Source organism: Ambystoma mexicanum, chromosome 9, assembly GCF_040938575.1.
Source record: "Ambystoma mexicanum isolate Mex_15411 chromosome 9, UKY_AmexF1_1, whole genome shotgun sequence".
NCBI lineage: Eukaryota > Metazoa > Chordata > Amphibia > Caudata > Ambystomatidae > Ambystoma > Ambystoma mexicanum.
The window spans coordinates 371,558,551-372,135,266 of NC_090931.1; the positions used below are offsets into that span (position 1 = coordinate 371,558,551).

A 576,716-nucleotide genomic window follows, 5' to 3' on the forward strand; every position below is an offset into this window, starting at 1 on the left:
CATTGGTAGTTGATCTCTTCATTCAGGCCATTCGGATAAAGACTACCTAGTCTGTCTATCCAAAAGGTTTCCCTTTCATTGAGCCGCAGGCCCAAATCTTCGTGTGGATTGGTTTTCTTCAGTACTTCCAGGATCAGGAACCTAATTTGGTTTAAATTATGGTTTTTATCACGCCAGTGTCGTGCCACTGCTGAGTTAGGGTTAGAGTTACGTATACAAGAGCGGTGTCAAAAAAGAGTAAGCCAACGTTCTTCCCCCGCACAGACCCTACGATTGTCAAATAGATCTTGTACCGGAGCCCAGATCCCTTGCAGCCGAATTTACGCTCTGACAGAACAGGAAAATCAGAATCTTAGAACTTACCTGGATCAGTACCTGGCGAAGAGTTTCATTCGCCCTCCCAAGTCACCTGCCTCCTCGCCCTTATTCTTCGTGCCTAAAAAGGAGGGGGACTTAAGAACTTGAATCGACTATAGAGCCATCAATCAGATCACAGTAGAAAATCGATATCCTTTACCACTTATACCAGAGCTCCTTGACCAAGTGAAACATGCTCAAATCTACACAAAAATGGATTTAACAGGAGCATAGAATATTGTAAGAGTAAAAGAGGGAGACGAGTGGAAAACGGCCTTCCGCACAAAGTACGGCCTCTTTGAATACCAGGCCATGCCCTTCGGGCTATGCAATGCCCCCACGGCGTTCCAATACTTTATGAATGATGTACTCCGTGAACTACTGGACGTTTGCACTCTTCTTTACATTGACGACATTCTTATCTACTCAAATTCCATGGAAGAGCATGTAGACCATGTCCGGGCAGTCTCAGAGAAGCTTTGACAACACCAATTGTATGCCAAGTTGGAAAAATGTTTTTTCCATGTAACCAAGGTCGAGTTTCTCGGTTTCATGCTCACACCACAAGGCGCACATATGGATACACGAAATGTGTATGCAATCATCCAATGGCCTTCACCAACATCCACTAAAGGCGTGCAAAGCATGCTCGGATTTGCCAACTTTTATCGTCGGTTTATACCTGGGTTTTCACAAATTGTACATCCATTTATCTCCTTGTTAAAGAAAAATCAAACGTTCCATTGGTCGACAGAAGCTGAAGAAGCCTTCCAGAAGTTGAAACTAGCATTCACTAGAGCACCAGTCCTTCGACACCCACGACCAGACCTACCTTACATAGCTGAGACAGAAGCTTCAAAAATAGCCATAGGAGCAGTATTGTCACATCGAGACCCTGAAACAGGACAACTACACCCTGTTGCATTCTGGTCCTGCAAATTTTCAGCCCCGAGTTGAACTACTCCATCACAGATAAGGAATTACTGGCGATTAAAACAGCATTAAAGGCCTGGAGACACTACCTTCTTGGGGCGCGACATTTGGTCACTGTCATCACGGACCAACGTAACTTGCAATACTTGAAAACCGCCAAAGCACAATCCTAGCGTCAACTTCGTTGGGCTCTCTTTTTCACGGAATACGATTTTATTATCACTTATAGACCTGGAGAAAGACCTGGGAAAGCAGACGCTCTGTCACGGAGGAGTGAAGAAAAAGAGGCTTTTACAGCATCCAACCCCTTGGCCATAATTCCTGAGGAAAGGATTCAAACCAGAATAGCTGCCACCACGTGTGTGGATGACCAAAGAACCAGTTAGCAATCCCGATGGATCAATCAACACAACAGGAATGGCTGTTAAAAGGTGACCAGTACACCATCAAAGACAATCTACTGTATTTCCAAGGACGATTATATGTCCATGAACTGCAAAAGCAAATCATCACAAATGACCACGATTCATTAGTGGAAGGACACCCAGGAATAGCCAAACCTCAGGCTAAGGTTAAACAAAACTACTGGTGGCCAACCTGGCGAAAAGACATTGCCCAATTTATTGAAACCTTCGGTGTCTGTGCACAACACAAGTCTCGGAAACAGAACCCTGTTGGCTTACTACATCCCCTAACAGTACTGCCAGCACCTTGGCATACCCTGTCGATGGACTTCATCATGGATCTTCTACCCTGCAATGGATACAACACCATATTAGTCATTTTGGATTTATTCTCCAAAATGCCTCCTTTCATCCCTCTGAAGTGACTCCCAACTGCGTCAACTCTCGCTTCTGTGTTCCTAGAGCAAATTGTTTGATTGCATGGATTTCCATCAATATTAGTATCTGATCGCGGAACTCAATTTGTTTCTGCCTTTTGGAGAAAGTGTTGTACGATTGCCAAAATCAATCTGCGGTTGTCCACAAGCCATCACCCTCAAACTGATGGGCAAACTGAATGAACCAACCAAACTTTAGAGCAATATCTCAGGTGTATGTTGCAACAGTCCGAGGATTCTTGTAAAAATATACTCTGGATAGCTGAGTATGCATACAACTCAGATCACACAAGCACAGGGCAAACTCAATTCTACACTGTGACGGAAGACATCCAAGGACATCAGTATTTGATCCACCCGATACCCTGGAAATGCCAGCCATAAAAAACGTGCATAAAACCATCACTTAGGTTCTTAAGGAGGCGACAGAGCATCTGACCAAGGCTAGGCAAAGACAAAAACTGTTTGCTGATCAACATCGGAAGGAAGCTCCTGCCTTTTGCGTGATCTGGTGATTGGAGAAAAGGTGTGGCTAGCATCCAAATATATTCCCCTGAAGGGGCCAAGAGCTTTCCGTCCAAGATACCTGGGCCCCTATACTATAAAGTCCATAATCAATCCTGTCGCCATGAAATTGGAGTTACCATCTCACATGAAAATTCACCTTGTATTTCATGTCTCTCTCCTCAAACCAATGAAATCCAATACACAGCTTAGTTCTCCGCCAGAGCCTGAAGTAATAGATGGAGAACAAGAATAAGAAGTCAAATCCATCCTGGACTCCAAGGTGGTTCAATCAAAATTGTGTTATCTAATTGACTAGAAAGGTTACGGACTTCAAGACCGAACTTGGGAACCCTGTGAACACGCCCATGCTCTGCGTTTAATCAGACAGTTCCATCGCAATAATCCCACGAATCCAGGACCAGGAGGAGAACCACCCTTGAGAGGGGCCTTGAGGGGGAGTGCTGTCATGGTCATGAAGTCAGGGGCACAGGCATGCAGGGGTCGCATGCACGAGAGACCTGGATGGACACTGTCCTGGCACCTTTGGTGCCAGGCTCATGAACAAAAGTAAACAAGAACTTCCAATTAACACCAAAAAACTTTTATTATGGACATAGCACTTCAGATGCATAAACCTTGAACATTTCATCCATTAAGCAGTATGCATTAACCTTGAACATTCCATCCATTAAGCAGCCCCAAGTGTATTCTTGGGTGTGGCTGCTAATGGATTGCCTCTATAGGAGTGGCAGGCTGTGGCTGGTAAGCCGGCCCTAATGGCCGTGCCCACAATCTCAACTATATGAGCTGCCCCGATCCTCAAGACAGACGCTTCGCGTTATTCTGCACTTGCAAGCAGTGTAACGCTCACCGTCGCCTGAGGTCGCACTTTCCTTTGAAGATCCTGCTTCCTGGACATCCTGCTTCCTGCCAGCATACTTACCAACTGGGGGAAGCTGTTCTTACCTGTACATCTCTTCGGCGAACCAAGTATTCATCTTTATACTTTCCGGAATGCCGAAATCTCCATCTTGGCACCGCAGCACGACACGCTTCATTGTCGACAGCAGCGTCTGCAAGGAAAAACAGTAGACAAGGTTAGACATTGAAAAAACAGCCCGTTTAAGGTTGCGCTTCACCATACTTCGCACTTTCCCTTAAACCATCACTTACCTGCTGTCGAGCATTGCGGTTGCATCCATCTTCCATCCAGCCTCGTCTCACGTCTCAGAGCTGCACTGAGGCCGCATTTCCATCTAAGGGAAGAAAACAGAGGAGAGACATTATTGCGGGCATACATAGGAGCAACATATACAGACATTCAAGAGAACGAACAGCATCGCAAGAGCTCAAGAAAGACTTACCAATCATAAGGAGAAGCATAGTCACAGTTGGACTGGACTAATCCTTATCAGGGATTAGTGAAGGAACTAGATCCCATTTGTTGTGCCCCTGCCAGAAATAGCAGGACGGAGAGCTTATCTTCCATAATTCACAGGTTTGCTTTATGAACCGGCGTGTGCTCACAGAAACCGTACTTTGGGGTGAAGGGTTTGAGAGGTACAACAATCACAGATTGGCGCACTCACACACTCTTATCTCCACGCAGGAGCCGTATCACCACATACCACTGCTCACAGCTTTTCTACTGGGGAGAGGCCTGAAGGGGGTGATTCAAGTTCAGGGAGGGCTGCAACCGTGCCCCAGTGAATGTAACAAAAGTAAAGTGCTCAAGGCCAATCAGGCCCTGGTCTCAGAGTTCAAAAGCCAGCTCTCTGAGCACCATCAGGAAAGAAGGACAGAAATAAGCAGATGTGAGAGTTTGACAAATGAAATTGAAAATGACAAACAGATATTGAGGCACCCTGACCAGTCAGTGTATGGGAAAGGGCCCTCTGATCCAGGGGTGATGCCCTCCCCATTGGGAACCTCATGCCAATAAACCACAACTTCCTATGGGCCGACTGTGACTGACCTCATGCTTTTCACCTACAAAGCTCAAGGAAACATAAGGCACCTAGACTTAGCCAGGCCTAGCAAACTGATCCAGAAGACCAGTCCATATCTGCGATTGAGGAGTACTCACCTCTACCACACAGAATGGAAAGTGGCAGACCAGTGTGTCCTGTGAATTTAAGAATAATCCTGTGAGTATTTCAGACACTGAAAACTCCCTTTCGGAGAAAATGAGGGAGGTGGATTTTAAAAAATGAGATTGCAGAGAGACAACCTAGCTCGTTTCACTGGAGAACAACATTCAAAGCTTCAGCCCAGGAGAGGCATATTAAAAACTTTCAGGGGAAGGGGTTAATTTCCCCAGACTATCTTGAAGGGGGAGACTACACATTTGAGTCAGTCTGAAGAAGAGACTGAGTATTATCCTGTGCCAAAAGCTAATATAGGGGAAAGGACCCTGAGAATTCACAGAGGCACAGACAAGAGGAGTCCAGAACCAGTGGTTCTGGGAGGTATTCCCAGTCTCATAGAGATAGGGAGCTCCTAGAAGATAGGGAATGGAGTACCAATAGCAGCTTTGAGTCAGAGGGTGAATGGACTCAGGTGCAGAGAAAAAGGAAGACAGGGTAACAAAGAAAGGGTTTGTCAAGACCAAAGTAGACATATCAAGGCCATAAAGAGCTTGAACACCCCATACCATAGAAACGCTAAGTATCCAGTGAGGGAAGATCTAGTTTGTATGAACAAATTATATCCTCATTTGGAATATAAAATGATGTAATAGTATGGAGTTTGTGAAATGGACGTTCTCTCCTGAGTACTCAAGTTTCTTTTCGAAACTGGAGGACCAGAATCATTATAAATGGTCCACCTATAAGGTAGCCATTTTAAAACATTTTTCTACACCAAGGAACCGACAAGAGGCCTGTAAGACTGCATATAATTTGCAATGTGGGGAGGATCGGGGCCCTAGTGAGTTTGTGCAGGAGTTAAAGCAGGTATTTGCTCATACTTTCCTGCAGGTAAACATAAATAGTAGGGAGTTCATAGCCACATATTTCCATGTGCTCCCCGAATACATAATGACTCATTTGGTGCGTGATTTTCACGAACACAGGACCCTAGATTGGGTGATTGAACAGGCCAGAAGGATCTATGAGTTCCAGAAGCCCACTGCTGCTGCGAAGGTGGAGCAGGTAAAAACCACCCCTTGATTGGATCCAGAGATGGGGGGGCTTAAAATTCTCCTTCTGCCAACAAGCCGAATGAAAGGCAGATGAGATCCTCGGATCCAGACCAATCAAAGGGTGGTCAGGCAGGATCTCAGACCAATGACCCCTCTGACCGTGCTACCTATGTAAGCCCTAGGTACAAGGGTACAAAACCAATCCTGGGGTATATATACACACCCAGCCCAATGGGGGGTACCAATCAGGTAACTACTGCCCCGGGTAACTGCCCTCCAAACTTCCCTCAGGAGAGAAGTATCACTCCACCTTCCATCCTGAACCTTTCCCCCAGATATCTCCTGAACCAGAATTTCCAAAATAATCCTCCTGTCTCCCCCCGATTCCAGGACAATAGATCCCTGAACCCGGGAGAATGAAGATTCAGGATAGAAAATTATGGGATGAATTTCCAGTACCTGAGCTACTCGGGAGAAGGGACAGTTACCCTTTTCGGGAGCAGCAGAGGTATGACTTGAGAAATCCCTACCACCCAGAAAAGGTCTTGCACCTGCAGCAACAGGTCCAGCAACTGACCGACAACCTTGGGGGAATGATGAGGGCTCAGTCTAACCCTCAACCTAGCCCTGCTTCCCAGAATGCCCCAACACACAGGGCTGATGCCCTGGGGGGGAATGATGGGAGGAAACATCAGACAAACCACAGGTTCCTGAGGAGGGGGCCCGGGTGGGGGGTAGATGCCAAGCTCTAGAGAAAGCTCTCTTTCCCATCCAGACAGAACCACTAGAAACCTCTCAGCCTGAAATGACTCTTCTACCCCTGAAATGTTAGAACCAAATGAGCAAAGGGTAAGTAGGAGAGGCTAAAGAAGAGCCCATTTTATGGAGGCACTCCGGATCATTCCCTTTAAAAGAGAAGAGTCCCTGGAGGTTTCAGGGAAGCAGACCTTCTCTTTCAGAAATGGGGGGATCACTCCCAAAGGAAAATTGGTCCCAAAAGACCCTGAGTGGGACTGGTAAGTATGGAGACCAACCCAAAAATACAAACTATTCAACCTCTAAAATGTAAGACAGATAGAATAGAAACTGAGGTGTCCTTCCCCTAAACAGGTTCTGAAAACTGCCCGCAGGAAAAGGGGAACAGCAAAGAATCGGGGGAGAAACAGTATTCCCCAAATCCGCCCTTTGTTAGTTGTAACATTTTCTTTGCAGATTCTCAAACTCCGACACAGAAGATTTCTCAAGATCACACAGTGTCTGAGTTCAATATTAAGAATAGGACCACCGGGCTTGCAAATCACTCACACTTTCTTTGCACCCTGTAGGAGAAAGATGACAGATTCTATGCACTCGTCAAGGTGCAGGGTCAGTGTGAATTATTAGCTCTGATGGATACTGGATCCCAAGCAACCCTCCTGTTCAAAAGGCCTTTGACCAACTAAACACAAGACGTGGGGAGGGTCACCAAATTCCCTTCACACCACTTACCAGACAACTCCAACATTTGGACGGGAATGACATTTCCATTGAAGGGACTGCAGATCTGGAAATTGGAAAACATAGATCAAAACACCCAGTGATAGTCATGACTACAGAGGGCACCCCTTGTTTACTGGGGTTGTTTAATGGGGAACTATCTCCTGAGGAGGTTATCACCTCTGGTTGACTGTGTAAACAAGGTCCTCTGGACCCAGAGTAACTGACCTATAAAGTTAAAAATGAGTACCAATTATGTAAGCATGAATTGTACCTGTCATTTAATTGATTGACAAACTGAGAAAGTATAATTTCATTTCAAGAATAACCAGGTCCCAGACATCACTGTCATCTCCGTAGGAGAAAGAAACTGGTGATGGCATCCCTTCTCATTCTTGCAAACAAATCTTCCTCCCAGTTTAAAGTGGCAATCCACACTCGAAGAGTACAATCTAAAATGATATGCCAGTCCAAAATCAGAAGAAACCTTGAGTCCCGTGAAACCAGACAAGGAAGAACCTGCTCAAAGTCTGACGGACATTCAGAAAAAGGGGAAACAGTTGTTTTTCCCTATACAGTTAAATGAGGGGGAGGAGCTGTTGCTCGCAAAAATATGCCTGAATAATGGAAGGAGTTTCATCAGCAAAGGATCATTCAGGAAACTCCCAAAAGATCAGACAATGCCCACATTTGATTAGCAAATGGGAAGTAGGTCTGGAAACTCCAAACCCTATACATCTCCTGACTAGCAGGTGTATGCTAAATATTTCCATTGGCAACAAAAGCAAAGAGCATAATTGTTGAGAGATGTCCCTTCTGCCTTTCATCTGGGCACTGGCATTCTCAACCGATTTGCAATCAATTTGGACCGAATTAATAATAAAGCCTGGTCCCGACTGGGGGTAACCCCATGGGCTCTGACAACACTGAAAAAGCAATTTCGGTCAGTTCAGTTGCTGCCTTCTGTGGTTGATGTTCAAGTGCAGGAAGGGGTCACCATCCCGGGACAGGTGCGTCAATTTATTATTCCCATTTAAAACAAAGCGAGGACAGAACCTCAAACATCAGGATGCCTTTATACATTCAAATTCCCATCTCCAATAAAAAGGTTTGTTTTTAAATCTGACACCACTAGTAGACCTAGAACACAACAAAATTTGAATATTGGTGGAAAACAGCGACCCTCGAAGTATCACTTTGGGCACAGACACCTTTATTGGAATGGCGGTTGATGCCCAACATTATTCTATTGATTTGGGTAATGAAATCATGGGACCAATCCCAAACGACTGTTTCAACATCAGCAACAGTATTCCTCCAGAAAAGATTTTTACTAGTCATGGGTGGAATTTCATGGTGTACTCTTTCTTCCCCTACGAGGTAGAAGAGGTGACCTGTGACATCAGGATGGAGGAGGTAGTGCTCAGAGTCAAGGACCACTAGCTCGAATCCCAGGAACCTACTGTCCAGGTCAACACCATCAAAAGAGATCTCTCCACCCAACTGGAGGATACCGCTGAAATTGCCAAGCCCGAGGTCTTTCCAGGTTTCAAGCAGATGGTCGAGGAAAGGGTCAATCTTGCTTACACCTGTGTGACCGAGGAGCAAAGGCAAAAGCTAAAACAGGCCTTCCTGGAACTCCAGGATATCTTTTCAGTGGACTCATAGGACTGTGGATGCACCCCTATTCCTTCAACCACCACACCCACGGACCCCGAGATGGCTCCAGTATTTAGGAAACAATACCGGTTACATTTTGCATCCATTGAATCACTCACAGAGATTATTAAGAACTTAGAATCCCATGGTATAATTAGTCCGATACACAGTACCTTCAACAACCTGGTACTGGGGATACTCAAAGCAAGCGGCCAATGGAGACTATGTGCAGACCCGAGGGAGTTGAGCAAACAGGTCCACATGTCAAGATGGTCACTTCCCTACATTGATCAAGGGCTGGCACAGATTCAAGGAACACGCCCATTGACCTGACCAGCAGCTACGAGACAGTACCCATGAGTAGGGAAGACCAGTACAGGTTTGCCTTAACCTTGAGGGGGCCGCAGTAACCATGGACCTGAATCCCGTTTGGATAAATCAACGCCAGCAATGAGTTCAACATCTTTCTACATAAGGTCATGCCGGACTTGGGCATAAGGGAAAATCTAGCCTATGTGGATGATGTTCTGATCAAGAGCTCAACTGTGGAGGAACATATAGCAGAAACCTGCTCTGTTCTGACACAGTTTCAGAAAGCAGGGGCAAAACTTCCCTTTAAGAAGGCACAGTGGTGTAAGACCCGAGTGAACTTCTTAGGGCACGAGATCCCCCCTGAGGGTCCTACTCCCCATGGGAAGAAGGTGAAAGCCTTATTGAAATTAAAAGACCCTACTCCTCTGCGAGAATTAAGAAGCCTTCTTGGACTCACTAATTATAGTCAGAAGTTCATTGAAGAATACGCAGAGCTCACTTGACCCTTGGTCCATGTATTAAAGGCTGGAGTCACGTGGGAGTGGGTTCCAGTACAAGCTGAGGCAGTTAAACAACTGAAAATAAGCCTTTCCCAGGTTCCTTGTTTGGTTTACCCTATAAAGAACATGTTGTTCTTCTTGGAGACAGGTTTCTCAGATACTTGCCTATCAGCGGTGTTGAATCAAAAGCATGAAAAATCAACAAAGTAATCTCATACGTGAGCAAAACTTTGTCCTCTGTGGAGGAAAAATTCTATGACTGTGAGAAGGCACTCCTGGCAACAATGTGGGCATTGAAAAATGACCACCCATTCATCCAGGGTGAGATCATCATTGTCAAGACTCCTCGGCAACCCTTGCAATATCTACAAAGTGACAGAATTCGGGTGGGTAATGGTATTAATTCCAGAATTACTTTCTGGATTCTGTCCATGCAAGGCTTTTCTGTGGAGGTCAGATAAGGCCAAAACAAGAAGAGCCCATAAGCGCAATCGTTGGCAGACTTGCATGATTGTTCACAAGAAAACAGTTTTGAGGACTAAAGTCTAATGACCAACAACAACATGGAGGCATACTTAACTTTCCCACAAAAGGTCTATGAAGAAGACACGTGTCAGGGCACACCCACAGTTTATGGAAGGGTGATGGGCATCCAAGTTACAGCTGTCCTCAGGTCACAAACACATGTGAATAGGGAACTATCGACTGCCCAGTGGTCTGATACCCCAGATACAGATTTGATCACTGCAGAGAAAGAGGACCAGATCATTGGAAAATGCTATCAACACATTGAAGACTGTGAGTTTACCTCTAACAGAGTCGGATTATACCAGTAAAGAGGATCTCTGGGTGTTGATGAAGTTTTTCAAGATGTTCCGGGTCCAAGACGGTTTGTTGGTAAGGAGAGCCCTATCTGGCTGTGACCAGTGGGTTGTATCTACCTCATTCCAAAGTGTGATGTTGTACCACGCCCATGACGCAGCCACTGCCGGTCATCGGGGGTTCCACAAGACATTAGAAATCTTGCAAGAGGTTGCTTACTGGCCACACATAGTCCAGGAACTCAACCTTATCTAATGGGGTATCTTGTGTGTGCTCATTCTTAACCCAGTTCACTCACACACAGAGCACCCCTACACAAAAAGGGGAATGACCTGCCTTGGTCAGATTTACAAGTCGACTTCATTGGGTCAGTGATTCACTCCTCTAGAAGAAACCAGTGCATGTTGACTGCAACATGCTTGTTCACCAAGTGGTTAGGGTGTCTTCTAGCACAGAATTGCAAGGCAGAGACAGCTGCTGCATTAATGATCAACCACATCTTCTCTCATTTCGGGCTCCCGCAAAGGATTGAGTTGGACCGAGGAAGCCATTTTACGAGTGAGGTGATGGCAAAGATGTCGGAGATTCTAGGGGTAAAAATAAAATTCTACATTGCCTACTGCCTGGCCTCAGCGATGGGTGGAGAGTTACAACAAGACGATTGTATCTTAAAGAAGTTCGTAGCAGACTCTGGACCAAGTTGGGACATCCAATTACTGATTGTCCTGAGTGCTCTTAGGTCTACACTATCTTCTGCAAAAAAGGTGCCCCATTTGATCACATGACTGGACGAAAAATGGTGTTACCCCAGCATCTGGTCTATAGAACTCAGGAGCAGACCGTGATCAATGCGTCCGCCATTCATGAGCACCGCCAGCATGCTTTTGCTTATGCTCAGTGCAATTCAGAAAAGTCTGCTGAAGGAATGAAGACCTATTATGATCTAAACACCACCAAGAAAGAGTATTAAGTAGAGGACATGGTTTACCTGTACAATTTTCAAAGGATTCAGAACAAGGAGATTCCTCCCGTCTTGACATGGTGCCTTGATATTGTAGATAAAATATCCCCTGTTGCGGGCCAGATCCACATCCCAAAAGGAGAACAGACTGAAGAAAAATGGGACCACATCAATCAGTTGAAAAGCTGTCATTGCAGACCAGCTTTACGACTGATTGAGGAGCCAAAAGAAAGTCAAGCAGAGGAACCATCCAAGGCGTGAAAACCCTGGAGGGAGAATTATAACAGGTAGTTAAGTAAATATTCTTTGGAAATGTTAAGAAAATGTGTTGAATTGGTTGTGTCTAGTTTTGTGTAAGGTTTTCCTGTATAGAATGCAATGTCCATCTTCCGGGGAAATATGTTGTGTAAAAGGTAGTAAACCTCTCTTTTTTCACTTTTGCTAGATAATTAACTTCATTTACGTCCAGCTTGGAAGCATGAGAGGAGTCTGGGGAGGACCCCAGGGACCCCAGAAAGAATGAAGAAAGGGGGTGCCTTGCCACACCCCCAACCCAATGACTGAAGGGGAGACTGGATTGCCCACTCCCTAATGAAAGAAGAAAGGAGGTGCCATGCTGCACACCCAACCCAAAGGCCGAAGGGAAGACTGCAGTGCTCACTGCCTAATGAAGGAAATTGAGCTGGATGGGCTCCAACAGAAGGAAAAATATGAGAAGAAAAAAAAGGGGAACCGCACTCTTCCCTCCTCTTCCCCATGAAAGAATCATGGAAGAACAGGTGGGGCATGTGGGGTGTAATCAAAGGCCCCAAGCCAACGGAACTGAAGGGCCCACTGGAGAAAATGACCTGCCACACTTCAGAAAAGAACCTTCACACTGAAAATGGCCCATTAAGGCTGACTGTGGGGGTTCTGCAAGTAACACAAGGGAGTGCAATGTGAAAAGGCCTATCCGTCATTAAACAAGGAAAAGAAGCCTTTCAATTCATGGTAGTGGAATAAATTCAAATGCCTCTTTGCAAATACTGACACGAAATGGCTTTACATGTTTATATGCAGTTTGAAAGCAAGAAATGAAAAAATTCCCCTGCGGACTTTAAGATTTTCCGGAAAATACTTTGTTTGTGTTAAACAAGATGTAACGTATATTATGCTTCACACGCTTCACACGCAAAATAAAGACAACAAGTGAAAAGAACAACTTTGTTGCATGGATGCATTGAAGATTTAATTTAGGCCTTAGGCAGACCCTTTTGGCTTGTTGTTGGGCAGACTGCGCAAATGGCTTCCCCCACTGAAAGCCTGGCTTGCATCCCAGCTGTTTACAACTGCAATAAAGTGTGGCCTGCTAAGAGTTGTTGAAAACAAACTAACCCCAGACTTGGTGTCTCTGAAAGCTCATTTCTTTTCAGGGAAATGGCATGGCCAGTGCATGACTGGAAAGTAGGGAGGAGATGTGAAACAGGGGCTGCAATCAAGGCTGAACTCTGGAAAAAATACCAGAAAATAGAAGCTTTTCAGATCAAAATGGTGTTCCCCTTCACATAAGAGGACAGGATGCTAAATGTCTGTAGGGCCTTGTGACATCAAAGGGCCGGCATAGCTCTGTATCTGTAGTGGGGGATCTCTTTTGGGCTGGTGCATCCCAAATATTTACAATCTGACACTTACACTTCAAACAACAAAGAGACTAATAAAAAACCATACTCTGGTCAGAGGCTTGCCCAGAGTGGCAAAAGGCCTGGAGACCAGAGAGCTACAATTTGCATAACATGAAGATGTCCTATTAATGTAAAAGGACAATTATCATTTAGACCTTTTTCTCAGCACCCATAAATCATACTGCCTTCTTTTTTGTGTCATTTTTAGATCATTTTTTGACAATTTTGTTGAAAGGAAATTCATCCACCTTAGACTTAGGGAATTGTAATGGCCAGCTAAAAGGTGCTCCTGGCTGCGCTGAACATGTCCCGAATTTGAGAATTGGTGTGCTGTTAGAGGGTAAAATGAGGAATGTGGGGAGTAAATTACATGTTCCTAACTATTATCCTTTTTTGTGAAAATGGCGGGAAATTGCCAAATGGCCATGTAACATGGTGTGGACTCAGCTGTTGTTTTTATTAAATTCCCCAAGATTAGCTGAATCGGAAAATATATACATTATGGCAGTTACAAGTAAATCACAAAGTTTTTGGGCACATAACTAGATTTTTGGCAAAAGTTGACATGAAAACAAAAAGGGATTTCAAATGGGAATGGCCTTATGTCTGCACCAGACACCTAAACCAATCCTTAGATATAGATTGGATTTGGGTGGAGAGTGAAGGGTAACTGTCCAATGCTGGTTGCAGGAATTCTTTCAGGGCACTGCACAAAATTGAAATCTTGATGGTGTCATCACTGGTATAAAAAGTGGATGCACTCAAGAGAGGGGACAGGGCTGCTGAAAATTACCATCCGACAGCCACAAGGAAACACCACAGGAGATTGCTGAGCATTGCATCAGGGGAGGCCTACAAAAGCTGACTAGGCCCTATGGTGAAGAGCTGGGGTCATCTCTGAGAGTGGAATGAGCAGACACCTGCCCTGTCCTCCAGGAGGGTCCTGAAATGCAGCTGGCTTTCCTGAACTTTGAATTGGGCCCTTTGAAACCAAAAGGTGGGAAATCTGCTTTCCTTCAATGCTTTCCCTTTATAGTGGGTGGGCCGGGGGGCAAAACTGGGTAGATCATTAGCCTCTTTAACAACAATTATTTGTTTAATGAATTCCCCTTGGCAGAACACCACAACTGATTTTTGTTAAAATTCGAAATTAACAAAGTTCATTCCCAGTGTGTGCTGAAAACTGTAGATTTTAATGTAATTGGGTAATCCTATTTTTCCAGTTAACCATCACTTCTTTTAGGAAGAGGGGTGCCATTGTCCCTAAACCAAAACTAAAAAAATCCCTAAACTTCCAGCTTCCCTCAACACAGGCCTTTAAGTGGACAGGGGGGTCTGAAATCCAAAATTCTCAAAGCACCCCAAATGTTTCTGTCCAGCTTCCCCAACACAAGTATTTTAGTGGAGGGGGTTTCTGTAATCAAAAATTGCTAAATCACCCTAGGTTTATTTCAAAGCAAAAGTGTGGATGAAATAATAATTGCCATATGCATTTGTACAAATCTGCAAACCCATCTGCTAGCCTTCCAAGCGCACAGCAAAATCAAAATTGCATAGCACTGCATCTGTAAATTTTTGTTCATTGACTAGATTTGGTTATTTCTAGAATTGAAATCGGGATAAAGTGAAGTACTGCGATGTATGTTTTCTCCCAATCAACTTGTGTGACTTATTTATGTAAACCATTTTTATTGTGAGCCACAAAGAAGGTGGTGTGTGTAGTTTTAGTGTGATTATTTATCATTCAAATAAATGCAAATATATTTCCTGTACATCGCCCTGGTTCTTGGCTCATTGCTAGCTCAGGGGGAGGGATCACAGGGGAATTATATAAATCTGAAATAGGGCTGAATAAAGAACTGACATTAAACCATTTGTTGTGTGACACCTGGGCTGGGGAGGAAAAGAACTCCCAGAGTTGAGCGTGGCCTCTCAAAAAAACGTTACATAGTGCCCGACCTCAATGTACCACAGTGAGGAGAGCTAGTGCCAATACCATGGTTCCCCAGTGAATGTTGCAAATGTGCGTTCCCATGTCACCCTGTGTGGGAAGCTGGTGTCCAATCCCATCATACCCCAGGGATGGGAGCTGGACCCTGATACCATATTACCCGGCAAGGAGATCTGGTACTGATTCCATGTCACCCCAGTGATTGTACATAGTGTGCAAGCCCATGGCACCCCTGTGATGGCTGCTAGTGCCCGATCGTATGGTACCCCAGTGTGTGTATTCAGTGAGTGAGCCCATGCACACCAGTGATGGGAGCCAATGGCACCCCACAGAGTTTGTTTTTAAATGGCTTTGTGGGTGATGGTGGTGTTGTTTCAAGGTGATTTGGGTTTGGACTGGGGGACAGCGAATGCAGGAGTTTTTGTTTTTCCAGTTTCATCCACCAGGGCCTTGCTTAGTTTTGCCACCTGCTCTGGATTTATTTTAGGATGGATAACCTAGGTTTTCTCACACCATGTGCCTAGTCCTTGGAGCCACATCTAGGACAGGGATTCATGTGTCTTTTCAGTTTGCATAATTGTGATGTTTTATGGGTTGTGTGTGACACTTTGTTGTTAATGCGCAAAGCAGTTATTTCTATGTACTTTTGTACCTTTTTGAAATTCACTTTTTTTATACAGTATGCAGAAACTGATGTGGATAGCTCAGTGAATTATGTGATTAGGGCTAGTTATTGTGACCGTCCTCCATCCCATCGCAATAAATCCTACTTGCTTTACCCAGCAGGTTTTGATAAAGATTTCTTTTATATTTTCAGATTCATTTATAATGTGGTTTGGTGTTTCACATATCTTCTTTATTAAACATAGACAACTAGGTCTACTCATGAAAGAACATAGTGAAAAAATCTTAGTGTGTTAGTGTAAAATTAACAGTAGGAAATGGTGCCTACTGAGTGCATTGGAGAAAGTGAAATAGGCATAAGTCCCGGCTTCTCCAATGATCTCTGCCTTAAGGCCAGCAAGACAGAGACCCTCTGCATTGGCACACCAGCTCCCTCCTATTCCCTTCACTCTCTGGCCGGCCTCCCTTGGCCCTCCCCCTGCTCCCATATGTAACTAGAGAGTTGGTACCCGCCGGAATGATTAAACCATTCTTAAGTTATAGAATGTTTGATTATTTACTGGGAACTGTAGAGGTGTCACAAATAATCACCTTTTTCCAGCATGTAGAAATTGAAAACTGAATTTGCAATTTGAAGAGTTAACAGTATATGTTTGAATGAAGCAGAGAAGCTGTTATGAACCCCTTAATTCAAAGGACGTGTATTTATTTACATGTTTTATGAATGAACAATTTAGATATACAAGAGAAGAGCATTGTTTTTGGTATAATCAAGGAATAGAGACAATATTTGAACCAGTTATACCCATATCAAAACTCAACATTGGTTATGAAATAAGAAATGAAAAACAATGAAAAAGATGTTGACAAACAAATACAATTTACATATAACCTATTCATGAAAGACTGATGGTTTCTAATATTCAAACCACGAGAAAAGGACATAAAGCTGTTGTATTGTTTCTACAGTCTTTTAACAAAGTGTGGTTGGATTATAATTCATCCAATATAGACATAAACAAATGGTAATGCAGTTGTAGCGAAACGGTTTTTCAGACAAAATTCAATGCATTTTGTTGTCTATGTACCAGATATTGATTAGCAAAGTTACTTATACATTGTTCTGAGGGAAAACAAAACCTAACTTTTATGGTAAACCGGCAAACTTATGTTGTTTATAATGACATTTTGCACCCTAACTTTTTATGGTAAACCGGCAAACTTATGTTGCTTATGATAACATTTTGCACATTAGATAGGTGATAACCAATCCTTGGTCCAATCCTCCCCCTGCTCCCACCTGCGAGGCTAAGAACCTTGGGGTTATCTTTGACTCCACTCTCTGCTTCTCTCCTCACACCTCCGGTGTCTCTAAGAAATCAAACTTCCAACTGCACCTCCTCAGGGGTATTCTCTCTCTCCTCTCCTTCCCCCAGAAGCTGTCATGAAACACCCATGGAGCCTGTGGAAGAGATGGAAACAATGGAAGAAGGACTGAGCTCCTCCTTTACCTGGACGTTACGTTCTAGCCTCGCTGGAACAGAGGCTATAATTAACTGTCAGGTGTGGCAACCGGTGCGTTGCAACTGATTTCTTTCCCAACGCTAGTTGACAGTGCTCCTGTCTCGTGCTACTCCTTGTTTTTCTTCCCATTTGCCTTTCCATTGTTTGTCTGCCTGCCTTTTATCGTACATTTTGCCACCACGCTTCCTGTGGGGAATATTTCTTCTTTAATTTGGACCTTTCCCTGCCCGCATTTTCTTGTTAATCTCCCAGCGTGTGTGTTTGTTATTTTGCTGGAGTCAGCAGACACCTGCGTTCGCTCTGGGGCTTTTTTTTTACTCAGCGAGCGGGGACTTGCTATCTGCAGTTCTTTTCAACACACGCTTTTCCAAGCAGCTGTCACTTCAACTCGTGCCCCCTGAGTTGTGTGCTTCCTCTGACCTGTGTAACCCCTCTTTCTGTTTATTTTACTTAACCTTGCTCACGGAGTTCTTGGAATCTTTTCCAAAGCTTAGACATTGCACCCAAGTGCATTCTGGTAAATGTAGTACTCTAAAGAAGTGGGATTCCAAGAAGGATTGTGAATTACCCATTCGCTGAGTAGTATACCAAGAAGGATTGCGAATACTTATTTGAACAGACCAACGCACCTGAAACTACCCAGGGTTTTTCTGCTGCGGCTTTTCCCTGGTTTGGGGTGGGCTCCCCGGAGTCCCCGCTGCCGGGCATATAGCCTTACTGGCAAAGTGGCCTACGGGGGAGCTCGGCCCTATCTCTTCAAACAAAAGGGCAAGACGGTGAAAAAGAAGAACCCAAGAGCCCGGAGAGAGAAACCTGTGGAGACTTCTTCAGACGAGCCTTCGGAAGCCAACTCAGAAACCACAGGTGAGGAGTGGGAGAGGGATACGGGTACAATTGTAGACACTAAACAGCACGAACCTGAGAGAAGCTCATTGTCTCTCGAGCCCTGCTTCTCTCTAAGCTTGACTATTGTAATAGCCTCTTTTTAAATCTGCCTGCCTCTACTCTCCGCCCTCTGAAACTCATCCAGAACAGGACTGCGAGAATTGTCCTTGGCCTCAAGCCCTGGGATCATATCTCTCCAGCACTGAAATCTCTCCATTGGCTCCCAGTGGCTGCAAGGATCAAATTCAAGAGCCTCTGCATTGTCCACAAGGCCTTCTGGTCCTGGGACCAAAATATCTCCAGCTTTCTCTTCTGTCGTATCTTCCTATTCGAGCCCTTTGCTCCTCCACCTCCAACTCCTTGAGGGTCAGACGCTTTGGTTCCGGAAGCAGCTCAAGACTTTCCTCTTTGCTTCTGCCTTCTCTCTTGCTCTTCCCTGCTGATCTCCTATCTGTTACTGCACTGGTTACCTGGCTACCCTCTGAATAACGGGTCTAGGTCCCTGGCCTCCCAGCTGCACACCTGCACTGCCTCCTGGCAACCCTGCACTTGGGGCTGGATCTGTAACCCTACTGTCCCCCTACCTGCACTATTCATCACTTGTCCTTCTGCACTTATCCTGCACTGCCACCTGGTGGCCGCACTTATTGTTTCCTGTGTTATGATCCTATGTCTTGCACTTCTCCTCCTCCCCTTCCCTTGGCACTTTTCTCCCTTTCTCTCCCCTGCACTTGTGCAATCTCACTGTCACTGGGCCTAGTAAGATCGCTGTCTTGTCCCCCCTTGTCCCCTCTTCCCCCCTCGCGCTTTGAAACACTTGTGTATGGGCGCGCTACAAATAAAATATCATATCATATAATATACACTTGACCAACATGTGTGATCCTTGGCAAATCACTAACTCTCAGGCCTATTTTCCCTAATTGTTCAAAATCAGATTACCAAAAGTGTTTCAGCTAACTTGGCACTATAAAAAACACACAACCCGAATCATGAATCTACTATTTGTGACTGTACCTGACATAACATAACAGCACTTGAGCTTGTGAGGCAGTAGCTTTCATGTGATAACCATACATGGTGTAGGAGGCTTATCCTGCCACTATAGGGTATAAGCGGTTGCACTTAGCATTCCACAGACGCGCCTGGCACATGAGGCATTATTCAGGGTATTATGGCTATAACTGTTGTGAGGCTTTAACACATGTCATGTTCCAGGGACTAGCCATATGAGGCAATACTCTCATTAGAAAGCAGTGCTCGTGGACTGTGATGGTTCTGCTGGGTGAGCTCCTGTCATATCATGACTGTAGCTAATACACAGTGGGATATCCCTTAACCATAGTTAATAAATATATAGCTACAAACTAAAATACCCTAGATTTGTTGATAACTCCTATTTTTGTTTTCTTTGCAATATTGAATTTCCCTCCCTGCAAGGGGTTGTGAGTGACTCCTAATGGTGCTATTATCTGCATTGGGGCTGATGTTGTAATATGTTTATTTTATTAACCATCCCAACGTTTATGTACTTTTTATTTTATTTTATTATATGAACTTGGTTTTTTAATGCTTTTAGGCATGTTATTACTATATTGCATTGTCTCTTTTTCTCTGTTGTTTTGAATGTATTTAGTTAATATTCATCTTTAGCTTTATGCCGAATAAAGACATTTTTGACATAACGAAAAAGCTTTTTCTCCACGTGATTACTTCTTGTAATTGTATTAATCATTCTCTTATTGTAGTTTTCTGTAACTGTTGCACAATTTCCCTTCCGGCGATGTCACCAGGGCAAGGGGCCATATGACATCACTTCCTGTGATGTTCCAAGGGTGAATGTCTTGGAATGGCACCTATGGTGATTCACCGGTACCTGCTGCCCCTTAAGCTACCCTAGGCATTTTTGGTGTATCGACGTGCTTAACCAAACACCACATTGTCGTGGGCAACTCCTGCCTCCCTTTCCTCCCCCTCTGGAGAGACCAAATGAGGTGACACCTTCCAAATAAGTGGGAGTTGAGCGTTAACCCTAGCCCGAGGCTGCCAAAGGGATTGACATAAGAGGAACAGAATGAAATCCTCTTCACGGCTGGAGAGTTTGCGCCCTACCCTACGCGACGCCAAATGACTTCATGTTCCTGGTCTAAGAAAGAAACCGACCACAAACAAACACAGCGCAGGTATCGAGCGACCGCGACTATGTGTCGTAGTTTCACCCCTCCCCCATCATCCCACACCCAGTTCCTCATTGAAATCCCGATTCCGAGCACAGGGCGGGGCAGGGATTCTCTCCCTCCATGCTGCGTGGCTAATGCGCACTGGAAGCTCTGATTGGCGCAGCCTTCGCCCAGGGTTCAATGTCCCTCGAGGCGAGGGGCGTGGTGTTTGGAACTCTCGTTGCCCTCCCCGAGGGGATAGATCGCAGTGAGATCATCCAAGCCCAACCCTCGCGCCAACTCTCTGCTATAAGACAGGGATATCCCTGCAGATCCGTTATAACGAGCAGAGGAGCTTAATGCAAGCCCAGACCTGGCAGCATCGCACTTGCTAGCCAGATACTCTCCAGGATTGTGGCAGCCATCATCACACCAGCCAGCTTCGCACCTGCCAACAATACGCCAGCCAGCGGCACAGCTTTGTGACTGTCAAGAGTACCCATCAGAAAGTCAAGATCCATAACAAGACTCCCGCCGGCTAACAGCACCTGCACAACAGACCTGCCACCATGTCCATGGGACTGGAGATCGCTGGAATCGCCCTGTCTGTGATCGGCTGGGTGGGCGTCATCGCTTGCTGCGCGATGCCCATGTGGCGGGTGACAGCTTTCATCGGCCAAAGCATTGTCACTGCCCAAACCATCTGGGAGGGCGTGTGGATGAACTGTGTGGTGCAGAGCACAGGGCAGATGCAGTGCAAGGTCTATGACTCCATGCTGGCGCTGCCACAGGACCTGCAGGCAGCCCGAGCCCTGGTCATCATCTCCATCTTGCTGGCTGTCCTGGGCCTTATGATCTCTATCATCGGCGCCAAGTGCACAAACTGCGTAGAAGACGAGTCTTCCAAGGCCAAGATCATGATCGTCTCTGGGGTCATGTTCATCGTAGCCGGGATCCTGGTCCTTATTCCTGTGTCCTGGTCAGCCAACACCATCATCCGGGACTTCTACAATCCACTGGTGACTGATACTCAGAAGAGGGAACTTGGAGCCTCGCTCTATATTGGGTGGGCCGCAGCAGCTCTTCTGTTGATTGGTGGGGCCCTGCTCTGCTGTTCCTGCCCTCCCAAACAGGAGAAGTACCCAGCATCAAGGGTGGCCTACTCAGCAGCCAAATCCACAGGACCAATCTACGACCGCAAGGACTACGTCTAATCGATGGCGTAGCTTACCCCGAGCTCAGCATCTAAGGGAATTCAGAGCGCCATATGGGGACTCTAGCAGGACAATGAGACTTGGACACCGTCTACATTTCATTGCGACTACTCCTTTTGGAGGAATGACATAAGCCACCATGTCGGAGTTGCCATGGGAGTTAGGGAAGGAGTGGATTTCTTAATGAGGGAAATGGCTGTGCCCTGGTGGCACAGGTGACTCTGCGGCAGAGCCGCTGCATAGACTTATTTTTTATCACTTGACTCAATGTCCTTTGATCTTTTCAGCCATGAAGTCAGAGTCCAGGAGATCTTCATCGCTTCAGTGCAGCCGCAGTTCAACCGTTGCAAAGGATAGTTTGCAGTTGTTCAACCTTTTATCAGAGTGGGATTACAGCAAAGACTTTAACTTCATTTTCATTTAAACATAACAACTGAAGAAGCAAATAGGAAGTTACAGGAGGAGTACTAATGTGAAAAGAGAAAAAAAGTACTCCAGATGGTCAATATGGATAGTAGAACAGCAAACAGCAGCTCAGAGCGGCGCCAACCTGCCAGACTAGTGTTGACCCCCAACAGTGCAGGAAGACAGGCTAACATCACTGGCTGAAGACCATGAAGTTGAAGGTCAAGAAGATGGGGGTTAAGAGGACAAGAATGCAAAACTAGGACTTTGGTTAAGCGGGAGTGGGCGGTGGATACCCCCCAGGAATATGGGCAAAAGTGGAAACGTATTCAAAGACATGTATTTGGTTAATGAGCAAGTGGTTGTGGGTCAATAATGTTGGGTGAAGAGTTGGCATCATCACGAGATGGGGGCAGGAAGGTCGAGACCATGTGGAGGTAGGTCTGGAATGTGGGGTGTTTGCAAGCCACCATTGCTCAGTGGAGAATGGGGTCAGTGACTGAGTGAGACCATTTGTGAAGCACTCGCTCTGAACCAAATGGCCCCTTAACCCAACATATTGAAGCTACATGTGGAAGGAGTCTTCGCCTGCTCATGTGCCTTCTTCCACACCCCTTTCTTTGCTCCCACCCCACCCTACCATGACCGGATCCAGGATGTGGGTGACTGTTCTACAGTCCTTCCTCGGCCACACCCTGTCAGTTAGCGCGCTGCGAGCATGTGGCGGCACTGAGGAGAGGGCGCAGGCGTTTCCTCCCTTAGATTCCTAGTCCAGGGGGTAATAAGCTATCCTTCGTCTACAGGAGCACGCTCAGTGCAATTGCCTAGAAAAACAGTCAGGGGGGCAAGTGTTGTCTCTTCCATCGAGCTTTCCCGTCCAAATAATTCGGTTTGAGTTGGGCCTTTTATCTTTGACCATCATCTTATAACATCTGGTGGTACCCACAATTTAGTATTAGCGGCTATTTGAGCTTTACTGAGATCTGATCAGGATAGACTTTTATATGCGTGGAAACAGAGTTGTTTCTCTATAATGAAAGAAGCAGACATTTCGATGGATCTGCTTATTTCTAACGCTGGGAGAGCAAAGACTAAAATTGTGGCAATATGACTGGAGGCTTACCTGGGAACATTGTATTGAATATTATTGTTTTCAGAGGGGGCATTTTATATTAAAACCCTTCAACCAGCCTGCATCATATTTGATTTCATTTCCTTCAGTTAAACATAGGGTACGACGTCCTTTAATCGCACGATGTTTTTTTGGGGAGATTTTACTGCTGATTTTTTAACTAAACTCATTGAATGTTTAGGGGGGCTTAGACAAATATATGTATGCAGTGGGGGTGTTCAAGAATGAGAATAGCAAAAAAAACGAAAGGGGACGGGGGTTTAGGGAGGGATACCCCATCCCCCCCAAATAAAAGAAAATGTGATGAGTTTTTTTCGTTAAAATCCCCTGCGATAAACCATGCCATGATGAAATGACATGGAACCAAACCAAGGGCACTCTTTCTAAGGTTTCGTCGTAATGTATGGCCTACCAGAGAAGTACTGGGTACAAGGTTGAAAAATGCACAGAGTGATAGAGCTTGCCGTCTCTGCAAAAATGTGAATTACCCAGAACGTTTGAAGCCCTTGCTGTTTTTTATACAGAATTTGTTGAGCAGCGAATTTTTTTTTTACAGCATCTATTTGAAGGTTTTTTTTTTATTTATTTAACCCCAGATTTATTGTGGGACATGTGTTTCTCGGGTGACCGTACATGGGTCTCCTTGGCAACGGTCCAGTTTTTATTATCTTTGAACATATTGACTGACCATGTGGCGTCTCTGCTATTCTGCGCTTATGGAAATCATGAATTTGCCTTATTCCTGGTTACTTTGAATGTACAAATGTATTTCTAATTGTTTATTATTTATGTATTGTAATGTATTTAAAGGTTGATTTTATTCAACTGAAACAATAAAATAAAAAATAAAAAAGAACAGCCACTGCAAAGGGTCCCTGTAGTTGCTTCATTGATTTAATGCAGGTTGTGGGCGGTGGGGTCCGAGTTTAAGGCAGCTATCTCTCTCCCCAGGCTGGGCCAGAGTCAGTCACAAGCCGCCTGACACATTTCAACCCATGGGCAAGCCAGCCGACCTAGTTACCTCATTTCCAAAGAATTGAGTGGAATCAGTGTGTGAAAGTGCGTGTATCCACCGACCCCACCCGGATTAGGCGCTGTGCTGTCTGGAACTGAGTTGGCATGCACAGCCCACGCGCCGGGGGCAGTCCTTGCACTCTTGTGAGAGGTGCGGCCCTTATGTAAGGGGCCGGGGCATGATCTATTTTGAAGTAAAGGGGTAATGTGTGCACCAGCCTCCATTGCTTCCTTGCCAGTCGTGAGGCACGGCGGCACAGAGGCGAGGAGAAGCCTTTTATTATGATGTAACCATGTATTCAGCGCTGGTCATTGGGCTGGATTTTCCCAGATACGGCATCCGGCAAAAAATGTCTCCCCAGGTCTCGGATCCGGGAAAACTATGCGTGCCCATGAATTTAACACATCTGCTTTTGTTCCAAAGACCGAGATTCGAATTCGGATCACACGGAACAAAGTCTAGTGATTTTATTACACTTTTGGTACTTGTAAATGTTTATTTATGGGAGGGGGTGACTGAGAAACATCTTGAGTTCCCCCTCACCTTAACTTACAACCCCTGCACGTGCTCCTAAAACCCACCGCCCCCTCCTCTGCCACCCATGGGATCCCACAGTTGATACGTTCCATTTCCAGCACTGTAATGTGTTCCTGCTTTGTTGTGTATTTGGAACATTTCGTGGATGTTGTGCATGAACCGGGGGCTGTTATTAGGGAATACTATTTTGAAACTGAGACGTGGGCTGTCTATTTTCTCTTCATTGAAGTAGGGCTGTACCGAATAGCATATTTAGTATTCGGCCGGATACCGAATAGTTTGTCAACTATTCGGCCGGAGCCGAGTAGTGAGCCGAATAGTTTTTTTTTTTAGGCCCCCCTATGCAATACAATCTCGGGCCACCGGCTTTGGCCCGGTGGCCCGACAAACACAACATTATTGCGGTGAGGCCGCGGGGTTCCCTGTGGCCCCGCGGCCTCACCGTGCTCAAGGGGTAAGGGGGGGCACATTGGAAATCGAGGCCGCCGGGGTCGGCAAAGTGCCCCGGCGGCCTCATGAGTCTGGGGGGGCCGCTCCTGTAGGAGCGGCCCCCCAATGCAAAATAAATGTCGGGCCACCGGCTTTGCACCGGTGGCCCGACCAGCATACCTGCTGGTACTGCGGTGAGACCGCGGGGGTTCCCTGAGGCCCCGCGGCCTCACCGTGGTGAGGGGGATGGGGGGGCACATTGGAAATCGAGGCCGCCGGGGTCGGCAAAGTGCCCCGGCGGCCTCATGAGTCTGGGGGGGCCGCTCATGTAGGAGCGGCCCCCCAATGCAAAATAAACGTCGGGCCACCGGCTTTGCACCGGTGGCCCGACAAACACAACATTATAGCAGTGAGGCCGCGGGGGTTCCCTGAGGCCCCGCGGCCTCACCGTGGTGAGGGGGATGGGGGGGCACATTGGAAATCGAGGCCGCCGGGGTCGGCAAAGTGCCCCGGCGGCCTCATGAGTCTGGGGGGGCCGCTCCTGTAGGAGCGGCCCCCCAATGCAAAATAAATGTCGGGCCACCGGTGGCCCGACCAGCATACCTGCTGGTACTGCGGTGAGACCGCGGGGGTGCAGGGCACCCCCGCGGCCTCAGCGTGGTGAGGGGGATGGGGGGGGCACATTGGAAATCGAGGCCGCCGGGGTCGGCAAAGTGCCCCGGCGGCCTCATGAGTCTGGGGGGGCCGCTCCTGTAGGAGCGGCCCCCCAATGCAAAATAAACGTCGGGCCACCGGCTTTGCACCGGTGGCCCGACAAACACAACATTATAGCGGTGAGGCCGCGGGGGTTCCCTGAGGCCCCGCGGCCTCACCGTGGTGAGGGGGATGGGGGGGCACATTGGAAATCGAGGCCGCCGGGGTCGGCAAAGTGCCCCGGCGGCCTCATGAGTCTGGGGGGCCGCTCATGTAGGAGCGGCCCCCCAATGCAAAATAAACGTCGGCCCACCGGCTTTGCACCGGTGGCCCGACCAGCATACATGCAATTACTGCGGTGAGACCGCGGGGGTGCAGGGCACCCCCGCGGCCTCACCGTGATGAGGGGGTATGGGGGAGGTCACTTACCTGGTGATTTCTCTGGGTCCGGGCATCTGCTGGAATCCGTCTGTTGGCATAGGAAGCGAGGGAAGGGAAGAACTGTTCCCTTCCCTCGCTTCCTATTTCAACACGTTAGGCTGGTTCCTCTGTGGTCAGACTGCAGAAGCCAATAGGCAAACAGCTTGTTTGGCTTCTGCAGCCTGAACACTGTCAAACATTCTATGATTGGCTGTCATCTCCCAAACAGGGGGAGGGCAGCTAATCATAGAAAGTGGACTTCGGCTTCGAGTCCCTAAACAGAAACTATTCTGCCGAAGCCGGATAGCTGTATTTCAGCCGAACTTCGGCAGAATAGGGACTCGAAGCCGAAGTTCGGTACAGCCCTACATTGAAGTCTCGTGCACTGGTTTCTCTGCGTCCCATGCCCCTCGCAGCCCTCGGCCCCGCCCCCCACGACCACCGACCCGTTGCAGTAACAGGCTCGCAGAAGGCGTTGCCAGTCTGTAGTGTAAAGCTGTCACCACGGGACTGGGGAGGGGGCAGCACCTGGAGCAGGTGAAGTTGGGGACTGGGGTCTCTGCAGCGGTGTATGGTGGCTTTCAGGGCAAAGATAAAGGGTAGGTGGGTGGGGCGCGAGAGGGGGACGGCAACGGCACACGCCGGCTTTGCAGATGCCTCACAGTTCTGATGGCAAGGTCGGTGTTACAGGTAAACGGGGAGCCATGACAACACAGAGAGAATGTTATGATAAACGTGGCCGCGGGAGGGCGTCTCTAGGGCGATTGGCAAGGCTGGAAACAGGGCACCGAGGGATGGCGCGAGGGAGGGCCATTAAGGGCAGCGAGAAGGCAATGATCTGTGGAGAGGGCGATGATAAGGGATTAACAGGGGGACCTAAACTATGGGGAGAGGAGAGAAGGGGGTGGGGCAGAGAGCGTGGAGAGAAGGGAAATGGATGGACACCAGGTAAACATACAGGTAAAATGAGGAGCGGAGAAAGGAAAGGAAGCATGCACAACATTTCCTCCTAAACATCCATGTGAATATTCTCCAGGGTAGGGCATAAACTTTTATTCTTTCCTTCTAACACACTTCCTCCTCCCTCTCCCCCTCCTTCTATTCTATTTCCCCCTTCTAATCTTCCTATTTCCAAACATGCTCGTAATCTTGGCATTTTCTTTCACTCTTCCCTTTCCTTTACTCATCATATCACCATTCGTTATAGCTGTTCTCGTACCATCATTTGCCTCATACTCCCCATCACCCTAACTAAACACTGCTGGTACACACCCTCCAGCCTAGGCGTTCTCCTCAGGCCTAACGCAGCCAGAATCGGTCTGGATAACAACCTGTTAGAACAAACACATTCTCATGATCTCTCAACCACCACACCTACCGTTAAGACGTAGCTATCACACGAATGCCACACCGACTACACACATATCCGGTGCTCACACGCACCTTATGACTCTCTTTATTCTCTCTACTGACTTGAACCTCGGTTCCTGAGGGCGTTCAACCTACCAGCGCCTTGAGACCATACCAATGGTACATAAGGCGCTATATAAATGCAACGTAACATAACATAACATAACATATCTCCCTCACCTCTCAGGCATGCCGATACCATCTCTTTAACATCCATAAAATCCGTCCCTCTCTCACCTTTCATGCTACTAAACTTTTAATATCCTCAGTGGAGTAACTTTGCTGAAAATGTTGGGGCGGACATGACAACTGAAGGAAAGGGGTGGGTTGAAGGGAGGGCGGATGGTGGCTCTGAGGGATCATTCCGGCCAAATTGTTAAAAAAAATGGGTTGAATGGTAGATTTGACTGAATTCGGTCACCACCATTAGTTCGAAGCCGAACATAACCAACATGAAGAGCATTGGTTGCAAGGGTGACCTCCTCAGCCCGTGTTTGGTATTTTTGGGTTCCACGGTTGTGAGGTGTACCCCGCTTCCTTATCATTGGTGGCAGGGACCCAACAAAAATAAAGAAGAAAAGGGACGCTGCAGCGTCAGATCCGACCCGAATTAAAGTGATGGATCTGACTCTGCAGGTTACAGGAGAGGCAGCGGATGGAGAAAAGGTAAGTGAAGGGGTGGTTTATGGGTGTACTGGCGGTTTGAGGGGACATGGGTTTGTTTTTTTGTATCAATGTAAAAACGTATTTGCAGCGAAAATGACTACGGTTAATTCCCCCGTGATTTTGTAAGTCGGTCAAACAACCTAAATCCCTACGGATAACACTAAACTACTACATCAAGAGTCCATTGCTGATGCTCTGTTATAACTTTCATAAGACTGGTGGCGTATCTTTAAAATTCAATTGGGCCCCCACACATCTTCAGCCGGCCTGCCATGCATCCAGTAACACAACATAACATTCACAAACTTAATTCCACTAGAACATACAAACAATGCATTATTTATCATTAATTCAGACCCAAAAGTCAACACACATATGCTTGCACACACTCTCACTCTCACTGACACACAAATGCACCCTGCACCTTCACTGTCATGCACTGTGTGCACACAACATATACAATAACACATGGAAACAGTGGTGCAACGTCGATTGTACAGACCAGACTTCATCACCGCCTCATACCTGAAATTTTGGGCTATGTTGACTTGACCTAGCTGAACTATAAAGCCATGGCCGAAAGGACCAGATTCACTGGTATGTCAGCAATGTTCCTGATTTTTCCTTTCATTCAAAGGCGGAAATCATTGGTTAATGCAGTCCAGTGGGTGACCAAGTATAACTGGTATAGATTTTTAAATGCCATATATCTCCAAAGTTGGGTTCTGCACAACACCTTATATGTCTATGTGCTGATAGATTTTTTCTACAAAATTCTGACTGATTAAAATTAAGGTATGTTTCCTGTGTTCAAATGGCTCCAAGCAGTGGAGTACCGAGCAGGAGAGTCGCAAGGGGGTGGTCAAGCTGCCCCCGTAGCTCTTTTAAGAGCCAGACCGGAACATTTGTCATTGGGACACCTCTCCCATTCGGCACCTCAAAGAGGGTGCCCAACGGCAAAAATGCCCCGCTGGCAGGACAATGTGTGCTGAGCAATTCCTGCTCAGCATGCTCATTGTCCTGTCAGCAGTACACCTTACCCGTTCAGAATGGTAGAGGTGTCCCTCTGCCAAGACAATTCCCAAGGAGCGCCAGGCAGCAGAGGGTCCTCACGTTGCTCTGTATCAACAGAGTATTACAATGTGAGCCATTAGGCATTGACGGGAGGGAGGGGGTACTATTAGCAGGGACCGTTGTCCCTTTAGAAATGTGAATGGGAGGGAGTGATCAGAAGTGAGAAGGGTACATAATGTTGCATGTGTTATGAAACAATGACTATGGCTTTAAAAAACCCAAGGAGGATTTGTTAGGCTCACAGTAATCTACATGATGCCATTGTGACTTTGCATGCAGAATGGGGAGAATGAAACTAAAGCCATACTCCCATTGCTCAACATATTTCTATGACAATGTATATAGTGTATGGTTAGTTTACTATGAAAGGCTAGTTTATTATGTCATGTGGTTTGCTTCTAATGCATTGCTATAAATAATTATATGTTATATGTATTATACAAATAATAAGCACATGAAATGTAAAGCAAAACCTTAATAAATATCTTTAAAACCATTTAACCAAGTGTGTGATCCTGAGCAAATTATATAATCACATTGTGCCTTATCTGCATCTCTGTAAGTGCTTCTGATTCACTTCAAAGCATATGTTAATGTATCATGCTATTATAATGGAAAAGCCTTATGACTATAGAGTTGCTCCACATATAACAATAGTGCAATTTAAGTATTTTGCAACACAAAGTTATTTGTCACTTGGCTTATTTATGGCAAGTTATTCTAAAGTCACTTCCATGGTGCCTCCAAGTATCAAAGACTGATGATGATCCTTGCAATGACCTTTTCTGTGAAGCCACTTCCGTTGGTGCAATCCATATGCTAATTAGGAAGTTTGCATGTATTTTGCCTCAGAGGGCTCGGACAGAGCTCCCCAACAAACATACACAAAGACAATTGAATATATATATATATATATATATATATATATATATATATATATATATATATATATATATATATATATATATATATATATATATATCATAATTTTTCTTGCACCAAACATTGGCGCAAACTCGAGCCGCACTCCCGGGATGCTGTGAATAATTGTAAAGTAAAGTAAATATATATTTAAAGTACCTCTGCTCTGCTTTCAAATGCTGCCCGGGCCATGCCTCATGTTACACCGACCTAACCTCTTCGCACTCACGCGCCTCCAGACAGAAACCAGGAAGCTGAATGAGCTTCCTAGTTCCTGTCTGTGTGTCGCACGTACACGAAGCCGGAAAGCAATGCTCTGTGCCGCTGGCCCCCGGAAGTGCTGCTGCTAGCGTGACGGCACTGGCGCCAGGCTCTGCAACACCCAGTTCAGCACCCTGGCTGCTGACTTTGAGTCAGGCCAGCCAGCGTGAGGGACTGAGCCATGCAGGGCATCCCAACCCTTAATGTGTTGCAGCGCGGCTGCCAGGAATATTTGCATTATGTAATGAGACAGCGAAAGCCTTGCTGAGCACCCCAGCCGGGCTCGAACTGTCCAATTACTTAATTGATGATTGTGGCCCCCCTGCCCTCCCACCAAAAGATGGGGGGACAAAATGGCATGCCACAGAAGTTGGGGGGGGACAAAACCCCCTGTCCCTCCCTATAATTATGCCCATGAATATCCTACCTCATTTTTTCTCGCCTCTTCTATTGTTCTTCTCTGGTCTCCCCGCTTCCCATCTTGCCCCCCTCAAATCCCTTTACCACTGCGCCATCCACACCCTCTGTCTTCTCTCCGTTCACGACTCCATTTCCGACTCCCTTTCCCACTTAGGTTGGCTTCCTTTCCACTCCCAGCTTAAATTTCACTTCCTTTGTCTTGTCTTTAAATCTCTTCACGACCTTGCTCCTCCTTACCTCTCCTCTCTTCTCTCATTCTACACCCCCTCTCACTCTCTTCGTTCTGCTGATCTCTTCTTACTCTCGGTCTCCCCACCCCCTTTTGCCTCCTCTCATTTCCGCTCTTCTCAGCTCCTTGCCCCCTTACACTGGAACTCCCTACTTTTTTCTATCTGCTCTTCCCTCACCTATTCCTCCTTCTGCTCCTCATTGAAATCACTCCTTCTTTATTCCCTTCCCTGACATCCTTCCCCCTCTCATCCTTCTCTCCCCCTCTCTCTAGTACCCTTCCTTTTGTTCTCTTTATCTTTCCCCTTGTCTTCTAAATTCTCCTTCTTCCTACTATTCACTTTACTAACTACTTTCTCTCCCTCTTCCCTCCTTCCACACCCCCCTTCCTCTCCTTTCCCCTTTTCTCATGCAAATTGTACTACATGCCGATTTTCTGGTTTGATTCATGTTTACTGTTATTGCTTCTACTGTTGCATGTTTATGTGTTCTTGTTAACTGTAAAGCGCCTTGGATTAAGGCGCTATATAAAACAATAAATACAAATACAAATAAACCGTGCCCCACCCCTCGCCCACCACCCTGGAGTTTTCCGAATACTAATCACCCCAGTGCTGGATGCAAGCATGCACGTTTTTTTTGGGATATTTTATGTGTCATTTCTATAGTGCCTAACTATCATTGCTATGGCCTCAAAGCCCTTTAATGCTGTAACCATTGTGCATCGGCAGATACTGAACGAAGGCAAGCACTGTTGTTTTTGTTACTTTTAATGTCTGCACATGCTGCGTTGTTCGTATTAAGTTAAACTTTTCAATAAAAGTCATTGCTTTCAGTAAGGCTGCTCTTTTGTTGCGCTTCAATGTCTCTGAGTGGCTTATCCCCTGGCATTCCAGGTTCAGAGACTTCACCCCCCACAGACACACCACAAGTCTACACTTACATGCAACGAACACATACACTGACACTACATTCAATAATTTCTATGATGTAAGTTAATGTGGATGGCCATTATCCTCTGTTGGCCCAAAAGACAATATAATCAGAATAGTTTGTAGAATACGGTGTGAATAGGTGCCGCATTGAAACCAAATAATAATATATTTTATTTCCCATCAGTGAGACACCACGTGTTTGTTTTTCTTGAATTTTGACCCCAGGTGCATTTTGGGGTCCTCCCATCCATTCGTTTTTGACTCAGAATAAAAATGCAATTTTGATTGAGCAGTTTGACACACCGCTATCATCTTTACCATGTGATAAAATATCACAAGGAAGGGGCACAGAAATGGCAGGGTATTTCTGGGTGAATTCAGCCAAAAAAATATTAAATACATAAAATGGCGGCTTCAATCCTGGAAAGGGCCAAAATATACTAGGGGAACACCACCCTCCCCAGCCCCCACCCCATCTCCCCAAGATTGTCAGTAGTGTGGGCGGGGCTGTGGGTCTGGAGCTAGATGACAATGTGTGTGCCATGAATATCGGATGCTGACTGCTTTGCATAAAACAAAGTGCATGTTGGGAACATAGGAATGACAACAAATGTATCACACGTGTCTGTGATCGTAATTCAAGCATGCATTTCATGTATGCATGCGATGCAGACTGAGTATTGTGCTCATTTCATCTGTCCAAATAGTCACCATGACAATAAAAGGTTTGTGCAGAGCAGACACCTATATACAGCTTTGCACCGTTAGTCCCTAAGAAGAAGAAAAAGACCATTTCATTGTTCGTATCATTGATGGAAATGGTGGACAACATATATTGGGAGACTGCCAGCCCACCTCCTCCCCCCACCGGGTCTACCTGGAACGGCTCGCCATCTTGTCCTAGCCCAATTCCTTCCCTGGTTCATGTTGAGTACAGGGCCACTTTCGGATGACGCTCCTAAAGGCGTTACAAGTTAGGAAAAATTCCCTATTTCCGCTGGCTGCACGCATTGAGATTACAAAAGCACAGCCTTCAGGAGACTCAGGGCAGAGGGCAGAGGGCAGAGGGAGTTGGGAAACCATGGGAAACCATGGAAAGGTGCTCTGGCGAGACATTGTTTGCCAGAGTGCAGTGCAGCTCTGCCTTGTTCCGCGCCAATTCCTTCCATGGGTGGCTTCATGTTTAAGCAACGTGTTTCATGTTTCAAGTGTCTGCTGTTTCTTGTTAAGTTGTCAAGCAGCACATACATTAATCAGTGTGTCCAGCATGTGGGAATCCCACTTTCGACATAGATGTCCCCCACCACAGTGAGATTAATGGCCCATTTTTTCCCATGGTGTCTACTTCAGGGCAGGTGAAAGAACATGCTAAGCAAACAAAAAAACTCTATAAACCTAAGAGGTCAAATAAAAAGCTGCCATTGGGTGTCATTAATACAACGCAATAGAACAGGAACCAGAAATTCCATCTCCAAACTTCCAGGGAATCCTGGATTGGATTCACGTGTGAAAGGGCTGACAGACACCCCGCCGCTTCTGCAAGAGAGACGTGAAACCTTCATTAAGCAGTAGGAAAACATATCCCTCATATTGAGAAGAAGGTTGGAGGCCAGATGAAGAAATGCTCTGATCACTTACTGGTAATATTTATTACTCCTAGTCCTACTCTTCCTCATCACAGTGCTTACCCCATGAGGCCCCTGCCTCCGACACAGGACCTTCTTTTATTTCTTTTAATTCCTATAACTCCTCCTCCTCACCCACGTCACTCAGTTTCATATTACCAAGCCGTAGCATGGGACCTTCCCTGCAGGGACGGTGAGGAGGGTCGGCAGAACTGTGACGAGGAAGAGTACGACTAGGAGGAATGAAGATTACTTGAAAGTAATCAGAGCATTACCTCCACGTCTACTCTTCCTCGTCCCAGTACTTACCTCATGAGGTATACCAAAGCAGCAACAGGGAAAAGCCCCAATGAGACACAGAGCCAAAAACAATGCAGAAAAACACACACCTTTAATAACTCCAAATTCACATCCCACAGACAAAACTTCAACCCCGAAGGAACCAACCCCCGAGTGGGAGACATTCAACCTATAGTGGTTGATGAAAGTGCTCTGATGAGCCCAAGTGGCAGCCCTTCAAATCTCCTGTAGAGAAACCCCCCTTGCATCGGCCCAGGAGGCCACCAAACCTCTGGCGGACCACCCCTGAACGTGCACAGGCACAGGTAGGCCAGAAGCCACATAGGCCATGGAGACCACAACACGGATCCATCGGCTAATGGACAACACAGATGCCTTTACGCCCAGCACCAGCCGGGCCAAAAGTAATCAGAAGACTGTGAGAGTGGCGGAAAGGGGCAGTCCTAGCCAAATACTCCTACACTGCCCGCCACACATCAATGTTATGCCTAGCCACTTCCGCTGGCGTTTGCAGATTCTGAAAAAAGGCAAGGAGAACCAGATCCTGAGAGGTGTGAAACCGAGAAACAACTTTAGGGAGAAACTTCAGATCACACCTCAGCACCACCGAGTAGGCCAGAACAGAGACAACAATAATAAAGTCACCCTGGACACTCTGATGCGCTGGACCCCCGGGGCGGAAGGGGAATAGGTGGAAACGCATAAAGGACTCCCTGAGGCCACTGCACAGAGAGGGCATCCACCCCCCAAGCTCCCTCGGCCTGAAAACAAGAGCAGAAGAGGGGAACTTTCGCCGAGGCCGGAGATGCAAACAGGTCCAGAACAGGGGCCCTGAACCTGACACTGATCTCTACAAAGACCTGGGTCGACAGGACCAGTTCCACAGAGGAGGGAAACTGGCAGCTGAGAAGATCCGCTCTAGCATTGTCCACCCCCCTGATATGTGAGGCCACCAGGAACACCAGAGGTGATTCCACCCATTCACCTATCTGAGCTGCCATGCCATTCAAGGAGCGGCCGGAACCCCCTTGGCGGTTGACGTATGCCAAGGCCGTCAGATTGTCCGTCTGGACCAAAACCGCCCGGCCTACCAGCACCCTCCTGAAGTACACCAGAGCCTGGAGAATGGCACACAACTCTCGCCAATTGGATGATCAATGGCTCTCCTCTGGATCCCACAACCCCTGAGCAGAGAGGAACCCCAACGTAGCCCCCCAACCCTTTCTGCTGGCGTTGGTAGTAAGAGTGGCACAGGAGGAAGGATAAGGGACACCCCAGCCTGTAGATTTGGAACCCCCAACCACCACTGCAGGGAGACCCGCAGCGCTGGGGACACCTGAATCAAAGCCTCGAATGCTTGAGACGTCGGGAGCCAGTGGGAGAGAAGGTAAGACACCAGGGGACGTAAATTAAGACAGGCCCAAGGAACTAGAAACACGCAAGAAGCCATCTGCCCCTGCAACTTCAGAAACAGGTGAGCCGAGACATACTGCCTCCTGAGAACCCTGTCCAGAAAAGCCAGCAAGTGACGGACCCTCTCCAGGGACAGGAACACCCTCCCCATCCTGTGCACCAATGAAAACTAGATCCTGAGAATCTTCCATTTGAGACTTTTGCCAGTTCACCTGGAAACCCCAGTCCTGCAACACCTGGCAGACCAATCAGAGATGATTCATGACAGTCTGCCGGCAGGACGCTTTGATCAACCAATCGTCCAGGTAGGGAAAAATCTGAATGCTCCGCAGATGTAAATGTGCCACCATGGGAGCCACCAGCTTGGTGAACACTCTGGGGGCTGATCGTAGTCCGAACGAGAGCACTCTGAACTGAAAATGTCGGGATCCCACCGCAAAGCCGAAGAACTTTATATGCCAGGGACGGAGAGCCACGTGGTAATAAGCATCCTGGAGATCCAGAGATGTCATCCAATCCCTCTTGAATAACATTGTAAGAATGTTCTGTAAAGTCTCCATTTTGAAGTGTTTCTTCTGGACGAAGCAGTTCATGGCTTTGAGGTCCAGAATTAGACGATACTTCCCTGAAGGTTTGGGGACCAGGAACACCCGCAAGTAGAAACTCTGACCCTGAACAGGGAGAGGAACGGGCATGATGGTCGCCTTTAACACCAAATCGGAGAGAGCGGCGTCCATGGCCAACCTCTTGAGCCGAGACCTGGGAACCACAGTCCGAACCATGCAATGCTGGACAGGAGGAGACAGGAAATGCACTTGATAACCCCTTTGCACTGTGTCTAGAACCCAGGAGTCGGAACACCACCTTTCCCAAACTGAAAAAAACTGCCAGAGCTGCCCGCCCACCGGCAAGTCCAACCGTCAGGACTTAGGCGCCGGCCCAGGATGCAAAGAGCGTGGAGGACCCCAACCCCCCTAGCTCTCTGAAAAGAATGTGATGAGGAGCCAGGAAAGACCTGCTGGTCACTGCACCAGCACCAGAGGAAGACTTCTTGGCCATTGAAGTTTGACAGCATGTTTGGCTCGCCCTAAAAACTTTGTGCACCTTATCCCCAAGGGGATCTCCAAAAAGCCTGGACGCAGTGAAAGGAAGTTTCAGGGCAGCCGCCTTCTGAGACCCATCAGTTTTCCAGTCCCTCAGGCGCAAATGCCTCCGGGCAGACACACCAGCCCCCATGGCTATGGCTGAACCACGCAACCCATCAAAAGCCAGATCGGCCAAAAGTTCAACCTGTCTCTGCATGTCTGTAAGCAAAAGGGCACAATCAGAGCCTTCATTGACAGCCTTCTTCAATTCCTGAAATAATTTAGCACCGTTTCAGCTGTGTAGGAACCTTAGACATTTTCTCGAAGGGCCCGATGCGCCCCTGCATGAACCTTCTTAAGGCTGGAATTAACTCGGCTGTCCACTGGATCCGGACGGCCCCCTCCTCGGCCGACATAGAGGAGCGACCCACCAGGCTGGCGAGGATATCGTCGACTTCAACTGGATCAGACAGCAAAGTCTCGCCCTTATATGGGTAAAGTTTGGACATGAAGCGGGGCATTGCAATCTTCTCCGGGTCATGCCATTCCCGAAGGATTTTATCCCGGATATCGGAAACCAATGGCAACCCCATTCTAGGGGTATGCCTATACTGGCGAATAGAAGGGTCGGCCCCTTCCACCGGTACCAGGGGCTCTGAAAATCCCATGCAATCCCCAACTTGAGCAAGCACCTCCTCCACTCCATCTCTGTCCAGATACTTCCCTTCTGCATCAGCCGATGATGCGCATGAAGAGGCTGATGACTCAGTGCCAGAAGAAGAAGAGGACGAGGAAGACAGGCGCCTGCGTTTGTGTCCATGAGTATGTGTGCGACCCCCTCTATGATGCTTATGTAGCTTCATCAACTCCTTTCTGGTCAGGGAAATACGCTTATCCTTCTTCTTTCTCTTTCTGTATAACTCATGAGAAGAGGAAGATGAAGAAGAAGAAGACAGGACCAGATGCCTGCTCTTTGTAGCATGTTTAACCATGTCGAGTATTTACAAAAACAGTGACCAAAGGATGTCTGCTTCACCACCGCAGCCCTCTGTACACTGAACCAAGGCTCCACATACAACCAATTTCCCACTTGCCTCTCCCACATTCAAATAGAGGCCAGAAAGACCAACAACCAATAGGAATAACCACAATCAATTCCTATGGCAAAACCGCTTGCAATACCAGAGGCCGAGCCCACCCGCCTCCGGAGCAACGTGGAGAGAGAGAGAACAAACAAAAAAAAGGGGGGGAATGCCAAGCCACACACAGCCGCCCATGCAAGTACGGCCACACGACAGGAACACATGCCCCCAAACTCCTTAGCTTAACCCGGGTCCGTTTCCAAGGACCCGGGCCGCGATGCCCTGCGCCGGCCATAGCCCAGCAGAAACCAGGCATGGCAACCTGACTCGACCGGGTCCTGAGCCCCGCAGGGAGCCCAGGAGTCTTGTCGCACCTGAGGGAGCCGAAGGCCACGCCATACAGCCCGACCAGGGGGCCAGCAATCGGAGCTCCACAGCGCCCCGCGCAGAGAAGAAAAACAAGCCCAACCTGCCAGAGGCAGGAAAAATTAAAACTGAGGGATGTTGGTGTGGGACAGGAGTTATTGGAATTAAAAGAAATAATAGAAGGTCCTGTGTCGGAGGCAGGAGCCTCATGAGGTAAGTACTGTGACGAGAAAGAGTGGACGTGGAGGTAATGCTAGTGCAAAAAGCATGGAGTTAGAAAGGAGCCTGCAGTAAAACCCCACTCCTGACAGAAAAAGGAGTCTATGCTTCCACTAGAGAAGCCTATAGGTACCCAGGCCACATCTTCAGCCACTCCTGTCCTTTTAGCATATGGCACAATGCATGCTGGGAAATCTGGATGAGCATTTCCTTTAAGAGCAAGGGCCTAATAACCTAGTGTGCTAAGCATGCTTGGAAAAGTCACGATTGGTTGAAGGTATCACACATTGCGTGGCCACAAAAGGGCTGGAGAGAGCGGGGCACCCTCCCTTTCTTGAGACATAGCACAAGCTGCAAGAACAGGTGGGGAAGCGCCTGTGTGGGTCCGCCCACTCATCTGATAATTAAGAAGAAGAAGATAGTAGAAGGTGAATCACATTTACTAAAAAAACAGAGTGTGTCCATCATTTCTAGGAGAAAGTTGTATCCCTATTCTTAAGGAGGAAACCACCCAAAGCTGCAAATCCCAGTATTGGGAGATGGACTATATCGCTCCTGGGAAGAATTAATTATGGCTCGCACAGAAAAAAATACCCTATACCAGAGAACCTACTTACTGTTGAGAAGTGTCAGTACTCCTCCATTGGAAGTATTGGCTTCCTGCTGGCTAGTACTGGGTACTTCAAATAAAAGAAGTGCAGGTACTCGTGACCAGCAAGTACCTGCGTACTTAAACCACCGGTTTGTGGGGTGCAAGGGCCTTTTTTTGCTCTCTGCCGTTGCCATCTTGGCAGCTCTATGCAAATACTCATCCCCACATACTTCTCTAAGAAAAGAATGTGTACTTTTCCGCACGGAAGGTAGAGAGATAGGGTAACCAGTTTTAAAAAGTAAAAAACCGGGACAGGGCAACTAACATAAAAGTAGGACTAACTCTTGAAAGTGGCTGTCACTTCAGTAGCGTTTGGAGGAGAAGGGGGTTTAAGTGTTACTGTTAAAATAAACACATATTATAATTAATTTATCACAAACTAACACTATCATAAGTTGTAAAATGCAGCATTTCTTCTGTGTCGAGATTGTGCATTCCTGACTGCCAGCTATGAAGACCTACTACAAAAAAACGGGGTCCACTGCAGTTTCCAATAGAAACATAATCCTGAGAGAGGGGGACAGAGCACCAAATTCCTGGACAGACCCGGAAAAACTGGGACGTCTGGTCACCCTATACAGAGAATCATCGCTGGATTGATGGTGTCACCTGGCAGGTGTTGGCACCTCCCTCAGACCATTACCACCTCAATGCCCTCCATTGGCGCTAAATCCTCAAGGACGACTTTGGTAGGGAGGGAACTGGCGGGCTATGAAAGGAGCCTTCTTGTAGGCAGCTCCCACCCTGTCCCTCTCAGCTGAACTTTGCCTGCTAAAATCAATGCTTTGCTGCCTTCAGCTCTGCTGCATGGTTGAAGGATATGATCAACGCTCGGATCTGATCAATTGATCGTATAACGCATTCGGTGTTCTCTGCAGTACTCCCAGATTGGACATTCCCTATAGCACAATTTGTGTGGCATTTTTCTTTTTTATGGGGAATAAATTGATCAAATACAATAATCAAAGTTGGAACGTATTTTGATAAGCTTGAGTGCCCCCAGGGTTAAGAAGATAGCTCAGTGAATTTAGTACTTGTTGCAGAGATCTTTGTTAATATGCCCTATCATCGTACCCAATCCTGGCAAGGCCAACTCAGCCTTTCCTCTTTCATAGGTCGATTGCAATAAAACAATGTATCTGCAAATAAACACTAGTTATAAAACTAACATAGCATAATCTTGGTTCAGGTCAATTTACCATCCCTAATGAATAGCATAGTGTGTTAGGGGAGGTGGTTAAGTTGTCAAATTAGGACATTGAAACCAGCATGCTGAGGCTCAAATCCCAGCTTTGCAATATTATGATATTGTGATCCTGGACAGACCATCTTTACTGATTGTGCAGTACTGGGCTGTCCTCGGTGAAAAGGTTTGATATTTTACATTCTGGTGGCATTCTTTAGCCCATTGCTTGCTCTTTTTTTAAAATGATTTAGGCCATTTGATTAGAAGGGTTCCTAGGAGAGAGTGGGCCAAATGTGAAAGGGTTCAGTTGAGCTTATTTCTAGAACTTGCCATTTTCTTCTTCATATCATGAGTAGCAATCTACAAGCCTGTGTCAATGACTATGAGCACGTCAGCTTATCACACAATTCCTTTTCTTGGGTGTATTTAAACCATTTATGTAGACAATAATTGCACCTTGGTCTAGGACAAGAACTAATGGGAAACATTGCAGTCAAGTGCCAACATTGTATAATGAGTTTAAATCTCAGCATCACAACTGAAGTGTGTGATCCTGGGTAACACATTTAAACTCATAGGGCCTCATTACACGGAAGGCGGTAAGTTTTAATGGTCACCGGTAATGGTACCGGTGACCGTTAACCCTTACCGCCTTACTACGAGGTCCCTTTGCGGGTTGGTACTTTAACACCTGCTTTTTAGCAGGCGTTAAAAACCAACCCGCAAAGGGACCAGGGTGCTAATTACGGTACCGCAATTTGCGGTACCGTAATTAGCACCTTCCCCATTCCCATTATGCCCTATGGGGCAAAAATGGGAATGGGGAAGGGCAACGGGGGAAGGGGGAATTACCGCCCCGCCAACCTTGGAATAGGGCGGTAATTCCCCTTTCCTCCAAGGCGGTGCCGGTATTTTACCGGCATGGACCAAGGTGCTAATAGAACCTTGGTCCACCGCCTACCGTGTAATGAGGCCCATAATGTCTAATTTGTCAACATTTTCAGTTCCCAAAATGTAAAGAAAAATGTTCAGCTTCTAACAAAGATTTACTACTCAAGATAAGCTCTTCAAACAAGCCACACTCATGGCTTGACAGACACAAGTGTTCTTTATATATTATTTACTGGCCATTCAAATATTGCACACCACAAAGTCATTTGTTTCCAGGCTCACTCATGGCAACACCACTTGAAAATCATGGCCGTCATCTAATCCCAGTCTATGTTAGGGTCTGTTAGGAAAGATTTCTTAATGGTGGGTAATTTTCCTTCCATGTGGCAACCCCTAAACTTTTTGCTGTGGTTTTCACCATGATCTAGACTTTGCCAGAGAAGTGCAGCCTTCTGCCGCACTCCTCTGGGCTTTCGCTCCATTCTTACGGGGAAACTGACATGCCCTTAAGACAGTCAGTACAGGGAAAAGCTGTTTTCCCTAGTTTCTTTATCATGTTGCAGCTTTCGTGCAACATGACACAAGAGGGCACTGTAAGCTAAGTTACTGCTCTCTTGGGTCTCTAGCCTTCTTCAGGCCCTAGATACTCTTTTTGGATTGTAACTGATCGGTGCAAGTGAATCACGGACGGGAATTGTGTCAGCGATCGTTTCTTGTGTTTTTGAGCTCCTTTTGGTGTTTTAAGCGCGTTTCTCGTGCTTAGCCCAAAATGGTGGCCTGGCTCCCAAAATGGCCAGACCACAAGGCTCCTTTGTCCTGTCCGCTGACCGTCTTGCCCCCTTCACCTTCCCCAGGTCGAGCCGATCCGGGGCCTTCCTTATTTGGGCATGTACTTTCCCACGAAACACAGATGCTTTCGCGGGCTTCTACAGGCCTTGTGTGTGCCTCCAGGATGTGGGCTGGGATGTCTGGTCCCAATACACATCCTGGGTGCCAGAGAGTCTGGGGTGGTGTGAATGCCTGGGACCACCGTGGTCTGTGATAGGTCCACGTATGGTGTGAGTGTTTTGATGAGCGGATCTCCCATTGGGTCCCCTCCGTTTTGGCGCGAAGGGAACCGTGGATAAGAGGGGGCTAGAAACGCCACTACCATGTCGATCTCCTGAGTTCTCACGAACGAAGGAATACAGGAGCCAAGTATCCTGCAACCACGAGGCTGAACCGAGGAATCGCTGGTGACCCGCTGAAGGACTGCTCCTCTGCACTGATGTCGCTTTGTGAAACCCTTTCTACCTCTGATCGAACCAGAAGGCCTGTACTGGTACTTCGAGCCTTGGAATAGCAGGGACAGCTATTCTCGGCATCTTCACCATCTCCTGCACGTAAGCATTCAGAAGTGTCTCTGGGCCATCCAGCAGACTGACCAGCCTACCCAGGAGTCTTGCTCTGTAACCGCCGCCAGGTTGTGTTGTATTTCGAGTCCTTGTCACTCTCACACGATTCGTACACTTGGCATTCCCAGGTCTGAAGTGAGTAGTGTACATTTGGCTGAGATACACACGGCCGCTCCGTTGCCCTGCTGTGGTAACAAACTGTGCGGGTTCACTTCGTTTGGGACATCTTTAACTCAACTCTGCTGCTGCAGAATCTACACGACGACGAGACGTCCCCTGCTTCCCTGAACCTGCCGGCACTGAAACTGACGCGGAGAAGCCTGGGTCTGCTTGCATCGGGGACCGGTGAGTAGCATAGCTAGGAACTGGTCGCCCTCCTGCAGGAGCCCATAGCTTTTCCCCGCTGTGTCAAACAGCACGCCTTTCCGTACTCGCGCTCTGCTTCTGCCCACAGTGGAGGCGGCGCTTGAGTCGCGGAACTCTGTTCTTCTTCATTTGTGCACCAAACTGAACTGCCTGATTCCCTCGAAGAGACTCCCCTTTTTGCCCGTTGGCACCAGCGTGTGCAGGTACTTTTGAGCACAAGGCTCCACTCTTCGCAGGGCGTGGACTTCCTTTTAGTTAGGTTCCTCTGAAGGCGGACTGGGTCTAATCATTATTTCGCACTGCCTGTTTTCCTCCCCTTCTAGGTGGACTACACATTTCGTGCATCTAACGCGTTAGACTCGTTTGTATTTGTATATATATTGTATGGGTTTGGTATGTGTTGGTTTACTAGAGTTTTATCGTGATTTCTCGCTACGGTCATTGTTGCAAAGGCCTTGGAATAAATGTGTATATATTTTTAATATAACACCTGTTTGGAGTTATTTGTAAGTGTCCTTGCTTTGTGTGCTCATTGCGGGCTTTCAGTCACCCTCACCCCTCTTGAGACCTAGTCTTGACCGCAGCGATCGCTACCCTGATTGGTCTGGCTTGTCCAGAGGTTACCCTGTTCCAAGTAATTAGGTTGGCCTTCTGAACTTCTGTGCCGCCAGGACAGAGTTCAGAAATCCGTCTTAACAAATTGGTGTACAGCGGTGGGATACGACTGAAGGTATCCAGTGTTGCGCACGAACTAAGCCATTTCAAGTTATTCCTACCAGGACACGTAGTGAATTGTTATAGTATAACTTTAAAAAGGCCATAGTCCTATCTAACAGTACGGAAACAAATACCTTGTTAACTTTAAATGCTTCCAAATCCGAAACATTGAAAAAGATGTGTGCGGAGAGAGGTGTTTCCTCTCAAGGCACCAAATTGGATATGATCCAAAGAATCGTGGCGTGGCAAGAAGCGCAGCTTGACGCTATAACTTCTGAGGACAGTGAGGAAGGAGGTGGGGCTGCTCTCACTGGTAGAACCGATGGTTCTGCCGCTGCACTGATCCACCGCGCCCACGAGGACAGGGAGGATGAGATGTCTAATGTTTCCTCTGCCAGTGTTGACGGGGAGACTATGCTTGAATTCAAGAAGCAAGAGCTGCGGTTTAGGCAGAAGGAGCTTGAGTTCAGCATAGCCAAACTACAAATCGAACAGGCAGAAAAACAGAAAGACAGGGATCACCAGTTGGAACTGGCCAAGCTTCAGGTTGCAAATGGGTCCAAGGGTCCTGGACATGGGTCTGGGGCCTCCTCTCATCCACGGTTTCCAAAAGATCTGCTCAGTCTGTACGAGGAAAGGAATGACATTATGGACTGGCTAAATACGTTTGAGTATGCATGTGAAGTTCAACAAGTTGACAATGCTGATAACATTGCCTGGTTACTCAGCAGACGGCCCCATTCTGGCTGTAGTGCCATTATGGAAATGTCGAAGGCTGACTGAGCTGGTTTCGCAATGTTAAAGCAAACTCTCATTTTAAAGTTTGGAAAGACTCCTGCCCAATATTTAAAACGATTCCGAGAGTACAAGAAAAAAGAAGGTGGTACTTGGGTATCTTATGTAACCGAATCCTTAAAAAACTTGACTGGCTGGGTCGAAGGTTATAAGGTTTCTACCTTTGAAGGCATGATAAATCTTGTCATGCTGGAACACATTTTTGCATCTTCTTCCCCGGAGCTTAAGCAGCATTTGGCCGATTCGAAAGAGATAGATCCTAAGAAGCTGGCCATTGCAGCAGACTTCTGGGTGTCACATCGAGTGTCCAATAAGGACAAAACTCATCCTGTTAAGCAGGAGGAAGGGAAAAAGTCCAAAGATAAGGAGGGTGGAGGATCTGATAAATCTTCTTCTCAAAAGGGCCACAAAAAGAAAAATAAGGGTAAGACACAAGAGAACTCACAGGGTAGTGGAGGTCAGCCTCCGAAACAGAACTCTGGTTACAATAAGCCTCCCTATGTAAACAGACCCAATGGATCTTGTTTTGCTTGTGGAGCAACTGACCACATGAAGGGGGATCCCCGGTGTAAGGTTAAACCTTTGGGGGTCCACTCCGCTAATCTGGCCTTCTCCTCCTACGAGGAAGAAGAGATTACAGGAGCATCCTTCTCCTCAGACTCATTCTCCAGCGGGATAGAAGCTGAGGTAGTTTTAGTTTCCCTGGGTTCCTGGGAGCCTAAAGTCGCAGAGGCTTATGCTAGGATTTCAGATAATACCAAGCACTACTTTAAAGACAGTGTGCTGATCAATGGAGTGGATACTCCAGCTCTTAGGGATAGTGGGTGCAGTCGAACTGTAGTGGATTCTACCTTGGTAGACTCAGAGGAAGTTGCCAGAGCTATTCTGATGGCCACTACGTTGGCTGACGGCCCACTCCGCATGTTCCCAGTAATACCTGTAAATCTTACTTTAAATGGTGCAGCAGTCAGGATTCCAGTGAGCATTCAGAGAAACGTCCCAGGAAAGGTCTTGTTAGGCAATGATCTCAGAGCTTTAGGGCTCGTAGGAGACACTGCCGACAGACCCTGCACACGGTCTCAAACACGGGCAGCATTGGCCAAGACCAATACGCCGTCCCAGCCGAAGGGGAAACCCAAGGCGAAAGGAGTAAACAAGTCAAGACGAGGGAAAGAGAACATTCCCCCGAGCTCGCCTACCACTGCGGTGGAGGAAGTTGGTCAATCGCCCGGGCCTGACGAGGAGGTGGCGATGCCTGAAGTATTTGACCCCAACGACCATCCTGAACTAAAAGACTTGTTAGTAGAAGGTGGTCCTGATAGGGAAGAATTCAGTAAAGGCCAACGTGAGTGCCCATCTCTGCAAGGCCTAAGGAGACAGGCCTGCTCCTAGCTTGAGGGTGAACCTCCTGGGACGCATCGGATTTATTGGGAAGGTGGACTCCTGTATAGTGAGCCCACAGAGTCTACAGAAGGAGACCATAGGAGGTTGGTGGTTCCCCTTGCTGTAAGACCCTTCCTCCTGCAGTTGGCGCATGAAGTGCCCCTTGCTGGTCACCTTGGTATTAAGAGGACCAAGCAAAGGTTATCCATGCACGTCTACTGGCCAAAGATGGGGGTGCAAGTAGAAAGTCACTGCAGGAGTTGTGCCTCCTGCCAGTTATCTGGTAAGGTCGGCTCGACAATCCAAGCTCCATTGGTACCACTCCCAGTTGTGGGAATACCATTCGAAAGGGTAGGGATCGACATCGTTGGTCCCCTTGACCCGCAAACATCCTCAGGCAATAGGTTTATCCTGGTGCTGGTCGGCCATGCAACCAGATATCCTGAGGCCATCCCATTGAAAACTGTAACTGCCAAGTCAGTGGCAAAAGCGTTACTTGGCATATTTACTAGGGTTGGCTTCCCTAAAGAAGTTGTGTCGGATCGTGGCAGCAACTTTATGTCGAAGTATATGCAGGCTATGTGGAATGAATGTGGGGTCACCTACAAGTTCTCTTCTGCATACCACCCCCAGACCAATGGTCTGGTGGAACGTTTCAACAGAACGTTAAAGAGCATGATTGGGGCTATGGAAGAACCTCAGAGAAGAAAATGGGATCTTCTTTTACCATGCTTACTGTTTGCCTACCGAGAGTTACCACAGGAGGGTGTTGGCTTCAGCCCCTTCGAACTTCTGTTCGGTCATCCTGTACGGGGACCCTTAGCCATAGTCAAAGAGGGATGGGAGATGCCCACTCCCCCTGTTACTACCAACGTAGTAGATTATGTGCTGGGGCTCAGAAAACAGATGGTACTTCTGATGGGCTTGGCTAGTGATAAATTGAAGGCAGGACAAGCGCTGGTGAAACATTGGTACGACCAGAAAGCTTCCCTCATCAACTTTACACCTGGTCAGCAAGTCCTGATCATGAATCCTATGAGGCCTCGAGCTTTACAGGACTAATGGTTAGGCCCTTACACAGTGGTGGAGCCCCTGGATGAGGTTAACTATTTAGTGGACCTTGGAAGGCCTGGACAGGCTCCAAAAGTGTTCCACGTAAATAGGCTGAAGGCTTTCGTCCCAAGAGTCGAAATCGCAGCACTGCTACTGGCTTCAGACGTTGAGGAAGAGGAGTCTGAACCTCTCCCCGACCTGTTCCGAAGCTGTCCTTCAGATAGCTCCTTTGAGGGTGTCCGAGTGGCCCCTCACCTGACTTCTGATCAGCAGGCTGAGGTGAAAAGTTTGCTTAGGCAGTTTTCCCCCCTGTTTTCACAGTCGCCTGGTTTGACACCTTGGTGCAAACATAACATAGACACAGGAGACAGTGTGCCTACCAAAAGTAGGGGATACAGGATGTCAGACAAAGTACAGTCTTATATTAAGACCGAGGTCAACAAGATGTTAGACCTTGGGGTGATTGAACCCTCTAGTAGTCCTTGGTCCAGCCCTGTGGTTTTGGTTCCAAAGACAGGCACTTCTGAATTGAGGTTCTGCGTGGATTACAGGGCTCTGAATGCTGTCACCAAGACAGATGCGCACCCCTTGCCTCGAACAGATGAGCTGGTGGATACTTTGGGTGCCTCCAAGTACCTCAGCACCAGATTGGACAAGGCTCAGTGGTTTACCTTGGACATGAAGTAGGTGGAGGGAGGATACAGCCTCTTCCCAGTAAAGTACAAGCAGTACAAGACTCGCCTACCCCCACTACACAGACCCAAGTGAGAGCCTTCTTAGGACTCACGGTGTATTACCGCAACTTCGTGGCAGACTATGGCACCATAGCTGCCCCTCTGACTGCCCTCTCCACTCCGAAGAAACCCAAGAAGGTAACTTGGACCGACGAGTGTGAGAAGGCCTTCAATGGCTTAAAAGACTCCTTGTGCCAGGCCCCTGTCCTCAGGGCCCCTGATTATCAAAGACCTTTTATTGTGCAGACGGACGCCTCTGACACTGGGATAGGAGCTGTAGTATCGCAAGTAGATGAGAAGGGTAAGGAACACCCTATTGGTTTTATTAGTCGCCAGCTTAAGGACAGAGAGCTCAGATGGTCCACAGTGGAGAAAGAATGTTTCTCTGTTGTGTGGGCCCTACGGAAGCTGAGGCCCTACCTCTATGGGACCCACTTCACTGTGCAAACTGACCATAAGCCCTTAAAGTGGCTAATGAACATGAAGGGAGAGAATCCAAAGTTGCTTAGGTAGTCCATAAGTCTACAAGGCTTCGACTTCACTATTGAGCATAGGCCAGGTGTCCAACATAGCAATGCTGATGGGTTGTCCAGAATGTTTAACCGACCTGAACAAGAGACTCATCCAGGGGTGGATTAGTTCCCCCTGTCCATAGTCTGGGAGGGGCGAGTGTTAGGAAAGATTTCTTAATTGTGGGTAATTTTCCTTCCATGTGTCAACCCCTAAACTTTTTGCTGTTGTTTTCACCCTGATCTAGACTTTGCCAGAGAAGTGCAGCCTTCTGCCGCACTCCTCTGGGCTTTCGCTCCATTCTTACGGGGAAACTGACATGCCCTTAAGACAGACAGTACCGGGAAACGCTGTTTTCCGTAGTTTCTTTATCATGTTGCAGCTTTCGTGCAACATGACACAAGAGGGCACTGTAAGCTAAGGTACTGCTCTCTTGGGTCTCTAGCCTTCTACAGGCCCTAGATACTCTTTTTGGATTGTAACTGATCGGTGCAAGTGAATCACGGACAGGAATGGTGGCAGCGATCGTTTCTTGTGTTTTTGAGCTCCTTTTGGCGTTTTAAGCGCGTTTCTCGCGCTTAGCCCAAAATGGTGGCCTGGCTCCCAAAATGGCCAGACCACGAGGCTCCTTTGTCCTGTCCACTGACCGTCTTGCCCCCTTCACCTTCCCCAGGTCGAGCCGACCCGGGGCCTTCCTTATTTGGGCATGTACTTTCCCACGAAACACAGATGCTTTTGTGGGCTTCTACAGGCCTTGTGTGTGCCTCCAGGATGTGGGCTGGGATGTCTGGTCCCAATACACATCCTGGGTGCCAGAGAGTCTAGTGTGGTGTGAATGCCTGGGACCACCGTGGTCCGTGATGGGTCCACGTATGGTGTGAGTGTTTTGATGAGCGGGTCTCCCATTGGGTCCCCTCCGTTTTGGCGCGAAGGGAACAGTGGATAAGAGGGGGCTGGAAACGCCACTACCATGCCGATCTCCTGACTTCTCACGAACGAAGGAATACAGGAGCCAAGTATCCTGCAACCACGAGGCTGAACTGAGGAATCGCTGGTGACCCGCTGAAGGACTGCTCCTCTGCACTGCTGTCGCTTTGTGAAACCCTTTCTACCTCTGATCGAACCAGAAGGCCTGTACTGGTACTTCGACCCTTGGAATAGCAGGGACAGCTATTCTCGGCATCTTCACCATCTCCTGCACGTAAGCATTCGGAAGTGTCTCTGGGCCATCCAGCAGACTGACCAGCCTACCCAGGAGTCTTGCTCTGTAACCGCCGCCAGGTTGTGTTGTATTTCGAGTCCTTGTCACTCTCACACGATTCGTACACTTGGCATTCCCAGGTCTGAAGTGAGTAGTGTACATTTGGCTGAGATACACACGGCCGCTCCGTTGCCCTGCTGTGGTAACAAACTGTGCGGGTTCACTTCGTTTGGGACATCTTTAACTCAACTCTGCTGCTGCAGAATCTACACGACGACGAGACGTCCCCTGCTTCCCTGAACCTGCCGGCACTGAAACTGACGCGGAGAAGCCTGGGTCTGCTTGCACCAGGGACCGGTGAGTAGCATAGCTAGGAACTGGTCGCCCTCCTGCAGGAGCCCATAGCTTTTCCCCGAAGTGTCAAACAGCACGCCTTTCCGTACTCGCGCTCTGCTCCTGCTCACAGTGGAGGCGGCGCTTGAGTCGCGGAACTCTGTTCTTCTTCATTTGTGCACCAAACTGAACTGCCTGATTCCCTCGAAGAGACTCCCCTTTTTGCCAGTTGGCACCAGCGTGTGCAGGTACTTTTGAGCACAAGGCTCCACTCTTCGTAGGGCTTGGACTTCCTTTTAGTTAGGTTCCTCTGAAGGCGCACTGGGTCTAATCATTATTTTTCACACTGCCTGTTTTCCTCCCCTTCTAGGTGGACTACACATTTCGTGCATCTAACGCGTTATACTCGTTTGTATTTGTATATATATTGTATGGGTTTGGTATGTGTTGGTTTACTAGAGTTTTATCGTGATTTCTCGCTACGGTCATTGTTGCAAAGGCCTTGGAATAAATGTGTATATATTTTTAATATAACACCTGTTTGGAGTAATTTGTAAGTGTCCTTGCTTTGTGTGCTCATTGCGGGCTTTCAGTCACCCTCACCCCTCTTGAGACCTAGGGCCTCATTACACGGAAGGCGGTAATGGTTAACGGCTACCGTTAATGGTAACGGTGACCGTTAACCATTACTGCCTTACTACGAGGTCCCTTAGCGGGTTGGTGCTTTAACGCCTGCTTTTTGCAGGCGTTAAAAACCAACCCGCTAAGGGACCTCGGAGCTAATTACGGCACCACAAAATTGCGGTGCCGTAATTAGCGCCTTCCCCATTCCCATAGAGCCCTATGGGGCAGAAATGGGAATGGGGAAGGGCAATGGCGGAAGGGGGATTTACCGCCCCACCAACCTTGGAATGGGGCGGTAAATCCCCTTTCCGCCAAGGCGGTGCCGGTAATTTACCGGCATGGTCCAGGGTGCTAATAGCACCCTGGATCACCGCCTTCCGTGTAATGAGGCCCCTAGTCTTGACCGCCGCGATCGCTACCCTGATTGGTCTGGCTTGTCCAGAGGTTACCCTGTTCCAAGTAATTAGGTTGGCCTTCTGAACTTCTGCGCCGCCAGGACAGAGTTCAGAAATCCGTCTTAACAGGGTCCATGCACATTCCTGGTAAGTTCTATATCCGCTGCCGGTGGTATGGTATGTGTCCCTCCTCGCTTCTCCCAATCTGCCTCCTACGCCCCTGCTTGAGCACTTGTACATTGTGCGAGTCTATGGGCCTCATTACACGGACTGCGGTAAGGGTTAACGGTCACCGTTAATGGTAGCGGTGACCGTTAACCCTTACTGCCTTACTACGAGGTCCCTTTGCGGGTTGGAGACTTTAACGCCTGCTTTTTGCAGGCGTTAGAAACCAACCCGCAAAGGGACCAGGGAGCTATTTACGGTACCGCAATTTGCGGCACCGTACTTAGTGCCTTCCCCATTCCCATTATGCCCTATGGGGCAAAAATGGGAATGGGGAAGGGCAATGGGGTAAGGGGGAATTACCACCCGCCAACCTTGGAATAGAGCGGTAATTCCCCTTTCCACCAAGGCGGTGCCGGTATTTTACCGGCATGGACCAAGGTGCTAATAGCGTGTAATGAGGCCCTATATATTTGAGCTCTGTTTCTGTTCTGGTGACTCTGCCCCTTTTTCATATGGATACTTACCTGTGTCCTACAGGTGCTACACCCTCGCCATAGCTGCTATTGTTGCAGTGAGTCTTCTACCTATGCTAGAAGGCAAATACCCAGCTATGGACGGATAATGTTGCCTTTCAAATACCATTTGTTTATTATTCCCCATCTAGCCCAGATAAAGGGAGACAGGAGACTGTTAGAGACGCCCGATGCTTATTTTGATCGCTGCAATGGGAAGAGATCAAGCTATGGGTTGTGGTTGAAATGAGGGGGTGGCACACTGAAATACTTGGACTCCAAATATGTCGGTGCCCCACAAACCCTTAAAAAGCCTTGTGCAAACAAGATTTTGTGTCACTTATTTTCGTTTCCATACAAGGGGCCTCATTACGACTCAGGCGGTAAGGGGTTTACGGCGGCGTAAACGGCGCCGACCCTTACCGCCTGAGTACGAGGTCCCTTAGCGCCATGGCGGATTTAACACCTTCTTTTAGCAGGTGTTAAAATCCATGGCGCTAAGGGACCATGGAGTTAATTACGCCACCGTAATTTACGGTGGCGTAATTAACGCCTTCCCCACTCCCATTATGCCCTATGGGGCAAAAATGGGAATGGGGAAGGGTAAATGGGGATTGGGGACTTACCGCCCCGCCGACCTCGGAATGGGGCGGTAAGTCCGCCTACCACCATGGCGTAAACATAGTTTACGCCATGGTGGTAAAGTCACGGCCCAGGCGGTAATTTACCGCCTGGGTCGTAATGAGGCCCAAGGTATTTTCTGTCTCTAAGTTACTTTGTAGGTATGACTCACAGAGCTGGGTGAGCGGGGCTTGGGTCGGTCCAGGCCCGGGTCAAAACTGGGGCACTGATCTTGCCTTCCTTTCGGGCCAGTAGCCCACCAAGTGCCTCACATGCTACCCTCGTATCCCACAATTGTTGTTTTCAAACAATCAGTTCCTCCTCAACTCTTTGTCGCTCATTCATTGGCTGGAGCAGAACTTGAGCACTTCACTTCCTGGTATGGACCGGGGTTGGCACAGAGGACGAACGATCTGGTGGTGAATTTTGAAGTAAGTTGCTGCTTCACAAATTAAGTGCAATTCCTTCAGCGCCTGCCTCTCTTCTTTCCCTGGGAGTAACCTTTCCCAAAGATTCCCTTGTCCACGCCATCCAAAAATCACCTGTGCTGTCCCTACCCCCAATCAATGCTGCAATCCCCTTTTATGTCCCCTAACTTCACTCGCCCGCGCCATCCAACAAACACTAGCGCTGTCCCTCCGCCGGCATCCCGTGCCCTCTCTAAAGCCTTTTGTGGCAGAGAGGGGCCGATACTGACTCCATTTTCCCCAGCTTCATGCACTGGCTGCACAGCAGCCAGAGTGTTGCAGCTTGTCCCTCAAGCAATGCTACTAGAGAAATGCAAAGGACTTCCTGTTAATATGGTGCATGAGTGTTGCATGTCCTCGAGCCCGGTGGATCAGCGGAAGTAAGAGAAATCTGAGTCAAACAAAGGCTTAATTTGCCTTAATAATTTGTGGACATTTCATCAACACCATGATGTCCTCTTTCCCCAAGTAACCATAACATGCATTAAAACAGTGTTCACCCAGGCTCAGGCTAGCCAACAGGGCAATGCCCGAAGCTCAGGCCTGTTGGATCTGACCTTAATCACCCATTCACACATTCACACCAGGAAAAGATAACCACACTCATGGGATTACTATCACAGTCTGCCTTTACTAAACACGACACTTTCCTCCTCAATTCTGGTGAAATGACTATTCCTTTAGCTCGTGCCGGCGTCAAATTATATTCACGCCACGCTAAGTCTCCCCCTCAAAATAACAATGTCCTATCCCATTTCTTCAATCCACCACCCTGTCGTTTTAGGACACGGTGCGGTCGACCATCTATTCTTGGGTGGTGGTGCGCGCCTCTCTGTTCACCTTCCGGGTCAACGTTCCTCTCAGCCTCTGACTTCTTTTCATCTCCCGTCTAACCAGGCTCCTCATGCCTTTCATTCTCATGGTCGCTCCATTCCCTGTCTTCCTCTTGAGGTTCTTGTATTACTTTCCAAAAGAAGGAAGCATTGCGCGTCACCTGTTTGTCGACCCTCGTGGCAATGATCACGGAGGCCTTCTTGTCCATCACAACCAGTGGTCGAGGGTCAAATGGCGGTACTCCTTTGTGAGAGATAGTTTGCTTCACCATGATTGTGTTGCCTATCTGGTGGTTCAACTCATGTGCTCTGCGCTTGTGATCAGTGTACTCCTTCATCTTATCTTTTGCCCCTCTAGCCTTCTTCCTAATCTCACTGTCACGCTCGATGGACTCCCCATAATGTGGATCATAGGGGATTCTCATGCGCACTGAGCAACCAAACATTTGCTCTGCAGGGCATACCCCTGTGGAGTCGTGTGGCTTTTTACAATAATTGCACAGGAGCTGGTAGAGTATCTGTACAATGGGCCTGTATGTTATATTGGCAATACTTAGGGCCCTTTTGGTTTTAGCCATAAAACGTTAGACTGTCTTGTTCAACTTATACCACAATGGGATGACCTTACTGTGGTGGAAACTAATGTACATTGCGAAATCACGAAAGTCGCAGCTTGTGAATGGAGGACCATTGTCCAACTTTACCACCTTTGGAATGCCGTAGGACAAGAAGTTCTGGTCTAGCGCTGGTATCACTAGGGTAGAGGAGCAGCTGAGTGCCCCTGCAGGAAGTCCTGCCTCCTTCGCACCTATATGCTGGAGGCCAGAAGTCATGCCATGTTTCACACCAGTGACTGTGACTATTCCGAGGAGAGTCTTTGAGAAGAGGTACCCTTTGAGAAAACCATATCTCATGTATCCCCATAGAGATGACAATCTCTTGGAAGAGAATGTACAGACCTTATAGAATCTGATGACAAAGTAAGGAATCGAGTAAACTTTCATAAGTGGAATAAAGATTGCATGTGTGAACAGCACAACAGAAAATGCAAGCCGTTTAATAACTGTACAGATGCAGCAACGCAAGTAGACTAAGTAATCGTAGAGGCTAGTTATACGTAGTGAATAGACGGTAGGCGATGCCACCATTATATAGAATCTGGAAATCAGCGTCACAATTTTAGTAAGCTTAAACCCACAGAGGAAAGAAGGATCGAGAGCTGTGTGTCGCAGCAAGAAAGCAGCTGGAGATTCTGGCAAGACCAAGAAGGCTGTCTGGCCTGGTGTCAAAGGCTGGGGTGTCCAAGAACTGGTTATCTATCCTTGAAGAACAGTGAACGTGAGAAGCCAAGTCGTCCCTTGTTAAGGTGCAAAGAAAGAACACTTTAAGTGCCAAGTTTTATTTGTTTAATACAATTAAATGTGAGAAAAGGAGCTGAACTGCAGTCTCCTGTCACATGGGCTGTGGATGGAAATAGAAATTGGGCATGAAGCTCTAGACTTGAGATAAGAGCATGCTTACACTCCCATATATTGTCAGGAGCAAGGATACTTTGCAAGGCCAAGTTCAAAGATAGTCTGCATGACAGAAGGTGTGGGTGATGATGGATATTGGGCTACTTGGGTGGGGAGACATGGTCAAGTCCACCCACTGACACCGGGGGTGCTAGCTTACGTACTGCTAGTGAGTCGAATGTTCAAGAAGGGCACGAGCATGCCAACCAATTGTAGTGGCCATATAAGGAAGAGCCTTATAGTTTGATAGCCAATGATGAGCTTTGTATTAATTAACTGTTGAAGATGACTTTCACTATGGGTGGTCATAGTTTGTCCACATGACTGTAGAGACCCAATCACAATCCGTTCCTGTATAGAAAGTATGCTGTAACACATAGGTAGCATTCGGGTGCATCGCTCTCTGACAGCCGTGTCTTCCGGCTAAATCATAATGCAAAGATGTCGGTTTGGCAAAAGTGGAAGTTGCCATGGAAACTGTACACTTCGCCATCTAGAGCGAAGACGCTTCGTCCGTGTCATGTGACACGTCAGCTGCTTTCCCAGGCTATGTGTACGCGCAAGCCCCGCCTTCCTACTGCTGCTTAAATCTGGCGTTCAGTAGTTCCATTGGGCTTTTAATTGTAGCATTACTCTGACATTTGTTATCCCATTTGCATTACCTCGACTCGGCTACATTTACTGGACTCCTTTTTCGCATGTTCCTTGGTTACGACACTCAGAATTCCTGTGCCAACGCAAACCACTGATGCACTTCCTTTGCCTCACGTCTGCTTGGTTACGACGCTCGGAACTCCTGTGCTGACGCAGATCGCTGCTGGACTTCTTTCCTGCCTCTCGACTTTGCTTGGATTTCACAGTGTTTCCATTTGCTAATATTCCACTACTCGCAAACAGCTCACAGTAACCTTTCTCTTCCTCTGCTGAAAGACTGTGTATTAATACTTACCGCAAATCTGCAATGAACACCCTTGCCTGCTACATACTCTGAGGTTGCCAGTATCCTTTTTCTTCTGCTTTCAATCAAGTACTTTTGTGGAACATCGTTCTTGCCTTGACTCTGAATCAAGTGATCCTCCTCCTGATCTTGGTTTCTTTTGGATTTTCTAGAAGACAACAATAAGTGCACTCATAAACGCTTTGCTGCCTAGTGCAGCAACCCGTCACTAGCACGTCCCCCGTGCCACCCTGGTTACTCTTCCCCTACTGACATTCCTTTTCTGTTATTTTATCCTTTTGTTGTCTGGACTAAAACGTTTAAAACCCAACTCAGACCACCTTGGTAAGCTCGATCACCATATTATTGTAGTGAAATAACTGTGTTATGTTCCCTGTTTCATTCGGAGTGATTAAGCGACATCAAGTGCAATTATGGTGTGCAGCGTCCGTTGATGTCTGTTGTAACTCCTTTTTAGATAATTGATATTAAAACAGTTAAACAGGTTTTGCCTTCTTCCTGAGTTGGTTTATTTGGTGTAAGAGTTACTTTGTATCCCATCCACTGCACTATATGCTACCTGTTTAAAGGCCATAATTCGACACCGCTGTGGCTGCGGTTGAGGGTACCTGGAGTACTTGTCGAGGACCATGAGTATGTAGTCACCAGATCTGAGCGAGCCGAAGAAATCAATGGCTACTTCTTCCCAGAGTCATTCAGGGAGGGATGTCATCTACATGGGCTAAGGGGAAGAGTTTGGCTGTAGGCTGAGGCATATGCAGCACGCATGGAGAGTGCTCTCGATAGTGTTGTCCGGTGAACCACACTTTCCTCCTGAGCAGCCTTTTGGTCGAAGCTATCCCTCAGTGGCCTTTGTGCACTGTATCTACCACACCTTGGTGCAGGGGGGAATTCAGTTCTATCTCCCTTGAGGATGAGATTGGATGGAGAGATAGACAATTAATCTTTTACACATGCAAGTGTCTTAAAGAGTTGGACGTCTATCACTAGGTTGAGCTGCTTTGAATACAGGACACCGCCAGTTCCAGGGTTGCGTCTTCCGTGTGTATAGCACTAACTCTTCTATCGGGGTGGCCTGTGGTTTGGTGTGGTGTACAATGTAGTTGATGTACCCCTCCTCTCTGTTGCTGGATTACTATAGGCACGACAAGGGGTGGCAAGATAAAAGTCTGCCGGGTTGGCTTCCTTTCCTGGTTTGTGTAAAATGTTGAACCAGTATTCTTGTAAGAAAAGGTTGCATCGGGCAATACAGGGCAGCATTTGGGCAGTTGGTTTGCCACATATTGTGACAAGGGCCTGATGGTCAGTAATGACATTAAAGGGCTTGCCGTATAGGAATAGGTTTAAGTGCCTGCATGCCCATACGACAGCAAGACTTTCCTTTTTGGCTAGCGAGTACCGTTTGGCTAGCGAGTACCGTTGTTCAGCTTCAGTCAGGCTCTTGCTGGCATACAACATAATGTTTCTCGGAGCATGTTCGCTTCCAGGGTGTTGTGCCAGGATGGCCCCAAGTCCTGCTGGGCTTGCATCTACAGTCGCCTCAGTTTGCAGGTTGGGGTATGACATGCATAATGCTGCTGCGTTATCTTTCATGATTTTGTTGAAGGCTTCTTGCTATGCTGATTCCCACGTGAACTTGTAAATGAAATGAAATGAAATGATATTTTATTTATATTGCGCTCATACACAAGTGTGTCAGAGCGCGACCAGGCAAAAAGGGAGGGGAACAAGGGAGAGAAAAAACAGAAAAAACAGCAATCTTACTAGGCCTAGTGACATTTAAGAAAGAGCAAGTGCATGGGAAAGGAACATGGGGGAAAAGTGCAAGGAGGGGGGCGGAGGGAGTGGAAAGTGCGAAGCAGAGGAGAGAAAACATATAAATATTAAATAGAATAAATAATAAATAAGGGCCTTAAATCATGGTAGTGCAGCCAGCAAGTCGCAGGTGAAAGTTAGTCAGAAAGGTATATCTGATAAGTGCAGATGAAACGTGGGAGGGGGACGTATGGGTACGGATGCAGAACCCTAGTGCAGATGGTGGCCTGGAGGCAGTGCAGGAGGGTGGCAGGGTGAGCAGATACCTGGCCCAAAAGAACAGAGGGTGGCAGGTGCACAATGCCATGAGAAGAAACAGATCAACAGGGGAGAAGGGGGGCAAAGGCAGAGGCAAAGAGGAAGGTCTTGAGAAGTTTCCAGAACCAAAGCTGTTTTTCCTCAAGTTTCAAGGTGGCCAGGAGGCTGTTCCAATGGGAGGCACCAGCCGAAGACAGGGATCTACCCCCAGCTCGTTTTTTTGCAAAACGACTAACCCTGAGGGAGTTAGAAGTAGAGGAGCGAAGGACTCGAGAGGGGAGGTATTTACAGAGGGATAGTTGAAGGTATATTGGACCCAGACCCAGGCCCCAGACAGCCTTGTGGACAATGCAGAGGGTTTGACATTTAATCCTTGCATCCACTGGGAGCCAATGAAGGGATTTCAAGGCTGGGGAGATATGATCCCAGGTCTTGAGGCCAAGGACAAGTCTTGCAGTCCTGTTCTGGATTAGTTGTAGAGGGCGGAGCGTGGAGGCAGGTAGATTTAGGAAGAGGCTGTTACAGTAATCCAGTCTGGAAAGAACCAGAGCTTGGGAGACAGTGAGCTTTTGAGGGAAGGAGAGGAAAGGTACTCTAAGGAGGTGAAGTAAAAAATTAGATTTTTTGGAGCCATCAGAGATGTGTGCGAAGAAGGAAAGTATAGAGTCAAAGATAACCCCAAGGTTCTTAGCCGCGCAAGTGATAGTGGGAGGAGGGCCAAGGGAGGCCGGCCAGAGAGTGAGAGAAAAGGAAAGGATGGAGATGATGTACCAATAAGGAGGATCTCAGTCTTGTTGGCATTTAGACGTAGAGCATTGGCGGCACACCAATTTTGAATGGCGATTAGACAATCAGAGATGAGAGGAGGAGGCTGAGGAAGACTGAAAATGAGTTGGGTGTTGCCAGCATAGCACTGGAAAGTTGAGCAGAACATTGAGATGCAGTAAGCGAGAGTTTCCAGGTATTGGTTGAAAAGTCAGGCGAGAGGATAGACCCTTGGGGGACACCACATGTGGAGAGGGAGATAGAAATAGGAAGGACCCAAGTTGTACCTGGGAGGGTCGATCAGAGAGAAAAGAGGTCAGCCAGGCCAGAGCCTGATCAGTGATACTGAGGTTGTCACGAAGACGATTGAGCAGGGTGATATGGTTGACCGTTTCAAACGCGGAGGAGAGGTCAAGTAGGATGAGGACAGAGGGAATGTTAGAATCGAGGTTGGAGAGCAGGTTTTCACAGATGTTCAGGAGAGCAGTTTCCATACTTCTGGCAGCTCTAAAGCCAGTTTGGTGGTCATGGAGGGAGCCAACAGAGTCAGAACGGAGATTAAGCTGAGAGATGGCCAGATTTTCCAGGAGTTTGCCCAAAAAGGGAGTAATGGAAATTGGGCGGTAGTTTGCCGGACATGACGGATCAGCAGTGGATTTCTTGAGGAGAGGATGCACAAGGGAGTGTTTAAGAGGGGTGGGGAAAGAGTCAGAGGCAAAGGAGAGGTTGCAGAAATCAGCAAGGGCCGGCGCAAGGGTGTCAATGTGGTCCTTAATGGTTTTAGAGGAACAGAGAAGGACCTGTTTTGATGAGGTTTTCATAGATCGGACTTGTCTAGATATCTCATCAGGGGAGAAAAGAGGAAAGGAGGAGAAAGGGGGGATGAGGGGGAGTTGAAGGGGGATCAGCAGGCTGAGAAGGAGAGGGAGGAGGAGGGGGAGTGGAGGAGAGGGTGGACAGGATGTCCTGGGTTTTAGAGATAGTGAGAGGCAGGGGCATTGCAAAGATCCTGGGAGGAGAGAGAAGGGGTGGAGACTGCAGCAGGGTTGGCCAGCCAAGTTGTTAGATGCTGCAGAGACGCGTGGTCGTTTTTGGTTAGTGCTCATAGTGGGGCACTGCTGGAGGCAAAGTCTGGAAGGTAACATGTACAGTAAGATGCTACGCCAAGAAATGGCTTCACCTAGGCGAGGAGACTCGATTAGGGCTCCTATCTTGTCGGGGTCCGGCTCTGTACCCATTTCTGAGAATATGTGCCCAAAGAAGTTCAGTGTGGACTTGTTAAATGAACACTTTTTCTTATTGAGAGTCAGGTTGGCATCACATAGTGGCTTGCACACTCTCAGGAGCGTAGCATCTTGGGACTCCTATGACTTTCCAAAGATGAGGATGTCATCGCTGTAGTTAATGCAGTGTGGTATTTGGCAAATGACTTTCCTGATTTCCTCTTGGAAAGGAAGTAGTTGTTTGGCGCCATATGTGTATATGTCCACCAGGGTTCTTTTTAGGTGTGTGGCTTGTGCCAGCCTCTTATATTCACATTCTGGCATCACGTTCACTGTCGCCCCTGAGTCTATTAGGAAGTTGAACATTTTCCCTTGTACAGTGAGTGGCAATGTTAGGGTGTGTCCTGTGTCTGTGGGGTTGGCCAGGGTGTGAAGCTATCCTCTTCTCCTCCCCAAGCTTGATGGTGTCACTGTCTGGCTCATGGGCGGGGTGACTGCGCGTAGGTGATGCAAGCGACTCCTCCCTTTTCAGCATGCTTCTGGTGATGGTGAACGTTTGGATCTAGTGCTGCATTTTTCACAAGCATAGTATCTTCTTTCTGATTTTTGGTGTTTCTCCTCTCTGTAATGACGAGGTGGTGACATGTGTTAATGAGTTCTCAATTCTGCCTGGGTTGATCAGGGAGCCTTGGGGGTGCGGCACATGGACCGTAAATGGTCTTCACCGCCGCATGCAGAGTATTCTTGGCCCATTGCAGAGCATGTGCCTTCATGTGGGAGCTTGTAGCCGCACGGGAAGCATTGGAGCTTTTTTGATTTCTCATCCTTCATCATGGTCGATTGAGTCACGACTTTGTGTAGGGACTCATCTTTGATTGTAGCTGCCGGTGCGATGTGGAGCAGCTTGCTCATGGTGGAGACTTAGAGCTTTAGCGCTGTGGTTGTTCTTGCTGGGAGTAAGATTTCAGCCAGGGTGTGAGGCTTCTGCAGCAGTTTCTACTTTAAAATTACCGACTCACAGCCCTCAATGACGGGTGACTTTTTGGCCTCTTTGTTTGTGTTCAGATGAAATCCACAGTGCTTCACTTTGGATCTGAGACGTGTCACAGACTTGTCCATGGTGTCGCCTAGAAGCTGCATAATGGTATGGAAAACGTGACGCATATAGTTCACATTCTTATGGATAGCAAAGTGTTCGTTAAGTATACGTTTCAGATCTAGGTAAGTATAAGCAGCGTCTTCAAAAATGACGGCTCTTCCTTCTGGACCCGCTGTTGGTGTAAGTACTCCTGTTATGCGCATGTTTTCTTGTGGGCCTAGGGCATTCAGGTAAACATTAAATTCTTTTATCTACCGGGACCATCTCGGGCACAGGTTGGTGGTGTCTGTCATGTCAAAGGGTAGTAACATGGGTACGGGGAAAGAATCCCTCACCACTTGTTGTGCCAGTGCTGCTGGGGCCGGGTCAGGTGCTTGGTCACCCATCTTCTACACTCTATGCGCTGTACCGCGGTTGTCCAGGCGTTGCTTGATTGTTCGCCTTGGAAGTGGGCCGCTATGCGAATGTCTTGGTTCAGTATAAAAAAATAATAGCATCGTGCAGTGCTCTCAGGGCCTGGCCAGCTGTAGGTACCTTCTTATGTTCAGACCCACTTTCTGTACGGATATGTAATTATATGCAATGTCCTCTTAACTGTTATATATAAATGATAACCAATGTCCTCTTCTCTGTCCTCTTTTCTTCCCCCGTTGACTGGGTTAAATGGTGTTCTGGTCTTTCCTTCTGGAGCAGCAACGAGTCAGGAACGCTGCAGGGTACGCTTGCAGGCTTCTTTGCCGAGGGTGAGCATGCACCGGTGAGGGTGCTGCTGGATCGCCCTTCCCCCGGCTGCGTGTGGGTGCAAGGGGCATGGGCCCATGCCGGTGTAAGCGATGCTGGTGCGGCCTCTTCCCAGCCGTGAGTAGCTGCAGGGGCGCGGCGCAGCGGTTTGCCTCGTTGTGTTTCAAACACCGGCTCAGTGCTGCACGGGGTGCATGCCGTTGTGCCTGTTGCCAGCAGCCCTGTGAAAGGGGCGTGGGGCGTTTGGCATTGGAGGCCCTCACGGGGCACTCACCATCTCATAGTGCCTCCCTGTTGTGGAATGCAGCACTCTGATGGGCTACACACAGAGGCGTTGCTAGGGGGCAGGCGGGGTTAAGGGGCTATAGCCCCTGGTCTTTTGGTTGTTGCCTCAGATAGAAGCTCAGGGGTGACAACCAAAAAGGCTAGCTAGCCCCCAGTCCCGACAGTCCCAACATTAGCGCAGCCCCGGATCTTTCTCAGACCTATCAACACCCCTGGCTACACATTTGGATGGTAGTGCGTGTGTACGTTCGGCACCCGCCCCGCCGCCAATGTCGGATCTGACCGTAGGGCCTCACTCATGCATCCACATCTGGAAAGCACAACCACACTCATGGGCAGGGGTGTTGCTAGGTCTGGAAAAGACCCAGGGCTACGCTGATGTCGGAACTGTCGGGACTGGGGGCTAGCTAGCCTTTTGGTTGTAGCTCCTGAGATTCTATCCAGGGCTGCAACCAGGGGCATTGCTAGGGGGGGCTAAGAGGGCTATAGCCCCTGATCTTTTGGTTGTAGCCCCGGATAGAATCTCAGGAGCTACAGCCAAAAGACTAGCTAGCCCCCAGTCCCAACAGTTCCGACATCACATGATTTTGTGAGCCTAAGTGGGTCAGTTTAATGAGTTATTTCACTGCGCAGCTAGTATTGTGACCATGCTGATACTTAACAGCCTACTGTTAAAATGCACAATTTGCAACACATGTTACCCCCAAACACCTCCTTAGGCACTACTCAGTCTGTCACAAAAGTAATGAATTGCAATATGTGGCTGTGAGACACCTTTTCATTGATGCCTCGGCCCTGAGCCAATTCTATACCCCAGTCCAAGCCTGTGTTCTTCTGCCCATGAAAAGCAAAAGGATAGAAGAGCTTAGCTTCGAGGTGCAGTAAGAAAAGAGCACTTAGATTGGCTGTTAAAAGTGCACTAAGAACTATGATTGGGCAATTGGTCAGGGTCGCAGAGGGAGTTGCTGGAGGTGTAATTACCTTTTTTGTTTTCTTACTGCTATTTAGAATAAATAAAAAGAGAAGTGCATAATAGGAAGCCTCCATGCCATGCCACCACTGGTGTAACGGGGGCCCACACATCGTCTGCAGGTGCCGGGGCCCCACCACCACATGTCCTGGGAGGGGGCCCTCCTGGACTAAAAAAAGCATTTTACACACAGCATAATGTCTTTATGAAAGCAGAGTGACTACAAAAAGAAACCATTTCTTTTTGAAGTCTGAGGGCTCACCCCACCCCATGACATTGAAGCCTCTAGGCTGGAGGCCTCCATGTCATGGGGTGGGGAAGCCCTATGACTTCAAAAAGAACATTTTTTTAAGTCACTCTGCTTTCAAAAAGAAATCATTTCCATTATGGTTCGGTCCTTAACGGAAATAATTTCTTTATGAAGTCAGAGTGACTTCAAAAAGAAACCATTTATTTTTTAAGTAATAGGGCTCCCCTCAACCCGATGACATGTGCATGTGTGAGTGTATGGTGAAAGGGTGCACACTTAAATGTATAGGTGGCTGCCTGTGTGAGTGTATGGTGAAAGGGTACACAGTTAAATGTATAGGTGGCTGCCTGTGTGAGTGTATGGTGAAAGGGTGTACACTTAAATGTATGGATGGCTGCCTGGGTGCGTGTGCCTGAATGGTGAAAGGGTTCACACTTAAATGTATGGGTGGCTGCCTGGGGGGTGAAAGGGTACACCACTGGTTGGGTGTGCATGTTGAATGGTGTGTGTGCTTGTGTTCAGGGGTGCAACAAAACCTAAATTTCAGGGTGAGGGCGGTGATAACCCTTCAAATTTTGTGGGGAGGTGCTAACTTCACGGGCGATGGGGGAGGGGCAAACTTATTTGTGTGGAGCATCTAACTTCTTTATGCATTCTAATGAGACTATTCGAGTGCAGCTTCAATGTTACAAGCAGTTAACTCTCTCTGTTAAGTCTGAAAGCACCCACTTATGGTCTGATGTGAGAATAAGTGGTCTCCTGTCCCCCCTCTACCCTTCCAATCACTTCCCTGGAAATCCACATCAAGCTTTTAATTGCCTAAAGAATTATGCATTTGAATGCAGGTACTAACAGTGAAATGCTTTACGTTAGTAATTGCTGGGCCTTTGTTAACAGCGAAACCCAGGTGCTGTTTAACAACTGTGTCCTGTAGGTCAGCCAGGTCGAGTCAACATAGCCAAAAATGTCAAGGGAGGGGGTGGGGGCTGAAGACCAGCTAGCTCAATGGTGTTGCGCCACTACTTGTGTTTAATCCCTTGGTTACTTATTGGTAATCTTCATTACACATAGCCCTATTCTTCCTCATCCCAGTACTTGTGTATGAGGCAGTTTGACTCATACACAAGTACTAGGTTTGGGTAGAGGGACATGGAGGTAATGCCTGCCTTAGTTACCTGTAATCTTCATTACTCCTAGTCCCACTCTTCCTTATCCCAGTACTTACCTATGAGGCAAGGAACCTCATACATAAGCACTGGGACAAGGAAAAGGGACGTGGAGGTAATTCTGGGCTGAGAAGCTGATTTTGGGATTTGGGACAGAGGGTGAGTGGGAGAGGGGATGTGTGAGGGGGGGCTGGGGAGGCGGGGTGGGATGGGGATTGTCCGATTAATCGTAATGGTCATCCATGTCCAGGCTAAACAGGCTTGCTATGTGATATTAGAGGCTAGAGAAGCATTTTGGTGCAGCCAGTCTAGACATTTCTTTGTTTGGGTTGACTTTATTTTAACTGGGCATCTCTGATAAAGCAGTTCTGCCAAGTGTAATTACGTGACCAGACTAGAATTTGCGTCCTGCGAGTCGGGCCATTTCTTACTGCAGCATTGTATATTTTTCTGGGCATCTGTGATAACATAACCATGATAAGTGTTATTGCTTCGACTCGCATTTTGGTGCAACCAGTCTAGGTATGTCTAAATGTGTCCTGGCATGCTTTAGTGTAATATATGATTACGTGTCTTGACTGGTCTACAATGTGCAGCCATTTGGGCATGTTTTTCATTGTGGCATGGCATTTTATATAACAAAGCATTATAATAATTGTTTTTTATTTGGGTTTTATATAGTGCTTTAAGGCAAAGCGCTCTACATAAAATTAAAAATGGTACTATAAATGAATATTAGTAAAACATAATATCAATTTGATTTGACCAGAGTGAAGTAAATGCGATCTCAGAGAGTCACAAAAAAACAGAATAGACAGAAAGGGAGCAAAGAGAGAGAGGGAGAGCATTCCAGTTTGACTGAGCACAACGAGCATGAGGGGCAGCAAGAAGAAATTGGGAACTCGATCGCAGCGAACGAGAAGGAGCACAGAATGAGACTAGGGAAGAAAGGTAATCAGGAACCAAGCCACTGAGTGATTTAAAAACAAGGCACAAGAAGTTAAATTTGAGGCGAGACTGGAATGAGAGCCAGCAAAAAGACAAACAAGAAGAAGAGATAGAGTTAGGGGGGGTAGAAGACAGAGTAGACAAATAGAAGCATTAAAGACAAATTTAAGAGGAGCTAGATGAGTTAGAGGGAGACCAAAGAGGGCCGAGGAACAGTAAAAAAGGCGAGAAAAGATTGGGGATGAAATCAAGTGTTTGGTGGCTTCAAAATTCAAAAATGAGCAAGACTTGTGTATATTGTACAAGTGAAAGAGGCAGGCACTTGAGGACAGAGAAATGTGATGCTTAAATGAGAGGTCTGAATCTAAGTAAAGTCCAAGATTATGAGCACTAGAGGAGACAGCTAGTTGAGTAGGGGGAAATGAGACAAAAGAGGGAGGGAGTGGAGGGGGCATAGTGTTGGCAGGAAAGAAAAGTACAGCAGTTTTAGTAGTGTTGTGAACCAGAAAGTGAGCTGACATCCATGATTGAATAGCCAAAAGACAAGTAGAAAGTTTGCTATGAATCTCGGGGGAGAAAGATGAAAAAGATAGAAACAACTGAGTATCATCCGCGTAGAAGTGATGGGAAAGACCTGTAGCGGAAATAATACCAGCTAAAGAAGAGGTGTAAAGCGAAAATAGGAAAGGTCCGAGGACCCAGCCTTTGGAGACATTATAGATAAGTGGGAGTGTGACAGATGAAGACCCTGCCCAGGAGAATGAGAAAGTTTGTTGAGAAAGATAAGACCTGAACCTAGAAAGAACAGAGCCAGAGAAGCCAAGAGACAATAAAGAAGTTAGTAATAGAGAGTGGTCGACAGTATCAAAAACCGCAGAAAGATCGAGAAGAATGAGAAAGGAGGAGTGTTTACAGTACCGAGAAGAGGGAAGAGAATCCAGAACCGAAAGATAATGGAAGTATAATGGAAAGGACAAAATCCAGATTAAAGCATTAATGTTCCTGTGCACTGTTAGTGACTTGCATGTATTGGATTCTTAGATTGGTGTTACCCTACAAAACAATTGCAAACGCTCTGGCCTCTTAGCCAATTTTTCTCAGAAAGTGTGCTGTATAATGCATTAACCACATATATATATATTTCTCCTACTGCAGTGTCTGGTGTACCCCTGCAGCAGCACGTTCATGCGTACTGCACAAACATGGTAATCTAGGCTTGCTCAGAGTGTGGCGTGACCCGTGATTTCTTGCCGAGATGGGGCGTGGGGCCCTCAGCATGGCTCGCAAGGGGCCCCCAAATTTTGTGTTATGCCACTGCATGCCACAGAATTCTCCAGCTGCTCTATTTTACTCTCCAACTAAGTTAGCCCGGAGGCATTGCAGTGTCACAAATTGTACTTAGCCCCAATGTTAATAGATTGTTACATTATGCCGCATGTGAAAGAACATACAGAAAATAAATTCAGGCTGTTTTTTCGTGGGTGCTCTGAGAGTTAGCTATGAATTTAGAATTAAGTATCAGAGTTCGACAGCATTAGAATAGCCTTATTAATGCCTCTTGCCCCGCCCCCGAGGTCCACCTCACATAATTTGCATTGCCATTTATGAGACTTGCAAAAGGAGACCTTTATTTGAAGGTGATTGTACAAGGTAACTGGAAACTGTTCTTCTAATACTCTGAAATGTTCCATCTTGGTTATTTTGATTTTCTATTTTAAATGTCGATTCTGTAAAATCTCAACAAATAGATCTCATTTGAATATCTGAATGTCTGTGGCAACACAGTGGCGTGCAGGTTCCCAGAATGGGATGTTGTATAGATAGAAAGACAGAATGAATGGAACTTTTAAGATGGCTGCCATTTATTTTCATTTTCTTCACACAGGCTTTACCAACTTCCGGTCTGGAGGGCCGGAATCCTGCCAGTTTTTCAGGATATCCCTCATTAATATTCCTGACAAGAAATGTGCATACATTTAGAATCATTGTATGCAAATGTATCTCATGAATATTAATGAGGGATATCCTGGAATTCTGACATGTTTCTGGCCCTCGAGGCCTGGACTTGGACATGGTAAAGCATGCTCATGTGAATACTTGTGCTGGAGCTCTCCACCCAAGAAAGGGCACTGCACATGCAGAGTCACTGGTGCAATTCAAAGCAAGGTCCTCTCAGAGAAGAAGATCTTCCAGCTCTCCTAGCCTTGCAACATGGAAACTTACTTTTATAATCTGGTCAAGCTTAGTTCCTGGTAGTGCCTCACTGAGTGTTGTACCGTTGCTCCGAGATGGAGCTCATGCTGCCAACAATGAACCCGTACTCCCTATGTATTTCCTCTCTCCCGGATAGTTTTATGTGCATGTAGCAATACTATGCCACGAAGGAGAAGAAAGAATTGTCTACACAACATGAAGTACAAATTTGGAACTAATGATTGGATTATTCAAACAAAATAAACACTGTAATTTAACAACTGAACAACAATTACTCCAAAACAAATAACTGCAACCTTGAAAAAGCACAAGTGTAGTGAGAAACACATGGCTGATTTTAGCCAAATTACTTGAACACGGAAAAAGAGAAAAGCGGGCCCAATAGAAAATTAAGTAACAGTGAACATGATCATAAATAGGAACACAGTGCTCTAAATGTAAAAAAATAGCAAAGGAATGTCATGGTTTATGAACCTTTTCCTATGCAGATATTGCTACAAATCTTGTTCATTTATTTTGATGGGTGGCGCACGATCATTTTAGCGTGGCTCTCAGCGGCGGTGCTTTTCTGACACAAAGGGAGCGGTTGACTTACATCTCCTCTTTTTCCAGACCTGAACCATTCTCACAAAGATATTATTCTCTGACAGTTAGAACACATATTTCACGCCATAATGTACTTTTCAGGAACCACGCGTGAGGGTTCATTTGACTGCATACTGCTAGTATTCCACAAATGTGGTAGAGGTTAAGGCTGGTTTTGCTGCATTACAAGCACTCTGTTTTTTTCTTGGGCATTTCTATGATTGGTTGTCACTGTTTGTGTGGCCTTATCAGATCTGGGCCCCTGCGCCAGCAATATGGCCCCATTACGTGTCCAACGGTAACCTGCCGGTGGTAACGGCGGGTTGCTGCCGGACTCGTAACACTTTTCCGGCACCTGACTTCCCGGTGCCACTGGGACATTACAAGACACCCAAGAAAGGGCACTGCACATGCAGAGTCACTGTTGCAATTCAAAGCAAGGTCCTCTCAGAGAAGAAGATCTTCCAGCTCTCCTAGCCTTGCAACATGGAAACTTACTTTTATAATCTGGTCAAGCTTAGTTCCTGGTAGTGCCTCACTGAGTGTTGTACCGTTGCTCCGAGATGGAGCTCATGCTGCCAACAATGAACCCGTACTCCCTATGTATTTCCTCTCTCCCGGATAGTTTTATGTGCATGTAGCAATACTATGCCACGAAGGAGAAGAAAGAATTGTCTACACAACATGAAGTACAAATTTGGAACTAATGATTGGATTATTCAAACAAAATAAACACTGTAATTTAACAACTGAACAACAATTACTCCAAAACAAATAACTGCAACCTTGAAAAAGCACAAGTGTAGTGAGAAACACATGGCTGATTTTAGCCAAATTACTTGAACACGGAAAAAGAGAAAAGCGGGCCCAATAGAAAATTAAGTAACAGTGAACATGATCATAAATAGGAACACAGTGCTCTAAATGTAAAAAAATAGCAAAGGAATGTCATGGTTTATGAACCTTTTCCTATGCAGATATTGCTACAAATCTTGTTCATTTATTTTGATGGGTGGCGCACGATCATTTTAGCGTGGCTCTCAGCGGCGGTGCTTTTCTGACACAAAGGGAGCGGTTGACTTACATCTCCTCTTTTTCCAGACCTGAACCATTCTCACAAAGATATTATTCTCTGACAGTTAGAACACATATTTCACGCCATAATGTACTTTTCAGGAACCACGCGTGAGGGTTCATTTGACTGCATACTGCTAGTATTCCACAAATGTGGTAGAGGTTAAGGCTGGTTTTGCTGCATTACAAGCACTCTGTTTTTTTCTTGGGCATTTCTATGATTGGTTGTCACTGTTTGTGTGGCCTTATCAGATCTGGGCCCCTGCGCCAGCAATATGGCCCCATTACGTGTCCAACGGTAACCTGCCGGTGGTAACGGCGGGTTGCTGCCGGACTCGTAACACTTTTCCGGCACCTGACTTCCCGGTGCCACTGGGACATTACAAGTCCCTGCGAATCAGGAAATCAGCCCCCGGAAAATGGTAGCCCACATTTCAATGGGGTCCTATAGGACTCTATGGGAATGGGGAATCGGAAGCACTGGCACTGTTGCTAACGGTATCAGTGCTTCCGTGACAACTCTGCTTTCTGTGGGCCATTGTAACTGGCAGGTCAGACCTGCCGGGCGCACAGGCCCGGTAGGCAGAGTTGTACTGGGCCGGTCCGGAAAGGGTGCTGGTACGGTGTGACCGGCACCCTTATTTCCGAACAGCCACAGTTGTAATGAGGTCCATTATCTTGTGGAGAGGCCACTCAGCTTGTATTGAGACCCATCAGCTTCCATGGCTGGCCCACTTTGAGGAGCAATTCCTCTTCCATGCCATGCTCCATTTTTGTTGATGGGTGATGATCATCCCATGCTTTGTATTAATGGATCCTCCTGACTTTGGACAAAGGCCAGCGTAGCACGCCAGGAAATCCAGGCATGGCAAGAGAATGCTTGTTTCCTCTTTTTCTTTTTTGGAACTCTTAGTTTCTTGTCTGGCAAAGTGGTGGCTTTGTCTGCCACATTTTCCCCCTGATATTTGGGCCTCCTCAGCCAGATAGGATGGGCAGTCAGTGGAGAAAGCCACAAAGGCGATGCACCCTACTTAGAATGTGATGCCAGCTTGAATGGGAGCTATTCAAAGTCTCTGATATATAGTCACATTTTCAGTGCTATTCATGAGGCATGGTGTGACATAATGGACAACTTTCAGAGGATCCAGAGTGGAGGTCAGGATCGGGTGAGGATACATTTGCCACTGTCAAGGTAGGCAAGAACGTGCCACGAATCATGCACTGAGCACCCAAAGCTAATCTCCCCGGCATAGCCTTTTCATCTTTCTAGGTGTGTTGCAGAAGCAGTGCCATTCTGCCAATGCTCTGGGGTCTCCCGCGCTGCAACAACAGCACAGATGATTATGAGGCACCTTCCAAGCATCTGCGGAGAACAATTGTGATGTGCCACACTGGCACAGAACCCCCTCAAAGACGGTAACCAACCTTCGGCACACATAGATGGCCAGTCACACCATCCATTTCAAAATGGTTGCTCTGTAGCATCTGAGTCCTCAAGACGCAGATGACATCACAAGGTCATAAGGATCCAATGTCCGCACAGGTCATAGGGAGGCAACCCTTTTGATCTGCCCCTTTGAGCCATCAGGCTCTTCCCTTCTTCCTGTTTCCTTATTCATCCTGTTAGTTCTCTCTGTATTGCTCCTGACTCCCGCAAGAACTGTTTAAAGCTTTGGTATCAATCTCTTAGATGGACTCCACCCACATGACAATATGATTACTGACCAACCCCCTATTCTACTTTCCACCCTACAATACACACGCAACTCACCACACAAACTTCAGCTGAATGCCTGCTAGTACCCCCCACACACATATAAGAACTACAGAGCCTACATAACTCTGCACAAGTCCAACACAAAAGGATCCCACAACCCCTGACCCTCCCGCTTTCCAGTCAGATGTCATTGGTAGTGAGTTGATCAGGATACTAACATCAATGGACCATTCCTGGATCCATGCACCCCAGGTGTCCTCAGCATGCACCACCTGGAAACTGTCACGTCCCCGGTCCTGCCCTCCTCCCGTCACTCACCAGGCACCATTCGTTCCCATACCCACCACCCACACCAACGGGGAAGACACGGCAGGCGGGATGTCCGAGGGGGCAGATCCTCCTCTTTCCGCCCATTTCCGTTCTGGCGCTTGCCATGGCGTCTCGTACATGCCCGACGGCTCCGGCGTCGGCGGCTCCAGTTTCCACGCACGGGGGAACCTGATCGCGTCTCGCTCAGACGATCACGTGACTGGTCACGGGATCGCCTGTAGCCGACGCTGGCGTCCACATTGGACGAACACCAATCACTGATGGCGTCCGTCCATCACGTGACGCCTCTGTGCGGTCACGTGCCCTGTCACGTGCTCTACCTTTCATTCAAATAGAGCTGAGAGGAAACACTCAGTGCTTCACAGCTGTTTCCACCAGAGACCTGTTTCGGCATCACCCTCGTTCTTCTTGTAACTCTTTGGAACTCGACCACGGACCGCTACTTGGACTTGTCTTGGATTGCCCTTCTTGTTTCGACGCATCTTCTGGACCTTTGGAACTCTTGACCACCCTTTTTCTGGCCCTGGAACTGCTCTGGATTACCCTTCTGTTTTGGCGAACTTCTACCCACGCTCCTGGCTATCACGTTTTGTCTCCTGAGTCATTTGGGGTTCACCACCTGGACCTTGGATGGACTTGCTATCTGGTCACGCTCTGGCTATCGGTGTGAGTTGGAGGAAGTACTGTACATCCCAGCCTGCTGTCGGTCTTCCCTCGTTGTCTGTTCAGGCTTACTACCTGTCCTATCATCCCCAGGGTAAGCTGTGCCATTTTTTGTTCCTTGTTTGCTTGCACTGCCATTATTGTTCATAGTATACCTGAACCTAACCTTTGCCTCACAGCACTCAGGGGTCCTTCCGGTGTTCCGGGTATCCGATTGACGACGCCACTCATCACCTGTGGCCTCAAAGATTGCTAGGGCAGTATTCTTTACCTGCTCGAGCGGTACTTGGGGACGGAGGTAGTTTATAGCTGCACGACCATCAAGGCGGAGCACCAGGATCAGAACAGACTGTGAAGCCTATTGGTCGTCCAGCTATGGACACCTCAGCCGGGGACCCCGTGACGGCTCTAATGCAGGCAGTGACAGCACTCAGGGTAGACATGGCTACCGCTATTGCAACCCTACGCGCTGATATGACCGCCGCCACCACCGCATTACACCACCGGCTCGACACGGTACTAAGTACACGCCATCCCTTACCTGCAGAAGCCGAATTCGACGAACCTATTCCTCCCCAAAACCCTCCTCCTATCATACCCCCTTCCTTCCCGGCCGCTCCTGTGGTGATCCAAAACCCTTTCCCCTTGGCTACTCCCGAGCGATACCAGGGCGACCCAAAGAAATACCGTACTTTCATCAATCACTGTAAGCTCCATTTCATGTGTCGCCCTCAGGCTTTCCCCGATTCCGTATCAAAAGCAGCCTTTCTTCTCTCCCATCTATCAGGGGTAGCCGCCACATGGGCCAATCCATTGCTGGAAAACAACCACCCTGCGTTGTACGATTTTGAATTGCTGACCCAAGAGATGGCAAAAGTATTTGACACCAGGCACAAAGCGCAGTCTAGGGACATGGAATTCCTAGATCTCACACAGGGTCGCTCAACCCTCATAGAGTACATCACCCGGTTCAATCAGCTGTCTGCGGAGACCTCCTGGCCAGAAAATAAAAAGGCTGTGGTATATTACCGGGGTTTATCTCGGGCCATGAAAGATGCCTTGTCCGTGGTGCCTACGCTTCCCATAGCATATGCTGATTTGGTGGACTTAACATTGCAATTCGATGCCAGACGATCGGAGCGACGCGGAGAAGGTTCATCCTCGTTTCCACTCCCATCCACGGCCGTTGCCACCCCCGAACCCATGCAGATAGGCGGGATCCGCAGCCCTATCTCTCACGTTGAACGAGAGCGCAGGAGAACGGACAATGCCTGTTTTTACTGCGGTCTTAACGGCCATTTCATAAAAGAGTGCCATCGCCGTCCAAAAAACAGAAACCCGGGTTTTCAGAAGGCTCGCCCCTAAGATCAGAGGTGGGTGCGAGTACTATCCGGAATACCTCTGAACCTACCTTTGGTCCTGTACGACCCATTATAGTACAGGCCTTTCTGAACCATGCTACTGGTTCTCACGCCGTGTCAATAGTGATAGACTCAGGTGCTACAGGCTGCTTCATTGACATAGCCTTGGCCGGTTCATTGAACCTGCCTTTGGTCACGAAAGAGTGTCCCGAACCGGTCCAGGCGGTGGATGGTACGTCTCTTGCCTCTGGCCCGATCCGGCAACAGACCGCTCCCTTAGAGCTGGTTGTTCAGGAAAACCACAAAGAGACAATATCATTCGATCTCATCTCTACCCCTCAGTTCGGAGTAATATTAGGCATTCCTTGGCTAAGACTGCACAATCCCCTCATCAACTGGGGGACGGGTCAGGTTTCATTCGAATCCGAAACATGCCAACACTACTGCCTCCTGGCAACACCTCAGTTCTCTAGTCCAGCGGGCATCCTGGGAAGTGTCACGTCCATAGCTATAGGGGACAATACAGACCATCATGATACGCACACAGAAGGGGCTGTCACGGGTGGGATACCTGCTGTTTACCGCGGTTTCCAGGCGGTATTCGATAAGGGTTCAGCAGAAGGCCTACCCCCGCATCGACCTTACGACTGTCCTATCGACCTGATACCTGGCGCATCTATCCCGAAGGGTCGTATCTACTCCCTTACTCAGTGGAAGAGCGGACCTTGCAGGAGTATGTCCAACAGGCTTTACGGCTGGGACATATTCGTCCATCGACTTCTCCGGCTGCAAGCCCTATATTCTTCGTTCCAAAGAAGGAAGGGGACCTCCGTCCCTGTGTCGATTATAGGCGCTTGAACGCCGTCACAGTAAAGAACCGCTACCCCATACCTCTGATCACTCCCTTGCTGGACAAGCTCACCCATGCCACAATATACACCAAACTAGACCTTCGCGGGGCGTACAACCTTATACGCATGCGTGACGGTGATGAATGGAAAACGGCCTTCTGCTCACGACAAGGCCTATTTGAGTATACTGTAATGCCTTTTGGCCTGTGTAACGCCCCGGCTACCTTCCAACACTTTATGGACGATGTTTTTAGCGACATCTTGAATACCTATGTGATTGTTTACCTAGATGACATTCTGGTGTTCTCCACTTCCCTTGATGAACACATAAAACATGTCAGAGAAGTACTGTCGCGACTACAAAGCAACGCCCTTTACGCCAAACCCGAGAAATGTACGTTCCATGCATATCAAATCGAATTCCTGGGGTTCCATATCACGCCCAAGGGACTCTCTATGAATCAATCCAAGGTACGGGCGATTGACGAATGGCCCACTCCGACCAATCTCAAGCAGCTGCAGTCGTTCCTAGGATTCGCGAACTTCTACCGGAGATTCATATCAGGGTTTTCTTCGGTTGCGGCTCCACTTACGGCACTCACTAGCCCTTCTGTCCCCTATGTATGGTCCACTACGCAGCAATCTGCTTTTGACGTACTGAAAACCCTGTTCACCTCCGCTCCGGTATTACAACACCCTGATCCCGACCTTCCGTATATTCTGGAAGCAGATGCCTCGTCCTATGCACTCACTAGCCCTTCTGTCCCCTATGTATGGTCCACTACGCAGCAATCTGCTTTTGACGTACTGAAAACCCTGTTCACCTCCGCTCCGGTATTACAACACCCTGATCCCGACCTTCCGTATATTCTGGAAGCAGATGCCTCGTCCTATCCATACCACCAACCGTTTGCATCCGGTAGCATTCCACTCCCGCAAGTTCACGACTACCGAACTACACTACACGGTTACAGAAAAGGAACTACTGGCTATTAAGGATGCACTACAGGTCTGGAGACACCACCTTCTAGGTGCCAAACATCAAACCACGGTGTTCTCCGACCATAAAAATCTCCAGGACCTTGCTTCCTTGAAGTGCACCAACAGTCGCCAGGTTAGGTGGCATCTGTTCTTTGCCGCCTATGATTTTGTGGTCAAACACAGGCCCGGTGTTGGGCACGGTAAAGCCGATGCCCTGTCCCGTTCACCTGGGGGGAAGACCCTTCCCTTTTTCCCGGACACTCTGTTGGGAAAGAATCACGTTATCTGTCTATGCACACCAACACCCTCCTTGTTGTCCACTATCCGCCAATGGGCCTCTCGGTATCCGCAATCATTGGCGGAATGGGACCCAGTCATGCAAGATGGGTTACCTTTCGTTCAGGGGGGTAAACTCCTTCTACCCACAAGTGAAACCCGGAACCAAGCGTTGACCTGGTCCCACGACGCTGCCGTCAACGGTCACCCCGGACAGCTCCGCACCTTGGATCTCCTTAAGCATTGGTGCTGGTGGCCTACGATGAAGCGTGACGTACGGGACTATGTCAACACCTGTGCGGTATGTGCCCAGGGCAAATCGCGCAGGGGTCGGCCTTTGGGTCTGCTCCTTCCTCTCCCAATCCCTCCACGACCTTGGCATACGATCTCCATGGATCTGGTCACTGATCTCCCCCGCACTCATGGGTTTGACACTATTTGGGTCATAGTCGACTCGTATACCAAGTTTGCCCGTTTTATACCCTGTAAGGGAATTCCCTCAGCCCCTGTCTTGGCCAAACATTTCTTCAAACATGTATTCTGCCTTTTCGGATTGCCCCAGGTGTTGGTCTCTGACCGTGGTTCCCAGTTCACCTCCCGCTTTTGGCGGGCCCTAACGGCTCTGTTGGGCATAGATGCCCGGTTTTCCTCTTCGTATCACCCGGAGAGTGACGGTCAGACCGAAAGGGTCAACCAAACGATGGAACAGTATCTACGCTGCCTCACACTTGAATACCAGGACACATGGCTCAATCTGCTACAAACTGCGGAGTTTGCCTACAACAATGCTCTGCACTCGGCTACCGGTTACTCACCTTTCTTTTCACTCTATGGTCAGCATCCTCGTGCCCTCCCCATTCCAGACTATTCCTCTTCCGACACCCCGGCCGCATCGGCTTGTGCCCGAGACATTGTATCTGTGCACGCTCAGACCTTGGTCCACTTACGTGAGGCGCAGGCTTCTATGAAGGCGGCTGCTGACAAAAAGAGGGCTGTTCCGCCCGTTTACGGGGTGGGGGATAGGGTTTGGTTGTCCACTCGTCATCTACATATCCCTGGCTGCCGCAAGCTGTTGCCTCGTTTTGTGGGCCCTTATGAAGTCGTCAAGGTTCTGAACCCGGTGGTGTTGCGCCTGGCGGTTCCCCCCGCCTGGCGGATCCACCCGGTATTCCACGTTTCTCTCCTTAAGCCTTGCCCTGGCCCTACCCGCTTGGTTTCTCCTCCTGCTCCCGTCTCTGTCTCTTCTCCCGATGTGTTTGAGGTCCGGGCTATTTTGGGTTCTCGCATTCATCGGGGTGTCCTGCAGTACTTGGTGGACTGGTTGGGTTATGGCCCAGAGGATCGTTCGTGGGTGGCTTCCCGGGATGTTCATGCCCCCCGTTTGTTGGCCCGGTTTCACCATGATAATCCCGCGAGCCCACGCGGTCGTGGGCCTTTGGGGGGGGGCTCTGTCACGTCCCCGGTCCTGCCCTCCTCCCGTCACTCACCAGGCACCATTCGTTCCCATACCCACCACCCACACCAACGGGGAAGACACGGCAGGCGGGATGTCCGAGGGGGCAGATCCTCCTCTTTCCGCCCATTTCCGTGCTGGCGCTTGCCATGGCGTCTCGTACATGCCCGACGGCTCCGGCGTCGGCGGCTCCAGTTTCCACGCACGGGGGAACCTGATCGCGTCTCGCTCAGACGATCACGTGACTGGTCACGGGATCGCCTGTAGCCGACGCTGGCGTCCACATCGGACGAACACCAATCACTGATGGCGTCCGTCCATCACGTGACGCCTCTGTGCGGTCACGTGCCCTGTCACGTGCTCTACCTTTCATTCAAATAGAGCTGAGAGGAAACACTCAGTGCTTCACAGCTGTTTCCACCAGAGACCTGTTCGGCATCACCCTCGTTCTTCTTGTAACTCTTTGGAACTCGACCACTGACCGCTACTTGGACTTGTCTTGGATTACCCTTCTTGTTTCGACGCATCTTCTGGACCTTTGGAACTCTTGACCACCCTTTTTCTGGCCCTGGAACTGCTCTGGATTACCCTTCTGTTTTGGCGAACTTCTACCCACGCTCCTGGCTATCACGTTTTGTCTCCTGAGTCATTTGGGGTTCACCACCTGGACCTTGGATGGACTTGCTATCTGGTCACGCTCTGGCTATCGGTGTGAGTTGGAGGAAGTACTGTACATCCCAGCCTGCTGTCGGTCTTCCCTCGTTGTCTGTTCAGGCTTACTACCTGTCCTATCATCCCCAGGGTAAGCTGTGCCATTTTTTGTTCCTTGTTTGCTTGCACTGCCATTATTGTTCATAGTATACCTGAACCTAACCTTTGCCTTACAGCACTCAGGGGTCCTTCCGGTGTTCCGGGTATCCGATTGACGACGCCACTCATCACCTGTGGCCTCAAAGATTGCTAGGGCAGTATTCTTTACCTGCTCGAGCGGTACTTGGGGACGGAGGTAGTTTATAGCTGCACGACCATCAAGGCGGACCACCAGGATCAGAACAGACTGTGAAGCCTATTGGTCGTCCAGCTATGGACACCTCAGCCGGGGACCCCGTGACGGCTCTAATGCAGGCAGTGACAGCACTCAGGGTAGACATGGCTACCGCTACTGCAACCCTACGCGCTGATATGACCGCCGCCACCACCGCATTACACCACCGGCTCGACACGGTACTAAGTACACGCCATCCCTTACCTGCAGAAGCCGAATTCGACGAACCTATTCCTCCCCAAAACCCTCCTCCTATCATACCCCCTTCCTTCCCGGCCGCTCCTGTGGTGATCCAAAACCCTTTCCCCTTGGCTACTCCCGAGCGATACCAGGGCGACCCAAAGAAATACCGTACTTTCATCAATCACTGTAAGCTCCATTTCATGTGTCGCCCTCAGGCTTTCCCCGATTCCGTATCAAAAGCAGCCTTTCTTCTCTCCCATCTATCAGGGGTAGCCGGCACATGGGCCAATCCATTGCTGGAAAACAACCACCCTGCGTTGTACGATTTTGAATTGCTGACCCAAGAGATGGCAAAAGTATTTGACACCAGGCACAAAGCGCAGTCTAGGGACATGGAATTCCTAGATCTCACACAGGGTCGCTCAACCCTCATAGAGTACATCACCCGGTTCAATCAGCTGTCTGCGGAGACCTCCTGGCCAGAAAATAAAAAGGCTGTGGTATATTACCGGGGTTTATCTGGGGCCATGAAAGATGCCTTGTCCGTGGTGCCTACGCTTCCCATAGCATATGCTGATTTGGTGGACTTAACATTGCAAGTCGATGCCAGACGATCGGAGCGACGCGGAGAAGGTTCATCCTCGTTTCCACTCCCATCCACGGCCGTTGCCACCCCCGAACCCATGCAGATAGGCGGGATCCGCAGCCCTATCTCTCACGTTGAACGAGAGCGCAGGAGAACGGACAATGCCTGTTTTTACTGCGGTCTTAACGGCCATTTCATAAAAGAGTGCCCTCGCCGTCCAAAAAACAGAAACCCGGGTTTTCAGAAGGCTCGCCCCTAAGATCAGAGGTGGGTGCGAGTACTATCCGGAATACCTCTGAACCTACCTTTGGTCCTGTACGACCCATTATAGTACAGGCCTTTCTGAACCATGCTACTGGTTCTCACGCCGTGTCAATAGTGATAGACTCAGGTGCTACAGGCTGCTTCATTGACATAGCCTTGGCCGGTTCATTGAACCTGCCTTTGGTCACGAAAGAGTGTCCCGAACCGGTCCAGGCGGTGGATGGTACGTCTCTTGCCTCTGGCCCGATCCGGCAACAGACCGCTCCCTTAGAGCTGGTTGTTCAGGAAAACCACAAAGAGACGATATCATTCGATCTCATCTCTACCCCTCAGTTCGGAGTAATATTAGGCATTCCTTGGCTAAGACTGCACAATCCCCTCATCAACTGGGGGACGGGTCAGGTTTCATTCGAATCCGAAACATGCCAACACTACTGCCTCCTGGCAACACCTCAGTTCTCTAGTCCAGCGGGCATCCTGGGAAGTGTCACGTCCATAGCTATAGGGGACAATACAGACCATCATGATACGCACACAGTAGGGGCTGTCACGGGTGGGATACCTGCTGTTTACCGCGATTTCCAGGCGGTATTCGATAAGGGTTCAGCAGAAGGCCTACCCCCGCATCGACCTTACGACTGTCCTATCGACCTGATACCTGGCGCATCTATCCGAAGGGTCGTATCTACTCCCTTACTCAGGTGGAAGAGCGGACCTTGCAGGAGTATGTCCAACAGGCTTTACGGCTGGGACATATTCGTCCATCGACTTCTCCGGCTGCAAGCCCTATATTCTTCGTTCCAAAGAAGGAAGGGGACCTCCGTCCCTGTGTCGATTATAGGCGCTTGAACGCCGTCACAGTAAAGAACCGCTACCCCATACCTCTGATCACTCCCTTGCTGGACAAGCTCACCCATGCCACAATATACACCAAACTAGACCTTCGCGGGGCGTACAACCTTATACGCATGCGTGACGGTGATGAATGGAAAACGGCCTTCTGCTCACGACAAGGCCTATTTGAGTATACTGTAATGCCTTTTGGCCTGTGTAACGCCCCGGCTACCTTCCAACACTTTATGGACGATGTTTTTAGCGACATCTTGAATACCTATGTGATTGTTTACCTAGATGACATTCTGGTGTTCTCCACTTCCCTTGATGAACACATAAAACATGTCAGAGAAGTACTGTCGCGACTACAAAGCAACGCCCTTTACGCCAAACCCGAGAAATGTACGTTCCATGCATATCAAATCGAATTCCTGGGGTTCCATATCACGCCCAAGGGACTCTCTATGAATCAATCCAAGGTACGGGCGATTGACGAATGGCCCACTCTGACCAATCTCAAGCAGCTGCAGTCGTTCCTAGGATTCGCGAACTTCTACCAGAGATTCATATCAGGGTTTTCTTCGGTTGCGGCTCCACTTACGGCACTCACTAGCCCTTCTGTCCCCTATGTATGGTCCACTACGCAGCAATCTGCTTTTGACGTACTGAAAACCCTGTTCACCTCCGCTCCGGTATTACAACACCCTGATCCCGACCTTCCGTATATTCTGGAAGCAGATGCCTCGTCCTATGCATTAGGTGCGGTGTTATCCCAGACCTGTCCTACCACCAACCGTTTGCATCCGGTAGCATTCCACTCCCGCAAGTTCACGACTACCGAACTACACTACACGGTTACAGAAAAGGAACTACTGGCTATTAAGGATGCACTACAGGTCTGGAGACACCACCTTCTAGGTGCCAAACATCAAACCACGGTGTTCTCCGACCATAAAAATCTCCAGGACCTTGCTTCCTTGAAGTGCACCAACAGTCGCCAGGTTAGGTGGCATCTGTTCTTTGCCGCCTATGATTTTGTGGTCAAACACAGGCCCGGTGTTGGGCACGGTAAAGCCGATGCCCTGTCCCGTTCACCTGGGGGGGAGACCCTTCCCTTTTCCCCGGACACTCTGTTGGGAAAGAATCACGTTATCTGTCTATGCACACCAACACCCTCCTTGTTGTCCACTATCCGCCAATGGGCCTCTCGGTATCCGCAATCATTGGCGGAATGGGACCCAGTCATGCAAGATGGGTTACCTTTCGTTCAGGGGGGTAAACTCCTACTACTACTTTACTAATGTGATTTCCCTGCATTTACCTAAAAGTCTTTTGAGCACCGCCTGACACTGGAGGAAACGCTCGATCAAGCTGTTCCCCGGTGTCAGTGCGGTTATATATGTTCATAAAATGGCACCAGGCGGGGGCCCACACTCCCATGTGAAGTTGACGGCATGGGAGGAGACTGCAAGTTCCTTCATAGACCCTGAATCAATTGAGGGAATTGGAGACCAGGAGGTTGGTGCCGCATCATCCACAGAGGAAGGTGAGTGAACCATCTCATTCATGTAGACTAAACCATAATGTGGCACAAGTGATGTGGAAGTGAGACTAGGCAAGGCAATGCATGTCCCAAGGCTACATCAACATATCCATTCAAGAATGTGTGCCACACCCTGCACCACACGCATGCTGAGTGCCAATCCCAATCCCAACAGAGGTGCAACATGACCCAACCATGCCCATGGAACTCACCAGACAGACACCAAACCAATGCCATGCCACCAGCCATGCATTGATTGCCCACATGCCCCCTCAGAACACCAAATGCCACACCCCAGAAATTAAATGATGCCTGAATGTATGAACATATCACACCGCAATACATCATAGATGCCATTTGACACCATCACTGATGACCTGCATCTCTTCTATCCCCCAGGCACCGATGAGGAAGATGGAATGCAGGACAGGGGTGCAAGTACACCCACTGCACGCCAAGGGACCAGGGCCACTGCCATCCCCCAGCCCAAGAAACTGCCTAGAGCAACAGGCAGTGTGCCACGCAAGGCAGTAACCCTGCAGGGGACACCTGCAGCCACAGAACAGCAGCAGCCACCCAAAACAGTGGGAGGTGTTTCCATTGATGCTCCGCCAGCCACCGCGGACATTGTGTCTACAGAGGTGGATAATGAGGGTGACATCATGTCCGGCACACCCACCCCAAGCCCCATTACCAGCCTCCCCCCCTTACAGAGTCTGAGTGCATGGACGATCTGTGCCTCCATGACTCGGACCTTGGAGACTCTGACATTGGCATCTTTGAGGAGGACAGTGCCCTGGACGTGGGACCCACGCAGGTGCCATCCACCACCCTGCCGGCCACCACCCTGCCAGCCACCACCCTGCCAGCCACCACCCTATCTACCGCCACCCCAGCCACCAGTACTCTTGCAGCCAACGACACTTTCGAGGCTCGCCTGGCAAGGGTTGAGGCCCGACAGGAGTCCATGCTGGAACTCATGCGGCAACAAGTAACCACTGGGAATGACGCCATGAGGGACATTGCCACGGCCATCGCAGCCAATACTGCTGCTGTGGAGGCATCAACATGTGCCTTTAGGGAGTGTCGATGCTGGCCCTGCTTGCGAATCTGCCGCAAATGCAGCACCCACACCTTGGAGCAGACATGGGACTGACCATCGACACCTCCACTGCAACAAGCCCTTCCACCTCGGCCCAATCGAGCCCTGTGCGTTTGACGCAGAGGGGTGCACGGCGCTTGACCATGGCACCCCCGGTTCCAAAACTTGCCAAGAAATAACAGGACAGGCAATGACATATTGAAAATGTACGTTGGTGAAGGGACCACTGTGTGTTGGACATATGGGGACATTTGGGGTTTGTGGGGTGGGTGAGGGAGTTTACTGGGGTATTTTTGGGGTTTGTGGGGTGGGTGAGAGAGTTTACTGGGGTATTTTTGGGGTTTGTGGGGTGGGTGAGGGAGATTACTGGGGGTTGTGAGGGGATTATGTTCGGTATATCACGTCTGGTGAAAATACACCGTTGTGTGCAAGCAAATCATTGGCTGGACATACTTCTTTTTGTACATGTACATTTATTGTGTGATGGTGTACAGTGGGGCAGTTCTAACAAAACAAGTGTGCATGTCCACATTCAGCCAGTGTGTCACAGACACATTACTTTCATTGTCTCTGCGTTTCAAAAGTATTTGTCAATTAGTGCTTGGCGTACAGCATGGCCATCCCGTGCATCACGTAATGGCCGGGGGGCTCATTCGCCTCCGTCTCCATCCCCTTCATCCTCACCCGGCCCATGCATGTCAATGTCAGGTGGCATTGGTACATTCCTTCGGACGCACATGTTGTGCAGCATGACACAGGCCATGGTGATCTTTGCCACCTTCTCGGGCCTATATAGGAGTGCCCAACCAGACCTGCTTAGGCAGCGGAACTGCGCCTTCAGCAGGCCAAAGGTCTGCTCAATCACAACACGGGTACGAGTGTGCACACAATTGTACTCCTCTTCATGGCTGTTCTGTGGGTTCCGCACAGGGGTAAGTAGCCACGGCCTCAAGGGATATCCTCCATCACCTGCAAGAAGATAGAAATAGGTGTGTGTCACTCTAAACTGCCACCTTCAGGGAGCACGGTCATGGCAGCAGCTATTTGGTGTGGGCATGCACATGTCCCTGTAGGTGTACAAAATAGTCCCCTATATGCAATGTATACTGTATAGTGGTATGGTACACAGGATGGGGTTAACTAGATGATGCAGGGTGTAATCCTGCATGCTGAGGCAGATGTGCTGTGGTAGTGCGACAATGTTTAGTCTCAAATTCATGCTGTATATTGATTGCTATGCATGGTCACACTAGCCGCATTGCCACAGTTGCCATCCTATTCAGTCATGCATTGCTTGCCATCACCATGGTGCCCTGGTTGTGCCTCTTACTTGTTGTCATCCATATGCATTATTTGTGATATGTGGCCCAGTGATGTGTCCTGTTCCGTTTTGCTGGTTCAGGTGAGGAGTGTTTAGCTCTGCATGCATTCTCCACTCACTGGCTATTGCCACCCAGGTGAACTTTTACCCCCCCCCCTTTCCTACCCTGGTGCAGTAGCCCACACCTTCTGCATCCGCACACATCAGTACCCCATAGCATGGCCATGGCCCTGTTGTGCAACTCACCAAGCAGCCAGGCACGTGGTCCAGCATGTCGCTCCATGTGACGGGGTAGCGTGCAGTTGCACAGTAGCATGGCATCATGTGTGGATCCGGGATATCGGGCGCAGCAATGGGTGATGATCTTGCTGGAGTCACATACCATTTGCACATTGATGGAGTGGTATTGCTTGCGATTGCGGTACACCGCTTCTATGGCATGGGGGACTACCAATTCCACATGGGCTCAGTCGATGGCACCGACACAATTGGGCATGCCTGCCAGTGCATGGAAGCCTACTTTGTTTTCGGCTATCTCCTGGCCAGTCCGTGGTAGGGATATATGGGTGCTTGCATGCTTCAGGAGGGCATCCAGCACTTGGTTCAGCATGTGTGAGAATAGTGGTTGTGAAATGCCATGCAGCTGGCCCACTGTGTGTTGGTACGTGCCTGTGGCCAGGAAGTGTAGCACAGACACCACCTTTAGTAGTGGGGGGGATGGCAGTGCGTATTTGTATATGGCTGGCAATGTCGTTCTGTATCATGTCCACTATGGTGGTGATGGTGTCACGATCCAACCGGTACAGGGTGTGGATCTGCTCATGGGTTAGGTTGAATGGGCTGGGTCTGGTGGGAGGGATTGCTGGCTGCCTACAGGGCTCTGGTGGCTGCGGGGGTGGTAATGACTGGGCATGTCTCACCGTCCTTCTCCTCCTGTGTCTCCTCTGTGCTGCCTATTCTTGCTGCTGTAGTCGTTGTTGTTGTTGCAGTTGTTGCTGTAGTTGTATCAGTATAGCCATCTCCTCCTGCGCCATGATTGCTAATGCTAGTGGTAGCATTTTGGTGTAGGAAGTGGTGTGGTGTTTAGTTGTGCTCCTTTTGTGCTGGGCAACTCTACATTGCCTACACCTGGGGGGGAGGTGGTGGGGGGTTGTGGTGTGTGGGTGTGCTCAGTTTATACTGGCACAGCCTCCTTTGACTCCACTTGTGGGGATTGTGTGCACCTGTGGCAGCTGCCTTGTATCTTGCTTGCTGTTTGCAGGTGGTCCGCGATGCCTGTTTTGCCGGCATTGTGCAGCCCGTGATTACCGGCTTCGTGATGCCAGTATTTGCATGTATGCGTGGGTTGGAATTACCCCCTATTACCGGCATGCCGGTATTTGCTCCCTGAAGGGGCGCGTGTACGCGCCTATGCCGCTATTAGTGGCACCGTTGTTTAGTGTGCCGCTAATACCGGGTTTGCGGGTCGGAATGCAACGGGACGGTAAACGATGCCGGTATTACCATACCGGCATTGTTTTTGCCTTACCGGCATACCTCGTAATGAATGCCATAGTCTGAAATGGATGCTTATTCTACTCTAAATGTTTTTTGGAAGTTTTTGTCTCCATTGTGAAATTGAGGTGTTTAAAAACAGACTAAATCAGTGACTCACCCCCTGAAGTGTGCCTGAAATAAACCTTTAATGAATCTAGCAATTATTGTATAGAATTCCAGAAAGATAAATTATTTGTTATTCTTTTTATTTCATATTTGGGCTCACTTTTCAAAGTGTTACACTTGTGAAACCCTGTGTTTTTTAAGAGGAAAAGTAAGCAAGCCACTCCAGGAACAGAGTCCCATGGTATTGGCCACAAGACTTTTATTTTTAGGGGTAGCAAGGGAGACCACAGAGGTAGCAAGGGGGACCTCGGGGGTCGCAGGTGTGACCCCTAGCGCCCCCAAATGACATCTCTGACTTCTTAGATGCTTGGCAGGGTTGTCAGTGGCTTCCTCAGGCTCTTAATGCTCTGTTATGTTATGTTGATTTATGCCGCGCAAGGCTGCCATTTTCATGGCCCCCAGGTGCTCGCGTGGCTCTGTAAGAAAGTTGGTGGGGTTGGTTAGTAAGGGCAGAGTGATAGGATAGAAGTTGTGCTCTTCTGTTGGTGCTTGCAGAAGAACCAGGAGAAACTGGCATCCGTGCGTGTTATCTTTCTGAGTGTGCTTTGTTGTGTGCACTGGAATTGTTGTGTCCGGATGGGTAACGTCCAGTGTCTGGGCTGTTTGTTGTTCATGACTGGTTGTTCTTGTGGCATTGTTAGTGGTGCTTGTGTGACTTGTGTGTTTTTGTGTGTAGTATAGCTGACCCTTTTTGGACGTTTGTAGTACATGGGAGGCATGGGAAAGAGTAGAAGGAACATATTATTGTCGGTACCATGATCTGTGCTGTCCCCTGCTTGCCTGTGGTCTAGAGTATGATTGGTGGGGGTGTCCGGGTTATGCTTGTACCAGTGAGTTGAAAAGCCAGATTTTCAGTTGTTTTGTGAAAGTTACGTGATCCTCCATCAGTCTTATTTCCTTCGGTACCAAGTTTCATAGTTTGGCTATCAAACAGGAGAATGTGGTTCCTCAATCTTAGGTTTCCTTCCTGTTTGGTTGATTTTTGGCACGGAGAAATTCAGCTCCCTGTCCATGTAGTGATTTTTGGGTGATACAGAGGGCTTCAACGTTAAGGCATTATCTTACTGGTAGTGTAAGGAAGGCATGGTTATCCGAAGTACGACAGAAACAAGGAGCACATTCCATGGGTGTTTATTGAACAGTTTCTGGGTCAGGAAAACGCCTAACCTAAATCTGAAATGGGAGCTAGCTACGAACATCAAAGTAAAGAAAATGCTGTCCTAGTGGTGTAGTGTCAAAGCAAAATGCCCTATACTAATACTACTATTGCCAAACCCTTACTCTATATAACAAAAGGGTGTGGGACAATGATATGTACAACAAAAGAATGTAGTGCAACCTGAAATGTCCATAAGGGTTTCGGCAGTTCAGGACTACTGAACTAATGCATTCCCTTCCCCACGTTACATCATGGGACATGTCTGAACAGTGGCATGACTGTGAGAACCCCTTGGGTCTATAGGCATCAGGGAGCAGTTTCTTCAGAAAAGGCAGGATCCCTCGAATGAATGTTTTTTGCTTGGCATCACAAGACCTTTCCCAAGCTCTCACTATGCGGTATTCCCCTCTTCCATGGCTTTCTCGTGATACCCCTTAGTTGGGTTCACCTTCATCTTTACACCACTGTTAAGTCACTTTATCAAAATGCAGAATTCACTTTCCCTTGCTATCACTTGGCATTGTTCCTTCGGGTTCACTGTAGCTTTCAAATCACAGTTCAGTTAACTTTACCAGTTCTACTAGCTTATAACATTCAGGAGCTCTTAATCTCTTTTTAAAAAAATATTTTGTTCACTTTCACTGATTCACTCAGTACCCCCTCCTCCGGGCTCAGACCTTCCTCTGTAGGCAGTTCTGGTTTCCCTCGATCAGGCACAAACCTTGAAGCTACCAGCATCACACTTGTTACTTTGCAATCTTTCACGCTTTCACTTTAAAGAACTTGCCAGTTCGAAACAGAGACTTCTGATAGGCCATCGCATCTCGCCGGGTCACTCTTTAATATTGTAGCAAGTGCGTTTACTTTCAACAATCAGGCTTGTCTTTCTCACGGCTGCCGTCCTATGCGCAACCCACAATACTGGATACAGTTCAAAGGTTTATACCGGGCCTCCTCTCCCGAGGACCTCTGGTATCTGCAGTTCTTAGTTAGCATCACAGGGCTAATAATTCCTTAGGTTAGCTTTATACTTTGTACAGCTTTTTGTCAAAGACTTTTGACTGTACGAGGGGGGACTTGTACCCCTGACTTTACCCTTGCATGACCACTTTGACTATTTGCCATCTTTCTCAGTTATTTTCTTTCGTGGCTTCTCTCACATGCACTATCTGTGCATTCTTCATTCTTGCTACAATGTGCTTTCGCTCACGGTTTCTCGACAACCCAACGAGCAGTTGAAACATTAATGTCCTTATCATTTATCAGCACAAGCCGGTCTCCCATTTCGCTCACCGGCAGCGGCTGACACTGTTTATCAAGACCTTCCACCTAGTCAAAGCTTTTGGCCCAGCGTGGCCTCACACCTCACATGAAGGCAGTACCGCTGCCACCTTCTGCAGTTGCAGGGAGTTGCCACGTTGGGATTCTGCAGCGACCTTCACCCCGCAGCTGGTAGGATCACAGCCTTTCATTCACCTCCTGGTCGCGTCTGCTCTGCTTCCATGGTCACATCGTCTTACCGGGATTTCCTGCCATTCCGTTCTGCTGGTCTTGCTCACTTCGGTTGCCCTTCCCGCCTTGCTGTCTGGGTGCTCTCATGCTCCGCCTTTTATTCCAGTGGAGAAAGGTACCACGATTCAGGGGCGAGTCATTAAGGTTAAGTGCCGGACTCTGCCTGACCCTGATGTTGAGACACCTCAAACGGACTGGCTGTGTGTGAGTCTGTCTTTCCCTGAAGAGCTTTGTCCGTGCAGCAGAGTATGTGTAGGAAAGGTGGGGGGGCTAAAGTTCCTAGATAGTACATGGAATGAGGGTGTTCTACAGGAAAATGGGAACAGGGACACCACGTCTCTCCTCTGGGTGCTCCACTTCCACCCCCCAGGTACCCCTCATCCAGGTGATCCTCCTGCACTGGTCCACCCCCCTGGGTCATGATCCAATAGCGATGGCCATGGCCCGGCCACCTGGATGACAGATCCCATAGGACTGGTCAATGATACACCCTTTGGTTTCTCACAGTAGCCAGTGTAGGCATATCAGGGCTGGTGTGATGTGGTCTCTTCTGTTTAGTCTCAGGAGTATTCTTGCTGCAGTATTCTGGATGTGCTGGAGTATTATGTGAGGTTTAAGGGTGCAGAAGGAGGAGACTAACACACAATGGATTTGTGATTGCTATAGACCTATCTCTAAGAGGGGTTTCCCTGCCTCAACTAAAATACTAAGGATGTCATCAGAATGTCAGTATACATCAATAATCTACCGTTATGTGTCAGAAAACCTTATCTATGTCCCTTACACTTAGAACTAAACTAAAGGTTTCACCAATGTTCTTGGTCCAGGAGAATGACTCCCTTCTCCTGGACTGCTAACACAGTTATTGGTTGTGCTTTGCCTTGCAAGTTCTTTATCAGAGATAATGACTCCCTTCCCCGGTCCCAGTCCTTCACAATTAAAGGACAGTAATCCTATAACACTCTGTATCAGAAAGTTCACTGTCTCTTCACTCCAAGAGGGAATGACTCCCTTCCCCTGGATCACTGGTCTAATCCTTCTTGCAGGTTCAACCACCAGGAGAATGGATCCTTTTTCCTGGTGTCTGACTTTCACTATTTTTCCACACAAACAGCCAGTGGAGATGACTCCCTTCCCCATGACTTTCTCCCCACTTGGTTTCACTGTTCAACAACAACAGCGAGAATGACTCCCTTCCACTGGCCTTTCTTTCACTTTGTTCCACAGTTCAACAACATCCAGGGGGGTCGCTGCGGTTTGCTGGGGCTCACCTTTTATGGAGCTCCAGGGAATGCCAACAGCTTCCTGCTCATCTCTCCGGTTGCCAGGCTCCCTGTCATGATTGGCATGATTGGTATTCCTTTATTGGTTCATGTCCCCTGAATGAATGGTGCGTGAATGCATGGTTGATGTCATGAATGGAATGTTATGAGAGGGGCTATAATGTTAGTGGTTGAATGTGATTCCACCCAGGGCAGTTGGAAGATGTAGCTGGGGTGGTGGGAGCCAGTGGGCTCGCATTTCTGTACTTCCCATCTCCTGATGTACCTGATGTCACCTGATCCTAACAAGTATTGAACCTGTAACCTGATTAAAGTATCCTGAACAATCTACTTGCGGCCTGCCTGATCCTGCATATGTATTAAACATAACATTCCCGCTTGTTTAAATCTCCTGTGTCTGACAGCTTCTAAACTTGCTGTCCTGTTACTGGTTCAACCATTTCTGCAGTCCTTTTTTTAATGTCAATAGTTGTTTGGTAAACACTAGAATGCTCACCCTGGGTTCTTACTGCATTATCCATGGTGCTGCACCGCCTCTTCTTCTCAGTACTAGTACTACCAGCCTCCAGTGGGTGGGCTTTACTTTTCTTCATCCCAATAGTTATTAGGTCACTGGCCCTACACATGCACATGGGGTGACTGGGTATGGTTCAGGGGTGTACAATATATGTAGGGTTAGGAGGGTTGATTGGGGGGGTTATACCGCATTCTCCCTGATCTTCCCGCTGAGTACCACCCCCAGGGGTACTATCAGGTAGCAGCCTCACCTCCCTGGCCTCCTGGGAAGGGGCTCCCACTCGAGGAGAAGTGACGACATCGCAGGATTCATCACAGAAGCGTTCTGGCATTCGAAGATATAGGCTGTTTGCATAGTCTAGTCTCCACAATACCATGTATTGTGAGGGTCCGGTGTGAGAAGGTGAGGTAGGGGAGTATCCCTCTAATTAGTCACAGGAGGTAGAAGCATTTCTTTGCTATTGCGTTGAGTTATGGTTCTAGTGAGAGTCTGTTGTCCATGAGTATTTGCAGGCTTTTTATCACTGATGGAGTCTCCAGTTGGGTTCCCATGAAACGTGGCCAGCTCACGTGTGTCTGGAATGCTGGGTCGCATTGTCTTCTGGGGGATGGGAGATCATTATTTCTGTTTTGGTCGGGTTTAGTTTGAGATTGTTGTTTGTCATCCAGGTTTATATGTCTTTGAGGGATTTATTGAGGGTGTTGTTTGGGACTTCGGTTGAGGTTGTCTTGAAGATGAGTTGGATATCTTCTTCATAGTTGTAGGCGGTCAGTCCATAGGTTTGAATGAGTTTCATTTGGGGGGGACATGTAGATTTTGAAGGGGAGGGTAGAGAGGCTTGATCCTTGTGGTACGCCGCAGGTTTTTCTAAATGTTAGATGTAAATGGCAGTAAGTGTGTACTTTCTGTTCCGTTGGTGAGGAAAGATTTAATACCATAACGTAACAAAACAATTTTGAGGATTCCCAGTGCTGCTCTAAGTCTCTAGGTGCTTATACAGGCTTCTCACAGTCACTCTTTAGTGCTAGGCACTTTTAAGGTTTCCCAGTACTCCTTTACATCTCTGGGCACTTTTGACGGTTCTCATTACCTTCTTCAAGCATCAGCATCCCCACATGGCAGCCAGGTACTGGTAGTCAGAGCTCTCTGTACCTACCTCTGACCTTGGTACAGCAGCCTGATGCTTCCTGTGCCTTTTCCAGAATATTGCCTTCCATGTGACCAGAACCACATGAATCACCAATAACAGCCAAGTGTCTTTGTGGGCAGTCTCAGAAATAATAAATACTCAAGATCTGCATTTTTATAGTCGACATCTTGGAACCTTTAACGGGTGGTGGTCGTGGATGACCTACAGTAGGAATCAGGTTAGTGGAAAACGTGCTCCCACAAAGAAAAGCACTACCACCAAGGCCGGCTGAAGATGTGCTGCAGCCCATGTTTGTGACCCCTAAGTCTACATGCAGGAAACCCTGCCTCCATGTCAGCAATAAAAAATGCATTTATGGAGGGGTAATTTAAGGTTTTGAAAAGCAAAAGGGCAGTGCAAAAACAGGATATAGGATTTTTGTGACACAAGCAGTTACAACTGGTGCAAATGTGTATCACTGATGCATTTATCTGATCACATAATTATTGTATAACCTTGGCCGGATCTGCTGAGGTAACGCCCTCTTAAAATACAAATCCGAAGAACTCCAGTCTTCGCTGCAGAAACTCACATTTCTCCTTATTTATTGTTAGTCCCAGAGATTGTATTCTCTCTAGCAGCTCTTCCAAGCTATCCAGATCTTCTCCCTCAGATCGGGCGAATAACGGAATGTCATCACTGATGTTGATGGCCCCCTGTAGGCCAGCAAGTGTGCCCCTCGCGGAGTCCTGGAACACTTCATCAGCCGAAGAGACTCCGAAGCTCAAACGCTTGTACCAGTAGAGACCCTTGTGCATGGTGAAAGTTATAATGTACTGTGAAGCAGGGTGCAGGACTAGCTGATGATACCCAGCCCTTAAATCCACCTTCTAAAATAACACCATCCTGCAGATCAGCTACTACATCATCATTTGACTGGTGGGGGCTCAGGGTCCTCGCAGACCATGCATTCATCCATCACCGAATAAGACTTGGATACGGGTCTTTCGGTCTTGGGCACCGCAAATGCCCTATTTCGTGCCGTAAGTGACGCCCCATTTATATCTGTTAACGTAATGATGTTTAAATTACGAGGTCTCTTAAAGAGATCACACAACAGTGACTTTGTGCTCTGCCACAACCCTAGATTGTCCCTTGATTCTGTGGCAAAATCCCAAAATAAATCAATGCAGAATATGTGGAAGTTGCGTTAGGAAGGGACATGATTATTGACCTCTGCAAGGAAGAACGAAGAAAGGCGGCAAGCGAGCTAAAGCCGTATATGACCATGTAAAAAGATGTTGAGAGTTCTGCAGAATCTCAGTCACAGCCCTGTCCCCTTGCCCCCGCAACCCTGCCCCCCAGAGCGTGAGAGCCCATTTCAATTGAAAAAAGTTTAAAGAACCTGGCACCGTGCCTGAATACCCACTACAAGTATACTCCAAGCCACGTCTACACCTACAGCGGGAAGCAGCACCATCTACAGGATTATGTTCCTGGAATTCTGCAACCAGGTGTGCAGTGCTATCTATACCAGGCTCAGACCAAAAATGCAGAATGGTGACCTGGTCCAGTTTTTTGGGTCAAGATGGGCCTGTTTTTTGGCCAATGTGGGTCAGTTTGATGAGTTACTTCACTGGGCGGCTAGTATTTTTGACCAGTGTTGCATCACATTTTATTTTTTTAAAAACACCCGTTGGGTACTATTCAAACAGTGTCACAAAAGGAATAAATAGCCATTTGCAACTGTGGGCCACTTTTTCATTGGTGCCCGAGACAATTTAATGAACCAGTCTGACCCTGGTCTCTACGGGTATGTTGGAGTTCCAAAAGAGGTTGTACAGGTACAATGATGGAAATGGGACAGAATAGCCATCAAAGATGAATTGGGTGAAACTCATTGCAACTCAAGTTGTGTTGCTTATAGATCAGATTCAGTGAAAAAACTTTGTTAAAAGGGACGTTATGGTTAAGTTGCGCTACTAAAAACCTATCAAATTCAGTAAAAAAACTTTGTTAAAGGGACGTTATGGTTCAAAGTAAAACCGAAAAATCCCTGAAATTCGGCAGTTATGGTAAGATAAGCAACCATAACTCGAACCACCGTGCACTGCTAACACTAACACCCAGGACATCAAAGATGACATCACAAATGTCATTGATGACATCATTGATGACATCACATGTTCATTTACTTTTCATGAAAACTCTGTAGGAGGGATTCTTATAATGTTGACCAAAAAGTGTCAAGGATCATTTGAATAAATATCATGAGCTAATTAGTGCATTAAGCAATGCATTGATATAAATAGCATTCTATTATGAAGTTCTATCCAGTATACTAAGCAACTCATGCAGAAACCTAGGCAGTGTGTGCAGTATACATGATGAAGGTGCAATATTCATAATTTTGCCATGTAGAATAATGAAATGATAACTGCTTTCTTATTAGAATTTTGCGTACTGTGAAACATGTAATAAGTAGCTAATAAAACCCACTTAATACATAATTACACTTAATACAGACAAAACACAAAGAGACGACAACACATACAAATATGAGTATACACAGGGACAGAGAAGTAAGCAAAAAAGCAGAAGTAGTAGCAGAAAGAGTTCATAACCTAACTGATTATCTTTATGCAGAGAAATGATTGCTCTGTTTCAAAGCTGTTACTTACTGTATGTATGTGTATCAAATGATGTCAGTGAACCCTAAGGAAAGGAGTGTGAGTACAATGTATACAAATATGAGCAAATACAGGGAAGGTATAGTAATAAAAATAAAACTATGAGAAAATGCTGATAACTCTAATGATTATCTTCATGCACAGAAGGGATTGCTCTCTTTCAAGCCTGTGTCTTCCGCTATATATATGTTTCATATGATATGACTTGACCCTAAGTCTACAAATATAGTACCTTTTCAATTTTTACTTCCTGACTGTTACTGAAGAAAACTATGTGGCTTAGATATGTCAGTAAAGGAAAAAAAGGGAGAGCCAGCCATGTGATGTCATCAGTGATGTCATCAATGACATTTGTGATGTCATCTTTGATGTCCTGGGTGTTAGTGTTAGCAGTGCACGGTGGCGCGAGTTATGGTTGCTTATCTTACCATAACTGCCAAATTTCAGGGGTTTTTCGGTTTTACTTTGAACCATAACGTCCCTTTAACAAAGTTTTTTTACTGAATTTGATCGGTTTTTAGTAGCGCAACTTAACCATAACGTCCCTTTAACAAAGTTTTTTTACTGAATTTGATCGGTTTTTAGTAGCGCAACTTAACCATAACGTCCCTTTAACAAAGTTTTTTCACTGAATTTCATAGGTTTTTAGTAGCGCAACTTAACTATAACGTCCCTTTAACAAAGTTTTTTTACTGAATTTCATATGTTTTTAGTAGCACAACTTAACCATAACGTCCCTTTTAACAAAGTTTTTTCACTGAATTTCATAGGTTTTTAGTAGCGCAACTTAACTATAACGTCCCTTTAACAACGTTTTTTTACTGAATTTCATATGTTTTTAGTAGCACCACTTAACCATAATTTCCCTGACTTTATATACATGTAACATAGAACATACTGAACCCCTAGCTAGTGATTTCGATGTCCGCGCACTACCGCAATGTCCGCGAACATATCGGAAATCTGAGCGTGGTGAATGTAAATTTAAATAGTGTGCCCCATTTCCCCTTTGAGTTTGGCTCTGAAAAGAGACGGTTTTTTTTTGCAGATGCTTGACAGACACCTGTTATTTTGTATTTTTTTTATTTTTCTTACTTTACTCCTAAAATCTTCACATAACCTTCTCCAAAGCAACCCTTACAGCCCAAAACAGAATATGCATTTCCCATAAAAGATAAGGAAATGCCATCTTCTTTTAAATAAACAGCATTACTGGAATCAATATTCTCATTATTACAGAAGAACATACCAGCTCTAAGCATGAAGGCACACATGCCTTGGTTGATTACACACCTAGCATTGTTTTGCTGAGGAAAAGAAACTGAACTATTGTCCCATATTGCCCTAGGTACTAATCCAGAAAAAATTACTTTGGCATTTGGAAGGATGTTCATTACTGCTTGAACCAAGTGTTCCAAATCTGCCAACAAAGTAGGGGCACTGACATAGCCCAAATGGAAAGCATCATAGTGCAAAACTACCAGATGGGGACTGTTGATCCTGCCCATATCTTCACAAACTTGTACAATTCCCTGTACATTGCAATCAGGCACAGTGCTCCACACCACCTCCACTCCTTTAACATCAACATTCTTTGCAACATGCCTGCATTGAGCATACTGTTGTAAACCATGCACAAACATATCTCCAACCACCAACACCCTGACTTTCTCCACTCTGCCATCTCATCTTCACTACACACAGTCTCTTTGAACACAAATCCACAATCTCAACATCTGATTGGCTGATCCCTACAGTCTTCTTTCCATGCTGGATTTGCTGGAAAACCCCGGATGTAGCACGCCCTGTCCACGGACCGCATAACTCTTAGACAGCCCTTCTACCATTTCCACTTCATTCTCTGTGCCATTCCCTCATTGGATACAGCTAAACAGGCACACAATACGGAGAACGTCGTCAGAACACCCCCATTTTGTTTATTTTCGAACATTTCAGGACAACGCGAGTGTTCTTAGAACACTGTCAGCTTGACAACGAACAATACAGACAACGTCTTCAGGACAACCCCTGCGAACATTCCAGGACCCCACAAGTCTTCTTAGAACACTTTCAACTTGACACCGAATCCATTCTGTTTATTTACGAACATTTCAGAACAGCCGTGTTGTCCGCAGAAAAATCGAACACAACAAAAGTGTCTAGCACATAAAAAAAACAGAACATTGAACCTATCTTATACTCCACCACCCTCCCCAAACACTCTTACACACCATCACACTCCACTAAATACAATTTTTAATGCAAGTTTCACAGCGCTGTCCGCGGTCGTCTGCGAATGCAAGATGGCGGGTGCCACAGAAAATCTGACGCGCTTCACGCACCACGCCGTCCAATCAGCGAGCACGTCGCATGTCCGCGGACATCATGCAAGCCACTCGGCCAATCAGGGCACTATCCACAGAGCGAACCAGGAAGTCCGTCTGCGAAGCGAACGGAGATATCACTATTTTTTTTGCATTACATTTTGGTCATTTTAAAAAAAAACTACTGGACGGATTTACACCAAATTTGCAAAAGCATGCTTTCGGGACCAAGCCCCCGCTCCTGCAGCAAATTTGGTGTAAATCAGTCCAGCGGTTTGGGCTGTAGGCGTGCGCAAAGTTTTTCCCATTATGTCTATGGGAAAAAACAAACGTTTTGGGACCCCCCCTATAACTTTGCCCCCCCCCCCCGGTCATACCTCTCCAAACTTTGCAAAAAGATTCAGAGTGGGCCATATACATTTTTTGCAAAGTTCGGTGAGGATTCGTCCAGAGGGAGCGAAGTTATAAGCCACCCAAAAAATGCTCTTCCTATGGAAACACCAACTTAACCATAACTACATGGACGCTACCGCGCCCATGTAATTCTCAGCTAAATTATATTTATGCTATTGCTTGAGTGTGCTCGAGCACCGTCCTAGAGTGCAATTAATGATGTTGTCCTGTGCTGTGGACACTTCATGGACACGTCCTCAGTGAGTCTGTTCGGCGAGCTCCATTATCTATAAACATAATGATTTTTCTCTGCACTGTTGAGTCATACTGAGGTTCAAAGGTCAAATTCCAAAGCACATAAAGCCTTGCCAACATGACCCAGCACCACAGCACGAGGGTGGGAGGAACAGGACCAGCTGAAGATGTGTCAGGACTGATGGAGGCCCATTTCGACATGTTGTTGGGGGCCCCCTTGCCTTGCAGCTGGGAAAAGCAGTCAGAGTCGCCAGTGCGGTGTTGAAATTATAATAAAGTCAAAAGAATTTAGCAAGGTCGTGACTGGCTACAGATTATCATGGGACAGGTCAGTAGTGGGCTGAAACACTAAATGTCCACTGAAAAGCTATTCATTGCTCTGACAGCATGGTGCTAATGTTGTGGAAATATGAATAAAAAAGCAACAAGGTGCTAAGAACATTACCTGAGATGGCAAGAGGGAGTTGACAGCTAGAGGACAGCAAAGGCAGTCTATAATGTGAATGCTACACACGTTTAAGTAATAAAACCTGTCCTGTGGGGACATTACCACTTCAGTTAATGCCCCGGGGCCCATAGTTATAGGCCTGACCAAAGTGAGGGCCTCAATGCAGGCATGGGGCATTACCTGAGTCAGTAATGCCCCCCCCCCCAGCTCGGACCGGGTTACACTACCTTTTTTTAAAAGTTTCATAACTTTAAAAAAAAAAAAGATGAAGATGCCCGCCTTGGATGGGGTTAGACTAAGTAGTCCCTTCTCACTTTCCATGTCGGCAAGTCGTGCAGCGGGACGTGCCAGGAACGGTAGTGTTACCGGCTCAGGAGAAGGAAAAAGAAGGTGAGTGGGATGGGGTCGGAGGGTGTGCAAGCTGTGTAACAGATGGAGGAGTGTGCGGGGGTGAGCACTTACCTCGTAAGCCAGTGGACAAGATGGCAGCCTTCCACATTGAGGAGGCTCGGGGTGGCGGGATTACCGTATGGTAATGAGCCCGCTCCAAGCCTCCTCATTGTCTGGGAAGCCTATGCCACGCCCCCCAAACCCCCCAGGTACTATTGTTCCCAATTAAAGGAGTATGTTTCTTTGTAATAAGACTGCCAACAAGTGACAGCTGCTTGGGGGCCCTCAGAGTCTTGGGTCCATTTCAACTGAAAAAGTTGAAAGACCCCGACAATGTCCCTGGATTGAAGTTAAACGTCCTTACGGAAACAGCAGTGGGTCTGTTCTGACCTCTGAGATAAGTTCATGTTGTCCCAGAGGGAGGCACCCCAGTCCAGTGTAGTCATGTGAGCAACAACACCAATGGCACTGCATTGAGTGTGTTGACCTACACACACATTTGTTTGTATTCCATTTAATCATCGTGCACACACGTCATGCATTTTTGTTGAATATGCTTAGAGCGAGTTTTTCCACACTCATGTTTTCATTATGTGCTTAAAGCCAGTAACATATGCGTGTCTCATGTGTTGCTTGCACATGGTCATTACGTGCCCAATTCACAAATCATTTTCATGCTCCTTGTACCTGGGCCTGAACACATGCTCACCCACCGTTATGTATCTTATCTTAACTTATCTTATCTTACTGACACTTATAGAGCAAAACATTCGCCCCAGGACATCTTGGCACTATAACAACAGGCACAGTTAGACAAGCAGTGAGGTAAATTCTTAAATCAAAAAGGTTTGCAAAAGGCAACGGAAGGAGAGATGATCCTTAGTAGCACGTAGAGGCTAAGGAAGAGAGTTCCACAGCTTAGCCGTGCCAATGGAAAAAGCACAGCCACCCACCCGGGTGAGCTGGGCACGAGGCACTTGAATGCTGATTAAGTCTTGAGATCATAGGGGATGATTGGGTACATAGGGGCAGAATTTTAGCTGCAAGTACTCTGCTCCCATGCTATAAAAAGCCAGGTGTACTATGCACATAGATTTCAATTGGACTCTTTGAATAACCGAAAGCCATTGCAACTGCCTCACGGCAGGAGAAATGTGAATGGGAAAAGGGGTCTGTGTTAACAGTGAAGCTGCTCCATTTTGCAGGATCTGGAGGTGGCACACCAAATTTAGTGGCTGTGCTAGGTATAGGGAATTGCAATAATCAATTACACTGAGCACTAAAGAAGCAACCGCTGGTGCACGTAACCGAGATGGAATAAAAACAAGCAACTTGCTCACGACCATGAGTTTATGGTGCCCAGATTGGCAGACACTATTTGTGCCTCAAGGGAGAGAGATAGGATGACCGTTTGACAACTAGATCGCTCACCATCGACACTGGTGCAGGAAAGGGTCCAAGAGAAGAGGGCCAGAAGGAGGGGGTCCATACAGAGAAAGCAGAAGGGGGTGCAATCACCAGAACTTCTGCCTTGTCCCCATTCAACTTTAACCAGTTATCGCTCATACAACAACCCATGGCCTCAAGGTAACCCCACAGATGAGACACTGGACAAGGCTGAGATAGGTCAAGCCGTAGAATTATCTGGATGTCATCAGCATACGAGTAGCACCGGAAGCCATGCAAGTGGACGAGTTTCACAAACGGTCGGATATATTTATTGAATAGAGTTGGAGACAAGGCAGTCCCCTGGTCGACCCCACAAGATAAAAGGAGCAAAGAAGAATAGAAAGGGGTAAGTGAAAGAGATTGATCCTGACCTGACAGAAAAGACTTGAACCAGAGCAGCACTTGCCAGGCTACCCCAGGCCCGGGCCAGGCGATCAATCAAGATGGAGTGGGCGATGGTATCAAAGGCAGCTGACAGGTCTAATAATATCAGTGACCCCACTCCACTTTGACCCGATAAACGGCTAGGTCATCTACAACAGATACAGCATGGTCTCCATGCCACGGCTGGGGTGGAAGCCAGATTGAAAAGAGTCAAAGAAGTGAGAAATTGATTGGGAAGCGGAGAGATTAAAGACTCCAACAGTTTCATGAGGAAAGGTAATAGGGAAATAGGGTGAAAATTAGCCAGGACAGAGGGGTCAAGTGAAGGTTTCTTTAAGAGAGGGATAACCAATGTGTGTTTAAGATAAAGAGGAATGGCACATGATAGGCAAGAGTGGTTGACTGCCTGGGCAACCCACAATGCAATAGATGGCATTCTATCTTTACAGATTACCAGTGGGATAGAATCAAGAGGGGATGCAGATTTTAATTTGGCAGCAGCCAACAGAATATCCTGTGATGGAAAAGAGGGAAATAACGACCAGGAGCTAGCCGGAACAGACACTGAAAGAGCGAAACCATATCTGCCAGTCTTTAAGTCGAACAGGCCAATTCGACCACGAATAGATGCAATTTTGCTGTTAAAAAAAGCAGTTAAAGAATCACATAGCCCCTGGGAAGGAGTGATCCCAACCTGATCAGTAGGGGGAGAGGATATCAAAAACTTAACCTCAAATAGTTCTCTGGGCTGATGAGAGCTGATTCCAGTTTACTTGAGTAAAACCTCTTTTTTGTTGCATTTATAGCCTTAAGGTATGCCTCAGTGGCCGAGCACAGTAGCATATGATCATCCTGATAGTACGACTTCCTCCACTTCCACTCTGCCTGTTTCTGTTTTAGCCTCAATTATTTAAATTCCTCATCATAACAGGGTTCCGAATGGTGGCCTCGCTGTTTGCCGAGTTTTATGGGTGCTAGACAGTCAGGGGTTGAGGAGAACACTAGAGCAAGGGAAGATAGCTCCATGAGCTGCAATGCAGTGCAGCAGGTGGCAATCTTCTCCACCACCTCAGCTGTAGTGACCGAGAGCCATTTCCTTTTCCAAGTCTTTGGCTTTGGATGGGCTGCAACTTCAGTCTCAGCCTCAATTACAAAAGGAAACAAAAAATGATCTGACCATTTCAACTCCAGTGCTGGATAAACAGTAACCAGCATAGGAGATGAAAAATGAAGTCTTGTCTGCTCCCCATTTGATGGGGTGGCCCAGCAACATGTTGCTGAAGGCCAAGATCCATCAAAGCAGACACGAACTGGGCAGTAGATCGATTTTATCCCTATTAAGTTTTAAATTGAAGTTGCCCGCTATGACCAGCCCAGTATATTTAAGCTGGAGCTCGGCGGCGAGTTCAAGAAAGGTGTTACAGAAAGTTGAGTCATAGCAGGGAGGCCTACATATAATTAAAACCAAACAGAAGCAGAAGCCAACAAGGCTTCCATTTTAAGTGTATGATCAAGCGGCATTGCGCTGGCCGACAAGGTAGATTTGTGTACCAGGGCAATATCGCCTCCAGGATGGGTGGAAACCCAATTTATGCGGATAATATTTTAATTTGCTGGAAGGGCCTACACTACCTTAGGGGCTGAATGATCGCATAACCAAGTCTCTGTGATGCATGCCACATCTGGAGAATAGTCAGAGAAAAGATCATAATATGCGAACAAATGTATAAATCAGGTGACCCGTTGGGGCGGATGGACTCACCCTAACATGTAGACAGGGCTAGCACTAGGATTTGCGAGACCACGGACTGCAAAACATGTGTGGAGCCCCTCTATTTGTATCACAGAAAATTATGTCACAAAATTAGTCATTTAATATCCGTGGGGATCAAATAAACCGACGTCTGTCCTCTGACTCTTTTTGGGAAAGACTTTTAGCAGGCATTGAAATAGGTTTGACTATTGACGTTTTGAAGGTTCTTCGAGTTTAAGGTTTTATAACTCAAAATGAATGTATTTTAGTTTCTATTGTTTTGCTGTATTGCTTCTTGTTTTATTCAGTTTAAATGTATGTATGTGTGAAAAGACACAAGTTTCGGCTCTATCAAAATAAAAAAAATTGAAAAAGAAATTATGTTCAGTGTCTGATTTTAACTGTTAATATTACGGTTGTAGCAATATCAGGAGTGAAGCTTATTTTGGAATAGCCGACCGAGTGAGCTGAATCATTTGTAGAGATGGTGACCTCAAAAGAAAGTACTGGCACGAGAAAGAGCAGGATAAAGACTAATGAAGATCAATGGTAAGCAATCCAAATATACCTAATGTGGCTGCGTGTTCCAAGGATGTAAGGGCAGGGATTGGCTCGGGTCCAGACAGGGCAGAGTGATTTTACTGCAGGATAGTGCAATCGTAACAAAGCCTATTTACCGGAAAGGTACTGAGGCAGTTAGAGCAAGCAATTCTGCAAGTCTTCAAATGTCATCAATAGGGCTCAAGTGCAGAAAAAAGTGTGGGAGATCATTAACATATGCACAGAGACTGAATGTATCCAAAAGTGAAATACACAAATTTAATTCAACAGGCCTTTCCTAATAGAAGAAAATTAAAAATAGATATGAGCCTTGTCTTTCACAAAATGAATCGTCAAAACCCAGAATAAAATCAGCTAGAAAAGCTTTTCCTAGAACACTGCTGGCAAAGTATAAAAGATGTGCACCCTTTTAACCCAAAAATCTATATTGAAATATTCTATGGAAAGCAAAATACCAATACAAGACGTATGCTTTGAAGACACTTGCATGTGGTTTTGTGGGTTCAAATCCTGGTGGGTGAAAAACTTGAGCAAACAAGCTTTTATGCAAGTTGGCCTAAAAAAAAAAAAACAAGGGGATGGAGGCAGGGCTATATAAAAAGTGGCCAGATTCTGTTAACCCACATATAATCTCATCTTGTACCCTGTAAATCAGCACAGGGCCATGTAGAACATCTTCATTCCAGCAACCTCTCTTCCCACATCCATGGACCTGGTAAATCATCACAACAAATGTGCCCTCTGATCCTTTCTCCTCCTCACCACGACCTTTGTCTTTCAACAATACTCTGTTTTATAGATCGGACTTGCAAAGTACACACATCATATTTAAAGTACTGCAGCAGTATAGGAATCCTCATAGTATTATGTTAAACAAAAAGTACACATGTTGCACTATTTTCACCCCATCTTGAAGACTACAAATACCAGAATGCAATTCCACAAAAGTATAAGAAATGGCTTGCGGGCTGACTTTCTTGACTTAAGCATAACAAAAAACAATGTGAACAGGGACAACTTAAGCACTTTTGGGGCCCTGTGCACAGACATCTTTGGGGCCCCCCTCCTCCAAACCAAAGGAATTAAGGGATCAAGAATACTGGTTGCGTCCCCCAATCCCAACCCGTCAAGCTCACAACCGATAGGTTGATATGCTGTCTCGCAGCATAATTAGCACGTTTACTCCATTTAAGTCCCCGTGCCCTCTTCATTCTTACTCTAATCAGAATGATAAACAAGTAGCACTTGAAGACCAACATTAGCAGTCTACAAAGGGGTTACTATTCTAGTACATACAGGATACTTTTTTATCAATAACGTCCAGGAAGGTAGATGTAGTATTAATGCAGGGCCATATGTAAAAGGTACATGTAACCCATAATAGAGAGAGAATTCACATTAGCTGTCTCACAGAATGCAAAAGTGCTCATGCATGGATAGAGACCATCAATTGGAAGGAAGAAGAATGCTACACATACCGTAGCATGGATAGTGGAGGCAGATTAGAAGCTACCAGGAAGGTGTCTTTATCTAGACAGACTGAGATTAGAAGTGGGATATGGTTTTCAAATAGTGTTGCCATTAGATATCAAAGGAACAAATGGCTGCGGTGTGGGATATAAATATGATCACTATTAACACAGTGAAACCATGAATAAGGCTTTTATGAAGATCATAACATGAGAAGGAAACTACTCAGAAGGGCTGACAATTTTGAAAGGTTTAGGGACTGGCAATATGGAGAGGTTAGGCAATACAAGATTAAATGAGATGCCCAGGATCACACATTGGTTAAGGGGTGAAGCTGGGATTTGTGCCAACTGTGCAATTTCTGCATTCGAACTCTTTCATTTCCAGTTCTTCCCATGAACTAAAACATACTCATTTTATTTAAAAATGGACTTGGAAAGTACACAAACCACGTAATCAAACATAACCATTTTTAAACAAAATATTATAGAAGGGTGTTATGCAAAATGGGAATGATTCTAGCCTCATTCCCTCCATCATCAGGGGAAGTATATAAGAACCAGCCTACCAATTGATGTGATTGAACACATTTAATCTGGGTTTGTCTTGTGTATTTTAAAGCTTTAAATACTCCCAAAACAATGTCCTGTGACATTTTCATTTATAAACGTGCATAAAAAAAAGCATGCAACATATGGTCCACTCTCTTCTGTCTAACAACCCTTCCACCCAAATGCCCTACATAAGAAGAAAGATCAAGTAATGGGCTAAACGATACCAGCAGCATGTAAGAAGGCAAACCTCACAGAAGACAGCACAGTAATGTAAGATATATTAGATGATTTGACCAGGATCACTGTATCGTCTGCTGGCAAATCCAGGATACAAACATGAATGCTGTTGTTCCATAGTCTTGAATTTGGATACTTATTCACCTCTTGGACTAACAGTTTATGCCATTGTTGGAGGCGATTGCCTAGGGTTTTCAACACCCCATGAACAAACCAATTTCTAGACCTTCACCATACGGATGATATGTTAGTTTTTATAGAAACCCCTATCTGGTACAGGTACATTGCTGAAACCAAGTACATATGCAGGCAGGTTTATAAACTTCAGACATAGGAAAGGCTCAACTAGCCTTGCTGGAATGTGATATTCTAATTTTTCATATAAACACATATCTCTGCAATGGGTGCTTCACACACTGAGCTAACTTGTAAACCGCTGTTGCACTCAATTTATCAATATGCATTTCACCATTGCCTATTGCCCATGATCAACATAATTCCCACTGGAAGGAAAGAATGCTACAGAGGTGTGCCATAAGGAACACACAAACTATGTATATCACAGTGAACACAGAAAGCAATACATGATGAATGGATCAAGGCAGAATGCACTTGCCAAAAGAGAAAGGCAATTGGTTTAGAGCCTCTGCAGCACCCCATAAAATATCCAGACGTATGCTATTTGAGACTGGTGAACAATGGAACCTTACTTCTTCCGATCAGCTAGCCTTGTGGGGCCCCCTCCAAGGTGGGGGGCCCTGGGCAAGTGCCCCTTTTGCCCTCCCATAAAAAAAGTCTCTGAATGTGAAATGGTAACCTTTTGCATCGTTTTCGCAAACACATGCTTTATATGATGTGAGTGAAATGTGACATTCTCCTCTGCCCCCAAAAAATGTATTTTAACACACTAAATGCGGACATATGAATAGTATCGATATAGTGCCCAACTCTTTTTTTTTAACATATGTTAATTGTCTTCAAAGAAGAGAGGTTTGGGCGGCAACCCGTTGTTCTGTATATGTAAAATGCCCTTTTTCAACCCCTTATCCAAAACAAAGGTTCTTAAATGGACTATTACTTTAAACAAAGAATGTGATAAGCCCTAACTGTGAGGCCCCGCGGGTCTGATGGGCTGCTGGGGAGGTGAGCAGAGGGAGGTATTTGTCTCTAGAAGCGTGTCACAGGGGGCTGGGAGTTGACAGCACAGCCTCGCTAAATCAGGCACCAAAAAAGCCCTGTGGCCCAAACCTTGTTACTTCTTATACTCACACCAGCAGGTAGCTGCAGGGCCCCCAAGAGCACGGGGCCCGGGGCAATACCACAGACTGCCCATGTCTCGGGCCAGCTCTGCACGTAGGCTTGCATGCGTACATGACCGGAACCACAGCGAGGTAGAGCGAGGCAGAGACGCCCAGCTCAATGGCGACTAACCTTGAGGACAGGCATGGGTTGCACCTGCGGAGTGGACTTGCTGCCAGGCTAGATTCAGCAATGTAGTTCTGTGGTGGATTGCACAGGAAGTGAAAAGAGAGGCTCACGCGAGAAATTATAGTGGCCTTGGTGTGGCCAGGAGGTGTTTACTGAATGGTTGGAGATGCTGTACATGGCCTCAGAGACATTACGCATTTGAGAAGCCCTAGCTTGTTGGTGTTAAGTCTCTGAAGGGCCCTGGCTTGAGCTCGGCTGTACTAGTTAGAGAGTGTGTTTATTTATGTATTCTGCATTGGTAAGGTACTTATACATCAAGTAAATTGTGTTTCAAAGCGCCCACAGGGCAACAGGGAGGGAATATGGGAATGAAAATCAAATATAACAATGAAAGAAAAGGCGGACCTACTAGGCCATGTGAACATTCAGAACGTGCAAGTGCAGAGGAGAGGGAAGGGATGAGGGTTGAGGGGATAAGTGCAAGATGTACCAGGAGGGAAGTGCTAGTAAGTGAGCAGCTGGAAGTGCCTAGGTGAGTGGTCAGCTGTCAATAAATAAGTAAGAGCTGGCCTATGGCATAAGCTAGTGGGTGCCAATGCAAGTGCTGGGAGTGGGCAGAGGCTTAAGGCGATTGGGTGTGGGAGGCCAGGGCCCAGGTGGACACATAAGGGCCCTGGTCACCAATTTCAGCAACTGTGGGGTTTAGCACAGGAGAGGGGGAGGGAGGGAGGAGGTGAAAAGGAAAGTCTTGAGGAGCTTCTGGAATTTGAGGAGGTCCGGCTCAAGACAAAGAGGAGGGCGGAGGATGTTCCATAGTAGGGAACCTGCTGAGGAAAGAGATCAGCCCCCAGTTCGCTGTTTAGCGAAGCGCTTTGCACACAGAGAGTTGGTGCCGGAGGAGCGTAGATATCTAGAGAAAGAGTATTTATTGAGAGCAAGTTGTAGATAGTGATCCCTGGCCCTAGATAGCCTTATGGATGATGCAGATGGATTTGAATTTGATCCATGCAGCAACCGGGAGCCAGTGGAGAGTTTTTAGGGCTGGAGAGATGCAGTCCCTGGGCTTGAGGCCAATGATAATTCCTGCAGCTCTATTCTGGATTAGCTGGAGGGGTCATCCGACGAAGAGGGTAGTTTAAGGAAAAGGCTATTGCAGTAGTCTAGCCTAGAGAGAATCAGAACTCCAGGGACATTGAGCTTCTGGGAGAAAGTGAGGACAGGAAGAAAACCTTTGAGGAGGTAGAGTTGAAAGTAGACCTTCTTGGTCAGGTCCAGAATGTGTGGGAGGATATAAGAAGATGCTACGAGTGAGGAAGGCAACTGTCCATCCAAGGGATGGAAGCATGGGTTGTGGGTGGCCTGAGTTGGTGGAGTGCGAGTGGGGCCACCAGCGAGGCACACTGTCTGTTATTGGGCGGAAGGGACAACTTATTTTTGTTTCATGGAGGACAACTCGGGTGCTAGAGATTCTGGCTCTGATTGGAAGTCAGTTCCTTTCAGAAAGAAGTGCAGGAGACTGGATGTAATGAGGAGCAGGTCTCCTGTGGATAGGCTGGTTGATAGTGACAGTGGCTCTGCTGTTCCTTCGAGATACATAGTGTTGGAGCATGGGGAGGTAGTGCCTCTTCATCCATAAGGGGTGCAGGGTGCAAGAGGTTGTGTTGAGGAAGATGTGGATGGTGGTATTTCTGGTGTGCTGTCTGGGAGTGGAGTTAGTACGCATAAGGAGAGGGATTTTTTGGTTTTAGGGCACGTGTGCTGTGGAAGGTCAGAATTTCTGGAAGGTGTGCTCAATTGAGATTCTGGAATCTGTGCAGATGAGGGTTCGGGCACCTTGGTTTGTATGTAAGGTGGGTAGGGGTAAGTCTTTGCTTTGCTGCAAGAATTTTGATCAAAAGGTGAAGGTGCTGCGCTTGTATAAAGTCGTGGGGATTCCGGTATTGTGTACTAGGCTCCCTGCATGTATAGCAAGAAGTAAGGTAGTGATCTATGGACTACCGGCCAGTACTGATTTGGAGCTTAAGCATGATAAAGTGGAAGGAGTGCGGTGGATGGGTATAAGGAATGTCAAAGGGGTAGTGCACTCGACTACTATGTTGGTGATGTTTCAGTCTATGGAGGTGCCGCAGTTTGTGAGCATTGGTTATGAAAGGTTTCAGGTGGCAGAATATGTGCTCCCTCCTCACCCTCACCCCCCACCCCCTTCTCCGCATTGAGGGGTTTTTGGTGTCCGCGTTTGGTCATGTAGCCAATGTCCGCAGGGGTGTGCAGAGTTGTGCGAAATGTGGCAGTGGACACGATATCAAGGAGTGTCTAAGTGAGATGCCGCCTGTATGTAGGAACTGTGGTAGGGCTCACAGTGTTATGCATACGAAATCCTCTGTGTATATTCGTGAGGGCCAGATGCTACCACTGAAAGTGTCTCACAATTTGCTGTATCCAGAGGCAGAGGAGCAGAGACATGTTCCATTTGTCAGTGAGGATTGTGCTTGGCAGGATTGTCCAGCTCTGAGTGGGTTTTTCCTGCTTCGGATGTTTCTAAGGAGCGGGCAGTGCAGACAGATGTAGTGAGGGATGCTTTGGTACTGACAAAGGAGACGTGTTTGCTGTTTATGATTGATGTTATTAATGGTTCCTTTCAAAATCAGAGTAAAACTGAACAAATTATGATAATTGATAAGGCGGCTGAGAAGTTTCGGGACATAGTTGGTTTCTCGAGGGGTTATGTGAATGAGATCTTGAGTAGGGGGACTTTGTGATGTGAGGTGATTTCATTGTGGTGTGGGTTCAGTGGTAGTGGCAGTTTGTTTTTTTGTTGGGAGGTTTAGTTTGTTCCAATATGTGTGTGGCTTTGGGGAGCATCATCTATTTAGATGGAAAGCGCCGACTCCAGATGTTTAGGAGCCACCAGAAGAAGAAGAAGAAGAAGAAGAAGAAGAAGAAGAAGAAGAAGAAGAAGAAGCGAGCATGGGCGGATGACGTGGCTCATCACCGCTCGCTTAAATAAAGAAGTCTGCCCACGTGAGTGAGCGAGGGGACGTCTCCAGCCAAGCGACGCAAGTTACTATCGCTCCATGTCAGTTATCAAGACCGTGATGATTGTGTATGTTACCCCGAGAATCAAACACCCATCATTGTTCCAGTACACCTTTTGCTTTCATGAGATTTGTAGTACATACTCGTCTCACGGTTTCCTTCTGTGCTAATACTAGTAATCCTTGTTGCACATTTACACTTTATTATGAGAGTACACCCCAAAGTGCTCCCAGGTGTGTCACAGGGCTTGGTGATGCCCATGGGACAAAGATTTGGTGACAGCCCCTTACTAATTTTCGCACTGGCCCAATGGTGCAACCAAAAGGGACGTGACACCTCTCCCTTGAGCTCAGGGATGGAGGAGACCACATTTGGTTTGTTATCATGACTGCAAATAAAAGAAAGCAAAGCCATGTTCCAGCCAATAATCGAAGGACAGGCTACTAGCTGCATATAATTATCAATCAATTAAGAACATTGGACACTTTTAAAAACCAATAACTAGTTCCCAGGTGGGATTGGAATTCAATCTTTGTGTCTCTATGATAATGGAAAAGATGACCAAAAAACCCACAAGGCACCACATAGATTTAGCAAAACCCATATGGTACTGGTTGGTTGGGGTTTCCACCAAGAGAAAATGAGGTCCAGTCCCTTCAGCAGTGGCTCACCCGAGAGCCACAAGTATGTCACCATCAGGTGACACACATAGGTGTCTGCACATCTCATGGATTGATATCAAGAGAGTACAAGGCTGATTTTAATGCATCACCTGAATTTCCTTTTTAAACCCATATCCTTCAATTGGACCCGGTAGAAACCATTTCCTCAATGTTAACTGGAGGTTTACTGGCATGAGCCGCTCGCAGCTGACATGGAGCCACTGTCACAGGTTTATTACGTAAAGGCAGTGCGCCCTGTTGGAATTTCCACTTTATTATTTTCAAACAGTTCCTAATGGTTCCCGTTGCTGAGTGTGGGGTTTTTGGAGTTTTAGTGGCGATTCTTTGCCATCCCGGTGCACTCCACTCCCATTCCTCTCTCTGGCCAGACATCTGCAGACAGTGCTATGAAAGCTCCGCTCTTTCCCCTGCTAATCACTGCCCTTCTTATCTTCACTCCTCTTCACTCTTCCTTCCCACACTCCCCTCTTTCCCTCACCCTCTCGCTCCTCGTTGCCTCACTCCCCACAGACCTTCTTTACAAAGCCTAAACTAGTGGCTTTCCTTGCGCTAGTTAGTATTCAGCTGTGGGGCGTCAGAGCCTGTGATTCAGAAACAAACGGAAAGGTGGGCTCAGCAAAATGTTTGATAGAAATTCACCCCCCCAACCTTCCTGCTTGGCTCCCAGTGCCCCCGCCCATGCTTTAGCCACACTCTCTTTTTAGAGCCACCCTCGACTCCTCCTCCTTCATAAAACACTGAGTTAAACTCATACAACAGCACGAAAATAACAACCAGTCACTCCTCCCCCACACAGACCGCTTAAAAGGAAAGGAGAGAAACCGAGAATGAGACGGGCCAAGACGGGGAGAGAGTGAGAATAGGAGAGTCGGAGAGACTGAAAGTAACAGAGGCTGACACTGACAGAAAGAGACTAGCAGGGCTGATACTGACACTGACTGTGATAGAGCTATTGATTCTGACAGTGACGGAAACTAAGGAGAAATGAAAGTGTCTGATACAGACAGGGGGGACTGACAGAGATTGATACTGAGCAAGACTGGCAGTGACAATGAGAGACTGAGGCATGCACTGGGAGACACTGATCCTGAGAGAGAATGATACAGAGACTGCTACTAAAAGATAAATGCGAGACACTCTCACTGACACTGAGAAAGACTGACACAGAAATACCCCGACAGATATGGACATTGACAATGAGACTAGCAAAGACTGACACAGACACTGACAGATACTGATGCGGAGAGAAACTGACAGACACTGATACTGACAAAAAGAGAATGACAAAGACTGATGCTGACATACATTGACACTGGCATAAAGACTGGCAGAGACTCATGCTGACACTGAGAGGAACCGACAGAGACTTTGACTGGGACTGCCAGAGTGACTGACAATGACAGAGGCTGACAGAGAAAGACACTGGCAGAGACTGGCAACGATTGACTGACACTGACAGAGACTGACAATTTCAGTGAGAGGCTAACAGAGAAATACTAAAAGAAACTGACACTTGGTGGGACATACAATGACAGGGACTGACATCAACAGGGAATGACAGAGGCTGACACTGAGAGACACTAACACAGATGCAGACTGACACTGTGAGAGACTGAAACTGACACCAAAGAAGAGCCACTGGCAGTGCCTGACATGGACAGAGAGAGAGAGACTGACACTGTCATGGAATATCAGCGAGAGATGCGTACACTGCAAAAGACTTACAGAGACTTACACTGTCTAAGAAACACTGACATAGAGAGTACTAGTATACTCTACTCGTAGGAATGAAGCCCCTAGAGTCGACATAATGCTGAAAAATGCCAAGAACCTACCAGCGCAGGGAAGGTTCTTGCTAAAAAGATATTGTCGATTTACGTTGATTCCTCTAATATCATTCTATAGAATTATAGTTATTCCCATTCTGACAAACAGATCTGAAACGTCCTTCTTGTTATTGGAGGACATTTGGTCCCGATTAGAAGGGGCGTTTTGGAAAGCTGTCCTGAAGCTCCCTAGAAGTATACCTATCCAGTTAGTAAGAAGAGAACTTGCACTGACGTCAATCACAGCAATCACAAGCTGGAAATCAATCCCGTTCTACCGAAAATGCCTGGAGGACAATCCGACTGGAGGCTTTGAGGTTCCAAAAAAGGCAATGAATGATCCAAGCAAAATAATCTTACAAGAGTGGAAATGCATTTGCCAAGCTATTAATCAACATCTAAATGAATCAGTTGATTCCCTGATGAGAGATCCTTCCAGAGTTAAGAGAAAATTGTATATCAGCGATTGGATCGAAACTCAGGAAGCAGCTCATCAGTTTAAACATTATGAAGACTTCTGGAGTGGTGCTCGGAAATTGAATCTGCCGCGGGCATATGTGCAAATATTCCCTAACTGGTTTTTGAGATCCCAGATTATGTGTTTCTGTTTAAATATTCTCCTGACTAGACAATTGCTGAGCAAAAGAAAAGATCAATCAAAAGACATTACATGTAGACTGTGTCAAGAGAAAGACTCAGAGGAATCTTTGAAGCATCTAACCCTGAGCTGCCGTAAATTGACACCGGAAAGAGACCTTTACCTGGGTGAAGTGATATCAAAATATAGGGCCAAGTCGCTTGATGAATGGTGGAAAATTCGAGTTGAAGGAGAGAAAACTCACATCAGTTTAGCATTGACGAAATTTGTGTTGGCCATTTTTGATAAGATAGAAGCAGTAGCTCCAACCGAAGAAAGACTTGTTTGAACGGTGGAGCTGAAGTTGAACCTATCATAAAATTGATCTGGATATGTAAATATTTTTTTATGATGTGTATGCATGATGTTTTTTATTTTAGGGAAGTGAATTGGCTAGAGGTTTTCTAAATTGTAAACCGTTTGAGCCAAATAAAAAAAATAAAAAAGTGAAAATGGATGCAGAAAAGAGTTAATCAGGTTCACAGGAACTGACTGGAGATAGGCAAGAAAATGTAAAACTCATGGATCGTGTGATGCAAGCGGAAGTTGACCTGTTCCAGCGCAGTGTAAAAACGCGCAAGAGAAAGAGATTGGTATTTTGAAAGCAAACCGCTTTGAATATGCACGCAAAATGCAGACTGCACAAAATGAAAATAAGTCAAGTCGGAATGAAATCAGGGAATTGAACGATCAATCAATGGCCCAAAGCTGTCATGGTCATGAAGTCAGGGGCACAGGCATGCAGGGGTTGCATGAACAGGAGAGCTGGGTGGACACTGTCCTGGCACCTTTGGAGCCAGCCTCATGAACAAAAGTAAACAAGAACTTCCATTTAATACTAAAAGACTTTTATTATGAAATTAGCACTTCAGATGCATTAACCTTGAACATTCCATCCATTAAGCAGGATGCATTGACCTTGAACATTCCATCCATTAAGCAGCCCCAGGTGTATTCTTGGGTGTGGATGCTAATGGATTACTTCTCTAGGAGTGGCAGGGTGTGGCTGGTAAGCCGGCCCTAATGGGTGTGCCCACGATCTCAGCTATATAAGCTGGCCCGATCCTCAAGACAGATGCTTTGTGTTATTTTGCACTTGCAAGCAGCGTAACGCTCACCATCGCCTGAGGTCAGACTTACCTTTGAAGATCCTGCTTCCTGGACATCCTGCTTCCTGCCAGCATACTTACCAACTGGGGGAATCTGTTCTTACCTGTACATCTCTTCAGCAAACCAAGTATTCATCTTTACACTTTCCGGAACGCCGAAATCTTCATCTTGGCACTGTAGCACGACATTCTCCATCGTCGACAGCAGCGCCTGCAAGGAAAAACAGAAGACAAGGTTAGACATCGGAAAAACAGTCCGTTTAAGGTTGCGCTTCGCCATACTTCGCGCTTTCCCTTAAACCATCACTTACCTGCTGTCGAGCATTGCGGTTGCATCCATCTTCCATTCGGCCTTGTCTCGCGTCTAACAGCTGCATTGAGGGTGCATTTCCATCTAAGGGAAGAAAACAGAAGAGAGACATTATTGCAGGCATAAATAGGAGCAACATAAACAGACATTAAGGAGAATGAACAGCATCACAAGAGCTCAAGAAAGACTTACCAGTCATAAGGAGAAGCATAGTCGCAGCTGGACTGGACTAATCCTTATCAGGGATCAGTGAAGGAACTGGACCCCATTCGACACGCCCCTGCTAGAAGTAGCAGGACGGAGAGCTTATCTTCCATAATTCACAGGTGAGCTTTATGGGCCGGCATATGCTCACAGAAACCGTTCTGTGGGGTGAAGGGTTTGAGAGGTACAACAATCACAGATTGACACACTCACACACTCTTATCTCCACGCAGGAGCAGTATCACCACATACCACCGCTCACAGCTTTTCTACTGGGGGAGAGGCCTGAAGGGGGTGATTCAAGTTCAGGGAGGGCTGCAACTGTGCCCCAAAGCCTCCGCAGAGACCAGGTGAGCGTAACAGAACACAAAGCCTCTAATACTCTCTGCCTGGGCATTATGGAAACTTCAGAAACAGATCAGTTAGCCCTCTTACTAGGGGAATTACGGGCTGAAGTACATGCTTCAAGAGAGGAAACCAATGCATTACGGTGGATCTTATTGTAACTCGAGAAAGAACTGACGAATCGGCAAGACAAATGCTACAAGCACAAGCAGGACAGGTTCCACTGCCTAGAGTGACCCATTCTTCTCATTCTTCCACACCACAACAATCGAAACCGGTTCTGGTGGTTCTTCCAGGAGCAGTGCCCCTAGCTCCTCCCGAACGCTTCATCAGCGACCCAAACAAGTTTGCTGTATTTATGAACCAATGTCGCCTTCATTTCTTGTGCAGACCAGGAGCCTTTCCTAATGACCAAGCTAAAGTGGCGTTTGTACTCTTGTATTTAGGAGGTAGTGTGGCAGACTGGTCTATACCTTTGGTAAATCAAGATGACCCTTTACTCTGGAACTTTGGGAATTTCCAACATGAGGTGGAGAAATTGTTTGCCCGTCATACTCATGGACAAGCTCTGGGCAACGAGTTGTTGTCACTCAGACAAGGGAGTCAAGATCCATTAACCTATATTGCAACCTTCAAACGTCTCATAGCCCAGACCAACTGGCCAGAAGAGAGGAGGACTACACTCTTTTACCGAGGGTTATGTGGAGAACTTAAGGATGTGTTGGCGCAAGTGGTGAATCCCCCTGAGAAGTGTGCGGACTAGATAGACCTGACGAAGCAACTTAATCATAGGTTGCAGAATCGGAAAATGGATCGAGCTAGATCAGAGGGATGGTCAGTTTACGTAGATCACGTGAGAATCAAACTAAACCACATGAACAGTCTGAGCCAATGCAAATTGGTGGATTACGAAGTCCCCTTACCAAAGCAGAAAGGGAAAAAAGAGACAACAACAGCTTTGCTTATATTGTGGACAAGCAGGTCACTTCCTCCGTGACTGCCCGGTAAAACCACCCAAGAAAACGGTTGGGACAACAGACAAAACTGATGAAGAAGAAGAACAGAACTCGGGAAACGCCAATGCCCGGCAAGTGTAGGGGTCTGCTTGTCGAGCATGAAAAAGGAATCTGTACAGACCACACATCTACTCCTTCCAGTGCTTTTGGTGAATCACAAGCAACCATCAAAAATACATGCCTTGGAGGCATATATTGATTGTGCAGCTGTGGGTAACTACATTGACCAAGATTTGGCTCTCCGAATAGGCCTTCCTCTCCGACAGAAGCAGAAATTGCAAAACGTCACTGCTGTGGATGGTTCTCAGCTACCATCCGGCCTGGTGACACAATACACAGAGAAAATCAAGCTTCTGTGTCAGGACGGGCATCAAGAGGACATTACTTTCGATCTCATCAGTGCTCCTCAGTTCCAGATGATATTGGGAATGCCCTGGCTGGAGACCCACAATCCTAGGATCGACTGGCGAAAATGAGTTCTGACATTTCCTCATGATTGTGCCGACACATGTTACAAAAAAGATGACACCAATCTGATACCGAAGAAAGTAATCGTGTTGGGTCTCACCAGCTCCTCACCGCTTGAATACCAAGATTACCAGGATGTCTTCAAAAAAGAGCAAGAAGTCCAAATAGACCAGGTAAACAAGCCTGGCCACGTAGCCGCTCTCTGTATATTGTCCAAAAAGGGACAGTGTGATTCACAAGGATGATACTGTTTCCAGTACTAATGGTTCCTTTTGTAAAAAATTGGTTGCGTAGAATAAATCACCAGTCTGAATCAAGGTGTGATTTGTTTATAAAGCAGAAAGTTTAAAGGTAATCACTAATTAAGTCTTAGTGAGGATGCGGCTACCATCTCCCACAGTTACAATCGACTAATGGTGCCAATGCATTTCGGAGCTAAGTGCTCCTTCATCAGGGCAAGTCTGCATTACATAAGGTAACATAAAGTGTATAAGTAACCGGAGTGTTGATAAAATCACATAATTGGCAAAAAGGCAAACAATGAAATGTATAACACATCATGCATAAATCAAAATTAATCAACAATATATCCAAACATAATCATAAAAAATATAACAGGTCACATACCAGAGCGTGTTGGAATGCAGGATGCGGTGAAGAGATAGTGGGAAAAGGAGATGAACAAGTAAAAAAATGAATAGTGGGAAAACAGAAAGGTAAATATATAGAATGTGAAGGGAAGAATTAGAAGTTACCTCCAGGGATCGAGGTAGCCAGTAGTAAGAAGAAGGACAAAATGTCCGGTTCACGAGGGATCAGAGGTCTAGGGACTAGATCCGATCAGATGAGAATCTGAAAATGTAACAGCATATCGGTAAGGAGGCCAAAAAGTAACATGGAAATGACAAGGAGACGAAAAGCAATGTGCTTACCTGCGCTCGCGGAGCTGCGAGTGCACAGAGGCTGGAAATGCGGGTGGCCGTGGAACGCCGTTTCGCATCGCCAGTTTACAGCATTGCCTAGGGAACTAAAGCTTAAATAGACACGTGACCGCAGTCCGTCATGTGAAGGGCACGGTGCGGTTTGTACGCTGTGCTGCGGGACTTAGGGGGCCAATAGAAAACAAACAAACTAATTATGAGTGCTAGTGAGTGTGATTGAGCAATTGTAGAACATAGAAAAAATTAAAATTAAGAATGTCAATAGACATAGAAAACATACTGTATGAAAAAAGAACAAAGAACAATATACGCATAGAGGCAGAACCAAATGAAACACGTTAAAAGGAAGTAATGAAGAAGTAAAAAAGGGTGTATGAAATAAGATAAATAGATCAAAATTATATAACACAACATTGTGTACACAAGAAACTTGTAAGTATCAGGAGCAATTATAATGCTGAACAGTCATATTAAGGCCATGCCTTCAATCAGTCATCAGAGTATGGAATACGTTTGGACACTGGTCCCAAATGGTAGCAACAAACTGTGCTACCTTGGGTCCCAAACAAAAGTTCGGGAGGGGGGACCCCAGTACCCAGGTTAGAATACATAAGATTATAAAGATACAAGGCAAATATATGTGTAAATCACATGAAACAACAAAACTACCCTCAAAACTATGAGGAAGCAAACAATACCTAACATAGTCAAGGTTGAAAAGTTCAAAAAGTCAAGAATAATCAATGCAAAGGACATATAAATAATGTTTCACCACAAAGCTAGATGTACCAGACAGGATGGTGTGCAGGTGACAGATCACAATGTTCGTACCATTTATATATTGACTCGCAAAGCTTCGCTAGCGAACCGCTAAGAGTAAAACATAGGAACATAACAGCTCAGATGTAACATTGGTAGTTGATCTCTTCATTCAGGCCATTCGGATAAAGACTACCTAGTATGTCTATCCAAAAGGTTTCCCTTTCATTGAGCCGCAGGCCCAAATCTTCGTGTGGATTGGTTTTCTTCAGTACTTCCAGGATCAGGAACCTGATTTGGTGTAAATTATGGTTTTTATCACGCCAGTGTCGTGCCACTGCTGAGTTAGGGTTAGAGTTACGTATACAAGAGCGGTGTCAAAAAAGAGCAAGCCAACGTTCTTCCCCCGCACAGACCCTATGATTGTCAAATAGATCTTGTACCGGAGCCCAGATCCCTTGCAGCCGAATTTACGCTCTGACAGAACAGGAAAATCAGAATCTTAAAACTTACCTGGATCAGTACCTGGCGAAGAGTTTCATTCGCCCTCCCAAGTCACCTGCCTCCTCGCCCTTATTCTTCGTGCCTAAAAAGGAGGGGGACTTAAGAACTTGAATCGACTATAGAGCCATCAATCAGATCACAGTAAAAAATCGATATCCTTTACCACTTATAACAGAGCTCCTTGACCAAGTGAAACATGCTCAAATCTACACAAAAATGGATTTAACAGGAGCATAGAATCTTGTAAGAGTAAAAGAGGGAGACAAGTGGAAAACGGCCTTCCGCACAAAGTACGGCCTCTTTGAATACCAGGTCATGCCCTTCGGGCTATGCAATGCCCCCACGGCGTTCCAATACTTTATGAATGATGTACTCCGTGAACTACTGGACGTTTGCACTCTTGTTTACATTGACGACATTCTTATCTACTCAAATTCCATGGAAGAGCATGTAGACCATGTCCGGGCAGTCTCAGAGAAGGTTTGACAACACCAATTGTATGCCAAGTTGGAAAAATGTTTTTTCCATGTAACCAAGGTCGAGTTTCTCGGTTTCATGCTCACACCAGAAGGCGCACATATGGATACACGAAATGTGAATGCAATCATCCAATGGCCTTCACCAACATCCACTAAAGGCGTGCAAAGCATGCTCGGATTTGCCAACTTTTATCGTCGGTTTATACCTGGGTTTTCACAAATTGTACATCCATTTATCTCCTTGTTAAAGAAAAATCAAAAGTTCCATTGGTCGACAGAAGCTGAAGAAGCCTTCCAGAAGTTGAAACTAGCATTCACTACAGCACCAGTCCTTCGACACCCACGACCAGACCTACCTTACATAGCTGAGACAGAAGCTTCAAAAATAGCCATAGGAGCAGTATTGTCACATCGAGACCCTGAAACAGGACAACTACACCCTGTTGCATTCTGGTCCTGCAAATTTTCAGCCCCGAGTTGAACTACTCCATCACAGATAAGGAATTACTGGCGATTAAAGCAGCATTAAAGGCCTGGAGACACTACCTTCTTGGGGCGCGGCATATGGTCACTGTCATCACAGACCAACGTAACTTGCAATACTTGAAAACCGCCAAAGCACAATCCTAGCGTCAACTTCGTTGGGCTCTCTTTTTCACGGAATACGATTTTATTATCACTTATAGACCTGGAGAAAGACCTGGGAAAGCAGACGCTCTGTCACGCAGGAGTGAAGAAAAAGATGCTTTTACAGCATCCGACCCCGTGGCCATAATTCCTGAGGAAAGGATTCAAACCAGAATAGCTGCCACCACGTGTGTGGATGACCAAAGAACCAGTTAGCAATCCCGATGGATCAATCAACACAACAGGAATGGCTGTTAAAAGGTGACCAGTACACCATCAAAGACAATCTACCGTATTTCCAAGGACGATTATATGTCCATGAACTGCAAAAGCAAATCATCACAAATTACCACGATTCATTAGTGGAAGGACACCCAGGAATAGCCAAACCTCAGGCTAAGGTTAAACAAAACTACTGGTGGCCAACCTGGCGAAAAGACATTGCCCAATTTATTGAGACCTTCCGTGTCTGTGCACAGCACAAGTCTCAGAAACAGAACCCTGTTGGCTTACTACATCCCCTAACAGTACTGCCAGCACCTTGGCATACCCTGTCGATGGACTTCATCATGGATCTTCTACCCTGCAATGGATACAACACCATATTAGTCATTTTGGATTTATTCTCCAAAATGCCTCCTTTCATCCCTCTGAAGTGACTCCCAACTGCGTCAACTCTCGCTTCTGTGTTCCTAGAGCAAATTGTTTGATTGCATGGATTTCCATCAATATTAGTATCTGATCGCGGAACTCAATTTGTTTCTGCCTTTTGGAGAAAGTGTTGTACGATTGCCAAAATCAATCTGCGGTTGTCCACAAGCCATCACCCTCAAACTGATGGGCAAACTGAATGAACCAACCAAACTTTAGAGCAATATCTCAGGTGTATGTTGCAACAGTCCGAGGATTCTTGTAAAAATATACTCTGGATAGCTGAGTATGCATACAACTCAGATCACACAAGCACAGGGCAAACTCCATTCTACACTGTGACGGAAGACATCCAAGGACATCAGTACTTGATCCACCCGATACCCTGGAAATGCCAGCCATAAAAAACGTGCATAAAACCATCACTTAGGTTCTTAAGGAGGTGACAGAGCATCTGACCAAGGCTAGGCAAAGACAAAAACTGTTTGCTGATCAACATCGGAAGGAAGCTCCTGCCTTTTGCGTGATCTGGTGATTGGAGAAAAGGTGTGGCTAGCATCCAAATATATTCCCCTGAAGGGGCCAAGAGCTTTCCGTCCAAGATACCTGGGCCCCTATACTATAAAGTCCATAATCAATCCTGTCGCCATGAAATTGGAGTTACCATCTCACATGAAAATTCACCTTGTATTTCATGTCTCTCTCCTCAAACCAATGAAATCCAATACACAGCTTAGTTCTCCGCCAGAGCCTGAAGTAATAGATGGAGAACCAGAATAAGAAGTCAAATCCATCCTGGACTCCAAGGTGGTTCAATCAAAATTGTGTTATCTAATTGACTAGAAAGGTTACGGTCTTCAAGACTGAACTTGGGAACCCTGTGAACACGTCCATGCTCTGCGTTTAATCAGACAGTTCCATCGCAATAATCCCACGAATCCAGGACCAGGAGGAGAACCACCCTTGAGAGGGGCCTTGAGGGGGAGTGCTGGCATGGTCATGAAGTCAGGGGCACAGGCATGCAGGGGTCGCATGCACGGGAGACCTGGAAGGACACTGTCCCGGCACCTTTGGTGCCAGGCTCATGAACAAAAGTAAACAAGAACTTCCAATTAACACCAAAAAACTTTTGTTATGGACATAGCACTTCAGATGCATTAACCTTGAACATTTCATCCATTAAGCAGTATGCATTAACCTTGAACATTCTATCCATTAAGCAGCCCCAAGTGTGTTCTTGGGTGTGGCTGCTAATGGATTGCCTCTATAGGAGTGGCAGGCTGTGGCTGGTAAACCGGCCCTAATGGGCGTGCCCACAATCTCAACTATATGAGCTGCCCCGATCCTCAAGACAGACGCTTCGCGTTATTCTGCACTTGCAAGCAGTGTAACGCTCATCGTCGCCTGAGGTCGCACTTTCCTTTGAAGATCCTGCTTCCTGGACATCCTGCTTCCTGCCAGCATACTTACCAAATGGGGGAAGCTGTTCTTACCTGTACATCTCTTCGGCGAACCAAGTATTCATCTTTATACTTTCCGGAATGCCGAAATCTTCATCTTGGCACCGCAGCACGACACGCTTCATTGTCGACAGCAGCGTCTGCAAGGAAAAACAGTAGACAAGGTTAGACATTGAAAAAACAGCCCGTTTAAGGTTGCGCTTCACCATACTTCGCACTTTCCCTTAAACCATCACTTACCTGCTGTCGAGCATTGCGGTTGCATCCATCTTCCATCCGGCCTCGTCTCGCGTCTCAGAGCTGCACTGAGGCCGCATTTCCATCTAAGGGAAGAAAACAGAGGAGAGACATTATTGCGGGCATACATAGGAGCAACATATACAGACATTAAAGAGAACGAACAGCATCGCAAGAGCTCAAGAAAGACTTACCAATCATAAGGAGAAGCATAGTCACAGTTGGACTGGACTAATCCTTATCAGGGATTAGTGAAGGAACTAGATCCCATTTGACGCGCCCCTGCCAGAAATAGCAGGACGGAGAGCTTATCTTCCATAATTCACAGGTTTGCTTATGAACCGGCGTGTGCTCACAGAAACCGTACTTTGGGGTGAAGGGTTTGAGAGGTACAACAATCACAGATTGGCGCACTCACACACTCTTATCTCCACGCAGGAGCCATATCACCACATACCATTGCTCACAGCTTTTCTACTGGGGAGAGGCCTGAAGGGGGTGATTCAAGTTCAGGGAGGGCTGCAACCCTGCCCCAGTGAATGTAACAAAAGTAAAGTGCTCAAGGCCAATCAGGCCCTGGTCTCAGAGTTCAAAAGCCAGCTCTCTGAGCACCATCAGGAAAGAAGGACAGAAATAAGCAGATGTGAGAGTTTGGCAAATGAAATTGAAAATGACAAACAGATATAGAGGCACCCTGACCAGTCAGTGTATGGGAAAGGGCCCTCTGATCCAGGGGTGATGCCCTCCCCATTGGGAAGCTCATGCCAATAAACCACAACTTCCTATGGGCCGACTGTGACTGGCCTCATGCTTTTCACCTACAAAGCTCAAGGAAACATAAGGCACCTAGACTTAGCCAGGCCTAGCAAACTGATCCAGAAGACCAGTCCATATCTGCGATTGAGGAGTACTCACCTCTACCACACAGAATGGAAAGTGGCAGACCAGTGTGTCCTGTGAATTTAAGAATAATCCTGTGAGTATTTCAGACACTGAAAACTCCCTTTCGGAGAAAATGAGGGAGGTGGACTTAAAAAAATGAGATTGCAGAGAGACCACCTAGCTCGTTTCACTGGAGAACAACATTCAAAGCTTCAGCCCAGGAGAGGCATATTAAAAACTTTCAGGGGAAGGGGTGAATTTCCCCAGACTATCTTGAAGGGGGAGACTACACATTTGAGTCAGTCTGAAGAAGAGACTGAGTATTATCCTGTGCCAAAAGCTAATATAGGGGAAAGGACCCTGAGAATTCACAGAGGCACAGACAAGAGGAGTCCAGAACCAGTGGTTCTGGGAGGTATTCCCAGTCTCATAGAGATAGGGAGCTCCTAGAAGATAGGTAATGGAGTACCAATAGCAGCTTTGAGTCAGAAGGTGAATGGACTCAGGTGTAGAGAAAAAGGAAGACAGGGTAACAAAGAAAGGGTTTGTCAAGACCAAATTAGACATATCAAGGCCATAAAGAGCTTGAACACCCCATACCATAGAAACGCTAAGTATCCAGTGAGGGAAGATCTAGAATTGTATGAACAAATTATATCCTCATTTGGAATATAACATGATGTAATTGTATGGAGTTTGTGAAATGGACATTCTCTCCTGAGTACTCAAGTTTCTTTTCGAAACTGGAGGACCAGAATCATTATAAATGGTCCACCTATAAGGTAGCCATTTTAAAACATTTTTCTACACCAAGGAACCGACAAGAGGCCTGTAAGACTCCATATAATTTGCAATGTGGGGAGGATCGGGGCCCTAGTGAGTTTGTGCAGGAGTTAAAGCAGGTATTTGCTCATACTTTCCTGCGGGTGAACATAAATAGTAGGGAGTTCATAGCCACATATTTCCATGTGCTCCCCGAATACATAATGACTCATTTGGTGCGTGATTTTCACGAACACAGGACCCTAGATTGGGTGATTGAACAGGCCAGAAGGATCTATGAGTTCCAGAAGCCCACTGCTGCTGCGAAGGTGGAGCAGGTAAAAACCACCCCTTGATTGGATCCAGAGATGGGGGGGCTTAAAATTCTTCTTCTGCCAACAAGCCGAATGAAAGGCAGATGAGATCCTCGGATCCAGACCAATCAAAGGGTGGTCAGGCAGGATCTCAGACCAATGACCCCTCTGACCGTGCTACCTATGTAAGCCCTAGGTACAAGGGTACAAAACCAATCCTGGGGTATATATACACACCAAGCCCAATGGGGGGTACCAATCAGGTAACTACTGCCCCGGGAAACTGCCCTCCAAACTTCCCTCAGGAGAGAAGTATCACTCCACCTTCCATCCTGAACCTTTCCCCCAGATATCTCCTGAACCAGAATTTCCAAAATAATCCTCCTGTCTCCCCCCGATTCCAGGACAATAGATCCCTGAACCCGGGAGAATGAAGATTCAGGATAGAAAATTATGGGATGAATTTCCAGTACCTGAGCTACTCGGGAGAAGGGACAGTTACCCTTTTCGGGAGCAGCAGAGGTATGACTTGAGAAATCCCTACCACCCAGAAAAGGTCTTGCAACTGCAGCAACAGGTCCAGCAACTGACCGACAACCTTGGGGGAATGCTGAGGGCTCAGTCTAACCCTCAACCTAGCCCTGCTTCCCAGAATGCCCCAACACACAGGGCTGATGCCCTGGGGGGGAATGATGGGAGGAAACATCAGACAAACCACAGGTTCCTGAGGAGGGGGCCCGGGTGGGGGGTAGATGCCAAGCTCTAGAGAAAGCTCTCTTTCCCATCCAGACAGAACCGCTAGAAACCTCTCAGCCTGAAAGTGACTCTTCTACCCCTGAAATGTTAGAACCAAATGAGCAAAGGGTAAGTAGGAGAGGCTAAAGAAGAGCCCATTTTATGGAGGCACTCCGGATCATTCCCTTTGAAAGAGAAGAGTCCCTGGAGGTTTCAGGGAAGCAGACCTTCTCTTTCAGAAATGGGGGGATCGCTCCCAAAGGAAAATTGGTCCCAAAAGACCCTGAGTGGGACTGGTAAGTATGGAGACCAACCCAAAAATACAAACTATTCAACCTCTAAAATGTAAGACAGATAGAATAGAAACTGAGGTGTCCTTCCCCTAAACAGGTTCTGAAAACTGCCCGCAGGAAAAGGGGGACAGCAAAGAATCGAGGGAGAAAGAGTATTCCCCAAATCCGCCCTTTGTTAGTTGTAACATTTTCTTTGCAGATTCTCAAACTCTGACACAGAAGATTTCTCAAGATCACACAGTGTCTGAGTTCAATATTAAGAATAGGACCACCGGGCTTGCAAATCACTCACACTTTCTTTGCACACTGTAGGAGAAAGATGACAGATTCTATGCACTCGTCAAGGTGCAGGGTCAGTGTGAATTATTAGCTCTGATGGATACTGGATCCCAAGCAACCCTCCTGTTCAAAAGGCCTTTGACCAACTAAACACAAGACGTGGGGAGGGTCACCAAATTCCCCTCACACCACTTACCAGACAACTCCAACATTTGGACGGGAATGACATTTCCGTTGAAGGGACTGCAGATCTGGAAATTGGAAAACATAGATCAAAACACCCAGTGATAGTCATGACTACAGAGGGCACCCCTTGTTTACTGGGGTTGTTTAATGGGGAACTATCTCCTGAGGAGGTTATCACCTCTGGTTGACTGTGTAAACAAGGTCCTCTGGACGCAGAGTAACTGACCTATAAAGTTAAAAATGAGTACCAATTATGTAAGCATGAATTGTACCTGTCATTTGATTGATTGACAAACTGAGAAAGTAGAATTTCATTTCAAGAATAACCAGGTCCCAGACATCACTGTCATCTCCGTAGGAGAAAGAAACTGGTGATGGCATCCCTTCTCATTCTTTCAAACGAATATTCCTCCCAGTTTAAAGTGGCAATCCACACTCGAAGAGTACAATCTAAAATGATATGCCAGTCCAAAATCAGAAGAAACCTTGAGTCCCGTGAAACCAGACAAGGAAGAACCTGCTCAAAGTCTGACGGACATTCAGAAAAAGGGGAAACAGTTGTTTTTCCCTATACAGTTAAATGAGGGGGAGGAGCTGTTGCTCGCAAGAATATGCCTGAATAATGGAAGGAGTTTCATCAGCAAAGGATCATTCAGAAAACTCCCAAAAGATCAGACCATGCCCACATTTGATTAGCAAATGGGAAGTAGGTCTGGAAACTCCAAACCCCATACATCTCCTGACTAGCAGGTGTATGCTAAATATTTCCATTGGCAACAAAAGCAAAGAGCATAATTGTTGAGAGATGTCCCTTCTGCCTTTCATCTGGGCACTGGCATTCTCAACCGATTTGCAATCAATTTGGACCGAATTAATAATAAAGCCTGGTGCCGACTGGGGGTAACCCCATGGGCTCTGGCAACACTGAAAAAGCATTCCGGTCAGTTCAGTTGCTGCCTTCTGTGGTTGATGTTCAAGTGCAGGAAGGGGTCATCATCCCGGGACAGGTGCGTCAATTTATTATTCCCATTAAAAACAAAGCGAGGACAGAACCTCAAACATCAGGATGCCTTTATACATTTAAATTCCCATCTCCAATAACAAGGTTTGTTTTTAAATCTGACACCACTAGTAGACCTAGAACACAACAAAATTTGAATATTGGTGGAAAACAGCGACCCTCGAAGTATCACTTTGGGCACAGACACCTTTATTGGAATGGCGGTTGATGCCCAACATTATTCTATTGATTTGGGTAATGAAATCATGGGACCAATCCCAAACGACTGTTTCAACATCAGCAACAGTATTCCTCCAGAAAAGATTTTTACTAGTCATGGGTGGAATTTCATGGTGTACTCTTTCTTCCCCTACGAGGTAGAAGAGGTGGCCTGTGACATCAGGATGGAGGAGGTAGTGCTCAGAGTCAAGGACCACTAGCTCGAATCCCAGGAACCTACTGTCCAGGTCAACACCATCAAAAGAGATCTCTCCACCCAACTGGAGGATACCGCTGAAATTGCCAAGCCCGAGGTCTTTCCAGGTTTCAAGCAGATGGTCGAGGAAAGGGTCAATCTTGCTTACACCTGTGTGACCGAGGAGCAAAGGCAAAAGCTAAAACAGGCCTTCCTGGAACTCCAAGATATCTTTTCAGTGGACTCATAGGACTGTGGATGCACCCCTATTCCTTCAACCACCACACCCACGGACCCCGAGATGGCTCCAGTATTTAGGAAACAATACCGGTTACATTTTGCATCCATTGCATCACTCAAAGAGATTATTAAGAACTTAGAATCCCATGGTATAATTAGTCCGATACACAGTACCTTCAACAACCTGGTACTGGGGATACTCAAAGCAAGCGGCCAATGGAGACTATGTGCAGACCCGAGGGAGTTGAGCAAACAGGTCCACATGTCAAGATGGTCACTTCCCTATATTGATCAAGGGCTGGCACAGATTCAAGGAACACCCCCATTGACCTGACCAGCAGCTACGAGACAGTACCCATGAGTAGGGAAGACCAGTACAGGTTTGCCTTTACCTTGAGGGGGCCGCAGTAACCATGGACCTGAATCCCGTTTGGATAAATCAACGCCAGCAATGAGTTCAACATCTTTCTACATAAGGTCATGCCGGACTTGGGCATAAGGGAAAATCTAGCCTATGTGGATGATGTTCTGATCAAGAGCTCAACTGTGGAGGAACATATAGCAGAAACCTGCTCTGTTCTGACACAGTTTCATAGTTTCAGGCCGAAGGGAAGACTGCAGTGCTCATTGCCTAATGAAGGAAATTGAGCTGGATGGGCTCCAACAGAAGGAAAAATATGAGAAGAAAAAAAAAGGGGAACCGCACTCTTCCCTCCTCTTCCCCATGAAAGAATCATGGAAGAACAGGTGGGGCATGTGGGGTGTAATCAAAGGCCCCAAGCCAACGGAACTGAAGGGCCCACTGGAGAAAATGACCTGCCACACTTCAGAAAAGAACCTTCACACTGAAAATGGCCCATTAAGGCTGACTGTGGGGGTTCTGCAAGTAACACAAGGGAGTGCAATGTGAAAAGGCCTATCCGTCATTAAACAAGGAAAAGAAGCCTTTCAATTCATGGTAGTTGAATAAATTCAAATGCCTCTTTGCAAATACTGACACGAAAATGGCTGTACATGTTTATATGCAGTTTGAAAGCAAGAAATGAAAAAATTCCCCTGCGGACTTTAAGATGTTCCGGAAAATACTTTGTTTGTGTTAAACAAGATGTAACGTATATTATGCTTCACACGCTTCACACGCAAAATAAAGACAACAAGTGAAAAGAACAACTTTGTTGCATGGATGCATTGAAGATTTAATTTAGGCCTTAGGCAGACCCTTTTGGCTTGTTGTTGGGCAGACTGCACAAATGGCTTCCCCCACTGAAAGCCTGGCTTGCATCCCAGCTGTTTACAACTGCAATAAAGTGTGGCCTGCTAAGAGTTGTTGAAAACAAACGAACCCCAGACTTGGTGTCTCTGAAAGCTCATTTTTTTTCAGGGAAATGGCATGGCCAGTGCATGACTGGAAAGTAGGGAGGAGATGTGAAACAGGGGCTGCAATCAAGGCCGAACTCTAGAAAAAATACCAGAAAATAGAAGCTTTTCAGATCAAAATGGTGTTCCCCTTCACATAAGAGGACAGGATGCTAAATGTCTGTAGGGCCCTGTGACATCACAGGGCCGGCATAGCTCTGTATCTGTAGTGGGGGATCTCTTTTGGGCTGGTGCATCCCAAATATTTACAATCTGACACTTACACTTCAAACAACAAAGAGACTAATAAAAAACCATACTCTGGTCAGAGGCTGTCCCAGAGTGGCAAAAGGCCTGGAGACCAGAGAGCTACAATTTGCATAACATGAAAATGTCCTATTAATGTAAAAGGACAATTATCATTTAGACCTTTTTCTCAGCACCCATAAATCATACTGCCTTCATTTTTGTGTCATTTTAGATCATTTTTTGACAATTTTGTTGAAAGGAAATTGATCCACCTTAGACTTAGGGAATTGTAATGGCCAGCTAAAAGGTGCTCCTGGCTGCGCTGAACATGTCCTGAATTTGAGAATTGGTGTGCTGGTAGAGGGTAAAATGAGGAATGCGGGGAGTAAATTACATGTTCCTAACTATTATGCTTTTTTGTGAAAATGGCGGGAATTTGCCAAATGGCCATGTAACATGGTGTGGACTCAGCTGTTGTTTTTATTAAATTCCCCAAGATTAGCTGAATCGGAAAATATATACATTATGGCAGTTACAAGTAAATCACAAAGTTTTTGGGCACATAACTAGATTTTTGGCAAAAGTTGACATGAAAACAAAAAGGGATTTCAAATGGGAATGGCCTTATGTCTGCACCAGACACCTAAACCAATCCTTAGATATAGATTGGATTTGGGTGGAGAGTGAAGGGTAACTGTCCAATGCTGGTTGCAGGAATTCTTTCAGGGCACTGCACAAAATTGAAATCTTGATGGTGTCATCACTGGTATAAAAAGTGGATGCACTCAAGAGAGGGGACAGGGCTGCTGAAAATTACCATCCGACAGCCACAAGGAAACACCACAGGAGATTGCTGAGCATTGCATCAGGGGAGGCCTACAAAAGCTGACTAGGCCCTGTGGTGAAGAGCTGGGGCCATCTCTGAGAGTGGAATGAGCAGACACCTGCCCTGTCCTCCAGGAGGGTCCTGAAATGCAGCTGGCTTTCCTGAACTTTGAATTGGGCCCTTTGAAACCAAAGGGTGGGAAATCTGCTTTCCTTCAATGCTTTCCCTTTATAGTGGGTGGGCCGGGGGGCAAAACTGCGTAGATCATTAGCCTCTTTAACAACAATTATTTGTTTAATGAATTCCCCTTGGCAGAACACCACAACTGATTTTTGTTAAAATTCGAAATTGACAAAGTTCATTCCCAGTGTGTGCTGAAAACTGTAGACTTTAATGTAATTGGGTAATCCTATTTTTCCAGTTAACCATCACTTCTTTTAGGAAGAGGGGTGCCATTGTCCCTAAACCAAAACTAAAAAAATCCCTAAACTTCCAGCTTCCCTCAACACAGGCCTTTAAGTGGACAGGGGGGTCTGAAATCCAAAATTCTCAAAGCACCCCAAATGTTTCTGTCCAGCTTCCCCAACACAAGTATTTTAGTGGAGGGGTGTCTGTAATCAAAAATTGCGAAATCACCCTGGGTTTATTTCAAAGCAAAAGTGTGGATGAAATAATAATTGCCATATGCATTTGTACAAATCTGTAAACCCATCTGCTAGCCTTCCAAGCGCACAGCAAAATCAAAATTGCATAGCACTGCATCTGTAAATTTTTGTTCATTGACTAGATTTGGTTATTTCTAGAATTGAAATCGGGATAAAGTGAAGTACTGTGATGTATGTTTTCTCCCAATCAACTTGTGTGACTTATTTATGTAAACCATTTTATTGTGAGCCACAAAGAAGGTGGTGTGTGTAGTTTTAGTGATTATTTATCATTCAAATAAATGCAAATATATTTCCTGTACATCGCCCTGGTTCTTGGCTCATTGCTAGCTCAGGGGGAGGGATCACAGGGGAATTATATAAATCTGAAATAGGGCTGAATAAAGAACTGACATTAAACCATTTGTTGGGTGACACCTGGGCTGGGGAGGAAAAGAACTCCCAGAGCTGAGCGTGGCCTCTCAAAAAAACGTTACATAGTGCCCGACCTCAATGTACCACAGTGAGGAGAGCTAGTGCCAATACCATGGTTCCCCAGTGAATGTTGCAAATGTGCGTTCCCATGTCACCCTGTGTGGGAAGCTGGTGTCCAATCCCATCATACCCCAGGGATGGGAGCTGGACCCTGATACCATATTACCCGGCAAGGAGATCTGGTACTGATTCCATGTCACCCCAGTGATTGTACATAGTGTGCAAGCCCATGGCACCCCTGTGATGGCTGCTAGTGCCCGATCGAATGGTACCCCAGTGTGTGTATCCAGTGAGTGAGCCCATGGCACACCAGTGATGGGAGCCAATGGCACCCCACAGGGTTTGTTTGTAAATGGCTTTGTGGGTGATGGTGGTGTTGTTTCAAGGTGATTTGGGTTTGGACTGGGGGACAGCGAATGCAGGAGTTTTTGTTTTTCCAGTTTCATCCACCAGGGCCTTGCTTAGTTTTGCCACCTGCTCTGGATTTATTTTAGGATGGATAACCTAGGTTTTCTCACACCATGTCCCTAGTCCTTGGAGCCACATCTAGGACAGGGATTCATGTGTCTTTTCAGTTTGCATAATTGTGATGTTTTATGGCTTGTGTGTGACACTTTGTTGTTAATGCGCAAAGCAGTTATTTCTATGTACTTTTGTACCTTTTTGAAATTCACTTTTTTTATACAGTATGCAGAAACTGATGTGGATAGCTCAGTGAATTATGTGATTAGGGCTAGTTATTGTGACCGTCCTCCATCCCATCGCAATAAATCCTACTTGCTTTACCCAGCAGGTTTTGATAAAGATTTCTTTTATATTTTCAGATTCATTTATAATGTGGTTTGGTGTTTCACATATCTGCTTTATTAAACATAGACAACTAGGTCTACTCATGAAAGAACATAGTGAAAAAATCTTAGTATGTTAGTGTAAAATTAATAGTAGGAAATGTTGCCTACTGAGTGCATTGGAGAAAGTGAAATAGGCATAAGTCCCGGCTTCTCCAATGATCTTTGCCTTAAGGCCAGCAAGACAGAGACCATCTGCATTGGCACACCAGCACCCTCCTATTCCCTTCACTCTCTGGCCGGCCTCCCTTGGCCCTCCCCCTGCTCCCATATGTAACTAGAGAGTTGGTACCCGCCGGAATGATTAAACCATTCTTAAGTTATAGAATGTTTGATTATTTACTGGGAACTGTAGAGGTGTCACAAATAATCACCTTTTTCCAGCATGTAGAAATTGAAAACTGAATTTGCAATTTGAAGAGATAACAGTATATGTTTGAATGAAGCAGAGAAGCTGTTATGAACCCCTTAATTCAAAGGACATGTATTTATTTACATGTTTTATGAATGAACAATTTAGATATACAAGAGAAGAGCATTGTTTTTGGTATAATCAAGGAATAGAGACAATATTTGAACCAGTTATACCCATATCAAAACTCAACATTGGTTATAAAATAAGAAATGAAAAACAATGAAAAAGATGTTGACAATCAAATAGAATTTACATATAACCTATTCATGAAAGACTGATGGTTTCTAATATTCAAACCACGAGAAAAGGACATAAAGCTGTTGTATTGTTTCTACAGTCTTTTAACAAAGTGTGGTTGGATTATAATTCATCCAATATAGACATAAACAAATGGTAATGCAGTTGTAGTGAAACGGTTTTTCAGACAAAATTCAATGCATTTTGTTGTCTATGTACCAGATATTGATTACACAAAAAACCTTTTGAATAGGCAAAGGAGTAGAAGCAAAGTTACTTATACATTGTTCTGAGGGAAAACAAAACCTAACTTTTATGGTAAACCGGCAAACTTATGTTGCTTATAATGACATTTTGCACCCTAACTTTTTATGGTAAACCGGCAAACTTATGTTGCTTATGATAACATTTTGCACATTAGATAGGTGATAACCAATCCTTGGTCCAATCCTCCCCCTGCTCCCACCTGCGAGGCTAAGAACCTTGGGGTTATCTTTTACTCCACTCTCTCCTTCTCTCCTCACAACTCCGGTCTCTCTAAGAAATCAAACTTCCAACTGCTCCTCCTCAGGGGTATTCTCCCTCTCCTCTCCTTCCCCCAGAAGCTCATTGTCTCTAGAGCCCTGCTTCTCTCTAGGCTTGACTATTGTAATAGCCTCTTTTTAAATCTGCCTGCCTCTACTCTCCGCCCTCTGAAACTCATCCAGAACAGGACTGCGAGACTTGTCCTTGTCCTCAAGCCCTGGGATCATATCTCTCCAGCACTGAAATCTCTCCATTGGCTCCCAGTGGGTGCAAGGATCAAATTCAAGAGCCTCTGCATTGTCCACAAGGCCTTCTGGTCCTGGGACCAAAATATCTCCAGCTTTCTCTTCTGTCGTATCTTCCTATTCGAGCCCTTTGCTCCTCCACCTCCAACTCCTTGAGGGTCAGACGTTTTGGTTCCGGAAGCAGCTCAAGACTTTCCTCTTTGCTTCTGCCTTCTCTCTTGCTCTTCCCTGCTGATCTCCTATCTGTTACTGCACTGGTTACCTGGCTACCCTCTGAATAACGGGTCTAGGTCCCTGGCCTCCCAGCTGCACACCTGCACTGCCTCCTGGCAACCCTGCACTTGGGGCTGGATCTGTAACCCTACTGTCCCCCTACCTGCACTATTCATCACTTGTCCTTCTGCACTTATCCTGCACTGCCACCTGGTGGCCGCACTTATTGTTTCCTGTGTTATGATCCTATGTCTTGCACTTCTCCTCCTCCCCTTCCCTTGGCACTTTTCTCCCTTACTCTCCCCTGCACTTGTGCAATCTCACTGTCACTGGGCCTAGTAAGATCGCTGTCTTGTCCCCCCTTGTCCCCTCTTCCCTCCTCGCGCTTTGAAACACTTGTGTATGGGCGCGCTACAAATAAAATATCATATCATATAATACACACTTGACCAACATGTGTGATCCTTGGCAAATCACTAACTCTCAGGCCTATTTTCCCTAATTGTTCAAAATCAGATTACCAAAAGTGTTTCAGCTAACTTGGCACTATAAAAAACACACAACCCGAATCATGAATCTACTATTTGTGACTGTACCTGACATAACATAACAGCACTTGAGCTTGTGAGGCAGTAGCTTCCCTGTGATAACCATACATGGTGTAGGAGGCTTATCCTGCCACTATAGGGTATAAGCGGTTGCACTTAGCATTCCACAGACGCGCCTGGCACATGAGGCATTATTCAGGGTATTATGGCTATAACTGTTGTGAGGCTTTAGCACATGTCATGTTCCAGGGACTGGCCATATGAGGCAATACTCTCATTAGAAAGCAGTGCTCGTGGACTGTGATGGTTCTGCTGGGTGTGCTCCTGTCATATCATGACTGTAGCTAATACACAGTGGGATATCCCTTAACCATAGTTAATAAATATATAGCTACAAACTAAAATACCCTAGATTTCTTGATAACTCCTATTTTTGTTTTCTTTGCAACATTGAATGTCCCTCCCTGCAAGGGGTTGTGAGTGACTCCTAATGGTGCTATTATCTGCATTGGGGCTGATGTTGTAATATGTTTATTTTATTAACCATCCCAACGTTTATGTACTTTTTATTTTATTTTATTATATGAACTTGGTTTTTTAATGCTTTTAGGCATGTTATTACTATATTGCATTGTCTCTTTTTCTCTGTTGTTTTGAATGTATTTAGTTAATATTCATCTATAGCTTTATGCCGAATAAAGACATTTTTGACATAACGAAAAAGCTTTTTCTCCACGTGATTACTTCTTGTAATTGTATTAATCATTCTCTTATTGTAGTTTTCTGTAACTGTTGCACAATTTCCCTTCCGGCGATGTCACCAGGGCAAGGGGCCATATGACATCACTTCCTGTGATGTTCCAAGGGTGAATGTCTTGGAATGGCACCTATGGTGATTCACCGGTACCTGCTGCCCCTTAAGCTACCCTAGGCATTTTTGGTGTATCGACGTGCTTACACAAAACACCACATTGTCGTGGCCAACTCCTGCCTCCCTTTCCTCCCCCTCTGGAGAGACCAAATGAGGTGACACCTTCCAAATAAGTGGGAGTTGAGCGTTAACCCTAGCCCGAGGCTGCCAAAGGGATTGACATAAGAGGAACAGAATGAAATCCTCTTCACGGCTGGAGAGTTTGCGCCCTACCCTGCGCGACTCCAAATGACTTTGTGTTCCTGGTCTAAGAAAGAAACCGACCACAAACAAACACAGCGCAGGTATCGAGCGACTGCGACTCTGTTTCGCAGTTTCACCCCTCCCCCATCATCCCACGCCCAGTTCCTCATTGAAATCCCGATTCCGAGCACAGGGCGGGGCAGGGATTCTCTCCCTCCATGCTGCGTGGCTAATGCGCACTGGAAGCTCTGGTTGGCGCAGCCTTCGCCCAGGGTTCAATGTCCCTCGAGGCGAGGGGCGTGGTGTTTGGAACTCTCGTTGCCCTCCCCGAGGGGATAGATCGCAGTGAGATCATCCAAGCCCAACCCTCGCCGACTCTCTGCTATAAGACACGGATATCCCTGCAGATCCGTTATAACGAGCAGAGGAGCTTAATGCAAGCCCAGACCTGGCAGCATCGCACTTGCTAGCCAGATACTCTCCAGGATTGTGGCAGCCATCATCACACCAGCCAGCTTCGCACCTGCCAACAATACGCCAGCCAGCGGCACAGCTTTGTGACTGTCAAGAGTACCCATCAGAAAGTCAAGGTCCATAACAAGACTCCCACCGGCTAACAGCACCTGCACAACAGACCTGCCACCATGTCCATGGGACTGGAGATCGCTGGAATCGCCCTGTCGGTGATTGGCTGGGTGGGCGTCATTGCTTGCTGCGCGATGCCCATGTGGCGGGTGACGGCCTTCATTGGCCAAAGCATTGTCACTGCCCAAACCATCTGGGAGGGCATGTGGATGAACTGTGTGGTGCAGAGCACAGGGCAGATGCAGTGCAAGGTCTACGACTCCATGCTGGCGCTGCCACAGGACCTGCAGGCGGCCCGAGCCCTGGTCATCATCTCCATCTTGATGGCTGTCCTGGGCCTTATGATCTCTATCATCGGCGCCAAGTGCACCAACTGCGTAGAAGACGAGTCTTCCAAGGCCAAGATCATGATCGTCTCTGGGGTCATGTTCATCGTAGCCGGGATCCTGGTCCTTATTCCTGTGTCCTGGTCAGCCAACACCATCATCCGGGACTTCTACAATCCACTGGTGGCTGAGGCTCAGAAGAGGGAACTTGGAGCCTCGCTCTATATTGGTTGGGCCGCAGCAGCTCTTCTGTTGATTGGTGGGGCCTTGCTCTGCTGCAACTGCCCTCCCAAACAGGAGAAGTATCCAGCATCAAGGGTGGCCTACTCAGCAGCCAAATCCACAGGACCAATCTACGACCGCAAGGACTACGTCTAATCGATGGCATAGCTTACCCCGAGCTCGGCATCTAAGGGAATTCAGAGCGCCATATGGGGACTCTAGCAGGACAATGAGACTTGGACACCGTCTACATTTCATTGCGACTACTCCTTTTGGAGGAGTGACATAGGCCACCATGTCGGAGTTGCCATGGGAGTTAGGGAAGGAGTGGATTTCTTAATGAGGGAAATGGCTGTGCCCTGGTGGCACAGGTGACTCTGCGGCAGAGCCGCTGCATAGACTTATTTTTTATCACTTGACTCAATGTCCTTTGATCTTTTCAGCCATGAAGTCAGAGTCCAGGAGATCTTCATCGCTTCAGTGCAGCCGCAGCTCAACCGTTGCAAAGGATATTTTGCAGTTGTTCAACCTTTTATCAGAGCGGGGCTACAGCAAAGACTTTAACTTCATTTTCATTTAGACATTACCAACTGATGAAGCAAACAGGAAGTTACTGGAGGAGTACTAATGTGAAAAGAGAAAAAAAGTACTCCAGATGGTCAGTATGGATAGTAGAACGGCAAACAGCAGCTCAGAGTGGCGCTAACCTGCCAGACGAGTGTTGACCCCCAACAGTGCAGGAAGACAGGCTAACATCACTGCCTGAAGACCATGAAGTAGAAGGTCAAGAAGATGGGGGTTAAAAGGACAAGAATGCAAAACTAGGACTTTGGTTAAGGGGGAGTGGGCGGTGGATGCCCCCCAGGAATATGGGCAAAAGTAGAAACGTATTCAAAGACATGCATTTGGTTAATGAGCAAGTGGTTGTGGGTCAAAAATGTTGGGTTGGCATCATCAAGAGATGGGGACAGGGAGATCGAGACCATGTGGAGGTAGGTCTGGAATGTGGGGTGTTTGCAAGCCACCATTGCTCAGTGGAGAATGGGGTCAGTGACTGAGTGAGACCATTTGTGAAGCACTCGCTCTGAACCAAATGGCCCCTTAACCCAACATATTGAAGCTACATGTGGAAGGAGTGTTCGCCTGCTCATGTGCCTTCTTCCACACCCCTTTCTTTGCTCCCACCGCACCCTACCATGACCGGATCCAGGATGTGGGTGACTGTTCTACAGTCCTTCCTCGGCCACACCCTATCAGTTAGCGCGCTGCGAGCGTGTGGCGGCACTGAGGAGAGGGCGCAGGCGTTTCCTCCCTTAGATTCCTAGTCCAGGGGGTAATAAGCTATCCTTCGTCTGCAGAAGCACACTAAGTGGGCGCCTAGAAGTACACTCAGGTATCTTCCAGGCACACTGCTCAGCCAATGCAAAGGGTCCCTGTAGTTGCTTCATTGGTTTAATGCAGGTTGTGGGTGGTGGGGTCCGAGTTTAAGGCGATATGGAGCTATCTCTCTCCCCAGGGAGGCTCCCCTGAAAAGTCCATTAGGGCTGGGCCAGAGTCAGTCGCAAGCCGCCTGACACATTTCAACCCATGGGCAAGCCAGCCGACCTAGTTACCTCATTTCCAAAGAATTGAGTGGAATCAGTGTGTGACAGTGTGTGCATCCACCGACCCCACCCGGATTAGGCGCTGTGCTGTCTGGAACTGAGTTGGCATGCACTGCCCACGCGCCGGGGGCAGTCCTTGCACTCTTGTGAGGGGTGCGGCCCTTATGTAAGGGGCCGGGGCCTGATCTATTTTGAAGTGAAGGGTTCATGTGTGCACCAGCCTCCATTGCTTCCTTGCCACTCGTGAGGCAGGGCGGCACAGAGGTGAGGAGAAGCCTTTTATTACGATGTAACCATGCATTCCTGTGTTTTTTGTGTATTTCTAACATTTCGTGGACGTTGTGCAGGATCCGTGTTCTTTTAAAAGTGAATACTATTTTGAAATTGAGACTTGTGCTATTTTCTCTCCACTGAAGTCTCGTGCACCGGCGTCTCATGCCCCTCTGCCCCTCCCCCCATGAGCACCTGTAGTAACGGCTCGCAGAAGGCGTTGCGCGTTGCTCGTCTGTAGTGTAAAGAAGTCACCACGGGACCGGGGAGGGGGCAGCACCTGGAGCAGGTGAAGGCGGGGACTGGGCTGTCTTCTGGGGTGCTGATGTCAAGGTCGGCATTAAGAGTAAAGGGGCGGGGGGCGACCTTGACAACACAGATATAAAGTGGGTGACCGGGGGGAGGAGGGGCGTCTATGGAGATTGGCGAAGGCTGGATATGGGAGAGCGGTGGCACACGCAGGGGTTGGGGAGTGGGCACCGAGGAGTAAAGGGGTGACAACCAGGAGAGCTGGAGAAACGGCACCAAGACATGTAGCTAGGAGGAGCGAGGGGGACACGAAGAGCCAGAGACATGGCGCTGAGCTAGAGAGGAAAAGTGGGCACCGGGGGGCCCGGGGTCACGCAGAGGCCACAGACGGCACAGGTATGAAGAGGGGCACTGGGGTTTCAGAGATGGTACTAAGGAATAGAGGTAGGGCACGGACAGGGGGCGGGCACTGACGAGTGGTCAGAGAGCAGCGATGGAGGGAGTATGACGGTTCAAGGCTAGTTGGGGCGATAGAGGGTGCACGGAGGAATTAAAAGGTCGGGGAGAGGGTGATGAAGGACGCAGCGAGGGCGATGAAGGACGCAGCGAGGGTGATGAAGGACGCAGGGAGGGTGATGAGAAATTAAAAGGGGAACCTGAATGATGGGGTGAGGAGGCAAGGGATGAGGGTGGGGGCTATGCACGAGGCAAAGAAGGAGCAAGGGAATCAGGCAGACACAGCGTTTCTCAGTACTGTGACCCCCCAGTCACCCATACACCCCCTCAAATCTCCAAAGAGAAAAGGAATCAAGCAGACACAACGTTTCCCAGTACTGTGACCCACCGCCCCCCGCCTCCTAAATCCCCAATGCGAATATTCTCCAGGGGGCAGCATAAACCACTTACGCGCCCCACACCTCGCCCACCACCCTGGAGTTTTCCGAATACTATTCACCCCAGTGCTGGATGCATGCATGTTTTTTTAAAAATATATTTTATGTGTCATTTGTATAGTGCCTAACTATCATTGCTATGGCCTCAAAGCGGAACGAAGGCTAGCACTGTTGTTTCTTGATATGTGTGTTAGTTTTAATGTCTGCACATGCTGCGATGCTTGTATTAAGGTAAACTTTTCAATAAAAGTCATTGCTTTCAGTAAGGCTACTCTTTTGTTGCGCTTCAGTGTCTCTGAGTGGCTTATCCCCTGGCATTCGAGGTTCAGAAACTTGACACCTCACAGACACCAACACACAGCACACGTCTACATTTGCATGCAACACGCATCACTCACACGCACTGCCCAGCGTGCACACCAGACTCTCGGACACCTCACGGGTCATATCAGCAAACACTGCACACCTCGCCCTTTACATAGAAAATGCACACACGCTCAGAGAATCCCAATTGGAGCTTAGACCACCGCCAGCAAAAACACTGCAACTCTTCCAGACTCCATCAGACCTCCCCAACTCCCACCATAACCGGCAACATCCACTCAAGAACTGCACCCTCTGCTCCCAACAAGTCAGGCTTTCAGGGCACATCCGCCTGCCTCGTGCACAGAAGACAGAACAGAGGAAGCCAGCAGTATCTACAAACTCTCTGCATTGGAGAAGGTACTTACCGTATTTGACTTCACCGCCCTAATAACACACACACATACACACACAGACACAAACACACACACACGAATAAAGAGCGCATGACACGACTTCCAACACAGATCCCAAGTCCATGCACAGACAGGTATTGGGGGAAACGACAAGACCCAACTGCACCTACAGAGTAAGACTTTTCTAATCAATGTATAGCGCGTCACCACACTTTGCGCGCAAGCGCACCCACATTCCCACCAACGCGCCTACTCATGCAGGTGTGTGATGATCGAGGGCTCAAGATCCAGCTCCCTTGTGTGGCTACCATTGGAAAACCACAGCCAGCAGATGCCACTCGGCTAATAAACTCAAAGGGCATCGCCGCAATGACTACAGCAGAGAACACTTCTGTTGGAAATACCAACCAGCAGAAGACACTGTAAAAATGAACCAAGCCAGCAGCGGCGGCTCTAGAAAACAATGTGGCAGGGGGGAAAAATAAAACAAGGGAGACGGGGGGGGCATAAACAAATACGAGTCAATTTGTTTAAGGGCATCAAATTGAGTTTGGTGGCAAACGGGGGTGGACTGGGAAACACAAGAGGCCGTGGAAATAATGTTCAAGGTGGCCCCACATTACACATTTTCAGCAAGCCCAACCATTTTCCTATCCCAAAATGTGGAAATAAAATACATTACCACACAAAAGAGGCCTAGGGTTCTGAAGCCTACCGGGATACCTCCAGAGTTCCCTATAGGCCAGTCGCCCCTGGCACATCGGCAGTAAATCCACTGACTGACCAACATTCTCGCTTCCTGTTACTAATAGTGGGTCCCGTGGCATTACTAAAGGATTGCAAGTGATGGTAGGGTGCAGTGAACCCCCATTTCTGGGCCCCCTAGGACTCTACGATTTCATGAGGATCTGTGGTGGATTTTCCGTGCTCAGTAATACAGCGCGGTAAATCCACCAACCTTTGGCCTTAAAGGGGTGGGTTTACCTCCATCCTCATGCGGAAGGTATATACGCCACTTCAATGTCAAACTCAGAATTTGGCGGTGCAGTAACCGTGACAGTACTTCTGTTACCACCAAAAAGTGGCACTAACGGAATTATCCCCACTTTTTTACCACACCGTCAAACTTGTAATGAGGCCTCTAGGTAAACATATATTTTACCAGGTTGTTTGTAAGAACACATTATGCAAGTTCACAGTAGGTTAAAGAAAATAAAAGGTTTTCATCAAGTTTTAAATAACCCTGAAAAGGTAACGTGTAAAATGGTTAAAAAAATGCGCCCAAACTCCATGATCAATTGGTCATAAAAACTGCTGTATTGTGTATTTTTGATTGAACAGATTTTATCATTGTTTCTTGCTCCAGCTTTAAACCACTTAATGAACAAATACCTGACAAAAGGAATTAACTGTTTGTAATCACCCCCAATTGCCCCTTTCTTTAGGTTCCTTAAAGATGACCCTGAATTGCACTTCAGTACAACACACATATCAAAACTTTAACATGGAGCTACAATGTTCTGCGTAAAGTGTTCACTCAGTGCTCACAACAGGTAACCTATGACAATTGCATCACATGACCTCTCTTCATTACGTCCGCCCATGTAACAGAACAGAGGGGCGGGGTATAGGGGTGGAGAGGTGGCATCTGCTCCCTTCTTAGGAGTCTCACTTTGCTCCAACAGAGCTGTTTATAGTTTTCAGTTTGGCTCTAAATCTTAAATGAGGCTGTGCCTAGTGTCGGTTCGGATGCAGAAGAAGTGTTATTGGCTTTAAAGTCATGGATGTGAAATGCGCTGTTGGTAATTTGTGCGCAATCAGGGATCCACACCCTAAAGGAGAAAGCTACCTATGTTGCCCAGTGACTGCAGCTAAGATGTTATCCAAGTAGCCTCTGAATCCTATCGCATTTGCCATTCTTCATTAAAAAATGCGTGCCCCCAGGGACGCCTATGTAAGAGAGCTCCCAACACTAAGAGGTCAAATAAAGCGCTGGCATTGGGCGTCATCAATACAACATAAGAGAACAGGAATCAGAAATACCATCCCCAAACTTCCAGGGAATCCTGGATTGGAGTAAGCAAAGGGCCTTGCGCGAGGAGGGGCTGAGCGACACCTCACCCACTTCTGCACGAGGGACGTGAAACTTTCATTAAGCAGTAGGAAAACACATCCCTCATAGTGAGAAGAAGGTTGGAGGCCAAGTGAAGAAATGCCAGTGCAGAAAGCATGGAAATAGAAAGGAGACTGCAGCAAAACCCCACTCATGACTGAAAATGGAGTCTATCCTCCCACTAGAGAAGCCTAAAGGTACCCGAGGCCACATCTTTAGCCATTCCTGTCTTTTTAGCATATGACACAATGCATGCTGGGAAATCTGGGTTACATTTTCCTTTAAGAGCAAGGGCCTAATAAACTAGCGTGCTAAGCGTGTTTGGAGAAGTCATGATTGGTAGAAGGTATCACACATAGGTGGCCACAAAAGGGCTGGAGAGCGGGGCACGCTCCCTTTCTTGAGACATGGCACAAGCTGCAAGAACAGGTCTAATTGATAGTAGAAGGTGAATCATTTACTTAAAAAACAGGGTTTGTCCACATGGCTACTAGGATATCATGATTTAATAAATCAAAGGCTGCTGATAGGTCCAATATGACCAATAAACCACATCTACTGGAATCAATTAGATCTAGCATGTTTGGTTGTGCGTCTAGTAATGCACTTTCAGTGCTGTGTTGTGTTCTAAAAGCAGATTGTCTAGGGTGGAGGATTTGATTTAGTTCCACATTTTTTTGCAATGGTCTGGTAGCCACCATGTCCTGTACTTTTCGTAAGAATGGGGTGTTAGTAAGTGGACATAGATCGGCGCTGCCTTTGGGACTTTTGTCTATTTTTTTAACAGGAGGGTCACATTTACTTTTGTAATGCTTTTAGGTACTTTATTATGCTGGAAGGAAGCATTGACAAATCGGACAAGGAATGGACCAAACATCAAGAATAAGCTTGGAAGGGAAGCTATTTCCTAGACAGAAGACCGGGTGCATACAATTCATAGAATCCATCAGTTCAACTAGGTTTATGTTTCTAAAAAGAAAGACTGCTTCTTCCTCCTCTAGATTTTCCTTTAGAGTGTGTGTGTGTGTGAACATCCAGCGAATCGTCGGGAGAAGACAATCTGATCTTATCACGAGCATTTGAGACTTTGTCAGCCAACATCTTTTGAACTCTAATGCAATCCTCCGTCGAAGGAGCCAAATGGCATTTTTGTTGACGTGGGTTTTCGATGTTTCTTCAGAATGCTAAATAATTGCTTGCTTCCATTTTTTGTATTTGTTATTTGCTCCTCAAAGAACTTTTTCTTTATTATTAATATTGCACATTTGTAGGTTTTCTTGTATTCTTTCCAAGCTAGTTTATGTTCATCTTTATTTATATTATGCCAAAGGTGTTCAGCTTGTCTTTTGGCTTTCTTTAATTCCTTTAATTTGATAGTGAACTCGGGGGTGGACTGGCCTTTAGGGAACTCTGGAGATTTCCCGGTGGGCCTCTGCACCCTGGGCCTCTTTTCTGTGGTATTTCCAAATTTTCTCACTGGAAAAGCATTGGGCTTGCTGAAAATGTGTCATATGGGGCCACTTTGAACTTTATTTCCAGGGCCTATTTTGGTCCCCAGTAATTCTTTCCAGGGCCTCTTTTAGTTCCCAGTCCAGCCCTGAGTGAACTAGTCATTGTATTGGGTCTTTTCTCTAAGAACAGAGGTTCTAGATGGAGCCACCTGATCCAGCATTTGATTTGTGCACAATTTATATGTTTTTACTAAAGTTTCAGGATCATCCCCATCTGAAGTATTTTCCATCACTAGAGTCATTGATTCACTCAGGTCCAATGGAGTAATTTTCTTGACATTTCGAGTTTGGATTTTTTGGGCAGGAGCCGGTTTTATTACTAGTTTTTGTTTATGAAAGACTTGGAATTGGATAGTGCAATAACGTTGGCAGCTATATGCAAAAACTCGTCAACACATACTTCTCTATGTATGTGTAGTTTTCAGCACGGATGTTTCAGGGAATCGTCGCTGGATTGATGGTGTCATCTGGCAGATGTTCGCAACTCCCTCGGCCCATTAGCACCTCAATGCCCTCCATTGGCGCAGAACCCTCAAGGAGGACTTTGGTAGGGAGGGACTGGCGGGCTATGAAAGGAGCCTGCTTGCAGGCAGCTCCCACCCTGTCCCTCTCAGCTGAACTTTGCCTGCTAAGATCAATGCTTTGCTGCCTTCAGCTCTGCTGCAGGGTTGAAGGATATGATCAACGCTTGGACCTGATCAATTGATCGTATAACGCATTCCATGTTCACTGCAATACACCCAGTTTGTACATTTACTATAGCCCAACTTGTGTAGCATTTTAATTTTTTTATGGAGAATACATTGATGAAATACAATAATCAAAGTTGAAACGCATTTTAATAAGCTTGGGTACCTCTAGGGTTAAGAAGATAGCTCGGTGAAGGTAGTACCTGTTGCAAAGATCTGTGTTAACATGCCCTATCATCTTACCCAAACCTTACAAGACCAATCCAGCCTTTCCTCTTTCATTGGTCAATATTTTTTATGTATAAACACTGATAATAGTAACACTTATTGTGCAATAAAACAACGTACATACAAAACAGCACTAGTTATAAAACAAATATAGCATCATCATGGTGCAGGTCAATTTACCATCCCCAATGAAGAGCATAATGTGTTAGTGCTGGTGGTTAAGTTGTTAAATTAGGACAGTGAAACCAACATGCTGAGGCGCAAATCCCAGCTTTGCCATATGACGATATTGTGATCCTGGACAGACCATCTTAACTGATTGTACAGTACAGGGCTATCTTCATTGAAAAGCTTGATTTGTCACATTCTGGTGGCATTCTTTAGCCCATTGCTTGATCTTTGTTATCATTTGGGCCATTTTAGTAGATTGGGTCATAGACAGGAGAGAGTTGACCAAATGTCAAAGGCTTCTGTTGATCTCATTTCATTCAAACTCTTTGAATTTTTCTAGAACTTGAAATGTTCTTCATCTCATGAGTAGCAATCTGCAAATCTTTGTCAATGACTATAAGCAAGTTAACTTATCACACATTTCCTTTTCTTGGGTGCATTTAAACCATATACATAGACAATAATTTCACGCTGCTGTAGGAAAACAACTGGGAAACAATGTAGTCAGGTGCCAACATTGTATAATGAGCTTAAATCCCAGCTTCAGCATTTAACTGAAGTGTGTGATCCTGGGCAAAACATTCAATCTCATTATGTCCAATCAGTCAACATGTTCAGTTCCCAGTCATGTAAACGTTTGCAGTCCCTAACATACTCAGGATAAGCTCTTCAAACAAGCCAACCTCATGGCTTGACAGACACAAGTGTTCTTTATATATTATTTACTGGCCATTCGGATATTGCACACCACAAAGTCATTTGTTTCCTGGCTCACTCATGGCAACACCACTTGAAAACCATGGCCCTCATCTAATCCCAGTCTATGTTAGGGTCCATGCACATTCCTGGTAAGTTCTGTATCCGCTGCCGGCGGTATGGTATGTGTCCCTCCTCGCTTCTCCCAATCTGCCTCCTACGCCCCTGCTTGAGCACTTGTACATTGTGCGAGGCTATACATTTAAGCTCTGTTTCTGTTCTGGTGACTGTGCCCCTTTTTCATATGGATACTTACCTGTGTCCTACAGGTGCTACACCCTCGCCATAGCTGCTATTGTTGCAGTGGGTCTTCTACCTACGCTAGAAGGCAAATACCCAGCTATGGACGGATAATGTTGCCTTTCAAATACCATTTGTTTATTATTCCCCATCTAGCCCAGATAAAGGGAGACAGGAGACTGTTAGAGACGCCCGATGCTTATTTTGATCGCCGCAATGGGAAGAGATCAAGCTATGGGTTGTGGTTGGAATGAGGGGGTGGCGCACTGAAATACTTGGACCCCAAATATGCCTGTGCCCCGCAAACCTTTAAGAAGCCTTGTGCAAACAGGATTTTTTGTCACTTATTTTTGTCTCCATACAAAGGTATTTTCTGCCTCTAAGTTACTTTGTAGTTATGACTCATAGAGCTGGGTGAGCCTGGCAGGGCTCGTGCCTGCCCAGGCACTGGTTAAAACTAGGGCTCTCTCTTACCTTCCTTTCAGGTCAGTGGCCAACCAAGTAACACACGATACCTGCTTTTTCCACAATTATTGTTTTTAAACAATAATTTCCGCCTCACCCCCCTGCCACTCATTGATTGGCTGCGGCAGAACATGAGCACTTCACTTACTGGTAGAGGTAGAGCGCCAGGGTCGGCTGAGAGAGACAAACGGACTGGGGAGGTGAATTTGAAGCAAGTTGCTGCTTCACAAAGCAAGTGCCTTTCCTCCAGCACTGGCCGCCCTTCCTGCCCCAGTGAGCCACCAGCTCCCAAAGCACCCCTTCATCCAAAAATCTCTTGCCCTAGCCCTACCCTCCAACCAGCGCTGCCATCCTCTTTTATGTTCCCTAACCCCACTCCCTCGCGCCATCCAGCAAACACCAGCGATGTCCCTCCCCTACCTGCCCCAGTATCCCCTTCCCTCTCCCCTGGCTCTCCTCGGCCACATCATCTAAAAAGAACAGTGCTGTCCCGTGCCTCTGCCCTGCGTGCACCATGGCCTATGCTTTCCAATAGCCCTCCTTTCCACCAGGTGTCCATTTTCCGGGCTCGGCTCGCGTGTTGCCCTCACAGCCAGGCCAGAACCCCGTGCCCTGGATCTCCTAGCTCAATTGGTTGACGGGCACCAGATCGGTGGGGGGAGGAGTGTAATGGCATGGCTCTCCACCCTTCTTAAGCAAATATATCCTGTGTGGAGTAGGACCTGAAAATAGCAGACGAAGAAGACCAATCCTACCTGAACTTCAGATCAAACACTATCAGATGGCTCACATCCTCTGACCTGTAAACCTGGCGGTATAATCTTCCACCCTGTGACCCTAGGCCACTGCAACCAAGGTGTAACCTAGCACTACCTACTCCTGATCCGTTGCAAAAAATGCAAATTCATATATTGTGTGTCATATGTGTAACCCCCTTAGCTCCACTAGTCTGCATCGAGCCATGTATGCACTTTTTTTCACTCTATGTAACTGTATTTCATTCTCTGTAACACTGTAACTAAGCTTCGCATATTCTTGTAACTGTTGCGCCCTGATACCCCGGGGTCTGGTGCGCATTACAAATAATAAAACAAACAAACAAAACAAACAAAGAGAGAGAGTAGCTGGGGACTTAATGACGCACCCCTGCTCTCATGAACAATCTTTAGTCCAATCCTTTGCAGATTTGTCATGTACATGGAGTTTTAATCTAAAGTTACTTTAAAGTCTCCCTTTTAAAATGAAACTCTGTGCAAATATATATATATATATATATATATATGCATATAATACAAAATTGGGTCAGAAAAAAATATTCTTCATAGAGAAACATGGCTTTGTTTTCCTTTGTGTTGTCAAACTAAACCAAATTCAGGTTCCTCCATGTATAAACTGATAGGGATACTTGACTGGGTCTCCTGTTAGTGGTGGCGGGCCAGTACAAACATTAGTAAGTGCGCATCACCATATTGCCTGTCCACAGTCTCACAAAAAACCTCTGCCAGCCCTAGCAAGGACTTAATTAGACCCACCTTGGGTGAATGCAGAGGTTCAGAATATGGTCCTTCGACTAGGCCTCGGAAGGGTTAACTCATTCTTTTGCAATAACGTTCTCGACCTTCTCTCACAGTTTAAAGTCCAATCTCGGTCATAAAATGTGCCACCTGCTTGTGTGTCTTTCACTTTGGGCGTTTTATTGCCTAACAATGGAAAGATTACCAACTGTCGCCAACAAAAGGCACTCACAATTCGTGCACAGTGGGACTCGTCCCGTCAGCTAGCCATACTGTAAGTTAGCGGCTAGAGCGTGAAGGCCCTCACCCCCTCCTGCTTTCAGGATGCTCCTATTGTGGGTATATCAGCTTCACAAAGGGTGGGGTTTCGGGCAGCAGTGAAATGTCTTTTGGTGAGTATGGTATGGGTGGCTGTTTACGCCCACGTGCGGTCACGCGCCCCATTCTTAAGGAATGGCGGGACATAATCACGTGCTGCATTGCAAGTACTAGTAGCAGAACATTAACTTTCCTTGCTCCAGTCACCGGTTCAAAGTTTCCCACCGTGAGGCTTCTGTGGCCGGGCGTTTCTGGTATCTGGGTAAAATTTGTCTTGGGCCAGTGCTGTGAGGCTTGAATGAGATCATCGCTGGTGGTCGCCACTCACCAGAGGGGGCGCCGGTTTCTAAGAATGACTGCTTAACTCTAGAAATGATTCCTCTGTGGTGTGATGAGTCCCACTGAGTGGAGTTCTCCTGGTAATCTGGGCCCCTGGGGGGACAGCCCTGCCAGCGCACATTGGAAAGATCAGTGTGGAGAATAGAGGGCAGCCAGCAATGTTGCACCATGATAGAAAGATCAGGCGAGAAGATGGAGAGGTGGCAGCACTGCCAGAGCTCTAGGGAGGGATCAAGGTTGAGGGTAGATTGCTGCTGGAACTGGCAGGTGTGGCAAAGTCACAGGGTCAACTGTGGAACTTGTTCGCTGCGTGCCACAGAGTAGGACGAATAGTACACCAAATCCGGACCAGCTAAGCATCCTGAATATCATTTGGTGTAAGACGAAGAATTATGCCCAGGGGGTGTGGGGGGCTTGCAGACTAAACTTGCCAAATTGTGGCGAAAGATGATTGCCAGAGTGTCCATCTAAATCAGACCCAGCATTTTAGGGGGGCCAGCCCCTAACTGATTATGAACCTCCTGAGACAGCAACTGGTTAAGAACTACAAGGTTCTAATGAAACAGGATATTAGGATCTGCATCTCCTAGGATGAATCAGGGTTAGAACCACAAAATCCATAGCGGATTCCAGAATATCTACCAGGGATTCAGAGGGAGATATGCAATGGGCAAATACTAGGACATTCAGAGAGGCCCCTTAGATAAAAGTTGTGGATACGTGAATGGGTAAACCTAATTCATCCCAAAATACCTGCTCCCAGCAGCAGTGCTTGTGAAGGAGAACGCCTTTCTCCTGGTTTATAGTGATTGCATCGAATGCCAAAGCATCGAATGCCTTAGTACCTAAAAAAAACAATAGAAAATAAGCATTGAATGCATTTTTGTTCTTCATTTTTTTAATGGGGGGGTCCCCCCAACCCCTGTTTTTTTACCCCTTAAAACCCATTATAATAAAAATAAAATCTTTACCTTTGAAAAAAATGCATTCAATGCTTTTTTTCGTTGCATTTTTTTCGATGCTTTTGTCATTCAATGCTTTGTATTCGATGCAATGACTGGATACCCTTTCTCCCTCTCCGGCAGCTGCAGCATATAAGGAGAGAAATGTTTCCTTTTCCATTCCCAATGGTAAAATGATTTTGCACAGATGGGAACTTACTGGAGTTTGTCCTGTCCCTTGTGATGGCTTTCTAACACCAGAAAACGCACAAATCAATTTCCCTTGAAGGAGGACAGCCAGTGTTAAGGCAGCGGCAGAGCAGCAGACAAACACCAGTTCCTCCAATGGAAACAAACTGAAAGAAATCCAAAATGATTGCCAGCCTACCATCTTCAAATTTGAATTAGGAAACCTAATAGCCAATCAATTCAATAGTTTACCTCAGCCAATGGGAGATCAGTCAGGAATTTTGACACAGAGAGTAAGAAACACAGACAGTGCCTTTTGTGCTGGGAGTTGACGAGGGGAGTATGTTAAAGAAACTGGAGAACAGGAGAGAAGGAGAGTCTCTTGAGCCCAGAAGAGGGGAATGCTGTAGTGAAGGCTAGAAGAGCATCTCGAGCTCCAGAAGAGGGGTGGCGCCCAGTAAGGGAGAGAAGAGCCCCTTGAATCACAGAAGAGGCGTGTGCCCCAATGAAGCAGAAAAGAGCCATTTAAACCACAGATGAGGGTAGGCTCGAGTGAGCGGGAGAAGAGCCCATGAAATCCCCAGAAGAGGGTTGTGCTCCATGGAGGAAGAGGTGAGCCCCTGGAACACCAGAAAAGGGGAGTGCTCCTGCAAGGGAGCAGTGAGCATCTGGGAACGCAGGAGGGGGTGTTCACCATCGAGTGGAAATAGCGAGCCCCTGGAGACAAGAAGAGAGATACCCCTGAACCAAGACAGGTGGGGGGATGAAAAGTACTAAGAGAGAGAATGACTTTGATCTTCAGAAGAGGGGACATGTAGCAGAAGAGGAGAGCCACTTGTACCACAGAGAAGGGGTGTGACCCAGTGCAGGGAAGAGCCCAGTGACCAAAAAGAGGAGTGTGCTAAAGTGAAGAGCGAGAAAGTGAATTTGCTCTCCGGAAGAGGGGATTGATTGGTTATTTATAACGCCCTTAATACCCAGAGGTTTTCTAAGCGCGGACCGAACCCGTGTTGCTGGGTGTCGCCTTGCTTCCAAAGCGAGCACGTTGCCACTGAGCTATCCCTATCCTCAATGTCTATCAGAGGGGTAGAGGCCCTTTGCTCCGGAAGAGTGTGCTAAAATTAAGAGCGTGAAAGTAAATACATTTTTTTATTAAAGTGTGTAACAATTATATTTTAACTTTTCACACTACACAAAATCAATAATTAAAACTTAAATACTGTTATAAATACATATACAATAAACAAATATTGAAGCCAGTTAAAACAAGTATGCCAAAACTAATCAGGGTGGTCACAATACAATACATAATGTTAAAAAAGAGTTGCTAAAACATTTCCCATACAATACAGGCATGCCACTCATTCCCTAGGTTAAACAGATTAGACAAATTAACAGGATACCTTTGGCAGGGAGTTTAAAAGATTGACTATATGTATCCATAAGCTTGACAAAGTGAGCATCAGTGAGAGACTACAACATTCCAGGCAACGTGCCCAGAATGAATCCTCCTGTATACGCTCACAACTGTCAACCAATCTGGTAAGGTATCTAGTTTATAGATGTACAACCACCTACCACTGAGTCATAATATGCCTATTGATCTCTATACAGGCTTTGCTTTTGCAAAACTGACAAAGTCACTTATACCCAGGGATGTCCTACCAGGTAATTGTGACAGTCAGCGTTGGTAATTTACCGAACCACAGAAGCATAATAATTCTATGGTGAATGGGTGAAGGGTGGATTTTGAGATTTGCAGGGGAGTAAGACATTTCCTATATAGCCTGATGAACTCACTGTAACTTTTTAGTTTAAGTATTTGCTCCTGGGTCTTTATTCAATCCCACTCCAGCGCTCTTGACTTAAGTTCTTTCATAAGGACATCATAGCCATATTCCCAGATCAGCTGCCAGCCAATGATCTTAAAGAACTTCTCACACTGTGCCTTACACCTTCCCAATATTTGGTTAGTGTTCTGTAGCATGGCTGTTCCTAATATTTGCAGCAAGGGGCACCTAAGCAGGGTACTAAGCCGTAATATGAAGAGAGTTCTTTTTTGACCAATATTGAGGTCTCCATCAAAGTAAGTCCTAGTTCGAGACGGATAGCCTCCACTGGAATTGCTTGGGCAAGCCGAGGCTCTTTCTCCATATTTGCTCCCCTAGCACTTTTCCCATGGTACCATGGTGTTGTAGACTGACCTCCAAGCCATAAGTCACCATGGACACCACACATTGCTTATAAGCTAACTGCATCGGTATCTTGTATTTCCATCGAAATAGTTTACAACAAAATGAATTCCATCGAACGTTTTGCAACAAAAAATTTTACCATCGAATGTATGTTTGTGTGGATTTAAGGGTTCATTTTGTTTGTGGTGGGTTTGTAATGGTAAAAAACTGGCGGTTTGGGGTGTGACCCCCGCCCACAAAACAAAAATGACTTAAAATGCATTTGATGGTAAAAATGTCAATGGAAATCTTTCGATGCATTTTCTTTGTGTTGCAAACATTTCGATGAAAAGACCATAATCCAACTGCATCCCCTCCAGACTGTAGCCAAGAGTATTAGTTACACATTCATTGATGACCCCCATCAATGACAACGCATTCATCTGTTTAGTGGCAATCAATTCCTTGCAATCACCTTTATCCAATGCCACATAACCCAAATGGGTGTAAGTGGATACTCACTTAATCCTCCCAATTGAAGCGGGAATAAAAGGTTTGCAAACTTTATTCCTAACAATTTTCATACATTTTGTTTTCTCTAAGTTTATTCTAATGTTGTTTTCCTCCACATAGTCACACAGCTGAGCTACACTACAGGAGATACCCATAAATCTGTGGTCTAATAAGGGCAGGTCGTCCACATAGGCAAGCCAGGGGATATGTGTATTACCTACTTTTGAGGGAAAATCTTTAAGTCAGGGGATATTCTATAAAATCAGACATATAAAGATAAAAAAGCATTGGCACTAGTACGCACTCTGTGTGTATACATTTCTTTAGATAGTAAGACATGGCTGTTTAGCTTTGCTGGAACCTTAGTAGCTGTGTGCAGCTGAACTAAAAATGAAGTAGGGATGGAGCATGCCTTTATTTCTAATCTTATTCCATAATTCACCCAGATTAACGGAGTCAAATGCTGTGCTAAAATCAATATACACAGCATATAGCCAGGGCTTATCTTTTCTGTTGTGTGGATTTTATCAAAATATTTAGGGCTAAGCTGCTATGAGAAGTCGCACAGCCAGCCCTGAATCCTGTTTGAAAATGATTTAAGAGAATGGTTTTATCTGCCCAAGCCACCATTTTGTTCAGCAAAAATGAAGACAATTTGTTTTGACGAAATATCCAAGAGGTCAAGTAATCTATAATTAGAGGGGTCGCCATGTTGCCTTTTTGTGTGCACTGGGATTATGGGAGCCTTTTTCCAAGTCTCTGGATTTTATCACCTCTAAAAACTGCCTGGAAAAGCCTAAATAATATTTGAGACCAATAGTCAGCGTTTCTTTTAATCACCATGTTTGAGAGCCCGTCCAGGCCTGGTGGCTGTGACATCTTAAGGTTACCAATGCAATTTAAAATATCTTCTTGGGTTATTTTAAGTTCAATTTTACTATGGCCCACATGGTCTGCATATTCCACATCGATAGGGACATTTCCACCTTTGAAGAATATCTCCCATTTGTTCTGTTTAATGGAATTTACCAATTGGCCAACTCCCCTACCTCTTGCTCAAATTAATAGTTTCCAAATGTGTGTTGTATTTGAGTCACGGAATATGGTTAGCATTCTCTGCCATGCTGCATTCTTTATTGATCAATGGTCTCTCTTAGTCCAATTGGAGTACTGGTTTTTAATTTTTCTTCTTACGACAGCACGCTCTGCCTTATCATTGCTATTGTTATGTATCAATTTAATCTGCTGCTGTGAATGCGTCACAAAGTAGACACAGGCAATTAAATACACTTTTATTAACTAAAAAGGAGGTTTGGATAAAGACCAAACTTATACTATGTTAAGGTGGGATTCCCCTATCTAAATAAAACTAATGATAGTCTGTGTCAGGAAGTCCAAAGCACCCATTCTGTCTGCGTCCAAAAACCTATACTTGGCCTCACATCTAAATTTATACAATGTGCAGAGATGTCAGCATCAAGTGAGAAGTGTTCAAAATAAAAGTTCAGAGCTTCTTCAAGCTCTTGGGTGGGAAAGGGGTTTCCCTTTCCCAAGGTTCAAATAGTTTATATTATCAAAGAGGGGTTCCTATCCACAAGCATTCAACTCTCTAAATGTCCAAAATAACTCAATTCCTTCGGATACTTCCCCGCTCTTCTGGTTTGGTTACCTTTCACCAATTTTATAAAGTTCAGTTCCTCAATTTCCATTCACATACATTTTCATTGGTTCAATCACAAAGTGGCTTGCCTTAGGTGGGTGTGCTCGGTCTAGGCACAGTTGTTGGACCACATGGTCCACCCATTACAGGTCACAAAACCAAAACACCTTACTTGTGTCTGCTTCATGCCACACTTTCAGCACATGCATGTGATGCTTTATTATTGCTGGTTTTGCCACCATTCACTTGTTTAGTAGCGTTTGCTCGCAAAGACCATCTTAGGCTTCCCAGTACAGTCTCCTGCTAGGAAACGTAGTCTCAGTCATAGTTCTTTTGCACAAGCTATCATAAGCTTCCCAGTACACTCTCCTGCTAGGAAACTTAGTCACTATTACAATTCACTTGACCAAATCACCTGGCACCCTTTTCAAGGTTTCCTCGTACTTTACTCTTGCATACAGCTTTTCAGTTCTCAACAATTCATTTCTTTCGGTAATACTTATTGATATCTGCTAGATTCTTGGCAATTTTTGCTTGACTCTTTGCAATGCTTGTTTGCCTATTGACAACGTTCATCACAACCTTCCATTCCTTCCAGTAATACTTAATGGTATCTGCTTGAAATTTGACAATGCTTACTTGACTCTTTGCAATGCCTCTTTAACAGTTCTCGGTCCTCTGTTCTTGGACCTTTAGTATATTCAAGTTTTATTAGCTTCTTTCATGCATTTGACACACCGAGGTCCCCTTGCCTTCTGGGCAGACGTACTGGTTCCCAGTTGCGTGTCTGTTGACTTTGGTGGGGCACTGGAAAACCTCCTTTGGTTCTCTCTACTTCGCGTCACCTTGCCACAGCCTCGGGTTCTCTTCTAAAGGACTTTGCTTGACCCTGCTGCCTTCCCCAGAGCTCCAGCAAGCCCTCTCCTCGCAGTTATGCAGCTACGAACACCCTGAAAGCTTCTTTCTGCTACCAGCATCTCCACAGCATTCCATGATGCCGGGTCTGCTTCTCCTTGCTCACTCGCGAGTCATGACCTAGCTTCTCTCCAATTCCTGCTCTTCTGCTGCTGCATCTTCTCTGGGTCTCCTCCTCTCAATTTGTGTCCTGCAGTGTTCCCAAGAGGAAACAGAAGTCTCCCTCTTGCCATTGTTTTCTCACTTTAAAGTTCCCACCATCAAATAAGATTTCAGAAAGACTAGACCACTCCTTGTCAATTCAACAGTCTTTCTTTAGTGTTCGATGCCTCTTCCTCGTCCCAGTACCAAAGGGATGTTTGTGTGTGTAAGAGTCAATAAAGAGAGGATGTATGGCTCTGGTGTGTCTCTTCCCCATCCCAATACCTGACTGGTGTTTACTGGGAGATGATTTATGTGAAAGATAGGGAATGGACAGGTCTTTGGGAAGGTACCCACTCGAGAGTCCGCAGCACCTCACTGTACCTTTCATAGGAGGAAAATATCCATTTGCATATCAGTCTTTGTCCCGCCAACATGGGCAGTCCAGCACCGAAATACTATGGCAATTCTCTTCTGAACAATAGTACCAACAGCAACCCCATACACATGTTTCAGCCTTGTTGGGCCTCATCAGTGAGGCAGTGCTGTGCCTCTCTGAGCACAGTGAGCAAGGGGTCCACGTCTGAATGACCCTAGGAATCTTAGGGTGACTAAACCTAAGTCCCTTAAACAATGAAAAAATAGTCCATAGGCGCCCCTCTATGAGAACGAACACGGCTAAATGACCTGTTCTTTGGGAAGGTACCCACTCGAGAATCCGCAGCCACACTTTAGCTCACTGTACCTTTCACAGAAGGCAATTATCCATTTGCATATCAGTCTTTGTCCCGCCCACATGGGCAGTCCAGCACCGAAATGCTATGGCAATTCTCTTCTGAACAAGAGTACCAACAGCAACTCCATACACATGTTTCAGCCTTGTTGGGCCTCATCAGTGATTTCTTTCCCTCCGGGCGGATCGTAGATATTACATATAAGCAACTTGCAGTTCTTCCGGCGGCCGGGTAAGGTAACTATCACCACCTGTAAATAATTACAGGCATTAGTATCAATTTCACAAGATGACAAACTAGCTCTCACACCAAGCGTAGGTCCCCACCTATGGCAGCCTTTTTTCCCCTTGGTCGCCATTTTGAAGTAAGTCTGAGTATCCATGAGTATTTGAGTTGTCAGCTAACATATCTGAATGCAATAAATGTCCATACTCATAAGCAGATCACGATCACCCTTCAAGATTGTAAAATGCTTGTACCCACCTGCATTCCATGTAGCCAGGTTTATGTGTCAGTTTGGCAGCACAGGATTTGATGGCAAAAACCCAGCTAGCCAAGACCGGTCTTCACCAGGTTGTTTGTTTCATAGATACCTTTTCTGCTGCGGCCGGCATGTCAGAGAACACTGTTTGACCTACCCTTGTCACAGTGACTCTAATGTCATTTTTCTGAGACAATGTTTTGTACCCCCTACATTTAGACACCACATCATTGGCCACTCTTAAAAACCCAGGCAGATGCCCTATTATCATGTTAACAATTGTGGAGGACACGCCCCGGACATAAGTTGAATCACTCCTGAGCTCATCTATGGAGTCAATATATTCCAAGTCCCTTGAACCAAGAACTCTAAGCTCTGGTACCAATAGGAACAGTCCCAAAACGTGTGAACGATTCAGAGGTTCCTGTTTAGAATTGGGGAATAAATGCATTTGATGAAAGCAGTGTTATTAGTGTGAGGATGCTCTTTATGTGAGCCATGGCCCTCAATACAATTGCCCACATTCTCCACCCGATGGGGAGTAGCATGGTTGGGAGCGGGCCGCATGTTATCAACCTCCACCTCCAAATGTGTGCTAGAATAGTCATCAAGCCCAGTGTCCGTACTCATATCTTTAGCATTGGGTCGCGTCCCTTCAAGATCCCCCACAACATCTACGACCTTTTACGCAGGGGGCTTGATTACTCAATTTGTTAAGGTACCCATCTGCCCAGAGCCCCTTTTCAGTCTTCTTTTTGCTTTCCTCCTAGATTTGCGGGTGAGAGGTTGTGTTCTGGAGCCAGATTTTGCAGGGATAGGGTCCAGGGGAGCATCCTGAGCCAATATTAATGGTGGTTTCCCGCCAACTCTGTTGTTGGCTTTTCTTCTATTAAAATAAGCCTATTTAGATGTCGGCGCTCCCTTCTTGTTATGTATATCTCGGAGTGCTCATAATTTCTCCGTATTAGTATCCGGTATCGCCACCTTGATAGACTCGAGGTCCTGCCCATCCCAGCACCTTAGTCCATCCTGTGACACATTAATACTTGCCGGTGGTTCTACAACCATTCAGCAGTCTTGTCCTAAACAGTGGATGGGTTGCACTATTGTTTGAAATGGGGCTGCTTGATCAGAATACCATTTTCTATATTGCAAAGGATATCTGTGTGCAAGGTTGTAGCCTCAAACATTTTCCCCACACATTTTCAAGAGAATTTGTATGGCAAACTGAATTGCCTCTGCGCTTCCCCTATCTATCGTTGTATTATCTGCTTAGTCTTTATCCGCAACTTCTTCAACCCTCTCCTCAAATAAATCTGGTATGGCGGACAGGACAGAGCCTTCCCGCATTATCGCACTCGTCCCCATTTTAGATGTTACTAAGGTTGGCTCCGGACACCAAACTCCCAGGTCAGGTGGTACCCCACATTCATTTTGCAGAGAGTAACAAAGATTCAGCAGCAAGTTCTTGTTGTCAATAGGGCAAGATTTAAGGCTATCATGTGGATTGATGTCAGTCAAACCCCCACTGTCTGCCATAGGGCTGATTAGAGACTCCCGCACCCGCCACTGGAAAGTATGAAGTAATCTTGTTTCCTGGGCCGGAAAGGCCAACCTGCGTATATTCTAATGACCCGTCATGTTGTTTGACGTAGCACTTTCCATTGCCACACTCATAGGTTCCGTGGTCCCATTTCGTAAATTATATGCAGCTTTCATTTAGCTACCATCACAATGCAATGCCTTGTTTGCTCTCACTGCAAGGTTATTTAATTAAACCACCTGACACATGGTTTGGCAGGCAAAACAAATTTCACTGCTTTAGACCACAATCTGGATCTGCTTTATACAAAGCAGTTTTGCGTTCACTGCAGCGACTGCAGTAATTCACGCAGATACAAACATTTTATGGACCCAACCAGTCGATGTCAACCACAGTGACACTAGATTCCAATTCCTACCAAAGGTCACTCCGTGCCGCTGAGTAACTAGCTGCACTCACTAGCATGCAGTTCGTGTTTTTAAACATGGGAGAGGAATTTCCTAAACCGCGATATATTTAAACAAATACGGGTTACCGCCAACCCACCATGGATCACCACACTATTCATGCTCCTCTGTGATCATCCAGGATTTAACTCAGAATCCCCTGGAACTGCCCATCCTAGCCTCCACTACAGACAGCTAGACAACAAACCTTATCACACTGCTGGGGTTTGAGCTGCCAGATAGAACTGGAAAGGCAGAAGTGAAGAGTCAACCTCCCACTCTGCTCTACACTGCTCAACGTCTCCACCACTGTCTACTGACCCACGAAAAACTCGAAGAGGTCCACAACCGTCTGGAGCAGCACAGGCGTCGACACCCACGGACCCTGGTCTGCTCTGATCAAGCAAGGAAAGAGATTTGAGGTGAGCACCTTACAATGTGAAGAGGGTGAAAAACTGTCAAGCTGTACCAGGATGCCAGCTGCTTTCGACAGCCGATTGTTTGTGAATTTGATCCCTGGAAGAGGAGATGTGTAGCAGAGGGGGAGAGGCCCTTGGCACAGGAAGAGGAGAATTAGTAACAGAGAGAAGGAGAGCCCCAGTGAAAGGAACGTCTTTTGGGACACTTGGCAGGAAGCCCCAAATCCAGAGAGAGGTAGAGAGGCCTTGCGGTGCCCAGAAGAAGGGATAAGTACTTAAATCTCGAGTGTATGGTGATGAATCCAGTGGATCCCTCACTCAAACCCTGCCTAAAGTCTCCTCCCAGGTGGCCAGGGAAAGGCAGACGCTTCCTGATCCTGACCTTGGGGGTGGTGTACTGCAGGAGGATCACCTGGGAGGAGACAAGGCCCAGGGTGGTGAGGAGATCCAGTGGGATGAGACACAGTATTAATTTTATTAATGGAAGGACCTTTTAAAGGTACCAAGACATGTAATGGCGTATTGTCGCTATGATGTATTTGAACCACACATTAACGAGCCGATTCATGGAATAATTAGCGCGGCGCAAGTGGGCAAAAACGTGCGATTCGCAGTGGAATAGCGAAAATCGCAGTGCAATTGCGAAAATCGCACGAAAAGCAGCGCACGTCGATTCATGGAAGGCCGTGCGCGAGAAAACCAGTGGATGTGCGATAAAAAAGTGCGCGGCGCACGTTGGCGCACAGGCCATCTAACAGCGTGCGCCAGGTCACAGTGAAAATCGCACAGGCCACAGCGAAATTCGCACATAGCGCGGCGCACGCAACAAAAGTAGGCGGAACACGGGCGTAACACTCGGAATGGGGAACAACTTGCCAAAACGTGGGCGTCACGGGGGAAGTACAGGGCACAAGTGCGCGGAACGCCCACACGCTCGCCTACAACACGTATTCATGGAATAGAATAGGGGAAAAAAGCGCACGCTCAAACCAGCGCACAGGCACAAACACGACCGCCACAAGAAAGCAGGCGGTAGCGTCTCTGCGGCTGTAAGAAATGTGTGCCAAAAGGTGCGCCAACAAATAGCACCTATATACTGCCATGATGAATGTCCCATACTGTGGCCCTCCAGGAAAAATGACGTGCAAAGGGTTACCCACAAACACGGACACCCGCTGACAAAAAATACGTGTGCGTGTATACCGGGGTGCGCGGGAAGTCTAACACGCGATTTCAGCAGGGTACGTGCATCACAGGGGTTCGCGTGAAGTTTCACACGCGATCGGGCCTGGGGGAGCGGGCTACGTGTATATCAGGGGTTCGCGTGAAGTTTCACACGCGATCGGGCCTGGGGGAGCGGGCTACGTGTATTACAGGGGTTCGCGTGAAGTTCCTCACGCGATCGGGCCTGGGGGAGCGGGCTGCGTGTATTACAGGGGTTCGCGTGAAGTTCCTCACGCGATCGGGCCTGGGGGAGCGGGCTACGTGTATTCCAGGGGTGCGCGGGAAGATCCAGGGGTGCGCGGGAAGTTCCACACGCGAATAGCCTGGGGGCGCGTGTATTCCAGGGGTGCGCGGGAAGTTCCACACGCGAATAGCCTGGGCGCGTGTATTTCAGGGGTGCGCGGGAAGTTCCACACGCGAATAGCCTGGGCGCGTGTATTTCAGGGGTGCGCGGGAAGTTCCACACGCGAATAGCCTGGGCGCGTGTATTTCAGGGGTGCGCGGGAAGTTCCACACGCGAATAGTCTGGGGGCGCGTGTATTTCAGGGGTGCGCGGGAAGTTCCACACGCGAATAGCCTGGGGGCGCGTGTATTACAGGGGTGCGTGGGAAGTTCCACACGCGAATAGCCTGAGCGCGTGTATTTCAGGGGTGCGCGGGAAGTTCCACACGCGAATAGCCTGGGCGCGTGTATTTCAGGGGTGCGCGGGAAGTTCCACACGCGAATAGCCTGGGCGCGTGTATTTCAGGGGTGCGCGGGAAGTTCCACACGCGAATAGCCTGGGCGCGTGTATTACAGGGGTGCGCGGGAAGTTCCACACGCGAATAGCCTGGGCGCGTGTATTTCAGGGGTGCGCGGGAAGTTCCACACGCGAATAGCCTGGGCGCGTGTATATCAGGGGTGCGCGGGAAGTTCCACATGTGATTTGACAGTGTGGGTCCTCCCAGGTGTACCCTGTACACCCTCCACGGCCCCTGCAGGCAGCCCACACCACAGGGGACTACCCTGCATCCCTTGCACCCCCACCCCCCAGCACTGTGGGGCACCTGCCAGCAGGCCCCCACCCATGTCCAACTCATGTCCCCCACCACCCCCACCCCCCAGCACTGTGGGGCACCTGCCAGCAGGCCCCCACCCATGTCCAACTCATGTCTCCCACCACCCCCACCCCCCAGCCACGAGGGTCATCCTCCACCAGGCCCCCACTCATGTCTCCCACCACCCCCACCCCCCAGCCACCAGGGGCACCCTCCACCAGGCCCCCACTCATGTCTCCCATCACCCCCACACCCCAGCAGTGCAGGGTCACCCTCCACCAGGCCCCCACTCATGTCTCCCACCACCCCCAAGCCACCAGGGGCACCCTCCACCAGGCCCCCACTCATGTCACCCACCACCCCCAGCCCCCAGCCACCAGGGGCACCCTCCACCAGGCCCCCACTCATGTCTCCCACCACCCCCACCCCCCCAGCACTGTGGGGCACCTGCCAGCAGGCCCCCACCCATGTCCAATCCATGCCCCCCTGCACCTGGGTCCCAACATTCCCCAATCATGTCCGTAATGCCCATCCTCCCCTGCCAAAAGGCCCAACCAACTATCACACCCACCCACATATCAAAGGCAATTACATGTTACACCCCCAATTTAAATAATGCAATTGAACACATGTCTGTCACACACAATGGCTGCAAGTGAATGACAAAACACCCAACATGACATGCCTGAAAGCAATGAGATGATACGACACATTGAAGATTAAAAAAATAATATGTATTTAACAGCAAGTAGAATGGAAATGAAATAAGAAAAAACACAAAGCAAATCAAACAAAACAAGATGAATGTCCAAGAAAATAATCTGAAAAATTAAAATAAGCCAATGAAGAAGATCATCCTGGGTCCATGAGCCCTACCAAATTAAACCTAACTATGACTACTAACTAAAAAGTGAACTATATACAAAAAAGTGGTGCATTGTCCAATCGCAACCAAAAAAAAATCAAAAAAACAAAGGAACCCTAACCCTAACTATACAACTATATACAAAGGTAGCGGGCTATTCGGACGGCTCACTGGTTGTTGTCATGGGCCAGGGCATCATCGAACTCCTGGTCAATGGCTTGGAGGCGGGCATGTTCCCTGGCCCCGAGGTCCCGCAGGGATAACGCAGTGTCAAGCTCAAACTCCCTGCGAAGACCCTCGAGGCACTCAGCCCGCCTCAGCGCCCTCCGCATGGAGTCCTCCGCCCTGACCATCGTGAGCCGTTCCTCCTCTGCCCGCTGCCGCTCCGCACCTATCCGCTGGCACAACCGCTCCCACACGGAAGCCACTCCCATTCCAGGGTTCTCCTGCCCTCCGGCCGATGCCTGCACCCCTGATGTTGATGGCCCCGAGCCATGATGCCTCCCACGTTGAGCCTGCTGCTGCCTCCGACGCAACTGCCTGTGCCAGCACGACGGCATCCAGGCTGATGGAAATCACCGACGCCGTCGTGCACGTGCCCTGCCCGATGATGCCGTCACATCCTCCATCTGCTGGGGTCCAGTTGCTCTGGTGTCCACCCCTGCTGGATCTCTGACTCCCGACTGTGGAAGGGATGGGATCCCCACCGAGCTGGCTGCATTGGTCGGGGCAGGTCCACAGGGGGCCCTGGTGGCATCTGGGCTGGAAGACGGCAAGGAGAACGACTGGTGGATAGCCTGCACAGAGGAGGAGAGGGCCGCCACATTGGCCAACACATGCAGGAAACCCCCGAACATGGCCGATCCCAATTGGGCCACGTCGGCACGGTGCACTTCGTGATGACGTGCGTGCTACTCCCGGGAAGCACGCACGGCATCACGAATCACAGCCGTGCGCATCGTGACCCCAATCAGGACCTTCTCTGCACGGCCAGGGGTTCCCACGTCCGCAGGTGGAGGGGAGTCAGGTGACATGGACATCCCCTCTACCTGCGGACAGGCCTGGGACGGGGCATCCCTGCTGGTGCATGGTGGTGCACTCACAGGGTCAGGGACAGCGACATGCACAGGCCCCTCCACGGTGACCTGTGCTGCCTCCTGCCCCTGGCCCTGGACTGCACCACTTGCACCAGCAGGGATGCCCCCACCAGGCCCCATGTGTGCCCCAGTGGCGGCCTCCTCCTCCTCTGTGCAAACCACCAACCTGGATGGCTCCTCACCGTCTCCCACCGTAGCAGGCCCCTGTGGGGGCTCACCCACCCCTTCCGCTGCAGCCGTGGGGGCATCCCCGCCGCCTTGCTCCACAGCGCCGTCTCCGCCCTCTTCTTCACTAGCCGCTGCGTAGAGGGAGACAAAGAACACAAGCATCAGGGCACTGTACAATGGTCCCCTAGACAGGAAGCAATAGCAGATGAGCACCACTGTCAAAGTACACTTCCATCATGTCCCTCCACAACACATGGGTCAGTCCAGGCAAAACACACACAGTAACAGGCATGGTGCATGCCATGGACATTTCCATGCATGTCCAATGGACTCTTGAAACATTCAATGATATGTAACTCACATGCATCATGGCTCATGCCCATCACATGCACACACTTCACCTCAGTCCCATCCATCTGGCCCCAAACACACCAAACACAGCGGATACAAGGGTAATTTGGCTGCTTTACTGAATCTGTGCATTGTCACACACATGTGTCATGCATCCATGGCATGCACAAGTCACAGACACGCAGGTCAGGCACACAGACATGGCTACCATATATGTACCTGGCATCAGCACCCATCCCTCACCCCCACCCATGTCCAGGTGCAGAGACTGGCATGCTCTCATGTTCAAAATCTGAATAGGGCTCCCCATGCGGCATTTCAACACATGCAACAACCATGTGCATCACACATCACTGGTCGCACATGCATTACCATGATGTCCCTGCACACATACATGCATACATGGCCTATGGCACACATACAGGCAAGTATCATAGAACCAGCACACCGCAACATGCCCTGTCTCACACAGTAATGCATGGACACTTACCGCTCAACTCCAGACGGGCCTCCCTCTCAAGGATCTGGGCGTGGAGCGCTGGGCGTACGCGTTCCAGGACCCTCATCTGGATGGAACTCATGCGGCCCCGGCCCCCCTCCACGAGGCGCCGGGCCTTCACAAGGGTCCTGGACCTCAAGTCCTCCCAGCGCTTCTTGATCTTCAGGACGTCGCGGGTTGCCACCCCCTCCGCGTTGATGGCAACCACACAGTCGGCCCAGATCCTCTGCCGTCCTTCCTTGCTGGCGCGGGACGATCCAAAGAGGGCATCATACTGCCCCAGGACATGCTCCACCAGGACACCAACTTCGGTGACAGTGAAGCTGGTGCCCCTCTGCCCCTCTGGCCTGGGGTTGCCACTGGTGCCAGATGTGGAAGTGCCCGACATGGCAACCCCAGAGGCAGGTGTGGGTGGGCAACTGGGTCCTGGGGCTGGGCTGTGGAGCGATGTAATCCCAGTCGGGAGTCTTCAGTTCCAGCAGGGGTGGACACAGCAACTGGACCCCTGCAGATGGCTGATGTGCAGGCACCAAATGGCAGGGCACGGTGGCAGCAGGCAGGCAGGCAGGCAGGCAGCAGCAGATGGCACGTGGGAGGCTGCTCGGGGCACTGGGGGGCAGTAACTCGGCCTTCTGGGCAGGAGCGTGGTCTTCCGTGTGTTTTCGCGTGGCCAGCTTGATACGGAGTGATTTGGCACGTGAAAATCCTGCACGTCAGCGTGAAATCCGAGGAAAGGCCCTTAGCGCGTAAGCGCGTCAGCACGCATACGCGATTCTATTGGACCAGAGTCCCTCAGCGCGTAAGCGCGTCTGTGACGTGACCCGCACGGGTGTTCCCCACTCAGCACGTGATGACGGGGCACACGTGGAGATACTGCACGTCAGAGTGTCATCGCGTGTAATTGGACAAAAGTGCGCGTACACGCGATTGGCCTATGTACGTGTATTTAATGGGTGCGCGGCCACTTACACACGCAAGTACGTCAGCAAACCTGTATCCCGTGGTGCGTGTGAATTTCCACACGCTATTGGACTGGGAACTGGATTCCAGGGGTGCGCGGGTCACACGCTGTATCCCGTGGTGCGTGTGAATTTCCACACGCTATTGGACTGGGAACTGGATTCCAGGGGTGCGCGGGTCACACGCTGTATCCCGTGGTGCTTGTGAATTTCCACACGCTATTGGACTGGGAACTGGATTCCAGGGGTGCGCGGGTCACACGCTGTATCCCGTGGTGCGTGTGAATTTCCACACGCTATTGGACTGGGAACTGGATTCCAGGGGTGCGCGGGTCACACGCTGTATCCCGTGGTGCGTGTGAATTTCCACACGCTATTGGACTGGGAACTGGATTCCAGGGGTGCGCGGGTCACACGCTCGCCTAGAACACGCGCAAAGCATAAAATTGCGGACTTTAACAATAACAAGCTCAGACGCCAGGATGAACATACCGTTCCTAGCAGCAGTGGCAGTGGGCTACCAAAGGAGGAGGAGGAGGATAGTCAGGGCCAGAATATTCACACCCAGAACCAGCCTTTTCGGGATGCCTGATGACCAGGTGTATGGGAGGTACAGGTTTCCACCACACATCATACTGGACCTGGTGAGTGAGTGGGAGGATGACCTCACATCACCCACCCTGTGCTCCCAAGCACTCAGCCCCCTGGAGAAGGTCCTCAATGTACTGCACTTCTTAGCCACTGGATCATTTCAGCGGACAAGTGCCATAGTGGGTGGGGTGTCACAGGCCACCCAGTCACGCTGCCTACACCAGGTCTTGAATATCATGACTGCACGCCCATCAGTCCGCAGGCACATATATCTGCCCAGAACACCTGCAGAAAGGCATGCTGCCGCCCTGGATTTTTACGCTGTGGCACGATTCCCCAAAGTGCTAGGTGCCATCGACTGCACCCATGTGGCTCTACGTCCCCCCAGGGCATCTGAGCACATCTATAGGAACCGCAAGCACTGGCATTCCATCAACGTGCAGGTAGCATGTAATGCCAAGGGAATCATCACCTCAGTATATGCCAACTATCCCGGCTCCACCCACGACAGCTTCATTTACCGAATGTCCACCCTAAGCCGGGACCTAGAAGCTGGGCGGCATGGCGATACATGGCTGCTTGGTGAGTATGTATGCCACTGCACATGCATGCATGTTGGATACTGAGCAAGGTCACAACCCCACCAATGATACCAATCACCACCTCAACAGGGGACAGTGCCTACCCTCTCAGCCCCCACATGATGACGCCAATTCGGAACCCCACCACGCCACCCCAGGTAAGATATAACACAGCCCACATTACAACCAGGGGCATAGTGGAGCGCACATTCGGAGTGCTAAAGTCACGCTTTCGCTCCCTTGACCGTTCTGGCGGGGAGCTGTTATACGCTCCCCCAGTAGTGTGCAGGATCATAGTGGCAGCATGTGTCCTGCACAACGTTGCAACACGCCGGGGCCTGGCCGTGGACATGGTGGTGGCCCCACATCCCCAACCACATGCACAGCCGCTGCGCATGGGAGGGGAAAGGGCACGGGGGGAAGGCAGCCCGTACACAGCTAGTGGCTAATTACTTCACATAGAAATCACACCCCTGTGGAGTGCACACTGCCCTGGCACATTCCATCTGACAATCAATGATGACTCAACCTGACACTGATCCTGAATGTCTGGAGAATGAACCGGGAATACCATGTCAGCCTGAGATTGTTCACCTGGAAGTGTCACAATGTGTGCATCCCTACCCACACAGACACCACCAATGCAGTTTTGTGAAGTTACACATTGAAGCAGCTAAAATGAATACCCACTTGCAAAATGCAACAAGAGGACAGTGCCATGTCAGCCAACCCAACCCCAGCACCGCCACACGACACACCGTGCCATGTCATGCTAATTGCAGGTAAACAAAGTAATCCCCACAACATGACATCAGTCTCACTATGTACAGTGGCACTATTAGAAACCTGCAACACCTGAAATGCTCACAGCAATGCCGGACCAACAACATACTTGAGCACGTAGTACCATTAACATGACATCACAAATGTTACATATTAGTAGTCTCACCACCTGGAAATGCCTGCACTCCCACCACTACCAACTGTGCAGTGTTGGCGCCATGTAGAGTTGTAGGTGCACTGCTGCCAACATGGTCCCCATCTCCAGACTAGAGGTCCTTGTGTGGACATGAGGAAGGGACCTGCAAATTGGGAGGTAGACACAGAAGAAGAGTTACACATCAATGCAACATGCAGTGTACAACACAACAGCAATATGCACTATGAATGTATACACAGTATTGACTACAGACTGGCCACACAGCTCATGGGAGTCCAACGTCACTGTGTAATTCACTGTCACTTGGGCACACCCTTTGCAAGCCCATGGAAACGGGAAGAAGGAGGGGTGTGTGTGACTCAAACCCAAGCATCTGAACCAAATACATTACAAGCCTGCATGTGCCCAGCCACAATGCAGCGTATGCCCACAGGAACCACGGAAGCCAACAGATCGAAGCCAACAGATCGTCCCAAAAAAATTGGGAATAAAAGAAATCAAAATAAAAATAAAAATAGGAAACAATCAAAAATGGCCATTGATGGGCCCGGGGGGGTTGGGGAGGCCACCTAGGAGGTCCGAGGACAGGATGCACACCAGAACCCACCTGCGTGGATCCTGGGAAGATAAAACACCTCCATGGGCTCATGGCCCACACGGCTACCCTATTGTGGGAGTATCACTGCTGTCGCTATTATCACCCTGTGCAGCTGCATCCGGAGGTGGTTGCACTATGGGAGGCAGCCCACGCAAGGCCCTAGTCTGCTCCTCCATGGCTGCAAGCATGCGGGTGTGGTAGGTCTGGTTCTGGAGGATGAGTGTGCGGAGGTCCCCATGCAACAACTCACGGGATGCCCGGACCTCCGCCCTCGTTGCCTGCATCTCAGCTGAGAGCGTACGGGTGAGACGCTCCAGCTGCTGTTCTGTCCTTTGGTGTGTTGAAGCCTCAAGCTCAACAAGAGTCGTCCTGAGGTGAAGGAGCTCCTGCCTCAGGGCTTCCCTGTGGCCCTGGGACTCAATGGAGATGGCCTCCTGCAGAGTCGCCAGTGCCGCCCGCCTGTCCCTGTTGGACCCCAACATGTCCTCCCTGTGTGACTGGCAGATGGAGTCGGTTGCCTGCTCTAGTCGCTCCATCAGCCTTTCTGGGGGGACAATGGAAGTGGCCACCCTATCCATGGCCTGAGCCATCATCTCGGATGATGCAGCCTGTTGGGTAGCCATACCGTAAATGGATTGCTCCCATGCGGTATTGCCGGGTGGCGTACGGCCACCACGTCGGCGGGCACCACACCTCTCTGGGGCAAGGCGAACTGCGCCTTGCTGTGCCGGCACTGCCTGAGGCTGCAGGACTGCATTCCCCCTCTGATCTGCTGGCCCAGGAACAGGATCAGATGTCGCGGAGTGTGACCCTGCATCCGTAACCACCGAAGGCGTAGCTGCCAACACTGACATCCCCATGGAGGGTACTGACCCTGGTGCAGGTGGGTGAGACAGAACAGAATCCCTCCCTGGAACACTCACCTGCGACGGCACGTAGGTCTCATCCGAATCAACACCTGAGTACAGCTCGGGGGAGGTGCAGCCAGAGACACCCCTTGAGAGCACGACCTGCAGCACTTGTGGGTTCTCCCCCACCACCACACCACGTCCCTCACTGGTGGTTGGTCGGCCCTGGGACACCTCCTGGGTCTGCACCATCTCCACAACCCCAGCAGTATCAGGTGTGTCTTCCCCTGCAAAGACATGAAAACAAAGAAATGGAAACAGGCATTAGCACCATGGCACACATTGAGGGCTGAGAAGCAAGAGAACCAGTACTTGATTGACACATGTCCCACATGACTAAAACCCTCCCATGCATGCACCCTCACTGCGTATGAAGTGCAGGCAAATGGCACACACTGATGACACCAAGATGGAAGATGAACACATTTTCTGCATGCTGCCTGGCAGTGGCATCACACATTGGCCTGTGATTGGCAGGTGAAACACACATGCCATCACACAGATGGCATGTACCATTGCTATTGAGTGAAGATGGAGAGGAGGGCAGCACCTATTCATTCAGTCCAGTTCCCGCATGTAATTGCTTTTCTAATTCTAACAGGTCAGATTTTTCACCTGGAGCTGCCAGTCTGAAATGGTCAAATTGCACAGGGACATGTGTGTACAAATGATATCCAGGTAACAAAGTCACTCCACTTTACCATACCCATGTCAGACATGTGACTAGTGGACAGCGACATGCCTAGTGAAAGTGGTGGAATGCAAACAAACTGACTGAATGAACAGTGAAAAAGAAGCAAATATGTTGTGTCAAGGTGACACTTCAAGGGCAACTGGCGTGCAGTTGTGCTAGATGTCTACTGTTGGCAGAAGGGATACTGCTATGGCCAAATGCAGCTGCGCAGGAAGGATTGCATGAAGCACATGGCTGACCCATACGACTCAGGCGCACACACTCTCACCTGGCACCCGAACAGAAGCCCTCACACACACACCATGCACATGGATGACACACACATGCATGTGCACTCACCGGACAATGCCTCGTAATCAGCCAGATCTCCCACGCCTTGGATCTGTTCCTCCGTGACGTAGGTCCCAGCGACTGACTCATGTGGAGTGAGTTCCATGTCTACTACTGGAGACCCACCTCCAGTCACTAGAGTTGCGGCATGACTTGAGGCCAGCTTACTCTTTGCCCTGCGCTTTAGGTCATTCCAGCGCTTATAGCAATCATTGGCTGTGCGCCTCACGATTCCAAGGGCACTTACGATGTCCGCAACGGTCTGCCAGTGTGCCTGGCGTTGTGCAGGTGTGGTCTTGGATCCTGCAACAATGACCATCTCGTTGTCATGTCCGGACACATACTCGACAAGTGCATTCAGTTAGTCATCCGTGAAGCTGGGCTTCCTGGACGGGCCGGACTGTGTAGCCGTGTCTGGGGCATCAGCCTGTGCCGGACGAGCACTCTTCCTCTTCCGCTTGGAAGGTGGTGGTGATCCTGAGTGTCCTGCGCCGCTCTGGACACTAGGGGCAGGAGCCCTGGTGGACTCTGTATCAGGAGTGTGGGATTGCACACTCAGCATGGGAGTTGGTGCAGGCATTGGCTCTAGTGTTATGGTGTCAGGGGGAATGTCAGCAGCATGGACTAGGACCGACACTGTCCTGGCTGGGTGTGTGAGGGCTGGGGTGGATGGAGCCGCAGCTGCCCCTGCAGCCTCTCCGCCCTGCCTCCTTGGTGCAGCAGATGACCTTGCTGCCCCAGATCCACGTGGCATGATGGCATCAACGTGCACCAGCGCACGTGTCGTAGCCCTGCTGACCTGGAAGTCAGCCATGGAGTCAGCCAGGTCTGGTGCCACAATGGGCTGGTCCAACAAGGGCTGAGCATGGATGGTGTCAGCCACATCAGCCTCAATGGGAGGGGGGGAAGGGGGGGATTGTGGGTGCCCGTGACTGGTCCTCCACACATGGGGGGACAGGTTCACCCTGCAAGTTACGACCACGTCCCCTACCGGATCCACCACGGCCACCACTTGTGGCTCTTCCACCTTTGCCACCCTTACGGAATCCTCGCCTCCCAGCCATGGCACTGATGTTAATGTGCGTATGGGAGTGGATGTAGACTATTGTCCTGGGCAATTGGGGGTCAAAGGGGTTGGGTACCAGATGGTAATTGTACCCTAGTGCTCTAGCAAGGCTGAATGTAACCCCTGGGGAAAGATGACGGGTCACGCAACGCACAGGAGGCCCAAAAAAGGGAGATGACGTGCACGCAACCCCTCCTAGACCACGTGTGCAGAAAGAAAAACCTGCACTACGCTGTGGCACCCAGTAACACAAGAATGAACGTATGCGTGTCACACGCAGCCTAGAATGACCTCTGAAGGGGTAGGCTACACACGGGGCAAGCACAGATGTTAGATACGTGCGTGACTCACCGTCTGCCTGGTAAACAAGCGTGTAAAAGGAGCACGTTTGGTTGGCAACACCCCCGCCAAAAGAAGATTTGTCCGCTGTCTGAGGAGACAGGACAACAGTAGAAGGGAACACTGTTTGAGGGAACAGGCCCAGGTAAACCAGTAAAAGAGAAAAAAGAGAAAAAGCTGTCAGAGGTAACAGGGAATACGAACTTGAAACGCCGTGAAGTAAATCGCGTGTGAAACGACAAGAAGTACAGAATTCACCCACTCGCTCTCCACGAAAAGCACGTACAAGGAAAACGTGTTCTACACGTACCTTTTATACAGGCCCACACGTCCAGCGTCACTTACGCGGCGTGTACGCGCTAGGGCCATTTCCACCTATTCCATGCTTTGTCACTTCTGCGTGTAGGGCCATTTCCACCAATTACACGCTTTGTCACTTCTGCGTGTAGGGCCATTTCCACCAATCACACGCTTTGTCACTTCTGCGTGTAGGGCCATTTCCACCAATCACACGCTTTGTCACTTCTGCGTGTAGGGCCATTTCCACCAATCACACGTAATTACACTCTGACGTGCAGTCTTTCCACGTGTGCTCTGTCATCACGTGCTGTGTGGGAAACACCTGTGCGGGTCACGTCACAGACGCGCTTACGCGCTGAGGGCCTTTCCTCAGTTTTCACGCTGACGTGCAGGATTTTCACATGCAAAATCACTCCCTACCAAGCTGGCCACGTGTACGCACACGGAATACCACGCTCCTGCCCGGAAGGCCGAACTACTGCCCCCCAGAGCCCGAGCAATCCCACCTGCTGCTGCCTGACTGCCTGCTGCCCCTGCACTGCTGGGGGGTGGGGGTGGTGGGGGTGGTGGGAGACATGAGTGGGGGCCTGGTGGAGGGTGCCCCTGGTGGCTGGGGGGTGGGGGTGGTGGGAGACATGAGTGGGGGCCTGGTGGAGGCTGCCCCTGGTGGCTGGGGGGTGGGGGTGGTGGGAGACATGAGTGGGGGCCTGGTGGAGGGTGCCCCTGGTGGCTGGGGGGTGGGGGTGATAGGGGACATGAGTGGGGGCCTGGTGGGGGCTGCCCCTGCACTGCTGGGGTGTGGGGGTGGTGGGAGACATGAGTGGGGGCCTGGTGGGGGCTGCCCCTGGTGACTGGGGGGTGGGGGTGATAGGGGACATGAGTGGGGGCCTGGTGGGGGCTGCCCCTGGTGAATGGGGGGGTGGGGGTGATAGGGGACATGAGTGGGGGCCTGGTGGGGGCTGCCCCTGCACTGCTGGGGGGTGGGGGTGGTGGGAGACATGGGTGGGGGCCTGGTGGAGGGTGACCCTGGTGGCTGGGGGGTGGGGGTGGTGGGAGACATGAGTGGGGGCCTGGTGGAGGGTGCCCCTGGTGGCTGGGGGGTGGGGGTGGTGGGTGACATGAGTGGGGGCCTGGTGGAGGGTGACCCTGCACTGCTGGGGTTTGGGGGTGGTGGGAGACATGAGTGGGGGCCTGGTGGGGGCTGCCCCTGGTGACTGGGGGGGTGGGGGTGATAGGGGACATGAGTGGGGGCCTGGTGGGGGCAGCCCCTGCACTGCTGCGGGGTGGGGGTGGTGGGGGACATGGGTGGGGGCCTGGTGGAGGCTGCCCCTGCACTGCTGGGGGGTGGGGGTGGTGGGAGACATGAGTGGGGGCCTGGTGGAGGCTGCCCCTGGTGGCTGGGGGGTGGGGGTCGTGGGAGACATGAGTGGGGGCCTGGTGGAGGGTGCCCCTTGTGGCTGGGGGGTGGGGGTGGTGGGTGACATGAGTGGGGGCCTGGTGGAGGCTGCCCCTGGTGGCTGGGGGGTGGGGTGGTGGGAGACATGAGTGGGGGCCTGGTGGAGGGTGACCCTGCACTGCTGGGGTTTGGGGGTGGTGGGAGACATGAGTGGGGGCCTGGTGGGGGCTGCCGCTGGTGGCTGGGGGGGTGGGGGTGATAGGGGACATGAGTGGGGGCCTGGTGGGGGCTGCCCCTGCACTGCTGCGGGGTGGGGGTGGTGGGAGACATGGGTGGGGGCCTGGTGAAGGCTGCCCCTGGTGGCTGGGGGGTGGGGGTGGTGGGAGACATGAGTGGGGGCCTGGTGGAGGCTGCCCCTGGTGGCTGGGGGGTGGGGTGGTGGGAGACATGAGTGGGGGCCTGGTGGAGGGTGCCCCTGGTGGCTGGGGGGTGGGGGTGGTGGGTGACATGAGTGGGGGCCTGGTGGAGGGTGACCCTGCACTGCTGGGGTTTGGGGGTGGTGGGAGACATGAGTGGGGGCCTGGTGGAGGGTGCCCCTGGTGGCTGGGGGGTGGGGGTGGTGGGTGACATGAGTGGGGGCCTGGTGGAGGGTGACCCTGCACTGCTGGGGTGTGGGGGTGGTGGGTGACATGAGTGGGGGCCTGGTGGAGGGTGACCCTGCACTGCTGGGGTGTGGGGGTGGTGGGAGACATGAGTGGGGGCCTGGTGGAGGGTGACCCTGGTGGCTGGGGGGTGGGGGTGGTGGGAGACATGAGTGGGGGCCTGGTGGAGGCTGCCCCTGGTGGCTGGGGGGTGGGGGTGCAGGGGGACATGAGCAGGTGTGCAGGGTAGTCCCCTGTTTTGTGGGCTGCCTGCAGGGGCCGTGGAGGGTGTACAGGGAACACCTGTGAGGACCCACCCAGCCTAATCGCGTGTGTAACTTCCCACGCACCCCTGTAATACACGTACCCAGCCAAATCGCGTGTGTAACTTCCCGCGCACCCTGTAATACACGTACCCAGCCAAATCGCGTGTGATAATTCCCGCGCACCCCTGTAATACACGTACCCAGCCAAATCGCGTGTGATAATTCCCGCGCACCCCTGTAATACACGTACCTGGCCAAATCGCGTGTGATTATTCCAGCGCACCCCTGTAATACACGTACCCAGCCAAATCGCGTGTAAAACTTCCCGTGTACCCCTGTAATACACCTACCCAGCAAAATCGCGTGTGATAATTCCCGCGTACCCCTGTAATACACGTGCCCTGCCTAATCGCGTGTAAAACTTCACGCGTACCCCTCTAATACACGTACCCTGGCCAATCGCGTGTTAAACTTCCCGCGTACCCCTGTAATACACGTACCCTGGCTAATCGCGTGTAAAACTTCCCGCGTACCCCTGATATGAACGTTACCCGCTTTGCGTTCCTTGTTTGGCAGCCCTGTAAACTGGTCCAGGGTTAGCGCAGCCCTTTGCGATGATTTAGCGATTTTGATGGCTTTTCCTTGCGCGAGGGCGTTCTTGGGGGCGTTACTGGCGCTGCTGCAGGGTCGCTGCGATACTCTGCGCCACGGCTGGTTTGGGAGCCTAAAATCCATGAATACGCTGTGCGCGGAAATCGGTTTTAGCGCACGTGCCTGGCGCAGACAATCGCACGCGGACACTCTGCGCCAGCCGCTTGCGACACTTTTCTGCGAAATTCTATGAATTACCCTGTAAATCTGTTGACGTGGGTAAAGCTGGTGTGACATCTTTAACCATCCCAAGGAAGGAAAGAATGTTTGAGATTCCCAAGGCTAAAAAAAAACATACTCCCACAGGTACAGTGACAGGAAACCTATAAATAGTATAAACTACCTTCTGCTTTTCAAATAAGCTATTGTAACTTTTCCTTAAATGCATTTAAGAGAGATAAATCTGCACTTAAAAATAAAACACTGATAAGAAAACCTAATTCTGTTCTTTGGGAATCCAAGTCCCATAATCCCCTATGTACTGGGGCTAGGAAAAGGGCTCAAGAGAAATGTTTCAGGAGTGGTCAGCTTGTTAAACACAATGACCCACACCTGAGGGAGGAAGCAGAGAGGCATACAAAGCCCATCAGAACAAGGCCATTAGATGGAGATGGAGGTGTGGCTGAAATAGTCGCAGCCGTAGCAGCAGCAGAGCAAGTGTATGTTGTTGGCAATCCAAGCAGAAGTTGTTGGAAAGAAGGGACACCGGGCCTTTGACCAAGCAGATTTCAGCTGCCTTGTCCTGAGATATTCCTGTTTCCCCCAAATCTGAAGTGCAAAGGTAGCGCAGCGAAAAGCATGAAGGAAGACTGCTTTGTCCCATGTGAACCTAATTTTTTATTTTTTTATTGTGCAATTAGTTTATTTTAAAGAAAACTTTTAGCACATTTTAAAGAAATAAGCATTTTGTCATAAAATTACATAAGCAAAACTTCCTTATGTGAATAACATAAACAATTCAAGAAGAAAAAAAAAAGACCAACAAAAAGGTCCCTCATAAAATCAACAAATTAATCAATATGCACATTTTAAACATATTAAAGTCCAAAGAATCAAAACTCTCCTCCTTGTACAAGATCCCCTGTTACATCCTTCATAACTCGCTTCCAAATATAAAAGGCAGCTGCATTTATGACAGCTGATTCGGCCCCCATCAGTGTGGCCCAAAATGGATCCCCACTTATGTTTTCCAGGAAGCTAACAAATCCTATATACCCTCTTCTATAAAGACCTATCAAAACCACGCAGGAGGTCAAAATATGCCTACTCGTCGCCACTAAACAATACCAGTACCTACACAACTAGTCCTGTGCTTGTGCATTCCTCCATTGACTAGTGAATTCTTTAGTCCTAAAAATATTTAAACGTAGTTGCAATGTAAATCTCCTCGACTCAAGACTAGACCATTTGGTTAAGTCATTATGAGGCTTATCTCTCTTGAAGCCCTGGGGTGCAAATGCCCTGTACCTCTTAAGGCCGTAAAGGTTGATACCAATTACCAAATCCAATTCCCGTGTTTTTCTCTTTATACTTTTTCAAAATCTGGAGGGCACTCAATCATTTCTAAATTGAGTCCCAGTTCAATCAGATATTTTTTTGTGAACGTATAAGGGACCAGAATAAAATGATTCTGTAATCCTCCTGCATATCTTTACGAGGCAATTGCAGTAAGTTGTTCAAGCTATGGCTTGTTTGACCCAATTTGTCAAATAACAACACCTTTTTAACCGACCACAAAGAGCACAGCGATTGAAGACCATATTCTAGCCTCAGGGCTTCAACTGGAACTCCTTTAGGCAAATTGATAATTGAACATAACCGTATTGCCTCAAGCTGTTCCAGCCAGGTTACATGTGCAGGTGGTTAAACCTCAAAAGCATATAGTATTGCGGGGACTATACTGACTTTGTAAATTTGAACAAAGCCTTCAGTGTTTCGTCCTTCGCGGTGCTCAATATAATTTTGTATAGCCAACCATCTCTTCCAAATTTCTTTGTGTATAAAGTCCCATAATGAGATGCAGATGGTCTAACCCTTATGGGAAAGCCCACATACAAAACTTCCTGAGCATTCTCTAAGACTGTATTTTCCATACACCACTTACATTTTCTGGCAGCAACTTTTGATCCCTCCAAACAGATTGTTCTTGTCTTTTTTTTTATTTATGACCTAATTGCAGAGATTACTCAGTAGAAAGCATAACGGAGACTGAGGATAAGAGTTGGTGTACAGCCGAGTCTCAGGAGCAAGAAGATTAAGACGCCTTCACAGAGGAAGGGTGTGTGTCCAAAAGAAGCCAGAAGCAGTACAAGTCCTGTAACACGCGAAGGAACGAAGACAGAAGACAGTGGCCCTCATTACGACCCTGGCGGCGATTGTGGTGCAATATGCACCATGGAGCACGGCGGAAAGCTGCCAATACCGCCATGGGGGTTGGCGGATTTACCGCCCCATTCCGACCTTGGCGGGGCGGTAAATCCCCAATCCCCATTTTACCTTCCCCATTCCCATTTTTGCCCCATAGGGTATAATGGGAGTGGGGAAGGCGTTAATTACGCCACCGTAAAATACGGTGGCGTAATTAACAACAAGGTCCCGTAGCGCCATGGATTTCTCCGCCCGGAAAAACCAGGCGGAAAACGGCTCCATGGCGCTACGGGAACTCGTAGTAGGGCGGAAGGGTCCGCCGCGAATACCGCTGGCGTAAACCCACTCCGCCAGGGTCGTAATGAGGCCCAGTGAGTGTGACTGAGCATTCTGAGCCCATGTGCGAATACAGGCAGAATACTGTAGCCAAGCAGAATCACTTGCGTACGAGTGAGAGCAGTAGAATACCGACCATTGATTGTCAGACGGACAATGGGAAGTTACAAAAGTAACACTTGCGTGTGAACAAACCTCTTCCCTAGCACTCACGTAAGAGTAAAACACTCTGAATTAGGTTAATTGGATCTAAAACCCTCTGAAACAAATAAAAGCCTGATTGTGTGTGCTTAAAAGTAACTCAGAGGTAAAGGATGACCAAAGCGTCAATTGTGAAGCTGTTAAAGTCAAAGTAGCACTGAAGTTAAGTGACTGAATATTGAATTGTGATTTTGAGGGAACAAGAATTGCCCAAGCCAAGAGTGAAACTAACGTTGCCCAAACTAAGAGTGAAAGAAACGTTTTTCCAAAGCCAAGCATAGTGCAAGAATTGCCTTGGGACAAGAAGGGTACAAGCTCCCGAACCAATAGTTGTGCAGGCATTGCCCTCAGCCAAGCGAGACTGTCAACAGGCATACAGTGAAGCAGCTTTGGTGGGCAGAAAACAAAGAGGCGAATGCAAGGTTGTAAAGAGGCACATTTGCTGATTCTGAATGTTCCCTAAACTCTGGTATAACCTACATTGCCAAAGCCATAAGGACGAAAGTTTAAATTGCATCCTTGGTGTCAATCTTGATTGCTGATGTGACAGAAAGACAAGAGGGGCAAAGAGGCTGCCCTTTTGAGAACATGTTCAGAAGAAGAGTGCCTTGCTTACCTCGAATTGTTAAGGGGCACCAAAGTGGATCTTGTCTTTTTCTGAAAAGTTGTTGAAAGTCACAAAGATGCAAACTACTGCAGTTGTGGTAAATACTAATGCTGCACAAAAGACAAATAACTAAGAGCCCTTCTGAAAGTGCACTGTTCAGAGGAAGAGTGCCTTGCCCACATGAAGGTGTTAAAGAGCACTGATGTGAATATTGTCTTTTCTGGAAAGTTATTAAAAATCACAAAGTTGTAGATTGTTGAAGTTCTGGTAAATCCATTGGTTCTCAGTAGATTTAATACTTCAGAAGCCCAGTTGAATGTGTAACAATATGGGTCAGGCGGGTAGACCCGCATGGTGAATCCTTACAGAAGTTAACCTAGTAGGAGGGTTATCCACGTGGAATAAGTGGTGATGTGAAGTCATCCTGACAAAGATATAACTTGTGATTTAAAAAGCTATCAATAGAGACTTGAGAAGTGCTGCTAAGAAGCTGTGTATCATATGCCTTGCCGGAGGTTGTGGACAAGGAACTACATTTAGTTTATGGCATTTCCAAGTTATGACAAAGCACTGTAACCCAGACCATCATTGATGCTATTTGATGAAGTGGAAATTATTATTCAAGGAAGAAGAAGACATTTTACTGTTGATTGAACATTGGTTAACTGCACTTTCTCTTGACAAAGTTAAGGAATCAAGAACTGAGTTAGAACTTTGTTGCAAACCAGGATTTCCTTGTTTCTTTACGTTGAACATTCGAATTTAATCTAATTTCAAACCTGGGGAAGGGGAGTTCACCCAGGTTACCAAGAAAGACTGTGAATACATTGGAAATATAATTGTTGATATTTGTTGTGAAGTGCCATATATATGTATTGTATGTTTATGTGTGAGGGCCAGATATCCTATGTTAGAGTGTTTCCTTTAGTTTTGGATAGGCAGGGAAATCCTCTTCAGAGTAGGGATAGTGAGGCATTTGTTGAAACCTATGATTTAATAAAATGGCATATTTTGAGAAATCATCCAAAAGTTGTCCGCCTCATATTTCTGACTCCTCACAGTATCCATTTCTTGTTTCTGGCCTTCATATACAATCCTGAGTTAAAAAAAACTACGTTTCCCAAGAACCTTTCTGTTACAGCCATCCTGAACCTATTTCCGTGCAATAGCCTTATGTTTTATTTATTTATTTAATTATAGTGCTGTGGTTTAAAGCAAATTACATAAGGGGGCTCCTAACGTCTGTTAACGTATTTAGAACAGTATTCAAGTGTTTGAACAAAAAAGTAGAACTAATATATACAAAGAACCTAGAACCAGTGAAGAGGGAGGCTTATGTATAGCATTCCCTCCTTTACACAATATTTATGAAAAAACACTCATCCTTCTGGACTAAAATGCATATAAAAAAATATGTAGATATATTCATTATATCTTAGTACATCAATACATGACACAACATGGTGATAGCCCTTGATGACTGTGAAGGCAGGTATTTAGGAATCTCCCAGCTGTTGCTGTGCAAGATAAAAGTGTTTCAAACAACTAGAGAACATTATGAAATGTGTAGAACAAAACAGCAAAACAATTAATAAAACAACAATAAATCACATATAAAATCAAACAGAGAGATTTGATAGGCACGTTGTGTGTTATACTAATGTGAGACTTCTATCAATGTGTTGAGACTATGTTGGGAGGGATTCCAACCGTGGATCACTGCCTGTGTAGTCTAACTGCAGATTCAATCAGATTGCAAGTGGTTTAAAGGAAACCTTACACAAAAATAAAAAAAGAAGGAAAGTAGTAACAAGGACACATGAAGTTAAATTCCATAAATTAATAACATATTTAAAAAGTACATAAAACAGAAACAAGTGATCAGTACAAAAAAGAAAGACTCAATAATTCTGTCAAGCTTGCTCAGGGAAAGAATCATTAATTCAGAAAATTGTACTTTAAGATGTCCTGCATGTCAGAATAGTACGTCCAGAAAAATGTCTCAAAAAATCCGATAGAGGCAAGTGTCAAGGACAGCTGGTCTCCGAAATAACTCTTGACCATAGAACGCTAGATGAAGCAGGGTATTCAGAATTAATAATTATTTTAATTGTTTTACTTTTGCTTAATAAAACCCTAAAGATGTATTCTGGTGTCAGTAATTGTGTGTTCCCTCAGCCATGTAACTCAGGGCACAATGAGAAAATCACCTCTTAAGGTAGAGGGGTGCCAGCAGTGAAGGGCACAATGACAAGATCCGCATTGAGCAGAGTGGGACGCCAGCCAGCACTGTCACAACACAATGAGGTCAGCGCTGAGGACAGTGGGGCGCTAGCACTCCCATAGCACAAATAAGAAGATCGGTGTTGAGGAAAGGGGATTACAGAACTGCCAGACAACAATGAGAAGATCAATATTAGGGACAGGTTGGTACTGGTATTTCCAGTGGCAGCATTGATGAGCAAAAGATCAGCATTGAGGATAGAAGGGCGCCAGAGCTGCCAGGGCAGTATTGAGGACAGCTAGGTGCTGGCACTGCCAGAGCACAGAGAGAAGGATTTTGCTGTGAAAGATGGGGGCCAGCACAGGCAAAACACAGTAAGTAGACCAGCGTTGAGAACAGATTTCTGCTAGTATAGCCAGGACACAAAGGGGAAATCACCTTATAGGTAGAGGGGAGCCAGCACCGAAGAGACCAAAAGAAGCTTAGCATTGTGTTGGAGAGGTGCCAGTACTTCCTGTGCACAATAAGATGATCAGTGGTTAGGACAGAGAGGTGCCAGCAATGCTAGATTGCAATGAGAAGACCAGAGTGGACAAAAGGTTGTTTCTGGCACTGCCAGAGCACAAAGAGAAGTACAGTGCTGACAATAGTGGGGTGCTAGCACTGCTAGAACACAATAAGAAGACCAGCATGAGGACAGAGAGGTGGCAGCACTGTAAGAACACCATAGGAAGACCAGAATTGAGGTTAGAGAGTTGACCACACTGCCAGAACACAATAGGAAGACCAGCAATGAGGATAGAGAGGTGGCAGCACTTCAGGATGCAATAGGAAGACCAGTATTGAAGATAGAGAGGTGAGGGGAAACACAGAACGCAATAGGAAGACAAGCATTGAGGATAGAGAGGCGGCAGCATTGCCAGAACACATCAGGAAGACCAGCATTGAGGATAGAAAGGTGACAGCAATGTCAGAATGCAATAGGAAGACCAGCATTGAAGATAACTGAGGTGACCGCACTGCCAGGACACAATAGGAAGACCAGCAATGAGGATAGAGAGGTGGCAGCACTCTCAGAACGCAATAGGAAGACCAGCACTACCCTGGCCATCTGCCATGGGCAACTCACCGACTCTCTCTAACTCAGTAAAAAACCTTGGATGCACCCTTGACTCTGACCTAACACTCTCGTGCCAAGTCAACAACGTCTCAAAGTCCTGCCACTACCACCTTAAAACTCCACACTTACCAACTGAATAAACTTCAAAGAGCACAAAACGCTGCAGCCAAACTGCTACTAGCTACTAGCGCTCGGCCCGAGACCACATCTCCGCAGCCCTTAAAACTCTGCACTGGCTTCCAGTGGCCCGAAGGGTGACTTTCAAAACCTTATGCATTTCTCATCGAGCATTGCATAAAACCAGACCTCAATATCTTCAAGAGAAGCTAAAACCCTATCACCCTCCACATACTCTAAGATCAAGCTCAGCCGGCCTCCTAGTCATACCTAAAACAAACTCAGTCAGCTTAGGCGGATCATCAATCTCAGCCTTGGCACCCACGCTGTGGAACGCACTCCCACCCCACATCCGCCTAACTGAAGAACTAATGTCTTTCTGCAAACTACTGAAAACTTGGCTCTTCCCCTAAAACCAACCGTACGCAAACTAACCCAAACTGATTAACAGCATCTCATTGACACCAACCAAACAAACTACTAGATCTTGAATAACAATAAGACAAATAACAATGGGGCAGAGTTGGAGTAGCGCACAGTAGTGATTCAGATCAAGCTATGTTGCATTTGCTTGATCTCACCAACCTTCCTGAAATTCATTTCTGTGTCCTGCAGACATGGCACTGTAGGTATGATATTGGCATACAAATTCCACTTGCTACAGCAGCCTGCATTGGACGCAGACAATAGGCTTGCTCCGGAGCAATCCACTATAAAATGTTGCCTATATATGGATGGGGCAGCCTGTCCCTTAGTTGCTTCATCTTTGGAACACTGAGGAAGGGGTCAATGGGACCTGTTTGGAGTACAGTCCACTTCAAAGTCCCCTGCCAGAGAGATGAAGACAGGTTGAGACAGATAACAATACAACATCAAGATCCATGCGAGACAACTAATAGCCGCTAATGTAAACTAAAAGGACAAACAGAATAGAACGAGTAAAGTAGATCAAAGCAGTGAAGCGGATAAAAAAAATAAATCGTACAAAAACAGTAATGTGGTTTGAATTAATGAAATGGATGTAATGAGTGCAATGCACAAAATGAACAAAATGGGTGAAAAGAATAAAGAGTAGAGGATGGAAAGATGAACACAAGAGACTAATGAGTACACAGACAGTTGACACCGACGGGATGAGTGCATGGCATAAATAGAAAGTACAGAATAGACGATTCAAGTACATGAGACGAGTGTAGTGCATGAAACAGATAGAGAACACGGAACGGATCCAGCACATATGACAAGTGACATGGCCTGACATCGATAATGCATGACGAAGGAACGAAGTGAATGGAGCGGATGAAATCGTTAGAATGAATGAAGCGCATGGAACGGATGAGTGCGCTGAGCGGATGAATGCGCTGAACAGATGAGTGTGTAGAGCGGACAAGTGTGTAGAGCGGATGAGTGCGCAAGTGCAGAGGAGTGTGTAGAACGCAGGAGTGCACAGAGCAGATGAATGTGCAGAGGGGATGAGTGTAGAGCGGATGAGTGTGTAGAAGAGACAAGTGTGTAGAGCGGATGAGTGCGTAAGCGCGGAGGAGTGTGTAGAACACAGGAGTGCATAGAACAGATGAATGTGCAGAGCGGATGAGTGTATAGAGCGGATGAGTGTATAGAACGGATGAGTGGATAGAACGGATTAGTGTATAGAGCGGATGAATGTATAGAGCGGATGAATGCGTATGAATGAACGACTTTGTAGAGCAGATGAGTGCATATAGCAGATGAGTGCGTAGAAAGAACGAGTGCATAGAGCGGATGAGTGCCGGGAACAGAAGAGTGCGCAGAGCGGAAGAATGCGCAGAGCGGAAGAGTCCACCGAGAGCGGAAGAGTGCGCCGAGAGCGGAGAAGTGCGCCGAGAGCAGAGGAGTGTATAAGAGCGAAGGAGTGTGTAAGAGCGGAGGAGTGTGTAGAGTGGATGAATGCGTAGAACAGACTAGTGGGTAGAGCGGACAAGTGTATGGAGCAGACGAATGCGTAAGAGTGGAGGGGTGCGTGAGAGCGGAGAGGTGCGTGAGAGCAGAGGGGTGTGTGAGAGTGGGTGAGTGTGTGGAGTGGGTGAGCGTGTAGAGCAGGTGAGCGCGTAGAGCGTGAGAGGGCATAAAGCGGATCAGTGCATTGAGCGAACGAGTGCATAGAGCTGACAAGTGCGTAGGGCGGATGAGTGCGTAGAGCGGATGAATGCATAGAGCGGATGAGTGCGTAGAGCGGATGAGTGTGTAGAGCGGATGAGTGCGTAGAGCCGTTGAGTGCGCTGAGCGGACGGAAAGGGTGAAGTATGTGGATAGAATGGGTGACGTATGTGGATAGAATGGGTGACATATGTGGATGGAACGGGTGAAATATGTGGATGGAACGGGTGAAATGTGTGGATTGAACGGGTGAAATATGTGGATGGAACGGATGAAGTGTGTGGGAGATACTGGTGTAATAAGTGAAAGGTACAGGGAAGTATGTGGATGGTACGGGTGAAATACGTGGATGGAGTGAATAAAACAACTTAGAAATACACGTAACAGATCGGAGGACATGGAACAGATTTGAACGCATGGAATGGTCTCAAGTGCGTGGAAAAGATTGGAGCGCGTGGAGCGGACTGGAGTGCGTGGAGCGGACTGGAGTGCACGGAGCAGATCTGAGCGCATAGAATTGCGCGACTTACATGCAATGGTTTGGAATGCATGGAACGTTTGAAAGAGCATGTAACCCATCATATCACATCACCACGCTTACTCTTTACACCACCATTCAACTAGAACACAGAGATACTATGACACCATTTGGTATAGCTGTTCTCATACCAACATCCGCCTCATACTCCCCATCACTCTAACTAAACACTGCTGGTTACACCCCCCCCCCCCCAGCCAGGTGTTCTTTTCTGGCCTAACGCAGCCACAATCGGTCTGGATAAATCCTGCCAGAACGAACACATACTCTTGATCTCTCAACCACCACACCTACTGCTAAGAAGCAGCTATTACATGAATGTCACACCAGCTGCACACATATCCAGTGCTCACACAGACCTTTGACTCTCTCTACTCTCTCTACTGGCTTGAACTTCGGTTCCCAAGGGCTTTCAACCTACCAGCGCCTTCAGACCATACCAATGGTACATAAGGCGTTATATAAATGCACAGTAACATAACATAACATAACATAACATAACATAGGTGAAGTGGCAGCAATGTCAGAGCAAAATGAGAAGAGCTTTGGTGATGAAAGATGGATTTCACCAATGCAAAAACACAATGAAAACCTCCCCCTCCTGATGCTTCTAGAGCTGTCTGCTGCCTTCGACCCCGTGGACCATTCTACCATCTGTCGCCAACTCGCTATTTCCGCCTCCTTCTCATCCCCTGCCACTGAGTGGATTGCTTCCTTCCTTGCTGACCGCACCTCCAGAGTATTCTCTGACAACCACTATGCAACCCCCACTGTATCTACTTGTGAGGTACCTCAAGGCTCCTGTGTATCACCTACCCTCTACAATGTATACACCAAGGTTTTCTTTGACCATCTTGACTCGCTTAACCTAAGTACACATACTATGCTGTTGATGCTCATATCCTCATACCTTTTACCGGAAACTACCACCTGGACTCTCACAAAGTCAATTCCATTTGCAAAACCATCCAAGTCTGGATGGCCACCCACCACTTATTCCTTAATGATGAGAAAACGGAAAACATTCTCATTGGCAACCCAACCCACCTCGCCAAACTGAGCCCAGTCTACCAATCGTTCACCATTGACAATCACACCATCCACATCTCTCTGGCCATTAAGACGCTTTGAGTATGTCATACCATGTCAATGCCATTGCTTTCTTGGCTGCGTACGCCACAAAACTCAACAAGGCCTGCAGGCCCTTTTTATCTACTGACAACTGCCTAAACATCGCTCGCGCTATCATCAGCTCCAAGCTGGACTATTGCAATGTGCTCCTTGTGGGCATAGCCGAAAAAAACTTAAACAAGCTGCAAACTATAAAGAATAACGCTCTGCAGGCTGCCCCTGGACTGAACAAACATGACCCTATATCTGCAGCAAGAAAAGGAGTACACTGGCTCCCCATCAGAAAAAGAATACGTTTCTGAATCCTCACCATTACACACCGCTGCCTCACTAACACTGCCCCAAGCGATCTTGCCCAGAGACTATCCAGGGCCTCCTCCACCAGACCAACAGGGGCCACCTATTTCAACCGTCCGGCCATTCCCAGGTTCAAACACTCCAAAGCTGGAGGCTCCAGTTTTCCAGTAACTGCTGCTACACTCTGGAACTCACTCCTTCCGGTCCAGAGGGCAGAACCTTCTCACAGTGTGTTCCGGAAACAATTAAAGACTCAACTATTCAATTAACATCCCTTCTGCTCGCTAACGACCTTATCTTGTCTCCATTTGTCACATTGCCTGTAACTAGCGCCTAGATCCCTTTGGGTTGAGTGTGCTCCTACAAATGTAAAAATGAATAAATAAAAGCTCACCTTTGAAAATGCAGGTGTGACAGCACTGCCAGAACACTATTAACACATCAGCATTGTGGATAGAGGCGCTGCAGCACTGCCACAGCACAATGGGAAGAGCAGTTTTAAGAAACGATTGGTATTAGTCGTGCCAGGGTACAATGAGAAGATCAGCTTTGAGAAACGATTGGTGCTGGCCTTGCCAGCAAACAATGAGAAGTGCACTACAGTGTATAGAGGGGTGCCATTACTTCCAGAACACAATAAGAAGGTCCGCCTTGAAGATGGAGAGGTGCCAGCCAGGGGTATTGCTAGATCTGGAAAAGAGCCGGGGCTACGCTGATGTCGGAACTGTCGGGACTGGGGGCTACCTAGCCTTTTGGTTGTTGTTCCTGAGATTCTATCTGGACCTACCACTAAAAGATCAGGGGCAATAGCCCTCTTAGCCCCCCCGCCCTACCAACGCCTCTCGTGCCAGCACTGCCAGGGCATAATGAAAAGGACAGAGCTGAGGATAGAGGGTTGGGACAGCACAGCCAGAGTCTACTTATTTGGTGCTGGTACTGCAAGGGCACAGTGAGAGTTTCCCTTTGGAGGGTAAAGAGGCAGCAGCAATGTCAATGTACAATTAGAAGATCAGCGTTCAAGTCAAATTGGTGCTGGTACTTCCAGAGTACAATGAGAAAAACAGTGCTGAGCAAAGAGGGGCTCCAGTTCTGCAGGAACACAAGGGAAAGATCCGCCTTGAACACAGAGGGTTGCCAGAACTGCCAGAGAACAATTTGAAAATCAACGTTGCAGATACCAGGGAGCAGCACTGCCAGATCATAACATGAAGATCAGTGTTGAGGATCGAGGGGTACCAGCCGAGCCGGGTCAGAAAGAGAAAATCAGCATTGACGATAGAGCCCGGCTAGCACTGCCACAGCACAACTACGGTCCATGTTGAGAATCGATTGGTGCTGCCACTTCCAGAGAACAATGGGAATATCACCTTTCAGGGAAGTGGGGGGCTAGCTCTGCCAGAGAACATTGGAAGAAATGTGGTGAGGAAATAAGGGTGCCAGTAATACCAGAGGGCATTGAGGATCCCAGTGCTGAAGACAGAGGGGTGATGCCAGCACTGCTAAAGAGCAAGTGCTGAGGAAATGGGGGAGCAAGCACTGCCAGAGTAGAATGTGAATGTCAGTGTTGAAGATAGATTGGTGTTGGGACAGCAAGGACACAATGAGAAAATCATCTCTGAGGACAGAGGATTGCCAGCACTATCACATCAGAATGAAACGGTCTGCATCCAGAATAGATTGGTGCAGCCTTGCCAAAGTACAGTGAGAAAATCAGTGCTCAGCATAGAGGGGTTCCAGTTCCCTGAGAACACAATGAGAAGATCAGCCATTAGGACAGATGGTTGCCAGACGTGACAGAGCATAATACGAAAACCATTGCTGTTAACAAGGAGTGCTAGAACTGGCAGAGGTCAGCAAGAAGAGAAGGCCTGCATTAAAAATTAAGGGGTGCCTGTACTTCCAAAGAACAGTGAGAAAATCATCTCTGAGGGTAGAGGGTTGCCAGCATGGCCTGAGCACAATGAGAAAATCAGCAATGAGGATAGAGGTGTGCCAGTTCTTCTCCGGGACCATGAGAAGATCACTCTGAGGACAGAGGCATGTCAGCAGTGCGAGAACACAACGAGAAGATCAGCATTGTGGATAGATGCATGAGAGCATAACGAGAAGACCACCTCTTGGGATAGCAGAAAGCAAGCACTGCTAGAACACCACGAAAAGATCAGCATTGTGGATAGATGCATGAGAGCATAAAGAGAAGATCACCTCTTGGGATAGCGGAAAGACAGCACTGCCAGAACACAGCGAGAAGATCAGCATTTTGGATAGATGCATGAGAGCATAACGAGAAGACCACCTCTTGGGATAGCGGAAAGCAAGCACTGCTAGAACACAACAAGAAGATCAGCATTGTGGATAGATGCATGAGAGCATAAAGAGAAGACCACCTCTTGGGATAGCGGAAAGACAGCACTGCCAGAACACAGCGAGAAGATCAGCATTGTGGATAGATGCATGAGAGGATAAAGAGAAGATCACCTCTTGGGACAGCGGAAAGCCAGCACTGGCAGAACACAATGAGAAGATCAGCGTGTGTGAGCTAATGACTACTGCTTATTAGCTCAGTCATTGGCTAAATCACTGAGCTAATGAGCAGTGGCTAAACACCTTCTTAAACCCACGCTACTACTAAACCAGCAGTGGTCTCATCCATAAAGGTGAAACAGACACAGCCCAAAAGGTATACCTCCTTCACCTGCTGTGGTAGCAGTGGACAGGGGCAGGCTATATCTGTAGTAGCAACCCAAACAACTATAGTAAAAATGTCCAAAATGTGAGAATGTCCATCAAGATTCTATGAATATGTAAACTTTTAATTAAACAAAAGAAATGCAAATAGCTCACTAAAAATGCAAGCAAAAATCCACTCTTGTAAAGAAACAGAAAATGCAAGCTGTTGTAGAATAGAACTCTGGGTGAATGAGCAGGGGTGTTCAGGCACTCAATTGGCACACAATAATTGTTCATGAAAATGTCTTGTGAGAAAAAAGCATTTGCTATAGTCCCAGAAGTGGACATGGGGGATAGGACCTATTCACAATATTGTAATCCTGTCTTTCGGGCTCAACAAAATGTAGACAGAGTTTACAGCATCGAACCAGGAGTCTGGGTGCTTTCAGCCCCGGGGCCAGGTTGAGTCATGGATCAGCAGTGTCAGGTCCCAACAATCCAGTGCTGTTTGGTAGTGGTGTTGGCCTGCCGTTTGAAAATGCTGGGAATGGCAGGTGATGTCAGGTTGGCAAAGCTGGTGGACTCTGCGGCCTCGGATGAGAAGTGAGGACTTGACTTTAGCAGCCAAGCGGGCTTGGCTTGCCCAACAAAGCATGGAGGGACTGCAGAGGCGTTGGCGTGGAACTCGAAGAAGCTGACAACCAGGCAGCAGTGTCGAGTCGGGGACGCTAGAAGACTTGGCAGGTCACGGATGCAGAGAAACGGGGTTGAGAAAACCTGGAGATGGACATGTGGCTGAGCATCAAGGTGAAGGATGAGTATGGTGGTTCCTGGGCAGCTGCTTGGATGGCTTTGAAGGTACCCAAATCGGTGATGCAGGGAGAGCCTGGAGATGCTTCCTTGGTCCTGCCTTGCTGGGAGAACTCAGCCCAAGATTTATGCTGACAATGTGAGTTCTTCTTGTGCACTCCCACTACTGGGAGCTACAGGGGGTCCTTCACCTCCAGTGACAGGGTCCTAACTCTACTGTAGCCAGAGTGAGGCTTTGGTCCAACAGCAGTTAACCCCCGATGTGCCCTGTGGACGGTTAGGGAGCAGAGCTTTCCCTTTCCTTGGATGTCTTGTGGCTTCACCTCTATGGCAGATGAATGGAATGGACTGCACCCACAACATAAATCCAAAAATATATTATTATTCCTAGTGTCCAAAAATGAATCAAAGAATGAGGGTGTGCCCCTTTCCTTTTATAGGCACATTGTCACAAGCCTGCTACAAAGGGATTAATCTCAGTTGTTGTATCAATTGCCTTTTGCTTCATGACATCAGACCGAAGGGCCTTGCTTGCAGGAGATGTAAAGGTCAGGAAAGGGAAGTGAACCCTAATATAAAACAAGATGGTGGAACGCTTCTCAGGACCTACCTTCTCTCTCTGTCTACTCGAACAGAGTCCCCTTAACCATCCCTGCTGGCTTAAAAGGGGTTCTAGTGATCAGCACCCTGCTGTGAGACGAGGCTGCCTTTGTCATGTCAGTGCTGCCTCTGAAGTACCATTCACAAGAGACCCGCTCGGGGACGTTTCTATGCCCTGGGGGGGAAAGTGTGTCTCTTCATACTGGGGAATAAATGTGCAGAATCAAGGCTGTTGTACCACAAGGGAGCCGTGGATACATTCAGCCTCAACACTCATACACATCAGGGTAAGCCCTGCACACAGAGTTGACACTGGTGCAAGCTCAAATGGAATTGGCTTCATAATTGTGTGTTCTAATGGGTCCCCATGCCACAATCAGACATGGCTTATATGTAGAGATGTACCTGCCATCAGACTGATTAAGGCAGGCAGTCATTATAATTTTGACGGAGATGCAGAAGGTACATTGCTCCCTCTGCCTGCAATGAATTTGTGTCCATGCAGCTCTCAGGGTTGCACGGGTGACCTTTGAACCTGCTCTGTGCCACAGCAGAGCTGGTGTTGTTATTTCAGTATACTGGTTAGAGCAGGGCACCCGCGGGTACTATAATTTTGGCATGGAAAATTTCGAAAGGGGAGTCTGATTGGCAGACCTCCCTTACAGAAACAGAATTACCTGCATCATTTTATTATAATAATCAAAAAAGCTACAGCTTTTACACCCATGGTAGATGCCATTCTTGTTAAGGATATCGGGGGTGGAGGTGCCAGCATCGACATAGCAACAATGAGAAGATCAGAGCTGATGACAGAGAGGTGCTAGCACTTCCAGAGCAGAATGACAAGAACAGCATTGAGGATCGAGTGGTGCTAGCAGCGCCAGGGTAAAATGAGAAGATCAAACCTCAAACCTTTCCAGAGCAAAATAAAAACACCACCTCTGAGGATACAGGGTGGAAGCACTGCCAGAATACGTTGAGAAGATCGGCATTGTGGAGAGAAGTGTGCCAGAATGGTGAGACCAAAACGAGAAGATCGGCATTGTGGAGAGAAGTGTGCCAGAATGGTGAGACCAAAACGAGAAGATCGGTATTGAGGGAGGGGGGTTGGAGGACATCAGTGCCAGAGTGCAAGTGGAAGATCAGCATTGAGGACAGATGGATGGTAGCATTGCCATAGTGCATTGTAAAGGCATTGACTAGTGCTGGGTGTAGAGGGGTGCTATCACATCTAAAGCACAATAAGAAGGTCAGCATTGAGCATGGAGGGATACCAGCAATGACATCGCGTAATGAAAAACGTTGAGGATAACGAGTGGATAAATCTTGAAATCTTGAGGGTGGATTGGTGCTGGTACTGCCAGTGCACAATGTGAAGAGCAGTGCTGAGCAATCCAGAAGTGGCAGTTCTGCCAGAACACGATGGGAATATCAATGTTGAGGTTACGTGGTTGTCAGAACTGCCAGAGATAAACAGGATGGTTAGCATTTAGGATGAAGGACGAGCAGTGTTGAGGGTAAAGGGGCGCGAGCAGAGCTAGAGCACAACAAGAACATCGGCAGTGAGGAAACTGCATTGCACAATGCGAAAGTAAGCACTCCGAATTGGTTGGTTCTGGCACTGCTAGGGTACAATGGCAAGGTCAGTGCTAAGGATAGAGAGGTGCCAGTACTGCCACACCGCATTGAGAGAACACTGCTGAAGATAGAGGTGTGCCAGAACAATTCAAGCACTGAAGGAACACACCCTTAGCACTGGCGTTTGAGTCTGTGGACTGTGCCACGCTTCAGTCAAGAGCAGCTGCCTGCTTGCCACCTTCTCCACCGCACATGGTAGCACGGCATCAGCAGCTTCTGGCCTCGTCCAAGCCATCCACCAAGCTCTCACATATATGTGCTACAAACTCAACAGTAGTGCAATGGGTCCTGAAGAAAGGGGCATCCGCCTTGGCAGCCACTGAAACTGGTTTGGCCTAACAATGACGGGTTACCTGTTCTAGCTAGTTTTTTTATAAACATGATGTGCCTCATTCCGAGTAATAAAATAAAATAATAATAATTTGGCATTTATATAGCGCTACGAACCCTCAGGTATCTGAGCGCTGCTTATTATTACCCACGGTGTGTGGTGCTCATTTATCGACCTCGGAAGGATGAAAGGCTGAGTTTGGCCCCGCCGGGATTCGAACCTGCGTTAGCAGGCTCTGCACGGATGTCAAAGCGAGCGCTCCACTCGCTGTGCCACTTGAGTAGGGTGCAAAGGGATACCGGGCACCGTTTCGGTGCCGGTAATCCCTTTGCACCCTACTACGAGTTCCCTTAGCAGGTCCCTTCCTTAATGCCTGGTTCTGATCTGCGAGAGAAGTGGGGGGGGGAGAAATAGCGGCCCTCCTGGGGTTCCGGTGGTGTGCGGCTCCTACCTCCTGATTCGTATCCACTTTGGGACATCACGCCGCGACTACAACCCCTACCCCCACCGGACGGCGGAGGACAGCGGCGACTGGGCCGCGTTAGAAGTAAGTGATCGAACCTTGCTAACAGGGTGCCCGCTGAGGACCGTACCGCACCAGCGAAAGGGGGACCACCACCTGCCTGGGTAAACAGCTAGAAGCGCCGGAGGTCCGCGCGTATTGTGAAGGCCCAGCAAAGGGGCTGGGCCTCAAAGTACTCTCGCCATATAAACCCCAGGCCTTAGTGGAGGAGGCTTTTGGAACTCACAGCCCTCCACCTGACTCACTGCACGGCCACCATTCCACACACCTGGGGGTACGACCACTCCAACGGCATAATACAACAATTCCCGCCCCATCGTAGCAGACACTCCACAACTCCCGAAAATATGGGGAAGGACAGACAGAAGAAACCATCTACACAGAGCAGCACGGACCAGTTTGCCGTCACTACCACCCCGGCCCCGGTGGACCCAGCAGCGCGACCAAACTCCCTCATGGGAGATGACTCCCTTTCCTTACGGGACGTAATGGCGGCCATCGCCAACTCTCGCTCCTCCATGGAGACCAAAATAGACAGTATGGCGGCGGATGTCTCCTTCCTGCGCCACGATCTGCAGAAGTTGACTTCCAGAACAGGAGAGGTGGAACACCGTATCTCCGAAGCGGAGGACAACATCAGCGGGATCAATCGTCAGCTGTCCCAAGCCTTAAACCACCTGAAAGCCCTGGAATCGAGAGTGGATGATAGGGAGGGACGGTCCTGCCGCAACAACATTCGCATCCTGGGCCTGCCGGAGGGGGAAGAGGGACAATGCACGGAATTGTTCCTGGAACAGTGGCTCGTGGACATCTTCGAGCCCCAATCCTTCTCAAAATTCTTTTCGGTGGAGAGGGCTCATAGAATACCTTCGGGCAAACCACTCCCGGGCGCTCCGCCCGGACTATCATTGCTCGCTTGCTTAACTACCGCGACAGGGATGCCCTTCTGCAACTGTCACGCTCACAAGGGACGATCACCCATAACGGCTCCCGAATCGCCTTCTTCCCGGACTATACCCGAGAAGTGCAGCGGGCACGGCAATCCTTTGAACCACTCAAGAAACAACTTGCTCAGATGAATGTGAAATACGGCCTGCTCTTCCCGGCCCAATTTAAGATCTATCATAAAGGTACCACTGTCCACTTCAATGACCCACAAGAGGCCTGGAAGTGGGCAGAGGCTCACATAGAGCGCGATTGGACTGCAAGACCAAGGAGACTGAGAGGACGACCCCGACCCGGACCTAGGCGGGCCTCCCCGAGGAGACACCCAGAACGGGGGGGACAGGAGATCCTGGAGTCAGCGGCACAACAAGAAGAGGAATGAATTAACTATAGTCCCCTACTAGGACCTAAGAACACGGCTGGGACACACGAGCGTTCACCTCCCGCGCCTCCGATCTCAACGCGTAATCTACCCACCACGGAAGATGTCGACAATAGGCGCAAAGGTGGGAACTCTGGGGAAAGATCTGATTTCTCCCATGGTCAGACCCCTCTCCCCCCCCCTCTCTTTTTCTTGCTTGTTCCGACCCCATCTAAGGGTCTGGTTTTGGAGCTGACACCTTAAATTGAAGGATCAGCATGTTTGGGCGACAGGTACTTTGTGTTGGGGTGGAGTATGGGGTGGGGGTGTGTTGGGAAAGTTCAAAACTTTGTTTGTTATTTCAGGACTGCCACTTGTTCATGGGCCAAACTAATCACTGTCCCTTGTTAGGGACGTCTTGCACTATTCCACAAGGCAACCCTGCTTCCTTAGTACAGTCGAGAAGCATGCCGCCATCTCTTATGGATCGCTATACCCTGAAAATCCCCATCATACGTAGTAAATATCCTCTACACAAACTCACACATCCCTCATGCAGCACACTAAATCCTTGAAACTCCTCACTTGGAATGTGAATGGGTTGGGGTCAGGAATCAAACGGCGCCTTATCATGCAATTCCTAAATAGACATTCCCCTGATGTGTCCCTTCTGATGGAAACCCACTTGGCTGAGTTAAACTGTGCTTTTTTTCCAGAGAACTAACTATTGCCTTGCCTTTCATGCGGGGTACACAATGGGCTCCAGGGGCACCCTCATTCTGAGACACAAACGTATACCATTTATTCAACATACCGTAGAACAAGATCCCAGGGGCCGATACGTATTCATCCTGGGAATGATCTGGGGTCAAAAGGTGGCAATTGCCTCGATTTATTTTCCACCGGGTCTGGGACAGGAATTACTGGATGACCTCACCACCCTTATAGGGAAACATCACCCTGACACATACATCCTAGGGGGGGATTTCAACGACACCATGAACAACAACACTGACCGTTCCCACCTCCGGAATCGTAACCCAGATATCCCTACCAGATTAGCCAACTTTACATCTGCTCTTGGGCTCCGGGATGTGTGGAGGGAGCTACACCACAATGTTAGGGAATGTTCGTTCCACTCTGGTGCCCACGGTTCTATGTCCAGACTGGATTATTTTCTTCTATCACACACCGACCTCTACAGGGCAATGTCCGCAGAACTGCTCCCTCGGGGCATCTCGGACCACTCACCGCTTTCGATGGAAATATGTATGCAGGGCGCCCTCCCCCCCAGAACGTGGAGACTTAATAGCTACTATCTAGGGTTCCCAGAGCTGATGGATCGCCTAGAGGAAATATCCGCCGAATGCTTCGAAATTAATGAAGAATCGGTAGACAACCCTGTGACAGTATGGGAGGCATATAAAACAGTGCTCAGGGGTGAAATCCTCTCCTGGACGACACATAAAAGGAACACTCGGCTCCAAAAGATACTAGAGGCCGTTGAAACCTGGCAAAAGGTAGGAGCAGACAAAATGGCGGCCCCCCCGCACAGAATGTTTCTTGCCGCCCGGGAACAAGGGACTCTCCCACCAGACCTGTGTAAGGCGACCATCGTGGTCATACCCAAACCTGACAAACCTCCACACAAATGTGCTTCCTATAGACCTATATCACTGATTAATGGGGAGGCCAAGGTCCTCGCAAAGCTCCTAGCGAACCGATTACAACTGGCTGCATCCACCCTGATTCACCCGGACCAATGTGGATTTATGCCCCACAAATCGACCCGGATGAATCTACGCCGTCTCCATCTGGCAATGGAGAGATCTCCGATTATAATCGGACCTTTGGCCCTGCTGGCAATCGATTTCGAAAAAGCATTCGATTCAATTCGATGGGACAGCCTTTGGGAGATCATGCGCCGTATGAGATTCGGAGAAGCCTTTCTGGGATGGGTACAATTACTCTATACTAACATCCAGGCGGAGGTAAAAGTAAATGGATGGTCCTCTCGATCCTTCCCTTTGGGCCGAGGTACGCGGCAAGGATGCCCGCTCTCCCCCCTTTTGTTTGCCCTTTCAATCGAACCACTTGCTATTTGGCTTCGCCAAAATACTGCCTGGACGGGGTTTAGATGGCCAGAGGGCTATGATGACCGTACATCTCTCTACGCAGACGATCTCCTTATATACCTGGGAGACCCGCCTCGATCCTGCCCCATCGTAACACAGCTGCTCGTCCGCTTTGGTAAATTTTGCGGACTCAGAATCAACTGGGATAAATCAGTTTTCTTTCCTGTAAGGGGCGGAGAGCAGGCCATCCCCCAGGAGTGCCCGAACCGTGTTGAACGACAAGGCTTTCGATACCTGGGAATCTGGATATCCGGGGACTTGACAAGTTATGTAGAACACAATCTCTGACCGATCACAGACCGGTTCATTATCGATGTCCAACACTGGAAACTTCTCCCCCTGACCCTTATGGGTAGAGCGGCACTCTTTAAAATGATGACCCTTCCCAGATTCCTTTACATCCTTCAGAATGCCCCACACAGAATCCCAGATTCAGAGTTTCACCTAGTAGAGACACTTCTTATGGACCTTATATGGGGGGGAGGTCAACCACGAATAGCGTTAACCACTCTCCAGAGATCGATCTGGGAGGGAGGAGTGGGAGTCTCCCGTCTCCAAATTTACTATTGGGCATCACAACTGGCTGTGGTTAATGATCTTCTCCAAGGAAATCGAGACCTACCTCACATACGCGCTGAGATAGCTACTATACAAAATGCAGTTCCACTGACCCTCCTCTATCAACCCCTTCCGAGAACCCCCTCACCCACAACTACAACACACCTCACTATGGTCTGGAGACAAGCACACCGGTTCATTGGGTGGGACAGTAAAGTTACCATCGCACAACCTCTCTGGCAAAATAATAACCTAGCTGCATCCCGTGAACTTGAGCTATGGCCCAACTGGGTGAAAGCAGGGGTCACGAGAGTGGGGGATATGCTCACAGATGGGAAACTGACTTCATTTGAAGATTTGCAGTCACAATTCCAGATCCTGAATACAGAACGGTATCATTACATACAACTGGCCCACGCCTTAAGAACCCACTTAACAGCAGACACAAGGGTACCGGACTACACCCCCATAGAGCGCAACATCCTACCAGCGTATATTCCCACCAAATGCACTTCCATCTTATACAATGCCATATCCTCCTTTGCCACCCCCAAACTGAACGAGCTCAAGGCGAAATGGGAAGCGGATGTGGGGGAAATAGATCCGGAGGACTCGATACAAGTCCTCATGCATCCCCGAGAAATTGCTATCTCCTCTAGGCTCCGACTGGGGCAGTTGAAAATACTGCACCGGGTATATTACCCTAGGACGCGACTATACGGCTGGAAAAGGGCCCCAAACCCAAATTGTCTCCGATGCAGGGAGGAGGAGGGAACCTTCTTTCACATCTTGTGGGCATGTCCCCGGATACAAACCTTTTGGAATGCATGCTGTGGGGAGCTCTCCAGGGTCCTGGCCCGGACCATACCACTGGACCCAAAGGCCCTACACCTGGGAGTACCTAATGAAATCGAGGCTAACAAGTGGGAGAGATTGCTCCTACACACGGCGACAGGGCTGATTAAGCGTAATATAGCGCAGAAATGGGGAGCCCCTGACTCCCCGACAATGGATCAATGGAAACTGGATATGGACGTGTGCGTCATGATGGAGCATAGGATCTATTCAGCAAGGGGCTGTCCCAACAAAGCCTCGAAAATTTGGGATAGATGGGAAGAAGAAGCGATCTAAGACTCCCTCCTACATGCTGGGGAGCGTGCAATGGGTACTATGTACTACACGCCAATATATGTACTAAGGAAGACTCTTGACCACCGCTGATATGTGTATTGCCTTTGTTGATTGAGAATGACCATGATAGTCCTTATGTTGATTTGTTTTTGTTCTTTGTGATTGTTATAATACAATAATAATAATAAAATACTTTATTAAAAAAAAAATACTTACACACCTAGCAATCAGTTATGAACGCTTGCATAGGCAGCCTCGCAGGGAAAGATTGGTGAATGAAGCCTCAGGCGGAGCATTTCTCAGTTTATTAAGATGACGCAAAGAGCGGGCGGCCAAATAGAAAAACAAATTGCATTCTCTGATATATACTGCATCCTTGCCTTTAAATGTAAAATGTAATAAACAATTGCAAACAGCAAAATATTAACTTTGCCAATGGTTGTTTTGTAAAGGGAACAGACTGCTCCATGATGCATAGCTAATTATTGACAACATCTGGACCAAAAATATGACAACTTTCCCCTGCCTCCACCATAAGAAAAACATGGGTTAAAGATGAAGCAGGAGACCTGAATTACAGAGGACAAGCATGCGGGCTCCCTGAAAATGAACAAAATGGCTGTTCAGTGCACCAAGGGGAAAGCTTTGTTAGGATCAACCATTTTGTAGAAGCCTGGTCTATTGCTAAAGTTGGGGAGATAGTTGCAGAAAGCTGCATTTTGGTTCTTCCTCTGTTTACATCCATATCCTACATCGATTTTGCTATTATTTTTTTTATGCTATTTGGTAGACCAATTGTTTTTTTCGTTATCAGAAAAAATTGCATTTGCTTGTCTGTGGCTCCCACTGTTAGCGCGGTTACAGAATATAACAACAAGTTTCCCAATGCATTCTATTGGACGTATCCACTTACAGGTAAGGGGTTATTTTAAGACAGTGTCATTGTTTTACAAAGCTTCTGAGGGGAAGGCTTGGCTGGCTACAGGTGTATTGCTTTTGTTGAAACAACTTGTGTTATTTATAGTCGGGGAGAAAGCAGCTGGATGTAATTCAAGCAACTGGGCTTCATGGGAATACAAATGGCAGCTTGCGGATTTCTGGAGCATGCAAGATAGGGGCTGGCCAGAGAAATTAAAAAAAGAATAATACGCTGTGGAGGCAGTGCCCCAGATAAGATTTAAAAGTGGGCGTATTTTACTCCCTATTTTTTAAACTTGGGAGTAAAACGATTTTTTACGGAGTAAAAATGTAAGTCAAATTCCCATTGAGAGTATTTTGAGAGCAAGTAAAAATATATTATAACTGAAAAACTGATTTTTTTTTTTCAATTGTCTTTTTCTATGCACCTGGTTATTCATACACATTAAAAGATACACGTTTACGTCTTCCAATCAGACAGTTAAACATAGTCGTTTTTTCCTGTGGCTCTACGTGCACTACTGGCCCACACATACCTGTGGAGCTGTGAGGGTGAAAGCACAGGCGCAAGATTCCACATATATTTTCCTATGTTTACTCCCTATTTTTATTTTTTGGGAGTATTTGCCCATTTTTAGGGAGTAAAAGTGGCTGAGACACCCCTTATCTGTAGGGCTGCATGGAGGGGAGGTGAGTGCAAGGATGGGAAGGTGGGTGATCGAGATCTGCAAATCCTCTATGTCAGAGACATTCTCAATCTACTATTTGAAGAGTTGTCTTTTTTTAACAATATTCTTTAATTAACATTGTGGCAATGCAGATGCTGCTAGCACTTGACTTCTTTCCCCTACACAGGCAGTAAAGTACTCCTAGGTGCTCTTTTAGTGCAGTTGGTTCTGTAGCGTACAGGCAGCATCGGTGCAAAGCAACTAGTACAGAGAGCACGTGATTGCTTAAATGTGTTGAGACTACATCTTGCTCCGGCAGCCGCAGGTGTCCCCGGCAGAAGCATTTGCCCCATTTTTGCCACCAGAGAATTCAAAATTAACATGATTACGTCAGACTTTACGTTGCCACAAGATGGCCGGGGCGCACATGGGTGGGTCGCAATGATAAGTGCATCAAAATATAAGTAATGATCCATATAAAACACTCTTATAATAAATACATCATTATAGGGTGCAGGGCAGGTGTACTGATGATTCATGGAGAAAAAGTTCAAAGGTGACCATTCATTTTATTCTTTTAAATATTGTTAAAACCTTTCCAAATTCCCGGAGCAAATGCACATTTTCATAAAAAAATGCAATACACTCTCCTCTGCCACACACCTTCTCCTTGGACATCTCTCAGATGGTGCTATACCCCATCTTGCTGAACATGTCTCAATGGCAACAAATCTAGCTCTGATGTCAATGCCACATCTCTCTGTAAAGGTATCACAGATCTGCTACCAACTTTCCTCCATACCTTCTCAGAGAACACCTCCTTCCTGGCTCCAGAACTTCTCAGAGAATACCTCCTTCCTGGTTCCAGACCTTCTCAGAGAATACCCCCTTCCTGGCACCATACCTTCTCGGAGAACACCTCCTTCCTGGCTCCAGACCTTCTCAGAGAATGCCCCCTTCCTGGCACCAGATTGTCTCAGAGAATACCCCCTTCCTGGCTCCAGACCTTCTTAGAGAACACCTCCTTCCTGGCTCCAGACCTTCTCAGAGAATACCTCCTCCCTGGCTCCAGACCATCTCAGAAAATACCTCCTTCCTTGCTCCAGCCCTTCTCAGAGAATACCCCCTCCTGGCTGCAGACCTTCTCAGAAAATACCTCCTTCCTGGATCCAGGCCTTCTCAGAAAATACCTCCTTCCTGGATCCAGGCCTTCTCAGAGAATACCCCCTTCCTGGCTCCAGGCCTTCTCAGAGAATACCCCCTTCCTGGCTCCAGACCTTCTCAGAGAATACCCCCTTCCTGGCTCCAGACCTTCTCAGAGAATACCCCCTTCCTGGCTCCAGACCTTCTCAGAGAATACCCCCTTCCTGGCTCCAGACCTTCTCAGAGAATACCCCCTTCCTGGCTCCAGACCTTCTCAGAGAATACCCCCTTCCGGGCTCCAGCACATCTCAGAAAATACCTCCTTCCTGGATCCAGGCCTTCTCATCAGACTTTTTAGCCACACCTTCCAAATGACATTCTCTAATTACTTTTTCCAAATATATACCAGAGTCAAAAAGGTCTTTTCACTGATAAATCCAACAAGTAATATCTATGCAAAATAAATGTATCAAAAAGAAACTCTGTTATTACATAGCAAAATATGCCGGCACAGTACTGTGTTCATTTGTCGTCACATATGCACACATACATCCCTTTCTACTTATTTCAAGAGGCCCAGAAGTGCTAGGTTTCAAAGACAGGAATGCTGGGAAGAACTATGGGCACTTTTAAACCAGGGTGAGTTTTGAACTGTGGCTCTTCTGGGAGCAAAGGCCTAGACTGTGCTCCCTGGAAGTTCTTTAGGCATGCTAGGAACATTATGTAGATGGTTATAGTGGTGTGGGAGGCAGGATTCCCCTTGGCATGAGACTGAGCTCTTCTGGGGGTTAATCTGCACAATCCAGCCTTGTTTATCCTTCTCAACCTGGGCTGCAGTTACCTTGTCCTGTTAAGAGGGCAGCTTGGGCACCTTGGGTCCAACAGAGATGAGTAGCCTGCTTACCAGCTTACATTTGCAGGTCTGCTTTGGGTGCTATGGCCCTTTCCAGGATGTGAGTGCTGCACACTTATATAATTTATTTATTTGATGTTTTGTGAGATGCTACCTGTCCCCTACTAGCTGCAGTCCTGTACGGGCAATATCATACCTAATTTGAAATGACGTGATAAAACCGGTCGAAACACAACATAACTAGCAGGTATAACAAAACTGGCATTATGTCCCAAGGAAAATTAAAATGAGCTAAACTGCCTCAAATCCCAAAAGTGCATTCTGGTTGTGAAATCTCACTTTGGAAGGCCGAATGGTGTAGCATCATTAGGTACAGATGCAGTGAGGATGAAAGTGCAATGTCCACGTAGCGTGTTTGGCGGAAAGGGGAACAACCGTCTAAATGCAAAAGCAATGCATACATCAAAAGCACAAGTTCAAGTTCAGAGAAGAATTTGGGAACAAAACACAGAGATCTTAACATACAAACATTACACCAAATGCCCCAGCAGCCTAAATATAGAATGACATAGCTTAACATAACACAGTGTATCATACCAAACCATAGCAAAGCATGGCATTTCAAGGCATGGAAGACCAGAACGAAGGTAGCGTTTGTAGCACAGCCACGTAGCAGAAATATGGCATGGCGTAGGAAACCAGACAAATAACAATGTCACCCAGCACAGCACCACCAACGTGGCTTGTCCCAAATAACACGCACACACAAACACTCACCCCTTCGAGATTCGAGGTCAGCGCTTATGGCACCTGACTGGCAAGATGAGAACGGAGAGCTGCAGAGGCGGACAGGCCCAGAAACCCAAGGCAAGGTGACTCCACCCGTGACACCTTCACTATACTCTGACCCTGAGGCAAACTGCTCTTTCCTTTCATCAAGGGGCGGTGTGCCTTTACTGCAGGGAACAAGTGGGCCCTTTATGCTCCATAACAAAAGCAAGCTGGCAACATAGTCCTGTCTCATCATTTGAAGGAAGCAGTGCCTGCCAGAATATGGGATTATTTCCTTCTGTGTGTTTTTATAGCGCTGTTTGCCTCATATTTATTTATTTATTTGTTTATTTATTTAAATGTTTGTACCGCGCACACATGCCCCTAAGCCTCAGGGCCTCCTGGCATACTTGCTCACTAGTGCTTTCAAACATTGCAGAATTGTCTGGATACTGGCATATTGTGCCCCCAACTCTGGTGAGGCAGAACTTTGTCTGTGATAGAAGAGAGACAAACATATGGAAAGGCACTAGGAAAGTGTGAAAAAGTAGAAACAAAACCGCTTCCCCAGAATGAGGAGGCGAGGTTTCCCAGCTGGTGGCAAGGGGAACTTAGGTGTCATTTTTAATGGATCTTTGTGGATCCTCAGCCAGCGAGGAGTCAAATTTGAAGGCTGTGGGGATGGATGATCAGCTCCCCCAGAAAGAGTGCTCCAGCGAGACACTTTTCAGGGAACGCTGTTCTGGGGAGTTCTGGCTCTACTCCTCCACTGCTTGCACTTAATTGTAGCATTCTGTCGGTGTGTTAAAGGTTGCGAAGGCCACCGGCAAGGGGAACAGTAGAGGGTGGGGGGTTTGGGGGGGGCAGAAGAGAGCTGCTTTAATCAAAGGGAGGCAGGACTCCTCTCAAAGTGCAGTGCTCCCTTTCCCCCTCGTTCCCTCTCTTGCTGTCTCTCTCTTTCCTCTCTCTTTCTCTTTCGTCTTTCTCTCCCCCTCTCCCTCCCTTTCTCACTATCCCTCTCTCTGCCTCTTGCTCTCTGCGATTGCTATCGCTCTTATGCCACCTTCTCCCTCTCTCCTCTCTTTCTCACTCTCTCGATGTCTCTCGCCCTCTTTCACACTCTCTCTGTGTCTCTCTATCTCTCACTATCTCTATGGCTTCATCTCTCACTCTCTCCCTCCCCCACCCCACCACAAGTGTGTGTTTGTTTCTCTCTTCCTCCAGCATCGGGAAGGTGTTTGCCTTTTTGCCAAAAAGAAATTTGAACCCATAACTTTTCTCTCTGTATTTGGGCCAAAGGTCTTGGCTCAGATTACCCTCAAGCCTGGTATGGAATCCCAGGTAAATTAGATGAAACCACCTCCTCAGCTTCGACCCACCTCTGATTCAACCAATCCTTTCCTGTGCTGGGACTGGAGTCACTGTAATCTGGGACCCATCACCTGGGGAAATGGGGGGTGAGGGGAGGGGGTCCTGTGGTTGCGACTAAGTGCTCAAGGTTTGTTTGTTTGTTTGTTTGTTTTATTCACTTATAATGTGCAACAGACCCGAAGGTAGCCGGGCGCAGCAGTACAGAAAATGCGAAGCTTAAGTTGCAGGGTAGGGTCATGGGATGTATACAGAGTACAAAAACACGAAATACAATATATCACAGGTAGGCGGCAATTGCTATTTACACACAAAATACACGCAAAATGTACAATAAGGACAGTATATATACAGGCACTGGATGGACGTTAGCTCATCTGCCAGGTGGGCAGAGTGAGGAAGTCCATAAAATCAAAGGAGAACAGGATAGTGGTGTGTAAATGCTAGGGTTGCGAGAGGATGAGTGGGCGCTAATGGGCTAATCATTAGCAGACCTCAGCAGATTAATGTAGTTGGTTCTGAATTTCGGAAAGGGCTGCTCCTCACGTAGAGGGTTTGGCAGTGAGTTCCATAATTGGGCCGCTTGAACCAGGGCTGGACTGGGAACCAAGTGAGGCCCTGGAAATAATTTTCAAAGTCGCCCTATATCACACATTTTCAGCAAGCCCAACCTTTTTTTTCTATGAGAACATTTGGAAATTCCTGCACAAAAGTGGCCCATGAGGGTGCAGAGGCCTACTGGGAAATCTCCAGAGTTCCCTGCAGGCCAATCCATCACTGGTTGGTTTACATTTCACTTAAATTCTGTATCCAAGGGCAGCACATGACTATAACATAAGAGTCCACCTTTTCACATCACCAGGAATGTTTGCCATTTGTCTTAATACCTTTTAACTGCTATGGATGTGCCAGTCGACGTCATTGTGCAATCAACTAACTAGACTAGGGAAAAACACCCCAGCACCGTAAAGTGTCCAGAATGCATCTAAAGCACCTGCTCTGCTTCCATAACAAATGCAGCGAGCTCGCATTTCTCCTGAGGAAATTAGTTGGCTGAATAAACCACAGAACGTGCAGTGTTTAGATACACGAGTTGAAAGATAAACTGTTTAAATTCAAAACACATTGCAATCTTTTCAAGCTGCATTTCAACCATAAAAACACAGGTCTCGTGTGGCCCTCACCTAAGCCGTCTATCCCACATTTTACCCTGCATTGTTATTAAAACTATTTCCTGTTTCCTGCTGCGAACTTGCAAAACATTCACACACTGCAATGCCTTGCAAAGGAAGCTTTCGGGGGAATCGTGACTGCAATGTCAGGGACCCCTCAGTGGAATTTTGAATAGTTGAAAGCTTTGGAAACCACTTTCTAGTTGAAAACACAGCCTGAAGCTTGTTCCCTGTGAACACCGAGTCTATTCCCGGGCTGTGAAGTCAGTGGGAGAAGATTAAGCCGCCAGCTTTTACAATGCATGAGAAAGTAACTCCCTGCAGGGCAGGCATTGCACTTGTAAAAGTGTGCTACAATGCACTTACAATCTCGATTTTAGCGTGTGATTTTTACACCACGCAAAGTAAATAATACGTGTTTCATCAAAAAACAAAGTGAGGCTATATTCGACAGACGGAACGTTGGATATACAGAAGTGGGACTTATGATTCTGCATTGACCACCCACTCCAGTGCCCACACTTCCCACTGGCAGGACTGTTGCTAGGTCTGGAAAAGATCAGGGGCTAAGGTAATGTTGTGACTGGCGTGATTCAGGGCTAGCTATAGCCTTTTGATTGTAGTCCCTGAGCTTCTATCCGGGGCTACAACCAGAAGACCTGGGCGCTATAGCCCGCCAGTCACCCCCTAGCAACGCGTGGCTGTGATTCGGTGGAAGCAGGATGTGTGCTCTCTGTGAGGTAGGTGGGGTGACGTTTGTAACTGGGATGTGTGTGGGGGGGGTGCAGGGGAGTTGCTAGGTCTGGAAAAGACTCGGGGCTAAGCTGATGTCGGAACTGTTGGGACTGGGGGCTAGCTAGTCTTTTGGCTGTAGCTCCTGAGATTCTATCCCGGGCTACAACCAAAAGATCAGGGGCTATAGCCCCCGTAGCCCCCCCCTAGCAACGCCCCTGGGGGGGTGTATGTGTGTGAGTGCTGCTGTGTTTAGGGTGATGGGAGGAAGCAGCACGTCAGAGTCGAGACAACTTCACCCAAGGGCACCGGAAGCAGGTGGCGCGGGGGCCATCTGTCGGTGCCACACACAGGCGTGCTGCAGTAACCTTGTATTACATGACGTTCACGGAAGGGTGCCGGGGGGTGTCTCAGAGACGGGCGTGGAGGGCGATACTCCCCTCTGTGTTCCGTGAAAGATCAGGCATTTTCTCGATGCCCCTGTACCATGCCATGCCCCCCACCACACACACATATGGTGCATATCTTCAAAAGGGGCACCAGGCACAGCACCGAAGTGCTGCAGAAAATGAGTGGGGACTCCCATCAACACATGCCATATTCCCGAACCCCCAACACACACACACACGCACATTCTCCTCCCGGTCCCCTGAACTGCCCTCCCCCTTAATGTTGTGTTACTGGGATTTATACCATACAGCTCTGCCATTGCATCGGTCTCTAGGCGCTCTGGGGGGTCTGACAGGGAGTGGAGGGCCTTGTTAGTGGGGAGATTGGAAGTCACTGGGTACTGAGTGCAGACCTGCTTTTAGGAGCTCTGTGTTGAGGACATATGTGTGTCCCTTGAAATGGATAGCAGGTGGCCGGCGTGCCTTGACATTTACACTACTGGAAATAGACACAGTTTACACTGAGGTGTAACTCTTTATGTCTTGATTACTGAGGTGTACTGGCATACATCAAGCCTTTCGTAAAGGTTTTTAGTAATGACATCACCGAAAATGTGATCAATAAAAATCCATTTCACCTGCATCTTGCCCGAAATACTTTTCCCCAAGTGCCCAGTGATTCGCGACAGCTGGACTCCTCGAGATCCCATTTCCAGACCTCAGCGCCTGTGTGGGGACATATAACGGGAAAGCCCCGATATACCCTGCAGCCATGGACTTGGAAGTCAATATCGTGGTGTTTCTTTACCAGTCATATAAATGGGCTTTTGCCATCCATTCACACTTCCTCGGGTCCCAATCCAACTCTAAACCACAGCCTGATCGTAAACATGTTTCCTCTCGGAATCATGACGCCTGAAACAACCCGGAGAAGAGCGTTTCCTGTAAGGTTACTTGCAAACTATATGAGATGCGCACCTTTTAAACCTAAGCATCTGTATTAAAACAGTTCCTGCAAAGTACACTCCTCATGCGCGATTTCACAGGCACTGTGGTCAGGCGTGACCCGGCTGCACGCACTAAACACTGCGGGTGCACTGTTCACTGGGACCAGGGATTTGGGGCTTCCGCGGATCTGGGGAGATATTTATTGTCGGGTCCGGCAAAATCCAGCACTGTGCATTTGGCCTCACTGCGGATCTATGGCGCTTGGGGCCTTGGATAGGACCGGAGAGGGGGTATGGAGTGGGGCAGCGTGGCCCTCTGCAGCCCCGGGAAGCACAGGCTCATCACGAGGGCACTGCTCATCCGCAGACCAGCCATACATGGGGTGCCCTGAAGTACCCTCCACCTTGGCTAACTCTGGAATCAGCCAAAACTCGACCATGGCGCCGTCAGATATTCAAGAAGCCCGGTCGACCCCATTGAAGTCAATGGGGGCACGTTGTTTCAGGGGGCGGCGGCGCAGCTGTACTTTACTGACACTGCGGGTGCTACATCGCAGGGAGTCAGCAGACATGTTCAAGAAGGTGCCGCCTCTACTCCCTGTGTGAGGGAGCCCATTGAAGTCAAAGGAAACAGACTGCGCTCATGGGACAGCCGGTTTCAGGGATAGTGTGGGCAAACCCGTTGGAGTTACAGAAAGTAATACTGAGGAGGGTGAGCAGTCTGAATGACAGCCACAGGGGTGGCCTGTTTTGGGGGCGGGAGGGTACAGCAAAGGTGGTGCAGGTGAGGGGGAATTTACAATAGCGGGCACTGCTGATGACAAGATGTGAACCTCGGTCCCCGGTCTTGCTACCCCCCCTCCCTTGTGTTTTGATGGGACTCCATCAAAGGGACACCCCCCCTGCGGGCGGCTTAGCACCACATCCGTCAGTAAACCTGGCAGGTGGGCAAGGGTTCTGGCGCACGCCGAGGTGTGCATCTGCAGTGCTCCCCCGCGGCGTCTCCAGCATCAGATAATGTGCACCAGCGGGAGGGGCGATGCCGGGCCCACCGCGGAAGTGCAGGAGGGCGCCGCACCTGATCCGCTAGTAAGGCATGAGGTGTGAGGACTGGGATCACGGGTGGTGCCTAGCATCACCAAAGGGGCCTGGCACCTCTGGGCGAGCGTGGATGGTGGCTGCGGTACTAAAGGAGGGGTTTGGGGGGGCCTGGAGCTGTCGGGTACGCCTCACTAGTGGTCGTATCTAGCACCAATGTTGTGGTCTAAGACCACTGGTAGACTTCGGGGTCACTGGTATGAGCTATGGCTCAGTTGGGAGGTGCTCGTTCACAGTTGGGTTATAGTGGCCGCGTGAGGCCCACCCCCGGGTCGGGACTAAAAACACGGAAGCGTCTGAGGTGCACACTGTCGACTCCGCGGTCACTGACCTCATTGGCTGCCTCATCCCACGTGACCCGTCCGCCTCTAAATGGCTTCCCCGGGAACGGGAGCGGCTGTCTGTCAGTGCGCAGGCCCGAGTCTACAAGGAACAGACAGAATCATCACAATGCGCACAAATGTAGGTATCCTTCCTCCCCCAAGAAAAGAGGCCCTATGACCTGAGGCCCAGCGGGGAAACTCCCGGTGTCCCGCTGGCCCAGTCCAGGCCTGGCTTGAACCTGAAAGCAGCTTCCCCCCGCCTTAGTTAGCCTGAATCTTGGAATGATGAGGCTATTGGCATTTGAAGTTCTGGCTGGGCGTTTGTGGTTTGTTTTTGTGAGTTTGTTACAGAGATAGCTTGGTGCGGCATTGTTCAGGGCTTTGTGAACCAGAGACGCTACTTTTATGTGGATTTTATTTTGGGTGGACAGCCATTTGTTTTGACGCCTGATCTTTGAAATATGCGATCTTTTAGACACACCGAGGGCGGCTCGCAAGACGTTGTTTTGTAAAATTTGAATTTGGTGGGTGATGGATTTATTTGCTCCAATATAGAGGGCATTACAATAGTCAAGCCTCGAAAGGATTAGTGCTCTCGCTAGGATAAGGCAATTGTTGTCAGAGAGAAAGTGTTTGCCTGCTCTAATGAGCTTGCATGTGTAGGCGGTTGCCGAAGCCAATGACTTCACCTGTTTGTCGAAAGAAAGGGTGGCATCCAGATAGAAGCCAAGTGTCTTCACGTCTTTCGATACCTTGATGATATTCCCATCAATTTCGAATGAGGTATAGCCCTGGCTAAGTTTTTTGAGGTTAGAATGCGTCCCTAGGATGATCAACTCTGTTTTATCATCGTTCAGGCCATGGGTTGCCATCCATGCCTGGACGATGATATGCACCCTATTTACCAAGGCCAAATCCTTATTGTAATCCCCAGAAAGTGGGAGGAGAAACTATGTATCATCTGCATAATTCGTGATACCGAGTTGGTCCAGATTATCAAAAAGGGGCTTAGTAAATATGTTGTAAAGAGTCGGGGAGACACACGAGCCCTGAGAAACTCCACACTGGATGGGGATTGGGTCAGCCGCTGCCGATGGGGAGAACACCCTCATGGTCCTGTCGTTAAGAAAGGATTCAATCCAAGTTATGGCCTCTCTGGAGAACTGTGCGGCAAAGTCTAAATGGCTGCAAAGTACCCCATGGTCCACGAGGTCAAATGCCGCCGAGAGGTCCAGCAGCAAGAGGAGAGCCATTTTTCCTTTATCTTTTAGATCATCTATTTGTGCCTTTAGGTCAATGAGAGCAGTCTCTGTGCCGTGTTGTGGACGGAATCCTGATTTAGTTTATGTTGTTCCAGAAAGCTTTGGGTTTGATTATAGGCAATCTTATCCAAGATTTTAAGCAGGAAGGGGACTGTCGTAATGGGACGGTAGTTTGTGGGTATAAGAGCGTCTAGCGTTTGCTTTTAGAGCAGTGGTAGTACCCAGGATTGTTTTAGATTGGTGGGCACCATGACGGACGTGAATGAGGAGTTGACAGGTTTGGCAATAAAAGGGGAAAGATCCCATGCAGCATCTTTTATAAGCTGAGCAGGGCAGGAATCGCCCTGACAATTTGACGGCTTGTGAGAGAGGATGACTTTCTCCACCTCAAGGATAGAGGTTTTAGAGAACATGAACCGTATAGCTGGGTCCTGAGCCTTTGGGGCAAGGTCTGTAATGGAATTGTTGGTCTTAGATGATTGTGTAAGGGAGGCTTTCTCTTTGGCTATTTTCGTTTGGAGTAAGGACATTTTATTTGCTAAGGCTTGCTGAATGTCGGGGCACCAAGTTTTAACTTTGGTGCATATATCCGAAATGGGGATGGGTGACTCTAGTTCCTTGAGGATGGTGAACAGTTCCCTCATGCTTGAATTGGCATTGGAAATACGCTTATTGAATGAGTTCTGTTTGGCCAAATGGATTTCTTTTTTATATCGGGAGGAGATTTCTGTTAATTTCATTTTATGATCTTCTGAAGGGGTAAGCCTCCACGCCGTTTCACAACTCCTCTTGAGTAGTCGCAGATCCTTTAGTTCAAGGGTAAAACATTTGTTTAGGTGAGATTTGGGTTTACTTTGTCTGAGTTTCAAAGGTGCGATGTTGTCAAGGGTAGTTAACATAATTTTGTTATACTCATTGACTTAAGTTTCTGGATCTAAATGATCCTCTAGTCCGTTGAGGGTAGGTGGAATAGCCGGGATCACATTATCTCTGGTTATACTATTTTTATTTCTTGTTAGGCAAGGCGGGGCCATGATGGCGGCTGGTGGAGGTGGTCTGGAGGTAGATAATTCAAATGACAGGAAGAAATGGTCTGTCCAAGGTTGGGGGATAATGACTTTGATATTGGCTGTACAGTTGTAGTCTACTAGCCAATCAAGGATTCTCCCTTTATTGTAAGTGGGTTATAGAGTTTTTTGCGTCATACCAAGATTGGAGAGGGAATTGGCAATGGTGGTGGCATTTTTATCTGAGTGGTCATTGAAGCCCAAATTAGAGTCCCCTAGGACAAGTATTTGGGAGGAGGTTTTAAGGTTGTTGGAGAGTAAGTTGTGGAAGTCCTCCTCAAATGTCCCTAGGGGTCCAGGTGGTCTGTAGATGAGATGGATAGTCAATGTATGAGAGCTGGCTAGTGGAAGTTTAATGGTGAGCAATTCACATGAATTGGATGCTATTGTAGGTGAAATTCTCATACATATGCTAGTCTTTGCGATGATAGCAATACCGCCACCGCGCATATTGGTTTTGTCTTGCCTGAGCATGTGCTGTCGGGGATCTGGCATTTATTAATCCCCCTTTAAGGGGGGGCTATCGGATGAGGTGGTTCAATTTTGGCAAAGGTGAGAGGAAGTCTATTGGGCGATATTAGCCTTCTGGGTATTAGATCTTTTGTCAGTAGGAGGTAGGGTTCTCGTCAGAGGGTCATGGAGTTTCGAGAGTCTGGCTCTAAGCCTGGAATTTCTACGGAGTAGACTACATGGGTTGCTAGGAAACTCAGTTGAGAGACTCAGATCCGGGTGGCTGGTAGACCGGCTGTCTGGGTGAACATACACGAGGAACTCATGTTGCTAGACATTACATGCAACTGTACCATCATTTATCGACAGAGCCGGTAAACATGCACTTGTAGCAGTACCAATACTGATTTGCATATGGCTGGTCACTTTTTCAATGGCACAGACGGACAAAAAAACGGTGGTGTGGAAGGTGGCTCAGAGCATTGCCAATGGTTAAGATTAATTCTAAACCTTCCTCCCATTGAATTTTTTGGTTATGCTAAACAATTACTAGGCAATGCCTGTATTTCATTGCAGAGCCCCTAAGCAGCACCTATAAGCCGGAACTATTGCGTAGGAGTACAGATAGGGAGGAATGACATATGCGCAGGGACACAGAGTCTGTAGGTGTTGTTTGGTTATGCGCCCACCCATTGTCTACACATGCCCAAAGCTTATGCCTATGCCCATTCCCAACCATTCCTGCCTCTGCCCACCCAAAACAGTGCCTCATAGGGACTCCTTGAGCTCGCTTTAATCATTCCTTACCATAAGGCTTTGCATTCAAAGTGCCTGCAGTGTGTTCAAAGCAGTCTTCTGAGAGTTAATGACTTAATTAATACGCTACTGGTGTAATAAAAATGTCTTAACATGCCTGCCTTCAGCCACTCAGTTTATAAGCACTCTGCGTGTCCTTCACTAAAGTCCTGTTAAAAACGAGCATTGGCAATGCCACAGAAATCCTGTTTATAACAATCATTGGCAAAGCCAACATTTTTGGCTTGTGCATACGTTTTAAGGATTTGCTAGGCGCTGCTATTAGATGCCCAGGTTCTTACACCCATTTTGGACCTGCTACCGACAATGGGTAGTTGATACCACTACGACAGTGCCTGGCAAGGGCCTTTCCCATGCCTACACAAAAGCCCAAACTGTTGGCATTGCCAATGCTTGCTTTTATGTGACATTGGAGGACTATTCAGCAGGTTATTATAATATGACAGCTTAAGCATTTCTCGGCAGACCTGCTGTGCATGCTTTTAATGAGCATTCCCTGAACATCTCTGTAAGGTTGATCTACCTTTGATCGGGAGGCGTGCAAGCATGCCATATTAGGTCTGCTTTATCTTAGCAGTGCTTCTGGTGGGATAATGCTGTCACTTCTGAAAATACCAGCACTACGGGAAGTACATTCTTTGAGCCCAAATACTTTCATTTCTAATATACTTTGCTCTTGGAATATTTAACTTGCACACATATGACAAATCTTCAAAAAGTATGTGTCACAAAACTATTTAGGTGAGGATAAGGCACACAAATAGACACCACCCTGCTTTAAAATCAAACTATATATTTTTTAAACTTAGGATTTCTTCTGTGAAATTTTAGAGTACAATAACTGAATAGCCGACAAGGTTGCTAATGCCACATAATGCAATGCCACCATGGGGATATCCTAATACGGGATTGGGATTTGCTTTTATTTTAGTTTTACTTAACTCGATTGTATACAATGTAAGTAACGCAAAACTGCAACTCCCGGAACGCAACTGATGGAGAAATGAAAGCCCATGCCTAATAATGTTGTCCCAGGGGACAATGAGTCATTTGGTAACCTTAATAATTAATAAGCAACTTCCCCCTGCCTGTGAAACCCCAACTAGTCCTCCCTTTTTTGGTGCCGCAGGGACATTTATTTTTATTTATTAATTATTTATTTTGAGGGTATCAAAGAAGGAAGCTGACACAAAGGTGCCATGGTGGTGGTTATAGACTTTTATTTATGGAAAAGACCCTCACTATACCTATGATCTAAGTGGGGTTTCCCTGCCTCAAACTACTGCTAAAGGATCCACCAGAATGTCCATTAAAATCAAAGTTCACCGTCCTGTGTCACAACCGACTTCTATCCCTTACACTACAACTAAAGACTAATATAATCCAACAGAAAGTTCCTTCCCCAGGTGAACAACTCCCTTTTTCTGGTTTTCGGATGGTGTTCAAAAGAATGTTCTCATGCAAAAGGTTGCCAGGGGGAATTACTCCCTTCTCCTGGCTTGCAGGTTCCACACAATCTTTGCACAGCTCCACGTTCTGGACTAGAAGGATGACTCCCTTCTCCTGGTGCTGGTCTGTACAGTTCGCAATAAGACAGGGGGAGGGACTTCTTTCGCCCGGCATCTTTTGGATATGTCCCAAGGGTTTTTGTGATGTACCCAGGCAAATTACTGCCTTCTCCTGGTATTTGCAAAGTTATGTTTCATGTCTTTCAACTTGCTGCATGTTTTGCTAATCTCTCTCAGTACCAGCAAACTACCAAAGTCTTCTCTGCTGGTCAATGGACTTATCTTTGCCACTACGCACAGGATGTTCTCCCTGGGATCTCAGAGACCTCGTATTGGGGTCCCATACTCTTCTATGGTGGTCAGAGGGCTTCTGGTTGCCACTGCAATGAGGAGGTTCTCTTCTGATGCTCAGTTCCTTTTTGTTGTGGTCCCAGACCCTACTCTGGTGGTCAATGGACTTATTACTGCCACTGTGGTGAGGAAGTTCTCCTCAGATGTTTGATTCACTGTTGTTAGGGTCCCAGACCCTACTCTGTTTGTCAATGGACTTTTTACTGCCACTGTGGTGAGGAGGTTCTCCTCGGATGCTTGCTTCACTGTTGTTAGGGTCCCAAACCCTTTTCTGGTGGTCAGTGGGCTTATTGCTGTCACTGTGATGAGGATGTTTTCCTCAGGTGCTTGCTTCACTGTTGTTAGGGTCCCAGACCCTTCTCTGGTGGTCAGTGGGCTTATTGCTGCCACTGCGATGAAGATGTTTTCCTGGGGTGCTTGCTTCACTGTTGTTAGGGTCCCAGACCATTCTCTGGTGGTCAGTGGGTTTATTGCTGCCACTGCGATGAAGATGTTTTCCAAGGGTGCTTGCTTCACTGTTGTTAGGGTGCCAGACCATTCTCTGGTGGTCAGTTGGCTTATTTCTGCTGCCACTGTGATGAGGAGGGAATGGCAAAAGGTTTACATTTCATTTTAGTAATAGGTGAAGCAAGTGGCAAGGAAAGGTGAGAGGGTGGAAAGGAGATAGGGGTGGAAACAACTGAGTGATCGTATGGCTGAGAGAGAGGTGGAGATGAATAAGAGATACAAAGAGTTATCTCAATTGTGGGTAGGTAGGTTATGGATAGAGAAGGGAGCTTGGTCACTAAGAAAAGACTGAAGTTCAGATTTCTGAGAAGTGGTTGGAGAGGGAAGAAGGTTAAAGGCACCTTAGAGAATTAGGTGATATTTGGTGGAAAGAGAATCAAGGAATTGCCCAAGATCAGCAAAGAATGGTCCAGTGGGACCAGGAGGTTGATAGATGGAGATGATGCGAACCATTGAGGCGGTAGGCGAGTAGGTGTCCGACGCCTCCGCCTATGCCAGTCAGTCCAGGAGAGTGAATGAAGGATAGTTTGAAGTTGTGTAGGGCCGCCAGAGTGGTACTGTCAGATGGAGAAATCCAGGTTTCAGTGATAACAAGAAGGTCTATGGGAGGAGAGCTGGAATGAAAGAGGTCAGTGTTAAAAGAGGTTTTGGTGCATACTGACAGAGCATTCCAGAGTTCAATGTTCAGTTGATGAGGTTAGGAAGAGTATAGTAGTTGAGTCTCAGAGGAAGAGTGTCCAGGTGGATAGGTGTTAGAGGAGGTATGGTTTGCCTTTCGGCTTCGTTTGCTGGTAGGAGGAGAGATGGAGTAGTGGGAGTTTTGAGTTGTGAGTTTTATAATAAGGATAGGAAAAGCGGAAGTTGTAGCGTAATTGGATAAAGCGTAGCGAGAAGTGAACAGAGGAGCAGCAGGAGGAGCAGCAGTGAATGCACTATGGGTGAGTAACACAGTGTGAAGCGACAGTACAGTCATTTGAAAAGCTAGGGGTACTCACAGATGCAGGTTTATGCAAATGTGTGTTTTAGCAGCGTTAGATTGGAATGTTTGTGTGCTGTATACAAAGGATTTTTATGGCAACCTGTGGCCAACAGGGGCTAACAGGGAACACATCATGAAATAGAGAAGGATATAGTAGTCCCCCTTAGCTCTGTCCTCCCTTTGCTCTGGACGCTCTGGCGAATGGATGCCCAAAGGACAGTGCTTATATGCCCAAAGATACCCGGAAGTATCTTTGTCAGAGGTCACAGGTGCAGTCCCTAGATCGATCATGGATGCTTCTTTTAGGTCTCTTGACCTCTGCAGGCAGCCTCAGGCAGATGGAAAGAGGGCTTCTGGTGGTGTTGTAGTGACCTCTGTGTTGCTTCCAGCCCAGTCGCAGCCCCTTTTGGAGATCTTCCAAAAGGCCTCATTAAGAGTACTGCAGTTCAGTAAAAAACAGTGGTTACAGGGCGGTAATTCTGTTACCGCCATATTACCGCACCACCGTAGAACAGGTTCGGCGGTGAGGTGAAGGATTTTCCTCCAGCAAAAAGCTGGGGGAAATCTGCCACCTTACTGCCAAAAAAGTCTGCAAAATCAGCGGAATTACCTCCAGTGGTAATTCCACCAAAATCACAATGGAGTCCTAAGGACTCAAAAAATGGGGACTAACACCGCCTACCACCAATTTATAATCCCACGGTAAATCTGTGTGACCAAGTAGTTCTCTAGGGAAAGTGGGGAAGGTAGTGCAAGCAAGACCTGAAAATGGGGTCTCTTCATACCAACAATCCTTTGCAAGTCCAGGAACTTTGTTTTTGATTCCTACATAAATGAAGACTCTGCTGCCACCCATTACACACACAAAGGGCTATATTATCTCAACCACCTATTGAACCTAGCAACGCTGGTGCAGTTTCACTGACCCTCCCCCTCACTGCAGCTGAGGCTTGAGGACAAACGAAGGATTGTTTTAATTCAAATGGTTGATTTGCTTCTCCGTTGGGAGCAGTAATTTCATTGTGGCAGGCACGCTGCAGAGTTTTGATGTTATGCCCCTGTTTGTTTGGGTGGATGAACTGGCAATCTGACTTACTTGCAGGACCTTGACCCAGAGCAGCCTTGCTGTCCCAGTCCTAAATGTGCTTTTGGAAGCCCTTTCCCCATTTATTCAGGTCCATTTTCAACTGTGCTCCTTCAGTCTGGATTACCGAGCTATCACCCATAAGAGTGATCTGAAAGCTTGGAATGTGCTTAATGCCAGGGGTTTTTCTTAGCCCTCTCCGTGTGCCTGTGATCCTGGGATGTGCACCCTTCGGGGGTCTTTCTTGGCTAGACCCCAGGGAGCCCTACAGACTTGGGCTGCACTTCCTGCCATGGCGTTTCCCAGAGGGGTGCTACTTTAACCAAGCTGGTTCGGCGACACAGCAGAGTTTTGTCCGGCCGTCTACTCCATGCACCAATCCTCTCCGTTGTACGTACGATTGCTCTGAGAATCCAAAATGGCCTTCAACCATTATGAAGCCTCAGTCCATTTTTACAGAGGGAGCAGGGCTGAGGCATTTTAAACAGAAAGAGAACCACTCAACCACATGGAACCATTAGTCCCCAATCACACATCAGCTGTTTACATCTGAAACCAGAAGAATTAGATCGCTACTTGCATGGGTGTAATTGTAGGGGGGGCGAGCAGTGTTTGTCCCCCCCAACTTTCATGGCACACCATTTTGTCCTCATTCATTTGGCTGGGGCAACTTTTCTTCAGATGTCATGTCCCCCCATATTTTCAGCAAAGTTACTCCACTGCCTATTTGGGGGCGTCAGAAGAAACATTTAAAAGGGAGGAAGTTAGGGGGAGAGAGTTGTGGGTGTTTGGAGAAGTAGTGGTGACTAGAGAAAAGACTATCAGCAGGAGAGGGGAGGAGGTGGGTGAGTGTTGAAGTAAAAGAGTAGAAAAAGGAGGGACTACAGATATTTGAGAAGGAGAGGAGGGTGAGAGGACAAACGGAAAAACCCCAAGCACCAGAGGGTAAGAAGAGTGGAGAAGAATGAAAAGAGAGAGAAAAGAGGCTCTGATGGAGCAACAGAGGGTGGAGGAGAGGAGAGAATGAGAGTGAAAGGACAGAGCATGAGAAGTGAGTGAACATCCGAAATTAGAGGAGAGGAGCAGGGTAAAGAGAAGGAAGGGAATGGAGAAGATTGAGGAGAGAAGGAGGAGAGTAGCAACACCAAAACAGTGGTACAGGAGTTAAGTGCAAGAAGACAGAGGCACACTTTAAGCTCAACTGGAGTCAAGGCAGTAGGCGTGCTAGATGTGCATGCTAAGTCTGAAAAGTAGGAGACTGGAGTGGAAGGAGGAACAAACACGTGGCAGAACATCGAGGATGTGCACAGGAAGTCAGTGGCTAGAGAGGAGAAAGAGATGGAGACAGGCAAGGACCCTATGTGTAGGAGCATAGAGGGAATGGTTGACCTGCCGACATTTGAAAATCAAAGACCCGGAGATTTAAGTCCCGCCCATAGCCAACAAGACTCCATCCAAATGCACAAGGTTCCACCCACATGCTCCGTCCACATGTTAAAAAGGCAAACCCGGTTGTTATAGCTACCATTAGAAACACGTTTGCAGTTTGTACTTTACACTGCAATACAGTTCATTGCCCCCGCCCCCTTTGTTACCTGACAACTGGCGGCATCGTGAGCATTGCAGCACACTTCAGTGCTTATGCATAGTGGCCGCCGGGAATCGGAATCCTCAAATTCAAATTTGTAAGTTACAGCAAATGCAGGCTGCAAGCCTTGCCAGCGAGGCTTAGGCCAGGGCACGCTGCTGTGCTGACAGGGACACAGTCAGGCACTCCCTCAGGAAGCAGCAGCACGAGTCGCAGACACGGCGCAGATCAGCTCAGCTAAGTGGCCCACAGCGGGTGGATGGTTCTCAGGAGCCAAGGGCCAGTAGGCACACAGGCAGCAGCAACTAGAGATGCTGGAGCCTCAAAGCAGCACAGAGCGGCGATCAGCAGGCAGGCGGATTGGCACAGCATGGCCACAGACTGAGAGGTGCTGGTAATTCATGTCACTGCGATGGGTCCGTAGCTACTTGGCTGTTTGGCCCACTGCAGGACACCACTGCGCTAGATATCTAGTCATTATTTGCGCCACCGTGTCTCCGCCCACTCCTCCACCCAATTGGCTACTAGCAGTCTTTTGTAGCCAATCGGATGGTAGCATGGGCAGAAAACCTGCTGCAACTCGTTGGGACTGCAAGTCTGCCTGAAAACCCAGAAACTTCCCCAGAGACCCAAAGAAGAGCGTAGAAACCAGCGATTAGGCAGGTCTGGAAGGTGGGTTGGTGGACAAGAGAACCAGGACCCGAGAGAAAAAAGGAATGAGAGGCCCAGGATAAAAGCAGTGTGTGAGGAATTCGACCATCTGCATGGGGAGGGTGCGCTCGCCTGGGGTTTTGATTTAAAAAAAATGAAACTGAAGGATGGAAGATCAACCTCCAAAAATGTGTCAGGCTATTCTGCACACATTTTCCCTGCTCCGTGCACGAAACGCATAGTCACGTGCACTCCGCGAGAACACAGCCTACAGGCACCGTCCTCCCCTGTCATGTTCAGCTGGAATGTGACATCCACGGGTACATAAAAGCATCTCAAGAAAGGGGAAGATGGCCCCTTCCTTCAGCCATGGGCAGCCTAATTAAAATATCAAAGGCCCCATGGATCTGCCTCCCTATTGTCTAGTTCGGCTGGTGGCAGGGCATACTAATGAGAAATAATTAAGGAAAGCCTGTGAAGGGGCTTGGTCGCAGGACAGAGAACAGGAAGGCAGGACTAACCACTCTTTCATATGCAATGTGTCAACCTAAAGCTAGTTCCCACCCCTCTGTATGAAGGACAGTGAATGGCATGTCTGGGTACACTAGTACTGTAGGCAACCCCTACAGAGTGGACCCCTTTCAGAGGGAGAAGAATGTGATTTTAGGGAGACAGGAAGTCTGCTCTCATCACAAACCTCAAGGGAGACCTGTGCTTTGATCACAAGTCACAGAGGGATCAGTTAAGCATAGAGACACTTTGATCTACAACAGACAGGAAGATGAGTGGGGCTTGGGAGTATATGCATAATTGACCTAAAAAATTTGATCGAATGTTTTTTACCTTTTTTTGTCAAATTTAATTAAATATATATCTGGGGGCAGGTAAGGATTAGGTTGAGGGGGAGTAGGGGGGGTTAGTGGGGGTCTCCACCCACATTTTACACCGAAAAAAGGTCAAATAAATTAGATAAATTGTGATTAGGTCAAATGTTTTAGGTCAAAAAGACTCAACCCTATGCTGTCACCCCTTAGCTTGCCTGTTGCAGAGCACTCTGGTTCTGACCAGAACAGAAGATCGTTGGTGAAGACCCAGGATTGGTTCATTAAGGTAGGATTAGCCTACACCAATCACTATGGCCCATGTGGCTTTAAAAGAGGGTTGAACCCCTCACTTAGCAGATCATCCCACAACTTTGAAAGGAGTAAGAAGAAGGACCCATTTGGACTCTGGCTGAAGGTACAGTCTACCTTACATCTGCCGCCAGTGAGCGAAAGCCAGGATTTCCAAGAGGGAAGCAAGATCCCTCCCATAAACATCTCCAAGGGAGCAGAGGGAGATACCGGACTCAGAAGACCTGTCTGGCAGCTGCAGAACTGGTACCCAGCCAGCACACAGCATGCCCTGCTAGGTTCTGCCTGAAAACTTCCCAGTTGGGAAGTAGCAGAGAGTCTCTGAACAAAGGACAAGGCCATTGCGTGCAAACACTCTCCTCAGCTCCGGTCCGTCTGCCTTGAAAGCATGCCACTAGCCCTGCGAAGAAGCTAGGAGGAGTGTCACACAAGCATCAACCACCATCCATCTTTTAAGGACATTTTTGAGGCAGTCAAGCTCTCAAACCACGACCAGCTGCACCACTAACTGTTGGCATGCTGCAGTCACTCATGCTGGCCGAGACACTTCGACCAGCATTCCAGATCCGCCAACCAGCACATAGACAACGATTCTTGACCCTGAGCCGCCGTGTAGGCCAACCTGCACCCATCCATCCAGCCTCGCTTGCCGAACCGCCTGCCGCCTGATACCCACAGCTATCTCCCATCTTTAACTCTGTCGCGGGAGCTGCAAAGCATCCTGGAACCGACTTGATGCTGTTGAGCATCAAAGAAGATCTCAAGCACCAGGTACATTGTGATTCTGTCCCCCTGGTCCTTCTCCGAAGTCCCCTAGTGACATTTACGACCCCTTGCTCCCTTGGTGCTGAAACCAAATAACCTTGAACAGTTGAGACCAATTGCTTTACCGACTACCCTCCTGTCAGTATCCATAGTGCATCCCTTTCCTTAGTGAAACTGTCTGCCCTCTGTGTTCCTTTACAGGGTGGGTTGTATTTTGTAGTGTGCTAGAACTATCGTAATAATAATAAAGTAGATTTTCTTTTATAAAACCTTGACTGTACAGTCCTTTTTATCATTGGGTAATAATTGTATTTTCGCCGTGTTGCAACTTATCAATGATCCAGAACCTTGCAGGGATAATTGAACAAGGAGGTTTACAATTAACTTGTGTTCCAATCTGTGCAGATCCCTTCTGGTGTACTAGATGTGTGGGGCTGATTGATGGTTTAGAAACCGATATTCATCCCAGGACCACTGATGCCCCGGAAGTTGATTCGTCACATGGGTGGCAAGAGGTAGGATCAGTTGGAGCCTGGCGCACAGTTTAGTCACCCAAAGATAAAAGTACTGTTTAGTCATTGCTAGGCATTGGTAATAGTCATGGAGCTTGACAAGGAGACTGTAAAAGGCATGATCAAGGATGTCTTGCGTGTCTTATGTCAAGAGAGGGGACTTCCCCACAGCACTAAGGTTAACAAACCTGAGTTGCTGCCCAGCAAGTGTGGTTTCTCATCACTCAAGTGTATCAGTGAGGACAGGGGCTGGTGCGGCATCACGCAGGTCCCAGGCCTCAGCACAGTCTCTAAGTGGCCCAGTAATTGTTCCGGCTATTAATGGGTTAGCAGCTAGAAAGCTTCTGCTCAAGGAGAGGAGACTAGCACTAGAGGAACAGAAACAGCGGGACAAGGTCACGATAGAGTGAGACGGGGCAGCCATAGAGCTGTGCAAGCTGCACTTGAAGAAAAGAAGGAGGCCAACAGATCCACCTCTAGAGAAAGCAGCAGTTGTGGCTAAAACCAGAGTGCCCGCGATAAGCACCGATGGTCCATCACCAAAGACTTAAAGCTGGCTTATGAAGTGAGTAAGGATATTTTTGACTGGTTTGAAGTGCTCGAGCTGGCTTTCCAGCTACAGGAGTGGATGAGGTACTGTGGGATGCAGCCCTGATGAGCCGCTTACCGACACTCGGGACTGATGAAATTCTTCAGTTAACTCCTAAGGAAAGGCCTGTTTATGAGAGCATGAAGGCAGCCCTCCTCAGGAAGTTCTGTAAAACCCCAGAACAGTATCTCAAGAGCTTCAGAGAGCTAGGAAAGAAAAGTGGGCAGTTATTTGAATCGTTCACGTACTTGTCATTGAAATATCTGAGTGGGTGGGTGGCTGGTAACAAATATGATGAATTTAAAGGGATGTACAATTTGATTGCTTGTGAGCAGGTATTGAAAAATTGTGAGGTTCACCTATACCAACATCTTGTGGACAAGTCTATCACAGACCCCAGGGAGCTTGCAAAGGCTGCCGACAGGTTTGCGAAGTCCAGTAAAAGGCTCAGGCGATCACACCCAAACCGGAAGAGAAATTGGCTGACAAAAAAGTAAACAAGGATGGGAAGGACAAAGGTCCAACCAAATCCTATTCGAAGTCATGTCCACAAAAGAACAAAGGGAAATCCCAAAACCCTAGTTCAGCCGTGCACACCGAAAAGAAGAGTGCAGGCACCCCTAACACTGCCATATCTGCGTTCTCACCACCCAAAGGATGTTTTGTGTGGAAGGACCTGGGCCATAGGAAAGGGGATCCTGCTTTCAAGGGCTTACCCAAGCAAGCCATAGTGAATGCTGGACTCATGGAAGAGGCCATCATTAGTGCTGTCCTCTTAGAGGAGGACTTCCCACTAGGCCAGGGAGTGGCCGAATGTGGATTGGTTACACTGAGTGGGAACGGTACCGGGTCTCCAGAAGAGATCCCAGTTCCCAATAATGCTCAACTCTATCTAGAACATGTGTATATCAATAAACACAAAACTCCTGCGTTCCAAGACACCGTGGCTAGTGTTACTGCTGTCACCCGGCAGTGGGTAAAGCCAGGCCAGTATATTAATGGGCCTGACTGTAGCCTGGGTTTGATGGAAAGAGTAAGTGCCCCTTGGCGACAGTAGAGTTCAGCTTGTGAGGTGAAACGGCCCAGCGCCATGTAGCGGTGAAAGACTCCATCCCTGTCCCATGTTTGTTGGGTAATGATCTTCCTGATCCCGAGATAGTTGCAGCGGCTACCCGATCGAGGGCCAAAGAGATCACCAGATTGAACACTCTTGGAGCCTTAAGGCCTGGAGTGCTTCCAGAGGGCTTGTTGGAAGGACCGGCGTGGCCGGGAGCTGCTAGTCCAGTTCCACAGACTACTGATTCACCTACTCCTGTGGGAGAGGGGCTAGTAGCCACTGAGGACCCTACTTTGGTAGTAGGGGACTCAGTGACTCCAGAGTTGCCTGGCGTAGTGCAGGAACCTGAGGTGGAGGACCAGGTGGGTGCAGATCTGAAGGGCCTGCCTAAGCTAGATGAGTTTGCATCAGCTGGGGGCGCAGGTCAGACTGACTTCTTCACATCCCAGAAAGAGTGTCCCACTCTGGCGGGTCTACAGAAGCAGGCAGTGGAGCAGGCTAAGGGCAAGGCCCCTGGACTGTTCAAAGTGTACTGGGAGGATGGACTGCTGAATAGTAAGCCAACAGACTTCTGAGGGCGAGGGCACCAGGAGGTTCGGGATTCCCCAATGCCACAGAAAGTTCCCTTTGGATTTGGCTCACCAAATTCCTTTAGCTGGTCACTTGGGAGTGACTAAGACATCAGACAAGTTGTCTGCTTACTTTTACTGGCCTCAGTTCGGCGTAAAAGTTAAGGAATATGTCCGGTCCTGTACGACTTGTCAAGCTTCTGACAAGTCAGGTGGTGCCACAAAAGCCCCTCCATTTCCACTACCTGTGGATGAGCAGCCTTTCCTGACAATAGGCATGGATATTGTGGGTCTTAGTGCATTGCACATCATGTGATGCGAGCACTGGTGGAGGGAGCAGCAGTCACTCAAGAGCAGAAGGGTACCTGTGGTTTACTTCCCGGCCCGGGCGGTGTCGTGCCCCTAAAATGCACACGCAGAAAATAAATATACGGGCCAGATTACATAAACTTTGCACCGGTGCAAGTGCAAGGTTGCACAGTATTGGCAGTAGGGCAAAGTTTGTCCATTTTTTTAAAACAAAGGGACATATTAGAAAACTATTACACCATAACAAGTGCAGTTTGGCATTGTATAAGCACCAGGGCAAAAATTGCCCTTGGACAAAAAATATCAATTTTGACTGCATTATTGCAACGGGGCAAAGTTTGCCCTAGTGCTAATACAGAATAGTATTAGCACTAGGGCAAACTTTGCACTGGTAAAGAAGCACATTGAAAATGCATTTTTTTGCACTATGGCAATTTTTGCCCAGGTGCTTATACCATGCCAAATTGCACTTGTCATGGTGCAATAGTTTTCTAATATGTCCCTGTGTTTTTTTAAAAATAGGGCAAACATTGCCCTTGTGCTAATACCGTGCAATTTTTGCACTTGCACTGGTGTACAGCTTCTGTATTCAGGCCCCTGGCAGGTAGCGCAGCTCTGGCACAGGAGAAGCCTTCCCAGTATAAATGACATTATATCCCCCCATTTAAATTGTGGGGGGATTTTCCCCTCTGTCCCCCCGTTACTTACGCCCATGGATGGGACCTCATACAGGATGTCCAAATAGAAGCTGAAAGGGGCTAAACCATACTCCGTTCTGTGGCACCTCCCTGTAGACGAACAGAAGGCATAGCAGGAGACTATCCCATTTTCTCCTCAGGGGCTCTTCCAAGCCACCTATCATGCCTTTCAGGGTCTTGTTGAACTGCTCAACAAGCCCATTGGTTTGTAGATGGAAGCATGTAGAGAACCGGTAGGTGACTCTGCACTCTTCCCACAAAGCCTTCATATATGCTGATATGAAGTTTGATCCCCTGTCAGAAACGACTTCCTTGGGGAATCCAACACAGGAGAATATCCCAATCAGAGCCTTCCGCAAACACAGGGGATTTGATGCTCCTCAGAAGGACGGCCTCAGGGTATCTTGTGGCGTGGTCTACCACCACCAAGATATATCAACCTGAGCACCTTAACGACCTATAGAGACAGGGGCGCCTGTGTGTGTGTCTGCCTAGCTGAGATTTGGAAACCTGAGCCAATTCTGTAACTGGCTCAGTAAACAGAAAAAGCGTCAAGGGCACGTTTCTTGACCCTTTGAACCAAAGGTACACTGGCTTTCTACAAATTAAAAGAACTAGTGGTACGGCTTACCAATGATTTATATTACACTTCCATCTCCGACTTTAGCACTTGTACGCACTTGCACTTTCATCTTCAATCTGATTCATCTGTGCACGGGGCATAGATGGATCAGAGAGTCAGTGCATCCATTCAGTGAAAGACACGAGTAACCAGGACCTCACAGGTTTCATGCGTTTCACTGTACACATGCAGTGAATCACTCAGGATCAGCACCACATGCACATACACAGACGTGATCTGCAGAGACAGCCACCATTACAAATATGGTAGCCTTCAAAGCGCCATTGATTTCTATAGACTGCACTTGCTTTTTCCTAGCACAGGGGAAAAACGGCATAATCCACAGACATCAGGCTGGCACACTGGGACTGAAAACCGATCCCCGGGGACCGGCATGAGGATTTCCTGTGTGCTGTGGGAACCCCGCACAATAACCCTCTGGGCATACACAGGAGAAGTTGCAGAAAGCATTTTTCTTATGCCCCCCCCTTCAGAATGAGGCACGACTGTGCCTTTCTCATTATTTTCCCATAAAGCTCATGGCCTCAGGTGTGCATATTTTCTGCGCCATGTATGCTTCCATTTGATGCCGCAGCAGTTCTGTAACTCCTCGCCATGGGGTGGCAAATTGCCATCAGTGCACAAAGGGCCAATATAAGCAATTTCGAGGTCTGGGGCACAGACAACTTTGGGGCCCCCCTCTACCGAATGAAAAAAAGTTGTTGAATCCAGAATATCGGGTTGCACCCCCCAGCCCTCCACGTCGTGCTCTCATCCAATAGCTTGGTATGATGACTTGTTGCTATTAAAAGTACAGTACTCCCTTCAAGTCTCCTTACCTTATTCATCTTTGTTGGAATCAGAATAAAAAACAAGTGGCATTATAAGGGCACCATTCGCAGTCAGGGACGAGGGTATTTGTGTCCCAGTATAGGAACAGAGACTTTTTTACAATGGTACCCACGAAGAAGGTTTACAGGCTCAAATACAAATGCAGGGCACATATTAGTGGTCATATGAAAAAGGTGTACCTACCACAGACTAGATATAGGACTCATATTAGCAGCCTCACAGAATGTAAACATTTTCAAGCATGGATACAGCAGACCAGCTGGAAGCAAGAAGAAAGGTTCACATACCATAGAATAGATGGCAGACACAGATTAGAATCTACAAGGGAGGTTCATGTTTCTGGACCTCCAGAAATAGACTGAGATAAGAAGAGGACTATGGTTTTTAAGTTGTGTTGCCATTAGAGAGCAAAGAAACACATGGCTGTGGCATGTAAGATATCAACTGTCACTATAATTATATATGAAGTAACAATGTAAACAGTTAAACCAAGACCGGGACTTTTTTGAAGAGCATATCTTGAGAAAAAAAATCACTCTTGGGGGATGATCATTTTAAAATATTTAGGTCAGGGCATTTTTGACAGGTTAGGCAATATGAGATGAAATGAGTTGCCTAGGATCCCACACATCAATTAAGTCGTCAAACTGGAATTTGAACCCAGCTTGCAATTTCTTTACTTTGCCACTTTGTTTCCCATTTCTTGTCTTAGAGCAAGGTTCTGAATGTTTGACTTTCATGGACTAAAATAATCCCATTTTGTAGAACTGACTTGGAAAGTACACAAATAACATAACCCAACATGACAATGTTCAAAAACAAACAACATAGGTATATTTGGTAGGCCCTCTTCTATCTAGGACCCATTCTACTCAAATGGCCTAAATAAAAATAAAGGTCAGGCAATGGACTAAATAATGCCAGCATCAAGTGAGAAGACAAGCCTTTGGAACACTTTAAAGTACTATACAGTGATATTGGATACTTTATCCAAGGTCACTGTGTTGTCCGCTGGAAAAGGCAGGATACGCTTTGGTTCCAAAGTCTTCAATAGCTACCTAATCACCAGCTAACCCTTCATGTTCATCTTTCCGGGTTTCTGCCCAGGTTTTACAACCCCCGTCTGGAGGAATCGAATTCTAGACTTTGATCATATTGAGGCTATGTTCGTTTTTGAAGCTACCACCATGTATTGCAGGATGGTTGTTTTGTAGCACAAGACATGTGTCTTTCACCAACCTATACACAAGGCTTCAGATGTAGGAAAGGCTGAGTCAGACCTATTGGTGTTTGGTACTGTGATGTGGCATATGAATACAAATCTCTGTAACAAACGCTTAGCACACTGAGCTATCTTCTGGACCATAGCAGCACTCAGATTTATCATTTCAATTTAGGTGATTGCACTTGATCGAATGCTTCAGGATCAGAGCGATGGTGAACGCACACAATATTGATGCCAGAGTGAACACAGAACGCATTATAGGATTAATTGATCAGAGCAGAATAAACTTCTCAATAACAATTAGGCAGTAGGTTGTGAGCCTCTGCAAGGCGTCACAAAGTGTATTGACATTTGTTATTTATTCTTAATGAATAATGGCAACTGAGGTCTTTGTATAAGTCAGCTATGTGGGGACCCCTTTCAAAGTGGGGGCACGAGGCACATGACCCTTTTGCCCTCCTATAAAGATGTCTCTGAGTGCACAGCTAGCTCCAACGGGTGCTACTGAGCAGTGCTGTACACCGCCAGTGAGTGATGTTTGCCCGGCAGTGGAGCACAGATGTAGGAAAAGGCTCCACACATGCTGTGAGTGCCATACCTGCCTACATTCCAAAGAGGAAAACCCAGAGATGCCCCACCCACACCCACTAAACACTCAGGCCACCGCCACACCCACTTTTACCCAACAGCCCTGCCCACTTTAAAAAAAAAGGTTTTACCCTGATATGGCTGTTTGTTAATTGAAATGACAGCACACATCTAGACATCACTTGCAGTTGCTCTAGCCCACACCTCCATGTGATTGGCCATTAGCAGTCTGTTTCTAGCCAATTACATGGAGGTATGGGCAGAGTTGCTGAGACCCAGAAAAGAACGTGGAAACCCCTACATTGTTTGCAACTCCATGCTTGTGTGGCAGTGCCACCTACAATCACTGCTCCAGAGGGTGTGGTGCCATGGTCAATTTCAGTACCATGCCAAGGTTCTTTTTCGTTCTAGTGGATTTCACCCTGGACAGGTGCCAATTATTCAAAAATATAAAAGAAAAGGAAGAGAATCCTTGCTTCTCCGGGCTCAGACTCACTTCCCCTGTTCCTCACCATGGCAGATGAAGCAGGGTTGATCAAGAGACAGGCGACGCCTGACCAACAACATAGGAGCGTTGCATCAACGGCTGAATTTGAGGTCATGAGTGCATCTTCCAGTCAAGGGAGGCGATATGGGTAGAAAACCCGGGAATGCACTTTGGTGCTACAAGGGAAGATGATGATACTGCGAAACCCTCTTCTCTATTAAGCATGGCAGGCCCACATGTGCACAGGATTTTGAAAACACTGTCCCCCTACGGACGTGTCATATCAAGCTGCAGAAATGACACTGGAAAACTCTTGTAGTCCCTTAGTCAACGTGAACTATCCGTGATTCCTCCTACAAGACAATAAACAGGGAGAAGATGAGACGCTTTTCGCCTCTCTGCTCAAACTTCCCTTCACGTGCATAATCTGCAACAAGGAAGATGAAGGACGAGCTCAAGTAATTTAATGATATGCTACCAGCTGTACAGGCATCTCCTCTGAGAGCCTCGTCCTCCACTAATGAACATGTTGGAAATGGAAAGGGCCCGTGAGCTCTCAGTGGAAAGGGCAGCCCACAATGACAAAACACGAATGGTTATAAAAGTGAAAGATTTCAGTGATGTGACCAAGTCCTGTGTCAAGCCCTGTAGCGGGACTCCAAAGCATGAATACCCCGCACAATTGTCTAATAGCTGCAACAACTGTGAAGGCTTGCTGCCTCATACAAGAAACCTTCCAACGAAGGGTAGACCTGTGGGTGATGAGGTAGACTCAACAACATCTGAAGCCTATCTGGCTCCCAGTTGCCCCAGCAGTGTTCAAACGTACGAGACCATCCAGCAAAAGGGATAGCGTCAGTGGCGCAAGTAGAAACATCACAAGACGATGCCGTAAAGAAGGTGAAGTGCTCTTCTTATCGAATCTCCTTGCAGCAGGTGGAAATGGAGGTGACAACCCTAGTGCACGGTAAACATCCAGGGGCAGGACACGCAAGCATTGGTAGACAGAAGAGCGTCACTAAATGTTATGGCCAACACCCATTCACTCCACTAAGAAAACCCATAAACTGATGCCAACCAAGGTGCGAGTTTGTACATTTGGGAGAGCCAAACCTTTTCCCCTAGAAGGAATGGTTGTAGCGGAAATCAAACCAGGGCAGCGGACAATCATATCTAAGATCCAAGACCAAAGTAAATGAAGATACACTGAAGTGTGATGCTGCCGACGGCCTCCAAGTGGTTTATTGTGCATATATGTAGACGATGTCGCGAGTTTGGTTCATCACTATGATCAACTTTTTCCTGCAATGGGGCATCTAAAGGTTCAGTCCATATGACTGAACATTTACAAAACAATACAGCCTGTATCATTAAAGCACAGAAGCATACCATTCCAACTTCGAGAGAAGGTAGAGAATGAGATGGACAAATTGGTGTGGTAACACATTATAGAGGAGGTAGAAGGGCCCATGCCTTGGGTTGGTCCCACTGTGATTGCTTCCAAATGCTCACAACCTGGTTCTGTACGTATTTGTGTGGACATGCATCTGCCAAATAAGTCGATAAGAAGAGAAAGGCACCTATCCCCTACCATAAACCATAAATGGCATGGCTGTGGACTATCAGGGAGTAACCTTCCTTTCTAAACTAAATCTGTATGCCAGAAACCACCAGTTGGTCGTGCATGAGGACTCCCACTAAATCACTAATTTCACTACACTTGAGTTTTGGAATATCATTAGCCACAGAGGTTTTCCAGCATATAATATGATATGATATGGCATTTATAACACGCCTATACACAAGTGTTTCAAGCTGCGACGAGGCAAGGGAGGGGGCACTGAGGGAAGACAGAGACAACGATCTCACTAGGCCAGGTGACATTGATATTCCGCAAGTGCAGGGGAGGGGGGAAGGGGAAAGTGCAATACATAGGATCAACAGTAAATAAATAAGATAAATAAATACAGTAGGTAAAAGTGTGGCCAGCTAGTGGCAATTTCAGGGGTAAGTGCAGACATAAGTGTCAAGAGCTGGTGGGGACTATAGGGATACAGAAATAGCCGCAAGTGCAGGAGTTGCCCGGGTGGCAGTGCAGGAGTGCAGCTGGCGGAGGAGGGGACCTGGGCCCCGAGATCAGCGGGTAGCCATGTGACCAGTGCAGTTTCAGTCAGGAATTCAGCAGGGGAGAGGAGGAGAGAAAGCAGAAGCAAAGAGGAAGGTCTTGAGGTGCTTTCGGAACCAGAGGTGGTTCTCCTCAAGTTTCAGGGAGACAGGGAGGGTGTTCCAGAGGGAGGCCCCAGCCGAAGAAAGAGATCTACCACCAACTCGTTGCTTGGAGAAGCGACTGACACTGAGGGAGTTGGAGGCGGGTGAGCAAAGAGGTTTCAAGGGAAGGTATTTAGGAAGAGAGAGTTGGAGGTAATGAGGCCCCAGGCCCCAGAAGGCCTTGTGGACAATGCAGAGGGGTTTGAACATAATCCTCGCAGCCACTGGGAGCTAGTGCAGAGATTTCAGACCTGCAGAGATTCGATCCCTAGGGTGGAGGCCAAGGACAAATCCTGCAGTCCTGTTCTGGATAAGTTGCAGAGGGCAGAGAAAGAAGCAGGCAGATTTAGAAAGAGGATATTGCAGTAGTCCAGCCTAAAAACAACCAGAGCTCTCGAGACAGTGAGCTTCTGGGAGAAGGAGAAGAAAGGAAGAATACCTCTGACGAAGTGCAGTTGGTAGTGTGACTTCTCAGAGACATCAGAGATGTGAAGAGAGAAGGAGAGAGTGGAGTTGAAGATGATCCTGAGGTTTTTAGCCTCACTGGTGGGAGAAGGAAGAGGGCCAAGAGAGGCTGACCAGAGAGTGACAGGAAAGGAGGGAGCAGGTGTACCGATCAGGAGAATTTCAGTCTTACTGGCATTAAGGCGGAGATCATTGGTGGCACACAACTCCTGGATTCCAGGCAGTCAGAGATGAGAGAAGGAGAGGAAGTGGCAGAAAGGAGCCTGACAATTATCTGAGTGTCGTCCGTATAAGACTGAAAATTGGGGCAGAGAGCGGCAATACAGTGGGCAGGAAGTGCCAGGTATTGATTGAACAACCAGGGAGAGAGGTTAGACCCCTGAGGAACACCACAGGTAGAGATAGAGATAGAGGAGAGGAAGGATCCAAGTCAGACCTGGGAGGGTCGATCTTAGAGGAAAGAGGTTAACCAGGCCAGGGCCTGATCAGTGATACCCAGATTATCACAGAGACAGTTGAGCAGGATGGCATGGTTGACAGTGACTGTGTCAAAGGCAGAAGAGAGAGATCAAGTGGGACAAAGGGGGTATTGGAGTCAAGGTTGGAGAGCGGATGTGCAAGAGAGCAGTTTCCATGCTTCTGGCAGCTCTGACGCCAGACCGATGGTAATGGAGACAATCATCCAATTCAGTGTTAAGCTTAAACTGGGAGATGGCCAGCCTTTCCAAGAGTTTTCCCAGGAAAGGAATGATGGAGATTGGGCGGTAGTTAGCAGGGCAGGAGGCGTCTGCTGAGGGTTTCTTAAGAAGAGGGTGCACAAGGGAGTGCTTCAGGGGGGATGGGAAGACTACAGTGGCAAAGGAGTGGTTGCAGAAGTCAGCCAATGCAGGAGCCAGGGTGTCAATGTAGTCCTTGATGGTTTTAGAGGAACAGGGGAGAACTTGTTTCGATGAGACTTTCATAGATTGGCCTTGTCTAGAAACCTTGTCTGGGGAGATCAGGGGAAAGGCAGAGAAGGAGGGAGGAGAGGTGGCCACAACGGTCCAGATGAAGAGAGGGGAGTAGAGGTAGTAGGAAGAGAGGAAGAGAGAGAGAGGACAGGATGTCCTGAGTTTTTCAGATGAAATGAGAAGCCAGAGCCGTGCAGAGGGCCTGGGAGGATGACAGGCGAGGTAAAGACTGCAGGAAGATTGGCCAGCTCCTTACAGATTTTAAAGAGTTTGTCTGAGTTGTTAGATGCCATAGAGACGCAGGCTTGGATGAGGGCTCTTTTCTTGGTGCAGACAGAAAGCCAGCTTTGCCTTTGGAGCAGGCGGCAGGCCAATTTGTCAGAGGATGTACAGAAAGCCCGCCATTTCCTCTCAGGCACCATGCACTTGGGTTTAAGTGTGACAAGATCTGAGTTGTACCAGGAATTGCATTAGGCTTTGGGCTTCAAGTGGATCCTCATGACAGAGGCAAGAACATCAAGAGAATCAGATATAGCAGAGTGGAGCATAGAAAGAGCTGTTTCAGGGTGTGAGTCATCCAAAGAGGGAGGGTGGGGGTTGAGAAAGTGGCAGCGAAAGCCTCAACTGACACAGGCTCCATGGGTCGTATAACCAAGATGGTAGGTGGCATTGCTCGAGTTGGCTTGGCCTGAGGGGTAGAGTCAGTGAGCTGGGAGGAAAGGAGAAAGAGATCACTCCAAGAGAGAGGAGTGGTGAGATGGATAGAAAGGGGAAGGTCTGTAGAGATCTAGAGATCAGAACATCCAGCGTGTGCCCTGCAGAGTGAGTCGGGCCAGAGGGGAGGATAGAGAGTGAGAGAGAGTAGCAGAGGTCGCGAAAAAGTCCAGAAGAAGGACATGAAGCATCCAGGTGGATATTAAAGTCTCCAAGAACAAGGAGTTGAGTGGTCGAGACCAGGCCAGGAAGAGAAGAGGTAGGAGGCGATCTGACCTGGTGGCCGATAGATGGTAGCCACAGTATGGGAATGGCTAGGAGAGAGAGAGAGCCTGCAGACGAGGCACTCAAAAGAGGAGTAGGCCTACGTAGGAATGACAGAGGCAGGAAACCACTCAGGGAAGATCAGTGCTACACCGCCCCGGAACGATTGGACCTGGGTGCAGAGAGGATCGTGTAGCCATCATGAAGGAGAGTGTCAAAGCTTGTGACATAGCTGACCGTGAACCACATCTCAGTCAGACCGAGTCCATCAAGGTCAAGTTCTTTGAGGAGGCGGCAGATGTCAGAGGAGTGTTTGACAGCAGAGCAAGAGTTATGAGTGGCAATATGGAGAAGGTTGCCATCCTTGAAATGACTTCTGGGGAGGGGTACTCCTCAGAGGCATGCCCTGCAGAGGTGTAGAAGAAGCCCGACGGGGGGGTAGAAGAGGAAGGAGGAGAGGGCAAGGTAGCCAAGGAGGAGACAGCAGGGGGAGGGGAGGAAGTCATAGAGGGAAGATAGGGCACCGCAGGAGAAGAAAGGAAATTGATGAGGTGCTGGAAGCGTCTATCAAAGAGGAGAAGGTTGCGGGGACGCTGTCGGACGCCAACTAAGATGGCCGCTTAGGTTGCGAACTGTGCCGTGAAATAAATCCTACAGAGAATATCCTGCGGTTGAGAGCGACTCTTTGGGCTGCATAAGGCAGAAAATAGCATCAGAATATCTGCAGCAGGCATCCGGAGCTCACAGAGCCAAATCAGAGACAAATTCCTTGTGAAATCTCGGTGGAAGGATTTTGCGGCTTATCGCGCCATTGCTTGTACGGCGCGGAGCGGGACTCAGAATAATCCGGCCCGACTTGGCCAGGACAGCCGTCTGTCAGAGTCATCCTTATTGTGCTTGGAGGGACGAAATGCCGGATGGAGTCAGTACTGCTGATGTTGGTTGGGGGAAAATGGGGTAACCCGCAGAAGAAGTGAAGGGGCAAACAAACAAGTCTTTGAGCAGAACAAGAAATAAGGTACCGGCCCAGCGGACTTTGAGCTATACTGCTCCGGACACCCAGCTCGGGCACTGCCTGAGGTCATTACAGTCTGCTCTGTTGACGTGGCCTGGAGACAACAAACCTCATATTTTGCCTAATACTTCCTCACAGTGGTCAGCAGGGAGAACATAGGGTGTAACGCACACCCAGTGTGAATACGGGACTGCGACTCCCGTACTGCTGCCTCTGAAGTCCCGCACCACTTTGTCAATAGATGCCGCTGGAAGCGTTCTACTCATTCACATCCTGCTAGGAAGTGGACTGGCGCGTCTGCGGCTATTGCAGGGACTCACACAAATCAATTTATGGCATCTCCAGCCCAGGATACCTTATAAACATAGCACTAAGCATACCATTTTACTCCTGTACTGATATGTAGGCATTGGCCCCTTCTTCGAACACGGGGAGGACGCGCGGGCAAAAGGTGGCAAGAGAGGACCTATGGATGCATATACGAGCCACATGGCTGCTGAAGAGGGATCGGCCTCCCGCTGGTCCACCCCAGCACCCAGTCCAATGCAAGCAGAGAGCCCAATGGACCCATATATGGCTGCGAAGCAGGCAAGGTTTGCGGCGGTCAATGGTAGATTAGACGAGATTGGCAGTAACATCTCTTCCATCAGATCGTATTTGCAGAAAGTGAAATCCAGAGTTACGGAGGCAGAGGCGAGAGTCAGCACAATGGAGGATACCGCCATAGCACATGACAAGGAGATTGAGAGCATTAAAAGATCCCTGGAAGGTCTCCAATCCAAATGTGATGATTTGGAATCCAGATTGCGCAGAAATAATATTCGGGTGGTTGGTCTGGTAGAGAAAACTCTCAACAAGAAAATTGAACTATTTATAGAAGAGGCACTACAAGAGATGTTCCTGGATGCCGAGTTTTCCCAGCTATTCCTGGTTGAGCGTGCTCACAGATCACTCGCCCCCTCTCGCCCAAGCCAGGTGCTCCACTGCATACGGTCTTTGCTGCATGCTAAACTACCGATACAAAGACCTCATTCTACGCCTGGCACGGGAGAAGGGCACGCTAACATTCGACTGAATGCGGGTACACATATATCCCAATTTCTCAAGTGGAGTCCAGGCTGCGAGATATACATTTCACCAGGTGAAGTGGGCTATAAGGGCCAGATCCATCCCATGTGCCATGATGTTCCCTGCAAGACTCCGACTGCAGCACGCAGGGAAAGCCGACTTTTTTGAGTCACCAGAGGAGGCCATGTCATACATTGAACATAACATCCCAGCTCCTCCAAATACAAAGCCCAGTAACCCTTGTCCCCAAGATGACATATGAACTGATCTGGACGGCAGGAACAATCCCAGTACCTTGGTTTAAGCTTGTACCGCACGGAAACAACACGGCAGCTCCCTAATAACAGCTGGAGCGTCATGTTAAGATCTGGCCGCACAGCACCACCCACAGTTGCAGGTCTTGCATAAAAGAGTTGGGGATAGCCTGTCCAGTTATAGGGATGGTGAGGGTGGGATAAAGGGGTGGGGGGGCTGTTGCCCTACTAGTTGTATAATGGTTTCAGGGGGAAGAGTTTGTTCAATGAGAAAAGCTGACGGAAACATCTACTGTTGGAGAGGTTATAGTGTTGATGCAACAGGGCTGGGGAGAAGAGGGGGGGCCACGTAATGTCAACACCTGGATGATGCCAGCTGCTTAGGTTCCTAACGTGCAACATTAGAGGTCTGGCTGATCCCATCAAAGGGAGGAAGGTTCTTGCATACATCAACAGACATAAAATAGATGTCCTCCTATTACAAGAGACACATGCCACTCAGAAGGTAACAGACTCCTTTGCTCGAGACTGGGGACAGGTTAGAGGTGGGACTAACTACTCATCACAATCCCGGGGAGTCATGGCCCTGGTCCACTGCCAGGTTGGTTTCCAACTCATGAATTCCGAAATTGTTGAAGAATGGAAGATATGTATTTTTATGAGGTATGGTAGATAACCAAGAACTGATCCTGGTGAATACGTATGGCCCGAATATAGACTCTCCTGATTTCTATCTCAAGGTGGTTTCATGGATCACACTGCTGGGGGAGGCTAAGGTAATGTGGGGAGGTGACCTGAACACAATACTTGACTTACAGAAAGATAGAACATCACTGGGACAAAGGAATCACACCAAGGCTGCATTGACTGTTCTGCAGATCTTGTCTACCCCCCACCCCCTCAAGGGCTATTATTGGATCCAAACTGGATTAAGGATGTAGTCTACTGGTGGGCATCCCACAGGCAGAGATTCAACGCCTCCAGGTGATACAGAATGGGGCGGTGAGAGTAGTGAAGGGCCTATGTAAAAGAGAGCATCTCTCTGAAGCTAGAAGGAGCCTCCACTGGCTACCGATCGGGGCAAGAGTTTTGTTTAGGCTTCTTCTCATTGCTCACAAATGTATCATGGGTGAAATGCCATCCTATTTGAAGGAAGCTATTGCCCTGAAAGATAATGCTAGCACATCAAGATCAGATAATACCAATATTCTTAAATTCCCACGTAGTAATTCTAATAAAGCAAGACAGGGGTCATTTGATGCAGCAGTTCCAACTGCATGGAATGCCCTCACGCCCACGCTGAGAACGGTAGCCTCGACAGAACTGTTCAAGAAGCAGTTGAAGACCCTGCTCTTTGCCTAGAGAACCGTTTTGTTATATGTTTCCTGTGTGTCAGTCCGCGCCGATCAGCCCTTGGGTACCAGGTGCGCTTTATAAATGCCTTAACATAACATACCATAACATAACATTGACATATGGTGGGAAACCCACCCGACACAAGCAGAATAGACATTCCATTCTCATGTGTACAGCTCTAGTTCTAGAATTGATTACTGGCTATGCTCCCCGAACTAAGCCCGCAGACACATGAATGAATCATACTTCCTCGAACAATGTCAAATCATTCACCTGTCCTTCTGCACATGAGGACAGCAATGGTAGACCAAACCCTGCGATGCTGGCGCATGCCCCCAACAATGCTAAAAGATGAATCAGTGATTGAGCCATTGAGAAAGGAAATAATAGATTTTTATTAATGAAACAACGAGTCGGTGGAGTCAATGGCCCCCATATGGGAGTCATTTAAAGTATGGCTGAGAGGTTACTTAATGTCATTATCAGTGGGGGTAATGCGTGAACTGCGGAGGGAATTAGGTCAGACAGAAGACATTTTAAAATCCCTTGAAACTCATACTCATGGGCCCCTGGCACGGAAACACTTAGGTCACTACACACCCAACTCACAAAGTCTAGGTCCCTGGCCGAGGGACAGGTGAAGAATACCATGCACCCTATTCGGGCCCAGAGATATGGGGAGCCTAATAAGACCAGCAAATTGATGGCTAACTTGATTAAGGCAGAGCATGGGGCCAATCCCAGAACTGGGGTGAGAGGGACTGATGCAATAGTACATACGGATGCCCTGAAGGTTAACAAGGTATTCATGAACTTTTATTCCTCGCTTTATACAAACACAGACCAAGCCATATCGGAGGAAATGCACCAGTATCTCGCCTCATTCCCATTTCCCCGACTGGAAAGGGAAGAAAGGGAATCGTTAGAGCTCCCCCTCACATTGGAAGAGATTGCTCAGGTGATCAAAGACTTAAAAGCGGGTAAAGCGCCTGGGCCAGACGGGCTTCGGACGGACCTGTATAAAAAATGTAGTACTGAATTAGTCCCCAGAATGTTAGCAATGTGGGAAGAATCCCTAGATATCGGCACTCTCCCTAGCTCTATGAGGGAAGCCATGATTTCAGTGCTCCTTAAACCTCAGAAACCGCCGCACGGCTCGCTTCATAACGACTGCTGTCCCTAATAAATTCAGATACTAAAATATTTGCCAAAGCAATCGCCAACCAACTACTGCCGTACATAAATAAATGAGTCCATCCAGACAAGTCCAGTTTTGTCCCCACACGCTCCACAGCCCTAAATTTGCACAGATTCTTCGCCATCTCATCATAACTAGATCCGAAAACCAAAACTATTGCTGTTGCCCTTGACGCCGAAAAGGCTTTTGATTCTGTCTCCTGGTGGTACAAGCATGCTATCCTATGGAAGATGGGGTTTGGGCCAGGTTTCCTAAGATTCATCCAAATATTATATAGGGAGCCGAAGGCTAGAGTTAGAATGAATTAAACAATATTGCCTGAATTCTTATTACGCAGAGGCATGCGCCAAGGCTGCCCCCTGTAACCTCTCATATTTGCTTTTACTATTGAAGGAATGGCAGCATGTTTGCGTCACAAGCACTCCTGGCGGGGTATTCGCATTAGGGTCCCTTCTCAGTTAATTTCATTATATGCTGATGATACCATGTTATATCTAAGAGATCCTGAATGTAACCACCCCCCGGTGATGCATGAAATCCAGACATTCGCAAAGTTCTCAGATATAAAATTAATCTCTCCAAATCTGAGATCATCCCCCTTATACCAGAAGCGGCAAAATCAGAAGCCACTGCACAGTTTCAATGGTCCCCGAACTCAGCCTGATACCTAGGCATTATAATGGCCATGGACAGGCAGACCCTATATGATACAAACTATGCATATTTGTCACTTCTTGAGACTAAACTGAGGGTTTGGGATAAGTTACTGATTTCATTATATGACTGTATAGCCTTGCTTAAAATGGTTGTATTACTCAAACTGTTGTACTTTTTCAGTAACATCCCAATCTGACCCGGGTGCCCCTTTTTCGATAAACTTCAGAAACTCACTTCGACATTCATATGGGGCGAGGGGTATGGTTAGACTCAGCTGGTCTAAACTATGTGAACGTTATGATAAAGGTGGCTTAGCCGCCCCGGACTTCCTATTATATTATTATGCGGCGCAAGCGCACTTTGCTAAATATTGGTTCCCCAACTCAGAGCAGTATGCCTATATTCAAGCAGAAAAATTTGCTGCGGCCCCAATGAATTTACTGAACATGATGTTCGCCAAGTATATTCAGCACAAGGGTGAAGTAGAGCCAGTCTATTGTACGGTGCGGGCATGGATGTCGTTGTTTAGGGAAGTTGGATGTACTGAACCGTATTGGCCACATACCCCCCTATGGAATTATCCGGACTTGGAACCCATGTTGGATACAACATTACAGAAGGGGTGGGACCCAGGAAGGGAAACTGTGGGTGGGGAACTTGTTCCCTGATGGGAGGTTTCTACATTTGAAAGATGTTCAGGAGAATGTAGGAGCCAATCTCACCACTACGTTGCAGTATCATCGTCTGAAGGCGGCATGCAGGTGCAAGTGGCCATCCTTTCCAGCTGCCCCAATCAAACACCCGTTTCTCTCAACCGTAAAGAGTCAAGATGATTTCAGGGGTGGTATCTCTACACTGTATAATGCAGCCTAACTACATGCTCCTTCTCAAAATACAATGAAGTCCAAGTGGGAGAAAGACTTGAATGTGGTTATAGAGGATGAGCTACCTCCCTGTGTGCCAATTTCAGGCTGATACAGTCCAAATTTTGAATCACTTACATATAACGCCAAGGAAGCTGGCTAAATATGGACAGGCCAGTCAGACTTGGTGCCCCAAATGCAAAGCCCCAGAAGCTAATTTGATTCATATGTTCTGGGAGTGCTCCCCAATCAGAAAATGTTGGGATGAAGTTGCCGGCATACTCACTGATATACTTGATATACACATATACCAGCCACTCCATTGAAATATCTACTGGGTGATAAAGGAAAAGTTCTGATTAAAACCCGAAGACTCTTTTCTGTAGCGGGGGCAATTGCCAAGCGAAACATTCTTAAATGTTGGAAGGCAAAGAAGGCCCCTACAATTCAGACGTGGCTCAGAGACCTGATATATGCATATGAATGTGAAGACAGTTATATAAAGGGAGTGGCCACTGTGTGCAGGCTGAAGGACATTTGGGGGCCTTTACGGCAATACTTGGCTGAGAGAAGCGACGAGGAGGGGGAAGATGATGTATAGCGCTCTCCTGGATGGCCTAATATGCAATAACTCATGTTATAATTCTTAGTGAATATTGTATTACCATGTACCACACTGTACTATATATAGAAGATATAGACATGTAATCGTCAGATGAAAAATAAAGTTTTTAAAAAAAAAGAGGAGAAGGTTGGCTTGAGGGCAGTATCAGGAGCAGGCTGCCTGGCCTCCCAGAGGTTAGAATAAAAGCAACGTTATCTTGGAATACAGGTGAAATATCCGGATCACCTTGTAAGGGTACCTAGCACGACCTCACGAGCAGGGGCTCACTCTCCATTAATAGAAATGCCAGTTTCTCTGCACTAAACTGGAATTTCTTTGGCTATGTTCCAGACGGGGGTCATGGCAGATCTTCAAAAGATTCATTGCATTCATTTTGCCCCAGTTCCCAAAAAAATCACCTTCTGAGGGAAGGACTTTTCTCTGAATGGTTTCCTATTGTGGAAGATTCATCAGAAATCTTGCAATCCTGTTGGAGCCCCTATGAACTCTCATGAAGGGTGAATCCACTTGTAAAAGGGCTGTATTAGAAGCATCAGTGTCTCAAGATATCTAATATGCTCTGATGTCTAATGTCACAATGGCTCACTTTGATTGGCACATCCATTTGAGCTCATAGTTGACACAAGCTCTTTGGGCTGGGGGGAGGGGAGGTAATCTCTCCCAAAAGGATCAGAGGAGTGAAATCCCCCCCATAGACTTTGCCAGCTGGGGCCTGGTCTAGGGCTGAGCAGAGATACAACGTCAGAGAAAGCCTGGCCATCCTGTGGGGATGCCACCACTATTACATATATTCCTACGGGGTGTCTGGTCAAAGTTTCGACTCAAAAGGGTTGAATGACAAAAGGGTCGAGTCAATTCGACCGAAAACAAAAGGATCGAATTTTTTTTTAAAGGTATATATTTTTTTTGCTTTAGTATAGGTAAAAAAAAATAATTCAACTCTTTTTTCCGTCGAATTGACTCGACCCTTTTGTCATTCGACCCTTTTGTCATTCGACCCTTTTGAGTCGTAACTTTGACCTATAACCTTTCTACGGTATATCATTGATCATAAATGCCTAATCCACAACATGTCGGGACTGGCATTGCGTCCGCCAGCCTGAACAGAAAAATGGCTTCTACAGCTACACAAATATGACATCAATCTTACATACAGACCAGGATGTAACAATCTGGTGGACACCCTACCTCATCTGGCAAGAGTCTAAGTGACGAAGAAGGAGAAGTCGAAGCGCACATGCACATGATCGCAGAAGCTGTGGTCCTTGTATCCATGCCCGTTATGGAAATAGCCTCCACAGAAAATCAAAGTTTAAAATTGGCGTTTGAGGTGATAAGAACGGAGTCTGGAAGGAGATGCTAAGTTCCTTAGTACAGCACATGACCACGGCCAAGACTGTGATACAAAGTCTATGGAAAATCCTGCATGAGTTGCTGGTATCCCCCAACGGGTTGATATTGCGAGATGTGCAAACTGTAGTTCCACCCATCCTGGTCCATAAAGTACTTCACTTAGCACATCTAGGACACCAGGTATGTACCAAGACCAAGGCCAGCTTTAGCCAGAAGGTGTGGGTTTCTCATCTGGAACATTAGGTCGATGCAGTGGTGCAAGCATGTGTGTGGTGTCAAGCGTCATCATTCCCCAAGCATCCATCATTCATATCATCCGAGACCAACAAATGTTTCACCTGATCATGAGGTTTGGTGCCCAAGCGTAGAGAATGTGGAGGGTACCCCAGGAGCCTGCTCTGAAGACAATGAGGCTGACAACAATCTGTCGTGGTCAGGGTCATCTAAGGCAGGTGTGTTGTGGCCTTAAAGGACGACAGGATGCTGCAGTGGGTTCTAACTGTCTTTATTGCGAGACAAACAGGTGGGCATAAACTTGGCTGAGTGCAACAGGGGAGCTACTCACAGTTCAGTTCAGGGCCCTCCCAGTTACATCACTGGGGGCAAGATGTGCACAAGGATGGTACGCTGCAAGCTTCCAGGGCCCCCATGTGGCCTCCTATGGCTTTGGACTTATTCCCTGGAAGCTGGAGTCATTAGGCTCTTCAGGGCCTCAGTTTCAATGGCTCCTTATCAGGAGCAGCGCTCTCGGTCGACCTGCTTGGTCTGGCGCTTCGCCAACACTCGGCAGGAACGGTGTCTCGCGGAGCGCAGACTCGCGAGATCTCGTTATGCCCAGATCTCGCGAGACCATGCTCCCACGATCACGTGACATCCCCACACACCTCCTTTACTGGGAAGAAGGATGGATGGTCATTCCATGACAAAGTCTGCAAACTTGCTGGGTCTCCTTCTCTCTCTCTGGCATCTACTCCGATCTGGACATGGGGCAGGACTGCGGGAATGCTCTTGAAGAGGTGCAGGTGATTCGAGTTCTCCTTGTCTTGCTTCTTTTCGCTGTGACTTCCTGAGTGGGGTTGAAGAGTTGGGGCTTGAGAACTCGTTGCTGTAGTTTGACTCCGAGTTATCTCTTTCTGAGAGGTGAGAGTTTTCAGATGTCTCCTGGTGGTCTTGATCTTCTCCGGCTTCCCAGTGTGGCTGTTCAATGGATCCTTTCCTGCGGTACATGGCCACCCTTTCTAGATTCCATTTCCTTCCGTCGCTAGTGCAAATGTGGTTTGACCCTTTCTCCAGGACTTCTATCGGACTGCTGTATCTGGAGCCAGTCGAAGTGTCTTTGTGCGGAAGGCGTATCTTTACTAGATCGCCTTTGTTAACTACTGTGTGGCGAGCGGCTCGACGCAAGTCCCCTTGAGTCTTCATGGCTTCTTTGTTACGCTGCATGCGGAAAACTAGGTCTTCCATGTCCACTTCTTCATCAGCCCTCACTCGGTGGAGCCACGGTGGTACCAGTGTGGATGCTGCCCTTCTCCCCCTTAGCAGATGGAATGGCGAAACACCTGTGACGGCGTTGGGGGTGATGCGGTGGGCTGCTACAGCTTCCTTGACTGTCTTGTACGGGTCTAGGCCCGAGGCATGCGCCAGTTGCAGCGCCCCTTTGATGAAGCGGTTTGCCCGCTCAACCAGGCCATTGGCCTGTGGGTGGTAAAGACTTGCTCTCCGCTGTCGAATGTTGTTGAGTTTGAGGAATTTCTCCATTTCTCGAGAGACCAGCTGGACTCCGTTGTCCGTGACACGTTCTTCTGGTAGGCCTTCCCGCTGGAATGCAGCGGTGAGTGCTTCGATGACTGTGCTTGTGGTGATGTCTGAAGTGAAGTCAACTTCGACCCATTTGGAGAAATAGTCGACCATGACTATTCCGTATTTGTGTTCTGGGGGCATGTTGTCCAAAGGCCCAATGAAATCAAAACCTAGTTTGCGCCACACCCCTTTGGGGACTTCGGTAGGCAGCATGGGAGCTTGCCTTACGGCTAGGAGCTTGTCACTGTTGGTGCACTCATGGCACCTTTCGACCATTTGTCGTATGTCCTGGTCCATGCCTGGCCACCAGTAGGCGTCGCGTATCCTGCGTATGGTCATGTTGCATCCCAGATGGTCTGAGTGTGCTCTGCACAGTATCACTTTGCGGATTCCGCTGGGCGGGATGACTTGATCACCTCTGAGAATGAGACCGTTCATGGTGGTGATTTCCTCTTCACCTTCCAGTAAGGACGAAGGCCTTTGGGGATCGCTCTCTCGTTGGGCCACCCTTCGCGAACCCAGGCACCTACGCGCCATAGGGCATCGTCCTGCTTGAATTCCTCCTGCCAGTGGCTCTCACTCATGTCCATGTACTCGCTGTTCCTCAAGTCACTGACGGAGGCTACGACACACTCATCTTCCAAGAATGTGGTACCAGGGGCGCTTTGGTTCAGGAGCCTGGACATGCAGTCCGCTTGTGCGTTTTTCCAACCCGCAATGTGGACTATCTCGTATGTATATTCTTGAAGCTTTGAGGCTATCCTGGCCAGCCTCGGGGTGGCAGTCTTGGTGCCGCCCGGGCTCAACATGTGAATGAGGGGTTTGTGGTCGGTGACCAACCTGAATCTCATGCCCCAAACATAAGATCTGAAGTAGTCGACGGCCCAGGCACATGCCAACATTCCTTTCTCAACGGTGGAGTAATTCTTCTCCGATGATGATAGCGCTTTTGATGCAAACGCCACATTGTTTTCAGTGTCTCTCTTTTTCTGGGTCAAGGTGGCCCCCAGGCCGTATGCGCTGGCGTCTGTAGTAATGCAGGTGTCCCATTCAGGGTTGAACGGTTTCAGGCATGGCGCGTGTAGAATTCTCCTTTTTATTTCACCAAACGCTTCGTTTTGCTCTGGGCCCCAGGAGTCGGCTGCTCCCTTCTTCAGAAGCTCCCTCATGGGGGACGTGGTCTCGGAGAACCTTAGCATAGTACTCGACTAGGCCCAGGAATGAGCGTAGTTCCTCTCTGGACATCGGAGCCGGGGCTTCTGTTATGGCCTCAATGAGGTTCTTCTTGGGGCTGACGCCTTCACTTCAGATGCAGTACCCAAGGTATTCTACCTTGCTCACTCCAAAGATGCATTTTCCGTGGCGTAGATGAACGCCCGCCTCTTGAAGCTTGTTCAGGACTGCCCGGAGTGCTTTGTCATGGGTCTCATTGTCTTTTGCATAAACGAGAATATTGTCTTGAAAGAAAGAAACATTTGTGAGTCCTTTAAGTAGAGAGTTCATCATCCTCTGGAATGCGGACGCTGCCGACGACAACCCAAATGGCATGGAGGTATATTGAAAGGTGCCGAAAGGAGTGATGAACGCTGTCAGGGGGCGGGAGGATTTGTGGTGAGGAATCTGGTGATAGGCGTCACGCATGTCCAGCTTCGAGAAGATTGCCGCCTCTTTCATCATGAGGACAATCTCATTAATATTGGGGAGAGGAAAGCTATCCGTGACTACCTCTAGATTCAGGCTTCTTAGGTCGATGCATATCCTAAGGTCGTTGCTGGATTTTTTTTTGACCAACACCACTGGACTCAGCCAGTCTAAAGACTCCACAGTCTCGATGGATCCTTCTTCGACCATCTTCCAAAGGTGGGCATCCAATGCGGGTCTCGCCGTGGCAGGTACTGCCCTGACTTTGTGTTTCACCGGGACCGCGTTGGGTTTCAGGCGAATCTTGTGGACAAAGGTTCTCACTTTCCCTGGGTTCTCGGAAAACAGGCTCGGGAAAATCTCCTTGAAATTTTGCGCTGCTCCTGAGGAGACCATGAGTACCTGTTCCGGAGTGCTGGGATCTAGTTTTATGCTGAGTTTGTGTTGATCGTCCAATCCCAGCACGGCTGGGCCTTTGGGTGAGAAGTACACTTTGGTGGTGGTAGACCTCCCTTTGAAGTCGATCCGGGCTCTGATGTAGCCTAGGAGGTCGACAGTTGCACCTCCGAACACTGTCGGTTTTTGCCTGGTCGTTCTGATCTCTAGTTGTGCTTGTCCCATCATCTCCTTATACGTGTTGATGGGAAGGATTGTGAGGTCAGATCCCGAATCTGCCATGACACGTGTTTCCATTCCGTCCACTTTAATGGTGCAGTGGGGCTTTTCCCTGCTGGCATGGGGGGCGTTGACCATGACGACCATGGGTCTGTCCTGTAGTTCATCATCATCGCTTGAAGCGCAGTCGCCATCAACGCGGGAAACGGTTTTCTCCCGCCACGTACATGCCGGGGCCACGTGACCAATGCGTCCGCACTTGGAGCACTCCTTATTCCTGGCGGGGCAGTCACGATCATTCGCCATGTGCTTGGTGCTGGCGCATCTATAGCATTTCGTCACCTCCTTTTGCCTGGGGCCTTTGTCTTTGGGGCTGTCGCGGGACTGCTTGTCTCTGCGCCCTCTCCATTGTAGCGTCGCAAGTTCGGGCACGGGCAGGTGACTTCCCGCCTCTTTGCGTCTGCTGGAGGTTTCTTACTCCGCCCTGGCAATTTGGATGGCCTTGTCAAGGGTGACCTCCTTTTCTTGGATGAACTTGTCCTGGGCTTTCCTAGAGTTAGTGTGAATGACGAGCATGTCGCAGATAACTTGTTCTGCATTTTCGCCAAAGGCGCAAAGAGAAGCCAGCTCCCTCATCCTGGTGATGTAGTCGTCCACGGGTTCGCTCCCTTCCTGTTTGTGGGTGTGGAACCTCAGCCTGTGCAGTACCACGTTCTCCTTACTCGTGAACCTCTTCGCAATGCGACGACTCGCTTCCTTGTAGACGTCGTCGGCGGCGGCGGCCACAGGTATTGCTTTCAATCTGGCAAAAATGCGCTGACCTTCAACCCCCAATGCATTTAGTAGCATCGCCCTCTTCCTGACGGGGGCATATCGCGTGCCGCCCACCGCCTCCAGATAGGTGGAGAAAAGGGGCTCCCACTGCATCCATGGAATTGCTGGGGTCCCTGGCAAATGAGGAGAAATGCAGGGGGTGGTGTGGCGCCTTGCATGGTGGGCCCGTGGGTCTTTTGATATCCTCGTCACCAATTATGATGTGGCCTTAAAGGACGACAGGATGCTGCAGTGGGTTCTAACTGTCTTTATTGCGAGACAAACAGGTGGGCATAAACTTGGCTGAGTGCAACAGGGGAACTACTCACAGTTCAGTTCAGGGCCCTCCCAGTTACATCACTGGGGGCAAGATGTGCACAAGGATGGCACGCTGCAAGCTTCCAGGGCCCCCATGTGGCCTCCTATGGCTTTGGACTTATGCCCTGGAAGCTGGAGTCATTAGGCTCTTCAGGGCCTCAGTTTCAATGGCTCCTTATCAGGAGCAGAGCTCTCTGTCGACCTGCTTGGTCTGGCGCTTTGCCAACAGTCGGCGGGAACGTTGTCTCGCGGAGCGCCGGCTCGCGAGATCTTGTTATGCCCAGATCTCGTGAGACCACGCTCCCGTGATCACGTGACGTCCCCACAAGGTGTTAATCTAAAACAGGTGTTAATCTAAAACAGGTGTTAATGGAAACTGGGCAACCATGGATTCCTCTGTGCCTACACGGGTGTAGTGCCACCACAGAGAATCCCTACTTCCCGCTTAGTGGCTGTCCTGAATCCCAGATATCTGAAGAGAGTGGTGCAAGTTGTAAAAAATACGTTTGAGGACTACCTTCTGTATAAATGAAGGACAGACTGTTTACATAGTGACACGGGCATGTGCAGTTTAACATGAGTAGTGGTTTTGTTATTCCTTAATGTTTGTGTCTGTTTGTCTATGATAAAGGAGAAATGTTATGACGTAGTCATGTGAGCTTGCTGCTAGAGTAGCTGCAAGAAGGAGGCGACTCCACAACGTGTCAATAAAAAGAGGACGTGCCCTGAGGCAGCAGAGAGCCCATGTAAACCAGACATCACGTGTCATTTTGTGGTAGGGTACCTTTGGCCAGAGCTCCATGTGGTCCAGTGCACCGTGCCTGACCCCTACAAGGCCTTGAACCTTGTGATGCTTTCAAACATGTGAGTGTCCATGTTGTTTCTGAGTTGCGTTTTTGCACAGAGAAAGCCATGTTACCTAGATGGAAAAAAAAACGCGGCGTTGTTTTCCAGGCGGGAGCGTAAGTAGCTCTAATCGTAACAGAGGGAATTATTGGTGGAAACTGATAAGGTCTCCCGCGCACGCAAACAACCAAAACAGGCCAAGGCATTCTGAGTCGTGCTGGATCCATTCACTTCTGTTTAGCCATAGGCGAAATTGCCTTAAGTGGCACTGGAAAATGAGCCAGAGCTCATCAAGGGGACATGCCCCAATTATGGGGTGGGGACAAATCAACTTCCAGCGCACCAATGCTCCAGGGATGAATATCGGTTTCTAAACCATCAATCAGGAATCAGCCCCACACCTCTACTACACCAGAAGGGATCCGAACAGATTGCAAACACAGGTCAATCATAAACCTCCTTGTCCAATTTTGGTAACGTGGATGGAACGCAGGCTTATCTCCTCAAGGTCATGGATCATGGGTTAGTTGCAACACAGCAAAAATGCAATTATTACCCAATCAATAAAGGGACTGTGCAGTTAAGGTTGTATAAAAATATCTACTTCATTATTATTGCAACAGATAGTTCTAGCACACTACAAAATACAACACACCCTGTAAAGGTTTTAATTTGTGTAGGGTATGACTGTCTTGTGGGTGCGCTCATGCCCTTTGGTCAATTACGTAGGCTGACTGCATCACCAAAAGTGGCAGTAGTACCCTAACCACCCCAAAATTGAATATTGGAATGCAAGTTAGTGCTGGTAACCAGCGCTCTTCCAAAAATCAAACTCTCTTCAATACAATAAGAAATGATTGCAATTGTTATGCTCTCTAGTTTAATATCCATATGTTCAGCCGACACGTGTTTCAACACTTGGTCATTCTCAAGACTGTACAGGTATGTCAGTGCATCAAATGCATGATAACGTATATTTACAGAAAGTAAGAGGACAATTATCACCAAATCAGAAATCGATAAAATAAATATAACATACCAATGTAGGCAGATGTTCAGGACATAGGAGAAAATACACAAACATGGATATGACGTAATTTACCTCACAGTAAGTACTGTTATTCATTCCATCATGGACATTAATGCGGATTCAAGGTTCTTGATATTTACTATTGTTGCATCCTCATTATTATAATTGTGCATTGTTAACACTGTTGGGTGACACCATTGTGAGCGACACCCTAGAACCCGTGCCAGATGTGTATATGGGATTCTCCGTCATTAAGCAGTTGGTGCTTTGAATCAGCCATGTGGCAAGCCATAATATTTAAACACTGATTTGTTGGTGTCAATTTATTTGGGTCACTTTATATTGAAGTGGGCATCTTACCAATTGTTTGTAGTTGAGGTACCTACCAATAGAATATATTATCATGTTTAGAGCTAGCTGGTTATATTTACTTGATGCTGTCACTCAACTGGTGCCACAGGTAACCCCCATCATTGAGTCACTTACCCGTGCATCAGAGTTTCTATTTCAAATGGGACCATAGATCGCTACGGTTCAGTTTCTCTGATATGATTGTATTAATCCTTCTCGTGTGTGTCAGTCATGCATACGTTATCCTGTAAAGAAAGAGGGAAGTATGCCATTCTGATGTGTGTCAATAATTGCACCGCTATGGTGTGTAGTCACCACTAGCAGTGATCATTATAGTAGCGCCAGCACTAAAGTTAACAGTTTTGAGCATTCTGGAATTGTATGTCCATGCGTATGATGCATTGACTATTCCTCCTCCTAATCTAGTAAACAGGCACTCAGAGGTATCTCCCTGTAAAGGAACACAGAGGACAGACAGTTTCACGAAGCAAAGGGATGCACTCTGGATACTGACAGGAGGGTAGTCGGTAAAGCAATCAGTCTTAACTGTTCACGGTTATTTGGTTTAGCAGCAAGGGAGCAAGGAGTCGTAAATGTCACTGGGGGCCTTCGCAGGAGGACCAGGGGGACAGAACTACAATGTACCTGGTGCTTGAGAGGATCTTGATGCTCAACAGCATTGAGTCCGTTCCCGGATGCTTTGCAGCTGCTGCAACAGAGTTCAAGATGGGCGACAGCTGCCGGTATCAGGCGGCAGGTAGTTGAACAAGCGAGGCTGAAAGGATGGTTGCAGGCTGGCCTACAAGGCGTCTCAGAGTCAAGAATGTTTGTCTGTGTGCTGGTTGGCGGATCTGGAACGTTGGTTGAGGCGTCTCAGACGGCATTAGTGACTGCAGCGTGACAAAAGTCAGTGGTTCAGCCGGTCGCAGTTCGAGGGCACGACTGTCTCAAACATTTTCTTAAAACATGGACGCTGGTTGATGCTTTTTGTGGCACTCCTCCGAGCTTCTTCGCAGCGCTCGTGTTGTTCTTTAAGGCGGACGACCCAAAGCTAAGGAGAGTGTTTGCAGGCAATGGCCATGTCCTTTGTTCAGAGTCTCTCTGGCACTTCCTACCTAGGCAGCTTGCTGGCAGAACCAAGCAGAGCAAGCTGTGTGCTTGCTGGCTATTGGTTCTGGAGCTGTTGCACGGGTCCTCTAGGTCCGGTATCTCCCTCTGTACCCTGGAAGATGTTTAGGGAAGGGATCTTGCTTCCCTCTTGGAAATCCTGGCCTTCCTTCACTGGCGAAAGCTGTAAGGCAGACTGTGCCTTCAGCCAGGGTCCAAATTAGTCCTCCTTCTTAATGCTGCTAAATTAGGGGCTCACCCCTCCTATAAAGCCAAATGGCCCCCAATGATTGGTGCAGGCTAAGCCTACCTTAATAAACCAATCCTGGGTCCCCACCAACAATCTTCTGTTATGCGTGAGGTTATGTCCAGAGTGCTTTGCAACAGGAAAGGTAGGGGGTGACAACATGTGCTACTAAGTCCCACCCACTTCCTGTCTCTTATGGAGCTAAGTGTCTCTCTGGCTAATTGAGGTCTCTTTGACTCTTGATCAAAGTGCAGGTTTCCCTTGAATTTTGTGGCGAGAACAGACGTTCTGTCTCCATCAAATCACATACATCTTCCCTCTGAAAGGTGGTTCCCTGCAGTGGTTGCCTACTGTAAACAGTTGTCCCAGACATGACATTCACTGCCCTTCATACAGAGGGGTGGGAGCTCGATTCAAGCTGATGCATTGCATAACAAAGAGGTGTTGGTGTTTCCTGTGCCTTGTGTTAGTTCTGTGACCAGGCCTCTTCGCAGGCCTGTTTTCCTTTATCTCTCTTCAGTATGCATGCCACCACACAGAACTTTGACAATAGAACAGGGTGGATCCATGGAGCCTTTGATATTTTAATTAGGCTGCCATGGCCAGAGGAAGGTGTTCCCTTACCCCTTCAGAGATGCTTTGATGTACCTGTGGCTGTCATATTCTAGCTAAATGTGACAGGAAGAAATGCACATGTAGGCTGTGTGCCCCCAGAGTACACTTGACTATTTTTTTTGTTTGTTTTTGCAGTGAGCAGATGAGAATGTGTGCAGATTAGCCCCACACATTTTCTGAGATTGATCTCCCATCATTAATTTTCATTACAAAACTTAAAAAGAAAAACAGGCAAGTGCACATTCACGGTGCGGATAGTCGAATTCCTCACGGGGGGGGGGGGGTCACCATCTGGCTTTTTAGGCCAGAACCCCTTGAAGAGCCCCAGCTTAATGAGCTAGTGGTAGCACTGCCAGGCAGCCCTTTGTAGAGATCAGCACCTTGTCCCCTGGGGGAGAAGGTGCTGATATCTGCCTTTATTTACTAACGGCTAGCCTGGCAGGGGGCAGCACCTCACCTTTTCAGCCTTAATGGTGGTGCTCTCCTCTCCAGCATCATGCCTGCGGGGGACAGGGCAGTGTCATCATTAAGGCTGACGAGGTGAGGCCACTGGAAGCCGATGCCTTTTTTTCCTAAAGCCTGAAGCACCCGCAAATGGGCTTTAAAAAAAAAAGACCTCGGCTTCCAGCGGTCACACCTTTTCTTCGCTAATGATGACACGGCCCATGGGCTTCTCTTGATGGAAGGGATGCCTTGCAGGTGCCGGCACCACCATTATGGATTAAAGGCATTTTTTCTTCTGAAGCCTGAAGTTCTCGCACACGAGCGAGAGATTTAGGCTTTAGAAAAAAAAGCCTTGTCTTCTAGCGGTTTGGGCTGCCAGGGGACATTAGTGAGCCCCGGCAGGCCGACTTAAAGCTCAGATTGGGGGGACACACAATACGCCACTCTCCACAGTGAAGCTTTAGTGTTGTTGGACCACCACAGTGGTGACTGGCACAGCACAAATACTGATTAACACAGCATACAATAAGCAGTACATAATCCAGTGGCCTTCAAACTGTGGGGCTGGAGCCCCTTTGGGAGCCCTAAGGACGTGGGCGGTGGGGGGGTGAGGAGGGGCAGGAGAGAGAAGGGGCGAAGTTCTTCAAAAAGGGGGTGCAGTGTCTGCTTTCAGTAGAAAATATAAGCAGATATGTATATGGAGGCCCAGCAAGAATATCTTTACTCAAGAGGGGGCCCCGGCGACAATAATTCTACTCAAGGTGAGGCTCAGCACAAAAAAGTTGGAATACCACTGACATAATCACACAAAGCGGCATAAAGCCAAGAGGGTGGATACGAGTTTGGCTGTATTACTTCTGGTAATACCACTACACAGAGTTACCGTTACTGCATGCAGTACGGTTGCGGTGACTTGAAAGGCCCGTAGGATTCAGGGTCATGTGGGCCCTTCAGGGTCATGTGGGCCCCTCAGTTATTCCCCCAGCTCAGAGTCCGGTGGGACTCCATGGGGAAATGCCATATTCCTACATGCACATTGTTTGCATGCACTTATTTCACATATGGTAGTGATTTTTTTTGTTGGGGGAATCAACTCCATACAAAAGTAGGCATGCATGAAGAGTGTCTGCAATGAAACTCATAATTTGGCGGAGTGGTAAAACATGCAGATAATAACGCATGCTTTACCACCCCCACCACCAAACATGTAACCACCCTGTGACTTGACTACAGAAGAAGTGCACTAATGTCTTCCCGGCTTCAGTATCTTTCATAAAAATGTTTATCCACAGCTAAGTCCTTAGAAACGTTAGCAATAATAAGAAAAAGACTGGGGGCTTGAACCTTCGAACTCTGCCTATTGGGGCCGAGGTTACAGCCCTGACGGTCTTGTGTAGAGAACAGAATAATACAAAATAAATGCACTGAGGTTTCAAGCGACCATTTACCAGATGCATACAACCTTCAGGCTTACTTGGCCATTTTCCAGCAACAACAACATGTAGAAGAGCTTGTGATGCTTCAAAATATGCCCTTAGGCCTAGAGGAGAAGCATTCTCACACACACACACACACACACACACACACACACAGAGTAGGTACCGCACGCGCAGCCACAGTGCAAGGGTCCCCAAACACAGTCAATGCACAGCACGAGAGGCAGCTCCGCATTCTCCCATAACGCTTTGAGAGGCCCCTATCTGCCTCTTTGCAAGCCCCTAAACCTTTTGCTGCATCTGCACTGCACTGTGACATTTGCTGTGGCGTGAGGCCTGCTATGTTCCCCCAACCCATTGTGCACTGTAGACAATCTCTTTTGTGCGTGTGGGCTGAACCATGCACATGGAACTGTTGATATACACAGTGCTGGAAATTGAAATTATTAACTGTAGGGTGCCCCCAGCAATGGGGGCGAAAGATGGGCAGACTCTGGAGGTTTTTCTCAGCCCTACATAAATAAACATGTGAATTTTAGGAGATTTATCATGAACATCTGGAAAATAACCCAAGAGAGGAGGAATGTTTCCTATAATGTACAAAGCAAAGTATAAAAGGTGCACACCTTTTAAACCTACAAAGCTGTACTTACATATTTTCTGCGGGGTACAATCCTAACTAGCACTTAGAGGCCGATTCATGGAACGAATGTGCACTGAAAAAACGGCGCACGCGTGTGAAAACGTGCGATTCGCAGTGAAATAGCGAAAATCGCAGTGCAAGTGCGATTATCGCACAGAAAACAGCGCACATCGATTCATGGAAGACCGTGCACGCGCAAAATGTGGGCTGTGCGCTGAAAAAGTGCATGGCGCACGCTGGCGCACGCTGGCGCACGCTGGCGCACAGGTCATCGAACGCCATGCGATAAGGCCACAGCGAATTCGCACATAGCGCGGCGCACATAACAAAAGTAGGCGTAACACGGGGCGTTACACGCCGAATGGGGAACAACTCGTGAAAATGTGGGCGTCACGGGGGAAGTACAGGAGGCTAGTGCACGGCACACCCACACGCTCGCCTACAACACGTATTCATGGAATCGAATAGGGAAAAACAGCGCACGGCCAAAGACGCGCACAGGCCCATACATGTCCGCTACACGAAAGCAGGCGGTAGCATCCCTGCGCAGGAAAAAAATGTGCGCCAAAGTTCTACATGCGCGAGAAGTTCCACACGCGATCGGGCCTGGGGGAGCGTGTGCGTGTATTTCAGAGGTGCGCGAGAAGTCCCACACGCGATCGGGCCTGGGGGAGTGTGTGCGTGTATTTCAGAGGTGCGCGAGAAGTTTCACACGCGATCGGGCCTGGGGGAGTGTGTGCGTGTATTTCAGAGGTGCGCGAGAAGTTTCACACGCGATCGGGCTTGGGGGAGCGTGTGCGTGTATTTCAGAGGTGCGCGAGAAGTTTCACACGCGATTGGCCTGGGCGCGTGTATTTCAGGGGTGCGAGAGAAGTTCCACACGCGATTGGCCTGGGCGCGTGTATTTCAGAGGTGCGCGAGAAGTTCCACACGCGATCGGGCCTGGGAGAGCGTGTGCGTGTATTTCAGAGGTGCGCGAGAAGTTCCACACGCGATTGGCCTGGGCGCGTGTATTTCAGGGGTGCGCGAGAAGTTCCACACGCGATTGGCCTGGGCACGTGTATTTCAGAGGTGCGCGAGAAGTTCCACACGCGATCGGGCCTGGGGGAGCGTGTGCGTGTATTTCAGAGGTGCGCGAGAAGTTCCACACGCGATTGGCCTGGGCGCGTGTATTTCAGGGGTGCGCGAGAAGTTCCACACGCGATTGGCCTGGGCGCGTGTATTTCAGGGGTGCGCGAGAAGTTCCACACGCGATTGGCCTGGGCGCGTGTATTTCAGGGTTGCGCAAGAAGTTCCACATGCGATTGGCCTCGGCGCGTGTATTTCAGAGGTGCGCGAGAAGTTCCACACGCGATCGGGCCTGGGGGAGCGTGTGCGTGTATTTCAGAGGTGCGCGAGAAGTTCCACACGCGATTGGCCTGGGCGCGTGTATTTCAGGGGTGCGCGAGAAGTTCCACACGTGATTGGCCTGGGCGCGTGTATTTCAGAGGTGCGTGAGAAGTTCCACACGCGATCGGGCCTGGGGGAGCGTGTGCGTGTATTTCACAGGTGCGCGAGAAGTTCCACACGCGATTGGCCTGGGCGCGTGTATTTCAGGGCTGCGCGAGAAGTTCCACACGCGATTGGCCTGGGCGCGTGTATTTCAGAGGTGCGCGAGAAGTTCCACACGCGATCGGGCCTGGGGGAGCGTGTGCGTGTATTTCAGAGGTGCGCAAGAAGTTCCACACGCAATTGGCCTGGGCGCATGTATTTCAGGGGTGCGCGAGAAGTTCCACATGCGATTGGCCTGGGCGCGTGTATTTCAGGGGTGCGCGAGAAATTCCACACGCGATTGGCCTGGGCGTGTGTATTTCAGGGGTGCGCGAGAGGTTCCACACGCGATTGGCCTGGGCGCGTGTATTCCAGAGGTGCGCGAGAAGTTCCACACGCGATCGGGCCTGGGGGAGCGTGTGCGTGTATTTCAGAGGTGCGCGAGAAGTTTCACACGCGATTGGCCTGGGCGCGTGTATTTCAGGGGTGCGCGAGAAGTTCCACACGCGATCGGGCCTGGGGGAGCGTGTGCGTGTATTTCAGAGGTGCGCGAGAAGTTTCACACGCGATTGGCCTGGGCGCGTGTATTTCAGAGGTGCGCGAGAAGTTCCACACGCGATTGGCCTGTGTACGCGATTCCATTGGACCAAAGGCCCTGACAGCGCAGGCGCGTCTGTGACATGACACGCGCGGGCGTTTCCCTGTACCCGGGTGAATGTTACAAGACCAAAAACTGCACGTCCGAGTGTCAGCCCGCGTAATTGGAGGATAGGGCCTCAGTGCGTATACGCGGAAGTGACGTTGGATGTGTGGTGCGGTTTAAAAGGTACGTGTAGTACGTCATTTCCTTGTACGTGCTTCTCGTGGAGAGCGAGTGGGTGAAATCTGTACTTTTTGTCGGTTCACACGCGATTTACTTCACAGCGTTTCTAGTTCGTACTCCCTGTTACCTCTGTCAGTATTTTTCTGCTTTTCTCTTCGACCTGTTTCCTCAAACAGCGTTGACTTCTCCTTTTGTCCTGTCTCCTCAGACAGTGTACAAATCTTCTTTTGGCGGGGGTGTTGCCAACGCGCACACACGCATATTTTTCACGCTCTTTTCCCAGGCAGACGGTGAGTCGCGCACGTATTTACCAACTGTGCTAGCCCCGTGTGTAGCGTTCATTTTTGTGTTTCTGGGTGCCACAGCGTAGTGCAGGTTCCTTTTCCCACGCATGTGGTCTACGAGGGGTCGCGTGCACGTCATTTTCTGTTTTAGGGGTGCCTGTGCGTTGCGTGACCCGTCATCTTTCCCCAGGGGTTCCATACAGCCTTGCTAGAGCACTTGGGTACGAATTCCATCTAGTACCCTACCCCTTTGACCCCCAATTGCCCAGGACAATTGTCCACTGCAACTCCCATACGCACAACTCCATCAGTGCCATGGCTGGGAGGCGAGCAAGTGATAAGTGTGACAAAGGTGGCCGAGCCTCAAGAGGTGGGCGTGGTGGGCACGGTAGGGGACGTGGCCAGGATTTGCAGACTACCCCTAGCCCCCCACGTGTGGAGGACCAGTCAGGGACACACATCCTCCCCACCCCCCATGGTTGAGGGAAACGTGGCTGACACCATCCCTGCTCAGCCCTTGTTGGACCGGCCCGTTGTGGCACCTGACCTAGCACAGGGTGGCTCCCAGGCTGACTTCCAGGTCGCCAAGTCTAGGCCACGGGTGGCGGCGCAAGCCAGTGTCACCAGGCCACGTGGTACAGGGGCAGCCATGTCATCTGCTGCCCCGAGTAGGCGGGGTGGGGAAGCTGCAGGGGCAGCTGCAGCTCCGTCCACCCCAGCTCTGACTCTCCCAGCTAGGACAGTGTTGGTCCCGGTACATCAGACTGAGGTTCCCCCTGCCATCATCACACTTCAGCTAATGCCTGCAGAAAGTCATGTGGTCAGTGTGCCATCGCACAGTACTACTACACAGTCCACCGGTGCTCCTGCCTCTAGTGTCCAGAGCGGCGTAGGGCACTCCGGATCCCCACCACCCACAAAAAGAAAGAGGAAGAGTGCTCATCCAGTACAGGCTGATGACCCTGACACGGCTACACGATCCGGCACGCCAAGGAAGCCTAGCTTCGATGATGCCGAACTGGATGCACTTGTGCAGTATGTGTCCGAACATGACGCCGAAATGTTGGTCACTTCAGGGTGTAGGATCACACCTGCTCGACGTCAGGCACACTGGCAGTCCATCGCGGACAGCATAAGTGCCCTTGGGTTTGTGAGGTGCACAGCTATTGAGTGCTATAAGTGCTGGAACGACCTTAAGCGTAGGGCAAAGAAAAAGCTGGCCTCAAGTCATGCCGCAACTCTGGTGACTGGAGGTGGGTCTCCACAAGAGGACATTGAACTCACTCTACATGAGCATGTTGCTGGGACCTACGTCACAGAGGAGCAGATCCAAGGTGTGGGAGAACTGCCAGATTACGAGGCATTGTCCGGTGAGTGCACATGCATGTGTGTGTGATCCATGTGTATGTTGTTTGTGGGAGGGGTTCTGGTTGAGTGCCAGGTCAGGGTGTGTGTGCCTGAGTGTTTTGGGCCAACCATGTGCTTCATCCAATGCATTAGGCGCCCCGGGATTTGGGTATTACAGTATCCCTTCTGCCCACAGTAGGCATTTTGCACTACATCGCGCCAGTTGCCCTTGAAGTGGCATCTTGCATCAACATTGTTCCGTATTTAGCTGTGTTCATTCAGGCTGATTGTAGAAATTCACCCGGTTCTACTGCGCATCACTCTGCCCTATTGTCACATATATGACATGCCTATGGTACATGCCATCTGTGTGATGGCATGTGTCATGTATGTGTATTGGACATGCCACTCCCAGGCCAATGTGTGATGGCACTGCTAGCCAGCATGCAGCTAATGTATTGCTCTTCCATCTTGGTGTCATCAGCGTCTGACATTTTCCTCCCCTTCCAACTCATGGACAGTGCATGCATGGGAGGGTTATAGTCATGTGGGACATGTGTAAATCAAGTACTGGTACTGTAGCTTGTCTGGCCTAATAGCGTGCCATGGTGCTAATGCCTGTTTCCATTTTTTGTCTTTCATGTTTTTCCAGAGGATGACGCACCTGATGCTGTTGAGGGAGAGGAGATGGTGCAGGCCCAGGAGGGATCTGAAGCACGACCAGGCACCAGTGGGGGACGTGGTTTGGTGGTGGGGGAGAACCCTCTCTTGCTGCAGGCCATACTGTCCAGGGGTGTCCCTGGCTGCACCTCCCCAGAATTCATTTCAGGTGTTGATTCGGATGAGACCTATGTGGATTCGCAGGTATGTGTTCATGGAAGGGATACTGTTCTGTCCGACCCACCTGCACCAGGGGTAGAGCCCACTATGGGGATGTCAGTGTTGGTAGGTGCGCCTGTGGTGGTTACGGATGCAGGGCCACACTCCGCAACATCTGATCCTGTTCCTGGGCCAGCAGATCAGAGGGGAAATGCAGTCCTGCAGCCTCAGGCAGTGCCAATACAGCAAGGCGCAGTTCGCCTTGCCCCAGACAGGTGTGGTGCCCGCCAACGCGGTGGCCGTCCGCCACCGGGCAATACCGCATGGGAGCAATCCATATACGGTATGGCCAACCAACAGGCAGCATCATCAGAAATGATTGCTCAAGCCATGGAGAGGGTAGCCACTTCCATTGTCCCCCCAGAAAGGCAGATGGAGCTACTACAGCAGGCAACAGACTCCATTTGCCAATCAGTCAGGGAGGACATGTTGGCATCCAACAGGGACAGACAGACGGCCCTGGACAATCTGAGGGAATCAATTTCTCTAGATGCCCAGGGACAGAGGGAAGCCCTGAGGGGAGAGGACCGGCACCTCAGGCAGACTCTTGTGGACCTTGAGGCTTCCACTGTCACCAGGACGGAACAGCTGCTGGAGCGCGTCACCCGTACGCTCTCAGCAGAGATGCAGGCAACTCGGGCGGAGGCCCGGGCAACTCGGGCGGAGGTCCGGGCAACACGTCCGGTGTTGCATGGGGATCTCTGCACCATATCCCTCCAGAACGAGGCCTTCCACACCCGCATGCTTGCTGCCATGGAGGACCAAACTAGGGCTTTGCGTGGGCTGCCTCCCATAGCACCACCACCTCCTGTGGCAGCAGCAGCAGAGGTTGAGGAGAGCAAATCCAGCAGTGAATCTCCCACAATTTAGTAGCCGTGCAGGCCATGAGCCCATGGAGGTGTTTTTTTTTCCCAACATTCCCACAGGTGGCTGTTGGTGGGCACCCTATCCTCGGACCTCCTGGGTGGCCTCCCCCACAACCCCTGGCCCACACATGGCCATTTTTGATTTTTGATTTTTGATTTTTTGTTGCAGTGTGTTGCCTTGTGTGGCTCCCGTGGGCATCCACTGTATTCCGGCTGGGCACATGCATGCTTGTCCTGAGTTTGGGTTAGATGCTTGGGTTCGTGAGACACACACCCCTCCTGCTTCCCGTTTCCATGGGCTTGCAAAGGGTGTGCCCAAGTGACAGGGACTTACACAGTGACGTTGGACTCCCACGACATGTGTGGGCAGTCTGTAGTCAATGCTGTGTATACATTCCTAGTGCATATTGTTTTTGTATTGTGCACTGCATGGTGTATTGATGTGTGCTTGGCATTCAATTCTCCCTCCTAATTTGCAAGTTCATTCCTCATGTCTTCACAAGGCCGTCCACTTTGGAGATGGAGCTCATGTTGTGAGCAGTGGACTTCCAGATGTGCGTGGCAACAACACTGTACAGTTGGAGGTGGTGGATGTGCTGGCATTCTCATGTTGTAAGACTATGTATCCTTTACCTTAGTACTGTCATGTTAATGCTATGTCGATTGTATTGTGGTAAGTATTTGGTCATGTGTGTTGTTATTTCTACATTTATGTGGGCATATTGTGTGTGGCCAGTTTCCATTAGGGACACTGTACTTTGTGACACGTGTCATGTTTGGGGGATGACTTTGTTTGCTCTCACATGGCATGTCATGCCATGGTGTGTTGGGTGGCGGTGCTGGGGAGGGGTTGGGTGACATGGCACTGTTGTCATGTTGTATCTTGCAAGGGGGTAATGATTTTAGCAGCATAGAAGTGTGTCTTTTGAACACAGCATTGGTGGTGTTTGTGTAGGTAGGGAAGCACACAATGGAACACTTCCAGATGTACAATCTCAGGCTGGTATGGTTGTGACAGTTGACTGTCCATTGACACATCATAATTGTCAGTTACAATCATCATTGATTGTCAGCTGGTATGTGCCAGGGCTGTGTGCACTCCACAGGGGTGTGATTTTATGTGAAGTAATTAGCCACGAGCTGCGTACGGGCTGCCTTACCCCGTGCCCTTTCCCCTCCCATGCGCAGCGGGCATGCATGTGGTTGGGGATGTGGGGTCACCACCATGTCCACGGCCAGGCCCCAGCGTGTTGCAACGTTGTGCAGGACACATGCTGCCACTATGATCCTGCACACTACTGGGGGAGCGTATAACAGCTGCCCGCCAGAATGGTCAAGGGAGCGGAAGCGTGACTTGAGCACTCCGAATGTGCACTCCACGATGCCCCTGGTTGCAATGTGGGCTGTGTTGTATCTTACCTGGGGTGGCGTGGTGGGGTTCCGAATTGGCGTCATCATGTGGGTGCTGAGAGGGTAGGTACTGTCCCCTGGGGAGGTGGTGATGGTATCATTAGTGGGGTTGTGACATTACTCAGTATCTGACATGCATGCATGCGCAGTGGCATTTATACTCACCGAGCAGCCATGTATCGCCATGCCGCCCAGCTTCTATGTCCCGGTTTAGGGTAGACATTCTGTAGATGAAACTGTCGTGGGTGGAGCCTGGATAGTTGGCGTATACTGAGGTGATGATTCCCTTGGCATCACATACTACCTGGACGTTGATGGAATGCCAGTGCTTGCGGTTTCGATAGATGTGCTCAGTTGCCCTGGGGGGACGTAGAGCCACATGGGTGCAATCGATGGCACCTAGCACTTTGGGGAATTGTGCCACCCTGTAGAAATCCTGGGCGACAGCCTGCCTTTCTGCAGGTGTGATGGGCAGGTATATGTGCCTGCGGACTGATGGGCGTGCAGTGATGATGGCCAAGACCTGGTGTAGGCAGCGTGACTGCGTGGCCTGTGACACCCCCCCCCCACTATGGCACTTGTCCGCTGAAATGATCCAGTGGCCAAGAAGTGCAGTACATTGAGGACCTTCTCCAGGGGGCTGAGTGCTTGGGAGCACAGGGTGGTTGATGTGAGGTCATCCTCCCACTCACTGACCAGGTCGAGTATTATGTGAGGTGGAAACCTGTACCTCCCATACACATAGTCATCAGGCATCCCAAAAGGCTGGTTCTGGGTGTAAAAATTCTGGCCCTGACTATCCTCCTCCTCCTCCTGCGGTATCCCACGGCCACTGCTGCTAGGAACGGTATGTTCATCCTGGCGTCTGAACTTGTTTGTTGTTTGCGTGCACTTTTATGCTGTGCGGGTGGACGTACGCCTACCACCTGCTGGCGTACGTGTTTCCGGATTGGCCACGTTCGATACCATGAATACGTGTTGTAGGCGAGCGTGTAAAACTTCCCGCGCACCCCTGGAATACACGTACCCAGCCCAATCGCGTGTGAAACTTCTCACGCACCCCTGAAATAAAAGCACACGCTCCCCCAGGCCCGATCGCGTGTGGAACTTCTCGCGCACCCCTGAAATACACGTACCCAGCCCAATCGCGTGTGAAACTTCCCGCACACCCCTGAAATACACGTACCCAGCCCAATCGCGTGTGAAACTTCCCGCGCACCCCTGAAATACCCGCACCCAGCCCAATCGCGTGTTGAACTTCCCGCGCACCCCTGAAATACTCGTACCCAGCCCAATCGCGTGTGAAACTTCTCACACACCCCTGGAATACACGCACACGCTCCCCCAGGCCAGATCGCGTGTGCGCCCAGCCCAATCGCGTGTGGAACTTCTCGCACACCCCTGAAATACACGCACCCAGCCCGTTCACGTGTGAAACTTCTCGCGCACCTCTGCAATACACACACACGCTCCCCCAGGCCAGATCGCGTGTGGAACTTCACGCGCACCCCCGAAATACACACGCCCAGCACGATCGCGTGTAGAACTTCTCCCGCACCCCTGGAATACAGGCGCCCAGGCCAATCGCGTGTGGAACTTCTCACGCACCCCTGAAATACACGTACCCAGCCCAATCGCGTGTGAAACTTCTCACGCACCCCTGAAATACATGCACACGCTCCCCCAGGCCAGATCGCGTGTGCGCCCAGCCCAATCGCGTGTGGAACTTCTCGCGCACCCCTGAAATACACGCACCCAGCCCGTTCGCGTGTGAAACTTCTCGCGCACCTTTGAAATACACACACACGCTCCCCCAGGCCAGATCGCGTGTGGAACTTCACGCGCACCCCTGAAATACACGCGCCCAGCAGGATCACGTGTAGAACTTCTCGCGCACCCCTGGAATACACGCGCCCAGGCCAATCGCGTGTGGAACTTCTCGCGCACCCCTGAAATACACGCACCCAGGCCATTTGCGTGTAAAACTTCTTGCGCACCCCTGGAATACACGCATACGCTCCCCCAGGCCCGATCGCGTGTGAGACTTCTCGCGCACCCCTGAAATACATGCACACGCTCCCCCAGGCCAGATCGCGTGTGAAACTTCTCGTGCACGCGTGTTCCCGAAACCCGTAATACACGTTCGCCGCTTTGCATTTGCTGTTTGCCAGTCCGGTAAACTGGTACAGGGTTGGCGCAGCCCTTTGCGATGGTTTTGCGATCTTGATGGCTTTTCCTTGCGCGAGGGCGTTCTTGGGGGCGTAACTGGCGCTGCTGCAGGGTCGCTGCGCCACTCTGCGCCACGTCTGCTTTTGGAGGCGAGAATCCATGAATACGCTGTGCGCGGAAATTGATTTTATCGCAAGCGGCTGGCGCAGACATTCGCACGGGCACGCTGTGCGCCAGCCGCGTGCGACACTTTTGTCATGATCTCTGCTTCCAAAAGGTCAGGGTTTTCCCAACTCCCTTGGAAGCAGATCCATAACCCAGGTTCCGAGTGCCAACCAGTCCCAATTGGGACCTTTTGGACCCAGTCCTGGCGCCAGTGGCACCAGGCTCATAAATATGCCCAGTCCCAGCGCTGGAAGCGCCGGGCTCATAATGCTTGGGTGGACTTACCTGCAGCAGACCATGCTGCTTACTTGCCTGCCAGTTGAGCCTCTGATCCTCTTATGTTTGGAACTACTTTTCCTGTTGGGTGGGGCAGGAGCCACTCCCTAGGTTCAGAACACTGGAACTCTTCTGGAAAGCAGGAACTCTTTTCTTACCTAGGCGTGGCTGTGGAAGGAGGGACCTAAGCACTACAGTAGGCTATTTAAACCACACCCGATGGATGAATCTTGCTTTGCGTTATTCTGCATCCTCTGCAGCAGAACGCTCATCGTGTCTTCTGCATCTGATCCTGGGCCTAAGGAAAAAGGCTTACCATCCTGAATCCAGTCTTCAGCAACACCTATAAAGACAAGAAAGAACAGGTTAGCATTACGGTCTTCAGTGACAGCGCTTCACTTACCTGGTCCATCGGCTGTCACCAACGCCTCGCGCTGCATTCCGGCATCTGAAAGACAAAGGCTTACCTACTCTTCGTGCGCTCCGGAGGTCTTCGCACTGCATTCCGGCATCTGAAAGACAAAAGCTTACCAGCTCTTCGCACGCTCCGGAGGCCTTCGGCGCTGCATCCCGCATCTGAAAGACAAAACAAGGTGCGTTTAAAGACATTGGAGAACTTTAATACTCACGTGCCATTACTCCTTTCCACATCTAACCCAGTGGGTATTCCGGCACCCTGCAGCCGCTCCGAACTTGTACCTGCAAAATAAAAAGACAGTTAGAGCGCATCGTGAAGCAGGCAACAAGCGCTTACTTACGTGCTTCCAGGCGCTTCCATTCATCACACGGGCTCCATCTTCAACTCACTTCAGCCCGTCATCCGCCATCGCCGGAACCCTGCAAAAACAAGAGACATCATTACTAAAGACTTTTAAAGACATTAGAATTACTCGAAACTTACCGTTCGTGCAGTAAACGACGGACAGCAGTCCTCTGAAGTCAAGAGGCCTGCTCCCCTTATCCAGTGAAGAAACTGGTTACAGCACCCTGCCCCGAGGCAGATGGAGAGCACGGCGTTCACTTACCTAAGGTGAGAGCGTTAACCTTTGGGGTTCTACAGGAGAAGAGAAAGGGAAGAAGAGAGAGACATTCAATAACCCAGTTCATTAATCCCATATTTTCTATCTGCAGACATCTTACCCTTCGAGTCAGACATACAGTGCACAGAGGTCCAGCCCAAAGAGCCAGCCGTGTGTTACACATCACCTTTGAAGATACGGTATACGCCCAGTCAAGACCGGCGCCTCTACGGGAATCAGGTGAGCGTTACAGAACGCAAAGCCTACCGCAAAACTCCCGTCCAGGCGCTATGGAAACCTCGGATACCGACCAGCTAGCCCAGTTACTTGGGGAACTAAGGGCAGAAGTGCATGCAGCCCGTCAGGAAACAAATGCTCTAAGAAGGGAACTGATTATTTCCAAGGAGCGAACAGATGATCTCGCTAGACAATTGCTACAGTCACAAGCCGGACAGACCCCGCATCTGGGGGAAATCTTCCTTCTACATCCTCTATGAATCCAGTGCAGATCAACCTACCTGGGAATGTACCTCTGGCTCCGCCCGAACGATTTTCTGGTGACCCAAAGAGGTTTGCAGTATTTATCAATCAGTGCCGGTTGCATTTCTTATGCTGGCCAGCAGCCTTTCCAACTGATCAAGCTAAAGTAGCTTTCATGCTTTCGTACCTTAGTGGCAATGCAGCAGACTGGTCGATCCCTCTAGTAAATCAAGATGATCTGGTCCTCCATGATTTTCAGGCTTTTCAGCTCCGTATGGAAAAACTGTTCGCAAGACATTCACAGGGGCCGGCCTTGGACAATGAGCTTCTTTCGTTGCGACAAGGTAATCAAGACCTTTTGGCTTATATTGCGTCTTTCAACAGACTGATAGTGGAAACTCAATGGCCTGAGGACAAAAGGATTACGCTGTTTTATAGAGGTCTACGTGGAGAGCTCAAAGATGTGTTAGCCCAAGTAGTGAATCCCCCACAAGATTGTTCGGACTATATAGACTTAGTCGTTCAAATAGATCACAGACTGCAGAACAGGAAGGCCGATCGTTCCAAGATTGATGCTCGAGTATTTTCCAAACCGCCAACTCCTTCCAAAGGAGTAGACTCCGGGGAACCCATGCAAATAGGGGGCCTGAAAGGTCCTCTAACACAAAAGGAGCGGGAAAGGAGAAAACAGTTGCAATTATGCCTCTATTGCGGAAACTCAGGGCACTTTCTTCGAGACTGTCCGGTGAAACCTGCCAAGAAGGCAGTAGGAGCTGCAGTTACCAAAGTTACAAACTCTGAGCAGGCAAACGACCTCCCCGACAAGAATAGAGGTCCTCTTGCCGAGCGTGAAAACCAGTTCCGTGACCTCGCATTTCGTGATACCTATGGTCCTCATTAGCCCTGATAATCCGGATCGATTACATGCAATTGAAGCTTACGTCGACAGCGGTGCCATCGGCAATTATGTGGATCATGAAATGGTTTTGAGGATGAATCTAACTCTTTGTCCCAAGGCTGTAAAGGACGTCATTACTACGGTGGATGGAACGGAGATAGCCTCTGGACCAGTAACACATACCACTCAAGAAGTGACGCTAGTAAGTCAAGATGGACACCATGAGAAGATCGTGTTCGATGTGATCAAGGCTCCTCAGTTTCAGATTATTCTAGGAATACCTTGGTTAGAGAAACACAATCCTCTGATCGATTGGTGAGCAAGAACGGTCCAGTTTCCAGAATGTGTCTCTACTTGTCACCCTCCACCTGGTGTTGCACTGGCAGCAATTTCTTCAGAGACTCCCCAGTTACCTCCCGAATACCTAGAATACCAAGATGTTTTCCGGAAGGACCAGGCTAACTCTCTACCTCCTCATAGGTCTTATGACTGCCAGATAGACCTGATACCTGAATGTACTCCTCCTTGTAGTAGAATTTATGCCCTCACCGAGCCTGAGAACCTTCACCTTCGACAATACCTGGATCAATACCTGGCAAATGGGTTTATTCGTCCTTCCAAGTCCCCTGCTTCTTCAGCTTTGTTCTTCGTTCCAAAAAAGGAAGGAGACCTTAGAACTTGTATAGATTATCGCTCCCTGAACCAGATCACCGTCAAGAATAGATATCCATTACCTTTGATCCCTGAACTCCTGGACCAAGTCAGAAAAGCATGCATATATACAAAGCTGGATCTTAGAGGAGCCTACCACTTGGTACGAGTAAAAGAGGGCGATGAATGGAAGACGGCCTTCCGCACCAAATATGGGCTATTTGAATATCAGGTCATGCCCTTCGGACTTTGCAATGCCCCGGCCGCCTTTCAATATTTTATGAACGATGTCCTCAGAGAGCTCATAGATGTGTGTGTTGTTGTTTACATTGACGACATCCTCGTTTATTCTTCATCGGAATCTGAACATCGGAAACACGTGAAAATGGTCCTCGAAAGATTGCGTCAACACAAACTTTTCGCTAAATTGGAAAAATGTGTTTTCAACGTGACTGAAGTTGAATTCTTGGGATTCATATTATCACCTGGCGGAGTGCGTATGGATTCAAAGAAGGTCGATGCAGTTCTCAAATGGCCATCACCATCCTCCGTAAAAGGTGTGCAAAGCATGTTAGGCTTCGCTAACTTTTACCACAGGTTTATCCCCGAATTTTCTCGAATAGTCCAGCCCATTACTGCCTTGTTAAAGAAAAACAAACGTTTTGAATGGTCTACCGAGGCGGAACAAGCTTTCCAGGATTTGAAGACTAAATTCATCTCTGCACCAATCTTAAAACACCCTCGCCCCGAACTCCCCTACATCGTGGAAACTGATGCTTCAAGCCTTGCCACGGGGGCAGTTCTATCACAAAAGGACCCGGTAACCAATCAGTTGCATCCCGTGGCATTTTGGTCCCGCAAATTCTCGCCTCCTGAAATCAATTACACGATTACTGACAAGGAACTTCTGGCTATCAAGTCTGCCTTTAAGGCGTGGCGGCATTATCTGCTGGGGGCCCGACACACCGTTACTGTGATTACGGATCACCGAAACCTGCAATATTTGAAAACCGCAAAAGCCCAATCCTCTAGACAACTCCGTTGGGCATTATTCTTTGCCGAGTTTGACTTCATAATTACCTATCGACCTGGTACAAAAAACGGTAAAGCTGATGCCCTTTCTCGGATGGGAGTGGAAGAACACTTGATCAACCCTAAACCTGTACCAATCATTCCCGAACAAAGAATTCTGGGTGTAATCGCCACACAATCCATAGAGGAAGTTAAGGATAAAGCCAGGCAACTTGTAACTCCAGCAGACATACAGAATTGGCATCTGCAGGGAAAGGACTTTGCAGTAAAGGACAACTTATTGTATTTCCAAGAACGATTATACCTGCCCAGCACAGATTTACAGAAAAAAGTAATCTCTTGTTATCACGATTCTTTAATGGAAGGACATCCCGGTATGGCCAAGACCTCAGAAAAGATCAAGCGCTACTTCTGGTGGCCGTCTTGGAAAAAAGATATCAGAGACTTTATAATGTCCTGTGGAGTATGCGCCCAAAACAAGAGTCAAAAGGAAAGACCAGCAGGCCTCTTACGCCCTATTGACATCCCACCTCGCCCTTGGCATACGCTTTCTATGGACTTCATCACCGATCTACCTCCATGCTCCGGATATAATACGATTCTAGTAATCGTGGACTTATTCTCCAAGATGGCGCATTTCATTCCGCTCAAAGGCTTGCCAACAGCAGCAACTCTGGCCCGAGAATTTCTCGAAAACATCGTCCGACTGCACGGTTTTCCTTCGGTTCTAATTTCGGATCGAGGTAGTCAATTTATTTCTCATTTTTGGCGAAGTTGCTGTCGGTCGGCTCAAATTGATGTGAGACTATCGACCAGTCACCACCCTCAGACCGACGGACAAACCGAGAGGACCAATCAAACTCTGGAACAGTATTTACGCTGCATGCTGCAACAAACTGAAAAAACTTGGAAAGACATCCTTTGGATAGCCGAATATGCCTACAATAACACTGTCCATTCGGGAACTGGGAAAACCCTGTTTTTTCTTTTATACGGCAGTCACCCTTGAACCTCAGAGTTGGATCCCCTCCAAGATCTTGAAACACCAGCAGTAGACTACCTGCATTCTACAATCACCCAAGCCTTTAAGGAAGCTGTTTCTCACCTTCAAAGGGCTAAAGAACAATACAAGAAAGGAGCAGATCAACATCGGAAGGAAGCCCCTCAATATCAAGTAGGGGATCAAGTCTGGTTATCCACCAAATATCTACCTCTAAAAGGGCCACGCACATTCAACCCAAGATACCTTGGACCCTATTCCATCACTACCATAGTAAACCCAGTAGCGGTCAAGTTGGACTTGCCCCCGCACATGAAGATACATCCGGTCTTCCACGTCTCTCTATTAAAACCCGTGCAACCTCAAACCCGACTAACTAAATCTCCAAAACCCATCCTAGTTGATGGAGAACTCGAGTTTGAAGTCGAAAGCATTCTGGACTCCAAGATCTCCAAATCTAAACTATTTTACCTAATTGACTGGAAAGGCTACGGCCCCCAAGAGAGATCCTGGGAACCTGCTGAATATGTCCACGCTCCTCGCCTAATCAAAAGATTTCACCGAACATTTCCTGACAAGCCAAAACCCCCGGAGAAGCCCGGTTTGGGAGGGGTCTTGAGGGGGGGTACTGTCATGATCTCTGCTTCCAAAAGGTCAGGGTTTTCCCAACTCCCTTGGAAGCAGATCCATAACCCAGGTTCCGAGTGCCAAGCAGTCCCAATTGGGACCTTTTGGACCCAGTCCTGGCGCCAGTGGCACCAGGCTCATAAATATGCCCAGTCCCAGCGCTGGAAGCGCCGGGCTCATAATGCTTGGGTGGACTTACCTGCAGCAGACCATGCTGCTTACTTGCCTGCCAGTTGAGCCTCTGATCCTCTTATGTTTGGAACTACTTTTCCTGTTGGGTGGGGCAGGAGCCACTCCCTAGGTTCAGAACACTGGAACTCTTCTGGAAAGCAGGAACTCTTTTCTTACCTAGGCGTGGCTGTGGAAGGAGACACCTAAGCACTACAGGAGGCTATTTAAACCACACCCGATGGATGAATCTTGCTTTGCGTTATTCTGCATCCTCTGCAGCAGAACGCTCATCGTGTCTTCTGCATCTGATCCTGGGCCTAAGGAAAAAGGCTTACCATCCTGAATCCAGTCTTCAGCAACACCTATAAAGACAGGAAAGAACAGGTTAGCATTACGGTCTTCAGTGACAGCGCTTCACTTACCTGGTCCATCGGCTGTCACCAACGCCTCGCGCTGCATTCCGGCATCTGAAAGACAAAGGCTTACCTACTCTTCGTGCGCTCCGGAGGTCTTCGCACTGCATTCCGGCATCTGAAAGACAAAAGCTTACCAGCTCTTCGCACGCTCCGGAGGCCTTCGGCGCTGCATCCCGCATCTGAAAGACAAAACAAGGTGCGTTTAAAGGCATTGGAGAACTTTAATACTCACGTGCCATTACTCCTTTCCACATCTAACCCAATGGGTATTCCGGCACCCTGCAGCCGCTCCGAACTTGTACCTGCAAAATAAAAAGACAGTTAGAGCGCATCGTGAAGCAGGCAACAAGCGCTTACTTACGTGCTTCCTGGCGCTTCCATTCATCACACGGGCTCCATCTTCAACTCACTTCAGCCCGTCATCCGCCATCGCCGGAACCCTGCAAAAACAAGAGACATCATTACTAAAGACTTTTAAAGACATTAGAATTACTCGAAACTTACCGTTCGTGCAGTAAACGACGGACAGCAGTCCTCTGAAGTCAAGAGGCCTGCTCCCCTTATCCAGTGAAGAAACTGGTTACAGCACCCTGCCCCGAGGCAGATGGAGAGCACGGCGTTCACTTACCTAAGGTGAGAGCGTTAACCTTTGGGGTTATACAGGAGAAGAGAAAGGGAAGAAGAGAGAGACATTCAATAACCCAGTTCATTAATTCCATATTTTCTATCTGCAGACATCTTACCCTTCCAGTCAGACATACAGTGCACAGAGGTCCAGCCCAAAGAGCCAGCCGTGTGTTACACATCACCTTTGAAGATACGGTATACGCCCAGTCAAGACCGGCGCCTCTACGGGAATCAGGTGAGCGGTACAACTTTTGTGAGGAATTGCATGAATCGGCCTGTAAGTGAGTCGACCCTGGTCTTGCTGACATTGGGCCTCATTATAAGTTTGTCAGTATCGATACTGGCAGACTGACCTACTGTTTTTCCGCTGCCTGATATCCTGGAATTTCTGAGATATTCCAGGTGACGGAAAGGGTGGTAAATCCCCATTCCATGGAGTCTAATAGGACTTCATGGAGGTGATTGCCGGCATTACCGGCATGGGTATTACCGGTGCCAGTAATACCAGCAGTTTTTTGCCAGTGGGGGCCTGATTTACCTCCAGCTCTTGGCTGCATTTTAAGTCTCGGAAACACCCGCTCAAGATGGTCACCCATCCTCCGTGCACAGCAGCCTTCATTGCTCCTGGTGCTCCCGGTGCACGTTTGGTTTCAGCACACCAAGATGCCGTGATGGAGGAGGACCTTTGTTTTTTGCTTATCCCTACAGTTGATTTGAACCTGGGCCTTGCTGCGAGCACTTTAGTGTCAGAACTTGTCAGGTGCTGGTTTGTTTTTGTTCATTTGAAGAGCCTGTTTGGAGCATGACGCCCATTCCCGAGCTGCAACATAGTCCCACATTTCAGTGATCAGTGTGTGTCTTCTTCAATTTAACACGACTAAGATGTAGTTGCTGCATGCACAGCTGTGTGTGCAGGGACTGGCGGGTCTATGTTCCTGGGCATGTTAAGAGGTGTGGATGGTAGGTGATTGGGAATGGGAGGGTGAATAAAGATGCATGCCGTTGGGCAGAATGGCTGGAAGTAACGGTGGTCATGCCCCTTCACTGTGTTTCTTTCAGTGTTGGCAGTACAGATGTAAAGCACAGTGTTGGGGGTGGATTGGAGGAAAGGCAGGATCCGGTTATGGGGTTTGTATGGGGCGTAGTGAGGGTGGCTATGGGGTTAGTGAAGAGCAGGGCCGGCGATAAACATTGCCAGCTGTGTAGTCCAAGACAGCATCGCACATCACTATGGAAACCACAAGGACCTTCATTCACAGCAAGCACCATCTTGGGTCTGTTCAGATGCAGACTGTAAGTGCACCTGCTTCTCCTGAATTCCAGATCTCCTCTACTAAGTGCTTCAAGGCCAAACCAATGGAGCACTTTACACATTCCACATAACACCTGCATGGGCCAGGCGTGGAGGCAGCGAGGTTTCTGATGCCTTCTGGGGTTTCTTTCCTCAAGAACTGCTTCAGGCGGTCTCCTTACACAGAGAACAGGCCTGCCTCCTTTCATAAACAGCCCAATCCACTCCAATGAACACACTGTGGACATTAGATACATTCTCTGTTTATCATAGCTATCGTTCACTGATAAGTGCCATTTTTAGCACCTGCCACGCCATTTCTCAATCTTATCGCCACATACACGTTTCTTCTTAGTATAGAAGGTCAACATACATCGAGCATGATAAGATTCTGTGCAGGTGTTATCGCCGAGCATGCTGGCTGCCGGGGCCACTGCGTTCAACTTTTCTGATAAAGGGAACACACAGCAAAGAGTAGAACATGTGTCGTGGTCACACTGGTGGCAGTTCCAGGAGTCCCTCCGCTCAGGTATCCGCTAATCCTTTGAAATCTTTCTTGGGGTAGCGCCCCCACAATAGGCTAGGATGGTGTAGCCCCCACATGTTACCCAGGAGTCATAAAAGCACATTCCTAATTAAGAAGCTCTTCTAAAAGAAATGCATGTATGACTTCTGTGCTCTGTGCCTGGGTTATAGTTCCCAGGCGAGAGGGGACATTAGCCTAATACTGTTGTAGCTCACCGTTAAGCATATGCACTAAGCAATGTTAAAGGGGTTATTGGAGCCGGACATGCTTTTACATGGCATGATGTCTTGCTCCTTGCAGGGGACTGAGGAAGGAAGGGCTGGAAGCATTTACTCGTCTAGGGTGATGCTAACCCCCTTGCCATGTTTTGCTATTTTATTTGACTGGGATGTATAGCGCACTGTCGCGCTGTGAAACACTTGTGTACGAGCGCAATAGCAATACAATATCAATATCAATATCACCCTGCTGACATTTGCATGGTCTTTATTCGCTATGGTGGATATGAAAGAGGGGGCTGGAGGAGGTTAGTGGGGATACAGGGGAAAATAGAAGACAGCATTCCTGGTGTGTTGATGCGAGCAGACCAGAAGTGCCCCGAGTTCTACATGGGGGTCACTTTTGAGGTGTTCTGTGTCTAGGGTATAAAGGTATTTGTGTACGAATGGGAGCCTTGAGAGCCCATGGTGCAAGGATGCAGTAGCTTGTGGTGTGCTATGTAAGTTGGTTGTAGAGGTGCAGTTGTATTGATGTTTGGTGTCTGTTGTGAGGGTAGTTCAGTTGTAATGTATAGTTGGCTTAGTTGGTAAACCTATATTTTGCTGGAAGTTGTAGTTTGAGCCTGTGCCACAAAGTTCATGCATTAGGGCCATCAGCATGGATGGTATAAAGAAGGCCGCCATGGATTCGGTTTTCTGAGTTATGCACATTCGGGCAGGATCATCGTCCCTCTGCGACAGGTTTTTATTTCAGTGTGAGTGTGATTTGTCTTCTGTGGTAGAGACCGCTTCCATTCTACTTGGTACTTCACATGCAGGATAATCGTCCTCGTTCTCACTATTTTCCTCTGAATCTTGTTGACTGTGTGTGTTGCGTTTCTTTGTCTGTGTAAAAAGATTTTTAATGAACACATGAAGCCCAGCCATTGACATTTTGAAATGTCCTCGGAAGATGGGAGCTGTGCAGAGGAAAGTGGCACGAAAGAACAGATCTGTTGAAAAAATAAAGATAAAATGGATATTAAATTAATTCTCCGTGGATGGAAAGGTAGGGTCCCTCCGTCCTACGAGGAATGGATCCAAGAAATGCACAATTTGTCAAGGACAGAAAAATTGATTTTCAAACTGAAAGGTAAATTGTCTGCATATGAGAAGATTTGGAATGTGTTCAATGATTTATTTTAGTTTCCTTTCGATTTTTTCATTCCTTTCTGTACAATAGTTTGATGAATTTTTTGATTTCTGTATTAATGTATATATTATAAATAAATGAATATAAAAAAAAAATAATTCAAATCATGTTCTTGCAAATGCAGTTACACATAAAGTAACATTGATAAGCAAGCATTTTGTAAAAGTAAATATTGAAAGGGGGAAAACTGGCAAACACTAAAGCATTTCATAGAAAAGTTAATCAATCTATAATGGATAACCGATGTAAAAAATTATCATCTGAGGGATGATGTGATAAATGTGGACCAGACTGGATATACTTTTGTTTCTTCGTTTGTGATGTATTGCGGTAAAAATACCATAATAGGCAACACTTGTAATACACATTCATTGTTTAAAAGGGTAGACACAGATGTCTATGGATGTGAACATGCATTCCTATAAAGAATTGGTCAGTTTATCCATGACAGAAATATGAATAAACACTTAATTAATCTAGTTTGGCGGATGCTCAAATGAGTGGTAATCCAAAAAGTGGTAATCCAAAAAAGGTTCAAAAATTGATGTGGCAGAGAAATGAGAAAGAACAAGGCGAACATGAAGAATGAGTGTCAGGTTCAAATTCTCTGCGGTCTTCCATCTGAAGGGACATTTCTTTAGAGAAGCGGCTACACACTCATCCTGTAATAGTGACCACCACACACAGATAAGAAGCACAAGTGCGTCATATATTTATTTTCAGGTCCCTATTTATACACAAAAGCCGCAGAAGGAATTTACATGTTAAGATATTGTGACCCTTGACATCAGTGCCCATCAAATGATGACCTATTCAAAGGAGAGAAACCGAAGGCTGTGATATACAAGTCACCCTGACTGTGTCTTATTTGTCTAAAAGAAAAATGTCCTTCCTGAGTCTGCTCTGCTTCGGGGAGATTCCCATCTTTTATCAGCTGCTGGCCAGCAAAAAACTGCAATCACCTCAATGTCTTCTTTCAGTGCGTGGACACAAGCATGCTTCTAAAAAAAACAACTTTTCAAAGTGCAAGCATTGTTTAGGCTTACTTGAGCAATGTTAAGATTGCAGAATGTAGAAAGACAAAAATGACAACATAACAGTACCTATTTTAGAGTATACTACTCTAAACCCTTATGCTACAATTTTAGTAAGCCTAAGGTTTTCTTCTTGAGTTAATTTGTGATTGATTTCTCCCACACCTGCATCAGGGAATGTGTTTAAAGCTATTTTAGTAATCTAGTGAACAACTTATAAAATAAGCAGCCTATTACTAATATGAGCAAGCCTGCCAAATGAAACATACAAATCTTTGATCCCTCATGCACCAAACCTATTTGTGAATGTTGCCCACTAATCCATAGAGTGATCTGTAGGGTCATGGACAATGTTCCTAATGTGTGCCTCATGATTGTGTATATCTTGTTCGTGTGGCAGGTACAAATACACAGAAATGATCTTTTATTAAGGCGCATACTCCTCCTTGTAATGCTAGTGTCTTGTCTTGTGTCATCCTATTTTGCAGGACAATTGTCCTTTCTTACGCTTGTTCCTTGGTCCTGGGAGGATAGCTCAGGGGCAAAGTGCTCACCTTGGAAGCAAGATAACATGGAGCAATACAGGTTCGATCCCCATGTCAGCGCCCAGAAACCTCTGGGTATTAAGCATGTTATAAATAACCAATTATATATATATTAGATAGCAAGGGCAACTAGAATGTAAGTGGTTTCCTTGGCCCTCTGGGCACCCTCTCCCTCCTTTCCTCTCCCTGCCCCACTCCTGCCCAACTCGTGTCCCATGAAGCCGCTTTTTCCCAAAAACAAATCTCTGAAGTGTTCTTTTGTGAACCCTGCACCCGAGGCTTAAATGGCTCTCCTTACAGCACCCATGGTAAGTTAATACAACCACAGAAGCCGCCTTCCATATTGCAAAGGGCTTGCCCTTCTTGAATCCAGCACGAACCACACACTCGGGACCCCATCTCCCTCCATTCCTTCTCCTGCTCATCCCCCACCACACTCCCACCCAAGCTGTCCCTGATTGGCTCTGGGTGCCAGGAAGAACACTTAGTAGGGAGTCCCAGGGCAGCCTTGCCTGGACAGCCGGCGAAGGGCCACAGCAAATGGCACCTCCTTAGGGCACCTCCATCGCCTGTTTGCCTGTTCGCCCTGGGCACCCCTACCAGGCCTCCAAATCTGTCTGCAACAACATCCAGGTAAGAGACAACTATTTGGTTGCACAGCCAGTGTTGTAATTGTGATTTTTCTTGACTTTATTGTTGTATCTACCTGAAATATAGTGTTACCATGGCTTGAATCTTGCTGCACTTCGAAGTTTGCCTCTGTGCCTAAATTTCGCTTTACTTTGAATCTGCAGTGCCTTTTTAAACTTACCTACAGTTTGAGTATAGCCACTCCATTGACATTTGCTGCATTATTAGTATAGCCACAGCATTGAATTTAGCTGCATTTTGAATATTGCAACTGTGTTATACTTGGCTGTGTTCTGAGTATAGCCACTGTGTTGAAATTACCTGTGCTTTAAATTCACCCCTTTTTAAAAATCGAGTTGCATGTTGAGTATAGCTACTGTGTTGAATTTAGCTGCATCTTGAAACATCAACCACCATCTTAAATATAGTAGCATTTTATGTATAACCACTATGTTAAATTAAGCTGCATTTTTAGTATAGGCTCTGTCTTGAATTTAGCTGTATTTTGAATGTTGCCACTGTAAGAATTCAGCTGCTTTTTTAGTACAGCCACTGTGTTGAATTTAGCTGCATCTTGAATTAGCCACCGCGCTAAACTTAGCTGCATTTGAGTATAGCCACTGTGTTGAATTTAGTTGCATTTTGAATTAGCCACTATGTTAAACTTTGCTGCATTTTGAGTATAGCCTCTATGTTGAATGTAGCTGCAGTTTGAATATTACAACTGTGTTTAACTTAGCTGTGTTCTGAGTATAGCCACTGCATTGAAATTACCTGAACTTTGAATGCGCACCTTTTTAAGATCTAGTTGCATGTTGAGTACAGCCACTGTGTTGAATATGGCTGCATCTTGAATTAGCCACTGTGTTGATTTTAGCTGCATTTTGAATTTTGCTGCTGTTAAACCTAGCTGCATTTTGAGTTTAGCCTCTGTGTTAAACTCATCTACAAACCAAGAAACCAGCCAGGACACACAGGTATGTATCACACTGCATGCTTATGGAAGATAGCCAAAGGCACGGCCACCCACCTGCACACATCTGCTATCATACATTGCTTTAAGACACATTGCACAACACCTCTGGCATAGGAATGCAACTTTCCCCCACAACAAAAATGAATTAGGCCTAGCTGGAAACATAATGAGTCTCCAGCAATTGCATACTCTCCAGACTACCTCACAACACCCGTCCTCATGCCAGCTCGACATGGGTAGCTAACAGGCACTTGGTCCCCTTACATACCTTTGTATTGGCTAAAATGCACACACGCATTGTTATCTCCACTGACAATATTCCCATACCTTGGACTTCAATCCCCCAAGGCGTACAACCAACAGTGCTTTAGGGCCAAACCAATGAGAATAGGCACTATACAAATGATAAATTACATCACATGTTAGTGTGGGGAGCAGTCAGAGACCTTGATGGGCAGGCAAACCTGAATCCACATAAGCAAGCAGATCGTTACATGACACAGCAAGCATGCAATGAGCCATGAATGGCATCACAAAGCATTAGAAGTCATAGAAACACATAGAAAGGCCTTACAACCTGCTGCCCCCTCGTGCTCCCACCACTAGCCTTTTGCAAACAGGTCCCGTTTTTTTCTTTCTCTCTCTCTCTCTCTCTCTCTCTCTCTCTCTCTCTCTCACTCTCTCGCTCTGTCTCTCCCCCTCTCTCTCTCTCTGTCTCTCTGTCTCTTTGTCTCTCTCTCTATCAGTCTGTCTGTCTGTCTCTCTCATATATGCCCCAGGTGCCTGGAACCTGACAGATGCAGCAGAGGGCAGTCTAATAGGCTATTTGCTAACAGTTATTAAAGTATGTAGTATGTATAACTCCTCTGACGCATTGAAGGCCAAGTTAAAATGCTTCTCCTCAAACCCCTATCCACCTGGCACCGCTGAACTGATTTTGTGGCTGTTCCATAACTTCGGGTTTGAGAATGATCGTGAAAGTCTGCCTGGGTTTCTTCACAGTGAAATAATGAGCAGGAAAGTTAAAAGGATGATTCTGTATTCCTCAAATGCCCCATGAAGCTGGGAGATCCATTCCTACGGCCTAAAGTGGTGCCGTGGCTGCGGGTAGGTTGAAGAGAAACACGTTGATAGTGAAAGAGATGGGGTTAGAGATGTTTTTATGGGAGAGCAAAAGGAGCAGTTGCCCAGGGCCCCCACAAGGGTGCCTGATCTAAAGTAAGTTTCCAATGTTCACAAGACCTAAATTGCACACGCCAGGAGATTTTATGGCATGCTCCTGAGGCCTAAACCCATTGCCTGTCTGTTTTGACAAGTACATTCTGCCTTGATCAATTAATCATGTAATGCTTTCTGTGTTCACTGTGGAAAACATAGTTTGTGTGGCACAACTTCTGTAGCATTCTTTCCTTCCTGTGGGAATTATGTTGATCGTTGAAATCCATATTGTTAAATTGAGTGCCACAATGGTTCAGAAGTTAGCTCAGTGTGTTAAGCACTCATTGCAGAGATATATGTTCATATGAAAGATTAGAAGAGCACATTCCAGCAAGGCTGGCTGAACCTTTCCTATGTCTGAAGTTTATAAATCTACCTGTACATGCACTTGTTTTTGCAGCATAAGAGGTGCTATTTTCAGCAATGTTCCTGCACCAGATAGGGCTTGCTATAAAAACTAAGATGTCATTTGTATGGTGAAGGTCTAGAAATTGGTTTGTTCAGATGGGGCATTCTAAAACCTAGGCAATCCCCTCCAAAGATGAGCATAAACTATTAGCCCAAGAGGTGAATAAGTATGCAAATTCAAGACTGTGGAACCAAAGTGTTTATGCTTGTATCCTGGCTTTGCCAGCAGACGATACAGTGATCCTGGTCAATTCAAATAATATCTCTTGCATTACTGTGCTGTCTTCTGTGAGGTTTGCCTTCTTGCATGCTGTGGCATCGTTTAGCTCATTACTTGATCTTTCTTCTTATGTAGGCCATTTGAGTGGAAGGGGTGGTGGACAGGAGAGAGTGGACCAGATGTGGTAGGACTTGGGCACGCATATTTTAAGGTCTGCACGTTTGACACAAAAAACGTTTTGCTTTTTGTATAAAAGTCAAAGGTTGTTCTGCACGTTTATGAATGACAATTTCACAAGCCGTTGTTTGTTTTGGAAGTATTTTAAGCTTTAAAGTACAAACGACATACATAGATTAAATCTGTTAAGTCACATCGATTAGTATGCTGGTACTTATATACTTCCCTTGATGATGGAGGTCAGGCTCTGGCGTGGTTGACCTCTTTCCTTTCAAATCGACCCTCCCAGGTCCAACTGGGGTCCTTCCTCTCCGACATCTTTTTCTCCACCTGTGGTGTCCCCCAGGGATCTAATCTCTCTCCCTGGCTGTTCAACCAGTATCTGGCACTCCTTACCCACCGCATCGCCGCTCTCTGCCCTAATTTCCAGTGCTATGCGGACGATACCCAGCTCATTTTCAGGCTACCCTCAGCCTCCCCCTCTCCTTCCCTCATCTCTGACTGTCTGTCTGCTATCCAAGAATGGTGTGCCGCCAATGACCTCTGCCTTAATGCCAGTAAGACTGAGATTCTACTCATCGGTACTCCCACTCCCTCCTTCCCTGTAGCTCTCTGGCCTGCCTCCCTTGGCCCCCTCCCTGCTCCTACCTGCAAGGCAAAAAACCTTGGGGTCATCTTCGACTCCACACTCTCCTTCTCTCCTCATATTTCTGACGTCGCCAAGAGGTCACACTACCAGCTGCACCTCCTCAGAGGTATTCTTCCCTTCCTCTCCTTCCCCCAGAAGCTCACTGTCTCCCGAGCCCTGGTTCTCTCGAAGCTGGACTACTGTAACAGCCTCTATCTTAATCTGCCTGCCTCCACTCTCCGCCCTCTGCAACTCATCCAGAACAGAACTGCGAGACTTGTCCTTGGCCTCAAGCCCAGGGACCGTATCTCTCCAGGACTGAAATCTCTACACTGGCTCCCAGTGGCTGCGAGGATAAAGTTCAAAACCCTCTGCATTGTCCACAAGGCCTTCTGGGGCCTGGGTCCTAAATACCTTCAACTCTCTCTTCCCAAATATCTTCCTTCCCGAGCCCTTCGCTCATCCGCCTCCAACTCCCTCAGGGTTAGCCGCTTCTCGAAGCAACGAGCTGGGGGTAGATCTCTCTCCGCGGCAGGGGCCTCCCTCTGGAACAGCCTTCCTGCCTCCCTGAAACTTGAGGAGAACCATCTCCGGTTCCGGAAGCACCTCAAAACCTTCCTCTTTGCTTCTGCTTTCCCTCTCCCTCTCCCCTGCTGAGCGGCTAATTAATTTTCACTGAAGCTGCACTGATCCTGCTATTGGACCACTCTAAACGGCCTCGGTCCTGGGCCCTGCCACTCTCCACTTGCACTGATGCCCTGGAACCCCTTTGCACTGCGGGTCTGTCTCTGTATCCCTACAGCCCCCCCTCCCCCAGCACCTGTTCTGCACTTACCTCACACTTGCCACCAGCTGGCCCTATTTATTTATTTATTACGTACGCCTCTTACCTTGTACTGCACTTCCCCCCCTCCCCTTCCCCGTGCACTTTTCCCCTCCCCTACCCCTGCACTTGTGCGATCTGAATGACACCTGGCCTAGTAGGATCGTTTTCTGTCTCCCCTTGTACCCCCCTCCCTGCCTCGTCGCGCCTTGAAACACTTGTGTATAGGCGCGTTACAAATACCATATCATATCATATCATATCATATCAATGAAGCTAGAATATTTTGGTTTTAAAAATGGTCAGGTTTGAAAATGTAATTTGTGTACTTTGCAAATCAGTTTTATAAAATGAGATTGTTTTAGTTCATGGTAAGAGCTGGAAAAGAAAGTGTTCAAATGCAGAAATTGCAGAGTTGGCACAAATCCCAGCTTCACCCCTTAAGCAATGTGTGATCCTGGGCATCTCATTTAATCTTGTATTGCCTAACCTCTCAGAAATGCCAGTCCCTAATCCTTTCAAAATTGTCAGCCCCTCAGAGTGATTTCCTTCGCAGGGTATGATCTTCATAAAAGCCTCACTCATGGTTTCACTGGTTATAGGGTTGATTACCCTATAATTGTGAGCATTGATATACTGCATACCACAGGCACTTGTTCCCTTGATCTCCAAAGGCAACACTATTTGAAAACCATGTCCCACTTCTAATCTCTGTCTGTCTGGATAGAGACACCTTCCTGGTAGCTTCTAATCTGCATTTACTATCCATGCTAGGCTATGTGTAGCTTTCTCCTTCCTTAAAATTGGTCTTTTCTATCCATGGCTGAGCACTTTTGTATTCTCTGAGGTGGCTAATGTGAGTTCTCTGCCTGTTCTGGGTAAATGTACCTTTTACATACAGTCCCGCATTAATACTACCGGCTGCATACCTTCCCAGATGCTATTGATAAAAAGTATCCTGTTTCTATATTAGAAGAGAAGTAACCTCTTCGCAAACTGCTAATGTGGGTCTTCAAATGCTACTTGTTTATCATTCTGATAAGAGCAAGTATGGAGATGGTAAGGGGACTTAAAGGGAGTAAACATGCTTATTTTGAATGCTGCGAGGCAGCATATCAACATATACGTTATGATGACAGTGGGGGGGTCGAGGGGGGCCCCAAAGATGTCCATCCCCAGGGCCCCAAAAATGCTTAAGATGGCCCTGGATGGGGTTGGGGCATGTGTAGTATTCCTTAAGGTGGACAGAAGCTAGTAGGTCAAGGAAATCCTATGGATTTATAGCAGATTGCGGCCTGCTTCTGCCTGCCATGTAGCAGGGATATAAGGTGCCTGCATCCAGGAGCTGGCTTCCTTGGCGTGTCATGATCTTGTTATTACGGGTGCAGCTGTTGGAACCATGACCCCAGCTACACCAGGCTTCCATTAGCCATTTCCCAATAGGGACCATCCTTCGGAGGTGAGAGAGTTTACGCCCAGAAGAATGAACCTGTGATTCAGCCAGTGAGGAGAGAGCAGTGCAGTGTCCAAAGGAAGTGAGGAGGAGAGATGCGGATGAGGGTCTGCTGGCCGCGAGGGTGAGCGGCCTGGTGCCCGAAAGAGCAGAGAAGTGTCACCAGCATTCCATGGCATCAGATCGTCTCCAGGGCACCACATAATGCCACCGGGAAGACAGATGCACCGCAGCACCTTCTTGATGAACCCAGAGCCTATGTGCTCTTGCCAATAGCCCCTTCAACTGAAAGTGAAGGTATTTAGTACCCTACACTGTTTTAGGTAGGCCTTCTTTCTGCTTTGTGCATTTTGCAGCTGCGAGCTTATCTTCGATTTGATTTCCCACCTCACACTATGAACTTCCACCTTGCACCCTACCTCCTAATCCAGAACTCCTATAATACAGGCCAGGAATTGAGTTGGATTTGGGGAGGTTGGTTGGGGGCTGTGCTAAGCCTATCTGAGAAAGGGAATGCTGTTTCCAGTTTATCAAGGTAACAGAAGGATAAAAGAGCAACGCTTTTCACAGTGTCATTTCATGTCTTGTATTGCACATTTAGGGTTTCCCAGGAGGATCCCTAATCCCCTGGGTGGAGGCACTTGGATTACTGAATTCAGTCACTGACCTGAAACACCTAAGGCGGTGTACCCTTGCGGTTTCTTTGCCCCACTCCTATTCCATCAAGCGCTGCATCATTTTGGTTCATCGAGAGAGTTCTGTTGTTTGATGACTCTAGGGAGGGATTCTAAATTGCTGTATGCAGTTCCCCTGATAAGATTTTGATGTGGGAATATTTTACTCCCTATTTTTTTGAAGTTGAGAGTAAAATTATTTTTTAGGGATTAAAAATGTATGTGCAATTCCCAATCCGAGTATTTTATATGTGGGTAAAAATAGGTTTTAACTGGGAAACGGAAATGTTTTTGTAATAATTATTACTTTGCACCTGGTTATGCATACACATTAAAAGATACATGTTTACTTCTTCCTATCACACAGTAATAATAGCAGTTTCTCCCTGTGGTACTACATGCACTGCTCTTCCAAACATACTCATGGAGCAGAGGCAAAAGGTCATGTATGTTTCCCATTTTTTGTTGGGAGTAGTTTTACTCCCTATTTCTATTTGGGAGTATTTGCCTATTTTGAGCGAGTACAAGTGGCCTATACACCCCTTATCTGTAGGGCTGGCTGTATATGACTAGCACAGTTGGTCGCCGTATAGCGTGTTTGGGTGTGAACATGAGTGGGTTATGTATGTATTGGGTTTTCTATGTGGTACAATGTAGATGGAAAGCAAAGAGGTCTCAAGATTTACACTGATAGTATAGAATAATACGGACACAATTAGAATGATAGAATATTATGAGTACATTTGCAAGGATGTGGTGAGAGGAGATCCATAGGTTTGCAGTCAGGGGATATGAGTTTGGAGGACAGGCAGAACAGGTCTGGCTTGGAGAAGTTCTGCATCTGTAAACTTCCCCCTTGCTCCTGCGTGAGGACTCCGACTGAGAATGTCTAAGCCCATGGTATGTTTCATTAAAGCTTTAGTATCCAATTAGTCTTGTTTTCTGGTACCCTTCTCTGATGTTGAAGATCCTGTCATGATGTCACTCATTTTTGCTGGAGAAAATCTCTCTCTCTCTCTCTCTCTCTCTCTCTCTCTTTCTCTCTCTCTCTCTCTCTCTCTCTCTCTCTCTCTATATATATATATATATATACCGAAATACAGAAAATCAAACAAATCAGCAAGCAAGATGACAAGAATGCGAATAAAAACAAAAATAGACTAAAAGAAATCATTAAACACATTCCAAATCTTCTCATATGTAGACAATTTACATTTCAGTTTGTATATCAATTTTTCTGTCCTCGACAGACAGTGCATTTCTTGAATCCATTCCTCAAAGGACGGAGGCACACAACCTTTCCATCCACGGAGAATCAATCTCTTGGCCACAATAAATGCCCTAAAGATCCACTTTTCAGGGCAGAGCTGACATCATCCAATCCTGAATCATCACCTAGGACTACCATCCTAAAATCAAAAACAGACCCTCCACCTATAATCCTGCCACACACATCACAGACCTAATTCCAAAAATCCCTGACCCTCACACAGCTCCATAGCATGTGTTGCAGTGTCCCAACTTCCTGAACACAACCCCAACAATCTGCACTTTCAGACATGCCTCTTTTATGAAGTCTTTCAGGGCACCAATACACCCAATTCAGAATCTTAATCTGGCGAGACCTTTCACTCAGATTCAGCGAACACAGAGAGACATTACCACACATATTCTGCCAAGCATCGACATCTATCTCAGACCCAATTCTCTCACTCCAAACTCTCCGCAAATTGTCATTACTCGGATGATGTGAGACAATAAGCTTGTACAATCTACTGGCCCCACCACTTCCCTTCTCATCAGATTCAGTCAGAAAAGCCCTCACATCCCACGAGTCAGACCAATCTACCTCACCTACCGCCCTCTTCAGGCATCTATATGCAGAGTCCGATAGTCCATCAAAATTCCATCTCTCTCTCAGCTCAGCAGCTGTCAACCACTGTTCTTCATTCCCCAAATCAGAAACTTGTTTAATACCCATAAAAACCATTCAGGCCAAAAAACAGTCCTTGAATTATCCCTAATCCTAGGATTCAGCCAGATCTAAGCACTTCTGCCATAAATGCATCACGACCCAGCAATGACAAGACTTCAATCCAAGTGTTGCGCAAAAATGACGTTGTCAACAGACTGCCACCTGGAATCTTTGTATTAGTGGTCAATAAGGCTTCCGGGCCCAGTGGCCCATAAGCACCAGATTCTGAAACCACCCAGCTATCCAACTCACCTGTCAAAAATGGAACAAAAGAATGTAACGCTCACCTGACTCCCACGGGGGCGCTGGCCTGGTTCACGCTGCTGTGACCTCGTCTAAGGTGATGCGCAGGGTTCGGAAGACGGACTGGACCGGGCCCCAGATCTGGCTTGTCTGACTCGCAGAAGTATCCTTCTGTAGGTGAGAATAGGGGGTTAACTGTCTGCGGGGTAATGCAATCGGCCTCCCATTTACCCCTCTCACCCTCCTCAAAACCCTTCTGTGCTTCCCCGTAGTGTCTCACCTTAGGGTCTGGAAGGACGAGCTCTCCATCCTGCTTCTGATGCAGGGGCGCGTTGGTATCCAGTTACGTCACTGGATTTTCGGATGGGTGAGAACCAAACTTGCTTGGCTTCCAGGTAAGTTTTTCTATAAGTGGTTCCCCTTGTGTCCCTGCATTAATGTTCTAATGCTAGTGTCTTTTTCCCCATAGGGGCCGGGGTACGGAATGCCGGGGAACAGGCACCGACCCGAGGTGAGCGGTAAAATCCTTGTGGAAATCAGGTAAGTCTTTAATGAGTGTTTTGGTAATGTCTTTTCATTCACTCATTAACGCTGATGTCTTTTTCCCCTTAGGGGCCGGGGTCCGAAAATGCCTGGATGCGGCGTGGACCCGAAATGAAAAGGGAATGACCCAAAAGGTAAGTCTTGACATGGAGTTTTAGCTTCCCTTTTCCCTTCTTTTTCTCACCTTTGTTCTTGTCTTTTTCTCTCTAGGCGCGGGGGCGCGACTGCGAATCCGGATGGTCGCTGCTGAACATGGAGGCGCCCTGTAAAGGTGAGTAGAATGAGGTGCTGCAGCGATCGATGCGATGTGCTTTTAAAAATAAATGTCTTCCTTTTCAGGATTGTCGGCGAAATGTCTCTGGGATGCAGATTTAGCAGGTGAGGCCTTTTCCTTCTTCTGTCCTCTTGTTCCCTTCCTTTGCAGGTGATTCAGGATGCTGGCAGGTGTGGCAGAAGTCAAGATGCAGGAGCAGACACGGTGAGCGTCCAGCTGCTAGATGCAGAACAACGCGAAGCATGTGTGGCTGATCGGGTGTGGTTTAAATAGCCTTGGAAAAAGTTCCTAGAATGTGTCCTTCCTCCAATCAGGTATGTATCCTCCCCGACCACGCCCGGGTGGTAAATGAGTCCCACAGGTAAAGTAGTTCCTTTCAGGCCTCAAGGAGGCCAGGGTTCTGCAGCATGGTCTGCATCCGGTAAGTGCACCCAAACACTTTCATAATGAGCCTGGCGCCTATGGCGCCAGGACTGGCGTTTTCTATGAGCCTGGCGCCATAGGCGCCAGGACGCTGTCCAAAGGGCCCCTATAAGGGGTTGCTAGGACCTTCCCCGGGGACTTGATGTCTGCTTTCGGGGACGCAGGGCCTGAGCCGGCTCCCCGGGAGCCGGCATCGTGACAGCACTCCCCCCCAAGGCCCCTCCTAAGGTTGTTCCCTCCGGGGGTTTTGGTTTGTTTGGGAAGAGTCGGTGGAATTTCCTGAATCGAGGTGCATGCACATGGTCACTGGGTTCCCACGACCTCTCCTGAAGTCCGTACCCCTTCCAATCAATTAGGTAGAAAAGCTTTGACCTAAACATTTTTGAATCTAAAATGTTCTTCACTTCGAATCGGGTTCCCCATCTATTTGAATAGGTTCTGGAGGTTTGAGTAGTCGGGTTCCGGGGACCACTGGTTTCAGAAGTGACACATGAAAAACAGGGTGAATTCGCATATTAGCTGGTAAATCAAGTTTAACCGCTACTGGGTTAATTATTGCCGTAATAGAATAAGGTCCCAGATTTTTTGGGTTAAAAGTTCGAGGCCCTTTGAGCGGTAAATGTCTGGTAGCTAACCACACTTGATCCCCAATCTGATACGGAGGTGCTTCACTCCGATGTAGGTCAGCATTCTCCTTGTATTTTCTCTTGGCTTGTTGTAAATGCGTGGTTGCCTCTTTGAAGGCTCAGGTAATGGTAGAATGCAGATGTTCTACTGCAGGCACTCCGAGGTTCTGAGGTGAGTCGAGGTTTGAGGTTCGAGGGTGATGTCCAAACAAGGTATAAAAAGGACTATGGCCAATTCCAGAGTGTACCGAATTATTATATGCGTATTCGGCTATCCAAAGAATGTCTTTCCAGTTGCTTTCAGATTGCTGTAACATACACCGTAAGTACTGCTCAAGGGTCTGATTTGTCCTCTCGGTCTGACCATCGGTCTGAGGGTGGTGACTGGTCGATAATCTTACGTCGATTTGTGCCATTTGACAACATTTGCGCCAGAAGTGGGAAATGAATTGGCTTCCCCGGTCAGAGATTAGTATAGATGGGAATCCATGTAGCCGAACAATATTTTCGAGGAATTCTTTGGCTAGGACAGAAGCTGAAGGTAAACCTTTCAAAGGAATGAAGTGGGCCATTTTGGAAAACAAATCCACAATTACCAGAATGGTATTGTATCCCGAACAAGGAGGCAAGTCCGTAATAAAATCCATTGATAGGGTGTGCCAGGGTGCTGGCGGTATGTCTAGAGGTTGAAGGAGACCAGCTGGTCTTTTCTTTTGACCTTTATTTTGGACGCAAACACCAAAGGACATCACAAAAGATTTAACATCTTTTCGCCAAGAGGGCCACCAGAATTGTCGTTTCACCTTTTCCATTGTCTTGGCAATACCGGGGTGTCCCTCTATTAATGTATCATGATAACCTGAAATAACTAGTTCGTGTAAATCCTTGTGCGGCAGGAATAAGCGTCCTTGGTAATAAGGTAAACCATTATCTATGGTAAAGTCTGATCCCTTTTGTATCCAATCCTGTAGGACTGTAGGGTCCAGGAGTTGTTTCACTCTGACTTGAATGTCTTCAAGTGTCTGTAACGAAGTCATGCCTAGAATTCTCTGTTCCGGAATTATTGGTACTGGTTCTGAGTTTGTATCAGATTCTCCCATTCCAATTCGGGATAAGGTGTCTGCTTTGCCGTTCTTGCAGCCAGGTCGATAGGTAATCACGAAATCAAATTCAGCGAAAAACAAAGCCCATTGGAGCTGCCGTGATGACTGAGCCTTGGCGGTTTTCAAATACTGTAAATTCCGGTGATCAGTGATCACCGTGATGGTATGTCGAGCGCCAAGCAGGTAATGCCGCCAGGCTTTAAAAGCGGACTTTATGGCTAACAGTTCTTTGTCAGTGATTGCGTAATTAATCTCTGGTTAAACATTTGCGCCAGAAGTGGGAAATTAATTGGCTTCCCCGGTCAGAGATTAGTATAGATGGGAATCCATGTAGCCGAACAATATTTTCGAGGAATTCTTTGGCTAGGACAGAAGCTGAAGGTAAACCTTTCAAAGGAATGAAGTGGGCCATTTTGGAAAACAAATCCACAATTACCAGAATGGTATTGTATCCCGAACAAGGAGGCAAGTCCGTAATAAAATCCATTGATAGGGTGTGCCAGGGTGCTGGCGGTATGTCTAGAGGTTGAAGGAGACCAGCTGGTCTTTTCTTTTGACCTTTATTTTGGGCGCAAACACCAAAGGACATCACAAAAGATTTAACATCTTTTCGCCAAGAGGGCCACCAGAATTGTCGTTTCACCTTTTCCATTGTCTTGGCAATACCGGGGTGTCCCTCTATTAATGTATCATGATAACCTGAAATAACTAGTTCGTGTAAATCCTTGTGCGGCAGGAATAAGCGTCCTTGGTAATAAGGTAAACCATTATCTATGGTAAAGTCTGATCCCTTTTGTATCCAATCCTGTAGGACTGTAGGGTCCAGGAGTTGTTTCACTCTGACTTGAATGTCTTCAAGTGTCTGTAACGAAGTCATGCCTAGAATTCTCTGTTCGGGAATTATTGGTACTGGTTCTAAGTTTGTATCAGATTCTCCCATTCCAATTCGGGATAAGGTGTCTGCTTTGCCGTTCTTGCAGCCAGGTCGATAGGTAATCACGAAATCAAATTCAGCGAAAAACAAAGCCCATCGGAGCTGCTGTGATGACTGAGCCTTGGCGGTTTTCAAATACTGTAAATTCCGGTGATCAGTGATCACCGTGATGGTATGTCGAGCGCCAAGCAGGTAATGCCGCCAGGCTTTAAAAGCGGTCTTTATGGCTAACAGTTCTTTGTCAGTGATTGCGTAATTAATCTCTGGTGCCGAGAATTTTCTGGACCAAAATGCTACGGGATGCAATTGGTTGGTTTCAGGATCTCTTTGAGACAGAACTGCTCCCATGGCTAGGCTGGATGTGTCAGTTTCGACGACATACGGGAGATTTGGACGTGGGTGTTTCAATATAGGTGCAGAGGTAAACTTAGCTTTTAAATCCTGGAAGGCCTGCTCGGCTTCTTCAGACCATTCAAAACGTTTATTTTTCCTCAAGAGTGCAGTAATGGGTTGTACTATGCGTGAAAATTCCGGGATAAACCTGCGATAGAAATTGGCAAAGCCGAGCATGCTTTGAACCCCTTTTACAGAGCTAGGTGATGGCCATTTGAGGATGGCATCCACTTTTCTTGAGTCCATTCGGACTCCTTTGAGTGTCAGGATGAAACCGAGAAACTCAACTTCTGTGGTATGGAAAACACATTTCTCCAGTTTAGCAAATAGTTTGTGTTGGTGCAGTTTTTCCAGAACTGCCCTAACGTGTTTTCTGTGATCAGATTCCGAAGAGGAGTACACTAGAATGTCATCGATATAGACGACAACACAAACATCGATGAGTTCCCGAAGGACATCATTCATGAAGAATTGGAAGGCAGCAGGCGCATTGCACAACCCAAAAGGCATTACCTGGTATTCGAATAATCCATATTTTGTACGGAAGGCTGTTTTCCATTCGTCGCCTTCTTTTACTCGCACCAGATGATATGCCCCCCGGAGATCTAACTTGGTGTATGTGCAAGCGTCCTTCACCTGGTCAAGGAGTTCAGGAATCAGAGACAGAGGATAATGGTTTTTAACCGTTATCTGGTTCAATGCGCGGTAATCGATACAGGTTCTAAGGTCGCCTTCTTTTTTAGGCACAAAGAACAAAGCCGAGGATGCCGGGGACTTTGACGGGCGAATAAAACCATTGGCCAGGTATTGATCCAAATATTGTCTCAAATGCAGGTTCTCAGGTTCGGTAAGGGCATAAATCCTGCTACAAGGGGGTTGTGCACCGGGCACCAGATCGATTTTGGCAATCGTACGATCGGTGAGGAGGTAACGTGTTGGCCTGTTCCTTTTGGAAGACGTCCTGAAAGTCCTGGTATTCCGGAGGTAATTGCATGGAGGCAGAGGTTACAGATGCTAGATTAATCTTCAGGTTTTCTGGGTAGCATGTTTGTGCACAATCCGGGAAGGTTATTCTCTTAGCTCGCCAATCAATTCGAGGATTATGTGTCTCCAACCAAGGAATTCCAAGAATAACCTGAAACTGTGGAGCCTTGATTACATCAAACACAACTGCCTCCCGATGGCCGTCAGGACCAATAAGAGTCACCCCAGTAGTGGAATGTGTTACCGGTCCAGAGGCAATTTCAGTTCCATCGACTGTGGTGATGACATCTTTGCTGGTTTTAGGACGGAGAGGGAGGTTAATCCTAGAGGCCAATTCACGATCCACATAGTTTCCAATAGCCCCACTATCGATGTATGCCTTTATTGCATGCAACCGCTTAGGCTTTTCTGGATCTATGAGAACAATTGGCACAATGAAATGCGAGGTCTGAGAGTTAGTTTTCAAGCTCGGCAAGCGGACCCCTACGCTTGTCGGGCTGAGTCGTTTCCCGAAACAGAGTCTTCATGGTTTTTATCAGCGGCTCCTACCGCTTTTCGGGGCGGTTTTTCCGGGCAATCTCGTAGAAAGTGTCCAGAGTTCCCACAATAAAGACATAATTTTAACTGCCGCCTCCTTTCACGTTCCTTTTGAGTTAAGGGTTCTTTAACCCCTCCAATTTGCATAGGCTCTGAGACATCAACTCCCTTGGGGTTAGCGTGGGTCTTGACCAACACCCGGGTCTCAAACCTGGACCGATCTGTTTTTCTGTTTTGAAGTCTGTGATCCAATTGGACCACTAAATCGATATATTCTGTGCATTCTTGGGGCGGATTTACAACTTGGGCCAAGACATCTTTAAGTTCTCCGCGTAGACCTCGATAAAATAACGTGACTCTTTTATCCTTTGGCCATCTGTTTCCACAATTAGTCTATTAAAGGTTGCAATATAGGATAGGAGGTCCTGATTGCCCTGTCGCAGGGATAGAAGTTCGTCATCCAGAGCCTGCCCCTGAGAGTGTCGAGCAAATAACCTTTCCATGCTTGCTTGAAATCCTTGAAAATCACGGAGAATCGGGTCATCTTGAGTAACCAGTGGAACTGACCAATCGGCAGCGCAGCCGCTGAAACATGACAATACAAAGGCTACTTTGGTCTGATCATTAGGGAAGGCCCCAGGTCTGCATAGGAAGTGCAAACGACACTGATTCATGAATACGGCCAATCTTTTGGGGTCCCCAGCAAAGTGTTCGGGTGGGGCCAGTGGCATGTTTCCAGGTAGATTAATCTGCACAGGGTTACTGGGAACCACAGGAGCGGGGTTCCCTCCGGAACAGGGTAGAGGAGTTTGTCCAGCTTGACCTTGCAAAAGCTGTCTGGCCAGGTCATCAGTTCTTTCCTTTGATATTATTAATTCCCTCTTGAGGGCATTAGTCTCTTGACGAGCGGCATGTACTTCGGCCCGTAATTCCCCCAGTAATTGGGCCAACTGATCAGTCTCAGAAGTTTCCATAGCGCCTGGGTGGAAATTTGTAGGAAGGCTTCGCGTTCTGTAACGCTCACCTGACTCCCACGGGGGCGCTGGCCTGGTTTGCGCTGCTGTGACCTCGTCTAAGGTGATGCGCAGGGTTCGGAAGACGGACTGGACCGGGCCCCAGATCTGGCTTGTCTGACTCGCAGAAGTATCCTTCTGTAGGTGAGAATAGGGGGTTAACTGTCTGCGGGGTAATGCAATCGGCCTCCCATTTACCCCTCTCAACCTCCTCAAAACCCTTCTGTGCTTCCCCGTAGCGTCTCACCTTAGGGTCTGGAAGGACGAGCTCTCCATCCTGCTTCTGATGCAGGGGCGCGTTGGTATCCAGTTACGTCACTGGATTTTCGGATGGGTGAGAACCAAACTTGCTTGGCTTCCAGGTAAGTTTTTCTATAAGTGGTTCCCCTTGTGTCCATGCATTAATGTTCTAATGCTAGTGTCTTTTTCCCCATAGGGGCCGGGGTACGGAATGCCGGGGAACAGGCACCGACCCGAGGTGAGCGGTAAAATCCTTGTGGAAATCAGGTAAGTCTTTAATGAGTGTTTTGGTAATGTCTTTTCATTCACTCATTAACGCTGATGTCTTTTTCCCCTTACGGGCCGGGGTCCGAAAATGCCTGGATGCGGCGCGGACCCGAAATAAAAAGGGAATGACCCAACAGGTAAGTCTTGACATGGAGTTATAGCTTCCCTTTTCCCTTCTTTCTCTAACCTTTGTTCTTGTCTTTTTCTCCCTAGGCGCGGGGGCGCGACTTCGAATCCGGATGGTCGCTGCTGAACATGGAGGCGCCCTGTAAAGGTGAGTAGAATGCGGCGCTGCAGCGATCGATGCGATGTGCTTTTAAAAATAAATGTCTTCCTTTTCAGGATTGTCGGCGAAATGTCTCTGGGATGCAGATTTAGCAGGTGAGGCCTTTTCCTTCTTCTGTCCTCTTGTTCCCTTCCTTTGCAGGTGATTCAGGATGCTGGCAGCTGTGGCAGAAGTCAAGATGCAGGAGCAGACACGGTGAGCGTCCAGCTGCTAGATGCAGAACAACGCGAAGCACGTGTGGCTGATCGGGTGTGGTTTAAATAGCCTTGGAAGAAGTTCCTAGAATGTGTCCTTCCTCCTATCAGGTATGTATCCTCCCCGACCACGCCCGGGTGGTAAATGAGTCCCACAGGTAAAGTAGTTCCTTTCAGGCCTCAAGGAGGCCGGGGTTCTGCAGCATGGTCTGCATCCGGTAAGTGCACCCAAACACTTTCATAATGAGCCTGGCGCCTATGGCGCCAGGACTGGTGTTCTCTATGAGCCTTGCGCCAGAGGCGCCAGGACGCTGTCCAAAGGGCCCCTATAAGGGGTTGCTGGGACTTTCCCCGGAGACTTGATGTCCGCTTTCAGGGACGCAGGGCCTGAGCCGGCTCCCCGGGAGCGGGCATCGTGACAAGAATGTGCAGAAAAGGCCAAATGATAGGCCCTAAAATTTGGAACACCTAAACCACCTAAACGGACTGGAAGCTGTAACTTCCATAAAGTAAGTCTCAGAGGTTTTCGGTCCCATAAAAATTCCTGAACCAGACGATCCAAATCTCTCCAATAACCATTCTTAATTTTCAATGGAAGCATACTAGATATGAAGTTAATTCTAGGCGTCAAATTCATTTTCAGGGCATTTACTTTACCCCACAGCGAAAGATTAAGCAGTGACCATCTCTCCAAATCCATCTTACAGTCCTGAATTACTACACCCATGTTTTCACCAACCATATTGGAGACCGGATACGTCAGCACACCCCCAAATAACGCAGGCGAACATCACACCAGGAAAACCCCAGTCCCAAAACCAGATTCTTATCACACCTATTGGACAGGGGTAACACTTGTGACTTCAGGTAATTAATCTTGTATCCTGAACAATCATGAAAATCAGACAATATCCTCATCAGACAGGGCAGGGACTCTTCCAAATTCTGTAACAGCAACAAGAGATCATCCGCATAAAGCCAAGCCTTTTGCATAACACCCCAACAACTAACACCTTGTAAAACCGGTTCATTTTTGATGCAAAACGCGAGAGGCTCAATCGCCAGAATGAATAACAAAGGAGAAAAAGAGCAACCTTGACGCGTACCTCTGTACAAACTAAAAGGTTCCGACACCACCCCATTAGCCTTAACGGCAGCCGTAGGATTGGCATACAAAAGAGCCACCCAAGAAACAAACTCTTCACCCAAATTCATCCTCCTCAGTACCGAAAACAAATAATCCCAACTGACCCTGTCGAAAGCCTTCTCCGCATCAAGGGAAAAAACTGCGGCATCACAGTCCAATCTATCCGCCATTTCCATAGTAAGTAACAATTTCCTGATATTACTGGACGTACGCCGATTTCTCATGAATCCGGATTGTTCTACATCGATCAAAGCAGGCATAAACTGAACCAGGCACATAGCAAGAACCTTGGCTAGAATCTTATTATCAATATTGATAAGGCTGATTGGACGATAATTACCTGGAAGATTACTGTCCTTACCTCTTTTAAAAAAAAACGAAATAGACGCGTGACGAGTACTTTTAGGAAGGGTTCCAACCAATTTACTAGAAACAAACATATCTCTCAATAGCTCCAAAGCTGAGTTTGGGAGGATCCTATAAAACTCACAAGGGAGGCCATCATTGCCCGGGGATGTACCCACATTCAGCCCAGAAATCGCCCTCTTAATCTCATCCACCGTAATCGTTTCACCTAGAAGATCACGTTCAGCATCCTGAACCTTATGCAGGTTCAAATTGCCAAAAAAGTCCTCACCCCTACCAGTAACACCAGCCTCATTAGCATAAAAATTCTTGTAGAAGTCATGAAAAATGGAATTAATTTTTGTGGGATCAAATGTAATTCTACCATCCCGGTCCACCATAGACGCAATTGCGGACTCTGAAATCCTTTTCTTTAACCGGTATGCCAGCCATCTGTCACAACATTCTCCCTTCTCGAAATAAGTACATTGAGAATAGAACAAGCCACGCTCTGCCCTCAGTGACAAAAAGTCTTCCATTTCTCTTTTAAGTTTTTTCAAAGTAGCCAATTTAAGAGAGTCAGTTGGATCAATCACCAAATCCCGAGAGATTTCACCAATACGTAAATCAAGATCTAGCCTTTTCTTCTCCTCTCTCTTCCGTTTACCACTAGACAGTCCTAAACAAACTCCACGCATACAACATTTAAAGGCTTCCCACGTATTTGCCATACTGACTTCCTCTGAGCGATTCTCCAAAACAAAATAGTTTGCTTCTGAAACAATCCGCTCCAAAATATCATCATCCAATAAGATAGAGGTGTTTAAGTTCCATGAGAAAGTCCTTTCACACCGAAATCTAAGTCTCATATGCATCACCACAGGGGCATGATCACTCAAAAGAATATTACCTATTTCATTTGAAACAACATTTTCCGACATATTTCCACCTGTAAAAAACATGTCTAAAACACACCATGAGCACTAGAAAAGAAACTGTATTGACGTTTGTCTAAGTTCTTCAGGCACCACGTATCTTTCAAATCATGTTCATCCAAGAGTGATCTAAGCGCCCTGTGATGGTGATCACAACGCAGCACTCGCCTGACCTGACTTCTATCTAGTATAGGATCAACTACAGTATTAAAGTCCCCTCCAAGTAGAACATTTGGATTATTCAAATCTAAAAGGGTCTGTGCTACCATTCTAAAAAAGGAGCCATCATCCACTGTTGGAGCGTACACATTGCAGAACGTCAAAAATTCCCCCTGAATCTCCACCAACAAGGCAATCATCCTACCATTCTTATCCGCACACACTCTCAAAACTTTAATAGGCAGTTTCTTCCGAAACAATATGACCACTCCCCTTGACCTTGTCGAAAATGAAGAGCCATAAGCAGAGCCAACCCACTCCTTTTCAAACTTAGAAATTTCATCCGCAAATATATGAGTCTCCTGTAAGAAACAGATGTCAGCATGCATGTCCTGTAACATTTGAAACATCTTCTTTTTCTTTAGCAAATTATTGACCCCATTAACATTCCAAGAGACAATACAGAGATCATTGTCTACCCCACCTTTGTGTGAGGCCATCATTACACCATGGAGGTCGAAAACATCAAAAGTAAAAATAGTACAAAAAAAACCTGAAAAATGATGTACACTTAAATATGAACAAAAAACAAAAAGTAAAAAACAAAAAGAACAGATAAGGCCTTGAAGTCTATTCAACCCAAAAAACAATTTAACAAACAACATTCTAAACCATCCCCAGGACCTCTCCCAAGGAACCCTGAATCCATCAATAATATTTCAAGAAGTTATTTCCAAAACACAAAACTGAATAAAAAAAAAAAAAATTCTGTAAGAAAAATTGTATAAACACCCACAGCCTCCAGCCCCCCCCTAAAAAACCTTAAGAACATTTTGAGAAATAATCAGACACCAAACTTAAACCACAAAAGCAGTTGAATTATATAAATTACTGCGACTTCACATGTTAAAAACCATAAAAAGGCAACCTAGTTCCGTATCCATAAAGCACTGAGAAAAGCATGCAGTAGAAACAAAAAATGCAGTGTTAAACCCCATTCAAGTGGCATAAATCCATAGACATCATTAGATATTGCTCAAGAATACCAAGACCCACAGACCCACATCACTTCTTTCCATAGTTCCAAAAACCATCGTCAACACCCAATGCGAACCATGGATGCCATGAAGCGGCCTGGCATGCAGCTCAAGAAGCACCAGGACAAATGCACCCAGTCTGTCATAAAGTGCCCCAAAGTCATAGAAAATGGCATTGTAAATCCATCCCTCCATCCCTGCACAATAATAATGCTCCACTTCAACGAATGTCTTCTGTACCTCCGCGTCTATTATAGTATTAGCCTTTCAAAATCCATACACCATAGGCTAGGATCAGGTTCCTTGAAGGTGCTGTAGTGCCACACAAGCACAGAAAACCCCTAGCAGGATAAAGAAACTGCGCTACAATCCTGTACCAGGCTATTCTATTGTTCATATATTATCATGCAGCAGCTAGGGCTCGAAATGCCAGAATCACTAAAAGTACCGAATAATATCTTCATGTCCCTCGAGGAACACTGGGCATTTCTCCACGTACCTCACCGTATACTCCGACGACTCCATCCCACTAACGAATCCTCCTTTAATTAAGCGGTCCGTGTGCATTCCTCCACCTGTGTTGCCCACGGAATGCTCCATTGATGTGCGGCCGGGAAAGAGACGCCGGACAGAACCGCAGACCTACTTGGACATAGTACGTGTGTACGGACATGCGTGGCTGTGTCACATGACACGGATACGGTCCTTTACTCAATAATCATGAAGGCAGCAGGAAACACGGAAGCACGTACCGAGGCCGCGAGATGGAAATCCCAAGCAATCCACAATCCACATGGCGAACGAAGGCAAGTCAAAGTTCCAAAGCCTTATTTGAAGTATCTTAACGTTAACTGCCATCCAAACACGGCGCCATTTTAATGTAAAAAAAAAAAGAAAAACTCGAAACGAACATTGAAAAAATGAACCTAACAAGTGAATAAAAGTCCCAAATACCATGGGGGGGGAGGGTGCTTACCAGTTCCAATTCACTCCATGTTGAGGGCAGGCACCGGAAGGCCCCTCTTATATGTTTCCAGCCACTCAAGGGCAAAGGCAGAATCTGATGTGCTTTTCTCCCCATCAGGAAAGGCAACGGTCAAGACATAAGTTTTACTGAGAAAGGCCTTCAATGCAAGCTGTCTGGCCAATTCTTTAGCCCCTCGAAAGGATCTCCTCAGAATCAGAATTTCTTTCGGGAAGTCAGGATAAACAAAGACTGCTTTACCTTTGAATGTTGCATTTCCCCTCAGCCTGGCAGCTTTCATCAAGCATTCCTTAGACCTGAGATTCAAAAAGGATACCAAAATGTGCCTTGCCTTGTCACTCAGGTGTTTAGCAATCCGGAAGATGTTATGCTGTTTTCTGGTACCCTTCTCTGATGTTGAAGATCCTGTCATGATGTCACTCATTGTTGCTGAAGAAAATCTCTCTCTCTATATATTTATGTATATATATATATATATATATATATATATATATATTTTTTTTTTTTTCAAACGAAAATTAAGCCCGAAAGAGGGCCAAACCTACGGAATGCACTCCCAAGAGTCAATCCAGTCCTTAGCAAATAAAGGGCTTCACGGCAAAGCTCAGGCAGCACCAAATGTTCTTTATTAGTAAAAAGTCCATAGCAAAGAAGAACCTGAAGGTTACAACAACGCGTTTCGCGATCGACTGACCACTTGTTCACGATAGTAGGGTAAATACAGACAAAGGACTCCTTAAAACACCATTCAAACTCTATGGTTGCAATGTGTACAATGTCTCGTGCAACGCGTTACTCTAATGTAAGGAGAAAGCAGTCGGCCATATTGTAGTGACCAAGTTTACCTCATATCGACCTTAGTAGTCTCAATTAAGTACATTAAATAGTGTGCTATGCTTCAGACGCCAATTTACAGATTTGATTATTGCCGCAAACGCCACAAAGTACATTTAAGAGGGAACAGATCCAAGAGATGGCAAACACCTCGTGAAAACCTTGAATGGTCAGAATAGAAGGTAAAATATTATTAAAAAATAATAATAACCGTTGGAAAGAAGGAAGGAACCACACAAGCATAGAGTAAGGTACGCCTTGCAAATGCAAAATACAAAAAGCAGTGGCGGGCTACATAGCACCTTACTATAGTATATATATATATATATATATATATATTACACAGCCACAGTAAGAAGAGCACTTTTTGGGTGGCTTATAACTTCGCTCCCCCTGGACGAATCCTCACCAAACTTTGCAAAAAAAGTATATGGGCCACTCTGAATATTATTGCAGGCCAAACCGCTGGATGGATTTTCACCAAATTTGTGGCAGGAGGAGGACCTTGCTTTTGGAAATTTGGTGCCGATCCGTCCAGTAGTTTTCTTTAGAACGACCAAAAAGTATGTCTCAAAAAATTAGTGATATCTATGTCTGCTCCGCTGTCACACTTCCCTGTTCGCTCCGCGGACAAGATACCGATTGGCTAAGGGGCTCGCGTCATGACCGGGGACACGCAACGTGTCTGCCGATCGGCTGGAGTGAGGCGTGGTGTGCGTCAGATTGTTTGGATGTGCCCGACATCTTGGATCCACCGACAGTGCGGCTGCGACCAAAGGCGAAATGCTGTTTCGGAAAGTGTTTTGGTGTGTCAGAGTGCTTGGGGAGGTTCAGAGAGTAAGAGATGGGTGAAATACTGTATTTGTTTAGGCGGCAAGTACTAATGATGTATTCGCCATGCCCGCCCTGTCTGGGATGTTTGTAATTACTAAAAATGAGGGGTCTAATAAGGATAGTACTTCCGTCAGTGCTGTGCCCAGGCAACTTGAAACTGTTCTACGGACACGCGTGATGATAGCGAATATTAAAATTGAGTACATGCCGTAGTTAACATTTTTGTTTCTATGGGTGTGGTGCTGACTTATAAGCCGCCATGGGTGTGATATGCTGTGGCGGTTGTGGCCAGGGCCTAGAGTCTTGGGTGCATGGCCGTAGGCCATAGGCCATACTCCAAAGACTCTAGGGTCTAGGCCCGTAGTATCGCATATCGATCAGGTGGTTGTGGGGAGGGCCTGGAGTCTTGGGTGCAACAAAGTTATAAGCACTGGAGTTATAAGCCACCCTGGGTTTTATAAACTGCACACCCATACATTCAAATATCTATAGCCATACACCCAAGACTGTAGGCCCTGGCCACAACCACCGCAGCATATTACAGCTATAGATACACCTGTAGTATCGAACATCGATCAGGTGGTTGTGGGGAGGGCCTAGAGTCTTGAGTGCATGGCCACAGGTTGTAGGCCGTAGGTTATACATCCAAGACTCTAGGCCCTGCCTACAGCCACTGCACCATATGACTGGCATAGATCAGACGTATAGATTCAATTATGTATGAAATGTGTGAAATTGTACTTACTATTTAATTTGTTGAGATTCAAAATATTTCTTACAGTACTTGGAGGAAATATTCTTTTTCAATTTCTGTGATAAAAGAAAAGAGCATGTTAGTGTTTGTATTTTATAAAGACTTATTACATTGTATAATAGACATTTGAGCTTTTTTTACCCTCATATTTATTTTACAAACCAGTGTACTGTGCATTTTGTTTTTCAAATCATTGGCTCTGGGGGAAAAAAAATCCTTGTCGGATTAAAAAAAAAAAACTTTCTTTGCTATGCTACAAACTATTTCTTTGTTTCCTTTGAGTGTTCACTTGTTGTTTCTGATTAATGTTCTGTATGTTGGCTTGTTACAGATTTTCTAAACAGTTAGATACCTGTTGGCGTATTCTAACTGTGTATTTTTTGTTACAAATCAATGGTATTCATTTATCTGTGTGGTTGTTATACAATCTTGGGCAGTTAGATACATGTTGGCGTATTCTAACTGTTTATAGTCTTTTAATTGAATTTTTGTTAATGTTGAAGTACACATTAGTTATTAAATTTTGGCTTTAAGAAGATTAAATACGTGTTTGTAAGATTTGCTGGTAATCTCTGCTTTAGAGTAATGCTACTATCATTACATTCGAACCATCCACATTTCTTTTTAATATATGCAGTGTAGTGACCTGCATTGGTTGTGGCTCCTGCGTGGTAGATAATACCTATTGTTGTGAAGGTTTTCTTACCAAGTGACACTTGACCGTGTGTAAATCCAGTAAGCTTGCAGTTGTTTTTGGTACCATCTGCATTGTAACGTAGAAGCATTAGTATTATGTAGTTACTTTGTGTTTGTATCTTTTTTTTTTTTTATTTTCATTTAGTTTGTATAAACTTTTGAAAAATAATTTCTGTTACTTAAAACACATACAAAACACTACATCTTTCGTCTTTACATGTCCTCTTCTCTAGCCTTATTTCGGTCGGCTCCTTAAAAACTATCTTGTGGAGATCTCGAAGGTGGTCCTTTATTCTTCAATCTGGATCTCATCTGCCAATTTGTTCTCTTCACTTGTCTCTGTATAGGCCTCTGTTTTCGAGACCACTGGACTCGAGTCTAAGTAGTTCTGTATTTGCTCTAGGAATTTCGTCAATGCAATCCACACTGAGTTATTTTCTGTCAGGTGCAGTTGTTTCCACCATTCCTCTGCAGAAAGCGTCCGGTAGTTTGTCATCACCTTTCCCAGGCAGATTTCGCGTTGGTCATTTAGTTCAAAACAATTTAGGATGATATGTTTTAAGTTTTCTTCTTCCTTCCCACACAATCGGCATAGGACATCGCCCCTCGGAATGACACGCCTATTTCTCAGAATTTCTTTTGTTTCTAAGATGTTCAGCCGGAACTTCAAATAATGTCTTCTAAGGCGCTTACATGGTGATATAACCAGATATTTCTGGGGTGTATTCCGTTTTATTGCTTCTTCTGGTTGATTTAGCATGGATTTTTGTGAAGCTCTTTTTTCCCCGATTTCAATCCAGTCTAGATCGAGCAATTTTCTCTTTACATACTCCGGATTGTTCCATAGTGTTAGCTCGTCTGTCCCCAGTTGTTTAAGGATCTGACTACATTGATATTTCCAGTTTCTTAGGGCCTATATTCTTTTTCCTGTCTCGTTTCCCATCAGGATTTTGAAAGGTGGTAGATTTGCTTCTTCATATGTTTTCCGAAAGAGCAGTAACTTATTCCACATAATCCTTGAGTTCAGGGTGGAGATTCCTACTTCATATAGGACACACGCAGTCGGCGTGCTTTGAGGTATTTGGAGAATTTTCTTCCAAAAGAATCCTTCGCACCTAGACCATATCCTGTGGTCACAGCCGAACATGTTCTCTGCCCCATAAATTAGGATTGGTGTAATTTTATTTTGGTAACATTTTCTCAATGGCTCATATGTGAACTTCCCAAATTTCTTCTGCAATACACATCCTTGTGAAGTTAGTTGTCTGCAGCTGTTTAAGATTTCTTTCACCACCGGCTCATCATTTATACTGGAGTTGATCATTATACCCAAGTACCTGGTGTATTGTACTTTGGCTAGTTTCTTTGTTCCCACGAACCAGCTTGATCTATGCTTGTGGGCTTTCTTGCCTCTTTTGTTTTCCAGAACCATAATTTCAGATTTGGCAATGTTTATTTCTAGCCCAAGTTCGTCTGTGTAGATCTCTAAAGTTGACAATTTTCTCGGGAGACCGATTGGCGTACGGTCCACAATCACCATATCATCTGCGTGTAGGATGTGGTGCAGCTGGAAACCATTGATGATTGGTGGGAATGAAATCACGTTTGCCAGGGCACTTCCAACCTCTGAAATGTAGAAGTTGAACAGGGTCGCCCCTAACGGGCATCCCTGTTTGACACCTCTCTCTGTGGGTATTGATTTGGACAGATTTCCATCGCTGTCCAACCTTACTTGAATACAGGTGTCTGAGTAGAGTTCTTTAATAGCCTCAATTAAACTTCCATGACAGCCCCTCTCCTTTAGTTTACGCCACAAGATTTCCCTGTTTACACCATCGAACGCATTTGCCATGTCGATGAAAGCCAGATATATTTTTTGTCCTGTTCGTATGGCGTCTATTTTTAATAGATTTAATATTAGGAGATTTGTGCTGCAGCCCACTCCTTTCACAAACCCGGACTGACGCTCGTCATAGATCTTTTCTTGATTAATCCATTTTGTGAGTTGGTTGAGGAGTTGGGTTGCAAACACCTTACCTATAACATCGAGAAGGGCTATGGGTCGATAATTTGCCGGCTCAGATCGTATTCCCTTCTTAAATATTGGGACAATTATTCGCAACTTCCAAGTTGTGGGTATCTTTCCTTCCTTTATTATTGCTTGAAACAAAATATCGCAGAATTCTGCCCATTCCTCGATATTTTCTTTAAGATCTGCATTCGACAGGCCGTCGGGTCCAGCGGCTCTCGACGCACTGCTCTTTAGAATTGAGGTTTTGATGTCTGCTCTGTCTATTTTTAGATCCCATGGTACTTTCGTTTGGATCTCTGTTGTTTTTATATCTTTCCTTCTTTTAAATAAATTTTTGTAATGACATTCCCATTTTCTTTCCGTCACCATATTAGTTATTATCGCCTTTTCTGAGTTGCTTGAGTCATTTATTACAGCCCAAAATCCCTTCGAATTCCTTTGATTTAGAGTCTTCATGACTGTTTCAGCCTCTCTTTGATCCATCTTTGCTGTATTTTGCACCAATTGTTATATTGGTTTCTTGCTTTTTTTGACAGGCCTTGGTTCAGTTGGCCCTTAGTAGCGACAATCGCCCTCAGAGTTTTTCTCAGTTCTCTCTTTTTTTTCGCCACCTCCGGATCATACTTATGTATGTAAAAGTTTTGATTCCTTAGCGAGGTCTTATTCTTGGTTCTGTATATTTCAATCAGCTGTTGATACTCCAATGCTACAATTGTCCCGTGTTCATGAGATCGTAGCAGTTGATCAGATACTACTTTTATATCTGTTTTCTTTATCCTTAATCTGTTTCTCCCTGGTACCACTGATATGCCACATCTCCACTGCTCCCTTTCCTCCACTTTACATCACTTCCACTCCATTGATATAATATTGTGGTCACTTTGCGTGTTTTAGTGACTCTGAAAGAGACCGTTGCCTGTAGAATATTCTCAGATGCAAAGATGTAATCTATAATGGACTGCTGACTTCCTCTTTTCCAGGCCGGCTTTGCCAGTATGTCTCCTCTTGTTGCTCCATTCAACATAGAAAGATTTCTGCTTGCCATTTCTTCTAGCCAGAGTTCATTTATAAGAGTCTCACAGCTAGTCCTCAATGTTTTTTGTGGGTCTACTGCGATTAATTTCATATTGAAATCCCCACATAGTATGATTGGGGCATTTGAGTCTTCCATTCTGATTGCGTCTAAGGCTTCAATAATGTCATCTTCAAGCTTGTGATCGGACTTGGGGGTTGGGTTCCAGTATATATTTAGTATATACAGTTGATTCACCAGCTGCCCTGTGGACTCTGTTTGTACTAAGCAGACCTTCTGAAGGAAAGGTGACAAATTACATGCTTCCTTGATTCTTAGTCCACATGATCTTTTAATTAATGTCATTTGGCCTGACATGGGCCGTCCTTTTTTTTGTTTTATGGCTGGGTTTAATGCTATTTCAAACCCGTCCACACATGGTAAATTGGTCACCCATGTCTCTTGGAGGCATATTACATCAGCCTTTTTTATCATTTCCGGTGGAGTTCCTAGAAGGTGTACAAATCCTCTAGTATTCCACGAGGCTAACCTCATTTGCCCTATTTCAGCGTGACATTAACTCATCATTGTTGTGTTCAATGATTTGGCTAGCCAAGACCAATTTTTCCTTTCATCCTCAGCGGCTTTAAGATCTAAATCTTTTGCACTCCCACCACCTAGATTTTCACAATTATCCACTGTTATTTTAATTTTCTTGATTTTTATCTCTTCGGGTAGACATGCTAATTCAGATTCGTTTTCATCTTCTATTGAGCTGACTTTAGCCACGCACACATAATTTGTACTTCGTTCAGTTGATTCAGGTATCAATGAGGTTTTCCCTTTTGTTTTAGGGGCCTTCATTTCTTTTGTTTTTTCACCTTCACAGTCTCCAAGTGAGTTGTCTACCTAATATATTTGATACCCAACTTCCAGGAGTTGCCTCTCGCTCATCATGATCAAATCGACATCTTTTTTGTCATCTATGTGTCAGAGTACATATTTCTGGATCATATCAGCAATGATTTCTACACGTGCAATCCGATCGCTCTTTATTGCTCTCAATGACGGTATTTTTTGGAATATCTGTAGGATGGTGTATCGGTTTAATGAGGTATCATTTTTTTTGCTATCGATTTTTTCGACAAGTAATCTATATTGATGATTTCTTCCTACGACTTTCTTGACAACATTCATGTTAGTTTTTTGTGACTTGGCAGGCGGTTCTGCACTCCCCCTAACTGCTCCTTCAACTCGTGTTGCTTTTTTTGTATTCTCTTTCGGAAACTCAACATCAAGCTTGGAGATGTCCTGATCATCTCTTGTAGAATCTTGAGGATCTTCCCTGGATTTAGAGTTGGATTTCGATTTCATCATACTTTTCATCCTTTTCTCTTCCAGGGTTGAGAAGATTGGTGGATCATCCGCCAGTTTTCCCACTTATCTTCGGTCTGGGCATGATTTTTTTGGTGTTTCAAGCCAGGTAATCACTCTTTTGCTTGGCAATATCTTTTCTTTTTCTTTTTCATTTCCAGATGTTGATGGTTTAGCCGTCACCGTCTTGGCCTCACGGCCTCCGAATTCACAATTCTTGGCTGGTTCTTTTGTGCTCGCCACCTTATTGGCCTCCTTATTTTCCTCAGCCTCAGGCGAGCTGTAGGTTGACATATTCAACAATTCATCCTCATCGCCTTCTATGTCTTCAGAGTCCACCTCTATAATGCTCCCACTCTGAAGCATGTTATCCCCACTCTGGATTTCGGTTTGTGCTTTATCTTCCACGATTCGCACTTCCTCAATCTTTTTTTGCTCTTTTAGTGTCGGTGGATCAGTATTGTTCACTGTTATATTTAGGGCTTTGATGTTTCGAAAGAAGTTTGCTGAGCTCCGTGAGTTCTTGTTCTTTTGGGCTTGTTGGTTCTTCGTTTTCTTTTTACAAACATTTGTTTTAGATTTGTCGATTTTAGATTTCAGCTCTTTGCACGCACCCAGTTGAGCTTTCGGATGTTCAAATATATCAAACCACTCACCCTCCTTCCTTTTAAATGAGTCATCTCCGAAATTGCTACATGTAGGCTTTTTATTGTTGTCATTAGATTTTAACATTTCAGGTGGATTGGGGGGTGGAGGGCCTTGTTCTTTAGCTGCGACTTGTTCACTTTGGGTTTTGCCGGTCTCACTCTCTTTTTCCGTAGATTTTATGGGTACATTCGTTGTGCAAATCTTCTTAGGTTGTATTATTTCCAGGTCCGAACTGACCATCTCTCCACAATTAATTTCCTCACAACTGATTACCTACTCTGTGTTGTCACAGCAGTTCTGATGGGGGTTCTTTTGCTCAGCTCGACTCATTTTTACGGGCAGGTGATTAGCTTGACCTGGATTCTCCAAAGAGTCTAATGACTCCTGGGGATTCCCTGTGTTCATACTCGTTAGCACAATTTTTGCGGCTCGATTTTTATCTAGAACACACCTTCCTTCTCGTTCATTTTGGAGTAGCGTGAGAGCTTGCCTCGCCACTTCCGCTAGAAGTTTCTTGTCTTCGGAATTATTTCTTAACGATTCTTTCAAAGTTGTTAATGAAATATCGTTTCCTCTTTTCGTCAGTAAAATCTCAGAATTCATTTCCTTGAGATCTGTCTCTAGTTTGTTCATTTTGGAGTTCAATAGAGCGATCAGGGTTGTTTGGTCTCTGCAGTTCTCATTTAAATTCTTATAGAGATTCATCAGGGGGGCGACCGCTATCGTTGTAGCTGACATCAAAATAGGGCTTAGCTTCGATATTATTATCTCGACGGCATGCGAGATGTCATCAGTGTTGGATCCTCCTTTCAAGGGAATCTCATTGGACTTCCCACAATTTAGTTTTCTCATAGTTATCCCATCAACGTAACCTTCTGATTCCTCAGTTGAAGTTGAGGTGGTACGCTGTTTAGACATTTTGGGCAAGCTTATCTCGCCTGATTCGTTTCTACACGCGCTATCCTCTTGTTTTTTCCTTTTGAATCGTTTATTCAGGTGTCCCTTCTCACTCTCAAAGCTTTCGCTTCTTCGATTTCTCTTTTGCGACAATGCTATCTCTTCATTTCTCGATTCGAACGCTGGAGAGTTTGATTCTAGGGACATTACCTCATGAATGCTCCTGTGCTTAAGGTGATATGACTCGGCGTGGGATGTGCTTCCCTCGATTGAGCTAAATTGGGAGATCCTTCGGGCTTGCGATAGACTTGCGTTCATCTTTGTTAGATCTTTTAGAACTTGGTCAGCTATCCCTATAGAGTTTCTTCTTCCCCCTGGATTTAGCATGTTGTGGGGGGCATTATTTGGCAGCATAGTGCTTTTGGTCCAAACTTTGTGTGGTTGCAGAGTCTCACTAGTCTCGTTTGTTTTCTCCAGCGGGTTGATGCTTTCGTTTGTGTATGTAGATCCAAGAGAGTCCCTCGTTTCTTGTGTTTGCTCACTCAATTGATCACCTCTTTTTCCCATCATGGGTGTATTGTCTTTTTTGGTTGGCTCTGGATTGTGCATCTCAGCCACCTTTAGCCATGCCAATGATTTTAGAGACCAGCTCGATTTTAAATGCACGCTATTGTTTGTCTCACTTTGTGGCTTCATTTCACTTCCAGCCTTGACTTGTGTTACTTGTTCCGAGTTACATGTTGGGGCCTCCTGTCTCCACCTACGGATAGGGGTAGTTGAAGAAGGCTGAGCATTCCAGACCTGGTGTATCATTACGGCGCAGACTTCCTTACTCTTCCCTCCCGTCTGATTATCATTAGCACCACCATTCTTTTCATGCGCACCGGATCCCATTACCTCTTCTCCCTGACCCGACATCGGGCTGTTTTTTTTGCCGTATGTCTCTGTGGGGACTAATTGTGTATTTTCATTCAACTTCTTCCACCTTTCCGTTGGCCCCTCGATTTCTGGCGCATACACATCCATAATTTCGATCTCAGACTCTTCATCCCGGACCAGGTCTTGATCCTGATCCTGGTCCCTTTCAGTATCACTCCTCAAATCTAGGGTGTCAAGGGTATCGTTCCCGTCTCTTTCTCTCCGCAACCATGCCACACCAGCTAGTTCATGTGCGGGTAACTCCTTATTGGAGTGTAATTGCACGGCGGCGTCACATACCGTCCTGGGGTCACACTCACACACCGCAATGACGTCCGCAGGCGCTGCAGAGGGCTGTTTTTTCATTCCAATTTCTTCATCATGAGTTCTGATTGAAGCGCGCGTCACAGACAGCCCTCGCTTCGCTTCTGCGCGTGTGTTTGCTTTCGTCATAGCCCCTCTCATTACCGTTAATACTGTTGTCGCTTGGTACCGTGAGCCAACCTTACAGTACTTACAATATTTATTTACTAGTGTTTATTATACTTGTTACTTGTTGTACTTATTAAACACTTGTGTGCTCTCTTACCGTGCTCTTCCCGTGTTCCTTTCGGCTATGTTGTTATGTTGTTTTGTAACGGAGGGTGGGTACGTCGTTGGTCTCAAGGGCGGTGAGTCAGGCAACGCATCCTATTAAAGTCTAGAGACAACCACCGCTTTCTACCTCCACGGGACCTCCATGGGACCCACGAGTCCTCCAGAGACCACCAGGGAACACCAGGCAACACATTCGAAACACTCCGCTACGCTCCGCGTCGGCGGGGTCGGGTGTTTTGTAGTGAAGCTCCTCCTTTTCCTTTTCGACTGCAATGGCAGAGAGACTGCCAAACACCAGGCAACACACTCGAAACACTCCGCTACGCTCTGCTCCGGCGGGGTCGGGTGTTTTGTAGTGAAGCTCCTCCTTTTCCTTTTCGACTGCAATGGCAGAGAGACTGCCAGACACCAGGCAACACACTCAAAACACTCCGCTACGCTCCGCTGTGTTTGTATCAGTAAGGTGGAGCGATTGGGCCTCATCACGACTTTGGCGGTAACCCTTAAATCCGGCGGTAGCGCTATTACCGTTGGATTTAAGGGTCCACCAACTCAGGACTTCGGCGGATTTCGCCCCAGCTCTGAGCTCGGGGGAAATCCGCTGAGATTTTGCGTTCATACCGCCAGCGGGAAATCTGCCGGCGGTATTAGTGTGAAATTTCCCCATTGTGCCCAATGGGGAATGGGGCATTCCCGAATGGGCTCAATGGGGTTAACATTACCGCCGAACTCGTGATCCGGCGCTATTAGCGCAGGGGAGTTCGGCAGTAGGGCAGATAGCACCGGCGCTAATAGCGCCGGTGTTACCGCCCAAGTCGTGATGCGGCCCATTATCTGAATTGCAGATAGTACATAATCTGCCATGGTTTGCGTTTTGTAGAAGTTGCTGAAATGGAATGGATTCACAATTAGGTATGGATACATACACAAATCGCTCATTAGGTATTTGTTCCTGTGTCACATTGTTACATAGGGTGCATGTATGTTTCCACATGCATGAAATCTGGAAGATTTCATTTATAGTTATGTTTTTGTTTTCGAGTACTTGTAGTAAGTACATTAGAAATTCTTGTGGATCTTCTTGTGAGTTTATAGTGAATCTCACCATTCCAGCACAGTAGTCCAATTCTTGTCTTATTCCGTGAACACTATATGTGTTGTCAGGATTGTTTGTTGCGTTTCTATGAAGGACTAACATTTGCAAACACAATTGGTCTGTACTGTGTAAGTAAATGTTGTTAACAATTGGTGGCTATTAAAATAGAATATTCATTGCTACATTTGCCTAGCAACTTACACCAGTTTCATTTGAAAATTTGAATGGACCAGATAGTTCTGTGTCCAATTGATTTTTTCGGTTTTTCTGTTCCTTCTTTGAAGAAGTACTTGATTTACTTTCACTAATAGGTTCTTCTTTGCTTGTGGTAATTGATGAAGTATTAGCTTCTTTTGTTTTCTTTAAAGGATTTGCAGTCAGATCCTGTTGCAATTCTATTTGTATTAGTTTTCTTTTACAACGTTTTCCTTTTTCTGGAACAGGATATGATTTTAGATGGGGTTTGTACAGTGAACGCAGTCTATTGTATTCTAAAATGCAAGGAATATCAGGGTTCACTTTACTTGCATCAAAGTTGTTTAGAAATAGACCGTCAAGTGTACGTAAGCTTGATAGTGCTACGTAGCTCATGCCTTCTTTAAAGACTGTGTTTCCAATATCTATCAATGCTTTGTCTAGGGTAGGACCTTGGGATTTATGAATGGTGACTGCATATGCAACAGTTAGAGAAAATTGTTCTCTACGTACATACATGTCTTTGATGAGAAGGAATCGAGCTGTTGAGCACCTTATCCTTTTTACTTCTGAAAGTTTGTCAAAGAGAATATTGACAAACTGAATGTTGTTGTCACGTGGGTATATTTGAAAGTCAAGAACTGTCCCCAGTGCCCCATTAACTAGTCCTTGCTCCACGTCAAGGTTACGTTTAAGCATTAGTCTACAATTTAAGGATAATTTTAATATTTTTTCCAAACCAGCTGTGTTGGATATTGAATTTTCTAAGGTATTTAGTCTTGTTGTGGCTTGCTGACACATGGGTAATGTCATACCATGTACGTCCAGTTTGTCTGTGCAGCAAATTTCAATTATTGGTTGCATTTCTTTTTTTAACATTGTTTCATTGAATTTGAAACAGCTTGCAAGAGTTGGCATTAAAGCTATACAATTGACATTTTTGTGCGCTAATTTTTCCATAACATCAGTAGCACATGCGTAATCGCCAAAAAAGTGCATGGATGTGCCGGTTTTTCAATATAGCTTGTTCTTTTTGAGATAGTACACCAAGTCTAATACTTTTTAAAATGCTGGCGTAAATGAGGTCTGCAGATTGATGCATGTTTTCTGTTAATTCTCTGTATTGGAAATGTTGCCAAAGGTTGACATTTCCTATGCTGCCAACAGGTTTACGGCAGAGTTTGTGTCCTAAGGTTTTAAAAATAGGTTCACCTTTCACTGGTGTCAATTGTAGAAGATCTCTGAAAACAATAATGTGTTTTCCTGCAAAGAGTTCTTCGTAGTTTGTTTTAAGTACTTCTTGCAATCTGAGGTGAATCAAAGCCAACATTAGGTTGGAGACCATGCTCACTTCATCTATTAGTAGCATTTTCATTTGTTTTAATACTGTGTAGTTCCATTGCAGCTTCTGCAGAAAGTTTGGAATAGTCTAATTTGTTTTGGTGTTCTACTGGAAGGAGTAGTAATCGGTGTAAAGTGACACCGCCTATGTTGTAGGCAGCTAAACCTGTGGGGGGAGTTACAACAGCTGACAGTTTGTTGTTTGTCAATTGTTGAAGGAACTTGCTGATGATTTTGATTAAGAATGTTTTTCCTAGGCAGGCAAAATGCTTGCGTGGCTCGAAAAGCGAGACGAAGGACAACAGAAGGTGAATCATATTAGAACTTTAAACGCAAACTTAGTTCACACTGATGCAGAGATTGCAGAATGCTTTGCCGAGTTCTATGAAGACCTATACAAACCCCCCATCATTGTCATAGATACTACTATAATGACCAATATTGCCCTCCCAACACTCACCACAGATCAAATCTCCGCTCTAGACAGCAAAATCACTACTACTGAAATATCAACTGCCATTGGGCAACTCCAAGCAGGCAAGACCCCTGGCCCGAACGGGATTCCAGTTGACATCTGGAAAAAGCGAAACCATCTAGATATACCCGCTCACCTGCTCAATGTGTTTGAATACTCCCTAAAACATGGCGAGCTCCCAACAGATCTCTGCAAGGCCACCATCATAGTAATTCCCAAAAAGGATAAGCCCCCAGAAGAATGCACCTCCTATGGACCCATATCCCTCATTAATAGTGAAGCTAAAATACTAGCTAAAATACTAGCCAATAGATTACAAGTAGTCATTACATCTTTGATCCATCCGGACCAATGTGGCTTCATGCCCCAGAGGTCGACCAGAATGAACATTCGTAGATTGCATCTCGCACTGGAGAGAGCACCGGCCCTACAACAATCCCTGGCTCTGTTGGCCATAGACTTTGAAAAAGCATTCGATTCTGTTAATTGGGAGGCACTATGGGCCATAATGCGCAAGATGCAATTCGGGGAACCGTTCATACGATGGGTACAACTCCTATATAATAACCCACTGGCCGAAGTTAGAGTAAATGGGTGGCCGTCGCGCATCATCCGATTAGGCAAGGGAACCAGACAAGGTTGCCCACTTTCGGCAATGCTATTTGCACTAATAATAGAACCATTAGCAGCCCTCCTGCGAGACACCAACACGTGGACTGGCTTCAGATGGGGCCCGAATTGGGAAGATAGAGTATCCCTCTATGCAGACGATCTCCTAATATACATGGGCGACCCAGCGTCCTCCTGCTCTGTGGTCACACAACTCCTAATAGATTATGGAACCTTTAGCGGACTCAAAGTAAATTGGTCTAAATCTGTGTTTTTCCCAGTTAAAGGGGTAGATTGTATACCGACATCCGGCTCCCGATATAAGGTTGAAACCAATCAGTTCTGATACTTGGGCATTTTAATAACCAACGGGCTGGATAGCTACATAAAACAAAACCTACATCCAGTTATTAGAAGATATGAGCAAGACGTAGTCAACTGGCAGGCGCTACCACTGACACTGTTAGGAAGGGCGGCACTCTTCAAGATGCTGACCCTACCCCGCTTCTTATACATTCTCCAGAACGCCCCCCTACATGTTACCACTGCGGAATTCCACAGAATAGATACCACAACACGTATACTCCTGTGGGGTGGGAAACGCCCGAGAATTGCCCTCTCAACTCTCCAGCGCTCGGTATGGGAAGGGGGAATCGGACTCCCGAATAGCCAGATCTATTATTGGGTGACTCAGATGGCAACAGTCAATGACATATTACACGGCGACCCGACCATCCCACACATAAGAGCAGAGCTAGCAGCGAGACACGGTATGTCCCCACTTGAAAGCCTCTACTGTAAACAAACCCGCCCGCCCGAATGCTCAATAGCAGTACATACAGCCTTGGTATGGAAGGAAGTGCATAAACATTTAGGTTGGGACAACAAAATTACCCCAGTCCAACCCATATGGAACAATGCTCGGCTCCCAAACCTTGTCGATCTCCCGAAATGGCCAAACTGGGCCGCAGCTGATGTACAGACAATCCAACAGATAATCATGAATGACCAACTAATACAATTCCCTGAGCTCCCTATCGCATATGGCCTCCCAGAGACTGAACAATATCACTATGGGCAATTGCAGCACGCACTTGCTTTGCACAGGACCCAATTTGTGGACATGCCAGAATGCACGCCAATAGAAAGAAATATAGTTGTTGACAGTGTGAGTAACAAAGTTACATCTACCATGTACAATGCTATTTCTTCACTTGCCACAAAGGAACTACTGAATCTGAAGGCGAAATGGGAAATTGATATTGGCCCTATATTACCTGAAGACTGGATTGAAATCCTGATGTACCCTAGAGAATGCGCAATCTCAGCACGCATTAGATTAGTACAACTTAAGATACTCCACTGGATATACTATCCTCGAATAGCTCTGTTCAATTGGGGCAGAACATCTGATCCCAATTGCCTACGGTGCAAACAAAAAGAAGGATCCTTCTATCATATCCTCTGGCAATGCGCACGCATACAACGATTCTGGCACAAATGCAGCGCGAGACTTTCCAGGGCTATATGCCGCCCGATTCCAACGGAGCCCAAACTCCTTCTATTGGGCATCGCTGATAAAGTAGAATTGTCACGATTTGAAAAATTACTTGTTTCAAAAGCCACAGGAATTGCTAAAAGGAACATCGCACAATTGTGGGGCTCAGAAAACACCCCAGAAATATGGTCACTGGATAACGGATGTGGATTCAGCCATCCTGATGGAACGCCGAGTCTACCAAGCTAGAGTCTTATAATATCGTCAAATTGTATTGTTGTCAAAGTGTATAAGGCCTACACCCGCTAATACCATCCTCTCAGAGGTCTTGAACAGTACCATGACGCACAAACTGCCAGCTATCTTACCGTCAAATGTATTTACACTACTGGTATCTCTACGGTTGCTTATATCTAAATATACTTATCCGTGCTACTCTGTCACCTGTATGCAAAGTCTTACAATTAAGGTTTGGTATGTTGTTGTTTTATTGCATACTATGTAATAAAATGTGTTATCAAAAAAAAGAATGTTTTTCCTGAACCAGCTTCACCACTGACGTACAGCAGTATAGCTTTGTAATTTTGGCAGGTACATTCTTTATTTTCGTGTCGTACACCATGTGCAATTTCTTTTGTTACTTCTTCAAAAATGGTGCGCTGATCTTTGTTAAGTTTTGATTGTAGTACAGTTAAGTCTTCTATATCTTCACCATAGTGACACATGGGGGCCGATTCATGGAACAAACGTGCGCCGAAAATCCATGCGCAAGCAGGCGCAAGTGAGCGCAAGCGTGAGAAATGCAGCGCACGCGCACACGTGCGATTCAAGGAAGATGCTGCGCGTGTTTCCCGCTGTCTGTGCACCCAATCCAGCCATGGCTCACGCAGGCATACACGCCGTGCGCTACGCGCACAGCAAAAGCGCACATAGCGCGGCGCACACAACCAAAGTGGGCGGAACAGTGGGCGTAACACGCGGAATGGGGAACAACGCGTGAAAAAGAAGGCGTAACTGGGGAAGTACTGCAGGGAACTACACGGAACGCCCACACGCACGCGAACAACCCATATTCATGGATCCGAATACGGGAAACCCGCGCACGGCAAAAGACGCACACAGGCGTCAACGCGTCCGCCACACGAAGGCAGGCGGAAGCGTCCCCGCGCACAGTACAAAAGTGCGCGCAAACAACAAACACGTATATACAGCTACGATGAATGCCCCATTTGTCGCAGCACTGATCGTGGGACATCGCAGGAGGAGGAGAATAGCCAGGGCACGCATTTTCGCACCACGGACAATCCTTTTTGGGATGCCTGACGACCAGGTCTATGGCAGGTATAGGTTTCCACCCCACATCATCCTAGACCTGGTCAGGGAGTGGGAAGATGACCTTACATCCCCCACCCTTTGCTCCCAAGCATTGAGCCCCTTGGAGAAGGTGCTCAATGTCCTGCATTTTTTGGCCACTGGATCATTTCAGAGGACTACTGCCATAGTGGGGGGGGTCTCACAGGCCACGCAGTCACGCTGCCTACACCAGGTACTGGCAATCATGACAGCGCGCCCCTCAGTCCGCAGGCACATATACATGCCCAGAACACCCGCAGAAAGGCAGGCCGTTGTCCTGGATTTTTTCAGGGTGGCACACTTCTCCAAAGTGCTCGGTGCCATAGATTGCACCCATGTGGCCCTACGTCCACCTAGGGCCACTGAGCACATCTACCGAAACCGCAAGCACTGGCATTCCATCAATGTACAGGTGGTATGCGATGCAAAAGGAATCATCACCTCTGTCTATGCAAACTACCCTGGCTCCACCCATGACAGTTTCATATACAGAATGTCCGCACTGAGCCGGGCCCTGGAAGCTGGGCAGCATGGCGACACATGGCTCCTAGGTGAGTACAAATGCCCTTGCACATGCATGCAAGTCACACACAGACAAATACCCAAACCCTAATAATCTCAACTATTATCACCTCCCCAGGGGACAGTGCCTATCCTCTGAGCAACCACACGATGACGCCAATCCCGGAACCCCACCCACCGCCCATATTGCAACCAGGGCCATAGTGGAGCGCACATTCGGAGTGCTCAAGTCACGTTTCCGCTCCCTTGACCGCTCTGGCGGGCAACTACTCTATGCACCACCAGTAGTGAGCAGGATCATTGTGGCAGCATGTGTCCTGCACAATGTTGCAACACGGCAGGGTGTCCCGGTGGACATGGTGGTGCCCCCACATCCCCAATCACAGGCACAGGCGCTGCCCATGGGAGGGGACAGGGCACGTGGCGAGGAAGCCCAGACCCAGCTTGTGGCCACATTTTTCACCTAAACTCCCACCCCTGCGGAGTGCACACAGGCCTGGCACATACCAGGTGACAATCGATGATGACAAAGAGACAGTCAACTGTCACAACCCTACCACCCTGAGATAGTTGCCATGGAAGTGCCACATCGTCTGCATCCCTAGCTACTTAAACACAAGCTATCCTGTATGACCAAAAGGCACACATATGACATATGACATGATATGGCCTATACACAAGTATTTCAAGGTGCGATGAGGCAGGGAGGGGGGAACAAGGGAAGACAGACAACGGTACAACTAGGCCAGGTGTCATTTAGATTGTGCAAGTGCAGGGGTAGGGGGAAGGGAAAAGTGCAAGGGGAGGGGGGGGAGTGCAGTACAGTGGAAGTAGACCAAAAAACAAATACATAGGTCAGCTGGTGGCAACTGCAAAGGTAAGTGCAGACAAGTGCTGGGGAGGGGGGGCTGTAGGGATAGAGAGACAGTACCGCAGTGCAGGGGTTGCCAGGGAGCCAGTGCAAGTGGAGAGTGGCTGGGCCAGGGACCGAGGTCGGTGAGAGTGGCCCAGTTGCAGATCCAGTGCAGTTCCAGTGAAGAATTCTGCAAGGGAGAGGTAGAGAGAAAGCAGAAGCAAAGAGGAAGGTCTTGAGGTGCTTCCCGAACCGGAGATGGTTCCCCTCAAGTTCAAGTGAGGCAGGAAGGTTGTTCCAGAGGGAGGGCCCTGCCGCGGAGAGAGATCTACCCCCAACTAGTTGTTCTGAGAAGCAAATTACCCTGACATGCAAGGTGTGCATCACACACACCTGCAAAACAGGCCATGGCCATCACTGTTATGTCACTCAAACCCTCCCAAACCACAACATGGCATGGCAAGCAATACCCATACACCAACACAGTAACAATAAGGTACACATTGCCATGTCCAAAATGTACAGTGGCATCAGACAATGATGCCTGACCAGGAATCAGATGAAATGACAGACCAACAACCTCCCACCCAAAATAAGTCATTTCCAAATGTATTACAAGAGTTGTAGACGTAACATAACAATGAATGCCTGTCTACATGCACATTGTGCATTGCAAAATCAACACTGCAGCTTCTGTGTGCTGTGTCCTACTCCTGCAACACACTGCTCAGCGCACAACACAGTGAACAGCCATTGTGTGTGATGCACACCCTGAGCATCACATCTAAGCGACAGACCACATCAAAAAGCAAATTAGGCATGTACAGGATCCATAATTGGTCACAGAACATGTGCTGCAGGGACACAGTGGCCACCAGAAGGCAAACAGTGTACACATGGATATGCAATGGTGGGAGTACATGTAGTGCATCAGAGTGCAAGTGTGTGGGTCTGCAAGGACATTCACTCAACATATGCATATGCACTCAAGTGACCATCAGTGTTCTCTACACATCACATGTGAACATTCACCATGTGTACACCCCAGCATGTCAAACCACAACTATCCCCTCACACCTGAAAGGTAAACACAACACATGAACAGGCATTGATCAGCAGAACACAACATGTACATAGGATACCACCATTACAATGTCAGAGTTCCCATCACACTGCAGGCAACTATCAATAACAAACCCCCTCTCCCTCACAAATGACCAGGACCCACTGAACAACTGCACCTGGGTCATGGAGCCTTCAACCCTCAATTCCACCTAGCCACAGGATCACCTTTACCCTTCGTCACCATCTCCCACCTTGTGTGTAAAAAGGTGCCTGCACCCTCAGAATCGACACTCATTTCCAAAATCACAAAATCCAAGGCATAAAAATGAACCCGAACACCCTCCAGTAGATGACTTGACGTAGCAGTACCTCACAAAGGCCAAGTACTACCACAATGATGCAACAACCAAGGTAGCACAGTAAAACAATGTCACAACAGGATGTGAACCATGTGTGGTACATAACATAGGATGATGCACCATGAACAGATGTGTATTGTCACAGGTCCCGTGTACAGGCGCGGGAGTGTCACGAAACAACCACCCCCACCGTGTCCCGGGTGCCTGCAAGGTCAAACTCACACAGGCCCCTGAGACCCTGGTGGGGAAGGAGGTTCAGGGATATGCAGTCGGGACAGGTGTTGGCACACTGGATAACTGGAATGAGTGGCAGGAGAGGGGAGGAAGAATGACACATGAAAGTAGGGAATGCACGAAAATGTACTACCTGCATGAACACATACACAATCCAAACAAACTTGGACATCATTGTCATGGCCTTCTGTAGTCCAGGCTTAGGAGTGGTACGAACCAACCACCCCCTCTAGGGTTTTGGCGCCTGCAAGTTCGGGGCTTACACAGGCATCCGCAACCCCAGCGGGGAAAGAGGGTTAGGAAACGTTGCTTGGATAGGTACGGGAAGCTGGAACACCAGGTAGAGGGTACAGGGTTCAAAATTGCATAGGATTCCGGGTGATTAGGGGGAAAAAAACATACCAAATTGAATCACACATACATCCATGCATTAGTGCACCCCCCAGCAAGCCTATGCAGAGCAGTTTGAAAGAAAAACAACAAGACACTTAGCTCTGGTTTTGAGTGCTGGCCTCCTGCCTGCGCACTCTCAGGTCCGGTTACAGGAGCACTGCAATGCTGCAAAGATAGCCACAATCAACAACCTGTACGTGCCAATTATACAAAAACACACCACCAAACATGCCCCATAGCAACAAACTACTCTACAAACAGACAATCTGGTGTAGCTGCTTTGTACCCATATATAACATTACCCCTGTGACGGGTCATACACAGTCAATGCAGTAAGTCAGCCGCTGGTGGGTGCGTGGCAAATGGAACACCAATGTGTCACAATTCACACAACATGCAATGTTCCCTGGGTAAGCAGACAGACCCATATAGCTAGCCATGACTTCAGAGCAAGTTGCGTACCACCATGACCGAAACAAAGTTGGCAGTGCATGTATCAAAACGTACATGGAAATGAAATGCACTGCACCCGAGTATGTCCCTTGCTGTATGTCCGTGTGAGCTGCCCCTTTCCATGTCTCGGAAGGCTACATGGTTGATACAAGTGCCTCAATGGACCTTGGTGTACCGGAGGGTATGTGCCACTGCCCCTGCATGTGTCCCAGACAACCTTACAATCAATAGCCATCAGTCCACCAACACATCTGAGCTGCATTGTGTGCTTCAACACCAATATTCGTCCAAGCTCACCCTCAGTGCTGTGACTAAGCCTGCATGTGCAACTCGCCTGGTGCAAGCTTTGCTGTGTTGTGGCCCACCCTGTGCTGCTCACCTTCCATGGAGTTCCTTGGAACACGTCAGCAGTTCTAGGATGTAGGTCTGCAATCCCTGTGCCTCTGCTTGTGCACACATGTGCATGTGGGCACCAACAAACGTGTCCAGAATTTAGACGTCCAATGGGCCATGTCTGCTGGCAAAGGTGCTCTGAGGCTCATCCCCCTGCAGAAAGGGCATGAAACACATGATTAATGCTTCAAAGTCATCTGTGTGTGTCTCTTCAGGCATCCCATTACTTGACCATGTCAGAGAGTCACATCATAAATCACACCATCAGTCCGTCTTTCACATCCAAAGTGTGGAACACTATCTACAGCATGAATTGCAACAAGCACATGTACAGTAAAGATAAGAAACATACTACACAATGCATAGCAATTAATGTACACACTAATCAAGAAACACCCCATCTAGCAAAAGCTGAACAGTGGACAATAACACCAAAATCATCCCCACTAGGGGTGTAAACACAAGTCACACAGCACCAGACATGCCACAGATATGACAGTCCAAAGCCCTTGTGTAAATGTTTGTGACACCGAACCATCCTTGCGAGCCCATGGATAAGGGAGGCAGGAGTGGCATATGTGAGTCAAGGACCCCAAGCAGCAAACACATACACAAGACAAGCCTGAAGGGCCCAGCTGGAACAGACAGTGGATGCCTTCAAAAGCCACAAAGCACTGCACCTTCACATGAAAGCACAATAGACAAGCAATTTTAAACTATATTAACTATTAACTAATTATACTAACTATGGAAAACCTACATTACCTAATTAAACTAACTATCAAACAGAAACTTAACTAACTAAACTAAAAGAAAAATCAAAAATGACCACATACGACCCGGGGGGAGGGGAGGCACCCAGGAGGGGGGAGGTACAGGGTGCTGCTCAACATCCACATGCGATGATGCTGAGCCAAAAAAAAACTCTCCATGGGCTCAACGCCTGCACAGCCCGACCCATGTGGGAGATAGATGGTCGTCCGAGCCTGGCTCATCCTGGAAAGGAGGACGTGGCATAGTAGCCTGGCCACGCCTAGCCACAGCTTGCCCCTCGTCGGCAGCAAGTCTGCCGGACGGGTGAGCCTGGTTCTGTGTGGCGATGTGACGTAGGTCTGCATGCAGAACCTCACGTGATACACGTGCTTCCTCTTGCAAGGTAGCACGTGTGACACGGAGTTCCTCCTGCAAGGCCTGGCTGGACAACCGCTGCACCTCCCGGCAAGCCTGTAGCTCAGCCGAGATGGTACGCTCAAGCTGTGCAAACCTCTCCTCTGCCCGCTGCCTCTGGGACATCATAAGGACACCCAGAGTGGATCTGAGGGAAGCATACTCCTCCCTCAGGGCATCCATGTGCACCTCTGCGTGAGCAGCAATTGCTTGACGAAGAGAGGACATTTCAGCCTGGCGTGCCCTGTCTGAGGCCGCCATGCCCAGCCTGAGCGAGCGGGCCGTGGACCGTGCCGCCTGCTGCTGGAGAAGCACCTGCCTAGCAGTGGGGAGCACAGATCGGGCCACACGCTCCATGCTCTCAGCGATGTTCTCCATTGCTGCCCTCTGCCGTTCTGAATTGGCAGTCATGTCTTGCTCCCACTCAGTATACTGCGGTTGCGCGCGGCGACCGCGTTGCCGGGCTTGACCCCTGCGGGACCCAAGGACCGGGGGTCCTCGCTGTGTTGGCACCGCCCGCGGCTGCAAGACTACATGCCCCCGTCGACGTGATGTCCCAGGCACTTCAGTGACTGGTGTGGAGGGTGACCCTGCGTCCCGATCCACCACGGGCAGAGGAACCAAGACTGTCTGATCCCTCAGTGCAGGTGTCGCAGACAGAGGAGTGTCCACATCAGAATCACTCACCCCTGACACATGGACTTGATGCTCATCCAACTCAACATGGACGTCAGAGTCGTCATCAAGGCTGGACTCATAGGCAGCCAAAGACAAGATGGACTGTAGCACTTGGGGGTTTTTCGTGGCCTACCACCCCACGACCCCCACTAGTGCCGGGTTGATGTAATGGTAACAACCTTGTGTCTGGCATGACAACACCATCCTCCGCCTCCATTGCGTCATCACCTGAAAAATAGGGAGAAAAAAGGTCACTACACATGTCAGAAGAACACAACACACACACACACCGACAGCAAATGCATCAGGCAGACATGTGACACACATCATATAAACCGCCATGCATGCTGGGTCAACTTTGAATTGCTTCTGTGATCAGACCTGTTGAAAGGTGGCAGTTTCCATGGAAGTGGGTCTATGCAGTGCAGAAAATGTGTATGCCACTCACTACCTACATGTACAAGGACTCCATGGTGTGTGCCAGGAAATGTGAAGGCAGTGCAATGTCAAATTCAGACATCACGTGCATTGTGCATTCAATGTGTACCATATCTAGAAGCCAAGCACCCCTCCACCCCAGTACCAAAGCAGGGATGCCTAGCATGGTATCAAAAGGCTGACCATACACCTGTGTATTGACAGGCAGTGTTGACTGGCATCAACAGCTGAATGTGATTCAAGTGACAACACTGCAAATGATGCTGGGACAGTAAGCAGGACACATGATGAAAACTCCGGAGGCCACCCACGTGTGAAGAAGACACAACAAGAGTTGGACAGAGTCATTGGCCATTGAACAGGCTGAGGCCTGTGAGCCACACAGATTGTCAGAGCCTAAACATGTGTGCAACGCAGGACTGAGCCACAGTTGACATGGGAAGGCTGATGAGATGGCAGGCAATGTATGTAACCAAGGACTTGTATTACAGTGATCATCCAGTCAAAGACACATAGGGGCATGCGTGCAATGCACATGGAGCATGAATGGGCACTCATGTCCCTGCGGGACATCTGACCTATGCACAGTACAAGTGAGATACCCTGCATCAAGTACTAAGGCTGTACCACACGGCATATGTTTGGCAGATTCTACGCTGGAAGTTAGCATCTACACAGGACGCATGAACAAGAAAGTACACATTGGCAAGATTGAAGAACACCAGTGCAAAGGTGGAACTGGGGTGCAGAGTGGCGGAGGAAGGGCAAGGGAGCATGCCTACATGGAGTCCCCGCATGCAGGCAGAGGAGACATGCATGACGGAAGCATTGCATTACTTACACATCAGAACCATGAACATGTCACATGTAGCGGCAATCATGCACAACACATCCCACAACTGAAACAGGGGTTGGCACACTGGATAACTGGAATGAGTGGCAGGAGAGGGGAGCAAGAATGACAAATGAAAGTAGGGAATGCACGAAAATGTACTACCTGCATGAACACATACACAATCCAAACAAACTTGGACATCATTGTCATGGCCTTCTGTAGTCCAGGCTTAGGAGTGGTACGAACCAACCACCCCCTCTAGGGTTTTGGCGCCTGCAAGTTCGGGGCTTACACAGGCATCTGCAACCCCAGCGGGGAAAGAGGGTTAGGAAACGTTGCTTGGATAGGTACGGGAAGCTGGAACACCAGGTAGAGGGTACAGGGTTCAAAATTGCATAGGATTCCGGGTGATTAGGGAAAAAAACATACCAAATTGAATCACACATACATCCATGCATTAGTGCACCCCCCAGCAAGCCTATGCAGAGCAGTTTCAAAGAAAAACAACAAGACCCTTAGCTCTGGTTTTGAGTGCTGGCCTCCTGCCTGCGCACTCTCAGGTCCGGTTACAGGAGCACTGCAATGCTGCAAAGAGAGCCACAGTCAACAACCTGTACGTGCCAATTACACAAAAACACACCACCAAACATGCCCCATAGCAACAAACTACTCTACAAACAGACAATCAGGTGTAGATGCTTTGTACCCATATATAACATTACCCCTGTGACGGGTCATACACAGTCAATGCAGTAAGTCAGCTGCTGGTGGGTGCGTGGCAAATGGAACACCAATGTGTCACAATTCACACAACATGCAATGTTCCCTGGGTAAGCAGACAGACCCATATAGCTAGCCATGACTTCAGAGCAAGTTGCGTACCACCATGACCGAAACAAAGTTGGCAGTGCATGTATCAAAACGTACATGGAAATGAAATGCACTGCACCCGAGTATGTCCCTTGCTGTATGTCCCTGTGAGCTGCCCCTTTCCATGTCTCGGAAGGCTACATGGTTGATACAAGTGCCTCAATGGACCTTGGTGTACCGGAGGGTATGTGCCACTGCCCCTGCAGCTGTCCCAGACAACCTTACAATCAATAGCTATCAGTCCACCAACACATCTGAGCTGCATTGTGTGCTTCAACACCAATATTCGTCCAAGCTCACCCTCAGTGCTGTGACTAAGCCTGCATGTGCAACTCGCCTGGTTCAAGCTTTGCTGTGTTGTGGCCCCCCTGTGCTGCTCACCTTGCCTGGAGTTCCTTGGAACACGTCAGCAGTTCTAGGATGTAGGTCTGCAATCCCTGTGCCTCTGCTTGTGCACACATGTGCATGTGGGCACCAACAAACGTGTCCAGAATTTAGACGTCAAATGGGCCATGTCTGCTGGCAAAGGTGCTCTGAGGCTCATCCCCCTGCAGAAAGGGCATGAAACACATGATTAATGCTTCAAAGTCATATGTGTGTGTCTCTTCAGGCATCCCATTACTTGACCATGTCAGAGAGTCACATCATAAATCACACCATCAGTCCGTCTTTCACATCCAAAGTGTGGAACACTATCTACAGCATGAATTGCAACAAGCACATGTACAGTAAAGATAAGAAACATGCTACACAATGCATAGCAATTAATGTACACATTAATCAAGAAACACCCCATCTAGCAAAAGCTGAACAGTGGACAATAACACCAAAATCATCCCCACTAGGGGTGTAAACACAAGTCACACAGCACCAGACATGCCACAGATATGACAGTCCAAAGCCCTTGTGTAAATGTTTGTGACACCGAACCATCCTTGCGAGCCCATGGATAAGGGAGGCAGGAGTGGCATATGTGAGTCAAGGACCCCAAGCAGCAAACACATACACAAGACAAGCCTGAAGGGCCCAGCTGGAACAGACAGTGGATGCCTTCAAAAGCCACAAAGCACTGCACCGTCACATGAAAGCACAATAGACAAGCAATTTTAAACTATATTAACTATTAACTAATTATACTAACTATGGAAAACCTACATTACCTAATTAAACTAACTATCAAACAGAAACTTAACTAACTAAACTAAAAGAAAAATCAAAAATGGCCACATACGACCCGGGGGGAGGGGAGGCACCCAGGAGGGGGGAGGTACAGGGTGCTGCTCAACATCCACATGCGATGATGCTGAGCCAAAAAAAAACTCTCCATGGGCTCAACGCCTGCACAGCCCGACCCATGTGGGAGATAGATGGTCGTCCGAGCCTGGCTCATCCTGGAAAGGAGGACGTGGCATAGTAGCCTGGCCACGCCTAGACGCAGCTTGCCCCTCGTCGGCAGCAAGTCTGCCGGACGGGTGAGCCTGGTTCTGTGTGGCGATGTGACGTAGGTCTGCATGCAGAACCTCATGTGATACACGTGCTTCCTCTTGCAAGGTAGCACGTGTAACACGGAGTTCCTCCTGCAAGGCCTGGCTGGACAACCGCTGCACCTCCCGGCAAGCCTGTAGCTCAGCCGAGATGGTACGCTCAAGCTGTGCAAACCTCTCCTCTGCCCGCTGCCTCTGGGACATCATAAGGACACCCAGAGTGGATCTGAGGGAAGCATACTCCTCCCTCAGGGCATCCATGTGCACCTCTGCGTGAGCAGCAATTGCTTGACGAAGAGAGGACATTTCAGCCTGGCGTGCCCTGTCTGAGGCCGCCATGCCCAGCCTGAGCGAGCGGGCCGTGGACCGTGCCGCCTGCTGCTGGAGAAGCACCTGCCTAGCAGTGGGGAGCACAGATCGGGCCACACGCTCCATGCTCTCAGCGATGTTCTCCATTGCTGCCCTCTGCCGTTCTGAATTGGCAGTCATGTCTTGCTCCCACTCAGTATACTGCGGTTGCGCGCGGCGACCGCGTTGCCGGGCTTGACCCCTGCGGGACCCAAGGACCGGGGGTCCTTGCTGTGTTGGCACCGCCCGCGGCTGCAAGACTACATGCCCCCGTCGACGTGATGTCCCAGGCACATCAGTGACTGGTGTGGAGGGTGACCCTGCGTCCCGATCCACCACGGGCAGAGGAACCAAGACTGTCTGATTCTTCAGTGCAGGTGTCGCAGACAGAGGAGTGTCCACATCAGAATCACTCACCCCTGACACATGGACTTGATGCTCATCCAACTCAACATGGACGTCAGAGTCGTCATCAAGGCTGGACTCATAGGCAGCCAAAGACAAGATGGACTGTAGCACTTGGGGGGTTTTCGTGGCCTACCACCCCACGACCCCCACTAGTGCCGGGTTGATGTAATGGTAACAACCTTGTGTTTGGCATGACAACACCATCCTCCGCCTCCATTGCGTCATCACCTGAAAAATAGGGAGAAAAAAGGTCACTACACATGTCAGAAGCACACAACACACACACACACCGATAGCAAATGCATCAGGCAGACATGTGACACACAACATATAACCCGCCATGCATGCTGGGTCAACTTTGAATTGCTTCTGTGATCAGACCTGTTGAAAGGTGGCAGTTTCCATGGAAGTGGGTCTATGCAGTGCAGGAAATGTGTATGCCACTCACTACCTACATGTACAAGGACTCCATGGTGTGTGCCAGGAAATGTGAAGGCAGTGCAATGTCAAATTCAGACATCACGTGCATTGTGCATTCAATGTGTACCATATCTAGAAGCCAAGCACCCCTCCACCCCAGTACCAAAGCAGGGATGCCTAGCATGGTATCAAAAGGCTGACCATACACCTGTGTATTGACAGGCAGTGTTGACTGGCATCAACAGCTGAATGTGATTCAAGTGACAACACTGCAAATGATGCTGGGACAGTAAGCAGGACACATGATGAAAACTCTGGATTCCGCCCATGTGTGAAGAAGACACAACAACAGTTGGACAGAGTCATTGGCCATTTAAAAGGCTGAGGCCTGTGAGCCACACAGATTGTCAGACCCTAAACATGTGTGCAACGCAGGACTGAGCCACAGTTGACATGGGAAGGCTGATGAGATGGCAGGCAATGTATGTAACCAAGGACTTGTATTACAGTGATCATCCAGTCAAGGACACATAGGGGCATGCGTGCAATGCACATGGAGCATGAATGGGCACTCATGTCCCTGCGGGACATCTGACCTATGCACAGTACAAGTGAGATACCCTGCATCAAGTACTAAGGCTGTACCACACGGCATATGTTTGGCAGATTCTACGCTGGAAGTTAGCATCTACACAGGACGCATGAACAAGAAAGTACACATTGGCAAGATTGAAGAACACCAGTGCAAAGGTGGAACTGGGGTGCAGAGTGGCGGAGGAAGGGCAAGGGAGCATGCCTACATGGAGTCCCCGCATGCAGGCAGAGGAGACATGCATGATGGAAGCATTGCATTACTTACACATCAGAACCATGTACACGTCACATGTAGCGGCAATCATGCACAACACATCCCACAAGTGAAACACACACGTCCTCAACAAACACGCATCAACACTCACTGGACTGGGCATCAAAGTCCAGCATCTCTCCCACTCCTTCGACCAATTCAGGTGGTATGAACTCTGCAACGAGTGCCTCATGCGGAGTGAGTTCTTCCTCCTCTGGTGCAGGCCCACCGCCAGTCACCAGAGTCAAGTTGTAATTAGAGGCACGCTTAGCCTTAGTGCTGCGTTTGATGTCATTCCAACGCTTTTTGCACTCTTGCGCCGTGCACACCTCATGGCCGAATGAACTGACATGTTCCGCAACATGCTTCCAGTGATTGTCACGTTGGGCAGCCGTAGTCTGATTATTGGCACCCACTAGCATTTCACGGCTGGCCCCGCACGTAGTCCACGAGGAAGTCCAGTTCCTGCTTTCAGAAAGGCTTCTTCCTCGACGTGCAGGAGGTCGTGGTTGTGTGTGGGGTCCCAGCCTGTGCTGCAGGTGCAACCTTCCTCCTCTTGGACTGTGGCGCAGACCCTGGCTGGCTAATGCCGCCCTGATCAGTATGGCCAGTGGGTTCGGTGGATTGAGCCAAGGGAGTGGCAGGTGGAGGGATGACCAAAGGCCTGACTTGTGTTGGTGGCAGCTGGGTGCCCACTAAAAGACCCTGCGCAGCAACATCAGCTGTGGCAGGGTCTTTGACCGCAACAGTCCTGGTTGGCAGACTCACAACTGGGGTGCTGTTGGGTGCATCTGCCCCTGCACTTGCCAACACCCGGCTGTTCGGGGCAGCAGATGACATGACTGCCCCAGGGACACGTGTCTTGGTCTGAGTAGCCCGGCATGCCCCTATGGTTTCCCCCCTGGCCTGTTGGAGATCTACCAAGGGCTTTTCAAGTGCCAACGCAGCCTGCGCTGGCAGACCCCGAGCCTGAGTGGCGGTGTCCACAGCTGCACCTGCAGCTACCACTACCCTTCGGCCAGTGGCAGTCGATGGAACGGACTGCCGGGTCACACGGGCGCCAGATGCAGAAGCTGCATCCCCCGGAACCACAGGGGGTGGTGGCATGACTGCACCGACACATGGCACAACATTGTGCTCAAGTGGCGCACCCCTGCCTCTTCCCCCTCTGTGGCCACCGTGGACACCCTGGAGTCCCCCTACTCCCTGGTCACCACGGCCACGTCCCCGACCACGCCCGCCACGAGGAGTACGCCCAGCTGAGGCGCCCCTCACATTTGGTGTCCTCCCAACCATGGCACAGATGTAGCAGTGCCAGCACAGATGGAGTGGTGCCAATGGGAGGTGTACACCACAATTGACCTGGGCAATTGGGGTGAAGGGGGTGGGAAGCAAGATGTTAACAGCCCCCCTGCACCTGCAAGGCTGTATGTGACCCCGGTGATGTAGTGGCGGGTCACGCAACGCTCAGGCACCCCAAAACTGCAGTAAAACCGTGCACGCAACCCTGCAGCCTACGTGCATGGATTCAACCTCCCGCAGTACGCGGTGGCACCCAGTAACACGAATAACGCGTACGCGTGGGACACGCAGGCTACTATGACATCGAAAATGGGTGCGATACACAGGGGCACCCGCAGTGGGAAAAAGAGCGTGTGCGACTCACCGTCTGACTAGCACGATGCAGAAAAACACGCGTAGCCAATACCCCCGCCAAAAGAAGAGATACGTCCTTGATAGCTGTGAAGTTGTAATGGCGCGCGAAACAACAGGAAGCAGCAACACACGTCGGTCTCCACGAAAGGCACGTAGAGCGAACTGCTGGGCCCGCTCACCTTTAACCTGTGCTGAGGGAAACGCACACGCGCATCACGTCACTTACGCGCATGGGCCCTTTCCTCGTATTACACGCGGACGTGCAGTTTTTCACGCGTGCTGAAATGCCCATGCACGCCTGTGCGCGTCACATCACAGGGGCGCTTGCGCTTGAGGGGCCTTCTGTCCAATGAAATTGCGTATGTGTGCAGACGCGCTTACACGCTAAGGGCCTTTCCTCGAATTACACGCTGACGTGCCGAATTTTCACATGCCAAATCACTCCTTATCAAGCTGGCCACGTGTAAGCACACGGGAGACCACGCTCCTGCCCAGAAGGCCAAACTACTGCCCCCGAGAGCCCCAAGCACGCTCCCACCTGCCATCTGCTGCTGCCTGACTGCCTGATGCCCATGTGCGCCGCCATTTGCTGCCTGCACATCAGCCAGGGGTGCTGTTGCTGTGACCACCACTGCTGGAACCGAAGACTCCCGACTGGGATTCCATCGCTCCACAGCCCAGCCCCAGGACCCAGTTGTCCACCCACTCCTGCCTCTGGGGTTGTCATGTCGGGCACTGCAACATCTGGCACCACTGACAACCCCCGGCCAGAGAGGCAGAGGGGCACCAGCTTCAGTGCCACCCAAGTTGGTGTCCTGGTGGAGCAAGTCCTGGGGCAGTATGAATCCCTCTTCGGAAGTTCCTGTGCCGACAAGGAAGGACGGACTCGGATCTGGACTGACATTGTGACTGCCATCAACGTGGAGGGGGTGGCAGTCTGCGACTTCCAACATGTCAAGAAGCGCTGGGAGGACTTCAGGTCCAGTACCCTGAACAAGGCCCGGCACCTCTTGAAGGCAGCGGATGCCAAGGGGCACCGGGGCCACTTGTCGGAAGATCAGATGAGGGTCATGGAACGCATATCCCCAGCGCTCCACATCCAGGTCCTTGAGAGGCAGACCTATCTGGAGTCGAGCGGTAAGTGTACATGCATCCTGATTGTGAGCAGAGCGTGTGGTGATTTTTCAGTAGTGTGCAGGTTGCACATCTGTTTGTATGGGGTCGAGTATGGGTGGGGGTGTACAGGGCCGCGGGGCTAACACATGCGAGGGCTGTAATGTGTGAGACATGGATGGTGCTTGTGTGTGTAGGCTTGCATGCCAAATGCAGTTGTGTGGGCACACATGTTTGGATGAATGTGTATGTAAGTAGACATGTCCGTGATGTCACGCATGTATGTTGTTTTCAGCTGCATGTATCAGCACTGTGTACATGTGCATCTTTGTGTTTTTGCCCATCTGAACACTGCGACACTTGGCAGAGGTGTACACATGCATGCAAGTGTGGTGGTGTGTGTACATGTGTGGTGCACTTCCTGTGTTGCATGTGATGTCTGGCTCAGCTTTGCCTGCTCATGCTGTTGTATGGGTATGGATGGTGCTGGCAGTTGCGATAAAGCTGTGGTATGGCTCATGTGTGCGAGTTGAAATGACATGTGTGTTGGGGATTGTGATGGCATGTCTGAGGTTTGCCAATGCCACTCATGTACAACTGTCATGTGTGTATGTGTCCATTGTACAGTGCCCTGATGCCTGTGTTTTATTTCTCCCTGTCTGCAGCGTCAACTGATGAAGAGGGCGGAGAAGGTGCTGTGGAGCACAGCGGCGGGGATCCCACCACCAGCCGGAGACGCAAGGGCCGGCTCCCCTCCCATGTTGTCATCTCGTCGGGGAGTGAGGAGTCCGGTGCTGCGTCCCAGGCCGCAGCTGCCGGGGGGAGGTCCAAGAGGCGGAGGTTGGAGTTGGACTCCTCGGCAGCAGAAGGGGCAGCTGGGACCCCACAGGGCCCAACGGGGGAAGATGGCACGGAGTCATCCAGGTTGGTGGGGGGTTTGGTGGAGGAGGAGGCCGTGCAAGCAACAGAGACGGGGTCTGGAGGTGGGGATCCCACTGGTGCTAGTGGTGCAGTGCAGGACCAGGGACAGGAGGCAGCACAGGCCGCCGCGGAGGTGCCTGTGTGCAATCCTGTCCCTGATCCTGCCCCTGCATCATCTTGCACCAGCAGGGATGCCTACGTCCAGACCCGTTTTCAGGCAGGGGATGAGCAAACGACAACTGGCCTTCCTCTGCCTGCGGACGTGGCTATCCGGGTCCGGGTTGAGCCTGTCCTGACTGGTGTGGCGTTGCGTCAATGGGCCATGCGAGGTGACCTGCAGTCTTTTCATGAGGAGACTGCACGTCATCTCGAATGGCTTGTTGACCACGTCAGCCTGCTGGGACAGGTCACCCAGGCCGGATTCCTCCGTTTGATGGGGCTTGCTACGACCCCCTCCTCAACTGAACCCCCTACGCGCCAGTCATCCTCCGTGCCATCTTCCCACCCATCAGTCACCTGGGTGCCCTGTGGAGCTTCCTCTGACGGTGCGGCCAGGCTGGTGGAGGAGGCATCCCTGCCACAGTCGGGAGTCGGACGTCCAGCGGGGGTGGCCACATCAACGACTGCACCCCAGCCGGCGGAGGATGTGCAGGCAGCAGGAGGCAGTGCACGGGCAGAGTCACAGCAGCAGCAGCAATGTGGTGAGAGCCATGAAGGCTCGGGGCCTTCAACATCAGAGGGGCAGGCATCGGCCGGAGGGCAGGAGGACCCAGGACAGAGAGTGTCTTCCATGTGGCAGCGGTTGGGCCACGCCATAGATGCGGAGCGGCAGCGGGCGGAAGAGGCACGGCTCACAATGGTCAGGGCAGAGAACTCCATGCGGAGGGCCCTGAGGTGGGCCGAGTGCCTCGAGGCAATCCGCAGGGGGTTGGAGGTGGACACGTCGACGGCCCTGCGGACCCTCGGGGCCATGGAGGAGGACCGCCTCCGGGACATTGAGCAGGAGTTCGATGATGCCCTTGCCCGGGACATCCAAAAGTGAGCCGTCAGACTAGCCCGCTGCCCTTGTACATAGTTATGTAGGTAGTGTTAGGTTTCCTTTGTTTTTTGATTTATTTTGGACCATTTGGACATTGGCCACATTTTTGTATATAGTTTATTTTATTAGTTAGTGTTGTTAGTTAGGTTTCATTTCTTTTGTTGGGATAATGGACCCTGGCTTGTTCGTCTGTACATAGTTCACTGTTGGATTTTATTTTTCTTTCACAATTTACCCATGGAGCAATGGCTTTCAATTATTATTTCCCATTGGATTTGCTTTTGTGGACAGTGACTTTGGACACCATTACTTTAAATTATGATTTTTGGTTTTGCTTTTTTTCACGGACATGCTTCTTTTCATTTTTGTACATTGCCATTTCTGTTTCTTTATTTTTGAATCTATTTATGTTTCCTTTAATACATATTTTTTTATCGAACTTCAATGTGTAGTATCATCTCATTGGTTTCATGCATATCATGATATGGTTTTTGAGATTCACTGACACCCATTGGGTGTAAGTGAGGGACATGTGTTTGTTTCGAAACTTGCAATTGGTGTCCTGTCATGTAATTGCCATTTCTGAGTGGGTGGATGCAATACTCGGGTGGGTGTTTTGCATTTGGAGGCTGACCATAGGGACCAGGGATCTAGATTGTGATGACATGTTGGCTGGTGAACATGAGTTGGGGCCTGCTGGCAGGTGCCCCACAGTGCTGGGGGGTGGGGGTGGTGGGAGACATGGGTGGGGGCCTGCTGGAGGGTGCCCCTGCACTGCTGGGGGGTGGAGGTGGTGGGAGACATGGGTGGGGGCCTGGTGGAGGGTGCCCCTGCACTGCTGGGGGGTGGGGGTGGTGGGGAACATGAGTTGGACATGGGTGGGGGCCTGCTGGCAGGTGCCCCACAGTTCTGGGGGGTGGGGGTGGTGGGGAACATGAGTTGGACATGGGTGGGGGCCTGCTGGCAGGTGCCCCACAGTGCTGGGGGGTGGGGGTGGTGGGGAACATGAGTTGGACATGGGTGGGGGCCTGCTGGCAGGTGCCCCACACTGCTGGGGGGTGGGGGGGTGGGGACATGAGTTGGACATGGGTGGGGGCCTGCTGGCAGGTGCCCCACAGTGCTGGGGGGTGGGGGTGGTGGGGACATGAGTTGGACATGGGTGGGGGCCTGGTGGAGGGTGCCCCTGCACTGCTGGGGGGTGGGGGTGGTGGGGACATGAGTGGGGGCCTGCTGCCCGGTGCCCATGCACTGCTGGGGGGTGGGGGTGGTGGGGAACATGAGTTGGACATGGGTGGGAGCCTGCTGGCAGGTGCCCCACAGTGCTGGGGGGTGGGGGTGGTGGGAGACATGGGTGGGGGCCTGGTGGAGGGTACCCCTGCACTTCTGGGGGGTGGGGGTGGGGGTGGTGGGAGACATGGGTGGGGGCCTGGTGGAGGGTGCCCCTGTACTGCTGGGGGGTGGGGGTGGTGGGAGACATGGGTGGGGCCTGGTGGAGGGTGCCACTGCACTGCTGGGGGGTGGGGGTGGTGGGGACATGAGTTGGACATGGGTGGGGGCCTGGTGGAGGCTGCCCCTGCACTGCTGGTGGCTGGGGGTGGTGGGAGTCATGGGTGGGGGCCTGGTGGAGGGTGTCCCTGGTGGCTGGGGGTGCAGGGGGACATGCGTTGGTGGGCAGTAGTGCAAGTTGACATGTGGGTTGGCTGGGGGGCATGGCCATGGTGGATGGGGTGCCTGCAGGACATGTGCAGGGTAGGCCCCTGTGGTGTGAGCCACCTGCAGGGGCCGTGGAGGGTGTAGAGGGAACACCTGGGAGGACCCACACGTGCAATTCACGAGTGGTGCTCCCCGCGCACCCTTGTAATACACGTACCCTGCTGAAATCACGTGTGGAACTTCCCACGCACCCCTGGAATACACGTACCCTGCTGATATCGCGTGTGAAACTTCCCGCGCACCCGGAAATACACATAGCCAGGACATTTGCGTGTGGAACTTCCCGCGCACCCCTGATATACACGTACCCTGCTGACTTCGCGTGTGTGACTTCCCACACACCCCTGGAATACACGTACCCTGCTGATATCGCGTGTGAAACTTCCTGCGCACCCCGAAATACACGTAGCCAGGACATTCGCGTGTGGAACTTCCCGCGCACCCCTGATATGCACGTACCCTGCTGATATTGCGTGTGAAACGTTCCGCGCACCCCGAAATACACGTAGCCTGGACATTCGCGTGTGGAACTTCCCGCGCACCCCTGGAATACACGTACCCTGCTGATATCGCGTGTGAAACTTCCCGCGCACCCCGAAATACAAGTAGCCTGGACATTTGCGTGTGGAACTTCCCGCGCACCCCTGGAATACACGTACCCTGCTGATATCGCATGTGAAACTTCCCGCGCACCCCGAAATACACATAGCCTGGACATTTGCGTGTGGAACTTCCCACGCACACCTGGAATACACGTACCCTGCTGATATTGCGTGTGAAACTTCCCGCGCACCCCGAAATACACGTAGCCAGGAAATTCGCGTGTGGAACTTCCCGCGCACGCCTGAAATGCACGTACCCAGCTGAAATGACGTGAGGTACTTCCCACGCACCCCAGTGATACACGTAGCCCGCTTGACGTGCTGGTACAGGGTTAGCGCAGCCCTTTGCGCTGGATTGGGGATTTTGATGGCTTTTCCCTGCGTGAGAGGCGTTCTTGGGGGCGTAACTGGCGCTGCTGCAGGGTCGCTGCGCCACTGTGCGCCACGGCTGGTTTTGGTAGCTGGAATCCATGAATACGCTGTGCGCGGAAATGGGTTTTGGCGCATGCGGCTGGCGCAGGGATTCGCACGCGCACACTGTGCACCAGCCGCGTGCGCCACTTGTGCGCTGAATTCTATGAATTACCCCCTAAGTGTTTTCCACTTCTGTCTTAGCTAATTCTGCCTCATTTGCTATTAGTGGCTGTCCTAGTGGTTCTTGACTTCCTGTTACAGAAGGTTGACTACTGTCGGAAGTGTCCTTATCTAGTTGGGCCTGGAGTTCTTCTTCGTGTTGCTGTTCATTGTGCAACATTGTTTTGTACTGCGTAAAGTTCACATCGATGATAGCGCTTTCATTTGCTTTGAAAGCAGTCATAGTTATCTAGTATCTCTTCCTCTTTTCTCCATGGTTTAAAAAGTTATAGCAGGGACATGTAATATAGTTCTTTCTGTTGAGGAGTTTTTGATGACAATTTGACATGATTAATTAAGCTTTGTTTGCTAAGTTTCACTAAGCTGCCTTCACAATCTGTCACTCTATATCTACCTTTGCTTTCATCGGGTTTTATATTATTTTTGTATGCAAAGTTTTGGGCTATGTGGAATAGACACACGGTTTCCAAAATGGTACTCCTGTTCAGGTAGTATGTGTCTAGTAAATAGTTTTTTTTAAATGTCTTGGCTGTTGGGATCATTTTTGGCAATTGTTTCTATGTCCTCATATGATTTGAGAACTCTTTTTCTAGATTTAGCAGGACCTAGACTTAGCAATACTATATTTTCATATTTTCCATACAAACCAGTACCGGTTAAATGATCTGCAGCTTCATAGGCGCCACATTCTCTATGAGAGACCATTTTTATGCCTAGGCTGTACAATTTCTGAGATAGTGTTTTGTCTGATGATAGATCATTCCAGAGGTCTTGAAACTCTGTTTTTTCTGCTTTTGTTAAGTAAACTATAACATATTGTGCAACTGCAGTGGAATTGTCTGCAATGTACTGCACATCTATGTTTGCATTCCATAAGAGGGAAATTATTGCATTGTAATCATTGATATATTTTGATTCTTCTGTTCTTTTTATGTAATATGTGTTCTTAGGTGATTTAACTTTAACACTATGTCGAACTGAAGACCTGAAGTTGTTCACTTCACCTGTTTCTGTAACTGGTCTAGGGGAACCAAAGCGGCATTTGGTGTAGTATTTCCCTTTGCTTTTGTATTTGTGACGACAATATTTGCCACATTTGTGTCTTTGAAATTGTACAATCTGTTCATGAAGGTCACTATGGGCCTCATTACGACCTCAGCGGTAGCCATGCCGCTATCGGCGGCATGGCTGCCGCCGAAATCGCGTCCGGGTTCCCAGAATAAGGAATTACCGGGCCATTCTGAGTTAAGAGGGCCCGGTAATTCCTCCCTCCAAGTACCCCGACCCGGACCTTCCCCATTCCCATTTCAGCCCGCATAGGGCTGAATGGGAATAGGAGAAGGAGCAAACAACGGGCCGATTATGAGTGGCCCGTTGTTTGCTCCCTCTTCCCCTCACGGGACCCGGTAAGCATGCCTGGTTTTACCAGGCGTGCTTACCGTGTCCCGCGAGGGGACCTCGTAATGTGGCGGAACGGGTTTAACGGGTTCACATCCTTTTGCGGCACCCATTAACCCATTCCACCAGGGTCGTAATGAGGCCCTATGTGTCCTTTGTGAAGGGATTTCACAAGTGACATATTTTTGGATGAACTGCAAAACAGTGGCATCACTGTCCTGACCAAATTTAGGTTCACCTTTAATCCATAAAAGCATGTGGATATGTGGTGCTCCTCTAGCTTGGTATTCTTTTCTCCAAAAGAAGTGTTGCACTTCTCCGAGGGGAGGAACAGTTTTATTACAAATAAAGTGTAGCATAGCAATGAAATGATGGTGGAAATATCTTGAAACATTAACAGGATCTAGAAAGCAAAGTTCTCCAGGTGTTAGTATATCTATGTTGCTTTTGTTGTTGTTTACAAATAAAGTGTAGCATAGCAATGAAACGATGGTGGAAATATCTTGAAACATTAACAGGATCTAGAGAGTAAAGTTCTCCAGGTGTTAGTATATCTATGTTGCTTTTGTTGTTGTTTGATGCGTAGGAAATCATGTAAATCTTCCCATGCATATTCTGCACAACTTAATGTAACAAACCAAGTGGGTGGTCCAAGGTTTCTGATCATACAACGTACATCTCCATGCCGTCAGAACCAGTATTCTTTCGTACCACGCATGTCTGCAAACAGATTTGTTATGATTGATTGTAAAACCTCATCTTTTTCTTGCACTTTTTGTTGCTGACATATTTTGAAAGTGGGTTCCAGATTTCAATATGTGTGCAACTCCGTAACATAGGGTTTCTAGTTCACTTTCAAAGAGTAGGTGGAATATGTATTTCACATTTTGTCTAAATCTGGGATCTTCAGAATACATTCGTAATGAGCGGTATTCTGATATTGTTATCTGAGTGGGTCTATCATCGTATCTTCCTCCTTTGCCAGCAGGAAATAGCAGTGGAAAAGCATGTGCTTCTATACTTTTTTCCCATATGCTCATTGGTGACCCTTTGGTTTGTCGCATTTGGTAAGTTTCTAGTGCATCATCTATGCTCTCATTAGAGTGCAATGGATGAATTGTATAATGGTCCAAAAGAGTTGATACTGCAGCAGGATCTAGAAGTTCAAATTGACCAGTTTCTGATGACTCTTGAATTATTTCAGTTGTTTCCCTTAAGCCTTCTACAATATTTATTTCTTTTTAGTATTCATTATTGTCTTTCAGATATTGCAAGGCTTGTCTAACTTTATGTAAGTCCACGAGTTGTTGCCAAATCTTTTTGTCTTTTGTTGGTACACCATTTGCTAAGACAATTAAAGAATGCTCTATTGGACGTTGCACTCCTAGAGGGTGCACATTTTCTGTCAGTTCTAATGGCAAATAAACTACTTTGCCACAAATGCCTTTCACCAATTCAGAGGGAGGTAATTTTGCTGTTTTTGGTTGAAGGCGTATTATTGCTTGAAATGGGTGTACTGTTTGAATTATGATGCTCTCATACAAATTGAGTTGTTGCAGGGGTTTTGGTAATGGGAATAATTCCAAATTATTTGTGATAGCACGTGAAGGAATTTGGTTGTTGTCAAGTTTTGTAGTGCAGTAACTGCAACATATTAGGGGTTCACTTATTTCGTATTTGTTTTCTGCTAAAAGGTAGAGAGCTAATTCAAACCATTTGGAATCTTCATTGTCTTCTATTTTGTATGTTCTATAATTTTTGTGTTACTTTTGTAAAAAGTTCTGCAGAAACACACACACACACATGGTTTGGTACTTCAGTGAATGTACTTTTAAATTATAGTATTTCTTTTTTGTATGTGTGTAATAGAAGGTTGCCATGTACAGAATTGCTACTAGTCTGTTCTAAAACTATTGCATTTTGTAAGTGGCTCTCACTTCCAAAATATTTTCTCTGGTTACGGTCGATTTGTTCTTGTAGGTATTTGGGTGTACCATGCAGAAGAGTGTTATTTAAATTGGCTAGTTCTAAAGATGGACTTTTAGCATAGTACAGTTTATACACTAGATTTCTTACATTTGAATGATGTGTTGATGTCATTTTGATGTCATGGAAGGTGCTTTTGCAAATAGATCCTGAAATGCAGGCTAATGTATGTCCTTGTAGTCCTGTGTATTTGCGCACTGGACAGGTATCCATATTTTGCAGCACTTTCATTTTCATTTTGTCTTTTCCTTTCACATACTGATTGAGGAACTGGAGTAAAGATTTGAAAGATTTGTTAGGAATGTTACACATTGACGTGCACGGCCATTTGTATACTGGACGGTCTGTTCAGTCGAATGGAGAGGTAATTCTGAGTTTTCTGGGGATACTTTTGTAAGCAGCTTTTCTTGTTCCATGATGGTATTATTGATTTTTTCATATCCTCCTCCACTGCTATGGATGGCAATTGTGTTTGTCTGATTTTGTTTGTATGCTTATTCATTAAAATATGGTTCTGTGGTCGTTGTGTGACTCCATTCACCTCCACTAATATTTAAGAAGTTATTTTTGTTGACATTCCATTTATTGAGAAGTTTCTTTTGTAGTTTAGTACTTACTGCCTGATTCATGGAATTATTTTCACCCCAAAAACGCAGATTTGCGCGCCTTTCTGCCCGAAAATCCCTGTTTGAGGTATGGGGATTTTCGGTCAGAAAGGCGCCCAAATCTGCATTTTCAGCCTAAATAATTGCATGAATCAGGCAGTTAGTTTTGTTAGAAGTTCCATCCTATTTAACACTAAAATAAATAACTTCCTTTTGAGAAGGATTGCACTGTCTATGAGAGCTTGTAGGATTAATTTTCTACGGTAGGTTTTAAGGGTTGAGGATGATTTCACTCCTCTTTATTAGATTCTGAAGGACTCTGTGGCGGAACATTTTTGATAAAATACTTTTTTCACTATGGTTTCTTGCTATTATATCAGGATTTATAGCAGCATTGTTAGCAGTAGTGGTAGCCGAATTCTTGTAAAGCATTTTCTGTTTCATGCCACGTTTTGATAGAGGAGGCAACGTTTCTGTACTTGAAGTTTCCTTTGTTTCATTACATGACTGTATTAGCTGTTTTGTTTCAATGTGTTGTACAAACTCTGATAGAGATGGATGCTTACTTTGGACACTTTTATTTTCATTTGCTCTATTTCTGCGTTCCTTTCTACAGACTTGCTTTTTGGTAGGCATTCTTTGGGGTCTGCTGAAAAAAGAAGGCATGGGTTGGTCTGTTTTGCAATGTATGTGTGCTGTGTGCATGAGTGTATGTGTTTGATGGGGAAGATGTTTGTGGTGGTGTGTGAATGTGCATTGGGCAGTTACAATGAGTTGGAAAGGCTATTTTTCTGTTTGTATATTACTATACTGTGCTTCAGATGAGAGTAGAAAGTGAGCTAGTGGTGAGGAGAAGCATTAATAGTACACGTAATGGTGTAAAATTAAAACAGCTATTTGTTTTGTAGTAATAACATTCTAAGGCTTGTGTATGTTATTTGTGTTCTAAAAACACAGGGATTTGTGTGCCATTCTGCCTGTTAATCTTTGTTTAATAAATGGGGATTTGTGGGCAGAATGGTTCAGAAATCAATGTTTTTTTTGGTGCGCAAATTACATAAATAACCCACACAGTGTCTTTGAGGAACAGTAAGAATATAAAGGTAGTACTGTACTTACTTTTTTGTGGAATGACCAGGTTTCTTCGGATATGTTGTTTGCAGTGTAGATGCTGTTGATTTTCAGGAGAGTGGTGTTCACTGCAATTGTAAAAGGAAATATTTAGTAATTTTGTGTGTTTAAAGCAGTGATGTTAATGTACACGTTCATTTTTCAGCTTTTGTGGGAGTATTCTCGTTTGATATCTCAACACAGTGTATGCGTGCATTTCATTTCACTATGTGCAGCCTTTATATGTTATTTGCAGTATGTTAGTTGAACCTACTTCGCAAATTAGTGCAATTTTCAGTTCCTGAAATTCCCGTGTTTTTTTCCAGCTGTGTTGTACATAGCAGAGAGATTTGGAAGTGATAGGTCATTATAGTAGATGGGAAAAATTTGAATACTTTCATATTATAAGTAGGAATGCGAAAAATCGGGAGCACCTGAAAGGGAGATGTCACCACAGCAATCGGACCGTTTATTTTTCTCATACGATCGCATTGGAAGTAGCATTAATTTAGGCGGAAGACAGTAAAAAATTGTGACATTTTTTAATGGAAAATCGAGTTTCGTGCGTAAATCGGGAGGGTTGGTACGTATGTATAGGTTATGCGGGAGATAGTAAGAAGTAGTGTGATTTTTCAATGAAAAATCGGAAGTATTGCGCTTAAAGCGGGAGCGTTGGTATGTATGTATTGGCTATGCAGATTTAGTGGCATTAATTTGTTTAAATGGAATCATAAGAGTTGCACATGTATTCTGAATAAAATATGCACACCTGTACTTTGTAATCATGCATGTGGGTATGCATGGAGCTGTAAGTAGAAATCTGCGACACTTGCACAGTAGTTTTTGTAGTAGATGCTTTGCAATGATATGAGACTTGTATTCAGAGTGATCAACAGTACATTTGAAGTGCGGAACTCTGATGACGGAGTTAGATGTAGAGGTCTTTGATGTGATTGGTGGATGGTTGTGTGACTGCTTAGCTGTGTCCAATGAGGGAATGGATTCGCGAGTGATGTGGAAAGGGTAGAAGGACTGGCTAAGAGTTACGTACCGCACAGACACCGCGCTTGTCCGCGGGTAGGGTGTGCCACATACAGGGTTTTACAGCAAATCCAGCATGCAAAGGGGACTGTAGGCATCAGCCAATCAGATGTTAACATTGTTGATTTGTGTAGAAAGAGAGTGTGTGTAGTGAAGATGGCAGAGGTGGAGACAGTCAGGGTGTTGGGGCTCGGAGATATTTTTGTCCATGGTTTACAGCACTATTCAGAATGTAGGCATGTGGCAAACAATTTTGATGTCAGAGGAGTGGAAGTGGTGTGGAGCGCTGCGACTGATTGCAATATAGCGGCAATTCTCCAAGTTTGCAGAGATATGCGTAGGATGACCAGTCCCCATGTGGTAGTTTTGCACTATGGTGCTTGCCATTTGGGCTATGTGAGGTCACCTACTTTGTTGGGAAATTTGGAACAGTTGGTTCAAGCAGTCATTAACATCTTTCCAACTGCGAAAGTAATTTTTTCTGGCTTACTCCCTAGAGCAAAATGGGTCAACAGTTCTGTTTTTTGTCCTGATCAAAGTATTGGTAGGTGTGCCATCAATCGTGGCATGCATGCTTTCATGTTAAGAGCTGGTATGTGTTCCTGCAGCCACGAGAACATTGTTTCCAGTAATGTGGCTTATTTTGAAGCAGATGGTGTCTCTTTATCTTTTTTGGGAAATGCCATATTCATATGGAATGTAAGGCTTGCTTTGGAGAAGGTTATGTGATGATTGTAGGAGTAAACTAAGAAAATAACAGGTGTCTGTCAGGCATCTGCAAAAAAACAAAAAAACAGCTCTTTTTAGAGCCAACCTTAAAGGGGAAAAGGGGAATACTATTTAAATGTACAGTCGTCACGCTCTGATCCTCTACATGTCCGCGGACATGGCGGTAGTCTGCAGGCAGCGCATATTACATACGGGGATTCTGGGGTGCAGAGGCATGCAAATGAGAATGAGCGAAGCTAGGGATTGGTCAGTAAATTTCAGTGGGTGTGTTCTGAACGGAGAGATTTAGTGAGACCGTCTTTTTCCTGAGAGGAAAACAGACAGCTATGGCTGTGTGTGCTCGAAAACAGATTATCTGGATTTTGGGAGACTCATGGATACATTGGTTGAAGGTGCATGCAGAACGTTGTGGTATATCTGCAGATCTTGGATTCCCTCATGTGGAAGTGCACTGTCATGGAGTGTGTGGAATGACATGGCTGGACTTGGTACCTCTCTGTGCTACTTTACAGACAGAATGTCATCCTGATATAATTATCATTCATTGTGGAGGAAACAGTTTAGGGCATGTCTCTGGAATTTCTTTGCAATTTGCAATGAAGGAAGGACTTGAGAAGGTCATGGACATGTTTCCAAATTGCCAAGTATTTTTTTCTCGTATTGCACAAAGACAAATGTGGCTGCGTTCTGCTTTATTTGGTCCACAAATGGAGAAAGTGAGACGCAATGTCAATAGGGCTGTTTGTGCCTTTCTAAGAGATGTTGGCATGTCCTCTTTCCACAATGAAAATATTTTGTTCCGTAGCACATTAATTTTTCGCAGAGATGGTGTCCATCTTACATATGCTGGCAATCAGATTTTTCTTCAAAATGTACAAAATGCATTGCAAGCTTTTTTGGATTCATAGTGACCTATTTTGCATTACATTTTGACGAATCCAAGTTTTTCAAACACACAAAACACCACCAAAAGGCTTTTTTCAGAGCCACCACTTACTCCCAGAGAAAAGTGCATTGGTTTTGCTAGGGCTGCACCCCAATTTTGTATATGTCCTAGGACTGTCCGCGGACTTTTAAAAAATGCGCAGGGCCCTGCACTGTTTATTTGACACTTCTATTTTTAAACTGTGAAAGGCGGCTCTGAAAAGAGCCTTTTTTTCTGGTTTTTGTTGTTTTATATTTTTTTGTTTTTTTTACACATGACACACTAGGAGAGGAGGGGAAAGGAGGGTAAGGAAGGGACACCAACCATGGGGATAAGAAAGGGCAGGTGGAGAGAGAAAGATGTAGGGTGGGCCTTATTTAGGTAGGTAGCAGTTCTTCTGGTGCTCCCTGACTGTAGTCTTGAAAGAATTTCGAAGACTCTCCCCCCTGCAGAGTACTGCGTCGCAGTACATACACAATATTGTGACCCTCGAAAGGTATGGGTCAACAGCATCGCGAATGGCCTGTGAGGCAGCTGGAGGGATGCGCTCTCCCACAGGAGTGTCTTTTATGGTGAGAGGATCGGACGCGGAGGATGCTTCGGAGGAACTCAACCTACTACGTTCTTTACATGGTACCACCTTGCGAATGTCTGCACCGTGGAACGAAGTTAGGTGTCACTTCATGGTTGTCGTACCAAAGCTGTACGCACCAGGTCTCCCACGACTCAGCACCAAGTTGCACTGTTTACAGGAACCAGGTTCGCACATGCTTTTGGTACGTTACCAAAAACGGTAAACAACCGCCACACCCACGACTCCCGGCGAGTGCTGGTAGTAGGCAGTTCCTCCACCTCATTCTCTTCATCCTCTTCTTCCTCGCTCTCTACATCCTCACGCGTATTTCCCTCTGCAGGCCCTTGGGGAGGTGGTGGCGGTGGAGGGTTTGGGGGTGTTGCTGAGGCCGATGTAGCAACAGCAGCAATGGATGCCATTACGGTTGGTGAGATAATCTCCGCTACAGCACTAAAGGCAGGAAAACTCAATCTACAATCGCCAGAAGTACAATGAAGATGAGCTCGGAGGTGTGGCCTTTTATAGGGGCGGAGGGGTGCGCCTCGTGACCATATCGATCACTCAAAAGCGTTGAAAAATTTCCAAACAATATGTTGAAATCTAGGGCTATTGTATGGGACATCTGAAATGGTGATTTTGTATTGTAAAATAATTTGGCATGTTTGCATAAATTCTTTTGAAATGTTGCGGAAGCGGACAATGTGCGCAAATTAGGACACGCGCTCAGTGTGGGTGCGGTCACATGATGACGTTGTGAACACATCCGCAAAGGAAATGGGTGTCCGCAGGACACCAAAAGCACAGAAATGGTTGTGCGCATACGGGCGGGTGTTCTACGGACATTGTTCGGGTCCTGAAACTAATTAAAAGTGCGACACAAGTGAGACGGACAGTTACAGACAGGCGTGATGTTCACAAGACTTACGGGTGTGGTGCGCATGTGCGTAGATGTTCAGCTGACTGTACGACCAGGTACAGTGTCCTTAGGACATCTCCATTTTGTTTGACTACGGACATGCCGGACACCGCGCCAGTTCTACGGACAGTTCCATCTTGGCTGCGGATGGTACGGACAGGTATAGTGTCCTTAGGACACTCCCATTTTGTTCATTTACGGACATCCCGGACACCTGGTGTGTTCTAAGAACAGTTTCATCTTGGTTGTGAACAGTGCGGAGAGGTAGAATGCCCTTAGGACGCCCCATTCTGTTGATTTACGGACATCTTGGACAGCTGTTGTGTTCTAAGAACAGTTCCATCTTGGTTGCGAATGGTACAGGTAGGTGTATTGTCCTTAGAACATCCATATTTTATTAATTGCGGACAGGCCGAACAGGCACGCTGTCCGCGGACATTTTAACTCTTTTTTTTAAAAAATGAGACCCAAACAATTCCACTAAAACTAACATAACATTTTTTTTATTAAACACACATACAGCAATTAAGAGAGATAGGGGAAGCAGACACTGAAGCAAATATAGGGGAATTAGGGGTTTCCACAGGCTGGTTGTGAGGGAATGAAGGGATGGAAGTTTCATCAAAACGTTTATGTTGTTCTTGAGGGTTTAGGGATAGTTCACTGGGAAATGGAGAAGGGGGACAGGTACAGGTGGGACAGTGATATTTGATTTTTCCTTTCACGTGGTCCTCCACAAATTGCCTTAACCCATAAAAAAATGTTTAGCATGTCCACTTTGTCTTCTACGTATTTCAGGGTGTCTCGCACTGTGTCTTTCTTCAATTTTTCCCTGGTCTGTTAAAAATAAATATATATATGTTAAGTGCCCATAAAGTACTGACTATTAATTTGCTTATGCAGAGAAGTGTGTACCATTATTATCGCTATCTTCCGAGATTTTGCAATGCGGAAAATTCCCCTCCAGCCACTCCAAAGTACTGCACATTTCTTTGCCAAAACAACAGAAATACATTATTTTTTCTCCACCTCATACAAAAAGTATACACACATATAAGAAAAATGAAGTTCACTTACTACTTTCTTGTCATTTGTATTCGTTGTGTTGCGTTCATCTACTGTCGCTCCTAGCTGCACAGTTTCTGTGAGGTAATTACGTTGGAGGCATATCTTTTGTTGTTATGGTATAAACCATTTCATTTTACATGGTAATTAAATGAATAGGTAATGTGGGAGATGTGTAGGTTCGAATGGTTATTTATTACTACATATAATGTCAGATACCCCCTGAGTGTTTGGGTAGTGCTGATCTCGTCTGCGCCCGTCCGCGGACAGGTGCTCAGTCCGTGCCTTTCAAATATCATTAGCGAGGGGGTTCAGTATGTTCTATGTTACATGTATATAAAGTAAGGGAATTATAGTACACATCTCCCAAATTCACATGATGAAAGTGTATATTCAGTAAAAAAAACTTAAAGGGATGTTATGATTAAGTTGCCCTACTAAAAACCTGTGAAATTCAGTAAAACAAACTTTGTTAAAGGGACGTTATGGTTAAGTTGCCCTAATAAAAACCTGTGAAATTCACTAAAAAAAACTTTGTTAAAGGGACGCTATGGTTAAGTTGCGCTACTAATAACATGTGAAATTCACTAAAAAAAACTTTATAAACGGAACGTTATGGTTCGAAGTAAAACCGAAAAACCCCTGAAATTCACCAGTTATGGTAGGCTAAGCAACCATAACTCGCCCCACCACCGTGCACTGCTAACACTAACACCCAGGACATCAAAGATGACATCACAAATGTCATTGATGACATGACTGATGACATCACATGTGCATTTAATTTTCATGGACAGCCTCCACAAGGGATTGTTATTATAATATTGGCAGAAAAGTGTATGCCAAATAGTTAATTAAGCAATGCATTGCTATAAATACCATTGCATTACTGAGTTCTTTCAGCACATGAACGAACTCATGAAGAAACGTAGGAATTGTCTGCTGCATGCGCCATAGAAGTGCAATATTCAAAATCTTCCCATGTTCAATAGTACAATGATAAATGATTCCATTGTGATGCTGGAAATGCATCGAAGGGACAGGGCCTCTGTATCCTTGTTCTTTACTGCTTTTTATCATGTTCTGTCATGTTTTCCGCACAGGAGTTCATGTGGGACTCCTGGCGGTGCAGCTCTCTCTCTTGGTTTGGTGAACAGACCCATGGGATACCCTTATGGCACCCATGGGTAGGGGTGCAACCCGTTCCCCTAGTGTATGTTTTTGGGCACCTGTGTGTGACCCACAGAGCAGGGTATGGGCTGGTGGCAGCTCTGTGCTGAATTGACTGGTGCCCTGAGCGTCCTCCATTTTGGGATGCTCGGGCCCTGTCATTGGAATAGGTAGATTCCTGATGGAGACAACATGGCCCCCATGGCCTCTTGCCTTCCATCACCTGTTACCTTGATTTCCCGAAGTCTCGGGAAGCCCTGCCTCTGTCCCTTCCCCCTGACTGGCTGTTGGGTGTAAGTTTCATATATGGTAGTGTGGGGAAGTGCCGACCAGACTGGCTGGAACCTTCTCAACGACCGTAAGTTGTGGGTACGTCTGGGGGTGGGACCTGTGTGAATGGAGTGTGTGACGAATACGCATTCTATGTTGTGGGTGTCTAGTATCTGGTATTTGACACAATGACTGAGACAGCCCTGCCCGAAACCGGTATGAATGCAGAATGGAGTGTTGAATGGCTTGGTACTTGGCCCCATATGCATAACTTGTTGTGAGTGTCTGGAGAGAAGTGAATGGCCTGAATGCACCATGTGCTTGATTGGCTGCCTGCCTGCATGAATGCCCTTCGTAGTGATTGGATGCTTGAGTGTGACCCAGCGGAATGAATGGGAGATCAACAGTATATCTGGGGACCTCTCACTGCTAGGAATCATGTTCAGAAGTGTTCAGAAGTGTTCAGAGCTGAAGTCCAAACTACAAATAGTAACTGGAGTGAAACTGACGCTTGACCTTGCAGCCCTGCTGGAAGAGAAGAATTGCTGTCGCTCTCCTTCGCAATCTGAAAGCTGCTGTGTCTCCAAGGACTGACCCAGAGAGGACCGGGTAAGGTGCCCTCTTACCGAGCTACGAGGGACCATTGTGCGCCAGCTGACCTTTGCCAAAGCTCCCTGGTAGACAGACCTTCGACAGGCTGCCGACCCGATACAGGGACTGCTGCGGAACTCCAAGGAGAAGCGCCCGGACTGTTGTCCGCCACTGTCGACGACCGCCGCCGCCAACTGGAGCCACTGTGCAACCATTTTGCTTAAGAACTTCATTGCTCCAAGGACGCTCTCGTCTCCATCGTCGCCGCTGTATCCTGCTGGAGAAGGCCTGACCATTGACGCGCCGAGGAGCATCCGCCGGTGGGTTCCCACCACCCAAAAGACCACAGAGATGCTGACGACTCAATGCCCTTGCTGGGCCACAGTTCTTCAAACACTTTGCAGTCCAGAACTTTCGACAGCAAGGTACCCCGCATGCCTCTTCCTTGCAGGACGTTTACGCTTCCCCGTCAACGAGCACCACTTGGAACGACGCAGCAGTTTCACCATCGTAGCTCAACCTGCTCTCCGTCGGACGTTCGACGACCCGTGACTCCCGCCTGAAAGGGAGGGAATTCCAGAAGGGCCGTCGATTCCCCAACGAGGAACGCTACAACACCAAGGAACTTTGGGGTTGCAGAACTATTGGAAAGTCTAGTGTGAACAATATAAGGACTGGGCTTGTATTTTTCTTCTAAAGGTTGCCCAGTTGGGGGAATCTCCACACAGAACTGTGTCTAATGGTACGGGGCCAGTATTCTGCCAAGTGTTCAACCAGCTTCCTTCCCTTCTCCTCTCTACTGCTGGTTTCCACTTTATTTTGATCTGTGTGTCATTCTGACCGTATGCAATTTAATGAGATCGAATAACGTTACTGGTACCACTTTAGAACTGTATATATTTACCATTGCTGATTTTCAGAGTACAAAGTTAGTTATCGTTGTCAAACGGGAAATCATATTGTACCTCCTATTGCAACCAATATATGTATATTGGCCTAAGCCAAACTGCTTGTAAGCCACTTGCGAAGAAATCCGTGTTGCAAGGACCTGACCTTAGAATCAATGTAAACTGCCATTTTAGGTCAATCTGCCATTTTAGGTTCTCTCTGTAAAGTCACCCTGTGAGTTAAAATGGTGGACGATGTCATTCAGAAATACAACATGGCCGTCTTGACCTCTGTGTGTAATTAATATGTAACTTGCCTGCAGGCCACTTGTTGGGGTCGTGAACTGAGACCTTGTCCTTCGCTGACCTGTGTGTAAAGGATTACTCGTGCAATTAATCTAATCCACGAGCATATGTTAAGAACAATGTATCCAAATACTGAACTAGGAACACTTGTTTAACTACATTATATTAATGTTTGAGAAGACCTTTTTGAGAAATCCTAAAAAAACACTGTTACCATGTAGGTTTGTTGGCGAATGTATTAAAGGCAATCCCTATGCATATAGTGGTATGAACTCGGCATGAACCCTGGATCAGTAATCTATTAGAGGAATATTAACCCGAAGTAGGGTTGGACATCATGTTCGCAAATGGTATAAAAGAGCAACAAATTCTAATGTACAGCGTCTCTCACTAAGCACACTGAACCACGCTGGAGTTTGTTGTGTTGTATTGAGGGCCGATAGCTATCTGTTACTTTTCTTGGAAAACTGTTCAGTATAAAATAAAGATCTTTGTATGTTCCTTTGTAACCCGTGCTCGGTGTATTTCCTTTTGGGGTACTCAGACTCAATATTTTGATTTTGTTTTCACAGTTGGCGCCCAAATAGGGACCCTCAAGATTGATGCCGGATTGTCGAAGGTTGATGCATGCTATCGGACGGTGTGACAAAATAAGGGGCCCCTTTTGAACGAGACGTGACACCCCAGCAGCGCTGCACGACCCGATCCCTGGACGATTAGCTTGTGGTCCGAGATGGCATCTTGACGAGAGTCCACGTATCGAGGCGGGCAGATTTGCCGAAATCACCAAACACTAGGTAAGATTAGTTAGGTAAGATTCTTTGTAATCGGATCGGACCTCCTTAGGACTGATCAGGTGAGTCGTGACCCGATTCTTAAATATCCTGATAATTTGATTTTGGCGTATTGTATCTGCAAACACAATTATTGACCAGGTAACACCAATAATTTGATATGCCTGGGAAATTGTCTACCTGCTTCAGGGCGTTGTTCCGCAGCGATAGACAATCTTTGGAATTTAGCCGTCCAGCACCACAGGAGGGGTCGCCGGCGTGTACTATGTACTGTAAGCATGGCATTGTAAATATAGTGTTTAATGATATTTGGCACAGACAAACCAGACATGCCTCTGAACTTCAGTGGCCAAACAATGGTAGTTTTGAAATCCCTCGTATTGAGTACTTAGAGTCAATTCTATTAAAGAAAAAGGCTAGACCTGCATCATTCGATGTTTTTCAGGATTGGAAAAAAGAAGCGTTGCAGCAACTTAACAGTAGAGAAAAACATGCGCGCCGTCATAAGACGAACGCCGAAAAAGCCTTATTATATGACCAAGATAAACATTCTGAGTCGACTAGGAATATGGATAGGGCTTTCTCACTTGGAATTCAGAAAATGTATCCTTCTAAAGACCTTCATGTTTCCGACGAATTCATCGACAAATTGTTAAATGAACGAAGGCCTGGTGCCTCTGCGCCACCTCTGTATGTTCCTCTTCCTGCTGCTTTGTCTCTTCCTGTTGTTCCTGCTCGTCCTAATGTTCCTCTTCCTCCAGTTACTGTTCCTCCACCTGTTCCTCCACCCCTTCCTATTTCACCAGTAACAGTACCTCCATTGAATTTGCCTGCTCCCCCGCTTCCAAGTGGTCTTGTGCCGCTTGTAGCCGATCAGAGTGCGGGGTCAAGGGTTGTCACCCGCAATACTGTACCGCCAGAGAAGAAACGGGATTTGATTGCATGGGCTAAGCATTGTATGAAGAGAAATGATCAAGCTAATGTTTTTGCCACACTTTTTAATATGGATAATTTTCCTGAGAAAAATGTTTTTATTGAAGGTTTAGGGATTCATTTATGTGTAATGTGGGGCAAATTAAATAATACAGATCTCCCGCAGCGGTTAAGGGATCTAAAAACTTGAGCGTTTTCAAGAGATACTGTGGAGAAATTTAATGAGCATGTCGAGAGGTTATTGGAGTATAGAAAGTAGTTGGAAAGGTTACAGAATGAGGATGACGAGGGGGAAAGTATGTATGTACAGAAACGGTTCCTTCCTTGTTGTAAATCGATATCTGAGGAAGCACGAATTTGTAGGAAAGACGCGCTTAGATGGATTTCAGATATGTCGATAACTCCAGTTGAGGTATATGACACATACAGTCAGTATATGCCAGAAATGCAGAGGAAAGTGATACAGGAATGATAGAGTACCTACAGGATGATTGTGTAAAGAGAAACATTTGTTTTCCCACAGAGTTATTGAGTATTTATAAGAGAGCTTTTTCACTTGACACTTCTTCAACTGCTGTAGCGCTCGACTTAGCTCTGTTGCTTAGTAAGCGTTCGGAGTTGCCTACTTCTCAGTTGCCTATGAGAGAGGTTCCTCCGACATTTGTCCCAAAGGTTGAGATTGCGGCCGATGCTGCGGCGGGTATAGTCGCTGTGGACATTCCTGCACATTATGTATCGCAGTTTGTTCATGTCCCGTTCTCAAGACAGGAAATGAATATTATTAGACAATCTATTCCTGATATTAGGAAAAATCCGAAGAAATAGGGTCTGTCTTGCAGTTCTCAGTATTCACCCTAAGTGATATTGATTTCCTGTACTCCTGCCCGTAGATTTGTGGAAACAAGTTAGGACTATAGACGACGTACCAGGGTTGGGAGATACATGGGCGAATATAACTAGATTCGATAGAGAAAGGCCAACTGGTGAAAGACCGCCCCAGGTGATACTAACTTTGCCTGATAGAATCATTACAAAATTGAAAACCATAATTCCTGAGAAAAGAATTATTTGGGACAAACTTACGGCCTGTGTCCTAGCGAAGTCTGAGGGTGCTACCGAGTTCTTTAATCAGTTTGAACAGGTATTCTCAGATTTCAGCGGACAAGACTTAGGCACAGAGTCTGGGAAAAGATTATTTGTGGACACATTTGTGCGTGGATTGCTTCCTGACATCCAGTCACAAATTATGTCTTCTGAGAGCGCTTGGCAGGCGAAGTCCCAATCAGAAGTACTGCACATGGCTCAGTACTACGAGAATCGTGTCAACAATGAAAAAGATAGAGTGGAAAACGAAAAGGTGATTTAAAGACTAAAGTATTATTACAGCAAATTGTTAGAGGCCCCATAGGGGGTAGTTCGCAGATTAGAGGTCAGTATGTTCCACAAGGGAATGTGCCCTTGGGTCCTGTGAACATTAACCAGTGTGCTATTGTCGACAAGAGGGTCATTGGCGTGCACAATGCCCCGTCCTTCGACAGAGGTCGAATAACACATTTGGGAATATGGGTAGATGATCCAGAGGTCGCCCGGGTGTAAGGGGCCCTGGTAGAGGTCAGTTTGCACAGGATCCTCAGCAACCTTTCACACAGGATAATCAGACTCCAAGTGTGGATACTAGGAACATATTTTATCATCCTTCTGCTGCATATCTATCTGAAGAGCTTCCTTTTGATGATATTCTGTTTCGTTAGGATTGCCCAAAGCAGGGTTTGGAACCTATACCTATTCCCGTCAATCATAAAGGACTCTACATTTAAATGGTAGTAGGAAATAGGAAACATCAGTTTTTGATAGATACTGGAGCACAAAAGTGTTCCACTGATCATTCACGGGTTCCAAACATTCCACTGTCAGGGCAAACTAATGTTTCTGTAGGGTTTTCTGGCACACCAGTTGTTTGTACAGTTTCTTCTTTGGTACCTATTTCTTTGGGTCCCTTTACGGACCACTGTCCATCCTTTTGACTTCAAATTGTGGAGAGAATTTGCTGTGTTTAAATCTATTGAAAGAATTAAATGCAATAATTTATTGTTCTTCCGATGGAGTGTGCTTGATGATTCCACCACAGCAACTTTCTGTCTCTCAATTCTTAACTAGACCTTTGCCGCCAGAATTCAGTGATGTACCAGAATGCTTATGGGCTGTTGACGACACTGATGTCGGTGTTTTGCAGATTCAGCCTGTTAAGATAGTCTTGAAACATGGAATTGAGCTGCCACGCATTCCCCAGTATAAGATTTCAGTTTAGGGCGAGCAAGCTTTGAAATGCATTGTTTCTGATTTTGTGCATCACGGGGTGATTGAGGAAATTTCAGGAAGTTTGTGCAATAGTCCGATTTTACCCGTGTACAAGAAAGGCGATAATGCAATTCCATTCCGTTTCATAATTGATTTACGTGCCATTAATAAAGTTGTCGCTCCGCAATTTCCAATTGTGCCTGATGTGATGACAATATTGACAATGATTCCAGCTACAGCTACTTACTTTAGTGTTGTGGACCTAAAGAATGCTTTCTTTAGTATTCCTATACACAAGGATAGTAGATACATGTTTGCGTTCACCTTAGGGGGACGCTCGTTCACATTTACTTGAGCACCTCAAAGTTACACAGAGAGTCCTAGCATCTACAGTAGGGCTTTGAAAGAACAGCTTGATACCCTTGAACTGCCCTCTACTTGTACATTGCTTCAGTATGTTGATGACCTGCTTTTAGCTGCTGACTCTGAGAGCGCCTGTAAGGAGGGCACTGTGTTGTTGCTTATTCATCTAGCTAAACATGGTCACAAAGCTTTGCTTAAAAAGTTTCAATATTGTTGCCAGGAGGTTGCCTATTTAGGCTATCTCCTGTCAAAGGAGGGAAGAAGATTGACACCTGAAAGAATAAAACACATTTTTGGCATGTCTGTCCCAAATACACAGAAGGAAGTTAGAGCCTTGATAGGAATGGCTTCTTACTGTAGGTTGTGGATCCCAAATTTTTCACTAGTGATCAAACCGATGTTGGCTTTGACAAAGAAGGGCATTTCTTCGTCATTGCCGTGGAACGCGGAACACCAGCAATCATTTGACTTGCTCAAGACTGCATTATGCTTGCCACCAGTTTTGGGCACACCAAACTTTGAAAAGGCCTTTGTGTTGTTTGTGCATGAATGTGATGGATGTGCTTTGGCTGTATTAACGGAGGAACATGGAAGGAAGAATAGGCCGGGCGGTTACGTTTCTTCCGCCCTTGATCCTGTAGCATGCGCTTTGCCAAGATGTTTGTGTGCTGTCGCTGCTGCTGCTGCATCTGTAAAACAGAGTGAGGGAATGGTCCTAGTCCATGATCTAACCCTGATGGTGTCTCACTCTGTAGATGTTCTACTGAACCGAACCCAAACGCAACAACTCACTTCCGCACGGTTGACGAGATATGAATTGATCTTGTTTGCTCCTCACATCCAAATTAAGAGGTGTTGTGTTCTTAATCCGGCTGAACTTCTACCTTTCCCGCAAGATATTGCTTGTGGCGATGAAGAGTCACATGACTGTCTGTATACTACCGAACAAGAGACAAAGGGTAGAATTGATTTGAAAGACACTCCTTTGAATAATCTGCAAGGAGAGCTGTTTTCTGATGGCTCCTGCTTCAAACTTCCAGATGGTACATCCACAGCTGCTTATGCAATCACCACATTAAGCACGGTTGTGGAAACCAAGTGAATAACGCATAACTCCACGCAGGCCGCAGGGATTATAGCATTGACCCGAGCTTGTGAACTTTCCGAAGGGCTCACAGTAAACATATATACTGATAGTCAGTATGCCTCTGGGGTAGTTCACAACTTTGGGAGACTTTAGTCAGAGAGAGGGTTCTTAACTTCCCATCGCTCCAAAATCCAACATGGCTCCCTAATAGTACAACTGCTCTCAGCACTTGCGCTCCCTACTCAGTTAGCCGTCATAAAATGTGCAGCACATCGAAAGATTACAGATGACATAGGAAAAGGGAATGCTTTCGCTTTTCAGATAGCTAGACAAACTGCTACTGATCTCTTTACGGAGATGTATGTTTCAAGGGAGACTGTAAATGCCTATGCAATGGACGAGGGTGTTGGGTCTGTACGGGATATCCAAGCCGATGCCGCGTTAGAAGAATCCAAGAGGTGGGCTGAAGGCTTGGGGAAACTCGATGATGCAGGTGTTGGGTGGACATAGTTGAAGGGAAATGGCTACTCCCTGACGCTTATGTTATGATGATGGTCATCATGGCCCATAGTCCTAAACATATATGTGCCCAGAAAGTCACGAAAATGTTAGAGAAAGTTTGGGCAAATGACAAAATTTTGACTGCATGATCAGGACTGCATGATTTGCCTACAACATAATGTGGGAAAGGGAACAGCAACTCCAAGGGGAAGTTTTGGGCCACCCTCTGTCCCATTCGAAGTCATCCATTTCGACTTTATTTAAATGAAACGGTGCAACAATATGAAGTACGTATAAGTGGTCATCTGTGCTTTTAGTAAATGGGTTGACGGTTTCCCTGTCAAAGATGCTACGGCCATGACTACTGCGAAAACCATGTTAAAAGAATACTTCCCGCGGTTCGGGCTACCAAGAGTCATTTGGTCGGACAATGGTCCACATTTTGTCGCTGCTGTAATTCTGCAGATTGTGCGGCATTACAGATCGACAAACGATTCCACTCGGCCAGACACGCTCAGAGCGCCGGACTAGTAGAAAGACACAATGGTATTGTCAAGAACACGCTCGCTAAGACGTGTGCCGGCATTAAATTAAAATGGCCGGACGCCTTACCGATCGTGTTATTAGCCATGCGTACAACCCCTCAAACTAAGACTGGGCTCTCTCCATTTGAAGTGGTAATGGGGACACCGGCCAATATCTGGAACCTTCCTAAATGTACATCTTTCAGAAATGTTGAAAATGTATTACTTTCAGATTATTGCAGCCAGTTGACTAAAAACCTGTATTTGATTTATCACCAGGTGCGAGAGGCTTTACCTGTGCGATACGAGGGCCCGGGCCACAGCCTACAGCCTGGGAGCTGGGTGCTCATCAAGGCATTTGAACGCTCTTCCTGCCTTGCACCTCGCTGGCGGGGCCCATTCCAGGTCCTGTTGGTCACACAGACGGTGGTGCGGGTTTCTGGCAGAAAGAACTGGATCCACGCATCGCACGTCAAGAAACTTCCTCACCCAGTGCCACACGATACGGAAGAAACAGAACCCCTCGCTAACACTGCAACCAACGATCCCAAAGCAGTAGATATCGCTGAGAGTGTATCGGGGAATCTTTCTGAGCCCGTGAGGCTTGGGAAACCTGCCATTTTGTCTCCACACTCTCCAAAAGTTTTGCTTCCGGAAACTGCTGTTTCAAATTCAGCATCTTCACTTGTGTCTGATACGTTGCTTCCAACGGGAAGTGACGACACATTGTTTCCGGATCAATCAGTACCGGGAAAAGCAAGGTACAATCTGCGTCCAAGAAGATAGACTTACGGCACGGTTTTGCTGTGCATCTGATAGACTTACAGCACGGTTCGGCTTTGCATTCGGAGAAGGAAAAGATCATCGAGGGCTTGTTTTTGCCCAAATTTGAGAAAGGGGATTCTGTTGGCTAGGGTTGTGGAAGGACTAAGAAGTCGCGCGGCCGGGAGGTCGCCAGCAACGAACATTGGGGGTTTCTGTTTGAAGACTACAATGCCTGCCACCACTACCGCTCGTATGGGACTTGTAAATGATTGTGTGACCAACCGGGATAATGGACAAAGTACTTGGGCCCGAAAACGTATTGCTGTGTTCTTATAATAATATTTGGTTTTTATAATAGTCACTGTCTTAGGCTTATGGTACCTCGAGGAAACTCATTCTTTAGAGTCCGAATGAAAATGTACCTACTGTTCCTACTCCCTTTGTAAATTTACATACTCTGTCCCCTAGGGACTTACAGCATAGACAAAGGTACCACAATAATACTCTGCTACATATCATGAATGCCACGCATGCCATTTTTCATAAGTCCAACTGTTGGGTCTGCTCACATTTACCGCAACACAGGGATAAGGGGCTAGGTTGGTATAGTCATCCGTTACCTTTGACAACTGCTTGTTATGCTTCGCTTAGGGCACTGTTCTTTGGCCGTTGGAACCATAGCATCTCGGGGAACTTTGATGGTACTAATTTGAATAGCTTTGAGAAACGTGTTCTGACTCCCCTGGGATGCTTGCTTTTCGCAAATAGGAGTAAGCTCAATGTTGCTTCTATTAGGCCTTCTGACAGACTGTCTCGTCCTTTCCAATCTTTGATTTCCTTTAAGATGGTTCCGATAAGGATGCCATGCCTCCTTCATACACTGTTAACCATAGCCCCGATTCAGTTCCTTTTTGCATACAGAGGAATGGTACTCAGTCAATGGGAGATTTTAGAGGTTGTGCCAAGGTTGCAAATTTGACTGGGGAAGACAGACCTTTGTATGTAGGCGAACCTGTCTACTTTGTTTGCGGTAATGTAGCATTTCCATGGTTGCCCAGGGATTGGCAGGGAACCTGTTATTTAGGGATCCTGTTACCTGGGGTATTTATAGCTAGTACAGCAGAGGTTTCAAAGGCTTGTCCTCGGCGGGATTAGAATGGTGACACTCCAGCACAGGTCTTGGGAGATGTAGCAAAATCATTTGTGCTGTTTTGGGGACAGATAGCGAATTCCAAACATATCAGAAGACTAGCGAGAGTACTGGAGAGAACCATCAACCGGACCACGGACATACTCTATAATATGACATTAGAACAGAAAGCGATAAAACTAGTAGCGCTTCAGAACCGGATGGCATTAGATGTCATTCTGGCTGAACATGGTGGAGTGTGTAAATTAATGGGGTCCGCTTGCTGTGTTTTCGTGCCAGATTCCTCCCCAACTATATTCAAGGCAATACAGAATCTGCATGTCCTTAGTTCAGAAGTGCATGTTCCCGAGGGAAACTGGGATTTTAGCGCTTGGTTCTGGGACTTCTTGCGATCTTGGGGTTGGAAGGTACTTTCGGTCTTACTGATCATTTTGGGAATTCTGTTGTTCCTTTGTTGTTGTATCCAGTGTCTACCTAGTATATGTTCGATGCTAGGGGGATGTTGCGCACAAGCGATAGGTACGATAGGACATAAAGTGTATGCCCCAGATAAAACCTCCAAGGAATACGTGTTAAAGGAAACTATAGCGAATGATTTGATGGCAATAGATATTTCTGACAGTGATTCAGGGTGCATGGACGATGATGCATGGAGTTATTTGCAAGGAAATCCGAAGTAGTTTAGCACTTGGCATAGGCCAAAAGGAGGGTTTGTCAAACGGGAAATTATATCGTACCTCCTATTGCAACGAATATATGTATATTGGCCTACGCCAAGCTGCTTGTAAGCCACTTGCGAAGAAATCCGTGTTGCAAAGTCCTGACCTTAGAATCAATGTAAACCGCCATTTTAGGTCAATCCGCCATTTTAGGTTCTCACTGTAAAGTCACCCTGTGAGTTAAAATGGTGGACAATGTCATTCCGAAATACAACACAGCCGTCTTGACCTCTGTGTGTAATTAATATGTAACTTGCCTGCAGGCCACTTGTTGGAGTCGTGAACTGAGACCTTGTCCTTCGCTAACCTGTGTCTAAAGGATTACTCGTGCAATTAATCTAATCCACGAACATATGTTAAGAACAATGTATCCAAATACTGAACTAGGAACACTTGTTTAACTACATTGTATTAATGTTTGAGAAGACCTTTATGAGAAATCCTAAAAAAAACACTGTTACCATGTAGGCTTGTTGGCGAATGTATTAAAGGCAATCCCTATGCATATAGTGGCGCGAACTCGGCATTGACCCTAGATCAGTAATGTATTAGAGGAATATTAACCCGAAGTAGGGTTGGACATCATGTTCGCAAATGGTATGAAAGAGCAACAAATTCTAATGTACAGCGTCTCTCACTAAGCACACTGAACCACGCTGGAGTTCGTTGTGTTGTATTGAGGGCCGATAGCTATCTGTTACTTTTCTTGGAAAACTGTTCAGTATAAAATAAAGATCTTTGTATGTTCCTTTGTAACCCGTGTTCGGTGTATTTCCTTTTGGGGTACTCAGCCTCGATATTTTGATTTTGTTTTCACATCGTGATATTGTATATACCTATAAATATTAATTATATGAAGACTGTGTTGTAACCGATACAGTGTGTGAACATTCCTTTGTGGGTGCTTGGGGACTACACTGTACTTAAGAACCAGCCCGCATCACCTCCTGAGAATCTAGGCCTTGATTGCTCGACCACGCACCAATAATAGAGAATCTTGGCTGGGGTCCTTTGTGCCTCTTCTCTACCATATAGAGAGCGGAAGTACAGACACCCCCCACCGGCAGTCTTTACACTGGTGGGAGCGGTGGGATGCTTATGGTTTTAAGAATCAGTGTATAACCGTGCCACTTGTTATGGGGTGGAGCTGGCCATGGGACATCGTACCAGCTCCCCCATCGGATGCTATGGGACATCAGCATCAGGAGGCCCAGGGCCTCGGAGGTTGGAAGGGTGGGGCTGGCCATGGGACATCGTACCACCCCCCCCCTTGCAGTGCTATGGGACACCAGCACTGGGGAGGCGTCAGTGCCTCAGTAGGTGGCAAGGCTCACCTTGCTGACTCTGGCAGGCTCGTCTGGCTGGCCGCGTGGGAGACCCCATGAGGCCACAATAACCAACACACACACAGGTTACTTAGTCATGGTGTCTGCAGCCGTGTCGCGCACGTGCCTGCAGGAGTCCCTTTTATTCGCTTGGGCCATGACGACATCATGGCCCATCTTAAGAGGGCAATACATGGGGGAGGGACCCGACCCCTTAAAGGGGCGATACACATGGAAGATTTCACTACACAACACCACTTATGAAGGATATTTACACTTTATTAAATTAAGGTTTAGGTGTGTACAAGATAACTGCATTACAAGCAATGGAATCTATTGCGAATGGTAAATTGACTCGGATGAGCTTAGAGGCTCTCCAGAGTGCTTGTGAAGCCAGGGAATTAGACTTTGTGGATAAGTCTAGGGCTGAGCTGATAGCTGCCCTGGTGGATTACCAGATCGATTGTGAGGCTCTTGAAGGGGGGGGATGCAACCACTGAGGACTCTACCCCGGGGGCTGTCGCCGAATCCGATTCTGGGAATGCCACCATTCCTGCTGCCTCGGTTCCAAACCCCAGCACTGCTCTTCAGGGGGAAGCCCTGAAAATTGAACTTGAGCTACAACGGGAACAGTTAGCCTTTCAATACAAAAGGTTGGCAACAGATGCTGAGCTTAAGGAGGAGTTGGCACAGCAGGTGATACTCAAAGATAGGGACACTGAGCACCAAAGAATCCAGCTAGAGAAAGCTCGAGTTGAGACTTCAGTGAAACCATTTGAGAGTGTTAGGTCCCCAGCAAGCAAGTTTATGAAAGATTTGGTTGGTGTGTATGCAGAGGGTTCTGATATCCTCCAATGGTTTGAAGCGTTTGAAATGGCTTGTGCGATTCATGATGTTGATAAAAGAGATTGGGCTAAGTGTTTGTTAAGCAGAGTGCCTCAAACAGGATATGACTGTATTCTGAAACTGAATGTGGAAGAAAGGGGTCCGTATGAGTGCATGAAGTCTACGTTAATCGCCAAGTTTGGCAAAACGCCTACCCAATACCTCAAACGGTTCAGGGATTTTACGAAACGAGAGAATGTGTCTTGGATTGACTGGGTGAGTGCTGCGCACATGAACATGATGGGGTGGATTGATGGTTACAAAGTGAAAACGTTTGTTGAATTGTCCCACCTCTTGTTTTTTGAGCATTTTTCTGAAGCCTGTTCACCAGAGCTGCGTCAGTATGTTGCTGACCATAACATTTTGCACCCCTTTTAGCTGGCTAGGTTGGCTGACAAGTGGGTATCCCACCGGGTGTCCCCTAAGGACACCAATGGGAAGGACAAGGACAAAGAAAAGGGGGCCTCTCGGAAAGCTGAGGAGTCCCAAAAGCAATCACAGTCGGGTAAACCAAAACCCTCCTCTCCGAAGACCCAAAAACCTAGTGGGGATAAGTCTGTTGCGGGTGGGAGTAAGAATAGTGGTCTGCCTGCTGCAAAGCAGGGTCCCAGTGGTTCCAGTACCGTACCCCGCACTCCTGGCACTTGGGATTGTGGGGCTCTGGATCACCGAAGGGGTGGCCCCAAGTGTAAGGGTAAGGCACTTGGAGTCCAGGATATCAGCCTGGCCTACCCCTACTCCGTACCTGAGGTGGAGGCCACTGTCCTCCCCTCCTCTACTGGGATCACCTTTGGTGCTCCCGTAGAGATTTCCTTAGTGTCCCTTGGGGCCTGGGACCAGTACGCAGAATTACTGGCGACTATCCCACAGAACACTCGTAGGTTTTTGAGAAGTGTCCTCTTGAATGGCCAGCCTTCTACTGGTTTGAGAGACACTGGGGCAAGCATGACAGTGGTGGACAGGACCCTGCTTAAGCCAGAGGACTATGTAGGTGCTCCGCTGAGAACCACCAGGTTAGCTGGTGGGCCTCCCACATTATCGCCTGTAACCTTAGTCAACATTACAATGGGATCAAGACAGCAAAGCTTCCGGTCCTGGTTCAGGACAACGTGCCTGTGAACATTTTGTTGGGGAATGATTTGGTCGAGTTGGGGATGATCACGGATGGTCTACCCATGGCTGCTGTGGCGGTCACCTGATCGCAGTCACACAGGGTCCGGCTGCAAGCCCGGTATCCTTGCCGACGGTAAAACCCAAGGCACGAAGGAAACGGAAAAGTAAGAAGGCCACCTCTGTGGAGGGAGCCCCTACTCTTCCTGCTGTTCCGACAGCATCCATTGGGATCCATTCTCCAGACGGGCTGGGTCCAGTGGTGAATCCCATCTCAACTCCTGTGGGAGAAGAGCCAGAAGACTTTCCTGTGGGAGAGGCTCTCAACCCGTAGGATCATCCCGACCTTGAATGCTTGTTAGCTGAAGGGGGACCCTCCCAGGCGGACTTCTGTAAGGGACAGAGAGAGTGCCACTCTATTGAGGGTCTAAGGAAAAAGGCCCTGTCCCAGGCGCAAGGAGAAGTGCCTAGGACATTCCGGATTTATTGGGAGGGTGAGCTCCTTGTTAATGAGCCCACTAAGCCTGAAGCTGGTGCCCTCGAGAGGTTGGTGGTACTCCAGGTTTACAGGCCCTTCCTGCTGCAGTTGGCGCATGAGGTGCCCTTGGCTGGTCATCTTGGTACCAAGAAGACTAAGCAGAGGTTCTCTGCTCATATCTACTGGCCCCGGATGGGAGTAGAAGTGGAGTCCCACTGCAGGACCTGCCCAACTTGTCAGTTGTCTGGCAAGACTGGAGGCAGTATGGAGTGTGTGGAGTTGCACTCTGTGTTAAATACTTTCTTCTTAGAATAAGATCAATTCCTATAGTTCTTAAGTGGATTTTCAAGCTAGTAGAGTGCTACCCCTACTCTAATAAAAATGAAAAAGAAACGGTACAACAAAAACCTCGTTGTACAAACTGAGGCACAGCATGAGGCAAAACAAATTTTGCTCCTGGTTCTTTTACAATTACCAACATTTTAATAGTACATCATTCAATTGGTGCACATTAATTCAAATTAATCCTCTTTATAGTCATAAAAGACATTTCTTTTCATATAATCATTACTGTTTCAAGTTAAACATCACAAACAAAAATGTTATTCACTCATATATATACATTTTTTCTGACAATACATATTTCTTTCACATTTTTTCCACATATTTTTTCATGTGTTACAAACTGTTAATAGTTCATGTGATCCAATAATCTTGATAGGTTTCCAAATCTAGTTGCCTATCTTCTAAACTACACGTTTCGGGCAATTAATGCCCTTCTTCAGGTTTTAAAGAGTATTGGATTCTTTTCTGTAAGACATAAATTGAAATATATTCAAATTATTTTAATAATGTTTTCTCTGAAAACTAAGAATTACACTTTTACTAGCTCAAAACTAATGAACTAACCTTTTGAGTTTGTATCAAGAGAAAAGCTTACTGCCCAGACAGGGTAAATTTCCAAAGCTGTAATGATAAAAAATTGAAATGTGTGTCACCATAAAGTGATCGTCAGTAAATGGGGCGGTGGTGTGCAGATGGAACAGTCGCAAGCGCTGGGTCCCCCTGCTCATCACCTAATTTATACGAGTCTCAAGGGCGATACATGTTTTAAAGAATTGCATTTTTCACTCACCACTGTTAAAGCAGTTGAGTCTGTGGGTCACTGCCACTGTCTCCTATGTTGTTTACATATCGGGAAACCCTGAAAAAAACATCAGGGGTAGATCTTAGGAAACGTACTGGATGCGGTTATCAAAGATTCTAATGACTATTCACCTTTCCACATATTTCCTACCTTGATCGTATGTAGGCAGTTGCTTGCTTGCTTCAAGATAACCGAAGTTGGCAAATGACGAGCTTTTTCGAAAGGCTTTTGCTGGGTCCTTCCCAATTTCTACTTCTCTCGTAAATCTATAATGATGGATTTTGGGTTAGTACTAAACTAAAAATACTACGTTGGGCATCTACGTTCAATGTTGTGGGCGCGATCATACGCAAGGGACTATTCTTAGCTGCTCAGAGCCGGTGTACGTGCTGCTGAATTTCGCTCCCTGTGACTTCCTCGTTAGACGCGCTGCAAAGCTAGTTGCCTAGGAACCGCGGCTGCTTGTCGTAGAGTAAGTTAAATCCGTTCCGACTCGGGCCAATTTGGGCGGCATGTTGGAAGAACGGTGGTGTTGTTTACTTTGTTATTACCTATCTGTCAATAGGTATAACGCCTAGCATGTACGCTAGAAACTTTTCAGTAGATTAAAACAGTCCAGATGTGACTTATCAACGATGGTATGTGACTCTCAGCAAAATAATGCTGTCAAGTGTGGAGGCGCTATTGGATTCTCAATTTAGATTTCAAACTATCAGAAAAGGTAATGTATAACCGACCTACCTATTTTGTTCTTAGTTCGTTCACCCATTATTAATCAGATTTTTGCTTATGTTGCTTGATGCAGGTGTATGAACTAATTTAGGATACTTCACGTGACTCTCTAATCTTTAAGATACATGAACCGCTTTTACCGCATTCCCAATACTAATTAATGGCAAGTGAATCACTATGCATTCAAAATACTCATAGTGCTATTTTTTTAGCACTTATGTAGTCTCTAGTTCATGGCTCACAAGATATCTGCACATAAACATGTCATCACATTTCATTTAACAAATAATCACTGTCCATTTCACAATTTCAGAAAATGACTATAGATAGCAATTCAAATTCCAATCTAAATTCATCCCTCTGGGGTTCATTGTGTCAAGTCCCTCGATCCAGCATATTTCCCTCTGTTGTAACAACTTCAACTTAGTGATGTTACCTCCTCTTTTGGGTAATTTTACATGTTCGAGAATGACAAACTGTATTTGTGCAATAGAGTGCTTGGCAGCATCGAAGTGTTGTGCTAATGGAGATTTCAATGAATGATTCAGAATATTGGATTTGTGTTCACCCCACCGGGTTTTCGCTTTTCTGGTTGTTAATCCAATATAATATAGTCTGCATGGGCATTTTATGTCATATATGACATTCTTAGTGTCACAAGTTGAGGTGTGTTTCAGTAAAATGCTCTGACCGGACTGGAGGCAGTGTCATTGCCCCACTGCAACCATTGCCAGTGGTTGGCACACCGTTTGAGAGGGTGGGCATCGACATCGTCGGTCCCCTTGAGCCTCCCACATCAGATGGACATCGCTTCATCCTGGTCTTGGTAGATCATGCCACCAGGTACCCTGAGGCTATACCCCTTCGGACGATTACGGAAAAAGTGGTTGCCAGGGCTCTCCTGGGAATTGTCACCAGTTTTGGACTCCCTAAGGAGGTTGTCTCTGATAGAGGATCCAACTTCATGTCGAGTTACATGAAAACCATGTGGAAAGAGTGCGGGGTAACCTATAAGTTCTCCACTTCTTACCACCCCAGACCAATGGTCTGGTTGAGAGATTTAACAAAACTCTCAAAGGCATGCTAGGTGCTTTGGAAGAGCCCCTAAGGAAGAAGTGAGATCTTCTCCTGCCATGCCTGCTGTTTGCCTACAGAGAGGTATCTCAAGAGGGTGTTGGTTTGAGCCCCTTTGAGTTACTCTTTGGACATCCCGTGAGGGGGCCCCTGGCCTTAATCAGAGAATGTTGGGAGGCCTCAGACGGAGGATGACACAGATGATGGGTCAGGCAACAGCGGATCTTAAGGCCAGCCAGGAATTGAATAAGTACTGGCATGACCTTAAAGCATCGCAAGTGGACTGGACTCCGGGATAGGAGGTCCTCGTGATGGAGCCTACCAAGCCTCAGGCTTTGGCAAATAAATGGACTGGACCCTTCAGGATAATCTCCAAGATGGGCGAGGCCAATTATCTGGTTGACATGGGAGCCTCGTGGGTAGCCCGTCAGTGATTCCATGTTAATAGGCTCAAGCCTTTCCACAGGCGAGCCGAAGTCTCATGTCTCTTACTAGCTTCAGAGCAAGAAGAGGATTAGAGTGAGCCCCTTCCTGATTTGCTGCATAGCAACCCTCAGGATGGCTCAGTGGAGGGAGTACATCTCTCTCCCAATCTGATGACAGAGCAGCAGAAGGCCTGCAGAACTATGCTCCGGCAGTACGCCTCTCTGTTCTCAATGACACCAGGCCTTACACCATGGTGTAGGCACGAGATTGACACTGGTGACAGTGTGGCTGTCAAAAGCAGGTGCTACCGTATGTCAGATACTGTAAAGAACCACATCCAGGCTGAGGTCGCCAAGATGTTAGATCTGGGTGTTATTGAACCCTCAACCAGTCGCTGGTCCAGTCCCGTGGTCCTTGTCCCCAAGGCAAGTTCCCAGGCCGGTACCAAGGATTGGAGGTTCTGTGTGGACTACCGAGGAGTCAGTGCCGTCACCAATGCTTGTCAATCTGGAAAAATGAATACCCTTCATTTGAATGATAGACGTAACTTGATGGCTGTGGGCCAACCGTTTTATGCACCGAATTATAGAAATATGAATTGCTATGCTTGACGGACGAGCGGCCATGTTAAATGTAGCAAGAATCGCCATTTTGCTTGTTAACCATTGCTCATTGCTTTCTGTCTAAAACTGCTTTGCAGCTAGCAATTCTTGCGGATTCTGCTTACTCTGCTCAACTGTTAACATTGTTGTCTGAATATGAAAGGACAAGGTTGCGGGACTGAAGAGTTTGCTGAAACTCCTCATGAGTAGCCCAGAGAGGAATGCCCACGCTCCCTCTCTGTAGCCTTGGGAGGGAGCTGCAGGGCATTTAATCACTTCACAGCTGCCAGCCAGTCTCATACGATGGTAGAATATGTTAGAATAATACAGCTAAAGGCTTCAATTATGCTTTTCTTACGCCCCCCCTTCGCAAAACCCTTTAGAACGTGTCGGCTCCCAGGACACGAATAGTACCTCATAGAAAGCAAAGCTTGGAATGTGGCTCTTCCCCGTGTGCAGCTTGCTTCCAAGAACAGAACCACTGTGTTCTGTTCAACAACTAAAAGATGTCTCCGTACTTTCTAATTGCACATTGTTACTAGAATAGACATCGAAAATGTTATAATCGTCATACTCGTCGGATATGTCCATAGTCATCCCGAGTTCAAAGGAACTTAATAAAGAGGGGTGTTGAACATGACTTTGCTGATTGTATGATATGCATTTTGTATATATGTAACTGATGTACGTAATTCGGTCTCTTGCGTCCCTCGAGGTCTAGGAAACTCACGCCGCGGGGCGTGAGATCAGAATAGGCCAATTGATATTATCTTTTGCTTGCAATAAACCCTAGGATTGGGAATTTGAACCTCGTGTCTGGCGCATCTTTTCGTGTATGGTTATTGCCTTGTTTCCCTAGCATGAGGGACCCCTAGGGGCCCCTTTCAAGATGGCGCCCGAATAGGGACCCTCCCCCACTTGCCCCATCGTATACGTTGTAACGGAGTAAAGGCGGAAAAACGGCGAGGATGGGATGGTCGAGCCGGGATCAAGAAGTGTACGGAGCCCCCTGTAGAAGAGAGGAGAGATTCCTTCTGCAGATCTGCACACATCTATTCCCTGATCGACGTACCGGGCCAGAGGGCAAAGGAGGCGAGGGTCCCGAGACGAGGCAGAAGCCAGAGAAGCGCAGACACAACGTGGGGAGAGGTTGCGTTAGAACAGGTGACTTGTTTTATCAGGTGAGTCATTCCCCGATTCAAAGAGAAACCTGATTTTTGGTAGAGTGTTGATTTTGCAAACTCAAACATCCAGGTAAAAGTGGCTAACCAAAGGGGAAGGTTAAAGAAACATGCCTGGAGTACTGTCCACTTTAGCGGGGCTTTTCAGCTGCGGTAGACAGTCCTTGGAATATGGCCAAAGTGCACCACCTGGGGGAACGCCGGCTTATGATATGTATGCAAAATATGGTGTGGGTGCGATAATATTTTGTGAAATTTGGCATAGGCAAACTAGAAAGCAACCCGACCATCAGTGGCCGATTAATGGTTGTTTTGAGATGGGGAGGACAGATAACCTAGAAAGGGTGCTTATTAGAAAGAAAGTGCGACCTGCAGCTTTTGAGACCGTCAAAGATTGGAGGAGGGAAGCAATGCTCCGACTAAGGAGTAGAGAGAAGCATGCGCGTAGGCACAAACCGAAGCTTGAGATATCAGAAGAGAAGGAAGAGGAGGAGTGGACTGCGAGTCTAAGACGGGAAGGGAGACGGGACCAGATGAACATAGACAGAATATACCCGCAGCGGGAACTACACATAGCAGATGAATTAATGGAACATTTGTTAACTAAAATGGGTCGAGGCCCAAAACCAGAATCGAAACCAAACACGCCAGCAGTGACTGCGCAGGCCCAACCAGTAGCTCTCATACCCCCTCCCGCAGCCCAAGCACTTCCCCTCACGCAAGCGTTAACCCAAGCCCCGCCCACAGCGCGAGCACTCCCACAAGTGCAGACCGCGGACACACAATTTCCCAGCACCCAGCAAGGCCCTTCACACATGCCACCTGTGTCACTTGTCCCAACCGCACCTCCGGCTCTAGAGACAGATTCAGCACCATCCGCCCCTCCAGAAGTCGAAATTGAGACTGGGGAGGTGAGAGGCGGGGCTGAAGGAACAGGATTTGGACGGGTAACTCGAAGCGCGATCAGCAAAGAAAGAAAGATTGAATTACGGCAAGAGGCAGAAATGTACATAGAAGGAAATGATGAGACGGCAGCATTGGCCTCATTGTATGGGTACCGAAGAAGCAACGAGAGACAGGTAGTGTTGGAATGCATGGGGACATTTTTGGTGGAAGAATGGAAAAAGTTGCTTGACAAATTACCACCACAACGATTGTTAGATTTGAACCAATTAGCATGTTGTAGAATAAAAGATGAAGAAGTGAAGGAACATGTGGATAGACTTTTTGATCTTAAAAATGAGTTGGATAATGAGTATGCCGAAATGTTTGCTGCAACTGGGTACAGGAGTTGGGATATTAGAAGAGAGGGGAGAGGGACGGTAGAATCATACATAGAGCGGAGACATTCAAGTCATCTGTACAGAAGGGCGACAAATTGAAAGTATGTATACGAGAAGCGGTAAAATTGGTATCAAATCCTAGTATTCCAACAATGGTTATACATGATATATTTGATGAATATTCCATACCAATGAAAAGAAAGGCACTGCAATCGATGGCTGAACATTTGATGGAGAAGGATATAAAAAATAATAAGGCCAGCCCACCTGAGATACTAGCGGTATACAGGAGAGCATTCGAGCGAAGTACAGGAGAAACAGGCCTATCACTGAATTTAGGAATACTATTGAACCTAAGAGAAGGGGGAGGGATCGTGAGTGGGGCATTTCCAATGAGAGAGGTCCCGCCCACGTTTGTACCAAAAGTAGAGATCCCTGCGACGGGAACCGTAGGAGCGCAGGAAACACCAGCCCATTTCACCACCCAGTATGTGCATGTCCCCTTTTCCAGGCAAGAGGTGAATACTATAAAACAGACGATTCCCGATATAAGAAAGAATCCAGCAGGGTTCTACAAGGAAGTAGAGTCAACCCTGAGATCAGCAGTGCTTACTATGAGTGATATAGATTTGATTTTCCCAGCCATTTTGCCAGCAGATATATAGAAACAGATGAGGACGGTAGATGACGCGGGGGTTTTTGGCGCCACATGGGTGGAGTTACTACTGGAGGACAAAAATAGAAAAGTAGGGGAAAATCCGGGAACCCGCATGGCAGATCTACCAGAACGGATAATGCAGAGATTGAGGGAAATAATTCCAGAAAAAAGAATTCAGTGGTACAAATTAACTACATGTGTACAGGGCAAGGATGAGCAAGTAATGGATTATTTCAATAGATTTGAAGGAGTATTCACAGACTTCAGTGGGCAGGATGTTAGCACAGAGTCGGGGAAAAGGCTATTTGTTGATAAATATGTGAGGGGACTAATATCGCCAATTCAAGATATGTTAATGACGTTGGAAAGTTCCTGGGCAGCAAAACCGGTGAGTGAGATATTACACATAGCCCAATATTACGAGAACAGGGTAAATGTGGCGAAAGAAAGAGAGGTGAACGAAATAGTAAATTTTAAAACAAGGGTGTTACTGCAGCAAGTCATTGGATACAATAGAGGTAGAGGAAACGCACAAGGCAGGGGAAATTTGAATAATATGCACAGGGTGTCATTGGGATTAAATCAATGTGCGTACTGTAAGGAGGAAGGACACTGGCGAGCGCAATGCCCGCACCTATAGAATAGAGGTGGGTTTGGTCAGAGAAGGCCTCATACAGGACATCAGGGGTCAAACAGCCCAAGCAGAAGTAACATGCAGCAGCAGTAGGGATATACCAGTGGAGGTACTCAAACCCAATCATATGGTCAAAACCAAGCACAACAGAACCAGACATTGAACCAAAGTGTTTCGAACCAAAATCAGGGCGGGCAGGGCCAACAGAGAAATGATCAGAGTGGAGGACATCGAGGGGGAAATGGGAATATTTTTGATACACAACCAAACACGTATTATAGCAGTAGCGGTGACTACACATCGGACAATGTGTTATTTTCGCGATAGGACAGCCCACGACAGGGGTCGGAACCAGTGTCTATTCCCGTGAATCAGAGAGGACCCTACGTAGAAATGAGAGTCGGGAATAAGGAGCACCGTTTCCTTGTAGATACAGGGGCACAGAAGTGCTCGATAGACCACCACTTGGTTCCGGAGATACCACTGTCGGGGCAGAAGAATGTTTCTGTAGGGTTCGCAGGTACACCAGTAATTAACCCCATGTCCGAAGCTGTCCCAATTACAATAGGACCATTTACGGAACAGTGTCCATTTCGTTTGACAGAAAATTGTGGAGAGAACTTGCTAGGATTAAATTTGTTGAGAAAATTGGGGGCAGTCATACATTGTACGGCAGACGGGGTGTTCCTCACGATGTGGCCTCACGATGCACCGCTGACGGAATTTATGTCAAAAGAATTGCCAGAAGAGCTAAGTAGAGTACCAACCTGTCTGTGGGCAATGCATGATAACGATGTAGGATGCTTGAAAATAGAGCCAGCAAAAATAACTTTGAAAGAAGGTGTCACACTACCACGAATTCCCCAGTATAAAACCTCTGTTGAAGGTGAGAAGGGATTGAAAAGCATTGTTACTGACCTGGTGAGATTGGGGGTGGTTGAGGAAATTGCAGGTAGCACGTGCAACAGCCCGATTCTTCCAGTTTACAAGAAAGGAGGCAATGAGGTACCCTATCGTTTCATAATTGATCTGCGTGCATTAAACAAAGTGGTAGACCCACAATTCCCTTTGGTCCCAAATGTCACAACAATACTGACAATGATACCGGCCACTGCAGAATACTTTAGTGTAGTCGATTTGAAGAACGTGTTCTTTAGCATCTCAGTGGATAAAAGCAGTAGATATCTGTTCGCGTTCACTCTAGGAGGTCGATCTTTCACAATCACACGCATTCCACAAGGATACACAGAAAGCCCGAGTATTTACAGCAGAGTGCTAAAAGAGCAGCTAGACATGCTACAATTACCCAAAGGTTGCGTACTCTTGCAGTACATAGATGACTTGTTATTAGCTGCTGACACGAAAGAGATCTGCAAAGAAAGTACTATATTACTATTGACACACTTAGCGACCCATGGTCATAAGGCAAGTTTGAAGAAATTCCAGTATAATCAGAAGGAAGTGTCTTATTTGGGTTACCTACTTTCGAAAGAAGGAGAAGATTAACACCAGAACCCATAGAAAGTATTTCTAGTATGCCTATTCCAAAAACTCAAAAAGGAGTGAGAGCTGTAATAGGCATGGCCTCTTATTGTCGGCAGTGGATCAGTAATTTTGCGTTGATTGTGAAGTCGATGATAAAGTTGACAAAAAAGGATGCAGAGATGCCTTTACAGTGGGATGAGGAATGTCAGAAAGCATTTGAACAATTGAAAGCTGCATTGTGTGCTGCGCCAGTTTTAGGCACTCCAAACTATAAAAAGATCTTCAGACTATTTGTGAGTGAGAGTGAAGGATGTGCATTGGCGGTTTTGACACAGGAACAAGGTGGAAGAAATAGGCCGTGCGGCTATTTTTCTTACGCGTTGGACCCTGTAGCGTGCGCACTAGCACGGTGTTTGCGATCCGTCGCAGCGGCTGCTGCGTCAGTGAAACAAACGGAAGGAATGGTATTGGGGCACACTTTAATTCTGATGGTGCCACATGCTATAGACGTTCTATTAAATAGGATGCAGACGCAACACCTCACCTCAGCTAGACTGACAAGATATGAGCTCATCTTGTTTGCACCCCACATCCAAATTATGAGGTGTAGCGCATTGAATCCTGCAGAATTAATGCCACTGCCCATAGCAGAAATTGTTGACAACGAATCACCACCCCATCATTGTTTAATGATCACTGAAGAAGAAACAAAGGGAAGGATTGATTTGAGCGATATCCCACAAAAAGAGCCAGATTGGGAGTTATTTTGTGATGGCTCTTGTTTTAAATTACCTGATGGCACATCAACGGCCGCATATGCAATTACTACCCTAAAGAGTGTTGTAGAAAGCAGAAGAATCCCCTACAATTCGGCGCAAGCCGCAGAAATAATAGCACTGACCCGAGCCTGTGAACTCTCTGAGAATTTGAATGTAAATATTTATACTGACAGCCAGTACGCCTTTGGCGTGGTTCACAACTTTGGCCGACTTTGGGCTGAGAGGGGTTTCTTGACATCACATGGAGCCAGGATTCAGCATGGCCCTTTGATTGTGCGATTGTTGTCTGCACTTACGTTTCCAAAACGCCTAGCTATAGTGAAGTGCGAGGCGTATAAGAAAGTAACATGTAGAGTGGGAGAGGGAAACGCATTTGCAGACAGGATTGCGAAGCAAACAGCCACAGATTTGGGGAATAAAATGATGACAGTACAGACTGAGGAAGTACATTGTATGATAGAGAATGGATTTGCCACAGTCAAAGAAATGCAAGCTGAGGCCACGACTGAAGAGATTCAGGGGTGGGCTGAGGGCTCTTCTGAGTTAGATTTGGAAGGATGTTGGGTGGACAAGGAAACAAAGAACTGGATGTTGCCAAATTGTTATGTAACTGCAATGGTTATAATGGCGCATAGCCCTACCCACATTTGCGCGAAGAAGATGGTACAGCATTTATCCACAGTATGGAAGAATGAGCACATAAAAAAGAATGCAGAAAGGCTAGTGGAGAATTGTATTACGTGCCTGCAACACAATGTAGGGAAGGGAACTGTGACTCCAGCAGGTAGTTTCGGCCAACCCGCTATGCCGTTTGAGGTGGTCCATTTTGATTTCATAGTAATGGAAAGGTGCCAGAACTACAAATATGTGTTAGTGGTAATCTGTGCATTCAGCAAGTGGGTGGAGGCATATCCTTTAAAAGACTGTACTGCCATGTCCACAGCAAAAGTAATGCTGAAAGGAGTATTTCTCCCGGTTTGGGTTGCCCCGTGTCCTGTGGTCAGACAACGGCCCCCACTTTGTGGGCGCAGTAGTGCTACAGATCTGTGCAGGTCTACAAATAGAGAAGCGATTCCACAGTTCCAGGCATCCCAGAACTGCCGGGCTTGTGGAGAGACATAACGGAATCTTGAAGTCAAAGATAGCAAAACTTTGCGCTGGGAGCAAGTTGAGTTGGGTGGATGCATTACCCCTAGCGCTGTTGTGTATGCGCACGTCTGTGCAGGCTAAGACTGGGCTCTCCCCCTTTGAGATTATAATGGGGAGACCAGCAAATGTATGGTGCACACCAGAGCCCAAAAGATTATGTGAGGTCGAGCATCCTATGTTAAGCACTTATTGTGGACTTTTAATACAAAAGTTGCGTTTGATTCATCAGCTGGTACAGGAGGTGTTGCCAATGCGATATACCGGACCGGGGCAGTCACTGGAGCATGGAAGCTGGGTGTTAATTAAAAACCTTGAACGGAAGACAGCATTAGCACCCAGGTGGCGCGGCCCCTATCAAGTACTTTTGGCAACACAGACGGCCATCCGGGTGGACGGACGGAAGGCATGGATCCATGCGACACATGCCAAAAGATTCCCAGGGCTGCTGACAACTTCCGACGACCACAGAAAGGAAATGGTCTCGGAAACGAAAGAAACTGTTGCCAGTCCAGTGCCACAGCATCAGCCTGAGCGAGAAGTGAGAGTTGAAACAAAGAGCAAACGAGAAGTGAAACTCGAAACAGAGCCTGAGGAGGCTGCCAGTAAGGGGAAAGGGCAAAAAGTGCCCCAACGTTGCTCATCGGAAACAACATCACTGCCGAGCGACACAAACCCTGCATTGCAAACACGAGCAGAAACAACGCGTGTACCTCTTTGGCGCCCACCAGTTCCCGCGAATGCACCAAAGCCAAAGAAAGAAACTACATCATTGCCACGACGCTCATCGCTGCCCATCATTGTGCCACAGGCTGACACTGAGCCTGATACTGGAAATGCAACGGCACTATTCACGGATCATACAATACCAGGAGTGAATCGGTATAATTTGCGGCCTCGACAGGCAAAGTGATCCACAGATCTTTGGTGCTTTTCTTTTTGCCTTTGGTTCCACTCACGGACGGAGTAGGAACCAGGGGCGTAGAGGAGAGAAGTGTGAGAATTGTGCAAGTCGGACAATTCAAGACTTACGGCTCCTCGGTGCGCTTATAAAAGTACATGTGTCAGGAGCCAGAGCAGGACAAGCTGGACGCACATAAGTACTAAGGCTGATGGAGTACATGTGTCCTAAGCCAGAGCGGGACAAGCTGGATGTACATAGTACTCTATCAATAAAGAACTGTCCGGAAATAGTTTGAGCAGTGGGAGAAAGAACAACTAATCTTGCTCGGAGTGGATAAATGATCCAGGCTGTGAAAAGGCTGGCAGAATTGAACTGTGACATTTTTCGTTGAACTTTTCTGGCATCAAGAATGAGAGACATTCACGACGAACTTTGCCAGCAAGAAGAAGGGCGATGAAGAACAAGTCAAGGCCGGTTTCAGCTTCCTCCTGCACCCCTGCTGAAAAGATAATATATTTAGAAACTGTAAATTTAGGGAAAAAGCATGGTAAAAAGAATAAGGTACTGATTTGGACATTGGTCCTATGTTTTTTAAGTATGATAGTACCAACAATAACAGCTATTACACTACGGTTCCTGGAGTACGTACACCCATTAGAAACACTTTTGCCAAAAGCAGCTACTGAAAGCCCGGTTCATGTAATCACTGGTACTTTGCCCCCAATGGAAGAGAGACATAGAGAAGGATACAGCAACAATACATTGTTGCTCATCATGAACATGACCCATGCGGTTTTAAAGAAAAAAGATTGCTGGGTTTGCGCCCATTTACCACAGCACGGTGGGAAAGGGAAAGGCTGGTATGTACAACCATTTCCATTGATTTATTCATGTGAAGTAACATTAAGTGCAATGTTCTTTGGGAAATGGAACAAGAGTAATATGGGTCAGCTAGATGAGACCAATATGAATGAATTTGAGGAAGTGATCATGAGACCTGTGGGTTGTTCCATATTCCAAAAACCTTGCGTGTTTGCACTAGAACCCATGAGAAAGAATACACGAAAAATAACAAGACTAGATAGATTACATAGGCAGAATAGACCAACTCCACCAGCAGAAAGAACATCAGTAATGACGTTTCGGAAGAGGGATGAATGGAACAAAGATGCTGTGCCCCCTGCCTATATAGTGGATCACAGCCCCAAAACTGCTCCCCTATGTCTACAGAAAAAGGGTTCCTATAAAGTAGGATCGTTTAGCAACTGCCTGAACACAGTGGTTTTAAAACATGAAATAGAACCCATGTACGTAGGAGACCCTGTTTACTTTTTATGTGGAGAAAAAGCATATCCATGGTTACCTAGAAACTGGGGAGGTACATGCTACCTAGGTCTACTGTTTCCAGGAGTGTTCCTCATGGAGACCGCAGAAGTAGCCAAACAAACAAAAGGTAGAACTCAAAGGAGTAGTGAGGATGGAATGATAGCAATGGATATAGCCAAATCATTTATACCGTTCTTGTCCCAAATAGAAAATTCTTATAACATAAGAAAACTGTCTGGAATATTACAAAAAACAATAGATTCCACAACGGATATTTTATTGTATATAACGTTAGAAGAAAAAGGAATAAGACTAATGGCACTTCAAAACAGGATGGCTCTCGATATAATATTAGTTGATCGTGGGGGAGTTTGCAAGCTCGTAAAAACTGTGTGCTGTGTGTATATAGATGACTACTCCCCTACGATATTTAAAGCGATCCGGAAATTACATGTCATAAGTTCCACACTCTCTACTTAAGAAGGGGGTTGGGGGATAGGATCCTGGTTTTGGGTATTATTGCGGTCTTGGGGATGGAAGTTAATTTCAATACTAATGATGGTACTCGGGATATTCATAACATGCTGCTGTTGCATACAAACGCATGGCCGGAATAACAGAGACACTGAGGAAACAAAAATAGTAAAACAATTCATGGCGATAGACATTAATGATGAAGATGATTCAGATGTAGATACCCAAGACTTATCCTCAGTAGAGGAGGATACAATGAATAAATAAGACGTTTGGCACACGGCCAAAAGGAGGGTTTGTCAATCTGGAAAAAATAATACCCTTCATTTGAATGATAGACGTAACTTGATGGCTGTGGGCCAACCGTCTTATGCACCGAATTATAGAAATATGAACTGCTATGCTTGACGGACGAGCGGCCATGTTAAATGTAGCAAGAATCGCCATTTTGCTTGTTAACCATTGCTCATTGCTTTCTGTCTAAAAACTGCTTTGCAGCTAGCAATTCTTGCGGATTCTGCTTACTCTGCTCAACTGTTAACATTATTGTCTGAATATGAACGGACAAGGTCGCGGGACTGAAGAGTTTGCTGAAACTCCTCATGAGTACCCCAGAGAGGAATGCCCACGCTCCCTCTCTGTAGCCTTGGGAGGGAGCTGCAGGGCAGTTAATCACTTCACAGCTGCCAGCCAGTCTCGTACGATGGTAGAATATGTTAGAATAACACAGCTAAAGGCTTGAATTATGATTTTCTTACGGCCCCCCTTCGCAAAACCCTTTAGAATGTGTCGGTTCCCAGGACACGAATAGTACCTCATAGATAGTAAAGCTTGGAATGTGGCTCTTCCCCTGTGTGCAGCTTGCTTCCAAGAACAGAACCACAGTGTTCTGTTCAACAACTAAAAGATGCCTGTTAGGAGGTGGTTACATTTACTTCATTGAGTTTACAATCACATCAATTCAGCTGCTGCCATGTAACCTAGTTACCAAGGAACCTTTGTTGTTATGATTAAGCAAAGGTTCCACATTCTAGCAGCAGAGAGAGAGAGGATTGAGAGCAGGAGGACAGCCACAGCTGGGGGCCTTTCTCTTGGATGAACTAAAGAAATAAAGCCTCTCTATAAAGACAAGCATCAGCGTGAAGCGTGGTCATTTACATATTAACATTGGCGACGAGGATGGGGCCAAGGAGAAAAGGCTCCCAGCAGCAGCAACACTGCAGCAATATTGATTACAGTTTGGATGCAAATGGACAGAGTGTTACACTAGATGTGTTGTGTAATAGCAGGCGAGAAACACGGCCATCCTCCTGGAGCGGAGTAAACCAGCAAAGCGCATTTTGGAGCAGAGCACCAAGAAAGAAGTCAGTGCCTGGCAGTGGAGAGAACCATAAAAGCATACTGGAGCTGAGCACGAATATTGAGGAGGTTGGATGACCTGTGGATCACAAATTGGATCACCTGTGGATTACGGAGGAGGCTGACCTGTGGATCACAAATTGCAACTACCACAGACAGCGCTGACAATATCAGCACAGGTTCCACCTGAAATCACACCTTATAAAATTTAAGTACAAGTAAGTGACAGTGTGGCTGTGTAAGGTTTCCTACCTGGGGGTGACATTAATTAATTCACAACATGGCAAACGTCCCAGCCCCAATTTTCTTCCTGCCTACACCAGGTGAGCCCAGAGTGCGTTGGATAGACTGGAAAGAGGGTTTTCAAAAATATGCACTGGCAGCATTTGGACCCAATTTCTCCAATGAGCGCAAAGAGGCGCTCCTATTTCACTGTTTAGGTGCCGCAGGACAGGAAGTGGTCAAAAAACTACCAGAACCTCCAGACATTCCTGATGGGGGTCCATATGAGAAAACATTAGCAAAATTAGACAAACACTACTGTGTTGAAGAAAATATAATTCTTGAAAGGTACAAATTTGCCACGAGAACTCAAAAAACTGGAGAGAGTATTGAGGAATTTGTAACTGCTCTTAGAGGTTTAGCCATCAAATGTAGATTTGACCATTGTCGAGATGAGCATGTCAGGGACCAACTCATGATTAAGTGTTCTAATGATAACATCAGGAAGGAGTTATGGAAGGAAAGAAATCCTTCTCTTGATAGAGCAATTGAGATAGCGAAAATGATAGAACACACAGACAAATGTATACAAATGCTTCAAGTGGATAATACATCTCAAGATAAGCCCAAAACTGATGACAATGAAGCTGCCATACATAAGGTTTCGAGAGTGATGCAGAGAGGTGCGGCAACTGCGCGTCGCACTTGGCAAATGGGTAGGAGACCTGAGGGTCGCCAAGGTCCCTTTACCAGAGCATGGGGACAAGGATCATCTACCAGAGGGTCGCCCAGTGAGAATGTTACATTCAGGGGTGGCAGGGACTCTGGTTATCCTAGAGGTGCATCAATTAGGAGGTGTTTCAGATGTGGGAGTCTATATCACAAAGCATCTGACAAAGAATGTTATGCATCAAACATTATATGTAATGAATGTGGGGTCAGAGGACACATGGCTAGATGCTGTAGGAATTTTTATACCGCCCCAAGTCAAATACATGAAGTCAATGCAGATCAAGAATTTATATCAATTGATGATGCTGGTAGAGAAGTTATATTTTCAGTCAATGCCATTGATGGGAAGGTCAAGAGAAAGAAACCATATGCAACTGTGTTAGTTGGAGGGGTGCCAGTATCAATGCTCATGGACAGTGGAGCAGATTATACTTTGATAAGTGTGCAAGTGTGGAAGGAGAAATTTGGATGTTGTACATTGTGGGAGAATGTAGTCAGAGCAAATGCTTATGGAGATGTGCCCATAGAAATTTTAGGGTGCTTTGAAGCTGAGCTCCAATTCAAAGACAGGAAGGCGTTAGGGACTATCCATGTAGCCAACAGAGGTGGAGAGCTGTTGTCCTGGAGCGATCAGGCAGAGCTCAAGATAAGACTTGAAGCAAGCCACCCAGAACAGGTTTTAACTGTTGAAGGTGGAAAATCCGGTGGAAAATCGGTCTCGAGCATTGTTATGGAAGGGGCCAGAGGGCATATGAGTGGCACTAAGTTAGGGTGCTTGAAGGGATTTGTGCACAAAATTCGTTTGAAAAGGGATGCCATTCCCAAAGTTGCCAAATTACGGACCATTCCCTTGGCCCTGAGAAAAGGTGTAGAGAGTGAATTGAATAAAATGGAAAGTGAAGGGGTGATAGAGAGAATTGATTCCTCAGAGTGGGTTAGTCCTATTGTAATACTGAGAAAGAGCAGTGGATCTCTGCGGATATGCATAGACCTTAGACACCTGAATAAAAATGTAGTGGCTGACAAATTTCCTTTACCCAGAATAGATGATTTATTGGCAGGGGTGTCTAATTCCAAAGTATTTTCTCTTATTGACCTCAAATCTGCATATCACCAAGTAGAATTACACCCTGATTCGAGAGATCTCACAGCTTTCATTACCCCTATTGGCCTTTTCAGATGTATAAGAATGCCATTTGGATTGATTTCAGCAGCTAGTGTATTTCAGAACGTCATGTACAGATTACTGGGAGGAGAGAGAGGTGTCATGTGTTACCAGGATGATGTGCTAGTATGTGGGAAAAATGAAGCAGAACATGATAAAAGGTTAGAGAGAGTGTTGAACATATTCAAAGAGGCTGGCCTTACAGTATCGTTAGAGAAATGCATATTCAAAACTGACAAAGTTGAATATCTAGGTCATGAAATTACAGGTGAAGGGATCAAACCCAAAGAAAAGGCCATAGAAGCTATTCGCAAGATGGAAGCACCAAAATCCAAAGCAGATATACTATCTTTTCTAGGTCTGGTTGAATTTTATGGCAAGTTTGTTAGAGGGTTGGCAAATTTGTCAAGGAACATGAGGATGTTGACTCGTAAAGGTGTTACGTTCAAGTGGAATTAATCTTGTGAGGAAGAGTTTGGTAAGATTAAAGATGCTATAGTCAATGCACCCATCTTGAAAACGTTTGAAGAAAGTAGACATTCATTACTATTTGTGGATGCAAGTGACTATGGTATTGGGGCAGTCCTAATGCAGGAAGATCAGGAGGGCTTACACACCATAGCATTTGCCTCTAGATCTCTCAAAGGACCTGAGAACAGATATTCAGTGGTAGAAAAGGAAGCATTGGCTTGTGTCTGGGGAGTGGAAAAGTTCAAAAGATATTTGTGGGGCAGAGAATTCACAGTATGTACAGACCATAAACCCCTAATAGGAATATTTACCAAAGGTGGTCTGGAGGGAGTCTCCAGACGTATCATGAAGTGGGTGACATCCCTACAAGGCCTGCAATATGATATGCTTCACATTAGTGGTGAAACCAACGTAGTTGCTGATGCCTTATCCAGATCAATAGTGAGAGAAACAGTGTCTGAGGAGTCTCCTCTGACTCGTGAGAAAGGTGTTGAAATATTTCAGGTTCATGAGTCAGTAAATAAAGAGGAGTGGGACAATGCATGTTCAGAGGATGAATTGTACCAGAGAGTTTTAACATTGGTGACGCAGAACAGAATAAGAAACTATATTGGTGATTTAGGCGGGTTTGCCAAAGTTAAGGAAGAACTCTGGATTGATAAAGGATACTTACATAGAGGACATCAGATGGTTGTACCTATTAAAATGAGAAAATTAATAATTGAGCTAGCTCATGTTGGGCATTTGGGACTGCCTAGAACCAAAGGCTTGGTTAGAGCAGAATTTTGGTGGCCTAATCTTGACAAAGACACTGAAGAAGTGGTCAACAATTGTTGTGATTGCATTGAAGGTAATAAGGGTCTCAGGATTCAAAAAGTACCCATGACTGTTAGAAAGCCATCCACAGTTCCATGGGATGAGGTTGCTTTAGACTTACTAGGGCCTTTCAATATCAAGGGTGGGAGAGACACCTATGTACTGGTTGTCATAGATTTATTATCCAAGTGGCCCGAAATATTTACACTAAGAGACATATCCAGCAGTAGCATCATCAAATGTTTGGAGCAATTATTTTGGAGAGAGGGATTCCCCAGAAAGTGTTTATCAGATAATGGGACCCAATTGGTTTCCAAGGAATTAAGAGAGTTCTTGAGTAACCATGGAATAGAACAAGTAACCACTTCATTATATCATCCCCAGACCAATGGGTGTGTAGAACGCTTCAACCGCACTCTCATGGATGCAATTAGAATTGCGGTAGCAACAGGAGGTGACTGGATCAGGACCATAATGGAGAGAACATTCCAATATAGACTAGCACCACACAGTGTTACGGGTGTATCCCCATTTGAACTATTAAGAGGGAGGAAACCTAACTCACACATGTGTCCAGGCTGGATGGGAAGGTCAAAATTCGTAGGAATAGATCTGGAGGGAGTGAGAGAGAAGATATTTGAATCTGGGGTCAGATCCAAGGAGCAATATGACAGGAAGAATGCTTGTAGAGAATTCAGTCTTGAGGAAGGTGATTGGATCAAGATCAAACTTCCCACCAAGGTGCGCAAAGGTGCATCCATATTTTCACAGCCCAAACAAGTTGTTAAAGATTTGGGATCTTCGGTGCTTGTTAAAGGGGGTGGGGTCTGGAACAAGGAGAGGATAGCAATTTGCAAAAAGGTAAACAACAACTTGTAACTGCACTGCAAGGTATTTAAAGCAATTTAATTATTTCTTCATATAGCGGTGTATCAGATACTATGTAAATAATGAACTACTTATGTTCAATGAAATCTATTATCTAGTTTAGGCAAATACTTATATTTTGGTAAAAGGAAGGGAGGTGTTAGGAGGTGGTTACATTTACTTCATTGAGTTTACAATCACATCAATTCAGCTGCTGCCATGTAACCTAGTTACCAAGGAAACTTTGTTGTTATGATTAAGCAAAGGTTCCACATTCTAGCAGCAGAGAGAGAGAGGATTGAGAGCAGGAGGACAGCCACAGCTGGGGGCCTTTCTCTTGGATGAACTAAAGAAATAAAGCCTCTCTATAAAGACAAGCATCAGCGTGAAGCGTGGTCATTTACATATTAACAATGCCTCCGCACTTTCTAATTGCACATTGTTACTAGAATAGACATTGAAAATGTTCTAATCGTCATACTCGTCGGATATGTCCATCGTCATCCCGAGTTCAAAGGAACTTAATAAAGAGGGGGGTTGAACATGACTTTGCTGATTGTATGATATGCATTTTGTATATATGTAACTGATGTACGTAATTCGCTCTCTTGCGTCCCTCGAGGTCTAGGAAACTCACGTCGTGGGGCGTGAGATCAGAATTGGCCAATTGATATTATCTTTTGCTTGCAATAAACCCTAGCATTGGGAATTTGAACCTCGTGTCTGGCGCATCTTTTCGTGTATGGTTATTGCCTTGTTTCCATAGCACGAGGGACCCCTAGGGGCCCCTTTCAAGCTGATGCGCACCCATTGCCTAGGGCTGATGAGCTCGTGGACACCATAGGTGCCGCCAAATTTGTGAGCACCTTTGACCTTACCTCAGGCTATTGTCAAATAGCCCTGACTGACCATGCCAAGGAAAAGACAGCGATCTCAACACCAGAGGGACTCTACCAGTTTAGGGTCATGCCTTTGGGTTGAAGAATGCCCCTGCCACTTTTCAGAGATTGGTCAACCATGAGCTCAGTGGGCTGGAAGCCTTTTGTGTGGTTTACTTAGACGACATTGCCGTCTACAGTTCCACCTGGGAAGAGTATTTGATGCATCTGGATAAAGTGTTGCAGGCCTGAAAGAGGGCTAACCTCACTATCAAGGCCACCAAGTTCCAGATAGCTGAGGGGAAAGTCACGTATCTTGGTCATGAGATAGGAGGGGGTCGAATCCAACCTCTCCCCAGTAAGGTACAGGATGTACATGACTGGGAGACTCCCACTACTCAAACCCATGTGAGAGCCTTTTTGGGCCTCACTGGGTATTATCACAATTTAATGGCAGACTATGGAACCATAGCTGCACCCTGACAGCTCTGACTTCACCCAAACAGCCTAGGAAGGTTAATTGGACTGAAGACTGTCAGAGGGCCTTTGATGGCTTGAAAGGAAGTCTGTGTAGGGCACCCGTGTTGTGTGTGCCTGATTGCAGCAAACCCTTTATCGTTCAAACTGACGCCTGCGACACTGGAATTGGAGATGTCTTGTCCCAGTTAGATGACAAAGGAAGAGAACATCTGATCATATTCATCAGTAGACAACTCAAAGGTAGGGAACTTACGTGGGATACTGTTGAAAAGGAGTGTTTTAGTATTGTTTGGAGCCTTAGGCGTTTTAGACCCTATCTGGCCGGGTATACCTTCAAGGTGCATACCGATCATAAGCCCCTTAAGTGGCTTATGCAGATGAAGGGTGAAAACCTGAAACTGCTCAGGTGGTCCTTTAGCCTGCAAGGGCTAGACTTCACCATAGAGCATAGACCAGTGAACAGTCACGATAATGCAGATGGCCTTTCCAGAAGGTTTGTTGACCGTCTGGATGAGGGTGTTTATCTCGTGGGAGATTAGGCACCCTAACCTCAGTCTGGGGGGGGGGGCGACTGTGATGCTGGAAAAGCATTGGAGGGACAGGGCCTCCGTATCCTTGTCCTTTACTGCTTTTTATCGTGTTCTGTCGTGTTTTCCGCGCAGGAGTTCATGTGGGACTCCTGGCGGTGCAGCTCTCTCTCTTGGTTTGGTGAACAGACCCATGGGATACCCTTATGGCACCCATGGGTAGGGGTGCAACCCGTGCCCCTAGTGTATGTTTTTGGGCACCTGTGTGTGACCCACAGAGCAGGGTATGGGCTGGTGGCAGCTCTGTATTGAATTGACTGGTGCCCTGAGCGTCCTCCATTTTGGGATGCTCGGGCCCTGTCATTGGAATAGGTAGATTCCTGATGGAGACAAAATGGCCTCCATGGCCTTTTGCCTTCCATCACCTGTTACCTTGATCTTCCCGAAGTCTCGGGAAGCCCTGCCTCTGTCCCTTCCCCCTGACTGGCTGTTGGGTGTAAGTTCCATATATGGTAGTGTGGGGAAGTGCCGACCAGACTGGCTGGAACCTTCTCAACGACCGTAAGTGGTGGGTACGCCTGTGGGTGGGACCTGGGTGAATGGAGTGTGTGACGAATATGCATTCTATGTTGTGGGTGTCTAGTATCTGGTGTTTGACACAGTGGGCCTCATTCCGAGTTGGGTGGTAAGGGAAAAATGATGCCGGTAAAGGAATACCGGCATCGTTTCCCGTTACGGCCCATTCTGACCCACCAGACCGTTATTTACGGCGTCGTAAAGTACGATGCCGTAAATAACGGTTTAGTGGCGCGCGCCGGACACGCCATGCCGTAATTAGCGGCATGGCGTAAACCAGAGCTGATCCCAAGTAAAGCGGACATGGAAAAACGGCCTCCACAAGACCGCAAAGTACCTTACCGCCATGGAATAAATACCGGCATCGCTGAGAAGGTGTTAAGGACCCTGAGCAGTGTTTCCAAGAGGAACAGGTGCACTCAATCAGCACAGGTGGAGGCAATGGAGTCTGGCACAGCACAAAAGGAGCACACACCACACCCCCTCCCACACCAAGATGATACCAATTGTAGCAGCATTCCTGGAGCTGGAGGCCCTGCTTGCAAGGCAGCAACTACAACAACAGCAACTACAACAACCACAACCCCCACCACAGAGGATACACAGGAGGAGAAGGAGGGTAAGACAGGCCCAGCATGCCCTACCGGTGCAGCCACCATTACCACGCCGGCAGCCCCCAATCCCCTACATCAGAGCCACCCCCTTCAACCTCAAACCAGAGCAGATCCACACCCTGTACCGGCTTGACTGGGACACCATTACCAGCATAGTGGACATGATACATGATGATACAGTGAGCCGCATAGAAATCCGCACTGCCATCCCCCCTCTACTGAAGGTAGTGTCTGTGCTCCATTTCCTCGCCACAGGCAGCTACCAGCATACAGTGGGGCGCATGCATGGCATTTCACAGCCCATATTTTCACGGATACTCAAACAAGTGCTGGATGCCCTCCTCACCCACACAAGGGAATACATATCCCTACCCCGTACTCCCCAGGAGATATATGACACCAAAGCTGCCTTCCATGCACTGGCAGGCATGCCAAATTGCATAGGTGCCATCGACTGCACCCACATGGAATTAGTGGTCCCGCATGCCATTAAGGTGCCGTATCGCAACCGCAAGCAATACCACTCCATCAACGTCCAGATGGTGTGTAATGCCAGTAAAGCCATCACACATTGCAATGCCCGATACCCCGGATCAACTCATGACTGCTTGGTCCTGTGGAACTCAACACTACCACGCTACATGGAGCAACATGCCGGACGACGTGCCTGGCTGCTTGGTGAGTAACCTGAATGGGCCATGGCAGTGCATTGGGGCTGTGAGTAGGTCGCCTGCATACTCCACCTGGGTGGAAAAGGGGGGGGGATGCATACCCCACCTGGGTGGGAAAGGGGGGGATGCATACCCCACCTGGGTGGGAAAGGGGGGGGATGCACACTCATCGCAGTAATCATCTGCGGCCATGTAAGACTAGTACAATTCTCCACCATGAATGCACACACAATTACCTCCTTTCCACTTCCACGCAGGTGATGCTGGCTACCCTCTAAAGCCTTGGCTCATGACCCCGGTCCGCAACCCACAGAACAGGCATGAGGAGGACTACAATAGATCCCATACCCGTACACGGGTGGTGATAGAGCAGACCTTCGGCCTGTTGAAGGCACGATTTCGTTGCCTCAGCCGGTCTGGTGGGGCACTCATCTACAGCCACGAGAAGGTGTCCAAGATCACCATGGCATGTGTAATGCTACACAACATGTGCATCCGTCGGAACGTGCCACTGCCCCCTGACGTGGAACTGCTACCACCAGATGATGATGAGGGGGAGGAGGAAGGAATGGCAGGACAGCAGCACGGTGCCGATGCACAGGAGGGACGTTCAGTGCGTCAATCATTGATTGGACAATATTTCTGACTCACAAGTCAGCTGAGGGTGTGAGGGTGAGAGGACATTGGGCACTGGGTGTGGGGATACATGTACACCATGCAATGTGCGACATCGAAAGACACAAGCAAAATGAGCAATGTCCACTCTGTTTTTTGGGAATGAACAACCAGTGTATTCAACATTTATGTAGGAACGTGTACAACAAAACCACTACCCTCACCCCCCTCCAACTCTCCCCACAACAACCCCACAATAGTCCCATCAGTGCAACATAGGCCACTTGTGTGTGGCAGTATGGTCATTGTGTGCTTCCAGAGCCAGGGGTATCCATGTTCTGGCGGCGGAGTGTGCGCATTGACCGACGGACAGGGCTGGTCTGCGTGGAGGAGCACTGTGAGGGTGGGCACTCCCACTGGGGCTGTGGTCTGGGGGGTGCTGCCTCCAGGGCATCAGCGATACGGCCCAGCACCTCACAGAGCCGGTTTGTGTTGGCAGTGATGACTTTGCCCAGGGCCTGCAGGTCATTGTGCGACTCCAACCTGGATTCACGGTTGTCCCGGATGAAGTCCTCAATCAGGCCCGTGAGGCGCTGGGAGTGCAATCCATCCATGGCCGGTGTGGCAGATGTGCTAGGCAGCCGTGGTGTTGAGCCTGCAGCCCTTTCGGGGCTTTCTGCAGGGGAGGTGGATCCAGGACTGGCAGGTGGTGCTCCTTGGCCTGTGAGGCCTGGGGTGTCACTCTCCCCGGAATCGCTGTGTGCAACTTGACTGTAGGATGGGGTGTCTGGGCTGTGCACAATGTCATGGGGCTCCTCCACGTCGGATACGGGAACTGATGTCGGGCTATCTGGCTCCTCGGGGAGGCACATGGCAGCATTCTCCCCTGCCACACTGGACTCCTCTGAGTGCACCGTGGGGCATGTCTCCGTCGGCAGTGCAGGCATGGGTAGGGGTGTGGGTGTGGGTTGTGCAGCCTCCATGGGGGTTGCTGGTGCAGGTGGTGTTGCCTGTGCCTTCTTCCTTCCTGCAGGTTTACGCTGTCCCCTGGCTGTGCCCCTGGAGGTACAGGGCTGTGTGGCTTCCTGGCCCTCACTTTCATGGCCGCTGCCTGTGGGGGGGAAGAGAGAGATGGCATGAGCTATGATTTGGGGGTCAGCATTTCTTCAAGCCTATGGTATGACAATGGGATTGCAGCGTTTTGTTGACATTTGGGTTGGGAGTTGGACAGTGATCTGGGCTTGGACGGTAAATGCATGCAGGTGTCTGGGTCACTCATGTTGTTGGAGTACTGTGCTGACTCACATTAACTGCCTCTTTGTGTGCTCTGGCCAATATGGGTTGGAGCCTTGCACCTGGCATCAGCCTGGCTCTTACTTGTGACGGCATGATTTGATGGGGGGGGGGGTTCCCATACGTGATGTGACTGCTTGCCCAGCCCTTGGCGGTGCCTTACATTGGGAATGCATTTACTATCTTAACTCATGGCACTCACCTCCATCTGCGGCTGACGGGGCACCGCACTCCATCTCGCCAACCCCCTCTATGGCTTCAGTGCCCATCATGTCCGCACACGTTTGCTCCCAGGGCATCATCTTGATTGGAGAAGCTGGGCCTCCTCCTGTCTCCAGGGCCTGTGTTCGGTTGGCCGATAGGATGGCCCGCACCCTGAGACGGAGGTCATCCCACCGTTTCCTGCAGTCCCTCGTCGTACGGGGGGTGTTCCCTACGGCGCTCACCCTCTGTGCCACCAAGTCCCAGATCTCCTTCTTCCTGGCAATGGTCGGCCTATGTATGTCGCTGCTGAATACTGTCTCAGCATTTGCTTGCAGGGTGTCCACCAGGACCTGGAGCTCGTCCTGCGTGAAACGCTCCTTCCTGATGCGGGCGGCACCTTTCTTCAGTGCTTTTGGCATGATACTGGTCACTGATGGCTTTTTTGAGGGTCGAAATATACCTCTGGGTACTGTATTAAGAGGATGGCAGTGGATTGTGTTTTTAAAGATGGCCGCCGCGCTCCTTCCTGTTCCTGTGCGATGACGTAATTTCTGTATCCGTTAATTAGCGGTGACCGTAATTTATGGAGACCGTAAATTACAGTCACCGCTAATAACGGACAGCGGAGCTTCGGTGGCGGTGTTGTAATGACCGTCTCGCTTCATGGTGCTAAGGGGTTTTACGGGCCCTGTAGCGGTATGCCGCGAGGGGATTTACCGGCATGGCCGAAAGCTCGTGCCCGCGAAGTCGGAATGCCCTGTAAATTGTAGCGTCGTACCAGACCGGACTCGGTCTTTCTGCCATGCCGGTAAAAACCCATACTTACCGCAAAACTCAGAAGGAGGCCCAATGACTGAGACAGCCCTGCCCGAAACCGGTATGAATGCAGAATGGAGTGTTGAATGGGTTGGTACTTGTCCCCATACGCATAACTTGTTGTGAGTGTCTGGAGAGAAGTGAATGGCCTGAATGCACCGTGTGCCTGATTGGCTGCCTGCCTGCATGAATGCCCTTCGTAGTGATTGGATGCTTGAGTGTGACCCAGCGGAATGAATGGGAGATCAACAGTATATCTGGGGACCTCTCACTGCTAGGAATCGTGTTCAGAAGTGTTCAGAAGTGTTCAGAGCTGAAGCCCAAACTACGAAGAGTAAATGGAGTGTAACTGACGCTTGACCTCGAAGCCCTGCTGGAAGAGAATAATTGCTGTCGCTCTCCTTCGCAATCTGAAAGCTGCTGTGTCTCCAAGGACTGACCCATAGAGGACCTGGTAAGGCGCCCTCTTCCCGCGCTACGAGGGACCATCGTGCACCAACTGACCTTTGCCAAAGCTCCCTGGTAGACAAACCTTCGACAGGCTGCCGACCCGATACGGGGACTGCTGCGGAACTCCAAGGAGAAGTGCCCAGATTATTGTCTGCCACTTTCGAAGACCGCCATTGCCGACTGGAGCCTCCGTGTTCCCATTTTGCCTAAGAACTTCATTGATCCAAGGACGCTCTCGTCCGCATCATCGCTGCTGTATCCTGCTGGAGAAGGCCTGACCGTCGATGCGCCGAGGAGCATCCGCATGTGGGTTTCCCGCCACCCAAAAGACCACAGAGATGCCGACGACTCGATGCCCTTGCTGGACCACAGTTCTTCAAACCCTTTGCTGTCCAGAACTATCGACACCGAGGTGCCCCGCACGCCTCTTCCTTGCAGGACATTTACGCTTCCCCATCAACGAGCACCGCTAGGAACGATGCGGCCACTTCACCGTCGTAGCTCAACCTGCTCTCCGTCAGACGTTTGACGACCCGTGACTCCCGCCTGAAAGGGAGGGCACTCCAGAAGGGCAGTCAATTCCCCGACGAGGAACGCTTCAACACCAAGGTACTTTGGGGTTGCAGAACTATTCGAAAGTCTAGTGTGAACAATATATGGACTGGGCTTGTATTTTTCTTCTACAGGTTGCCCAGGTGGGGGATCTCCACACAGAACTGTCTCTAATGGTACGGGGCCAGTATTCTGCCAAGTGTTCAACCAGCTTCCTTTCCTTTCCATCTCTACTGCTGGTTTCCTCTTTATTTTGATCTGTGTGTCATTCTGACCCTATGCACTTTAATGAGATTGGATCACGTTAGTGGTACCAATTTAGAACTGTATATATTTACCATTGCTGATTTTCAGAGTACAAAGTGAGTTATCGTGATATTGTATATACATTTGAATCTTAATTATATAAAGAATGTGTTGTAACCGATGCAGTGTGTGGATATTCCTTTGTGGGTGCTTGGGGACTACACTGTACTTAAGAACCAGCCCGCATCACCTCCTGAGTAGCTAGGCCTTAATTGCTCGACCACGCACCAATAATAGAGAATCTTGGCTGGGGTCCTCTGTGCCTCTCCGCTACCATATAGAGAGCGAAAGTACAGAAACCCCCCACCGGCAGTCTTTACATCCATTACATATTTTTGCATACTGTGCAACATAAGTTCCTACGAATGTTTCCCTTACTGCACAATTGTTCTATTACTCACAAAACATAAAGAGACCACAATGCATACAAATAGAAGCATATTCAGGGAACGTAAAGTAAGCAAAGAAAACTGCAGTATTACCAGAAAGTGTACACAACCAAACTATTTAACTTCATGCACAGAAAAGATTCTTGTGTTGTGGAAACAGAGAAATAATATGAGGCCGGGAAGCCCAAAAAGAAACACACCAACACAGGTTACAAAGAACATACAAGTGCTTTATTTAAAAGCTACAACAGTTACCAAAGTAAATTGACAAACGGATAGCTATTCGGCTCTCAGAGTAACATAACGAACTTCAACGAGAGTTCAATGCGTTAGTGAGAGAGACCGCACATTGGATCTTTTATACAATTTGTCCAGCCCTTGGCCAACCCTCTCGCGGGTTAACCATTCTGTGAGCCGGGCCTATGGGTTCCTTGCCAGGTCAATCCTTTAATACATGCATTTTGATTAGTTTCACTGATATAGTTGTACATTTACATATAGGTCAACGGTAGGACAAGGTCTCAGTTCGCGACCCCGACAAGTGGCCTGCAGGCATATTAATTATTCATGTGTACGGAGGTCACAACGGCCAGAATCTTACTCAGAATGTCATTCGGCCTCCATTTTGATGTTCAGGGTGACTTCCATATAACAAGAGAACCTAAAATGGCGGTTTAATCCAAGATGGCGACTTACATTACTTTCTCTAAGGTCAAGACCTTGCCGTGGAGTTTGTTCGCATATGATGCTTAGACAACTTGGCGTAGGCCAATACACATACAATTGTTGCGATAGGAGGCATAATATTGTTTCAATTCCGACAAACCCTCCTTTTGGCCTATGCAAAGTGCTAATATAATTTCTAATATCTCTGTAAATAACTCCATGCATTGTCGTCCATACATCCTGAATCATTGTCCGTAATATCTATAGCCATTAGGTCGTTCATCAGGACCTCTTGTAACATGAACTCTTTAGATGCTGTATCTGGGGCATACATTTTGTGCCCTATTGTGCTCACTGCTTGAGCACAACATCCCCCTAGCATTGCACATATACTAGGTAGACATTGGAAACAGCAACAAAGGAATAGCAGGATTCCCAAAATATCCAATATAACAGAAAGCACCTTCCAACCCCAGGATCGTAGAGAATCCCAGAACCAGGCGCTAATATTCCAATCTCCCACAGGAACATGCACTTCAGAACTAAGGATGTGCAAGTTCTGTATTGCTTTGAAAATTGTCGGTGAGGAATCTGGTACGGAAACACAGCAAGCGGACCCCACTAATTTGCATACTCCACCACGTTCTGCCAGGATGACATCTAATGCCATCCGATTTTGGAGTGCTACTAATCTTATTGCTTTTTGTTCTAGTGTCATATTGTAGAGTATATCTGTGGTCCGATTGATGGTTCTCTCCAGTACCCTTGCTAGTCCCCTAATATTTTCAGAATTTGCTATCTGTCCCCAAAATGGCACAACTGATTTTGCTATATCTCCCAATACTTGCCCAGAGGTATCTCCGTTCTCGTCCCGCCGTGGGCGAGCCTTAGAGACTTCCAATGTACTAGCTATGAATACCCCAGGTAACAGGATTCCTAAATAACAGGTTCCCTGCCAATCCTTGGGCAACCAGGGAAATGCTGTACTACCGCAAACAAAATAGACAGGCAACCCTACATACAGAGGCCTGTTCTCCCCGGTCAAATTTACAATGTTCACACAACCTTCAAAATCTCTCATTGACCGAGTGCCATTTCTTTGTACACAAAAGGGGACTGAATCGGGGCTATGATTAATAGAGTAGGAAGGAGGCACAGCATCCTTATTGCCTATCGGAGCCATTTTAAAAGAAATTAGAGTTTGAAAAGGAAGAGATAGTTTGTCAGATGGCCTAATAGAAGCAACATTAGGTTTACTTCTATTTGCAAAAAGCGAGCACCCCAGGGGAGTCAATTCACGTTTCTCAAAATCATTTAAATTAGTTCCATCAAAGTTCCCTGAGATGCTATCATTCCAACAGCCAAAGAATAGTGCTCTAAGAAAAACATAGCAAGCAGTCGTTAAAGGTAAAGGGTGAATATACCACCCTAGCCCCTTGTTCCCATGTTGCGGTAAATGGTTGCAAATCCAGCAATTACTCTTATTAAAAATGGCATGCGTTGAATTCATTATTATCATTAAAGTGTTATTATGGTACTTTCGTCTATGCTTGGAGTCTCTAGGTGACAAAGTGTGAAGGTGTACAGAGGGAGTCAAAGCAGTAGGTACAATCTCAAGTGGCAGTAGAGGTTTTAGAGGGTACATTTCTTCAAAGTACCAAAGTCCCACAGCAGTAACTATACAAATTCCAATTATTATTACATGACACAGCAATACGTTTTCGGGGCCCAGGCACATTGTTCGTTGTCCGAGTTGGTCACCCCCTTATTTACAAGTCCAATGCGAGCAGCAGCAGTGGAGGTGGCATGCATCGTAGTTTCTCAATCAACGACCCCAATGTTCGTTGCTGGCAACACTACGGTCGCGCGACTTCTTAGTCCTTCCCCAACCCTAGCCAGCAGAATCCCTTTTTTTTAAAAAAAACCTCCTTTTGCAAGAGAAAAAACTCTCAATAACTTTTCCTTTTCAGATGCACAGGCAAAACCCGTGCCGTAGTTCTATTTTCTTCGTCGAAGGTCGTACCTGGTGGTACCCAGTACTGTTTGATCCGGAAATAGGGTAACGTCACTTCCTGAGGGAAGCAGCGTATCGGAGGCGACGGAAGTCGCAGAACTTGAAACAGTGTTTTCCGGAAGTGACTTTTTCAAAGAGTGCGGAGATGAAATGGACTGTTCCCCAAGCTCCACGGGCTCAGAGAAATTCTCCAACGCACTCACAGCGCTGTTTGCTACTCCAAGATCAGAGATTGTAGCACCAGCGAGGGGTTCTGCTTCTTCTGTAACGTGTGGCGCCGGGTGAGGAAGTTTCTTGACATGTGTCGCGTGGATCCAATGCTTCTTTCCAGCCACCCGCACTGCTGTTTGGGTGACCAACAGCACCTGGTAGGGTCCCCGCCATCGAGGCGCAAGACAGGAAGACCTTTCGTAGGCCTTCACTAGGACCCAACTTCCAGCCTGAATATCGTGTCCTGGGCCCGTAAACCGTACAGGTAAAGCTGATTGGACCTGATGATAAATGAGATACAAATTTTTAGTCAATTGGTTACAGTAGTCTACAAGCAATACATTTTCTACCTCCTTCAGGGTTTTGGGCTTCGGAAGCCCCCAAATGTTAGCAGGTCTCTCCATCACTACCTCAAATGGAGAGAGCCCAGTCTTAGTTTGAGGTGTGGTACGCATGGCTAGCAATACAATAGGTAAGGCATCTGGCCATTTCAATTTGGTGCCGGCACATGTTTTTGCAAGCTTATTCTTTAGGATACCGTTATGTCTCTCTACCAACCCAGCACTTTGAGGATGTCTAGCCGAGTGAAATCGCTTTTCAATGTGTAACGCTGTGCATATCTGCAAAATTACTGCTGCAACAAAATGGGGACCGTTGTCTGACCAAATTACCCTAGGTAGCCCGAATCGTGGAAAGAATTCCTTTACCATAGTCTTTGCAGTGGTCATAGCAGTAGCATCCTTAACGGGGAAAGCCTCAACCCATTTACTAAAGGCACAAATAATCACAAGAACATATTTTAGATTGTTACACCGTTCCATCTCAATAAAATCAAAGTGGATGACCTCGAAGGGAACAGAGGGGGGCCCAAAGCTACCCCTTGGAATTACTGTCCCCTTCCCCACATTGTGCTGTAAGCAAATCATACAATTCTGAACATGTCGCTGTGCAATCTTCAAAATTTTATCATTCACCCAGACTTGTTCTAACATTTTCGTGATCTGTTGAGCACACACATGCGTAGGACCATGTGCCATCGTAACCATTGCCAGCACATATGAATCAGGGAGAAACCATTTCCCTTCAGATGTATCCACCCAACACCCATCGTCATCCAGTTTCCCCATCCCTTCGGCCCATCTTTTAGATTCTTCTATTGTGGCATCACTTTGAATATCTCGCACAGACCCGATACCCTCATCCATTACATAAGCATCTTTTGTTTCCCTTAGAGCATACATGTCTGCACTAAGGTCTGTGGCCGTTTGCCTGGCTATCTGGTCAGCAAAAGCGTTCCCTTTTCCCACTTCATCTATGACCTTACAATGTGCTGCACATTTCATGATCGCTAACTGCCTAGGGAGTGAGAGTGCCGAGAGCAATTGCACTATCAGGGGACCATGCTGAATCTTGGTCCCATGTGAGGTTAGGAACCCTCTTTCCGACCAGAGCCTCCCAAAGTTGTGAGCCACCCCAAAGGCGTACTGGCTATCAGTATATATGTTTACTGTATGCCCTTCGGAGAGTTCACAAGCTCGGGTCAACGCTATAATCTCTGCGGCTTGCGCAGAGTTATGCGGAATTCTCTTAGTTTCAACAACCGTACTCAACGTAGTAACTGCGTAGGCAGCTGTAGATGTACCATCTGGGAGTTTGAAGCAGGAGCCATCACAAAACAGCTCCCCTTCCGCCTTGCCCAAAGGAGTATCTATAAGGTCTATCCTGCCCTTCGTTTCCTGTTCAGTAGTATACAGGCAGTCATGTAATTCTTTGTCACCGCAAACAGTATTTTGCGGGAAAGGTAGGAGTTCAGCTGGATTAAGAACACAACACCTCTTAATTTGAATGTGAGGGGCAAACAGAATTAATTCATACCTTGTCAGCCGTGCAGAGGTGAGGTGTTGCGTTTGGGTTTTATTCAATAGGACATCTACAGAGTGAGGTACCATCAAGATTAAATCATGGCCTAGGACCATTCCCTCACTCTGTTTTACCGACGCGGCAGCAGCAGCGACAGCTTGCAAACATCTTGGCAAAGCGCATGCGACAGGATCAAGGGCGGAAGAGTAGTAGCCGCACGGCCTATTCTTCCCTCCATGTTCCTGTGTTAACACAGCCAAAGCACATCCATCACATTCATGCACAAACAACACAAAGGCCTTGTCATAATTTGGCGTACCCAGAACCGGTGCAGAGCATAACACGGTTTTGAGAAGCTCAAATGATCGTTGATGTTCCGATTTCCATGGCAGCGGCAAAGAAATGCCCTTCTTCGTCAAAGCCAACATCGGTTTTATCACTAGTGAAAAGTTCGGGATCCACAACCTACAGTAAGAAGCCATACCTATTAAGGCTCTGACTTCCTTCCGTGTATTTGGAACAGACATGCCAGAAATGTGTTTTATTCTTTCAGGTGTTAATCTTCTCCCCTCCTTTGACAGGAGGTACCCTAAATAGGCGACCTCCTGACAACAATATTGAAATTTTTTGAGCGAAGCTTTATGACCGTTTTTAGCCAAATGAACAAGCAACAATACAGTGCCTTCTTTACAAGCACTTTCAGAATCTGCAGCCAAAAGCAAGTCATCGACATACTGAAGCAGTGTACAAGTAGGTGGCAATTCAAGGGTATCAAGCTGCTCTTTCAAAGCTCTACTATAAATGCTTGGACTTTCGGTATACCCTTGAGGTGCACGAGTAAATGTGAACGAACGTCCTCCCAGGGTGAACGCGAACAAATATCTACTCTCCTTGTGTATAGGAATACTAAAGAAAGCATTCTTTAGATCCACAACACTAAAGTGCGTAGCTGTAGCAGGGATCATTGTTAGTATTGTTGTTACATCAGGCACAATTGGAAATTGTGGGCGACAACTTTGTTAATAGCACGTAGATCAATTATGAAACGGTATGGGATTGCATTGTCGCTTTTCTTGTATACAGGCAAAATCGGGCTGTTACATAAACTACCTGCAATCTCTTCAATCACCCCTCTATGCACAAAATCGGAAACAATGCACTTCAAAGCACGCTCGCACTCAACTGATATTTTATATTGCGGAATGCATGGTAGTTTAACTCCATGTTTCAAAACTATTTTAACGGGTTCAATCTGTAGCACCCCGACATCATTGTCGTCAACCGCCCACAAACATTCCGGAACAACGCTAAACTCAGGAGGCAATGGTCGAGACAGAAACTGAGAATTGGGAAGTTGCCGTGGTGAAACCGTCAGTCGCACTCCGTCAGAGGAACAATGAATTACTGCATTCAATTTCTACAACAAATTTAACCCCAGCAAATTCTCTCCACAGTTCGAAGTCAGGAGGAAGGGACAATGGTCCGTGGAGGGACCCAAAGAAACAGACACCGGCGAAGAAACCGGGCAAGCAATTGGTATACCAGAAAACCCTACAGAAACATTTGTTTGCCCTGACAGTGGAATGTTTCGAACCCGGGAATGATCAATGGAGCACTTCTGTGCTCCAGTGTCTATCAAAAACTGGTGTTTCCTATTCCCCACTAACAATTCAACGTAGGGACCTTTCTGATTAACGGGAATAGGTGAAGGTTCCAAACCCTGCTTCGGGCAGTCCTAACAAAATAAAATATCGTCGGAAGGAAGCTCCTCAGAAAGTTAGGCAGCAGAAGGGTGATCAAATATGTTTCTCGTGTCCACACTCGAAGTCTGATTTTCCCGTGAAAAAGGTTGCTGAGGATCTTGCGAAAACTGACCTCTATCAGGCCCCCCCCCCCGCTCCAGGGCGACCTCTAGGTCGTCTACCCATACTCCCAAATGCATTGTTTGACCTTTGTCGAAGGACGGGGCACTGTGCTCGCCAATGACCTTCCTGGCGGCAATATGCACATTGATTAACGTTCACAGGACCCAAAGGAGCGTTTTCTTTTGGGACATACTGACCTCTGGTCTGTGAAGTACCCCCTCTGGGATTTCTAATGATTTGTTGTAATAATACTTTAGTCTTCAAATCTCATTTCCTCTTCTCCGTTTTCTCTTTTTCATTATTAACACGGTTCTCATGATACTGAGCCATGTGCAAAACTTCAGATTGGGATTTCGTCTGCCAAGCGCTCTCAGAGGACATAATCTGTGACTGGATGTCGGGCAACAATCCACGTACAAATTTGTCCACAAACAACCTTTTTCCCAGACTCTGTGCCCAAGTCCTGTCCACTGAAGTCAGAGAATACCTGTTCGAATCTATTAAAAAATTCAGTGGCACCTTCAGTTTTTCCTTGAACACAGGCCGTAAGCTTGTCCCAAATGATTATTTTCTCTGGAATTATGGTTTTCAATTTTGTGACAATTCTATCAGGCAAAGTAAGTATTACCTGAGGTGGTTTCTCACCAGCTGGTCTTTCCCCATCAAACCTAGTCATGTTAGCCCACGTATCTCCCAACCCTGGCACATCGTCTATTGTTCGAACCTGCTTCCATAAATCTACGGGCAGGAGTACTGGGAATAGCAAGTCAATATCACTTAAGGTGAACACAGAGGACTGTAAAACGGACTCTATCTCTTTGTAGAATCCTGTCGGGTTTTTCCTAATATCGGGAATTGACTGTCTAATAGTGTTCACTTCCTGTCGTGAAAACGGGACGTGAACAAATTGCGATACATAATGTGCAGGGATATCCACAGTGGGTGCACCAGTCCCAGCGTTAGCGGGAATCTCAACCTTTGGGACAAATGTCGGAGGGACCTCTCTCATAGGCAACTGAGATGTAGGTAACTCTGACCGCTTACTAAGCAACAGAGCCAGGTCGAGCGCTAAGGCAGCTGAAGAAGTGTCGGGCGAAAAAGCCCTCTTACAAATACCCAATAACTCTATAGGACAACTAACCTTTTTCCTTACACATTCATCCTGCAGGTACTGTACCATTACCTGAATCACCTTCCTCTGCATTTCTACTGTATACTGACTATACGTGTCATATACTTCATCCGGTGGTATCGATGAATCCGAGCTCCATCGAATCGCATCTTTGGTACAAATTCGTACTTCCTCAGGTGCCGATCTACGACACGGAAGGAACCGTTTCTGCACATACATACTGTCGTCTTCATCATCCTCATCTCGTAATTTCTCAAAGTCCCTCCTATACTCAAACAATCTCTCAACATGACCATGTACTTTCTCCTCTGTGTCCCTCGAAAGTGCTAAAGTATTTAGATCCCTCACCCCTTGTGGGAGATCCGTATTATGTAATCTACCCCACATTACACATAAATGAGTCCCCAAACCTTCGATAAAAACATTTTTCCTGGGAAAATTGCCCATATTTGATAATGTGGAAAAAACGTTGACTTGATCACCTTTCTCCATACAGTGCTTAGCCCATGCAAATAATTCCCATTTCTTGTCTGCAGAAACACTATTTCGAGTGACAATCTTTGACCCCGCACCCTGATCAACTTCAGTCAATACAGAACCACTCGGGAGCGGAGGTGTGGGCAAATTCAATGAGGATGCAACTATCGGCGTAAGAGGAAGGGGTGGTACGATAGGTGGAGGAACAACAACTGGAGGAATAGGAACAATAGGTTGTACAGGGAGAACAGGAATAACAGCAGGAATGGGCAGAGCACCAGGGAGAGGATCATACGGAGGTGGCGCAGAGGCACCAGGCCTGCGTTCGTTTAACAATTTTTCAATAAATTCTTCAGAAGCATGAAAATCTTTAGAGGGATACATTTTCTGGATACCGAGTGAGAAAGCCCTATCCATATTTTTACCTGACTCTGAATGTTTTTCTTTATCATATAACAACGCCTTTTCGGCATTTGTTTTATGACGGCGTGCATGTTTATCCCTACTTTTAAGCTGCTGCAACGCTTCTTTTTTCCAATTCTGCAAAACATCAAATGCTGCAGGTCTGGCCTTCTTTTTTAGCAAGACCGATTCTAGGAATTCAATATGAGGGATCTCGAAACTACCATTGATTGGCCACTGAAATTCGGAGGCATCTCTGGTTTGTCTGTGCCAAATATCATTAAATACTATACTTCCAATGCCATACTTATAGTACATAGTACATGCCGGCGACCCCTCCTGTGGTGCCGGGCGGCTAAATTCCAAAGATTGTCGATCGCTACGGAACAGAGCCCGAAAGCAGCTAGACAATTTCCCAGGCATTTCACAAAAAAATGGTGTTACCTGGTCAATAATTGTGTCTGCAGATACAATACGCCAAATTCAAAGTGTCAGGGTTAAATTAAGAGTCAGGTCACGACTGCACCTGACCAAACCTAAGGAGGACTGTACGGTTTACCAAAGAACTTACCTAACGAATTTTACCTTGTGTTTGGTGGTTTCGACAAATCTGCCCGCCTCAAAAATGGACCCTCGTCAAGATGCCGTGTCAGACCACACGACTATCGTCCATGGATCGGACCGTGCAGCGCTGCCGAGGTATCGCGTCTCGTTCGGTCGGGCCCGCAGTATCACACCGTCCGATCCCGGTTCGATAGTCTGCGTCAACCTTCAATGATCCGGTATCAATCTTGAGCATCCCTGTTCGGGCGCCAACTGTGGAAACAGAGAAATAATATGAGGCTGGAAAGCCCAAAAAGAAACACACCAACACAGGTTACAAAGAACATACAAGTGCTTTATTTAAAAGCTACAACAGTTACCAAAGTCAATTGACAAACGGATAGATATTCGGCTCTCAGAGTAACATAACGAACTTCAACGAGAGTTCAATGCGTTAGTGAGAGAGACCGCACATTGGAACACTTGGGTCTTTTATACAATTTGTCCACCCCTTGGCCAACCCTCTCGCGGGTTAACCATTCTGTGAGCCGGGCCTATGGGTTCCTTGCCAGGTCAATCCTTTAATACATGCATTTTTATTAAGTTTCACTGATATAGTTGTACATTTACATATAGGTCAACGGTAGGACAAGGTCTCAGTTCGCGACCCCGACAAGTGGCCTGCAGGCATATTAATTATTCATGTGTACGGATGTCACAACGGCCAGAATCTTACTCAGAATGTCATTTGGCCTCCATTTTGATGTTCAGGGTGACTTCCATATAACAAGAGAACCTAAAATGGCGGTTTAATCCAAGATGGCGACTTACATTACTTTCTCTAAGGTCAAGACCTTGCCGTGGAGTTTGTTCGCATATGATGTTTATACAACTTGACGTAGGCCAATACACATACAATTGTTGCGATAGGAGGCATAATATTGTTTCAATTCCGACATGTTTCAAGATTCCTTCTTCTCCTATGTATATGTGTCATAACTGTACCCTAAGGATGTGTTGTAGAACACATGAGAAGGGTAAGGTCTACAAATAAAGTGCTTATTATTTTTTTCATTCCTGACTGACAGTGAAGAAAGCCACCTGGCTTAGATATGTCAGTAAAGGCAAAACGAGGGAGCTACACATGTGATGTCATCAGTCATGTCATCAGTGACATTTGTGATGTCATCTTTGACGTCCTGGGTGTTAGTGTTAGCAGTGCACGGTGGTGGGGTGAGTTATGGTTGCTTAGCCCACCATAACTGGCGAATTTCAGGGGTTTTCCGGTTTTACTTCGAACCATAACATTCCGTTTATAACGTTTTTTTAGTGAATTTCACAGGTTTTTAGTAGCACAACTTAACCATAACGTCCCTTTAACAACATTTTTTTACTGAATATATATATATATCTTTTTCGCACTGATTGAATCAGGCAGGATAAGTAGCACTCTTCACTTCTCCAGTGTAGACGAAGTCCGGACACAAAGTTCGAGTTGAAATAGTAATTTTTATTAGTGCCTTACAAACAGCACAATCAAGTTAAAAAGCCATCAAAGTTTGGCTCTCCCAAAGTGCAATGAATATTGTGCGCGTAGGGAACGTTAACGCGTTTCGCGGCTTTTCCTCGCCGCTTTTTCACAACAATGCATCCCCAACAAACCAAAGTGTTTTAAAACAAAGGTGCAGAGCGAACGGCGACCATTACCGCCGAAACAGATGAGGGACTCCATCAGCAAATACACCCCTTTTGGCATAGACTCAAGGCAGACATGTTAAACTTGTTAAGATTACTGTAATGCTCCGGTTTCACTTATATATCAGTGTCTGTTAGTGTGACTCTCAGGTCCCCGTCATTTGACTATTTATCCGGTCAACAATGGGGGGGTAGAGAGGAATAGAAAATAAAATGTATTTATTCCAATTTATGTTCGCCTTGATCTACCGCCGTTAATGGGCATCCGTCAATTGAGCCCCTTAGTGCCGAGTATATGCTTAAATGCCTTGCATCTATTTCCTACGCGTCCTATTGGGCTCGAACGGCTGGCACCTGGAACCTATTGTGAACGTACATATTGTTCACAAGTCATCAAAATGAGGGAAACCTAATTACCCCCAGTTTAGCGCATAGATGCTTACCCAGCTCCAAAGTGTAATCCAATGATGGTCAAAAATGGAATGCAATTTCGCATTGGCATATCTGTTCCGTCCCAGATCACTTCCTCGATTACATTGGATGGCCTGCTGTACATACTGTGTGCCGCCCTCAGCGGTGAAAATCACTGTCTAATGGCCATAGTGCCAATACATTCACCATTTTAGGGCACACCATCAATCAATAGAGTGCAATGATCACTTCCCCATGTTAAATGTACAGGAGCTCGCTACTTCTGTGCAGCACTTTCTTTCAAATATATTGTATAAGCAGCATAATACAATGCGTCCATCTTGCTAAAGTGCAACAGTCATTATAAAGTGCATGGTGCAAAAGGAATTTATACCGCTAAAATGTAAACATTACTGTAAAGTGCATAGTGCATAACACCGTAATTTGGGACTTTGCTCATTTGGACCAGGTGCCTGCCCTCTTGACTCCCCAATTTCCTAACTTGGCATCTGTTCTCACGCACGCTACACCACTTATTAAAATCAAACTCTGGTTTAAAAACAACAATCAATTATCATATATATGTGAGCATATCAATAAACAAACAATCACCAATTAGATAAAATACTGTACACAAAAATGTAAAACCATGTTAACATAAGTACAGACAAAGTTAAAAGGAGGAGAGATCGTAACATATCCTACTTTTAGTTGTAATCCATGGAAAATGAACATCTTTCAGTATTTACAAACTGGACAGTTCCAAGACTCCAACTAACCTTTGTCTATCTTGTGTGGAAAGTTGTCTGGAACTTGCAAATAGAGAAGAAACATAGAAAACAAGAAGGAAGAGAACCAACGACAACAGGAGAGGCAGGAAAAAACAGAGAGGAAAAAACAAAGGAAAAGATATATGTAACAGTGAAGGGAGAAAGGAGAAGCAGAGATTAATGTGTTCAACTGGCAATCACTGTCCTAAAAATGTATACAGTTCCTCATCTATATTGTGTCCATTCGGGAATTTACTTTCAAAACCCAATATGCAGCGAGTCTCTGTCTGTCGAAGGATTTTTTCCTTATCACCTCCTCTTGGCCCTGTCTTGATTTTATGCATGCCAAAAAACCCAAAACTTCCCATATTTTTTTCATGAAAATCCGCAAAATGTTTGGCCATCGTATAGTTGGCATCATTGTTCACAATTGCCCGCACGTGTTGTTGAATGCGTGTCTTCCGTTTGCATTTAGTGCTGCCTATATACCACTTGTTACATGCACAGGTCAACACATAGACAACGTATTCCGTTTCACAGGTGATTTTTCTTGATATAGGCACAGTTTGGTCGGTAATCGGATGTTTGAAAGATCCTTGGGTTTTGGCATATTTGCATATGTTACAACGAGTACATTTGAAGAAACCCACAACTCGTCTTGCTGCTGTCCTCTTCTTGAGTCATATAACTTTGAACCAAGACGTCCCTTATGGATTTGTTCCTTCTGAAGGTTATCTGTGGGTTGTTTCTGAGGTTTCTGCTGAGATCCTGATCCGCCATGAGGATTCTCCAGTGATTGATTAAGATGCGCCTAATTTTAGGTGCCTCGGTGTCAAAAGTTAAAATTAATCGTGTGCTGTCTTTCTCCATATTCCTCTTCTCATTATGTTCAGTTCCTGCTATGAGCTTAGAACATTCCTTAACTCTGGCCTTCAAGTCTGCTCTCTCGACTACTCTCCTTGGGTATTGTTGTTTGGCGAACCCTTGAGCAGTGATTCTGCTCTCCATATAGGATTTCAAGGTGCTGTTGTTTCTTCTTAGCCTGATGAATTCTCCGTATGGGACACTCCATATCAGGTCCTTTGGATGTCCGCTATTTGCATGGAGCGGTGAATTAGTCTCCGTGATTTTTCTATTGATTTCACTGGTTAGCTTGTTATTCACTATGCTCACATTCACATCCAGAAAAGTAATCAAAGTGCAGCAGTGAGTTTCGGTGAACCGGAGATTGTTGTCATTGATGTTAAGGCAATTGACAAACTCCATCCATCCTTGTTTGGACACTTGGGTGCAGATTCATATCCAGGTAAGGTTGCGGATCGCATTAACATGATGCCATCATTTATCCCATTCCCCTGTGCCCGACATGGTTTCTTACCACGTGTCATTTCATACATTCTATAACAGGAATCACTGGTCCTGGTTTCATTCAACCCCGATCTAGTTTCTGAGCAACTAGCAGCCAGTAGAGGGCGGCGCACACTTCTTTCTGTCCATATGGATAACAGAAAAATGCAGGTAACATTTTAAGCTACATCAGATGTTACTGCTATCCTTATAGACAGGATTATCGACGTGGACCCTAAATAACGTCCATTTTTGCAGATTCTGCCGCATGATATTTCGGCATAATGTATGCATCCCAGACACTGAGTCCGCCTGTGCCTACACAAACATTAATTTGAATGATTCACTTCTCAGCCATTTTTTCATCAGTTAAGCTGCCTAGATACAGGTAAGCCCATGACATTAATGTATTTACGACATGCTCCTTAGCTCATTGTGCATAATGATACAGCCACCATTTTCATCAGGTTGAACAGGTGCCCCGTGACAAGAGTATCACATCTAGTGACATCTGACTTATCCACTTTGCCACACAGCCTCCCGTGGTTGAGCGTTGCGCCCACATGGTAAGCTTTTCTACTAATAGACACATGATCCAAAAATATCACATTGATTGTTTTTTGTAGTAATTTACTCAATTTTGTAAAACGTCCCTTGTAGCCATACTCCCTCACTATACTTCATCTATTCATTTTTGACAGCATCCACTGAACACCCAGACGTCACAGTCTTTTTGTCATGACAAAGGCCCACATAAGAACAGGGCTATACTCTAGCCCCAGAAGGGCCGAAACACTGTGGTGTAGACATTGACATTGAGCTTTTGGTCACAGTGTTATAATATATTCACTGTTGTTTTGCAATTTTGTTCATTTCGTGAAACCACTATATTTGGTTATGTGTTATGACCCATGTTGTGCTTGATCTCGACAGTAGGACTTGTATTCTGTTAGCTCTATGTACCTCACTGCAAGTAATGTAACTTGTCGATATATGTGCTGCAATCTCTTTTGCCTTATGTGTTGAAAATTGGTGTTCCGTGCTGTATTGCCTAGCAAACATGTATATGTTCTTGAATCAAAATGAAATTTGTTGAAATCATTACAGGTACAAGACCAGATTTTATTCATTTGATCTGTTGTTCTATATGTGCTACATGCTACAAGGGGCCGTTTTTTGTTTTATTGACCTCTTATGCTTATCATCCACAAGCAAATGAAATATGTGATAGACTCAATGGCCTCCTAAAAGAAAGGATAGCCAAGATCAGATTAACTTTGAAAAAGGGATGGCTATACTGCCTACCCCTAGCATTATATGCCCTTTGAAACCAGCCAGGTTCAGACCATCATGTTACGCCCCATTAGTTAGTGACAGGGCACCACATGAGGACACCTCTTACACTCCCACCTAAAGTCAGGAGTGATTCCCAGAGTGTAGCACAGGCTCTAGGTGATGAAATGCATGATTTTTTGACATATATGACTACTAGTGTTTCTTTCATTGAATATCAAGTCAAGCATCAGAGGGAGGGGCCAAAGAACACAGAAGAGGACAGCCCAGTAACCAATCTGAGTGGATTATTGCCACCACCAAAGTTGTATGTTGGAGACCAAGTGCTTATAAAGAATTTTACTCATAGATGGCATGAACCGAGATTTAATGGTCCTTTCTGTGTAGAGGAAGTTTCCCCTACATCAGTTAGGGTGGCTTGAAGAAGAGCTTGGTTACATTTAAGAGACCTACAAATCTACAAAGGCGAGACCCTCTCTCCAGCACCCGTTGACCACCAAGAAGCAAGGCAAGAAGAAAAATTGCCACGTGTGTATACTCGATCGAGGACCAAGAAGAAGAACATTTCTTTTTGAGTGGAATTCATTGGGCACTCCTTAAGATTTTAACAGGAAGTGCATGGACTTGCAGAGAATTCCAGAACTTAAACATACTTTTTAGAGATTCTTTGAAAAAAGTAAAGTCATATCAGCATTATGCCCAAACACCAATTTCTTATTAGAAATTGGAAGAAAGATCAATACCCAGACACATTTTTAGGAGCATAGCTATTTCAAGGATAATACATGATACCGCTGACAGTGATACACGTCGGATTATAGTTGCAATTTTTGTGTTTATACTTCAGTCATACCCTACTCTCGTTAGGAGAGATGTTAATATTCACACCTTACTTCATGACCCCAAAAATGGTCCAGTTATAAAAAGACTTCTAATTGCGATAATTGAGCAGATTGTGCAACTACAAATGTATTGAACACGTGTATTATATTGATTCAGGAAGAAGATGATGTGGTAATTAATAGAGAGTGAGTTAAACAAGTGTTGGTATGGCACACCAAATGTTTCTTTAGACTTTTATGCCTGATATACATATGCATGTGTATTTTCTTCTTCTTTCGGTATCTTACATTTGGAAGTCTTTATTATCCCAATGGTCCAATTGATTAAAAAACACCTGTGATTTTTCCTAGTATGAATACAAATTATGATAATTTCTTTGACCTCTTTGGGCATGTCAGGCAACATAAGAAAGGAACGCAGAAGAAGATAACTAGGGTATAAATACCAATCTTGATAATTTAGCTCACCTGGGGAAAAATATGTGGTTCCAGCACATGAGAAAGGTGGGGGAGAGAGCATCTGATGAGAACTGCTATGTCTGCTCTCTCATCCCCTATACCATGACCACAGTAAGAACCTTCATTTCAAACGAGATGTTGGTGCAAGATGCGAAGTGCCTCAGTCACCTAGCCGCATGTACTACTAGAGGACAGTTTCAACGGAACTGGGCAACCTTGCGAAGGAGATCAAGACAGACATTTCCATACCAGGATTATTATATCAAGACAACACAAATGGAAAATGAGCCTGGATGGACAGATAAAATGCTTGTGTATCCTTCTGCAGAACAAGATAAGGTGATTGTTGAAGAAATGAAGAGGATGAAATGCTCTGACATGACGGAAAGGAATGGAATGCCTGGATACTGGGAGAGTTCACAGCTGCTGATCTATGGACGGGTGAGTACAACCAAAGGATGGGAAGATGGAATGATGTCATGTGCAGCTCATCTACTGAGGAAGGAAGCAGTGCAAGAGGTGCAGAAGGTGAATGATGAGTGTCTAAACTCATGGGCCAATTATTCTAAACTGCTGACATGGGTGGAAGACGAAGCAGGCCCAGTGACTGAAGTCCCATTGGTTAATGCAACACTATGCTTTTGGAGCAAGAGAAAAAATCGAGTTGGAGAAAATAAAGGGTGCAAAACTATAATTGATGTTCCAGGAATGAGGAGAGGAACGGCTGTTTTAAGGGATTGATATTGGGCCTGCGGATCTAGAGCATATATGAAACTGCCCAGGAATTGGGGTAGAGTGTGTTCCATGGTATACATCCATTTTCCAGCATTGGTGATTCCTCAGAGTGATCTGACAATTGAAGGATTTCCAAAAGTGGAAGAGCAGCTGAGAAGAAGAAGGTCACTTGAACTCCGGAAGATGAAGAGAGAGAATTATGTCTCACAAAAATCACTTAAGGCTTATGAAGACATCCCTGATGAGCACACGTTGTTCAGCAAGACTGAAATGATGTTGACATCTATGTTCATGCCTGGAATTCAAACAGAGCTGAATGCCAAATGGCTATAGATCACCAAGTGGGAGCTGCTGCAAACAATCAATGCCACTATAAAAGGATTTAACGCCATAAAAGAAGAGCTGAGTGCCATAAGATTGATGACCCTCTAGAATAGGTATTTCCTCAACATGATTACAGCAATAGAAGGAGGTGTTTGCGCCAAGATTGGGCCATCATGTTTTACATTCACACCATCTCACGACAGTGAAAATGGGACTTTGACGGAGGCTATATCAATGTTGACAGAACTGCATGCAAAAATAGAGGAGGATACCGAGGCCATTGGAGATGACAGTTGGTTCTCACTCCTGTTTTCATGGATTTCTTATTGGATGGCAAATGTATTCAAGCTCCTTCGAGCAATATTGGTGATAATAATGTTTGGATTCTGTATCATAAGGATAATATTTGGACAATGCCAGAAAATGGCAAAGAAAGCAATGGGAATGAAGATCATGATTGACACAAAGGGTGAACCAGAAAACAATGTGCTGAATGATAGTGCCATCAGAGAACACATAAAAGCAAGTATTGTGGCACATGAAGGAACAACATTCTGGTACTCAAAGGATCATAAGAATTATGTGGGATGTTGGGTCTTCTGTACCCCAAGTGAAGAATGCAATTACATGACCTGGAGTGTGGATGAAGATAAGTGCAGGCACCCTGAGGGGGGTGGAGAAGATATGGGTACCAAAGAAACCTTTGTTCAAGAAAAGATCCAAAGAAGCAGAAACACTCAAGGAGGTGGTCGAGGACTCGACCAGAGGGGGGAATATATGTATGAGCAGATATATACATCTGCAGGAGATCCTACCCCCTACTTCCCTTGTATTGGAGTCATGCGACCATGACAGCCTGCAGGGGGAACTCCCTGATGGAATATGAGAAAGAGCTAAGAAGATGAACTGATGACATCATAATAACGTGTGCACAACGTCCCATGATACTGAATGAAGATGATGTATGGATCCTAGAGGAGAAAGGATGCAGTAAAGAATTAAGCATACTCTCAAGTATAAAATTGAAGATTGCACGTTGGCAAAGTGCTGCAGGAAATAGAAGCATGAAGAATGTACATACGCTGAAATGCACAGTAGATCAAGTCATCATATAGGCTAGCTACAAGTAGTAAATAGAATGCAGGTGAAGTCACTATTGTATAGAAACTGGACATTGGTATCATGAAATGGTAAGCCAAGGAATCATTGATAATGAACGAAAAGCTGTGTCGCAGTAGAATAGCAGGCTAGTGGAGCTGTCTGACCTGAAGTCAAGAAATAAGAAGTCGAGGTCAGCTATCTACTCTGAAGAAGAACGAGTGTGCGAAGGATGAAACCTCTCATGTTAAGGTGCAAGAAAGAACACAAAGGATGCCACGTTTTAATTCATTTTAAGCATTTAAAAGCTTGCAGAATTAACTAAATTGTGGTCTCTTGTCATGTGAGTCAAGAATGGAAATAGTTTGAACTTGGAGTTCCTGACACGATAGCGAGCGCCCAATACAATTTATGCCACACAAAGCCTATGGGGCATGTACCTGGTCACTCTAATTGAGAAAAGATCTCTTCAAAATATTCAAATCTGTTCAGAGAATATTACCTCATTTAAATCAAAGTTCAAGGAACATAAAAAACACACACACTCCATAAATATCTTTAGTAGATAATTTTATTCATCACTCCTACAATGTTTTTAAAAATCTAAATTTAAAGATTCCATTAAGCACAAAAAATATTTCATCAAATAAAAGAGCAGAAAATTCTTAACAGAAAGCAATGTCCTTTAGGAAATTTCAGGAACAAATTCAGCAAAATTTGCTAAGTTTGTACTTTCAAAGATAAATTTCACAAAAGGGGTTTTATTTCCCCACACAATCACACTCACATGATGTTTGTCCACTACACGTTTCGGGGTTATCTTCATCCCTTCTTCAGGTGTTGATGTGATGTTTATAATAGTTTCCTTGTATCCTAAAATAAATTTCACAAAAAACAGAGATTTGTACTAATTTTGTCTCTATGGCACAGCGAACGCCATTATCCCATGAATGAATTTCAAGCAATCCAATATGTAGATTTCACTGACCTTGGAAATATCCAGGGTCTATATAGTCAACTCTGACTAATGTGTCACTTCTGTGTTCTGGCCACTGATTGATCGTTGATGGCAGGCTAGTTATGTAACGCTCCTCAGTAGTCTTCCAAAAGTCTAACAAGATGTTGCAATCACTCTGTAGGAAAGAGTAAGCTTAGTATTAATACTTAACAACCACCACCTACTATTCACTATATCTATACCCAACTCACTGAATCACATAACCAAGACCAAATCTACTAGACTTACTTGCCCACAGCTCAAATGGTATCCCAAACGCAACGCGGTGATGGCGAAACAGCTGCAACCACAGCCTCCCATCCCGTGGTGCGTTTTAAATGGAGTATCAGTGAGTCATGTGATCGTAATTCCGATCACGTGACCCAACGTACGTTTCTTCACAAGCAAATGTAAATAGTGTGTTATCTTCATAAACACACAAATACTTATAATTCAAAACATATTTTAGATGCAACGCGGGAACGGCGCGTTGGCTGCAATCACAGCCTCCCACCCCGCAAAGCGTTAAGTTAAATCTTTTCGTATGTCGCGTAATCAACCGGATCACGTGACCTTATGTAAACATGGTGCCTGTCCCTTTGTGACGCCCCACATGATAACCAATTCATCACGTGATAATCTGTCCATGGTAAGACGCATGATCCAAAAATTTAGAAGTGTACGTACTTTACTCACTTTAGATTGTAAAGATAAAAAAGCCAGTCCTGGAATATACTGAAATGAAAAGACAATTACGAGTTCTTATTATAAGGAAATCACGTACGGACCACTAGTTTACATATTACGTGAATGAGAAAAAAATCTTCCGAATCAATGTGAAAGGTCAGTACAAATAAGCCCTATACTAATCAATTTTGAATGTAATGCTCGCTGTACAGCATTCCTTTCTCCAGAGGGGAAACTTGGTATGCTAAATATAAACATAGACATCTCTGCTCTACACTTAAATAGACTGGGACATACTCCCTGGGTGTTCATCCTCTGTTAACCCAACAGGGAATTGTCAATAACTCAAATACAATATTGAAGTAACCAGATTCTTACAATCTACTAAATGCCTAAATTCATTCAGGTACATGGGTGCTCGCAATGCAAATTTGAGACAATTACAGACATTTCCCTTGTTCATTTGACATACTCATATTCCTTAATTTCATCATTAACATATCCTCAAAAATTGATCAACACTACAGTCAAAGTTACCACAATTCTATATACACCTTGAGCCCAAAATAGGGCATTTCCAGAGATAAACAAAGAAAACTGTTTTACTCGCACTAGTCAACAAAAAATAGTATCAGATACAACAAGTCAAATCAAACTCATTATTCATACCCTTTGGTTCAAGTGTATCTAACCGTTCAATCCACTCAACCTCTTTTTGTCTCAGTAACTTGTGTATGTCACCTCCTCTTTTAGAGCATCTGATTTGCTCCAAAATCACCAATTTCATCTGAGCCACTGAGTGTTTGTATTCTTTGAAGTGTTGTGCCACCGGTGTGTAGACTGAGCCCAATCAGATGTTAGATTTGTGCTCAGTCCACCTCAGTTTGACTTTTCTTGATGTTAGGCCAACATAAAATAGCCCACATGGACATTTATTTCCATACACCACATTACTTGTGTCACAGGTACTGGTATGTCTAAGCAAGATTTTTTTTCCTGTATGAGGATGGTTAATGCTAGGTCCCTTAATCACATTATGGCAATGCTGACAATTATTACAGGGTAAAGTACCCCTAAATATGTTAGAGCCGATGACCGGTGTTTGATAATCAGCTCGAACAACAAAATCTCTTATAGATTTACTTTTCCTATATGCAAAGGTTGGTTCTTTCTCAAACAAATGTGCTAACAAAGGATCCATTTTCAACATTTGCCAATTTCTTCTGATGATTTTCTTGATTTTATAACTCTGTTGAGAGTATGTTGTCACATACACCATCCCTTCTGAGTCTTCCTTCGGTGACCGCTCCAATGTATTGGCTCTCGGGACTGCTGAAGCCTTCATTAAGGCACTTTCTAATGTGGTTGCTGTATAACCATGTTTAGAAAACGTCTCTTTCAATTTGTTAGATTGAATCTCAAACTCAGGTGGCTCTGAAATCAGTCTGCGATACCTTAAGAACTGACTGTAGGGTATTCTTTGAATTGTAGTGGATGGGTGAAAGCTAGATGCCATCAATGTGCTGTTTCTGTCCGTGGGTTTGTTATAAATGGTAGTGTGTAAGTGATTATTCTTAATATAGATTTCCATATCCAAAAACTGGATACGGTTTTTGTTAGTCTGGGTCATAAACTTAATTCTTGGTGCTAGCTGATTCATGTACTAAATTGAAGGAGGCTTTGATGGAAACCTCTCCAAATACCAAAAATATTGTCTATAAATCTCATGAAACTTATTAAGTGAGGCTGGTATTGTGGATTATTCAGAACCATTGTTTGTTCCAAGTAAGCCATATAGGTGTTCGCATACCCAGGTGCCATAGCGGCCCCCATTGATGTTCCTGCAATCTGGATAAAATATCTGTTTTCAAAACGGAAAAAAATATTATTTAAGACCAATTTCAATAAATTCAGTATGCACATGTTGTTTGCCTTACATTCTTGTGATGACAATAGTAGCCATTCCATTGCCTCCAATCCTGCATCATGTGTGATATTTTTATAGAGACTACAGACATCCATGGTGAAAAGAATGTCTGTAGTCTCTTCAAATTCTAGGTCCTTGATCTTTAATAAAAAAATCTGTAGAATCCTTAAGGTACGTTGTAGTATTTTGTTCCAGTGGCTGAATTGCTTGGTCAACATATTGTGCCAATGGTTCTAAGAGACTGTCCGTTGCTGCTATGATAGGTCTACCAGGTGGGTTCTGAAGATATTTATGTACTTTTGGTAAAATGTAAAGAACTGGCATTATTGGACAATTTTTGGTCAGAAATGATCTTGTTTTATCCGTTATCCACTCTTGCTCTACTGCTTCATCCAAAAATTCATTGATTACTGTTCTCACACAATTTGTAGGGTCAAAAGTGACCTCCAGGTATGTGTCTTGATCATTCAATTGCCGTTCAACCTCCAATTTGTATTTCGCTCGGTCCATTATTACTAGTGCACCACCTTTGACGGCTGGCTTCAGTATGATGTCTTGATTCTGCCAGAGTTTGTCCAACGCTAATCTTTCATATTTAGAAAATTTGCTCATCATATTTCTATTCTTGAAGGAAATGGATTTGAAATCTCTTAATGTTTGTTTATAAAAAACCTCCAAAATATGATTCTGCGTATGTGGTGTAAACACGCTTTTTGGTCAAATTTCAAGGTACTTTGAAGACTCCAATGGTTGTACTCCTTCCGTGGTAGCGAAAAATACTTTGTTTCATCTTTCGAATCAGCCTGAAAAGATCAATTTTCTCTTTAAGAAGATTACTTGAGTATGTTGGGACAAATGATAAACCCTTTTGAAGAGTCTTCAATTCAAAGTCATTTAATTGATATGATGATGTATTAATGACTAAGCTTACTTTTGAGGTATGTTCACTTGACGCGCTGGATTTTTTCTTTTTGGATCTTCTGGTTTTCTTTTGTCTAAAAAAGGCCCACTTGCACTTGCTCCGGATTGGTTTCTCAGATCCCCTCCCCCCTCTGTTGAATCTGTTTGTTGTTGCCTTAGACAAGCTTCTTCTTCAGTTTCAGCACCAGAGGCTTCAGATGAGGTTTGTGAGACTGACGTTCTCTTTGGTCTCGCAGGAAAAGGTTGTGGATTCCTCTTGTTATAATACTCTTTCCAAATATACACAATATCAAGTTAGTAATCTATTGTGTCTCTCCGAAATGTTCTGATTTTCTTCGTTTCAATTTCAGATTTAAACTGATCCAGTTTATTGTTAATATCTTCCAATGTTAAAGCAAGTTGTTCTTTAGTCATCAACGATGACAGACTTAATTTTAGTGTGTCTATTTCTTCTTTCAATGATGTTAATGATTTTGATAGATCTTCTATAATTAGAAGTATAAGATCAAATGAACATCTATTTAGTATTTGTCTCTACTTTTTGACAAATCCCGGACTTTCTCTACACAGAGTTGGTTCTAGATCTACCCGTAAACCCCTAGGTATTCTCTAAGATTTATAGTACTGTGCCAAAGTACTAGCATGCAATTTCTGATTGATTTCTCGCTTGATCACCCTTTCTAACTGTTTAATTAATTCCTCTGGATTTTTAGTAGCCTGTGTATTTTCTTTTTCTGTTGTAGCAATCAAATTGAGGATAGATTTGGCTTCTTCCTCTGAGAAGCCCAGTATTTCTGCTCTATTGTTGGTTAATGATTCTATTTTCGAAAATGACATCCTACGTCAGATAGCAACATATCCTCCAATACACTCTATTGTATATAAAGAATTCACAAAATAATTATATTAGAAAAAATGTGTGCAACCATAAAAAGAAAGTAGCAAAAATGGGTCAACCCCAAGGTAAAGATGACGGTGCACTATGTTGTAATTAGATCAATAATCTTTTTTGTTAATTACTCTAAGGCAAAAGTTATATTTATTCATTCATTTCACGGTGCTCCAGGTAATACTCTCGCTACTAACAAGGAGAGAACAAAATACCAATACAATTTATGCCACACAAAGCCTATGGGGCATGTACCTAGTAGATGATTGTATTCATCACTCCTACAATGTTTTTAACAATCTAAATTTAAAGATTTCATTAAGCACAAAATATATTTCATCAAATAAAAGAGCAGAAAATTCTTAACAGAAAGCAATGGCCTATAGGAAATTTCAGATCCTACGCCCTACCTCCCTTGTATTGGAGTCATGAGACCATGACAGCCTGCAGGAGGAACTCCCTGAAGGAATATGAGAAATATCATAATAACGTGTGCACAAAGTCACATGATACTGAATGAAGATGATGTATGGATCATAGAGGAGAGGAGAAAGTATGCAGTAAAGAATCAAGCATACTCTCAAGTATGAAATTGAAGATTGCACGTTGACAAAGTGCTGCAGAAAATAGAAGCATGAAGAATGTACACACGCTGAAATGCACAATAGATCAAGTCATCATATAGGCTAGCTACAAGTAGTAAATAGAATGCAGGTGAAGTCACTATTGTATAGAAACTGGACATTGGTATCATGAAATGGTAAGCCAAGGAATCATTGATAATGAACTAAAAGCTGTGTCGCAGTAGAATAGCAGACTAGTGGAGCTGTGTGGCAAGGCGGTCTGACCTGAAGTCAAGAACTAAGAAGTGGAGGTCAGCTATCTACTCTGAAGAAGAACGAGTGTGCGAAGGATGAATCCTCTCATATTAAGGAGCAAGAAAGAACGCAAAGGATGCTAAGTTTTAATTCATTTTAAGCATTTAAAAGCTTGCAGAATTAACTAAATCGTGGTCTCTTGTCACGTGAGTCAAGAATGGAAATAGAGTTTGGAGTTCCTGACACGATAGCGAGCACCCTCACTCCTGTGCATTCCTAGGACAAGAATACTCTGCAAGGCCAAGTACAAAAACAATTTCATGGCAGAAGGCATGGGTGATGAGAGATGGCTAACAGGGTGGTGAGGTAGCTTCATGTCCTATCTCCCTGCACCTGGGTCTTATCTTACGTGCTGCTAAAGGAACCAAATGTTCCAGACATGGCAAAAGCGTGCCAACCAATTGTATTAGTCCATATAACATAGGACCTTTTAGCTTGTGAGACCAATGAAACACTGTGTATCTGATCTTTCTGAAATTACATGTTTGAAGAGGTAGGCATAAATTGTCCACCTGATATCGGACAGCCAATAAAAATCCTAGTGCCTACATGATTGTATATCTAAATGTTTCCCTTAAACAATCCCGACCCTTGAAAGGTTTTTCACTATTGCTACGTAGTATGACTTCACTCTGATGCATGAAACAATGAAACAATCTCTGGGGAGGTGAGTGGTGATGAGGATGGGATGAGATATGGCCATAAAACGTAAAAGAAACAGGTGTTTTTCCGCCTTCGAAGTCCGTGAACAATCCTGTACATCCCTGTAATGTTCACTAACATAAATGTTTGTGGTCTTCTATGCATATTTTTGCATTACAGGGTTGGTGAAAAACAGTTTTTGGATCGCACATAACTCTGACGCCAATCAATGAAACTGCATGACATCTTGTGATATTATTGTAGACGTGACCTTGAATGGTTCTACAAAGTCTGGTGCTGTTTTGCCAAGAGGGAACAAACTTAGAAGGGGCCCCAAAATATTTGAAAGGCATCTAAATTAGAGGGGGTTTTCAACATTTTGTGATGGGTTACAACTTTGTTGCCATTTGTCAAAAGTGGGCAAATGATTTTAGAAAGATTATAGACCGACTATTTTATGTACGTACATTTTGACACTTTTTCACAAAATAAAACATGGATGGATTTGCAGGAAAGTTGTGCAAGGAGCATTGGCAAGGACTTGAAAGCATGGTTTCACAAATGTGTCTGTGTTTTATTTTTTTTTAAAGTGTCATAATGTAGGTACACATAATTGGGCCGTGTAGTGTTGTTCTCCCCATCCCAACGCTCGTTGCAGGCCCCAGCCCCCTCACTTGTACCGGCAATCCGAGGTGAGCGGAAGTGTCCCGTGAGCCATCCGACCCCATTTTTAACATTTAGAAGGTCCCCCAAGGCCCTGCTTAGCCCGCTGCTGCCCGCTCTCCCTCCCACATCCCTTCCTGGTTTGTGAGCCCGCCCTCCTCCATCCCCGCCCATCGTACCATGATTGGGCCGTGTAGTATTGTTCTCCCCATCCCAACGCTGGTTGCAGGCCCCAGCCCCCTCACTTGTACCGGCAATCCGAGGTGAGCGGAAGTGTCCCGTGAGCCATCCGACCCCATTTTTAACATTTAGAAGGTCCCCCAAGGCCCTGCTTAGCCCGCTGCTGCCCGCTCTCCCTCCCGCACCCCTTCCTGGTTTGTGAGCCCGCCCTCCTCCATCCCCGCCCATCGTGCCGTGATTGGGCCGTGTAGTGTTGGTCTCCCCATCCCAACGCTCGTTGCAGGCCCCAGCCCCCTCACTTGTACCGGCAATCCGAGGTGAGTGGAAGTGTCCCGTGAGCCATCCGACCCCATTTTAACATTAGAAGGTCCCCCAAGGCCCTGCTTAGCCCGCTGCTGCCCGCTCTCCCTCCCGCATCCCTTCCTGGTTTGTGAGCCCGCCCTCCTCCATCCCTGCCCATCGTACCGTGATTGGGCCGAGTAGTGTTGTTCTCCCCATCCCAACGCTCATTGCAGGCCCCAGCCCCCTCACTTGTACCGGCAATCCGAGGTGAGTGGAAGTGTCCCGTGAGCCATCCGATCCCATTTTGTAACATTTAGAAGGTCCCCCAAGGTCCTGCTTAGCCCGCTGCTGCCCGCTCCCCCTCCCGCATCCCTTCCTGGTTTGTGAGCCCGCCCTCCTCCATCCCCGCCCATCGTACCGTGATTGGGCCGTGTAGTGTTGTTCTCCCCATCCCAACGCTCGTTGCAGGCCCCAGCCCCCTCACTTGTACCGGCAATCCGAGGTGAATGGAAGTGTCCCGTGAGCCATCCAACTCCATTTTAACATTAGAAGGTCCCCCAAGGCCCTGCTTAGCCCGCTGCTGCCCGCTCTCCCTCCCGCATCCCTTCCTGGTTTGTGAGCCCGCCCTCCTCCATCCCCGCCCATCGTGCCGTGATTGGGCCGTGTAGTGTTGTTCTCCCCATCCCAACGCTCGTTGCAGGCCCCAGCCCCCTCACTTGTACCGGCAATCCGAGGTGAGTGGAAGTGTCCCGTGAGCCATCCGACCCCATTTTAACATTAGAAGGTCCCCCAAGGCCCTGCTTAGCCCGCTGCTGCCCGCTCTCCCTCCCGCATCCCTTCCTGGTTTGTGAGCCCGCTGTCATGATCTCTGCTTCCAAAAGGTCAGGGTTTTCCCAACTCCCTTGGAAGCAGATTCATAACCCAGGTTCCGAGTGCCAACCAGTCCCAATTGGGACCTTTTGGACCCAGTCCTGGCGCCAGTGGCACCAGGCTCATAAATATGCCCAGTCCCAGCGCTGGAAGCGCCGGGCTCATAATGCTTGGGTGGACTTACCTGCAGCAGACCATGCTGCTTACTTGCCTGCCATTTGAGCCTCTGATCCTCTTCTGTTTGGAACTACTTTTCCTGTTGGGTGGGGGAGGAGCCACTCCCTAGGTTCAGAACACTGGAACTCTTCTGGAAAGCAGGAACTCTTTTCTTACCTAGGCGTGACTGTGGAAGGAGACACCTAAGCACTACAGGAGGCTATTTAAACCACACCCGATGGATGAATCTTGCTTTGCGTTATTCTGCATCCTCTGCAGCAGAACGCTCATCGTGTCTTCTGCATCTGATCCTGGGCCTAAGGAAAAAGGCTTACCATCCTGAATCCAGTCTTCAGCAACACCTATAAAGACAAGAAAGAACAGGTTAGCATTACGGTCTTCAGTGACAGCTCTTCACTTACCTGGGCCATCGGCTGTCACCAACGCCTCGCGCTGCATTCTGAAAGACCAAGGCTTACCTACTCTTCGTGCGCTCCGGAGGTCTTCACACTGCATTCCGGCATCTGAAAGACAAAAGCTTACCAACTCTTTGCACGCTCCGGAGGCCTTCGGCGCTGCATCCCGCATCTGAAAGACAAAACAAGGTGCGTTTAAAGACATTGGGGAACTTTAATACTCATGTGCCATTACTCCTTTCCACATCTAACCCAGTGGGTATTCCGGCACCCTGCAGCCGCTCCGAACTTGTACCTGCAAAATAAAAAGACAGTTAGAGCGCATCGTGAAGCAGGCAACAAGCGCTTACTTACGTGCTTCCAGGCGCTTCTATTCATCACACGGGCTCCATCTTCAACTCACTTCAGCCCGTCATCCACCATCGCCGGAACCCTGCAAAACAAGAGACATCATTACTAAAGACTTTAAAGACATTAGAATTACTCGAAACTTACCGTTCGTGCAGTAAACGACGGACAGCAGTCCTCTGAAGTCAAGAGGCCTGCTCCCCTTATCCAGTGAAGAAACTGGTTACAGCACCCTGCCCCGAGGCAGATGGAGAGCACGGCGTTCTCTTACCTAAGGTGAGAGCGTTAACCTTCGAGGATCTACAGGAGAAGAGAAAGGGAAGAAGAGAGAGACATTCAATAACCCAGTTCATTAATCCCATATTTTCTATCTGCAGACATCTTACCCTTCGAGTCAAACATACAGTGCACAGAGGTCCAGCCCAAAGAGCCAGCCGTGTGTTACACATCACCTTTGAAGATACGGTATACGCCCAGTCAAGACCGGCGCCTCTACGGGAATCAGGTGAGCGTTACAGAACGCAAAGCCTACCACAAAACTCCCGTCCAGGCGCTATGGAAACCTCGGATACCGACCAACTAGCCCAGTTACTTGGGGAACTAAGGGCAGAAGTGCATGCAGCCCGTCAGGAAACGAACGCTCTAAGAAGGGAACTGATTATTTCCAAGGAGCGAACAGATGATCTCGCTAGACAATTGCTACAGTCACAAGCCGGACAGACCCCGTTACCCGCATCTGGGGGAAATCTTCCTTCTACATCCTCTATGAATCCAGTGCAGATCAACCTACCTGGGAATGTACCTCTGGCTCCGCCCGAACGATTTTCTGGTGACCCAAAGAGGTTTGCAGTATTTATCAATCAGTGCCGGTTGCATTTCTTATGCCGGCCAGCAGCCTTTCCAACTGATCAAGCTAAAGTAGCTTTCGTGCTTTCGTACCTTAGTGGCAATGCGGCAGACTGGTCGATCCCTCTAGTAAATCAAGATGATCCGGTCCTCCATGATTTTCAAGCTTTTCAGCTCAGTATGGAAAAACTGTTCGCAAGACATTCACAGGGGCAGGCCTTGGACAATGAGCTTCTTTCGTTGCGACAAGGTAATCAAGACCTTTTGGCTTATATTGCGTCTTTCAACAGACTGATAGTGGAAACTCAATGGCCTGAGGACAAAAGGATTACGCTGTTTTATAGAGGTCTACGTGGAGAGCTCAAAGATGTGTTAGCCCAAGTAGTGAATCCCCCACAAGATTGTTCGGACTATATAGACTTAGTCGTTCAAATAGATCACAGACTGCAGAACAGGAAGGCCGATCGTTCCAAGTTTGATGCTCGAGTATTTTCCAAACCGCCAACTCCTTCCAAAGGAGTAGACTCCGGGGAACCCATGCAAATAGGGGGTCTGAAAGGTCCTCTAACACAAAAGGAGCGGGAAAGGAGAAAACAGTTGCAATTATGCCTCTATTGCGGAAACTCAGGGCACTTTCTTCGAGACTGTCCGGTGAAACCTGCTAAGAAGGCAGTAGGAGCTGCAGTTACCAAAGTTACAAACTCTGAGCAGGGAAACGACCTCGCCCGACAAGAATAGAGGTCCTCTTGCCGAGCGTGAAAACCAGTTCCGTGACCTCGCATTTCGTGATACCTATGGTCCTCATTAGCCCTGATAATCCGGATCGATTACATGCAATTGAAGCTTACGTCGACAGCGGTGCCATCGGCAATTATGTGGATCATGAAATGGTTTTGAGGATGAATCTAACTCTTTGTCCCAAGGCTGTAAAGGACGTCATTACTACGGTGGATGGTACGGAGATAGCCTCCGGGCCAGTAACGCATACCACTCAAGAAGTGACGCTAATAAGTCAAGATGGACACCATGAGAAGATCGTGTTCGATGTGATCAAGGCCCCTCAGTTTCAGATTATTCTGGGAATACCTTCGTTAGAGAAACACAATCCTCTGATTGATTGGCAAGCAAGAACGGTCCAGTTTCCAGAATGTGTCTCTACTTGTCACCCTCCACCTGGTGTTGCACTGGCAGCAATGTCTTCAGAGACTCCCCAGTTACCTCCCGAATACCTAGAATACCAAGATGTTTTCCGGAAGGATCAGGCTAACTCTCTACCTCCTCATAGGTCTTATGACTGCCAGATAGACCTGATGCCTGGATCTACTCCTCCTTGTAGTAGAATTTATGCCCTCACCGAGCCTGAGAACCTTCACCTTCGACAATACCTGGATCAATACCTGGCAAATGGGTTTATTCGTCCTTCCAAGTCCCCTGCTTCTTCAGCTTTGTTCTTCGTTCCAAAAAAGGAAGGAGACCTTAGAACTTGTATAGATTATCGCTCCCTGAACCAGATCACTGTTAAGAATAGATATCCGTTACCTTTGATCCCTGAACTCCTGGACCAAGTCAGAAAAGCATGCATATATACAAAGCTGGATCTTAGAGGAGCTTACCACTTGGTACGAGTAAAAGAGGGCGATGAATGGAAGACGGCCTTCCGCACCAAGTATGGGCTATTTGAATATCAGGTCATGCCCTTCGGACTTTGCAATGCCCCGGCCGCCTTTCAATATTTTATGAACGATGTCCTCAGAGAGCTCATAGATGTGTGTGTTGTTGTTTACATTGACGACATCCTCGTTTATTCTTCATCGGAATCTGAACATCGGAAACACGTGAAAATGGTCCTCGAAAGATTGCGTCAACACAAACTTTTCGCTAAGTTGGAAAAATGTGTTTTCAACGTGACTGAAGTTGAATTCTTGGGATTCATATTATCACCTGGCGGAGTGCGTATGGATTCAAAGAAGGTCGATGCAGTTCTCAAATGGCCATCACCATCCTCCGTAAAAGGTGTGCAAAGCATGTAAGGCTTCGCTAACTTTTACCGCAGGTTTATCCCCGAATTCTCTCGAATAGTCCAGCCCATCACTGCCTTGTTAAAGAAAAACAAACGTTTTGAATGGTCTACCGAGGCGGAACAAGCTTTCCACGATTTTAAGACTAAATTTATCTCTGCACCAATCTTAAAACACCCTCGCCCCGAACTCCCCTACATCGTGGAAACTGATGCTTCAAGCCTTGCCATGGGGGCAGTTCTATCACAAAAGGACCCGGTCACCAATCAGTTGCATCCTGTGGCATTTTGGTCCCGCAAATTCTCGCCTCCTGAAATCAATTACACGATTACTGACAAGGAACTTCTGGCTATCAAGTCTGCCTTTAAGGCTTGGCGGCATTATCTGCTGGGGGCCCGACACACCGTTACTGTGATTACAGATCACCGAAACCTGCAATATTTGAAAACCGCAAAAGCCCAATCCTCTAGACAACTCCGTTGGGCATTATTCTTTGCCGAGTTTGACTTCATAATTACCTATCGACCTGGTACAAAAAACGGTAAAGCTGATGCCCTTTCTCGGATGGGAGTGGAAGAACACTTGATCAACCCTAAACCTGTACCAATCATTCCCGAACAAAGAATTCTGGGTGTAATCGCCACACAATCCATAGAGGAAGTTAAGGATAAAGCCAGGCAACTTGTAACTCCAGCAGACATACAGAATTGGCATCTGCAAGGAAAGGACTTTGCAGTAAAGGACAACTTATTGTATTTCCAAGAACGATTATACCTACCCAGCACAGATTTACAGAAAGAAGTAATCTCTTGTTATCACGATTCTTTAATGGAAGTACATCCCGGTATAGCCAAGACCTCAGAAAAGATCAAGCGCTACTTCTGGTGGCCGTCTTGGAAAAAAGATATCAGAGACTTTATAATGTCCTGTGGAGTATGCGCCCAAAACAAGAGTCAAAAGGAAAGACCAGCAGGCCTCTTACGCCCTATTGACATCCCACCTCGCCCTTGGCATACGCTTTCTATGGACTTCATCACCGATCTACCTCCATGCTCCGGATACAATACGATTCTAGTAATCGTGGACTTATTCTCCAAGATGGCGCATTTCATTCCGCTCAAAGGCTTGCCAACAGCAGCAACTCTGGCCCAAAAATTTCTCGAAAACATCGTCCGACTGCACGGTTTTCCTTCGGTTCTAATTTCGGATCGAGGTAGTCAATTTATTTCTCATTTTTGGCGAAGTTGCTGTCGGTCGGCTCAAATCGATGTGAGACTATCGACCAGTCACCACCCTCAGACCGACGGACAAACCGAGAGGACCAATCAAACTCTGGAACAGTATTTACGCTGCATGCTGCAACAAACTGAAAAAACTTGGAAAGACATCCTTTGGATAGCCGAATATGCCTACAATAACTCTGTCCATTCGGGAACTGGGAAAACCCCGTTTTTTCTTTTGTACGGCAGTCACCCTCGAACCTCGGAGTTGGATCCCCTCCAAGATCTTGAAACACCAGCAGTAGACTACCTGCATTCTACAATCACCCAAGCCTTTAAGGAAGCTGTTTCTCACCTTCAAAGGGCTAAAGAACAATACAAGAAAGGAGCAGATCAACATCGGAAGGAAGCCCCTCAATATCGAGTAGGGGATCAAGTCTGGTTATCCACCAAATATCTACCTCTAAAAGGGCCACGCACATTCAACCCAAGATACCTTGGTCCCTATTCCATCACTACCATAGTAAACCCAGTAGCGGTCAAGTTGGACTTGCCCCCGCACATGAAGATACATCCGGTCTTCCACGTCTCTCTATTAAAACCCGTGCAACCTCAAACCCGACTAACTAAATCTCCAAAACCTATCCTACTTGATGGGGAACTCGAGTTTGAAGTCAAAAGCATTCTGGACTCCAAGATCTCCAAATCTAAACTATTTTACCTAATTGACTGGAAAGGCTACGGCCCCCAAGAGAGATCCTGGGAACCTGCTGAATATGTCCACGCTCCTCGCCTAATCAAAAGATTTCACCGAACATTTCCTGACAAGCCAAAACCCCCGGAGAAGCCCGGTTTGGGAGGGGCCTTGAGGGGGGGTACTGTCATGATCTCTGCTTCCAAAAGGTCAGGGTTTTCCCAACTCCCTTGGAAGCAGATTCATAACCCAGGTTCCGAGTGCCAACCAGTCCCAATTGGGACCTTTTGGACCCAGTCCTGGCGCCAGTGGCACCAGGCTCATAAATATGCCCAGTCCCAGCGCTGGAAGCGCCGGGCTCATAATGCTTGGGTGGACTTACCTGCAGCAGACCATGCTGCTTACTTGCCTGCCAGTTGAGCCTCTGATCCTCTTCTGTTTGGAACTACTTTTCCTGTTGGGTGGGGGAGGAGCCACTCCCTAGGTTCAGAACACTGGAACTCTTCTGGAAAGCAGGAACTCTTTTCTTACCTAGGCGTGGCTGTGGAAGGAGATACCTAAGCACTACAGGAGGCTATTTAAACCACACCCGATGGATGAATCTTGCTTTGCGTTATTCTGCATCCTCTGCAGCAGAACGCTCATCGTGTCTTCTGCATCTGATCCTGGGCCTAAGGAAAAAGGCTTACCATCCTGAATCCAGTCTTCAGCAACACCTATAAAGACAAGAAAGAACAGGTTAGCATTACGGTCTTCAGTGACAGCTCTTCACTTACCTGGGCCATCGGCTGTCACCAACGCCTCGCGCTGCATTCTGAAAGACCAAGGCTTACCTACTCTTCGTGCGCTCCGGAGGTCTTCACACTGCATTCCGGCATCTGAAAGACAAAAGCTTACCAACTCTTTGCACGCTCCGGAGGCCTTCAGCGCTGCATCCCGCATCTGAAAGACAAAACAAAGTGCGTTTAAAGACATTGGGGAACTTTAATACTCACGTGCCATTACTCCTTTCCACATCTAACCCAGTGGGTATTCTGGCACCCTGCAGCCGCTCCGAACTTGTACCTGCAAAATAAAAAGACAGTTAGAGCGCATCGTGAAGCAGGCAAAAAGCGCTTACTTACGTGCTTCCAGGCGCTTCTATTCATCACACGGGCTCCATCTTCAACTCACTTCAGCCCGTCATCCACCATCGCCGGAACCCTGCAAAACAAGAGACATCATTACTAAAGACTTTAAAGACATTAGAATTACTCGAAACTTACCGTTCGTGCAGTAAACGACGGACAGCAGTCCTCTGAAGTCAAGAGGCCTGCTCCCCTTATCCAGTGAAGAAACTGGTTACAGCACCCTGCCCCGAGGCAGATGGAGAGCATGGCGTTCTCTTACCTAAGGTGAGAGCGTTAACCTTCGGGGATCTACAGGAGAAGAGAAAGGGAAGAAGAGAGAGACATTCAATAACCCAGTTCATTAATCCCATATTTTCTATCTGCAGACATCTTACCCTTCGAGTCAAACATACAGTGCACAGAGGTCCAGCCCAAAGAGCCAGCCGTGTGTTACACATCACCTTTGAAGATACGGTATACGCCCAGTCAAGACCGGCGCCTCTACGGGAATCAGGTGAGCGTTACACCCGCCCTCCTCCATCCCCGCCCATCGTACCGTGATTGGGCCGTGTAGTGTTGTTCTCCCCATCCCAACGCTCGTTGCAGGCCCCCCAGGCCACCTCGAGCCCGTGTCTCCCCCTCCATCCCTCCCCACTCCCTTTCCAGTCCCCTCGGGCCCCTCGCCCCCCAGGCCCCCTCCCAGCCCGCCCTGCACCCTGATTGGGCCATCCGCTCTGCCTTCCGGGTCTAGCGGCCCGCCTCTTCCTGGTACCACCCACCCCCCGCCTCCTGCCCCGCCCATCCCTCCCTTCATCACCAGTCCTCCCAGGGCAGCCCCTGCCCGGCAGCCCCAGCGGCTAAGGGCCCCGAGGCCAAGGGCGACTCCGACAGAGGCGACTCCAGGGAGTGTCAGCAGGTGTCCGCAGGGGACGCCAAGGAAGCCAACAGACACCGGGCACCGACAAAACTGTAAGTGCTGGCTTGGGTGGGACGTAGAGCAATTACTCTGCTCCTGAAAGCTCCCGCCACTCTAACCTACCTTTCAATAGCCTGCAGTCTAACGATAACTAGTACAGTAGCCCGAGAGAACCACACAAATTAGCCTGCGCCACCTCTGAGCAGAAGTGTGAATGTTAGCATATGCCACACTTGATGGAATCTCTAATAGCCTCTCTTTGAAAGCGAATCTAGAAGTGTACCTGTCCGCGAAAGTTGATTTTGAAGTACTTTAGAAGCTGAATTCAGACGTATACACAATTGCATTTAGAAGTTGTGTCCAATAGCCTCTATGTGAAAGTTGAATTTAGAAGTGCATCTAGAAGTTGCATTTAGAAGTGAACAGAACGCGTGATGTCCATTTAGAAGTGTGCCCAATTTGCCTCTCTGTGAAAAGTTGAATTTAGAAGTGCATTTAGAAGTGTGCCCAATTTACCTCTCTGGGAAAAGTTGAATTTAGAAGTGCATTTAGAAGTGTGCCCATTTTGCCTCTCTGTGAAAAGTTGAATTTAGAAGTGCATTTAGAAGTGTGCCCAATTTGCCTCTCTGTGAAAAGTTGAATTTTAGTAGTGCATTTAGAAGTGTGCCCAATTTGCCTCTCTGTGAAAAGTTGAATTTAGAAGTGCATTTAGAAGTGTGCCCATTTTGCCTCTCTGTGAAAAGTTGAATTTAGAAGTGCATTTAGAAGTTGCATTTTAGAAGTGAACAGAACGCGAGAAGTCCATTTAGAAGTGTGCCCAAGCTGCCTCTCTGTGAAAAGTTGAATTAAGAAGTTCATTTAGAAGTGTGCCCAATAGCCTCTATGTGAAAGTTGAATTTAGAAGTGCATTTAGAAGTGAAAAGAACGCGAGAAGTCCATTTAGATGTGTGCCCAACCTGCCTCTCTGTGAAAAGTTGAATTAAGAAGTTCATTTAGAAGTGTGCCCAATTTCCCTCTCTATGAAATGTTGAATCAAGAAGTGCATTTAGAAATGTGCCCAACAGCCTTGCTGAATCTAGAAGCGTGCCCAATAGCCGCGCCGTAAATTTAGAAGTGTGCCCAATTGCCTCTCTGTGAAAGTTGATTTTAGAAGTGCACTTAGAAGTCTTTCCAATAGCCTCGCTGTGAACTTAGAAGTGTACCCATTTGCCTCTCTATGAAAAATTGAAATTAAAAGTGCTCTTAGAAGTGTGCCCAATTGCCTCCCTAAATCTAGAAGTGTGCCCAATTGCCTCTCTGTGCATTTAGAAATGTACCCAAGCCCCTACCTGTAAAAAGTTGAATTAGGAAGTGCATTTAGAAGTTGCATTAGAAGTGTGCCCAATAGCCTCCCTGTGGAAAGTCAAAAGTAGAAGTGTACCCAATAGACTAATTGTGAATTTAGAAGTGTGCCCAACAACCTCTCTGTGAAAAGTTGAATTAAGAAGCTCATTTAGAAGTGTGCCCAATTTGCCTCTCTGTGAAAAGTTGAATTAAGAAGTTCATTTAGAAGTGTGCCCAATTTGCCTCTCTGTGAAAAGTTGAACTAAGAAGTTCATTTAGAAGTGTGCCCAATTTGCCTCTCTGTGAAAAGTGGAATTAAGAAGTTCATTTAGAAGTGTGCCCAATTTGCCTCCCTGTGAAAAGTTGAATTAAGAAGTTCATTTAGAAGTGTGCCCAATAGCCCCTATGTGAAAGCTGAATTTAGAAGGGCATTTAGAAGAGTGCCCAATTTGCCTCTGTGTGAAAAGTTGAATTTAGAAGTGCATTTAGAAGTGTGCCCAATTTGCCTCTATGTGAAAGTTGAATTTAGAAGTGTGCCCAATTTGCCTCTCTGTGAAACGTTGAATTTAGAAGTGCATTTAGAAGTGTACCCAATTTGCCTCTCTGTGGAAAGTTGAATTTAGAAGTGCATTTAGAAGTGTGCCCAATTTGCCTTTCTGTGAAAAGTTGAATTAAGAAGCTCAATTAGAAGTGTGCCCAAGTTGCCTCTATGTGAAAAGTTGAATTAAGAAGTTCATTTAGAAGTGTGCCCAATAGCCTCTATGTGAAAGTTGAATTTAGAAGTGCATTTAGAAGTTGCATTTTAGAAGTGAACAGAACGCGAGAAGTCCATTTAGAAGTGTGCCCAATTTCCCTCTCAATGAAATGTTGAATTAAGAAGTGCATTTAGAAATGTGCCCAACAGCCTCGCTGAATCTAGAAGTGTGCCCAATAGCCGCGCCGTAAATTTAGAAATGTGCCCAATTGCCTCTCTGTGAAAGTTGATTTTAGAAGTGCACTTAGAAGTCTTCCCAATAGCCTCGCTGTGAACTTAGTAGTGTACCCATTTGCCTCTCTATGAAAAGTTGAATTTAAAAGTGCTCTTAGAAGTGTGCCCAATTGCCTATCTCTGCATTTAGAAATGTACCCAAGTCCCTACCTGTAAAAAGTTGAATTAAGAAGTGCATTTAGAAGTTGCATTAGAAGTGCGCCCAATAGCCTCCCTGTGGAAAGTCAAAAGTAGAAGTGTACCCAATAGACTAATTGTTAATTTAGAAGTGTGCCCAACAGCCTCTCTGTGAAAAGTTGCATTAAGAAACTCATTTAGAAGTATGCACAATAGCCTCTATAAGAAAGTTGAATTCAGAAGTGCATTTAGAAGTTGCATTTAGAAGTGAACAGAACGCGAGAAGTCCGTTTAGTTGTGTGCCCAACTTGCCTCTCTGTGAAAGTTGAATTTAGAAAGTTACCCACCCCGAAAGTTACATTTAGAAGTGTGCCCAATAGCCTGCCTGAACCCAACTGACTATCGGTGATAGTTGAATTTAGAAGTGTGCTCAACAACCTGTCTGTGAAACTCAGATTTAGAAATAACCAACGGTATAGCTGTGTAATGTAGAATCTAAATCGGTGACTAATCTAGAAAGTTGATTTATATCCATGCCTAATACCCTCCCTGCATAAAGATGAATTGAAAGAAGTCCACCACCACCATGCAATTCAATCCTATTAGTATAACTAAAAACATAGTTGTGTAATATAGAATCTAAATCTGTGCCCAACAACCTCTCTGTGAAACTCTGATTTAGAAATAACTAACAGCATAGCTATGTAATGTAGAATCTAAAACAGTGACTAATAATCTAACTACAAAGTTGATTTAGATCCATGCCTAATACCCTCCTTGTATAAAGGTGAATTGAAAGAAGTCCACCACTACCGTGCCCTATTCAATCCCAACAGTATAACTAACAGTATATCTGTGTAATATAGAATCCAAAACTGTCACTAATAATCTAATACCCCCTCTAAGCAAATTGAATCTAGAGGCTGACCGAATATCTTCTCTGTGTACAGGTGAACTTAGAAGTGTACCCAATAAACTAAAATCACCTCTGTTTACTATTCTATCTAGAAAACCACCAATAGTCTAGTATCATCTTCAAGCAATTGAACCTAAGGTGTGCCCAAAAGCGTGTCACCACCACCGCGCCTCAGAACTACAATCAGAAAGCCCTCCTAAATCAACCTAAAAGCTCGCACCAATCATGAGTGCACCCACTCCTCAAGAGTCAGCCAGAAACGAACCCCGTGGACCACCCCCACTCTCCGATCTGTCTTCCCTGCCGCGCCCCCTCCCAAATCTCTCCAACCTCCTTCGCACCCCCTGCCTTTCCCCTCTCCAAACACCAAGCCAGGGGGGCACGATGGCGAGCCACTCACCCCAAGACCACTCATCCCCTGAACCCCACCCCCGACCCACCAGCATTACCCATACCCGCTCCCCTCACTATAATTCCTGGCACACCCCACCCTGTATTCTCCCACCTCCCACCCTCCCCTCATACCCCTGCCACCCTGCCCCCCGACCACACCCTTTCCCCTCCCTAAAAACTGCACGCCTAGCCCTAGCAAGAACTGAAGCTGCATCCCTCTCCCCCTCCGACCCCCCTACTCTCTCCCACACACCAGTCGCAACAAAGAAGCTAAAGAGGAAACGTTCCTTGTCCCCTTCAATCTCTCAGCACTCCTCACCTCCCTTGTCTCGACCCATCACCTCTATCCCGCAATCTCCTTCTTCCCCCATGGCTTCTCCCTGCCTGAAACCCCTCTCCCTCGATTTCACATCACCTGCAACTGAAACCCCTAACCGCCAACACCCCTCCTTCAAATCCCCCAACCCAAACCCGATCATCCTATCACACGCAGCCTTCCAACCCCACCCGAAGCCGACCAATCTCTCTGCTCGCCCACTATTCCCATCTATCATCACCCACCCTACCCCCCTCCGTCACCCTCTTCTCCACCGCCCCATCCCGCTCCAGCACCAAGACCATCCTTGACTGCCGATGTGAACTGCATCCTATTTAAAACCCGATCTGTGGCAAAAAACAGACATTGCATCTTTGATCTCCTCGCCTCAATCAAACCAGACCTAGTTTTCATTACTGAAACCTGGTTCTCTGACGACTTCGGCCCAATCGCTAATGAAGCCTTCCCGCCTGACTACTCCCTCATCCCACTGAACCGTCCGTCCAGGGGAGGGGGGATAGCATTCGTCTTCAAATCTCTCTTCCGCGCCTCAATCATCGACAAGCAACCCTCCATTCCATCCTGCGAATCTCTCCTCGTTAAACTATCCCTCTCCCCGTCGCTCTCACACACCTTCCTAATAATCTACAGGCCCCCTGGCTACAATAGACACTTCGCAAACAACCTTTGCGATTCTATTGCCACCCTCCAACTAAACCATCCCAACCTCATCCTTCTTGGAGACTTCAACATATGGCTCGACATCCCCACCAACCCTATGACATACTCCCTGATTGACGGTTTAGATGCAATTAATCTCCAACCCCACACAAACGGCCCGACTCACTATAAAGGACACACCCTTGATGCCATCTTTAGCTCCAACTCCCTGACCCATCTAATGCCGCCCACCCCTGTCATCTGGTCTGATCACTTCATTCTCTCGTTCGACATCCACTCACCCGAACCCCTTCCCGTACTCGCATCTGAACCTCCAAACATACGCAAATGCTGGAAGAAACTAATAATCATCCCAGACCTAGCCGAGGCACTCCTCCAGTCTCCTCCACCTACCTATCTCAACAACCAACTAACCCCTGAGGCCTTTGATTCATGGCTCAACGCATCTCTGATGCGGCTCACCCCCTTGTGCAAACCATCAACCCGCCGTGGCCCTTTCCCCAGATGGTTCACCCCTGAGCTGAAGACCACTAAACGACAATACAAATACCTAGAACGCAAATGGCAGAAAGAGAAAACCCATGAGAGCAAGACCTCCTTAGCCCGACACCTGTATCGGTACAAAGCCGAAATCCGGAAAGCAAAAAAGGCCCACTACAACTCCCGAATCCTAAACTGCAAAAACCAAAGCAAAGAACTTCACAAAATTATCTCCGAATTCACCAATCCGGCTTGTAACACAACCATCCCGACCGCGTCACAATCACTGTGTGACTCTCTCTCCCTCCAATTTTACTCCACGGCTATCGAAAGGACAAAAACTCTAACCACCAAACTGGCTCTCTTACAGCCACCTGGCAATCCTCCGCCCGTACTGGCCTGCCCATCAGCTGCGACCTCTACGCAACCAACGTTCGATTCCTTCAGTCCAATATCACCAGAACAATTTCTCAAACTCCTATCCGCCCGCAAACCATCTGGATCACCATTGGACCCCTGCCCTGCCACAACCCTAAAAGAAATCTTTACCTCCACCTGCGCTGGAGAACACGCAAGATCTATCATAAATGCCTCGCTTTCCGCCGGTATCTTTCCAGACGCATTCAAATTGGTGCACGTCAAACCTCTAATTAAAAAACCTTCGCTCGACCCTCTCGAGCCCAAAAACTACCGGCCCATCTCAAACACCAGGTTCCTTGCCAAACTCATTGACCGAACCGCCTACTCCCAACTAAATGCCTTTGTTGAAGCCAACAATCTCCTGGACCCCGCCCAATCAGGATTCAGAACCCGTCATGGAACTGAAACCACCCTAACCTCGATCTGGGATGACCTTAAAATGACAGCCGACTCCGCAGGATGCGCCGCACTAATCCTTCTCGACCTATCGGCCGCCTTTGACACGATCAATCACGCAATCCTCCTGGACCGCCTCCACTCCCTAGGGATACGTGGAACCGCCCTTAAATGGATAGCTTCGTTCCTCAAAGACAGTCACCAAATAACGACACTCTCCGACTTTACCTCCCAAGCCCAACCAGTCGACACAGGAGTCCCACAAGGAGCATGTCTATCCGCCCTCCTGTTCAATCTCTACCTGATCACCCTCCCACCAATAATTTGTTCACACAACATCCTGTGTTACAATTACGCCGACGACACTCAACTAATTCTAAAAATCCTGAACGCAAAACCCAACTCCCGACCGGATATTGCATCCTGCCTCCTGAACATAGAACGCTGGATGACCCAAAGCCACCTCTTGTTAAACCCATCCAAAACAGAAATCATGGTTTGCGGCAACTCTGATCTTCTACCGCACCCAATACCCTGGCCACCCGCCATGGGCAACTCACCGACTCCCTCCAACACAGTGAAAAATCTTGGATGCACCCTTGACTCCGACCTAACACTCTCGCGCCAAGTCAATAATGTCTCAAAGTCCTGCCACTACCACCTCAAAAACCTTAGGCGCATCTTTCCATATCTCTCATTTCCAAACAGAGTTTCCGCAGTCCAATCAATCGTCATATCAAGACTGGACTACGGAAACCCCCTATACCTCGGAATTCATGCCTACCAACTGAATAAACTCCAAAGAGCACAAAACGCGGCCGCCAAAGTGCTACTCGCACTCGGTCCAAGAGACCACGTATCCCCAGCCCTCAAGACACTGCACTGGCTTCCAGTAGCCCGTAGAGTGGCCTTCAAAACCTTATGCCTCACCCATCGAGCACTACATAAAACTGGACCGCAATATCTTCAAGAAAAGTTAATACCTTATCACCCCACTCACACCCTTAGATCAAGCTCAGCCGGCCTCCTAGTAATTCCCAAGACAAACTCAGTCAGGTTAGGCGGAGCATCATTCTCAGCCTTGGCCCCAACCCTATGGAACTCGCTCCCTCCCCACATCCGCCTAACTAAGGACTTAACGGCCCTGTATTCTCCCACCTCCCACCCTCCCCTCATACCCCTGCCACCCTGCCCCCCGACCACACCCTTTCCCCTCCCTAAAAACTGCACGCCTAGCCCTAGCAAGAACTGAAGCTGCATCCCTCTCCCCCTCCGACCCCCCTACTCTCTCCCACACACCAGTCGCAACAAAGAAGCTAAAGAGGAAACGTTCCTTGTCCCCTTCAATCTCTCAGCACTCCTCACCTCCCTTGTCTCGACCCATCACCTCTATCCCGCAATCTCCTTCTTCCCCCATGGCTTCTCCCTGCCTGAAACCCCTCTCCCTCGATTTCACATCACCTGCAACTGAAACCCCTAACCGCCAACACCCCTCCTTCAAATCCCCCAACCCAAACCCGATCATCCTATCACACGCAGCCTTCCAACCCCACCCGAAGCCGACCAATCTCTCTGCTCGCCCACTATTCCCATCTATCATCACCCACCCTACCCCCCTCCGTCACCCTCTTCTCCACCGCCCCATCCCGCTCCAGCACCAAGACCATCCTTGACTGCCGATGTGAACTGCATCCTATTTAAAACCCGATCTGTGGCAAAAAACAGACATTGCATCTTTGATCTCCTCGCCTCAATCAAACCAGACCTAGTTTTCATTACTGAAACCTGGTTCTCTGACGACTTCGGCCCAATCGCTAATGAAGCCTTCCCGCCTGACTACTCCCTCATCCCACTGAACCGTCCGTCCAGGGGAGGGGGGATAGCATTCGTCTTCAAATCTCTCTTCCGCGCCTCAATCATCGACAAGCAACCCTCCATTCCATCCTGCGAATCTCTCCTCGTTAAACTATCCCTCTCCCCGTCGCTCTCACACACCTTCCTAATAATCTACAGGCCCCCTGGCTACAATAGACACTTCGCAAACAACCTTTGCGATTCTATTGCCACCCTCCAACTAAACCATCCCAACCTCATCCTTCTTGGAGACTTCAACATATGGCTCAACATCCCCACCAACCCTATGACATACTCCCTGATTGACGGTTTAGATGCAATTAATCTCCAACCCCACACAAACGGCCCGACTCACTATAAAGGACACACCCTTGATGCCATCTTTAGCTCCAACTCCCTGACCCATCTAATGCCGCCCACCCCTGTCATCTGGTCTGATCACTTCATTCTCTCGTTCGACATCCACTCACCCGAACCCCTTCCCGTACTCGCATCTGAACCTCCAAACATACGCAAATGCTGGAAGAAACTAATAATCATCCCAGACCTAGCCGAGGCACTCCTCCAGTCTCCTCCACCTACCTATCTCAACAACCAACTAACCCCTGAGGCCTTTGATTCATGGCTCAACGCATCTCTGATGCGGCTCACCCCCTTGTGCAAACCATCAACCCGCCGTGGCCCTTTCCCCAGATGGTTCACCCCTGAGCTGAAGACCACTAAACGACAATACAAATACCTAGAACGCAAATGGCAGAAAGAGAAAACCCATGAGAGCAAGACCTCCTTAGCCCGACACCTGTATCGGTACAAAGCCGAAATCCGGAAAGCAAAAAAGGCCCACTACAACTCCCGAATCCTAAACTGCAAAAACCAAAGCAAAGAACTTCACAAAATTATCTCCGAATTCACCAATCCGGCTTGTAACACAACCATCCCGACCGCGTCACAATCACTGTGTGACTCTCTCTCCCTCCAATTTTACTCCACGGCTATCGAAAGGACAAAAACTCTAACCACCAAACTGGCTCTCTTACAGCCACCTGGCAATCCTCCGCCCGTACTGGCCTGCCCATCAGCTGCGACCTCTACGCAACCAACGTTCGATTCCTTCAGTCCAATATCACCAGAACAATTTCTCAAACTCCTATCCGCCCGCAAACCATCTGGATCACCATTGGACCCCTGCCCTGCCACAACCCTAAAAGAAATCTTTACCTCCACCTGCGCTGGAGAACACGCAAGATCTATCATAAATGCCTCGCTTTCCGCCGGTATCTTTCCAGACGCATTCAAATTGGTGCACGTCAAACCTCTAATTAAAAAACCTTCGCTCGACCCTCTCGAGCCCAAAAACTACCGGCCCATCTCAAACACCAGGTTCCTTGCCAAACTCATTGACCGAACCGCCTACTCCCAACTAAATGCCTTTGTTGAAGCCAACAATCTCCTGGACCCCGCCCAATCAGGATTCAGAACCCGTCATGGAACTGAAACCACCCTAACCTCGATCTGGGATGACCTTAAAATGACAGCCGACTCCGCAGGATGCGCCGCACTAATCCTTCTCGACCTATCGGCCGCCTTTGACACGATCAATCACGCAATCCTCCTGGACCGCCTCCACTCCCTAGGGATACGTGGAACCGCCCTTAAATGGATAGCTTCGTTCCTCAAAGACAGTCACCAAATAACGACACTCTCCGACTTTACCTCCCAAGCCCAACCAGTCGACACAGGAGTCCCACAAGGAGCATGTCTATCCGCCCTCCTGTTCAATCTCTACCTGATCACCCTCCCACCAATAATTTGTTCACACAACATCCTGTGTTACAATTACGCCGACGACACTCAACTAATTCTAAAAATCCTGAACGCAAAACCCAACTCCCGACCGGATATTGCATCCTGCCTCCTGAACATAGAACGCTGGATGACCCAAAGCCACCTCTTGTTAAACCCATCCAAAACAGAAATCATGGTTTGCGGCAACTCTGATCTTCTACCGCACCCAATACCCTGGCCACCCGCCATGGGCAACTCACCGACTCCCTCCAACACAGTGAAAAATCTTGGATGCACCCTTGACTCCGACCTAACACTCTCGCGCCAAGTCAATAATGTCTCAAAGTCCTGCCACTACCACCTCAAAAACCTTAGGCGCATCTTTCCATATCTCTCATTTCCAAACAGAGTTTCCGCAGTCCAATCAATCGTCATATCAAGACTGGACTACGGAAACCCCCTATACCTCGGAATTCATGCCTACCAACTGAATAAACTCCAAAGAGCACAAAACGCGGCCGCCAAAGTGCTACTCGCGCTCGGTCCAAGAGACCACGTATCCCCAGCCCTCAAGACACTGCACTGGCTTCCAGTAGCCCGTAGAGTGGCCTTCAAAACCTTATGCCTCACCCATCGAGCACTACATAAAACTGGACCGCAATATCTTCAAGAAAAGTTAATACCTTATCACCCCACTCACACCCTTAGATCAAGCTCAGCCGGCCTCCTAGTAATTCCCAAGACAAACTCAGTCAGGTTAGGCGGAGCATCATTCTCAGCCTTGGCCCCAACCCTATGGAACTCGCTCCCTCCCCACATCCGCCTAACTAAGGACTTAACGGCATTCCGCAAACTACTAAAAACCTGGCTCTTTCCCTAAAACCAACCGGTTCCAAACCAGCAACACCAATCATCACAATAACACCGACCCAGCAAACCACAAAATAAATAAATAAATAAATAAATAAATAAATAAATAAATAAATAAATAAAATACAGCTAAACTAACCAGACTGTAACCTACAATGACAAACAGAACTAAAACGAGCAATGGAGATCGAAAACAGCGAAGTGGACAATACGAATAAATCACTGGGAATGTAGTAAGTGCAGAGAGCGGATGAACGTTGAGACCGGACGAGCGTGGAGAGCAGAAGAGTGTGGAGGGCGTGACTGGACGAGTGGGGAGTACGAATGACTGTGATGAGTATAGATGAGTGTGGAGGATGAATGCTGTCGGCGGGTGAGTGTGGGGGGCAGCTGAGTGTGTAGCTCGGTTGAGTGTAAAGAGCGGACGAAGATGAAGTGCAAATGAATGTGGAAGACGGATGAATGTTGAGAGCTCATGAATGTACAGAGCGGTTGAGTGTAGAGAGCGGAGGAGCGTGGAGAGCGGATGAGCGTGGAGACCCGATAAGCGTGGAGAGCGGCTGACTGTGGAGAGCGGATGAGTGTGGAGGACGTGAGCAGATGAGTGGGGAGAGCGAATGAGTAAGGATGAGTGTGGATAAGCATAGATGAGTTGTAGAAGAGTGTAGGAGGATGAATACTATTGGCGGATGAGTGTGGAGAGCGGATGAATTTGAAGAGCAAATCAATGTGGAGGACGGAAGAGTGTGGAGAGCCGTCGAGTGTAGAGAACAGTCGAGTGTGGAGAGCGGCTATGTGCAGAGAGCGGAGGCACGTGGAGAACGGAAGAGCGTGCAGAGCGGAGGAACGTGCAGAGTGAAGGAGCATAGATAGCGGAGGCGCGTGGAGAGCAGAGAAGCATGAGAGCGACTGAATGGGGGGAGTGACTGAGTGGGGGGAGTGACTGAGTGGGGAGAGCGGCTGAGTGGGGAGAGCGGTTGAGTGTGCAGAGCGGTGGGGAGAGCGACTAAGTGGGGGAGCGACGGAGTAGGGGGAACGGATGAGTGTGGAGAGCGGATGAGTGTAGAAAGCGGATGAGTGCAGAAAGCGGAAGAATGTAGAGAGCAGATGCGTATGGAGAGCGGATGAGTATGGAGAGCGGATGAATGTCGAGGGCAGATAAGTGTCGAGAGCGGATGAGTGTTGAAAGCTGATGAGTGTCGAGAGCGGATGAGTGTCGAGAGCGGATGAGTGTCGAGAGCGGATGAGTGTTGAGAGCGGATGAGTGTCAAGAGCGGATGAGTGTCGAGAGCGGATGAGTGTCGAGAGCAGACGAGTGTCGAGAGCGGGTGAGTGTCGAGAGCGGGTGAGTGTCGAGAGCGGATGAATGTCGAGAACAGATAAATGAGGAGGGCGGATGAGTGCGGAGGATGAGAGAGCTGAATAGGAGACCGAATGAATATATATATATATGAATAGAGTGTAGATGAGCGGGGAGGAGGAGCGCTGCCGGCGGACGAGTGTGGAGCGCGGATGAGTGTGGAGGTTAGCTGAGAGTAATGAGCGGACGAATATGAAGAGCAAATGAATGTGGAAGACAGATGAATGTGGAGAGCACATGTGTGAGTGTAGAGAGAGGTTGAGTGTAGAGAGAGGTTGAGTGCAGAGAGGCGAGGAACGTAGAGAGCTGAAGAGTGTCCAGATCAGAGGACCGTGCAGAGCGGAGGCTCGTGGAGAGCGAATGAGCGTGGAGAGCGAATGAGCGTGGAGAGCGTAAGAGCGTAGAGAGCGAAAGAGCGTAGAGAGCAAAGGAGCGTGGAGAGCGAAGGAGCGTGGAGAGCGAATGAGCGTGGGAGCGGCCGAATGTGGAGTGCGGCTGAGTGTGGAAAGTGGCTGAGTGTGGAAAGCGGCTGAATGTGGAAAGCGGCTGAGAGTGGAGAGCGGCTGAGAGTGGAGAGCGGCTGAGAGTGGAGAGCGGCTGAGAGTGGAGAGCGGCTGAGTGTGCGGAGAGCGGCTGAATGTGCGGAGAGCGGATTAGTGCGGTGAGCGGCCGGGTGTGCGGAGAGCGGCCGAGTGTACGGAGAGCGAACGAGGGTGTGGAGAGCGAACGAGGGTGTGGAGAGCGAACGAGGGTGTGGAGAGCGAACGAGGGTGTGGAGAGCGAACGAGGCTACGGAGAGCGGACGAGTGTGTGGAGAACGAACGAACGTGTGGAAAGCAAACGAACGCGTGGAGAGTGAACGAATGTGTGGAGAGCGAACGAATGTATGGAACGAACGAACGCATGGAACAAATGAGTTATGGGTGAATAGTGCATAGAGCGGATGTGAAGATAGAACGGACCTGACCGCTCAGAATTGCGCGACGTGCTTATTTTGTTTTGGAATGCAAAGAATCTTTGAAAGAGCATACTGCATATCACACCCCACGCTTACTCTCTCCTTACACCACCATTCAACTAGAACACAGAGATACTATGACACCATTCGGTATAACTGTTCTCATATCAACATCTGCCGCTCACCCCCCATCACTCTAAGTAAACATGGCTGGTCTCACACCCCCAGCCAGGCGTATCTCCTCAGGCCTAACGCCGCCACACTCGGTCTGGATAATTCCAGCCAGACCGAACACATATCCCTGATCTCTCAACCACCACACCTACCGCTAAGAAGCAGCTACCACATGAATTCCGCACCAGCTGCACACATACCGGTGCGCACACGCACCTTTGGACTCTCTCTAATCTTTCCACTGACCCGAACTTCGGTTCCCAAGGGCGTTCAACCTACCAGCGCCTTCAGACCATACCAATGGTATATAAGGCGCTATACAAATGCAAAATAACAATAACAATAACAATATACCAGTGGTGACTGAGGTATAGCCGGTGGCCATGGGCAGTGGCCATATTGTCTGAGTCATGGCCTGTGGCCATGGGCAGTGGCCAGATTGTTCGAGCCATGGCCAAAGACCATGACTCGGATAATCTGGCTCCTGCCCATGACCACCAGAGACTGGCAATGGGGTTAAAGTGGGCATGGCCAGCGGGGAGTGGTTATGTCATAAGGTTTTTACAACTCGGGATAGGTTTTAATGGAAGAATACATTTTGTCTGTGGCTAAAATTCCCTCAGTGGCTACAGACCGAACTCCTGCACAGGATCGCATCAACAGCTTGCCGTGAATGTCGCTGCATACACTCCAAGACAATAATAATCAACAGATAATTACCAAGCATGCCGAACCAGGTGCCCACATGGTCACCAGGCCACCCCTTAAAATCATTACCCACCCTTAATTGCACCCATAGTCGGACAAGAGATTGGGATTGGATACTTGATTCATTTCCAGAACCCTGCAGCAATGACTGACCCACAATCTACATGCCTTGAGAAAGATTCTAGAGAGTTGAATTACGTGTCGGCTGAGTTCTAACAATAAATATAATATCAAGAACTGTTTTGAAGACTGCTTCATTACGACAACAGTTACTTATTGAATAGGCTAGTGCTGAAGTGAACAGGGCTTACTCTCCTATTCAAAACCTAACACTTGAAGAAGGAAGGGCACCGTCACAAAAGAAACCCCTGCACCAGCAGCAGAGTAATCTGTTTAAAGTACTAGATGAAACGCAGTTATCTACCCATTGTACTCCCCTGTAATTACTTGATAATCGTGTACTCTGATTTCTTTATTGGGGCATGCAGTATGGCTGAACCCTAGGTTTGAATGGGAAGAAATACTTTTCTTGTGGATACAGCCTGAGGTGCTGTACTGAATGACAACAAACCTGCGCAAGGAGCTTCAGGAAAGACCTAAAAGCATGGATTTGTAAGTCTATCTTGTGTTTTATTTTCCAAAGTGTCCAAATGTAAGCACAAAAAATAGTGATATAAGTTTGGTGCATGGACAATGGGCCTGGGCCTCGAGAAGGACGAATGACTAATTTGAGTTACTTATTGGGGCATGTGGCATGGTTGAAGCTCTAGGGTGAAATAGGAAATAAAATTCTGCTCACGGCTGCAGTCCGGAGTGCTGGACAGGATTGCAACAAACCTGCGCGAGGAGCATCAGCAAAGACCTGGAAAGATGCTTTTGCAAATCTGTCTTGTGTTTGATTTTTTGGAAAGTGTGGAAATGCAAGTACAATAAATAGTGATATAACCTTTCTGCCATCGGCAGTGGCTCAAGAATAGTGTTATACGTTTGGTGCATGGCAAATGGGCTTAGCCCTCGGCAAGGTCGAATGCCTACTTTGATTTACTTATTGGGCATACGGCATGGCCAAAGCTGTATGTATAAATGGGGAACAAAAATCTGCTTGTGACTTCAGCCCAGAGTGCTGGACGGGATTGCAGCGAAGTTGCAGGCATGCGGCATGGCCGAAGCTGTAGGTTTAAATGAGAAAAATAAATCTGCTTGCAGCTGCAGCCCAAAGTGCTGCATGGGATTGCAGCAAAGTTGTACGAGGAGCAGCAGCAAGGACCTGAAAGGGTGCTTTTGGAAATCTGTCTTGTATTTTACTTTTTTGAAATTGTTGAAATATAAGTTCAAAATATAGTGATATAACTTTTCTGCTGTGGGCAGAGGGCCTGGCATTCGGCAAGGACAAATGTGTACTCTGATTTGCCTATTGGGGTATGCGCTGCTGATAACGATTCACATAAGTATGCGTTGCAAAAAATATGTTTGTTAAAGGAGGTTTATAGTTGTTTCATATAAGTAAAAAGAGGAATTATATATAATTTATATACAGTGATGTAACATTATGAAATATTTTCACTTATGAAAGCATATTCAATTGACAGAAAAAACATTGGTAAAGGGACATTACGGTTAAGATGTACCCCACCGTTGGGACTCCTCTGCCCCAGCAGTTAGCTAGCGGCCTCCCACCTTGGGATCCTTTGGCACTTCCCTCCTGGACTCTCATGAGCACTGGTCCATCCTTACTGCCCCTTGTATTTATGCACTTCTGTCACTGCACAATGCATATGTGCATTTATAGGAGCAATATGTACAAGTTATTGGTATAAGGAGGGGAAATGTAGATGCAAATGATTTACCATATGGGGGCTACACAGCTACGAGAACTATTAGATGTGTCTGCTGTACTCTCTCACAAACAGTTTAGGCCACACATAACATCCTTTGGCCACAGATGAATGGCCTCAGGATGGCCCCTATTCAGTGCAATTCCCTCATATTTGATGTAATGCACATGGGCGCAGGACTAGTGTCCACGAGTCGCTATAGTAACCTCTGTGGTTCTGTCAATGAGGGTTACTCAGCTACGAGAATGCTGCGGCCTCGCAGTTAAGAACCTGAAGAAGACTAATCTAATTTCCTATCCGCCTCCAATTGCACATGGTGATGTTCACCCATTTCTCCCTACCTCTGTCACCTCCAGCGTTTATTGCTAATCAGTCACGCCCCTGAGTCTATCCCGGGCAGCCATCACAGCTCGGGCCCGAAAACATAATGAACCGCAGAGAGACATAACCACGGGACAACAAATCAGTGAGAGGTAATTGACATACTGGCACACTAGACTACTGGCGATCTATGGGGGTTGTTCTGAGTTGGGCGGTAAGGGATACCTGGCACCGGTAAGGAGACCGGTGCCGGTAATCCCGTACCGCCCAATTCCGAGGTCCCTTAGCGGGAACCGTAAAGGACGTGTGGTCTGACCACACGTCCTTTACGAGTCCCGCTAAGGGACCAGGGCGCTAATAACGGGCCTGCTATTCGTGGGCCCTTTATTAGCACCTTCCCCATTCCCATTGAGCCCTATTAGGGCTCAAATGGGAATGGGGAATGATTGGTTGAATGGGGACTTACCGGGTCCTCCAGGGTCGGTATGACCTGGTAAGTACCCATTCAACCAGACCGGTGCCGGACCCGGTTTTGGAGGAAGCCATGTTGAAAATAGCGTCATGGCTACCTCCAAACCCGGAATGAGGCCCTATGTCTGCTGCACTAAGTATCAACATCCACATAATATGAGCAAACTGACTATGCCTTTATGTCTCTTCCCCCCTGCATTTCCCACCTTATCTCCCATTCAGCCCCCGAGCTTCAAAGGTGCCGATTATCTATAACCTGGATAGCCATCCAGAATGCCATTTAGAGACATTCTGCAAGCTCTAAATTCAGCGGTGGGCGCTCATGCCCTGACCTTACTCTGAGCAAGGGAAGGTCCTACCAGCTCAGTGTACAGTTAGGTCCCAAAACAGACCTTGTTGTTTTTAACCTTCAATACCCTTCTCTGTGGCTTTTACTTTAGTTCTAGTTTTAATTTCTGCCACGTACCTGAAACAATCCAGTAATGCAGCATCTGGTTTTCCCCCACCAGGAATACCCCAATGGACTGTCCAGAAGAAGGCAGCAAAATTGAACATTCTGCCGAAACGCCCTATGAGAAGGACAAGGACATTCCACCACATGTCCCTGCTCATACTAACAGCTAATGACTAGTGACGTTGTCCTGGGATTGGTCAAATGACTATTACAGCAAATAATGAATAACAAATCAAATACTTTGGCACACACACACATACAGAATATAGCACACAGCTAATAGCCATAGATAGATAGAGAAATGAGGTGCTTTTATCATTAGCCAAATCATAGGAATTTATTGCATGGATTTTGTTTAATTCTAGCATGTGTTTGTATTGTATTTTTGAGATCTGCCTATGGTTTAAAGTACATGTGATGGTCACAGCAAAAGAAGAAAAGGGTACACTCTATCAGATGATAGAAATTGTAGCACAATGAAATGACCATCCCAGTTCTTTGAATGTAAATTGAACTATGCGTCTTGTACCTTTCATGTTTGTACAATTGTCTAATTGTCCCACAAGAGAAGCACAGCACATTGAGAAGTGACCAGTCTGGTATTACAAATATATATGAAGCAATAAAACAGCAAAGAGAAATGCCCCCACTTAAGAAAAGGTTTACCAAATGCAAAAACCTTTTTTTCGAGCACCATGAAGGATTACTAAGACGGTGTGAGGGTAAATGTGTATTTATAACCTCTAACAAATTAAGGAAATAGCATGTAAAGTGTTGCCCTTTGTATTTTAAGTATTAGGACACTTCCTGTTATAACACTATTGTTGCCAAAAGTCCTAACACTTTAAGGCCACCCTTTTGTTAAATGTATCTGAACTGGAGGTGTATTTCCAGCGATGGTTACTAGGTGGCGCTGTGGTGTGTGTGACTTGGCTCAAAAAGAATATTGAGCTTTCACATTTCAGGTGGAAAGATTTATTTTCAAGCTTTTTTAAATCCACCATAATTTAGCTAGTGTTTGTTAAACATTCCCAACTCTCCATCCACAAGACTGTCAGGCTATACTAAACTGATGATCCCTAATAAGGGTCCAACCAGGTATGTAGTTATCTGTAGTCTTGAGAAATCTCTATCTTGGGTTGATTAAGCTATGGCCTTGCCCTACTCTGTGAGACAAAGGCAATTTTCTGGAGCAAACAAATTGCATTTGACATCATGCATACCCACAATGGCTTGCTGATGTGGCTCTGAACTGATGTGAATTACTAGGTGGCAATGTGGCATGTATGATGTGGCTAAAATGGAATATTGCAAATTCACATTTCAAATGCATGGGATTTTTTTCAAGCCTTTTTAAACCCTCCATAGTTTAGCTGGTGTTTGCAAAACCTGCTCCATCCACAGGATTGTCAGACTATACTACAGTGCTGATCCCTAATAGGGGTAAAACCACATATGTGGTTGCCTGCAGTCTTGGCAAATGTCTGTCTTGGGTTGATTAAGCTATGTGTAAAGTAGCACTGCCCTGTAAGACAAAGGCAATTTTCCGGAGCAAATGGCTTGTATTTTAGCTCATTTGCATACCCACAATGCCTTGCTGATGTGGCTCTGAAGTGGGGGTGTACTTCCAGTAATGGTGGCATTGTGGCAGCTGTGACTTGGCTCAAATGTAATATTGCACTTTCACATTTCGGGTGGTAGGGTTTTTTTTCAGGCCCTTTCAAACCCGCCATAATTTACCTAGAGTTTGTTAAAAATGGCCCAACGCTCCAACCACAGCCTCCGATAATTAAGAAGAAGAAGAAGAAGAAGAAGAAGAATACCTTCAGCATGGACTACACTGATGATTCCTAATTCAGGGTGAAACCAGGTATGTAGTTGTCTGCAATCTTGCGAAATGTGTGGCTTGGATTGATTAAGCTATGTATAAATTAGCACTGCCCTATAACACCAGGGTAATTTTCTGGAACAGCTTGTTTTTGAGCTAATATGCATACCCACAATGTCTTGCCTATATGGTTCCGAAATGGCGCTGTACTTCCAGTGGTGGTGGTGATGTGATATGTGTGACTTGACTCAAAGGGAACATTGCACTTCACGTTTCAGGTAGAAGTTTTTTTTTTAAGTCTCTTTAAACCGACCACAATACACATATGGACACACATAACATAAGCACACGTGCCCCATGTTTTAACCCAGGGTGAGGCAAGGGCAGAGATCATAGTACTTATAGATGCTGGGACTGAGGCGTGTGCGCACCACGGCCTGCAGAACTGTCTCGGTGTTGATTTGCAAATGTAGGCAGGTCTGCCCCGAGCTTGCCTGGGGGAGAGACTTCCTGGAAACAAGGGCAGCGTAGGATGGGCCGCGTAATTTGAGGGCCGTGAATGGCGAGTGCTCTGATTACAGAGGCCTTAGTATCAGGCAACATAATGTGGACTTCCGTATGGAGGATGGTAAAATTGCAAGACTTCGCTCTTGCTCCATAGGCGAAGAATGACTGTAATGTATGGAGCGCATGCAGTTCGGGAATCAGGCCAACGGACTTGCACAGCCATGTTAGGTTGGAGAAAGGTGTGAAGCCTCTGAGTATGAGTCAGTATGCTTGCAATGAAAGGAACAGTGCAGCCGGAGTTGTCACATTGTTGCTAGGCAACCACACTGTCAAGTGCTGGCAACAATGACAAAATGCATAATAAAGAAAGGAGAAAACATAGCATCTTTTAAAAACAGAGTCTGAAGTTTATGAACATCATATGACCCCACCCAAAAAAAAGCGCAAAAAGGAGCATTTTATGTCTAAAAGCGAAGTGAAAGACATTGTAAAACAGGCTTTGCAAGAACAGAAAGAAGTCAGGAAATGCAAGGACAGGACGAAAGGACCTGGATTGTAATGAACTGCACAAGCATCCTATGGGATTTGCAAGTAAGATCAGGACCGTCAGCGGAACCTAAGCTAAAATAGTATACATTTTCCCTAAAGACCGGTATGGCTCTGAGTACGGATATCCGGGGCATAAGTATGAAAAAGTGCATGGATTCTAAACATACTTTTTATGCCACGATTCATGTCCAAACTATACCAGCTGAAAGGAGAAAAAGCAACACCACTGCAATCAGTGGAAATTGACTCTATCCTCGCTAGCCGAATGGGAAGAACCCGAATGGAAGTGGAGGAGGCGGCTGTCAGAGAAACAGTGGACAGGAAAGTGGACACAGCTCTGAAGAGATTACATGCTACTGTTCATTTTACCCCGAGGGTTGACATTTCAGTCTACGCCAAATCTGAAACAGTGCTTGGTGGCTTTAGCAAGTTGAATAAAACCAATGAGATATGACTGTGCCCCAATATTGGGAGACATGCAGAAGCTGTCAGATCAGTCATTTGATGATGCCAGAAAGAGCACCCTTGGGGATGGAGGCCTCAATCTCTGGACTGAGACACGTAAACATAGTGGAATGGCACATGGAAGGGTTCCAGAAGGCAATTGCAGTAAACCTACCATTTATGAGAAGTAAGATGTCTTAGGACATGACATGAGGAAAAGTACACAAGGGGTTTAAAGCAGCTAAATAGGCTGACACACTGAGAAAGAAGAGTGCCTGGGATGCTTGGATTGCGTAGACACACCAAAGTCCAGGCATCAACCCAGATCAGATTCGGGCAAAGGATGAGAGAGAAGTTCCAGGGCAATCAAGGGAAAAGGTCATCAAACAGGACACAGAAGTCCTAACAGTCATGGTTGGCCAGTGGAGGGCAGGCTCAGACACTGTTTTAGGACATGGGAAAAGATGGCTTCAGATGCCTGGGTCAATAGGATGGTGATATTGGGGTATCAAATAAACTTCATGACTCCACATATTCAGGAACTATCATGATCCCAGTTCTGAGGAATAAGAAGACCAAGAGGGACGCCATAAGAAGGGGCTTTCTGGAATTGCTGTAGGAGAAATCAACTTTGAGGGTCCCCTGTAGAGAACGGGGGCTTCGGTTTTCTCATTAATATTCAAGATCCCCAGCGCAATGGACACATTGAGGCCAGCCTTGGACTTGAAGGCTCTGAACCAGTCTGTGTCACAGACAAGGTTCAAAGTAGAGACATTACAGCACATAATGTCTTTCATATTGAAAGAGGACTGATTCATGTTGAATAATCCCCAGAACGCTGATTACAAGATCCAAATGTCTCACCAGGGATCCTTCAGGGCCACAGTAGGGGGTCGGAGGGGCAGCACTACCAGTTTACAGTCTGTATTTGGGTGACTGGTTGGTCAGTTCATCCCTCAGGCAGACAATGGGTGTTCAACTCCAGTGAACATGTCAATATCTATCGCAATGTGTTTCCTGATAAACTGGGATATATCCTTGTGGTTCCCCTGCAGAATCGAACATTCACTGAAGCATAGTTTTGTATGAAAGATGTGATGGTGTTTCTTCTGGTGGAGAGAGTTATCCACTTTCAGATGCAGTTTTCCAGCAACCTTATGGAGGAATATGCTTCAGCCAAGGGATTGTCACAAGCAAGTGCAGGGGTGTATGGGCCCATGCGTGTTTGTGGTGCCATATGCCACATTCCACCTGAGGCTGCTGGCTTCATACATCAGTAGGTACCGAGTCCCGGTATCCCAGGAATTTGAGACGCTAATCCCCTTATCACCAGAGGTGCGATCCAGTCTTCAATGGTGGCTCAAGATGTCTAATCCTGTGAAAGGAATCGTGTTAAATCAATGAACCACCTAGGACCCTACTCATTACTGATGTGAGCAATATAGGTTGGGGAGCAACTCTAGGCACAGGACTCACCTGGAAAGATGGGCAATCAGTAAGGCGTATCTCACCTCCAACTGGAGGGCATTGATAGCAATAGGCAGAGCTCTAAAAGCCTTCTTGTTCAAACTACAATTGTTCGATTCACAATTGACCTTTGCACAATTGACTGAATTGTGAAGGTCAATTGTTACATATATGCGGAGGGGAAACCCCCCAACCCCCATTTTATATATATATATACATATATATATATATATATATATATATATATATATATATATATATATATATATATATATATAATGGAGGGGACAAAGGAACAGGAGGGTCCCTGAACAATATCCCGGCCAGACCTCTGCGCTCTAGCAAATGAGTGGTGATGCTGATCCGAATGAGGGGATGTTCAAAATAATAAATTTGTCAAACCATACCCTCACCGATACCCAATACAAAGTACTTGGTTTGGGTCCTAATTTCTGTCCCAATGCGAAAAACGAATATGTAGAAACTAGAATTGATCTAGATCATTTCATTCGTAAAGTGCGTCTCAAGAAATATTTTGCAACAAATACCTGGCATCAATGCAAAAAGGAGACACGAACAGGAAGAACAGAAATTGAAATTAGGGAATTGGACATTTTGTCAGATCTCATGGAACTAGAAAGTGGCACAGACATGGGAGAATTGGCTGGGCCCATAGATCTTACTGATGTAGGCATCAATACAGATTGGAGGGCGAAAAGCACTTTAAAATTGAAATCAAGATTTAATCCTACTTCAAATGTTAGCAGCAACATCGATGTGTTTCAGAGCCTAGTAATTGAGGACTTAAAAAGTTTACACAGAAGAACTAAAAATTTGACATTTAAAGACAATCTAACCCTGAATGAGAGACGGGCTCTGCAAGAACTTCAGGGGCTGAAAAATTGCATAATCAAACCCTCTGATAAGGGGCGTAACATTGTCCTACTCAACAGAGATGAATACATCAAAGAGGCGTACAAACAACTTAATGACACAAACTGCTATACCAGATTGAAGTCTAATCACATTGTAGAGTTGGAACAGACTGTCAAAATATTCTTGGACAGATGGGAACAAAGAGGCATAATATCCGAAGACACAGCGAAATTCCTGTGGATCAGTCATGTCATAACACCTACCATATATTTTTTACCGAAAGTTCACAAAAATCTGAAAAAACCACCTGGGAGACCCATAGTTTACCTCATAGGGTCGGCCTTGGAAAATGTGTCCAAATACACAGATGAAGTATTGTTCCCGTTCGTTTCCGCTCTCCCGTCATACATCAAAGACACCACAGACTTTTTGTGTAAAATTGAAGACATCCCTTGGGAAGCGGAATATCTAATGGCAACGATGGATGTGGTTTCTTTATACACATCCATCTCACATGACGATGGAAAAAGAGCATGCCTGCATTACCTGAATACAAAATCACTGAATTACTTGGAACACACTCAAATGGTGATGGAAATGATCAATCTTTGTTTAACAAACAATGTCTTTCTTTTTAACGATGAATATTTTTGACAGGTTCAAGGAACCGCAATAGGCACAACATTTGCGCCCTCATACGCCAACCTCATGATGGGAGCATGAGAGGAACAGGAGGTCTGAGCAGAGACGAATTCTGAATTTACACAAAATATTGTTCTGTGGCTCAGATACATCAATGATCTGTTCATTATCTGGAAGGGTACTGTAAAGGGCTGGTTGGACTATGTTGGAAAATTGAACCAAAATTGTAAAAACCTTAGGTTCACCGAAACCCATAGCAGAACTTTAATCACCTTTCTAGACGTCAACGTTAGAATAGTGAACAATAAAATCACGTGCGAACTACACAGGAAAGTGGTGGGCTCAAATACACCATTACATGCACAGAGTGGACACCCAAAAAGTCTGATTTGGAGTGTCCCCTATGGTGAGTTTGTAAGACTTAGACGGATTAACACCACCTTGAAAGCATATGATGAAGAGAGCAAGATCACGGCTGCTGGTTTTCAACGACAGATGTATCCGAAACGAGTAATTGAAAGGGCTTTCCTGAAAGCTAGACAGCTAGAAAGACAAACATTGCTGACAAGCTGTAATAACAAAAAAGAGGCAACAGAGGAAGAAAAGAACAACACCAGGGTTATCCTCACCTTTGATAGAGAAGCCAAAATTATTTGACATATTTTGCAAAAACATTGGAATATCCTTTTGGCAGACACAGACCTCGCTAAAAGTCTCAAAAGTCACCCACAGATCAGTTACAGAAGAAATAGATCTTTCAAAGACATCCTGGTCCAGAGTTTCATGTCCAAAGAAGATTCCAAGATACAAACTAACTGGTTGACAATGAAAAAGAAGAGGTTCCATAAGTGTACAAGGTGCAATATTTGTAAATATGCAACAAACTGTGAAGCATTTACACATCCGGTGACAGGCCTAAAAATCTGGATTCCACAATGGATCACATGTGAATCTGACCATGTGGTGTATGCCCTTACCTGTCCCTGCCAGAAATGGTGCATTGGTAGCACAAAGTGTACATTGAAAACCGTATCCAACAACACGTGCGTGCAATCCTTCACAGTGATGCTAATTACCCCAAGGCAAAACATTTTTCTGACTGTCATCAAAGTAAAATTGAGAATTTCAGTTTCTTTGGACTACACAAAATAGAAATGGGCCCGAGGGGAGGAAACAAGGAGAAAATGTTAAGACAAAAAGAAACCCGTTGTATCCTGGACTTTGAAAGCAAACAACCCGATGGACATAATATCGATGAAGAGTTGTATACTTTTTTGGGGTGCTAAAACTAACTCCCATGCTGCCCTGTTAAGACACATTTACGAATAATGTAGAGGGTAAACAAGCGTATAGATATCAGAGTCCCTTACCTGATCCTAAAAAGGAATCTCTCTATAGTACCCTGCTATTATCCCAGCACCCGTATCTAATGGGTGCGAAGTAATAATATTGATGTGTGGAAGGTGAATCGTAATAGTACCAACATCAATAATATTTTTACAATCAAGGTTTTATTCAACAAGGTTTTAATGTTTTAAATTTTCTAATATCATTTAGGTGATTGTTTCTTTTTTACACTTATGTCTAATACACATTTTGAATGAATAGAGGAATTGAGGAGGTGAAATAGGTGTTACAAAAAGCACTGCAAACCCCATGGAAAATAATTTGGTGAAGATGATGACCATAACTAGTCCAAATGCGAGTACAACAATTGATTCATTAGGGCATTTAAAGAAGAGTATGGCATAATGATTAACCACGATATGCATTATGCACTTTATTGGTATCGAAATAATGAAGAATTGGTACAAAGTTGGGATTGTGTAATAATAGCAATATGCAGGTAGAGCACTATGCACTTTATAGATGAAACAGCCAAAATTATTGACAATGTGTTTATATATGGTGATCATTTATGCTGTTTTGCACTATGCACGTTATGTTATGCAAGGGTTTCCAAGTATGCACGAGGCAACCTTGAGATACTCAGGAATGGGAGTGAATCAAAGCGTTAAAGAGAAGCTAGATTGACTAGACGGTCAAAGCTTTGTGGCACTTTGCACTTTATCGCTTCAAGAATATGTTGCTAATGCACCAAGCACTTTATCTTGAAAAGAACATACTGCTATTGCACATAGCACTTTATCTTTAAAAATAGATCACCCATATATATGGTGGTATGTTTCGTATAACACGAAATATGTAAAATGCTCTAAGGGCACTTGCTCTGTAATCATCCCCCAAATATACACACAAAATATGCCATACGATCTATGAATGGAAATAGAAAAAACAATGTCTATATTATCTATGTACTGGAATGTGGCACGTCATGTGGAACTATACCATAATTGAAAACATATTACTGTTCACACATCAGAACGAAACTCGCGGTTAGTTAAATGCTGTTGGTCACTTAAACAAAATACTGGTCCAATATGGCCGACATGTAACTCGGGGGCTGCTGTATCGTAGGAAAACTAGTCCTTTGATTGTGTCTGCACCTAATCCTCTTGGGCTGCCTCTTTTTCATGTCTTTTAAAATGTTTGTTTGACAATGAGGCAAATCATTGTGAACAAGCGGCGAGTTGGCCGCGGAACGCATGAACGTCTCAGCACTTGGGAGGACCCGTGTATTTTGGTCATTTTTGATTTTAAAAGGATTTCCATGTTTTGTACTACACGATTTTCCCAGAAAGAAAAATAAAGGAAGGTTACTTTGGCTAACAAGGTGTGGATCCGGCAGTATATATTTTTTCCAATTGGGACTGACTGGCCTGAAAACTACTATGGAGAGTGCAGCTTGAATCTTCTGCATGAGAATGGCAGTATTTTGAACATATATATATATATATATATATATATATATATATATATATATATATATATATATATATATATATATATATATATATATATATCCGGTCAATTGTGCAAAGGTCAATTCAGACCCTTGACTTTCGGTCAATTAGGTTATTCGAACAATTGTGTTCGAACAATTTGGGTAATACCTTCTTGGGGGGTGGCAGAGAATCAGGAAGTGCTGATAAGGATGGACAAGTCCTTGGCAGATATAAAACAGCAAGGAGGGAAAAGGTCAAGGTTGCTGCAAGGTCTAGAAAGGATATTGGAGAGTGGGAAGAGGTTAACTGGATATCCCTAAAAGCATTTCACATCAAGGTTCATGAGTAGAGTTATCCTGTGCTTGATGAAAAATGTTGCTCCATCTAGGCCCTTTCCTTGGATTGTGCTCGAGGATGGGACCACAGTAGCAGATATATTTGCCTCCCTCAGGAGGCCATCAGGTTTGCCAAATGCTGTACAGGTTTCCAGTCCCAGGCTGCCTCGAGGGTAGGTGCGATGGAGAATTCAGAAGCGGCCTCCTCTTCTAAGGGGTTATCAAGAACCTCAAATCAAAAACAAGACCGGGTCGACTTCTCACGCATGGCCATGGGGAAACTTGATAGCTCTGGTTTCAGGAAATCTCAAAACAGGGGTCACCCCAGTTATTTCCGCCTCAAGGAGGAAGGACACCTAATTCGAGGTGGAGCAAGCGAACATTTTGTAAACAAAGGAAGCAGGTAACCTTGTCCTATACACCCCATGACCCAACCAAAACTGTTTTGTATGGATTTTATCCTTTGTTCATACTCTACAAAAATATGCACATCAGGGTTTCTTTTTTATATAAAAACCTCCAAACTGTTTATTTTAAACATCAATTCATTAAAAAAGCAGACCCAATTAGTAACCAAAAAGTGCAATGTGCATATCAAGAGAATGCTTACACTTTTAAAATAAAATGTCCAGCGCACAAAAGGGAATGACACCAGCACACAAAAGGGAAAGACAATAAGCAAATCGCACCCACGCCCCTAAATATCGCACAGACCCCCTGCCTCACCGCCCAGCTGATATCTCTGGCCTGATAGTTCCTAGTTATGACTTAGAGAAAGTGCTTGATTTCATTCACCAGCTGCTGAGTGGGTGATTAGACATTAAACACTCCTAGCTATAGGTTATTTCCCTTACAGTGTCACAGTCACCGAAGGATGTACACAAAAGAGAGGATGACTCACTCAAGTTGATTCACAGAGCATCTTGACACACCATGCCAGGGGTACACCCATCTCAATCCATTGGTCTCGAGTGATGCTGTACCAGGAATTGAAATATCCAGCTCAACGGCCCCTTATTTTTCCCTGAAAAGAAGGAAGACGGAAAGGAGGAGTCTTACCTCTGTAAAATCTTTGTCAATGAAAGCCCCTTCTGTTCCTAAGCTGGATCGCCATCCTCTTCCATGCTCGGGATAAATCTGGAGGACTGGTCGTCCTCATACACATGTTGGGTAGGAATTGCCTGTCTCTGTGGACCTTGAAATGGACGGCCAGGCAAGTGGCCACTTCCTTTGCTGGACCGTCCAAAAACATGACGCCCAATAACTCTTTTCAGAGAAGCCTGACCCTGAGCTAAGGAAGGCCCACATATTATGAAATGTCTTTAATAAAATACTCCCAGAATAAGAGTGATCCAGTTCTACGCCAGGCTCATAAAAAGCCAACTCTGCTAACTTGGGATTTTGAGCCAAAAGAGTGCATTTTCTGCTTTTGGCAGCAATGTCTGTATTAGAATTACCAAGGAAGCTAGCTTTTCTTTGATTCCACTCAAAGAGAGGAACCGGGTCCACTGTGCTTCTGCTCTCCATGGCCTCTTCTGCCAAAAAAGAAATATTGTTGTTAGAGGACCTGAAATATCTAAAACTTTGTCATGAAATAATTGTAGGGCCCTATCCAGGCCCTTTTAGGGTCTTTACCCAACTTAGCCAGAAATGTGACCAACTCTTGGTCCAATTCGGGTGTAACAGCGGCTTTTAGGAAAGTGAACAATCTGGGATATTTTTACCTTAATTTGTTCTTCTCCTCTCTCAAGAGATTTCCTCATTCTACCATGCATTTATTTCACTACATGGAGCAAAGGCATTTCATTAAAGACCTTTCACTCCATAGTCCTGGGATGTTTCAGCTCTGAATGGTCAAGCAAAGACGTTTCCCAATAATCTAATACCCCCTCTGTAGCTTTAGATGCCTCAGCAGATGGGGAAGCAACCCCAAACCCCTTAGGGAAATAGAGTCATAGGTAGACCAAAACCAGTTCAGAGTAATCTGAGGAAGAGAAGACCCCTTAACACTTCCTTTTATTAGAAATATCACTTTTGTGAATGAATGTTGATCCTTTTGGGAAAACAAATATGTTTTGGGGGTCGCACACATATAACCTTTTTTTTCCCTGTGGCTACTTTTGAGGACTTTACATCGTGAAACTGCCTCAAATGGCTTTGTGTCGTAGGTTCCTCCAGCAATAATTCCTCAGTTCTGGATATTTCAGCCGACCAAAATTGCTACTCACAGTCAGCAGTTGTAACCACCTTTTTATGGTTCCATGTAATAATGTTCTCACAAAAATGTCTCCTGACAAAAAAGTAGCTGTTTTTGCAGAGACATTATTGCATTGAACATGGGGGGGGACACCCTTGCAACCCCCACATTTCTTTTGTTTACAAGGGGTGCAGAGTACATCCCTGCAACCCATTCCCAGACCTAATGTCACCATATATATTGTATATATGTATAATATATGTATGGGGACATTATGTATGGGGACATTATTACCTGATACCCTTTTTATTTGTGTTTGTATTTATTGATATTTGCATTGCGCTTTCACCAAAGTCGCCAAACTCTTTTTGTTAAAAGTCTTGACCACAGAATCTGAAATTTTGGTTAGGGTAGATGTCATAATATCTGACAAGGACTCTACACCGGGAGTTCCCCAAAAAGATAGGAAGAGAGCTAAGCCAAACCTTCAAACTGGACTGTAATCCTCCCAAAGGTCCCTTCTGCACGACTAGACTCTAACACAACCTTCACAATAACTGAATACAAATATGACTATATAAAGTTACCACACAGAAGTGACTAAACAACAACCCCTTTGTGTCGCAGAAACTTTTGTGAGGCAATACTAAAAAACCTGTAGCGTCGCAACTCTGGAAACAAAGTCTCCGTCGCTACGTAAGTGAGAGGAAATCTTCAGCACGCGTCACCGTAATGCAAATGTCTGTCCAGCGCTCCTGTGCCATTATTTGCAGTTCGCGCATGCGTGACCTCTCTAGTGCAGTAGCTCGCTCCTGTGAGCACTAGCAAGAAATAAACCAATAACAGCACTTCTGGAGGTTGCACACTAGGCCGCGACCTCCCTTTGATCCCCAACCGGTGCAGAGCAACTACAAGCCCACATACCAGCACTGCAGCACCACACTGAGTGACATGCGAATGTGAATTTTAAGGGCCCGGCAATACCAATCAATAACGCAATGTCACTAGGGTCAGTATTGCCCTTGTGCTGAACCGGCCAGTGCTTATGACCTACTGCGCCACTTTTCCATATGTGGTCTTAGCTTCCACGTCCGGAATAGCTCCCTCAAGAACCATGTGTCTTACCACATTTTGGTCCCCAGCGAAGGCCCTCACACAAAGCGGATGCTTGACTGGGACAAGGGCTTCCGTAACACACCTGCCACGTTACCCACAATCAACCTCCAGCCCTAGAGGCGATGGGAGGACCACAACAGACCAGTTCCAGCCTTCTTCACGGACCGTGCACGCTCTTTACAGCGGCAGTGACGTTATACTTTGCAGAATCTAGACTTTAACACCTTGCAAAGCGGATGTAGCCCCTAGCCCACTGGGTGGGGCTTTACCGGCATGCATCTGGCTATCTACTACTTTACTGTTCCGGGGTCCTACACACCCATGACTCTATATTATGGTCCCAGCCAGCAGGGTTTGTCTTTGAGCACTATGTCTACCTGCATATCCAACTTAGCCCCGGCACCATAGGGTGAGGCTTTCCTGGAATATGCACCCATACTAATGTTGCATGTTATGCCTACCTGCATATCTGACGTAGCCCCCTGCACCATGGGGTGAGGCTTTTCTGAAAATTGCTGTTACAACCAATCCCTTATTTTGTCACTTCATGCCTTGTCCTACACATTATGGCCCGGGCTACTGTAATTGTTACTGTAACTAGTGTCTAGATGCCTCGGGGCTTTGTGCGCTGCTATAAATGTAAAATAAAAAATACAAAAGAAAGGTATATATTCCCAAACGTGCAATTTTATGGCAAGACACAGGGCTGTGATTCTGCATATCAGCAGCAAAGACATGACAGGGTTAACTTAAAAAAAGAAACAGAAAAAACACTCTGCACTGATCCCAACGTGACGCAGGTGCAGTCCATCATCATCAAAGTGTATAAATACTCCTCCGAGTTCCGCCTCATCCTCTTCTTTGCTGCTGCCAGCCAGATATGTGCATAGCTCTCAACTCACACGCTTTTGGCGGGTGTCACCCGCCTTGTGAAGGGCTGACTCACCCGCCAAGCCTCTTGCAAGCCCATTCATTCCAATGGGCGTCTCACCCGCCAAAAACAAAATCGGGTGATTACACCCCCCTTTGTGACACAAATGGTTGAGAGCTATGTATGTGTTTTCAGTGTTCCTTATTGTGTTCACGTGCTTACTTGTCTGTCGCACGGCACTGCTGAGGCCATGTGGCAGTGTCTGTTTCCCGAGCAGGAGGCGGCCTGCTTGCAGTTATGGCGCACTACCAGGGCGGGCCATTGTACGACGATTACGGCAGCATCCGGTCCTCATACTCGTTGGAGTGGTGTCTCCAGTCCGCTTTTCATGCCCACGTGCATTGCAGTTGTCCCACGATCGCGTTAGCTGGGTGTTGCTGTATGTCCGTGCGTGTGTTGTGTTCCTCAGCACTGTCGGGTGTTAGGCCACTGTGGTCGAGTGCTAGTGCCCTCTAGTGGTTTTTGGTTTTGCGGCATGTCGAAGAGTGGGACTGAGTCTGGGCCTGGTGAGGGCCTTGCATCATTTCTTAGGCACAGTTTCAAGACCTGGCTCAGCTCCATACTTCTAAGTTGGGGGCGGTACAGTCTCTCTCTTCTTCTTCTATGGCTACCACCTTGGCGAAACTGTCGGAGTGGCAGTTCACTGGCAATATGTTGGTGGTCCTCATTGTGATGGCTCCTGGTGCGGAGCAGCAGTTTTGGTCGGCTGACTTGTCAGGACCGGAGGAATCACATTTGCAGGCACCTTTGAAGATAAAGACGGGGGTAGTATATGATCATAATTCTTCCGGAAGGTGCGAAGAGTGTCGAGGTGGTGTGTGTGCCTCAGTCCAAGAAAGTGGCCTGTGAGAAGGGAAACGCTCCGATACCCAAACAGACAGGGCTGTGTTTGGAGCAAAAAAGGAGGTGTGACACCGCAGCCTCCTCTTTGGGGAGCGATGGGGACAGAGAATCTTATTCCTATGACCTGGGTTTGACTGCAGAGGGTCAAAGCCAGCATAAATATGGCTCTGCACCCCTTATGGCTGAGGTTAGTGCTTACCTTTCTGTTGAAACACCTGAGGCCGCACAGGAGATTTTGGATGCTCAAGGTTTGCCTTTGTTTGGTCCCTCTGCTGTTGTCCATCCTAGTTCCCGGGAGTGGGTACCTTTTCCCCACGTAGCAAGTTATTTGGATGCTCGGATCTGGAGAAGGTACGGTCTGAGTGTTCTAGGCCATGCACTGTCCAGAATGTCACTGGATCCACAGTTGATGGTTTTTGTTTGCCAAATCAGGCAAGGATCCTAAAGAGGGTTTGGATATGGCTCTGAAGTTGTGTCAGGACAAAGTACTTGATGTTACGTGACCTCTAGCTAAAATCTTTGATCTCTGGTAGGAAGCATTGGAACAAGGTGGGTTGGTCGATCAAGGTCTTCTTTGTCAGTGGGTACACAGGGCCACTTGTTTTTTGGGCAACTCCAATCCGGTTGTTGCAGCAGAGTGTAGGAAAAGTGTATTGCTGGCCCTAGTTCCCAAGTTGGTGGATTAAGCCCCTAGAGAGCCCGGAAATGAGGCGGGCACGCAGTTGTTTGGAGACAAATTAATTAAGGATATCTCTAAGTATGTGGGTCTCTACACTTCTAAGGATAAGACGCAGGCCTCTCTGAAGAGAGCCTTTGAGGGGCATGCTTTTGGACTGGCCAATAAAGGATGGGCTTCCTTGCATCCCGCCTCAGTTAAAGCCCCAATCAACTGTCGCAGTTTGTGCAGAAGTCAGCGGATGCCGCTCAGGCCCAACATTTCTACCCACAGCGCGCAAAGGAGGGCTTGTGCAGCAGAACTTCCACCTAGCTGGGCAGAGGTCCTGGACGCACAGAGGTGAGCCTTCCTTTATTCCCAACTCACAATTCTTTCCCAGGAAAGATAGGGGACAGGACGACTGGGTTTTTCTATTCTTGTTGCACCACCACACATGAGCCGTTGGTACTGCAGACTCTTCAGGGGTTTCACATACAGTTTTACGAGGAGCCCTTTCAGGAAACACCTGAGAGGCCGATTGTCTTCTCAAAGTACAATGTGCAGTTGATAGATCTGGAGGTGAAGCATCTGCTTCAAAAAGGGGCGATCCGGCGAGTGGCGTGATCCTCCCCCGGGTTGATAACCAATATATTTTTGGTAAAGAAAAAGCTGGAAGGGGTGCGGCCGGTTATCAATCTCCAGGAGTTCAACAGTTTCCAGGAGTACAACCATTTCAAGATGGATGGTATTCATCTTCTGATGGACACTCTCCTTCCAGGGGATTGGATGACGAGGTTGTACCTCAACGATGCTTACTTAACCATACATATTCACGATCCGCACCAGAAATTCCTGCAGTTTTTGTGGGGTGACAAAAAATAGGTGTTTGTATTCCTGCAGTTTGGTCTGTCGTCGACCCGTGGGGCTTCATGAAGGAGATGAAAACGATGGTAGCGGCCCTTAGAGCTCGCAGGATTCTGCTCATCATTTACTTGGATGACATTTTCTGATGTCCCAGTCCAAAGAGACTGCACTCTGTTGGTTACAGATCACATTATCACTGTTGCAGAGCCTGGGCTTTGTGATCAACTGTGAGAAGTCTCAGACTCAGTCGAGTCAGAAGATACATTTTGGTTTCAGTTAGACACCTTTCAAGCGTCCCTACTCTTGCCTGTGGCCAAAATAAAGTCAATCAAGAACGAGATCCGGGCTGTACTGTCAGCTCAAACTTTGTCGCTGAGGACGCTAGCACACATTGTATGCCGTTTGCCCACGTCCATTCAAGTACATTTTCAGGGACCTCTACATTATCAGGGGTTTCAGAGGCTGAAGACGCTTCATCTGCGGCAGGGGTTGGAATATGCGGATTGCATTGCCCTCTCTCCAGAAGCGAAGGACAAGTTGGAGTGGTAGCTTCAACACATGCAGGCATGGTATGGCAAGGCCATTTTTACCACTTCCCCGGAGATGATCATCTAGTCAGATGCCAGTATTTTTGGGATGGGGGGGCACGCTGATGTACCCGGTCCACGGGGAGGAAATTGACTCCCCTGGAGTGGGACCGTCACATCAATTGTCTGGAACTCCTAGTGGGGTCATTCACTCTGAAGAGTCTGGCAAAGGACAGAGTTAAAATGTTGCATGTTATTGAGGAAGGACACCATCTTAGCGGTTCAATATGTCAACAAGAGGGGGGGTCCCAGATCTCGTTTATTAGCAGAGATTGCGAAATAGATTTTTGCCATTTCTGCTTGGACAGGCAGATTGTAATACAGGCAGAGCATCTACCGGGTTTGTGCAACCCAGTGGCAGATTGGAAGTCTAGGCATTTTCAGGATTCAAGTGACTGGAGACTTTATCCGGGTGTATTCCACAGAATTGTGCAGTTTTGGGGCCAAGTGCAGGTAGACCTGTTTGCATCCTGTCTGAATTGTCAGGTCCTGACATTTTTCAGTTGGAGACCAGACCCAGGGGCATCGGCAGTAGATGCATTCCAACTGGTTTGGGCCACCATCGGCGGGTATGCTTTTGCCCCCTTTGTCATGATTCCGAGACTGATTTGGCAGGTGAGGGCGCAGAGGGCTTCTTTGATCCCTGTGACCCATCTATGGCCATCCCAGTCCTGGTATCCAGCCCTGCTCCAGTTGTCAGTAGCTTGTCAACAGCTGCTCCTGATGTTTCCGGAGGTTCTATTGGATGCGGAGGGGAAGCCACACGAGTTGGTACTGCAGGGTCTTCTCCAGCCGGTGGTGTGGAAGATTTCAGGGGTTCCTGGGATGTCCAGGGGCTTTCGGTTATAGCTTCTTGCATTGTCCAAGAATCTTGGGCTCCCGGAACCTTGAAGGGTTATAAAGCAGCTTGGGGAGCTTGAGTGTGCTGGTACATGAAATTAAATGGTAAACGAAATGAAATTATATTTTATTTATATCGCGCTCGTACACAAGTGTTTCAGAGCGTGACCAGGCAAAAAGGGAGGGGAACAAGGGAGAACAAAAAAGAAAACAGCAATCTTACTAGGCCCAGTGACATTTAAGAAAGTGCAAATGCATGGAACAGGGAAAAGGGGGAAAGTGCATGGAAGGGGGGAGTGGAAAGTACAGAAGCAGAGGAGAGAAAACAGAAATAAATATTAAATTAAATAAAAAATAAATAAGGGCAATACAACATGGTAGTGCAGCCAGCAAGCGGCAGGTGAAAGTCAGATACGGTATATCTGATAAGTGCAGAAAAAATGTGGGAGGGGAACTGAGCGGGTAAAGATACAGAGCCCGAGTGCAGAGGGTGGCCAGGAGGCAGTGCAAGAGGATGGCAGGGTGAGCAGGTACCTGGACCCAAATGGCAGAGGGTGACCAGGTGCACAATGCCAAGAAGAAGAAACAGATCAACAGGGGAGAAAGGGGGCAAAGGCAGAGGCAAAGAGGAAGGTCTTGAGATAATGTGTACAGATCGGTCATTTCTGCAGGACATTGCTTATTCAATGGGTTACCAGTAGGGAGTTGCAATAGAGTGGCGCGGGAATTATTATCAGTATCCCTGTTTACGTGCAAGAGGAACTGGGCCCTGGAAATCCACTGACTCAAGAACAGAAGACCAAGCCATAAAAAAAGGTTCACGGTCTTTATTAACTATTCGAATGACAGTGATCACAACATGAACAATGCAAAATTCTCCAAGTGCTCTCGCTCTCCAGGAGCCTGTCGTTCCATTTTGTTAACCTGTGACATCACAAAAAAGGAATTACATCACAAAAACCTAATGAATTATGTATGTATTCCATAAGGAATTAGTATGTCCATTGGGTAAGCCATATCTGGTGGCTCCTCCTGAGACAACCTCTATGTGTCACAAATACAAAATTACAGGTAAGTATAAAAGTGATTGGCCAGTGCAACATAGTTTGTTTGTTTGTTTGTTTGTTTGTTTGTTTATTTGGTATAGCGCAGAACCAAACCCGAAGGGGTAGCTGGGCGCAAGCAGTACAAGATTACTTGAGAACTTAGTTACAGAAGACATACAGTTTATACAGTTCACATTGGATACAGTTTATACAGTTCACCTAGGTCAGAGGTAAGTGTACAGGGAAAGCAAAAAAAAGATAGGAAAAGTGCAGAGCTATAGTTCAGTCTAGTTGATCGAATGTCGTTCACCTAGTTACAGACGTCTAGTGTCTATGTGATTAGTGTATTGTTAACCATGGCGGGTGAATAGGGATTAGTCAAAGAGGTTCTCCTCAGCCTTGGCGCTTTGGAAAGTTACCGGGCCAAGTGCAACTATTCAAGGTGGTGGAAACAACTCTGAAGGTGTTGCATGTTTCCAACAAGTTACCATCTCCGATCTCCTAGTCCTTGAGACAAAATATTTGGCTTTGACTCTGTATAACCATTGTATCTTCCTGTCTTTGGTTCGATGGGAACAGGCACCTCAGTCTGGCTCGATTTATAGGCTCTGTCTTGATCACATGTAAGGACCATGGAATGGAGGGCACCTGTTCGTAATTGTGAAGATTTTCAGCTGTATCCCTGGCAGGTGTCTGATCTCTTCTATCAACTTGAAACTTTCCTTCCCTGCATGTCCTTGGCAAGGCTGTGCATGGTGTCCTTGCTGGAACCTAACCCTCATTAGAGATTCAGGACCGAAATTACAACCTTCTGATCCAACTAAAAAAATCAGTTGGAATATCTCATTTGCAAAGAAATCAACAGAAAACTGCACACTGTTCCACTAAACAAGTACCATCGGGCACAAAGGATACAGAGAGGACTTTGCATGCCCCTGCGCCCTACATTATGAAAGGAAAATAAAGACTTTGTAACAATGGGTGAAAGCATTCTAAACAAGTGTTCATTGGACTTGATTCTTTTGATCATTCAAGAATTATCAAAAAATTACTACTCATCACCACAGAGATTGAAGATATTAAGACCGAGTTAATAAAGACCTTAAGCAAAGAAGATTTAAATAAAACTCTGGAGGACATCAACAGTAAACTGGAATCCTATAACGATGAACTAGAGATGAAGAAAATATGGAAGTTCAAATGAGATACGTACGACTACCATAATGATGAAGTAAATACATGGATGAATAAATATAACAATCCAAGTCGTCCACAATGCAGAAGTTCTACGGATGGCTCTAGCTCAGATTCAGACACACAATCTGGGAAACCTACAAAGAATAGACCAGAGCATCCACCCAGCAGTGACACAAGACAACCAGCAGTCAGACCCACAACTCCACCAAGAAAACAACATTTTTTAGCGAGAGACAACGACCGAAGAAAAGAACCAGGAGGGGGCGGAGAAAGGCCAGAAGCATCAGGCTTCCAGAGCCGCTATGCGAGCAGAAGAATGTAGTCATTAATTTGTCACAGAGAGCGCTTAGCGTATCCGAATTATCGATCCTACAAAAAGGACTTAACTTCATACCTACACATGCATCGACATTCTTTGATACCAAAGTAGAATTGTTCAAATTGATACAAAAACTCAAACTCAAATCTTACTTTGCAGACTCTGTGATTGACAATCCACAATCAGATATGGACTTCCTAGAATTACATCTAAAAAGTACCTACACACCACCAGTTCCTCACAGAACCATTGATGTATTTCATGAAGCAGTACTAAAGGACCACATAAAAGTCTCATTTAAGTCTCCTAAATATAAGAACTTGAAAAAGATTGAAATGTCACTGGGGGCATGGCCAGCTACGGAACGATGCGGAAGTGAGCCTTCGAGCTCCCGGGCCCGCTACATACATCCTACTTAAAACACCTGCCATCCGTGTCAAACTACATTTTTAAACAGATCCACAGTCAGAGGGACCGCTGCTACGAATTTTCGGGAGGATATCGTAGTGAAGAGTGCAACAGCGAGGCGGCCAGGGAACAGAGAACTCTCCGAAACCTCCCAGGGAAGCACTCCCAAGATGGCGCCATGCTACATGATGCAGATGTGAGCCTGCCTGCGTAGCAGAGATATGAGACTGTGAACCGGTGACAGCGAAGGGGACGAGAGGTGTGGGGAGTGGACCCGGGACGTCCGCCGGCGTGAGGTGGGTGCAGGCAGACAGTAACATATGGCGGTGCGCGGAGCAGAGCTGCGCGGAGGCCGACTGGGAAAGGCAGGCCGCCTCGCCTCCGACCCGGCGCCCATCCCGCTGAGCGCAGTGGCGCGCTCCCCCCTCACCCGCCAGGCACTCCAGGGGAAAGAAGGTGTCGCGCCTGAAGTGGGCGCACACGAAGACAGTCCCGGTGGAAGGGGCCGCGATCACAGACGAAATTCCCTCGCACACCAGCATAAGCCGAGGGAGGAGGCACGGTGGAGGCGGATGCATGTCCGGCAGCGGGCACGGCGATCAGGCTGATTCATACGAACGCCCTACACACGGCACACTGCTGCGCCACCACACAATAGTAGGTGGGGAGCCTACACAAGGAAGGACTGGAGAAGCCTCAAACCAGCGCTTACCCCCGTGCCAAGATCTAACTGGCCCTCAGTGCACACCCGACTGCAAGAGTCTCCAAAATCGAATGCCCCTGAGGAGGGAAATAAGGCACCGGAATAAACCTCACCGTAGCCTACGACATCCCCCACAGAGGTGAAGGTGATTATAACCCATCGGACGCCGGACACATTGGCAGCACATGATACGCAGGAACTCCTGTGTAAAGCAGCAATACAGTATGACTCGCTGGTAATAGGCGACAACAAAGCACAGAATCCCTATCCGGGCAAGAGCGGGGCTAAAATCACTGATCGCACTGAAAGACCTCTGACATGGGAAAAGAAAAATCCCAAAAACGGGAACTCAGAGCACAATTGACCAATTCACCACTGCCGCAACAAATGTGCTGGTGGAGGAAGACCACAATTAAGCAATGGAAGAAGAAAGAGAAGCAATATCTCTGCAAGACATTGTGGCATCGATCGCCGACTCCCGTGCCTCCATGGAACAAAAAATAGATGGAATAAGTGTGGATGTCTCGCTACTACATAATGACCTTCAAAAGTTAACGTCACGCACCGGTGAAGCCGAACAGCGCATATCTGGGACGGAGGACGGACTGAGGAACCTGGAGCAGCAGCTGCATAGAACTATAGCCTGCCTAAAGGTACTGGAAGTGAGAGTAGACGAAGGAGAGGGCAGATCGAGACGGAAAAATGTACGCATCCTAGGCTTGCCCGAGAAGGCCGAAGGTGACTGCATGGAACTGTTCCTGGAGCAGTGGCTTATCGACCTGTTCGACAAAAAGAGTTTTTCCAAATTCTCCTCGATAGAACGGGCTCACCGAGTGCCCACCGGACGTCCTCTGCCTGTGTCCCCGCCGCGCACCGTGGTGGCAAGGTTTCTAAACTACAGGGATTGGGACGCATTGCTGCAAATGGCACGCACAAGGGGCACGATAACCCACAATGGCTCCAGAATTGCCCTCTTTACAGACTATACAAGAGAAGTGCAAAAGGCAAGGCAATCATTTGAGCAAATCAAGAAACAGCTGCGCTCTCTGAACCTTAAATTCGGTCTAATCTTCCCAGCCCAACTGAAAATCTTCCATAAAGGAACAACGGTCCACTTCACCGACCCTAAAGAGGCATGGAGGTGGGCGGAACTACACATAGATGGCGACTGAAGACCGAATCTAAGAAACAGACCTGCGCACCCTGGCAATCCTCCGGCCAGAGACCAACCACCAAACCGGGATGACATTTTGCCACCACTTGAGGGGGAGAGCTGAGAGAAGAGACAAGGCAGCAGCAATCACCCAGGCAGCAGACCCAAAGACAGGGGATCGGAAACAACCCAGCAAGGTATTTGACACTGATAAGAAGACATTTAGCGGCCGTTTGGGACGCACGCAACCCCCTAGTTCCTTGGGAACAGTTGTAGAAGTTGTAGGGGTTGTTAATTGCTGTCTGAGAGGACCCTTGGCGAGCTCGGGCTGATGTTCGGGCGACAGATGCTTCAAGTTGGGGCAGAGTATGGGGAGCGGGTAGGCGAGTTTGAAGTTGCATCAGAATTTGCTTGTTTAGTTCTTTGTTTTAAGATGGCCCGTGGTTCCACTCGGGCACAGAAGTTAAGGCACACTTTAGGTCAGGATCTGGAACCCACCAGAGAGACATGGTTCACTGCCACAGGACACACACAGCACAACCTGTCACACCCAATGCCCATCCGATATGACAGAATCCAATAATAGGAGTAACACCAAGTCCATTAGGATTATGACCTGGAATGTGAACGGGCTGGGCAGTAGCATTAAGAGGCGCCTTGTTCTACAACAACTGAATCGACATGCGCCAGATGCAGCATTCTTAACGGAAACCCACTTAGCAGGCACGAACTGCAACCTCTTTAAGCGAACAAATTACCGAATAGCATTACATTCAGGCTTCGCCATGGGGGCTTAAGGAGTTCTGATCCTAATACACAAGCGATTACCTTTTAAGCTGTTATCCATTGCACAGCACATGGGGGGCAGATTTGTACATATAACCTGGACTCTCTGGGAACGCACCGTATCCATGCTAGCCATTTACGCAGCACCAACCTTACTTACCTCCCTAATTAACGATGTAACACCTATAATCACTGCAGATCCCTCGAACTTGGTGATAGTAGGGGGAGATTTCAATGAGGTTATGAACCTGGAGCTTGATCGCACGCACATCCGTACGAGAAATCCCTCCACGCGTACCAAATTAGCCACGTTTATGGACGCTATGGGACTGAAAGATGTGTGGAGGCATCTACACCCTGGCATGAGGGAATACTCGTTCCTGTCTGGGGCACATGTCTCACTGTCAAGGCTTGACTACTTATTTCTCCCGACATCCAAACTACACCTAGTAAATGTACCACAGTTCCTACCAAGAGGCATATCAGACCACTCCCCACTCATGTTGGAAATTAGCACCGATAGACCGATCCCCCCACCTACCTGGAGGCTAAACAGTTACTACCTGGGTTTCCCAGATCTATTAGAGCATGCCCAAAAAACCACAGAATCGTACTTTGAATTGAATAAACATTCTGTGGGAAGCCCAACAACCGTATGGGAAGCATATAAACCGGTATTAAGGGGGGAACTTACCTCCTGGATCACGGCCCATAAGAAAAGACAGGCTAAATCAATCCGGGAAGCGGAAATGCGAGTACAGAGGGCAGAGGCAGCTCATTTATCCCAAGGCCAAACAGAATCTCACCGGGCATTACAACTAGCACAAAAACAACTACAGAATGTTGCCCTAGATAACGCCAAACAGGCACACACAGCAATGCGTGCCAGAGTGTACGAAACCGGGGATCAAGCGGGCAAAATGCTGGCATGGCTGGAGAAGCGAGATGAAGGGCTCAGACATGTCAGAGCGATTAGGACACAGGGGGACACACTAATAACAGCGGATCAGGACATCTCCGAAGGGTTTGCCTCCTATTATAGGGAGCTCTACAAAGCACCAACCTCCCCCATTGGTACCTCAATTCTATCAGGAGTCACCCTTCCCTCTTTAACACCCGAGAAAAGTGCTCTGCTAGATACTAACATCACAGAGGATGAGCTGTCCGCAGCCATGGCGGATCTCCAACCCGGGAAAACCCCGGGACCCAATGGCTTCCTGGTAGAAGTGTGGAAAAAAATAGGTACAAACATAGTTACACCACACTTACTGAGAATGTATGAAATCTCCCGCAGTGAGGGATCCCTTCCACGAGACCTGAGACAAGCCACTATTGTGGTATTACCCAAAGCAGACAAGCCTCTGGATAAATGCAGTTCATATAGACCTATTTCTCTCATCAACACCGAAACCAAAATCCTAGCGAAGACACTAGCCAACCGACTCCAACCAATTATACCCTTCTTAATTCACCCGGATCAATGTGGTTTTATGCCACAAAGATCCACGCGCATGAACATACATCGATTACATAAAGCGATAGAAAATGCGCTCAATATTCAGGGCCCATTAGTCCTGTTGGCGGTAGACTTTGAAAAAGCGTTTGATTCGGTCAACTGGGAAGCGATCTGGGAAATAATGCAAAGAATGGGATTCGTGCCCCAATTCATGAGCTGGGTCAAACTACTGTATAAATCACCAATAGCAGTCACAAAAGTAAACGGTTACGTATCAAATCCCTTTGAAATAGGAAAAGGGACCAGACAAGGATGCCCACTGTCAGCTATGATATTTGCGATAGCAATCGAGCCACTCACGATAATACTGAGAAGTAATGAGACATGGAAGGGCTACCGTTGGTCATAAAACTGGGAAGACAAAGTGTCCTTATATGCGGATGACTTGCTTGTATACCTGAATAATCCAGTAAGAGCCAGTCCCACAGTAACTGAATTACTGCAAAAATACGGCACCTTCAGCGGCCTGCGGGTTAACTGGGCTAAATCCATTCTGTTCCCGCTGGGGCAGGTAGAACAAACGATACCACCACAATGCCCTTACCAGGTGGAGAGGGAACATTTCAAGTACTTGGGCATACTCGTCACAAATAACCTCAATGATTATGTTCCCAGAAATTTACACCCAGTGATGACAAGACTCGCGGAAGACTCCCGACACTGGCCATCCCTCCCTCTGACACTGCTAGGCAGAGCAGCGCTCTTTAAAATGATGTCCCTGCCCCGACTCCTATATATATTACAGAATGCCCCACTTTACATCCCCCCAAACGTATTCAGGAAAATAGATGAATCACTTTGGAAGTTGCTGTGGAATGACGGCCACCCCCGCATAGCACTTGCCACGCTCCAAAGATCCATATGGGAGGGCGGAATAGGGTTTCCACGAATGCAGACATACTACTGGGCCAGCCAATTGACAATAGTGAACGACCAATTGCACGGGGACAAAATCGCGCCGCATAACCATTCATTAGAAGCTGGCACTCCTGAAAATCCTGTTATGCAATATCTTTACAAGAAGAGGGCCCGAACAACCACTTCCAATATGCAGACACATATAACCCAAATTTGGACGGACACACACAAATTCATGGGATGGGGCAATAAGCTGTCACAAGTCCAGCCATTGTGGAATAACAGAATCCTCCCGGGTGTATACAATCTTCCCAAATGGCCGCATTGGTCTCAGCATGGAACGCTTACATTGGGCAACGTCATGAGAGAAGGCACCGTAATCCCTTTGCACTTCCCCAAACCGAACAATACCACTACACCCAATTGCAACACGCACTACAAGGTAACCTCCCTGATATGACCGCACTGCCGGAATTTACCCCAATAGAAAGGAATCTTTGCCCGAGCGAATCACTCAAAAAGTGACATCAGTCCTATATAGTACCATAACCTCCTTTGGCACAACAGAATTGCTAGCACTACAGACCAAATGGGAGACTGATGTGGGTGCAATACTACCGGAAGAATGGGTCATGGCACTGATATTCCCTAGGGAGGTAGCCATATCGTCAAGACTTAGGCTGATTCAGTTAAAGATATTGCACAGGGTATACTATCCTAGCGTAGCCCTCTATAAATGGGGAAGGATAAACGACCCAACGTGTCTGCAATGCAAAACAGAGAAAGGCACCTTCTTCCACATACTGTGGACATGCACACACATTCAACAATTCTGGGGGGCATGTTGTAACGAATTATCTAGAGTCATAGGCAAAGAGATTCCTAGAGATCCTAAGTTATTACTGCTGGGAATAGACGATGAAGTTGACCTGACAAGATATGAAAAACTGTTTGTGTTCACCACTACCGCACTTATCAAAAGAAACATCGCTAAAAAATGGGGGTCGGAGATAACTCTGAGTTATGGACAATGGATGACAGACGTAGACTTCTGTGTTTCAATGGAGTGCAGGGTATACACGGCCAGAGGATGTCCGGCCAAGGCGCAGAAAGTATGGCAAAAGTGGGAAGAAATGAATGTAGCTCCTGCAGAGGGGCAAGTGAACTCAGATTCAAAATGTTGTAAGCAACGAGGGTGGGAAACAGTCAATGACCTGTATCAGGAGTGTTCTTGTGTTGTTTGTTTGTTTTCAAAACCCAATAAAATTTGTTATAAAATAAAAAGATTGAAATATCACTAATAAGAAATCTGTATGAAGATGAAGACAACACAATCGGCTCAGCGGATAAAGGAGGAACTCTTGTAATAATGAGCATGCTTGATTACCAACAAGAATGTTATTGACAATTGAGTGACACAAGACATACAACGCTTCACCAGGAGATCCGACGCAGGAGATCAAGCAGACTATCGAAACCATGCTGACAATGGCAGAAGAAAACAAATGGATTACAGATAAGACTAAGATGTTTTTGACCACGCACTATCTGAAGGTTCCTCATTTTTATCTGTTACCCAAGATACACAAGACATTACAGAAACCACCAGGGAGACAAATTGCGGCAGCAGCCAATGGACTCCTACAACCGCTGAGGGCATATATAAACACAATTCTTCAACCTATTATCCAGAAATATCCCTCCTACATTAAAGATACCACTGCTTTCCTCAACAGACTACATGGTGCTGAAATTGAACAGAACGGTATTTTGGTTACTATCGATGTATGCAGTTTGTATATGTCAATGCCACACGACCTGGGACAGCAAGCAGTGGAGTGGATTTTGTTAAGAGAAGACAATGTTGGGGCCTCCAAAGAGTTTATAATGACCATGCTTGAAATGATTGCACAAAATTCGTTCTTCAAATTTGAAAAAATATTTCACCTACAAGCCAGCGGAACGGCAATGGGTGCCACTATGGCCCCAGCAAATGCCAATGCATTTATGGTCAAATTCGAAGAAGACCACATCTTACATCATGCGGTTTGGCATAAATACATCAAACATTGGGGACGTTACATCAACAATATTTTCCTTATATGGACCAACAAATCAGAGACTTTGGCTTCTTTGGCTTCTTTCTTAACATATCTCAACTTGATCAACGCAAGGATTCAATTCACATCCAAGATCGGTAATCCTGGGCTGCCCTTCCTAAACGTACAGATTACACCAAACGCACCGAATTTTGAAACAAATATTTATCACAAACCAACCGACAGAAATAACCTTCTTCACAGATTGAGCTTCCACCCCCCTTCAACACTAAAAAGTTTACCATACATTCAACTACTCAGAGTAAAACGCATTGTCATTACCACCAGTAACTGGGAAATCGAATCAGCCAAAATGCTCAATAAATTCCAGACAAGAGGATATCATGAAGCAGAGCTATCTGTGACGGGCCCCTCGGGGACCCTCGTGCATGGAAATAAGGCACAATCACCATACACAGACTGATACGCCAGACACAAGGTTCAGTTCCCAAAATCTAGGGTTTATTGCAAAGCAAAAAGTCTCAGTCGGCCGACCGGATCTCACGTCCCGCAACATGTGTTACCCAGACCTCGTGGGATGCAAGAGAGCAAACATTTTACATCAGTAACATATATACAAAGAGACCATAATATTATCAGTAGTGACACATCCAATACCGCCCATAATGTATCTTATTTAGCAAGCAATTTGGTGATTGACAATTATGACGAATATGACACCCTTAAAGACATTCATTTAGCAACAATTGCAATCTGCAAAGGTGCAGACACTATTCTTTGTTACAGAGAACATAGTGCTCTTGTTCCGCGAGCAAGCTGTGTTCATAGGAGAGACACATTCCAGGCCCTGCTATCTCTTAGCTTCTATTTGTGAGTGAGAGGTCAGCTCGATCCAAAGGGGCTCAGGAAAGGGGGGGCCGTGAGGAGAGTATAATTCAAGCCATTAACTGTCTATTTCTACAGTTTCTGCCGTTCCTGCGAGACTAGCTGGCACCTGCTTGGTGATTAAATGCCTTTCTGCTTACTTCCAAGGACTTGTGAGGGAGGGAAACAGTGTATTTCTGTCTGGGCTGTCTGGGCTAGTCTCTCGACATGTAACTTGTGGCTTTGCTCTGTGCATGAGCAGAACAAAATAGAATTTACTTTCAGCAAAGCATTAGAACAGAAAAGCAAGTAAAGCAGAATTGCAAAATGGCGAATTCTATTGTTATAAAATGGACGCTCTGTGGTTATGCTGATGATTCTGTACTGATGATGCTGGGCATATGATGCAGTTGGTTTTCAGCCTACATAATATACCGTCTATGCTATGGAAGGGTATTTTCTAGCCTAACAAACCCTCCTCTTGGCCATAAGCCAAACGCATCAACCATACATCGCGTCTTCCTCTGACCATGTATCTGATTCTGAACTCTGCATACTGCTATAATCATCATCATCATCATCATCATCAATATCAATAGCCATGAATTATTTCACAGTCTGCATTTCGTGGTTCGTGATTGTATTTCCTTTGGGAGTTCTTTTTTGTGTCACCATGTGCATGCATTCATCACTTACTTCCGTTCAAATTATTGGTAGACAGTGTATGCAACAACATGTTAGGAAGATTCCAAAAATTGCTGCTAAAATTGCAACTAATTTCCATCCCCATGAGCGTAATAATTCCCAAAACCAAGAGCTTATGTTTAGTTCCCAACTACCTGCTGGGGGGTGGAGGTCAGAGCTCAGGACGTGTAACATTTTTATTGCTTCAAAGATCGTAGGAGAGGAGTCACTCACAAATACGCAGCACGATGACCCCACGATCAGCCAAAACCATATCTAGAGCTATTCTCTTTTGAAGTGTCATTAATCTAATTGGATTTTCTTCCAGAGTCATATTATCCAATATATCTGTTGTTCCATTTATTGTTTTTCCAAAATTCTGGACAATTGCCTTATATTATACGAATGTATTGCTTGTCCCCAAAATGGTATAAATGATTTTGCTATGTCTTCTGCAATAAATCCTGCCGCCTCATCTCGTTGTGGTCTTGATCTGGATAATTTTGCTATGTTTGATGTTTTTGAATGGAATACCCCTGAAAAAAGAATTCCTAAGTAACAAGTACCTCCCCAATTTCTGGGCAGCCAGGGATAAGCTTTTACCCCACATATGAAATAGACAGGATCACCTACATATACTGGTTCTTCCTCTTTCTTGAGAATTGCGATATTCATGCACCTATTGAATGTTCCTACTGAAAAAGAGCCTTTCTTTTGCAAGCAAAAAGGGACAGTGCGAGGACTGTAATTTATTGTATACGAGGGGGGGCACTACATCTTTATCCCCTAATGGGGTCATGTGAAACGTGATTACAGATGATTTATGGGGCACATACAGTCTGTCTCGTTGCGCTACATCTTCTTTTACCACTTTCTCAAATTCATCCATGTTAGTCCTATCTAATTGACCTGTTTCATTCTATTCCATTTCCCATAATATAGTGCACTTAATGATGCATAACATGCTGAATTTAGCGGCAATGGCTGCACATACCAACCTATTCCCTTTCCACCATATTGTGGTAAATGCATGAACACCCAACAATTGTTTTTGTTTTAGGATTGAGTGTGTCATGTTCATTATCAAAAGTAACATTTTATTTCCAGAACCTTCCCTGTGTCTTTCTTCCATTGGGGACAAGGTACAAGGGATTACATGAACTGGGCTTTCGGTGACAGAAGCATTACTAATAGGCAAAAATACACCTAATGGATGTATTTCCTCTAAATACCATAATACCACAACTACTGTTATTGGTGCAAGTATACTCATAATGCACATAAATATTGTCATACTTAGCATACATCTTTTACTGCAACTCTTTATAGGCAATTTTATAGTCTCTCTGTTTACTACATCATCAGCATTGGTGCAGGAGGGGGCAGAAGCAGGTATAGGCATCTTCTTGATTCTTCTTCTCCAACAATGTTCATCATGAATACTCTCACCTCTGTACTTGTTGAAATACCAACAAGTTCGAAAATGTTAACAAAGTGTTTAGGCCAGTTCTCGGCAGCCTGTATTGCTAAACATAAGGCAAGATTATTGTGCTCCTGCACATTGCTCGAAAGACTCCAGAGCAATCATCAATTGTCTTCATACCATATGCGCCCCGCTTGTTCGCACGGGTTGATCAACACATGGATTTTTTATTTTCAAAGATAGCACCGGGAAACCGCGTTCCAGAGCTGTCAAATTGGTACAACCCCCACGCTACGCTCCCCTAGGCCTCCGATTCCCACTTCATCTGTGATGGGAATAGAGGCAACAAAATGAAACACGAAGGCCAGATCACTTTTTATTTTGAGAACATAGATTGTACCGTGCTCCAGGTACTGTGTGAATGCTGAATAGTGAGGGTGCACTTCCAGATTCATGCCCAGAGTCAGCCTGTGGCGCAACAAGTGATGGAACAAGTGATGGTGGGCGCCAAAGTGATGATGCAGGTTTCGTGTCAACCTGTGGTGATGCAGATTCAGCTGGGCAAAGTTGGGGCACGCTTAGCCCTTTCTCGTTTTTAGCAATCTTCTCAGGCTTTCTCTCAGGATCAGGCAAAATTTGTGGCAGAGAACTGGCAATGATGTCCTTTGAGTCGGAGACAGCTGTTTCTTCCTTGTCGTCCAGATCAGGCAGTTCTTTCAATGGCGATGGAATTCTTTTAGTGTGAGTGGCATGTATCCATGCCTTACGACCATCCACACGGACTGCTGTTTGTGTTGTCAGGAGGACCTGATAGGGCCCACGCCATCTTGGTGCAAGCAATGATTTCCTTTCAAAGTTTTTAATGAGGATCCAGTCTCCCGGCTGCAGAAAATGCCCCAGGCCGATATATCTGACAGGAAGAGCCTCCTGCACCTGGTGATGAATCAAACAAAGCTTCTGTATTAAAATGTTACAATATGTACTAAGCACAGGATATTCAACTTCACTCAAATGCCTGGGCTGTGGCGCACACCAAACATTTGCAGGTCTCCCCATTACGATTTTGTATGGGGAGAGTCCAGTCCTTGCTTGCACAGATGTGCGCATGCACAACAAAGTTAAAGGCAATGCATCTGTCCATTTCAACTTGTTTCCTGAACAGATCTTGCTTATTTTATTCTTCAAAATACCGTTCTGGCACTCAACAAGCCCGGCACTCATCGGGTGCCTGGCACAATGGAATCGTTTATCAATCTGAAGGCCTGCACAAATCTGTAATATCACAGCGGCAATGAAATGCGGGCCATTGTCTGACCATATGACCCGTAGCAGGCCGAATCGGGAAAAGTATTCTTTTAACATCACCTTAGCTGTGCTCATGGCTGTGCAGTCCTTCAGCGGATATGCTTCCACCCATTTACTGAATGCACACACTACCACCAGGATTTATTTTAGATTCTGACATCTTTCCATTTCTATGAAATCAAAATGGATCACCTCAAAGGGCATATAGGGGGGCCGAAACTACCTGTTGGAGTAGCTGTTCCTTTTCCAATATTGTGTTGCAGACATGTTATACAATTCTGAACTAGCCTTTCTGCATTTTTTCTTATGTGTGTATTCTGCCAAACTGTGGCAAAATGCTGAACCATTTTATTTGCACAAATGTGCATGGGACTGTGGGCCATGGTGACCATTGCAGTTACGTAGGAGTTGGGCAGCATCCACCTTCTAATTTCCTTATCCACCCAGCAACCTTCCAAGTCTAATTCTGCAGAGCCCTTAGCCCACCCTTTTATTTCACCAGCAGTTGCATCCGCCTGCATTTCTTTGACTGTGGCAATCCCATTGTCAATCATGCAGGGCACTTCTTCTGACTGCACTATCAACATTTCTGTGCTTAAATCAGTGGCAGTTTGCTTCGCAATTTTGTCTGCAAATGCGTTTCCTTCCCCCACCTTACATGTTACTTTCTTATGCGCCTCACATTTCATTATTGCCAGTCGCTTTGGACATGTAAGTGCAAACAACAATCGTGCTATCAAAGGGCCATGTTGGATTTTAGTTCCATGTGATGTTAGGAAACCCCTCTCAGCCCAGAGACGGACAAAATTGTGTACCACCCCGAATGCACACTTACTGTCAGTATATATGTTTTCATTTAGATTTTCAGAAATTTCACATGTTCTTGTCAGTGCTATTATCTCTGCTGCCTGCGCTGAATTATATGGAATCCTTTTGCTTTCCTCAATATTCTTTAATGTCGTAATGGCATAGGCAGCAGTTGACATGCCATCAGGTAATTTGAAACAGGAACCGTCAGAAAACAGTTCTCCATCTGGCTCTTTCTGTGGGGTGTCTGTTAAATCAATTCTCCCTTTTGTTTCTTCTTCAGTAACCATTAAACAATCATGGGGAGGTGATTCATTTTCCTCTTCTTCTTCATTGGGAAGGGAAATTAATTCTGCAGGATTTAAAGTGCAACACCTATGAATTTGAATATGTGGTGCAAACAGGACAATTTCATATCTAGTCAACTAGCTGATGTGAGGTGTTGCATCTGCGTTCTGTTTAAGAGAACGTCTATTGCGTGTGGCACCATCAAAATCAAGGTGTTCCCCAACACCATCCCTTCAGTTTGTTTTACTGACGTTGCAGCTGCAGCAACAGCTCGCAAAAACCGTGGCAAAGCGCATGCTACAGGATCCAGCGCAGAAGAAAAATAACCGCATGGTCTATTTCTTCCTCCTTGTTCCTGTGTCAAAACAGCCAGCGTGCAGCCTTCATTTTCATGCACAAATAATTTGAAAACTTTTTCATAATTTGGTGTGCCCAAAACTGGAGCTGAGCACAAAGCAACTTTGAGCAGATCAAATGCATTCTGACATTGCTCACTCCATGGTAAAGGCAAAGCAACATCCGTCTTTGTCAATGCCACCATTGGCTTCACAATCATCGCAAAATTTGCTATCCATTGGCGGCAATACGAAGCCATGCCTATTATGGCTCTGACTCCTTTCTGTGTTTTTGGAATAGGCATACCAGAGATACTTTCTATCCTTTCTGGTGTCAGTGTTCTTCCCTCTTTCAAAAGTAGGTAGCCCAAATAGGCCACCTCCTTTCGACAATACTGAAACTTTTTTAAAGATGCTTTATGGCCATGTTCTGCTAAATGTGACAACAACAAAACAGTTCCCTCTTTACAAATTTCTTCTGTTTCAGCAGCAATTAACAGGTCATCTATGTACTGAAAAAGTACGCAACCCGCTGGTAGTTCTAGCATATCTAATTGTTCTTTTAATGCCCTGCTATAAATACTTGGGCTCTCAGTGTAACCTTGTGGAATTCGTGTGAATGTGAAAGATCGTCCTCCTAGTGTGAAAGCAAATAGGTATCTGCTATCTTGGTGCACTGGAATGCTAAAAAATGCATTCTTCAGATCAACTACACTAAAATATGTAGCTGAAGCTGGGATCATTGTCAATATGGTAGTGACGTCTGGGACCAACGGGAATTGGGGATACACTACTTTATTCAATGCGCGTAAATCAATTATAAAGCGGAATGGTATTTCATTACCTCCTTTTTTATACACTGGAAGAATGGGACTGTCACAAGTGCTACCAGTAATCTCTTCAATTATGTTTCTTTTTACCAAATCTGAGACAATACATTTTAATGCCTTCTCACCCTCCACCGAAATTTTATACTGTGGGATATGCGGCAATGTTACTCCTCCTTTCAAAACAATTCTCACCGGCTCTATTTTCAAACATCCAACATCATTGTTATTCATCGCCCATATACAAGTTGGCACCTTTCTTAAATCTGTTGGCAGGGGTTTGGACAAATATTGGGACACTGGCATTTTTTGTGGTGTTATTGTCAAAAACACTCCATCAGGAGAACAATGAATAACTGCACTTAGTTTCTTTAACACATTTAAACCTAATAAATTCTTGCCACAATTCTGTGTCAGCAGAAACGGGCAAGACTCAGTGAAGGGTCCTAGTGTTATTGGTACTGACTGGGACACTGGACTAATTACTGGGTTACCTGCGAACCCTACTGAAATGGTATTTTGCCCTGACAGTGGTATCTCTGGAACCAAGTGGTGGTCTATTGAGCACTTTTGTGCACCTGTGTCCACAAGAAAAATGTGCTCCTTATTCCCAACTTTCATTTCTACGTAGGGTCCTTTCTGATCAATGGGAATAGACACTGGTTCCAACCCCTGTTTTGGGCTGTGTCCTAGCGGAACAATACATCATCTGATGTATAGTCACCGGAATAGTATGTATTTTATGGAGTATCAAAAACATTCCCATCCCCTCCTCCATTCTGTTGATACTGATTTTGATTCTGATTCTCGTTACTAATCCTTGATTATTCTGGCTTTGTTGTGTACTATTGTTTCTATTCTGTCCCGGCGCTCCCGGACGACCTCTGTTCTGTCTTCTCTGGTCGTTCCCATTCCTATTTTGCAAATGTGGACACTGCGCTCGCCAATGACCCTCTTCCCTACAGTATGCACATTGGATTAGTCCAAGTGGACCCCCATGCATGTTCGAATAATTTCCTCTTCCTTGATTATTCCCTCTACCTCTGTTATGACTCGCTACCTGCTGTAATAACACTCTTGTTTTTAGATTCACTCTGTCTTTTACCTCTTTTTCTTTTTCTGTGTTTACTCTATTTTCATAGTACTGGGTCATGTGCAATACTTTACTCTGTGATTTTGCTTGCCATGCACTTTCAGATGTCATTATCAAATTTTGGATTTGAGGTAACAACCCTCTCACATATTTGTCAACAAATAGTCTTTTCCCCGGATCAGTGCTTAAATCCTGTCCACTAAAATCTGTATATACTTCTTCAAATCTATTGAAATAGTCCGTAGCCAACTCGTCTTTGCTTTGCACACATGCAGTTAGTTTGTCCCATACAATTCTTTTTTCAGGAACTATAACTTTCAATTTCTGTACTATACGTGCCGGTAGCGCTGACATATTTAACGATGGTTTCTCGCTCGCTTTTCTGTCCGTATCCTCTTTTAGTAAATTCTCCCATGTAGCACCCAAAATATCCACATCATCTACATTTCTAATTTGTTTCCATATAGCTTCTGGGAGAATCACAGGGAGTAATAGGTCAATGTCACTCATCGTAAAAATAGACGATTTGAAATAGGACTCAATTTCTTTATAGAATCCCGCCGGGTTTTTTCTCAAATCAGGGATCGTTTGTTTTATATTATTCACCTCTTGTCTGGAGAAAGGAACATGTACGTACTGTGCTGTATAATGCGCTTCCGTTAACTGCGCTGGGCCTCCACTAACACCAGGAATTTCTACTTTCGGCACAAAAGTGGGTGGGACCTTTCTCATGGGAAATATCGCACTCACTCTTTCCTCTCCCTCTCTCTTATGAAGCATATAGCTAAATCAAGGGATAAGGCAGTCTCTCCTGTATCTCATGATAATGCTCTCTTATATACGGCCATTATTTCAGGTGGACAAATCTGCTTATTATCTACATATTTGTCTTGCAAATATTCAACCATTACTTGTAATGCCTTTCTTTGCATTCCTAATTTATATTGATCGAATGTTTCATGTACATCCATTGTAGGGATGCTAGCATTTGTAATCCATCTAAGCGCCTCTCGCATACATATTTTTGTTTCCACACTAGCCTGCTTTGATGGCGGAAAAAATTGCCGTTGCACATATGGTACTGCCTCTTGTCTCCCTCTCCTTACCTTCTTGTTTCGAGACCCCAGAACAGAAAACATCTCTGAATACAATTCATCAAGTTCATTTTTAAACTCAAAAAGCCTGGCTACATGCTCTTTTATTTCTGATTCACTTTCTCTTATACGCGAAAAGGCATTAAAATCCTGCAACTTCTGCGGCGGCATCATACCAATTAATTGCTTCCATTTTTCCATCAGATATTCTCCCATGCATTCCAACAATACCTGTTTTTCGCTGAGCTTCTTATAATCATACATCGACCCCAGCGTTGAAGCCTCATCATTCCCTTCGATATATATTTCTGCCTGTTCTTTCAACTCCTTCCTTCTCCCCTTGCTGACCGCACCATGTGTTATTCTAGCATACACACTTTGTGCAGGCCCCGTTCCTCCCATACTGTCTTCTTTGATGGCCGTGGATTCGAGCTCGGTAGGCGCAGGACGGAGTGGAATTACGTGTTGGGGAGAGGCTGGTGCAGATAGAACAACTGGAAGGGGGAGTGGTAGCTGAGGCTGTAATAGAGGCTGAGTTACGGGGATGGGCTGGGGCTGAGGCTGAACAATGGGCACTGGTGCAATTATGCCAGTCTTAATTTTGGGACGTTCTTGTCTTTTCTCATTTAAAATCTTGTTGATTAATTCATCTGATGCACGCAATTCTTGTTGAGGATATATTTTATCTATTCCCAATTGGAAGCTCCTGTCTGCCTTTCTAATTTGTTCATCCCATTCTTTTTCTTCCTGTTCTAGTGCTCTATCGGCACTAGATTTGTGCCTATGTGCATGTTTCTCTCTGCTTCTCAAGCAGAGGTTAGCTTCCTTTCTCCAGTCTCTAATGACGTCAAATGTCGCAGGGCGTGCTTTCTTGTGCAGCAATACTGATTCCAAATGATCTATTCGTGCCATCTCATAACTCCCATTTTTAGGCCACTGCAAATCTTCTGTGTGTCTGGTCTGCCTATGCCAAATTTCACAAAACATTATTGCCCCTATTCCATACTTCACATACATCTCATACGCTGGCGACCCTACGGGTGGCGCAGCCTAGCCAGTTTCCAAAGATTGTCTCCTGCAGCGGAAAAATCCCACTAAACAGGAAGACAATTTCCCAGGCATGTCTGTTTTTATTAGTACCTTACCCTAGGCGTTTGTTCTTGCAAGAGCAACTCTCAACCAATATCAGGGTTTATTTAAGAATCGGGGCATGACTCACCTGATCAACCAATTAGTCTCTCAAGACGCAATTTGTCCGTATACTGACGCAACCAAGGATCATCGTGTCTGCATATCTGGCTCAATCTGCCTCGTTTCGGGACCCTTGCCTTCTTGTTCTCTGGCCGGGCACGTCGATCAGGGACCGGTTGTGTACAGATCTGCAAAGGAGTCTCTGATCAATTTCACAGGGGCGCCCCCCGAACACCTCTCGATCCCGGCTTGACGGCCTCATCCTCGATTCATTTTTTCTGCCTTCTTCAAATTACAACGTACACGATGGAGCAAATGGGGGAAGGTCCCTATTCGGGCACCATTTTTCGATGGGCCCCTGGGGTACCCTCGTGCATGGAAACAAGGCACAATCACCATAAACAGACTGATACGCCAGACACGAGGTTCAGTTCCCAAAATCTAGGGTTTACTGCAAAGCAAAAAGTCTCAGTTGGCCGACCGAATCTCACGTCCCGCAACGTGTTACCGAGACCTCGTGGGACGCAAGAGAGCAAACATTTTACATCAGTAACATATATACAAAGAGACCATAATATTATCAGTAGTGACACATCCAATACCGCCCATAATGTATCTTCTTTAGCAAGCAATTTGGTGATTGACCATTATGACGAATATGACACCCTTAAAAACATTCATTTAGCAACAATTGCAATCTGCAAAGGTGCAGACACTATTCTTTGTTACAGAGAATATAGTGCTCTTGTTCCGCGAGCAAGCTGTGTTCATAGGAGAGACACATTCCAGGCCCTGCTATCTCTTAGCTTCTATTTGTGAGTGAGAGGTCAGCTCGATCCAAAGGGGATCAGGAAAGGGGGGGCCGTGAGGAGAGTATAATTCAAGCCATTAACTGTCTATTTCTACAGTTTCTGCCGTTCCAGCTAGACTAGCTGGGACCTGCTTGGTGATTAAATGCCTTTCTGCTTACTTCCAAGGACTTGTGAGGGAGGGAAACAGTGTATTTCTGTCTGGGCTGTCTGGGCTAGTCTTTCAACATGTAACTTGTGCTCTTGCTCTGTGCATGAGCAGAACGGAATAGAATTTACTTTCAGCAAAGCATTAGAACAGAAAAGCAAGAAAAGCAGAATTGCAAAATGGCAAATTCTATTGTTATAAAATGGACGCTGTGTGGTTATGCTGATGATTCTGTACTGACGATGCTGGGCATATGATGCGGTTGGTTTTCGGCCAACATAATATACGGTCTATGCTATGGAAGGGTATTTTCTAGCCTAACATCTGAAGCAAGAACTAAGGTCAACCTCAAAGAGCGGAACAGTCTTTTAGCACCAACAAGATGGAATGTTGCCACCGAAGCCCCAATGGTATTTGTAAGTAAATAGAGCATCCAGTCCAACAAAATCAAAAGAACGATAATGAAACATTTGCCATTACTTTCTTGCAACACTAAATTACAGAACCAATTTGCTACAAAACCAATTTTTGCATTTAAGAGGAGCCATAATCTGAAAGATCTACTCATGAAAACCCAATCAGACTTGAAAAGGAAACAACCCATCAAGCACCCTGGCACTTACCCATGCCTTGCATGCAACAACTGCAATAATGTAACCAAGGGAAACATCATTACACATTTAAGGACTAGAGAGAAAGTTAAATTGAAAGACTATGCTACCTGTGAAACTCAAAACCGCATCTATGCCATCAAGTGTCCGTGTGCCTTAACGTACGTAGGACAAACCAGTTGTAAGGCTCATATACGATGGAACGAGCATAAATCGCATATAAGGACCAATAACCGACATTCACTGGTTGCAAGACATTTTCAAGAACACAAACATCAACTTGCACAAATACGGTTTCAGATACTAGAAGTGATCAGGACCAGAGATCAACAAACTAATCTGACAAAAAAACTCGAACAAATTGACAGATTGGATACTGTCTCTCCATCAGGTCTTAATGAAGAACTCGACCTATATTGCCTTCTGTAATGACTAGCTAGCACAGGCACACACCAGACACTCCACATGCAACGAGCTTTGAAGATAACTACCTCATTAGCTGACATTATAAGCCAAAACGTGTTCCAGTGGCAGAGCAGACTGATATAGCAATTAAACCATCATCGGCAAATAAGAAACCGCACCCAGCCCAACTAGTAGCAACTATAGCACGTGAGCATATACACTCGCACCGCATGTAAGAGGTAATATCCTACAAAGCAATGAGTAGTGAGTACAATTATCACCTTACCTGGACCAACTAGCCGGCACCTGCCTTAGCTGTAGATCCAACTGTTTTAATTAGTTGATTACCACCCACAATTTACATTACCCACAACAATCATATTGCATAGAGTTCAGAGAGCTAGGTATGAGTATAGTGATGTATCTACATCTAACACCAACAGCCGCACTAGGACACTACGGGTTCCTCTTTCCTGACAAACCTGTCAACAGTTTCTAATGAAGTCATGTTAAATCATATCTGCTACATTTCTGTGATTGCCCCAGCAGTAATAATAGACATAGCAGAAATAGCCCTATGACTTTTTTCTGTCGTCATTTGCAGATGTCCTATGGAATGCCAGATGAAGTGCATATACGTCTCCGGCCGCGCCAGTACTTGTATGGTCATTCACATACCAGTCACGCCACATTCTCATTCATAATTGTAATCAATAGTATTGCCCCAAATGGATATATCTATTAGTTCTTGGAATCAGTTATGGCCACATTTCTGGTCGATATTCACTTAGATTCACTAACAGAAACCAGCTCAGTGCTGATGCTCTGTCCTATTCTTCCATAAGCAACCGCACATTGGTTTATGAGCGATCATGGTTAAGCAAGTATTCATTGCTAGAACTGAAAGATCCCAGCACACACTGATTGGAACTGCCCAGATTTGGATCTGTAAGTAGTCATCGCACTAATACAAGCCCCTGAGATTCACCGCAATGGCTCCCAGCAAATACGCTAAGCCTCGACTACAACTCCCGGCAGAACTAGCTGCAATGCCCGTACGCAATCACGTTTGGACACGATGACGTATGCATACATAAGTCTATCGAGGGTCCCGGCATCCCTTTGTCAGGGGCAACTTTTGTTGCTGTAAATGCAGAAACGCTGGCGGACCTCCAACAGACAAAACAGATAACCACATTACATATGGGCATTAACATATTGGAAAGAATATATCCTTTGACACGAGTCTCTTATCGACAGGATATTTTGTTTGAGCGTGAGCGGATTCCGGCCATTTCACCGGACCGCGTTTGTCCCCAGAACATCATTGAATACTCATGTACACCTATGGAAGGTAAGCATCTGTCAAAACAAATGCTGTAGGGCACTATATTTGCTACCTATCCAATATGTTCAGCAGCTAAACGAAGAGCGATGGCTTCCAGCCCCACTATCAATAATGTTTGATTCACTCGGACTCAACCCATCAGAGTGCCTGTCATGAAGTTTTAAGAGTGAGCAAGGTAATAATTACATAGTAGAAGAAATGTGTTTTTTGGCATAATGCTGTTTAGACGAACATGCAGATCTATGAGCAACACAACTTTGGTATTTTGTCTTGCTTGTAGCATGCAGGCCGCACACAAGAAAAGCCTGACCAAGCAGAAATATTACAACAACGAGAGTGGATTTTACACAATGTACAGTGCACATTATTAACTGTCAGGTATGTTTTGTTTGATGTAAAAAATGTTTTTTTTTGCGTAATATAATACTGAGATCATTGGGAATAGAGGTTACAATAACCTCATATGTGGGGGGTCATTACGAGGTTGGAGGTAACCATGGCGCTATTAGCGCCATGGCTGCCTCCAAAACCTCACCGACTCCGGAATGGAGCTATTACTGCCCCATTCCAAGGTTGGCGGGGGCGGTAATTGCCCATTCACCAGGGCCCTTTCCCATTTGAGCCACCATGGGGCTCAATGGGAATGGGGAAGGCGCTAATAACGGTACCGTTATTAGCTCTAAGGTCCCTTTGCGGGTCCTCTCCTTAATGCCTGGTAAAACCAGTCGTTAAGGGAGGACCCGCAAAGGGAACTCGTAGTAGGGCGGTAAGGGATTACTGGTACCGGTGTCCTTACCGGTACCGGTAATCCCTTACCGCCCGGTTCGTAAGGAGGCCCACTTGTGTTTTAGAGCCCACCATGAGGAAGGACAAAGAGTCCAAAATGCATAGGCTTGGGCCTCTGCTTATGAATTCTAAATAAAATAATCTTGAGCACTTGGAAGTTTGAATCAATGTGAAGATCATTATTGCATCAACCTTATTAGGTTCACCAACAGGACAATATACTATTGATTATTCAAGAATTAGTATTTACTACGCATTGGGTGTCTCCAAGCTCAGTGAGAGTCTCACTGAGCAACCCCTGCTTGCTGGAAGCCTTGTCTGCATGCTTCAGCAGGATCAGCCTGTCAGCCTGAAGTTTGTCTTACTTTTCACATTCACTGCAATGTGACTATGGCTTCCATCTTTATTTGCATGGCCGCCCATATTAGTTGTGTTTAGCCTCAGCAAGCAGGTCACATGTGTGTGTATGCAACTTGCAGGTTTCTGCTCAGCGAAAGTGCCTGTGCGTCCTCTGGTTAAGTGAGTCATAAGCATGTTCTTTGTGTCTGCCAGCATTTTAATCTAAAGTGTTCATGTAGCTTTGTGCAGGGATACATATGTGCTTCAATGTCATGGTTCAGTTATGACATCATCAGCATTCTACAATTTTGCAGGCAGTCGACTTGTTTAATTTATGACAGCTGTTTCTCTTCAATGCTGTCATCTGGGTATGGTCTGAATGGTTGTCTGAGTGAGTAGCGCTTCTCACACCTGCAATACATCAATGATGGGGAGGAAGGGCCCAGAAGCAATGTACATCCCTCGTTTCTCTGTCTGTGGTCTGAGAGTGGGATAAGTGTAACGAGGGCCAAATTTGGGTCCCCCTCTTTAATCCTCCAACTGGTCGACAAGTTGACCACACCCTCTAGACAACCATCTCTATTCAAGTTAGGCCTTCATGTACACACCTTTGCCACTCCTCCCAGATGCCCATGGTACTTCAGGTGCTCGTCTAAACTCCAGGTTAAAAAGCAGCGATCTCCATCGGGTTAACACCATACCCATTTTTCCCAATAGTTGCGTGGATCTAGGGTAAAGGAGGACATTGTACCTGGAGGGAACAGAGGGCACTATGTCAAATGTGATTGCAACACGCCAAGAGTCTGCGTCTCTCCATCAGCGTTCGTCGCTACGTCCAGTAATATTTTCATCCGTATCACTTTTTCAGTGGTCTTTTTGCACTGTGCTACAGCTACTCTGATAACGCAGAAGGCAAATAAAACTAGCAGTAAAGCTGCTAACGGCACCTTTAATCCGCTAGCCATCCATGATAGTATCCAGGAAAAGATGTACGTTAGCCAGTCTTCATCTTATCCTATTGGGTTATTCACTGCCTTAATTTTAGCATGCAGGTCTGATAATGGTATGATGACCTCTGTTGGTGTCCCATTCCCTCCATTGTGGGAAGGCACGTACGTACAGCAAGAAGACCCGATCTTGGTGCACATGCCTCCTTTCATAGCTATGAGAAGATGCAGGACGTATTTGTTCTGTAAAGTCATCAATCTGACAGCTCTCAACTCTACTTTGATGGTGTTAAATTCATTGACGGTGGAGTTTATCATCTGCAACAGTTCCCATCTGGTGATCTGGAGCCACTTGGGGTTCACATTAGCCTGAACTCCTGGAACGACTGACGCAAGGAACATCTCTGTCCTGCTGGATATCTGTATTCTAGTGGTATCGCGTCTAGTGCATCTTCCATTTTCATCGACACATAGTTTCCTCTTTTCTCTTGTTAGCTCTGCAGATCTCTTCATCCTTTGGTGTGTGTTCATTTTGGGGAATCCATCTACTTGTATGTCTTTTCGAGGCATTATTAATGCTGGCGTGTTCAGCTGCACAAGAGAGCATTTCCCTCCCCAGTTTGGCGGTAGCTGCATGTATGCCTTGGATCCGCAGGCCCATTAGTGGTCCAAAACCACTGTAGTTCCGTCCCTCTAGCCTGGTATCATCGAAATTCATTTGCATCCTTTTTTCTCCCCACTTTTCCCTGGACCATCATTCTGGAAACACAAGGAAGCATTCTCGAGTGGTATGATTGACATGGGACCTGCTTCGTTCTCCGCTCAGGTGATCAGTTTTGCACTTACTGCCCATTCCTTGAAGCAATCATCATTTTCCTTCTGCACCACTTCAACTGGAACTGTCAGAAGTGCATGTGCTTTGCACCCTGCCATTCCTTCCTTCCATCCTTCCCCTGTGAATATCTGTCCATATACTAATAATTGTGGTCTTTCCCAGCATCCTGGCATTCCTTCTATTTCTCTTTGTGCTGTCCTTGGGCATTGCAACTCCTTTTGAGTCACAATTCTGGCTTCTCCTTTGTTTGGGCCACCAGGAACGTACTCTATTTTCTTGTCTGTGCTCCAATAGTCATCTGTCATTTCTTGAGTCTTGATATAACTGTCTTCATCCGGGAACGTCTTCTGCGACTGAGTAGCCCATCGACCTCTTTTTGTCCAGAGTGATAGGTGCATAAGGCATTGTGCTATGGCTGTTCAGATTTATGTTGCTATGCATGTTCTGGAGGTACTCATGACATAGGGGATGAGAGAGCACACATAGCAGCTCTCCTTTGTTGTCATCCTACCCAACTTGGTCATGTTCTGGTGCCACATGTTAGACACGTGGGTCGATTCAGCTAGGTATGAATGTACGTGTTCGAAGTCTATATCTACTCTTCGCCTGAGTCTTTTTACTTCCCGGGCAGCTTTGGTCACCGGCCCATATATGGTTTCAATAAGAGCAGGAATGAGGGTTGTGTAAACATGGACCAAAGCATGTGCATGAGACAATACTACCTTTTGTAGTGCAGAGAGGGTAAATAAGTAGAGACAACAGAAGGCAAGAAATATCAACATAATAGATCTTGTCATAGCTTCCATTTTCTGTAGTGCCTGATGTCTTTTATATTGTCCATAGAGCTCATCAGACCACTTGAAAAAGCCTTTAAAATGTATCACTACTATTTTGTTGTTAGTCAAGGTCTCCAGCGTTAGTACTGAGCAAGTGCAGCAAAACACAATCACTCCCAGACAAGTTGCACCTTAGCGCTACTGAGCAAGGCAATAATAAGAGTGTTGCTTCGAGTTGATATGGGATATGTGTGTGACACAAGAAGAAGAAAAGCATAAAAGAACACTGTGGTGGTATCATTTGTCCAGATGTGGCTGTAAATCTGGAAAAGTGATTCTCAAAATTTGTCCAGGTATAGAATCATTAACCAAATTCAGTCCAAACATTCACAATGATTACCTAGTGTGAGGAAAAGATAGTGTGCCTAGTCCAGCTTGTAATTTTGTTCTTGTCTAGCTCTAGTCACCGATTGCGTCTGCATTCACTGAGGTGTTTCTTCTTCTTGTTATTCTTCTTGCATCAAATCCTCAACATGTTGGACAGAGGAGGTCTCACCTCTGCAGGGCTTGACGTCTCCAAGGTAATTCCAGGCCTTTTCCCTACAAGTTTTACCACTCTGTCTGTTGCTTGTTCTACTGAATAGGGACCCTCACACCTGAGCTTGTACCAGGACCGGATCAAATTGCGTAAATAAACCTGGTCCGCTGTGTAAAGAGGTGGTTGCTTGAGCATTTCAGAGTCTGTTACTGGTGCATTATCTTCCTCATCCTGCTTTGACCTCCACCCCCGGGGCTGGAGCTGTTGAGAGATAAAAAAAAACACTAGCCATCAGTGAAGCAGGGCATTCATATATTTCATCACCTAAAACAGTGACTGTACTCTGGGCATCTGTCAATGCTCTAGTGGGAGTCGCATGCGTCGTCCTGTCACCACCTCATGAGGGGTTAAATGGTGGTTGGATCCAAGTTGATTGTGCAATGAGAACAAGGCTAAGGGTAGGCAATGTAGCCATCCCTTCTTTAATGTTGCTTTTACTTTTGCTATTTTTTCCTACAGCAAGCCATTGAGGCATTCACAAACTCATTCGCTTGTGGGTGATAAGCGCATGAAAACGCATGCTTAGTCCCCAGCAGGGCTGTGATGTGCATCGATGTGTGAGCATGGACCAGCTTCAATCCAGTGGGAAAAGGGGCATACCACTACGTTCATGTAGCAATACCCTTGGCAGACATGGATCATGTCCACATAATCTACGTGGAGATGTTGGAAAGGCCCATTAGAATGCGGTATTGCTCCCCGCACTAAGCGCAACATGTGAAGTGCATTGTACTTTGTATACACTATGCAATTGTCCATAAATGTGGTGATATATTCTGCCAGATTGAGACATAACCAATCTTCCCCAATATGTGCAGTAAGAACATCCTTACTTAGGTGAGTGGGATAATGCAGCTGCATGAGTGTAATTTGCAACAATGTCACAGGAATGACAGGCTTTTCCTGTGCTCTCCTATAGCAACAATGCATCTGTAGGGGATATCGAACATCCTCTCTTTACCCACAACTCCTTTTCTTCTAGTGCTGCTCGACCCTGGAACTCTACTATTTGCGTAGCGAGCAATGAACTATACCCTTCTCTCAGTATCATGTTACGCAAGCGTATGCATGTCTAAGATGGGGTATCAAATGCATTTACTTCAGTAAAGTATCCTGCTCACTTCGCTTCTGTGTCTGCGGCTTCGTTACCACAGGAGTTCAAGTCCCTGCCCCCCCTCCCATGTGTGCCTGGCACTTCACAACTGCTGTGGCTGATGGGAGTTGTAGGGCATCTATGGGTCCGGCCAACAGGGGCGCGTGCTGTACCGGTGTGCCATCAGCATGTTGGTAGCCCCTCCTCATACACTGTGACAGTCCGGCATGTACTTTGGCCGTCACGTAGGCGGAGTCGGAATACACAGTAATTTCCTTGTCCTCATCCGCTTCTAATGCCATTATAAGAGCTACTAAATCTGCCGCTTGCACTGAAAAATGTGAAGGCAATATCGCACTTGCCACTACTTCAACTGTCCCGCTCAGCTTTATTTTTACTACTGCTGTCCCAGTATGTCTCTCTCCTTTGTTTGGTCTATAGTTAATGACCTGTCAATAAAGAGTACTTGCTCTCCTTCGAAGGCATTCTCTCCTGCTCTGGGAATGTCGCCATAGTGTTCTGTGTATGTAGTACAGTTGTGTAAATAGTCTCCCTCCTCTACTGGTTCAGCTATAAAAGTCACTAGGTTTACAATCCTACACCTCACTATTTTTATTGCTGGATTCAAGATTATCGTCTCGTATCTGGATCCTCTCTGCATGGCCAATGCGCTCTTGGGCTTCTCAAGAATACTAAAAAGGGCATGCTCCACGTAAAGTGTGGTACTACACCCCATTGTGATGTTTGTAGGTTTCTCCACTGCAAATGCAGCAGCAGCCAATGCATGTTCATGAGGGAAGTGTCCTTTCATCACTGGGTCCAAATGTCTGCTTTAATAAGCCATTAGTTTGTGCCCTAAGGTCATCTTTTGTGTGAGCGTTGCCGTAAATCACTACTCCGTTGGAGTGTGAAAACAAATAGAATTCCTCACTGTAATCAGGGATCCCTAACACTGGGGCAATGCATATTGCGCCTTCCAGTTCCTCAAATGATTCACACCTGTGTCCATGTCAGGTTACCGTCCCCCCTCTGGACCTCTCGGAGCCCATTTAAAAGGGATCTTGTGTATGTGCTATAATCAAACACCCACGCCCTGCAATAGTTACAGAGACCTAAGAATGTCTGCATTTCCCTTACCGTCCGTGGCCTTGGTGTTCAAAAGATCGCCTCTGCTCTTTCTGGGGTTACCTTCCTACCCTCTTGTGTATTAACTGTCCAACGTACAACATTTTGCTTTGACAATATTGCAATTTCACTTTGTCCACATTGTAATCCTTTTCTACTAACACTGTCAGCAACTGTACTGAGTCTTTTCGACACTGTTCTACTGAATTGTTCGAAAACCAAGATATCGTCTACATTATGAATGACTGTGGTGTCCAAAAGCATGTTCCCTTGTTCCATTTGGCGGACACTATTGAACATGGAGGGTGATTCAAAGTACCCTTGAGAAAGCCTTGTGTGTTTCCACTTTGTATTTCTATATAGAAAGGATGTCAGAGCTTGTGATTCCTCAAGATGTGGTATAGAGAAGAAAGTGTTCTTCAAATCTATTACCGTAAAATGGGTAACTTCCAGTGGAATGCTACATAGTATTGTCGCTGGATTGGGAAGTAATGGGAACTCTGCTTGAACTATATGGTTCAAAGGGCACAAGTCCTGAATAAAACCCCATGATCCCCCGTCACCTTCTTCACTGGGTACACAGCTGCGTTAACACTGCGGTTCCGAAGGTACCAGAATCCCTTGCTGCACTAAGGCAGAAATGGTCTCATAAATGTTATTTGTCTGCCTCCCTGGACAAGGGATATTATTTTGCCCATGGCAAGATAGCCCCTGGCTTAAGCTTCATTTTGACAGCTACTACTCCCTTTAGCAGGCTGATGTCATGTGGGCTGGTGGTCCATAAGCCACTCAGTATATGCGCTAGGTCTTCTTCGAGAAATGGCAGTGGTGCCTTTTTTAGTGAGGCCATTCTCTGTGGTACTTCCCTGTAATTAATTCTCATCCAGAAGGTAATGTTCATAAAGAACACTGTCTCAAGGTCTGAACGGTCATCTCGAACAGTTCTTCATCCGTCAAGTCAGTCAGTGTGTGCCCTTCTCCAACAGCGATTACTGTTCTCCATGCCTGTCCTGTGTCATCAGTCCTGTGCAGTACTACCCTCTCGTCCCTCACTATAGTCGTCTCCAGTTCTAGTGGGAACACTTGCCCCACCTTCTTGTCTAAGGGGACTTCTGGTCAGAACAAAAACTCATTGGGTATACAAAGCAGTTTGCCCTGTATCCCTGGAAGCCATGTTAACAGTACTTGGAATAACTCAGGGTTCACTGGCACCCCCTCTGTACAGTCTGCCCACAATATGCCTGAATGAGTTATCACACGTTCATGTAGTGAATTCCTAGGGTCGCGAATACTATCCCCTGATCAGTGAATGAAATGGTCATGTTAAGTCGGCTCATCATGTCCCTATCCATCTTGTTGACTGGTGTCTGTCAGGAATATAACAGTGGAATGGTCCGGTCATGTTCCCCTATGGAAATCAGAAGCTCATCAGTGAAAGGAACCAGGTCTGTAGCCCAAGAGAATCCCTGCGCATTCATGGGAATGCATATCATTGGGTATCTCCCTACCCTATTACAGGGTCTGGTCACCCCTCTATCTAGAAGAAAAGAGAATGTCTTGTCACCTATGGTCACACCTACACATGGTTCGTCGTTCAGGTCGGGTGTAACGGACAAAATTGAACACGTCAGGTCTCTCTGTGGGCTGTCCTATTGTGGGTATAGAGTCATCCCTGTCCCTGGGAAGGGATTACCTCCCACCATTGTCGCTCCTCCTAGTTTTCATATGGGAGTCTGCATCATAGAATCTTTGTGTCTCGTAGCTACAATATTCTACTGTGCTAATGCTTGTTCTGCTGGTTGTAGTGACTGTGTATATGCCTGTGTCTGCGGTGTGTGTACCATGGGTTGTTGTGACTGTGCTGGTGTCTGCGTGCAGTCTTGGGCATAGTAGTCTGGCTGTACCGTTTGATATGCTGGCTGGTATGTCATACCCCCATTCTGCTGTACTCCACCTCTGCTTCTGCATAGTCATGATATGTGACCTACTCTACCACACGTCCAGCATTGTGGTGGACCCCCCATGGGTCTCTGTTGTCCTCTGTTAAGCCTTGTCTCCACCTGTCCTTTCTGTGACCCTTTTGCTCCCACTTCGCCTCTTGCTTCCACACTCTCCTCACCTGAGCTGCTTGAGTCGAAGTCTTCGGAGGACAGGTTTCGTCTGGCGAGGTAGTCTTTCTCCTTCTTTGGTGGTAATTGCATTGGCCAGAGGGAAGCCACAGTGAACGCTGATGGAACAGCAAGCCTGTTGCTCCCTCCCCAGGAACAAGCCGATACACAAGGGAAAAAGCCAAGCGGCAGAAAAAACCCTTGTCAGGCGCCAAAATGTACTCTGTCCGACTCCAAGTAGGAACTTCCAAAGTGGTGTTGCAGACAGGAATGAAGGATGTAGCTGGAAGAGGTGCGGACTCAAAACAGCGGGGATCCGTAGCAAACGTGAAGCCAGAAGGCGTGGCTGGTATCCAATGCAGCCCGGCAGGACACAGGGAGCACAGGACTCAGGTAAGAGAAGAGAAAGACGAATAATAGAAAACAGACTGGAAATCCAACTGGAGTGGGGACCAGTGAAACGGAGAGGAGAAAGCAGAAAGAGCAAAGGCACCGGTTCTGGAAGGAGGGAGACGCGACCCGGGCGAAGGAACTGGAATGAAACCGGTAAGAGGCAAAGTACCGAAGAGAAGGAAAATTTCGTACAGAGGACGAAGTTAGTAGCAGACAAAAGCACTGACAATCCGGACAGAGTGTTAGCGGCAAGCGTAAACCCGGAAACTGGGAACACTATCCAGAGGGGTTGCAATGCAGCGTCCACCTGAGGAGGAGGAATAAAATACTCCCGGCGGGTTCCACGCTGAGGGAATTGGGACGGCCGCTCGATCCGTAAAAATAGAGGAAGGACTACCAGTCTCTATACCCATACTGCAAGCGATACCGTAGAAGTATCCGCCAGTCTCGGCGGCGGCGGATGACACCACCTTGCTGCTTTGGGTGTCCAAATTCTCTTCCCCGGGGCACTCCTCCCCTTCCTCGTGGCCAATAATTGGCATCTCTTCTTCCTGCAAAACTTCCCCTTGCCACCTGTTGTCAATTTTGCGCATTCTGAGTAACTAATCCCTCTGCGCTCGTCAACATTGCCCCTTCCATTGTATACTTGTATAATATCTTCTTCTGCACTAATTTTGCTTCCTCCTGCTTCCTCCTCTTGTGCCTTTTTCTCGCGTTTGCCTGCATTAGACAGCAGTAATGTACTATAGTTAGCTGATTTTCTGACCTCGGCTTTGCTTCCATCCGCACTGATTTCTTCAGTTGCTTCTGTACCTGCTCTAGTAGCAATTGGCTTAATATGTGATAAAATAATCCCGCTGTTTTAGCCCATGGCTCTCTCGTCTCGAGACGCCAATGATCTTGTATCTCCTGAAAATATTGAAATGGGTCTTCATCCTCAGGCATTTTGCGTACTATAATCGCACTTATGTCAGATGTTTGTGGGTACTGTGCTCTCAGAGCCTGCCATACGGCTACTCTGCAGTTATTGAACTGTGCACTGTCATGCACAGTGTATTGTGTCCTCACTCAGGGATATCCGGCCTGTTTCCAAAGGTAATACGCTACCTCCCCAAGAATGGCTGAGAGCAAGCTCTTCATGTTGCCCACTGCCAGTGTCGTCCCTACCGTCAACCCCTCTAACTCATATATCCATTTCCCCACTCCTGCGGTCAATGAGGGCAACTTGCGCCTCAGATTGTCCTTGTCCATCTGTTGCCATGGTGCCATATATATATATATATATATATATATATATATATATATATATATATATATATATATTGTGGTCATCAACCACCCTTTTCTAGCAATGTAAACTGGGTCAATTTTATTCCCCTGTCATGTTCCCCCATGTCTTCGGTAGCTGGAAACGCTCTCGTCATATTCGCTCTTTTCCCTCCCGGTAAGGCTCTGAGCCTCTATGCATTATAAATGGCTTATTGTATCATATCATCATATGCTATCATATCATATGGAGTACATTCGTCTGTGCTATGCAACCTATCTTTGGGACGCTCAAGGCGTCCTTCTGGTCTCCCTTATTTTCCTCTGTCTTGCTCTCTTCCCCACAGTGTCTCTCTTTCGGGGCTTATTTCCGAGAAGGGGCAGCAAGGCTTGCTCCCTTTGTCATTGTCACTTTCCTCCAGGTCCTCATCTGACTCCATGGTCCAATGCTGTCATCACTGTCCTTTTCTCCTTCATCTTCAAAATTAAGTCTCCTTAAAACGTGTTTCGCCTGTCGTTTCCCCTTTACCTTCTCCAGTGAATTGCTTTCCCCACTCAATGGAGACCCCGCTTTACTCCTTCTTGTCTTCGGGGCAGAGGCGTTCCCTCCTGCTCCTGCACAGTATGCCTATTCTTCTTTGTATCCCCTCTTCTTCATCATCATTTAGACGTGTTGGTCCCGTCATAATGTCTGCTACCTCCCTGAGGTGTCTCTCTCTACTTCTTTCTATTTCCCATTCCTGTCTCCTACCCTCTGTTTTTCCTCTTTGTGTCAATGATCTTTAACAAGTCTTTCAATTTGAAACTTCCTCTTCTCTCTCTTCACTTGCAATTGCTTCTCTTTTTCCTCCTCTGCTTTTCTCATTGTGTTTTCCTCTATCTCCTCCTGCCTTTCATCTCTCTTTCCTCCTTTTTCTTTTCTTTCACCTTCTCTTTTTCCCTTTTCAGCCACTCTTGTTCCTCTTTCTCTTCCCTCTCTCTTATCTTCAATTCCTCCATTATCTCTGCTGTCTGCTGCCCTCCTGTCCAATTTGATCAAAATCTGTCCCCCCTACCCAGTCGTTTGTCAGGACTGTCACTTCGTTATCCTCACTATGCCCCGATATCCCTTTGTCGTCTCCCCTCAATTTCGCTTGCAGGTCGCTGTGCTACTTGCGTTCATCATTTAAAACCTCTATTCCTTATTTGTCTGCTTAGCAACGCCAAGCGTGTCCTAGCTGCTATACGCGGGTTGTGCATAAACGGGGTTGGTATATCCTGCCGTTGCTTTTAATCCTTTAAGGGGTAAAATCCCTGACTTTCTGTTGTGGGGTCTGTGGTTTGAAGAGGAGGAGGAGCCATGGGAGCTGTGCGCCCCAAATCGCGCCGGCTTAGCATCCACTCTTTCTAAGGTGAGTCATCTTGCCCATCCTGAAACATTTTCCATGTCTCCAATATAGCTAGTCTGTTACTCAATGTCTTCCCTTTATAGGCGGCATGTAAATACATGGTCATGTGTTGCAGCACATATTTGGAAAGACTGCCCTCCCAGGGCCATGGATTCACCATTTTTCACTCTGTATCGCGAGTCCATTCCACGCTATACTTTTTTGTCTTGATACCGCAGAAGGGACTTGCACAAATGTTGAAAGGTTGCATCCCCCATGCCGGCATGTCACTTTCTGACTGCCGATACGTACTTGACCTCAAATTGGGATTTTTTTACATGTTTGAGCACCTCAACAATTTGTATATTTCACAATTATCATGAATTCTCAATTAAATTCTCCAAAACCATGACAATTCTCAAAACATTCCACCAGCTTCTCAGACTCACCGTCCCCAATAAGAGCGTGCACTCCACCCACACTGTATTCTCCGCCCTTAAAGGCCAAACCACAATTTCCTTACGTGCTGCTCGAGCCCAGCCCAAATGGCGTTATGCTCCCTGATAATCTAAACATAACGTCATCAAGTTAAAACCTGTCATCTTCTGTTTCTCAAAAATACACAAGGGGGGTTGTCCTGACCTGAACAGTCAAAGCTAATTGCAATTAATTCGAATGCAAATAAAATTAGATGTAGATCTGCTCCCCTGTTATATCTCTTATTTATACATATCCAGGGGGAAGATGGGGGAGCACCAAGGAGAAAAGATATATATACCACAAACACTTGGTTAATATAAAACTGGGAGTATTTTTTATTTTACTCTCCTCAGTAACATGTACACTTCTAAACACATAGAAATTGCATGAACCCATAAATTGTACAAGAATTATGCTATACAATTCAACAAAACAAAAACAGATTGATGCATAAGTGTATCAACAGGTGTCATTCTTAACATATTAAGTACATTCTATGTTCTTCTCATAAAAAACACCTTAGATGGATGAAAGGTAAATAGCACTTATCCCTCAATTTAATGGGGCTTGCAGAACACTTAATTGTTCTATCACAAAACCTTGGATAGGTCTGACAGAAGCCAGGCTAAAGGGTGACCAAAATGGATCTGGCAGTGGTGATCGTCAGGACCATAAGGTCCCTACTGCATTTAGTTGCAATTTTGCTAAACCCAAGCAAATAGTCTTTGTCCTCTAGGAATAGGGCTGGTTCATTCCGTACTTGCAGTCCCATGGGTACTAGGTTCACTCTAAGATATTCTCTTAAGAAATGGCCGTGTACTTCCGTTCTGAAGCAGCGTTTTTTCAGGTTGAGTAGGTCCTCACCCGATGCTGTGGACGCTAAAATTTGTTGGGCGCCCTCTATATTGAAGAGGGTGGGTCCTTGAATGATCTCTAGGATCTGTTCTTCCGTGAAGCTAAGTGTTTGATCCATGATGAATTACTGGATTCAGTAGGGGTGAAGAGGAGAATGATAGAAATGACCAACAATAGGGTGTGAGAAAACCAGAGGGAGTCCTAAACTGTAAAGCTTAAATAAGTTAAGCAAAGGATAAAATACAAAGGAAGAAGTCCCTATTATAGCAGGCAGCTATATCTCAAACAAAGTATACGGGAGGGAAAGCCCAAATTGAGCTCAGGACAAAGGGCTATTTAAACAAAAATACACAAGGGGGGTTGTCCTGACCTGAACAGTCAAAGCTAATTGCAATTAATTCGAATGCAAATAAAATTAGATGTAGATCTGCTCCCCTGTTATATCTCTTATTTATACATATCCAGGGGGAAGATGGGGGAGCACCAAGGAGAAAAGATATATATACCACAAACACTTGGTTAATATAAAACTGGGAGTATTTTTTATTTTACTCTCCTCAGTAACATGTACACTTCTAAACACATAGAAATTGCATGAACCCATAAATTGTACAAGAATTATGCTATACAATTCAACAAAACAAAAACAGATTGATGCATAAGTGTATCAACAGGTGTCATTCTTAACATATTAAGTACATTCTATGTTCTTCTCATAAAAAACACCTTAGATGGATGAAAGGTAAATAGCACTTATCCCTCAATTTAATGGGGCTTGCAGAACACTTAATTGTTCTATCACAAAACCTTGGATAGGTCTGACAGAAGCCAGGCTAAAGGGTGACCAAAATGGATATGGCAGTGGTGATCGTCAGGACCATAAGGTCCCTACTGCATTTAGTTGCAATTTTGCTAAACCCAAGCAAATAGTCTTTGTCCTCTAGGAATAGGGCTGGTTCATTCCGTACTTGCAGTCCCATGGGTACTAGGTTCACTCTACGATATTCTCTTAAGAAATGGCCGTGTACTTCCGTTCTGAAGCAGCGTTTTTTCAGGTTGAGGTTCTGTTTCTCAACACTTCCCGTCTCTCTCTTTTTCTGCTTTCTCTTACCACCACATCAGTGCCCTACTGTGGGCCTTTGCTCCCACATCAATGAACCAATTCCTGTTCAACAACCTTATGCGTGACGTCACAAGCTCAAAAGGAAAAACCCAAATACATTTCCAATTATTACGACACCCCAAGGCACAACACAAATGACATAATACACGGCCGTCTTCCTGCCTCTCAAATCAAAGGGAATACCAAAATCATGTGGTCCTTCTTCTATCTCGCCGCATACAGGAATACATCTCAATGAGATATGCTAAGAAACCAACTTCTACAAACTAAGCGAGCTACGCTAGCACCTAGACAGAGGGATCCATACATAAATCATCCGTAGACCAAGCTTAACTGCCTAAAAAATGAGTATCCTTTTTATTGTCGTTTTCTTTTTCATCCACAAACTAAGCTATTGCCTAGAAAACAGGTATTCTTTTTATTGTCTTTTTTCTTTTTTCATCCGTAACTTAGCTAACGCTTGGAAACAGGGATCCTTCACAATAACAAAAAAACATATGACAAACAACACTTTCCCTATACTTACACTCCATGGATTTGCTGAAGCCCCTCAGGCACCGCCTCTCCCACAATGTCCCACTCTGCTGTGTGGTATGCTTGGTGTCCCATGGAGAGTGGGCAGGAATGTCTCCAAGGCAGCTCCTGGCGACCTTCTCAGTGTCCATGCGTGGTCTTCAGTGCAGTCCTTGTGGATCACAAAACATCCCTTCAGGCACATGGTGGGAAAAAGATGGTCTTAATGCCGAGAGGTTTTAGCGACCGTCCTCTGCTACCACTTGTAATGGAGTGGCAAGCAAACTATTATCAGTCCCCCCATTAACGTGCAAGACGAGCTGGGCCCTGGGAATCCCCTGCCCCAAGAACGGAAGACCAGCCATAGGACAAATTTCACTGTCTTTGTTAACAATTCGAATGACAAGGATCGCAACATGAACCACGCAAATTTCTCCAAGTGCTCTGGCTCACCAGCCGCCTGTCATTTCATTTTGTTCACCTGTAATACCACAAAAACAAAGTTAGATCCCAAAAACCTAACAGAAGGGGTTGGTTAGTGAGGCAAACTATATATGCAACAATAACGGATTAGTATGATCATTGGGTAAGCTATATCGGGTGGCTCCTCCTGAGACCACCTCTATGTGTCACTGATACAAAGTTACAGGTTAGTATAAAGGTGATTTTCCAGTGCAATATAGTGTATGCTTAGCGTGGAATGTGAACAGGGATTGGGCAAAGAGGGTCTTCTCAGCCTTGGAGCTTTGGAAAGTTGCCAGGCCAAGTGCAACTATTCAAGGTGGTGGGAACGACTTTGAAGGTGCTGCATGTTCCCAACAATTTACCATCTCCGATCTCCTAGGGCTTGAGACAGAACATTTGACTTTAAACCTGTATAACTATTGTATCTTCCTGTGTTCGGTTCGATAGGAGAAGCCACCTCAGTCTGGCTCGAATGAATAGGCTCTGTCTTGATCACGTGTCTAAGGACCATGGAATGGAACCCCCTCTTTGTAATTGTGAAGATTTCAGCTGTATCCCTGGCAGGTGCCCTATCTCTTCTATTAACTTGAAACTTTACTTCCCTGCATGTCCTTGGCGAGGCAGGGCATGGTGTCCATCCTGGAAGCCTTGTCTGCATGCTTCGGCAGGATCCGCCTCTCCGCCTTTCCCTGTATTCTGAAGTTTGTCTTGCTTTCCCCATTCACTCCAATGTACCTATGCCTTCCATCTTTATTTGCATGGCCGTCCATGTTAGTTGCGTTTAGCGTCAGCAAGCAGGTCATATGTGTTTGTATATGACTTTCGGTTTCTGCTTAGCAAAAGTGCGTGTACGTCCTCTAGCTAAGTGAGCCATCAGTATGTTCTTTGTGTCGGCCAGCAATTTAATCTAAAGTGTCCATGTAGCTTCATGCAGGGGTGCATATGTGCTTCATGTCTAACGCAGCTACGTCATGGTTCAGTTGTGACGTCATCTGAGTTCTTTGAGGTTGTAGTCAGTTGAATTGTTCAATTGATGACAGCTGTATCTCTTCAATGCTGTAATCCGGTATGGTCTGAATGGTTGTTAGGAAAGATTTCGTAATTGTAGGTAATTTTCCTTCCATGTGGCAACCCCTAAACTTTTTGCTGTTGTTTTTCACCTTGTTCTTGACTTTGCCAGAGAAGTGCAGCCTTCTGCCGCACTCCTCTGGGCTTTCGCTCCTTTTCTTATGGGGAAACTGACATGCCCTTAAGACAGTCAGTACCGGGGAACGCTGTTTCCCGTAGTTTCTTTTATCATGTTGCGGCTTTAGTGCAACATGACACAAGAGGGCACTGTAAGCTAAGTTACAGCTCTCTTGGGTCTCTAGCCTTCTACAGGCCCTAGATACTCGTTTAGGATTGTATTTGATCGGTGCAAGTCATTCAGGGATTGGAATGGTGGCAGCGATCGTTTTGTGTATTTTGAGCTCCTTTTGGCGTTCTGAGCGCGTTTTTCGCACTGAACCCAAAATGGTGGCCTGGCTCCCAAAATGGCCAGACCACAAGGCTCCTTTGTCTTGTCCACTGACGACCTTGCTCCCTTCACCTTCCCCAGGTCGAGCCGACCCGGGGCCTTCCTTATTTGGGCATGTACTTTCCCGCGAAACACGGATGCTTTCGCGGGCTTCTACATGTCTTTTGTGTGCCTCCAGGGTGTGGGCTGGGATGTCTGGTCCCAATACACATCCTGGGTGCCAGAGAGTCTAGGGTGGTGTGAATGCCTGGGACCACAGTGGTCCGTGATTGGTCCACGAATGGTGTGTGTGTCGATGAGCGGATCTCCCATTGGCTCCCCTCCGTTTTGGCGCGAAGGGAACCGTGGATAAGAGGGGGCTGGAAACACCACTACCATGTCGATCTCCTGAGTTCTCACGAACGAAGGAATACAGGAGCCAAGTATCCTGCAACCAAGAGGCTGGACCGAGGAATCGCTGGTGACCCGCTGAAGGACTCCTCCTTTGCACTGCTGTCGTCCTGTGAAACCCTTTCCTCCTTTGATCGAACCAGAAGGCCTGTACTGGTGCTTCGACCTTTGGAATAGCAGGAACAGCTATTCTCGGCGACTTCATCATCTCCTGCCAGTAAGCCTTCGGAAGCGTCTCTGGGCCATCCAGTTGACTGACCAGCTTACACGGGAGTCTTGCTCTGTAACCGCCGCCAGGTTGTGTTGTATTTCGAGTCCTGGTCACTCTCACACGCTTAGTACACTTGGCGTTCCCAAGTCTGAAGTGAGTAGTGTACATTTGGCTCGGATACACACGGCCGCTCCGTTGCCCTGCGGTGGTGACAAAACTGTGCAGGTTTCTTCGATTGGGACGTCTTTTTTCTCTACACGACGACGAGGCATTCCCGGCTCTTCTGAACCTGCCAGCTGCTGAAACTAACGTGGAGAAGCCTGGGTCTGCTTGCATCGGGGACCGGTGAGTAGTATAGCTAGGATCTGGTCGCCCTCCTGCAGTAGCCCATTGCTTTTTCCCGCTGTGTAAAAACAGCACCCTTTTGTCCGTACTCGCGCCCTGCTTCTGCTCACTGTGGAGGCTGCGCTTGAGTCGCGGAACCTGTTCTTCTTCTGTTGTGCACTAACCCGAACTGCCTGACTTCCTCCGAAGAGCTTCTCCTTTTGCCCGTTGGCACCAGCGTGTGCAGGTACTTTGAGCACAAGGCTCCACTCTTCGCAGGGCTCGGACTTCCATCTAGTTAGGTGCCTCTGAAGGCGAACTGAGTCTAAAGCATTATCGCACTGCCTGTTTTCCTTCCCTTTCAGGTGGACTACACATTTCGTGCATATAACGCTTGCGACTGTCGTATTTGTATATATATTGTGTTGATATGGTATGTGTTGGCTTAATATTGTGATATTGTGATTTTCTCGCTACGGTCATTATTTTAAAGGCCTTAAAATAAATGTGTATATATTTTTGATAGAACAACTGTTTGGTGTAGTTTGTAAGCGCTCTTGCTTTGTGTGCTCATTGCGGGCTTTCAGTCACCCTCACCCCTCTTGAGACCTAGTCTTGACCGCCGCGATCGCTACCTTGATTGGTCTGGCTCGTCCAGAGGTTACCCTGTTCCAAGTAATTAGGTTGGCCTTCTGAACTTCTGCGCCACCAGGACAGAGTTCAGAAATCCGTCTTAACAAATTGGTGGGAGCGGTGGGATACGACTGAAGGTATCCAGTGTTGCGCACGAACTAAGGCATTTCAGGTTATTCCAACCAGGACACGTAGTGAATTGTTGTAGTATAACTTTAAAAAGGCCATAGTCCTATCTAACAGTATGGAAACAAATACCTTGTTAACTTTAAATGCTTCCAAATCAGAAACATTGAAGAAGATGTGTGCGGAGAGAGGTGTTTCCTCTCAAGGCACTAAATTGGAAATGATCCAAAGAATCGTGGCGTGGCAAGAAGCGCAGCTTGACGCTATAACTTCTGAGGACAGTGCGGAAGGTGGTGGGGCTGCTCTCACTGGTAGAACCGACGGTTCTGCCGCCGCACTGATCCATCGCGACCACGAGGACAGGGAGCACGAGATGTCTGTTTCCTCTGCCAGTGCTGATGGGGAGGCTATGCTTGAATTCAAGGAGCAAGAGCTGCGGTTTAGGCAGCAGGAGCTTGAATTCAGCATAGCCAAACTAAAAATCGAACAGGCAGAAAAACAAAAAGACAGGGATCACCAGTTGGAACTGGCCAAGCTTCAGGTTGCAAATGGGTCCAAGGGTCCTGGACATGGGTCTGGGGCTTCCTCTCATCCACGGTTTCCGAAAGATCTGCTCAGTGTGTATGAGGAAAGGAATGACATTATGGACTGGCTGAATGCGTTTGAGTATGCATGCGAAGTCCAACAAGTTGACAATGCTGATAAGATTGCCTGGTTACTCAGCAGACTGCCCCATTCTGGCTGTAGTGCCATTATGGAAATGTCGAAGGCTGAGCGAGCTGATTTCGCAATGTTAAAGCAAACTCTCATTTTAAAGTTTGGGAAGACTCTGGCCCAATATTTGAAACGTTTCAGAGAGTATAAGAAAAAGGAAGGTGGTACTTGGGTATCTTATGTCACTGAATCCTTGAAAAACTTAACTGGCTGGGTCGAAGGTTATAAGGTTTCTACCTTCGAAGGCATGATAAATCTTGTCATGCTGGAACACATTTTTGCTTCTTCTTCCCCGGAGCTTAAGCAGCATTTGGCCGATTCGAAGGAGATAGATCCTAAGAAGCTGGCCATTGCAGCAGACTTATGGGTGTCACATCGAGTGCCCCATAAGGACAAAACTCATCCTGGTAAGCAGGAGGAAGGGAAAAAGTCCAAAGATATGGAGGGTGGAGAATCTGCTAAATCTTCTTCCCATAAGGGCCATAAAAAGAAAAATAAGGGTAAGACACAAGAGAACTCACAGGGTAGTGGAGGTCCGCCTCCGAAACAGAACTTTGGTTACAATAAGCCTCCCTATGTAAACAGACCCACTGGATCTTGTTTTGCTTGTGGAGCAACTGACCATGTGAAGGGGGATCCCCGTTGTAAGGTTAGACCTTTGGGGGTCCACTCTGCTAATCTGGCCTTCTCCTCCTACGAGGAAGAAGAGATTACAGGAGCATCCTTCTCCTCAGACGCATTTCCCAGCGGGATAGAGGCTGAGGTAGTTTTAGTGTCCCTGGGTTCCTGGGAGCCTAAAGTCGCAGAGGCTTATGCTAGGATTCCGGATAATACCTAGCACTACTTTAAAGACAGTGTGCTGATCAATGGAGTAGATACTCCAGCTCTTAGGGATAGTGGGTGCAGCCGCACTGTAGTGGATTCTACCTTGGTAGACTCAGAGGAAGTTGCCAGAGCTACTCTGATGCCCACTAAGTTGGCTGACGGCCCCCTCCGTATGTTTCCCGTAATCCCTGTAAATCTTACTTTAAATGGTACAGCAGTCAGGATTCCAGTGAGCATTCAGAGAAATGTCCCGGGAAAGGTCTTGTTAGGTAATGATCTCAGAGCTTTAGGGCTCGTAGGAGACACTGCCGAAAGACCCTACACACGGTCTCAAGCACGGGCAGCATTGGCCAAGTCCAATACGCCGCCCCAGCCGAAGGGGAAACCCAAGGCGAAAGGAGTCGACAAGTCAAGACGAGGGAAAGAGAATATTCCCCCGAGCTCGCCTACCACTGCGGTGGAGGAAGTTGGTCAATCGCCCGGGCCTGACGAGGAGGTGGCGATGCCTGAAGTATTCGACCCCAACGATCATCCTGAACTAAAAGACTTGTTAGTTGAAGGAGGTCCTGATAGGGACGAATTCAGTAAAGGCCAACGTGAGTGCCCATCTCTGGAAGGCCTAAGGAGACAGGCCTGCGCCCAGCTGGAGGGTGAACCTCCTGGGACGCATAGGATTTATTGGGAAGGTGGACTCCTGTATAGCGAGCCCACAGAGTCTACAGAAGGAGACCATAGGAGGTTGGTGGTTCCCCTTGCTGTTAGGCCCTTCCTCCTGCAGTTGGCGCATGAAGTTCCCCTTGCTGGTCACCTTGGTATGAAGAGGACCAAGCAAAGGTTATCCATGCACTTCTACTGGCCCAAGATGGGGGTGCAAGTAGAAAGTCACTGCAGGAGTTGTACCTCCTGCCAGTTGTCTGGTAAGGTTGGCGCGACAATCCAAGCTCCGTTGGTACCGCTCCCAGTTGTGGGGGTACCATTTGAAAGGGTAGGGATCGACATCGTTGGTCCCCTTGACCCGCAAACATCCTCAGGCAATAGGTTTATCCTGGTGCTGGTCGACCATGCAACCAGGTATCCTGAGGCCATCCCATTGAAAACTGTAACTGCCAAGTCAGTTGCAGAAGCTTTACTTGGCATATTTACTAGGGTTGGCTTCCCTAAAGAAGTTGTGTCGGATCATGGCAGCAACTTTATGTCAAAGTATAGGCAGGCTATGTGGAAAGAATGTGGGGTCACCTACCGGTTCTCTTCTGCATACCACCCCCAGACCAATGGTCTGGGGGGGGCGTTTCAACAGGACGTTAAAGAGCGTGATTGGGGCTCTGGAGGAGCCTCAGAGAAGAAAATGGGATCTTCTTGTTTCATGCTTACTGTTTGCCTACCGAGAGGTACCACAGGAGGGTGTTGGCTTCAGCCCCTTCGAACTTCTGTTCGGTCATCCCGTACGGGGACCCTTAGCCATCGTCAAGGAGGGATGGGAGATGCCCACTCCCCCTGTTACTACCAATGTAGTTGATTATGTGCTAGGGCTCAGACAACGGATTGTACTTCTAATGGGCTTGGCTAGTGATAAATTGAAGGCAGGGCAAGCGCTGGTGAAACATTGGTACGACCAGAAAGCTTCCCTCATCTAACTTTACACTTGGTCAGCAAGTCCTGATCATGTATCCCATAAGGCCTCGAGCTTTACAGGACAAATGGTCAGGCCCTTACCAAGTGGTGGAGCCCCTGGGTGAGGTTAACTATTCAGTGGACCTTGGAAGGCCTGGACAGGCTCCAAAAGTGTTTTACGTGAATAGGCTGAAGGCTTTCGTCCCAAGCGTCGAAATCGCAGCACTGCTACTGGCTTCAGATGTTGAGGAAGAGGAGTCTGAATCTCTCCCCGACCTGTTCCCAAGCAGTCCTTCAGATAGCTCTTTTGAGGGTGTCCGAGTGGCCCCTCACCAAAATGGACAAGGCTCAGTGGTTTACCTTGGACATGAAGTAGGTGGAGGGAGGAGACAGCCTCTACCCAGTAAGGTACAAGCAGTACAAGACTGGCCTACCCCCACTACGCAAACCCAAGTGAGAGCCTTCTTAGGACTCACGGGGTATTACCGCAATTTTGTGGCAGACTATGGCACCATAGCTGCCCCTCTGACTGCCCTCACAACTCCGAAGAAACCCAAGAAGGTAACTTGGACCGACGAGTGTGAGAAGGCCTTCAATGGCTTAAAAGACTCCTTGTGCCAGGCCCCTGTCCTCAGGGCCCCTGATTATCAAAGACCTTTTATCGTGCAGACGGACGCCTCTGACACTGGGATAGGAGCTGTACTATCACAAGTAGATGAGAAGGGTAGGGAACACCCTATCGGTTTTATTAGTCGCCAGCTTAAGGACAGAGAGCTCAGATGGTCCACGGTAGAGAAAGAATGTTTCTCTGTTGTGTGGGCCCTAAGGAAGCTGAGGCCCTACCTCTATGGGACCCACTTCACTGTGCAAACTGACCATAAGCCGTTAAAGTGGCTAATGAACATGAAGGGGGAGAATCCAAAGTTGCTTAGGTGGTCCATAAGTCTACAAGGCTTCGACTTCACTATTGAGCATAGGTCAGGTGTCCAACATAGCAATGCTGATGGGTTGTCCAGAATGTTTAACCGACCTGAACAAGAGATTCATCCAGGGGTGGATTAGTTCCCCCTGTCCATAGTCTGGGAGGGGCGAGTGTTAAGAAACATTTCGTAATTGTAGGTAATTTTCCTTCCATGTGGCAACCCCTAAACTTTTTGCTGTTGTTTTTCACCTTGTTCTTGACTTTGCCAGAGAAGTGCAGCCTTCTGCCGCACTCCTCTGGGCTTTCGCTCCTTTTCTTATGGGGAAACTGACATGCCCTTAAGACAGTCAGTACCGGGGAACGCTGTTTCCCGTAGTTTCTTTTATCATGTTGCGGCTTTAGTGCAACATGACACAAGAGGGCACTGTAAGCTAAGTTACAGCTATCTTGGGTCTCTAGCCTTCTACAGGCCCTAGATAATCATTTAGGATTGTATTTGATCGGTGCAAGTCATTCAGGGATTGGAATGGTGGCAGCGATCGTTTTGTGTATTTTGAGCTCCTTTTGGCGTTCTGAGCGCGTTTTTCGCACTGAACCCAAAATGGTGGCCTGGCTCCCAAAATGGCCAGACCACGAGGCTCCTTTGTCCTGTCCACTGACGACCTTGCTCCCTTCACCTTCCCCAGGTCGAGCCGTTCCCGGGGCCTTCCTTATTTGGGCATGTACTTTCCCGCGAAACACGGATGCTTTCGCAGGCTTCTACATGTCTTTTGTGTGCCTCCAGGGTGTGGGCTGGGATGTCTGGTCCCAATACACATCCTGGGTGCCAGAGAGTCTAGGGTGGTGTGAATGCCTGGGACCACCGTGGTCCGTGATTGGTCCATGAATGGTGTGTGTGTTGATGAGCGGATCTCCTATTGGCTCCCCTCCGTTTTGGCGCGAAGGGAACCGTGGATAAGAGGGGGCTGGAAACACCACTACCATGTCGATCTCCTGAGTTCTCACGAACGAAGGAATACAGGAGCCAAGTATCCTGCAACCAAGAGGCTGGACCGAGGAATCGCTGGTGACCCGCTGAAGGACTCCTCCTTTGCACTGCTGTCGTCCTGTGAAACCCTTTCCTCCTTTGATCGAACCAGAAGGCCTGTACTGGTGCTTCGACCTTTGGAATAGCAGGAACAGCTATTCTCGGCGACTTCATAATCTCCTGCCAGTAAGCCTTCGGAAGCGTCTCTGGGCCATCCAGTTGACTGACCAGCTTACACGGGAGTCTTGCTCTGTAACCGCCGCCAGGTTGTGTTGTATTTCGAGTCCTGGTCACTCTCACACGCTTAGTACACTTGGCGTTCCCAAGTCTGAAGTGAGTAGTTTACATTTGGCTCGGATACACACGGCCGCTCCGTTGCCCTGCGGTGGTGACAAAACTGTGCAGGTTTCTTCGATTGGGACGTCTTTTTTCTCTACACGACGACGAGGCATTCCCGGCTCTTCTGAACCTGCCAGCTGCTGAAACTAACGTGGAGAAGCCTGGGTCTGCTTGCATCGGGGACCGGTGAGTAGTATAGCTAGGATCTGGTCGCCCTCCTGCAGTAGCCCATAGCTTTTTCCCGCTGTGTAAAAACAGCACCCTTTTGTCTGTACTCGCGCCCTTCTTCTGCTCACTGTGGAGGCTGCGCTTGAGTCGCGGAACCTGTTCTTCTTCTGTTGTGCACTAACCCGAACTGCCTGACTTCCTCCGAAGAGCTTCTCCTTTTGCCCGTTGGCACCAGCGTGTGCAGGTACTTTGAGCACAAGGCTCCACTCTTCGCAGGGCTCGGACTTCCATCTAGTTAGGTGCCTCTGAAGGCGAACTGAGTCTAAAGCATTATCGCACTGCCTGTTTTCCTTCCCTTTCAGGTGGACTACGCATTTCGTGCATATAACGCTAGCGACTGTCGTATTTGTATATATATTGTGTTGATATGGTATGTGTTGGCTTAATATTGTGATTTTCTCGCTACGGTCATTATTTTAAAGGCCTTAAAATAAATGTGTATATATTTTTGATAGAACAACTGTTTGGAGTAGTTTGTAAGCGCTCTTGCTTTGTGTGCTCATTGCGGGCTTTCAGTCACCCTCACCCCTCTTGAGACCTAGTCTTGACCGCCGCGATCGCTACCTTGATTGGTCTGGCTTGTCCAGAGGTTACCCTGTTCCAAGTAATTAGGTTGGCCTTCTGAACTTCTGCGCCACCAGGACAGAGTTCAGAAATCCGTCTTAACAATGGTTGTCTGAGTGAGTAGCGCTTTTCACACCTACGATACATCAATGATGGGGAGAAAGGGTACAGAAGCTATGTACATCTCTCGTTTGTCTGTCGCCGGGCTGAGAGTGGGATGGGTATAACGTGGGTCACGTTTGGGTCTCCCTCTTCACAGTCAGTCTCTGGTTTTCCAGTTCTTTAGGTGGTCAAGGTTTTGAAAGCTGGGTATACTACACTATGGGATGTTGATCTAGTTTTCAACCTGTTCCTTTCCTGGCCAGGTAATGTACAGTTCTCATTGAGACAGTTGTCTGCTAAATTGATTATGTTGCTCTGCCTCATTTCATTTAGAAGAGTGGCTGATGTCAGGGAATCGGATGTGTACAATAGAACTTTTACTCTGTTTTTGGTGTGTTTTTATGTTACCAGGTGCACTAAATGCAGTTCTCCTTCCATTTCCCATCCCACTTTTGCATGACAAGAGAAGTTATGTGTTGTCAAATGTTTAAAGCAATATGAGCATGTTACTGATAATCTCAAAGGGATACATGAGTCACAGCTGATCATTTCTTTCAAGATGCCTTTTTGACCTGTTTCTTCGTCTACTTTAGCTCAGTGGGTAAGAATGGTGATGTCATTATCTAGTATTGAGGTGTCTCAGTTCAGTGCTCATTCCTTTAAGGTTGCCATGGCTTCTAAATCGTACTTAGGAGGGGTTTTTTTGCAGGAGATTTTAAGAGCAGCTGATTGCTCTGGCATTTCCACTTTCAAGGCGTTCTATTTTAAGCCATCGTGCATGTTTCACAATCAGTGGTGAATGCGCTTTGAACATGCAAAATCGCAGCTTGTTTTTCTTGCCATAAAACGTCAATTTTCTTAGCAGGCTGTGTGGGAAAATCATGGTTTTATTAAAGAGACAGAGGCATAGATTTCCCAGCCCTTTGTCCTCGCCCTAACTGTTGTTTGTTGTTCCGCTTCAGGAAACGCCTGATGAGGTTTTCTGATTAGATGGGAGTGCATGCACGACGACCAGGTCTTTAAACTTTCTTCACGTTTCGTTGGTTCATTGGAGGAAGTGGCATTTCGAGCAAAGAAAAGGAGGAGGCGGGACTCGTCGGACTATTTATAGACAGTTCATGATGATGGACTACACCTGGGTCATGACGTTGGGATCAGTGGAGAGTGTTTTTTCTGTTTCTTTTTTTAAGTTAACCCTATCATGTCTTTGCTGCTGGCAGAATAGCGAAGAAGTTAAATACAAAATGTACGCCTTCGTTGTCTTTAATAAAATCACGATTTTCGAACACAGCTAGCTATCAAAAATCGACATTTATATGTCAGTCAACCGAGTCCTAACCTAAGCACTTAACTCTAGATTCGCAGCAACAAAGAAGTGTAAGAGAATGCCCAGCACAGATATTTAAACGTTGTTAATGATGTACCTAAGCACCTTGGAACGCGCTGCTCAAGTTCAAAGTGCACTTTTCTGTATTTTGTCTCAAGTTAACTCTTTAATATACATCTGCTGCTGACAGTTCAGTAAAGAAGTAATTTGGCAACATGAACACCACACCCTTATCTTAACCGTGGTTACTATTTTTCCGGCCTTTGTTCAGTCTGACAAAACGATCCTTTTGTTTGGTAAGAAAATGAACCTCAATTATTTGTTTTGTAAAATTAACGTATTGTTTCTCTGTTGTTTCTTGATAATAAATGTTCTTCAGATCACCCGCACCGCAGTGTCCACTACATTAACTCGAAGGCCAGAGAAAAGGGTCGCTTTGTCGTGATGTAGCCAATGAAGGGGAACTGTGCAAGGAGGGTTCGCGTTAAACGTGTTTGGGAACTATGTATTGCCTCTGCGCTGCCTGAAGAAGACGTGATGGAAGCGGCTGGAAGCGCGCGCTGGGCGTTCACTGCGTTCACGTGTGAACAGTTGCGCAGCGCGAGGAGTGGCACACTGCCACCTGACGGTGGCAATTATCTGGAGAACAGGAAGCACCCACCCAACGATGCTCAAAGGGATCACACCTTGTTTTCGCATAGTAGTCACCCCATTTCTAATTTGATATAATTCAATATTTAGTACACCTGTTTCGCGCCTAAAAATATCGTTTCGAAGATTTAAAAGCATGGAAGCAGCAACTCGCACTGCAACCGAACAAACACTGCAGCTATCACACTGGTCACTGATTCTTTTGAAATTCTTAAATCACTAAAGAACTGTTTTGCCTGTTGCAGGATTTCCAATTTAAATGAAACGACTTATTACTGCCCCCTTCATCAGCACTTCAAAACGTGTGTAGTTTCTACAACACGAATATAATGTGTATAGCCTATAAATAGGTTGATATGTTGTGTAATGTTTTATTTTTGTGAACATACGTTAGACGCTGAATTACTCATAAGAACAAAAATCATAGTTTGAATCGATCCTCTTTCTGTTTCTGTTGATTCCGGCTGGGCTGGGCTTGGGAAATCTTCCGCTTTCCTTGTAAACCGTCTCTTCCTGTGAAACCACCTGCTCACGTGACCGATACTTGCGGACAGGTGCAGCGGGAGGGGAGGGAGAGAGAAACCTCCCTGTGCACACAGCATATCTCTGCACAGATCCGGCATTAACCCAATGTGATCCCGCAGGGCACAGGTGTGTCAGCACATAGTGATATTAACCCCCTGTGAGCTGGCAGGACAGGAGCAGGTAGTGACAGAGTGAGCGAGGGAGGAACATCCCAGCGCACAGACCCATACTTGCCAACATTCTGTGACCAAAAAGATGTAGGATTTTTCAACTTTCAAAAATAATAATTCACATAAAAATGACATCACAGAAAAATACAAAACATACATTGTTGGCACCATTGAAGCATTCCAAAGTACACAACCCATCAAATAGCACAACATGGAAAGATGTTCAAATGTTAAAAATGTATAATTCTGAATGGTAAGTTAACACCAAATTTAATTACACAGAAGGTAATCACACAGAGCTGGTAGGCAACGTTTGCCACTGCTCTGTTACAGCAGCCTGGGTAAAACATATGTATTCCTGCAAGTTGAACACTGAATGACTCTGTGGATTGGCCTGAGCCCAATCAAAGTAATCACCTACTAGCCCACTGCACAGACAAATACATGTGTTGCATGCCTTTTCCTGCAGTCTGCCTTAGTGTCACATAAATTACCTGCCACTGTAAAAAGCAGTAGGATCTGTCACCCAAATCTGTAGGCGGTAGGACTTCTTAAAAAACAGCGGCCTACTGCCTAAATCGGTAGGGTTGGCAAGTATGCAGAGCAAACCTCTCTGCAGATATTATACAGGGAAGGGGCGAGGGAGTGAGCAACCTTTAAGAGCAAGTAACACCTCTGTCTGCAGATCAGGCACTAAACGTCCACTGAAAAGATGTTAATCCTTCTTTGTCAGCAAGGGGCTGATGTAGGGAAACCTGAGTGAAAAAGCAAAGATGTGATAATAATTAATAACACTTTTAAGTACCCCAATGGAGGAGATGGCCTGATGGGCTCCAGCAAATACAGCTCGTAATGCATGTGCTCTAAAGCGCTCATTTAAAGCTCTAAATGAAAGGAATATCATAAGACTGCTGACTGCCAGCATGAGGGCATTTGCTGGGCCCCCTCGTGAGACTTGTGTCCAGTTCAACTGAAAGAGATGAAATGCCCCAATACCACCCCTGTCCATGAGGGTACAACATACCTAGCACCCCAAAACCCTCTAGTAACATTCTTCAGTAGGATCATGGACCCTTTGATAGGAGGGAAACGTGTGCCTCAGTACTGTGACGAGGAAGAATAGGCCTAGACCTAATGAAGATTACCAGTAAGTAATCCAATCATTACCATCACCTTCTCCTTCCTCGTCCCAGTGCTTATCTATGAGGTATGCCAACATTTAGCAGTTGGAAAGGCTCTATGATCAATAAACCAAATAGTTCACATAGACTGCTCCTGCACCCCATCACCACTTTATTCTCCAGATTCCATGCACCAGCGTGTTTAGTGCATATCTGAGTGCAGAGCGCTGGCACCAAATGACTCTGTCATACTACAGTCCACATTCAGTCTTTAGTGACTGATGCACATCTTTAGTCCGATCTGCTGCAGATTGATAGTGATACTGATTGTTTATTTGTTTAGCGCCTATACACAGTGTGTTTCAAAGCGCTTCAAGGAGGGAGGGAACATGGGAGAAATAATTTACATTCTTACAGGTCCTTGAAACAAATTAGAATGTGAAAAATACAACTATCATAATCAGCCTGGCGACATTTCTGATAGCACGAGCGCATCGAACAGTAAGGGAGAGAAAAGGGAAGGGAAGAAGGAGACAAACAAGCAGTAACATTACTATGCCTGACGACAATTGTTTCAGTGCATGAGGAACAAGAAGAAGGAAAGGGGAGAAGGAGGGGGGAGTGGAGAGAGTGAGGAGGAGAGGAAAAAAAACAGGAGACTATCACGGAAGGTCAGACGACCATCAGAGTAGACAGGGGAGGAGTGGGGGGAGAAGACAAGGAGGGAAAGGGGGGGACAGAGGAGCTGCTATCAGAGGTCGTGGGACAAATGATAGGAGTAAGTGCTATGAGAGGGGAAAGGTGGCTGCAAGACAGGAGGAGGGGGGAGACTGAGAGGGAGGAGGGGAGGAGGAGGGGTAAGTGGCTGTAAAAGACGGTTCTGATTACTATGCCTGACAGCAATTGGGGTGGTGCCAGCCTTAGACAGGAGGTGGGAGAGGGGGAGGGGAGTGGTGGGGTGGAAGGGGAAAAAGGAGGGGGGCTCTAAGAGGCAGGCGGCTACGATTACTATGCCTAACGGCAATTGGGGTATTGCCGGTCTTTAACAGGAGGGGGGGGAGGATAAAGGGAAACAGGGGCAACCAAGACAAACGCAGCAGGCTAGAAGTGGGAAGGGGCAGATAGAACAGTTGGGGTGTAGGGAGATGGGTGGGGGCACTTTCAGGCACACGGGGGACAGGGAGGTTGGTGGGGGTACTTTTGGTCACACAGGGGGCAGGGAGGTAGGTGGGGGTACTTTCGGTCAGTCACATGGGGGCAGGGAGGTGGGAGGGGAGCACTTTGAGTCACACAGGGGGCAGTGAGGTGGGAGTGGGCACTTTCAGGAACACGGGGCAGGGAGGTGGGTGGGGGTAATTTCAGGTTCAATAGGGCAGGGATGTGGGTGGGGGCACTTTTGGTCACACGGGGGGCAGGGGGCTGGTGTGGGGCACTTTCAGGCACACAGGGGGGTATTGTGGCATACCGTGATTGACAGAGGTAGACAGAGCCTTTGTTGTGGGCCTTCGGTAGTGGTGGCCGGCTCCTACCGGGTCATTCGTTAAGCACAAGATGTAACCATGCTTCTTCTAGAACCACCTGGAATGTTCACTGGAAGATGGCACCTTGACTCTGCGTAGGCCCTAGCAATCACTGTCCTGATCTATTGGCTGATCATCGATGCAGATGTTTTTTGCCAGCCCCTGATGCATCAAACATGGCTAATTGTCTGCTCTTCGTAAGACTCAGTTCTCCAAACTTATTCCAACACTGCCCTTATAGCCAGGGCTTTAAGTGGGGTAAGAAATCGAGAGGGGGCCCTCATTTGGGGGCATGGCTTGCAGGATGGGCGTGGCCTAAAAAGTACACAAACCATAATAAGGTATGCAAACAAATATATAAATGCATGTAAGCATTTATATATGTGTATGCATATCTTACTATGGTTTGTATACTATGCAAGCCATCTTTTATAAACATAGAAATATGTTACACATTTCTATGTTTATAAAAGATGGCTTTAAAAGTACACAAACCATAGTAGGGTACGCACACAAATATATAACATTTATATATTTGTGTGCTTACCTTATGATCTGCGTACTTTTCAAGCCATATTTCTATGTTTATAAAAAGATGGATTGAAAAGTACACAATTCAATCCATGTTTCATAAAGTTTGGACGACAGACAAAGCTTGAGGCGTCTTTGTCCATCGGCAAAGCTTTATAAAAGATGGCTTGAATTGTGCACTTTTCAAGCTTTCTTTTATAAATATAGAAATCAGCACAGAGTCCCCAGGTTCGCCGAGGGTCAAAGACACCACAGTGACATTGGGAGGGGGAAACAAAAGTACAGTAACTTCCTTCTGTGAACCCTCGTGCGAGGGGGTCACAGGAGGAAATGACACTGACTGACAGAAGTGATTGCCAGCCAGCCACAGGCTGACACTTCTGTCAGCCTGCCTGACTCGAAAATGGTGGGACGCAACTCCTGCCGCGGCTGTGGCCGTGGCGGGATAATGTGTCCCACCAATGTTGAAGTGGGACTGGGGGGCCCAGGCAGGGCCCCAGCTTGGCCCCACTTTTTGGAGACTGCCAGGGCCCTGGCCCGGCTGGCCTCGGCCCACTAAAAGCACTGCTTATAGCATCTAGACATTGCCAAGCCTGCTCCTCCGACGGGTTATGATTGAACGCCGGATGTCCTGGGATTAATTACATTTGAAGAGCACTTTGAACAAAAAGGTGTGCTCACATCGTAACACAATAGCATCAGCCTGAACAGTCAAGAAGGAGAAGGTACATAGAAGAGCCCTTATTCCCTGAGGCAAAAAGTTGACATTAGATCAATCAAATGCATCAGGCCTTATTACGAGTTTGGCAGTGTGGTAAAAACATGGTAATGAAGTGTTAATAAAGTTACCACTGCAGTACACAGCTGAACTACATGTTTGGAGGTAAGGCAGAAGAAACACCTGCTGGAGGTCATTCTCCACCTCACTGCCCAAAAATGGCTAAGAGCCTCATCACGAGTTGGGCGGTATCCCCAGTGGGATACTGCCCAACTTTATTTGCGTTACTGCCCACCGGTCTGGCGGTATTACTGCCGGATCATGGGTTGGTGGTAAACATTATTCCCCAGTCCCCATTGGGTCCATTGGACCCAATGGGGAATTGTCAGCGCAATTACCACCAGCGGTATTACCGCACTGAACTGAAAATCAGCCTTTTTCCGGTGTGTTAAACACGCCACACTTATGATTGGGCAGACCCTTAAATGTGGCAGTAACCTCGTTACCACTGCATTTAAAGACTACCGCCTAACTCGTGATGAGGCCATATATCACCAGTATTACCGCGGACGGTAATAGCGCTGGTGGTAATACTGATTAAATCCCCATGGAGTCCTATGGACTTCAATTAATGAGGTCTGGCACTGCCTACTACCAATTGTAATCTGGTGGTAATACCACCGGACCAAGTGGTGGTAACGGTAATAGAGTTTGGTGATCACTCAGTGTTATAAAAGATTCCCATTTATGCGAAGTTTTCCCTCCAGTTGTGCCTCCTCCCCCAAATTTAACACCATAGTCTGACTTTGCCAGTGAAGCACAGCCTTCAGCTGCACTTGACTGGGATTTCGCTCACTTTGTTATGGGGAAACTGACATGCCCTTAAAGACAGTCAGTATTGGGAGACTTTATTTCCCTTCGTCCTTTCCAATGTTGCAACTTTTCTGCAACATGTTACGAGAGCACAATGTACCTTACAGTACAGTGGCTTGGGTCTTCCTTTCATTTCCAAAGGGCCTAGACTCCCTCAAAGGATTTTTTAGGAGATTTGCAGATGTGCCTTGGACAGGGCTGGTGGCAGCTTATCTTTTTGCGTATTTTTAACCCTTTCTTGTCATGCCAACCGTGTTTACCGCGTTTGACATAGGAAGGTGGCCTGGCTCCAAAATGGCCATGCCACGAAGTTCTTAGTCCTGTCCTTAGGCCATCTTGCCCCTTTGCCTTCCCCCGGCCCTAAACCGGATCAGTCCTTATTTGGGCATGCATTCTCCCACGAAACGCCAAGCTTTCACGGGCTTCTGCATGCCTTGTGTGTGTGCTTCCAGGATGTGGGCTGGACTGTCTAGCTCCAATACACATCCTGGGGGCCAGAAAGGCTGGTATTCTAGGAATGACTGCGACCACTGTGGTCCGTGATTTATGCACGTCTGGTGTGCCTGTATGTGAGCAGAACTCCCATTACGTCCTCTTTGTTTTGCCGCGAAGGAGATTCTGGATAATAGAAGGCCCCAGCACCCACACCACGTTGAACTCTTGAGTTCTCACTAAACCTAGGATAGGATACAAGTATGCTGAAGCTAAGATGCCGAGTCGAGGAACCGTTGGTGACCCTCTGGAAGGTTTGGCACCCAGAGCCCGCTGTTGTCCTGCTGGACCCCTCTGCATCTGATCGAAATAGAAGGTCTGCGAAGACGCTTTGACCCATTGGAATAGTCGGACCAACTATTCTCGGCACCTTCATCAAACCCTGCAAGTAAGCCTTCTCGGAAGTGTCCCTGGGCCAACCAGTGGGCTGACCGGCATGTGCAGGACGTTTGCTCTGACACTGCTGACGTTTCGAGAAGACCCTTGTAACTTGGTATATCGCAAGTTGTCTATTGACAGCACTCTCACACCAAATTGCATACACTTGGCATTCCCAGGTCTGGAATAAAGACAGAGCGCCCGAACCGGAGTACTCACGGTAACCGTGACGCCCAACCGTGGTGACAAACTTTGCATGTGCCTTGCTGATTTGCCCCTCTGTTCCCTGAAGCCTGCTACAGTGAAACTGGCCTAATCTATCCACCAGGAGCAGAGAAATCGCAACTCTCCCACCAGAGAATCATCGCTGTAACTTCGCTGCTGAAAGCCGCAGAGCCGCACAACTGCTGCTGTATTTGAACCTGCAACCGAAGTGGACTCGACTGCCGAACTTTGGTCCGGAGTGCGCCGGGTGTCGGTGAGTACCTGCAACCCTTACCGGTGGCCCCTAGCGCATCCATCCACTTTTACGCACGAGTGTCCCCTGAGGGTCACTCTCCTTTCCACAGATAGCCTGTGCTATCGAACCTTTCCCAACTCGTGGAACCTGTTCTGCCCTTTTGGGGGTACTCTCCACGAATAGTGGGGACCTGTTCTTCATTGCCTTACCCACCTTCCTGAGCTGCTAAAGCCCCTGCAAGAGACCCTGTTTTCGCCCTTATGCACTATCGCGTGGACCAGCATTTGAAAGTACATTCAGCGATAGGCTTCGTAGGGACTGGACTGCCTCTCAGTTAGGATGTATTTTAGGAAGAACTGTCTAAGACTATTTGCACTGCTTGCTACCTTCCCTTTTAGGTTGTGGACCCATTCTGTGCTTTTGTCCCTTTAGGTCACTTGGTATTGTATATATGTGTTATAGTAGTGTTGTGTTGGTTTGATGTTTTTCTATTGATAATTGCTGTGTGTTGAATTTCAAAGGCCTTGTGTAAATGTACTTATATATACACCTGTCTGGGAGTGATTTGTAGTGTCCTTTACTCTGTGTGCTCATTGAGGTCTTTCAGTCACCCTCACCCCTCACATGCCCATGGGCCTCAGGGCACATGCCGAGATACCACAAAACTCGTAATAAGGCTGATTGTCTTGAGAGCGAGATACTTCATGTCAATAGACAGCAAGGAAATACGTGTTTGAGCTAGTCTGTCAGGACATTCTCCACCCCTGGTATGGACTGCCTCCAATATTAACTGATATTCCGCCCACTCGCTTATCTCCTCTGCTACGGCCTGGAGAGCCCTGTAACCTCATTCCCCACTGCTAGTTGATATAAGTCATTAGAGGTAAATTGTCCATCCTGATCAACAAAGCCCGGCCTGTTAATCAGGCTTGAAAAGGCACAGAGAGCCGTGCCAATAGTTGCCAATTGCCTCCAGTTTGGTTCAATTCCCAGTGAGTCTACCTTTCCTGCTGTATGAGATCCCCCAAAATAGCTCCCGACCCTACTTTGCTTGTTGCATTTGTAGTAATTGTGGCAGGTCAATGCTGAACCAAATCTATGTCTTTCAGAAGGTTCTGATATACATCGGAGCACACATTCAGAATAATTTGTTTGAGGCTTTCTTCCAGAAGACAGGGCGATCAGGTTCAAAAAGGAGGAGGCAGCTTTGTGTCAGCGAATTACTGCTTCGGCCAGGCGTTGGCTGAGTGTCCTATGGCATCTGCACTCCCATTTGTGACAGATCACTCTGAGAAGCTCATGCCTGTCTCCTCCACAATGTTGAAAAATATTCTGTGGTGGCTGAAGCATGACAACTTGTGGAAGGAAATTCCATTGAACCCACCTTTCCCCGTAGTAATCTCCACCAATGCGAGCTCTTGAGGTTGGGGAGATGTATTTAGGACCACGACTATTCAAGAACGATGGGCTCTGATCGAATCATGACAGTCCTTCAACTGGAGGGAATTGGAAGTTGTTCAAAGGGCAACACTGGGGTTCGCTGGTCAGATTATGGAAGCAGGGTGGAATGGGGTCTGCTGCTCTGGCCAACATTGCCCACAGATTGTGGGCTTGGGTGTAGAGAATCTCCTATCCTTGGAGGGAGCCCACTTTACGGAGATCCACAAACACCGGGCAGAGAATTTTGTATCTTCACAAGAGCTGTCTTCACGCTGAAGATATTCCAAATTGGCCTTCCGACGATTGAAATTTTTGCCTCCAGTCGGAATCACTGACACCCGAAATTAAGTTCCGAGAGTGTGGATGAAGGGGTGGTGGACGTCTTGTCAATTCCTTGGATGGCAGAGCTGATGTATATGTTTAATCCAATTCCTTTGCTGCCCAGGGCATTGAGGAAGACTCATTCCTCCAAGGTCGGGGTTCTTTTGGTAGTCCCATATTGGGTACGCAGAGCTTGGTTTCCCTTCTTGGTCCTAATGGTGGTGGGTTAACCTCTGTTTCTACCAATCCATCCACCATCAAACTTGGTGATATACCAAATTCCTCACAACAACTAATATTGGGCGCTTTGGTTCTTAAAAAAGAGGGGTTGACACATCAGTGTTTGTCATCCCTTGTTTCTCTAGCAGTCCAGGAACCAAAGAAGGCTTCCACACTGAAAGCATACAATAGGCATGGGGGCCTTTCTAGGCTGGTGTCAACAGGATAACCGTCTTCTATTAGACTGTGGTTCCCATGAGGTGGCCAGGTCTTTGCAGGAAGGGTTTCAGCAGGGACTGGCTATCTCCCCCACTGAGGGCTCAATGGCCAGTAATCCATATGGCCATGGCTCCTTGGGTGGTTACCCCTGAATCAGAACAGGTCATGGCCAAGTTGCTGCACATTTTTGCTATGTCTCGACCTAAGATAAAATCACTATCCTTCTTTGGCATCTCCCTTTGGTGTTGAGGTGACTGCAGCCGCCCTCCGACAAACCCCCATTCGAACCACTGCATTTAGTTGACCTAAAATGTGTAATCATGAAGGCTATCTTTTTAACTGCAATTTTGTCAGCCGGGAGGATTGGTGAATTGGGGACCTTCCAATGTACTCCTTTAGTTTCCGTTTCTCGAGAGGCCATTCTCTTGAGGTGTGACCCCACTTTGCTCCCCAAAGTGGTGTACACATTTCATTTATCACAGGACATTGTTATTCCTTCTCTTCCTGGGGATATACCTGCAGACGCCCGAGCTCTGATGATATCATAGGATATAAAGGGGCTGCTTTTGTTGTACATAGACAGGACCACTCTGTTTAGGACGTCAAACTGTTTATTTGTTGCCTATGGAGGGGCTCAAAGAGGGCATAAAGTGTCCTCCCTGTCCATTAGCCGATGGATGAAGGACGGACTTGTGTTCGCGTACAGTCAGGCGGGGATTCCTCTGCCTGGGAAGGTGGTGGGCATATCTGCTGGGGGAGGGGTGACTTCCTGGGCTGAAGGGAGAGGGCATCTTTAATGGACATTTGTAGAGCAGCCACGTAGGCCCCATCTACCTTTGCCCGCCATTATCACTTGGCTCTTCCTGGAAGGGCGGATCAGGGGTTTGCTTCTGCTTTCTTACAATGTATACATCTGTGATGCAATTGTTTCAGACTATTTGTGATTCAAGGTACACTCTTTTCTGCCTGGTTTCTCTTCTTGGGAAAACTTCATGTATGTAAGGACTGGGACGAGGAAGAGGGAACGTGGGAGGTTCCATGTGTTAATATCCCTGCAAAAATATCGCCATACAAGAATACTGCCATATTTTTGCATTGATATTAACCCATTGAACCTGCAGGGACACGCCACAACCCCCATATTATTTTAAAGGGAGCGGGGGACATCCCCGCAACCCCCTCTCCTATTTCTCCCCAAAATTATCCCCACTAATAATATCGCCTATGGCCGTTCCTGACGACCATATATATGGCAATATTATTGGTGGGCATAATATTACCTGATACCACATGGGGGTCATGCTCTGATTACTTCCCGGTAATCTTCATTACACCTAGTCCTCCTCTTCCTCATCACAGTCCAAACACCCACTCTCCAAACCACAAGGGACTGATGTCCTTGGTCTTGGTTACAGGACAGGAGGTGGGTAGAGATTGAAATGGCTTTATACTCTTCAGGGCAGGGTTAGTAGGAATTTAAACTCTAGCTGGTGTGGGGAAGGACTGGGGACAGACGACGTCCTTCATGCATGTAAGGAGTGTGACAAGGAAGAGGGGGACTAGGTGTAATACAGATTAATGGTAAGTAATCCGAGCATTCCATTCATACCTGGCGCACACATTCATGCTCAAGGTGCTGGCCTCTATCCCAGCCTAAGATGGCCACCACTGCATTTATACGCAACCCAGGCACTAGAATACAACTACTTCAACAAGAGCTCAGCCATCAGCTGATACCTGGAATATAACATAAATGAAGAGAGCTCTAGGCTAAATTCCTGATGCCAGCTGGCAACCAGTTTGCTGTTCTTCTCTTTCCATAGAAGCAGCGCTTCTCCTCAACCAAACCCCGCATGATCGCCTTCTTCCCCTCATTCTTCCTGCGCTGCACACAGGAAATGATCCTTGGTATCAGGGCCAGTCTTAGAAGCTGCAGCAAATCAAAAATGTGACGCCCCTCTCTTCCCCCGTGTGCCTCTAGTCATGCAGCAGGGTGGGGGGGGGTGAGCGCCACATATTTTAGCGCACCTTTTATTTCAATAGGGCGCCTGCCGCACTTTCTCCCACCGCGGCAGCTCGGAGGAGACCTTGAAAGACGATCCTGAGATAGCGTGGGCGTAATGGCAGGGTGCCCCAGGCGTCTGCCTAGCTCTGCTTGGGAGGTCACTGCAGTGTTGCTCCCCAAAAAGGCAGTGGTTAGTTAAATCTTATATCTCAGGTAAGCCTCCAACCGCTGACGAGGTCCTTGTCCGCGGTGCAGGACATTTCTTAACTATTGGATTGGGGATGCTGGAGGTTTTAATCCCTCAAAGGGGTGGGACTAATAAAAGGGCGGGAAAGTCCCGTCATGGAGGCTGTAGGCCTCATAGGTAAGTACTGGGAAGGTAACGAGAGGGAAACATTTCAGTTCGCTGATGCATTGCTTGACAGATATATGTTCCTCTTATCAGAAATATAGCTCAGCAAGTTGTGTGCTCACTTTGGATCAGTGGTCAAAGTGGAGTGGAGCTAATGTGTAAAATGTTCAATTTCTTTTCTGAGACATCACCCATCATGTGCTCACTTTTTATTTCCATCCAGTGCATCATACGTGGCCTGTGGGAGAAGGTCTGTTTAGCTTTGTCAAAGGTTCCAGTGGTATCCAAACCTGTACTCTTCAGTTAATGTACTGGTGCCATAGCTCGCTGAGCTATGTTGCTGACACAATGCTGATCGGTAGATGTACTTTATTTCACTGTGTTTCTTTCAGTCTTAATAGTACAGTTGTAAAACAGAACAGAGTTGGGGCGGAGTGGAGGAGAGACGGGAAGCCAGGTCTGGCCTTTGTACTGTGAGAGACTTTGCATGGGTGCGCGTGGGGGTGCAGCGAGGGTCGATGAAGCAGCGCATAGTTTCCATTGCATTGTTTTTGTGCACATTGACCACTGTTTCGGAAACGTGTACAACCTACAGTCACGGGCTTTAATCTCGGCAGGTCTGACTCAGCTTTTCATCCTTCTGAGGTAAAATACATGAGTAGCACGAGCTGGGTAATGATAGGTATTATCGGAACTATGATAACATTCCCTTTGTGCTGTTCCCTGCATGAAGGGTAAATATTATTGTAGTAGCACTGCAGGCCGGAAGTTAGTGAGCGACAGCACAAGCTCCTGCTGCAGCATCACAACTCTTAATAGATGAGACATTACCCTCTGTGGACAGGTGCAGGGCGGAGGAGGAAGAGTCACGCCTTCTAGTGCACACGCTGCCTCTTTGTATGGATTAGACATTCGCCCTTTCTGAATCCGCTGATCAAGTGCACCAAGTTCCAACACACACCCCTGTACATCCGTAAAACCCACTGTCATCTTTAGTGCCATTTACGCCAAGCCACATTTAGCTCCGCCATTAACTCTTTAACATCCTTCCGGACGGGCGCACCACGATTTGTGGTGTCAAATTGCGTGACATGTTTTAACTGTTAGTCTTAAATGATTGCTTCCGGGTGACTGCTTCACTCCAGGAGAACCGTGAACCATTTATTTCCAGGTGTGCTTTTCATACCTACGGACAGGTGTAAGCCAATCACTTCCAGGTGATCACTTCACTTCCAGAGGGACTATTAGCCAAAATCGACCAGGTGGCCCTTTTTTTCCGGGTCTAATTAATTTCAAGTCAGTGCTCACTCTAAGGAACCCTGCTCCCTCCCATTCCATTTCCTTCTGAGTCAGAGGTCACTGCAATCCCCTCCACAGATGGACAACTCTGTGGTTAATTCAGCTGGAATCTGATTGCCTTCTTGCAGTTGCCCCCTCCTTGGGTGTAGAACTGTAGCCATCTTCTATGTGCTCTTGCATAATTGCTCTTCTCTGTGTTGTGATCATCCCGTAACTTTGCCAAGCATTGTGGGTGGCTTCATTTAAAGGCTGCGAGGCCCTGCACACCTGTACTGCATACATCCCCGCTTAGATGTGCAGATCACCTTCCCTAGTTCTACCTCAATTTCTTTCTTAAAATCCCAGTAAGCGAGGGACCATTCCTTCCCTTGACTCAGGTTCTATGAGTGGCTCTAGAAAGCACCTTCCTGTTGGGACGTGAAATGGGACGGGGCCACCTTAAGGGGAGAGCTACCTTAAGAATGCAAAAGGAAGGGGGGGCTGTTGAGCAGCCGCCAAGATGGCTGCTTAGACTTTGAGCTCCGTGCCCAGCTATCCTTCACTGTCCTGCTTCGGCAGTGTAACGCCAGTATCTGCGGTTGGAATACTCGCTACAGGAGGTGCGGATCGTGAGCTTCATCTCCACCCAATTTTGGAAAAAACCGGACCACTGTGGCTGTGTCGCGGTGTCCTGCCATCCGGGCTGCGGGTGCAGTGGGGAGCCTGGCCGGGCCGCGCTGTACCCTGTGGTGAGACCTCTGGAGGACGGAATCTGCGGCCCTACTGCGGAGCCGATGCTGAGGCCTCCCGCCTTTCCCCGCCCCAGAGTCGCCACGGGCTGCCTGGCGCAGCCCCCTTGCTGCCGGAGGGAGCTGGTGTGCGCTCTCCCTGCTGTGCTTGGTGCTTGGGCCCTCGTATAGAGCGGGCTACCCCGCTGGATCCTCTGCGGCCCTCCTGCGGGCTCGGCCTGCCGTGGTGCTGCGAGCGGCGGCTGCCTCCGAGCCGCAATCCCGCCGAACCCTATACATCAGGAGGCGCCGTGGCCGCTGCGCCCGCGGCGGTGCTCACCCTGCGGGCGCCCGCCCCATCTGGGACATAGGATTGAGGTGAAGAGCTGGGGGGCCGTCGTTACATACATATATATACTGCATCCAGCGAGGACGCGGCCCCCAGCTCCCGCGCCTACCTACTGTGACTGTTGCTGAACTCGATCTCCCCGCCTCGGGCTGCAGGCCCACTGCTGGGTCTCCGGGCCCATCTAGGCATACAGCGCGACCTCTGCTCTCGGTGGGAGCCCGCGCGGGCAATACAGCCTACATTGCTGGGATCAACAGTCGGGAATAAGCATATCTATGAAGGGGGACTCCCCCCCCCCCCGGCGCTGCCACGGAGGGAGCGTGGACGCCTACAGCCACCCAAACCGTGGTATATCCTGCCTGGAGGGACTCTGCCCCGGATCCTCGTTCCTGACCCCCCCCAGACACGTAGAACCAAACCAACTGGAGGGGGCTGCTGTGCGTCCCCCCCCCTGCGCTGTGCCTCACCCATCACTGTCGCTGCACTCTGGCACCTGGGGCCTACTCGTCCCACTTCTTGGGACTGATCTGATCTAGTGCTCGCCCATTGCGACGCTCGGGGGGCCCTGTGGTCTTCTGCTGATTTGCGGTGCCGCGCGCTGCCCTCTTCCTCCAGCCTCGTGATCCCTGCCTGAGCACCCGAGATGAACTCATTCTGAATGTACCGTGACGCTCTTGCTTACATTCAGGGAGACTGGCCCCGCGCCACCTGGCTCTGCTGCCCCCGAGCCTATTAGATTCTGTCCCTGAATTACGGCAGCGACGGCTCCCCACATCTACACATCATATCACCTACCCTTGTGATGCCCAGCAAGTCTCGCGGGTCAGCCAGGATGAGGGCCATGGACAAGTTTGCCAAGCCGGCGCCCAGAGCGTGACCACGTCCACTGACACCGACATGGAGACCCCAATGGACTCCCCGCAGCCCAACCTGACGACAATGATGGAATCCATGGCAAAGAATTTCACCTCATTCCACGAGAAATTGGACGATATAAATGCAAATGTAGCCTCACTTAGATCAAAATTAGACCAACACAGCACCAGGATCACTGAGGCTGAAACCAGAATTGGGGCAAACAAAGACAATATAGTCACCCTACAAAATACTGTGTCGGTGCTGGTGAGCGACATGAAAAGCGTCAAGACCAAGTGTGACGATCTAGAATCGAGATCACCCTGGAATAATATCCGCATTGTGGGGGTTGCAGAGTCGGCGCTTAAGGGCCGCATGGAGCTGGCGGTCGAAACCCTTCTCAAAGATCTCCTGGGCGACCCTCCACTGTCACCATTCTTCACAATTGAGCGGGCACACCAGTCGCTAGCTCCCCGCCCCAAGCCAAGCGACTTCCCCAGGCCGATAATTGCGAAAGTCCTTAGCTATAGATATAGAGATCACATACTGCGATTGGCACGAGAAAAGGGTGAGCTAAGAGTGAACTCTCATACCATTAGAATCTTCCCTGACTTTTCGGTGGGGGTCCAGGCGGAACGCAAACAGTTTAATGGGGTGAAGAAAATGCTCCGAGAACGGAAAATCGAGTATGCAATGCTATTCCCGGCATGTCTGAAATTCACCTACCATAATAAACTGTACTTTTTTACAGTCCTGGATGAAGCTGTCAAATTTATTGAAGCACAGATCCCGCTGGAAGCACCTGTAAATGACTTGATGGACAATGACCGAGGTCTTCTACATTTCCTATGTACAGATTGAGACCACATCTCTCCTTGCCTGCAACCACCCATCATTAGTTTTACAATGTAACACATCACACTGTAACTTCAATGCTGCCCTACAGGCGCCTTTCACGGCAAACTACTTGGTTAATTGGGTTTACGGCAGTGGCGACCCCGCTGCAATTGCAATTCCAGCTTTTTTTTCTGTTTTCAGGTTTGCCCCCGTTGGGCAAACGGGTTGGAGTGGCGGGGTTTGATACAATACCCTGACAGTCCTGTCACGGGTAGGGCAAACCGAGCATTGCCAAGTTGGGGACGGCACGCAGATGGTCAATGCATGGGAGGGAACTATCACACTGCTAATTTGTACCAGGCGGTGAGGGTGAGGGTGGGGGGGGGCTCAGTTGGGGAACGTTTTTTTAAAACCGGCAGGAAGGTAGTAATGGGCTTCAAAGGGGGGCAGATTTGGGCCTCCACAGTACACGCATTGGTAGTCAGAGATGGATCCTTCCATCGGGATGTTCAATAAATGGCCAACATGTTTCCATGCTACCGCAGCACGCATTATTACAGACAGAGACAAATCCTCGGTTTGAGATGTCCCATAAAATGTAAGCATGGCCATTAAAATATTGACGTGGAATGTCTGGGGATTGACAAATTTCACAAAGTCCCGCAAGATCACAGCATATGCACAGAGGCATGGGATCAAGGTGCTCCTATTGCAGGAGACGCATGCTCTGAAACTTTTGGCAGCTAACCTAGCACAGTCCTGGGGCCCAAACAGGTTCTATACGCAATTCTCCACCCAATCCAGGGGAGTCCTGACTCTCATCCACAAGTCAGTGAAGTTCACACTCCACACGTCCCACATTGACACAGAGGGCAGATATGTAATTCTCCACTGCACGCTGGCTAATGACGAATGCCTGCTCGTAAACTCTTATGGCCCCAACACTGACTCCCCTGAATGTATAGATGCTGTGACCACCATCCTTATGAGATATGTGGAAGTTCCCATTATATGGGGGGAGACATGGACCTGATACTCGACAATGCCCTGGACAGAACAACCACTACTTTCAGAGTCACGTCTCGAGCCGCCAAACGACTCCTTACACACATGTATTCCCTAAACTTACACGATGTGTGGAGAACACTCCCTCCCCAGGACAGAGATTACACTTTCTACTCAACAGTGCATGGCAGCTCTTCAAGAATAGATATGTTTCTACTGTCGGGGTGTCGGGTGGGCAGGGTGTCAGATGTCAGGATCCTGGCATGTACGCTCTCTGACCACTCCCCCGTTTTACTGAAGATCCATCTGGGTAACATTCTGGCCGCCCGCCCTGGCTGGCGCTTTAAATCTGAAGATCTATCTGACATTGTCTTTAAAGCTGAGATCCTAGCGGATACAAACAGGTCCTTCGAGAATAACAACCTGCAAGACACCCCTGAGGGGACCCGTTGGGAGGCATTTAAGGTTTACATAAGGGGGATGTGCATTTCAAGGGAGTATGGGGTCCTCAAAACCATAAAGCAAGCCCTCAATAGCTCTGAAGCTAAGCTCAAAACCCTAGAGCAAGAACATGCATCCGCGCCGGCTCCGTCAACCCTAGCCAAAATTCGAACAGGGCTAGAGCTTTTTGAGGCTCACGCTCTGAGCGAGGTGCGTTACTATGCCCGCCCCGTGGCTGCCCAGAGGTATGGTGAGGGCGATAGGCCTGGAAGAACTCTGGCCAGGTTGGTACACGCAGAGGAGGGCAGGGCCTGTATTGATAACATTGTAGACGCAAACGGCCTAAGACACTGGTCTGATCAAGCTATCATTGATACCTTCGCCAGCTTCTACGCCAGGCTATACGGCCCTCAACCGGAACACACGGCCCATGACCTGGATGACCTGCTAGAACACATCCCTATGACCCTCATCTCCCAAACCACCAAAGACCAACTAGATGCCCCATTTACCCTAGATGAGATGGTCCAGGCAATCTCAGACCTTCCTAAGAACAAAGCCCCGGGTCCAGGTGGACTCACATCTGAGTTCTACCAGGAGCACGTTGCCATCCTTGCTCCCATACTGCATGGGGTCTGGATGGAATCAGTCTGATTAGCCACTCTCCCCCACTCCCTTAGGGAAGCCCTAATCACCGTCCTCCGGAAAACCAGGGAAACCTCCAGACAAATGTGGTTCCTATAGGGCCTTATCACTTATCAACACAGACATGAAAATCTTTGCCAAAATAATAGCAAACAGGTTCCTTCTATACATGCCCCACCTGGTCCACGCAGACCAAAGTGGATTTGTCCCTGGCCGCTCGACTGCACTTAATATCTGCCGTCTATTTAATGTTATGTCCAGAATTGATCCTAAGGCGGACGCAGTGGCGGTTACGCTTGATGCCCAGAAGGCATTTGACATGGTTTCATGGCAATACCTATGGGCTGTGCTGGGGAAAATGGGAGTAGGGCCAAATATGATCTCATATATAAAATTACTATATACGAGTCAAATGGCCACGGTACTGGTCAACTCCATTGTCTCCTACCCCTTCGCGCTACACAGGGGTACCCGCCAAGGATGCCTGTTCTCCCCCATCCTCTTTGCGCTCGCATTGAACCCATGGCAGACCATATCAGGGACTGACATACCCGTAAAGGTATCCGCTTACGAAATACGCCGGAAATCATCTCATTATACGCGGATGACGTACTCCTATATGTTAGAAACCCCTCCACATATTTAGACCCGATCATCCGTGATATAACTAAAATTGGCACGTACTCTGGCTTCACCATCAACTACTCCAAATGTGACATTTTTCCTCTCACTGCGGCAACCCAACAATCGTCCTGTGAATATCTCCTACGCTGGTCCCCGGGGGGCATTAAATACCTAGGGGTACAAGTGTCACTAACCAAAACCTCCCTATTGAGAGATAATTATGAAGCAACAGCACAGCTCATCGAATCTAAGATGCTCAGATGGCGCAATCTCCCACTGTCGCTAGCGGGCAGGCTGTCCCTAGTTAAAATGATAGCGGTTCCCAAGCTCCTCTATATCTTTGCCAATGTACCAGTATGGCCTGGGAAGCAGTACTTTAAGAGGCTCCATTCGGCATGCGCCCAGTTTCTCTGGCATTCTGGGGCTGTCCGCAAGAAGTGGCAACATATGACCCTGTCGTATGAGAAAGGAGGCTTCACAGCTCCAGACCTAACACGATACTGGATTGCGGCACAGGCCCAGCATGCCACGCATTGGTATGCACACTCAAACCCGCCCCCTCATGTCAAATTAGAGAAGCTGGCAGCTGACGGGACCAATATCATAACCCTAGTATTACACTGTGCGTATCAGACAGATGCCCTGCCAGACCCTACGATTAGAGCGTGGAATAGGATTTTGAACTCTGAACAGGAGCATCGCCCATATTATAAATGGCTCCCCATACGGCAATTCCCAGGACTCTCCCCAACCAATGACCAAAATTTCCTGCGACACTGCAAAAACCTGGGCTATCGGGCACTAACTGATCTATACCCTGAAGGCAAATTTATCACCCCCCAGACATGGCGGCCCGAACATTCCAACTTAGCGCTCGAGTTACTGCAATACTTCAGGCTAAGAGCGGCGGTCCAAACATGGTGGCCCTCATACCAGACGAGCCCCCAGACTCACCCGAACTCCAATACATAGCAAACTCTACAGGCGGCAGGGCATAGTGTCCGTTCTGTATAAAATGCAACTAGAAAAACTAGAGAATGTATCCATCAAACCACGGGAGGCATGGGCTAGGGAGCTGGAAATGGAAATCACTGATGGAATGTGGAACAAAATGTATGCACACACGCGTAGAGCCTCCCTAGGTGCTAGATTTCGTTGCATACAGTATAAACTCCTCAATAGACTGTATTACACACCGAAAAGAGTAGCGAAATTCACACACACTCCGACTCACACATGTCCGAAATGTAAATCGGAAGAAGCAGATCATATACACAAGTTTTGTTCCTGCGCTGTGCTGAGTGGGTTCTGGACGGAGGTAGCGAAAGCGCTTGCAGAAATAATTGGGTCTCCGGTAGACCTTGACCCACTGGCTCCATTGTTTGGGATGTGGACGGGAGAAAATGCAAAGAAAATGTCAAGGTTTTTAAATGTAAGTGCCATTGTCGTGAAAAGATGTATATTGCAATGCTGGAAGCGCCGTTCCCCCCCTCCCCTGGAGATGTGGTTGAAAGCCCTCACCTGGGTACAAATGTGCGAAGGGGAGTATATCGGTTCCTTGCCTATGTCATCCTGCCCCACAAATGTGTGGACTGAATTCTGCAGCTATTTGAACAATAAAGACGAGGTTGAGTGGAGATCTACCCCCCCGGCCGGGCTTGCCCGACGCATCATAAGCACAGTGCATCCTGCGCTCCCTCGCATTGCCAACACTCCCTCCTCCCCCCACATTCCGTGCGGCTTTGCAAAAATATATGATACAATGTCTAAATGTGATGCAGTGTCCTCTGTTTATCTCTGCGCATTATGTGCTGTACCTGTCTTAACTTTCAGCCAATAAACAAAAGTTTAAAAAAAATAAAATAATGCAAAAGGAAGCTAAGGACACAGGGAAAGGAGGGAGGAAGAGGAGGGGCCACTAGAGCCCGGGACTCAATCTGGAGAGGGACAATGAAGGAGGTTCACTACTACAGTGGCTCGAGTATGGTTATTGAGAGTGTGGTGGATGACGTAGAGAAGGATTGTGGCTGAGGGATTGCTTTGAAGAGAGGGTTCCAAGAATGCCCCTCCTCACCTCCAAATTCATGACAAGACGAAGAGCAAGAAACGCTTGCAGAAACCCATCTTATTTCGGACGAATTCCGAGTGCACCAATGATTGACATTTACACAGAAAGGTATCCGCTCAGCCACCCATACAGACCGAATCCAATACACGTCTTCACAGGTAGAGGAGAAGAAATGGAGATCCTGGATGGAAATACCTTTATGGCCAGTCCCGACTAAGCACCAACAAGTCACTGTGCTGACGTCATTAGTGACACCACGACGTAGTAGCGTTAGACATGAAGTACACTCGCAGTCCTGCACTGCATTATCGAAATACATAGTCGCACACACGAAGCACATGCTTACACAGTTCTATAGCTAGAGGACAGATACATATACATACTGTCAAAGCTTTATTATTTTTCTCATTAGCCAAATGCAGTAGCACAGAACCGCAAGGCAGAAGAGATCAGCGCAAGCTTTCTGATGCTTAGAGCCAATAAGCCTATGGAACTGCAAGAATATATATGGACCTTGTGTGACTAACGTATAGAGTACTTAGAATAACATGAACATGTAGAAATTATATTATACGTCTAAGGAAATTTACAGAAGGCCTCAAGCCAAAGAGCATGAGATGAGAAGAGCTGATTCAGGCCGCACAGAGCGCAAGGCAGGCTCACAGCCAAGGTCAGAGATACACAGACACATTCCAATCAGACGACAAGGGGACCAGCTGCAGAGAAAGGGAATACATCCTCATAAATGCAAACCCAAGAGCTTGATTTTGTGGTCTCTAGCTGAGCTAGACAATGGACATTCATTCGTAGTTGGAAAGCAGAACCGATCCCAGCAAGTCAGATGCAGACGGCAAGTGTTGCAACATAGGAGCGCATTCTCATAAGGCAAAGGTGGTATACACAAGTTACAATGCAGACACATAATCGTTCACATCACCTTGAAGAGGTGCACAGAGGGCTGAGAACCAAATTGAGTCCCGGGCCTGGGCAGATCAGCACTCACCAATCGCAGCTTAGAAAGTCAGGTGTTGATGGCAAAGGGTACAAACCAATGGTAAGTGCATTACTCTGCAACAATGTAATATAGTTCCTTGGGATGGGACAGGCCAGCCACCTGACATGCAAGGCCCAGTAGAATAACCTCTATGGGGTAGCTCCATAGGTAATAGTACTGTCAATACCCAATCCTCTGTGGAGATTTCGGGGAGGGGCCCAGGTGATGACGCAGTACTTGTACAAAACTGGACCACACACCATGGAGATCTGAGAAGCACTGGAGAATCTCAATTGTCTTATATGATCCCTGTTGGTTTTTGCAATAAACCGCAGTTCCAACTTGCCTTTGGCTGAGTCCTCCATTTATTCTGGGGAAGGGCGTTGGGGCCCTTGTCAGGCAGACCCGGAGTCCTCTGGTATACCTTGGGAGAAATTACCCCAACAAGTTGGTAGCAGAGTTGATGGTTGGCTACGCCTGCCCATCATGAAGCCAACTCCTCTGCTGCAGAACCTGAGAGGTGGCAGGACCCCTTGCGTGTTTTGAGAAGACAGGGAACGCGTGTCACGCAGAATGGCTGCCAGGAGCCAGCCTAAGAAGTATCCTGCCCGAGGTCCATGAGACGTCCAGCAGACCAGGAAGGGGAAGTGGCAGCTTTGGGGGACGAGGCAGCCGAGCAGCATCAGCAGACCACAGAGTGTAAGTATAGACCCAGTCACACAGCAACTGTGGGTGTGAGGGGGGTATTGAGTATTGTGGGATATTGTCGAGTATTGTTTAGCATTGTCGAGTATTGTCAAGGTATTGTCTAGCACCGTCAAACTTAGCAGGGATAGGAGCAGAGGTAGATGTCACTATTTGTGGTTATGGCATATCCAGTTTAGAGGTAAAAGGTTCTGGTGAACAACCTAGACTATTGACTCGAAGGCACGGATGACAAAACATATGTAAATAGTGGATTTCCTGTGGGTTTGGCATTTTAGCTTGGGTCATAGATGACGGTATTCCTGTATGGTTTAGCAAGGGAGCTGGCCTAGATGACGGAAGTTGATTTGTCTGGTTAAGCCTTGAGGAGGCGTATTACTTGAGAGGTGACGCAGCAGGTGCAGATCGGACACAAGAGAAGAGGCAGGAAGACAGCTTTGGGGTTTGTGTAGGGGTTGTGTATATTTTGGGGCAACAGGTTATAGCATTTTGTGCACAGTATTTGACTTCTTAGTGCTACCTTGTCTAGTAAATTGGTGACGTCACCCATAGGTGTGTACATAGGGAACAGAGAACACGAAACGGTGAGGAGCTAGCATTGCAAAGTTTGAGATTGGCAGACAAGGTGAACCAGTGGCGGTACATGGAAGACGCATGCGCAAGATTGTAGGTGTGCCTGAGCAGGCAGCTATTGTAAAAGGGGCGGTGCATGGAGCACACCTGACAGGTTGTGGAGCCAGCGAGGTTTGTAGCGAATTAAAAGGCATTGTGATTATATTGTGTTTCACCCATAACAGCAGACTATCGAAACCCTCAATCTGAGGTCAGGTAAAAACAAGAGCAATGTATCAAAGGAAGTGCAGGAGTGACACGCCCCTACAGCACCTGTGTAAGAGCCTCTCACCTTATAAAGACAATATTTGCAAATATAGGGTTGAATGGACAAAAAGCACAGAGGGTAAATTGACTTAACGATGGCCACCATGCAGGCATTTCTCCAAGGATGCGCAGCAATCACTCTTGACACATACATGGTACCTACAAGGGGTATCCTATAAGGGGAAGAAGCTAGTAAGCCACATGGCAATATTGAGTTGTGGAGAATGATTCAGGAAGGCACCCCCACCCTCCGCTCTCCCATCCGCTCCTTTAAGCGAGAACCCAGAAGACACACAATGAGCAGGGGATGTACCCATTATGAGAGCTAAGAGCAGCAGAGGGGTATTCATACCCGACATATAAACCGCTATCATATACTAGGGAAGAGGGATAAAAAGGTACAGGGCAGCCAACCACTGAGAAAGGGCGAGGGGCGAGGCGCAGAAGGGCACGAAGGAGGGGCTAGAGGACATAGCTACGAATGAGTGTGTAGGGGGACAAAACCTCCTGAAGCTGGAAGGTCAGATAAATGGGGAGGCGGAGGGAGCAACCAAAGCAATAGAAGGCCTTTAGGAGAGCAGCGAAGCAACGGATTGGGATGAGATAATGGAGGAAAGAAACAGGAAGGAGAAGGAAAGAGAAGTGAGGCTAGAGAGAGAGAGCAGGGAGAGGAGACAAGAGGAAGAGAAAGAGCAGGGGCAGAGGGAGAGAGAAGAGAGAAGAGGGGCTAGAGACAGAGCGCAGAGAGAGGAAGAGAGCGGAGCGGAAGCAGCGGGAAAGGAGGTCAAGGGGACAAGGGGACAAGAAAAGAGGAGAAGGAAAAATGCAGGTTGATAGAGAGGGAACAAAGGAAGTTGCAGGTTGAGAGACTAGCGAGAGAGCGCACATGCCAGGGGGACGATGAGCGCGCAATTGGACATAAAGACACAATGGACAATGGACAGGGGAAATTACAGAGTTGGAGGGGGAGGATGAGCAGAGCCAGACAGCACAACCACACAGGGTAGGACTACCACGATATCAGACATAGCAGGCCAAGGGTTCTGTGGGGGAGGAATCAGATACGACTTGTGTGACATCGACATTACCATGAAACCCAGAATGAATACAACCACCAGGTTCTATCCTGGTTGAGGTCTTTTGCAGTAATATGGGCTTGGGGGTCAGATAATGAGGGGAGAAATAGTTGGGACAAGGGAGGTGAGAGGCTTAGGTCAGAGTCCACAGGGACCTGTACAGACAAACGGGTGATATGGGAGAGAGGGACCAGGGCAGGGGGAGCAGGAGGTAGCAAGGATGATCGAACACCAAGGTTGTTGGACGAGTTATGCAACATAGATGACCTAGTACCATACGTTGAGAGACTTGGAGACCTCCCAGGATGAAGGAAGGGGGAGACTGCTATAGCATGTTCTAGAGAGAGGATCAAGGGAGGATCTGACGACTGTGCTTGAATACCCATAACAGAACCAATAGACACTTACACCGACATTAGAAATGCAAACAGGCAGATAACACTGACTAGAAGTGCAAATGGGGTGGTGGGGTTCACACAAATGCCCCTACTGGAAAAGGGAGGGGGACGACCTCAATATATACCATGGAAGCACATTGACAAAGAAAAGGTGAGATGCAGGTTACTGTCGTTGTCCGTGGGTGCTGGGCAATGGATACATGAGAAGGAAATGTTGACAGTGTGTTAGGAATAAGGGCTGTGGCCGGAAGGGAGTGACAAGGTTTGCCTGCTAAGCATGAGGATTGCGGGAAGGAAAAAGACTACAATTCGCAGCAGGCTGTTGGAAGAAATGTAGTCCTGCACGTGCACGTTGCCTGCTGCAGGTGATTATGAGCAGCATAAAATAAGCAATGGCACACACGCAGGTGTGGCTTATTTTGTTTTTAGGTGTGGTGAGCGTTGGATGCAGACAGAATCCACGGCGAGCATGGACTGCTGAGAACATTGATTTCTGGAGAAACACAGTGAGCAAGGAAGGAGCGGGCAGATCGGCTGGTGGGCGGTGTACGGCGTTCTATGGTATCTCCGAGAGGTCCCGTGGGGCCTCTCGGAGCTCAAATAAGTAAACGCTGCGTTTGCTAATATGTATATATAAACTCTGAAATCTGCTTATGGTATCACCGATGCTCAGGGCTCATTTCGACATCCGCATTGTGGCAATCAAATGATAACCCTTCTCGCATGAATCTGAGACAAAGGATGAGGGCTGTTAACTCATCAGGCATGAGAGTGAAATTATGTTAACACCCTTTCAATAAGAGCACGAGGTTACAGACATGCAACTGTTCATACAAGTGTTCACATTTCATTGGCGCATGGGGCAGTGCATTATATGGTAATGTATGTTTTCTGTTGCTTCAGCTTGCCCAAGGGGCCATGTTTTTGTTTTTTCACATGTGAAATCTAATTCAATTGTTATGTGCTCATATCTGCTTACTATGTGTGTATGTCCTCTGCGTCTCCACACGTATTAAGGTGTGTTAGGGTATGTGGGTGTTTGGGCAGGTTTTTGGAAAATGTTGCATAAGGTTTCATACTAGTTATTAAGCAGGTTAGAGATAAGGAGGGTTTTTCCCTATGCTTCCCTTTTCCCTATTCAACTTAGGTGTTCCCTAAACCTCTATCCGGTGTTCCTAACTTCCCCACCCTATCCGCAACCTCTCCCTAACTCCTCTTCCCCCCATTGGCTGCCCCGTGGTGTCCTGTGAACCCAGATCAGGCGCATGTACCAACCACAGTGGGAGGGTCGAATCATTCAGCTTCTGTGGTTCGGGGGTGAGTGTCGATTTCTCTCCTCCATTATTGTGTGCATTGTGACATAATAAGCTACCCCCATATTGGGATACCTATAACCACCTAAGCCAAATGGATTCGACTCCTCTGCCTTTGGCCGATGTGCTAAAGGCACTTCAAGATATTCAGTTAGAATTATCACATGCTCGACAAGAGTTGGATAATTTGAAGGCACAAGTACAAGATTTGGTAGCTCAACGAACCCCCTTGGAGGGGGCTAGTGTGTCTGAGGCGAGGGAAGCTGCCACAAGCCAGAATGCTACAGTAATTGTTCAACCTCCCAGCAGTGTACCTTTAGCAGCGCCTGAACGTTTTTCGGGCGATCCTCGGAAGTATATGATGTTTCTTACGCAATGTAGGCTACATTTCTTGTGTAAATCCACAGCTTTTGAGACCATTCAGGCTAGAACAGCGTTTGTGGTATCCTATTTGACGGGGGATGCAGCGGCCTGGGCCATGCCATTGGTTCAAAAAGATGACCCATTACTATATAATTAGGATGGGTTTTTGGCGGAATTTGGTAGACTGTTTGACAGGCGGAAGGTGTCATTGGCACAGGATAAGGAATTGCTGGGGTTGAAGCAGGGCACTAAAGACCTAGTAACGTATGTGACTCAATTTAATAGATTGGTGATTGAAACTGAATGGCCTGAAAGTAAACAAACGGTGTTATTCTATCAAGGGTTAAAGGAAGAAATAAAGGATGCCATTGCTCAGGTGGAGCCAGACCCCAGGACATGTACTGCTATGATAGATTTAGCATTATGTTTGGACCACAGAATGAATGAGAGAAAAGGGGACAGGAAAAGACCGCAAGTGGCCCCATTTGTGAGATTAGATAGGAGTAGAGAAGGGAGGTTGAGCGAGGTGGAACCCTAGCAGATTGGTAGTATCAGGGGACCACTATCAGCTGCAGAAAAGGAGCAGCGCAAAAGTAACAACTTGTGTCTGTATTGTGGACAGGCAGGACATTTTATACGTACCTGCCCTAATACTCCTCAGAGGGGGTGGGTGGGGACAAGAGCAAGAAGGAAATGGGAAAAGACATGGGCCGGCCTTAGGGGGAACACAGGTGACTTTCACGAGTGAATTGAGGTTCTCCAGATGGGTAGCAAACACGATGGGAAGCAAGACCTCCCATTTGCATATATTGGTGACATTGCGTTTTGCCCTGTTTAAGAAGGAGGTATGGGCAATGGTTGATTCAGGGGCTACGGGCAATTTTGTAGACATCGCTTTGGCGGAACATTAGGATTACCAGTACAGAATAAGGAGAGGGTGGAAGGAGTGCAGTCTGTGGATGGATCCCCGTTAGTGTCTGGGCCAATTTGGAAGCAAACAGAGAAACTGGATATGGTATGTGTATCAGGGCATAAGGAAGAAATTACCTTCGATTTGATAGCAGCACCTCAGTTTGGTTTGATTTTGGGAATGCCTTGGCTGAGAAAGCATAATCCGAGAATTGATTGGGAGAAACAGACATTATGGTTTGAGGAACAGAAGTGTCAGGAGCACATGTTAACTGAAATAGGGCCTGCTACACTATTGGCCGAAAGGAGATTAATAGACCCAGTAGTGGGAGTGGTGGAATCAGGACTCCCCGCTCAGTATATGGAATTTGAAAAGGTCTTTGACAAGGGAGGAGCTGAACGATTACCCCCTCATCGACCCTATGACTGTGTGATCGAATTAGAGGAAGGGGCGAAGTTACCTAAAAGTCGCATCTATGCCCTCACAGAAACAAAAAACAAATATCTACCAGAATATCTTCACGAGATGCTGGCTAAAGGTTTTATCAGACATTCTACTTATCCAGTTTCTTCCCCTTTATTTTTTGTCCCTAAAAAGGAAGGCACTTTACAAACGTGCATTGACTATCGTGCACTAAATAAGGTTACTGTCAAGAATAGGTTTCCTTTACCTTTGATTTCGGTACTATTAGACCAAGTGTGGTCTGCCCAGATTTACACTAAGCTTGATTTGCGAGGTGCCTATCATTTGATAAGAGTGAAAGTGGGGGATGAGTGGAAAATGGCTTTTCGGACTAAGTTTGGATTGTTTGAATACCTTGTAATGCCGTTTGGTTTATGTAACGCTCCGGCGGCTTTTCAGTTCTTTATGCAGGAAGTTTTGAGAGAATTTATTGACCTTTTTTTTATCGTCTACATTGTTGACATTTTGATTTATTCAAATTCCCCAGATCAGCATGTAAGACATGTACGGGCAGTGTTGAAACGTCTACAAGAATATCAATTGTGTGTAAAATTGGAGAAGTGTGTGTTCCATGTGCAGCAGGTGGAGGTTTTGGGATTTATCCTGACACCAACAGGTGTTGTATTGGATCCCAAGAAAGTACGGGCAGTAACGGAATGGCCGTCTCCACAGTGTATCAAAGATATCCAATCCTTCCTGGGGTTCGCCAATTTTTATCGGCGCTTGATAGTAATTTTTCCAACATAGTCACTCCCATCACACAATTACTTAGGAAGTCAGTAAAATTTGCTTGGAGTCCGGAGGCAGAACAAGCTTTTAAAGAATTGAAAGGAGCCTTTACCACGGCACCAGTGTTAAGACATCCAAACACTGAGAACGTTTTTCAGGTAGCGACTGATGCTAGCAATGTTGCGATAGGAGCCATATTATCACAGAAAGATGAGGATGGAGTATGGCATCCAGTGGCATTTTTCTCAAGAAAATTAACAGGGTGTGAGCAAAATTATTCTATCACTGACAAGGAACTGTTGGCCATTAGGTCAGCCTTTCTGGAGTGGAGACATTATTTACTGGCGGCAAGACATCAGGTGGTAGTGGTAACAGACCATAAGAACTTGCAATATTTCGAAGCTGCACAAACCCTGAGTCAGAGACAATTGCGCAGGTCCCAGTATTTTAATTAATTTGATTTTGTGGTCACATTCCGGCCTGGAAGTAAAAATGGGAAGGCGGATGCGTTATCCCAGCAACAAAATACAGACAACATGGCAGGTGAAGTCAAGACCATTATTTCACCAGAAAAGGTAATTGGGGCAGTTACTAAACAATTAATTGACAAAATCAAGAAGGTTCTATCACCAAGTCAGCTTCAGAAGTGGAAGGATAGTCATCCCACAAGAACTGTGCGGGAAGGGTTGCCTTACCAACAGAGTCATTTGTACCCACCAACTAAAGAGTTACAGGAAAAGGCGCTATTTTGGTGCCATAAGTCTCCCTTGGCAGGACATGCAGGTCAGAAGAAAATGCAAAATATGCTGGAGAAATATTTTTGGTGGCCGAATTTGCGACAGGATGTGGAGAGGTATTTGTTACATTGTGAAAATTGTGCACGTAACAAGGCGGATCATGTTAAAAAGAGAGGGCTCTTACAGCCATTGCCAACTCCTGAAAGAGCATGGACTCACCTTTCAATGGACTTTATTACCAATCTGCCGCCTGATAATCAGTTTGATACCATTTGGGTGGTGGTGGACCTTCTGTCCAAACAAGCCCATTTGATCCCATGTGCTGGAATTCCAGGGGCAGGCAAGTTGGCTGAGTTATTTTTTACAACATGTGGTTAGATTGCATGGCCTGCCAATGAGTATTTTCTCAGCTAGGGGCTCTCAGTTTACATCAAAACTTTGGCGTGTTTTCTGTCGGATGTTGGGAATGAACTGTGTTCTGTCTACTAGTTATCACCCCCAAACTGATGGACAGATGGAAAGAGTGGACCAAACGTTGGAGCAATACCTGAGAGGTTATTTGGGAGATGGCAGAGAATCGTGGCTGCAGGCACTATTGTTGGCAGAGTTTACATACAATAATACCTATAACAGTTCCTTGGGAATGGCACCTAACGAATGTTTGTACGGGCATGAGCAAAACATGATACCCGAACAACTACCAGATATGGAAACTATGCCCGTGCTACACGAGCGTAAACAGTTGCTTTTGGACGTTCAGCAGAGGGCACGTGGAAATTTGGAAAGAGCTAAAAAAGCATATAAGAAACAAGCAGATAAACATCGGCAAGAGAGTCCGCAGTATCACATTGGGGAAAGTTATCTTTGGTGGGATCACGTAAATTTATGCCCAGATTTATTGGTCCTTACGAAATATGTAAGTGTGTATCAGATACCGCGATGAAATTGTATTTTCCAAAGACTTTACCTGTACATCCGGTATTTCATGTATCTTTACTTAAACCTGCAGCTCCCGGAATGAAGACTAAATGGCCACCGCCTATCAAGAAAAATGGACAAGAGGAATATGAGGTGAAAAGAATTTTGGATGTCAAGAAGAAGAATCAACAGATTTGGTACTTGATTCAGTGGGTAGGTTATGGACTGAAAGATTGTTCATGGGAACCGGCAGAGGCGGTGCATGCTCCCATGTTAGTGAAACTATTTCATTTAAGACATCCGGCCAAACCGACTCCTGGGAAGAGGCCTGGGAGAGGAGGTAATGTTAGGAATAAGGGCTGTGGCCGGAAGGGAGTGACAAGGTTTGCCTGCTAAGCATGAGGATTGTGCGAATTTGGGGAAAAAGACTACAATTCCCAGCAGGTTGTGGGAAGAAATGTAGTCCTGTACGTGCGCGTTGCCAGCTGCAGGTGATTATGAGCAGCATAAAATAAGCAACGGCACACACGCAGGTGTGGCTTATTTTGTTTTTGGGTGCGGTGAGCATCGGATGCGGACAGAATACATGGCGAGCATGGACTGCTGAGAACATTTATTTCTGGAGAAACACTGTGATCAAGGAAGGAGCGGGCAGATCGGCTTGCGGGCGTTGTACGGTGTTCTACGTCATCTCCGAGAGGTCCCGTGGGGCCTCTCGGAGCTGAGATAAGTAAACGCTGTGTTTGCTCATATGTATATATAAACTCTGAAATCTCCTTATGGTATCACAGATGCTCAGGGCTCATTTCGACATCCGCATTGTGGCAATCAAACAATAACCCTTCTCACATGAATCTGAGACAAAGGATGAGGGCTGTTAACTCATCAGGCGTGAGAGTGAAATTAGTTTAACATCCTTTCAATAAGAGTATGAGGTTACGGACATGCAAGTGTTCATACAAGTGTTCACATTTCATTGGTGCATGGGGACAGTGCATTATATGGTCATGTATATTTTGTGTTGATTCAGCTTTCCCAAGGGGCCATGTGTTTGTTTTTTCATATGTGGAATCTAATTCCATTGTTATGTGCTCATATCTGCTTGCTATATGTGTATGTCCTCTGCATCTCCACACGTATTAAGGTGTGTTAGGGTATGTGGGTGTTTGGGCAGGTTTTGGGAAAATGTTGCATAAGGTTTCATACTAGTTATTAAGCAGGTTAGAGATAAGGAGGGCTTTTGCCTGTGCTTCCCTTTTCCCTATCCAATTTAGGTGTTCCCGAAACCTCTATCCGGTGTTCCTAACTTCCCCGCCCTATCCACAACCTCTCCCTAACTCCTCTTCCCCCCATTGGCTGCCACGTGGTGTCCTGTGAACTCATATCAGACGCCTGTGCCAACCACGGTGGGAGGGTCGAATCATTCGGCTTCTGTGGTTCAGGGAGAGTGTCGATTTCTTTCCTCCATTATTGTGTGCATTGTGACACAGCGGGCAAGAGGTTAGCAGTGGGTGGCATAAAAGGACTTTTAGTGGTGATCCTCAGGGGAGCGGCTGATGAAGTATGGAAAAGGGCAAGGTTTCCCGGAGTGACCAACCAGAACACGGTGCACGATGCTTCGCCATTTCTAAACTGCAGAGCTGCCTTAAGGCAAGCCTTAAGGACACAACACCCCGACACGTTATACATTGGTGCAATTATGTCCCACAAGATGGAGATAGACGAAGACCCCTTACACTACATTGAGGAGATCTAAGAGCTTTGGTGCCTTGAATCTCGAGAACTGTGGGACAAACTAATAGCAGTATTTTATCACATATGATGCCAGGGGGTTGCCAGCACCTGTTCAGAAGCGGCTGAGGAAGTTGGTAGGCATGGAAGAAAAATCTTGGCCAGAAATACAGCTTACGATCGTTCCTCATTGTAGGCTATTGCAAGAGAAACTAAACAAGAAAGCCGAGGAAAGAAAGCTAGAGGAAGCGAAATTAGTGCAGAAAAAACTATCAAACTACACCATGGAAGGGGCGGTACTGACACGCGTGAGTGCACAGGGGACACAGCTGCAGCAGTACACACCGCCATCCACGGGGGAAGGAGTCATGGGTGGGGCATCAAAGGTTTTGAGGAAGAGGGGACCATCGAGAGGACGCGGATATGTGCCACAGATACATCACAACCCTGTGTATTTGTCTGAGAAATTTGGTTAGCTTACCTCTTGAGTCTAAGATTTCAGAAGCCAAACATCTCAGAATGAAATACAAAAACTGACTGAAATCTCGTAAAGACTTAACCATGCAGAAAGACGCTGAACAAATGCTTTGCGCCTTAGCCTACAAAAACACTGTGTCCATCTGGGCTTTACTAAATCGTGCCAATCATGCTACTCAGATCCCAATGAAAATGAATGCGATGCAGGAAATTCAATGGAAACAAAACTATCAGATCCTGTACACCCATCCTCCCAACAACTCACAGGAAGCAGGGTTGATAGAAAGATGTAACATCGGACAGCCAGTATCCAAAGGTACTGTCCTCCAATTCGATAAAGGTGACATCATTTATTAGATATCTAAGCTGAGCAATTCAAGGGCCCCAGGTCCCGATGGACTAACCAACATTATGCTAAAATCTCACCCTGATGCCTGGGCCTCTATTCTTCTAAATATTTTTGCCAATGTTGTTGACCAAACTCAGATTCCGCCATCTTGGCAAAAATCTATTGACATTCCCATTTATAAAAAAGGGGACCGTGAAAACCCTGAGAATTATCAGCATATAGCCCTATTAGATGCCCCAGGGACGTTATTTGCTCATCTGCTATTAAGAGATCTCAACAACTGGATTACTACTGACCAGCTATATGATAAGTTCCAAACAGGCTTTGTCCCGGGGTTAGGCACTGCCATTAACATGTTATCTATAACTGCAATTAAAATGCAGGAGCAACAACACAAAAAACCACTCTACGTGGCTTTTGTGGATTATACAACTGTGTTCGTCTCAGTATCTTGCCAATTATTGAAAGATAAACTAGCAAGTGCAGCCTGCCCCTCTCACATCCAGGCTCTGGTCTCACAATTACATTCCAACACCTCAGTCCACCTCAGTCCAAACACGCATGTCCCTGGACGTAAGATTGTCAAAATCAATTCCTACCCATAGAGGTCTCAAGCAAGGCTGCATTTTAGCCTCTGCACTAACACTATTTTGGACTCTCCCAAATTTGGCCCATGCATTATACCCTGACTTCTTTATGCAGATGACTGGGTGTAAAGACTGGAGGGGGGTCTGTACTCCTGCTCTCTATAAGGTAGAGGAGAGACACAGAGGACCCCAGCCAAGATTCTCTATTGTCGGGAACAATGGACAAGCAATCAAGGCCTAGCTTCTCAGGAGGTGATGCAGGCTGGTTCCTAAGTACAGTGCAGTCCCCAAGCCCCCACAATAGAATGTCCTCACACTGTATTAGTTAAAACACAGTCTTTATATAATTAATATTCAAGGTTATGTACACTATCACAATAACTCACTTTGTGCTCAGAAAATCTACAATAGCAAATACATACAGTTCTAAAGTGGTACCACAATTATTATCAGATCTCATTAAAGTGCATCAACTGTACTCAGGTTAAATGTCACACAAATCAATTAATAAAGGTAACCAACAATAGACATAGAAGGGAAAGCAGTTGGTTAGAACAATTGGCAGAATACTGGCCTCTACCCCTAGACATAGTTCTGTGTGGAGATCCCCCACCTGGGCAACCTGTAAAGCAAAGATAGATCACAATCCCAGTCCATATATTGTTCTAAGAGTCTTATTTCCTTCTGTAAGGTTTCCCCCCCCCCCAATGTACCTGGTAGAGCAGAGTTCTTCAAAGAGGCGTTGATGGATCCTTCTTGAATCACTCCCTTTAAAGCAGGAGCCACGGATCGTCGAGAGGCGTCGAAGAAGGTGATTTGGTGTCGATGAAAAGTTCGAGGGTGCCGAGACCACGGCGTCAATTCAGGCGGTGCTCGTCGGTGACATCCTGTGAGGATGAGGTGTGTGGGGCACCTCAGTGTTTGATAGTTCAGGATCGCAAAGAGTTTCTGAAGAACTGTGGCCCGACAAGGGCGTCGAGTCGTTGAAGTCTTTGTGGTTTTTGGGTGGCAGGAAACTCACCGGCGGATTCTCCTCGGCGCGTCAGCATCCTCAACTTTCTCCAGCGGGATAAAGCGGTCGGCGGTGCAGACGAGGGAGTCCTTTGACTCAACAGTCTTAGGCAAAGGAGCGGGCGGCTCCGGTCATCGGCGGCACGGCGTCAAGCGGTCCCCTCTTCTGGGCAACACGGCTTCGACAATCCTCCAGCGGTTACGGCGATACTCCGAACCCTGGTCGATGGCAATGCACTTCAACAGCGTCGATGTCCGGGTGCTTCACTTCGTTCTCCTCGGCTGTCCCCATCTCCGGTCGGCTGACTTTCGAGGGTCTGACTTCCAGGGAGCTTCAGCAAAGGTTAGCGTTGCTCGATGGTCCCTCGGAGCACAGGAAGAGGGTGCCTAACCAGGTCCTCTGTCGGATCAGTCCTCGATGAACTCGACAGCTTTCGGATCGGGTCGAAGCAAATGCAGCAGCAGTTCTTCCTCTTCCAGCTGGGCGTCAAGGATAAGCAGTTCCAGTTACTCTTCAAGTGTCAACTCAGCTTCTGAACAATTTCTAGTGGTGAGAGGTCCCCAGATATACTATTCTGTCTCTCATCCACACTGCTGGGTCACACTCAGCAGCCAATCATACAGAAGGGCATTCATGCAGTAAGTCAGCCAATCAGGCATACAGTGCATTCAGGCCATACTCCTCCCTCTCAGACACTCACAACAAGGAATGTGTATTGGGACAAGTACCCAGCCATTCAACACTACACACTGCATTCATACCTGTTTCAGGCAGGGCTGTCTCATTCATTGTGTCAAACACCAGAAACCAGACATCCACAAAAAGACGTGCATATTGGTCACACACTTCATTCACCCAGGTCCCACCCACAGGGTGTACCCACAACATACAGTCACTGGGAATGCTCCAGCCAGTCTGGCCTGGACTTCACAACAACACCATATATGACAACCAGTCAGGGGGAAGGGACAGAGTCAGGGCCTCCCAGGACTTTGGGAAAACAAGGTAACAGGCAATAGAAAGCAAGAGGCCACAGGGGCCATCTTGTTTCCTTTCAGGAATCAACTGATTCCAATGGCAGGGCCTGGGTATCCCAAAATGGAGGATACTCAGAGCACCTGTCAAATTCAGCATGGAGCTGCCACCAGCCTATACCCTGCTCTGTGGGCCAAAAACATACACTAGGAGCACAGGGTTGCACCCTCACCCATGGGTGCCATAAGGGTATCCCATGGGTCTGTACACCAAACCAAAAACAGGAATAGCTGCACTGCCAGGAGTCCCATATGGACCCCTGGGCAGAAAACAATACAGAACGCAAATGAAAAAGGACTACAGGACAAGGACAGGGAGGCCCTGTCCCTCCAATGCATTTCCAGCATCACACCGGGTTCTTTTGTCCAAATCTCCCAAAGGTCTACAAAATCTTCTAAGAGCATTAGAGCATTATGCCACTGCAAATCAGTTGATAATAAACTTGACCAAAAAATGATTTGCACTAGTCATTGTCAAATTACTAAATGCTCTAATTTATGGTGACTATTCGATTCACTTTTTGAAGTAGTTAGCGAATATTGCTACCTAGGCCTCAACACCAACAACCATCCCTCTGACTTGCCGTTTTGTGTGGGACTGAGGCGTAAAATCTCAACAGCCGTTACACAAGCACTGATCATTCAAAAGAAATATGGTACATTTTCCATAGCAAGCAGGAAGAGGTGGGCACTACCACAAAGTTTTATTTCAAGTTCCTCATAGAATATCAAGTATTTTTTGGTGGAGCAGCAAGGCTGTGTGAAGGTCCTATGACACCTGGACCCAAAAACTGCAAACCTCTCCAAGAAAAAAGCTGGATAGCACTACCCAGCTAAGTGCAGTGTTCTGTTACGCTCACCTGGTCTCTGCGGAGGCATTGGGGCACAGTTGCAGCCCTCCCAGGGATGAAACTCCTCTTGTCTGTTCCTCCCTCTGCATCTGTGTGGGGAACTGCAGTGATGAGCAGTGTGGTTCCTGCGTGAATATGAGGTGGGTCATATGAGTATGCAGCCTGTGGTCCCTGACCCCTTCTCCAGACCTCTTCTCCCTGGATGTGGCTTCCCTGGGGTTGCATTACTCTTGAGGCTCCCCTGCTAAATGATGATGATGAGCTTTCCATACTGCTGCTTCTGGTAGGGGCGCTTGTTGAAGGGAACCGAGTTCCTTCACTGGTCCCTTGTCGTGGAAGTCCAGGCCAGCTGTGACTAGTCCACTTCTCTTGTGGGTAAGTGTTTCCACTTGCCCGCTTGTCTTCCGACTGTTGTAATTATATTTGTAAAGTTCGTTCTCTGTCCTTTGTATGTAATGTCTCTTTTCTCTGCTCTCTCCGCTTGCAGGTGGTGTAGCGGTGCCGGCGGTAGCTGCGGTAGAAGAAGCAGAGCTGGCGGTATGGAAGAGCGGGGCTGAGATGGTCCGACAGCTGGTAAGTAGCCTTTAATGGTGTTTTAGGGTGCGCGTTGGGTTTTAAATGCGGCGCGACCCTGGGTTGGGTGTTTTCGGGAGTTCTAACCTTGTCTTGTCTTCTTTTCTTGTTTCAGAACTTTGGCTTCGTGGGACAGAGAGTGCATGGGCTGCGGTGTCGATTCGGGATCTGCCAAGAAGATGGAGCATTGCCGTGAGAAGCGAGCCATGGTCCAGGTAAGGATGCTGTTGTTGCAGGATCACAAGGTAAGTAGCTGGTCCAGGCGGTGGTGAGCGCCACGTTGCACAGATGTACAAAGTAATGCGAAGCGTTTGCTTGAGGGATCGGTGGGTGTATATAGTCTTGTTCCCGGCCATGCCCAGTAGCTCTGGCCTGCTGCTGCCACACCCTGCCACACCCGATGAGTCAGCACCTGAAGACCAGGCCTAGGGAGCCACGCCTGATGAGTCAGCACATGGGGATGTTCTCTGGAATAAAGGCTTCCAGCACCTGGAAAGTTCTTGTAAAATAAAAGCCCTCCCGCACTGAAGTAAAATAAAAGCAATCCTGCACTGAAATAAAGTGTTCCTGCTCACATCTCTATATGAGCTGACTGAGTCCAGCCAGGGCCCCTGTGTTTATGAGTCCCAAAGGGACATAAGTGAGTCAAGTGACCCATTGCCCCGTCACTAGATGGTGTGGTTTTTGTGTTCTGGGGCCCATGGCCATGACAGCACTCCCCCTCAAGGCTCCTCTCAAGGGGGATCCCCCCTGGCCCTGGTTTAGTGGGGTTATTGCAGTGGAACTGCCTGATTAATCGTGGAGCGTGGACATGTTCACTGGGCTCCCAGATCCGATCTTAGGGTCCATAATCTTTCCAGTCTATAAGGTAGTATAGCTTGCACCAGACCATCTTATAGTCTAGGATCCTTTTAACTTTGTATTCTGGATCTCCTTCAACTATTTTGGGATCCGGTGGAGTATCGATCCGTGTACCTGGTCTCAATGGTTTTAGGATCGAGACATGAAACACCGGGTGGATTCCTATGTGGGCCGGTAATTCTAATTTCATGGCCGCAGGGTTGATCACGGCTTTGATGGAATAGGGTCGTAAGTATCTGGGACGGAAGATTTGTGGCTCCTTCAGAGAAATGTTTTTGGAAGCTAACCAAACCTTGTCCCCAACCTGATCATTTGGAGCCTCCTTTCGGTGTCGGTCTGCAAACTGTTTCTGCTTTTCTTTGGCTCTGGTCAAATGTTCTGCTGCCTGCTTAAGGACTCGAGTAAGGGTTTCATGTAAGGTCGTTACCGCTGGCATCTCCAGTGCTTCAAGCGAATCAAAGACAGATGTTCGTGGATGTCGACCATATACTGTGTAAAATGGCATTTGTCCTGTACTGGTGTGTATGGAATTGTTGTATGCATATTCGGCCAACCAGAGTATGTCCTTCCAGGTATCTTCGGTTTGTTGTAACGTGCACCTTAAATACTGCTCTAGCGTTTGATTGGTCCGTTCGGTCTGGCCATCGGTTTGGGGATGATGACTTGTGGACAATAGAAGGTCGATTTTGGACATTCTGCAACATCTTCTCCAGAGAGCTGAGACAAACTGGGTTCTGCGGTCTGATATCAATATTGATGGTAATCCGTGTAGTCGGACAATTTGTTCCAAAAAGACGGTGGCCAGAATAGAGGCCATCGGGACCCCTTTTAGAGGAATGAAATGGCCATTTTAGAGAACAGATCCACGATGACCAGGCAGGTGTTGTATCTGTTGCATGGGGGAAGATCAGTAATAAAATCGATAGACAGTTTATGCCAAGGCGCCGGGGGCACCATCAAAGGGTATAGAAGGGCTGCAGGAATTTGTGCTGAGAGCAAACACCACAGGTCGGGATGAACTGGGCAATATCTTTTCCCCAAGTGGGCCACAAGTAATTTTTCTTTATCTTAGCTTGAGTTTTAGCCATTCGTGGATGTCCTTCTATTAAAGAGTCATAGTAGTTTGCTATAATTTGGTTTTGCAGGTCTTTATCCGGAACGTAGAGTCTCCCTGGAAAGTGCAGTAGATTGTTCACGATAGTGTACTGGTCTCCTCTTGAAAGCCATTCCTGCTGTTCTGATTGGTTCGTCAAGTGTTGATGGTCAATTCTTTGCTTGTCGAAAGTGGCAGTTGCTGCAATCATGTTCAGCATTTGTTCTTCAGGGATGATTAGCACGGGGTCTGGTGTGATGAACGCCTTTTCGTCTTCGCTCATTTGTGATAGGACATCCGCTTTTCCATTGCATACTCCGGGTCTGTAGGTAATGACATAGTCATATTCCGCAAAAAAGAGAGCCCAGCAGAGTTGACGTGATGATTGTGTTTTTGCATTTTTCAGATATTGTAGGTTAGGATTGTCTGTAATGACAGTGACTTTATGCCTGGCTCCAAGAAGGTAATGCCTCCATGCCTTGAAGAATATTTCTTTATCTGTGATCGCATAGTTCAATTCAGGAGCGGAGAAGTTACAAGACCAGAAAGCCACGGGATGTAATTGTCCTGTTTCGGGATCTCGCTGAGACAAACCGCTCTCATTGCTACGTTGGAAGCATCGGTTTTGACGATGTATGGCAATTTGTGTCAGCATGCTGTAACATGGGTGCTGATGTGAATGCTCGTTTTCGGGTTGGGAAGGCTTCTTCTGTGGTCCGCTGAAATCGTTTGGTCTTTCAAAGCAGGGATGTGATAGGGCGAACAATCTGGGAGAATCCTGGGATGAACCGACGATAAAAATTGGCGTTCCCGGACACACGTTGTACACCTTTCGTGGAAGTTGGTAAGGCCATTGGAGGATGGTATCTACTTTGTGCGTGTCCATGTGTACCCCTTGCGGTGTGAGTATAAACCCGAGGAAATCAACCTCTGTCACGTGAAAGAAGCATTTCTCCATCTTGGCGTACAGCCGATGTTGTCGAAGTCTTTCTTAAACAGCCCAGACATGTCTGACATGATCCTCCTTGGTGGTTGAGTAAATGAGGATGTCGTTGATATAGACGAGTGTGCACACGTCCAATAGTTCACGGAGCACGTTGTTCATAAAATATTGGAACGCTGCGCGGGCATAACATAGCCCAAAGGGCGTAACCTGATATTCGTAAAGCCCATATTTTGTGCGAAAGGCTGTCCTGTCTTCCACTCATCCCCCTTTTGACTCTTAACAGATGGTAGGCCCCTTGTAAATCCAATTTGGTATAAATGCGCACATTTTTTACTTGATCCAGAAGTTCTGGAATGAGTGGCAACGGGTACCGTTTTTTTACCGTGATCTGATTGAGGGCTCTGTAGTCAATGCAAGTTCTCAGGTCTCCCTCCTTCTTAGGCATGAAAAATAAGGCAGAGGAAGCAGGGGATTTTGACGGGCGAATGAAGCCGTTGGCTAAATACTGATCCAAGGATGTTTTTAAATGTTGGTTTTCTTGCTTTGTTAGGGAATAAATCCGGCTGCAAGGAATCTGGGCTCCGGTTACAAGATCAATTTGGCAGTCGTACGTTCTGTGCAGGGGTAAGGTATTCGCTTGCTCCTTTTGAAATACATCTTGGTAATCCAGGTATTCAGAGGGTAAAGAACTGGTGAGACCTAATACGATTTCTTTCTTTGAACTTGGTTTAGTGTGATCTTTCACTAAGCATTCTTTGTTGAAACAGGTGTTAGTACAGTCTGGGGGAAAAGTCAGAACTCTTTTACGCCAGTCGATCTTGGGATTATGGGTTTCCAGCCAAGGCATCCCTAATATCATTTGAAACTGAGGAGCGCGAATGAGATCGAAGGTGATGTCCTCTTGGTGACCTCCCTGGCACAGAAGCATAACTTTTTCGTTATAATGCATCACTGGGCCAGATGTTAACTGAGATCCATAAACCGCTGTCAAATTTTCCGATCTCTGCTTCTGTCTGAGAGGAAGATCTATCTGGATAGCCAAATCTTGGTCAATGTAATTCCCCACAGCTCCACTGTCAATATATGCTTCCAAAGCATGCATTTTCGATGGGTGTTTGTGGTCCACCAAGAGCACTGGGATGACTAGGTGTGAGGTCTGTATTGGTTCCTTTTCACCGCTCGACAAGTGGACCCCTACACTTGCCTGGTGTTGGAGTTTCCCGAGTCCAGTTCTTCTTCTTCACTCTTGTCAGTTGCTCCGACTGTTCTCCTGCGTGGTTTCACCGGACATTCTCGGAAAAAGTGTCCTGCTTTGCCACAATACAAGCAGTGTTGTTGCTGTCATCTTTTTTCTCTTTCCGCGTTGGTGAGAGGGCTCCGCAACCCCTGATCTGCATTGGTTCTGACCGTTCCTGCTTTTTGGCCTGATTCTCACGGGGTCGCACATAGACTGACCGCCCTTCAGCTCTGGCTCTATCCATTTTCCGATTCTGCAATCTATGATCGAGTTGAACTGTTAGATCAATATATTCAGCACACCCCTCCGGGAGATTTACTACATGGGCTAGAACGTCCTTAAGCTCCCCTCGTAATCCACGGTGAAAGAGCGTAGTTCTTTTTCCCTCTGGCCAATTTGTTTGGACTATAAGACGGTTGAAGGAGGCGATGTAGGTTAACAAATCTTGGTTACCCTGCCGGAGTGACAATAATTAGTTGTCCAGAGCCTGACCTTGGGCATGCCGTGCAAATAGTTTCTACATTTCGCGCTGAAAACTCCCAAAGTCCCGAAGCAAGTGGTCATCTTGAGTTACCAAGGGTATAGACCAGTCCGCCGCACTTCCTCCCAAATATGAAAGTACAAGTGCCACCCTAGATTGATCATTGGGGAAGGCCCTAGGTCTGCACAGGAAATGAAGGTGGCATTGATTCATGAATACAGCGTACTTATTTGGATCACCATTGAAGCGTTCGGGCGGAGCTAAGGGAACCGCCCCTGGAAGAACCACCTGTACAGGCGTTGGCGTTGACTGTGGTGCCGAATAGGGTGGCCCAGCCCTGGTAATGGGGCTTGGCCAGCCTGTGCTTGGAGCATCTGCCTTGCTAAATCGTCTGTGCGTTCTTGATTCACAATGAGGTCCCTCCTTAAGGCATTAGTTTCCTGTCTTGAGGCATGAACCTCAGCCCATAACTCTCCAAGTAACTGGGCCAACTGGTCCGTTTCTGAAGTTTCCATAACACCCAGGCAGAGATTCGTAGGAGTCTTCGCGTTCTTTTACGCTTACCTGGTCTCTGCGGAGGCATTGGGGCACGGTCGCAGCCCTCCCAGGGATGAAACTCCTCTTGTCTGTTCCTCCCTCTGCATCTGTGTGGTGAACTGCAGTGATGAGCAGTGTGGTTCCTGCGTGAATATAAGGGGTGTCATATGAATATGCAGCCTGTGGTCCCTGACCCCTTCTCCAGACCTCTTCTCCCTGGATGTGGCTTCAATGGGGTTGCACTACTCTTGATGCTCACCTGCTAAATGATGATGATGAGGTCTCTGTCCTGCTGCTTCTGGCAGGGGTGCTTCTTGAAGGGAACCGAGTTCCTTCACTGGTCCCTTGTCGTGGAAGTCCAGGCCAGCTGTGACTAGTCCACTTCTCTTGTGGGTAAGTGTTTCCACTTGCCCGCTTGTCTTCCGACTGTTGTAATTGTAGTTGTAAAGTTCGTTCTCTGTCCTTTGTATGTAATGTCTCTTTTCTCTGCTCTCTCCGCTTGCAGGTGGTATAGCGGTGCCGGCGCGACCCTGGGTTGGGTGTTTGCGGGAGTTCTAACCTTGTCTTGTCTTCTTTTCTCGTTTCAGGACTTCGGCTTCGTGGGACAGAGAGCGCAGGTGCTGCGGCGTTAATTCGGGATCGACCAAGAAGATGGAGCGTTGCCATGAGATGCGAGCCATGGTCCAGGTAAGGATGCTGTTGTTGCAGGATCACGAGGTAAGTAGCTGGTCCAGGCGGTGGTGAGCGTCACATTGCACGGAGGTGCAAAGTAATGCGAAGCGTTTGCTTGAGGGATCGGTGGGTGTATATAGTCTTGTTCCCGGCCATGCCCAGTAGCTCTGGCCTGCCTGCTGCCACGCCATGCCAGACCCGATGAGTCAGCACCTGAAGACCAGACCTAGGGAGCCAGGCCCGATGAGTCAGCACATGGGGATGTTCTGTGGAATAAAGGCTTCCAGCACCTGGAACGTTCTTGTAAAATAAACGCACTCCAGCACTGAAGTAAAATAAAAGCACTCCTGCACGGAAATAAAGTGTGCACCGAAGTAAGATAAAAGCACTCCTGCACTGAAATAAAGTGTTCCTGCTCACATCTCTATATGAGCCTGGCGCCGAAGGAACCAGGGCTGAGTCCAGGCAGTGCCCCTGTGTTTATGAGTCCCAAAGGGACATAAGTGATTCAAGTGACCCATTGCCCCCGTCACTAGGTGGTGTGGTTTTTGTGTTCTGGGGCCCGTGGCCATGACATGCTCTCTCAGTTGCTCACAATGAGCTTTGTATTTTTCAAACCAAGTTTGTGGTTCAATTCTGTTCATTAAAACTTCAACAAAATTCTGTTGACTGTTAAATCAAAATTTAATTTGTATTAAATATATTAGATTTTCACATATTTCCTTCAAGAAAAAAAGGTGATTATATCAGGAAGCAATTTCTGAAACTGAGCGTAGTTACGATCATATGCCTATGCATTTCAGAGCTAAACTCCTTCTTCAGGGCCTTAACTATGCCTAAATATTCAATAAATAACAAAAAAACAAATTGTATCCCCATTGGGTGTGTAGCACAAAATAAATTAATACATTGCATCAAAAGTACATACCATTGGTATCCATATGGAGATGTTCATAAGGGTGTGAAAAAATGATAAATAAAAAGAAAGAAACAAATATGGCATCATGCTATACGTTTAAGCAATTTTCATCATAAAATGATCAGCAAACATGTCTTTGGATTAAATGTACCTTTTTTGCTCATAATCTTATCTCTGTATTCCCCAAAGTTGCGAAAGAATCAGTGAAAAAAAGACAAGAAAGCGTGATTACAATGTGTGCAGTGCTCAATATATGTAAGAGTGCACGTACAGGTTCTAAACTGCATTTGCATGCTGGAACGCCATATTACCTTGCGTTATGTGAGGATCTCGCTGCCTCATATGATTGTGCTGTAAAGAGTGATATGTTTAACAGTAAGCAGTTGTCTCGCTCTCCTCTCCTTTGGATCTTGTTTTTAATATAACGTGACACTTAACGAAACGCTGTGGTCCGCGTCCGTGAAAGGGTGCTGCTCGCTGTAGCGCGAGTCATGGCCACAATAGTGCCTTGTTGTTGTGTGTTGCTATGACGATCCATTGAGGTGTCGTGGAGGGGCAGCAAACGTGCTGACGCTCCTGTGCCTCGTGTCCCGTGTCCCGATGGCAACAGGGGAACTGGAAAAGGATTGTTCTGTTTATGTGCAATGATGTATTTAAAATTCTTAATGTAACTGAATCAGTGCACCGGAGTGGACCAGAGTCTGAATCAGTTACGCATATGACCCTCATTACATTTACATACCGGAAACCTTGATGTAAGCTGCATAGTATGGACGCTTTAAAATGTATCATTACCACTGTGTTTTGTATAACTTATCTTAAAAATAAAAAGTGAGAATAGATAAGACTGGGTATAACCCTAAGTATATTCATGAAAGCTGGTAATTGTGAATGCACCCATTAAATTTAGTGTGGTACCAAAGTGCGGTACGTTCAAATTCGCATAGTTCAATAGGTACAGCGTATGGAACTTCGTCAGTAATAAGAAAGAAAGAAAAAAAGGAATATAAAGTAGTGTGGCTAAAAAAGAGAATAGTGCAAACATATGTGAATATCAATAGTCTCTAAGTTTCAATGTGTACTACGTCGTTATGTGTAATGGTGAAAGATATAACTTGAGTGGTATGAGTATATGGTGATATTAATAGTATGTAAAAAACATTACTGGTAATTGTAGAGGAGCGATCTGTAAACAAAAACAGTCATTAGAGATAACATGCCCAATTGATCTCTTCATTGAGTCCTTTAGGGGCAAGAGTCCCTAGACGTTCAATCCAGAAGCATTCTCTTCTGTCCAACTTCTTCTGTAGATTCTCATGAGGCTCGTTTTTGCGAATTACTTCTAGTATTAGAAATCGAATTTGCGCCAAATTATGTCTCTTGTTTGTCCAATGTCTTGCCACTGCAGAATTTGTGTTCTTGTTGGGTAGGCAAGATCGGTGCTCATTCCAGCGCACATTTTCCATAGCACCAATTATTACATATTACAAGCAAAAAGTGGTGCCCATCATTACCTATGGTGCAGAGACCAGAGCCTAGAAAGAAAATACTTTTTGATTAACAGAAGGTCTTTTTTGGAAGCAGGTGCTTAATTTGCCTCCAAGCCAAGAAATGAGCATAATAAGACACAAGTTGGGCTGCTCTCACTTGGCATCTCGTATATTTGGAAAAGGTGTAATTTATTCAGGCAATGTTTATTGGCTGATGGCCCACGCTCCTTGTTACTTGCCTTGGCTTCCTACATGAATTCCACCAAAGATAATTTCATGACAACCTGCAAGTAGGAATTAATTGCAATAATGATGGCTGCTGATATTCCTATTTTGCTTCTCAAAACCAATCCAACTCGAGCGAAGATTAAGTTATGGCGCTATGATTGGATTTACACACGGAAACAGTGTATGAACTATCAACATTTTAAGTCTGGAAACTTCAAGATCAAGAGTCTCCATGTGACTGAATCACATTTAATTAAGTTCCCCTGTCCTTTCTACAGGAACTTATTTCTTCGTCTCTGTTTCAATTTATGGCTAACGAGAGAAATCTTGTTCAAACCAAGAAAAATCACCAGAATGGATACCGCTTGCAGATTTTGTCAAAACTTGGACGAACTTGAGACTCTAAAACATTTGCTTGCATTCTGTCCGTCTCTGCTGTCAAGGAGAACATTTTTCCTGCAATCCTTGTTCAAAGACTACACAAACTTACCCTACTTACTTACTATGGTTAACAATCTTTTATGGAGAGCGCATAAGTGTCAGCATTGCTGCCATCAAATTTCTGCTAACTCTTAACTTAGGCTAGCTAAATCCAGCCTGAGATCTAGGTCAGTTTCTTTTTCTAAACAATTCATTTTAAAATGTTAATATGCTGCTACACAAATTCATTGCTCATGATTCTATTTATTTTATATAACAAATGCTTCTAATTGAGACAGGGTACGAGACATCGCTGTGTGAATGATACCTTCAGGAAATATGTACAGGGTCCCACACAAGCAAATAATATCGAATTGTATATATCTTGTAAGCAGGGCCCAGGGGAATATGCGGGGGGATTCCAAGGGCAGGGGAGGGAGCTACCACAGTGCTAGTCGTACGGGCAAATGGGGCACATTTTGAGAGTATGCAGAAACATGGGGACCACAGTAGCAGCAAGCATATCAGAGGCACCAAGACGACTATTACACACACAACGACAGCAACAGCAGGCATACCAGCCCATGACACAGACACCACAGATGCAAGCACATGTACCACATTATTTGCAATCACCCCAGATTTAAGGTAGCAAGCAGCAGGTGCCACAGATACAGAACAGCATACAGCCAAACAACAGCGGAGTGTCACGCATAGACTCCATGGCAACGGCCCCTGCTAGAAACCTCAGAAGGGGTCACCTTGGTATGGAACAATCCATTTCCTGTGAATGGGATGTCCTTATACCCTCAATAGGACAGCCCACAGGCGGACTTGATGTGTTCCATCATGTCAATCACACCCAACCCTGTGGAGGAACCTCATATAGGGGTGGCGATAGGTGACAAAACTTTTTCCTTTCTTGTAGACACAGGGGTGTCTCGGTCCTGCATTCGAGAGGGAACATTTAGATTGTCAGGTGATACCATGAAGGCTCAAGGATTCTCTGGGGCTCAGGAAGTGGTTCCTTTAATATCTCCCTCTCTATAGGGGAACATGATTTATCATTGCCTTTACTTTACTCTCAACAGACACTTGTAAATATACTGGGACGAGACACTGTGAGCAGACTAAACATAACAATTTCATTTACAGACAAGGGAATAGTGTGCTCTACAGTAGGGATACACTTTCACAACGTGAGAGAGATCATTCAAGCATTTTGTGGGTGGAAGGTACAGAGGAGGGTGCCAGTAGGCGAAGAGCTGCTCCAGTGCGGGACTGAGGTTGCAATTGTATGGCTCCCAGAGATTCAACAGAAGATGTGGCGTGTCCCAAATGAGTATTTGTGCAGACCAGAGATACCATTGGATGAGGCAGAAGGGACAATAATACCAATAGAGATTGAGGCAGTGATTGTAAGGAACGAGTGGATAGCAGTACAAGGGATGGATGACGCAGGACGATCATAGCGAGCAGTGATCGTTGTAGCAGATGGGTACAGGCTAACCACAGTGACAGACAAAGAACTATTGAAAGACGAACGATCAGAGCACAAGATGGTGTTCAAGATGAGTGTGACCAGCATCCTATGAACCACAAGTCTCTATGATGTGGGGCTTCTGAAAGGAGTGGGGGGGAGTGAAGATAAAACTGAAACCAGGAGCACTTTTAACTAGAGTCAAACAGTTCCCACTATCAAAAGAAGCTGATATGGGCATTTATGAGACAATTGCAGCACTAGTGGAGAGAGGCATTCTAATACCATCAGAATCACCATGCAATACTGCAGAGTACCCAGTTAAGAAAGCAAAAGAGGGGTCATGGCATTTTATTCAGGATGTACACCCCTTAATCACATTGTAGAAGCAGAGTATCCTCTAGTTCCAGATCCAGCGACAGTTTTGGGCAACATTCCGGCGGAGGCTGAGGCTGCCTGTTTCACGGTCATAGACTTGAAGAATGCCTTCTTCTCTATACCACTACATACAGACTCACAAGACTTGACTTCCTTCATGTATAGAAACCAGAAGTGGAAAAATACAAGACTTCCTCAAGGGAACTGTGAGTCACCCTGCATATTCAATAGGGTGCTCCAGGTGGACCTAGGCAATGTACAGATGGAGAGCACATTCATACAGTATGTAGACGACTGATTTGCAGCACGACAGAAGACCACTGTAGAAATGACTCAGTGCACATGCTGACAATGTTAGCTGACAAGGGATACAAGGTGGACAAAGCAAAACTACAGTACTGTAAGAAAGACGTTCTATACATTGGACAGATGATCTCACAAAATGGCTGACAGGTGATGCCATAAAGGGCAGAGGCAATACGCAGGACAGCAAAACCCACGACAGTGAGAGAAATGCAGCAATTTTTGGGGTTGTGTAATTACTGCAGAGAATGGGTTTTCGATTACAGCACTTATACCAGGCCTTTACTGGGTGCTCTGAAGGAAGCTCAAAAGTGAAACAAAACCATAATATGGACAACAGAGATGACTGAGGCATTTGATGAGCTGAAAGAAGCAATATGCACAGCTCCAGTGTTATGGATCCCAGACTACAAAAAGGAATGTTTCTTGTTCTCTCACACCGATGGGGTGGTGATGAAAGTAGTACTAATGCAGAGGACACGTTTGGGGCACAAGCCCATAGCCGACTACAGTGGGAAGCTTGACCCAGTAATGAGAGGACACTATCCTTGCGAACAAGCTTTGGCACGGCCGCATTCGCAGTGGGCAAATCAGCAATTACTACCATGGAGTGCAGCGCCACTAACTACGTGGAGAATGCCCGCTTTGCGATACTGGAAAAGCCAAAGAGCACACTGACGACACCAGGGTACGAGGTGTTGCACTTTTACTGGGCAGATTAATTGAAGTTATACACTATCCCGTGCAGATAGCCATAGTGAAATGGCAGGCACACACACAAGGGGAAGATCCTATCTCAAGGGGAAACAAAGCATCAGACTCAGAAGCAAAGTACGCCACATATTTTGGAGAGCTCCTAGAGATGAAGGCCTCATCACATGCCCGATATTATGCAAGGACCATGGTACTAAAGGAAGGGTACAATGTATTACTGGTAACACAGATATTGGAGCTGCAGGGAGCTGCACCCAGGGAGGAGAAAGACTTGTGGACTAGGAGGGGATGTACAGTTTCTCCAACAGATGCCCTATGTCGACAAAACAACACAGGGAAAGTGGTCATGCCACTAGCATTATTGCACACTGCACTGACACATTTACATTATCCAACACACACAGGGAAGGAGGTCATTCCCGCCCATATTGGAGAAACATGGTTCTGTCCTAACTTGGCAGAACACGTGGCTGAATTTGTGAGTAACTGCTTGACATGTAAGCAGTTTACTGCAGGTCATACATTGAGAGTTGTAAGAGGAGCCATACCTCGCCCAGCTGGTCCATTTCAACATCTCCATGTCGACTATGTCAACATGATCCAAGTTTGCCAAGGATACGGCTACATGATAGTGGTTGTGTGCCCGTTCTCTTGGTGGATTTAGACAGGGCCTTGTTCTCATCCCCACGCCCTTAGGGCAGCAAAGTATTTGGTCCGGGAAGTATTCCCATGATGGGGCGTGTGTGAGGTCCTGCGGTCTCACAATGGCCCCCAATTCACCAATGAGATGTTCAAGCAAATTACAAGGTTGCTGGGCATTTATGATAAATTCTCCTGTGCTTACTTCCGCAAGCAAATGGGGTGTGTGAATGCCTCAATTGCTTTTTGAAGGAAATGATTGCCAAAACCAAACAGAGCACAAATAAAAACTGGCTCCATTGCTTACCCCTTACACTCTTTGCATTGCGCAACAAGCTGGGTCCAACCACCATTTAATGCCCCACGAGGTAGTGACAGGACAGCGCATGCAATTTCCCCTGGCTCCTGCCACAAGAGCACTGAATGATGTTGAAAATAATGCAGCTGTGTTAGGCCAGGAAATGTTTGGCTACATTACTTCTTTGATTCTTTGATTGCTAGTGCCTCTTTTATCGCTCACCAGATACAACAACACCAGGGAGGTCCTGAAGACAGTGGAGAAAGCAACAGCGTCTGACGGAACGACCTGTACGTCCAGAAGACACTGTATTGTTGAGAAACGTTATCAGGAGGTAGGATGCACCCAGGTTCACGGGTCCCTACATTGTGGAGAGAGTGGCAGACAGAGTGATTAAATAGGAGGGAATAACTATCTGGAACCACCTCTTAGACATCAAGCCCTACAAAGCCGAGGCCTCACCTGGCAACGAGATTGACAGGGCCAATGATCCTCAGCAAGAAGAGCAACACAATAATTCTGAACTTACACTGCAGAGTGGAAGACACCCAATGGTTACTCACTCAAGGGCAGCAGAGTTAGGGCAAGGACTGCCGACACATCCAGTGTGAGAATACACTGTCCATTTGTTATTTTATTCTCCTCGTACATTCTTTGAGAAAGCCAACTGTGATATTTGATGACTGTTCATGTTGCCCAATGATTTACAACCTGATACCTTTTTGGGCTAATTTGTCCACTATATTAGAAGACCCAACCGATACCGAGCACGTCCACCTAGAGTATATTATCTTGTTTTCATAGCCTATTTGGCCCAAGCTTACCCACAACTCGAACGAGGAAGCCCTTCAGTTATTGCCGTACTCAGAGACCCTGGAATTAGAATTGTGTGGGAACAGCTATTTATCTTCGCTATGAGCGACTATTTGGTGCACAGGGCTTAAAACTAATTTGACACTAACACAATAATGCTCACTTTTTCTGCATTTCAGGCGGGCAACTGATATCTTCAAGCTGCACAAGGATCCAGCAGCACAAGTAAAGATGAGTGAAATAATATAAAATGTGCTTATTTTGTCGTGTCTCTTTTTCCCAAGTGGGGTATTTGTATTCCTATTCTGGAGAATGTTGCTTGTTTCCAGTGAAACCGCTGTATACTCTACTAACATTACCCCGACCCCAGCATGTGGAACGACCATGTCAGGGGGGCAGGAAAGCACTGAAAGCCCGGTAAGGAGAGGTGAGCACAGTGCTGACAAAGACATGTGGGGGGTAGATCTGTATCTTACTGACACTGCTCGAGTCTCTTATAACATGTGGTACAAGCACATGACCATAGTAAGTAAGGAAACCACTGAGGAGAGATGTTATGTCTGTTCATTAGTCCCCTACGCCATGAGTGAATCCCGAACATTTAAAGCAACTGAAATACCAGCAGCAAGAGCTCAATGTCTGTCTGATGTACCTGTCCATGGTAACAACTCGAGGAAGATTTCAAGGGAAAGCAGTAACATTGAGATGGATGTCCCAAGCGATATTCCTGTACGAAGACAGTTACATAAAGACTCTTCGCATGATGAACAATTATTGACAGTTAGACCAAGCTATACAGTATATAACTGACGGGTATCAGAAAGGTGACACAAAAACAATAACATTGAAGGAGAAGTGCTGCCTGATGTGGGGGGTGAAGGAAATAGGTGGAGAGCCAGGATTCTGGGAAAGACCTCAGATGCTTGTGTATGGCCAAGTATACACAGAACAAGGATGGAAGGACGGAGTAGTAGGGAGCAGAGCACACACCCTATTCCTATCACCAGTAAACACAGTACAAGGAGAATGTGACAAGTGCCTGAAGAATGGGGCACAAGTGTAAAGCTGATCACGTGGGTAGACAATGAAGCTGGAACAATGCCTATAACAACCCTAAAGAAGCCAAGAACGAAGAAGTGAAAGTTGGAGATAACACAGAGTTCAGATACACCGAAAAGCACCAGGCAATGAAGATAGGCACTGCAGTACTGATGGAATACTGCTGGGCTTGTGGATCGAAGGCGTACGAGAAGCTGCCACCCAACGGGGGAGAAGTTTGCCCGTTGGTACACATCAACATGCCATCACTGCTAGTGCCCCATAAGGACATAAAGCTTGATGACTTCCCAAAACTGGACACCAACTAGAGGAAGACGAAGTCTGTGAAACCAGAAGCAAAGGGAAGTGAGAAAAGGCCAGAGGAAATGAGCAGATTGAAGAGAAGCAACTATTTCTCAGATGCATTAAAACAGCTGTAGATGATGTACCACCACAACGCAGGTTATTCAGCCGAACAGAAATGTTTTTCGCATCACTAGTTCCAGCAGTACAGACATATACAAACGTGAAATGGCTGCAGATTATGAGGTGGGAGCCGATGCAGACAATACATTCTACCGTGAATGTATTCAATGCAATAAATGTGGTAAATAAATTCAAATCCAGAACTACCTTGAAGCCAACCACCTATTAGGTTCCTGCCAATCCAGTTTCAGACCCCAGCACGGCACTGAAACGGCACTTATTGATTTAAAGACCCAAATCGACGAGCTTAAGGATAAAAGTAAAACAGCTATGCTACTCCTCCTAAACCTATCGGCAGCCTTTGATCTGGTGGATCATGCAGTTTTATGCAAACACCTGGCCTCAGCTGCCCATTTCTCTAGTGATGCTATAGCCTGGGTCCAAACCTTCGTAGCTAACTGTACGATGAAAGTCTTTTCCCCTTCGGCATCAGCAGACCCGATCCAAACCACCTGTGGGGTCCCACAGGGATCATGTGTTTCACCTACAATGTATAATATTTTTACCAAGCCCTTATTTGACAAATTGGACAGACTGGGTGTCACCTACACGAATAATGTCGATGACACCCAGATCCTCATACCCCTTTCGGGCAGTTTTGATGAAGACACGGCCTTGGTAAACAAAATATACCTCCTTATTCAAGCATGGATGGCATCACACGGCCTCTGCCTGAATGATGACAAAACTGAGATCCTGATTCTGGGCTCTGCTGCCAACCTACAAAAACTCAGCCCCAGTTATGCCACATTTAACAATGACGGCAACACAATTAAAGTAGTAACTGAGGTAAAAACATTAGGTTTCTACCTCAACTCCACCCTAAGCCTAAAAAAACAAGTCAACATCATGGCATCCTCGACTGCCTACACCGGCAAACTCATTAGGGCCTGCAGACCCTTCCTATCTGAAGCCAACTGTATCCCGTTAGCTAATGCATTAATAATGTCTAAATTAGACTACTATAACACCCTCTACATAGGAGCCAATAAATATATATTAGACAAAATGCAAACACTACAAAATGATGGCTTGAGAGCAGCCCTGAATATACCCGCAGGTCAAGGGCGCGGGTTGTTGGCGACCCGCTCCTCACGCCGTTTGTCCCTGGAGGGACTCCATACCTTGGGCCACGCCCCCTGGAGCATTTCTCCCGCGACCCAAGCCCGGCAGGGTGAAGCCAGCGTTTCAAGGGCGCGGGGTGTTGGGGGCCCGTTCCTCACGCTGTTTGTCCCTGGAGGGACTCCATACCTTTGGCCATGCCCCCTGGAACATTCCTCCCGTGACCCAAGCCCGGCAGGGTGAAGCCCGCGGGTCAAGGGCAAGGGGTGTTGGCGGCCCGCTCCTCACGCCATTTGTCCCTGGAGGGACTCCATACCTTTGGCCATGCCCCCTGGAGCATTTCTCCCGCGACCCAAGCCTGACAGGGTGAAGCTCGCGGGTCAAGGGCGCGGGGTGTTGGCTGGGGGTGTTCGCAGATCCGTGGGGGGGCCAGACAGACGGGCCTACAGCGATTAGGATCTGGATATGGACTATGTCAAGAACCTCATAGGTGAACAAAAGCTAGCCTCTGCCACCCCTGCCATTCCCAGGAAGGGGGGGCCGAACATTTCTTCAATCACCCTTTTGAGTGCATGAGGTCCTTTGCACCAGCTAAGCAAAGCCAAGCCCACAACAAGATACTTTTGCAGGGTGGCGTGGTGTGACTTTCTCTGTTCGTAATCCAATCCGAAGGCTTCTCTCCATCCGGCCCGCATAATGGTTGGCCATACCAGTGGTACTGACCCAAGAGTCATGGAGGGAGGAGATATCTCATCCCCTTTTTCCCCCCTCTACCTCGCTAAATCCTCACTCCTATCTACACTACAGGAACATTTGGCCCCATCAGGAGTTCAGAAGCCATTCATGGGCAGAAGACGGAGGGGGGTCGTGTTGAGTAAAGCGCTGGTGGATTTGCAGGCAGAAGGCACTACATGCCTTTGTGCGGATGGAGCACCTGTCCAACTGCCTCCTGCCCTCCTGCCCTGGCTAGAGAGGGGGATCCCGGGGTATCCACTTCCAAGTCACCCAAGTTATTCAGCAAGACTGGTCTACAGGTGGGGGCCTCAACACAGCTCTCTGGGCCCACCTGTGGCATTGCTCCCTTTGCTCACTCTATTTCGGACTTGGCAAACCCCCTCTTGGATGAGTCGAGGATTCCTGTAAATTTGTTAACCCCAGGAGGGGGTCTTAACTCAGTAGCCACAGCCGCTCTTCTGGACACCCTGGCCAATGGTTGTGAGAAGATCTCCAAGGGCATTTCGAAACTGTCTGGAGGACATGTCCCGGTGGCCCTACCTTTGGACTCCCAACTGGTGTCACCCGCCCCCAAGCCCCTTTTCTGACCCAAACTCTGATATATCAGCCCCGCATATGCCACCGCTTCCCTTTGTGGATCGCTCATCCCTTTCTCATGCGCTTATGCTTTCGGTCTCCAGGGGTGGGGGTCCTGTGGAGAATAGCTCTGAGTAGTGATGTTGATGGTGCTCCAGAATAGATATGTTCTGGATCTGCTCACAGCAATGAAAGGGGGAGTTTGCACAAAAATTGCAAGTTCCTGTTGCAGATTCGTACCTGCCAATGATGGAGAGAATGGCACTCTGACAGAAGCAGTGACCCAGCTGTCAAAAATGTATGTCAAAATGGAGGAAGAAGCCAAGAGGACTGGAAAGGACCAAAGCTAGATAGCACACCTCTGGTCGTGGATGCCTTCATGGCTGGCAGATAGACTAAAGGTTTTACTAGGAGCAATAATATTGGTACTAGTTGCACTGTGTGTGGTCAAGATCTGCATCGCTCAATGCCGCAAGATGACAGAGAAAACGATAGGGATGAAGGTGATGATGGATGTGAATGTTGGAAGAGCAAAGGACAAAATAGTGGAGGAAAGAGACAAGCCGAGAGCGAGGATAGTGGGTTGTCCACTATTCCCACATGAGGCAATGAAGCTAGATAATCCGTTCGACAGCAAGATTTATGAAGGAAAATATTTATGATGCAACCCAGAAGGAGTGTGCAGTTATATGTACTGGACTTTCAACGATCATATAAATTATAATGGACACCTCGGAGGGATAATGAAAATTTGGCAACCGAGGCCGAAAGATGTGAAATATAAGGATTTGGTCGACAAGTCGACCAGAGAGGGCACTGAAGAGAGAGTCCCAAGAATGCCCCTCATCACCCCCAAATTCATGACAAGATGAAGAGCCAGAAACGCTTGCAGAAACCCATCTTATTCCGGACAAACCCTGAGCGCACCAATGATTGACAAGTACACAGAAAGGTATCCGCTCAGCCAGCCATACAGACCGAATACAATACACGTCTTCGGGACGTCTACGGGAGAATCCATTGAAACAGGAGAGGAGGACACGTGACCAGCAATTGTCAGTAGCTGGAGGGGGACAGAAGAGTGACTCCTGCCTTCTAGAACAAGGAGGAGATCTGGCACCCAGGACAAACAGTGCATACGCCAGTGAGAAACAGAGGCACAGACTTACAGGACTGAAAGGAGTCCAGAAGTAAATGGATGCAGGAAGTATTGCGTGCTGTCTGGGGACAGTGCAGCAAACTTGCAAAGAGGAAGAGAAGGGCATAAAGACCTAGGAGAGGAGAAAGGTGCACCCACATCCAACTGAAGTAAAAGGAGAGTACATGCCCGAGCTTGCTGTTGCCGTCCGCAGGGCAGACCGACCCCACCTCCGGGTGGTCAGATATTAATGATTCTCAAAGAGTACAGGAAGATGACATCAACAACGGGATGCAAGGACACACCACCAGTATGGGGATACCGACCACACCCGCCCTCAGAATGCCAGTTTGGGCCCCAAGGAGGTAAAGAGGGGCCACCTCTGTGGTCCAGCGAAGGAGGTGGGCCGCTGGCCTACCAAGAAAAAGAGGACAGGCAGACCACACCGATTGACGCAGGAACTGACAATCCATATGAGGCGCAGAAAGTACACCAACACAAAGAGGACAAAGAAACACTTAATTAAGACAGTTTTGCACTCAAGGAAGGATGAGAGGAGTGGGTTTGCTCAAAAGAAGGGCCGAGTGAGGATCAAACAAAGGGCTGACATGGAAGAAGTAGAACAACAGCAAAGAAGTACCCGGGCCAAAGATGACAAAAAAGGAACGCCGGAAGGCGTAGCACTATAAGCACCAACTGATCATGCAGAGACCATAGCAGAACACTAGAATCATGAAGAGGGAATGAAACAGAGAGCAAGGAAGGAGGTCAGAGAAAAGAAGGACACGAAAGCCAGGAGAACAGTGATGACTTTGGGGAAACGGTTGCCGGAGGGAGACAAGGAAAACAGCGAGTGCGGACAACAACACGGCCAGCTAGCAAGAGTGGAGCTGGATAACTGGTGGAACCATATGCAGACAGAAATATACATGTGATATCTTGGGGTGTCTGTGAATGCTTTGCTCTCACCCTCCCCAAGTATCAGGCCACACATTTGTTGGGTGTTGGAAATAAAAGGCAGTGGGATTTTATTGTACAGATATGGTCATAAACAAGTATAGTAATAATCACATATCATAGTATATAGTACTTTTGGGCACCGGGTCCTGAGGTTACCCCTCTGGCCTGTGCCGCCTTCTTTGTCCCACGACTTGTGTGTGGTCACCGTACGGTGTCCTGATTTTTCTCCCGTTGGTTCTCTCCCTTTTTCTAGGGTGGGAGGGTTTTTGTGGAAAAGAAAAAGTAGCGAGACGCTGTGTACACAGTGTACCCGCTTGTGTTTGGGTCCCAGTGAAGGGTCCCAAACTATCTGTGTCTTTCTTGCTGTTGCAATGCAGCACGTTATATAGGACCCAGGGGTAGCCCTGATCCTTGTTGGGGGCTGTGAGGCCAGTCCCCGGGACGGTGATGGCGCTGACTGTCTGAGCATCCGAGGGTGCATATCTTTTGTTGTTCCCTGGCTCCCTGGTTATCCAGCATCCTGGGTGCTTAGCACCTAATTGGGAAGAATGGGCAAGGTGCTGATTCACACCTCGCCCTTCATTCATGTCATGCCGCGTTGTGACTGCATGTCACCTGGCTGTGAGTGGAGGAGAAGGGAGGCAGCCCTGTTTGCGTGTTGCTGCCCCTTCCCCCTGCTCAGCTGCCATGGGGCACCAGTTACCAGGCCACGCTTGGTGCCTGGCAGCGCTGCCTATGACTGTTGGACTCATATGCAGGCAGAAATATACATTTGATATCTTGGGGTGTCTGTAAATGCTTTGCTCCCACCCTCCCCAAATATCAGGCCACACATTTGTTGGGTGTTGGCAATAAAAGGCAGTGGGATTTTATTGTACAGATATGGTCGTAAACAAGTATAGTAATAATCACATATCATAGTATTTAGTACTTTAGGGCACCGAGTCCTGAGGTTATCCCCTCTGGCCCATGCCACCACACCTGGGCTGGTTGCCTGCTGACCAGGTTCCCCCAAAAGTCTAGGTTAGTGGCAGCCTCTGGTAGCTAGTGAATCAGTTATTTGTCTATGGAAGTAGTCCATCCCTAAACCAGATAGGTGAGTCCCGTCCTTGTGAAAAAGGTTGAGGTTTCCCAGGGTTATGGCCGTGTGTTTTATGAACCCTAGGCCCCTGGATATACAGAATGTTTCAATCCTCCTGTTCAGCTTTCTTCTGGCTGTGTCCACTGGTAGCCCACGGGTGTCGGGGTGACATGAGACATGGGGAACAGCGAAGGGAAACCAGAAGGAGTGTGGCTGAGTGATTGTTTCCTCTTAGGTAACACTGAACACACTTAAATGTGTCAGGTCAGACTCCCGCCAGTTTTTTGGAATCTCGGCCTAGCCCAGAGAAGTCATGAAAGAGACACAGCAGTGGAGATGGGGTGATAGTGTAATCAAGAATTTCAGACACAGTAGAACAGATCCCCTCCCAGAATGGAGCCACGCGTGGGTAGTGTCGGGGGGAAATTCTGCCAGGGTCGGCCGGGCCGTCCGCAGACCTCCGGGCAGGGAGGCCCCAACTCCTCCCGTATATCCCAAAACCAACAGAGTATGAGACACACGCAAGAAGCAAGGTGGTTCTGCTGTTTATTAGACAAAACGGCAGGGATGGGTCAAGGATCGTACACGTCCGTCCTGACACACACACAATCGTGGGGCTCGCAGGCCCTTTTTACCTTAGTATGACGCGCTACTTGCGTCACCTTAGAAAGTTTAGCAAAAACCTATCTCCACTCTGGATTGGTTACTCGAGTGGTAGGGTTAGTATAGCATACGTATAGGGAACGGTGTTAGTGGTTGAGGGTCAGTCAGGTGATATACTTGGGTTGTCCCTTCAATTTGATACATGAAAATTGTTACATGAAGACCCCTGAGGATTGGTCAATGCTAATGGCGTCAGTGATAAGGGCCCCATGTTCTGATTGGTCCGCTCGCGAGCCTCCCAGTCTGGGACCATCGCTGTTCCCAGCTCGCGGTGTACCTGTCATTTGCAACAATGTTTCACTATGGGTACGTGCAGACAATGTGAGGATTTATTCATATGCTGGAAGGCCGACTACTCCCACTGTCGCAGATGTCCATTGAGTCTTTTAATTGTATCTGCCTGTGTCTTGTAACGTGGGATTCAGGCGTCTCCTTCATCCTGGCCTTGGCATCCTGTCAGGTTTGGCTTGGTCACGTGAGGTGGGACCGTGGTTGAGACAGAATTCTGCACAATTAATATTGTTTTTCCCACTGTGTGCCTGGTTTAATTTGCAGGTGTGACCTTGACATTGGTTTGCGGCGTGCGAGATTGCAACATTGTGACTTGGCTGTCTGCTTTCGCCGGGCTCATTCTGCAGGGTCAGCAACCGGACTCTTGTTCATTTAATGTTCATGGAAGCTCTTGCTTGCGGCCTACTTGAGTCTGGTGTTATAGGTGGAACCGTTTAGTGCACAGGCGCTTTAGGTTGTGGTATCATATTGTATATTTCTTACTATGGCACCTGGGTTTAACATAAGCGTGAGCAAGCTCTTTAGATGATTTCATTGTGCGTCTTGCGTTTCTGCATTTTGAAAAGCCTATGTGAAAAATAATAAAGATGCACGTCCGTGGGTGTGTTCGTCACCTATGTCGTAGCACTGAGTATGTTCTTCGTGTGGATTGGTGTGGGAGTGTCCAGTGAGCATGTTTGCACAGGTGTGCTGACCGTTGGCTAGGTCGTCATGGCATCTCTAACGATGTGTTGGTTTAGTCGAGTTGATCCATGCCGCAGGTGTCGGCATGGGCAGGGCGGGCTGCTGGGCAGGTAGGTGGGCACATCCGTAGGTTCCTGTACCAGGGTATTTGGTCGTCTGGTAGATAGGCAAACTCCTCTCGTGGTGGGTGTCTAGGCCCTGATCCTCTAGGCCAAGAGCGAGAGGGGATTGGCGGGAGCCTGTTATTCCATTCTCCCACTTCAGTCCCCCCTCTGGTCGACTTGTCGACCACAAACATATCCTTTTCCTTATCTCCTCTCACTCTCCATATTTTAGTTATTCCTCCCAAATGTCCATAGTGGTTAACATGGTCTTCAAATGACCAATACATATATGCACAGGTTCCTCCAGGAGTGCAGTATACCCATTTCCCTATGTTGCTCCTTGGGTTTTTTGGGTTTTCGAGCTTCACAGATGGTGGGTCCAGGTGGTTGGTGATGATCTGGTTGCGCAACTTCTCTCTCTCTTTTATGATTGTGCCTGTGTGTTGGCCGTCATCTGTTGGCATCAAGGGGTGCATACCAACCATTTCGATCATCTCGTCTGTGGTGCGTGCCTTCCGGGCCTTCCAAAATCTTATTATGATCAGTGTAGCTCCAGCCAAAATAGTACATCCAACTATAATCTTCAGTCCATCCGACAGCCAAGATGGCATCCATGACCATAATATTGAAAACCAGCTCTCATCCTTTTTCACACCTTTACTTTCATCCATCATTTTGGAGTGCATCTGGGCCAATTGTGAAACCGCTTCTGTCAGTGTACCATTGTCAGCATCGTTGGCAGGGATGAATGTGCAGCATGATTGTCCTATCTTTGCGCAAACTCCTCCTTCCATTGCTGTGAGGAGGTCCAGTACATATCTGTTCTGGAGTGCTACCATCCTCACAGCTCGCAGTTCCTCTTTTATTGCGTTGAATCCATTTACTGTAGAATTAATAGTCATCATTAGTTCCCATCGAGTTATCTGGAGCCATTTTGCGTTTGCGTAAGCCTGCAGTCCTGGATGTATTATTGAGGAGAAGAACATTGCTGCTCTGCTGAATAGTCTGTGTTCTGGCGGAATTGAAGTGAGTGCTGTTTCCGACCTTCCCCATAGGTAATTTCCTGTCAGAGGTTCCCCTTGTCTTTTCTTTCTATTCAGGACAGTATTATTGCCGTTGTTTTTGTTCTCTGGCCCCTTCTGAGGTTGTACAGATCTCTTCTTCCTCTTGTTCCCTTCATCCATTTTGGGGAAGTTCGCCACATTCACATGTTTCTGGGGTACCACTAGTGATGGTACATTGACGTGCACCATTGTGCATATACCATTCCACAGAGGGGGCAGTGTGTGGTATGCCTTTTCTCCACAGGCCCAGTAATGGTCCATTACTACTGCTGTTCCTGCTCCCCCCTCAGGTAACTCCATTACGCTTGCACAGTTGGTGTTGTATCCTACGTCCACCTCTCCTTTATGTTGGTAGCATACCTTAGGCGCAGTTAACGGCAGTATTGTTATTGGGTCTTCATCCTTCTCCATCCACGTGAGCATGGGTACGTACTTGACCCAAGTCGTCCAACATCTATGGTTGTGTTCATCAATAGTTGAAATGTTTTCTCTTGTTACCATGTTGCTGCCAACCACTCCTATGTCCCATCTGTTGTTCATGTACACCTTCCCTGTTATTGTCACCAGTGGCCTTTCCCAACATCCTTTTTTACCAGGAACTTCAGTGGCGTACCAATCACATGGTAGGTACTGTAGTGTTACTTTCTTTGTTTCTCCTTTTTCGGGACCACTTGTTATGTATCTGAATGCTTCAGCATGTAAACTGCTCTTGTGGTAACTCAAATAAGTCTTGAGGAAGTTGTTTTCATATGGATATGTGTCTCGTGTTTTCCACACCAGTTGCACCACTGTCCCTTGAAATCTTCCTTTCGTTTGGAACAGTGCCAGGTATATTATACATCGTGCTATCTTTTCATCTATCTCCGTGGCAACGAATGTTCGAGAAGCGCTCATGGCGTATGGGATTAATGAGAAAACGTAGCAGCTGTCTTCTGTTGTCTGCTTACCTATGTGGGTCATGTGTTGGTACCATATGTTGTTTGAGATGTGTGCTGAATCTTGTATGTAGTTGTCAATACCTTTATTGTCTGAGTATGTGCTGCGTTTAACTCTATTTCCCTTGTGTGGGATTTTACTAGTACCACCTGACGTAACACCTGTTGCAGCTGGGGGTGGGGGTGTATTAGGTTTGGGTACAGCAATAATATTGATAGCATAGCTGTTCTGCCATACAGAGGCAGCCAAGAACCCGGTGATCATCAAAATCCCTATCAATTTTATTACAGAGGCTAATTTCACCGGCATTTTGCTCTTACCTTGCTGCTGTCCGGCAGCTTATTCTTGCGACGTTAAAGTTGCCCGCCTGAAAATTCTCAATATGCTTGTTATTAGTGTTAGTTATTGTTTTTTAAGCTCTCCCTATCAAATAGTCATTCAGTGCCCAGGCGAAGAGCTGTTCCCACGCCAATCTAAGCGATCTATCTCTTAGGGCAGGCAAGTATGGTTGGAGGTGGGGCATTGAATGTTCTATGGCCAAGAGGAATGCTGTGTAGTAGACACGTACCCTCCTTCTTTTCAGGTACGTTGGCCTTTTTACTTCATATACAAATTGGTGTGACAATTCTTCTGGGTAGTTATCATCTGAGGGTACCATCTACTCCTAGGCAGTGAATTTGTTAGTTATCTACTTTCTTAGCAGTACAATAATACGCTGTACCTGCATGTGCGAGAGAAAAGAAAGAGAACATTCAAGTGTTTACATGTGTATATGTGCAAGGCAATGTCCTTCAGTTCAGTTATTACTGCAGTGGGTAGGGGGTCGATGGGCAGAGGGTTTGGGGCTCAACTGGCGGAAGTCTCTTTACTCTTTGATCGTGTGACCATGGGGTGGGCGGTATGGGGATCACCCCTTTCTTTTCTAGGAGTTGTCTCTGGGGAATCTGGGGGGTGACAGGGTATGGAAACACTTAGGCCATTAGCTGTGGTAGAAGTCTCTTCCTCCGTTGGTGACGCTGTTGTTGTTCTTCCAGTGGCCCTGTCGGTGGCGCTGGGGCGGGTCTGGAGTTTGTAGATCTTTACGTCGTGTAGGTGATTCCAGGCACGTTTGTCCTGTAGTTTTACTGCTCTCGTTGATACCTCCTCTACCAGATGGGGACCAGTGAAGCGTGGGCTGTTCCACTTTCTGTTGAAATTGCGGAGTAGTACGTGGTCACCTTTAGCAACTTTGCACAGTCTTTCCTTTTCCAGTTCTTTGTCCGCGTCTCCTTGTCGATCGCTGTTAGACCCGCCCCGCGTGCGCTCGAGCTGTTGAGACACAAACACTACACTAGTAATCAAAGAAGACACATATTGGTACATTTCATCACCAAGAACAGTTGCAGTATTTTCGTGGTCGGTGAATGCTCTTGATGTTGGCGTCAGGGGAAGGCGCATTTGACGTCCGGTAACCACCTCGTGAGGGGTGAGGTGGTGGTCGGAACCTGGTCTATTCCTTAGCTCAAATAGGGCTAGTGGAAGGCAATACAACCAACTCTTCTTTGTTGTTTGCTGTATTTTTGCAATCGCCTCTTTTAGTAGGCCATTCAGGCGTTCGCATATACCGTTGGCCTGCGGGTGGTATGCACATGCAAATTTATGCTTGATGTTCAGTAAGGATGTGATGTGCTGGAACATTTCGTTTGCGAAATGCGGGCCATTATCTGACCGCAGTACCTCGCACACTCCCCACCTGGGGAAGACCTCCCTCACTAGGAATTTAGCTGCTCTGAATGCATCTGGGTGTAAACAGGGCCCTGCTTCAATCCACCTCGAGAATGGGCATACTACTACAATCATATACCTATTTCCTTGACATACGTTGATCATATCAACATAGTCAATATGGAGATGTCGGAAGGGTCCCTCTGGCCGGGGTATAGTACCTCTTATCACCTTCAGAGTGTGAGCGGCCGTAAACTGTTGACAGGTGAGACAATTGCTGATAAAATTTGACACATGAGAATTTAACTCGGGGCAGAACCAGTCTTCCCTAATTCGTGCTGCAATTACTTCCTTGCCTGTATGGGCTGGGTGGTGTAGTTGGCTCAGGGCGGTGTTCAATAGTGCCAGTGGTATTACAATCTTTCCGGTGTCACCCTGGCGCAATAGTGCGTCAGTTGGTGACATTGTGCATCCTCTTTTTACCCATATTTCTTTTTCTGCCATTTGTGCAGCCGCTTGTAGCTCCATTATCTGTGTGGCTGGGAGATGGGTGTACCCTTCTCTTATCAACATCTCCTTAGCCATTCCCCTCCCTCTCCCTCTCTCTGACTCTGGGGGGTTCCATATCTCACCAAAATATGCAGCATACTTCGCATGTGCGTCTGCTGCTGCATTCCCTCTTGAGACATGATCTTCTCCATGGGTGTGTGCGGTACATTTGACCAAAGCTAATTCTTGGGGGTCATTTATTACGTCAATTAGTTCAGCCAATAAGAGAGCATGTTGCACTGGAGTGCTGTCGGCTCTCCTAAACCCTCTTCTTCTCCATTTCGACAGCCCTGAGTGGACAGTGGACGTAACATATGCGCTGTCAGAATATATGGTCACTCGTTTGTCAAAGCTTTCCTTCAACGCCAAGATCAGTGCAACCAGTTCTGCCGCTTGAGCAGAATAATGCTGTGGTAGTTGTACACATTTCATCGCCACACACACCGGTACCTCCATCATTTTTACCACCGCTGCCCCAGTCCTTCTTATCCCATCCCTTTGGTCGATTGTTGATGACCCATCAATGAACAGGAGCTCACCTCCCTCTAGTGCGTTCTCTTCAACCTTTCTAGTACATGAGTACATTTCAGTGATTTGCGTACAATCGTGTGCATAATCTCCTTCCTCAATTACTTCTGCTAAGAACCTTGCAGGGTTGACCGTGCTACATCTAACAATTGATAGTTCAGCTCTGGATAAGATGATCTCATAACGTGATGCCCTCTGCGTGGTTAGGGTGGACTTAGGTTTATTCAATATTGCAAATAGTGCATGTTCCACAAATAGTGTGGTTGGGCACCCCATGGTGATTGCTGACGCTTTCTCTACCGCAATGGCAGCTGCGGCAAGACCTTGTTCGCAAGGGAAATGACCTAGCATCACAGGATCTAAGTGGCCGCTGAAAAACGCCACTGGTTTGTAGCCCATGCTTGTTTTTTGAGCCAACACTGCTTTCATTACTGCTGAGTCGCAATGTGAAAATATAAAGAATTGTCGCTCATAATCTGGGGTTGCCAGTACCGGAGCAGTTGATATCGCATCTTTCAGTTCATCAAAAGCCTCTTTCATTTCCATTGTCCACCCCAACTTCTTCTCCCCTTTGTTAGCTACCTTTAACGCCTCAAGCAGGGGTCCTATGTATGAGCTGTAATCAAATACCCATGCTCTACAGTAGTTGCACAGACCCAGGAACTGCTGCAGTTCCCTCACTGTTTGTGGCACTGGCGTTTTTGAAATGGCCTGTGCTCTTTGTGGTGCAATCTTTCTTCCATGTTGGGATATGAGCTGACCAATGTAAAGTACCTGTTCCTGACAGTACTGTAACTTTTCCATGTCTACCTTGTAACCTTTTTCAGCCAATATTGTCAGCATCTTTAATGAGTCCTCTCTGCATGTTCTTTCGTTTGTGCTGCAAATTATTATGTCGTCGACATACTGTAACACTGTGCTTTCTACTTCAATGTTACCCAAATCCATCTGTATTACTCTGTTGAATATTGAGGGTGATTTGCAGTACCCTTGTGGCAGTCTGGTGTGTTTCCACTTTGTGTTTCTGTAAGTAAAGCTTGTCAGGTCTTGTGAGTCTGGGTGCAATGGTATTGAGAAAAAGGCATTTTTAAGGTCTATCACTGTAAATCGTGATGCTTCTGCTGGAATGCCGCACAATATTGTGGCCGGGTGTGCGGCTATGGGGTATTCTGCTTCCACTATGTTGTTCAAGGGCCTGAGGTCCTGTATGAAGCGCCAAGACCCCCCTCTAGCTTTGCGCACTGGGTATACAGCCGTGTTACATGGTGATTCTGAGGGGACCAATATGCCATTATTTATAAGGGCCGCTATTGTTTCATATATGCCCTCATCTGCCTCTTTTGATAGTGGGTATTGTTTCACTCTGGGGAGTATTGCACCTTTTTTCAATTTTATCCTTACTCCCCCTATACTTTTTATGCACCCCACGTCATAGGGGCTAGTAGTCCATAATGATGTGGGTACTTTTGCCATATCCTCCTCAAAGAAGGGAACTGGGGTGGATGTGGGTGCCTCAAGTGCCATTGCAATTTTCTGGGCCACTTGTTTGTACGCCACTCTTAGCCATATTTCCACACTCATCATAAACACCATTTCGCCTTCTTCCTTTTCTTCTGAGAAGAGCTCCTCATCTGACACCTGGGTGAGTCTACATCCCTCTGCTAGTGCTATCACTGCCCTCCATGCTCTTCCTTCTCTGTCTTGGGCATGTACCACAATGTAATCAGCTGTTGCTATAATGCTCTCTATGCTCACTGAAATCACCTTTCCTTCTGGTTCACTGGCTGGTGTTTCTGGTCTGAATAAATAGGCTGCTGGCCTCCTCCAGATCTTTCCTTCTATCCCTGGCATCCATGCAAATGCCATGTCTGTCCCATACTGGAATAGTTCACCATCTACTGGCTCAGCCCTAATCGCTGTCTGTCCGCAGTATGCTTGCATAATTTGTCGTGCTGTGAGCATGTTAATTCCTGGAGTAGAGCAAATTATGCCGTTCTCCGTAAAGGAGATCGTCATATTCAACCTGTTCATGATGTCTCTCCCCAGTATATTTACTGGTGAGTCCCTAGAATATAAAAGTGGGACTGACATGTCATAATCCCCAATTGATAAGGGAATGTTATCAGTAAAGGGAACCAACCCCCTAGCCCCAGAGAATCCTTGGGTGTTCATGGCTTCGCCTGACATCTTAAATTTACCTTCCCTTATGCAAGACCGGGTCACCCCGGTGTCAACAAGGAATGATAATTTTGTGTCACCTATCGTTACCTCTATGCGTGGTTCCTCCGCACTATTAGGCGTTACCGACAGGATGGGACACACCAAGGCCGTCTGTGGGCTGTCCTATTGAGGGTACAACGATTGACCATTCCCTGTGTAAGGGTTGTGTCCCAGGACCATCACCCTACCCAGTTGTGTTTGTTGTGCTTGGGGTTGTTGTGTTGTCGCTACCTGTTGTTGTGGCAGTGAAAATGCCTGTGGCTGTTGTTGTGTTACTAGTTGTTGCTGTTCATTTCCCTGTTGCAACGTCTGCTGTTGCTGTATGCCCTGCTGTTCCTGTGTGGGCCTTAGTTGTCCCTGCTCGCTCCATGATGGTGTTCCTGGTCTTACTCTACATGTGCGTGACATGTGCCCTACTAATCCACAAATCCAACACACTGGTGGTTCCCTACTCTGCCATGGAAAGCTTCCTGTGTTGTCCTGGTATACTGGTTGCCCGGTGGGGTAGGAATTTCTAAGTCCTCCCACCTGCTGTTGTGTGTTATATCCGTATCCTCTCCCTCTCATTATTCCTCCTCTTCCCCTGTTGTAATTATAATACCCAGCTCCTGGCATTGAGTATCCTCCTCCCATGTTGGTCGTGTATGGTTGGAGTGGCGGCATCTGTTGTGTTACAGTCTGTGAGGATGGTATTTGGGAGGGATCTTGTGCAGCCACTACTTGTGTGGGGCTTTGGGTCATTGTTGCAGGTGTAGTTATTAGTGCCCCTTCCATTGTGTATTTAGTACGTTTTTTCTGTACTAGTTTAGCCTCTTCCGCTTTCCTGTCCTCTTCCTTTTGTTTCATTTTTCCTTGCCATGTCCTACAATGATGCACTATTGTCAGTTGTATTTCTGGCCATGCTTTTGCTTCCATTCCCACTACTTTCTTCAGTTGTTTCTGAACTGCTTCTGGGAGCCCTTGTACTAGTATATGATAGAATATTGCTGGTGTTTTGTCCCATTGTTCTCTAGTTTCCATGCGCCACTTCTCTTGGATTTCCTGGATATAATCAACAGGATCTTCGTTCTCACGCATCTTGCGTGAGGTAATTGCTCCTATGTCTGATGTGTCTCGGTACTGTACCCTTAGTGCCTGCCATAGTGCATGTCTGCAGTTTGCGAATGATGCCCCATCGTGCGATGTGTTTGTTATTGTTACCCCAGTGAATCCCGCTCTCTTCCAAATGTCATCCGCTGCATCCCCTAATATAGATATTAGAAGGCCCTTTACATCTCCCACTGCCAGTTTCTGTCCTGCGGTGTGTTTTTCCATTTCATATATCCATTTACCCGCACCTCCACTTAATGATGGTTGCCGGCACTTTATATTTTCTTTGTCTGCATGCTTCCAAGGGACGTATTGTGGTCTAACCCCTCCCCTCTCCAGAAGTGGCATTAAGTTGCTTCTCGTTTTACCCCTTGGGTTCCATAAAATCGAGTCCCCACACCCCTCCTCTTCTTCCGTCTCTCCTACATCGTCAATTTCATCCGTGTTTCCCCTGCTCGTAACTCTTTCTTATCCATCTTTTCCCCTTCTTTCATCATTTCCTGTATTTAATGTGGGCGTGTGTATTAGTCCTCCCTGCCTGCGTCTAGGGAGGTCTCTAAGCCTACCTGCATAGGGTGTAAGTTCGTTTGTAAAGGGCGCGAGTTTGGTTGTACGTAATGAGCGTGAGGTGGTTGAGCATGTAGGGTGGGATGGTAACGGTGTGGCTTCATGTGTCTGTCTTTCAGCTATTTCTTGCTCTTCCTCCTCACTTCTCTCCAGTTCATCCTTTCTCCTAAGGATCCATGGTGAGTCTGTATTGGTCCGGGTGGTGTATAATTTATCTAGGCTTTCCCTTTCACTAATTCTTCCTTCCTTCTCCATTCCTTCTTCCTCCTCACTACAAAAGTCATTTGTAAATGGCAGCCCCCACTCTGTCTTTTTCCCCTTGATCGTTACTGTTTTTAAATCTATTAGGTCCGCTTCTCCCTTTTCTCCTTTACCAACCGCTCCCCTTTGCGCTGATGTTGTTGCTACTTCTGTGTCTCTATATACATACCTCCTTACTTCACTCTCCCCTCTCCTATCTTCTCTTTCCCCTTCATTTCTCTCCTCCATCTCTCTACCAATTTCCTCCCTTTTCCTTTTTAATTCCTCCATTACTTCACTACTCATCTTTTCCAATATCCTTTCATCCTCTTTCTTCCTTTCCCATCTCACCCTCTCCCGTTCTAATATACTCTCTATCACCCTCCCTTCTTCGTATTTCCTAGTTGTTTCTGATAGTAGTCTCTTCTTCCACATTGCCATTTCTTTTTCTTTCTCTTCTTCTTCCTTTTTCCTCTCTCGTAGTACTGCTCTTGATACCCTTTCTGCTGCTGCTTTCACCCTTTCGGCTTCTCTCCTTTGCTCCTCAGTTCGTTCCCTTATTTTTTCCAACTCGTTCTTACCTTCTTTCCTTTCCCTCGCTCTCTCTCTTTCCTCCCTCTCGAGCTGTTTGATCAGTTCATTCCCTTAACTCTGCTAGTCGTTCCTCCAAAATCTCTTCCTTTTGTCGTAACAGCTCTTCCCCTTTCATTTCACTCTCCCTGGTGTTATCCTCGTCAATTTTCCTTACTACCCCCTTCTCTCCTCCTGTTAATGAACCTCGCAATTTTAATAGAATCTGCGCAGCTACCCACTCATCATGTCCTATTTCCGCAGTTTGCTCTTCTCCAGTCCTCCCCTCCCCTGCTGGCATCTTCCTATGAGCTGCGTATGGTGGCGGGCTGTATGCCGGGTTCGAGTACCCCTCAGCCGCCCTTAACTGTTCTCTTTCTATTTCTCCTAGTTCTCTTAAAGGGTATAAACCCCCTCCCTCTGTTTTCACTACCTTCGCTAGGGCTATATCGTCGCTCTGTTCCTTTTTTATTTCGTTTTCTTTTGAGTTATTATTCTTTTCTCCTCCCTCTTGTCCGTTCCCCGTGTTCTTTGGGCCTTCACTCTCCTTTTCCCCATTCTCTCCTTCCTCCTTAATCTCTTTTTCTTCCGGTGTTTCCCCCACAGTGAACATTCCATTTGGTCCTGGTCGGGACCCCTGGAACATCCTCCATAAGTTAAACACCTCCACGTGGTGTGTCAACTTCTTCCCCTTGTATGTGTTATGTAGATGGTTTAATAGTGAATGTTGGGTATATGGATCGAAGCTACCATTAGGCGGCCATGGTGTTGTCATTTTGTTGTCCGTCCCCTGTGTCCATTCTATGCTATACTTGATCAGTTTCTCCCTATGGGGTGACAGTGTTTTACATATGTGTTGTAGTGGGGTAGTGAGGGTGTTCCCCCACCCTCCCGATCCTGCCCCGTATGACATAGTAGCGTTCCACTTGTTATCCTTCCGCTATTTGGTAGCTATTATCTTACCAACACTTACAATGCACAGCCTTATACCTTTACCTGGCCCCGTGAGTTTGGGGACTTGCGATAGTCCGCTAAGGGAAATTATTAAAATATAGTATTTACATTTGTATATTCTCTTCTTTCTTTTCTTCCTTTACAGAACACCCTTACGGCCCCCTGCGGCCGGGGCGCACGTAGCCCCCTGCGGCTGCGTACCCCTTGTGACGTTCTTATACAGTCGTCCTATTTTCGTTTGCTCCTCCTCCCTCTTCTACACTTGCCGTGGCCGGCGTTCTCCGTGCGCAGCCACGCCCCCCGTTTCGTCTTCCCCCGATCAACTCATTACCGTTTATCTCCGTTTCCACTCCCTTACCACAACTCTCTTCCCCACCACTCTCAGAAGGAAAGGTGCCTTGTGCTCGAGATATCCTATGAAAGCCCTAATGGTGAAGTCACCGATCTCTTCAAACTACTGGTAAGTTCTTAATACACTTGCAATCTACCCCCGTTAACCCCACAGTTGTCTTCCTGTCACGCCTGGAACAAGGTAATCAATAATATAATCAGACTGCGCATGCTGCGTCGCCTCGCGTGTGATACGCCCCTCGACAGGAGGGCTTAACCAGCCAATTATCTTCTGTATTGGGCAACCAACTAGCTACCGCCTACAGGGAAACGTCATCTACCTATCGAGTTTCTTGCTCGATCAATAGGGATCCTCATCTACTCATTGATCAATAATTACCAAATCGTAGGAAACCGCGCACACACACACCCTTACACGTAGTCGCGACCTAGGCCAATCAGTGTCTACGAGCGGCCGCACGTGATGTTTTCGTGCTCCGCCCCCCTCTCTCGCGTAACGTAGCCGACTGCTCTCGCACTCGTTCGGCTGCCATTCATTTCATTGCCAACACTAAATTGTCAAACCTTCGCCGCGCACCTGTGCAACACCTCCCACCTCCCGTATTTAATTCCTCCCCCCTCCCTCACAATTTCACATTGCTTGTTGTGCGTGGCATACTCACCAAGTTCTCTTGATGCGGGGCCGCTCGACTGCGTGCACCCCTCCAAGCGGCTCGCCACCTCCCCTCGTCTGGACCACGTCTGGACACTCGCCAACCGCGGGCGGGATACTTCTCAACCGGCTCCCGAAGGCCAATATCCGGATTGCGCTGTCCGGTCTTCTCGCAGTTCCGCGATGGTCCTGTAGTCCTCAGAAGGGGGCAGCGGCAGAGGGGGCCGCGCCGCCGGGCCTCCTCACAACTGGAGTACTTGGAAAAATAAAATAAAAAGCAGATCTTAAACAGATCTCAGCAGTGCCTCCAACTTGTCGGGGGGAAATTCTGCCGGGGTCGGCCGGGCCGTCCGCAGACCTCCGGGCAGGGAGGCCCCAACTCCTCCCGTATATCCCAAAACCAACAGAGTATGAGACACACGCAAGAAGCAAGGTGGTTCTGCTGTTTATTAGACAAAACGGCAGGGATGGGTCAAGGATCGTACGCGTCCGTCCTGACACACACACAATCGTGGGGCTCGCAGGCCCTTTTTACCTTAGTATGACGCGCTACTTGCGTCACCTTAGAAAGTTTAGCAAAAACCTATCTCCAATCTGGATTGGTTACTCGAGTGGTAGGGTTAGTATAGCATACGTATAGAGAACGGTGTTAGTGGTTGAGGGTCAGTCAGGTGATATACTTGGGTTGTCCCTTCAATTTGATACATGAAAATTGTTAAATGAAGACCCCTGAGGATTGGTCAATGCTAATGGCGTCAGTGATAAGAGCCCCATGTTCTGATTGGTCCGCTCGCGAGCCTCCCAGTCTGGGACCATCGCTGTTCCCAGCTCGCGGTGTACCTGTCATTTGCAACAATGTTTCACTATGGGTACGTGCAGACAATGTGAGGATTTATTCATATGCTGGAAGGCCGACTACTCCCACTGTCGCAGATGTCCATTGAGTCTTTTAATTGTATCTGCCTGTGTCTTGTAACGTGGGATTCAGGCGTCTCCATCATCCTGGCCTTGGCATCCTGTCAGGTTTGGCTTGGTCACGTGAGGTGGGACCGTGGTTGAGGCAGAATTCTGCACAATTAATATTGTTTTTCCCATTGTGTGCCTGGTTTAATTTGCAGGTGCGACCTTGACGTTGGTTTGCGGCGTGCGAGATTGCAACATTGTGACTTGGCTGTCTGCTTTCGCCGGGCTCATTCTGCAGGGTCAGCAACCGGACTCTTGTTCATTTAATGTTCATGGAAGCTCTTGCTTGCGGCCTACTTGAGTCTGGTGTTATAGGTGGAACCGTTTAGTGCACAGGCGCTTTAGGTTGTGGTATCATATTGTATATTTCTTACTATGGCACCTGGGTTTAGCATAAGCGTGAGCAAGCTCTTTAGATGATTTCATTGTGCGTCTTGCGTTTCTGCATTTTGAAAAGCCTATGTGAAAAATAATAAAGATGCACGTCCGTGGGTGTGTTCGTCACCTATGTCGCAGCACTGAGTATGTTCTTCGTGTGGATTGGTGTGGGAGTGTCCAGTGAGCATGTTTGCACAGGTGTGCTGACCGTTGGCTAGGTCGTCATGGCATCTCTAACGATGTGTTGGTTTAGTCGAGTTGATCCATGCCGCAGGTGTCGGCATGGGCAGGGCGGGCTGCTGGGCAGGTAGGTGGGCACATCCGTAGGTTCCTGTACCAGGGTATTTGGTCGTCTGGTAGATAGGCAAACTCCTCTCGTGGCGGGTGTCTAGGCCGTGATCCTCTAGGCCAAGAGCGAGAGGGCATTGGCGGGAGCATGTTATTCCATTCTCCCACTTCAGTAGGACCAAATCATATGTATATATGTTGCATTTACAGATCCACACCTAGCACACTTGGGGGAGTGGTCTTGTGACATGGATTGCAATCTAATTGGGGTGTAGTGGAACCTATGTAGGACTTTGAAGAGTTAAATGATACATTATGGGTACGTGCACACATACAATTCCGGCATTGATCTGTCATTTCTACCTCTAGGTCCTCCGCCCATGAGCGCTTAAGTTTATCAAACAACGGAGTAGCTTTGGCTTGCAGTATAGCATACAATCTGGAAACCTTTCCCTTTTAAGAGTAGACGTTAAGAAGTTCTGCCATTATAGGGTCATCAGGGGGTATAGTGGGGAAATTAGGATATCTTAGCTTGAGGAATCTTCGGAGGCCCGAGTATTGAAGCCAGACGGATGGTTTCCGTCGTAAAGCCTCAGGCAGGTCTGGCCACTCAAGGAAGTTTCCTTGGTCAAAAACGTCCTGGATAGTTTCATAGCCCGTAGCAACCCAGTGGCGTATTATTGACAAGGGAATACAGGGAGCTTCTAGAAGGAAGTTCCAGAGAGGCAGGCTGCGGTGAAAGGGGTTAGCGACGTCAGATAATTTCCATATTTTGGAAAGAGCAAGGGACGTGCTGCCTACAGGGTCAAGCGAGTCATACCCCAGATTTAAGGGAGAGAGAACTAGGGATTGAATGTCCAGTCCCTTGACTGCTAGACGCTCAAGCCTAATATGTGAGGGAGGGTCTGCAGTGCTAAACCAGTGCAACATGAATTGGGCCTGGGCAACCATCCAATATCTGCCAAAATCAGGGGCACCAAAGCCACCACTATCCATGGGAGTGGTCAGTGTGTTAAGTTTAAGTCGGACTGCGCCAGAGTGCCACAGAAATGTGTTGACTGTGCTGGTTAGTGTCCGAAAAAATTCATTGCAGGGCCACAGGGGCAGGTTGAGAAATTGATACAGATGTTGTGGGAGCACGATCATTTTCAAAATACTGACTTTGCCCACAAGGGAGATTGGGGGAATCGCCCAGCCTAGACATTTCCTAGTGAGTGCCGTCAGATATTTCTGGTAATTTTCCTCGAACATCGTATCATATTGGCGTGCAACCTCTACCCCGAGGTAGGTAAACCTGGATTGTGACCAGGTGAACCCCATAGGGTCAGGAGGGGGAAGTGTGACCTCAATAAGTGGGAATAGGGTCGATTTAGTACAGTTTACCTTGAGACTGGAGATCCACCCAAAATGGACATCTTCCAGGATAGGGGCATGGTTGGCTGCCGGGGAACGAATAAAGAGTAAAGCATTGTCAGCATATAAGGAGATAATGTCCGCCTGACCCGCCAATCTCAGCCCACTGCGTGCATGGACCTGACGCATCATATCTGCAAATGGTTCTATGGCTATGGCGAAGACTAAGGGGGAAAAGGGTCAGCCCTGTCTTGTGCCTCTGGCTATTCGAAAGAGGGGTGAACATCTGTCCTCAGTACAGACCCTGGCCATCGGATCAGAGTAAAGTAATTTAACCCAGGACTGAAAACGAGGTCCAAAGTTGCACTTCTGGGACCTTCCAGAGGTAATTCCATGAGACAGAATCAAATGCCTTCTGCATGTCAAGTGAAGCTGCCACTGGTTGGATGTTCGGATCAAATCGACGAATAGTATTGAACAAACGTCACAAATTAAGGTAAGTGGAGCGCCCAGGAATAAATCCTGCTTGGTCTGGATGAATGATGTGGGACATGTAAGGGGCTAGTTGCAGGGCTAGTACTTTAGCGTAAATCTTAACATTGCAGTTGATGAGAGAGAAGAGACGGTATGAACCACAGTGAGTAGGGGGTTTGCCCGGTTTAAGTAGTACAGATATTATAGCCTCGCAGAGAGAGGGAGGCAATGTACCCGCTTC

The 576,716-nt window shown here is 47.0% G+C and overlaps 2 protein-coding genes and 1 long non-coding RNA gene across 3 annotated transcripts; all 3 read left to right on the forward strand.

Moving 5' to 3' along the window:
* Positions 1-17,343: 17,343 nt before the first annotated feature.
* LOC138489642 (uncharacterized) lies at positions 17,344-436,227 on the forward strand. The gene is made up of 3 exons (XR_011274847.1): positions 17,344-18,134; positions 101,145-101,271; positions 435,668-436,227. It is a non-coding gene; the product is annotated as an uncharacterized lncRNA (long non-coding RNA).
* LOC138488081 (claudin-3-like) lies at positions 20,412-23,927 on the forward strand. Its single transcript, XM_069614826.1, has one exon. It carries the CDS (start codon positions 20,884-20,886, stop codon positions 21,526-21,528), a length of 645 nt encoding a protein of 214 aa, XP_069470927.1. The 5' UTR covers positions 20,412-20,883; the 3' UTR covers positions 21,529-23,927.
* Positions 133,459-137,496, forward strand: LOC138488082 (claudin-3-like). Its single transcript, XM_069614827.1, has one exon. The coding sequence runs from the start codon at positions 133,730-133,732 to the stop codon at positions 134,372-134,374; it is 645 nt and encodes a 214-aa protein (XP_069470928.1). The 5' UTR covers positions 133,459-133,729; the 3' UTR covers positions 134,375-137,496.
* Positions 436,228-576,716: the final 140,489 nt, after the last annotated feature.

Bases quoted from the DNA above. Each gene is read 5' to 3' on its own strand.
- LOC138488081 (XM_069614826.1), top strand. From the start codon at position 20,884: ATGTCCATGGGACTGGAGATCGCTGGAATCGCCCTGTCTGTGATCGGC.
- LOC138488082 (XM_069614827.1), top strand. From the start codon at position 133,730: ATGTCCATGGGACTGGAGATCGCTGGAATCGCCCTGTCGGTGATTGGC.